The 470,986-nt window shown below is 41.5% G+C and overlaps 18 protein-coding genes across 49 annotated transcripts; 9 read left to right on the forward strand and 9 right to left on the reverse strand.

Moving 5' to 3' along the window:
• The first annotated feature begins 25,334 nt into the window (after nt 1-25,334).
• slc38a2 (solute carrier family 38 member 2) lies at nt 25,335-35,977 on the forward strand. Its single transcript, XM_034226026.1, has 16 exons — nt 25,335-25,674; nt 26,865-26,994; nt 27,086-27,167; nt 27,259-27,374; nt 28,768-28,841; nt 28,930-29,022; nt 29,227-29,299; nt 30,305-30,387; nt 30,580-30,638; nt 30,764-30,931; nt 31,043-31,122; nt 31,249-31,349; nt 32,179-32,303; nt 32,397-32,541; nt 32,630-32,727; nt 34,265-35,977. The coding sequence occupies exons 2-16, from the start codon at nt 26,870-26,872 to the stop codon at nt 34,370-34,372; spliced, it is 1,530 nt and encodes a 509-aa protein (XP_034081917.1). The 5' UTR covers nt 25,335-25,674; nt 26,865-26,869; the 3' UTR covers nt 34,373-35,977.
• Nucleotides 35,978-40,345: 4,368 nt separating this feature from the next.
• Nucleotides 40,346-57,312, reverse strand: scaf11 (SR-related CTD-associated factor 11). 5 transcript variants are annotated; one of them, XM_034225966.1, is made up of 15 exons: nt 57,120-57,312; nt 51,476-51,518; nt 51,147-51,292; nt 50,930-51,013; nt 50,334-50,413; nt 50,039-50,156; nt 49,878-49,951; nt 49,622-49,741; nt 47,907-47,992; nt 46,968-47,730; nt 45,433-46,934; nt 44,665-44,972; nt 42,448-42,618; nt 42,251-42,370; nt 40,346-41,944 (listed from the first exon to the last, which is right to left on the reverse strand). In XM_034225966.1, exons 2-15 carry the CDS (start codon nt 51,492-51,494, stop codon nt 41,849-41,851), a joined length of 3,687 nt encoding a protein of 1,228 aa, XP_034081857.1. In that variant the 5' UTR covers nt 51,495-51,518; nt 57,120-57,312; the 3' UTR covers nt 40,346-41,848. The 5 variants fall into 5 exon arrangements, with proteins under 5 accessions (XP_034081857.1, XP_034081859.1, XP_034081858.1 ...); XM_034225968.1 differs by having other exon boundaries at nt 45,433-46,901; nt 46,935-47,730; XM_034225967.1 differs by having other exon boundaries at nt 45,433-46,863; nt 46,897-47,730.
• A 1,071-nt stretch (nt 57,313-58,383) lies between these two features.
• Nucleotides 58,384-88,999, reverse strand: arid2 (AT rich interactive domain 2 (ARID, RFX-like)). 2 transcript variants are annotated; one of them, XM_034225921.1, is made up of 21 exons: nt 88,159-88,999; nt 87,942-88,035; nt 86,955-87,052; nt 73,841-73,974; nt 70,272-70,490; nt 70,064-70,131; nt 69,723-69,792; nt 69,336-69,583; nt 68,147-68,243; nt 67,848-68,057; nt 67,325-67,489; nt 66,233-66,311; nt 65,982-66,116; nt 65,553-65,767; nt 62,498-64,659; nt 61,449-61,579; nt 61,230-61,368; nt 61,022-61,107; nt 60,711-60,834; nt 60,488-60,579; nt 58,384-59,981 (listed from the first exon to the last, which is right to left on the reverse strand). In XM_034225921.1, exons 1-21 carry the CDS (start codon nt 88,248-88,250, stop codon nt 59,870-59,872), a joined length of 4,770 nt encoding a protein of 1,589 aa, XP_034081812.1. In that variant the 5' UTR covers nt 88,251-88,999; the 3' UTR covers nt 58,384-59,869. The 2 variants fall into 2 exon arrangements, with proteins under 2 accessions (XP_034081812.1, XP_034081811.1); XM_034225920.1 differs by having other exon boundaries at nt 69,336-69,586; nt 88,159-88,250.
• A 6,392-nt stretch (nt 89,000-95,391) lies between these two features.
• Nucleotides 95,392-116,785, forward strand: gas2l3 (growth arrest-specific 2 like 3). 3 transcript variants are annotated; one of them, XM_034226123.1, is made up of 10 exons: nt 95,396-95,528; nt 95,607-95,719; nt 105,819-105,874; nt 110,356-110,542; nt 111,810-111,928; nt 112,125-112,266; nt 112,899-112,962; nt 113,040-113,181; nt 114,153-114,257; nt 114,347-116,785. In XM_034226123.1, exons 3-10 carry the CDS (start codon nt 105,851-105,853, stop codon nt 115,820-115,822), a joined length of 2,259 nt encoding a protein of 752 aa, XP_034082014.1. In that variant the 5' UTR covers nt 95,396-95,528; nt 95,607-95,719; nt 105,819-105,850; the 3' UTR covers nt 115,823-116,785. The 3 variants fall into 3 exon arrangements, with proteins under 3 accessions (XP_034082013.1, XP_034082014.1, XP_034082012.1); XM_034226122.1 differs by lacking the exon at nt 95,607-95,719 and having other exon boundaries at nt 95,392-95,528; XM_034226121.1 differs by lacking the exons at nt 95,396-95,528; nt 95,607-95,719 and adding an exon at nt 103,727-103,916.
• Nucleotides 116,786-119,382: 2,597 nt separating this feature from the next.
• On the reverse strand, nt 119,383-139,128 carry tm7sf3 (transmembrane 7 superfamily member 3). Its single transcript, XM_034226088.1, has 12 exons — nt 139,065-139,128; nt 134,952-135,106; nt 130,262-130,412; nt 129,396-129,516; nt 127,655-127,826; nt 127,386-127,563; nt 126,869-126,955; nt 121,884-121,964; nt 121,650-121,802; nt 121,141-121,241; nt 120,632-120,794; nt 119,383-120,545 (listed from the first exon to the last, which is right to left on the reverse strand). The coding sequence occupies exons 1-12, from the start codon at nt 139,126-139,128 to the stop codon at nt 120,292-120,294; spliced, it is 1,680 nt and encodes a 559-aa protein (XP_034081979.1). The 3' UTR covers nt 119,383-120,291.
• Nucleotides 139,129-139,973: 845 nt separating this feature from the next.
• fgfr1op2 (FGFR1 oncogene partner 2) lies at nt 139,974-143,470 on the reverse strand. 2 transcript variants are annotated; one of them, XM_034226108.1, is made up of 6 exons: nt 143,342-143,470; nt 142,239-142,375; nt 141,906-142,023; nt 141,660-141,802; nt 141,201-141,314; nt 139,974-140,425 (listed from the first exon to the last, which is right to left on the reverse strand). In XM_034226108.1, exons 2-6 carry the CDS (start codon nt 142,371-142,373, stop codon nt 140,288-140,290), a joined length of 648 nt encoding a protein of 215 aa, XP_034081999.1. In that variant the 5' UTR covers nt 142,374-142,375; nt 143,342-143,470; the 3' UTR covers nt 139,974-140,287. The 2 variants fall into 2 exon arrangements, with proteins under 2 accessions (XP_034081999.1, XP_034081997.1); XM_034226106.1 differs by having other exon boundaries at nt 143,154-143,439.
• On the forward strand, nt 143,398-146,910 carry med21 (mediator complex subunit 21). The gene is made up of 4 exons (XM_034226109.1): nt 143,398-143,529; nt 143,928-144,042; nt 144,512-144,612; nt 146,273-146,910. The coding sequence occupies exons 1-4, from the start codon at nt 143,488-143,490 to the stop codon at nt 146,516-146,518; spliced, it is 504 nt and encodes a 167-aa protein (XP_034082000.1). The 5' UTR covers nt 143,398-143,487; the 3' UTR covers nt 146,519-146,910.
• Nucleotides 146,911-148,124: 1,214 nt separating this feature from the next.
• Nucleotides 148,125-160,316, forward strand: LOC117552508 (serine/threonine-protein kinase 38-like). Its single transcript, XM_034226027.1, has 14 exons — nt 148,125-148,485; nt 152,856-152,995; nt 153,212-153,263; nt 153,362-153,484; nt 153,662-153,745; nt 153,847-153,970; nt 154,424-154,578; nt 154,676-154,778; nt 154,920-154,981; nt 155,389-155,506; nt 155,766-155,889; nt 156,006-156,101; nt 156,778-156,869; nt 157,113-160,316. Exons 2-14 carry the CDS (start codon nt 152,868-152,870, stop codon nt 157,235-157,237), a joined length of 1,386 nt encoding a protein of 461 aa, XP_034081918.1. The 5' UTR covers nt 148,125-148,485; nt 152,856-152,867; the 3' UTR covers nt 157,238-160,316.
• Nucleotides 160,317-162,372: 2,056 nt separating this feature from the next.
• LOC117552469 (aryl hydrocarbon receptor nuclear translocator-like protein 1) lies at nt 162,373-171,676 on the forward strand. 6 transcript variants are annotated; one of them, XM_034225935.1, is made up of 17 exons: nt 162,373-162,865; nt 164,786-164,855; nt 164,935-164,973; nt 165,059-165,100; nt 165,379-165,536; nt 165,622-165,704; nt 165,815-165,907; nt 166,409-166,523; nt 166,630-166,779; nt 167,008-167,236; nt 167,382-167,488; nt 167,600-167,750; nt 167,883-167,938; nt 168,036-168,138; nt 168,507-168,600; nt 169,636-169,726; nt 170,122-171,676. In XM_034225935.1, exons 1-17 carry the CDS (start codon nt 162,778-162,780, stop codon nt 170,277-170,279), a joined length of 1,827 nt encoding a protein of 608 aa, XP_034081826.1. In that variant the 5' UTR covers nt 162,373-162,777; the 3' UTR covers nt 170,280-171,676. The 6 variants fall into 6 exon arrangements, with proteins under 6 accessions (XP_034081826.1, XP_034081828.1, XP_034081823.1 ...); XM_034225937.1 differs by having other exon boundaries at nt 168,510-168,600; XM_034225932.1 differs by having other exon boundaries at nt 162,374-162,865; nt 165,812-165,907.
• A 641-nt stretch (nt 171,677-172,317) lies between these two features.
• On the reverse strand, nt 172,318-204,081 carry zgc:162331 (uncharacterized protein LOC793007 homolog). The gene is made up of 6 exons (XM_034225939.1): nt 203,985-204,081; nt 190,698-191,529; nt 177,153-177,344; nt 176,256-176,409; nt 175,972-176,157; nt 172,318-175,536 (listed from the first exon to the last, which is right to left on the reverse strand). Exons 2-6 carry the CDS (start codon nt 191,332-191,334, stop codon nt 175,278-175,280), a joined length of 1,428 nt encoding a protein of 475 aa, XP_034081830.1. The 5' UTR covers nt 191,335-191,529; nt 203,985-204,081; the 3' UTR covers nt 172,318-175,277.
• slc13a4 (solute carrier family 13 member 4) lies at nt 202,665-233,844 on the forward strand. 8 transcript variants are annotated; one of them, XM_034225929.1, is made up of 17 exons: nt 202,665-203,077; nt 203,805-203,838; nt 222,453-222,581; nt 226,767-226,903; nt 227,071-227,246; nt 227,406-227,469; nt 227,593-227,632; nt 227,740-227,826; nt 227,971-228,155; nt 228,990-229,109; nt 229,288-229,389; nt 229,752-229,853; nt 229,977-230,092; nt 230,197-230,312; nt 230,414-230,575; nt 231,329-231,466; nt 231,786-233,844. In XM_034225929.1, exons 2-17 carry the CDS (start codon nt 203,827-203,829, stop codon nt 231,921-231,923), a joined length of 1,824 nt encoding a protein of 607 aa, XP_034081820.1. In that variant the 5' UTR covers nt 202,665-203,077; nt 203,805-203,826; the 3' UTR covers nt 231,924-233,844. The 8 variants fall into 8 exon arrangements, with proteins under 8 accessions (XP_034081820.1, XP_034081819.1, XP_034081816.1 ...); XM_034225928.1 differs by lacking the exon at nt 203,805-203,838 and adding an exon at nt 209,228-209,410; XM_034225926.1 differs by lacking the exons at nt 202,665-203,077; nt 203,805-203,838 and adding exons at nt 208,592-209,046; nt 209,228-209,410.
• Nucleotides 233,845-234,806: 962 nt separating this feature from the next.
• On the reverse strand, nt 234,807-235,999 carry LOC117552514 (cytochrome c oxidase assembly factor 6 homolog). 4 transcript variants are annotated; one of them, XM_034226037.1, is made up of 3 exons: nt 235,779-235,999; nt 235,429-235,584; nt 234,807-235,227 (listed from the first exon to the last, which is right to left on the reverse strand). In XM_034226037.1, exons 2-3 carry the CDS (start codon nt 235,570-235,572, stop codon nt 235,129-235,131), a joined length of 243 nt encoding a protein of 80 aa, XP_034081928.1. In that variant the 5' UTR covers nt 235,573-235,584; nt 235,779-235,999; the 3' UTR covers nt 234,807-235,128. The 4 variants fall into 4 exon arrangements, with proteins under 4 accessions (XP_034081928.1, XP_034081930.1, XP_034081929.1 ...); XM_034226039.1 differs by having other exon boundaries at nt 235,775-235,999; XM_034226038.1 differs by having other exon boundaries at nt 235,771-235,999.
• Nucleotides 236,000-246,105: 10,106 nt separating this feature from the next.
• Nucleotides 246,106-296,335, forward strand: ptprz1b (protein tyrosine phosphatase receptor type Z1b). Of its 3 annotated transcripts, none has more exons than XM_034226034.1 (32): nt 246,106-246,448; nt 260,922-260,990; nt 269,118-269,297; nt 270,844-270,995; nt 271,089-271,181; nt 271,726-271,792; nt 272,266-272,423; nt 274,168-274,315; nt 275,969-276,153; nt 279,725-279,851; nt 279,937-279,989; nt 280,452-280,886; nt 281,009-281,174; nt 281,903-282,130; nt 284,462-284,606; nt 284,898-284,989; nt 285,073-285,158; nt 287,127-287,147; nt 288,292-288,388; nt 289,511-289,593; nt 289,670-289,804; nt 290,752-290,883; nt 290,954-291,111; nt 291,202-291,337; nt 291,508-291,648; nt 291,732-291,825; nt 292,023-292,096; nt 292,181-292,309; nt 292,751-292,903; nt 293,023-293,165; nt 293,370-293,505; nt 294,126-296,335. In XM_034226034.1, exons 1-32 carry the CDS (start codon nt 246,391-246,393, stop codon nt 294,267-294,269), a joined length of 4,218 nt encoding a protein of 1,405 aa, XP_034081925.1. In that variant the 5' UTR covers nt 246,106-246,390; the 3' UTR covers nt 294,270-296,335. The 3 variants fall into 3 exon arrangements, with proteins under 3 accessions (XP_034081925.1, XP_034081924.1, XP_034081926.1); XM_034226033.1 differs by having other exon boundaries at nt 246,107-246,448; nt 291,502-291,648; XM_034226035.1 differs by lacking the exon at nt 287,127-287,147 and having other exon boundaries at nt 246,107-246,448; nt 291,502-291,648.
• A 292-nt stretch (nt 296,336-296,627) lies between these two features.
• LOC117552431 (HMG box-containing protein 1-like) lies at nt 296,628-302,662 on the reverse strand. The gene is made up of 13 exons (XM_034225841.1): nt 302,606-302,662; nt 301,534-301,591; nt 300,930-301,037; nt 300,510-300,696; nt 299,748-299,865; nt 299,490-299,589; nt 299,293-299,402; nt 299,046-299,202; nt 298,814-298,958; nt 298,618-298,727; nt 298,353-298,536; nt 297,858-297,999; nt 296,628-297,778 (listed from the first exon to the last, which is right to left on the reverse strand). The coding sequence occupies exons 2-13, from the start codon at nt 301,583-301,585 to the stop codon at nt 297,767-297,769; spliced, it is 1,425 nt and encodes a 474-aa protein (XP_034081732.1). The 5' UTR covers nt 301,586-301,591; nt 302,606-302,662; the 3' UTR covers nt 296,628-297,766.
• Nucleotides 302,663-305,412: 2,750 nt separating this feature from the next.
• Nucleotides 305,413-322,117, forward strand: pik3cg (phosphatidylinositol-4,5-bisphosphate 3-kinase, catalytic subunit gamma). The gene is made up of 24 exons (XM_034226089.1): nt 305,413-305,574; nt 306,982-307,201; nt 307,916-308,087; nt 308,161-308,423; nt 308,637-308,723; nt 308,796-308,896; nt 308,998-309,167; nt 309,245-309,432; nt 309,787-309,894; nt 309,985-310,072; nt 310,716-311,142; nt 311,665-311,763; nt 311,852-311,987; nt 313,808-313,873; nt 314,101-314,244; nt 314,317-314,398; nt 314,516-314,619; nt 315,147-315,293; nt 315,367-315,457; nt 315,546-315,676; nt 316,548-316,659; nt 316,823-316,980; nt 317,130-317,211; nt 321,541-322,117. The coding sequence occupies exons 2-24, from the start codon at nt 306,989-306,991 to the stop codon at nt 321,738-321,740; spliced, it is 3,369 nt and encodes a 1,122-aa protein (XP_034081980.1). The 5' UTR covers nt 305,413-305,574; nt 306,982-306,988; the 3' UTR covers nt 321,741-322,117.
• Nucleotides 322,118-331,698: 9,581 nt separating this feature from the next.
• Nucleotides 331,699-392,318, forward strand: ano2b (anoctamin 2b). 6 transcript variants are annotated; one of them, XM_034226004.1, is made up of 27 exons: nt 331,699-331,914; nt 332,594-332,652; nt 334,336-334,511; nt 338,443-338,829; nt 349,403-349,501; nt 349,753-349,904; nt 350,362-350,416; nt 350,516-350,567; nt 353,213-353,268; nt 354,762-354,809; nt 355,740-355,804; nt 357,169-357,303; nt 357,905-358,065; nt 360,594-360,676; nt 360,865-360,960; nt 363,362-363,445; nt 367,514-367,588; nt 367,821-368,022; nt 368,945-369,056; nt 369,194-369,251; nt 369,335-369,435; nt 371,343-371,485; nt 377,088-377,240; nt 377,811-377,863; nt 379,173-379,351; nt 388,305-388,410; nt 389,732-390,109. In XM_034226004.1, the coding sequence occupies exons 3-27, from the start codon at nt 334,458-334,460 to the stop codon at nt 390,107-390,109; spliced, it is 3,087 nt and encodes a 1,028-aa protein (XP_034081895.1). In that variant the 5' UTR covers nt 331,699-331,914; nt 332,594-332,652; nt 334,336-334,457. The 6 variants fall into 6 exon arrangements, with proteins under 6 accessions (XP_034081895.1, XP_034081898.1, XP_034081896.1 ...); XM_034226007.1 differs by having other exon boundaries at nt 331,699-332,652; nt 389,732-392,318; XM_034226005.1 differs by lacking the exon at nt 332,594-332,652.
• A 10,653-nt stretch (nt 392,319-402,971) lies between these two features.
• On the reverse strand, nt 402,972-409,194 carry LOC117552447 (U2 small nuclear ribonucleoprotein auxiliary factor 35 kDa subunit-related protein 1-like). 2 transcript variants are annotated; one of them, XM_034225863.1, is made up of 6 exons: nt 409,118-409,194; nt 408,850-408,911; nt 407,839-407,955; nt 407,690-407,758; nt 403,371-403,466; nt 402,972-403,093 (listed from the first exon to the last, which is right to left on the reverse strand). In XM_034225863.1, exons 2-6 carry the CDS (start codon nt 408,889-408,891, stop codon nt 403,004-403,006), a joined length of 414 nt encoding a protein of 137 aa, XP_034081754.1. In that variant the 5' UTR covers nt 408,892-408,911; nt 409,118-409,194; the 3' UTR covers nt 402,972-403,003. The 2 variants fall into 2 exon arrangements, with proteins under 2 accessions (XP_034081754.1, XP_034081755.1); XM_034225864.1 differs by having other exon boundaries at nt 408,850-408,914; nt 409,118-409,184.
• Nucleotides 409,195-423,654: 14,460 nt separating this feature from the next.
• ntf3 (neurotrophin 3) lies at nt 423,655-456,389 on the reverse strand. Its single transcript, XM_034226032.1, has 2 exons — nt 456,248-456,389; nt 423,655-425,286 (listed from the first exon to the last, which is right to left on the reverse strand). Exons 1-2 carry the CDS (start codon nt 456,263-456,265, stop codon nt 424,435-424,437), a joined length of 870 nt encoding a protein of 289 aa, XP_034081923.1. The 5' UTR covers nt 456,266-456,389; the 3' UTR covers nt 423,655-424,434.
• Nucleotides 456,390-470,986: the final 14,597 nt, after the last annotated feature.

The raw sequence follows: 470,986 nt of genomic DNA on the forward strand, positions 1-470,986 counted from the left end.
GCATACAATCATTACAATTTGAGACAGTCAAGCAAATCAGTTTCATCAATATCAGTTTCAATAATAACTACTATTAATAACTACTAATAATAAGTACTATTTAGCGAAGAAGGTAATGCTCAGGCTGCTGATGGGTCCTATATCCGTTAAAGGGACACATAGCAGACGTAACAGAGACACAAACATACACACACACTGACGCACACCTAAACACATATACACACAGACACACGTTGAAACCTGTATTTCATGATCATCTAACTTTGAGGATCCTATCAGCCTTCAGCACACCACTCCATTGCCACACATAAAGGAGGAAAGTGATGTAAACAATGGAGGGAAAAACACAAAGATGACCTTGTATAACCACTCACTGATGATAAAGGATAAATCATTTTAAAATAGTTTAGTTACTTACATTTTTTAACGTTTTAACGGTTATTCTGCTTGTATTTGCAAATGTGAAGGTCCAATTACTTTTTATGAACATTTAAACAGTTTCTTTTTTAAAGCAGGCTTGATCGACACGTTTTTCTTTTAATTATGTATTGATAAAAATGTTGGTTTCAGTTGTCTATGTTGTCGGTTGTTACCAGTGGTGTAGTGGTCGTTGGACGCGGGGATCGCTGTTCCCCTACTTATTTGGAGCCCCCACTTTTTTGAAGCATGATTTTTTTTTAATAGTCTAATAAATATAAAATCATTGCCCGTGTTATCAGTTGCAAGTGTGTATTTGTTGTAATAATGACGAAAACATAATACATTTCACGAAAAATTTATTTTTATAAGTTAATTTCAGGACAACTTTGGACAAAATTGTGTTTGTTTGTCTGCTTAGTTGCAATACCTCAAGCATTTATGCAACTTAAGCCTATAAATTGTTTATGTAACTTATGTGCCGGTGTCCATGGTTTTGAGTCTGTGTGTGTGTTGAGCTCAGCTAGAAACTGCTCTCCTTGCTGTCTCTGAGGAACTGCACAGTGCTAAAGCAGCCTCCCTCTCCTCTGTCATCATCCTTCTGGACCTGTATGCTGCATTCGACACGGTGAACCATCAGATCCTCCTTCGCACTCTCCAAGAACTTGGAGTTTCAGGCTCTGCACTTTCCCTCCTCACCTCATACCTGAAAGACCGTACCTACAGGGTAACTTGGAGAGGGTCAGAGTCCAACCCTTGTCAATTAACTACAGGGGTCCCTCAGGGCTCTGTCCTTGGACCCCTCCTCTTCTCTCTGTACACAAACTCGCTCGGATCGGTCATTAGCCCGTATGGTTTTTCATACCATTGCTACGCTGACGACACCCAATTAATTCTGTCCTTTCCCCGCTCAGAGACCCAGGTCGTCGCACGCATCTCTGCTTGTCTAGCGAACATCTCTCAGTGGATGTCTGCTCACCACCTCAAGCTCAACCATGACAAGCCTGAACTGCTTTTTCTTCCGGGAAAAGAGTGTCCCACTCTTGACCTAACAATCAACATCGGCACCTCAGTTGTTTCCCCGACTCAGACTGCAAGGAATCTGGGTGTGACCCTAGATAACAACCTGTCCTTCACTGCAAACATCGCTGCAACAACCCGCTGCTGCAGATACACTCTTTACAACATCAGGAGGATACGTCCCCTCCTGACCCAGAAAGTGACGCAACTTCTGGTCCAGGCTCTCGTCATCTCACGCCTAGACTACTGCAACTCCATCCTGGCTGGTCTAACTGCATGTGCCATCCGACCTCTGCAGCTCATCCAGAATGCAGCGGCTCGCCTAGTCTTCAACCTTCCTAAATTCTCCCACACCACACCGCTCCTCCGCTCCCTCCACTGGCTTCCGGTAACTGCTAGAATCCACTTCAAGACACTGGTACTTGCGTACCATGCTTGCGAATGGATCTGGCCCTTCCTACATCCAGGACATGGTTAAACTGTACACGCCAGCACGTGCACTCCGCTCTGCATCAGCCAAACGGCTCGCTGCACCCGCACTACGAGGGGGACCCAAGTTCCCATCAGCAAAAACACGTGGGTTTGCTATCCTGGCTCCAAAATGGTGGAATGAGCTCCCCATTGACATCAGGACAGCAGAAAGCTTACACACCTTCCGGCGCAGACTGAAAACGTATCTCTTTCGACTCCACTTCGAGCAATACAATTACTAACAAAGCACTTATATACTAATAAAGGACTGGCTTATCTATAGCCAGTTGAGTAGCACTTATGCACTATGCACTTATTGTAAGTCGCTTTGGATAAAAGCGTCAGCTAAATGCAATGTAATGTAATGTTTGTGATGACCTAATTAAAATAGCGTCCACCCAGTGAAAAAATTCCCACTACACCATTGGTTGTTACGGCTAAAAAGTTAAACTCGATATTTTAATAATGTGGATGACATATAAATATGTTAGAAATATATTAGTCGTTTTTTAGTGCGTCATCATCTACCTGCTGCAGTGTTTCCCACAGTCTGAACACTTCTAAAGACATTTCTTTGTGGACTATTTTGGTCGGCTGCAATTACATAAGTAGCTGCTTATTATACAATACACTGAGGTCAGGGTGGGATTCAGGTCAGATCCTCACGCTCTCCGAGTGTCAGAGATCACAGCAGCTTTTTGATTTACTGGAACTTACTGGAAGGTGCTGTGTGACACACCAGCAGTGATAAAAATGGCGACACAGTGAGAGAAACCACGTTCTGGTGTGAGAGGTTAGCCGAGGACACACACATACACACAAATAGGGGGGGGTCTTGATTCTGACATCAGTTAATAATGTTTGGAGTAACAGTGAAGCAGGTCCTGATTGTGTTAAGACAAAAAGATATAGGCTATGCAGTTTCTCAAAGATAACACTTATACACCAGTAAAAGCACTGACTGCATAGAACATTTTATTTGTATAGAATTTACTGTCATTATATACCGAATATGTCTTCATGCTGGGTAGTTAGATAAGCCACCTGAATTTGCATCCAAATGCAGGTAAACTCTAATTTATGATTATATTATATCATAATATATAATATTAAAATCAGGAAAAGACAGGAAAAAATCGTTGAAAAAAGACGTGTAACAAATGACGATTGACTAAATATGGTAGGTAATAGGTGGGGGAATTCATTAAGCGTATCACACCATTTCCAAGAAAATGCAAACCCTTTGTCTTCTTTGTGCTGACCTTCAACCTTACAGTTTTATGTCTGCATGAAATATACTGAACATACGGTATCGACCTCATTCTGTGCACATCCTTTTCCTCCATGCTGAACCGCCTTCAACATTTTGTCTAGATTTTCTTGATAATAATAGCTATTAAAATGACACATTGTGTGCGCAAAACGTTTTAAGTTGATATAATCATTAAGGTTAATTATTTAGGCAATTCTCTTTGGTACCTTTACCTTAGTAGGGTATACATAAAGGGTCAAATGTGGGCCCACTACTTTCCTCTAATATAATAATGATATTGTACAGCATTAAGTCATTTTACTTTAGTGATTTATAAACACCACTTCATAAAACTCAAAACTCATAAAAGCCTTTTACAACACCAGTGTTGATCTCAATGTTAACTGTTTGAGTGATTACTTCCTGTGGATAAGATCCAGGGCGAGATGTGTTCTGATAAGTACATAACGTTCCAGTGAAATACCAAACAACGATAACAAGACATCTTGTGCTGGAAACGTGTTGTACAGTATCAAGTCTGAGTTTTTCAAAAACCAAAACATTTTACGTAGAAAACGCAAAAAATGTAAGTGCAATTTAAAAAAAAAGGTACATCTATAGATTACAGTGATTTAAATATTGCCAAATCCGCAGATTAGATGACCAGTTTACAGTCAATAAATGGTATTTAATTTCACACCAAGCCTGAACTATCACAATCTTCCGCGCTGCAGTGCATCGACATGAAACAGCAGTTGAAAAAAGTAAGGAAAGCCAAAGGTTAAGAATGATTTTCTCTCTGTTTTTGTTCATTTCTGCTTTTGCTATAGTTGTGTGGCACTGTATTTTAACATTTTTCATAGCTATATATGGTTGGAGTTGAGCAAACTTTGCTTTTCATTGAATCTCGATGCTCAATGTGGCAACACCAACTTGTCCGGGCAAAGTTACATCAAACACTCACATGTGAAAATAGTTCTGTACAAGGACCTGTGTCACCAGTAAACTGTGTTACCCCTATTGAATCAGTGTTCCTTCAAGCAAACATTAGGGATATGTTAGAACATCCTTCAACAAAATCTATAACATAGGTCTTGTCCTCCAGTCGTCATTGTTGGATAACTCAAAAACGTGTGGCGGAGGGGTAACATAGGCAATATTAAATACCTATGAGGCGAAAGCAATATTTTTAAGATTCCAAATGTTGGGAGGATTTTTGCCAGAATGTACAGTTGTCATTTTAAAAGGCTTAGTTGTGTTCACGGACGAGACATTCACAGCCAGAAGGAAATATGTAACTTATTGTACAACCTTGGTCAAGAGCCACAGACAGTATGGAATTCGTAATGTAAATCCTCTGAAGGTACTTTAATAAACAAAAGGATCTCTGGCAGGTAGGAGTCAATAACACAGTGTTCTGAAGTTTTTTGGTTTTACCTCCATGTGTTTTTAGTTGTTCCTGTTCAGGTGTTTTAATAACCCGACATGACTTGACAAAAATTGTGGGTGGAGACCAGAGAACAATGAGCATGTTTTCACATTATGTTTGATGACAAGTGCTTTTTGCTGAGCATTAGATGACAAAGACATTAAACAAGCAGCGGAAATGCTTTCTACTATTGTCACAAGAACCCTTCAGTCTACTGTGTACAGGAATGTTCAGGAACTTGTTACGACAGGAAATGTCTAATGTGTGTCTCTGTGAAGCTGACCGTTGAGCGGCCCGACCAAGCAAGGAGGCAGAGCCGGCAGAGAGTTCAAATATAACCCGGTGTGGGCATTTATTAATCATGGGCACATGATTTACAGCCTCAATATGACTGTTACCCGTGACCACAGTCACCAGCAACAAGGATCTCACCCACACTAACAGGAAAAACAGAGCCTAAATACACACAGACTAATCAAGCCAACAAGACACAGGTGAGGGGGGAGGAGACAACACAGGGCACCAGGTGAACACAATCACCAGTAACAGACAAGACGGGAGGGGGAACACTTTTCAAAATAAAACAGGAAACAGAGACAGACAAACTAAAACACCAACGAAGCTATACAATCCGTAACGGAGGCCGAGATCTATGGCCCCAGAGATCACCTCCATTACAGTCTCCAAGATACATTTTCACCAATATAATTATATAACCTGGGTGGCCATTACTGGTAGCCATTTCATGTTTGATTATTGTAGTTTCAATGTGTTTTTAGTTTAGAAAGTCATTTTACAAATAGCGGCTTTTGCTTGATTTTGGTATAAGGGTCATTACACTTTGACATTTCATTGTCAGAAGGGTTGAAACAAAAGACTATAAAGTTAATCTTCATTAAAATACCACTCTCTTGAATCTGACTCATTCAGTAAATGCCTTTATGTGTACAAAGGAATGTTTAAACACAACGAGCATCTAAGTATTTGCAGCATTTTAACCAGGAGGCCAGTTTGGGTTACCAAACACTGGCGTATCATACATTTCATGGGAGGAAGTGCTGCAATAAACAGATAAGATAAAGCAACAAAGGAGTATTTTATGTATGTCGGTAGCAGGGACAGTCCCTCGGTTAGTGTTGTAGTGTTGAACAGGTCGTAAACACAGATAATAGAAATGTTAGGAAGCCGAGCGCATAGACGTTAAAGACAGAAAAGTAAATATTCCTTCTTTCTCTATCAACAAATAGTGCTGTCAATGAATCAAGAATACATGTGTCTCCTATTACGTCTCACTGTTGGACTGAAGATTACATAAAGACTAATGGCCAAGACGGATTAATGCTGCGGCCATGTGACTGCTGCTGCGTTAAGTTCTCAGAAGGCAAGCCATGAATGTTCATATTTGGAAGGAAGACATTTTTATCCCCAAACATTTATAAAATGTATAATCTAGTACACCAATTTAACAATATAGCTACTTCTTTGCAGAGCTGAATGCATGCATTGATTCAGTGACAAACGTAAAAAACAACTATTGAAGATTTGATTAAAATATACAACAAACTGATTACAGCAATGTAAAATAATCTGCCATTAAGACAAACTGAAAACATAATGTCCTATTTGCAAGGAAAATCCCCAACATTTCTAATGAAGAAATTAAAATAAGTCGATTTAAAACTCAAATAGTAGAACAAATTACATTTAGTGACATCAATGGTATAATTTGTAACATTTGTAAATGTCTAAACGTATGGGTGGGGAGAGGGATGGACCAAACAGGTTGGTCCAGGTTTAAATGACTTGTCAGATTCTCTCACCTTGCTCTCATGTAGCCCGTGTTAAACAACTGCAAAGCACCTACTTGTCCTCTACTTTCTCACTCCCCCATGTACTCAAACCCTTTCTATTGAAATACAATAACAGCTAACATGACAGAGCAAAAGTAAGCTGTATGAGGAAGTCAGAAACACATTGTTATTTTTGTCAGAAGTCGAGAAGTTATTGTCTGCAATGATACAGAAGCAGATATGAGGGCTGTGAGATGTGCAGCAGGTGTTGGTGCTTTTACAATCTTTGCCTTTTTCCATGCCACATAAGTTCAGTGGACATGCTGCAATGCATTGTCTGACACAGCATTCATGGACATTATGTACAGAATGATACAGTCATTACACATGGCATGTCATTAAGCTGACCTGTAATTAAGTTAATTTGTTAACCGAGATTCAGGGGAATGGCCACGCCTATCATCTCGGCCAACTCTATTTATATCCAGCCAAAAATCCGGCCATCCCTCGTCTTTATTCTCTCGATTCTTACAATAAACCTACAAACATCACACTGTTGTGGCGTGGTCCCTGCTAGTGAAAAGTAGTATACATTTTTAAACACCAAAATGTTTTAGCTGGGGTTTTTTCAAACATGATGATTTGTGCATTGTCTGTTTATATTTTTGCTGCTATTTATAGTCTTTGTTGGTTACAAAATGATACGGTTTTGTTCAAGCATTCTTAAACATTCAGCCAAACATACATGCGTTGTAACTTGAATTTATATTTGTATGTTAAAACAGCAATCAGTTGATTTCATCCAGACCTTTCGAACACACTGCTTGCCCAATAAAGGCTGTGTTAGCTACCAGATGGCGGTCATATGCTGCATGGGTCACCTCAAATCCCATTTGATTTGATACATTTCTGTAGCCTTCCCGAGTTCAAGTTGTGCCATCAAATTCAATATGTGTCTTTGCATGGAAGAAATGCTTGGCTAGTTATTGTTAGGTGAGCATAAACACTTGCAGGGGTAGCACTAAAAGCAGTTGCAGGGAAACTACTGAAAGATTGTTCAAATATTCTCTCAAGGTTCCAGAGAGCTCAAAATCACTCTCAATCAAAAAAGTTCAGACAGCAAAGAAGTGGGAAAAGTGCCCAAAGAGCAGGCTTTGTGTGTGGCTCTGCTAAAATTAGGTGTGGAGGAAGATCAAAACGGTTTGAGTGTCAGCTCTCTGGCTCTCTTATGCCCTAAAGAGAGGGCATTGTCACACTATGATTGGCTGAGAGGGGAAATGCACCCAGCTGCTCTCAGTTCTTCATTAGGAGCCAACAGGTGATCTGAATAACCTCCAATCAACTGCGTGACGCTCAGCTCCAATCAAGTGAAATTTAAAGTAATATAAAATTAGAAACTGCTACATACTTAGATAATGCTTTCCATTAGCAAAAGCCCACAAAGCACCAACAGCATTAGGTACCATCCAATAAAGTGCTCAAAGTTTTTAATATTCAGTACATCTCTAGGTAACCCTAACCTTGTGGAAAAAAAGTGGAATAGTTATTTTTAGGTCAGTTTCAGGAGGTCCGATGAGTTGTTCCTCTCTTTAGCTGTGTTTGTTTTGGGCTCCTTGGTGATGTGGGAAGTTAAATGGTTCTTCTGTGGATAACAGCTACAAAGACAGAAATAAAGTCTTTGTTTTGCCGCAGATGAGCACTAAAGCTCGTAATTGCAGGTTTGAAGGGATGGTGTTACTTTTTCTGTATGCAAACAGATTTAAAAATAATCCATGCAAGTATTTTTAAAAGCATGTGATCAAAGTCATATTTGATACACGGTGGCCATGTTAATTTCACTTCATTACCTGGGTTTTGGAAAAAAGACTCCCAACCTGGAGATTAAAACCTTCTTTGTTTTACTGTTGAGACATTTTTGTAACTCAACACAGAGGATATACAGAGGTGCTGTGATGACGTATTTTTGTTAACCTACCTGGAAGTTGGCATCGGAAGGGGTCCCTTAACAAATAGAAATATGACTAAATTCTGTGGCAAACACAAGTTTGTGATAATTCCAAGTATTGTTGGGCAGGATAATCTCTACATATTCACACCTATGTTTGTAATGTAAAATGCAATTGCTAGAAGTAAAAATAAAACATAAGGAAATGAACTAAATCACGGTTGCATGGCTATGACTGCTTGATGCATTTAACAGTCTCATTTAATCACTTTTTATTTATTTTTATTTTACCTTTATTTAAGCAGGATAGTACGGAGCCCTGGAGGGTTCATAGAGAGAAAAATAAATAAAACGTGGCCACGTTTTACTTTCTCGTGCGCACGCTTTAGTAACTCGTGCGCACGAGTTACTAAAGCGTGCGCACGAGTTAATAAAGCGTGCGCACGAGTTACTAAAGCGTGCGCACGAGTTAATAAAGCATGGCCTCGTTTTGTGTGTGTGTGTGTGTGTGTGTATGGGGGGGGGCATTTGTTTATGATAGTATCGTTCGTTCCGGTGCACATCGAGATTAAGATTAAACACATTTCTTTCACTTGGGAATACACTTAACTATGGGGAACCAGATTTGTTTAAAGTACTGTTCGTGGTAATTTGAAAACAAATGCCGGTGGTGTCGGATACACACGAACACGCACACAGAGCGGAGCTGAGCACACACACACACATCATGCGCCCCGGTGACAGGACATCTCCTTCATAAAGCGAGGGGGAATACTCTGGTAGTTAGATGTGTGTATAGGTGTGTGTGGTTAAACGTAGCAGCCTCGATCTCTATTCAGCGGTTCTAATGAAGGGAAACGCAGTGAAGTAAACAGTAAAAGGCACAGCTCTTTGCAGCTGGTGCTGCTCTTCTCAGATTCTGCTGAGTTACACGTTACTGCCTCCAGTGCCCTGTACGACGAAGCCAGTTCAACAGACCCTGGACCTGAATATGTTCGATTTACCCGGCTTAACTGACCCTAACAAACGCGATGTCGATAAGCGGTCCTACGAAGCTGGTTATCAACTCAGTAAATCAACCAGGGTTTCTCTGTCCGGCTGAGAGCGCGCTCAGGTGAAAGGGACGGGGTTAGCAACATTTGACCAATCACAAACATGGAGACGCGTGCTGACAGCGCAGCGTCATACTTCATGAATGAATAGTGTAAATAGCAAATCCTGCTTCGTAGTACAGGCCACTGGTGTCGCTGAGATTTCATAAAGTGAAGGAGGTTTTCCTTCTATAAAACAGCTGTGGGCAGCAGATACTGTGAGTCACGGACAGGAATCCCTCAATTTAAATAAAACGAGGCCACGCTTTATTAACTCGTGCGCACGCTTTAGTAACTCGTGCGCACGAGTTACTAAAGCGTGCGCACGAGAAAGTAAAACGTGGCCACGTTTTATTTATTTTTCTCTCTATGAACCCTCCAGGGCTCCGTAGGATAGTTCTCATTGTGATAAAAAAATCTCTTATTCAAGAGAATCCTGGTTTAGCAACCGGACATTCGCCAGTGGGGTATTTACTTTCCTTTTTTATGTCGTAGATAAAATGTCAAACAATTTGTAGGCTTGTGTTAACCACAGAGCTTATTTTAGGCATGTAAGCATACCAAAAGAACATTGACATTAAAGGTGGGGTAGGTAATTCACTTCAGAAACACTTATTGTTATATTCCATGGAATGCTCTTAACATCCTGATAGCAATGAATACATTAAGTGCTTTGACATAAAAAAAATAATCTGTGGAAGCCGTGGCGCTGTAAAAAGCACAACCAATTATTTTAGCCAGCCCGGCTAAAGTAACTGGATGGCCTACCTGCCTGTCAGCTTTCCATCTCGTGCACAAACTTAATCTCGTGCCCTCATTGGTCATGTGCGCGTTTGTGTGTATTGGAGGAGGGGCTCTGTAAGGAAGTCTGAAGGAAGGGGCAGATTTTTTTTTTCCGGTTTCGCACTTTCAAATGCTAGCGCACTCAAGCAGGTTTCTCCATTCTTACCTACCCTACCTTTAAGATGAGCGAACCAGAAGTGGTAAAAATGCTTACTAATATCTGGGTTTTAGGACACAGTATGTGCCAATCTATTTTCTCCATAACTTCCACACATCCTTTTTATATTTGTAAGGAAAACATTACGTAACAAGTGTTTAATCTAATCACTCTTTAGTCAATACACATAACAGTCCAGTACACACAATGGAGTACAGGTAGGTAGCAAACACACTAGAAATTAATTTGTCATATGGGCTGTTTCCCACTGCTCTGCCAAATACCTGCACTCACAGTAACAGACATACAAAAATGGCCAACAACTTAATCATTTCTAAGAATAGCTCCGCTGCACTAAAGTGATACGAGCACTGTTTTATTATGTTGCACTGTTGGAGGAACCTGTGACCTAAGATTTACATAACTAGTACACTGTAGCTATGTACGTATGACTAATAAAAGCCTTGAACCTTATTGAAAGATCTGGGCCTTCAAAACCAACCCTTGAAGAATCAACACAAATGATTAAGCTAATGCTAACATAACATTAGCTTAAGACTGGAAGCAGCCATCCAAAAAGTAAAAGGGTTAGGGTTAAGATATTCGAAATACACAAACAAAGGACATAAATAAGTGGATGGAGAAAATCTCAGGCACGTCTGATTGGTCGGTTGACCTTAGAATCATAGAAAGTAATCTCTAAACAGTTTTTCTAATTAGCATGTCTAGACTATACTCGTTGTGTCGACTGTGAAATGTTGACATCATGTTATATCTCTATTATCTAATATTGAGAAGTGTGTGTAGTGTTTTGCTTAAAGTACATACCCAGTCACATTTTTAAGGAACCAGAGCTGTCACCATTCAAATTAAATATTGCTTCTGTTTATTTTCAGATGAGGAGGGAAGTCAGATTTGACCTGTGAGGACCGTGAGAGGTCAAATCCAAGATGGCCGCCAGTCTCTTGGGTCAAATATTCAAACACGCTTAATTTTGGAAACAAACATTGTAGAAAAACATTTAAGGTGTCATATCCAACTAAATTAGGGATGCCCAATCATTTGGTGATGCTTTTGAGATCGCCAGAATTCAAGAAAATGCATTTAGGTGAAGATAAATGTAGAAATTGACCAAAAATAAGCTGTCAATCAGTTGAAATTTGCAAAATTATTTAGTGTGTGTGTGTGTGTGTGTGTGTGTGTGTGTGTGTGTGTGTGTGTGTGTGTGTGTGTGTGTGTGTGTGTGTGTGTGTGTGTGTGTGTGTGTGTGTGTGTGTGTGTGCGCGCTGGTGGCAGATGTGGCGCAGTTATGTATTTTGTATATCCATGCTTCAACTAACTGGGTATAGATGCAGCCTCTGTAGAGTTCTATGTTTTCTTGAGCCATACAGGTAAATAAATCCTGGATAATTATATGTAGCTTATGGTCCCGCCTTACCAATGATATCAACTTATCATCAGCTAGATACATGACATCAAAGTAACAGTGAAATCCAAGATGGCCGCCAGTCCTCTGTGTTTAATGTCCACGTTTTTTTAAAATGTTGGAACCAAACGATGTAGAAAATAATGTGTCATTTAATGTGTCATTTACACCTAAATTGGGGATGCCCATTCATCTGATGATACTTTTGAGATTGCCAGAATTAAAGACAATTAATTTAGATCAAGCACAAGGTCAAATTACATTAAAACTTTTGGATTCGACCTATGCAATATAGTGAAATGTGCTTCAATTTTGAAACTATAGGGATAATAATACAAAATAATAGACCCATGGTGCTAGTCTATTGTAATGATGATAATAATACAGATCTAAATCTAACAGTCTCCAGAACAGAAACATAGTGCAGTGCACTTCAGTGCAGCTTTGGCACACTTGCATCGATTCCAATGCACCCTTTCTGGCAGCGACAGTGGATCAATTCATGGCACGATTTTGATGCTTCAGGTAGAGTGGTCCAAAGTGGCTGCCACCCAGTTGTTTCCTCTGTCCAGCCCCAGTCAGACGGCTCTGGCATCTCTGGATCCAGGACCAATGCCTGGTTCCAACAGTTGGCCTGGTAGCAAGTGCGCTTGATGTGCTGCTTCAGTGCTGCCTGGGTTGGAGGAATGTTCTCTAGAGATCTAGACTTCTGTGTGAAGAGCTGTTTCCTGGCATCATTCACCTCCATGCTCTCACTGGTTCGGTCGTACATCAGCACCACAAATCGCTCCAGCAGTAACATTGATCCTTCACTGACCTCACTTGGCATGCTAGGAGTTCATTGAAAGCACCAGTCACCTCTGGGAAAGACTTCCACATTTCCCAGGCAGTCTTCTTCCCTCTGCCTGCGAAGGCAGAGACGGTGTCACATCCAGTGAAAGCGAGAAGGACTGGGAGAGTCAGACACTTTGTTGGATTCATTGTGGCAACAATTTCACGAACAGCTATGTAGTGAAAGCTTGATCCAACACCAAAGGCAACCCACAGCTCATCAGGAGCTATTTTGCTGAATGAAGCCACAGCCAGTACCACCACATCGGTATCAACTGTACGTATGGTCACCTTCTTACACCCCTTTTGCACAACATCTGCCACATGCAGAAGTAGACGAGTGTCGGCCTCCTCTTGAGAACTCGGGGCAAGGCAGGCTAAGTAAGACTCAGCAGCAGAGCAGAGGACTCCACTTCCATCTGTTGCATACAGTTCCTTGCCCTCTGCGAGAGGAAGATGAACAACTCTGCGAGACAGGAAAGCAAACAAGTCAGTTTTGTTCTCATCGCATCGAAGAAAGTCCTTCCAGTTCTTTGGCATCACAGTAGAAGGAGCCACCCTTTTCCTGATGCCCTTTCCCCTCTTTTGTCTGGTTGAGGCTTTCAGGCTGGCAGGTAGGTATACATCCCAGACAAGGTCAATGCGGCTGCTTTTCTCAAGTTGAGCAGAGATGTATGGTGCAAACACTCTGTCTCCATACTCTTGAAATGTTCTTGATGTTCCAGGATTTAACATTTGAACCACAGCTGCACCATCGAAAATTGTTGCATCAGCCATAGGTACACTACTGTTTTCAAGCAGATCTGATTCTAGGCAGCAAAGTAGATCTGCTTTAACCCCAATCCGAATTTTGCCTCCAGTTGACAGAGCTGGTGGGGATCCCTGGTTTTCATGGGAGAAGAAATTGTCGATGTCTCCATCTCGTGTTTGACAGGAGATGTACAGCCTCGAAAAGAGACCACAGTCACTCTTCAGTGCTGCAAGCTGTGCCTTTTGTTTCGACTTCATCTTGACCGGTGGCCTACTGAACAGTGGCAACTTGTTCTTTGGAAGTGTTTGTGTGACAGGTGTTGTACACTGTTCTAGCCTCTCTTTCACAAACGTGGTGTACTGCTCCTCACCAAGGGTCTCGATCCTTCTCACAGTTTCAGCCACTTTGATGTCCATGATGTCCCTTGTGTCAATAGTAAATCTTGGCTGTGTTCTAGGAATGGATTTCCCATCTCTTCCAGCACTGTCACAAGTGCTTTAACTTCCTTCAGAAATGCTGCTTGTACGCCAGGTTGCTGGTCGTGATGACGATGCCCAGTGTCACTAGCACTATGCTGTTGCTCAAACTCTGTAGTGATCCTGGAAATGTCTGGCCCTGCTACCATCCAGTGTCTAAGTGCTCCTGGATTGCCAGTCAGTCCAATAGCCCCACCAGAACCTTTCACCATTGCATTGTTCTGCTCATGGCACTGGTCGAGTGCCATGGCAGAGAACTTGTTGCTGGTTTTGTGCACCACAAAATGTCCAGACTTGAATTCTGCTAGGACATGTGGATGTTTTTCAACGAGAGTCATTATGTCACGGATGTGTACGGAAAGCCATCTGGAGTAGTGTGTGTGATCTAGGGCAAACATCCAGGGCATGATCTGTGTCAGGGATTCCACGTACAGCTGGAAGTTACCTTCACAAAGTGACCTGATGTACCGCAGCAAGAGAAGCTCCAATGACAGGGTCTTTAGCCAGTAGTCAAAGTGGACACTGGCCTTTGCTCGCTGTATGCACCACTCCTCAAAAGGCGGACTATCAGGTTGCATGGCATTAGAGTCATCAGGTGTGCAGTCTTCACTGTAAGCTTGTTGGAGGAGTGTATAAAGGCTTGCAGCTGTGAGCTGGTGCGCATGGCAGGTCTTGGTGACATGGCTGGCATGTATGAAGGAATTTGCTTTTCCGGAACTTGCAATGTCAGCCTGTACCAGGGTGTTCGTCCAGCCACTGTCTTCCAGCCAGTCTCCCAGCAACTTCAACATGGCCATCTCAATGTGTAGACCACCGAACATGATCACAAAGTGATCCTCTCCATAAGTGGCTGGCCAGGTCCACTGGACTTCCTTAGCAAGAGCATACAGTGGTTGGTCAGCTGCAAAGACAGGAATCTGACCAGGGTTCACGTGCTGAACTGCTGCCTTGACGATGTCCATGGAGTGAGGTATCATTGCCACTGAGTGTGCATTGTCAAGAAACAGAGGCAATAGTGCAGTTATTGCTGCAGGTGGGATGACAGCTTGGTGCGCATCAGCGTGGTAGGCAGACCACGATATCCAGCCATCCATGGTAGACTTTTCAACAGCTGTCTTGACTTTGCTGAGCCATGCATACATATCTTCTTTGGCAGCTGCAGCAGTCAGGAGGTTGGGAGGTCTCACAGGACCTTGTACAGCCGGCGCACTGAATATCTTTGTCTTTAGGGCTGCTGGTGGCACAATTATGTAGGCTGATGGCAGTGGTGTCACTGACTTGGTGGAAGAGCCACCCTGACCTGAGCTTATTTTTTGTTAAATGTCTACCTTGTCCTTGTCCAATAGACCTATCGCTAAACCACGCCCCAAATAGAATTTGTCCAATCATATCACAGCGAAAATCCCTCTTGACAGAAAACTCGGACATCACCAGAAAAGCCGTTTGTGGGGCTTATCAAACCAAAACCAGACGTCTGTGATCGAAACCACTGTGAAGAGTTCAGTTTCTATGTTTATTATCTAGCTAATATCTGATGGTGAAACGCTGTGCGTGGGGTACCTGTAATTTCGGACACCAGGTACCCTGAAAGACTGGATGGAGGAGTATATTTCGTACCTTTTCCGAAGCCCAAAAGAAAACTCGAGAAATGCAAGCGGTGGATTATGCTGTGTCGTCAACCACATACACAACTGAATGTGAAGACAATTATCAAGAACACTTATGTTTGCTCAAAGGTAAGGTCAATTCATAAAGACATCATATTTGACGGTATGTATTAGAAACGTAGACCAAACTATTCGTTTGCTAACGATTGACTTTGACTGCCAACTAGCTAGCGTATATCCAGCCCAGCTAGCTAACGTTAGCTGCCAACTTGTTAGCCAGCTAACTAGCTACAGTGTTATCAACATCAACGTTTGCTGTCTGACTTTTCGTCCTCGCTAGTTAGCTGGTGTTTTTAGCTAACTTTTGCTAACTGTCTTTTCACCTCAAAGCACTTCAGAGATGGGAAGCCAACTCTGGAATATCAGATCCCATCCGGGCTCTCGTGTGTGCTGCTCCGAAAAGACACAGACCCTCACCCAAAAAAAGGTAACGCTACAGTCAGCCAGCTGCATAACAGTGAAAATGATGACCAACAAGGACAGTTATAGTTATAGATTTAATGTAGTGACCACCACTGCTAACATTCAACATCATATTATTATTTCAATGGTTACACAACAGTCACCACTACACACGACAGGCAACAAGATTAGATATTTTATATAAAGAAATACATGGCTACCTTTTTACTCTTGCTTTTAACTGTTAACTTTCATCTGCTGTTGCTTTTATTAGCTCTTGCTTCTATTTTAATGTTATTTTAACTTGAACTCCCCCCGCGGCCATTGTCAAGAGTCATTCACGGTCGGCTTTGTTTGTCCGAGTTTTCAAAGGGGGCGTGGCTTAGCGATAGGTCTATTCAGTTGGAAATGACACCTTCAATTATTTTCTACATCGTTTGGTTCCAAAATTAAAAAAGACGTGGACATTAAACACAGCGGACTGGTGGCCATCTTGGATTTGACTGTTACTTTGATGTCATTTATCTAGCTGATGATAAGTTGATATCATTGGTAAGGCGGGACCATAAGCTACATATAATTATCCAGGATTTATTTACCTGTAGGCTATGGCTCAAGAAAACATAGAACTCTACAGAGGCTGCATCTATACCCAGTTAGTTGAAGGATGGATATACAAAATACATAACTGCGCCACATCTGCCACCAACACACACACACACACACACACACACCACACACACACACACACACACACACCACACACACACAACACACACACACACACACACACACACACACACACACACACACACACACCACACACACACAACACACACACACACACACACACACACACACACACACACACACACACACACACACACACACACACACACACACACACACACACACACACACACACACACACGATAAATAATTTGCCATTTTCAACTGATTGACAGCTTATTTTTGGTCAATTTCTACCTTTATCTTCACCTAAATGCATTTTTGTGAATTCTGGCGATCTCATAAGTATCACCAAATGATGGGGCATCCCTAATTTAGTTGGATATGACACCTTAAATGTTTTTCTACAATGTTTGGTTCCAAAATTAAGCGTGTTTGAAGTTGAACATTTGACCCGAGAGACTGGCGGCCATCTTGGATTTGACCTCTCACGGTCCTCACAGGTCAAATCTGACTTCCCTCCACATCTGAAAATAAACCTTATGGTATGCACTAACTATGCTAGAAATGTCATGCTTTTCTCATAAAATGCATACTTGTGCTTATCCGCTGTACTAACAGGAAACTGTTGCACTGAAGGTATTTGATTACACTTCCTGCGTTCAAGGAAAGTTACTGAGAAAAGCGGAGACACACAGAGCAAACAGGAACTCAGACGTTATCATGAACTGACTCCTCTTTGTTACTTACTCAGCAGCTATTTGAAAAATGTATCTTAAAGGTCACATGTCGTGCTTTTCCAGTTATTACCCGTCCCCTTGTGTGTTATGTAGCTTTTTATGCATGTAAACGGTCTGCAGAGTCAAACCCTCAAAGCACACCCTGTAGCGAGTAAAACTCTGACACAGAAAATACCTGTCTTTGCTGCCCCAGAACGCCTCGTTGGAGATTTCTCTTTTTCCATTGTTTTCTTCCTGGATACAATGACGTGCCCATACCCAAATGCACCCATTGGTCCAAATAGACCAATCCCTGGAGCCGTTACGTTACTCACACACACACACTCAATCTTTTCTCAGCTGCAGCTCCGCCGATTTCTCCTCCCTGAGACGGCGGGACGCGGCGAGGCTGTGAGTCAGTGTGTGTGTTCGGGCTGGGTTTTGATGTGTCTCGCTGTCTCACAGACGGCCACTGGGCTCATAGAGAGGGGGGGGGGCAGGAGCTCCAACAAGCCGTTTAGGACAGAGAGTGAAGACACATACTATACAGAGATGCTGTATGAGAAACCAATGCGATTTTGGAAAATTGCACAATATAAATCTATTCTAGTATACCTCAACAACAGAATTATGATCAGTAGAAATGGCCATGACATGGGACCTTTAAAACTGCATGACTGCATTAGTTTTAGGGTTTAGGTTTAATTAGTTATAAAGGATTAAGTCATATTTTATTGGTGCATAGATTTATATACACGAGAAAACCATGTACAGCTTTGTTAAACCATATTGGTGTGTGTGTGTGCATGTGATAGTGTGTGTTAATCCTCTCAGTCACTACCGCTTTACTAATTCCTTTGCCACAGTAGTGCCCTTACTTTACCCTGCACAGTGAACCGAATTACCTCTATGTGCCCTTTTTTCTCCCTGCTGGTAGTGTGAGATGTGAGACAGCTACACTCGTCTCTTCCACAAACACACATGTACTGCCCACAAAGCCAAACAGCAGGAGCTGTGTAAGTAGTGAAACTGAGACAGCTAACTTCACAGAACAGCCAGGGGTTGGTTTTAATCTAAACACAGAAATGTGCAGAAAAAAATGGTGTGAGCCAAACCTCTACAGATCAATGTATTAGAAACAGAGATAGGTGTCTCTTTCTTCCCACACAGCCACTGTGCTCGCTGCTAGCTACACAAGCTAACGGTCAAGTTTGGTGTTAGAGGGTCAAGGTTGGCTTGTTGGACCAAATGACATTAGGTTGTATACACTGTCAAGTTCGGAATTTACTTGAGGAAAAAAGCAAACAGCATTGTCTGTCTTCTGAAATGCAATTTAAACCAAGTTGTAACCCTTAACCTCGAAAAGCAGTCACTGTTTTGTGGCCTTGAAAGTAAACTAGTTTGAACTCTGCAAAGTCGTGAAAATTCTCTAATGTTGTTTTTTAAGAAAATAAAACGTTGGATGGATAGAACTCTTGTGCCGTGACCTCTGGCACATTTATCTTCTATCTGTCTGAGTTTCATTCTTTGCCTCTCATCCCGCATCTGGGAGTCAGCGGGTTCAGAGGACGGTTCCAGGGTCCATCCTAGATGGAAAGTTTTTGGAAAGCGAAGCGGGCGGCCCCCCTCCCCTGCGGGGCCCCTAAGGCTAATGTGATCCCCCCATTTGTGCTCCTGTCATAAAGAATCCGCCCGCAAAACCACTTTCCCACCACTAAGAGGATTACTAAGGTAATGCTCCTGAATCAAGAGATGCTCTGGCACATCTAGACAACTGAATTCAATAACGAAGGTAGAAAGCTGGAGTCAGGTGGGTCACACTGGACGCCTTACCTGGACATTTGACATGACTCCCCATAGTTCACAGAGTGCATTTTGTAGGTTAAAAACACAATTTGGTGTTGTTAAAGTCGCCTTGATTATACAGAGTTTTTCTTGCAATTTCTCATGTCTTCTTTTTAGTTTGTTTCTTGGCAAACCATCAAATAAGTTCTAACGATAGCTCAATTCCAACAATGGTCTCTATAGCCTACTACCCAATACAGTTAACATTAATGCAAGCATCTTACCCCAGATCTCAAGAAGGCACTATTTAAACTCCAGGCTGTTTTCTGTCCACATCACGCTACCTACAATTGGTTACCCATTACCCATAGCTCCATTTATTTTTTTGGTAGGCGGGAATAGGTTGTAATCGTAAATAGTCAATCCAAGCGATTGATATATTCAAGGCAAATCTCCGACAGAGATTCCTGCAGTGATGGTTGTTAGATCACGTTAGTTTTCCCACTGTGTTAGAAGGTCGTGTTTACCTAAGGCGTGTTTACGTAGTGACCCTGATCCTGTCGCAGACCTCATGTCAGATTAGGATCAACTATGCCTCTGGGGGTGGGGGGGGGTGTGTGTGTGTGTGCGTGCGTGCGTGCGTGCGTGCGTGCGTGCGTGCGTGCGTGCGTGTCCAAAAGATAACTCACTTCCTCTTTGGCGACTTGTTTGTCTTTCAGTCTGATGGCCACCAGCCTAATTTGTGTCGCCAACGTCAAAAGGCGGATGCTTTTGCGCTCCCGATTCCCCGCACGCACACACCTACAAAACAAGGAATGTAAGACGGAAACACATTCCTCCAATTCAAATGTAATTCTTCATATATTTTTTAAGTGATATACTGAAAAGGAGCAAAAAAGGCTCCTAATTATCGGCTCCACAGAAACAAAAGTAACGTGTTAGGGTTAGGGTCATGAAACACCACGAGTGTTCCCATCTCAGCTAACCACGCTCTTCCTTCATAGTGGAGACAACCTATTCGCCCCCTTACACATATGACCCCTGCAGATATTCAGATTTATTTTTTGTTCACACCTAGAGTCAGTGGAGAAAAAAAACATTGACCTGTATTTTCCTAATAAAGAAGGCCGATCACGAGATCCCCTCTTGGTCTGTTTTGTAATAAAGATCCTCCTTAGAGGTTACCTGTTCCGAGAAAACTCACAGGGGGGACGGGGTGAGTAGGGTTGAGGGCAAAAAATCCCCTCTCTAAAGTCAGGGAAAATGAAACGTTAATAAGTGTAGGCTGGGGGGGAGAGGGGCAGGCGGGGAGAGCCAGTGTTAGCGATCTGGTCCAGACGCAGGCAGGGGGCTCGGTGGGAGACTGGCACAGTTAAATACTATGACCTGGGAGGTATTCGTTTGGCCATTTGGCAATGGATTTACATGAGAAATTGGACTTGTGCCGAGTAGGTGATTACTGTAGCTTTGAGGTCAGGGTGATAAAGTCCTTGGACAGTGTGGTGAATCTCACACAAAACACGGGTGTAGTGTACACATATATATATATATATATATATATATATAAACTCTTACAGCATCCACGAGAGTCAAATGTTTGTTATGGATAAATCATGGTTTATTGATTTGCCTATATTCACATCCAGCAGACACTGACAAACATTATCATTCATGTCACTTTTCTGACAACGCAGCAATATTAGTGCAGTATTTATTCTCATTGTAGCTCTAAAATGTTCATGTTTTGAACTTGATGAGGAGGAAAAAGGGTTAGGGTTTTTCTTTTTTTGTTTACAAGGAGAAACGTGAGGACTCCAATCAATTTTTTAAAATAATTTTTCAAGAACTGCATCAATATAAGATACCTACAAAGAATGAAGGCAATTAAACATCATTATATACATATTATTTAAAATCTTTCTCTATTCTTGTTTTATTTAATTACTTTAAATATCAACTTTACAGTTCATACTGCCAGAACATGTAAATAGTTTGAGATATAGTAAGAGGGTATGAATATGTAGGGAGCCCCCTAGGGGACATGGAGAAGAAAAAAAAAATTATTTGAAAAAAAAAAAAAATAAAATGTTTTGCGAGATATCGCAAAACCTTTGCGAGATATCGCAAAACCCCTTTGCGAGATCTCGCAATACTTTTGCAAAACCCCGTTGCCGTTTGTAAGCACTCCTCTCCCTCCTCCAGCTGCAGATTGTGACCAATTCTTGATGTTTAGCTCGGATGACGGCGCGTATCGAACTGTTCTGATAAAAACGACTCTGTAGCTCGTTCTCTTGCTATGATTGTAAAGTCATGTTGTTTGTATTTTTACAACGTTATGTTCATGAGTTATTGATCCGCGAAATTCGAATCTGTCAATAACCCAGCTCAGAGGGACGTGCATGTCCCCTCGCTCTGAGTGTTCTCTTGAGGTGTCTTCACTTATGTGAAACCCTTTATATATACAGTCTATGTGTGAAACCCGTGCCTATTGCCAAGCACTGATGTTATATCTTTATATTTAAGGCCAAGCTCAAAGTAAAATCGATGAACCACTCCATTGTTGTGGTTTCTGTGTTTCTGTAGCAGTCGAACTGACCAGGAAGTACTAAATGAAAAGTATTGCGAGATCTCGCAAAGGTTTTGCGAGATCTCGCAAAACTTTTTTTTTTTGTTTGTTCAAATTATTTATTTTTTTCTTCTCCATGTCCCCTAGGGGGCTCCGAGGCCAGCCTGAGGTGTTGTTATAAGAGAGCTGATTTTTCTCGTAAGCCTTCTGGAGGTAAACATTCAAAGAACAATCTTAAAGTAAAAGGTTGAGTGCAGGCACCACACAGTGAATAATTAAGAAAATATATTGGGTTTTCTTTAAAAAATGTAGGCAAGATTGCTGTCTGTAGGCTAAGAACGAAGATACAGCTATCAGACGATACGTTACTGAAGCTGGATGTAGAAAAAAAGAGACAAATAATCTTGATAAGCATTGCATATTTTTTCTAAAGAAAAGAGTGGAAAGAGTTGGATGAGATTTGTGATTCTCTTCTGACTGGGGTATAAATGTTCTTATTCTCGCCAAGAAAGCACTTATTTCCCAGTGTGTCTAATTCTTGAAACAGCGACTTATTTCCTTATTGCACACAGTTCTCAAAGAATGAGGGAGTACCAGCCATTACATATCACCTGTTGCTTTGTTATTAACAACTTTGAAGGTTTTTTTAGATGTTCAATTCTTCTTCTGCAAGGGCCTCTGGACCAACACCTGCATTTTTAGCAAATCCTTTCCATGTCTAAAGGCAAAAGTAAAGCCTTTATTAAAATCAAAATTCTCCCTACTCAAGAATACTCTGTGGTTCCTCTTGAAAGTGTAACAGGTCCAGGATGGTTGTTTTTTTGTCACAAATGAAACCAAACACCCTGCGCAAAAGGCCAGATATATACACTTCACTTTTTACTAAAGTGTTTGCAAGCAGATTCAACTTGCAGATTGATCACACACACACACACACCACACACACACACACACACATACACACACACACCACACATACACACATTCACACACCACACACACACACACACACACACACACACACACACACACACACACACTACACACACACATCACACACCACACACACACACACACACACACACACACACACCACACACACACAACACACACACAACACACACACACCACACACACACACACATCACACACACACACACACACAACACACACACAACACACACACACACCCACACACACACACACACACACACACACACAACACACACACACACACACACACACACTTTAGAGAGCAGCATTGTTGTGGGCCTGCAGACAGAGGCAGCTCATTTGTGCAGACCGTGTTACAGTGGGAGCCTTGTTTCTACACTTCTCACAATCGGCTCTCAATCTACTTGTGAGGCACCACATGACAAAGTGAGAACTATCTGTAGCAGCTAATAGAAGCTGTGAGTGTTACAAGTTGTTGGTCCAGTTCTAGAAAACAAACCCGGAACTTGTAAAGCACTAATGCATGAAGCCCATTATCTATTGAGCAGCTGCCAAAGCATTAAGCACATCAGTTGCTTTGCACCAAGTTTAACAACTAAGACACACCTGTTGCTAATAGCTTGAGAAAATGTGTGCTGCACAAGAGATGAAATATATTTTAGATGTCGTGCTTACTTTTGGTTTTAGTGTGTATAGATTTTTAAAAGGTCGACTAACAACTTGTGATTTAACAAATGCAAAACATATCAATATCTGGGCCCAGGCCAATACAAAGTAGACTTTTAGTCATGGAGTTGCTACCAGGAGTGGAAGTGAAGCGGGAGGAGTAGATTTGGTGCTAGCCAGGTTCTTTCACCTTTCATTTACTTTCTCCAGATTAGGACGCGCCTTTGTTGTCCGTTCTGACCCCGCCCACTCACACCTGTCTGACCATGCACCACTCCCTGAAATAGGTGCGTGTTAGTGTGGGGTCACAGGGCACTGGTGCTCAAGCCACATCCCCCCCCTGCACCCGCTTCAGTTTTCTGATCCGTCTTAGATCTGCTGGGTCGAGCTAAAGCCCCAAACAAAGACGTACTCATGTGTGACTGAGGGCAGAGGAATGCACAGTGTGTGTGTGTGTGTGTGTGTGTGTGTGTGTGTAGTTTGTAAAAGTCTGTGAATGCAATCAGATTCATGTGAATGTGAGAATATTAATGTAGCTTTTATTTTATAGTTAGGGTTAGTTCATGTTTAAGTTACTGAACTGAAATCTTTATCTTACTGTGCAGTGAAAGTATTGTGACCCATTAAAGAACACCCGTTTTTTTGCACAATAGCTGAATGATAACAGTCAAATGACAACTGAAACCTGACAACAGAAAAAGGGCAAATGGTTACTCTTTACTAAAAAAAAGAATGGCTGCATTGCAGTATAAATGAAATGTCTGTAAGACGAGAGGACAATAGTGCATCTTTCTGAGACTGTATTACAAAATGTGCCTCATCATCGTGATGTGTAATCTGAACTGTTATTGGATCACAAAGCCAGAATATCAATTTATCAAGCAGTTCAAGGTGTTGACATATGAAGAGAAAAATGATGCCTTTATTGTCTTATGACGTTTTTACCCCCAGCTGATGCAGATACATGATCACGAGCTAAGCTCTGACCTCTGATTGTGACACTCTGCAGAAGTACAGATACTAGATGTATTATTAATTTCTAAACCTTAAACCGGTTGTAATAAGAACATCTTTAATCTCAAGGCAAGACTTTCCAACAAGATACACAAACATTTATAACAAATGCACATTTTCAACTACAGACAGGAGGAAACATACCTAATATAGCAAGTACAATCTCAAGTTAAATGAGCCATCCTACATGTGACATAGGGCCTCTCGACACAGACCACCACCTCTCTTACATACTAACCAGACAGTGAGAAGAGTTGCAGTGATGTGTCAGTGTTGGGAATAGGTTGTAGTATTAGGAGCGACAGAAGGAAGTGTTTTATTTATGAGGAATCAAAGGGCAGAGTGACGGTGGACAGGCGGTACACTTCTTAGTCATCCCAACATTAATAATAAACTGGACACTCACACACAGCAGAGGATCAGGATGGCCCCTCGCTGTCACATGACTGTGTGTGTGTGTGTGTGTGTGTGTGTGTGTGTGTGTGTGTGTGTGTGTGTGTGTGTGTGTGTGTGTGTGTGTGTGTGTGTGTGTGTGTGTGTGTGGGGTCTGCTTTGAAGCTGCACTCAGCCTGATCTGGAGCGACAGATAGTCAGGACACTTTGAGTTCTGTCCTTAGGCATTGTTGTTCAATTCTTTGTATTTAGAAAGCCTATCATATCTCACTTCCTCACGTAATTGGTCTGACTCTTAACCCATTGAAGTGATTGGTTAAGGCTTGTTGTCATTACTGTTGAGAAAACTGCTTTTAACAACACTCATTTAACAAACTTAACACAGTTGAACCAAAAGGTCAATTTAATGATCAGTCTAAATGTAACCTTATATTGCTATTATCGAAGTGTTTATGGCTGTCCTGCATTGTTCAAATGTCCGTGCTGCCCAGTCTCCACAGGGTCATACTGCTCTGTTTGTACACAAAGGCACGTCACTGCTGTGCGTAAAAAAGACTCCTCCTCCTCCTCCCCCGTCTACTCTCCCCCCTCCTTCTTACTTTCTGGGCTGATGCAATGCTGATCTTTATAAAAGGGTGAGTCCCACCCCTCCTCCAGCAGAACAGGCTTTTATCTCCGAGCCCACCGCATATCTTGGAATTTTAATTAGACCTAAATCTACATTCTTTAGATTTTACGCGTCAGTCTGTTTATTCTAACAGTGTCTTTTATTATAACCTTACTTGATCTGTATCAGCTCGTGTTTTGAAGATACGATCCTGTTTGTTATAGGCCCATTCGTTATTTATTGTACCTTCTTATCCAATATCAATACACTCAGCGATCAGTTGGTTTTGTGAGAGAGAAAAAAATCGTCCGGACATTTGTTTCTTTTTTACTGGAAAAGGATTTTACGACAATCCTGCCACATCTCTACAAGGTAAGAATGCCGGCATCTCTTCATTTATTGTCTGTCTGTCTGTCTGTCTGTCTGTCAGGAGTTGCCGGATATAGGCGGCACAGGGTTTGAAGTATCATTGTAAGCTTTCATGTGGAACACGAAATAATAATAATTACCTTAAAATCTATCTGTGGTTTGTATTTTGAATTCCAGTGAATGGAATGTGGATGCGTTGCCACCTCTCCTGGGCTCATTAGTCAACATTGAAAGGTTCTCGTCATTGTAACTGTATGGATCTCTGTCTAAAGAGCCATAATTGTCCTTTCTGAGAGGCCTGAGGCTCATTTCCCCAGGTCAGCCCTTATCCAAATAAATAAATAATGAAGCAGAGTGACAGTGATGCTGCAGTGCCTGCTGGTTGGCACTGCCACACAGGTGATTACACAAAGAAAGGCTGAGTGAAAAGGAAATCATGTAAAGCTGCCTCTGTGTTTCATCAGAAAAAGTCTTATTATAAGCCGACACTTTATCAGAGCGCGAGCCTCTGCGCAAAATGGAGAGCCATGCCCATAAAGGGACAACACGTGCCATTGTTTCCATCGGAGTTGGCCATGGAAATAATGTCATTATCTGGATCTGGGAGACGCCTTCTGCTCTCCATGAGGGTCTGAGTGCAAGCAGTATCCAGCCAAGATACACATGTTTATACAAATATATATAGATAGGCCTATGTGTATAGCAAATTGTTATAAGAAGAATATCAGCATGCTTTGCCTTATTGTCAGAAAAGTCTGCTTAAAAATAAATGTCTTGTGTAGGAAAACAAAGACACGCCCTGTTTTCAATACACTGAAAACACTCAAAATGATTTCGTAGACAAATGTGCGCAAAGTCGGCGCGTAATGCGGGTTTTTGTCGTTCCGCACTACAGTGGGCTAATGTGGACTCGGAAAGCCGGCTGGTATTTTTCCACTGTCGGTGCGTCACCCCCCCCCCCCCCCCCCCCCCCCTCCTCCTGGTCTCCCCCCTCCTCCTGGTCTCCCCCCTCCAACCCCTCCTTCCTCCAAACAAGAGTCACATGGTCTCAGATTCATGAGGAGGGCTGCGGTCGCGCGCCTGCCCACTACAATATTTATTATTGAAAGGGAGCGTGAACGTGCAAAGCTAGAATTGTGAAATAAGTAATCATATCAACTAAAAACTATTTCTCTTTTGCTGCTTTCAAATAGACAGCATGAAACAAACCGCTGCCAAAACGGAGATGAGCCGTTTCAACATCTCTCCTGAAGAAGACAGCTGCAGCTCCAACAGCAACGAGTACCCCTACCCCGACTGCCCCAAGAAGGTCCCTCTGGGCAGGTGAGACTGCATGCTTTTAATGTCTAAACATGTTAGAAATAATTCTACAGTATTTTCTCTAAATTCCCTTTTTCTTTCTTCTCCTCCAAAGCCCTCTCTCTGACCTGGAGGCAGAGAGTCAAAACTTCCTCCCTGAACACAACCTGGGCAAGAAGAAGTATGAGACTGAATATGTAAGAGCATCTCTCTCACTGTCTCTCCACACGTGAATCCTCTTTGATGTCATTTTGTCCTAACTCCCTGAACCTCACATTTTCCCCACAGCACCAGGGCAATGCTTCCTTTGGCATGTCAGTCTTCAACCTGGGAAACGCCATCATGGGCAGTGGCATCCTGGGTCTGGCCTACGCCATGGCCAACACCGGCATCGCCCTGTTTGTGTACGTTTTTCTTTATCAACACATTGTCTTCTCAGCTTTTTCTCTGCGAAATGGAGAGTACAAATGCTGATGTGGTTGAGAGGAGGTATCCTGTTACAATACAGTCCTATCACAGGAGGAGGTGTGGTTGTGTGTGTTCACTCTGCAGCCGCTTGACCCTGAGCAGCAGATTACAGCAGGGTCGAGAGTTTAGCAACGCTCATCGCTACAGTTTGAGTATTTGCTATCATGTTTGCTTTAGATAAAACTGTGGAAATAGTTCATTTCTGGTGGGAAGGAAAACCCCACTTTGAGCAGCCTTTTCCCCTGAATCATACATAAGAAAGTTACACAAGCTTTCAGAAGGCATACACCAGCTTAAGAAAGCCCAGTGAAGTTTGTTTTTAAGCAACACTGTCAGAGTATACATGCACTAATAGTAGGGCACCACCCTATTGTGGTTGTATGTCAGTTAACAATCACAGGGAGGCAGTGTCAGGAGAAGCAGCTTAGACGAGCTAATCCTGCCGCATTTGGGCCAGAGTTATGTAAACCAGGCTCGCAGGAGATCATGAATGGGGCACGGCGCGCTTCAACGGCAGCCAGCAGGTGACCAATCGGAGCTTTACATAGGCAGGAAGTTGGAGATTATAAACTGTGTCTGTTTGCGTTTCCAAACACTGTCTGGTGCGCTTCTCCTCAGCAAGTACGTCACAAAGAGTTAAGTAAGCTTTGCAGAACAAACCCCGCTCCAGGAAAGGCCATCCAAAGCATATATTTGTTGAGTGGCAGCGTATACAAATATCAAGATATCGATTGGTATGACGTCAGCGGCAGGGAGGAAACGTTTTAATAGCACCGCTCTAAATGGCTTTGAGATTAATTTTCACCTAGACTATTTCACATATTGGTGGCTATGCAGCATCCCCAGGGTGCTAAGAGGATCCCGTACGGGGAGACATTTCGTCCTTTGTCACCCTGCTAATGCTGCTCGTGACCCCGAAGAAACCTGCAGACTGATGCTGCTTTCAAGGTCTTCGCTGATATTAGTTTGTATCACAGCAGATGGTCAGGTGTTGACTTGTTGAGTTGTTGAAACAAGCAGAAAATGTATGAAATCGTCTCGTGCTGCTGGCGGTCGTGAGAATTGAGTAATTGTTGTGGGAGACATCTTCTGCACGTCAGGTGGATGACTGTCTGACCTTCACGTTGACTAAATGTCAAAGTGTTTGTTTGCCGCAGCAACCAGAATACATTTGTCATTGAATTGGCCTTTAAAGCTCCTTGGTCATTTCTAAAGATCAGCACATCTAACAGCAAAGTACTTCAGCATCGATTAGGAACCGTTTGTAAAAAATGTTTCCTTTTGATATCCTCTCTCCATCAGCTAAAGATCCCTCTTGTTTGTTTACAGGATCCTCCTCGTGTCCGTCGCCATCTTCTCCTTGTATTCTGTCCACTTGCTGCTAAAGACAGCCCACGAAGGAGGTGAGTCCTGAGACAGTCCTGTGTCCATTCTTCACAGTGGTCTCTTGAGGTATTTTATGAAAGCTAAATATTTCCATCTTTGTCAAAGGTGCACTGGTGTACGAGCAGCTGGGTTACAAAGCCTTCGGGATGCCAGGGAAACTCGCTGCTTCTATCTCCATCACCATGCAGAACATCGGAGGTAAGCAACTTTTCGCATTGCGTCTTTTCAGATGCGTTATGTTATCCACCTGTCCGTCTGCGTCTCAATGGACTGCATGGTGAACAATAAATTGGCTTATTTGGAGCTTGGAACATAAAGATTTCCTGTAAACAACTTTTAGACATCACTATTTTTGTAGTGGAGTTCACCTGATTACTTACCTTGCATTTCTTTTGTTTGCAGCCATGTCAAGCTACCTCTACATCGTAAAATACGAGCTGCCCATCGTCATCCAATCCTTTATGGGAGAGAATGGGTGAGTGAGAAAATGTGGTTTGATTCATTTTAGTTAACAGTAACGGAAAAAAATCACAGAAATGTGAAAGCATCTAGACTGAAACCACATTGGTGTAAAACCACAAAGAATTGTTTGTCTGACCAAATGTGAGAAGAGAGGCGTCTGGCTGAGGAACAGCTGCATTTGTTTAGATTGTGACTCAGGTCTAACCATCAGAAAATGTAGGTGTTGTTTCAGGCATCATTATCACCACCTTTTAATAAAGACAAGCATAAGATTCACATCTAATGGTAGAAAGGGCAGTTGTGAGAGGCAAGAGGAACGCCTGGCAGAGGCACTCGAGGTGAAGAGGCACATTGAGCAAAATGGCTGCCGGTTGTTTTTGAAGTGCAGAGTGTTGGAGAAGGGGAAGCGGTTTCTTTGTCCTTTTGTTGGCGGGGAGGGAGGGACGGACTGCGGCCCTTCAAAGAGCCCTTTTAGGAGAATATGTAGTCGGTGCTGCATCGAGACGGAGCACGCCATGAGCTCACAGCGACCTCGCTTCAAGTTTAAAAAATTGATGTGTTGGCTGCTTTGTTGAATCTATTTCTGTGACCGATGCAGTCATCCTGTGCAGGCCACTGTGTGTCAGCTGATCAGGCGTGAAGATGTAAAAAAAGAACTCTGACAGACGAGTGGCTTTAATGCCATGTTTTCTGCACAGCGGCCACAATTTTATATATTTATATATATTCTGGGTGGAAAATGATTTTAAAGTTTTTCAAATAAAGATGTATGGGGAAATGTGGGTTTAAGTATGATTCATCACTTACATTACAGAGCAGAGCTTACAAACCTTGAAACATCTAGTGGACCTCTTATGAGCTGTGCAAAATATATCAAATCTTAATATTAAAAAAAAGCTAAAATGCAATTGGACAGTCACCTACGAATAAATGAATTGTCTTTGTTGCTGCTGGAATGTGCTGCTGTTTGTCTTCCTCCATTCCTTAATGTCTAACTTTTACTTGTGTTATGTTTCAGAGCATGGTACACTAATGGAGACTACCTGGTGATAATAGTGACGGTCATCATTATCCTGCCCCTGTCACTGCTAAGGAACCTGGGTAAGTGTGTGTGTGTGTGTGTGTGTGTGTGTTTGTATTTCTCCATAGGGTAAGAGGCATCTGTGCAAGTCTCAAAATGTTCAGAGCTCAGAGTGAAATCATAAAAACAAAACCGAGGAAGAGTCTGCAGCTTTAAAATTGGAAGAAAAAAAAAACAGAAGCTCATGTGTCTGTTTTTTTTCAACCCTTCAGGTTACCTTGGTTACACCAGTGGTCTGTCCCTTCTCTGCATGGTGTTCTTCTTGATTGTGGTGAGTACCTGCTTCTGTTTACTCACACAGTGGGGTTTCAGTGTGGTTTTGTTTCCCTTAGCTAGATTTGTTCAAACAGAAACTATTGTCACATCGTTTTCTAATAAGCTTGTCTTGTCCTCCAGGTGATCATCAAGAAGTTCCAGATCCCGTGCCCCCTCCCCCAGGACATGAACGCTCTGAATGAGACGATCAGCAAAGTCCTGAACACCACCCTGTCCCTACTGAACAACAGCGCCGTGGACTACAACGATGACCCCTGCACACCAAAATACTTTGTCTTCAACTCTCAGGTAAACACGCTATATCTGGAGAAGACCCTTTACCTGTAGAGTCTCTCCCTTAACACATTTCTTTCAGAATACTTTTGGCATAAGTATTGAATTTGTTGTTTTATTTTACAGACCGTCTACGCCGTTCCCATTCTGACCTTCGCCTTCGTGTGCCACCCCGCCATCCTGCCCATGTACGAGGAGCTGAAAGAGTGAGTGAACCCTTCTTTCATTTCAATCCACAGCTGCTTTTTTATCATGTTTGTTAAGAGTTTGACTCACATCAACATAAGAGCTGGAGTCTAAATAAAACCCACCATCTTCTCCCGCCCAAACAGCCGTTCCCGCCGAAAGATGCAGAACGTGGCTAACGTGTCCTTCCTGTCCATGTTCATCATGTACCTGCTGGCCGCCCTCTTCGGATATCTGACTTTCAACCGTGAGTCTCATATCTTATTCATCTTTTATTTCATTCTAAAATGGAGCAACTGTCACAAAACCCAACTTTAGCTGAATGGTCTGATTCTGATATTGCAAAACATTCCCAAATTCTTCAAGAACAAATGATTGATGAGTGGGTTCACAAGCGGTCAGTGACCCTGAGTAGAGTTATGCAAGAGTGTGAACAAGTCTCTGGACGCAGCTGCACAATGTTTGTTATGGCAGTGACTTCTGAACATCGGAAATGTTCCCAGCACATCGAACCCGTCATACAAGAGCTTGATAATCAGAAAAAGCGTCATGAACGACGCACACTCTGAGTTAGGGCACGTCTGGATTTAGAAACCTTTGTTCATACCTGCCTGTCTGGGCTTTCCAGCTTTGGACAACGTAGTACACATACCAAAAGAGCGGTAAAGAAGTCAGGACGAGAGCTTTTTGTTTCACAAACCGGATTGCTTAAGTCAAAGTAGGTTTTGTACCAACACATATTCACCTTTTAGGCTCTAATTAAGCTTTTTTAATGCTAAAGTACATTGCTGTTTGTTTAGATGTTCTCCAAAATATAAAAGTCTACAGTTCTATTTGAGGCTGTATTTTCACACCTGCGTTCTAAATGTTGAATTATCAGACCAGCTTAGATGGATGGATCATATTTGGAGGAAAATTAGAAACACAAGGCATATTCTTGATATTTTACAAAACACATATTTAAGCTTTAAGCTTTTTTTACTTGATCCTATGCATGTCTTTATAAATGTGCCATGTTAGTGAATGGAGCTGCGGATGGTTCAGGTCTAAAGACTCTCTGCTGTCTCTCTCCTCAGTGCAAGTGGAGCCCGAGCTGCTGCACACATACTCCAAGGTCTACAAGAGCGACGTGCTCCTGCTGATCGTGCGTCTGGCCGTGCTGACCGCCGTCACCCTCACCGTGCCCGTGGTGCTCTTCCCTGTACGTGTCCCAGAGATCCAGCTCCTCTTCTCACGCCTCTTGAGAGTTTTCCGGCTTGTGGAGGCTAACCTCTCTTTTTGTCTCTCTGCGTAGATTCGTACCTCCGTCAACCAGCTGCTGTGCGCCTCTAAGGAATTCAGCTGGATCCGCCACACCATCATCACCGTGGTGCTTCTGGCTAGCACCAACTGTTTGGTCATCTTCGTCCCCACCATTAGGGACATCTTCGGCTTCATCGGTAAAATGGCGATTCTTATCATATATGTTTCAGTGCCTTGAGAACCATGTGAATGTGACTTAAATGCTAAATGTCTTCCCTCACACAGGCGCCTCTGCTGCTGCCATGCTCATCTTCATCCTGCCCTCGGCTTTCTACATCAAACTGGTGAAGAAGGAGTCCATGAAGTCTGTGCAGAAGATTGGGGTGAGGATCTACATTTGTTTCAGACTCCTGAAGTCACTTTGAAGCAACACCAGAGGTCGCGTTAACCGAATATTTTCCGTCTATGACAGAATTTTTCCAAGAATGACGGAAAAGTCATTTTGACAGATTAGAACACAACTCGAAACAGCGCCAAAATGTCCACCAGCGGCCCACAATATATTACATCCTTAGTGGCAAGGTCGAATGAGGGCGATCTACTGTACTCTACTGTAACTATTATTTAGTAATTCACACCCCTGTCCAGTTGGTGGCGAGTGTGTGTATATTAAGTAGCTATTGTCTAGTCTTGTAGTTGACCTCGTTGATTACCTCGTTGTTTAACCGGCTTTAGCAATCGCAAAATGTCACGGCAGCTGAGTGTCTGAAGCTTTTTTAATAAGCCCAGTAATTGTGATGGTGCGGATAAACCAGGTGAAAAAAGAGGGATTGATGTGGTGGAGGATGAAGGACAAGCCAGTAACGGCCCGTCCACACAGCGGCGTGCGTTGAAGCTTCCAACGCTTCTGCCCATTCACTTTGAATGGGGTGACGTCACTTTTAGCAGCACTGTATTTTGGGAAGCGACGTGGAGCGTTGCTGGCTTCAAAAGTTGAGCAATGTTCAACTTTTGACGCCTCGACGGAGGCGTCAGCCAATGAAATTCCGTTTATGCAAATCTGCCAGTACAAGCGCTAGCCAATCAAACCGCGTGTATGCTGGGAGAGACTACGCAGGTAATTTCCTCATAATCCAAAAAATGGAGGGAAAATTCAATAGAGCGGTAGTGAATCACCCGGTGCTGTATGATCAGTCTCTGTTGATCTACCGGGATACAAACCGGAGGAGCGAGGCATGGAGGGAGGTGGCAGAGACAGTGGATGAATCTGGTAGGTTTTCGCCTGTTTGGGGATTTTATATCCAGTTTACTTCGTTTTAACATTGCTATTGCTTTGTATGTCGGGGGCGGGAGATTCATGTGATTGGTTGTTGATCGCGTTGCTCGCAAAAAATTCCCAAGCTTCAGACACGCCCACCTCCAAGCGTCAACGCACGCTGCTGTGTGGACGGGCCGTAAGACTAAAACTGACAACGTTCAGCCAGCAGCAGAGGGACAAGCAAGTGGCAAGGAAAAATAAATCATTCATATTTGTTTTGACATGAAAAGTGACCGCACGGTCGGTGTCTCTGTTCATCTTTTTTTTTCTCCATGCCCTAAAAAAAAGGAATGAATGAACATTTTCTGCTTAGTACCCAAAACATAAATATGTCTCATCATTAAAAATAAAATGACAGGTAATAATGGATTATGAAAAAAGTCTAACGCAACCACTGAGCAGCACATATCTAATTTGACCCATTAAGAAAGAATGAATGGTAGCCAGCAGGCTGTTGGCATTAGTGTATGGATGTAAGTGTGAATGGGTATATTTTGGCATGTAGTGTAAAATTAAAAGACTAAATATAAATGCAAATCACAATTAGTAGTTGTACAGGGCATTGTGTGTCTGACCGTTTCGTAAATGTTTCGTTTCTCCAGGCCACTGCCTTCCTGATATTAGGCTTCATGGTGATGACCGGCAGCATGACCCTCATCATCCTGGACTGGATCCACAGAGCCGGAGTTGAACACGGAGACGGACACTAAAGAGAGGAGACTGCTGCGACTGCAACCAACAAAAGATGGAGAAAACTGTAAGAGTATGAAAAACACAAGAACTCACTCGATGCTCAGCTTCCACTTCTTGAGCCACCAACCATGCCATTCCAAGAGAATGTATCGAACTTTGTACAGTATGCTGTTTTAGGCCACAAAGATGGTGTTTGACTTGTTTTTTCTCTTTTTAATGTAACTTTCTTTGAGTGTCGTTTTAATTTTCGCTCTTTTGTAGTTATGGTACAGCTGAGAACAAATATTTGAAGGTGCCTCAAAGCAGAGATAGTGGTAGAGTTCAAACGCGGCTGACACACTGGTACGCCGTTGTGGCTGTGGCTGTGACCCCCGACTCGTCCTGCTGAGAAACTCCCCGAGATGTACAGGAGGCAGCAGACCTGATGTTCGTCTTTCTCCGGGATGAATACGTTCCTTCCAACGTTTGTTGTTTGTTTTTTCCCATTTGCCAAAAATGTGTTTGTTAAGCATCTTTGTATATTGAGAAGCACTTACTGTTGAGCACACTTGTGGAGAAAAAGACGACAGGGGCAAGGCCTACTACATTGCCTTTTCAGTATTGGTACCAAGGCTCTGTGAACTTGATTATTGTGTCAGATTTCCAAGTAAAAGCATTATGAGTGAACAGAACCTGCCCGACACTGGGAGCTGAGAGGGCCTCACAAGAGGACTCTGCAAATGATTTACTCTGTATAAGCTGCTGAAGATGGACACTACTGCTTTGAGTCCTGGAGGCCGCCCAGCCTCCAGGAGCAACATTAACATTTTTTTCTTAATGGAAGAATATTTTGCATTTTACCACATGCCGTGGTTGTAATATACCTGTTAAACTTGCAAGAACAAACAACTAAAACGAAAGTCAGGTGTGCTCTGGATACTGACAACCAAACAACAGAGAAAGCTAAGGAGAGTGTCTGTCACAACATTTGAAGTGTTTTGCGGAAAGAAATTGAGATATTTCACAACGAAGAACTTGAAAACTCGACGTGGATTTATTTGCCCGTTGAGATGTGAATCTGTCATCTGACACTGTGCTTCCAGCGTTAACTGTACACATCACCATACTGTTATTGTCCAACATCTATTTATGGAAGACCGTGAAATCAATGTAATTTAATCTATTTTACTATATTTATATAATATTGTATGTATATGTATATATATATATATATATCTATTGAGTTCAACTGTATATACGCTTTGTTTTGTTTGAACTTTCTTTTTTTTTACAATATTGCATTGGAGCTGTAAAACAAAAGCGAACCCCCCCACCCCGCTGGTGAATCTTTGATATTGAAACACTGTTCCTCTCTGTAAAGACTGACTGAATGAAGACTGTGCCACATGTGAAGCCACCGATACAAGAGCAGCAAACTCATGTCCTTTTGGGCCATGTGACACAGAGCCAGTTCAGCGAAATGTTCTTTATGCACATCGTGGTTGTAGAGAACGTCAGCCGTCTCTGGACCTCAGGAGCAAAGAGGGCTTTGCCCACCAGTGTTACACTCTTGTTTCAATGAAACACTATGTACATGCTGTAAATATTGTCCAATTAAAATAGATGAAGATAATCTAATAACACCTTGGTGTTCTGTGTCAGCATTTCTTTGTCTCAAGCATGTGATTTATTAAGGTTAGTTATTAACAATGTTTCAAATATCTGCTGCTTAGATTGATGGTCAACCAACATAGAGGATTCCAGGGGGGACAGAAAAAAAAGGATTCTTTAAAGAAAAGGCTTTACCAAATAAGAAAAGCTTTGCCACATCTTCTAAGAAGGATAAATGAAAAAGAAAATATGTCTTATTTTGTCACATTCTGCTTTAATGTAGTTTATAATTTCCACATTTAACATGGAATAGATTTTTGCAATTTCCAAGACACAGAAACTTTTAGAAAGCACTACCTCATGTAAGATATCATCTATTGAGCAGCAGAATTCAACTATAAACACATTTTCTGCTTAATCACTAAGTTAGAAACTGTAAGACGCCAATAAATCACTTAGAAACAATGGAGGACACATTTAGAGAGGGTTAGAGGAAGATGTAATTACAATGTACTGTAGTTGGTTTACAGTGCAACTATGTTTAGGTATCCAAATTGTAATGACATCTGATACGGGAATGAGTTAATAGAATAAATGCAAAGGCCAACATACCTTTTTACTTAACACATTAAAGTGTGAAATACAAGATGTATAAAGGCGTCTTGGTGTACATTTGTAATGCAAAAATAAAATGTTTAGCTTTTGAATTAAGGGATTGCTTTTTCAAGATATAAGATATGTTGTGTATGTTTTGGGATTTTGGGTGTGATGTTTTGACAGAGAGCGCACTAGTTTCAGTAATTGTGTTTTAACAATAGTTGAAAAAGCAGCTTCCACACTCATAACTAGTAGTTAGTAGGGGTGTAACGGTACACGTACCCGTACCGAAATTATTCGGTACGGGCCCTTCGGTTCGGTACAGGTGTGTACCGAAGTGTACCGAACGAATATAACGTTAAACGTAAAAAATTGAGAACGTGAACAACTTTTTGGAAGTAATCTCAGGTGCTGCGTCGCAGCATTCAGAGTAATTTGGTCACATTGGGTTCAACGCGTCATAGAGCGAGCAAGTCATTTCATTGGATGAGAGGCATACTATGAGAGCTGGTCAGAGGGATGCGTTCAAATGTAGTCAGTAATTTGAGGAACTATCGAAAATTAATGGCGAACGCAGATAAAGTTGAGCTCGAAAATCCTCCAGCATCATTGAAGTCTCCGGTTTGGGAACATTTTGGTTTCGCAGTTACGTACAAGGATGAAGGACAAAGACAGGTGGACCGAACCAAAGCTGTTTGTCGGCATTGTTCAACTAAAATTAGTTACGCGGCTGGCAATACATCAAACTTGCACACTCTTGAAAAGGCATCACCCGAACGTGAATATCACCGGTACCAAAAGAAAAAAGACTGAAGTGCAAACCCAACTCCCGCTAGCATGTAAGCCTCCACCACTCGCAAAAAGATCAGACCGAGCCAAAGCTATTACAAACGCCAACTATCCTTATGTTGCAATGTTAGCAAAGCGCTACCTGGCTGTATCTGCTACCTCTGTCCCTAGCGAGAGGGTGTTCTCCACAGCAGGAGACATTGTTAGTGCCAGCAGATCTGCCCTTTCAGCAAGCAATGTGGACAAGTTCATTTTTCTTTAAAAAAACATGAAAATACAATGACAAGCACAAGTCATAATGTCAAACTGGCTGCTTAGGTGCAGTACAGTACAGTTCAAATACAGATTATTTCAGTTCATCGAAAAGCTGCACCTTAATGTTTATTTTATTATATTTTGTATTTATTTGAGTGAATATTCACAGTTTAATAATAATTAAAAAACCAAAACTAATAGTTTATGTTTTGTGAGTACTAGTAGCCTACAGTAAAGTTCAAATACAGATTATTTCAGTTCATCGAAATGCTGCACCTTAATGTTTATTTTATTATATTTTGTATTTATTTGAGTGAATACATTATTCACAGTTTAATAATAATAAAAAATATATATATATATATGTTTTGTTCTGTGAAAAAAAATTCTGCTGTACCGAAAACGTACCGAACCGAACCGTGACCAAAAAACCGAGGTACGTACCGAACCGAAATGTTTGTGAACCGTTACACCCCTAGTAGTTAGTAATGATAACCACGACAACCATGGATGTCAAAGAAAACCCGTCATTGTATTCTCTTTTACTTACTAAGATTTTTTAATTATATTTTTCGGGTGGATTTTCACATTACTGTTTTCTTTTTAATATACATTTTAAACTCATAAAGATAAGTTTACCGAGTGGATAAAACATATATTTACTCCGTGCCTTCCACAAATAAAGTGAATAACTGTCATAATTGTGTTATGTGTTTTTATTCTCCTACAGCAAGGAAAGGCAAGGCAAGTTTATTTATATAGCACCTTTCAACACAAGGCAATTCAAAGTGCTTTACAAAAAATGAAAGACATTAAGAAAATGGCATTTAAAATCAGTCATTAAAAAGAAAAGATAATAAAAGAAACATTAAAAGAAAAAGTACATGGATAAAAGTTACAGTGCAGTCTAAGATGTGAATAGTTCAATTAAAAGCAGCAGCAAAAAGAAAAGTCTTCAGCCTGGATTTAAAAGTAGTCAGAGTTGCAGCGGACCTGCAGGTTTCTGGGAGTTTGTTCCAGATATTTGGAGCATAATAACTGAACGCTGCTTTACCATGTTTAGTTCTGACTCTGGGGACAGAAAGCTGACCAGTCCCTGAAGACCTGAGAGATCTGGATGGTTCATAATTTAGCAGGAGATCATACATGTATTTTGGGCCTAAACCATTCAAAGCTTTATAAACCAGCAGCAGTATTTTGAAATCTATTCTTTGACACACAGGAAGCCAGTGTAAAGACTTCAGAACAGGAGTGATGTGATCCACTTTCTTAGTGTTAGTGAGGACTCGAGCAGCGGCGTTCTGAATCAGCTGCAGCTTCCTAATAGATTTTTTAGTGAGACCTGTGAAGACACCATTACAGTAGTCCAGTCTACTGAAGATAAAAGCATGGACAAGTTTTTCCAAATCCTGCTGTGACATTAGTCTTTTAATCCTAGATATATTCTTTAGGTGATAGTAGGCTGATTTAGTAACAGTTTTAATGTGACAGTTGAAACTCAGGTCAGAGTCCATGACTACACCTAGATTTCTGGCTTTATCTGTTGTTTTAAACATTGCAGACTGAAGCTCAGCGCTAACTTTTACGTTGTGCCTTGGCTCCAAAAACCATTACCTCAGTTTTATCTTTGTTCAGCAGACTTCCGTTTCTCCTGGCACAAACACATTTTCACTAGACGACGCTGCCCCATAGTGGACACCATGTGTATCCCACACAAGTTCTTCAACACAACTCTGATAACACATGCTCTTCTTAAGTGATAAAACATACCAGAAAGATAAACACTGACCTGCAATCCGTGTGAATTTGACACCGTTTGTATATGTTGTTCACATGAAAAGTCTGCAACCCGCTAGCTGCCTGGTTGATTGACTCGTCCTGGTAAGTAACACAGTGACAAGCTGAAGTCAATTAAGTGATAATTAACTAATTATGCACACCTGCGCTTTCAACATATCTACAGTAAAATAGAAGAAACTATTCTTATTCATCAATATTTCTAACATAACTTCACCTACAGTCAACCTGAGGTCAGCCAGACAGGAAGGAGTTTTTTTAAGTCCAACTATCAATATATCCTGACATGAGTATAAGACTAATAATCTGTAAAGAAATGAGGTGATAAAAAAGCTGTTTAATGACCAATATCTGCAGTCTGAAGGGAAGCAGGGTGCTTTTTGGTGTGCAGATCTATCTGGTGTTGTTAACTACCAACTAAAGCTTTATGAAAGGTTGATTGAAAGCAGTAGTTGCTGACTTTACAAGCTTTATATGGAGTTTCAGCACATTGTTTATCTTATATATTACTATTATTATTATATTAGCTGCCTGTCACAGAACTTGACTGATGGTTCACGATCATAGTAGTTTCAGCAGCTTCAGGAAAGAGATTTCTAAATAGCCACAGAACACTACCTGAAAAAAAGCGAAACAAAGCAGCTTACAGACAGATATTTCTGACAAAAAACAAAGCAACTGGTCAGAAACTCCAATTAAAAAAATGTCTCTCTCGCTGCTGGGTGTGTAGAAGAGCGTCTGCTAGCGAGTTAGCCACAGCTATTAACGTGGTGAAGGTCAGATTTCTACACGGCCACAAAGGGATGTTGGGTTTCTTTTACATGTCTGTATCTAAAGTAATAGTATTCACTAGAAATGGAGCTCCAGGGTTCCCATGCCTTAATAAACATACAATTCAAGGAATTTCAAGGGCTTGTTCTCTCAAATTCAAGGACCTAGCATGGCATAGTTAAAGACACGAATTAGGACTGCAACACTGAACGTTTTTATAATTATAACTAGCAGGATTTTACAGAAGCTTGCAGAACAAATATATCAAGATCACTTCCAATCTGTGTTCTTGAGACATTCATGAACTTTCAATGATCTCAAAAACATTCAAGGCATTGCTTTCATTCAAATTCACACAATTGTAAGGATCTGTGGGAAAGATAGTTTAGTTGCAAGCCATTAGAGTAGTGTTGTGAAATGTTCAAATGTATAGTATGGGTCCCCAGCACATAGAACCTGCTAGCTGCTAACTAGCATATGTTGGGCAATTTTTGCATAGTTAGCACAAGTTGTGTTCATTAGCATACATTACCATTATAGCGTATGGGGAAAGTAGTTCAAAAATGGCTTGGCCGATTTGGAAAATGTTTTCTGCCATTTTCAGAATAAAATAAATGCAGTTGTAACCAGAAAGTGGCCAGATTTGTACTCTTGGTGGGCTGATTTTGACTACCATGACTAGTGTTGCGGCCATCGGCTATAGAGAGCACAAAATGAAAATGATTGCCTCTAATGTGGACACTTATTTTTCAAATAAATAGGCAATCTGTCCAATCGAGCACCCTACATCGTCAAAATCGACCCAGAATTCATCAAAATCAGGCCGCCGGGAGTACAAATGCTAGACTATGAGTCCAACCTACTGTACATCCGATCACTTGATGTCTGGTAACAATTCATATTTTGAACAGGGGATTCATGGGAAGAGTCAAGCAGAACCATGACAGAAACAAAGATGGAGATTAAAATGTAGCCTAAGCCTCTCACAAACACACAGCAGATCAGGAAGCAGCTAATTTATTTCACTACTTTCTTGATACGTTGCACAGTTCATGTTCAGCCATTGACATTTCATACATATTCAGGCGGGGGGAAAGGTTCATTTCATTTGATCTGTCCCCCTTTCCGGGATCTGTTCCTTACATTACAAACTCACTGCTGATTAGCCGTCCCACTTAGTGTCTCGCCAGCCAATCAGGGCCCTGATTACAATCACATGAATCAGATTCCGGCCCAAAACGGGGCCACAGAATCATGAAGGCAATGCACTGTTCTTTAAACTAGGATTTCATCTGAAATATTATATAATATTTAAAAAAAGAACATTGACAATATTCAATTAATTAAGCTATGCGATCAGGATGCCATTCAGGAGGAACTCATCCTACCAGCCGGCACCCCCCCCCCCCCTCCATGCTACCCTGCGCTCTTTACAGTAGTTCCCCAGTCACATGATCTATGCAAAATAAAGGGCTCTTGCAGTACAATTTCTGATTGGGTAATTATTTTTCTAACAAAATATCAAAATCTATAGAAAAAAATCTTCATCGTTCAATAAAAGGTAGAGATATCAAAAAAGAAAAGGTCGGCTCTCCGTTGACTTTCAGTTTGGAGAACCAATTCCAGCCAGAGGAAATTGCACTTGAGCAGCTGAGTGTCTGTGAGGACGTCTGCACGCCGCAGCGGGACCACCCTCATTTCTTGCGGGCGTGCTTGTATTTGTCCACGTAGGCCTTCACCAGGATGGCCACCTTACTGGAGTTCACCTCACCACTCTTGCTGTGGCACACCTGAGGAAAGATCACAGACACGCTCAAAACAAATCCTGTAAAGCTTGAGTCTCTATCGTTTTACGTCCCTATTCAATAGGATGGGCCATGAGGGGTTCTGTTTGGCCTTTCCAAAAGAAGTGCATTATCTAAAGGCTTTTTAAGAAACCAGTAGTGATACATTTGAAAAACACATCCCTTAGCCTCGTCTCTAGCGTAAACAAAGAGTATGTGAGCTCAGTAGCCTGACAGGCATGTTAGAATGACACTTCTTTTTAAATTAAACACAATATAACATGTATAAGAAATTCTCAGTGAAGCTTGTACCTTCTCTACCGCTTTACGGACGATCTCCTTGTACTCATCCTTGTTGATTTCATTCTTTTGGTAATAGGGTTTGATGGCGTTTTTCACTTCATTGACAGCTCTTTCCTGGATCTGTTGTTTCTAAAACAAAGAGAGGAGATCAGGTATTTCTCTCAGAAAGAGAAACAGGTGTTTGTGTTCGGCCGGCAGTAGGTTACCTTCTCTTTTTTGGAGCCGTCAGCGTGAGCCTTGCTCTGCTGGCCGGTGTAAGTGGTGGAGGAGGGATACACCTGGCTGGGTGCCGACTGGCAGTAGGTCGCTAAGGAAACACCAGCTTTGGTTGGGGTGGGAAGTAGGCCAGGTTTCCCATAACCCATTGTACTTGCCATCTAGGGATGAAATGACAGAACAATGATTGTGGGAATGCTCTTAAGAATAGAATTCGTGTCTATTAAATATAGTGTTCATTTCGTCAGCTATTTTTTTATTTAGTTTTAGTCTTAGTCCTGTGTTAAATTTCCTTTTTAGTTTTAGTCATATTTAGTCACCTTCATCCTGTTTTTATTTAGTCAAGATTTAGTCGACTAAAAGTCTGAGCATTTTAGTCTTATTTTAGTCAAAGAAAACTAATTATTTTAGTCTACTTTTTGTCAATGAAAACTGTTTTTTAGTCATCAGATTATATAGAACATTTCAGTCAAACTAGTCTAGCCAAAACCAATCATTTGTCATTTTAGTCAAATTTATTTCACAATAAGATTATATCTTGTCCTTATCTGATGAAAAACACAGGTTGAATGATTAAGAATGCAGCTTTGCAGAGTATCTGCTCAGGTTTGTGGTGTTTTTACCAGCTGTGTTATGGCCACATACTCATGGCCCTTCCGATAAAACAATGCATTCGCTTTTTTTCTCCGCCTCATCGTAGCGAAAATGGGCCCAAATATCACATCGTTTCTTTCTCCCAAGCAGTGGTGGCTTTAGACTTTTTCGGTGTCAGTCATTTTGACGGACAGGATCGTAATATTTCCGTCATAATCTTTTATTACCGGTCGAGTCTGTACACAACGCGTCACTCACTCGCGCTGACGGGACGGGGGGTTTCGGTTAACGCGACCACTGCTCCCAAGCCCTGTTGTTGCCATTTTATTTTCTGTTAAATAAGGTTAGTTAGACCATGAGTTAGACCCGAGTCTTCCTGACAGCTCAGTGTGCCGCTGCCCGGTGTAATTCAAATGTGCCGCCGGGCGCAGCACCGACACACAGCTGCTGCCCCGACACACAGCTGCTGCCCTGCGGCAGCACCGGAAATGGAACTGCTGGAAGAAAAAGACTATCAGAAATATAACGTTATCTTTGATAATATTTCGTCTCCTCATTTTTCGTCAACGAAAGTAAAGACAGATTTTGGCATAGTTTTTATTTAGTAAACTACATTTTCGTCTCGTCACTTTTCGTCAACGATATTGCATGATGATTTCATTACAGTTATTGTTTACTGCCGTCGGTGCCGTCTCGTCATCGTCTCGTTTTAGTCATGGAAAAAAAGGTCGTTGACGAACATATTTCGTCATAGTTTTAGTCAACGAAATTAACACTAATTGCTAGGGATGCTCCGATCGATCGGTCACCGATCGAGATCGACCGATACTCACTCTCTACCGATTGATCGGTGCTCTCTAAACATGCCGATCGCGAGAGCCGATCGCATGACGTAAAATACATGACACTTTTCTCTGTGTGCGGCAAAACAAGCTCGCCAAAATGACTTCACCGGTCTGGCATTATTTTAAGGTGTCCGAAAAAGACAGTAAAATAGCGGAATGCAACGTGTGTGTGAAGCAGAAATCCTGCAGCTCCGCCCGCCGGACCGGTAAGCGGAGCGAAACACACAAGAGTTAGACCTAACACACTTAGCTATTTTATCTACCTCTGGAACAAGCTAAACTAGTCATTATAAATATATGTATTCTTCACTGTCGGGTCACTCATTACTGGATCAGTGAGCTGCATGAGATACTGACAGGCTGCCAGGAGAGGGAGAGAGGGGGAGAGAGAGAGGGAGAGAGGGGGAGAGAGAGAGAGGGAGAGAGGGGGAGAGAGAGAGAGGGAGAGAGGGGGAGAGAGAGAGAGGGAGAGAGGAAAAGAGAGCGCTTCCGCTCATTTCTCTCGTGTTATTATCCAAAGTTAATGTCAACTTGAATAATGTACATCATTTGAATGTAATAATTAAGTTGATTGTTGTTTGTGGAAGCTCCAGTGAATGAGCCCCATTAACTGAGTTTAAATGGAAGATTTAAAGTGATGTTTAAATCTTCCATTTAGGCCCCGCCCACTCGATCGGATCGGCGATCGGTATCGGCCGATACTGATTCCGGCGATCGGCCCCGAAATTGGCGATCGGAGCATCCCTAGTAATTGCCAGTATGTCATACCTGTGTGTTGTAGCCATCGGGATGAGCTGCTGCACCCTGGCTGCCTTGATGCATGGGTGGAGGAGGTGGGGGAGGAGGGGGGAGGCCTTGACCGCCGGCAGAGGGGCCCTGAAGCAGCGGTACGGCGGGGTACTGAGGAGGCATGGCGTACCCTGCTGCAGGCTGCAGGCTGACGGGCGGCACCCCCCTCTGGCCCTGCTGGGGGAAGTGATGCTGCAGGACGTTGAGCTGAGGAGGACCCGAGTTCATCACGGGCCCCGGGGCGTTACCCGGGACCGCCTGGGAGGGAGGATCGCTTTTAGTCGCATCTGGAGAACAAGACAAAACTATATTGAGAACATATTATCAATTTAATGGAAAACTAAAATGATTTAAAGTACTAAGGTATGTATGGAGAGATAAAGATGAGTTCATAATGAGTGAAATGTGTAGGAGATACAGGCTCAAAATAAAAGGTTATGTAAACTGCTAGCCTTAGAGAAAACTATTGAGTCTTAAAAAGGAATAAATAAATAGTTCTTTCTTCTCAAATATAATAATACGTGGATGCCGGAGGGTAATCTAGGTTTACGCCTGTTCACAGTTCTGAGCTACAGCACCAATATCTTCCTCTGCTAGCCTCAAAGAGAACATTAATCCATGACTACTGTTCAGATAAAAGAGGGAACTTTAACTGACTCATTACTTTCTCTTTTACATTTTCATTTCCTCAAGCACTAGTGTTTGAGATAAAGAAGTGGTTGTCATAGAAATTGAGCAGAGTCTGACCTGCTGCTGCCCCCGGCTGCTCCTCCTCCTGTCGGTTCCAGCCTCCTGGTCCTCCCCTCTCCCTCTTGGAGTAATAATCCTGAACGTCTGCGGGTAGTTTCCTTCTGACCGCCCAGCTGGACGCCGACGACCAGCCTGAGCGGTCGAGCATCGAGTCTCCGGAATCGGACTCTTTCCTCCGGCCACCGCCCCGGTTTTCGTTGAAGCGGCTGTATGCGTCAGTCCCTGAATTGTTGAAGCTGCGGTTGCCTCCCCCCCGTGACCCTCTGTTCCCGCCACGGTCCTCCCAGCGTGAGCCCCCACTCTTGCTTTCGGCATCACTCCGACTCTTTTCTGTAACCCAGTCAGGATTTTCCGACCAGGGTTTGCGCTCAGGGGAACTTTCTGCCGGCACGCCATTTTCAGCCTGCCCAGCGTCGCTCTGATTCCTCCGTCCCTCGCCCCCGGACCCATTGCCCTGCCCTGACCTCCACCCGCCCCTACGCTCCCTCCTCTGGGGAGACTGCTCTCTGGAGGCCGGCCGCTCGGGGCTGGCCCCTCGTCTGTAGGATCGTGATCTGGACTGAGAGCTGGACCTGGATCGACTCTTGGAGCGCCGCCTCCTCCTCTCACGGCTGCGCTCCCTCCGAGACTGGTCTCTCTCACCGTCCCGGTCTCGGTCTCTCTCACCGTCTCGGTCTCTCTCACCGTCCCGGTCTCTCTCACCGTCTCGGTCTCTCTCACCGTCTCGGTCTCTCTCACCGTCCCGGTCTCGGTCTCTTTCTCTGCTGCGGGCCCGGGATGAGCGGCTAGAGGGCGGGCTGCCGTCTCGCTCTCTGGAGCGGGAGCGCGATCGCCTGGACCCTTCTCGTTTTGATTCCCTCTTTGGTGACCAGGCCTTGGATGGGGAGTGGAAGCGAGAGCGCCGCTGCTTGCCATTTTTCTTCTCCTGGCTCCTTTCTCTATCCTTGCTCCTTTCTCTCCCCCGGCTCTTTTCCCGTTGGTCCTTGCCACTTTTGTCCTTGGCGACTTGGCTTTCAGAAGCAGGAGGCTCTGCCGCGGCTGAGGCGTCCCCCTCCTTCGGACTGTTGCTATGTTCCATCGTGGGGGAACTGCAGTCCATGGGCACAACCTCAGTGTCATCCTCGGTTCCCTTCCTTGAGCTGTCGTCTACTAAAGGCTCTTCTGACCCCGATGCTTTCAAATCATTTTCGTCAGAGGCTTTTGATTCTGGAACATCTGGATTGTTCTGCGAGTCGGAGGCCGGTTGTGGAGAATTCTCACATGATTCAGCCTCCTTTGAAGAATCTTCATTGTTGGCTTCTACTGAGGCCGCACAAATCTCCATGTCGTCATCCTGGTCATCACCGTGCGGGGACATCAGGTCGCCCAGCAGAGCGTTGTCAGAGGGTGATGGAGAAGTCCTTTTCTCCGAGCCAGAGGGTGAGGGTGAACGCCTTTTCTCTGATTCAGAGGGTGATGGTGAACGCCTTTTCTCTGATTCAGTGGGTGACGGTGAACGCCTTTTCTCTGATTCAGTGGGTGACGGTGAGCGCCTTTTCTCCGAGTCAGAGGGTGACGGTGGAGGACTTTTCTCCGAGTCAGAAGGTGACGGTGGAGGACTTTTGCCACAGATGTCTCCTCCAGAGGACGCGGGGCTTGCTGGCTCTTCCTCCTCCCTCTTGCTCTGTTCGCCCTCGGAGCAGGAACCGGGGCTGTATGGAGCCGAGTCTGGTTTCTGTTCATTAGACTCTTCCTGAGTCTCGTCACTGTCCAGCCCCACGTCGTTCCCGGAGGGTTCAGCGCCTCCTCGCTCATTAGGGGAGTCGATAGTGTCGTGGTCTTCATTTAGACTCCCCTCAGCATCAGACTGTTGCTGATCCAAGTTTTTTTTCTCTTCTTCCTCCTTCTCGGCGTTGTCGCACCCATCTGCCTCCTCCTCCTCCTCCTCCTCCTCGTCTTCACTTGCCGTGGGACTGCTCACGACTTGGGCAGATTTCTTTTTCCTTGGCGCGGCTTTCCTTTTCCCGCCGGCCTTCCGGTTTGTGACCTGTTTTCCCTTCTTCTTTGCCGGTGTCTGCGAGGCCTTGCCCGGCTTGGTGGGCTGTGAGGGGGCCGAGTCAGAGTCAGACGAAGAGGGCTGCGGCGGTGATGAAAGGTCAGACACAGGAGCCTCTTCCTGGCTCTTACTGTTGCGTCCGGACCGCCGGGATGGTAGAGACTTGGCCTCTTTGGTGGGAGCTTTGGAGGTTGAAGCTCGCCCGCCTCTCTTCTCGCCTCCTTTGGGACACGTGATGGCGCAGACAACACCCTGAAACACTGCGGGAGAGAAACCATGAGCATTTACAGGTACAGAGGCCAAACATTTCCATTATAAATCAGGTAAACGGTATTCATTCGTTTATCAGAATCAGAATCCCTTCATTAGTCCCACAGATGGGAAACGTACGTTGTTACAGCAGAAAAAGAGCCGTACATCCTTTTTATAGACTCACCGAAATGACCGGGGCCGCAAGGAGACGGGGAGGAAAAGGGAGATGGAAACGGGCTCTGGTTCCAACCGGATGGATGGAAGCTTTGCCTGTAAAGTGAGAAATATACACACGCAAAAACTATTTAGGTCAAAAGATACCATCCCATCCATTACTTCTCTGTCAATTACAAAAGCCAAACAGTTAGAGTTAATTGAATTTTCTTTCAGCGACTGCATAATACAACTTATTCCTGCTTGCCATTTTTATTCTGTATTTCTAGATCTTCTTCATTTTATTACACAGGGGTACTGATTTCTCTCTCCGTTTCTTTTAACCTCTTTTCTTCTCTTGCGCCGTATTCTTGTAGATTTCTTGATGTATTGTGATGGAGTAACAGAAAAAGTATGTGTTTTTGTTTTGCAACAGCTAACATTGTGTTCATTGGATTTCTTTCTGCGGATTGATGTGACTGCACTACGTCCCTTGATCAAATCGTCCATAGCAATGGTCTGCTATAATCCTAGCAGGGCGACCAATCAGAATCGAGTATTCAGCTGTGCGAAATTGTAAAACTTAAGAAACTAGATTTGAGCAGAAGTGCCAGAGGGACAGGAGTGATGTATGTGCCCGGTTGGACAGATATTATATTAAATATTACATAAGTTAGGTTGTGCTTTAAAAAAAGTATTATGACCTATATGAAACAAACAATGAACACAGACAATATTCTGCAGTTAATGTTGTCCCCTGTCAAGCCGATCAGTGTTGGGTGTTACGCGTTACTGTAATAAAATTACATTTGTCGGTAACGGAGTAATATAACGCGTTACTGTTATAAATTCAGTAATCACACTATAGTTACTAACATTGCACGAAGAAATTACTAGATTCTCCCTTTGACAGACTAGTAGTTACTACATTATGCAGAAGTTTACAGTAACTTTAATAAACGGAGCCACTCTTCTCCTCTCCCTCTCCTGACAGCCCATCTGTGTCTCATGCAGCTCGCTGATCCAGTGAATGAGTGACCCAACATGACAGTAAATAATAAACATTTATAAGTAGTTTAGCTAGTTCCAGGCGTAGATAAGATAGGTCTAACTTTTAACAATTTTAAATATTTCAAGTCACTAGAGGGATTTCCGCCGCAGGTTTATATTTTCGTAACATTTGCGCGACTTGTCCACATGCAACTGTCACAGGAGTTGTGCTACAGTGCAGACAGAGACATCAAGTTTAATGTCTTTCCTCATAGAACATTTATTAAATCCTTGTTTCTTGGAACATTACTGATAACTGTAGCTCCAAATGGAATACCGTGTAACCATTGGATAACTGACTCCCCAACAGGCAGAGAGGCTTATTCAGCAACAGTAAGCCTTCCCTTTCTGATCAATCGGCCACTCATTTCATATAGGTTGATCGAGGTCTCTATAAAAGCCTGTCAGATTGAATAGACCTTGTGCAGATACTGTGCCAAATGATCATTAAACATAAAGATTGAAGCCCCTTTCTTCAGTTTGTTCCACCTGGCTCTCAAAGCAAGACTTACAAAACAAATCACATCTTCCTGAATCTGGTGTTACTCCTTTTCAATTTTTCTTTGTATATATATATCTTACTCTGGTGCCACTTAAATTAAACTGGACATAAATGAGAGAACTTGTTTAGCGTTAACACTTCATAACAGCAGCAGCCATAGGAGCAGCGTCAGGGCTCAGCTGGGATGTCATTACCTGAAGGGGCCGTTAGCAGGGATGGGCGCCGCAGCAGAGAGCCACGGACAGTCCTGCGCCTGAGCTTTACACTGTGTCATTACGCTGTCATACGGGACGTCCTCCCACACAGGCTCTGCCCTGCAGGAGCAGAACAGAACAGTTCAGAAGGCAGCACAAAGAAAGTACAACAAGATGACTCAGACTCTGGTCAATCTTGAATTATTTAACATAATCCATGGAGTTATATAATAACTCATCACTGAGGGAAGCTTACATGTGCTCCGTGGATGGTGTTGTTATTGAGACACATGGAGACGATGACCAAGCGCAGCACTCTGTTCCTCTCACCTGAAATCATATGAAAGCTGATGAGACTCAAACACTCTAAGGCAACACAAAAAAGGCAACTACAAAAAAGGAAGTCATGAAAAACACCTTTTTTCTGCTCAGTGAGGAGTGGCCATCGTCGTTACATTTCCTAACAAGACCTTTCGTTTTAGCGTCAGCCGTCCTCTCCACCTTTTGCCGTCTCAGTCTTCTTGCAGCCTTACTTCTGAAAAGAAACAAAAACGAAATGATTCTCAAGCGGATTTCATAGTTACATTAGAGATCATGAGATCATGAGGCGTCCATGATTAATGATTGATATCCTATTAAGTCATTTCTCTGTAAAGACCTTTGAGACCGGCTAACCATTTGATTGTAAGAAAAAAAACGTGTTGACACTTACTTGAGACAGACTTTCTGTTCGGGGTTTCTACAGTAGCAACGCTCAGCTTCGGGTTGAGTCGCACGTTTCCTCACAGGAACCTTCGAACAACGAAAAGAAGCACATTTCATTTTGGGGGCCACAATTTGCAAAACTGTGCCCGTCATAGAAGTCAGACCTGGCTTTGTTTACAAAAGTCAAGAACAGATTGTATGTATTCCATCATATACTGTCTTTTAACAGCTAAAACGACTGACAGGCTCAATGAATATGATATTTTCCAAAACAACCTCTCCAAATCAAACAACTGCATATATAAATTGTAATTGGGTGCCGGGTCAAAGGCAGCCGTCCATGAGGAAGCTACCAAAATGGCAGACACCGACATACAAATTACAAATACAAGGGTGCAACGCTTGTTCCAAAAGCTGGGTGAAAACTGGTGAGCTCAATAACCGGCTCGGCAAACTTTGAATGTTCTGATAACAAACTGCAGCGGTATAATCCTAACATTACTGCCTTTAAACAAATTGTTGGATTAGGAAAACAACAGCAGCCACTGGCCTCTTCTGAACCACAGATGTATTATAACTGTGACGGAGAAAAGGCAGACGCACCTGCACACAGCTGAGATTCCCGTCCCATCTGTAAACATTAGTGAAAGGTCTTCTGTCCACCGGGCAGGACGGAGACATCTGCAACTACAAAATGAATCAAACAGTTAGAAAATACTTTTAGAACAATTACTGTAAAAAATAAATATAGGTCTTAAGAGCCTTTTTTACTATACAACAAATTGTATAATTCACATCATCAGTTGTTACTGATAGTCACCTCTGCCCATGTGAGGAGACATCTGAGGCAGAAGACGTGGCAGCAGCTGTCGGGCACGGCGAGCTCGCCTCCAGCCAGGACGCAGAGGCAGATGGGACACCTCTCCGCCTCCTCAGCGTCCCCCCCATCAGGCGGGCCCTGGCCTCCTAAACACCAACACAAGTTTGAAATGATTGATGTTTTCTACTTAGTGTGAGCAGAAGTAAGCTGCACTTATATCCAGCTTTAGCAATGTAGGGATGTTAAACTACAACTGATCATTCATACTGCTCATGCAACAGATATCCCAACGTTTTCCCGACAACACCCTTGAGTGTGTAAAGTCTCACCACTTCCAGCTCCAGTCATGTCTGCCCCGGGCTCACCTGATCACTGCAAAACAAAGAAGAGGAGAAGGTGACTGTGACGCAAATGACAGGAGCTGATTATGTGCACTTTGTTGTCATTTTGTTCAGCCCTCAGGAAAATGTAATTCAAAGACATGAAAGAAAATACTGTAAAAGTCTAAAGTTATTTGAAACCTGTTAGATTGTCCCGTTTACATTTACTACAGGACCAGTGGTTGGCAATCACTGTGTTTCCCTCCTATTTTGCAAGAGTGGCTTTAAAATGGCCCGGACACCTGAAGTGGATCGCTGCGAAGGCTACCAGATGTACAGAGGCCTCAAATATTACAGATTTAACATATTTATTTTGCTCTCAAGATGCACCTGATGCATTTCATCCTTGGTACCAGGATAGTGATCGCTTGTTTCCTGCATGCAGGGCTCGAGCTTAAGGACGTCCCAGCTGTGCCCGTGAATTCCTGGCCCGCAAATTCGTGGGTCTAGCTATGTACTGAGTGTGTGTATTTCGCGGGTTGAGTGATGAACAATGGCATCCCGTGGAGGAATTCTGAAATGTTTTACCGTTACATCACAAAAACGCACAGCAGAACCAGACCCTGGAGCGCCGGCCTCTTTATTTACTTACTCCTCTTCATCCCCTATGGGTAATAAGGCTGAGAAGAGAACCCTCCATCGTATTTAGTCCTTAGCAATATGCTGTCTCTCCCCATGTAGGGATGGGTACCGAGCCCCGGTATTAAACGGGCCCCGGGCCGGAATTATTAAAGACAGTGGTAACGTTAAGCTCCGACGTTATCGGACTTTTTATCGGTACTGGAGACATTTAAAAAATATATGTCATATGTATTATTGCTACATAAACATTATATTGCAGTTTTAGTTTCGCCAACTCCGTTTCTAATATGCAATAATACTACAACATGCGTCTATGATGTATTTTCGATCTTTCCAATCCAGACGAGATCTCTCTCTCCCGTCTGTGTGCGAGGGGGCGGGGCCGTTTGTAAAGGTCTCATGACTGTGTTACAGACTGTCATCCTGGTTAGTGGTTACTCTGGGTTCTGTCTTCAGGACAGAGTGTTGGATTCTGTTGTTAATTGGATGGGACTTGATTCAATATTAGAGTAATTGTCTCGTTTGTGTGTTTGTTTAAATCAGGGGTGGGGAACCTTTTTCCTCTCAAGGGCCATTTCAATTTTTTCAACATCCTCCGAGGGCCGTACAAATTATTGACCTCTGCTTAAAAATCACAGCCCATTCATTTGGCCTTTCTTTCATGCTGTGCAAAGAAAAAGCAACCTCTTAGTCCAGATATCTTGCCATGACTCGCGCATGCATGCACGTGCACGGTGTGGCATGACCACCAAACAGAAAGATATGGATACAAGATGTGTGCAAATGTATATAGTTTCCTATCCATGTGGACATTATTTAAGTGGGGGGGACCTAACCTCCTCTAGGGGGGTCCGTGTCTCCCGGGAAGATTTTTTTTTAAATATTGAAGTTGAAAGCATCAATCTGGTGCACTTTGAGAGCAACATGAAGAGATCTATGGAAACATCTCCCAACACCCATATGAAACAGAACTGTAAGCAGATTAACTTTTTCTTTATGGATATTTTACAAATCACTCCCCTTTCAAACTTTATTCTTGTTTATTAATAACAACTTTTGTTTACTGTCATATAGTATTTTATACCTGTTTACTTTATTCTCTTGTTTTTTTATAACTATAATGATCATAACAGATGTGCCTTTACCTCACTGGTTGGAGAAAAAGCTTCTTATATTCATTAGCATAGCTAGCTAACCAGATGCTAATAACAACAAAGTTATTGACTGTATGATCAGTATGACAGATGAACAGATCGCCACTGGGCTTTCAACTAAAGACACAGCCACGCAAAAACTGCGGCATGTGTACGGATTTATGGGTAGGCCTACTGCAATTTTTGAAGTCCCGGAGCGGCGTTCTGGTGCTCTCCGTCAGAACTGCACCCCTGTCAGACGAGACATATACCACGTGATGACACGTTAGGCTCGTGTTGTGTTCAAGGACCATGACCGTTGCAGGAAAAACAGGCACTCGCTTGTTTAATTATTTTGCGGTCTAGATTTCTTTAATTTTTTGCGTGTGTTTATAAATTACCTCGAGGGCCATCCAAATGGTCCCGCGGGCCATATACGGCCCGGGGGCCGAAGGTTCCCCACCCCTGGTTTAAATATATTTGGCCTTTGTTTATGTGATTGAATGATTTACTCAAATAAAAAGGTTGATGAATTATCATCTAATGATTTGTATGATGTTTTATTTATGTTAAAGGTCACTTTGAATGATTTTAACTAATGATAATGTAGAAAAACTAACATTTTAAATTCGGGACGGTCCACATTAATTTCGGGACGACTTAGATTGCATTTCGGAACGGTTCCGGGAGGATGGTGAAAAAAGTTAGTCGAGAGCCCTGCCTGCATGTTTGCGTTTAGCTCAGCCTCTGAAATCAGTCATGATAATGAATGCAGTCGGTAGAAGCAATAAATGCCTCAGTGCACGATGTATTGATTGAGCAGGTACAGCATTCAGCACTGTCATTCCGGGTGACGTAGTTGTATGCTAGGAAGAACTACAAACTGCTTAAGCTTGGATTTCTGGTCTCAACGTCTGGGTGCCTCTAAATCAGGGGTGTCCAAACTACAGCCAAATGCGGCCCATTTTGAATCGGCCCTCAACAAATTCAAAAAGTATAATGAAATATGGCCCACAAATTAAACATCTGCTATTGTAGTTCTTAAATATATAACACAGTATTCATGTGTTATTAAGCCACATTTTTCAATAAATTCAGTCAAAAAAAAGGTCTAACCAATCTTAGTTGATAAGAAAAAAGCCCGACATTTACATAACAACCTTGAAATATACCCTTAATATTTCCTCTTACTATAAGTAATCTGAGCCTCCTGTTTTAAGGAATGAGCTGCCAACACAATAAATGAAACCCTACGGAGAGCTGTGTGTTTATTTTTCAGTATGTGGCCCTCGGTGAAAAATGTTAGGACAACCCTGCTCTAAATGATGCTAGGAAGATATTTGTCCTGTACTTTTCACAAAAGTGGTATCCCGAGATGCAAAGGATGTGATGGACCAGGATACATTTTAAAGCATTTGTGCTGACTCGGATATTCAGCCATATGTGTCCACTGTCCAAGCAAAAGTCCACGGCCAAAGAAATACAGAGGAGAGAGGCTGAGGCTGAAGAGGAAACAGCAGGCAGGGACCCTGGGCGTCTGAAGCTCGCTCCCAATGCATCCTGGTACATGCGGTGCTTAAATTGGAATAAAAAAGGTGCCAGTACTCTAAATCAGCAACTGTTTCAAGTCAATTTATTTATACAGCCCAAAAACAAGAATTTGGCATCAAAGTCATAGTATATCCTATCATGCTGGTGGGTTTGTCTCTTTACTGTATTAAATAATAATAATCCTTATATTTATTATAGCGCTTTATCAATGACTCTCAAAGCGCTATTAGAAAGGCTCATTGTAGTTAAACAAAATGACTCAGGGTGCATCTGAGATTAGAGGGGGTGCAGGGGTAAAGTGCTATTTTTATAAGTGGGGAGTGGATCTAAAGCAAAACAAAAATGTATATTCAAGTTAAAAGCATCGATCTGGTGCATTTTGAGAGCCAAATGAAGAGATCTATGGATACATCTCTCAACATCCATATGACACAGAACTGTAAACAGATTTTCTATTTCTTTATGGATATTTTACCAATCACTCCCCTTTTAAACTCTATTCTTGTTTTACTGTCATATAGTATTTCATTTTTAGTGAGTTACTCAGATGAGTACCAGGAGACAGCGTTTGGTACTCGGGTACAACTGTGGTGAAGGCATCTTAGTTAGATGTATTTGAACCGAAATGTCTACATGCATAGCAGAAGATGGCATATTTTTTACAGGAAATTCCAGCCAATCTCTGTTTTGAAACCATGAGCTGCAAAATGAGCGCCTTACCCCACTGTACAGGCGAGTTGGGAACTTGTTTAAATATACCTGGGCAGGCTCTGTTTTGCCGAGGTCCTCTGGCACTTGCGGGCCGCCGAGGGGTGGCAGTGTTTGGGGCGACGAAGACGGCTGCTCCGGGGGCGAGGCGGGCAAAGCAGCGGCGGCGGCACCTCATGACGCATCTACAGAGTACCGGCACCGTGCCGGTACTCAGTAAGAAGTAACGGTACCAGATGGGTAAAAATCAGAAGTCCCGGTACTGTAGGTACATGTAGGACCCGTCGACTGGGTAGGAGTGAGATTCCGCTTTCTCTGTCAATATAGCACAGACCGAAGAATGTACTGCTTGCACTGACTGGACATCCACAAGGAAAAGCGTGGACTTTTCTCTCTCCAGAAATAAAGCCACATTGCCATCTCCTTTGGATATGACACTTGTGGTTGAAATGGTGATTACTTAATTAATCAGCAATAATCAACAAATGTATGTCTTTTGAGAAAATCTGCTCAAAACCCATTTGCTTTTTTTTAATTAGTAATTTGCAGACTCATTTAAAGCATAATTGAAAAGGATCCCCTAATTTGAAGTTATAACAATTTAAGGAAATTTGACCATGAGTTGGCAAAACAAATATATTTTGTTCACTTTTTCTTGGAAACATTATGGGATGGGTAGTTTCTAAAATGTATTTTGCTCAATGTTTGAGAATATTATAAATCATACTACTCATAATTTAAAACAAATCCATATGTAGGGATGATATAATTGAGTGAACTTGAAACATTTGAAATGATTTATAGTCTGACTCACTTACTCTTAGTAAGTGGTCTAAAACCACAGAGCTACTAACCAGATCTGTGATCAACTCTGATTACTACTTCCAGTTTTGTTGTCAACCTGAATGTTATTTACCTCCAGAGTCTTGATGAACAAACATATATCCAGCTGACTTCTAGCCTTAACTTGAGACTTAAACTGATAATGATATCTGATCTGGAACCATTCTTTGCTTCATCAATTTCATTATGTAGATCTTCAAATGTGAAACTTGTTCAACAGACTCATACCCACGGTTTCATTTCCAAACACAGGCGATTAGTCACTAGCCTTGTGCTAAAACTGTCACTATAATGTTTCCATCAACAGAATAACTAGTACACCTGAAATTCTCAAACAAAAGCCCAACGCCACATAACATTATTCTGTAAATGCACATTACATTGTATGATAGATGAGGGCTAGCGGGCAGATAGTTATTGAAGCTTGTTGCCGTTCGGCGCCAGCACGGCCTGGCTGCAGGAGACATAAAATTAGCCCAACTTGATCAACCAGTGCCAACACGACGATGACAACATGATTGTTGTTGGTTAGCTAGACAGCTATAGCTAGCTAAAAACACAGCCACGCAAGAGCTAGCGTGTTGTTGTTGTTAGCACTGCAGAAAATACTTTATAATATTAGTCACAGCTATTGCACTGAAGGTCACAAGTTAGCTAGCTAGCTCTCAATGTAGCTCAGAGCTATCTAGCTGGTTTGAACAACAGCACCTTCTTGCGTCGCTTTTAGCTTGCTAGCATTTAGCTCCAGTTAGCTAGCGGTAAGTCTCGTTACTTACCTTTAAGTGTTGCTGAAGCTGACGTGCACCTGGTAAACTGGTTTTCCAAGCACCTGCAATGAAATGCTGACGAATAGCACGATTCGGTGATTGTTTTGGCTAAAAACGGAGCGTAGAATTCAGAAAGTCTCAGCCACATGTCTCGCGGTCTGTGGGGCTGAGAGTTGGAGCCGCTGGCGCCCCCCAGCGGAGCCGCCGAGCATTACACCGAAGAGCGGATTTGATTTATTACAAGGCAAATGCTGCGACCATAGACTGGCAGCAACAGATGGAACAGCTGCCTATACTACATGGACATAATGGAGCAGTGAACGTTATTTAAATTAAAACACTATATTTTGCAGTACCTTTTTAGAGGTTCAACTACATGTATTTTTGCATAATGGTCCAACTAGTTAAATTAACGTTTTGCCTTTTATTAAATTGTGTTCCATTTTATCACATGGCATTCCAAATACATCATAAGGTTTGTTTAGCTCTTTCCTTTAACCCAAAGACATATACATTGGTGAAGGACATATATGCATTAAAAGGCCTTTTTCATGGGGGACAGCATAGATATGTCACAAAAGAAAAGCCCTTGTGTACAAAATTATAAATACACTATAGCCAAATTCCATTTAGCGCTTTAGATGCTGGTGTCACTAATGGAACTTTTGAACAAAAAGGGTCCATAACTAATGTTATTTACTATCCTCCAATTCAACGTAGTGCCCCGAATGCCTGCATCATACATTCATCTTTTCGAATTATTTAATTCAGTCATTGAACAAATTATTTATATAAGAGCCAAGATCTCCTCCAATGCATCTTCCATATGCTTAAATATTTTATATTCCAGGTCATCCCTCCAAGGGGCAGTATTACCCCCTCCTTATTGCACTATGTATCTCTTACAGTGAACATAATACCTTAATCCCATCACTACTATCAGTGTTTACTTCAAGTTTATATTCTACATTCTCAAGTTTTTCTATCCGCTTCTTCAACGGTCCCTCTCTACGCACATAATTATTACTGTGTAGTCTGAAACCATTCCCGACACATAGCAAACTCCGCAATGCAAAACTATGCATGATAAACTCATTACCAACCTGAAATCTTGTTGGCCTTCCATCATTCAGCAACAGAATATTTCCCCATGAAATCTTCTAAAAAGGCTGCAATCCTTTCTCTCCTCATAAAATGGATTAAGAGCCATGTCCCCTGGTTAGAGAAAGTGGGACAAATTGCAAGAGACACAAAAACAAGCATAAAACCAGAGCAAAATGTTCAGTGTTTTATTTAAAAACTATAAACAGTCACCAAAGTAAATAAAGCCAATCTCTAACAGACTGTTAGGTCTATGTATAGTCACACATCCTACCGACACCGCAGAAATGAGGATGGTGGGGTCGCCCCGGTCAGATGCTAATACGACAGGCAGTCAGAAATGTTACACAACACACGGTAGAGAGGACAGTCTGAGGACGTGAGCCGGAATGTGGCATGGTATTAAGAATGAAAAAATAGTACAATAAAACTCCACACTATATTAAGATAGAAAAAAGTAGTGAAGAAAATATCATACCTGCACATAAAGCAAAGAACACAGGAGAAAACCTGTATAAAAACTCCATGTATTTAAACCAATTTACAAATACAAAACAATTTTGGTACGCGCACTGTGCCCGTACAATGACAAAATGCTTACAGTGGATAAATGTTACGTGTGTGTGCGTGTTGAGGAGGGGGGAGGGGCTTGTGAGGGAAGAGGAAGGGAAGAGAATACCTTCAATATTTTTTTTCTTCTACAAAATGACATGAGATATATTATTCCATACTCTTTCAGCCAGCAAAATGAGTTCTACAAGGTATTATTATACAAAAAATGTCACAGTTCCACAAAAAACTGTTTTTATCCCCTCCTTAAGCTTTACAGCATCAGTACCTTTGCAGAATTATTTACAGGTTTTTAATTACATTCATCCACTGCTGAGTATAGAATCACATTAGATACAAGTGACCAGGGATCATAAAAAAAAGCAAAACAAACAAAAAACATACTACTTTATTCAATTCTACCAAAGTAATGCTTCTATTACTCCACAGAGCAAGTTCTCCAGTGGCTGCATCGGCATCAAAGAGGATCTTCTTTATATATATTCACAACATATTTACAAGATTCTTTTTCATTAATTGTAATGGTATTCATTTCAATAATAAATAAGTGAAAATATATTGACTCAAGTAAGAAAACCAAGCTACCAAGTTCCTAAAGATTTTTTTTTTCTAAATCTGCGCCGGTTGCCAGCTTAGTCCTCCTCCAACCAATCGGTGAGAGTCCTACATTAGCCCCGCCCCCTTCGCTCCAATCCGTCCTCTTCAGTCGACCGCCACTCATTCCAACGCACACATCAGTTCACGAGACCAAGAGGAAAATAAAATTAACAAAAAACCGTAAGGAAAATGTGCTCGTATTTTAGGGTTTCGTCGGTAGAGTCCCTCAGGGAAGCAGTCTTAAAGAGCCCCCCCTGGTGGGCAGCTGGTGGAAGACCCCGTGGCAGTTTATATTTGTGAGTGTGTGTGGATGCGGCAGGAAGGAGGTTAGGGATGAGAGGGGGTTGGCAAGAGGGTTGTTGTTGTTGTTGTTCCGGGTTCCTGCCCTCCGCTCCCCCTGCAGACCCGCTACGGCTCACTGGTGGTTTCCTCCTCTGGGCTCCGGAGGAGGAGAGGTTTGTGGGGGGGTTGTTGAGCTTGTCCTTTTGGCGTTAAGCCTGGAGAGCGCGCGTCAGTTCATAAAGGCATTTGGCGAGCGTGGTGGAAACCTCCATGTTACTTAGCGCGAGCACGGAGAGGTGCGTCTCATGCCTCTTTACCAACCTGAGAGACAAGGAGAGGAAACACAAAGTTAAGATTGTTTTGCTACATTCCAAAAAAAAAAAAAACTCTACAAGAAGTGATAAAAAAAACTCCTCTATCAATACAATGCAATCCAGAACAACACTAACACATGGATAAATCACCTCTGACACAATTTGTTGAAAAAAGGTGCAATGTGCGCCTTCTCCTTTTTTTGAAATGGCTCCAGACACTCTCCTCTCCAGACATTACTTGAATGCTATTGCTTTCGCTTCCCTAGTTGCTAGGAGACTTATTCTTATGAATTGGAAGCAGTCATGTCCTGTGGCTTACAGAACTTAAAAGGTTTCTACACATGAAAAATAAAGTGTACTTTGTGGTTCCACAAGTCATTTTTACAAGAAATGTCTAACATTTGAAAGCACTAAAACTGCCATATCTGAATCTTCACCAAACCAGGATATAGATTTGCTATAGACAACTATACGAAAGGAACAAACAGCAGTCTCACTCCGCGCTACACTTACATGCGACCGCCGTCAGAGTGCTTGGCGATGTTCTTTAACGTTAAGGCAGCAGTTAGTCGGATGTGTTTGGTCACTGGTCCCTCTTTCTCATCCTAGGAGAGGAAACAAACAGAAAATATTCAAGAATTAGGATGATCAGGAAAGGTAATAACGTCCACCATGGCCAACTAGGAGCTTTCATACAAGAGTGACTTTGAAGAATAGGTCAGCTTGTTTTACTCACAGTGAAGTCCCTGAAGACCAGGTTTCGAGAGCCTCTACGAAGAGCCATGAGAGCTGCGCTTGGATGATTCACGATGGCCTTCGGTGGTCGCGGTGTCGGAGTACTGCCTGCCGCTGGCGGAGTCCTTCACAATGCATCAAGCACAGACAACAGTCAAACACGGAAATTGTAATGCAGCATTTCTGATTCGTTCTGTGCCAATTCCCTTCCACAAACCAGTCCCCATGCTTATGAAAATGACCAAAACAAGAATACAGTGTTTTGTTAGGCATCAATGTCGTGTGGAGATTAATAATGAAATGTGTACGCACTGGGAAGTAGTCTGATTGGGACTTTGTGCCTGCTGCTCCTCTAGTTTGAGTCCAGCCAGTAAAGCCTCTCGAGAACAATGCTTATCCTGGAAAAAGAAAGAGCAGGAAAATAAACATCTTGTTTTAGGATTTTACGACATGGTAATGGTACAAAAACGCTGAGCAAACATCCGCGGCTACAATCCGGGGAAAGCGGATGGAGTGTTACCTGTAGATGTGTGATCAGGGACAGTCTCTGCCGGGGAAAGGGTTCACACCCCTCCCACTGACAATGGCCTCCATATACGCCTTTCCCACCATGCTGCGTCGCTGCGTGGTAAAACACCTGAGACGGCGTTTCAAACCACCTGGAGAAGAAAGCAGAAGTTATCAGCAAAAAGCTCCATTTACACGAGGAGAAATCTGATTGGATGTGTGAGACGCGCACCGTTTACAGGACTGCCACAGACACTTGAAGTTGTGCCCAGCTTTCCTGGGCTGCTCCGGGGGGGCTGCGGGGCTCTGCTGTGCTGGGCTGTGGTTTCCTCCTGGCTGCGATACAGGCGGCGTTACTGCAGGCTGAGAAAATAGCAAATAAATGTATGAGATATTTGATATATTATAAACCCATGACATAAAAATAGGACTTTTACAATTCATGATGTGTTGGCTGAGATGTAACCGAGGCCAGACTCTGGGCAGAAGTTGTTCTCTCAGCTGATTTGCTTTAGGAGGTGGGTATCGGTGAAAGTCAAATGGTCTTAACTGACATCACCTTCTTAACCTCCATTACATGTTACTTGTCGGGGGACACAACGGCATGCAGACTGCAGTGGGGATCGAACCTGTGACCTCCTGATCCGAAGATCAGCGCACTAACGCACTGCGCCACAGACTCCACACAATACTCATGTGAGGAAAGTGTGTTGGTGGGTGTCGAGTAGGATATTTTGCATTTAGGATCACAGTTATTATTGATTATATTTTGTAGTGAAAACCGTTAGAACCGAATGAAAAATCCCTAAAACACTTGGCTTAGTTGATCAGTAAAGCATACCAAACTAATACTGATTATGTATTGTAATAAAAAGGGTCTTCAGAAACCTGTAGGGGATTTTATAATAGCCAATGATCTGAAAAAAACGGTATTCTAACCAACTGTCTGAAACTATATTGATGTATGAGCCTGACTGAGTAAGGGACGCCAAATCTGAATGCGTTGTTGATTACCATGTTTCCGTAAATAACTGACTAGGTTGCCATAGTCATTTCACAGTTTGTGCGATGGCAGACACCGCAGATACACAAATGTATAAAAGGACGGGGAACAGTCTGCTGGACCGTGAAAGCAACATATAATATGTCTGCTGAGTGTCTATGCATCTCTTTACACAAAAAGCAGTTGGTAAACTAGACGAGCAAACATTGGTTTATCATGCTCACTCATTCCTCTGACACTTTGGGTGACATTAGGAGTGTGGTATCTGCGAGACTCACCGTGAGGCCGGCCGTCAGCGTGGGCGAGCAGTTCCTCTGCTGAGCGGCGTTCTCTATTGCTACTTTGGCTACTGTGCTCGGGTCTGTTCCTGCTGGCACCGCCACCATGGTGGAGCTGCTGCCCGCGTTGTTAGGGTCACTGATGGTGATGATCCGCACCCCCACCTTGTTGGGGATCCCCGAGGACGCCGCCGCTGCACTGCGGTCCTCGCTCTCCGCCGGCCTCTTGAGACCCCGAGCCTCTGAGGGCATGCCGTTTGCGGGACCCTGGGAGGTAACAGTGACGGTGGGGGGGAGGGTGGAGCTGGGGAGCAGTTGCTGCCTAAGCACAGGCACGTTATGGCCTGGCCCCATAGGTCCGTTGGTTAATTCCGAGGGGGGTCTGTTGCCTACTGCCTGGGGTCCGTTAGCGAGGCGCTCGGCCTGCTGGGCTTTGGCAATGTCCTGCTGGGGGGGCGGAGGACTAGGAGGAAGGGGGTCTGACCCGTGACTCTTCTCAGTGGGGCCCACCTGCCCGTTCCCAAAGTACTGTTTGGAAGCAATGTGATTTGGAATGTTTTTGCTTAAGTTACCACCACCGTCTACCCGATCAAAGTCACACACCCCGTTGACGAGGGTCTTTTTGGGGTCGGGGTTTCCCTCCAGAGGGTTGGTGCTGGGGGAGAGAGCCTGCTTACCATTAGCAGGGTGTGCCTCCGTTGTCGGGCCATTGAGCGCCTCCTGGCTGTTCCCTGAGTGGTATGAAGGTAGATTAGACTCCATGCACTTCCTACCATTTAGCAGCTTGGCGCCTCCCGCCACGTCGCCGTTACTGGTTTTGCCTTCTCCCAACGAGGAGTTCTCCATCACCTCTATCTTTCTCTCGTGGATGTGCAGCCCCGTGGCGTCCTTGGCCTCCTCCTCCTTTTGACAAATGATCTTGTCTCCTCTGAGGGGAGCTGGCAGTGGCTGAGCTGCTGCGGCGTGGGGGGGCACTGAGGCAGTAGAGGATGGAGGAGGGGGAACACCAGGCGCCACGGCACCCTGACTGACAGCAGCAGCAGTGGAGGAGGAGGGGAAGCCAGTGTTGGGGACCACGGTGAATGTAACTTGTCCCGCTGCCGGGGGGCCCTGGATGACGGTCGCGGCCCCTGAGCTGCTGGTGGAGAGGAGATGGCCTGGCAACAGCTGGACCGTCTGGGGGGCGGGGGCTCCTGCAGCGGGAAGCTGACCAGGAACCAGCTGGACATTGAGCTGCTGAAGAGAGGGATTCTGGCTACTGTAGCTCGGCTGGTACATGACCTGTGGACTGGGGGCTAACGTGCTGTTGGGAAGGGGTACCTGGGGAGCGGGTAGGATGAGCTTTCCTCCCGGGGTGGAGGGCCCTCGCTTTGGAAGCAGTAGCTGTTTGATCAAGCTAGACTCAGTGGAGGTAGGCTGAGGGGGAGGAGGTTGGGGGATCATTTGGAGCTGCTGCTGCCGCTTCATTGACAGCGACTGGCTGACAGTTTGATTTGTAGTGGGGGGCGGGCAGGGGCTTGAAACTCCAGTCTGCCCTGCTATCTGGATAGTCTGGGCGCCGGGAACAGCGGAGGGGTTTGTGAGAACTATCTGGTGCATGGCGGGGTTGAATGCTTGGCTCTGCTGGGGGTTGACTAAGACCACACTCTGCTGCTGCTGGCTGGGACTGGCTGCTGGTCCAGCCGCCCCTGGTGCTGGTTTGGGGGCGATATTTTGAAATGTGCCTCGTGACCCCTGGGAATTGGGCGTCTGACCGTGTCCCAACTGGATGGAAGAAGAGGGTGCCTCCACCTGCGGGGGGCACACCCCTTGCACCCTGGCGGTGAGGATGTGGCCCTGCGGTACTTGCTGAAAGAGCGTGACAGGCGTCCCTGTGGGCAGCATGGGTGAGTGTAGCTGAGCCGTGGGGGGAGCCCCAGGGTTCTGCGGGCTGTGGTTCTGTGTGCCTGGTGTCGACGTTGGAATCTGGACCACTGGACCAGGCCGGACCTGTTGGGCTGCTGCCAGAGGATTGATGGGTACCGGCGGAGACGCAGGGTGGCGGGAAACAGTCGGGTGGTTAGCATGAGGAGCTTCCTGTGCGGCAGCAGCAGCGGTGCTGATGCTGGGGTTGAGGACCCTCACAAACTGGGGTCCAAGACCAGGAGGCCCGAGAGGTAAGCCTGGTGACACATCAACACAGAACGGGTCAGAGCCAAGATCCTACTTAGGTTAATATAACTCATTTTCAGTTTACAAAGACTCTCTTTAATCTTCTTGTAAATGTGTTTAATGTTCTATAGTTGGTAACTCCACCTGGACTTTATAATCCCATGTTTATGTCCAAATTACAAATTCTTGAAATTGGTCCAGTATTTAAAGAGCCTGCTGCTGATGGCAGCTGCGATGTAATCCTTCAATGTGTGTCCGATACAATTATTGTTTTTGCCACCATAATGGTAAGGGGAACATTTCTCAAGAGGCTTGAGCCTCATCCACACTGTGGAAATCAGCTTAGATGACATATTATGCTCATTTCAGGTCATATTTGTATTTTGCACTTCTACTGAGATGAGTTTCCATGCTTTAATGTTCAAAAGGTGCTTTTTTTCTCACCTCTTTCCCCCCTCTGTTAAAGCAGACTGGGCTCTGAGGGAGAGAAACTGTTTTTTGGAACTTGGGATTTTAGCCTTTGCAGACCATTTAGATGCAAAGAAAACCTATATTAACAGACTGCACGAAAGGGAAACCCCAATAATGCATTTAACATTCAGCCATAAAATGAAAAATCTATTCGAAAACAATATGCAATGCTTTTTATACTACAAGAAGCAGCACAACTCTCCCCAGCTGCCAGCGCTCTCACTCCATACTGGACTGATTTCAAAAACTGTTGTGCCCATTTCTCACTTCGACATAACACCATGGGAAAACAGGGTCCAGGCTGAAAAATACTTCCAAAGACCTTTAACACATTTCTTTCTGACCAGCACAGGCTCTTACAGTGTGAGCCTCCCCATTGTCTCTCCCAGAGAAACAGTGAATGAAAGAACATGAATCGTGGTGGCAGTTGTACCTGTTGGCGTGACCTGAGGGTCTCCAGAAGCCATGCGTCGGGCTGCTGGGGGGGTTGCAGCTGCTGCCGGACTCTGCTGCTGCGGCTGCTGCTGGTAGTACAGCTGGATGGGCAGGGGGATGGCCCTGCGCCTCAGCCCCACCAGCAGGATGTGGACCTGACCGTTGGACTTGGACTCCTCTTGCCGCCGCATCGTGTGGTTGGGAAACACAGTGCTGTAGAGGGAGGAGGACACAAAGGGGAACTTAATATTTGCTGGCAACTTTGTCGTAGATCATTAACACTACAACCACACTTCAGGATTAAACATTTTAACTGTATTGGTATTTGAAATTAGCTTCAACTATAAACACTTCAACAGTACTACTACAACTGTCTTAAGTTTCTCTGAATCCCAGACATCATTAAAGAAAAAGACTGGGTACTAACCGCAGACATTTGAGGAAGCCTGTGGAGTTCAGGATGTTGCTTCGTCCCATTTTACTGCATGTGGACAAGTACTCCGAGTACATTTCTGATCGTGACACGGCGCCATCGGAGTTTGTCTCAAAGTGTGCGTTCAGCCTGTTGGAGAAGCACACAAAGGGGTTACTATGCAACCAACAGACAGACAACCATAGCTACAAGGACCAGACTTCATTTGAAATGTTTTCCTTAATTTACAGGTGAATTATTCTTACCACTGCAGTATAAACTTTTCCCCATCTAGTTCAACAATACCCGGTGGTGGTTGGGCGGATTGAGCTGGGACCCTCGTTCCTGAAAAGATCAAAAGAAAGAATACATTTCAAATAGGTTCATGCTTTCAAGCAACTGCCCGTGTGTAGCAGTCCCCAGGCTGTCCACTAGATGGCAGCACTGTGTGTCTCACTGACAGCAAAGGAATGACACTTCCAAGGGTGGGGGGATCTATGTCTGGTAATTCACACACATATGGTGATGTGAGAAGGTTGGAAAGCTGCTGTTACATCTGCACACGTCTCAACACACCATGATATTGGTGGAGAGAGATTTAAAACTACAAAATATTCAATTAAATCGGCTCTTAGATAAATCGTCAATAACCGTGTTCAAAACTTTCATTTCAAGTTATTTAATCAGTTTTATGAAAAGGTTAGAATATAGAAGACTGCTTGACTCTGGCTGCCCTTATGTATGCCTAGCTGCTGTCAGGTTTTTTATAATTATAACAGAAGCTTTTTGTGAAATGGCTTTTAGTCTCGTTCTTCCACTAATCAGTTGCAGAGTCAATCTCAGTATTTTTTTGTCTATTCATCGCATTTTAAATTTGACTCCTCCAAAAAACTTGATTTGTTTTCCTGCCGAGTTAAATGTGGTGAAGCAGCTCTATAGTGTGTTGGTTCAGCAAAGTTAAGTTTGTCCGTTACCTTACCACATGACCACAGCACCCTCCTATCTGTTGTTGTGGGTCACCTGGTGGTCATTTGTATAATTTAAATGACTTTCTTGATCATTCAAATGCCAAACATCTTAGTGTCTGGCCAGAATCAGAATACAAAAGCAGCAGATTTTTTTACGTTACATATTTGATTTGGAAAAAACTCAATTTTAAAAAGGTCAAGTTTTGCATAGCCTTAAAATATATAACTTTAGTGAAGATAGAGTTTACTACAGATTTCCAGGGGACCATAATATTTCATTTCCCTACACCCAAAGCTAAAAGTCAGCATATGAAGTTTCCTTAAAAATGCTAAAATTGACCTTTGGTGGTTTAATAAGCTAGCAACGCTCCGCTAACTTGAGACCCTCACCAGGCGCTGCTGCTCCCTGCACGGCTGCGGGGACCTGCTCCACCAGCTGGGGTCGGACCTCGGTCGCCTGCTCCGCGTTGGCCTGATGCTCGATCAACCGCACCGCCGTGAGAGCGTCGGGTCCGAACGTATGAAGGTCGACCGACACTAGCCGCACTAACAAGTCTGAGGAAGAAGAGGAGGCACAAAGGTCAGCAGTGAACGAGCAGTCCCATTTCAGATCACAATGTTACTGCGGAAAGAGGGTAAGCCTGATTCCTTAAGATAAGAAACACTGTCATTTGAGCCAGTTATTCTTGAATGGAAAGACGAGGGGGCTGAAACTTGGCAGGCAAACACTTTGCAAAAACACAAGAAGCCTGTGTTACACTTGATTTCAAGCCCTGGGTTCAGTTATTAAGTAGAATGAAAACAAAAGTGCGACTCCTGACTATTAGGCCGAAAACTGTGGTCTTTTTGTGTGAGCTGCTAGCATACTTTGTTTACAAGCAAACCAAAAACATGGACAGGAGAGGATTCCTACCTATGCTATGGTCGACGGAGGCGATCTTGCTGCAGGGAATCTCTCCGAGCTGGGCCAGGAGGTACAGCACCTCCAGAGAGGCCATGAGAAGCATGAGGTCAGGCAGGGTGAGGAGCATTATTACCTCCCTGTACGAGTCCTGGTCCACGTACTCACAGATAAGCACGCTGTTGTCCTCGGCCTTGCTGAGGTTGCCCAGGATTTCCATGGCTGGAAGAGACACACACAGAGAAATGTATCTTCAGGTGCTTCACACAGCATACTGATGGGAATAAGTCACAGCCGGCCACAACACTCACCTCTCATCTTGAGAAACCGGTCCCTGGACATCAAACATTTGGTGACGGTGTGAAAGATCAGATGAGTCGTCCGAAAGTCCACGGGATCCAGCTGGAGCTGTAATAAATCACACCGCATTTATTAATCAAACCCACCGTGCACCAAGACAGCTGGCAATAAGTACAACACAAATAGTTTGACATTAAAATACATTGAACCAAACAAAAAGGCGTGACTTGCTGGCAAATGGCCAAACCACAATAATCCCATTATGACATTATTGATTTGGTGTTCTTGGTCGCAGTATGTAAACAATAATGTAATTATTTAAAAGAAGCCTTTGCCGTATCATATCTGAAATATGTGCTTACTGCCCTAAACCCCAACCATCAAAGGCTCAACGGATACCATCAGTGACCATATGCAGCGTAGTTTCTAAAAATAGACATCAGCTCGTCTACATGCATCTCATATAAATACATGTGGTATTTAAAATTGAAGCAAGCGCATTGGGACGTATTCAGACACTAAATCACTAACGTATTAAGCCTTTGTTTTTTCTAGGTTCAAGAGTTTGATGCCCGTTGGAAAGGAGAAGGTTCCCCTTGGTCAAATAAATATGTGAATCTTGACAAATTAGACTGCTTTGAAGACATAACGCAGCTTGGAAGAAAGCGCCCTAATGTCAGAGAAAACATGCTAAAGTGGATTTTGCTTATCGCAAAAAGAATAATTGAATTGATGAATGTAACTGATATTGCAAAAGGACAATGCAGGCTTGTTTTCTAACTAACCGCTGTGTATGTCAGAACATCTTATTGTATTTTTGGGGTTTGTGGAAGCCTGAGAAGCGCCTTTAAACTCTTCAAATAGCTAGCATCACTTTTGCTAACGGTTAATGCTACACCATGTGGGAAAAGTGTCAAGTGACTGTTGCCATGCTATGATTGGACCACTGTGGTACAGGGGAGGGGTCAAATAGATCTTTTCGGACCCCTGAGTAGTGCAACACACAGATTGCAAGGTTTCTTATTAGTTCAGATGAAACTTATGAAATTAATTTATGATTAAAGAGGAGAGTCTGTGGAATCAGCATCAACACCTCAAGTGTCTAGTGTTGGAAAAAAGTGTCTCTTTTTGAAGTCATACTCGCAATATTTCGCAAAATGCTTAAGTATATGAAATGATAATCAACAAGAGCCCACCAACCTCGGCAGCCACGTTGCCCAGCGTGTCCAGTCCGAGCTGTCGGAGTGAGATGAGGTTACAGTGGGCGCAGAGCAAGAGGAAGCGCAGGCACGTTCGGTTGGCCGCCAGCAGCTTGACATTGGCCTCATCGAATGAGAGGTTCCGCAGGATAACGGCGATCTGCAGCACCCGCTGCGCCTCCATGTCGCTGATGCCTGAGTTCCGCGGCGGGTGGAAGAGGCTCTGCCAGCGCCCTTCACACGACGTACCTTCTGGGGAGAGGAACGGTAAACAATACAATCCATTTATCAAAAAAAGAACAGGTGCAATATGGATTAGTGCAATATCAAAATCCCAGGTAATCCCAGGTGGTAGGGCTAAAAGATAATATTGCAAAAGCGTGTTTACCTTGTGCCCGACTGTTCTTGTCCCAGATCAGCTCCCTGACTTCATCGTCCTCCACCACATCCTTCCAGAACTGCAGGAGAACAGCAGCTGTTAGCAGTGCATTTTAACAATAACAATAATAATTAGTCAATCAGACTATAACAGACCCGAACTAATGTCCAGCTCCAGTGAAAAGTAATCGAACTCATTGCAGCAGAACCAGAGACACTGGCTTCTTTATTTCACATATTCTTCTTTGTTGAATCCTAAATTACCCACTATGTAATATCTATATATCATTTCCAAATTAAAACACAACATGCAGAAGGTATCAAAATAATACATCAGTTTTTCTACTTTACCCTGACAAAGTCCCGGGAGGTCTTTTCCTTCCAGTCCGCCCCGAATACCCCAGAGAAGCTGCCTAGTGCTACAAAGTCACAGATGAAGATGTAAGGTTAGAGTACAGCAACAGAGTTCAGTATCATCCCTCTACAATTCTCCTGTGATCAAATATATCTAGGAGGGGGTAAGGAGCACAAAAAGGTCCGAGTGAGGTGCTGAACGTACAGTCGTCGAAGACGCCGGCGTGGGCCAGCAGCAGCGTCACCAGTTTGGGTTCTTTGTCCAGCTGCATGGAGTGCTTGCTCTCGTTGGAAAGCAGCGTGCACACGTTAACAGCGAAGTCCACTTCGTTGGGTAGACCCGAGAGGAGAGACAGCACCAGTTTGTTGTAGTCGCACGGCGGAACCAGATCCAAAGACAGTCCATAGCTTTGGCGGAGATAGTCTGGAGGAAAAGAGGAAACAAATTCCGGCGTTATTTAACCTATTCCGAAATCAGAGCTGAGGGGTGAGAAACCTTTACTACGAGTCTCAACACCGACAAACAGTTGTGGACACATTTCAACATTGATAAACGCCATCTCTGACTTTATATTGGAATTGTTTTCTTACTTCTCAGAAGTAGGTGCGTTTGAAAAGGAGTTCCTGGTCAGAGTCTGCATCACATTTTTTGACAGTCAGAGTCTAAGGACCTTGTTGGAATTATAATTCCTACCAGTCGCTGTTTTGAGGGCCTAAAAATGCTTTTTAAAAAAAGGGATTTATTTGGCACAAAAATCCAACATGAAGCGGTGAAAGGCGATTTCCTACCATGTTTTATCCAAGTACGACAATCGCACATTTAGCCGGTTAAACTCAGATTTATATTTCCCATTTCCAGAGTTTAAGCAAACCAAATGGGCCGTTAAGCTTTTCAGGGAAAGCTGTGTTTAGTTTGAATTAGTTTGATGAGCCGTGTCTTGTGTTGAACACGAGTGCACTCTTAACTTTTAATTGTGTTGTCTTTGACTCCATGATGGGTTTTTATAATGACTTCTAATCCTAAATAGCAACGGTCCTTGTGTGGGGAAAGAAAAGAGACTTGAATGTTACCCAACAGCTTAACAAAAAGACAGATGATCCAGTCTTTGAAAGGGAACTCGGCATCAAAGACCCGAGTCTCCTCCCTTAATGTAGGTTGATTTTCTGCCATCAATCATTCCTCTGCATAGGAGTATTCTTTCCTTACAGTGGATATTTCAATTTGGTGCAGGATCTTTGTGGACTGCTGCCTCTGGAAACCAATCATAAAGCACAGAGAAGTCCCGCTGAGTGAATTTCATTTCCATGCTGGAAAGGTTTGTGCAGCCGAGTTGCTCTATTCAAAAGCTGTCCGTGTGCTCATGCTGCAGGGCTGATGGAAAACATGGCACCTGACGGGGAATGCAGTACGAGCAGAGAGGAATAACCGCTGTCCCGCGACTAAACGCGATAACGGAGAAGACGAAAGTTCGGTGAGAGATTTACAGACCGACCTGTCAAATAATGAACCATCATTGAGCGTGCTGAGCCAACATAGCACGATGCCAGCCTGGCTGTCTGACCGCATTACCGTTACATTTGGACTCAGAGCCGGGGGGGTACATGCAGTTTACTTATCAAACTGTAATGGGGCTAGACCAATAACATCAGCCAGGCCAAAATAGTAGATAACTGCAGATGTATCGTTATCAGTGTCAGATGTGACAATAGCGGGAGGAAATGCCAAATAAGGTAATACAGAAACGTCTTTGATCCCCACTGAGGCTCTTCAGCTCCTAATAGTCTAGTTAGAGCCATGACTATTAGGGCACTTAAGCATTTTGTTTACAAATGTTTTAATCACAACAAAAACTGTCATGACAACTTGTTTGATAAACACTATGTTTTTTCCCTTTTTGTTCAGCGTCTCAAATAAAGCCTAACAAGCTATTCCACAAGTCCATACACGTATGTATGACACATTTATGATAATCATTCAAATAAGTATAATATGTAAATGTTTATTGATGACAGCTGCCTTAAATGTCTATTTCTTAAATTCCTGAAATGATTGGTTTCAGCCACTTCTGCACTCCTACTAGAAAAAGCATTAAGAGTCATCCCACACAACCTAAAACCTATAATAAGCTTTTGAATGTCTGTCTCCTCGGAGCAATGAGACTCCTCTCTAGTAGGGAGGCGTGTGGCACAGTGGGTAGAGCCTTGGTGTTGGGTTCAGGGGTCACAGGTTCAAACCCCACTGCAGTCAGCATGTGGTTGTGTCCCTGGGAAAGACACTTCACTCCAAATGGCTCCTGTGGGGATTGCCCACAGTATTGAGTATGTAAGTCTCTTTGGATAAAAGCGTCTAACAAGTAACATGTAATGTAATGGAGTAAATGAGAAAGCTCACCACCGTCTTTTAGAGAAAAGAGCCGGGGACTAAAAAGGATACAGGCTCCAATCTAAGCTGAGGGGGAAGCCAATACGTGCGCTCTCCTTCCTTCCCTTCATCAATAAGTGCTGTCAAGATAGTCAATTACCCCAGAGCGCGGCGGTCCACTCTACAGCGCCGGGGGGCTAATGGACACATCCCATTCACCGTGTGGACAGTACAAACAAGAAGCTGGCCAGGTGCGCAAAACATTTAGTTTGAAACACAATGTGGTTGTTCAGTTTCATCAAGACAGCAGCAAAGGCAAGCTTCAAGAATAAAGAGGCATCACCAAAAGCCTTCATAGCCTTGAATCAAACACAGCAGCGCTTGGCAAGGTAGGAACTGAAGTAAATGGCTCACTGCGAGATAAACGTGAGGAATGTCAGTCAGTATTGGAATGGAAAGATTGCTTAAAATCAGCAGGATTTTATTTTAAAACAATACAAAAGAATAGATTGCTTTCTCTGTGTGAAAACCGGAGATAATATTAATAAAATGACTAACATTTAATATGAAAAGGAGCGGACCGGCTAACCCCTAGGTGTTGATTGTTAAAAGTAATTGGACAATATTTCAAACACTATATATATATATATATATAATACTGCCAACATTTCAACTTCTATGCTTCGCCATTATCATTAAAAGAGAAAAAGCTAGTCCATCTTAAAGATAAGCCCACCTTAAGTGAGTTTGTGCTAACCCTCTTCACATTGATCAGGGAAGGGAGCTTGTCCTGAAGAGGTGTAGCACTTATCCACAGACGCACTGTTCACACACTGCTCTGCTACGTTCAAAGCTATGACGTTACTGCTGACTTCATAAGACAGACTCTACACAAACTAATGGATGTGGTGAAGGGCAGGGAAAGTGGCTGCATGTGACCCAAAAATGCACGCAACACGGCAGCTGCCAACTCTCCAGACAGGCGAACTAACTGACTGCAGATGCTGGTGAATAATACCCGTCTGTGCTCCGGTCATCGCTGCAGCTGGACGACACACTATCTTTTACGGTTTACTTGCAATCAGCATATTCCTTTCAATATCTTTGTGAAATAAATTCAACCTTCTATTTAAAAAAACAAAACAGCTGTTGGTGTGCTTCTCTATGCTTGGCCAGTTTGTCATGAATTGGACAAACACAGCTCTGACAAAGTGATGCTTTGCTGTAATTACATCTGCGTAACAACCAAGTGTTTGAGTTGGCAGACGAGACAGAAAAGAAGAAAATATGCAAAGAGAAACTGAATCCCGGGCCGATACAGACGTGACCCAGACAGAAACACAGAGTGAACTCGTTACGACAGGAAGAGCGCTTCGGAATACAAAGCACACAAGAAGAGAACCTCTGCCTACCTGATACACTGTGTTGCTGGTAGTTATAAGAGCTGGGAATTGCACCGATTGGAAGAAGGTTTTTTGGATTCCCCGGCTGCGTTTCCTCATCATCCTCACCGAAGTGGTGGACTTTCTCATATTTCTCCAAGTATCTGCGGAGGAAGAAAAAAAGACACAAACAGACGATTAGCCGAGACTTGTCTTGTGTAAATAACGGTGTGAATTTATGCTTTGCTTTCTTTCTTGAGAGGCTTCAAATAACTTGTTTTTTTATTATGCACAAACTGTTTCCTATGACGCCTTGAAGTTATTTCTCTCTGGTACAAACTCCTAACAAGTACATTCTTTGACAACATGAAACAAAAATGACTTCCTGTTGGCTATATCTAAAAAGTAATAATGAATGAGTCACTCAGACCTGAAGGGATACAGCATTTCATCAATCTTGATAATAAATGATAACAGGTTTGACCGGTATTTGTTATACTTTCCCAACCGTTTGCCTGACTACCGATTAAATAAAAGGCTCTGAAAATGCACTTGCATATCTACTTAAATCCTTTGTGCTTGAAATTCTAGCCACAACATGTTCCACGTTGTTTTAGAGGGGAAATCACGGTTTTCATAGAAAGTTCTATTAAAAGCTCTACACCCGGAGACTATTTGATTAACCCACACGGATGCAAACACAACAAAGGAAGTTCATTAAACGGTGTTTCTTAAGCCAAACAGGCTTATCAGCAGATGGAATTGAAATGATTCCACTGTAACACAATCAAACTAGGAACTAAAAGCAGATGAATGGGACAAGTGTGTGTGTAGCATGAGCAGTGTAAGCAGCAGAGAACTGGAGGGAAACCAGTAGCTCTTATAGTGTCCGAGCAGAAACCCCAAGGCAATATAATCAATAGTGTCTTCTTGTAGAATACACGTGTGTGCCAAGCTTAAACAGGAATCTATCTAAGAATTCAGAGTGAAAGTCCTTTTGTGACTCTGCACATTCAGTGTACATTTCAGTTCAAAAGTCTCATTCTAAAATGCAATTTAAAAGCTTCCACGGTGAGCGTTCACCTCACTTTACTAGTTCAGGAGGGTTTCAAGGTTGACGGAGCCCGTAGTAATCACTTCTTCTACCGAGCCAGAGGCGCTTCCAAAGACTCACGGGTGTGAAGTGAGGCATGTTCACGAGAAAGGGAGACCGGCACAACATGACATGAGTAGCCTACAGCAAGCATAAAGCAGCGTTCGTGTGTAACATGACTGTAAGATGTGACACTTCAGAAAATGTTTCAGACATGATAACGGGAAAGAAACGCTTGCATTTTCAACTCTAAAATCCCACTTTTAATTGTTGAACTGTTACAAAAGGCTTTTTTCCCCTCTTGGAATAACACCACTTCAGCTCACAGCCAGTGCTCTACTACAGGCTGTTGCTTTGTTCAGAAGCAAGCAAACAATACATCTTCAAATGCCATATTCCTGAGAAGTTCGCCCTTAACTTGGGAGAAATCAATCTCTTTGAGCATGCAACAACCGATTCAGGCTTTCTTCAAGATTCGATAAACTCCCCATAATAATGCAATGAAATCTGCCAGACAAACAAAAACACACACGCAGCTCAATACCTCCGCAGAGAGTGTGGTAAACCCTGCCCGTGCGGCGGTGAGTCACAAAGCCTGTTGAGGCCCCCACTCGCTCATCGTGGCCGAGGTAATCCCCCGTTTGCTGGCTGCCGGGTGACACGCTGGACTATAAATACACTCAGCCTCTATTGGTAGAGAGAGTGTGTGAAAGAGAGAGCTGTGAGAGAGATAGACCCGACTGCAGCGGCATCAAGCGCGGGTTCAGAAACGGCGGCGGGGGAAGATGAGTGGGGACGTGGGAGGGAGGGAGGGAGTGCTTATGTCTGCACTTCCCCTTTTTTCACACATGCATTATGAGAGGAACGTCCCACAACTGCAGAAACAACGCGAGTATTATAACTGACATGTTTTGCCTCCATATGGTGACAGAGGAAGCAGGAGAAGTGATGAGTAGATTTGCATTATAACAGCCACTGTCAGGAGTGGTGTGTTATTTACAGTCACACTGGTGCAGATACTCCTGAATACTCCAAGTGTGTGGGAGTCCATTGCCCCCTGCTGGACGTGGAAGCAGACATGCAATCACACCAACTGCCAATTTGTGGACAGAAATGTTTGCTGGGATTTAATGGAGCCGGCTGTCCAACACAGACTGAGGGCGGTGTGCTTAGTTATAATCACAAGAGCGCTTACTGAAGGTGGAGCCAATTTAGAAAACACTGTTATAGTTGGATCCGTTACAGAACAATTGTGTGTTGCCTGAAAGCAAATAAAAAGTTGAAGTGCACATTGTTCCAATTTTACGATATGGCAATAACCTCAATGACTTGATTGCGATATTGACAGCAATGTTTTACTTGTGGCTCAAAGAGACTGTTTCATCTTTGTGTTCAATGCATGTGTGCAAAGGGTAGAATAAAAGTGTTTCAAACTGTGATAGAGATGTTTTCCTTTCTGTTAGGAAACACCACATCATTGGAAATATACTTTAATGCAGTGGTTCTCAACTGGTCAGGCCTCGGGACCCACTTCTTGCTTTGTCAATAAATCGCAACCCGAAATGTTGAAACACTCAAATCTATTCAACAAAATGTTTTGCTGTAATATACGCTTTTCAGCAGACAATATTAATTAAAGTGAAGTACAGTGCATATATCCCTTATATCCCTTCACAGAACTAAAGTATGCTTTTAAACAAGGTTTAATGAGATGATGGAATCAAAGATGAACTGTATAACATAAAAAGGCACACATGCTGAAAACCCAACCCCAGCAGGGGGTCTGGGGGGATTCTCCCCCAGGAGATTTTTAGAAATACTAACAAACTACGCATTCTGGTACACTCTGAGAAGAAAATAAATAAATCTATTACTACCCGACATATTAATAATATTGTATGCCATTGTTTGTTTTTCACTTTGTTCTGAAGCTGAACTTTCTGCTCCACACAGAGAGAAGAGCAAAGAGGAGAGAGTCTGTGTGAAATACTTTAAATTGTGGGTAAGAGTAGATAGCTTCCATTGTTCTGTGACCTGTCAATCAAACCGGGGGTCATATTTCATTATGTGTTCATTTTTATTATTTTACCGCAAAGTTATTCTCCGTGGGGACTTCCGGCAACAATCTTGATTCCGATTGGCCAGAAGACTCGAAAAAACATCAGCAAAGATGTTTTATTGAGAAGATGATGGTCTCCGGTCGGGCCTTCAAAATAAAAGTTGACTTTTTTCCCACACAAAGAAAAAGATATATATATTTAAAAAAAAGTATTTATTTTTTCTTCACTCACACTCGAAACGGATCCGCGACCCGTACCACCAGTTGAGAACCACTGCTTTAATGTATATTCCAACTTGCACGATCCATTTTGTATTATGTAATTCTGTTCTAAACAAGGCAAAGTATTTGCTAGATTACAAGGCATTGAGAATATTGTACTGTTCACTCATTTTGCCATTTTTTATTTATTTATATATATGTATATGAGCAACATAAAGCCATTGTCAATATTACAGAAAAGGGCAGTAAGAATAATACATAACGCTGATTCAAGAGAACACACCAACAGACTGTTTTTTAAGTCAGGACTCTTGAAACTCAAAGACATAGCTGAGCTGCAGACATTATCAGTAATGCTAGTGGTGCACGATAATTATCGGCCCGATAATTATCGGTCCGATATTAGGAATTATGACGTCATCCCGATAAAAGTATTAATAGCCCCGATAATATACAATATATTTTTTGGGGGGGAAAAGAAAAAAATACTGCGGTGTGGGTGGATTGGGATGAGGGGCGCTTGTTTTTCACTCGGCTCCTCCCGTTTTGCCAGTACTGTGGTATTAGTGGTTTAGGAAGAGGGGAGTTCTTCACAAATCCAGCGCTCCCTAACTCATGCCTGGCTGTGACGTAAATGGTGTGCGGCCGTGAAGCCAGGACAGTAAACAAACATGTCGCCGGTAGTATGGGACTATTTCAAAGTTTCAGAGTTAGATAGTTCTCTTGCTATTTGTATTAACAAATGCAGAAGTTCCACGAGGAGGGAAAAAGGCAACGAGCTATAATACTTCCAACCTGATTAGTCACCTGAAACATCGCCATGATGGTGTGTTAAAAGCGTACGAAGACGCCTGCGCTGCTAAACTAGCGGCGAATCCAAAGCCAGCTGCAAAGGCACCGGGGCTTTTACCTATCTACGAGGCTTTTGAAAAAGGAAGTTTGCCAGACGACCCCAGGGCTAAAACGATCTCTAACTTCATCATAGAAATGATAGCGCTTGACGAGAGTCAAAACTGTTCTTGGCTTTGTTTTGTTCATAGTAGTAATGCTCATGTCATTTGCTCACTACTAGTCTTTTTTTTACCACCAGGTGTGCAAAAACTACAGGTACATTTAATATATATATATATATATATATATATATATATATATATATATATATATATATATATATATATATATATATATATATATTATATTATTATCGGTTATCGGTATTGGTCTTGAGAAGCAGGAAGTTATCGGTATCGGTTTCAAAAAACCAATATTGTGCATCCCTCAGTAATGCACAGGGCGAAAAGCAGAATGTTACCAGTATATTTACAACAGTTGTTTGTTTTTGGATCAGACAAGGAAGACCACAGAAGGAAATGTAATTTGAAGCATCCTTATGCAAGGACTACTCTTAAGCAAATGTGTATTTTGGTGGTTGGTGTAAAATTGTGGAATTCTCAACAAAAGGATCTAAAGAATTGTATTTGTATTTTTCAGTTAAAGAAATTGTATAAATTAAGAAAGATGGGACTATATGAAGCAGAATGTGAATAAGTCCATGTACTCTGGTCCTGCATTGCTAAATGTTTTTGATGTCTTTGATGTGATGTCTGTTCTTTATTTGCAGGTCCCATTGTTATTGTTGTTATTATTATTATGCGCTGCTTTCCACCTTCTTCTCCAGTAGGACTCAGATGAGGGTGTTGCACTTTTCCTTATACATGTGATGTTTTGGTGTTGTTGTTTTTTGTTGTCGTTTTGTTTCTTTCCGTTAACCGTCAAGTGGGAAATAAGTATTGTTTGTGTTTCTCTTAGTATCCTAAGATACTGTTATGTTTGGCTGTGAAAAGAAAAGAAATTATGATGAAGGGCAGACCATCTATTTCTATTTATTTAGTTGTTTTTAGAAAGGGGCAGGTCATATAAGATTTTTTTTTTCTCCCTGCTCCTTTTCGCTCAATGGTGTGTTTGTAGAGACATGTTTCGTTGGCAATTATTGTACATTGGGTTTTGCGTACCATGAGCGGAACAAATACAAATGAAATTCTAGACAAAGGGTCAGTGAACCCATCTTCTTTTCTCCAATCCTGTCACTCTTTTGAAATAAATACTTAAAGGTGGGGTAGGTAACTTTGGAGAAACCAGCTCGAGTGCGCTAGAATTTGAAAATACACAACCGGAAAAAATCTGCCACTTCCTCACAGAGCCCCTCCTCCAACACACACGAACGCGCACATGACCAATGAGGGCACGAGATAAGTTTGTGCACAGATGGAAGGCTGACAGGCAGGTAGGCCATCCAGTTGTTTTAGCCGGGCCGGCTAAAATGATTGGTCGTGCTTTTTACAGTACCACGGCTTTCACAGATGCATTTTTTTATGTATTTGTCAAAGCACTTAATATATTCATTGCTATCGGGATGTTAAGAGCATTCCATGGAATATAACAAAAAGTGTTTCTGAAATAAATGACATACCCCACCTTTAACAGACAACATTAAAAAGGAGGATCCCTCCCATTTGCTACTGCTGTTTATTAGTGGATTTCACATTAAGAGGTATTATTGCAAGCTACCGACTGAGTTACATCAATCACTTAAAGGGATGGTGGAAATGGAACCTCAAATAGTTTCGTTTTAACTTATATACAAGCATAATTACGTACCAAAACAATCACACCTGATTAAAAATATATAATAATTGCCTTACGCATGTTAGAAGCACTTTATTGCAGCTTCCCCGAAGTTTTTTAGAAACGAAATGTTCGACTCAGCCAAACCGGAAGTGACGAAAACTTAGGAAGACGATACAATAACAAACCATGGCGTCTATGCAGAATGAACGTGGAAGGGCAAATATACCAGACAAAGAAGAAGGATTGTACGAGGTATCCAGTGATGATAGCGAGTCAGAAACATCCTCTCGGCTTTCCTACGAAAATGTCGTTTTAGGAACTGAATCTGAATCCGGTTCAGTAAGCGACGATGGTGACAATATTGAGCCAGACGATGGACCATTACGTCCTTATTTGTTCGAGCCCGAGCCCGAGGTGATGGTTCACGGCATGGGCAATGGCGAGGATGACCAGGACCAGGCGCCAGATGATGCACCCCTACGCACAAATAATCTTGACTGGTAGGTCCCTAAGCATAGCTCACGCATCTTAAGATCACCTGTAGCCTTTACAAATATTAATCATTGTTAACCAGTTAAGGCCGAAGGTCCCCCCAGTGGACCCCTCCCACCGTTTTTTTTCTCTCACATGTCTCAGGGCTTCTTAACATTTATGAAACTATTAATGTTTCATACCCTTTTAAAAAGGTAAGAAACTCCGCTAACTGACAATAAGAACAATTGTTAGCTAGAAAAAACACAAGAGTAATACCAAGCCTTTGAATTAGCATTGAGCGAAACAATGCTAACTAATGCTAACGCTTTTTTACACACAACACACGGTAGAAATGCCCTTATTACTATCTTAACTGCACAAACAAGATATACGATTTAAAGCTGAGACTCCACAGATTCAACACATGTAATGTCATCACTGTAAGACCTCGAATTCCTGGAGCTATCAGCCAGAGAAGAGAAAGTAAACAACATCCGGTTCCAAAAATATTACAATAATTACGTCTTACCTTTTTTGATTTGTGATCAAAAGTTGTGTTCAACGGAATAAAAACGCATCTCAAGGTTAATCCAATGTCGTTGTGTCACGTAGAATTTTTCTGTTGCACTACAGCCATACAAAACACATCTATTCACCATAATAAAGGTCGGCTATTCACATGCAAATGCTATTGAATGTCCGCCATTGTTTGTGCCCGTCTTCCTATGCTCTCGTCATCACCCGAAGATTCCCGACGATTCCCGAAGTATTTCGTTTCATTGAGAGGGCGCAGTAAAATTGAAAATAAAATGAAACTAGGCGTATGAAATTAAAAACAATTGTTTATTATGCTTATTTTTAATAAAAATACATAAGTTAAACCCAAAATTCGCGGATTTCCACTATCCCTTTAATAGGATGTTTTGTTTTTGCAGGACTTTCCCAAAAAGGTCTATTTTCGTTTCTGAAACAGTTTTCCAGGTTTTCTCCAAAACGTTAGCAGACGTACTTTTGAACTGCTTCTGGCAAAACACTGGGTCCCATTAGTTGGGATGAAGTAAACACAGAGTACAAAAACAAGCAATAGTAAATAAAGTGATTCCATTTCTTCTAAAGAGTTGTAGCCTACCCATATTGAGCATTTTAACCACATCATCCATCTAAGGAAATAGTAAAGCCAGATTCTCCACTGTCAAGTACAAGGAAGATCTGTCCATGTGCTAGTTAGCAAGGAAACAGAGAAGGAGATAAGACTATCAGCCGAGGCGAACACTGCTGGAGGGCAGGTTCAATTACAGACGGGACAAAACACTGAGTCTCAAGAGCCTTCAGATGGTGCCTGTGATTGCGAGTTTGCACTATCGCTGTTATTTTGTTAGAAAATCTCTTCTTATGCTTTGCTAAAAGGCAGAAAAAGCCGTCTGACCCACACAGCGTTAACCGGAGCATCTCCTAGCTCTGAGCAGCAGCTGCAATAAGGTGGAGGAATACAAACACGTCCAATGCAAGACAGATCAAAGGCCACTTCATCCAGATGTTTCAGAGCAATGGGAGAGTGTACCGACATGCAAAGGAAGCAGTGAAGGACCAGAGAGTAATCTCCTAACCATGTGTTGAAATGTACACCCGACGAGCAGAAAAAGGTAGTATAATGTGTATGTGGTGCAAGGCTGGGCCGCCGTTTACTGTTGTTCTGTGTTTTTAGAAACAGTCATCTCTTTAAATTTAACGAATGAATCATGGGTAACTGTTAGCAGAAGTTTAATATCAAAAGCATCGACTGAAATTAGTAAACGTGATAACCTGATTGCACCTGCTCTTCACCACAGACAGATGGAAGTGTGGCGTAATAATGTTGCTGTGTGGGAAGTATCGTGTGCAACTTGGGGCGGTTGATTCAGCCAAAAGAGTTACATTTAAAGATTTTTTTCTATCTTCACATTTGACACTGTCATTTGCAGCAGAGTTAAAAGACTAACTTGCAAAGGGTTAATAGAAGAAACCTGATCTGTACTCTCCTTTTGCATCTCAATGATGAATCAGATATGTAACGGAACACGGCTGCTGTACACATCAAATCAAAGATCAAAGTTCAGCGTGGAAATGTTTAAATAATGGGATTTCTCACAGTGAATGCCGTATGACATGACAGGTTCTCACAGAGCCACTTTCTACACATTTGAACCCATGTTTTCAAACTTCTTTAAAAGACAAAAGTCATTTTGAGGGAGAATTAAGTCTGCGGTTTCTCGATGTCAGTGCCTCCAGGGCCTGCTTTCCTCCCAATGCAATGGGGATGCAGACAGAGGTAGAGCCAGTATCTGTCACCTGACTTGGGGTCTGTGTTCAGTGTGCTGCAGCTATGGACAACAAGTCACAGACTGAAGAAAGGGAATACTATTTACTCAATCAGTATTACTGGCATACTGCCTGATACATTAACTATTAAGTACTGCATAACCTGTAGACTGGCCAACTGCAGTAAGCTTCTTCTCTGCTTAATGGTTAATCCACCATGGGGGACCATCCTTTTTCACCACAAATGTAGATCAACATATTTTCCACCAATTTGATACTTTATAGCAAGTTCAATTATATATTTTTTCTTGCTCCAGAAAAAGTAAGAATCCCAAGCAAGTGTTTCAGTTTCTGCGGTTTCACCACTATTTGGAGTAAAGTTAACATCTTGGATTTATTCTATAAACTATTGAGAACATTTCCCCCAGATATCAAATGAAAATACTGGTCAAAATCAACAAAGCCTGGTCACAAGCCATCAAACAAAGCTGAGCTGCATGAGTTTTTGCTCCAGGAGTGGCATAAAGTCAGCCAGCAGCATTGTGACAGAGTGGTGGGGAGCATGCCAACACATATTAAAAGCTGTGATTGAAATCAGGCAAATTCCCCCAAATCACGATTGCTAAACTCTTCCAAAGTTAGTATGCATTAGGGATGCTCCGATCGCCAATTTCGGGGCCGATCGCCGAAATCAGCCTGTCAGTATCTCGTGCAGCTCACTGATCCTGTAATGAGTGACCCGACAGTGAAGAATAAATATATTTATAACTAGTTTGTTCCAGAGGTAGATAAAATAGCTAAGTGTGTTAGGTGTAACTCTTGTGTGTTTCGCTCCGCTCACCAGTCCGGCGGAGCTGCAGGATTTCTGCTTCACACACACGTTGCATTCCGCTATTTTACTGTCTTTTTCGGACACCTTAAAATAATGCCAGACCGGTGAAGCCATTTTGGCGAGCTTGTTTTGCCGCACACAGAGAAAATCAAATCAAATTTTATTTATACAGCACATTTATAGACGATTTTTGGTCGAGCCAAAGTGCTGTACATATAATAAAAAATAGCCTACAGTAGAGACACTTTACAGCAAATACAACAGCACAGATTGTTCAGAATATCAGTATGAGAAAAAACGAAAAAGTGTCATGTATTTTACTTCATGCGATCGGCATGTTTAGAGAGCTCCGATCGATCGGTAGAGAGTGAGTATCGGCCGATCTCGATCGGAGCATCCCTAGTATGCATGTGGTGCAATTCTTTTGTTTTCATAATTTAAGGTCTAAAAACTGATTATATCCTCATTATTTACAGAAGATCAGATTGTGTTTACTTGTTGTGAAAGCACCAATAGTCAACCATACAATATTGTTGCATTATCAATATGACGGTATTAGATCATTTCGCACCATCTGAAAGAACTGTGTTGTTTTACTAGAAATCCAAACTCTGTAGCTGCACAAGCAAGGTGTAAGTTCGTTTTTCTGTTCACCAGCAAAATGCCATGTCAATGTTCCAATTAAACACACAACTAAAAAGAGAACTTTTTTTTTGTACTGCTGAATGGCGCTTAGGTACTCGCCACTTGCACACATTAACAGCAGTCAGCTGGTAATATGTTGTGCCCTGACCATGAGGGTTGAGAGCTTAGTGCAAACATTCCCAAATTATATAAAAGTACCTATTGAAGAGGAAAGTCATTAAGATGGGAAAAAGTATTCACTGAGAATAATCCAAATCAATGCAGCCACAGCGGACTGGAAGCAGCCAGTTGTAACTCTAAACCAAACCACTGAGAGTACAAATTACACAGCTGAGAAATGTTTGTCAAATCATGGAAATGTAAAGGGTTCTCCATGAAAACATCAGGGGTCAACAGGTCAGTTTGTGAACATTAAACAGAAACTATTAAAAGATAACTTGGGTGCTATATCAAACTCAAAAAACCTTTCAAAAATATTCCCCAAATCTTCAAACTATTAAGCATTTTTGCAACGTTTACTCCTGCATTTAACACTTATTTCAGCATTCCCTAACTTTCACACCTCTCATTTAAATTGATATGTTTCAATTCAATCTTGCTAATGAAGTGAGCCAGAAACAGCAATGTATTAATGTATGCCTTTAGTGCGTCAGTGTGATGTGATGCCAACACTTTGATCCAGAGTGTGAACCCTTCCTCCACAGAAGTTGAAATGCAATCAGCGCCATTGGTAGGACTGAAGTTCAAGCAGCCCTTCAACGCATCACAAATGAACCAAAAAATGCTTCTGGCAAGCAACGCACACTTATTAAGGAGTGACATTCAGATATGAAATAGACAGCACCAGCAGGGGCTGGCACGTTACTTCAGTGCTGCTCATTACTCTGCTCTGAGTGGGAAGTGCTGACCGGAGAGAGCCACATCCTGATCGTCCAATTCATTCAGACTGGAAACGTGTTCAACAGACAGACTGCCTGTATCAAACAAGTCCTAGGTCTGTACTATAGCTGATCATTTATTTGAATGTACTCAGGTAAGAAAATCAGGATCAGCGCTACAGCTGTCAACTGAAAGTGCAGCTTATTACCAAAACAGACAAATTACAATCTCATTAAACATTAGCAATACTGCTTTAAATATATCAAATCCTCACACATGTAAATGATCCCGATTGTGTGTACAAAGCCTAAAAAATGCACACACACCTCATAACAATTACAGATGGTCATTTAACTGGACAATGAAGATTAACACATGATAAACAAACAGCCATGCTTGCGTGCTCTGAATCTGAAACAGCTCCACTAAACACATATCCACCATGTCACGGTATATAACCTCTGACCTTCCTGTATAAAGGCTAAATGAACATGCACAACAACAACAAAAATGGAGAAATGGTTTTTTTTCTATATGGTACTCTTTCAGAAGGAAGCAGCATGAGGAGGCGAGGAGTGTTTCAGTCTATTATCAAGAAAGGCCCAGCGCCTGCTGCCTCTGACATCCTCCACACTGAACTGTCTAAGATAAACTCCACAAAGTAGCTCCGGCCGCCGCTGCAACACAAGGGCAACGTTGGTCAATCTTACTTAGCTAAGCCGAGTTTTAAAAAGGTGGATATTTCTTGGGGGGGAAAGTGCAGAATAAGGTATGTATACACTACTTCCTGATCCAAACACAGGTGTTGGCCTATCTGTGTACATATCAGGCCGTCAGTTTACTTGCTGTGAAAGTTACTTAAGGCACACTGAAAAGTATGCCCATTAAAAAAAATATATATATATATATATGTCTGGGCCATTGAATATTGGTTCACAAATAATTCAGATCACAATAGCTCAACATGCTTGCACTATAGCAACTTCCACTGCAAGAAAAGACTTTAACAACCATGTGCGCTTCCGAGAAGAACATCACATCAAAAATAACACAATCTCCTACTTTAGAGAAAATAATGTATAAAGTATTCCAGCATTAACACTAAATTAGTGGCAGATAAATAGTAGGTTGTCTCCATTATGGCACTCCAAAAGGCTTAGATCAAGTTCAGCTACACAACATGCCTACATGTGCATGAAATATTTCGCCCCTGCAGCAAACACTGATGCGCATCTGTGAACTTTTGAGGAGCAACAAGTCTCACATGTGAACACTTTGTAACAAAGAAAGCTACCTACACAATAACTCCCATCAAAAGCCAACTTGGTACAGATAATTTGCCACTACTTGTGATATCAACCGGTGCCCTGCAGTTGCTGTAACATATCCATGAGAGGCTCCATGCAAGAGGTGTAATCCCCTGCATGCAGGTGTTAGTGATGTGAACAATCGTTGCATGAGGTTGGTTGTAGTAGAAGAAGGGGAGGATAGATAAAGCAGACACACCAAAACCACAAATGCCAGCTGTTGAGGAGAGCTACTTTCCAGCAGACTACTATCACTGGCAGCTGACAGCGTTGAGACTTGGAGGCTGAATGATACACACGTTTCAGCACCAAGAGCTGCTCCATCATTATTGCTGTATCACAACCCAAATGCCCTGTGGCTACACCATTTTCAGATAGGAATAACTGCCATTAGAGTATGGCTTAGGAACAAGAGTGTCCTTCAAAAAAATGTTCCAGAGTTAACAAAACACAGAAGAGACATTTGGCCAGATATTTCTATTTTTATAAAAGACAGATCCATGTTTTCCTTGTATGTGGGTTAGAGGCAAGTGTGTAGTCATCTACATACCATGACAAATAACCCCAGAAAAGACGTGGCTTTGCCTGTGAGAATGGCGTAACTGTGCTGCTTCCTAGTAGCGGAGAGGCTGGATCCTGCTGAACATTTGTAAACACTTCCCACATGCTACCTGAGAGGAGGAGAGCTGCATGGCCATGCTACTTACCGAAGGTAGTACTGTTTTAAAGCAAATGCAGCGTTGGAACAACTCCTTGGCAAGTGAAACTCGTCTCCAAGTTCAATCCATTGGTTTTTATCGGAGACCTGAGAGGAGGAAATGAGTTGGTTAGGAGATAAAGCATCAAGAAAAAGAGCGGTCACACTGCAACCATCTGTCTGCTACAGGTCCCCCAATGAGGCCATCTCAGAATAATTAATCAATAACTTTCTCAAACTAGTGAAAATGGACAAAAATACTATAAAAAGATAAACTAATCCATCAGTTAATTTGGTAAAATGTAATATAATATGCTTGTTATCCAAACCCATTTACATTTGTCACAACAGTAAGTACAACTGCCCAACTCCCTTTAGGATAGTATCTTTACTGTTGAGGCTAGTTAGCACTGTAGCTAACAAGCTAACTTGACTTTTAATTTTTTTTTGTGATAAGCTAACGAGGCTAACTCCCGCGAACTGTCTCTCCTGAGAAACTAACGCCTGAGCTCGCGGTGGTCCGTCTCATTTGGTTGTAGTTTTGGGACCGTGTACTGTATTCACTACATGGGCCTGTGAGGCCTACATTTTGTGATCAGCCATGAAGCCGAAGAAAGATGGCTATGGTGAGAAAGAGAAATGAAGCTTCCCCTGGGTGCAAACTGCCGGTAAAAGCCCGGGCGAAACGCCGTGTCCTCCGCGGTGTTTTCCCAGCCCGGGCTCCGTGCCGATAATCGATGTTAAACGTGCCCGCTAATTTTGAGTCGCTCCGACTGCACTCTGACTCCGAGCGGTTGGACTCTCAATTCAAACCACACAACAACACAAACCACCACATTGCATAGAGATACATGGCAAACTAGCACAAGGCCAACACCGACCCACTACCGTCTGTGTGGAGGGTACCTGGTCCCGGGGAACCCACACTGAGTTGTAGAGTGGTCCACCGGGGAGTGCACCGACAGAGCGGAGAAATACACTTTTAGTTCCCACTCACCTTAGCAAATCCTCCTAAAGATACGACTCTGATATAGAGAGCATTCAGATCCAGCTCTTTACCACCCACGATAGGAATCTTTCTGAACGGCGATCTGAGGGGTTAACACAAGAAATAAAAGCATACATGTTTAAATTACAGTTTTCTTCAACTCGCAAGCACATGCAAGGGGAATTTAAAGTTGTATTTCTTGGTAATAAAGACGCCCCAATCTCACCCTCTGCTTTGGTGAAATTGCCGCAGCTCGTCCAGGAAAGCCTGTCCTTTCCTTCGCTGATCTAGTAGATTTTTCCCCGTCGAATTTGCCATTGTTTTTGCATGCAAAAACGGTTAAACCCCACTTCAGTCGCTTCTTAAGACACCAAGGATCCCATACTCCGCCGGCGCTCAGTCATTCGCGAAGCTGAGTGTTTAAAAAGTTAAAGAAATAGCTGATAGCAAGAAGAGCGGCAGCTCGCTAATAAAGACTGATGCACACAGAAAGCAAGCCGATTCAACCCCGGACTAACTTCCAACGAACAGTCAGAAATACGACCGATTTACCGGCAGATTAGAAGCGCCATTGCAGGATGTGTAGAATTAATGCTTTTGGTCGCGGTTGTATTCGTTTGGAGTGGTTTGACAGTGTGTTACGGACGCAGCTCCGCGGCTATCGCACACACGGTAGAGCGGCAGAGGGATCCAGTTCTCAGACAAAAAGATGTGAAGGCCGCGGAGCCCGGCCTGCCATGCGGGCAGCGCCCTCTGCGGCCAGAGGCGGTACTGCACCGTCCAGAGCACAGCGGCTGCTGGAACAATAGAGACTGTTTTCTTTTTTGGGGACCGTCTGACAACTCGTTCCTCTGTTTGGAAAACGGGTCAGGAGGTACTTGGAAATGTCCCGTGGGGGGAGGGGATAACACTAATTAACATAGCCCCCTTGTTATCCCAACTAGGAGTTTAATAGAGGGCAACCCTTAATTTCATCAATACTAATTTTCCAAGCCTTAGCATATTCACAACTGGTTAAAAGTGAGTATCTTTCCTCGCTGATATTAGCTAAATGAAGATAGGGTATTCCCATTAGGAAAAAAGTAATCCTGTAAACATTTCATACAAATACCACAGCAATATTTTTAAAACACCAACCGGCCATCTCAATCATACAATCCATTGATCCAGTCTTTTAAATACAATATTTAGGACAAACTAAGGATAAGGGCACACATATTATTTTCAAAATAAGTATTCCTCATTGTATTTAAGATATTTATACTTTATTTACTTTATTAAAATAAGTGATCAGTGCTCCTTTGATAAAACATGAGATGTTGTTTTTTTACTGCTTTTTCACATTTAACATCTGAAGGCTTATTTACCTTTATGATATTCATTTAGGCCTACATGTATTTGTTTTCACTACAGGTGGTGACGGTTATAGTTTTTATTTATTGACATTGTTTAGACCACTGTGTGTAAACTTTTGATTAAAAAAAATATGATCAGCAATAGCCTTATTCTTTAGCTTTATTTATCCCGTTTAACATACAGTGCCACTTGTGTTAAATCCTGTTGATTTGGGAAGTTTTGGACAACAATTAGGGTATTTTATTATGTCAATTCAAAATGAATCCCCATCTGTTTGAAAACATCTATTTATAGTTGTTGGTTGTTCACACATAAAACACCAAACACTGTTATGCCTATGGTGTTTTGGGTTTTATTTATTTTGTATCATGGTTGTCATTTGTCACTGGAAACTTGTTATGGTTGTGGAGATCTGCCCCTATCCCTTGCTGGCCACTTCAAAATGACTTTTATCTCACGAGATGGTAGGAAATTACTCCTGATCCGTTCCAGGCGGATATCTTCTTGATGGGGTTACATTCAACCATTACACGTACCCCTTGCTCAATGAAAAACCTGTCACAAAATGGCGGAGACGTACGTTAGCAGACCCCATTTTGAGGAATTGACACTAGACAGCGGAAAAGTGCGTGTCCTTGCTTGTGGGATTTCAAAATAGTGTATTTTTTGCTATCAAACTGCGACACACCCGAGTTCACCTCACGCCTGTTTGGACTCTACGCCCGTCAACCGAATTCTGTGCTAACAAGTCGGCCGTGCGTTAGCTTGTTAGCAATAGCATACGCTAGCTAATTTGGCAAACATGACCACGGACCTGTAATGGGCAATCTGTATTAATCCAATTATCCACTGATATATCACGTTAACAAAGAATGTATCTATTGTTTTCGAGTCGTTCGTATTCAGTGTTAATCCTGATTTAGTGAGAGATCCCGTGTTCTAGCTAGCTATGTGACTCGTTTGGGCGCTAGCTGCACCGGTGTCTCACATTAGCGTGTCAGATTCCAGTCCAGCATAAACATTGCTGGTATTGCTAAGTAGGTTACCTTTCACATGCCAGCAGCTCATAGATAAGCCCGCTAGGCACTGGCAGACATGATAGTTGTCATCGATTAGCTATATGTAACACCAGACACCGAGCAGTTGAAAACACAACATGCCTGCCTGCCAAACTGAAACGTAACGTTATGTTCACGCTGGTGTAGTAGCTAACAGGTTAGCCGCCGTATGTGCTTAACGTTATTTTCCCTTGCATTTCTAGTTACAGCATTTGATTTATTATGTGTTCGCCATCCTTGCTCTTAATAATGATGTGACTTCATGCTAATCAGTAAAAATATATAAATACTTTGCATTGTTGGTCAATATGCATATATTTACCGTTGGAGCTTCTGTACAGTTTATAGGTTTGATAATTACGTGCTAATGCTGGTGACATCCATCTTTGTATTTGTGAAGAGTTCACCGTGAACAAATGTAGCCTACAGATATTAGTGCACAATGTATAAAACCGTGAATACATAGTTTCTGTGTTTTGCTTGTCATATAGTGAATGGCATACCTTCTGACTGCTTATGTGTAATTGATTCCTCTACACTAAATCATTATTAAGAATTCAGTTGCTTTATTGGTTGAGAGGAATAGCCTACATGAATTGAATTTTTTGTAGGCTAATAGTTTAAGTGGCATATCAAAACACTGCTTTTTAGTGAATTATTTGCTAGAAGATGGCCTACCGACTGTTATTTTTGCGTTACAATTAACGTAAGGTACACTCGGGAATTACTTAATTATTTCGTGGCTGCTATTCAGTTTTACACCATGTTTGTGGTTGTCTATGTATTGAGGATAACGATTCATATGGATTATGTAGCTTTTGGTGCACCATATTACATAACTTAAACAGGCTAACATTTCAATCAAATTCCCCATGGGTTTGCCTTAATCCACTGCAGCCAGAACTCTTATGTGGAACCGTGGAAATAGATCTTAAGAATGCCCTGAAATCAATAATTATAGTAGACCTATATAGGGAATAGTAAAGCTGGATTAGCTGATTTCCAGCAAATTATTGTTTGTATGTTGTCTTCTCCTGAATGTTGTACGTCTGTTTGTTTTTTGTATTTTTGACGGCACCTTAAAAAAAGGAGTAGCTCTACTCATCTCATTGTACCTATATAATGACAATAAAGGATTCTATTCTATTTCATTGAGATATGTTTTCACATGCATTATTCTATGCTCTCACATTTAAAGATGATACATGAAACATTTATGTATTAAAAAGGCATACATTAATAAATAGGCTACATTTAAATCTGTAAATGTACGGCTGACTGGTGTTGACATCTTGTTAACAACCTATTTAAACTGTATGTTAAAAAGTGGTTTACAGTAAATGAATGTGCACTTATAAGCTGCACGGTCAGTTATGCCATCACACATAGGTCCTCATCTGATGTGACAGCCAGGCCTCTCATGGCATATGGTGCAAATGGGGCCAGTAAACCCAAGCTGCCTTCAAGCACCCAGACAAAAGATCCCAGTGGGGCATGTAACGTGCCTGCTCCCTGTATCCTCCTTCCTCAGGTTTATCTCTCCAGTAATGGCTGATGTTGAGTCATTTGGTGGAAAATGGCTCCATCCTCTGGCAGCCAGGCATCATGTCTCAATGATGGGATGAACTAACTCACCTCATTGTTGGGAACATATTGTACTTGGAGGGATCAGTTGAGATATTTTTAAACTGTCACAGTTGGAGCGAGATGCATGCTGGGGGATTAGGGGAGGGAGTGAGTGATCTTAAACCAGCCGGATGTTATGCAGGACGGCACGCTTATCGAATTTAACTTCCAGATTTAAGATGGTTTTCAATAAAATAGTACAAAACAATTATGTATTTTGCTGCTTGCTGAAATATATAACTTAATGTTTACTTTCATATGAACAAGTTATCCAAGTATCCAGTTATCCATTTCCATCCATATCCAGTTGACCAATGCAACACAACAAAGCATGTTAGAATATGATAGTTTATACTAAAACAAACAACTTATTGATTTGCAAAACATTTTAAAATACTTTCAGTTCAGTAGACATATATTAAGAATGAATGTCACAGAAATAAATCATTTAATTCATCCCAAATAGAGGAATTACATACAAATAATCTATATTATCACATTTGTAATAACATTGGATTATATAAATCAAATACAAAAATAAAGAATTGAGCTGGGATTGGAGTTGCTGAAATGTTTGTTTTGCTGTTAGTCAATCAAAATAAACCAATTGTGACAGTCCTGCTGTGTCTAAGTGTGTGTGTGTGTGTGTGTGTGTGTGTGTGTGTGTGTGTGTGTGTGTGTGTGTGTGTGTGTGTGTGTGTGTGTGTGTGTGTGTGTGTGTCTGTTTTGGTCACTAGGTGGCAGTTGTGTTCAAAACTTGAGAGCTAAAAGCCACTTTTGTGACTTTCTAACCCTGTTAGTCTATTTCCCTCCCATTTTTACATCCCCAGACCATATACATCATAAACACACATGCTATTGAAGACACTTACTGTATATAGTATGGTATGGTATGGTATGGTACCTGCAGGGATTTGGTCATTTGTTGAATATATATTCATATATATTTCACTGTCGCTACATAGAAAATAACCTCATATCCACACTACAAAGTTTCAAGAATTTGGTTAGGATACTGTTATGTTACTTTTGTACACAATATGCATCAAAGCATGTCAATTGAACAAGAGCTTTGGGAAGTTAAAATCGACTTCAGTCCACTGCACTCAAATATTAAATTATTTGATTTACACCCTTAATAGTTTGTCAAATAAAAACTTCACTGATTGTATTGAACAAAATATATATTCAGAGAGACATCATACAGTTAAAATTAATGAGCATTTATATAACAAAATGATGGATGTAAAAAGGGGGGTCTCAAAGTGTTTTCATATATTGTAAATATTTTGATTGGTTTCAAATCAATAATCCCCCCAAATCCCTGTTAAAAAGGGACCATTTTCGAGGACAAATGTTTATGATCAGTAGGTATCGGGTCAGTGAGGTTATTGTGGTTGAAAGATGTGTTTGTAAAAGAAAAACATGCAGTTCCTTGAGCTCAGTAACACCAGTTTAATTTGCACATGCCAACACAGTAATCCAAGACTGTAGCATTCAGAAAATTACAAAACAGAGTTTCTGTCAATTGCTAGCTGTGTGTTCTCTTACGACGACACCATAACAATATCATTAACAATATCCAGTTACAGGGTCAGCTGGCATGTATGCAGGCAGGGCAGCTGGAAGACTGAAGTATTTATAAGACAACAAATTGAAGTGGAGGCTGCCATGGTTTCACTGCACAATGGCAAGAGTGCGGTTGAATCTCCTTCCCCCTCACGAGACAGCCGTGAATCTCCCTGAAAAGATATCTGGATGTGCTCCTCACTTTTAACACAAAGTATAGGCCAGTTCTAAATAATGGTGGCGTGATGTTTGCATGCTGGATCTTCACATCCTTAGATTTCTGTCAGTAACTATGGTCAGGGCTCACTAAGCAAGTTATGGTTTATCTTCAAGGTTTTCTTTGCCAGATGTCATTGCATTCAAATATTATCTGAAAAGAACCAAATGAACACAAAATCACTTTATTTTCAAGTCTTATTTTTATTTTATTTGCCTTTTTTCCACTGACTACCTTCTTCTCAGCTTGTCCATGGAAGTTGTAACATCCACCTACGTTGCACATGCATTACAAACTAACAATCCTGTCCTTTGGTCGATTCTATCACAAATGTTTTGGTACTATATCAGGGAAATGCTTTGTGACTATAAAAAATGTCTTCTTTTATATGGAAGTCTTCAAATGTGCATCATCAATTGCATATGACGCTAGAACAATATAATAAAACACTAAATCATAACAAGGGCAAATATCAGAGTGAGGATTCCTTTAAAATGACATTTTAAAGCTAAAAAAACTAAAATGCTGAAAATATTCAAATATACATCCCCAAACAATGCAGCTAAAATCTATACAAACCTATAGTGATACATTTACATGGCAGAAGAAAATAAAAAATCAATCAATCAAAAGAAACATTCTTATAAATTAATAGTAAATTATTGCTTTTTCCACTTACTGAATTTACAAATGTTATGAATGGAACAAAACACAGAAATGGGTATAATACACTGCTATTATACCAAATATGGAACCATTTTAATGTGTTATATAAGAAAGGCTACTGATTTTGAAAAAAACCGTACAGTTTGTTACATCTGTGGTCAGCTAGAGAGTTGTTTGTGTGAGCGTTTATGCATATGTGAATATTAAATGTGGTATAATGTGCGCCATAACAATAAAGCCATTATTTTCTGTACTATTCTATATAGGGCAGATGATAATTTATTGTAATTAACAGCTGTTTTGACATCCAAACCCTTAAAGCACAAGTAGTCATTGTTTCTGTAGTGGGCAGTGAACTGTCATATTCATAAGCAGTTCCTATAAAAAATAAAATGCAGTTTAATGTACAAAACGAAAGGCTTAATGGGTTAAACATAGACTGATTACACAGGTTAAGTGGTGAAAAGTAAAACTAGGAAAAAGCATTTTAGAGCTTCAGTAGAAAGTGGTTGGATTCCTATTAACAGTGGAATGAGGAGAAGACATTAAATAACTCTCAACTCAAGATAAGATAAAAATATACTTTATTGATCTCACATTTGGAAAAACACATAGACTGTATATATAAAGATTGCACATCATTAGAAATAAGAAAGAGTAGAAAATGAAAATAAACAATTATACAATATAAATATGTCAAAATAGAAGATAAAACAGAACTAAAAGAGGGAACATTTAAAAGTTGACCGTGAAGATAAAGACGATGTGACCAATAAAACGTGCTTATTTATTGAAAACCCACTATAACAATGTTATTCTGGGACTTATACATCTTTCACAACTTTATTTGGGCATTTATATTATTATATTGTATTTTACTTTTATGATTTGGTGTAATGACACTCAGGTGAGGCTGTGGCCCCGCCCCCAGCCACTGGAGCGCTCTGATTGGCTGATTCGAAAGACTCAGACACGCAGCAGCAGAGAGTAGAAAAAGTAGCTCGCGTCGCGATCACTGCAGAACAACTGTGCATTTTTGACATATGATTTTGACACAGGGACGCACTGTTTACGTCTGCTCCTCTGTACCCATCACTGTTGCTGGTAAGTCGGACACTTTACTACTTCAATTTAACGGGAATAAATTGTTGTTTAGTTTATCACAAAGTTTTCGTCTTTAAGGAAACTCCTCCTGTTTCTTCCCCAAAAATCCATGAGGGAGCCGCGTGGACACTGGGAGCAGACGGGGTGTGTTTTAAACCCCATAAAGATGTGAAATCTGCCAGGAGTTTGAAGTAGGATGGACATTATGATATTTTATCAATCATTTCTAGCTAGTTTTCTATTTTCGGTTGCTATGGTAATGAATATAATATGGTAATGAATCATATAATAATGTAGGCTTCCATTCTTACAATAACATTTAAACTAACTCACATTCATGCACTTTACATACTTCACTGTCTGTAACATATGGGCAAGTATTTGACATTGACAGGTCTTAGCAAACACACACACACACACACACACACACACACACACACACACACACACACACACACACACACACACACACACACAGATTGGCAGGTGGGAGTAAACTGGTTAAAGAGTAATTAGCTGTCGTTTGTTGCATGATGATAAAGTGAGGTGATATAAGAGTTGACCACTCATTTGATAATGGATTTATTGGTTTTAGTAATAAAAGTAAATTCTCTGATAACAGCTTGTGAAATGTGAGCATTTTCTGGTTTATTTTTTCCTCTATGACTGTTTCTGAGACTTCTGTGGATACTTCTTGATTCTTGAGACTTAGCAATCAGTGATTAACATTTCCACATTTTCTGACCTTATCAAAACCGAAAAGGAAACAATTAATTAATGGAGAAGATAATGGTTAGTTGAGAGGTAGAGTTACCCTCAGATTAGTTTCAGTGATCAGTTAAATGTGCTCCCAGATTTAAGATGTTAAGTGTCTTAAAGCTGCACTAAGCTAGGTATTGATATCAAAACACTTGAGGTTATCAGCCACAATCACTAGACGAATTGGCAACAACCCCATTAACTGAGTTATTAGTCAGTCTGAGTCACTCATGAGTCAAAATGAAGTGTTTTCTAACAAGCACCAAGGAAACACTCTCTTGCAGTACTGTACTGTATACTATACTACACAAAGCTGTCACAAAACACAACAACCCAATTCCAACTTCATAACCACCATCTGCCTGATCTTTGGCATCAGGCCTCACAGCTTGGGCTCCCGAAGGAAGTTCAGACTGATACACACACTGACACACACATGCACGCAGCATACACTCACACACACCAGCTGAGACAAAGCAGGCTTAATGAGTTAAACATGCATGTGGGCACACATGGGCTGCGATGCTGCGTGTGTTGACACAATGGGGATAATGAAATCTAGGATTACCCTTCATTTATTTTGTATGTATGTGTAATGGCCTGGGGTATTGTTATTTGGGGGATATGTGTAGATACTTTTAAAGGGGTACACAGTTTGTCCCACGTATGTGCATGGTTTGCATCACTTACATATGACGTGAAACTAATGGGTCATTTGTGTATAGTTTTGATGGGATAATCTTTTAGTCGATTAAAAAAAAAAAGTTGATGGTACCTAATACAATGCCCCTCAAACCCAGATTCAATACAAAAACCTCCCAGAGACCCATAACATAGAAAATATAGGTAGGAAATGCTTGAAAGTATACTCAAAACTCAAGAGTGTGATCGTGCAGAAAATACCTTTTTAACAGAATTACTTTATCTTAGTCTCTCGTGCAGTTTTTAAAATCACATCAATTACGGCCTATAACTGCTTTTGTCGGTTTCTTCATATACCTTGCAAGGTTTCCTAAAACAAACACAGAGTTACAACACAGATACCATGTTCAAAGTTTGGGCTGATGATTAACATTTATATCGATATTGTCATTATTGTTGAGGTTTGTTCAATCATTATATCCGTCTTCTTTGCTGGTACAAGGCCGTTGGTCTCTGGAGAGTTGCTGGCTCTAGTATAACGTTACCCAGCCTTAAAAAAAACGTTATTTGGCAGTCATTATTGACATGTATCTAACACCGGCAACTTTGACTACAGTAAAGTGCTTCTTTAATTTAAGTTTCCTTTGTTTCCATTCAAATGTCATCTTGTAAAAATATATATTTATCACTATTTATGGGTTTGTTAGTGTGTTTCTGCTTACAGGAGATTTAAGCCTCACCAACACTGATGAGGCCTATTAAGGTGAAAGGTAACACAGTTTTTAACCCCCCCCCATCCCTACAAACACTAACTAGGATGATTATGTGACAAACAAACGTGGCTAATAAGGCTGAGCCTGACGACCCCTTGACCTTTCATGTCCTCTTGTCCTGACCTTTTGTGAAGAGTATAGGGCAAGCGAGGGTGTTTGGGCCACAGAGGCTTATCTGAACTGACCCCTGTCAAGCTTTTGTTTATGGATGCTTTTGGGTAACAAATCCTCCATTATTGGCCAAACCATGTTATCGTTTGCTGTGAAGAAGATACCCTGTGCAGTGTGATCCCTAAAGGAAGGGTGATTACCTCATTTTGACAATAAAGAAGCATCCTGGTACGCTCATCTGTCAACAGTTTCACGTCCCAGTGCATTCATTTAATGCACACATGATGTGACGCACGGTTCATTATGGGATGACCATCAGTTATGCATCCTTTGAAGAAAGATCAACAGTCATGATGGTGTGCTCTGTTCCGTTATTTTAAACTGCCAGCCTACATGATGACTGTGCTGCCATTGAAGCGATTTGCAGCTTGAATGATGCCCGACTGCACGCTCTTGCTGATTGGCTGAACTGCTGGCTGACATCATGTTGGCATTGGTTTTAAAAATAACGAGGAACACTCTGAACATGGAAACTTGAACTGTAAGATCGGGCTTTTCAGTTGGAAAGGTCTGCCTCCATGATGAAACTCGGTTGGAGAACTGCCTTGTTGTGGTTGTGGTTTTGGCTGCAGCTCCAAAACCGAGGAGAAATACGTTGAAAACTGTGGAGATATTAACTCTGAAGCCAAGCTGTGTATGTGTTTCAAACAAACACAGCATATGATGTGTCATCTGACTGCATCACACAGCCCCTTCATTCATATGCTTTCATAAACACTGCCTACCATACAGTGCGTCTGGTCAGTTATCTTGTAGCTCCTGTTAAACATTGACTTACTGTTTGGATATTCTCTTCACAAAACTGAAAGTGTTGCTCGTTATTATTTAGTTTGCTGTTGGAAAAGTTGTGAGATTGCGTGATGGGCTTTTAGTCACTTTGAAATATTGTTTTTGTCTCAACCGACATATTGTGTAAAGGTCCTTACACACCAAGCCCATTTTCGGCGTCGATAGATGTCTGGCTGTCGATGAGCGTCCTGTCGCCCTACTCAGATTGGTGTGTCTTTTAGATCGTGCCGACACCTTCCGCCGCCGGTTCAACATGTTGAATTGGTAGGCTGTCGGTAAAAGGCCGTCGGCTAAAAAAATCACTCTGATTGGCTGTTCAGCCAGCGAATCAGTGCATGAGAAGCGAAACGGAAGTGAGGGACCCAAACAAACGATTAAGAAGGCACATCTGAGATTTCATTTAACTCCAGCTCTCGACACAGGTTCGGAAAAGCCCCGTGAGCTTCTCGCTGTAGAGTGAAAATGGAACACACACGCTATTTGTTGTTTGTTTATATCACGCAGTCTGTTCTTCTTCTCTCTGTGTATCAAGCAGTCTGTCTTCCAGTTGTTGCCTCTTTTGACGGACGAATACACACTACCGCCGCCTGCTGGTAAGGAGAGCTATTGCCACCAAGTGCTACTTGGCCGTCGGCTGAAGTCTTTGCGGTGTGTTCCAGTGCGACTGTTGGCCAAGACGCAGGAGACGTGAGGCGACACAACAGTCGGGTCCGTCGGGACATGTTCTTTGGTGTCAGATTGGTGTGTAAGGACCTTAAGGCTACAGGATGGACTGGGCATAGAATTCAGTGATAGAAACACGCAAATGGGCTACTACTCCAACAAGAATGGTTTTTTTTTTTACGAATGAAATTATGCATAGATGTTATGCTTTGTTTGATTGGTTCAACTAGTTATCACCACAACTGAACTGCTCCAGAATTTCTTTAAAGAAACCTAAAGACATAACCATTTGAGAGTGATTGTTTGGTCAGCTGATGTTAAAGCTCAAGTCAACAACATGCTTTGGGTGAATACAACATGTCTGATTGTATCTTATGTCTTACTCAAGGATATTCTTGTGTGGCGTCCTACATGAAGGAGTCTGTGCTGCAAACTGATGGTCTCTTTGTTTTCACTGGCCTGGAATCAGCTTGCATGGCTCCTCTGCTGGTTAAGGTTATTGCAGGCAGGGCGGGATGCCTGATCCTGAGCCAGCGGTGGATGGCTTCAAATCCACAGAATAACCCGGTGGTGTGTAGTGAGCTGTGGATTAGCGTCAACAAATCAAAATGGGATTGGCAGGTGGCTCCCACTCTTTCAAGCCTTTAAGATGGACTTTACTCCCTGTCTCACCTCTAAGAGAGGAAGAAGGCCCATAAATGTGTTAATCCTACTTGAAAAAGGGACAGTCTCTAGAAAGCCATGAAGAGCAAGCTTGTACAGGCCCAAGGGCGACTGATTTACTTTAAAAAGTATAGTTTCATTGAATGTCGTGCAGTTCAACAGCTATATTTACTCTTTCTTTCTCCTCGACTGAATGCATTTCCCTCTCAGCACTCTGTGGCCGGACCCCATCTGTAATGAAAAGGGGAGGCCAGGCTTTAATGAAATGCTCCGGTGACAGGGTAATTAAGTCCAGACACAAAGGGCTCAGCAGGAAGGAGTTTAATAGAGGAGGAGTTGGTATTCTCCTGGGGGAAGTTTGGCTGAGCAGAACCCTTTTGGACTGCAGGAGGTTCACTGGCCCGCAGCCTCTTAGTACTGCGGCCACTGGGTACACACACTCAGCAATTACTCATGCGTTTCTGTCTGCTCAACTTATCACATTAAATGGCTAAAAACAGGGCTTCCTTTTCACTTAAAAAAACTCTTCGATACATTTCCCACAGGACAAAGAACACTAACATCTCGATTGGTCTTCAGTGAGAAAGGTTACAATCTGCATTCATTCCCTGGAAAAATGATTCTCCAGTCATACTATCCATTTTCAACCCTTTTTGGTACAATGCTAGAAACTATTCTGTTATAGGTAAAAGTTGTTATGAGACATAGGGAGTTTTTTAAACCTCCTGGCTTTGAGCCACTTGTAAGGTACTCAAACCAGTGCCTTACCAGTGGTAAGTGGTTTTATCTTTTATTTATAACTGATAATTATCATTAACTGAGTTTTAAACATCAACATATTACCGGTCATAGTCCGGTAATTACCGGCTAATGGAAACTCTGCTACAGAATTCACAATAAAACACTTTAAATGGGAGATCCCCATAGCCCCCACCCGCCCTATGATCGGATCGGCGATCTGCCCCAAAAACCCTGATCGGAGCATCCCTACAGAGAATAGTGAATAAATTATTACTTTCTCTGAGGACTTAAAAAACAAATCACGCAGACTCCTTGAGGTTCCTAAAACTGCACATGGCCCACTTGTTTTTAGTTTTTTGACCCCTGTTCTCTCTGTCTTCATTCAACTGACACAATTGGAAATCAAAAATACGTCACAGCATGAATCATCTACCTTTAATTCATTATATAATGTGTTCTCGTTTATTTTTTGCTCTTATGCATGGTTGCCCGGAGTGCCGCAGGGCAGGCGGCATGCGTGCGCCACATACTGTGTGTTGTGATGGCGGAGCGTCGTGGAGGTGGATGCACTCAACTGTCTGGAATAGCGCTGATCCTCTTAAATGATTACTAGCTACGACCAGAGAGCGAGAGAGAGAGAGAAGTGACCTGCGTGGGTAACATGCGGACAGATGTACCACCCCCACCCGCAACAAAACATGCACGCACACACACACACGCACACACACACACACACACACACAGCATCTAAGTTTAGTTGGGGCTACAGGGACACTCGTACTAGATCCCTTTCCTTTAATAGGCTCCAAGTCCATTATTCCGCTCATTTGTACCCAGACAAAGGCAATTCCTTTTATTTATTCAGCACCTTTTCAAGGCAGGAAGTGGATGTTGTGTTGAGCACTATAAGGAGAAAAACAGGCCTTTTTTAATAAGGAAAGTTAGCTCAACTAGTTGTGATGGTGTGTGTGTTTTATATAAAGACATCCCTGAAATGTTCGGTTAAGGATTTATTTGGAAAGACATTTTGTAATTTTCACCATCAACTTTTAATTTTCTGTTTGTGAATACAACATATCAAAATTATATTTCCAGTGGAAATACAGTCGCAACAATTAGTATCAAATTTGATTATTACACTGAATAATGTGAAATCTGCAGTCTCTATCATGCAGCAATGCTTTTATAAATGTAACATCTGTAGGTGCCATCTGAGGTTAATGCTTAAAAAGTGGGTAAATCCATGCAGTCTGGAGATGGCTTCCTAAGTGGCGGAAACCCGCAACAAAGCTTTTATTTCACTCAAAACGAGAATTACCGGTTTGTCAACCCAAACCTGACCTGGGTCTTTAGGGTCATAGATTCCTGTGCCTCAGTTAACCATAATGAGGCTTTACAAATACAATGGCTCAAATGTGCACCTGAACAAAAGTTTATGTGCAAATGGAGAATTAGGGTTGTTGGAAAGTTGAAACTTCCCACTATGTTCTATTCATCGAAACGCCCAAAAATACCATTGTTGATACTAAGTACAGCTTCACCATGAGCTTGAAGATGTAAGTTGATTCCCAAAGATTTAACTTATTCGCAAAAACTGTCAAGTCTTCTGATTTAACATCTTGCTTGGAGCAGCAGCGAGGTGACGGAGGAAACGGCACATTTCAGATGGATGGCAGAAGAGTGGCAGCATTGTCGAGTGTTTTTTACCCAGGCGACCGTTGGGGAATGTGCGTGGTAGTGCTCTGTGTCACTGTGTCAAGCCCTGCCCTTTCAGCATGCCACGCCTAAGTTCACCACCATTATAAAACATGTTTTGTCCCTGCCTCCTCTTTTTGGCTCGGTTCTCTCGTCCTCCTCTGTGCTTGACATTTGACTGTGTGTGGGGGCCTTTGGTCCCTAGAGGGAATCTGCTGGGCCCCAGATGCACACAACTGGAGTCCACAGCCAAAGATTTGCCCTTTGTCCTTTACATTGTTGAGTGTAAGGCTTTTTGCACGCCTAAATGCTGAGAATCAGAGCAATCCCAGACCGCTACCTTTTTTCCGAAATCCTTAATGTCATCGTTCCATCACCGTTTCTAATTATTCCTTTTTTGTTGCCATAAGGAAATTGCTTTAATCTATCACAATGACATTTCCATTCATTTTCCTTCAAGTCAGTAGGTATTCAAATGAGCTTCATATGCAATGTGTCCTAAAAATTGTATGATTGGATTTTTCAGAGAAAGATGAATAACTTGGAACATGTTGAGCTATCTTTGAAGAATTGTTTTCATGTCTCTCATTGTGCATCAGGACCATTGATATTTAACAGGATGTTCACAGAATGTTATCAGTCTTACTGCACAGCATTAGAGCAGATGCGGAAAACCAACATCTGTCGATAGCATGACGTCATGTGTTTTTGTTCTTCTTTGCTTCCTGAGAGTTTCCTCTCTCGAAGGCAACTTGTTGAAACTCTTTCCACATGGCGTCATCTCTTGGATTTGCTGGATTTAGCAAAAAACACAATCAGGATGACACTTGTGATGGTGATGACATTGCTAAAAAAGTCATACCCACAGAGCGTGGCAAAGAGACGGGGTTCAAGACGTGTTTCCAGATGGGTGGGTGGGTGACAGTTTGCCCCAACTGACAATGGCCCAGGGATCATGGAGCTTTTCATAAAACATTGGAAGGTGTAATTAAAATTGGATTAATCGCTCAGACTTTTAATCTTTCTTGATATGAACAACCCTAAAAAACCCAGAAAGGGAATCTTATTTTGCTTCCCACACCAAACTTACTACTGAGGTGGAAGATGAAAAGGAAGTGGAGGTAACTTCCCCCCCTTTTCTCGTGTGTGTTGGAGAGGATGGCAAGCTAACAAAACAATGGAGGCTTTGTGAGAGGGTCCCGCCGTGACAGGATTGTTAGGGGAAGCAGGGGGGCCGGCTAGGGCTTAGTGAAGCGAAGCCACTTCATTAGTCAGGGCTCTCCTTGCACCTCCTCCTCCCATCCATCCTCCCTCCCTGTCAGTCCCTCGCCGCCTTCCCTCCCCTGCTCACTCGTGGAGCCTCTCTCTGGCAGGACAGTACGCAGCGTAGCGCAGGGTTTTGACTCAGCATTGACGAGGATGTGCTTTTGAGGCTGATCGCAGTTGTTCGGCACAGTTTCCTCGCACGGTACCACACGCTTTCAACTCTGAGGTAAGTTGTCTTGTGTTGTCATCCTTCCCATCTCGTCCTTGACCGCTGACTTGCATCTTCTCTGTCCTGAGCTGCAGTTTTGGGTGTCGGATGACGGCACACAGCATTCTCAGTCAGGCCTCTAATGAACTACTGGAGCTTTAAGTGGCTTTAAAGGCATTTCTGGATGATAATTCAGTTTTTGTTGCCTCATCTTTATATGTATGATGACATCAGTGGAAATCTCCATGCTTCTGGAAGTTTCACAAAGCCCTTCTATAGTGCAGTGTCAGGTTTATTTGAGTTGATATTTGTGCGGTGCAGGGCATTGGGGGGAGGGTGCTGGTATGAGACTATGGCCTCAGCTGTGTTGACCAAATTATCAGTGTTATTAGGATCTACTTGCTTGTGATTGCTTTCTCCCCCCACCCACTGCCTCCCTTTGTCAAACACACACCCTCGGGGACGCTTGAGCGCCGGGGTAATCCTTCACATCCTGTGTGGGAAAGGGCAGAGAGGAGCACTCGGAGTAACCTCATCACTTCCTCGTGAGAAAGTCTGATCTACTAAAACTCACTGTGTCCAGAGAAAACAACAACATCCTGGCCGGTTTAAACCCAGTGGTCCGTTAGCAGCTTATTTCCTGTTCAACTGTCCCATTTCATTACTTCTCAACTTTCCCAAATGATTCACCAGGACACTTGGCTAAATGTCTTTTTATAATTTCTTGTGAATTTATGACGCATTCATAAGAAATTGGTGGACTTTTTGCCAAAGAAGCATCAAAGGTGCATGCGTACTTTAGTTGGGTAGAGGCATAACTGTAAAATTGGTGTAAAATATTTGAGTTATAATCCGTGTATGTCCCTGAGTGAAGCTTAAGTCATTGGTTGGGGGATGCAGGTCATTCACAGGGCTTCTCATAGCTACTTCTTGACCAGGAACCAGAAGATGTCTGTGTAGTGCTAAATGCTAAATATATCAAAAGACGTAAAGAATCTTAGCTGCAAAACTTCACCATCATTTAATTAAGTGGAACAACCAATGATAACTAATCAAACATGTTAACTGAACATGTTGTATGAGTCAATACAAATAGTATGGTAGTGAACCAACATGGGAAATAACATTTATATTATTATGGATTAGGACAATGGTCTTTACTGCACTCCATGAATTGATGATGTGGTTTTCTTTTCTAGTTTGACATTTTAAGAAATGTGCTAATTGGTTGTCCTTACACCTAACATGAAGTATGGTTTTTAGAACTTGGGATGTTTAGCTTAAAGGTCCCCTATTATACTGTTTTTCATCAATAAATGATAGGTCTCAGATATATACAAAACATGTCTCTGGTATTTCGAGGCAAACACTTCAAACAGGTCATTGTAGCATCCCACAATCCCCTCTGTTTCAGCCCTGTTTCCAAAGTGCTGATTCTGTGTCTGTTACTTTAGATGAAAAGAAGGAGCCCCTCCCCACGCCCCTCTGAGAGAGATTTGGTTAAAAAGAACACAATGGTGCTCTAGGAGGAGATTCAGGTGATAAGGTGGGGGGGTTACCTTGGTTGGTGATTGGCTAATGGTTACACAAGCCAAAAAATCGTTATGACATCATAAAGTGGCCACAATCTGATCAGCTCATTTTCAGACAGGTTTTTATAGAAATGGATCAGGACAAAAAGTGAGCGAATCTTTTTTCCTGAAACTTTCAGAATGTATTTACACAGAGGGGACACACGTTGATGTATAAAAGACATGAACAAGTGGATTTTGCATAATAGGTGACCTTTAAATGTTTTTTACTGTCTCAAAATATGTGTACCAGCTCGATCACCTGACTTTCCTTATTCACGCTCTGAACTGTAATGTGACGAGAAACATCTGGATTTCATTTCTTTCTCTTTGTCTTCTCTCTTCACAGGATGAAGAAGTGAATCCTCTGAGATCGCAGTCATGGCTGTTCAGACGGGCATCCAGGTAAGCTCATCAGCATCTACATTGGACCAGGTGTACTTTGATTTATTGGCCAGAGCAGAGAGTAGTCCTTCAATCTATCATAGGTAGTGTTACAGTTTGGAACATTCACATGGCTCACCAATCTGTGGGCCATGTAGTGTAAAAAGCCCTCAGACTGGAGGTATTCGGATAAAAAAAGGTGCAGACATCTGTCTCCCACTCAGCAGCTGTGGTGAGCCCGCCTGTGTTTCGGCATGCCGTCTTCTTGTTGTTGTGCATGTCTGACGTTCCAGTGCTCGACCCCGAGGAGTTTCCCCGAACAGCTTTTAGGGGGAATGGGTGGAATGAACCACTTTTTCCCCTTTCCCTCCTAGCAACGAGATGTCATCCGTCCCAAAATCCAGAACAACAAATGTATCGTGTTACAGATTGTCCCATGGCAATGAAGGGCTGTTCTCTCTCATCTGGTTAGGAAAGTCCTCGCCCTCCCCACCCGTCTTGGACTGTGGATATGTGAAATATGTATCCCAGTGCTGTGCATAGAACATGTGGCGAGACACAATGTTTGTCTGTCCCAGAAGACATCGACATTAGTTTATAATGTGGTCCATTCTCCTGTCTGCCTATTATATCATTTATTTTGTGTAAACGCAGAGAGGAGTAGTTTAGAGCTGCAAATATGAACTGCTAAGCTGCTCGCTATTACATTAATCACCAACTACTTTGCTAATCAAATAATTGGGTTTGAGAATAATAATACAAAATAAATATAATAGTTTTGTTCATTTATGACAGTAAAATAAATATCCTTGAGATTTGAATACGCCATCTTAGGCACTTATCGACATTTCTTACAATTACTGATATTTTAAAGACTAAATCAATAATTGAGAATTTAATGGAAAATGCAGCCGTATTGCAAACATGATGACCCTTTTTAAAGACACGTCCTGGTTAATTAAAGCAACAGTAGTACATTTTGTAATTGGCATGGTGTGTTTGTATAAAAGACAACAGTAAAAAGTATATGATATTGGTACAATTTGAATGGTATTGGTACAACGTGTCTGATATTGATACAACGTGTCTGATATTGGTACAGTGTGTATGATATATCTCTCTGTGAGTATTGATCCTACTGTATGAGGTGCTGGTGATGCTGCAGAGTCTCTCAGAGCTTCACTGCTCATGTAGAGCACAGTCACATTGAATAAACACTCACTGCGCTGCTCACCCATGCTGAACATCTACGCACTCGTGGAGCTATAAGTAGCATTTGTGCACAACTATTAATGCAACAGTAAAACACATTTCAAAATATATTGTCTGGTAGGCTTGAATGCTTGAATGTTTTACTAACATCACAAGTCTATACTGATGGCTTCACAAAGGTCAACAGAGTTTACATGATGAGGCTTGTGATTCTAGCACTGGTTTGACATGTTTTTTTTAAGTTGCTACATCCAGTTTTCTTTTTGACCTTTCTTCTGCTTTATTGTTTCGGGGAGTTTTAGTGGTCCTTAGTATAAGTGGCTCAGGTTAAGAGCATCAGATCAACTCTTAAAGCGTAAATAGTAACATACAGGCCAGGATTACAACACACGTTCCAGCGCTTAATGAGGACAGACGTGTGATTTTAGTTTAATTGTCCGAATGCTCTCGGTGAGCGTGTATATGCACTCAGCTGGCAGAGAGAGGCTGGATTATCTCATTTAAAACTTAAACACTACCCTGACTTATTTTCTAATTAGCTCGATGAGGAGAAAGGCACGTATGTTGTTGCAAACCTGCAGGGGGTTGTTGCCCTTCGGAACCAAGTTATGTAACGTGGGTGTGTCGGCTCATCTCTTTTTGAAGTGAGGTAACCTTTTCACTTTCCAACATCAGGTGTTTGAGCTTTATGTATGTGCATATATTCCCCCCTCACATCTTTGCTCCCACCTCTAGGGTCTAAATGTCTCCCTGATGGAGACGAGTGTGGAGGAATTTAACCTTTCCCAAAGCATCGAAGCATTTGTTTGCATCGAGATAACATTTCAGAAACCAATCAGATTACACATTAATTTATTAAATTAGCTAACTGAATCGGAGTTGCCTGAAGTCAATGTTAAAGGAGCAACCTTTGAAAACAGTTATATCATGTATTTTTTACAAAGTTTAATAGAATAAACCTGATGAAGTTGTCCGATTATATTCACATTTTTTAATGGGAAGACATGCGTTATTAACTAAGGTTTGGTCAGATTTGATAAACGTGTTTTTTTTTGTTGCATTATGGGAATTATAGGATCCAGTGTTTAAGAGCTTGATCCACGTACTAATAGGGACCTACAGTCTTGATCTCTGCTGCCTTGACTTTGATCTTTTAGTTTTCTCGTTGAGAATTCCCACATTTTCTGAGCCTGCATTAAAGAGCTGTCTGTCTGTTGTCAGTAAGATGGCTGAAATAAGGTTTTGGGTAAATACAGCACAAGAGATCTTTTTGTTCTGCAACATAAATTACGTCAGTGAATACCCCACAGCTTTATTTTGAAGCTTTCCGTGTCTTGAGAAATGTGTTTTTGTGCAGTAATACAAATCCCAATGGCTATTGTGGGGGTAACGAGGGCGATGCTAACTCAAGTGTTGGACAACATAATTATTTCATCACTGCAGCACTGTGTTACTAAATCACTGCAGTAGTCCTTTGTTTTCACCGTTTGCATTCAATTAATTTGAAAGGCTCAATTCTTTTTAAATATTTATTAATTGAAATCCCCTCATTAAGCACATTTTAAGTGTATTGGCCACATTTTAAACAGTCAAATTAATTCAAGAGGACATATATAATGCTCCTTTTCAGGTTCATATTTCTATTTAGTGCCGTTACTCTAACATGTCTCCATGCTTTAATGTTCAAAATGCTCTTTATTTTTCTCATACTGCCTGTCCTGCAGCACTTCTTTTCACCCTCTGTCTGAAACCAGAGTCCAGTCTGCTCTGATTGGTTCGCTGACCGCCCCTGTTGTGATTGGTCAACCACTTAGTAATGTGCCGCCCCTTAGTCTATCACGTACAATGTGTTGTAGCGTTAGTCAATGGTAGCGCAGGAGTTAGGTAGTGATATCATGTCACTATGTTACGGAAGTAAACAAATAAGTTCTATGGAGGCGTTTCAGGTAGGGGTGTGGGAGAGAAACTCCCTCTGGAGGGAACTTTGGGATGTTAGCCTTTGCAGACCATTCACATGCACAAAAACACAATACAGGAAAAGGAAACTCCCAAAAAGTATATTAGGGCCCCTTTAAGACTCACTGTCACTCTCACAGCTTTATACCCAGTTATCTTTACATCGTCCCAGCAAGTAAAGAGATGTTCGACATTATCCAACAAACATCCAGTGTCTGGTTCATTAAAGCTGCTATACACAAATACACACGAACACACCCACACACACAGTAGCCTCTGAGCCTCTGCAGTACATTACTATGACTGGCTCTCTGTTCTAATGGCCACAAGGTTTCCTGTTTGTAGGCCCACTAACACCATGAGTTCAAGGTCCCCACAAGACTGTTCCTTGTCTAAAGCACAATAACCCATTCACAGCAGGGGATGCAATTTCTCATTATTGCTCCATGACATGTGATGGAAAGGAAGATTTTAAAGGCTGTATCTCAAACAGATGTCAAAGTGGACGTGGGGAAAAGAGAGTTATGTAATGTCTGGACGAGTCGTGAATCAAAGAGCACAAACATCTGTTGCTGGTTTAAGATCGTCCCTCCCTTCTGCCTGCAAACAATTCAAGTTAAAAACAAACAACATACTTTGAAATGGGTGTTGCAAGTTGTTTTTGAGGAAAAGAAGCTTTGTTATTCTGCTTATGAAATCATGAAGTGTCGGGAGAAATGCTAACTAATAGCCCATTTCACAACAAGGGACAACACAACCTAGACACCAAACCTTTCTGATACTATAAGTATAGTATAGTTTATATATTCAGGGTAAAAAAGCAACCCATAATAAGAAGTTTTAGACATATTCACGATTTGTTGAACCATGTTTTGCAGTGTAAACTCAGACTTTTTTTTACAAAGCCTTTAATGCAGATACTATAAGTATTTCTTTCAAAGTCTTACAACTAACAGTGAGTAGCCCTCAGATCAAACGTTGCGTATAAAAGCGGTTACTAATCTGCAAAGTATCTCTATTAGTGGAGATGTCAGTACAAGTGCAGTCTGTGAAAGTGACCAATAACTCCCATGTTTCATATTTGCAAGAGAAAACAACAGATGACCCCCCCCCCCCCCCATCCACACACACAAGCTTTGGGAGTATCATGGGATAAAAATACCACGTTTCTGTCGAAAAGGCCAGGGAATTAGACAATTCAATTGAAAAAAAGTAGTCAAGCCAGTTAAAACAGCTTGGTTTTGTTGGGAAAATTCATCATATTTTGTGAACACATAAGCATTTAACCAATGACCAATCATTTTGTCGCTAATCGTCCCTCCTCTCGTCTGCAGGTATGGTTCGGAGAGAAGTTTGATGCCCCGCTGCTGAGCCCCAAGAGCCCTCGCAGCCCGTTGGCACAGCGACACGGCCCCGGCCTCACCGACGTCTTCCAGTACGACCAGTGGCTGGCGGTGCGGCACGAGGCCACCCTGGTGCCCATGCAAGAGGATCTGGCCATCTGGCTCAGTGGCATGCTGGGTAAGATCTGCCTCGAACAGATTCTGATGTTTATATTTGACTGTAGTGTAGTTACATGTGTCCAAACCTCCCGAGGCGTGGAAAACTCTGAAGCAGAATCGACACGGCTCACCATGTAATTGGATTTGGACGCTGCACAGAGTGGAACCAAATCCGGTTTCCACTGTTATTCAGGCACCTTTTGTCCCTTACGATACAATGGAGCAGAGAGGAAACTGAAACTGACTCTATTGTTGACTGCTGGTGAAACTGCTTTTTAGAAGTTGACCGTTTTTCTTGTGAGGAATGTTTCTAGGGGCTAAACACTAAACATGAGTTATCGTACGGTGACCGCGTTGACCTGAATCCCACATTTTTGACCGTTTGCTCGGATGAGTCCTGATGCTTGAGGGCCCGGATGCTGCAGGAACAGGTGGCGTGCAGCGGATAAAGTTTCAGGCCCCGAGGCGCGGCTCTTGTAGCGGGGAAATAAACTTTTGTCAGGCGATCTATTGTCACTTAGTTCTCTGGCTATTCTGGATTTGGTTCCCAGTGTGAGTTCAGCTCACAGGGCCTTTTGTGGAGTTTATTGGGGCGGTGATTTACAATAAGGGGTAGTGGGAGAGTCACTAAGCTTTTTGTGAGTTTTATAGTGAAAATATTTGTTGGTACTATTCCCTTTTTGAAGAAATCTTATTTCCTTCTTTTCTTTAAATGTGTATTTATATATGTAACCACAGTTTATTCATAAAGCCCAATATCAAAATCTATAGATTTTTTTCAAGGGGCTTTTCAGAACCCCCTCTGTCATTAGAGCCATAGATAGATAGATAGATAGATAGATAGATAGATAGATAGACACATACTTTATTGATCCCAATTTGGGAAATTCTTTCATCACAGAAGTAGAAATGTGTTCAGACATTAAAATACAACACTTAAAATACTTTAAAAAGTGGAAAATGAAAAGTAACAATTAAAAATAAAATGAAAAATATTATATCAAATATAAACAAAACTATATAAAATATTCTGGATAGTTAAAATAAAAAGCAGCTGATAAGAAAAAACTATTTAAATATGAAATACCATCACACAATGTACGGCCTTTTTGTAAATCCCTACAACCAAAGACATCATACAGGGAAACTGCTAATAGAGAAAGGAAGTATTAACTCTAGGCTGTGATAAGTTTGGACTAAAATCGTGGTTTAGATCCACAAAACGAGACAAATCTGATGAATCGTAATAATAATGTAATTCTTCTATTTTGTCTTCGGTTGTGCAGGCGAGGAGGTGAGAGCAGAGTTCTTCATGGAGGAGCTGGATAACGGCGTGAAGCTCTGCCAGCTGATCGGCGCGCTGCAGGCCAAGATGGCGGTGAGCTGCCCCTCGGCGCTTGGCACGGTGAGTCAGCCAGCATCCATGGTGTAGGGTTGGGGTTGGGGGTGGGGGGGGGGGGAGACATCTGAAGTCCAGCTAGCACGCTTGAACTTCCTGCTGTTGCAAATAAATGTTCCTCAGGGTGATCGTCATGCCAACTCGTCAATATTTTCCTTTGTTATGGTTGTAAATCCCCTCTCCTCTTTATTTCTCCTGACAGGTGTTCCCTAAGAGGAAGATAGCATGTAAGAGGGACGCCTCTCCAGGTTCCTTCTTCGCTCGCGACAACACCGCTAACTTCCTGGCGTGGTGTCGCCAAGCCGGCGTGGAGGAGACATACCTGTTTGAGTCCGAAGGCCTCGGTAAGAAACCACCAAGAACTGGCATAATACTAGTCCTATAAAAACCATGGCCAAATGTTAAGTTCAGTCTAACATCAGCTACCGAAAACGTGAACCTGTGACTGAGTAAATATGACCTTTGCTATGATCACTTAACATTGTTGTTTTCTTTCCTGGTTATGTACATAGCAATGCATGGTGCAAGAACCCACAGTTAATACTCAAACCCCAAAAAAATAAATGTGGACCTCTCATAGTTAACATAGTAAAACAGATTAGACTGGTTGTAAGCTCCTGAGAATACCCCTGTTGTTTAAGCCGTACTTCTTAATGATTTAATAGGATCTGTTGTGCAGAGCAATCGCCCTGAGTACTCCATCCTGAGGATCACTTCCTTAGTAGTGGCTCTACCAAAAACTGTCTTGATGCGATTAAGAAAGAATACGTCTGCTGTGATTCCCTTACTCTTCCGTGTATATGTGTTTAATGAATGTCCTCGTGTGACTTTAAAGTTCTGTTCTCTTCCGCACGAATCACCGCTGCAGCCCCTCGGGGAATATCTTTATTTTATGGTGTCACGTTTCCCGATGTAACACGTGAATTGAGTTTCGTTTTTCACCTTATCTAACTGTTCATTGTGTTTTCTGCCTCAGTGCTTCACAAGGAGCCCCGGCAGGTGTGTCTCTGTCTGCTGCAGATCGGACGCATCGTCTCCAAGTGAGTAGGTGGAGAAAGCGTCAAACCGTCAAAGATTGGCGATCACTTGGGATCCTAAACTGTGCCGTGTTTCTCAGGTACGGCGTGGAGCCTCCTGTGCTGGTGAAGCTGGAGAAGGAGATCGAGCTGGAGGAGACTCTGCTGATGACGGAGGAGCCGCCTCCGGCCGTCAAGACCTTCAGCGTCTGCTGCCAGCATGGTGGTCTCTACCAACCGGGGGTGAGTCCCGACCGACAGCTGATCCAAAACAGAAAACGTGCTCAAACGATACATCTGTGTAGCTGATTACATTAGCATCATATCAGGTGGTCCATGTTGACCCAGTTGAAGCGCCCCGCGGGGTATGACGCATCACGACGAAGCATGTGACGCTGTGACTCACACACTCCGTCTCTATCACTGTGCAGAGGCTGCGAAGAGGGGGGAAAAAGGATACAATGATGTGTTTATTATATAATGGTAGATGGTTAACAGATACATCTTTAGTTCTCATATGCACATGAATTGTCAACGACTAACAGAAGGATCATTAGTAATGTTTGGTGTTGTAAACCTCACCCGTTTTTCCCAACGATTTGAACTTGACTTCAGATTCAGATTTTTTTTGATTTCCATTTACAGTTTTTGAGGTCGGATCATCTTAAACCCATTCCTTGTCATTTAAAATATTGCGACGATAATTACTAGGAAGAAGTACGAATATTTCTTCATGATCTCTTCTGGTGTTTTCACCCAAAAATGTAAAGTTCTCCCAGGGAGCCACTTATAATTCTACATGATACAGGTGGTATAATGTAGGAAAAGTTACATTTAAAAAATATTTATTTGGACCCTCTGTTCGGCTGGTTTATTCCCGTCCAGTTAGGTAAACAAGGTTAACATTATCCGAGTTTTATTCCCTGAGGACAGCTGGGCTAAAAATAACCACAGTCACTGAAGTGTAAGGCAGTTTAGATCAAAGTGAATTTGCTCTCAAACGCTTGTTTCCTTTACACATCAAATGACCGGTTTGTAAGCTGGAAGCATGTGCTGTTATTTATTTAATTATATCCTTAACTCAGGTGTGTCTGCTTCACCTCGCCTGTACCTCGTGACCTCACAGCTACTCCTTATATGAAAGGCTTTTCTTCAGCTGTAACTGTTGGATAAAATATTTATTCTAATATTACCGTTTTATGATCCTCTTTTAGGAGCACGGCATGGACGAGCCTTCCTGCAACTGTTCCAACAGAGTGTCCATCGAGTATCTGTCCGAGGGCCGCTACAGGCTGGGAGACAAAACCCTCTTCATACGGGTCAGTGTTATGCTCACACACACAGACACACACACACGTTATGTCTGGTTCATCAAACCACATGTATCTTACTTGATTTCCCTCCACAGATGCTTCATGGGAAACATGTGATGGTGCGTGTGGGGGGGGGCTGGGACACGCTGCAGGGCTTCCTGATGAAGTACGACCCCCTGCGCACGCTGCAATTCACCACCCTGGAGCAGAAGATCCTGGCCTATCAGAAAGGCCCCCCCGGCCTGGGAGGACACCACAGCCACGCAGCTCCACCCCCCCCTCCTGACATGGACCCCCTCGCCGCTGTCAACAACCTCATCTCCTCGTCCTCCTCCTCTTCTTCCTCCTCCTCTTCCTCCTCCTCAGCCTGTAAGCCGGGCCCCGCTGCGACTCCGTCGTGTCGCTCCTACACCCCCTCCCCCGCCTGCACCCCCACTCTGCACAGGAAAGGTGCCGCCGCAGCGCCCAAGAAGACCCTGCAGGCGGCCTCTTCCTTCCCCAGGAAGCCCACCCAGTTAGCACTGAGCGGCCCCCCCAAAGCTTCCTCCTCTCTGCCCTCCACGCCGTCCCTCGGCCCGGGCAGTCAGGGGGCCCTGTTCCATCGCAGACCCCTGACTCCATCCCCGGCCCCTGCAGAGCCACGGCCCGCCCCCAAGCTGAAGATCAGACCTTCACCACGGAGCCCCCCCTCCCAGCCCAGAAGCCCCGTCTGCCCCGAGCCATCTTCCAAATGTCCCAAACCCTCCAGCCCCATCGCTGCATGTGCTCCTGGCTCCGTCACGGCACCAGTGCGGGCCCCCACCCCAAAAGATGCCCGGCCCCCATCGGGCTCCAGCCAGCGCTCTCGCCTTGCTCAGCGGCGTTCCGGATCTCCCGCCTCGCGCCTCCGACTAGAGGCCGCCAGGAGGGTGCGGATCGCCGCAAGAAATGCAACGACAGCATCTTCCCAATCCCGGACCCCCCCACTCAGCTCACAGACCACCAATACTGGCTCCCGGACCCCCAATCATGGCTCCCAGACCCCTACCCTGAGCTCACAGACCAGCAATACTGGCTCCCGGACCCCCAATCATGGCTCCCAGACCCCCACCCTGAGCTCACAGACTCCCAATACTGGTTCCCGGACCCCCATCCTCAGCTCAAAGGCCCCCAGCTCCCGTGCACCCAACCTCTGCTCACGGACAGCATCTCCAGTGCTGCCGAAGCCCACCCCCTCCCTGCTGCAGAACAAAGACGTCACAGCCAAAGCCAAGGGGCCGGCCCCCACAAAGGTGGCTGCTGCCCCCCCACGCAGCACTGCTGCTGTCCCCGGGCGGGTCCCTCCTCCTCCTACTGCAGGTAAAGCCAATCAGAAAGCAGCAGCCACAGCACCGAGGGTGGGACGCAAGCAAGCGGCCCCACCCAGCGGGAAGTCAGCAGTAAAACCTGACGCTACTGCCCCCCAGAAAAGCAGCGCCAACATAAAAGCTTTGAGGGCCGAGCCAGGTGTCTGCAGGAAGGCCCCCCCACACAAGGGGAAGGGGGAGGAGCCGTACTTTGAGATGATCAGCAGGAGGAGGCCGAGGACGTGAGGACTGAGAGACAATAAGCAACTAATTTTATGTCTTCAGATTTATTTTTGTTTGTTATTTAATAGCGTTTTATTTTGTATGTTTTAATCCAAAAGGTGTCGCGCTCTCTACGTCTTTGTGGTGATTTTAATGGTCTTTTTATTATTTTTTTAAAGGTCAGCTAACCTGCTTAACATGAAAACTTGCACAACGTTTACATTTTCACTTTTGTTACAAATGATTTGTGTTTTCTGACTTTTAACAGAACAAAGGGTAGGAAACGCATAATCAACACTAACCTCAAAGCTTTATCATCCCAACGCACCAGCCCAGGATACAGCCATGGTTACGGAAAAGGCACTTATACTCTTTATGAACTTTTGCAGGATGGCAAAGAATCCTGCTTTTACCAAAGTTGTGTACTTCCTGGAGTTCAGCGACACAACTGGAACACAAATCATGTGTGTGATGAGCTTCCCTCCCCAGTGAGAACAACCTTTCCACTGGCGGATAGTCAGACAGTGAAGTTTGGTATATTTGAATAATGATATCTTCCTGTTGTGTGCCTTCAACAGAAGTCTCTAGTTTCTGAGCGGCATTAGAATGTATTAGATGATCGGGGGGGAGGGGTTTAATGGTTTTTACTGATAAAAATTGCACAGTGTACGAGCACTCATGACTTTGGTTTCCCAGAGTGAACTACTGATCAAACGCCTCCTTTTCTTTTAAACAGAAAAATGCTCTAAAACTCTTAAAGAGCTAAACCTACCTTTTTTTATATGGTTTCTAATGTTTGTGTGTATTACAAATCTAGTTTTCTATGTGGTGTTTGTGTATGTGTGTATATATATATTATCAGTTTGGCACTTTACAGAAACCGCCGTGTTTGTCAGAGTTTGAATGTTGAGTCTTTGATTGTGTCTCTTGTCCCAGCTACCTTTTTGTCATTTTGAACAATAAATGGACAAATGTTTTAAAGATTAACTTGGCTTACTCTGTTATTCAACCTGTTAGGCTATAACAGGTTGTTGCTTCAGTAATGTTTTCAGGATTTGTTTCCACTCTAAAGCCGTAAAACTTACTTAGCCTGAATACCAAACTAAGTCCTGCAGGTATTCAGACTGTGTGGAAAAACCACAAAAGAACAGGTGCTTACTAACCGGCAGAGGATTTGAGGTGAAATACAAATGACTGTATAAAACGCTTATTAAGAATTGATAGCCTTTAAGGTTGGTAATGTGATAATTAGTTGCCAAACCCAACTTATTTTGATAAGTAAATGTATCTGGAAGAAGACATATCAACGTGTTTGGACACAAACATCCCTCAATAATGTATTATATGTGTAATCGTAAGTAGAAGTGTCCTGGTGCTCCCCTAAATAACATTACACTTTTAGAGATGGCTTCAATTCCAAAAGCAAATCTATCTGGGAAATGTTTTCAAAACATTGGAAGCTATCTGAATTAAATAAAAATGTTTATCCTGTATGTTAGGTGATAAATATGTTAGAGAAAAACGACTTGAAAAGCTGTTCATTGTAAGTATCTGACAGAATGAGCAACACGTGTGCAGGTGAGGGGAAGTAATCTGCTGCCCCCTGCTGGTGCTGAAGAAGCACTACACGGCTGCGTTGGACTAAAAACTAAAAAGACATGCAGGGGGAATTACTCTAAATGTAAAGTGTAAGCACACGAGTGAGTCCAATTCTGTTTTTAAACATAATGATACATTTAAATGACAGTGTTTCTTAACCCTTCTCTTGCGTTTCGGGGCAAAAGTGACCGAGTGACTTTGTTTTTGATCATAAACAGTGTGTTTTCCATCCAATTGCCTCGAGACCTTATGTTATCCTCCACACTAGGCCTCTGAACATATGCAATTGATGATCACCACTTGCATTGATTTTTTTGTGATTTATTCAACAGTGAAACACCCATGATGTTTTCGGTCAGAATTGACCGCCATAGAAAATGAATGGGTTTGAGTGTATGTTCATCCTGCAGATGGAAAACACCACACACACACACACACACACACACACACACACACACACACACACACACACACACACACACACACACACACACACACACACACACACACACACACACACACACACACACACACACACACACACACACAACTTCTTCAGGGGACATTACATTGACTTACATGCATTTCCTGGAGACTTATCCTAACCTTAACCATAACCAACACATGCCTAACCCTTAACCTTACCCTAACCAAGTCTTCACCCAACAATTAATGATTCCCTTCATGGGGACCTCCAATTTGTCCCCATAAGGGAGGCGAGTCCCCACACGTGACTGTGTAAACAGATTTAGGTCCCCACAAGTATAGTAATGCTCGGCCATACACACACACACACACTTCTTGTGCTTGTGTCCCCCCACACATAACAATTTACTCTAAATTACCTCTCTCTCTCTCTCTCTATGTATGTATGTATCATACCTTCTCAGGGTTAGGTGTGAGCTCTGTGCCCCTCGAGAAAGAAAAACCTCTCACTTTCTCGCAGGAAATGCCCCTCCATTAATGTCTCTCATGCAGTTATATTTGACTCATTGGCACAATGAGTAGGCGCCCGATTAGAGGCTCTGGACAAATGTTTTTGAACCAGATGAAGAGGAGATTGAACCAGACATAGAGGACGATGTCTCAGAAATGGAAGACAACAGCGATCCAGACTATGAGCCTGACCAACAGTCAACAGACCAGGAAGAGCCCCCTGAGTGAGAGGCCCCTGAGGGAGAGGCCCCTGAGGGAGAAGAGCCCTGAATATTTATTTTTTCTCTAAATGTTCATTGAGGAAAACAGTATCAGTGTCTTATTTTATATTCATCACAGTGAATGCTGAACTTGACCATATACTTTAGTTGAACGTAGACAATGAAACACCAATGAAATTAATACGTCCCATACATCATTGGAACGGGAAGAATCTCAGTTACAACACCAACTAAAGCATTTCCATCTCCAGTAAACACAGCCTACATGGCAAGCATTTTTATAATATACACTAATGTACAGTAAGCACTATCTTTGAACTTACTGCTAAATTATAAATTCATATATAAATATGAAATTCACCCCTGGTGTCATGTCGGTCACCCCTTGATTGTACTTGCTTTGACTGTTCAAATGAGATGTCAACCATCAAAATTGGATAAGGGGTTCCAGAGATATCACTGTGCAAAACACACCGTCAATTTTGACCGAAAATAGTATGGGAAGGGGGGTATGACCTAACGCAAGAGAAGGGTTAAAAGTCGAACATGGATAGAGCAGAGGAGGAGTGTCTACAGTATGTCATTCGTGTTAGCGCCACAAAAGAGCTGGTTAGCTTAAATGCTATCAGCTGTGACTGTTGAACTGAGAACATTCGAGAAAGACTTTCACTGAAGTGACACAGGAGGACAAACAGGTGTAAATAATTAAATTAATTATGGCTAAAATCTATTTAGCTAATTTGCTTCAGGAGCTGTGCTTTCCCCCCTCCCCCTGCTACACAAAGTCAACAACGTTTTCTTGCTATTCACATTATAGCAGCACCAAGATCAAATTCATTTTACCGGGAGGCATTTATTAAATATCAAAACATGTTAAATTACAAATTCCTATTGACTTTTTTTCATAAACATGTGTGATTATTGCTTTGGATTTTGTTTAAAAATAGTCACGAAACCAAATACAATCTTAATCTAAGGCTTAAAGACCAAGTGGAAGGTTTCACTTCTCTTCAGTGCATTCAGGTCTGAAAGCTGGTGATTTAAAAGCATTCACAGACGAACAGATATCCAGCCAGTAGCGTTACAGCTTGAACAAAAAGAAAAACAGTCAAATAGAGTGTGCAAATTCCAAAAAAAGACTGGCAGGCCTGCAAAATCTGCCCGTGTAAACACACATGAGAAAAAGGCTACAACATTCAGCATGAAGGCTTATACATAAAAAACGTTTGTCAGCTTTTTTTCTTGTTGCTTCTGTATGACCCCATCAATAAATATAATACTTTTCTTTTTAAATCAACCACAGTATTCTTAATTAAAGGCCTGAGAGTGTATTTTAAAATCCAAACTACAATAACATGAAGTTCTTTTAAATGCGACAAAATATACAAATGCATAATTGAGCAGAAAACTGTCTTGAGATAAAATGCCTCGCTTTGTTAGTAGTTTGTGACTTTAGTGCAAGAAGCAGCAGACACCATGAAGCATGGACAGCTACAGACAATCAGCTAGAATTCTTTAGTTCTTCTTTAACAGTTTCAGTGATCGTTAAAATGTCATTCAAGTCTTAAATAAAAGTGGTATTAAGGACAAATGGTCACAGTCTCTAGATTTTAAAAATGAAACCTGAAGAGTGTCAGTGGTAGAATCCCTCTTGGTGTCAGTATTCTTTCTGATCTGACTCCTCCAGATTACCAGGATGTAAAAAATGGATCCCAGGAAATGTGTGTGTTTGGGGGATCACAGGAGCAGAGGTGTGTTTTCTCCCGCCGACTCCATCCTCTTGGTGAGCTGCCACACCCGGGCCAGGAGGCGGTTGGGCAGGGGGGGGCAGTGGTGGCTCGGGTCCAGGACGTTGGTCTTGCGGCGCTCGCGTTCCTGCAGCCACATGAGGTACGGGCTGGGGGGGAAGAAGGGGCGGGAGCGCTCTCGGTACAGCTGCAGGACCATGCCCGAGACGCCCAGCACCACCCACACCGTGATCATGATGTAGTCTGAGGGAAGGAAAAGAACAGACGGTGTTAACGACAGAACACAATTGAGTCTAAATACGTGACTGACACTTTTACTGGGTACTCGCCGATGGCTTGGAAGGGTACGTCGGTGAAGACGGCGCTGAAGTTGTTGTTGAGGAAACGTTTGAGGATGTTCAGGCTGATGTAGGACAGGCTGGTGTAGATGTAGGCGTTGACGGCCAGAACTACAGCGTACGCCCCGACCACGCCACACGTGATGATGTTACCCTAGCAACAGAAAGAGAAGCAGGTATTGAGTTATTTGATGCAACACAACAAAAATCTGAAATGTCAACATCTTAAACTTTTTTTCATGTCTGTCATTTTTATTTTTCACAGTGAATTGAAACACAAAACATAGAACTAATGACATGAATAATAAATCTGTTTCCTGGTATTTCTAATTTCAATATAATTGTCTTTTTTATTCCCACTAAAGTTTGAGTATCATTATACGATTATTATATTTTCTTACTTTACCCAACACCAAGTAATTCTTAGAACTACCACTAGTAGATGCCGGAGTAAAGAGCTTATTTTCACACATGCTGTAGTGAAATAAAAAACGTGTCACCTCTCTGGGCCAACGCACGAAAAAGAGCGGGACGATGAGCATGATGCAGCAGAACGTCACCCAGAAAACTGCGTCCGAGCGCCTGAACACATCCAGGTCACCTGAGAAAAAACACACAAATACACTAAATATATTTTATATTTAAACTTTATGTCAGTGATTAGGAACTTTAAGGTTGTTAAAAGGCATCATTTTAAAGACAAACACCAACAAATATCAATTAAAGGATTACATTTAATCTTTTTTTAAAAAGGCTGTCTTATTAAATAAAAGTTACATATATTTGGATATTGTGTTTGGGGGTATATGTGTGTGTGTATGTGTATGTGTGTGTGTATGTGTGTATGTGTGTGTGTGTGTATATGTGTGTATGTGTGTGTGTGTGTGTGTGTGTGTGTGTGTGTGTGTGTGTGTGTGTGTGTGTGTGTGTGTGTGTGTGTGTGTGTGCATTAGAGCCACTGAAACTATACAAAAAGTTGCTTGTCATGTTTCGGGAGCATCTGACCCACCGAGGGGAGTGAAGAGGACGGTGGAGGCGATGAGGAAGCCGAGCATCAGTCCCACCACCACGATGCAGGCCATGACTGAACCGAAACGCCACCAGCTCATCACCAGCAGGACCCCCCCCACCACGCCGATCACCGCTGACACGGCGAGACACACTGCGCACAGAGGACGTTCACATTTTGACATTTCATCGCAGGAAGAGATTGGAATTGATCGAAGTGGAGAAAGAAACTCACAGTCGTACTCCAGTCCTGTCGTCCTCGTGACCAGCACAAAGAAGAAGAATGTCGCAAAGCTGAATCCCATGCAAAACAACTCTGCATGACAGGAAGCAGAGAAGGAGAGTGATTAAATACAGACTGAAGAAGCAGTACAGACATGATGTTCATTCACAAGGTGCTGCTGAATCATATCCCATCACTCTGTCTCCTCCAGTCCTACAGCCGGCAGCAGAGCCAGGTCACGGTTCAGTTTGGTACAAATACGTTTCTGCATCACAGGGCCGGCCAGTCCAGATTTGCTTTTTTATTCTAATACTGGCAAAACCTTTTTCAGCCTCTAGGGGTCTCTCAATCCTAACAATAGTGAAATATTTGGTGGTAGGTTTAAAGGTGGTGAACACATTGAATAAAGGAGTTTAACTTGAAGAATCAGTGTTTCTCCCTGCACGCTTAAATCCTTCATCTGGTTAAGATATAGAGTTAAAAACCATCACGGTCTTAACAGTGTATGGTCAAAATGTGGTTTCAATCTGGATTAAAAAGTCAGTTTATTACAATATCTGCTCCATGCTCAAAGGGGATACAACGCCATGACAGGAAACACATCGTTACCTTCATTAGTGTCAGCACTACCAGTTGTTTTTACGTCCCTACGAGGAAGTTTAAAGGTCACATGTCATGGCCATTTCCACTGATCATAATTCCATTGTTGAGGTCTACTAGAATAGATTTATACTGTGCAATTTTCCAAACTCACATTGTTTCGCATACAGCATCTCTGTAAACTACGTGTATTCACTCTCTCCACTAAACGGCTCGTTGCAGCTCTTGCCCCCCCCCCCTCCCTGTGAGCCCAGTGTGCTCCGATTGGTCGGGACCAGTCGGGACGTTGTGAATCGCGCTAAACTCCGTGGAGGTGTGATTTCCTTGTTTAGCGATACACAGCGAAACACAGCCAAACTCACCCTGAGCACACACAAAGTCACAGCCGAAATAAAAACAATAAGTGTGGCTTGATATTGAGTAAGAACAAGTTTGATAAACGCTGTGAGAATGGGTCTGCAGAGAGAATTTCGCCGCGATCCCAACTGTCTGTTATCAGTCAGGGAGGAGAAATTAGCTGAGCTGCATGCACTGAGTGTGTGAGGAAGTCCGTGGATTGGTCAATTTGGACCAATCAGCGGGGACTTAACGTAACGGCTCCGCGGACGTAACGTAACGGCTCCACGGATTGGTCCATTTCGTTCCGGGTACGACATGACATCAGATGTACCCGGAAGAATCAAATGGATGATGACGTTTCACCAACGAGGCGTTTTGGGGAGGTATTTTCTGTTTTAGAGTTTTACTCGCTACATGGTGTACTTTGAGGGTTTTGACTCTGCACACCGTTTACATGCATAAAAACCTTCATAACACACAAGGGGACGGGTAATAACCGGAAAAGCATGACATGTGACCTTTAAAACTTGCAAACATGACCTCTGACCCCGCTATTCTGTTGACCCTAAAGTGGACTGAAAGAGCTGAAAATAGGAGGGAAATAAATATTTTACTTTAGAGAAAGCGTTTTCCCAGACTTAATAATGACGTGATAAATGAGGTGGAAACCTTCATTTACACATTCCTCCATGTTTTGTTAGATGACAAAGATACTACACAAACAAAGTATATATTCACTTTGCGTTAGTAAGAGGGGAAATTGTTGTCTCCTGGAATATTAATGCTATACTTTAAAATATAATATGTATATTGGGATTACACAGAAATTAATCGCATTAAGGCAGTGGTTTTCAAACTGTGGGGGTCGCGGAGGTACTGCAGTGGGGGCGCGGGAAGATTTTTTTATTTTCTCCTTTTAGCTTTGTGAAGCACCTTGAGATGACGTTGTTTTTAAAGTGTGCTATATAAATCAAATGTATTATTATTATTATTATTAAATTGTAAACAAACACTGCTCGAAAATATCTCATTGGTCAGAGAGCTGTGGGCATAATGCTGCCTTTTGCAACATCCTACTTGTGTGAGATAGGCTTTTCTGCTGTTGCTGCCATCAAAACAAAAAACAGATCAAAGCTGAACATTGAGAATAATAATAATAATAATAATAAATAATATTTTTATAGCGCCTTTCAGGAAACCCAAGGTCGCTTTACAAGTCGGGTAGGGGGGGGGGGGGGGGGGGGAGTGGGGGAAAAAAGGCAGACAGGTTAAGGGGGTGGGGGGGGGGGGGAAGTAGCGGAAAAATAAACCTATTAAACTAACTATACAGTGGCGAAAGCCTTGGTAAAAAGGTGCGTTTTGAGGGCTTTTTTGAAAATGTCCAGGGTTGGGGCGCTGCGGATTTCGGGGGGGAGAGAGTTCCAGAGGGTGGGGATGCCACACTGAAGGCTCTGTCACCAAAAGTCCGCAACCTGGTGCGGGGGGTGGAGAGGAGATCCTGTCCAGATGATCTTAGCTTCCGGGATGGAGTGTGGTAGCGGAGAAGGTCAGACAGGTATTGGGGGGCGAGGGCATGGAGGGATTTGTAAGTCAGAAGAAGGAGTTTATAGGTGATACGGTGCTTGACTGGGAGCCAGTGTAGGTGGTTCAGGGTGGGGGGTGATGTGCTGCCAGGGCTTGGTGTGAGTGAGCACCCTGGCAGCCGAGTTCTGCACATACTGGAGCCTGTCCAGGGCTTTACTGGGAACCCCGAACAGGACTCCGTTGCAGTAATCCAACCGGGAGGAGACGAATGCATGAATGAGGGTCTCGGCCACGGAATCAGAGAGTGATGGTCGTAGACGGGAGATGTTCCTGAGGTGATAGAAGGCAGACTTAGTGACGGATTTGATGTGTGACTGAAATGAGAGAGTGGAGTCAAGGATGACACCCAGGTTACGGACTTCGGGAGACGGGGAGATGGAACAGCCGTCAATGTGGAGGAGGAGATCCCCAACCTTCCGGAGCAGTGCTTTGGGGGCCACAACCATGAGCTCAGTCTTCTTACTGTTGAGTTTGAGTAGATTTGCTGTCATCCAGGTTTTTATGGCGTGGAGACAGTTGACCAAAGACTGTGGAGGGAGCTGGGCGGATGGTGAGGTGCTGAGATAGAGCTGAGTGTCGTCAGCGTAGCAGTGGAAATTGAGACCGAATTGACGTATGATCTGGCCAAGGGGGAGCATGTAAATGGTGAAAAGTAGGGGACCAAGCACGGAGCCTTGGGGGACACCATGGTTGACTGGGGCCGAGGGGGAGGATGAGCCGCTGATGCTAACAAACTGAGACCTGGTTGATAGATAGGACTGAAACCATGACAGAGCTGTGCCAGTGATGCCAAGGTTGTTAGAGAGGCATTTCAGGAGGACTGTATGAGAAACAGTGTCAAAAGCAGCAGAGAGGTCGAGGAGGATGAGAATACTGATTTGTCCGGAGTCAGCAGCGAGAAGGAGGTCATTAGTGATCTTGAGGAGGGCGGTCTCTGTGCTGTGATGTGCTCTGTAGGCTGAATGAACTGAGAGTGGCAGTCTCAAAACAACAGCCCCGGTTTGAGAAGATCTGCGAGGGAAAGCAAGCACACACAAGCAGTGTTGGGACTAACGCGTTACAAGTAACGCGTTACTGTAACGCCGTTATTTTTGGCAGTAACTAGTACTCTAACGCATTACTTTTTAAATTCAGTAACTCAGTTACCGTTACTACATGGTGCGTTACTGCGTTAGTTTTTTTATATAGTCAACAGCCAGGCGAACAGAGATGAGAACTGTACTTAAGTACTTGAGTAAATGTACTTAGATACTTCCTGTGTCACATGCGGAGACGCGCTGTGGGCGTGTTTGTGTTGTTTACTAACAAGACTATCATGGCGGCGGCGGAGCTCAAGTCTAGTTTCTCCACCTGGAGATATTCTCACTATTTCACTTTTGTCGAGCACAAAGAAAAGAACGTTTTAGTTAAATGTAAGTTGTGTCTTGGCGGGTCAAAGATCCTATCTACTGCCCAAACCAGTAATTCAAATCTCTTAAAACATCTGCAAAAACAACATGCTGGGACGAAGCTAGTAACTAAGACCACAGAGACTCAGCCTACGCCACTCCATCTCCACCTAAGCAACAGCGGCTGGATTTTAACCAAGGGACTGCTGGCCAGGGAAAAGTCGATAAAGCCATTGCACGGTATGTTGTAGAACACATGCAGGCTATTGCTACAGTGGAGTCACCCGCTTTCAGGGAGCTAGTTAGCATGATAGCATGTCCGGGCGGCACACGGCATATGGGACGGAAAACTTTTTCCAACTACCTGGAGAAAGAATATACAAAAATGGAAAGCCAGCTAATATCGATGCAATCCAGATTGCATATAATGCATGTCAAGTTGATCAACAGATTGTATTATTCTCCAATGCAATAACAGTACTGAAATGAAGGCTATAAGGGCATTAATGGGAGCCCTTTGTTCAAGTAACGAAAACTGTACTTTTCACAGTAACGCATTACTTTTGGGTGTAAGTAACTAGTAAAGTAACTGAGTTACTTTTGACATGAAGTAACTAGTAATGGTAACTAGTTACTGGTTTTCAGTAACTAGCACAACACTGCACACAAGTCATTGATAGGCTATGTGTGGAATAGGAATGGTCAAGTGATGTGATCGTTTGCAACCTGCAGTAGAAATAGTAGTTAATTAATATATTTTCCTTAAATAAATTTGAATTTAAAAATCTACTACTCAGGGAAGAAGGCCAACCAGTTTTAATTAGGCCAAATTAATTCACAGTATCTATTACAAGCACTTTTGTTCATGTGTAATCCATAATAACATATAAAATTATAGTTGGATCTTTGTATCTTCTTATTATTAGTAGAGAAAATGTAATGTTTTTACAACAATATACAATTAATCCTACCAATATAGATGGGAACCGGGTTGGGGGTGGTCCCGAAAATATTTCCAACTACCAAAGGGGGGCCCGACTGAAAAAGTTTGGGAACCACTGCATTAAGGGATGTCAAACCACTCACCACATTTGAAGAACCGATGCCCAAAGAAGCAGACGAACAGGCCGGCCATACCAGCAATGGTGAAGAACACCTTTGTGGAAATCTTCCCTAAAAATGTATTAAATGTTCAATGTTACATTTTCATTTGTCAATAACAGCATTCTTTCTGATTAGTTAAGCAAAATGTTATTCAGACTAAGGATCCCATGACTCCAAATTACAGAAAATAAACTTACGCAGTTCGTGTATCATAAGATTATTTCCTTTTAAAAGTTGTTTTATGAATCGATTGACCTGATTTTAAGATGTTCATAATATCAAGAGACAGGCTGAAAACTAATTTACAATGTGTCATGCATAGTGTTATTTAAACTGACGGATCCCATGATTAAAAAATACGGAAAATAAAATTGATGGATCACAAGATTGTTCCCTTGTCAAAATAATTAGGAATAAATCGACCTGATTTGAAGATTTTCACGATATATTTTGTTGATGCAATGGAATTATAGAGGTCATTTTCAGTGTGTCAGCTCACCTAGTGTCTGACATCCGTTCAAGGTGGAAACAAAGCTGCAGGCGTAGGTGTGTGAGGGGACGTAGGAGGCGGAGGTGTTCAGCAGAGGGTCTCTGACCACCACGGAGTAGACCACACCCTGACCAGGGATGGAGGTGAACACCGCCATGCTCATATCTGATGATAACAGGGTCATGACCTGCAGAAAGACGAGGGGTGTTCCTTATTATTATTAATATTTAGCAGGTAAATACTGAATAGAACCACTGATGGTGCTTTTGGTGTCTTACCAGTCTGCCGTTCTCCATCATGCCCTGGATGTCGGCCACGGCCTGGATGCCGGTGAACAGGCTGCGCTCTGATAGGTCGTTCTCAGGCAGGAAGTACTGGTAGATGTCATACTGCAACCGCCAGCGCGTGGTGGCTTCTGTGGAGATGTCACAGGGGGAAGGAGTTTCCCCCCTGATGGAGAAAAAGCACCGTTAGGACTAATTTGATTCCTGTTTGCTAAAGTTTTTTTTTCAAGGCTCTGTTGTGATTGGTCAACCACTGAGAGATGTATCGCCCCATAGCCAATGTGTTAAAGCGATAGCCAATAAAAACGGGATTGTTACATAGTGATGCCATTATGTTATGAAAGTCAACAAAGGAGTCCAATGGAGGCGTTTCAGGCCGGGGGGGGCGGAGTGTGTGGGATGGAGGGAGCTAGCCTTTGTAAACCATTTACATGCACAAAAAACGATATAACACACTACAGGAAAGGGAGAACCCCAACAAGTAATATAGGGCCCATTAAATATGATGTAAGGAGAAAGACTCTTAACTCTGTGAGTAGAAAGTATTTCTTAAAACTCACAATATCCTGAGCTATAATAAAAAATGTCTCTTATTGTAGAGGAAACTTCTGTGTAGCTATGCAGTGGGAGTCACCGACTCAGGAAGGAGACACGGTAGGAGCAGTAGCTTTGATGTCAAACACATGATGGTTTATTTGGAGTTACGGCCGGAGGATTCACATCACAAGTCCAAGAGTCAGAGGTTCTGACTCCACGGTAGAGTTGCCACGTTAATTCTGGAGCGCCTCTCTCTTGCCAGCCCATCTAACTGGTTTCGCAGAGAGTAAACAACATATTTGAGAAGATAGCCTAAACAGTGTGGGAACACTGAGCTACTTGCGTCGGACACCTATGACCTCGAAGATTTTACCTTGGAGTCCACAAATACAGAGAAGGAAGTGTCCCAGTGTACCCACAACACAGACCATCTGTATCCCAGTATTGACCGGTCACAGAATGGGAACAATAACATTATTGGCTAAGCAGCCTGTGTCCTTAAAGAAGGTAAACAGACATCAAGGTTTGTCCTGTATGTTACAAATTGGCGTCTATGATAATTATTTCCATAACACTTATAATAAAGTCAATGATATTTATGTTAAAATGTTGTTTAACTAGCACGCTGAAGAGGGAGTGTGAGAATCAAGTGGGAGCACACTAAAACTGAAACTTCACTTCATGTTGTTCTTATGCAACATCTTGCTTTCTAAAAAGTCTGTGGTTCAACGTCCCACTGTGTGAACCACACATGTGACAGAAGAGGTGTTTGTGCGCCTGCTTCATACAGAAACCTTGATCTCAATGAGTCATTTATTCATGGTTAAATAACTGTTAACAAAAATGTAACACAGTGTTGTGATATAACATATGGTTGTGATGTTGATCATGTGGACACCTCATCTGATATAATAACACATCACACCAATCAGACACGTCAAACAAGTCAGACTGTAAGGTACTGACACAACAGGAAATGATGCAACAAGATAACAATTCCTCTGTTTATCTGCTGCTTAAAGTTGTTGGTACGAAAAACAGGCAGACATTCTTTAGAAAAAACGCTGGTACTGTTAGCTAAAGTGGAGGAGGGGAGGCTGTGTGTGACAGAGACACATCACAAGATCTTCAGTAGATGAACAGTGGATAGGTCTTGCAGATGTAGGCTGAACAGGAAGTTGAGAAACAAGAGTGTTACCTCTCGTTTCCTAAGTTGGCTGGTGCGAAGCGTATCTCGGTCTCGTAGAGGTTGTAGTGGATGTAGACGTTTGGGTCGATGTCCAGGGTGAACTCTGTGTTACAGGCTCCAGGTACAGGATCTGAAAGAGAACAGATTCAGTATTAAAGGCTGTATCGGGCATGTCAGGTCAACAGAAGACAAAAACACTTCCTCTAGTGGCACTCTGCCAGGTCGGGAGCATTCAGGGTGAATCAACACGAGAAGGCACATGAGCAACCAGGCACAATCGATGTTGTTCCTTACTCAAAATCCCAGACAACACAGAGTTTAGCCTGTCTGCATATTCTCATGATCGTATCAGATCAGGGTTCCTGTAGTTTATGGCAAGATTTAGGTATTTCTAACAATGTTTTTAATGCCACACCAAATGTATCAAAAGAGCCCAAAAACGATTTGCATTATACACACCTTGCCTTTTACGCATTGCCTTGTATCAACAAGGCACATCCCAATCAAAAACGTTTTCTTTTTTATTGTTATTTTCTATTATTTATTCACCTTCTTGACTTTTTTATGACTTTTTCTGTATTTTTAGATTTGCTCATTTGTAGACTATTTAAATCAGAAGAGAAGCGCACATTTATTTTTAAGTCCTTTTAATCAGAATCAGAAACAGATGTATTAGCAGGTAGGTTGACACATACGAGGAATTTGTGTGTTGCGTTGCATACATAAAATAAAACAAAGATAGAAAACTATTTGAAGAAAACTATAATAACAAAATATTACAAAATATAAGGAAAAATTCAGTATTTACATTGAATATGGTTGTAATCCTAGAAATAGAATTGAATACAAATAATTTAGAAAATAGAAAAAAGTACCAGAGCTGGAGTAGGGCAGGATGACCCCGGTGCCCGCCACCGTGTCTCCGTCAGGAGAAGACAGGAACAAGGAGAGGGACGCTTGTCCCGGCAGGAGAGCCGTCAGGAGCCCCGAGTCCACTGCTGTCAGAGAGGGACCGGGGCCCGGGATCTGAGGAACATGTCAAATGAATGGTGTGGTCAAAATAAACACAAAGAAAACAAGACAAACGGCCATGCTAGCAGTTCAGTGAGGCTCGCTAAATGCTAACACTAGCATGGCAACATTGTCACAGTGACAACGAACGCTAACTAAAATGTTTACCATCTTAGCTTAGCACGTAGCATTCAGCCCTTATAATAAAGCACAGCTGAGGTTGATGTTGATGGGAATGTCATATTCTATCATATCAGATATTTTGTCAGAAACCGACCGAATTCTGACCTAATTATTGTACTCGATAATCTTTTCCACAGATTGCTAAATACATTTTATAATCCATCCTGAGTGGGATTTAGTAACATATTTCATAACACTCCATCTTCTTATTCCCATGACATTTACTCCAACCACAAATGTCTATCCCTCCTCTATCTCCTCGACAAAGTTCAACCAGGCAGTTTTCTACACTCATTTCCACTCAGCTAACATTGTAAAGGACTGATTTTATGATAAGTCCTTTGAGAAGGTGGTAAACAAAAAGTCAACTAAGTTCTTGTGACTGTGGAAATCTAAAAATCGTACAGGTGAACTAATGTACTGAAAGTGAGTCATTGTTTTCACATGCGGAGCTCGGAGGAAGTTCAGATAAGTCCGTAGGTTCAACGACAAGGGAAAACCCAGGATATGTGTGATTATCCCAACATGTCCCACTTCCTTATTGCCTCAGAACTCCATAGTTGTTGAACACATCTGATCACTGAGCCAATGAGCAGTGACTATCTTTTTAAGTAATCTTTTTTGCTTGTTTTTTACATTATGTAAAACTCTGTAAAGCACTTCATATCTCTGATGTGTTATCATTATTTGTTACGATGATGTACGTGATTAATGTAGTGTATTGCTAATGTTGTTACAGTAGTATGCCTGTCAAAGTATCAACACGTTTTAAATGTGATTGTGTAACTAACTAGCGTGTTCGTTGTAGTCTCTTAGTCAACTAATGGCGCGTTTCCACTGCAGCGGGGTAGCCCCGTTTAAGCGTCCCTAAGCGTCCTCGCTCTGGCCTCGGGCTGCCTCGCTGGCCGGCCCAGGCCGTGGCGCATTTCCATTACAGTTTAGGACCTGGGGTAGCAACGCAGTGTAGGCGGGGCGATCGGCTTTGTTTTTGTTCACATTTCGAGTTGTTCCGTCGAGCTCCCGCTGGATTTGATCATCCCCAATGAGATCGTCGTCACCTCCTCGGTCGACCACGGTGTGCTTTTCTTATTAGACGTAGCCATTTTTGTAGCTCATCCGTTTACAAAATGCTGTTTATAAAAATGCTGCAAGCTTGCTTCTAGATATATATGCGACGCTAGGGATGAACTCGCGCGCAATCTTGTGACGATTCTCTCTGACCAATCAGCAGTCGAGAGTGTTGACGTCACTAGTTCAGCCCTGGCCCTGGTCTGAGGGAACCACGATTTTATGAGGCCGGAAAAAGAGGGAAAAAGTACCCGCTGGCCGGTACTAGGCTATATGGAAACGCCACCAAAAACCGGCCTGGCCGCTTGAGGACGGTTAAGGACGCTTAAACGGGGCTACCCGCTGCAGTGGAAACGCGCCATAACACTTTTTCTGCTAATGGATCTGAATGGTGCAAAAGCTCCACTTATAATATATAGCTTACCAGAAAGTTCTTGGAAATAACTCATTAAGCAGAAAATGGTGATGGCACAGGGCAACAATATATCTTCACATATTTCTCTGTGAGCATAAGCTGATTTACTGTGACACTGAAAGCTGTGTGCGCGCCCACTGCCCACAGACAATAACTCCATTGTATGACACACGACACGTCTTGACGTTGTTGACAGTCAGAGAGTAGAGTAGAGATAATGCTTTCTTTGCAGTTTGTAATGTAATTTCTCTAACACACCACAGAGGTAGAGCAAATATAATCACAAGCTGGGATGGGTACCAAAGTCATAGGAAAAAATGTATTGCTCAAATAGTGAATATGCTTACAATGGCAAATTTCAAAAGCAAATGAGTTAATCTCGTCAGTGTATGGGAGCCAATAAGCATGCTTCACTAAGATGTAATCATTCTGCTGGTTGGCTGTCTGACCTTACACGTACGTCCAGAGATGTGTGTGTACCTTTTTGAGTGTGCATGAAAAGCAGCTTAAAAATAAATACAAATCTTGAATTCGAGAAATGTGTAATGTTTAGCAACTGGTATTGAAGTCAAGGTATCGCCGTACAAAATGTTAGTTGTGACAGTGAAGTATTCAAAAAGTATTGACATCACGTTTTTCTTAAAAGCACCCGAAGGAAAAGTACTTGTTGTGGGAATGTCCCATTTCACAATCATATTAATTTACTGGATTATTATTATTCATGCATTAACTTATCATCAGTGTTGGTAAATGTGGAGCTAATGTAATTACTTTATATACCACTGCTACATTTCTGAACCTACAGTTATATATTATAGTTTATGCTTTAGTTTTTTTATATTTTATAACAGCTACTAATCCTAATATGTAAAGTAACTAGTAACTCATTTTGTTAAATAAATGTAGAGGAATACAAATGATAGGCTTCTGAAATCTAGTGGCGTAGAAGTATAAAGTAGCATAAAATAGAAATACTTAAAGGGAACCTATCATGCAAAATGCACTTGTGTACGTCTTTTATACAGGAATATGTGTCCCCGGTGTGTCAGGGAATTCACCAAGTGTCAGAAAACACAACCCTCTCTCTTTTCCTCCATACCCAAATCTCTAAAAACGGGGCTGCAACGATTATTATTTGAATTTTTCTGACGTCAGAAAAGGGGTGCTCCGCCTATATGGGCAACTCTCCACCTATCAGGGGGATGAGAGACCGCTCGAAAGCGCTGGAGACGCTGTAGTACATATGCCAGGCCTGTAGGTGGCGCTGTAGTCTGCCACAAAAGCAGCGAAGAAGACTTCACAGAATCAGCCCTTGCAAAAACAGGGCTGGAAAAGAGCAAATAGAGCTAAATGAGGCATGGCTAAAATGCAGGATCTGTTTGGTATTTTGAAAAAAAAAACTTCACAGACATGTTTTATATAGGTATGGCCCTACAATATATGTTTCAAATATAGCATGATAGGTCCACTTTAAGTAGAGTACAAGTACCTCAAAAATCGTACTTAAGTACAGTGACTTGAGTAAATCTACTTTACACTACTGACACATCCGTGTAGAAAGAGAAATGGACAGGGGCAGCAATAACCATAGTTGCTAATGAAAGAATAACAACAAACCCAAAAAAGGATGTTGTGGTTTACGACTTGCAGAGAGTAACAGTGATAGCGACAAAGGGGAACAGGAAATGATGGATTGATAACAGAGTGTCATTAAACGCTGTCTACTCTTCCTCTTTTACTCTGTATGTTGCAGATTTGTTTTGTAGCTAGTGGTCGTCTCCTTTTTTCCACTGAGATTAGTTTTCTTCTGCAGCGTGGATCTAAAGCTTGCTGAGACTTCTGGGACGGACGCCAGGAGCTTTTTCTCTCAGGCCACCCTGTCTGCCACTCATGACCGTCAGCTGACTGCCCCTCTCCCAGTGGGCCAGACCACCTCGCTCACAAAGCCTCATTCATTAATCAGGGCTTAACTCACTCCCTGCTCATACAGTAAGAGTGAGTATACTTTTAATTTCACAGTTTAGATGAGCTTTTACTGCTGCTTTTATACAGTCACTCGCTTCAAGAATAACTCAAGAAAATGGGATTTGATCGGGTCTTTCTCGGTACACTCTCTGTACCATGAAGAACATGCAGTAATCCATCAGAGCTCCCAGAAATAACAGCTGTGATAAATGCTAAGCTAATAATAACACATGAACCACCTCATATTTCAACAAGACTTTATCCATCAAAGCTTAAAATAAGTGTATGTGTCCGGTAGTAAAGTCAAATGTAATTAAGTGGCCTAATAAATAAATAAACAAGCCTAAAAACATTAATGTTGATACTACTAATAACATATATTCACAAGGAAAGAAGTAGATGTGAGAAGAGATTGGGGACTTCTTACAGCTTTTGTTCAAAGTTAAGAAAATCTGCTTACAGGCTTTACTTTACATTCTTCTGCAGCAGTGTTTCACGTGTTTTAAATATATGAACATGATTTGAGTGGACTAATCCTTAAGTTTAAGGACAGAAAAGACAATCGCCAACTATTTTGTTAATCGTTGAAGTGATTTATTGGCCAAAATGCAAGAAAATGCTGTTTTCAGGCTCTTAAATATGAAGATGTCCTGCTTTTCTCAGTTTTATATTAAATTAAACTAAATGTCTGGCTTGTGGACACAAGGAATTTGGGCTGCAGCGTGTAAAAGACTTGGAAACCTGAGAGTCGCCGGTTCAAGTCCCCAAAGTTCTCTGTTGACTATATTCAGCTTTTTCATCTATTACATCATAAGAAACATACTTTCTGCGGCATCTTCTCAACAGTGAGTTCATGATATTGTTCTCAGCCATTCTCTCCTGAGCAGACACTAGTGGAGAAATGTCTGTGAGCACTTCCTCACCCTGGTGTAGGAGAGCGTGGCGTTGCGGTGCTGCGTGTGGAACTGCAGAGTGATGAAGGCCACCTCGGGGGGGATCCTGGACACCACGGCCTGCACCGTCTCGTTCTGAGAGACGCTCACGTTCTGGAAGGTTCCCGGCAAGAAGATCACACGGTCTGCAGCAGAGAAGAAGGACCGGTCAGTCACATGATGTGATTTAATCTGATGACTGCTGTGTGCTGCCTGTAAAGCACTCAGCTGCTGTGTCCCCCAATCAAATAAAACAGCGATACATAATGAACGATAAATCTATCTTTTTTAATGATCACAACAGCAACAATCTACCAATGAGATCTGAGAACACATTAAAAACAAATCTATGGGAAGGAGATTTACAATAAATACTAAAAGATCGATCACTAGAAAACATTACAGTTCACTAAAGCATCTTATCAAAAGTCTTAAAGATATTTTCCCACAGCAATCATTTGGTCCTATCTGTACGCACAGTTTTTCTCTCCTTCACATATCTCTCTCATCAAAGTGAGACAAAGTGGACAACCAACTTTTTTCATTGAACTTCTACAAAGCTGCATATTATAACTCTGTAATAAGTGCAACCCTTTGTCTGGTGTTATTTCATGTGTCATACGGAGAGGAGGAATGTCAGCTATGGAACTCCAAGCTGTGCAGAATAGATTAGCTGCAGGTTACACGTGCTGCAGCCTTATCGTCTCTGAGCATTTACAGGGCACGCTCCGGATCTTTCTACCATGTGAGCAAGAGGAAAAATGTGAAGCCTTGAATTCGTCAGAAACCATAAGAGGATATTTAAATGGTAAAAACAATATTGTACTGTAAATAAAAGTGAAAAAGATTAGATTATACACCACTATCAGTTACTTTTTGATGTAGACTACAAGAACAAACACTGAAACATTCAAATTAGGCGTAGATATCTGAATAATTATACATTCCTAATATTTTAATACTGGCCTAGATCATTGATTACTTGAGGCTTAAATCTGTGATCTTTCAGAATAAATGCTGCTGACATATTTCTGTCTTCTATCAAAGTGATTATTTAAATACTGTAAATATACTTCAGTGTTTCCCACAGATCTGAAATATACTTGGGTGGTAGCGGGGGGGGGGGGGGGGGGGGGGGGGGGGGGGGGAGTTGAGGTGACACGTGCAACAACATTGACATTAACCTTTCTGTTGGTCGCTTGTTAGCAGACCCTTCACGCGATGGCAGAGCGAACAGGTACAGGCAGGGCCCATAATGATAGCCCTATAGTTTAAATCTACTACCCACACATGAACATATGGAAATGGGTTACTATTTAAAAAAATAAATGTATTTATAAATGTATTTAGGAACCTATCCATGTGATTTTTAGTGGGGGTGGACCTCAAATCCTCTAGGGGGGTAAGATTTTATTTTTTATTTTGGAGTTAAATGCATCAATCTGGTGCATTTTGAGGGGAAAATAAAGAGACTAGATCTATGGAAACACCTATATTAAACAGAACTGTATACATTTCAATAATCATAAAATCATGGCCATAAACAATAACATACCATTTCCAATATGAAAAAAACACTGAAACTTGTTTATTAATTTATTTTTGGTTCATTTATAGTTGTGAGTGTGTCTGTGCTCCTGAATCAGCCTCTCCTGTCTCCCTCCTCTCCCCCCTGCTCCTCTTTGAGGCAGCAGCAAAGACTAGTTTTCTCTCAACAAGTTTTAAAAGTGTATCTTACCTTTTTTCACCTAGTTAACTTTTTATTTATTTATTCATGCATATTTTACTAATCACATTACATTTCATTTAGCTGACGCTTTTATCCAAAGCGACTTATAATGACCGATTACAGGGACATTCTCCCTGGAGTAACTAAGGGCTAAGTGCCTTACTCAAGGGCACACTAGTGTTCCTGGCGGGATTTGAACTCACAGCCTTCCAATCTTCAGCCCACCTCACTATCCATTAGACCAGTGGTTCTCAAAGTGCGGGGCGCGCCCCCCCTGGGGGGCGTAGAGGCATGCCAGGGGGGGCGCGAGAGACCAGGAGGAAAAATGGTTATATAAAAAAAAAAAAAGATTTAAAAAAAAGAAAATTCATAATTAAAAAAATTATTGATTCGAAAATAATATGATACAGTACAGTACTATTACGTCTGGGTCTCTGTGTTTCATTAAAGCTCGGCTGTGTGTGTGTGTGTGTGTGTGTGTGTGTGTGTGTGTGTGTGTGTGTGTGTGTGTGTGTGTGTGTGTGTGTGTGTGTGTGTGTGTGTGTGTGTGTGTGTGTGTGTGTGTGTGTGTGGAACGAGCCATTTTGTGTGTGTGCGAGAGAGAGAGAGAGCGCACCGGTACCGGAGATCGTTGTTCTTAGCTTCTGGTGCTAGCGAGCTACGCTAACGGATATAAGAAGTTTTTTCAACAACAAGGTGGAGGAGAGTCCTCTCCTGTCAGACTGAGAGACTCAGTGAACTAAAGGACTCTCTGAGTGTTATCTCAGTGGGTCTCAAACGTTTTGGTCACCATTAATATAAACAATTATTTCCGAGGCACACATTTATATGATCATTATAGTTATAAAAAAATAAGAGAATAAATGAAAAACAGGTATGAAATACTATATGACATTAAAAAAAGAATAAAGTTTAAAAGAGTGATTTGTAAAATATCCATAAAGAAAAAGTAAATCTGTTTACAGTTCCGTTTCATCTGGGTGTTGAGAGAGGTATCCATAGATCTCTTCATTTTGCTCTCAATGTGTCCACACACCACCTATAAAAATAGCACGTTACCCCTGCTTACACCTATATGCCGTGAGCTGATTATCGAGCCTTCATTGTAACAGTCGCGAGTACATAGTGTATGTGCGTGTGGAGAGTGTTGCAGTAGACAATTCCACTGTAGCGACCGGTACATTAATGGGAAACCCTAAATGTTTGAGCACCCTCTATGAAACGTCAAGCTACCACACAGCACCCCCAAAAGAAGTCTGTGGCGCCGCCACTGAGCATGACTATGTGTGTTGGGGGGCCCCGACTTTTTTTTTTTCTCCAAAGGGGGGGCCTGACAGAAAAAGTTTGAGAACCACTGCATTAGACCAATCACTACCCTCTCAAATGGAAATATGTGTTTACATAAATGGTGACCACACCGTTTGAGACCCACTGAGAACTTAGAATAAGTTAACTATCTAAATACTCAAGAGTGCTTTACCTCACCTGAGCTGAGGTTCTCCCGAGCTTGAATGATACACAGACCAATCAAGGGCTTTGATTTATGATCTGTATGACAGTGGCCATGTCGGCAGGCCACATCATGTGGACAGCCAGTCACCCTGTGTGAGGCAGGCCACTTAACAGGCCAGAAGGAGGCGAGATCAGAGCAAGGGAGCGAGGGATCATTGTCCACAAGTTAATCGATCGCAGATGGCGTCGTGGTGACGGACGAATACAACAAAAAATAAATAAATAAATAAAAAAAAAAAAACCTAAATGGGTCGCGAAATATACTTGGGCGGCCGTTAATATACCTGGGCGGCCCGCGCCCGAGTATAGTCTATGTGTGGGAAACCCTGTACTTGGTTTTAATACTTCATTCTACAACACACCATTTGTTTGGATTCAAAGGTCTAAAAGATTTAACAGTGTAAGCAGGACTTTGATTTTTCTATTGCACTTTGAACAGATCTGAATTTACTGTTGTTATTCTGTAAGAAAGTAGGTCATTGAGTAAATATGAATGAAAAACTTATATTATGTTGAGAATTAGAGGAATATTAACATTTATAGTAAGAATAACTAATACATGTCCTGATAAATAAACTTGTTTACTCAAAAAACTGACTATATGAGGTTTGAGATATATATACTGGACTTAAAAATAATTTGACACAGAGCCTGTTTGTGAGTTAATATGGGATTTAGCTGCTAGATAATGCTAGCTTAAGCTACACAACAATAACAAGTTGAGCAGAGTGACACTTCAGTGATTTACATACAAACAGATATGAATCACAGAAGTACCAGGTTCATGTGAATAACCAAATACTAGTTGGCTGTAGAGAATGGGAAAGATAAAAACGAAAGCAGTGCAAATGACTGTAACTCACTCTCCATCTGAGCTTGAACTTCGCAGACCAGCAGCAGCAGCGGGCACCAAATCCAAAGAGACATGTTCCTCTGCTTCAAACAAAGCTTTTTTATCTGCAGCTTAGTAAAACCATGGGTTACATCGCAGTTTCCTGTGTTTGGGTAGAAGAAGTCCCTGCAGAGGCGACATGCTTCCCAGAGAGAGACACGGAGACAGTACAGAGGTTCGGTTCACCAACTGTCTGTCTTCACCCTCTGCCGCTCCGACAGCTGTACGAGAATCTCGCTCTCGGTCCCGCGAGAGCTCCCCTCCCTCTCCACACAGATTAAAGCGAGATCGGTGACAGGTGACACAAGGATAAATGTGATTTCATTTATAAAAATTGCATTGGTGGACAAAGTACTCAGATGTTTTACTTAAAATATTCTGTATAAACTGTAAACTGCTTATGATATTAGGCTATAGGCCTATAGATACACTTTGATTGATAAAAGTGACAGTCCTCTATACAAAATGTACTGCAGATGTATTCCCATCAGAATGTATTTACAGTTATAAAAGTAAAAGTATTAATTCGGCACAACGGCAATTTCACATTGATATACGAGATATAACTGTAACTGGTTATAATTTTTGAGTATTTAGTCAGAAAAGTTTTAGAATAAAAATAGTTCCGGTTACAGAAATGTTCTTTAACCACTGAATTAAACTCTCCTGGCATGTTGTAGTTCTGCAGCAGAAATAGAAGGTGGATGTTTCAGCAGATCCTGTGTGTTGGAAAATGTTTCTATTTCTGCTTTTAAGCTGCTGATGAAATGATGTTATAACGAGAAGGTGGAAAGTGAGAAGTGGGTAAAAAACAGTACCAAAAACATGGGGTTTGTCATTTGAAAGTAAAATGAAATGAATATCAACCAAGCAGAGACCATTTCATGTCGACGGATTTATTTGAACTCAAGCCCTTATTTTACCCATTCACGCATTAAAACATCTCAGACACTACAGAATCATGCATGCTGGCTAAATTAGCAAACAAAACAAAAGTACCAACAAAAAAAAGAGGATGATGTGTGTTCACACTACATGTGTCTGAGTCCCCAGACGAGGATGCAGCATCTCCCAGTGAAGGCTCCAGGAGAAGGGATAAGATCTTCTGACTATCTGTAGGGGGAAATATTAAGTGGTATGTGTGTGTTTGTATGTGGCAGCAGCAAGGGGGGGGGGGTAGTCACCACGGGCTCCCTAACTCTTTCTCAGGCTGACGTCAGCGCTGGTCAGCAGCGGCGACAGTGACGTGCTCTCTGATGTTTCTTCTCTCTTCAGAACCAGGAAAGCCTCTCGACTGATTCCCAGCAGCTCTCGCAGTCCACTGTTCTCCAGCTTACAAACACAAACATATAGCCATACATTCAGATGGGATACTATCAACACTACTACTATCTATAAATACTGATGTGTAGCTTGCTTTTCATTTAAGGAACAGGGTCTGAATTTACATTAGTGGATTCGAATCAATCATATCACCACATATACCATCAGTCTTACTTAAATTCATTATCTCAGTGACTTCTCTGCAGCTTTCCCTGCCAGTTTTGCCCGTAGGAAGCTGGACATTTGGCACGGCTGTCAAGTGTTTGAGGGCTTGTGTGCATGGATGAATATATAAACATGGTCGCGGCTATTGCCATTTTGTCATTTACATAATCATCTTGGTCACAGTCTGGGTCCACAACTGGCTTATTAAACTGAATGGAACATTTAGGTACAGATGGAGATGCAGGATTTTGTTGTCTCCACAGTCGCTGTTTCTGTTGCTTTCAAATTCACAACATAACATTATAGACTGGTACTTAAAATGTGAAGGGATTTAACAGGGTTTTATGTATATCCAGAATGAGGGGGCTTCTGTCATTTTAACCAGTGCTGTCTGTTGATTGTTTTGGTCATAGTTCTTTCTCTACTACCTATTTAACAATGTTACTCTCACTAGACTAGATTTTTCTGGAATTTCATGCGCTGTGTTAGTTAGCGAGAACAAACATGTGTTGATCAAGTGCTTAGGATTTTGTGTTTTGTGTAAAAGAACCCACCAGCAAGTGTTTGTGGACAACTGTTGGAAGTGCATGTAGAAGTATGGGGGGACATGTTTTCTTACCTCGAGCTGTTTAATCCTCTCCTCGTCTTCACATATTCCCCCCTCGTCCACCTCTATCGCCTTCCTCATCACAGAGGCCATCTCGTTGATCTTGTCTATGTGTGCCTGCATTTCCTACAAAGATGACATTTCTTTTTTAGAAACACTCCTTTTATCACTGGAACATGTTCAATATTTTCTACATGGACCCTTTTTTAAACATTTGCTGCTGGACAAATGCAATACACTTTCTGAGGCTGACGCAAATGCAATTTCAATAGGCCTGAATGATAAACAATACAAAATAAAAATAAAGTTCTTAATATCAGAGGCAGTAGGGAAAGTGTATATATCCTTTTGTGTGTGTATGCTAAAGTTAGTCTTTAGTTGCTTAATGCTGACAAGTTACAAGTGTCACATGTATTATCTAATATTCCCCGAATGAGAGGGCACTTAAAAGAACAAGTGGGCCTCCCTGACCGTGGTGTGCTGCTCCTTCAGCTGGGTCACGATGGTCGGGTCGTCCCTCTTGCTGGCCATGAGCAGCCTGAACACCTGCTCCCTGTATTTGGTCATGATGAGTTCTAAGGCAGACTGGTGTTCCTCTAACGACGACCGTAGCTCTGCAGAAATAGGGAACATGGGGTTGTTTTGCGTACTGCATTTATTTTGTGTACATTAAAACAGATCCCAAAGCTAAGTTAGTATCACAAATTAACTGCGTACCTTTGTTTTCCTGCTGGAGGTCTCTGATCTGGCGGTTTTCCTGTTGGATTCCTAGGACCAGACTAGAACGAGGACGATGTCGGGCCACCTGGTTCAATGAGTCGATCTCCTCCTGGTACTAACAACAAAAAACAACTCAGATTAAACAACTGGATGATTTTAGCCTAAAAAGAATCCCAAAAATGTCCAGGCTTTGAAATCAAACTTGAAAAACTCTCTTTAAAGTGATTTGCCAATGTTTTATACACCAGTATGTCAATGTTTTGTAGTTTGTTTCAGTAGTTTTGTGTTGCAGCATCTATAAAAACATTTACATTCAACGCGACACCATACCTGTTGCATGGCCTCCACTCGCTTGTTGAGCGATGTTGTCTGTTCAATTAACATCTCTGCAGCATTGTCGTGGTTACGAAGCCTCTCCACTAAGGATTTGGCGTCTGACAGGACCTTCTCTATGGTACAGTTCATGCCTGAGGAAAAACAAGTCATTATTAATATGAAGGATTCAATATGAACCTTGCCAACACTGCATGTAAGCTGTCAATGATATTTTAAATTGTGTTGTAAAAGCCAGGCTAATGTTCTCCAGTTTCATTTAATGACTTTACTGAGTTGGCTCAAAGTTCTTGCATGCAAATATATCTTGTGGACTGTATCTTATCTTTTAATCTTTTAAATTGAGCCAGATAAAGCAATGACGGACTCATCAAGCTATCCTTCATCACTTACTGATCTCAAGGTTGGATTCCTACCAACAGAAACTTAAGCTCCTATTATGAGACTATTTCCATTTAGGAGTCACTAAAGTGAATACAAGTAACATTAATTGCATAGGACAATGTCCAGAATAAAGTACAAACACATGAATTCAGAGAACTAACCAAAAACACCATTCATATTGTTCATGTAGCATTTAGCTCGTTGCTAAACCTACCCTCTTCCTCGTAACATCTTGAATGACAGCTGCTGTCAGCTTATTAGCTTAAGCTGACATGTCCTTATTTTAAGGGGTTGTATTTATTGAGAGGTAGTACGGAATACGTATCTTTGCTGTAGTAAACAGTATGGTTGAGTATACTAGCTAGGTGTAACATAATATTACCAGCAGCTAACTTATTAGATGACTTACTAACCACACTTATAATGCAATGACACACGTGTTGCTCTTACTGGTAGACTCTGCTCGACTGACATTTCTGACAGTTCTTTTAAAAGTTAGAATATTAGTAAAAGAAGACCCTCTCGTACCTGCAGAACTCAAAGTGCAAGACATTGTAGTTTAGCTAGTCCGTTACTTCCTGTTGATGTTTAGTAGCTAATACTAGCTACAGGCTAACATGAGTTCCCATCAAGGAACTACATGTAATGTTAGTGGTTCTGATGCAGCGTTAACACATGGATTTGACAGCAGACATCCACGTGTTCGAACACTTTACTTGTGTGGTGTAAATTCCGTCTTGAGATAGTTTAGGTGGTTACAGCTATCCCAATGATAAAGCTCCCGAAGTAACGTCCAAATCCCGCGATGTTTGTTTTTATTTCACGGGCATTCTCGCGATAGTTTTGCCAAAATACAGAAAACATGGCGGACAGGCTAACACAACTACAAGACGCTGTCAATTCGGTAAGACACATTTACGTATTTTAAACTACAATTTACACATAATAACTTTATGTTGACTGCTAATATTATCTCAAGAAAGTAACTGGTCAGTCTAGTAGCCCCATTGTTTTTGAGTAACCGCTTAACATCGCTACATTAATGTGAGCTGATGACCAGGGCCTGCAACGTTAACCAACAACTGGTTCAACTTCAGGTTAATGCACATTGCACACAGCATAAGTTAGTGTAAAAGCATTGGAGCCACCATTCTTACTAGCTAACAGGGTGATGAATGCTTCCTATAATTCATCATGTATGTATATAGCTCCCTGCTTGAATGAATGTGCAATGTAAATGTCCCCTCTGTAGGACGAATAAAGGGATTCTGATTTTGAATCCTGATGTTTTTGTGTGTGCAGCTTGCAGATCAGTTTTGCAATGCCATCGGCGTCCTGCAGCAGTGTGCTCCTCCTGCCTCCTTCAATAACATCCAGACGGCTATCAACAAAGACCAGCCAGCAAACCCAACCGAAGGTCCATTATTTAAGTCACTTATCTTTGTTAGTTACTTTTCTGTCTCTGTCTTTTCTCATTCTATCTACCCTCTCAACACTTTCAGGACTACATCATTGATGCACCAAACGAATAATCCTATTAAAAAGACATGGGGTATTGTGAGATGTGACTAATGCATAATATACTACAGCCACCTGTAATTTCCCTTAATATTTTCAGTCTTATCTTTTGCTGAAGATTTACAGGCATGGAATTAAATCAGCATCTCCCCCCTGCCTAATACAGGTTAGCTGTGGCAGGTCAAACGTGCCACCATTACATATAGTTTTTCCTATTATTAAGACATATTTATTTTTAATGTGCAATTCCTTAATTACAACTAGTCAGGAAAATGTTCCGTATTTCTACAGACTCTGCTTAAAGTAGATAGAAACGTCATTTATTCAACATTAGGATGACCTTTTAAATGTTTGTAATCCTCATCCAGAATATGCCCAGCTATTTGCAGCCCTGATCGCCAGAACAGCCAAAGATGTGGATGTACTCATCGACTCTCTACCCAGTGAGGAGTCCACTGCAGCTCTGCAGGTCTGTACGTTCACTAACATCTGTCACACACGCATTTCACTTACATGGTAAAAACATAGTTAGTATTTCATGCTTCCTGTCAGCAGAGGGAGCCAGCTGAACGCTTGTACAGCTGCGTGTCTGTCTGCTCTTAAAACAAATTATTATAGTCATGGACTATATATATATTTCTGTTCTAAATTATATTGCAAAAATAAATATATGAACTATAGATTAAGGTTTGCTTGTTTAAAGACATTTTAAGAACTCTTAAAAAACTGTTTTGCCCTTGTGATGAATCTGAATACCTCTAAAAATCAGATGCAACAACTTATCAGAAGAATATTTCACATGTTTTTCGGGGTCAGTGATTTATTTTTACGACCTGCATTTAATTTAATGATTGCTTTTTATTCTCAATGGAAATAGAGAAGAAATGTTGCCTCTATTTCTGTGTTGTTCCGCTTCCTGAAAATAGAACGGTATATTATGTAGTGACTGTTATAAATAGTATTCCACTGATGATGAGTTCCAATATTTTTAAGCACTGATCTTTTACACTACATCCAAAGTAACACCAGTAAAAGAGTTCAACAACTGAAATCCAAATCAGTTGAGATGTGTTTTTTGTTTAAGTTAATTTCCCCTCTGTGGGACTAATAACTATAACACTGACTCCCCGTCCGTCAAAGAATCCACTTCAAAGTCCTCCTGATTACTTACAAAGCCCTCAACAATCAGACCCCCCCCCCCCCCTACCTCACAGACCTGCTGCACCACCACACCCCTTCCCTACCTCACAGACCTGCTGCACCACCACACCCCTTCCCTACCTCACAGACCTGCTGCACCACCACACCCCTTCCCTACCTCACAGACCTGCTGCACCACCACACCCCTTCCCTACCTCACAGACCTGCTGCACCACCACACCCCTTCCCTATCTCACAGACCTGCTGCACCACCACACCCCTTCCCGCTGCCTCCGCTCATCAGAAGCCAACCTCCATCCCCACCCACATCAATCACCGGACCTGGGGGGACAGAGCCTTCTCCGTCGCTGCCCCCTCCCTCTGGAACTCACTCCCACAACCCATCAGAGACTGCACTGACCTCACCACCAACTTACAAAAACTCACCTCTTCAATCTGGCTTTTAATGTGTGATTGTTTTTGTATTATTATTTATTATTATTTACACAATCTCCTACAACAATACAAATTCAGGACCTTGGTTATAATTATCTTTTTTTTTAAAGGATCTCCTTGATTTTTTTGATGTGTTTTTCAGGCTGTATATAAATGTAGGTATTTAAAAATCTGAATCAAAATACCTTTATTAATCTCACAGAGGGGAATTCACGTATGAATTTAAAAAAATAACAACATATGGAAAACTCAAAATACTAAATTTCTAAATGATGCAGTAGGAACTAAACGAAAAACTGAAACTCTTCATATATACAAAGGTATTTCCTGGTAATATTTGGCAAAGTTGTGTCGGTGCTGCATATTTTCTTGTATTGCAACACCTAGAACAGAGGTATCACAGTTGTGACATAATCTGGTGTCTCAGAGATATTATCACTACAACTCTAAATGATGAGGCTTTAAAACAAATGATTGTTTGCGCCACAACTATATTTGTATAATAAATTTGTGCTGAATGTGCCCTCCATCAGGCGGCCAGTCTGCGGCAGCTGGAGGAAGAGAACCACGATGCAGCTGCCCGTCTGGAGGAGGTGGTGTACCGCGGGGACATGCTTCTGGAGAAGATCCAGAGCGCCCTGGCTGACATCGCCCAATCTCAGCTCCGCACCCGCAACGGAGCACCCCCCCCAGCCCTCCCTGGCCGAATCCTGACCCGGACAATAATATGTCTTTTCCTTCATTTTAAAACTTTATTTTTACCCTTTTTCAAACCTTAAAAAACTCCAAAATATGCTGAAAATGCTGTAACGGTCATTTGAAATGTAAGATAATTGAGTTGCTTATTGAGATGGTATTGTCCCACAGCAGCCCCCAGTCTCAAGGCAAACACATGCTGAAAAAGGTCTTCACATACTCACTGTTTCATATATGGACCTTACTGCTGGTGCCAAGATACTTGTGTATGGTCCAAATGGCCACCCTGTCATGTTTTTTATGTTGTACATTGGTTAAGTCTGTTTTGTATATTTATGAATGAAATTATATTCTTACTTTGGAGTATCTACTGAAAAACCTGGACACTTTGCAACTAACAAACCCTCTCAGCTCATTGTAAATCTGAAGTGTTGTTTTTTTAATAAAGCTTGGAAAAACATTTTTGAGGAACTAACGTCTGGTCTTAGTCTATTTCATGACATTTCAGTATGTCATACGTTGGTAAAAAAAATAGCACGGGGGGGCAAAAATGACTAGCTGCTGAGGGCTTTAATGGGGAATAGGGCTGCTGAAAACAATTCAAGATTCAGTATGAGAAGTGAGAACATTTATTCCCTGGGTTTATTTCAGACTGAACTTTATAAAGCTTGGGCTGCAGGCCAGAAAGTCTATAACCCAAATCTAAATATAGTTGCTGTTTAGCAGCTCAGTGGGCTCCATTGATGCGAGAAAAATAAAAACGGACTTGTCTGCTGGACACCACACCATGACGTTAACAGGGTGCACCCTGCACCTCTGTGCATGATGTCCTCGTGGCTCATAGAAAGCACTCAACCCATCCAAAAAATGAGATTTATGGCACAGAAAACAGCCCGAGGTATCTTTTGGTCAACACAAGTTTGTCGGTGGTGTTACAATCGTGTTATCTTCTGTTTTCAGTTCTATTTAATATTTCTAAGCATCCTTGCTGGTTGATTGGAGGAAACAAGTCAGTTTCCTGTGGAATTTCTAGATTGCACAGAATGAAGACTAAATCTGCAGTGTCGAGTTTAAACAGTGAACATATTTTAAGTTTTGTTTTTCCTCTTAGAATATTCACAGAATATAGCTGTGGTGTGTTTATCAGTGGCACGATTATGTTTTAAGTTATCCTCTCATCTTCTCCTGTATTGTCAGAAGGCACATATAGTTATATTATAAAATATGTGGTTTAGATTATAGCTTTTCATGTTTGTATTAGTGATTTATTGATTCTTCTTAAATCTATTTTTATCAAAAAACTGCAAATTGTAGGTTTGATCACAATGTGACCTTTTATTGACCTTAGTTGCCCTCTTGTAGTTCCTATTTTTGTGTGAAATAACTGATTAGTATTTGACAGTATTATGTGTGTAATATGATACTAACACAGTATTATTTTTAATATCATGTTTTATTATAGGTTTGCGCTAAGCGTAATGAATACAATTAACTATTGAGGCTACAGTCCAGTCTTTCATAGCTGCATGCAAATGTTTGCTAGCCAAATGAACGCATCCCTAGCAGGGCGGTTTCAATCTTCTCATTCGCTGAAGCACATGTCACTTTCAAGTATATTGCACAATGATTGGCCACTGTTAACCACGTTTCTCTTTCCTCATTCGTGATAGGTTATTTCCAACGTCAATCAAATGCCTGCGTACGCCGTTGCGTGCCCAGAACGTCTGATGGATGAGACCAACGGTCCCAGGAAGCAGCTCTGCTTATTCCTTATTTTATAGCGATAAAGACAGGGAATATACGGAATTTTGAGGTCAGCGGGAACAAATAATGGAGTAAAATAAAGTAAAGAATTGTGTCAGGTTAGCTTGCCGTCAACGTCAGGATTTCTGTTATGATTTGGCGTTGATTTCGGTGTTGTTTACTGGGCTGAGAGTTCATCTTGGAGGGATAACTGGAGCCTAATATTGGGCAGAAAATACACATTATATTTCTCTTATATCGAGGGGTGGCGGCCAGCCGATAGTTAACTCTGGAGCCGGAAACGGAGGTAAGTCAACACATTTACCGCAGAATGCTCCCTATATATGTATGCTGTATATAATATAGCGGACAAATAGCTAGCTAACACAACACAGCAACAACATGTCATATTTCTGTATAACATGAATAGTAGGCTATCTAGTAGTATGTCGAGTGTGTTGGGAGCAGTTACATGTAGTAAAAGCCCTAGTTAAAATCAGTGGTGTAATGTAACTAAGTCTACATTTACTCAAGTACTACTACCTAAGTAAAACCTTGTACTTTACTTGAGTATCTTCAAATGATGCTACTTTATACTTTATATTATAATATTATAGGTTAAGCTAAACAATAGTGTATAAAGTCATTCAAATAAACCCCACGTTTACCATGTGCAGCATTAAAGTGATGAAGACATAAATGCAATAAGTCAAATACAAATAATTTAAACATATCTGGTGCTTGAAATGGCTTTTTTCCACAACTAATACCTTTTACTTTTGGTAGTTTTTTAATGCTAATACTTTTTTACTTTTACTGAACTACAATTTAGAACGGACTTTTACTTGTAACTGTACTTCTTCCATTGTAGTATTCCTACTTTTACTTAAGCAAATCATCTGTGTACTTATTCCATCTCTGGTTAAAATACAATACAAAATGTAATGTTTAGCCCATATGTTTCATAATATGCTAATATAGTGCATAATACATATTAACATAGTCCCTCAAGAAATGTTAGTTCAATACCCCTTTGCATTTTTTATGTAGTTAATGACTACTGAAACTACAATACATGTTGTTTACTATTGCTTTTTTCTGTAATTGAACCTCTTTAAACACCAAATTCTCTCTGAATATATGTTACAATTATTTTTTAGTAGGGTATTTGTTTAGTTTATGTCTAACCTGTGAGTTGTGGCCAATTTTTTAAACAACCACATTTTTAGCTGGTATGTCATTTGTATCAATTATACTTTGTTATAATATACCATCACAGGTACATTAACAATTCATCTTCTTTATTTTTTTTTACAAAAGAGTTTGAAGTAGCTTTAGTTAAACAAACTAGATTTGTCTCTTTGGTAGCTTAGCTGTAGTTTAACTTCCTCCAGTGTCAAGTCATTGGTAGCTTACAAAGCTTTTAAGGGGCTTAAAAGCTTTGATTATTTCAATATTTCAATAATCGCCCTAACAAGAAGACCCTACTGCATGTGTAGCTTGTTTATGGCTGCCTTAATGATGATGATACTGTTCTTTTGGCCATTTATTTCCAAAAATTCGCAGCAATGAATTTATTTGTGTGTGTGAGCCCCATTCCTCTCCCTGGCATCATGACTGAGCCCTTTCATTCAGAGTGGGATAGGTTTCCTGTCCACCCACTTAGAGTACTTTAAGGGTGGAGTGTGTTTCCATACACACACCATTTTACACATATTCAGTTAGATGAAGAAACACTATGTACACTATAAGCTTGTTGTAAACTCTATTTGTAGATCACAGTTTTGGCAGGTTGTCCACTCATTAGGCTGCATGCTTATTTTCCATGTATGGTGTAGTGTTGTTTGTTTAGCTAGGGGGAGGATCTGTTTCACCTCGAGCCAAACTGAATTCCTTAGTCTTAAGGCATTTTCCACTTAGACGGGGAAACAAGCAAAAGGCATCCATGACCTCATATGTACACATTGATTTCAATTGTTCAATATCCCTGAAGCAAATTGATAGACATTAGAATGAGGGATTTTATAATACTTAAATTGAAGGCATTGATGAAATACAAGATGTTTTTTCCAATACAAGTGGTTATTCCGATTTAATAGTCTTTAACCTTCATTCGATCCCTACAGACCACGGAAAAACTATTTTTAAAAGCTCTAAACAATTGGAAAAAAAGAAATCAACACATGTACAAACACAAGTTAATGTGCGTACTAAGTGACTGAATGTGAAGTACCATGTCAACTCCATGAATGGAGAGAGGTTACCTATCTGGTGAATCCTTTGAGATGTATAGATGTGGGCTGTGTAAAGTTGTGGTGTAATATTAGAGGAAGTGATATAGGGTTTTGAACAACCATACATGTCAGAAACTGCTGTTTTCAGCCTCTCCAATATTGCGATTAGCTGCTTTCCTTTTAAAGACAATGTCGGATGCATTTATAGACATACAAATAATCAGCGCATAAATCAACGAATTGTAGTTGCGGCACAATATGTAAAGCTACATAATTGATGTGCATCTTCTCAGAAAAGTTACATCACACGGGGCTTACATGGTCTATCTGAGACCACAACAACTGAATTAATACTACTTAAACATTGTCTCTTTTTGGTTGGTCCTCCTCACTGGGGTCCCCATTTACACTGAGCTTCCTGGTGTTGCGCTAGGGCTGCTCGATTATGGCAAACATCATAATCTCGATTATTTGGGTCAATAATTGTAATTGCGATTATTAAATGCGATTATTCATTGACTTTGAAAACATCCATTTATTGGAGAAAAAAAATGTGAAGAGTATGTTTTTAACAGTTGATTACCCTGAACTTTAAGGATAATTCAACTGAAAAAAATAAAAATAATAATAAAAAAATAATCGTTTTATTTCGATTACGTTGTTTTCGTAATCGTTGCATGCCATAATCGTAATTGCGATTAAAATACGATGAATTGAGCAGCCCTATGTTGCGCTCAGGTAAATCTGTACAGGTCTTTGTATCTCAGATCCCTTTTTTCTCGTGTCCTGGTTTTTTCACTTAAACCTTCCCAGTCGCAGCAGAGATTCAGAGATTTTTCTCAGAATTCCGGAAGTGTCTTGTGCCTGTGACTAGAAGAAACATGGCTCCTATCTCTGAGCTGCTGGGCTGTTTATTCTCCATGAGAGCTAATCAGGCCCATCAGGCGCTTTCACACTGCGGTACTTTTCCCACAAAGGTTCATGTGAACTTAGTTCATGTGAACTCTTTTATCGCGTTCACACCAAAAAGAGCCGGTACTAAAATTAGTTCATGTGAACCTTTTTACCCCCTCGAAAGTCCCTGCTAGAGAGCAGAGAGCTGCTAGAGAGCAGGGACTTTCGAACGGCTCTTTTGTGAGAAAAGAGCTACATTTATGATTGGCTGGAAGGATTGCAAACCACGCCCCGTAAAACTCCCAAAAAGTTTTGTGAAGCCGCCATTTTATTATCCTCGCATTAGCATTATTAGCATTAGCCCAGTGCAGAAACGCAGAGAGACTAACTTATGGCAACACAAAATAAAACATGGGAGCGGTGGAGATGAGGAGGTGTCGGCGTTCTGGCGATTTACTCGGAAGGCTGCTGGGACTCCCAGCAGCTTCTACTGAAGCCAGTCCCTAACTCCGGGGACTTTGGGCGGCAGTATACGCCGTGAAGTGGTTTGCGGCCTGCCAGTAAACCCAAAGCAGAAGAAGAACAAGTGACGTCAGCGGCTTCATTTGCCTAATCCACCCCCAGGGACTTTTTCCAGTGTGAACGCGATCTGTACTTAGTTCATGCGAACTAAAGAGTTCTCATGAACTAAGTTCACATGAACCTTTGTGGGAAAAGTACCGCAGTGTGAAAGCGCCTATTCATACTGACTGATGGCGTACTGGTGACACACACTCCCTCTTCCCTTTTGTTGCAGTCCTCCACCTCACTGCTATGTGTGTGTTTTAAGTCATTTCCAATGCATTCACAAAGTCAAACATTGATAAGTGCTGTTCTGCTGTGACGCAATTACGCAAATGATTGGTGGGCCTCCTCAGGTGACTTTGGTTTGTAAAGATCTGTGGCACTGGCGATGTCACTGATTAGTCCCTGGAATGAAAGCCTGCAGACCACGAGGCATCGAGCACATGTTCTGATCTGGGGTCAGAATATTTCAGTACCAGGGACCATAGCTGCACTCTTTGAAATGCAAAAATGGAGCACACTTTTTTTGTCTTGTACACTGAAGGGAAAAGTAAAGCACTAGATGATTTTTCATGAGTCTTGGAGACTTCATTAACATTATATTTCCAAAAAAGGCACTCAATCAATCTGTCATACATGGAACATCTGTTTTAACACTTTTCAAAACCTAAAAAAACTGGTTGTAGACGGTCTAGTGAAAGATACTTTTAAATACAATAAAGTAAGAGAAGTAGTCAGCATTTTGGAGCATAATAGATCATAAAAGTCACAATTTCCACTTTGATTTCACCATTGTTTTTAGTGTGATGGTTGTCTGTTCTGGACTACTCTGACAGTAACGATAGGACACATGCTTAAACACCTCCAGGGCTAATTGTCTCTCTCGTAGGTTAAATATATTTTGTCAAAGACTGAATTGATGGTACAATGACCCCCAGAAACTAACAGACACGGACTGATGTTGTTTCCGTCTAATGTTTCACAGGAGGGTGTGGCCATGACAGGAGAGACTGCAGCTACCCTTCCCATGAGCAACCACACCCGGGAGAGGGTGACTGTGGCCAAGCTGACCCTGGAGAACTTCTACAGCACCCTGCTCTCCCAGCACGAGGAGCGGGAGATGAGGTGAAGCTGCTGCCACACAGAGCTCCACACACTTTTCGTCTTGGCGTTAATTGTTAGCTCTGACCTGCCTTGTATGACCTTTACCATAGTTCCCGAGCCCCTCACCTCAGTTCCTCTCTGCGTGTAAATGTAGCTGTTGTTTGAAGCATTGAATGTCACTCCATCTGCTGAAAAGGAAACAGCAGCCCTGTTTGTAAAACATGGTTTCCTTTATAGGCAGAAGAAGCTGGAGAAGGCCATGGACGATGAGGGTTTGCCAGATGAGGAGGTACAGTACGATTTTGTTTTCTCGTCTACAGACCTCAACATGTCACAGAATTCTTTTAAAATGTATTCTCTCACAATCTTTCTGTCTTTTTCGTGCAGAAAGTAATGCGGCGCTCACAGCACGCCCGTAAGGAGACTGAGTTCTTGCGACTGAAGAGGACGAGACTCGGCTTGGATGACTTTGAGTCTCTCAAAGTTATCGGGCGGGGAGCTTTTGGAGAGGTACATAATACAAAAAAAAGCCTAGGTCCTTGTGAGTCCACTTTGGCACAATCGTCCGTGTTTTTTTTTATCACAACTTTATACATTTTCTATTTGAACTTTCCTCCTTATTACTTACCTTGAAAATAATCCAATATTTATTCACCTTTCTGATGAATTTACTGCCATCTCCTTCAGGTCCGTTTGGTGCAGAAAAAAGACACAGGACACATTTACGCCATGAAGATTTTGAGAAAAGCAGACATGCTGGAAAAAGAACAGGTGAAGTGTTTGTCAGCACCGCAGTTCTTGATAATCCTTAAACACACTTTATATGTCTTTATATTTAGTTTTCGGTGTGTTGCGTTGCTGTCTCTCTGCAGGTCGCTCATATCCGGGCAGAGCGGGATATTCTGGTGGAGGCTGACGGAGCCTGGGTGGTAAAGATGTTCTACAGCTTCCAGGACAAGAGGAACCTCTACCTCATCATGGAGTTCCTTCCTGGAGGTTTGCACTCAGAGTTACTACAGGGAACTTATATTATATATAATGCCTCTTATGACCTACATATTAAAAGAGACCTCCAGCATGAACATTCATTTATTTACAGTTATGCCATTTGGTCTGATAAAATAAAATCTTCCAGGATCACAAGAACAGAGAGACCAAAGGGACTGAGATGGTACTGCTTTAAAAGAAATCAACAAATGAAAGTTCCTCATCGTAAATAAAAGATTGGTTTTTTTTTTTCTATGTTGTGTTTTTCTCGTATTTACTTCTTATTTTTTTTGACAGTTAAATTGTAGGGGCAGACTGGAAAACGGGTAGATGGGTTTATGACATTTATTAAACTGGATACATTACAGTATACAGCTACTCTGTGACATAACTCTGTGTTAGACATGAGCCAGACAGACATGTTGTGTATTATAATGTAGTGACCTCTGACCTTGCTGCCAGGCGACATGATGACCCTGCTGATGAAGAAGGACACTCTGTCTGAAGAGGCCACACAGTTCTACATCGCAGAGACGGTTCTGGCCATCGACTCCATCCACCAGCTGGGCTTCATCCACAGAGACATCAAACCAGACAACCTGCTGCTGGACTCCAGGGTGAGGCCACACACACACACACACACACACACACACACACACACACACACACACACACACACACACAGGGATTTCTCAAAGGTGTATTTTCTCACAGGGACACGTGAAGCTGTCAGATTTTGGCCTGTGTACGGGACTGAAGAAGGCTCATCGCACTGAATTCTACAGGAACCTGACGCACAACCCGCCCAGCGATTTCTGTGAGTCACAAATTAGATTTTCACAATAAAAGCCAAACAATATAGAAACCAGATCAAAAGTGGACCCAAGAAAGAGACTGCTTTAGTCCACAACATGTAACTGAATACATAATCACTTTTCATCTCTTCACCTTTTTGCAGCCTTTCAAAATATGAACTCCAAGAGGAAAGCAGAAACCTGGAAGAAGAACCGGAGGCAGCTGGTAAGACTTTGGCATTTTACTGAATGAAACCAGCGCACGCTCATAGCCTATTTGACCTTTCTTCGTAAATACAGAAGTGTCTGAATTGAGACACAGCATAAGGAAGAAGGAATTGTGCACTTACCTGATGCAACATGCAGAAAGAGAAAACAAATCACAGATGTTGCTTCATGGTTGAGTTGATGATCTGACCTTGTATTTGAAAATAATTGGTCAAATATATTTAAAAATGACAATTAACCAAATGTGTCTAGCTCTGAATAGCAGCAACATTATGTGTTAAACCAGTTTTAAATCCAGCTTGCCTTGGCTGTACGGAACATCTTTGACTGTCCAGTATTACCATCTTGTTTTTGATCATTTTTAAAACAAATGCCAACCCTTCTTTGTTTCTGTGTGACTTTCAGGCTTATTCCACCGTGGGAACACCAGACTACATTGCCCCGGAGGTATTCCTGCAGACGGGATACAACAAGCTGTGTGACTGGTGGTCTCTGGGGGTCATCATGTACGAAATGCTCATCGGTAAGCATGCTTTTTCCTGTGTGGTGAAATCAAATTAATTTGGAAAAGAAAATCACGGATGTTTTGCGCAATTGTGTAGATGAGTTTACAGATATTTAGCACACTGTACAGGCCACACTTTCAAAGTGTTTTTACAAATATTTTACCAGTTGCTCTGTAGATTGACACATGGATAAACGTGCTGCTGTTAGGTGTCTTCTGCAGCTGGTTTTGCTCTATCAGCAGCATTTTATATTTAAATTGTTCTAATTGTGTTCAGGTTACCCCCCCTTCTGCTCTGAGACGCCGCAGGAGACGTACAGGAAGGTGATGAACTGGAAGGAAACGCTCGTCTTCCCGCCTGAAGTCCCCATCTCAGAGAGGGCCAAAGACTTGATATTAAAGTAAGTAAAGATACATTTGTATTCACTCACATGAAGGCCACATCAGACAGCGGTCTGGACAGAGCAAAATGACCCAGATGCTGTGACATCATCAGTGTGCTCCTTGTGTGTTACAGGTATTGCACTGATCCTGAAAACAGGGTTGGAGCTGTGAGTGTGGAGGAGATCAAAAGTCATCAGTTCTTTGAGTCGGTGGACTGGGAGCACATCAGGTACATAAACACTTTCACAAAAAAACCATCCTACAGATGAACAACTGAGAAGTATAGCAAAACTTTCTGTGCAGTTTTCCTTTGATTTCTGTAGTCTTTCCTCATGGATTTTCCCACCAAACCTGATGCACATGGTTGACATATTCATAAATGTACACTGATTCTGGGGGCTAAAACTATAAATACCACTTTATTTGTAGGCTATACCACTTTTCGAAAAGCTTTACACATTAGGATAAGAGTTAGACAATACAGACTCAGACAATCAACAGGAATACAGGAACATGCTGGAACATTTCCCAGAACTCCAGAGGACAAAGGAAGTAGATTGAATATGAAATGACCCAGGGAAAAACTGAATTTTAAGAAAAGCTTACCAGCCGTTTCAAAAACACAAGCAGTTACAAGAGCTTCAAACGTCTCACGCACAGACTGAAGCGGTTGTTGATCACTTGTGGCCCCTTTTGGCCAGTTAAGAGCCATGAAGTCAGCAGAGAATACCGTGCATAACACAGATGAAACCAGCAATATTAGGTCGTCTATGTCTGGAAAAAGGCTCTTCTTGCATGATAGATAATACTGCTAATGCACAAAGCAGTTTCAGGAAAATTCAGAGTGTTCGAATGTGTAGGATTTAAAACGTTATGTGTTCTTCCTCTTCCTGTTGCCTCCTCAGGGAGCGGCCAGCAGCCATCTCCATTGAAATCAAGAGCATCGACGACACTTCGAACTTTGACGACTTCCCCGAATCGGACATCCTTCAGCCGGGTTAGTCTTATAAAATATTCTGCTTGCATTGAGATATATTATTGCGGAACATAAGCCTTGAGTCACATTCTGACAGAGGAAGGCCATGGATGAGTAATGCCAGATGATTGAAACAATGATTTTTCTTATTATTATAATAGCTTTAACATGCCTTTTCATTGACATTATATGATCTGGGTTGGCCATGATACCTTCATTTTGACGCCATAATAACGCCTGCTTTTGTCATGTGTCGATTGGCAGCTAATGCAACGGAGCCGGACTTTAAGTCGAAGGATTGGGTGTTCCTGAACTACACATACAAGCGCTTCGAGGGTCTGACTCAGCGAGGCACCATCCCCACATACATGAAGGCAGGGAAGGCCTGACAGAGCTGTGGAGCAGGAACAGACGTTTACGGACACAGGGTCGGGCCTCGGAGCCCCGCTGCTGCTGAAGGCTCTCAGCCTCTCAGAATACATTTAACCCTCGTCACAACTTATTTAGGTCTGCTTCAAGAACGACAAGAGCTCGGAAACGAAGGAGCGTTACCGCATTACCTCGGTTGTTTATATATCGTATACACACGTGCCGTCTTTAGCCATAGCTCTCAGGCCAGCTCCATAACTAGGACTTTAAAATCAGCTTGCCTGCATGTACCTGCAGCATATTGCTTCTGGAGAGGCGACTTACTTCCAAAAGGGAATATTGGGAATGAGGATCGAGTACAAATCATTTGCACAGTTTCTACACTGGTGTCTAAATTAGCTCTGATGCAAACGTAATGTCTCATACTGAAGACTCTACTAAAACAGGCCCCCTTCACTTCCTGTCTGTGGATTTTAAACGAAAGTTGTAGGACGATTTCTAGATATTTGGCTCACTCTGCTTCATATTTCAGAGTTACTCAAACTAAAACAGATATCATCTATTTTTCAAAAGTGTAAAAAAAAGATTTACTGACTGTCGGAAGCATCATGTTTTGGGAGAAAAGCTTCGGAAACCACAGCATCATGTGAGACAACTTCTGCTGATCCTGGTGGTGCTAGTTAGCGAAATGCTATCCCAAATTTAAGGGATAGAAAATATAAACGAATGAGGGAGTTCAATTAAAGTTAAAACCCTGCTGGATCCGTCATGTTGATTGAATCATATACATGCCAATCTAAGTGCAGAGTGTGTCAGCTGTGTTGTTTTTCAGATCAGGTCTAACGCTAATGATTATTTCCCCAGATTGAATTCTAATAACTTACCTCTCAGATGGCAAAACGTGCAAAGTGCCTTTTTAAAAAGCTGATAAATATTTAACCAGATGTCTTGCAATGTTATCATAGATGAATCAGAAGGTATGAACTAGTATTATAAACTATAATTAAGCTATTAAAAGGGGAGGAACATTTGAAAAAGGGCCTGCATAGAAAGAATTGTATTGGTTATATGAGTAAGCAAGGGGCTCATAAAAACAGTGCACCTCTGAGAAACTAAATTAGAATATTGGTGGGTATCTTAGACAAGTATACTTGGTTAATTTTGAATAAAGTATCCAATTACTGTATTTAATGTTACCTTTTCCCCCGCGCCCTAAAAGCTTAATGTCAGGCATGTCTTACTCACACACAGCGCTAAAAATAGTTACCAAATAACTATTCACATGTAGCTGTGGCTTACTGCACTTAACTTACACTACCTAACACCTTTCCAAGAGTGCTACACTTGGGGATGGAATAAATTGCCATTACTATTTCTACACTGTAGAAAGATGAGTGAGCAGAGTGTCAATACAAGCTATTGATGTACATACAGGGACAGGAAATATAGACTGTAGACACCACAGGGCTCCCGTACTGAACCGATCGTGGTGCTATTTGAGGAATTGATAGAGAAAGTGGTTTTTCAGTCTGATAGATTAGAGGATTGTGTGATAACACCGTCTGTTGATATTATTTGTTTTGTTTAACTCATTTATCCAGGTAGTCCGGTTGCAAATAGCCAATAATAAAGATTTAGAGCTGCATTGTCGCTAGTAGAAACAACATCAGCAGTGTGCAAATTAGGAATGGCCAATGTGTTAATATCTTAATTATTTATAATGTTTTATGTTTGTTTAAAATGAGATGTTAATATTCAGTGTATTTTTAAATTGGATAATTTCTATATCACCTAAAAATGGGGGAACTTTACATTTGTAAAAATGGTATACAATTGTTGCAGGTGGAGACGTTTCAAAAGAAGTTCCTACACTTCCCATAATGCAACTTGATAGCAGCTTTTATTATACAGAAGTAATTGAACTGTTTTGATGGAAAATCCGTCGAGTGCCCCTTTAATTACAAACACAAATTGTCAAGAAACACAAACTTAAACAATCTGCCATAATACAAATCCAAAAAGTATCATTGTAACCCAAATACCATGCTGCAGTGATGATGTAATTCTGTAGTCCAACCCTAAAGTTAGCACCGCCCTGATTCCCGTGACAAAAGCTAATTGGTTGTTTCCATTAGATTCTGTACCATTGCATAACATAATCTCTAAAGTGTATGATACTTACTCATAATCTTTACATAAACACTACTTTTATATTTTTGGCGTAATAAGATAACATTAGGCTATGAAGGAACTACAGCATTGTCACTTGACTAAGCCACCACCTAAGCTAAAGGTGGCTAATGTTCAGCGTGATGATGTTTAGTAGTCTTATTAGGACACTTGGAAGCTTACAAAAAAACAGTGGGGGGTGTCGTTATGTTTTTATGTTGAGGTTAGAAAGTTTAATCTCTTACATTTGTGTTAAGAAAGTGAAGTTTAATAAATTCTGAGTTTCAGGACTCGTTTCTGCAGCATCTATTCAAAATCAATGCTAATCATAGGACAGATGCATGATGGGGGATTTTGTTGATGGCTGCTGCTGATTGGCGGGTATGTTGTATCCATACACACATATGGTTGTATCATTGGAAAGCCGATACAAAATGCTGTATTGAAAACCAAACAGTTACATGAGAAACTGTGACTGTTTGGGACATTTTCATGAAGGACATGAAGTCATGCTATTTGTTGTGAGGTGATGTGTAACTTAGTTCAATGTCAAACTCATGTCCTGTGTTGCGTTGCAATAGAGAAATTATTACTTTTTCCCCCTCAAAAGTAGATCAAAAGAAGACTGCATTTGGCATTCATGCAATTCTATAAACGTTCAAAATGACTTGAAATCCATTATTGTCATTTTTCTTCAATGGGAGCTAAATTATAATGAATTGAGTACAAGAACATTTCACTTTTATCACACGTTAAGCAATTAAATATTATAATAATATATCCCCTGCCAGTCTAACCCCTCCTTAGGCCAGGACCATGTTGTGAGAGGTATTTTGTGTAATGCTGTGCACATACTGTTGTAGACACTTGAAGGAAACTATCTGTGGAATTAAGGAAATGTTCATTAATATATTAAATATTTCAGTCGTCTTGGTTTCTTAGTTTTTTGGGGGAAGGGGAGAAGGTCTTGCATCTTTGTTTTCTCTATATCGCTACACCAGGGTTGCCAACTTTGGGTACCTGGCTGGAGTGATATTTTGATATCATGGGTTTAATTACACATATGCGCACTAAATGACTGCTATCGTGTCAGTAGTGAGACCTTAGCATATATATAGGATATATACAATATATACACAATATTGGACACAGACTATAAAGGGCACAAAGTTTCATTCACTAATGAAAGTCAAACACATGTTTGTTTCCACTGTTTTATTGTGTGCCTGTCGCGATAAGCAATTAATTGACTTATCGTACGATAAATAAAAATGAACTCGACAACTTTTCTGACCTCAATAAATTGCCATGAGGATGTGACTAGCAGTTTGAAAGGATGTACTTGAATTATTATTATATATTATCATTATGTCAGTGGTCTAAAATGGTCATACAACGGTGCTGACAATATTATCGTTTATCGCAATAATTTCCAGGAAAATGTATACAACAAAATTAATTATCGTGAGAGGCCTATACATGAAACACACACACACAAATCTACAGACTTACTCCAAACTGGCAAATATATTAATTAACACACTCTCATATACTCTTTGACTCTATTTTTGGCCTAGTAGAACAATAAGCAGCAGACTTTTACTTTTTATCATTTCTACTTAATCTTAGATCTGCGCATGCGCAATGCGGGTCGGGGGATTGACCAACTGCTCTGCTGTCTATTAACGTTGTTAAGAGTGGTGGGGGCGGGGAGGGAGCGGATCGACAGCTTGAGCAGCTGTCAACTCAACATTGTAAATAACCAACCAAAAACGATCGCCGGTTCATCTTGTTTTTGGCGTGAGAATAGTTTGGGCAGCGTGAGAGCGTGATTGAGAGTGAAAGCGTGTGTCACACGCCAGATGCGTGAGAGTTGGCAACACGTTGATTTAAATAAAAAGGCAAATATGGAAAGAATAATTGGAATAGATGAGTAACAGATAAATGAGGTTAACACTGAGAACACTAGAGAGAGCTCTCCTGCAGATCAGGACTCACAGCTCTCCAAGATTTATTTGTAAAAAATTACATTAAATTAACCGACATTTATTTAAGTCTTGGAGGGGGTTCGTGGTGTTTCCGGCTCGGTAATGTGCACGGTGACCGGGGACCATGGATGTATAATAAGCCGGGGACACGTTACTTTCTATTATACGGGTCTTTTAAAAACGGGTCAAAGAGCAAACCGTGGGCACGTGTCCATCGCATTATATAATATATAGGTCAACACGTTTCTAGTTGGCACGTGTAGCCTTCTGTCTTATGTAAAGTCTCGTGCAAATGCCTTGAATTACATTTATGTAGGTGAGGGCCAAAGATCGTCAACTTAAAGTAATGCGTCACTGAGTGTTTTTTTTTCAGGGAAAGGAGGACACCATTAATAAATATAAACTGCATTGTGTACTTCTTTCTTTTATTCCCTTTTCACATATATTGTTACAAACTTCCCAAAATATGATCCTGCACTTAGTTATTGTCCATTGTGTTCTTCTTTAAAAAAAAAAAAAAATGGTGTCTACTTGAAATGAGGGCAGAGTGAGACCTCCTGCCTGTCACAGCTGTTTTAGGGGGTATTTGCAATTTGTCTGGACATCAAACTGCCCGATGGATGCTGGATGCTGTTTGCCCATCCACTGACAATTATCACATGTGATACAAACTGGTAGAACAAAGTGTTCCCTGTAGCCAAAAGCCAAAACACGTACACATTCACCTGTTTGTTAGTATGCATAAGTGGGGTAGGTAATTCACTTCAGAAATACTTGTTATATTCCATGGAATGCTCTTAACATCCCGATAGCAATTAATGCTTTGACAATAAATACATACACACATTTCATCTGTGGAAGCCGTGGCGCTGTAAAAAGCACGACCAATTATTTTCACCGGCCCGACTAAAATAACTGGATGGCCTACCTGCCTGTCAGCCTTCCATGCACTATTGCCCTCATTCCATGTGCGCGTTCGTGTTGGAGGAGGGGCTCTGTAAGGAAGTCTGAAGGAAGGTGCAGATTTTTTCCGGCTGCGTACTTTCAAATTCTAGCTCACTCAAGCTGGTTTCTCCATTCTCCTACCTACCTTTCAGTCAAATAAAAAACTCGTTAAAAAGTATGCGAAGACCATTTAGTAGCAGAAGATTTTCTTATGTGGCACACAATATACCATCATATTCAGGTCCAAGTTGCTGCTTCACGGTGAAATTAATATGGAGGCTCCCCTATGCAGTGAACCCAGGTGGACAAGTGATAGCTGTTCCGTGTTTCCGTGAAGACCAGTATCGCTCAGGTTTCTGCCCCCACCTCCCTTACAGGCGAGGGGAGGAGAAAAAGGAAGTGAATTATAAAAACGACTTCCACCTCTCCACTGTAACTACTACAGCCGGTGACTCCGCATGCGGCCGCAGCCTCCACCGGGCACACCGGTTCCAGTCTGCGGCATGTCGGCCGGCGGCTGCGACGGGGCGGCGGACTGGCCAGCAGGTAGGAGCCTCGGGACAGAACCGACTACTGCTGCGTTAAGGCAGTCTGCTTCTTAACTGTGACTGAGGGAGGCTTTTTGTAGCTCTTTGGCTAGAAGAATAAACCAAAACAGACTACGACTACTAACTACTACTAACTAGGCTACTAGGCTACTACTACTACTACTACTACTACTACTTCTTCCAGAGTCTTCTGAACTGCTCGGCTGTAAAGTTAGTTTAATGGCTGACAGAAAGCCGGTTGTTAAGAGTAATGTGTTGATAACTTATGTTGACATTAGTGGACCATACGTTATTATGGTTGAGTAGCCTGGCTGTGGCCAACACACCGACTCGCCCCCAGCGAAGGCCCGTGTTTTGTGTCGATTCGTGAGGGCTCAGTGTGTAATCATGTCAAAGCTAACTTTTACCCATTTCTTTAAAAAAGTCAAAACTCATTATACTACTGCCATTTGTAACAAAACCTGCCACTGTTTATTTAGGAGCTTAGCATGTCACGTGGTTTCACGAGGCTCCTCTCAGCTGCTGCCCAAAGTGGGTCAGTAGATCACTAGACTGCATCATAAAACAAATATAAACTAGCTAAACAAAAAGTTGTCTGTCTTGCAATATTATCCGAATGAAATGTTATTACACAGAACATTTATTAGGATAGGATACTTGTAAGATAGGATACTTGTATGTTAACTTCAAGTGTTACACATCACTTTGATTTTCTTTGGTATCCTTGTCAATACTATAATCAAAGTGTATTTCACAATTATGTAAAAACATAACATTTTTTATAGTATCATTTAAAAAATACACATGCTATATGTAAATGTAAGAATTGAAAAATGTACAAACAAATGTTGTTTCTGAAAATCTCGCCCCCCATTCGTCTCTTTTCCGAGACAAATGTCACATTGTAAAGTAAACTTGTCCGGAGAGGGAAGAAGGCCAGTGTTACAGCATAAAATAAACGTTAGGTAAGACGAGAGCCCAGATCCCATTCAGCTCAAGTGCCTGTTAAACTTTAAACTCGAGCATAGCTGTGTGTGAGTGTTTTTGTGTGTGTGTGAGGGAGCAGGCTTTAAAGATCTCCCACAGTCAGACAATCATTCCTGAGTATAATATTAGCCTTTTAAAAATAATTACCACGAACCACTGCAAACACTTTGATGAGTCATCCTAATGTTAGCTCACAAAAAAGTTTGGATTTGAGGACTAAAAAGTTCTCAAATATTAATGGATCTTTTCAGGTTGTAAAAAAGTGCTACAATATCTTCAGTTGCAAAATATGACAAACATTAATATCGAGAATGCACAAATAATTGTCAATAATATAGATATAAGATATCTAGAATCTATAAAAGCAAAGACAAATACTTTTTATTAAAGTAGCAAAGTCAAGACATTACTTTGTTCAAAGCATTTGCTACTTAATAAAACCAGGTTAACTCTTCCTGATGAGCTCTTTTTATTCCCTAGCCAACAAATAAAAAAATGAATGGTGATTAACAAAAATAGTCTTTGTTAAGCTTTTGCCACTAATCGCTGACGGCCCGTCCACACGGCGGCGTGCGTTGAAGCTTCAACGCTTCTTCCCATTCACTTTGAATGGGGTGACGTCACGCTTTTCCGAACTGCATTGTGGTTCCGTCGCTTTGCTTTGCTCGTGTTGCTCGCTTCAAAAGTTGAGAAAAGTTAAACTTTTGAAGCTTCGACGGAAGCGCCAGCCAATCAAATCATATGCCAGTACAAGCTCTAGCCAACCAAACCGCGTGCTTGTGTATCCGGGGCGGGAGATTCATGTGATTGGTTGTTGGTCGAGTTTCAGACACGCCCACCGGCAAGCTTCAACGCACGCTGCCATGTGGACGCTGCGTGAAGGTTGTTGTTTCAGTGTCTCCTGACTAAGTTGCCTGTCTTCATATTTCAGATGTCTCGGATGGCTCCTCGCTGCCCGCCGTCGAGCTGCCAAGGAAACGGAAGGGAGATATGGAGGAGAGGTCAGGCCCGCATGTTGATATGTTATCATAAGTACTCCTTCCTGGTATAAAATAACCCACATTATGTCCTATCTTGCAGGCTTAGCATGGACTGTAAGATGGAAGATGACCTCAGCAGGTAAACAAGCTTCCTGGCATTCTTCACACACATTTGATAAGAGAAAACTGGCTAAGAGTTTGATTTTTCATCCCTTTAATTGCAGATCTGAAGAAGAGGATCAGCAAGTCAAAATAAAATGCTTCAGGTATTTCTATTTTTACATCAAATGACTCTTTGCAAAAGTATTTTGTTCTTTTGGATTGGTGTTATTTACAGTGTAATGTAGGAGCTTGTTCTTTATTAGGATCCCCATTAGCACTAGCATGAGCATTGGCTATTCTTCCTGGGGTCCTCACACACACAAAACATACATAAAACAAAACTGATAATTGAAACCATAATATAATTACACTTTGAAGTATATATTTCCCGCCAAAATGGATCCAGTTGGTACAAATGACTGATGTGTGACTGTTCCTACAGGGAACCTCACCGACAGATAGAGAAGCGGCGTAGGGACAAAATGAACAACCTGATAGACGAGCTGTCGGCCATGATCCCCGCCTGTCAGCCCATGGCGCAGAAGCCGGACAAACTGACTGTGCTGCGGAAAGCTGTGCAACATCTGAAAGCCCTCAAAGGTAACTCTGAACCAGCCTGGGCATTTTAAACATCAGTGGCCTGTGTTACCCTCCATCTCAAAGTGAGTGTCTGGTGTGTTTTCAGTCGGGACCAGCAGCGCATTTGCAGACTCGACCAACAAGCCCTCCATCCTGCCCCAGGACGACCTCAGGCAACTTCTGCTCAGGGTAGATCCTCACGGACCCACAGAAAACAGTTTAGAAAGATTTCAACACAACATGCTGATGGAGACCAAACCTATCTATCTATGAAATATCTCTATCTTTCTTTGTAGCAGGCTGCGGACGGCTTCATGTTAGTAGTAAGCTGTGACCGGGCTAAAATCCTCTTCATCTCCGAGTCTGTCTCCAAGATCCTCAACTTCAGCCTGGTATGTCGCACTTCAACATGATGAGCTATAAATACATATATGTCGTTTGACTTGAATCATATGGTAAAAAGCGTGAGTTATTTTTTAATGAAAGGTTGTTCCAAGTAGATTTTTGCCATTAAGTCTGTACATGTTATGTGTGCAAACTAAAGCACATGACACACTGTGTTGAATCTCTAATAAAGACTTACTGAAACTTTAAATATTCAAGGCCAATGAAGGCCACCAACCTCTGAGCTTCTTTTCCTTTTTTTATATTCCGTTTGGCAGCCAGAACAATAGCCACACCTGCTGAGCTTTGATACGGATCATAAACAAAGAATGCAGATAAGGAGGTGCATCAGGATACATAATCAAACTGAAAATGCAAGAAAAACTAAACTGGTAGCAGATGTCCTACAAAGACAACAACATACAGATACAGAGATAGAACATCACTACAAAGAGACAGGAACAAAACGAGCTAAACTACAACAACATCTCAATGTATTGGGTTCACAGTTGGAGCTGACTGGGCAGAGCTTGTTTGATTTAATTCATCCCAAAGACATCAACAAGGTGAAGGAACAGCTGTCATCTTGGGAGTATCCACAGGAACACATGATCGATGCTGCCAGTAAGTCTGTTTGCCCTGTAACGTCTAAGAAACTGTGAAATCTCCATCAAAGTCAAGATCACGGTTGAGACATACGTCAAAGGGAAATATGTCTCTGTGTGCGCAGCTGGGCTTCAGGTCCAGACGGATGCCCCCATCAAGCCGACCCACTTGTCCTCTGGAGCTTGGAGATCCTTCTTCTGCCGGATGAAGCACAGCCGGGTGGCGGGGAAGCAGGAGGAAAAGCACCAGCTGCCCTGTACTGCTAAAAAGAAAGGTGGGTTCAGACTGGAATCCAGCCATCAGGGTTTAAACCAGACCTATCATAAATGATCCTAAATCCTTCATACTGCGCCTTTTTATTGTTTTTTTGCAGACATGGCACTTTCAGCAGATTAAACAGAGTAAAGAACATTTTGTCTTTTTAAAGGAAAGAAAAATACCCATTTTCACAGGCAATAATCCCACCTTTTTAACATATTTAATGACTTTTTTGTACCTCCAGACACCTCCAGATACTGCACCCTGCACTGCACTGGATACATGCGGAGCTGTCCGAGCAGCCAGCTGGATTCAGAAGGGGACGCTGAGACCCCCAGCCTGAGCTGCCTGGTGATGCTGTGCCGGCCCCTCCCCCACGGCTCCCCCCAGTCTCCCAAACACATCAACGCCAAGCCCTCTGCGTTCGTTACCCGCTGTGCCATCGACGGGAAGTTCACTTTTGTAGAACAACAGTGAGTGACCCGATTCCACATGTGTAGAGGCTCATTTCTATTCACTTTCCATTTTCACTCGCACTGTTTTTGAAGCATCACAATCCTGAGAGATATGGAAAGTCAGAGTACTGAACGTCCCCCTGTGTCCTCTCTCTGTCCCCAGAGCCACCACAGTCATCGGTTATCTGCCGCAGGAAGTTCTCGGCACGTCGTGTTACGAGTACTTCCACCAGGACGACCTGCAGCACCTCGCAGAGAAACACAGGCAAGGTGATGGAGCAAAGCAACACAGTTCATCTGATTCTATTGGAGAAATTGGAAAATGTGTTGTTGTGCAGAAGTTCAAGATAATTGACCAACTTGTGTCCAATCTCTTGGCAGTTCTTCGAAGCAAAGAGAAGATTGAGACGCAGTGCTACAAGTTCAAAACGAAATACGGCTCCTATGTTTCCCTCCAGAGTCAGTGGTTTAGTTTCACAAACCCATGGACTAAAGAAGTTGAGTTTATCGTGTCTTCAAACAGGGTTATGTCGTAAGTAATGATACATTTATGAAGATGAGTGTTAACAACAATTTGGGTTTTAATCCTGATACAATCTACTCATCATGATGCCATAACAGCTTTATTCTTGGATGTAACAGCGTAAATACTCTTTTGCACCAGCAGGGGGCCCGGCCACATAAAAGACGAGGAAGCAGGCCGCCTGAAAGCTATGCAAGGTCATAAATACAGTGTATTCTGAGGATTCACAAAGGCTGTTATTTCTTTTGTATGATTTTTAATAAAGTTTGTTTTTACTCTGTTCTTCTTCCTCAGAGGAGATACCCATAATTCCCAGCCTTTCCAATGGTGTGGGCACGATGATCTACGCAGGCAGCATAGGGACCCAAATTGCAAATGAACTCATCGACTCATACAGGTGCATTGTGTGTCCATGTGTACAAACATGTTAACCTATCGCAGTGATTGTAACTTGCAACGTTCAGGGATTTTATTCATTGGCAAACATCTAAACATTAGATATCAGCAATAATATCTGAATGTAAATTACCTTAAATTCAGCGCATGTGTCATCACCGTAGGACTGCCTCACTATCTGTTGGCCTTATGGAGAAATGTGTTAAAGATGTCATAAGTGGTTTTAGGTGTATATGTCAAATAGGAATAGGATATAAAAAAGTATACACTGCATGAATAAAAACATCTATATCAAGCTTAAAATAATATTTCTAATTCATTTAGAAACTATAAATACATATTTACAGTATAGTATCTCCCGTTTTTAAGCAGGGTTAACTCCTCTCCGTCCAGCGGAGCTTCCAGTCCGTTTGGCTCGACCAATGAGAAATGTCCCCTGGTGTCTCCACCAATCAGCACCAGTGTGAGTGTCCCCTTGATCACCACAGCCCCTTTGGAGGCAAATTACACTTACAGTACTCACAGTCCTTAAACTTTTCCCTCATCACCCTTCACAGCCATGTTTTGTGTTTTATTGTTATATGTGTTCCTGTCTGTGTTTAGCGGCATAAGCATGGCGAGATAGTTTGTATGGAAATATATGTTTACTTGTAATTGTAAGCTAATGTTGGTGCTGTGTAGTATTGATATCCAAATTATCAAAACTAGTATTTTATACATTGTTTGAAGAAAATTAATCTGGACATGGGAAGTTATGATGCAAAAATATATAAGAATTCAATATAAGAAGCGGTAACAATATATTTAAATCATAATTGTAAAAAATAGATTGCATTCAAGGCAACTGCACACATTGCACCGGTGTAGGTACCATATCTGCACGGCCTACCAGATCAGCACGGGGTCCGTTACGCTTACTAATGACGCCACGCATTGGCTGTACGGCAACCCAAGAGGACATTTTACACGGCCAAATTCCGCAAAGAATATTTAAAAATAACAATCGACAGTGAATGTATGTTAGTGGAACTGTGTCAGGAAAGGGATATGATACATATTAACTTTCAATGTTATGCATTTCAGTTCTTCAATAACATTACTTAATTAACACTTCACTTTCCTGACACAGTTCCACTAACATACATTCATTGTCGATTGTTATTTTTTAATATTCTTTGCGGAATTTGGCCGTGTAAAATGTCCTCTTGGGTTGCCGTACAGCCAATGCGTGACATCATTAGTAAGCGTAACGGACCCCGTGCTGATCTGGTAGGCCGTGCAGATATGGTACCTACACCGGCATTGCACTGCACACAAATAGACAAAGTTAGTCAAATCTGTTTTTTAAAAAAAAATGTTTTTCTGAAAGAAGATATCAAAACGCTATAAATGTCAATACTGACCAGATCATAAACCAACTATGTTTGGCTGTTGTGTCTCGCCTTGATTACACACGTCATGGGAGACAGGTGTTTTAATGTCACGTGCCTTGTTTCAGGCGTCCAGCGGAGGGGGGGCAGCAAGCAGCTCATCACAGTCTGACTCCAGGACAGCAGCTGGCGCCAGCAGTGCGACTGCTGACAGTTCAGGTACTGTTAACAGGATTATGAAATATCCAATCTGAGGTGTCATCAGTTATTCTCTACTTATACACAAAGAATAATAAGAAACTCGCACAACCTTCCCAAAGGCGTAAAGAACTCTTTCAGTCTGTGGACACCCCTCCTCAAACTGATTCAACAGTATAGAACAATCCAACATATGTGCTCACAGTACATATGTGTATCTTTTATGAAGTTTAAACAACCATTCCTAAATCCTTTCAAGAATAGCCTTGAGTATTCCAAGAACAGTTTTTTAGTTGGGAAACCATGGCAGTGATTTCGGGTTTAGAGATCATTTCTAATTCTCACACCCAAAATGTTTCAATGCTACTGTTTGAGTTTTCCTCCTGAAGAGTTGTGTCTTGGCTCTGTTTCACCAGGCCAGGTGTCTCAGCTGGACCTGGATGGCATGGTGGTGCCGGCGCTGAGCAGCTTCAGCAGCGACGAGGCAGCAATGGCCGTCATCATGAGTCTGCTGGAGACGGAGGTAAACGTGGGTCAACCGGGGGACTACGAGGACTTACACTGGCCTTTCTAAAGAGTGCACAGACTTTAAACTCTTACCAGCTGGGGGCCGTTTCCTGCTGGGAACCCTCAGCGGATGTTTTATTCTGCGTCTGACTCGGATGACTACAGCTGACCTGCTGGAATTCTACCAAAGACTCCACCATGTACTAACAAGATTTAATGGGATTTATTGTTACTGTAATTACCTTGTTGGCCCCCTTTGTCTCTCACCTGGTTGTGAGGTTCAAGTTTCCCGGAGCTTGTTGGGATTTAGTGTATTCACGGACATATCAGCGTCCTCAGAAGGGTTCGAGCCCAATGAGTGAGCATTGTCTGGAGGAGGATCCCACTCCGCTGTGTGCAGTGCTGCTAGAGAAACGCCTCTAATGCACGTTTCCTTTTTTAAGTATCTGTTTTCATATGAAATGTGCACTTAAGGGCCATGCCTTACTGTGTTCGCATATCACATTATTCCACTGAACTCCTGGGAAAATATGAAACGGCCATCGTCTCAACAAGGACATGCTAACATGTTTTAGACCAGAGGTTATTACCGTCGTTTATACCCTTTCTTCTAACCCGTAAACCTTTTGAAACAACCCAACACTGCACTGAGTATGAACAAACTGTTTATCTCCAAATGTCCAATCACCACAACATCCTCTAAAAGGAAATGAAAGTTTAGCCCACTTTCACTCAGCTCTCCAGCTATTCTGGATCAGATGTTGGTGTTCTTTTTGCAGAGGCCCAGCAGAGACACATGTTCAGTCCCCCATTAGCAACAAAAAGGCCTGAATGCAGCCACAATGCAGCTAAGGATCTGAGCAAGCGCTGTGGCTATTTATTTTCTTATGACCTATTTTCAAAATAACCCGCTTAATGCCATTCATCAGGAGAGGGCATGCTAAAGGAAATAACATTTGATTTGACCCCAGAATAACCCCTGGAATGAATGAGTTTGGATTTCACTTTTACACTTGCCTTCATACTGCACCTGTAAATTGTTGGTATATCACTGGTTCCTCTAATATTGAAAGAAAATGATGATTGTGTTTCCTTGAACAAATGATTACCCTGACAAATGTCAATTGTAAATCAACCTTTATTCGGCTTACACGCAAATCTGTTGGAAAATATTTGCTGATGCCACCAGGGCCATTTATTGAACACGCCCTGCTGTCACAGGACAACATGATTGTTGTGTGTGCAAAGTGTGGTTGATGTATCTGCTGTAATAAGGAATGAAGGTATTTGAAAGTAAAGTTTTTTTCTTTCATAAATTGTCTGAACTCTGTTGTGTCTAGTTTAGATATTGTTTTATAATTTAGCATATTTGCCAGAGGCAGGAATCTCATGCAGTACTCCTTATTTGCTATTCAACTGAATTCATCATTTGTTTCCAAAATAAGCACATTGTAAGGAACCGAACAGTTGTCTTTTATTGTTACTCATTGAAACAATACGGAAATAAGGAGGGACAAACAGCAGGATCTCAGTGTTGGTTTTTGCACAGATATGTACATAGTTTTAAAAGTGTGACTAAATGTTTACTCTTAATCAAAGGCTGTTAAGTTTTTATCTCTTAAAATGGCATCCATTTATTTTAAGGTTTTTTATTTTTTTGGCTTTTAATATAACATAGAATGGGAAATGAATCGGGCACTTTTAAAACAATATGTTTCCCTACTGCATGTAAAAAAAATGTATTTATCTAGCCTTATTTTATCATAAATAATATGGGTTTTTTTTATTGAAAAAATATTTAGAGTGAAAATCTACAAATGTCTTCTTTTTAGTGCTGAAAAACTGAAGCCAATGTAAATATGTAGACTGTGTGTCTGTCTCTCTCCTGTGAGCAGTCTGGAAGAGCTTATCTGTCGAGTAAACTAAAGCCATCATCCCCTATTACCCAACTTCCTGTTGCTGCTTTCCAAAGCACCAAATCTGTTTAGGTGTACACACAGCTCATTCCTGTTTCTGCCACTGAAGTCGTGTCATGACGCTGTGATGAATTACATCCCTCTTTTCTCTCGCCTCTTTAGCACACATTGAAAACATGCTCTGCCACCAACTGTTCCACTAAACCAAAGTCTCTTTATTCAGCTTGCATGGCAGTCTTATTATAATACAACAAATAGTTAACAGTCAATTATTTATGAAAGGCCGTTTAATCCCCCCCGTCAAAAAGTGTAAAGTGCAGTTTGTTGGTGTGCCTGCAGCTGGAATGAGCCTGGACACAGTTTATGAATGTAGATGCAGTAGAGCAAGGGAATATCAGATCAATGTAAATGGTCACAACTACAGCTGACATTTGAAAAGAATTCAAGTGTATCAGAGTACATAGGTCCACACTCGTTTCTTATCTCGCTGCTCAAACATCAATGCATTTCTGGGTCGGACCTCCTTACAGAGAACCCTCGTTACATCACACAAGATGTTTAAAATGTTTTCCTTTTCAAGCCAGCCTTTAAACTAAGAATGTTGTGTTAATTAGTTGTAATTATTCTTCAAAATACTGAACACAGTACCAGTCAATTGCCAAACATAAATCAAACTTTTGCCATAGATAGTTGGGACAGAATAAATTGTGGCAGTACAAACATGTTTAACATTTAGTTCACAATTCTGGTGAGAACAAAAGGATACATGTAAAGGTCCCCGATTATACTCTTTTTCAACAATATATTATAGGTCTCAGATGTATACACTACGTCTGTGATGTGGCTCGAAATACCAAACGGATCATTGTAGCATCCCATAAACCCCTCGGTTTCAGCCCTGTTTCAAAAGTGCAGATTCTGTTTCTGTAGCTTTAAATGCAAATGAGCTGCTGCTGGCCACGCCCCTCTGCAAGATGATTGGTTAAAAAAAAATCACAATGGTGCTCTAGGAGGAGATTCAGGTGATAAGGTGGACGGGTGTTACCTTGTTTTGTTATTGGCTAAGGGTTGGACAACCCAAATCTGATCAGCTCATTTTCAGCCAGGTTTTTATAGAAATGGATCAGGAGAAAAAGAGGGAAGATTTTTCCTGAAACGTTCCGAATCTCTTAACACAGAGGGGACATATATTTATGTATAAAAGATATGAACATTTGGATTTTGCATAATAGGTGACCTTTAAAACGATCCCTGTATTATTAGCACACACTTGCATTCAGAGTCTGCAGCAACAACATTTAAATCCCGCCAATCTGTTTTCTCCACGCAGTGTGGGAAAGTATCAGCAGGGAGACCAGGGACAGTTGTAACACCTTCAATATCTCCAATCACAAACAAGCTAGAGTGATGAAACTCACTCTGCACATGCGCAGTTAGATGGTAAGATCGCTGAGAAAAAAAAGGAGCCATGTTTGAATTTCTCGCGTAAGACATCAGCAAAAGTGTGTTTGAGGTAAAATATTAACTCAAATTATATGATGTATTTTTTGGATACTGTCTTGAGTTCAAATGTCAAGGAATCCAAACTAGTATTATTAGAATCACTGTTTTGTAAGCTACAAATATAACTAGCTAAATATGGGTCAAGCTAGCAATCAGGCAGGTTCACAGGTGGAAGCAAGACTGGTGGTCCTGGGACGGTTGTAACATGGCACATTTACTATGATGGCTCATTTGCTTGAATGATCAATTGTTCATTCAAGCATACAGTTGTATTGTTGGTTGGTGTGCATTGTGCCTGTAAAAATAAACAGAATAACATATGTACATTAGGCCTTAAGTGTGTGTGTGTGTGTGTGTGTGTGTGTGTTTACAGTATGTCAGAAAGAGGAAGACAGACAGGGGAGTGCCACTTGCTCTGCTGCAGAGGGCCTCAAATGAAGTTGAGAAGGGCAAATCATTCAGGGAAGTGGCAAAGTCCCTGGATATATGCCATGTCACCCTGTACCGGTTCCATACAAAGAGGCTGAGGTTGGAGAGTCAGGGATCACAAACACCCCCAAGAGTAGGCTACTAGACACCAAAGAAGGTGTTCTCAACAGAGCAGGAGATGCTTTTGAGAGACTACCTGATGGAGGCAGCTGATTTATATTATGGTCAGCTCAAAGGAGGTAGGTCTACATCATTAAGGTAGAAGCACCTCTCAGAGAACAGTGTAATCCTTCACAGAGGATGCTGCTGTGTGTGTTATCTGTTATCCTGTTCATTGTTTGATGGAGGATGTGTGAAACCCCATTCAAATCTTGTTGCCTTAGAATTTGACAGCTTTCCCTATTTGTTGTCATGTAGTGTGAAAAAGGTAACCGTTATTAACATGTTACAACCGTGCCTGGCATGTGTTACAACTGTCCCTGTACACAAGGACAGTTGAGTTAAAAAAATATATATACATTTTCCAACCTGTACTTACTTCATAAAAACATCTTAAATACATTGTTTCAGTAGCTGACATAGTGATAATGTATAATATAGCAAAATGGCTATCCTATTGTAAATGGTTTTTTACTTATTGGGGAAAAACCCAAAAAGTGTTGCAACTGTCCCTGGTCTCCCTACTTATTAATAAGATCTGTAAAGTGACCCCAAATCTTTTGTTACCTCACAAGTCCGATTTCAGAAATTCATGTTAATTCTTAAAGCAAACATATAGACTGTATTTACATGTCTAGATTATATTTGTGGACCTCAGTAAGGCTGATAGGGATCCTTTTATAGTAACAAATTAATACTGCTGAAAGATTTGCGCTACCTAAACAGAGGCGGCCATAGTCCTTCCAGAATTAGTCAAGTCCAACTTCCTGTGTTCCCTTGTTGACCGGCTACTTGGAACTTTCTTGTAATTTCTCTTGGAGTTTCTCTACATAACTCCTCTTGCAGAGATTGCAGCAGCAGTAAGAATTAAAGAGACAAATGTAGTGTTCAGTTCCTGTTTAGTCCGTAATGCAGGAGAAGCAGCATGCAGTAAAAGAGGGTACTGCAGCTCTACACATGTTCTTTATGTCTCTCTGGGAACATTGCATCCTTTCTGTGGGAGAAAACTAGGAGGAGTAGGAAGTCTCCATGTGTCCCTTCAGCCTCTTCCCCAGGAGCTACTGCCATGGCCGCTGTGGTGTCGGGTTGGGGTTGGGATAGATGGGTGTCGGGTTGGGGTGGGGCGGGTAGGTTGGGATAGGGCACTGCGCCATGAGGTGTGGCTGCACGTGGGGGATGGAGGACGGGTGGTGGAGGTAGAGCGGGGCGGAGGGTGCTGTGGGAGTCGGGACTCTCTGCAGGACGACATGGGGGTAGAGCTGAGACTCGGAGCGGTAGAGTCCGGGAAGAGACGCCTTCAGCAAACTCTCCTGACTCCTGCAGGGGGAAAAGAGCGGGAAATTAGGCAGGAAGTGGAAGTAGAGATAGCCAGTCATCCAAATATGTAAAACTTTGAAAACCGGTTTAAAATAAGTGCATCTGTTGGGGACTATTTTCAGCGGTGGAATAACACACATTGATGAGTGTTTACATGAACAGGCCAGTGTGTGCTTATACTAATGAAGTAACATGTTGGCCAGTAAATCAATGTGTGATTAATTATTATTTTTTAACAATAATGGAGCTCTTTGGCACGTCATCTCACCCACTGTTAGCTAGTTGAATGTTCCCTCGGATGCAGTGACACAAAATCAATCAGTTTGGAAAGCAAAAATGGGATTGCGAACACAATCGGCTTCAGTAAAAGTTCCAAAATGTATGGTTTGGACATATAGTTTTGGGGAGTAGATATGTATACCCTGTGAGTCCTACCTCTGGTACCCCCTGTTCTCATATCCACCCAGACTTCCAGTCAGATAGAGGGGGCCGTCAGGAGCCAGGCGGGGATTCATCCTCTGGGAGAGGTGGAAGATCTTGGGAGGAGGGAAAGCTTCCCACTCTCCCTCTTCTCTCTCCAGCCAACACTGGCTGCGCCGGCTGGGGCGCGTCTCCCTGCGCCTGAGGGGGAGACACCTGTATCAGCTCAGTCCTCACAGAGGGGATGTCACAGGTGGGGTGGGGGGTGGTATCGAGAGTTACTTTAGGTGCAGTCCTACCTGCTCCGTCCCTCCTTCTTGGCTCGGTCCCGACCGGATCGCTCTTGAAGGCAGCAGATGAGGAAGGACAGAGACATGGCGAGGATGACGACGCCGCTCACCACTGAGGCCAACACAGCCACTCTGAGACCCCGGTCCTCAGGTCTGGGGATCGCTGCGGGGGGGCAAATGACATTTTAAAGGTCTCCTATCATTCAAAAAATACACTTTTTGAAGTCTCTTGCACATAAATGTGTGTCCCCGGTGTGTAAGGGAACTCACAAAGTGTCAGAAAACAAAACCCTCTCTTTTCCTCCGTACCCACATCTCTAAAAACGGGGGTACAACGGAGCTGATCCAGATTTGATGCCGACATGACGTAATATCGGAAATGTGAGCTGGCTTTACACCCACGGCCCTACCAGAAACGTCGCTATCAGAAACAATGAGCGACGTGTTTTGAAGTAATTTGGTCTTTGTTTACATTAGCAAGCATCGCTAACACTCAGAGCTAACCTGTACTGGAGAGAGTAAGTGTAAAGAAACAGGAAATCAAAAAAGGAACTCACCTTGTGGTAAACCCGCAAGAGTAAAAGCATTTGAGCTCCATACGGTTTCAGAAATAATCCTCGATGTGGTTTTGAACATGATATGGTGTTTAATCACGGTAGCATTTAGCCGAGTACCTGGATAGATATGATTTTTCTTTTAAAGCTAAGGACCCAGAATCAGCATTTCTCTAACAGGGCTGAAATAGAGGGGTATGAGGCATGGCTAGAATGGGTGATCTGTTTGGTATTTTGAGCAAAACACATCATAGACTTTTTATATATATCTGAGCCTAAAAATAGCATAATAGGAGACCTTTAAAATATGTATCTAATAAGAAAAGGACAGTGTCTGAATAAAGCATCTTACCTTCACAGACAGGCAGGTAGTTGCTCCACTGCGGCCTGCCGTTCTTCACATAGCAGGAGATTTTGTCGCTGCCCACCAGCTGGTACCCCTCCCTGCACCAGAAGACCAACACGCTGCCGATGGACGAGCCGGTGCCGTTCTCCACGTAGAAGGAGCCGCGACGGGGAGGCAGGATCGGGATGCAGGACAGACCTGAGGACACAAGGTCAACTCATGGGTCACAAAAACGTTATAAATAATAACAGAATATGCAAGGAAGGCCAAAATGCTTATTTTAGGTCCCACCCTCGAATAAGGACAAGTAATATGAAAATAATGTTGAGAAATCTAGATGTTTTACAGTCCTATGTCTTTCACAGTAAATGTATTTAATGCAATATTAGTGAGGGCAATGGAAATGTGACTGTCTGGTCTAGTAGGAGTAAAAATCACAAATGTATCTCCTGTAGATGCCAAATACTGCCCAAAAATTTATGTTGCAGTCAGAATACTGCCTGAACCTGGCAAAAGTGGAATGAAAAAGTAATAACAGGGTTTGCCCATACACGATTATGATAAAAATCATAGCAAATGACAATCACGGTACCCATTTACAGATGATTCCACTTTGTTTTGGAATGATAGATAAAGTCTTATATGTTGCTTTGCGTCTACGCTTCACTATACTTTGTGATTGAGAGCTTGGGACCTAAATAAGGAAGAACATTACAAGAGCTAAAACGCGTTTTATGAAATGTTTATGATACAGTTTCATAATTAGCATACAGTCATCTTCAAACTTATCAGCTGTGAACAAATCCTTAGTAGAGTTAATCGATCTAGAAATAGTCAAATCGGTGGATTATGACCTCTCACTTTGGAGAGCTTTTAGGCTATTTTTGGCGATATAAAAACAGACTTTTTAATATGAACCTCTAAATGTTCCTTTTCCTTCATCTCTGTCAACTTCTTTCTACTTTGCTACCTTCACTTCTTTGGTCTCCTTTCTTTTCTACCCTACACAGACAGTCTGCTATGCTGAGAGTCTGAAAATTAGCATTTCCACTTGAGAGATAGACAGAGAGAGAAAGAGACAGAAAGTGCTATTTTTAACTTCCTTATGCTACAATACTCATATCAGAGGTCTTGTGATACAGCAGCTATTGTTAGATTGTGGGAATGTCAGAGGCTCTCATGTAAACGTACAGCGACGCTGGTCACACAACGTCTCGCTGAAAGACCCACATGGAAAATAAGCACTGTACCACAGAACGACCATGTGGTATCTGCAGTGGGTTATTCATCAAAGCTGATGACTCAGCATTTCTACCTTTTTAATGCTCAATTCACTGAATCACTTCTTATGTCTGTATGTTAAGAAACAAAACAAATACTTGTCTAGAGAACTGTATGTATGTATGCTGAATGTATGTAATTAAAGCATGATGATGTTTTAGAAGTAATGTTTAGAAGGGCACGTGATGTTTCAGTTTGCGTTGCTGCGTCAGTATTAGTGTAATCTGTGTGTGTGTGTGTGTGTGAGATTTCATCCCACAATAAGACCCTGTGAACATGCAAGCCGCTCTCTTCTGATTAGGAACGACAGATGGGAGGATTTCTGCAGCGGCGTACAGAAAGAGAGGAAGAGGATGCCATGATCCTGTGTGAAGATGACAGTAACTCCACCCCCCCACGCACACACACATATATCCTCTGCATCGAGGCACACACTGCAGACACGTGCGTCATGGGTACAGTGCAGGGAAACAAGGACAAACTGTTTTTAAAGAGTAACTAAAAGCCATCCTGTTTCCCTAAGGCACCTTTTATTGTAGCCGTTGCTGCTTGTTGATACGTGTTGAGAAAGAGTTAACCAAAACAGTCAGGAGAACCGTATACATGTGGGAAAGTTCTTCAATTCAATCTGGCTTTTTAAGAATAAGAAAAACATGAGAATTAGTCCATACCCATGCTGTGGTATCAAAACAACACACAAATGCTCAATAGAGCTAAGGTTATGGAGTTGGGTGATAATAAATTCAGATTTTAAAAATCCAGCAAACACCACAATACATAAATAGACACTATTACCAGGGGTGCACATAACTGTTTTGCCCTGGTTCTCAAAGGAGCACCTGGAGATGTTGCTTGGTGCTCATCCTTAAAATGAAATAAACCGTAACTTTTGAGGGGGTCATTATTTGCCAGACACACGGCACTGAACACAAATGCAGAGGTGAACACAGAACACACATGCAGAGGTGAACACAAGACAACATTAGCACGACCAGTAATCCTACAAGCTGTCATCACTACCCTCCTGACTGTTCTCCTCACTGTCTTCCTCTCTGTCAGACATGGTAGCTAATGATGTAGGCCTACTACTTTCTCTCTGGTTGAGTCTGCGATTAGCTGCTGGTTTTGGGTCGAAAGTCTCTGTTGTCATCTTAGACAAGTGGATGTAATCAAATAAGTATGTGAACATAACCAATAACCTACCATAGCCAATAACAAATTAATGTAACTTATTTTATTTGTGTTGTTCATTCATATCTTATTTTACCTTAACATTTATTTTAGGGCTGTCAAACGATTACAATTTTTAATCAGATTATTCACAGCTTAAAAATTAATTAATCAGATTAATCACCATTCGAACTATGTCCAAAATATGCAATTTATTTATGTATATTGTTGTGGGAATGGAAATTAAATGAAAGAAGGCGGATATATCCATTTAACATACCTATGTTTATTATAAGTTTTCTGCGTGTCAAAATGAAAGACACCCACACACCTATCAATCATCAAACCGTGGGGTCTTAATTCATTACGTGTTGATTTCTATCAACGGCAGAGGGGGGGGGGGGGGGGGGGGGGGCGGCTAGTGGAGTACTTCGTGACCACAGAGTGTGAACGTTGTGATCAGCTGTTTTAGCGCAGTTCTCCAGTGAAGGGGGGGGGAGTCTCCCTTCGCAGCCGGTTGGCGTAGTTTTGGCACAATTCCGTTGTACAGACCGACGTTAACAGCAGCCCTGTCTGTGCACACGGAGACCGACTCTGTCGTCCGGTGATCTAACCGCCTTCTGGAAAAGCTTCACAAGTACGTCGGTACGCAAATGCGCTTTGTGACACAAGTGACGGTACGCATTTCAGATTACGCACATAACCTGCGTACCAGTTATGTGTTACCTGTACTACAGCAAAAGTATTCTCCGTCGGGACTTCCTGCAACAACACCACGCCGGTATCAAAGATGTTCTATTGAGAAGACGATCACTACGTGACAAAAGTTTTCAAAACCGTGGCTACTGAAATCAATCTTACTAACTGCTGTATGTGCAATTTACTCTGCGCGAGTTGGCAGACTTCATTTTGCTTCCTTTAACATCATTGTTCATGGTGGGGCTAAGCCATTTATTGGTATGGGTGTAGCCTACCCCATCCATACCCTGGCGCTGCCACTCCTGGCACGTATGGGGCGGGCCATTCTGCACATGCGTTAAATGCGTTAAATATTTTAACGCAATTAATTCAAAAAATTAATTACCGCCGTTAACGCGATAATTTTGACAGCACTAATTTATTTATTTATGCATTTCTTTTATCTCTCCAGTTTTAAAGGATATTTTTGGTTACTGTCCTATAGTATACATTGGAATGATTTAAAACCTGTTTATCCCAATAATTATAAAGGAGTGCCTTGGAAATATGTGTTTACATAAATTGTGACCAAACCGTTTGAACTTGAGAGTCTTTTACCTCACTGAGCTGTAGTTAACTTATCAGCCTCTCAGTCTGACTGGAGAGGACTCTCCCTCCACATTATTGTAGAAACATCTTCTTCTCCGTTAGAGCAGCTAGCACGGCACCAGATTCTAATAACAACAGCGCTGGTAGGCTACCGGTGCACCCTCCCTCTCTCCCTCGCTCACTCGCATTTTGGCTGTGAGCTGCGGGCGCCAGATAAGCCAATATCCCCCATTTTCATCACTTACAGCGCCCATCGTACAGGGCAAATGAAACGTGTAACCGGGGTGAAAAGGGTGTTACATTTACTTAATTATGAATGTTGTTACATCAAGGCCGAAAATTAGGATGAGCCCCAACGGTCAAAATGTTTTTTTCCCTCCCAGAACTGCCAGCGCAGCACCTCCCCAGGTCTGGCGCACCAGGCGAACATCTAGCCAGCGCTACGGGCCGGCCCTGAGTTCATATCATGGTTCATATGCAACTCGCAAATATCTTTCTCTCTTCTCTCTCTCTCTCTCATCTCTCCTCTCTTTTCCCTTCTTTCTCTCTCTCTCAATGTTGGTACGCAAATGCGCTTTGTTTCAAATGACCCGGTGCTCTTTTTTTGGCAGAGGTGCGCATGCGCACCAGTTATGTGCAGCCCTGACTATTATATTTAAAATGACATGACAAAAACTATAAAATACTCTACATTTCGTATGTTGCTTGAGAGAAGCATTACTGGAGAGAAGAGAAGCCCCACATGGGGTATCCTTAAATGATTTCATGTTTTATAAAATAAGTATTTCAGCTTGTTAGCTAGCTAACAAACTCTTGTTAACACCCTCTTTACAAGTGTTATGAAAACTAACACCAACTGTTAAATCTGGAATGCACCTCTTAAGCTTCCTCACACAAACACTGGCTCACATGAGAGAAAGCCTTTACCTCTAAAAAGGGGGATCAAATATTGAACATGTTACGTAAGGTTGCGTGTTTTAAGATTGGAGAGGTTTTTTTGCTGGCTGTTGCCACGCCGCAGCAGGAATCTCTCCCTCCAAGACCCTGAAGTAACTCCCACCTCCCCTGCCAGGCGACCAATATAGTAAACAGAGAAGAAGAACAAAGACGGCATTGTGAAGTGGACAAACAGAAAACCATCAGAGGGGCCTAGCATCAATACAAACTGGAATTAATGCCGAAAAGATTGAAATTTGTGTTAAATTTAAAGTCAAGTTGTGTGTGCGAGACTGACCTAAGCTCCTTAGCACAGAATTCATGTGTGTATGTGTCTGAAATCTTTACTGACAGGTAATGTGTGCTTGACTCAAAGAGTTCAGTTCTGTGTGTGTGTACTCTTTGCTGTTTGCTGTAGTTCACTCTCATTCAGAAAAGCCTCTCTGTCATTGTGGAAACTGTGGGTTGCCAATCAAACTGTCCAGTTGCCAGCAGGGAGCTAATACACTTCTAGAACCCCTGAACCTGGCAACCCGAAAAAGCCAACCAAACATCCACTCTGCTGTATTCTTCTCTAAAACCCTCCTCGCTTGTCTTTGACAGGGAAGCACTCGGAATAGTTTGTGATTAAATAAAGATTAGGCTCTCTGCATTAAAGATTCAGACACACACACATGCACAAAAAGAACAGAACAAACACACACTCTCACATGTCCTGTACGTGGACACACACAGACACAAACATTTTCCTGGTGTGAAAAGTGAAGCCAATGCTGAAGTCATTTCCCCCAAAAAACAAGCCCCGCCTCTGTAGGACTGCGTGGAAATGGGGGGGGGGAAACATCCTGCAACATGGCTGCCGTAATTAATGATGGGGTATGTCACTACCCGATCTGCAGTGCGCAGATCAGAATAAGTGAGAAATAAATGTAACTTCTGTTAGACAGCTATCATACTGAATACATATTTACTGTGAATGTGTGCAAAAATGTATGGCATATAGCGGTCTAACAGAAGTTAAATTCATTTCTCACTTATTCTGACAATGTACTTAACCCCAAATAAAAGAACCCAATAAAAAGAGTTGTTAAATAATAGTGAAGTCACGTTGTAATAACAATAACTCATCTCTCTCGAGTTTTCCTTTTGAGCTTTGCCAAAAGCCACTGTGTCAATGTTGTCCTACTTGGGTTGCCTTCCAATATGGCGGACCATCTCGCACATGCGCACTGCAGATCGGGCAGATCTGTCATTATGGACATTTACAGTGTGCAGTAAACAGTTAAGATTATTTACAATGAATTCAAATAGTAATACAATGACTATTAAAGAAGCATTTACACTGACGACAGAACTTCGGCTACTGCTGATTTAATGTATGGACAGACAGATCATATTAACATGCTTTTGTCATCCTTTGAAGTTTAATTAATTAGCTGAGTATAATTAATGATCAGGGTTGGGAAGTTTACTTTTGAAATGTAGTAGGTTACAGATGACTAATTACACTGTTAAAAATGTAATAAGTAATGTAACTGACTATGTAACCATTCGTATTGATATTCTAATGTTAATTAATAATTATGGTTCTTTTATGTTTTTTGTGAGTCACTTTAGATAAAAGCCTCTGCTAAGTAACACAACCATAACTTACGGTTTCATTAAACAAATAAACAAAAAAGCTAACAGTTGGTTTTGCAGCGAGTCATCGTCGGCTAACAGATGACTGTTTCCCTGTAAGACTCACATTTAGCACGTGCTGCTTGTTATTGCTGTCCAATTCAATACACCAGAATAGCTGTTAACTTTAAACAAACAACACGATTCACATTACTCACACTCTTACTGTAATTAGTGATTAAATCAACAATTAATGTAGTACACCCTATGAGTACACCTAGTTGGGCTTGCCAAAATCACGCTACAGTTTTTAAACAAATAATCAAATATGCTAACAGTTTATTTTGCCGAAAGCTATAGCTAACGAATAATTGTTTTTAGTGCCTTTAAAATACGGTTAGAAGCTATCATAAGCTAACAGGTGATTGTTTGTATTGCCGTAAGACTATCATAGTTAACGTTAGCTAATCACACTTCATTTCAAGACACCGGAATTGTTATTAATGTTTAACAAATACAACTTTAAAAGCACTTCACATTACTCACACTCTGTGCGTTGTCGTTCATATTCATGTCTCCTGCTCGCTAGGTGGCAGTGTCACGAAAAACAGGAGTGCGGTCCTGAGACTTCAGTCTCCGACGCTGCAGCTTCATGCTACTCACATGCTCACTAGAGGTGGAGCTAGGCTAGGCTAGCTAGCTTAACCGTAGCATTTTTTCGGAACAAGTCAATTTTTGCTCCTCTTTTCGGACACGTACAATCTAAACTAGGTCAGTTTATCCATCAAACATCAACCAAACTGTTTGACAGGGTAGGTAATTTTGGAGAAACCGGCTCGAGTGAGCTAGAATTTGAAAATACACAGCCGGAAGAAATCTGCTACTTCCTCACAGAGCCCCTCCTCCAACACACATGAACGCGCACATGACCAATGAGGGCACGAGATAAGTTTGTGCACTGATGGAAGGCTGACAGGCAGGTAGGCCATCCAGTTATTTTAGCCGGGCCGGCTAAAATGATTGGTCGTGCTTTTTACAGTACTACGGCTTCCACAGATGAAGTTTTTTTATGGATTTTTTGTGAAAGCACTTAAGATATTCATTGCTATCGGGATGTTAAGAGCATTCCATGGAATATAACAAAAAGTGTATCTCGAGCCGGTTTCTCAGACTTACCTACCCCACCTTTAAGTTACAAATAAAAAAATCCACTAGCAATTATAGGCTAATTCATGCAAGATAAAAAGCCATAGGGCTATGCTAATAATGTTAGCATGTAGTAAATGTGCATCAGTCTGGGTACGTGTTATGTTGAGCTGAAATGTGTACTTTTGTATGTTAGTTGAATCAATTGCAGTAAAAGTCAATTTTAAGAAAAACTAAACTTGCATTAGTAACTAAAATGTACAACAAATCCACATTTCACTCCCTGGGTGGATTACAGTGGAGCTATCCATTTTCTTCTCTTTTCTTTAGCTTTGAGCAATTTGTAAAGGCTTCAAATTATTGTAAAATCCATTCTCTTGAGCTACAGTAATTTGCACTACTCTCTTTCCAACACTGCCACTCATTGGGTGTGTTAGGTGCTCACCCCCTGTGTTCTTTCTCCCTCCTTTTTTCTCCCTTAGCTCAGGTGTCCCAGATCTGCCCTAAACAGCCATACATAAAGAAGGCTGGAGGGGAAGGAGTCAAATGTGTGTGTTGTCCTTGTTTACGTCTTCTCTGTCACAGTTTGTTTTCTCTTCATCAAAGGTAAGTGTAACATCTACGTTGCCTAAAGTCTTCTTCAGGCTTCGGTTGTACCTAGAACCACACTTCCCTGTCACTTCTGGTTGCAAAAACCAAGATGGCGACGGTCCACATGCTAATCTAGAGTCTTCAAAACTGCAGTCCGTAAACCAGTGGCGTCATAGTTACTTTGTCCACTTCTTACAGTCTGTGAAGACACTGGATCCTACACTTCAGGTAATGCTAGTTCATGTCATCCTTTTGCTAGACTCTCCCTGAAAAGAGACTCTACCATATGCTTGGTCAGATTTCCCTGGATAAACATTGGTTTAAAAATATATTTAATTTCAGACGGGCTCCATCAAACTGAATAGCAAAAGACTGAATAGCTTTATCTTGTCCAAACTCATGATCCTCACTGATTTCTCTTCTTGAGTGTTTTTCGTCCCTTTGCTCCAGCTGCTGTACGTGACCAACCATCATGCCTCACTCTGTCTTCTCCAGTATCTATTTCTATAGGCCCCTCACTGAGTATCACAGCTGATTACCTAATTCCATTGGCTCTTGCTCTGCCTGTTCTAACGCAAAGAAAAACGTGCTTTCCTCAGCCACGCATTTGAGCTTTTGTCCAGTGAGCCGCAAATACTAGCAAAATAAAGTGATACAGGACATTTGTGTAAATCACATTTTCGAGGGATTCTGTCTTTTTTTTATGTTGACTATCAGCAGAAACCAGAGGTAATGGAAGTTCTACTTTAACATGCAGGCGCCATGGCATAGGGACGACAAACATGCAAAAACCTTCAGCCATATGTGGGAAACAGACTAAGCCTGCAGCTCAATGGACGCCATTAAAGCATCGTTCAATTTTATACGAAAACCTTCATCAAAGTTACATGACAAAGAGACAAGAGGTCTTAAGTGCCCACTTTCTTTTCTTGCGTGTTCAGCCACAGTTACTGTCACTTTGCTTCAAATAAGTCAACTCAAACTCAGTCTGGCATTCTGGGAACGCAGCATAGGAAATCTAAAGTACACACAGCAAGTGGTTAGAAAAGGATAAATGACATCTAACACACAAGACAATCGGAAATAACTATCTGACAGAGCTTTTTGTAGCTTTTGGGATATTTAAAAGTAGATTCAGATCAGAAATATCACTGGGTTGGTTTTCCTCACTACTATTCACCTTTAAACTGAGGCACTGTAAAGTTCTGAAGTTTAGTACCCCTTCTTTTAGTAGTGTAAAGAGCAACAATTCAAATAGTTGGTTATTTGAATGTTAGTGAAGTGTGTTTTACAACCATCCGTTAATTAAAAAGATTATATAACTGTTTCTGACAAAAGGCAGATGTTGGTGGGGGTTTTGTCTGTTGGGATTTTTTCTTGTCTAGTGCACACACAAATTGAAGTGTAAAAACAAACATTTGCTGTTTGGGGGGTCAGTTGTTATGCCAGAACATAAAAGAAAAAAAAAAACAGTCATTTGAAGTTCCCACACATTTCCTGGCAAATAAACCTGTACCTGTAGCAGATTTTGTTACCTTTATTCCAAGCCAGTTTAACTAGTTAGTACTGTTTTCAAGCTTTATGCTAAGCTATTCAACTGGCTGCTGGCTCCACCTACATTTCTAACGAAAAAACATCATAGCAAATACCAAAATACCCTACTATTGCTTTAATTGATTAAGTATTGCTTTGTCATTTTGTGAAGCTGACAATTGAGCGGCCCGACCAAGCAAGGAGGCAGAGGCAGAACGTCCAAAAATACAACCCGGTGTGGGCATTTATTAAAACATGAACACATTACACACAGCCTCAATCCTGCTGCTTCTGTTCACGTGAGCCCAGCCTGCAGCCACCAGGATCTCACTCACACTCCCTGCCCCTAACAGACAGGGAAACAGAGCCTAAATACCCACACACACTAATCAGCAACAAGACACAGGTGAGGGGGGAGGAGACAACACAGGGCACCAGGTGCACACAATCCAGCAACAGACATAACGGGAGGGGGAACACTTTTCAAACACAAACATATAACTGAACAGAAGTACACACATACAAACCCAACTAAACGCAGTCAGCACTTGTACAATTAATGCCACTTAACGCTATGATGTCTACACCCCCACATATTATTTACATTATTCTTAACCGCTGTCATTCTACACCAGCATAAGCACTTTCGGAGCTCTCGCTAACTCCCCTATCTTGTCAGGCGGAGCCGAGGACCCGACCAGCACCTGCCAGACGACATTTCAATTAATACAGTTTAATCCTTTCATAAATACTATCTCAATAATTAGTATAAATTATATAAAATGTGCAAATATGCCATGCCAAACGGTACTGTGCAATCACGCTAATAAAGTGCAAAACTGTTCACTAAAGTGCTGAGTTACCAGGCCCGAAGCCGTCAGTTCACAGTGACGAAGTTACCTTCGTCACACATTTACCCTGCCTATTAGTTGTTCACATCCAGCTACAACCATCAGAGCAGTGAGAAAGCTAATTCAGACTCTTCCTCAGTGACATTGTTTGTTGAGCGGGTTAGGGTTAGGTTAGGGTTAGGGTAAGGCGTGAGAAGGTAATGATGAAGTCGAGTCACTGCCAGTGACCATATTGTATTGACAGGCAGGAGACAGAAGTCAATCTTTTGCACAAAGCCTGTACGGCTGAGGTGTGACAATAGTGTGTTTCGTTGACATAAATACGCCTAGGGGTACATGTGTGTGTCCAGAAAAGAAATTCCCATTGTGCGTTATTTATGTTTGCAGAAATGGTGCATGTTAAAGTTTACAGAGTTAATGTCAGATGCAGGAGTGAAGATCTCAGCATACAGTTCTGAAGAAAAAAGGTAGAATAGATGGAAGTAATTGGCTTTAAAATCCACTTGACTCTACCTCCTCACGGCTAGTGTGTGCATCTGTATTCCTGTGTGTTAGCGTGTCATTAACAGGATTTATTACACCAGAAATAGCCTGGAATAGACAAAGGTAATTGGCTTTGCCTGTCAGGGAATCAGATTAAAGTCAGTCTAACATTTCAGATTTACGGTTAAGGCTTTTGACTGACGATCTTATCCGAAGAGACTTAGAGGGAAGAATAAGCAGCTTATTGTCAGTTAGACGCTGTATCCATAACTGATCATCGCCATTGGTTTTATCCAAGAAACTGAATTATTTAAGAGCGTTTAGCCACTTGGAACCACAATAAATTGGTTGTGTTTGATACCCAGTCGCACATCGTTGCGCTTGTTTCTTTCTCCTTTTGGAAGGAATATAGTAGAGGGGGGGGGTCCCTCAGACACTAAGAGCATGTGTTTTGTAAGCTCTGCATAAAGACCATGAAGTAAGTGTAGTGTAGTACATTTGGAAAATAAACTATAAACTGCTTCAACTCTTCCTGAAAAGTAATGTACAGATCTGTTGATATTCAGTGCCTCATGAGTCCAAAGGCTCAACGTGTACAAAAGTCTTCTATATTTAACTGGATTTATTTTTGTCCTAAAATGACAGATGAGGCTAATTTTAATATCAAAGGGCTAAAATTAAAATCTCTAAAATGTCAAAACGCATTCTTGCTGTGCAACCCAGACCTTAAGGAGAGTAAAATTGGCTTAAAATATAGTAGAGAAAAGTAAACAATATACAGAAGCGCTGCATTTATGTGTTAATGCTGCTTGAATAAGCACTGGTTTGGGAACATTGATATTAATCACACCTCCAGGATCTCGGATTCTAGGATTTGTGTGTGTGTGTGTGTGTGTGTGTTATTAAAGTAAAAAGTGCTTATTCCTGCTCTGTCTGCGTGTGTGTGTTAGGCACATGATGTTTGCATTTTGTCATCCGTTGTAGGCTATATATGCATACACGCGGGGACGAGGGCTCTGTGACTAAGAAGAGGCGAGCAAGGAACAGAGGACTGTGGAAAAATAAATAGAAACAGCGGAATGAAATGAAAACACTACAAACAAAGTGACGGGGGGAGAGCAATAAGTGGAACAGGAGACAGATAAGACAGTGGTTGTTTAAAGCAAACAGGGGCAAGAGAGAGTGACATATAAGAAGAGAAAAGGAAAAAGGGAGAATGAGCAGAGGAGAAAGCGAGTTCATGCTCCAGTGGAGGGGAAGTCATGCGAGCCGCGCTGCAGCTTTCTCTTCAGCCTCGATACAACGAACTGTAACTGCATCACCTGCCGCCACACACACACACACACACACACACACATACCATGTATACATCACTTCAGTGGACATTACATTGACTTACATGCATTTCCTGGAGACTTATCCTAACCGTAACCATAACCAACACATGCCTAACCCTAATCCTAACCCTAATCCTAACCAAGTCTTCACCCTAAAATTAATGATTCCCCTCATGGGGACCTCCAATTTGTCCCCATAAGGGAGAAGAGTCCCCACACGTGACTGTGTAAACAGATTTAGGTCCCCACAAGTATAGTAATGCTAGGCCACACACACACACACACACACACACACACACACACACACACACACACACACACACACACACACACACACACACACACACACACACACACACAGACTTTATATGCACTCACACTTCTGTATTCCCACATAAGCAATGTGAGTCAGAACACATGTAGAAACACACAACTATCTTTTTTGTTACTTGGATTGACCTTTCACATATTAACACACTATTAATAATTCTCCCCACTTTCCATAAATGGTGTACTCTTAACACAAGAATGTGCACCGCACATTGGAAGGCCAACTCAACTCACATACAAGTAAACATGCACATACATGCATGTGTTTTTGTGTTATGATGCACAATAAAGTTTTGGGATGGAATGTGAGATTGTACAAAGACATCTTAAATGTATTTGTGTGTTCTCTTAGCACACTTTCTGTAGAAGATTTAGAGCTATGTTCAGGTTAGGTTCAGTTTGAGGTTAAGCGTCACCGATACTTAGATCCGGGTTAGGTTCAGATTAGGAGAGACAGGTACAGTTTTAAAGAACTTTAAAGGATTTTGTTACTTAGTACCCATTTTTTTACTACCAATAAAAAGCCTAATAATAATGACTTATTTTATGTAGCAACACACCACAATCACAATGATTCTATGAATTTAGAGGGTTATCTTAATATCGTCATTTAGTGACGATGTGATAAGTGATAATGACCATGCAAGACGTTTTGAAGGGATGAATAATGACTGGTATTCCAGTAATAGTGAAATATCAGTAGCTTTTTGCATCAATCAAAAGATGTTCAGTTAGCTATCAGACACCTCCCAATATTCCCATCTGAGAAGCGAACACCAATACATGTCATTGCCCTGAAAGGAGTTATAGCTATATGTATAATTGCATTAAATATTTATTGAAATGCAAATTTAACTTTGGCTCTTCAGGCATGTGGCTAAAAAGTTATTGCACACAAGAATAAATCATCACAAAACATCACATGTCCAAGAAAGCAGTAGCAGTAAAAATGAAAGAATATACGGTTGATGGTTGAACAAACTAACCTGTGTAGTTTCTGGTGATGCTCTGAGTCTGCAGAGCTTCAGTGTGCGCTTCAGTCTGTGCTTCAGTCTGTGCTTCTGTCTGCGCTTCAGTCTGTGCTTCAGTCTGTGCTTCTGTCTGTGCTTCAGTCTGTGCTTCTGTCTGCGCTTCAGTCTGAGCTTCAGTGTGCGCTTCTGTCTGCGCTTCAGTCTGTGCTTCAGTCTGTGCTTCTGTCTGCGCTTCAGTCTGCGCTTCAGTCTGCGCTTCTGTCTGCGCTTCTGTCTGCGCTTCAGTGTGCGCTTCTGTCTGCGCTTCAGTCTGTGCTTCAGTCTGCGCTTCAGTCTGCGCTTCTGTCTGCGCTTCAGTCTGCGCTTCAGTCTGTGCTTCAGTCTGCGCTTCAGTCTGTGCTTCAGTCTGCGCTTCAGTCTGCGCTTCAGTCTGCGCTTCAGTCTGCGCTTCGTTGATCATCAGGTTCTCAGTCTGGAGGTCTGGCTGCAGCTGGATGGGGGTCCCGGTCCAGTCCTCCGGCAGCGTTGTGGTGCTCTGTAAGTCCTCTGGGCTCAGGGTGGAGCCCCCTGCCAGCACCACAGCACAGAGCAGCGTGCACAGCAGCATCCAGAGTGGGGTCCTCCGAGTGGGGTGTCCACATTTGGGAGACATGGGGTCAGCTAATGAGGAAGAAGAGCTCCGTAAGAGGGACGATTCACAGCCTCATGGTCTAGTCTCAGCGAGAAGATCCTTTAGAGGAAAGTTTCTCTCCTCTTCTCTTCTCTTATGTCTTTTCTTCTTCTCTCCTCACTCCCTCAGCGGAGAGAGGAAAACTCCCTCTGCGCTCCCCCTCATGATGTTGCCGCACTGTAAGAGATAGGACAGAGAAGCCAGTAAAGGAGAGTGTATGATAGTGTGTGTGTGTGTGTGTGTGTGTGTGTGTGTGTGTGTGTGTGTGTGTGTGTGTGTGTGTGTGTGTGTGTGTGTGTGTGTGTGTGTGTATGTGTGTGTGTGTGGATCCAGCTGTAATCTGCTCTCACATGCTGTTGTTTCCTCTCCGGCTCTCCTCTCTCTCCCTCACTGCTCTCTCTCTCTCTCCCTTACCACTCTCTCTCACTCTCTCTCTCTCTCCCCCCCTCTTAACTCCCGCTGGGCTGACTGAGCTCTTGCGTAACACTCACTCATTCGCTGAGCTGTGCTGAGCTGTAACTCATGCAGCCCTAAGTCCTTTCCCTCTCTGCCCCTTCACTCTGTACTTCCCCTGTAATGGTTGTATGCACAGTTGAATTAAACAATGTAGGCAATATTTGCTGATGGCTCACATCAATAGATCACAATGTACTTAGCAACTCAACTGGTTGGAAAACAGATTGAAAACTAAAGCTGAATGTATAGGTGTATACTGTGGAATGGTTGAACTAAGCCCAACTTCCCAATAGCTGCAAACCACTTAGGTGCATGTGTCCACACAAACCCCTAACCCCGCCACATTTCGGACCACACTGTGGCTAATTGTGGGTAGATATAACCCTAACCCTGTGAGTGACCTTTAAACTATGAATGAGTTTCTTATGTAGAAGGTATTTGCTGCCGGACTTCTGTTTACAGAAGTATAACCTGAACTGAAGAGGTCTGTGTGATTTGAATGTCGGAAACTTAGCAGCAGTTGCTAAAGTATGCTAGCCTTGAGGTTTGCAGCTCTGTAAGGCTCCATTTCATACTGATAACAAACAAACAAACCTCTGTGTTATTCAGGAGTCACTTTGACGATGTGATGCCGAGGTTTTGCAGGGCATATAATTTATTAGAGCAAAACAAATGTGTTATTGCTGTGGTGTAATGTAACATCCCACAGACCAATGTTAGTAGACAAATAATCACATTGTCCTTGTGTGTACTATACTCACAGTAAATGAACAAAATGCAATTATGAAACCCGAAAACGATCATAATAGGGCCCCTTTAATCTCAGAGAATCTTTACCACACTAAAGCCCAAGCTAAACTCAAAAGATTGACATTCTGTGTGTGTGTGTGTGTGTGTGTGTGTGTGTGTGTGTGTGTGTGTGTGTGTGTGTGTGTGTGTGTGTGTGTGTGTGTGTGTGTGTGTGTGTGTGTGTGTGTGTGTGTGTGTGTGTGTGTGTGTGTCACAGGCTATGGTCACAGGTGGACACTGGCTCAGGTGTAATGTGATGACCCTGATGGCTCTTGTTGATAGCTCTCTAGTCAGAAAGTCCATGCAAAGCTATGAATAAATGATGCCTCTGGGACCAAAAATAGGAGATAGAGATGGAGAATGCGAAGAAAATAAATGGAGGTGGAGAGGAGCAGGCGGGGTGAAATTACATTAAAGCGGGAGAAAAACATTCAGAAAAAGAGAAGCAAGACATTTGCCAACAAATACAGATGAAGTGAGATCCTGAGAAAACGGACTTTTATCAAATGTTGGGCCAGTAAATGGGGACGTGATGAGCTCTGCTAACACAACATACATTATTTACAACCAAAGCTTTGCCAAAGTGGACACAGGAAAAGCTTCAAAGTAAAAGATTTGATTTCAAGCTATCAAATGAAAGCTGCTATAGGCATGGTTGTACGGTATAAATACACCATCCTATTGGTATAGACAAAAGTGGTAAAGGGGGTTTTAGGAGTTAAATTGATGCTAGGAATCTTTGCCGAAAAAGTATTCTTTTATACCAAATCCACTATAAAGAAGATGTTAAGTGATTTCTGGTTACAAATATTTGAGAACGAGTGTACGATGATATTTCAATGTAAATGAAATGGCATCAATTACTGTACACTATAATGAAATAAAAAGACTTTTTTAATAAAAAATAAATATTTGAAAACATGCCAACTCTGCAGTTTAATCTCATTTGTAATCGTAGCAGCAGGCAGATGTTTTTCTGAAAAAGCTCAAAACATTCGCTGTTGCTCGCCAACTAAACATTAGACACGTATAGACTAAAGTCCAGCAGGTAAAGAGCTTTGGTTATGATAAGGTTTTTATGTCAAATATAACCTGATACTGGTATTCCTATCATTTTGCAGACCACACTTACAGTTTAATCAAAGAGCGATTACCAGTATTTACTATGAAGCCTGCATTAACATTAAAAAAGCATAATGTATAATGTCCTTAATATGCTACATGCGGCATTTTGGACATGAATTAATCATAACCACATTACTTCTGAAACATACTATATGTATAACTAGTGGTTACTGAGCACACTATCAGCCTCTGCTCCCACTTTGTGTTGGATCATAAGTCTGCTGTTCTTTATGGAGCTGAAAGTCAAACGGTTGAAAGATTAAAAGTGAAAGTGAAAGAGTGACAGATGTTCACACTTTACTGGTAGGACTGTGTGGTTAATGTGTACACATTGAGATTATGAGGATTAAAGAAGCAGACATACGGTTGAGACGGGTTACTGTTTTTCTAACAAAAGATCTGCAAGATAACATTATGTGATGACAAAGTGGAAGATGTTGAGTCTGATAAAAACAGGACACAAAACTAACAGTGCATCAGAGGACCCTAACCCTAAAGTACGCATTTTGAAGCACTATGAAATATTTGGCCACTTGGTGTCAGTTAAATAAGCAAACACATTGACACGTTAAAGTTTTAAAGATGACCCATTTGAAATGTTATTGGTTCAAATTAAGATGAAAACCCTATGCGGATAAAGGTGTTTCCAACTCCTATATTTTATTATACGATATACTTTATTGTCCCGTAAGGACATTTGTTCGGGACTCCGTCCTGCAGTTCCGCATACATGTACATATACAAACATAGTGGATGCATATCACATGGCTAAATCTCAGAACCTTGTTTGTCTGTGTTGACACACGTTCTCTTAGAACATCAGTATATTTGACTATATTTAAATGTAAATTACATTTTAAAGGGTAGATTTTAATTTAAAAAAATTGTTTTAGTGCAGCAGCTCATAAATAATGTGTGATGACATCAAAAATAAATCATACGTGTTTTCACTTTTTCACATAGAATAAAGCTCGATGTACTGAGTATTAAACACACACTCACAAATTGTAGCTCTGACACTATCAACCTAATCCCTAATGCCACATCTTAGAGCACAATAAATACTGTTATATAAAACAAACACACATTGACTTTAACACAGTGTTCACTTACTCCACTCTGTCCCGCATACGGTAATAACCGTGCATTTTGAAGCCATGCATTTGTTTGTGTTGATTACCGTGTGTGTCTTTACAGTGTGTGTGTGTGTGTGTGTGTGTGTGTGTGTGTGTGTGTGTGTGTGTGTGTGTGTGTGTGTGTGTGTGTGTGTGTGTGTGTGTGTGTGTGTGTGTGTGTGTGTGTGTGTGTGTGTGTGTGTGTGTGTGTGTGTGTGTGTGTGTGTGTGTACAGCAGTATACATCCAATAATCAGTGCTAAGTGCAGGTCACTCTCAGGGCAGAGAGGCTTTGTTTGGTGGCAGTGTTTATTCCCTGACACTTTCAATGTATTTCTCGTAAGGACTTCAGCATTTAGAAATACAACCTACTTCAATTTCATTTGTCCACATTGTTACTTAGCTCATTTCAATTTGACAGAGCTGGAGATTTGAGAATGTGCTATATCAAGTCTGTGCAGCCCTAAACTTTAATTGTATTTATGAATATTGGACTCATATTATTTGACTCCATGTCCATTCAATGTGCTGCTGATAGAGAATAGTCTGCTGACAAGTTTGCATATGAATTAAAGGGGAATTGTCACATTGTTGTGTCCCCGATAATCATCTCCTGACAGGTTTTAGTGTTGCGGATATTGATCTGTGTATTTCATGTTTCTTACGAGATGGTTTTTACAGCGATTATTAGTGTCGGTAAAAAAACATTGAACATCTACAGTTACAGTGAAATCATCAGTTAGCTGATCCTGGGCAGATGTTTCCCAGTGAAACTCATCTTCAATTAGCCATATAGTCCTTTCAACATGATTTGTGTTATCTTTAGCTCTCAAAGTAATGTACAAACAAGGTTACAAACTTCGCTTTTAAGGTTCTCACTGACGAAGCATTTTGATTGGATTTATCTTCCTCATTCTTTACTGAACGAAATACATTTGCTAAAGTGTTTTTTGCAAGTACCACTGGAGTGTTTGGTTTTCTGTTCCTGTTGTGACAAGAAGAGGCAAGGGGTCAAACATGAAGGTGGAAGGGGAATAATCCCAAGAGAAACATATAAGAATGTGTTTATTTGTAACGAAGCAATTTCCCCCACAGTAGCTGGTTGTGTATTTTTATTTATCCTTTATTTATCCAGGAATGTCCCATTGAGATACAAGATCTCTTCTTCCAGGGAGTCCTGACCAACACGGCACACAACAAGTTTCAACATAAAACAAGGGCATTAAACAAAAAACATACAATTCAAATATAAATACAGAAGGCCATTTGTGCAGTGGCAAGAAGCATAATCACATCAGCAATAGCATCAGGTAAAACAGTTACATGTTTCATGAAGGGCTAATCGTAGCATACCTTTAAAAGCATTTACATTAGTATTGCACTGAGGCAAGTGTGAAAGACAAGTTAACTTGAAGTTATTCATCTTGCCTATCAGAGATGAGGAGAGGAGTGCAAGACGGTGAAGAAAACACTGACAGAAGTGACGAATAGAAAATATAACACGTGCAGATTGTTAAAACAATGATGTTCTTGTAAAGCTGTCGTCTGGGGATCTAAGTGTAGATCGGAGCTTCAGGTGACTCCCTGCAGCTTCGGGGGGGGGGGGGATGAGAGGCTGGGAGACTCTGGGACCCCTGGAGCTCGTCTGATCTTATAATTGATTGATGCTGCGGGACGTGGCTGCAGTGAGAGTCATGTAGTGGCAATTTCTTATGTTACCTTATATGGTAAAACCAAATGCTTCTAAAAGCAGTGTCTATACTGTACCATTTCTTGATATGTGCTGTTTTCTCTGCATACTCTAATGAGGGTTATTATTCTCAAGCGCTTCAAGGCCACAGAGCTGATTTGGCAGACTATATGTCGAAACTACTCCTCTTCACACTAAGTTTGAACTTCCATATGCTGATAACCGTTATACTTTCTGTAGCTCAAGGACACAGGTGTCTAATAGCGATATGAGACATCCGTGTGAAAGCAGATTTCTGAGGCGTTCCGCCATGCTACACAAAACTCTGTCTGCCCGCCCTATCTTGTATATAAGCTTTGCTATTCTGTGACTATTGCGCACACTCCTGCAGACTATCCTATACTCTGTGAGACCTGTGCCTTTGAAGCTTCAAATAACCAACAAGACAACGCTGCTTGCTTTCACCAGTTTATTATTGATTACTCTCATTGTACATCTTTACAGTATTGACGAGTTTAAAATATCCACCACAGACTTTGGTGTCAGAAGTGGGATATTTTAAACTTGTCAATACTGTAAAGATGTACAATGAGAGTAATCAATAACAAACTGGTGAAAGTAGTGTTAGACAATGCTTTTAGAAGCATTTGGTTTTACCATATAAGGTAACATAAGAAATTGCCACTACAGTCACTTACAAACAGTGATTAGTCAGTCAATGAGAGGGCATTCATATTGCAACTTCCACAGTGCCTATTTAACATGCTGACACTAAGGTGGGAAGATTAACATCACACAACTTAACAAAAAAACAAATTGATATTTAGGAATAATTCAAATCTGATGAAAGCTTGCCTGAGGGCTGAAGGTTAAAGCAGGCTGACTCATATCGATTGTGTTTGTGTGTGTGTGTGTGTGTGTGTGTGTGTGTGTATAATGAGTAACCCTAACCTTTAGACTTTGATGGAAACAACAACCATTATTAACCAAGTGAAATAAAAGTATTTCGACAGAGATAGATGGAAAGATAGATAGATGGATATAAAACATTTTTAAACATAAAGCAAGGATGAAACAGAGAAAAACCTGAAGCAGAAAAAAACACGAGTTTTACTACAGCCTAAATAAATCATTTCAGCCCAGACTGTCAATATCTGGTTTGGATTTTGGATGTTAAAAGCAGCTGTAATGTGGAGAGTGTGAGCACCGACATGTGGTTATCAGGTGCTACTACAACTTCAACTGCACCTCTTCACACACACACACACACACACACACACACACACACACACACACACACACACACACACACACACACACACACACACACACACACACACACACACACACACACACACACACACACACACACACACACACACACACACTTTCACTCCTCAAATACTTTTGTGTTCCCCAAAAGAAACTAGTCTAATAATTGAGTTTCCAGATGTAATCTTGGTTTGAAGAAACTTGTGCTGGGAAGCCACAATACTTCATGTTATATTCTTGTGGGAATTGCATTGTTTCCGATCTAAGAGGGTTGACACTCCAGCAAGACTTTTAGTTTAGATCAGCTATTGTTTTGAATAACAAACAAATACAAAATATACAGTAAATAGGTAGACAAAACAAGAGTATGAAGCAAACACATACACAAAGCTCTCAAAAATGGAATTTGAGGTAAACTATCAGGACTATATCTCCTTCTAGTTCTTATCAATATTTTAAAAGTTACAGCTTTAGTATTGTGATTATTCCCATGTGCATCCTTTACTTTGGATATTTGGGATAAACCAGGCAGATTAAAATAGCTGGAGCTCATGGAAAGGATTCAGCACCACAGCAGAGCGGACAGCTCCACCTCAGGAAGCTCGTCTGAAGATACAAGTGTACAGTTTATTCTATACATGCTCATACATGTGTTGTTCTGATTGGTGCATATTGTACAACAATATAACCAATGTTTGTATGTGATATTTGGAGACTTTTGGAGACTGTCAATGTTTTTGTGTTAGTATGCCAAATGTCAGTGTGTAATTGTAATCACCTGCTCCAAAGAACAGGGGGCAGTATTTCACCTCTATTGGCTCTATACTATCTATATTAATATGTTGCCTTTGTTTATTTTAGTTTGAGTAGTTTGCCATATGTACTGCATTTGAATAATGTCTTCATATGTGACCCGCTCTATAGAAATCAGTCGGAAGTCGCAATGACAAATTCAGATGATAAATACAACTTTGAAGCTTGTAACGGCATAATTACAAGCGGAGAACGGAGTAACTTAACGTCACAGCAGGCATAACAACAGCCGGTGTTTCTCGTGAGGGTTTTCCCCGGGAAACAAACGCAATACACACAAATGCAAAATTACACAAACACACACACACGTATACACACACACACACACTCGCGAGCTTCCCCCAGACCAATAATCCAAACGAAAATATCTTCCCTCCGTACTATTTTGATCATTTGCTCCGCTAATAATCAATCAGATCGATGGATTCCAGAGAAGAGGAAACTTTGAAGGCCTTTTTCTCAAAATGATGACTCGGTGACAGTCATTATATAATGTGACATATTTTGCTTAATATTTGGAGTACAAAAACAATCCTGATATCATTAGAAAGCTAGGAATCTCCTCTTTCCAGCAGTGTATACAACTCAAAATGTGTCTTCGGGTCAATGCGACTGATTTCGATAGAGCAAGTCACATATTGTGTGTTGTAAAATAGCTATCTATCTCTCTCCTAGTGATGATGTATCTGGTCTGAGAACGCTACAGTGACTCTCCTATCAACACACTCCTATCGCCTCCAGAGGAGAAAGAGGTATTACAGGGCGGGCCGAGGCTAGTCGGTTAGCATGCAACACATTGCAATTTAAAGCCTTAGAGAAGTAATAAAAAGCCCCAAAGACGGAAGGTAGGTCCCCACAATTTAGTGAGCAGCCATATGGCCTCACAATGTCATGTAAACCAGTCCACACACACACACACACACACACACACACACACACACACACACACACACACACACACACAAACTGTATGATAAGTTTAAAACTAGTTCTGATACAAGCATGCAGATTAAAGTGCTTAACACAACCAATAAATACAATGTTGCCAGACCCGTACATTACAAAAGTTACATGACATGGTCAAATGTAAAAAAAAAGGTAGACATGTGCATGGGATAAAGTTAATTAAATTAATTAAAGCTTAAAAACTAAGGCTATAACACACTCACACACACTGGGAATACTGTGTGAAATGTGGAGCCACAACAAAGTTGTATACCGTTTATTTGTTAAAGACTAAAAGAGGTTTAGTGAGCATTAGCTAAAAGTGATTGAGTAAGTTATTTGATAAGTTCAAAGGTCCAATAAAGAGGATACACACACCCACTAATGGCGCGTTTCCACTGCAGCGGGTAGCCCCGTTTAAGCGTCCTTAACCGTCCTCAAGCGGCCAGGCCGGTTTTTGGTGGCGTTTCCATATAGCCTAGTACCGGCCAGCGGGTACTTTTTCCCTCTTTTTCTGGCCTCATAAAATCGTGGTTCCCTCAGACCAGGGCCAGGGCTGAACTAGTGATGTCAACACTCTCGACTGCTGATTGGTCAGAGAGAATCGTCACAAAATCGCGCGCGAGTTCATCCCTAGCGTCGCATATATATTTAGAAGCAAGCTTGCAGCATTTTTATAAACAGCATTTTGTAAACGGATGAGCTACGAAAATGGCTATGTCTAATAAGAAAAGCACACCGTGGTCGACCGAGGAGGTGACGACGTTCCTACATCTCATTGGAGATGATCAAATCCAGCGGGAGCTCGACGGAACAACTCGAAATGTGAACAAAAACAAAGCCGATCGCCCCGCCTACACTGCGTTGCTACCCCAGGTCCTAAACTGTAATGGAAATGCACCACGGCCTGGGCCGGCCAGCGAGGCAGCCCGAGGCCAGAGCGAGGACGCTTAGGGACGCTTAAACGGGGCTACCCCGCTGCAGTGGAAACGCGCCATAACACACACACACTAAGTTATATCCAGTTAAATGTGCTAAAATTATTTGTGTACGTTTCTCCCTTAAAGGGGTCCTATCATGCAAAATGCACTTTTGTATGTCTTTTATACATGAATATGTGTCCCCGGTGTGTCAGGGAATTCACCAAGTGTCAGAAAACACAACCCTCTCTATTTTCCTCCATACCCAAATCTCTAAAAACGGGGCTGCAACGGAGCTGATTATTATTTGAATTTTTCTGACGTCAGAAAAGGGGTGCTCCGCCTATATGGGCAACTCTCCACCTATCAGGGGAATGAGAGACCGCTCGAAAGCGCTGGAGACGCTGTAGTACATATGCCAGGCCTGTAAGTGGCGCTGTAGTCTGCCACAAAAGCAGCGAAGAAGACTTCTCAGAATCAGCCCTTGCAAAAACAGGGCTGGAAAAGAGCAAATAGAGCGAAATGAGGCATGGCTAAAATGCAGGATCTGTTTGGTATTTTGAAAAAAAAAACTTCACAGACATGTTTTATATAGGTATGGCCCTACAATATATGTTTCAAATATAGCATGATAGGTCCACTTTAAGTTGTCATGATAATTGTAATAAGTCTCTTATTTTGACACATTACAGTGGATTTAGTGGTGAATCCCTGAAAATGTCCCGGTTTCTTTTACGAGGCAGCAAAGGTGTTTGTTGTTTGCTGGCGGGAAGTTAACAATGAATCCTCATTACACAATGGAGGCAAAGCTTTTGGTGAGTTTAAATGTTGCACACAGCATTTTGTCATGTGACACCTAGTGCATGGTTTTGACAATGTAGCACACCATGCTCAATGTGTTTTGTAACCTCTCCTCTTCCTCTTCTCAAAGTGTGGTCCGCGGACCACTGGTGGTCCGTGAGCGCCCCCTAGTGGTCCGTGAGTATATTGGTAACATTTCACATTTGAAATAAATAAATACATTTAAGTTTTCTGCACTCTCGTGGGAATATCTCCGCAATGGAGCGAGCTTATGTTTCACTTTCGATTGCATGATATAGCCCAGCGCAACACCTTCATCACACATGTTGCCACTTATTTGTATAATTTTCAGGTGATTTGTAATCTGTTCTAGAAAAATGATGTGATTTTGGATATTTGTGGAGTTAGGTGGTCCGCAAGTGTTTTTTCATTGTTAAGTGGTCCTTGGTATGAAAAAGTTTAAGAAACACTGCTCTAAAGGTATAGACCCATTGTTGTGTCTCATTGCTGCTTCTTGCTCTGAATGTGCTGGTGTTGACTACATAGAGAACATTTATTTACAGTGAATAAATGTAATCAAGCTGCTGTTCTCTTGAAACAGATATATGAACAGTATGAATTAAACTATGAAATGAAGGTTAAAATGATATTATGAGAAGCTCTCCTCCATACTCATAGAACGAAATCTAAAATGAAAATTGTAAATAAGCAATCTGTATGTAAAAAACCACCTGTATGTAAATTGTAAATAAGCCATCTGTATGTCAAATATGTCAAATATGTCTTAAATGACATGATGAATTGGAAATGGGGGACCCTGATGTAAACAAGACGAAAGTCTTTCTCTGGTCTGCATCCCCTTAACAATTGTATGTTTTGAGCTGTACTGTACTGTACCCAATATACAAGCTGTTAATAAAGTTTTCAATCAATCAATCAATCAATCAATCAACTCATGCACTACCGAGTGAATCCTGCAGAGGGCAGTGTGTGACTGTTCTGCTCTGTTTGTTTCATTGGGATAGGATTATGTGATTTAAAATGATCTATGTATGTATTCATGCAACCAAAAAGTATCGATATGATTGGTCACACAGTCACAATGAAACACTTTGTAGCACGTGTGATCGAAATCGTCATTGTATCTGCTGTGCTTTCTTGTGCCTCTTTGTAATAATGTATATCTCACAATAAATCCTGCATTTGTTATATATGTAGCTCTAGTATATTCTATTATGTTCCAATTCACAGTTTCCCCGTTTTTCTGTAAAGACCTAAGAATACACACATACGCACGCACCATTGTGCAAACTTTTCTCACCCCTGATTGGTTGATACTCATACAGAGAGGGTGGGCCAAAGCTGATTAATTAGCATACCTATGCAACCCCCCTCACCTGACGCCTTGCACTCATCGAGCACACGGAGGAGGGGGAGGAGAGGGGCCTGTCAGACACAGTGGAGATTTGGGACCACTCACCCCCACACTCAGATCCGGGCACCGTTCATGGTCTGTGTGTAAAGGCGCACAGCCAAAAGACAACTTTACGCGCCCCAAAGAGTGCTTCCTCCTCCGGCTCCCCACGGTCGATGCTGCTTTCCCGTAAACAGATTAGTGACTTTCACACCCGGTGGTGCTGAGTGCCGGCCGGTCCGACCCAGAGTCTCTGGTCCTCCATGAGGCTGGAGGCCGCAGCCAGGATGGATGTGTTCAGGAAGCTGTGGGCAGCGAGGAAGCTGATCGTCGTTGTGTTCATCCCGTTGTTCCTGCTGCCACTACCGCTCATCCACCCCACCAGCGTGAGTACAAGTACAATTCAATGTAAAGGTTATTACAACCAGAACATGTTTCAAAAGAGCACACTACAATTAAGGGGGAGATTACTGATAAACTACGACGTGTTTAACTAATTAAACTACTGGTCACTTTGGTAGGGGAATGTGAAGCAATGGTTGAACATTAAAAACGCAACATACATAACTGATTCAGTAATATTGACCTAAATTAGATCAGAGATGTAAGGAGTACTCGTATCCTTTACTTAAGTACACGTAGAAATACCAGTCCAAAAATACTCCAGTACAAGTAAATGTTCTTAATTCATACATAAGTAAAAAATATTAGATATTAAAATATTAAATATTATCAGCTAAATATACACAAAGTATCAACGTTTTATTTTTTTTCTAGAATGGCTACTTTCAAATACTAATCAAAGTTTATCACTAATACATGTGATCATTTTAATGTTTATTTCGTCTATGTGATGCCTTTTTTAACTACTAGTTTACTGCGATTGTTAGATCTGTATTTAAGTATTATGGTATGTTTTTTTACATGTAAGTAGTACCTGAACGTTTTTTAAAAAATCTAGAGGAGAAAATGGTTCACTATTTTCCTCTGAAATGTAGTGGAGTAGAAATAAGAAGTTGCATAACATTGATACACTCATGTACAAGTACCTCAAAAAAGTATATGAGTAAAATGCCTTTTCTTTTTAATCCACCTATGATGACTTGCATGAAGAAACATCTGCTCGGAGATACAAATGCCAACATTGGTTAGTGGTACTCAAAAGTCTTACAAATATTATTATATGTGATTAATGTATGTATTACTATTATTATTTATTAAAACAAAAAAAACATTAACAAAAAAGTTAATTAATTAGTCATTATTAAATACGTAAAAAACCCTCATAAATACCTAAAACATCCGATAGAGAGGTAAAGAAAACATCCACTGAATCTGTTGATGTCCGTCCTGCTAACGGCTTCACTGTGCTGATGGGATTTCAGTGTGTGGAGGGTGTGTGTGGGACAATCAAAAGGCACACTGTTTTGATGGATGCTTGATCATCAGCTGAGCAGTGTGTGTGGATGGGAGATGTCGCGACATGTTGATGAGATGTAGATCAGTGTGCTGCTTAAAGCAGAGCGGCAGAGAACTGATACTCAGTTCAACTGCTTTCTGTGACTGCCGCTGAAGAGGCTCATGTTTGTCTATGAAAGACAAATTATATTGCATTTGAGACAAAAGGATTATCTTAATCTGCACAAATCCAATAGTACAAGCATTCCCTATTTAGTTGAATGTGTTCCTAATGTTTCCTTGCTAAATTGTGTTTATATTATCGGACTTCTTCTTGTTGCATTTTGCTTCTTAACTACACTGGTATCATACAACTTCTGATTAAATGTCTTGCAGCATTTTGTTTGTCTGTTGTGTCAAACTTTCAGATTAGGTGAGGATTTTCCAAGTAGACAGGCTGATGTTTAGTGAGCTGGTGGTTAAAAAATGCCTGAGAAGCTTGACTTGGAATAGATTTTCTGTGTTAAGTATAACACACCAAGATTGTGTGAAGCAGTGAACCCAGATTCCAGCTTCAAAATGCTCTTTCACAATGTGGTCAACATTGGCCCCAGTTGTATTTTGTGTATTAACGCTACATTTGAACACTAATCTTTCCAAAGAAAACACACTCTTGTCGAAAAGAAAATGTTGTCGGTTGCTCAATTGATTTGTTCAACTGTTTATCAAGTTGAGCCTCTTTTTTACAATTCATACAAAGATAGAAGCAGGAAATGCCATCTGCAAAATTAAATATGTATATAATAAATACAGAATTTAAATACCAGTTATATTGGTATATGGTATATGTTACTTACACAAAATAGCACGTGATGAGCAAGGGAATTTTCCTTTTTTTTACCAAAACAGGAAGCAAGTATGTGTATTTCCATCTTCTTGGATTGGAAAATACAGATGTAATTTGAGAAAGGTTTAAATATTATTTTATCACTCACTTTCATGATAATCTCTTTCATTTGTATAATATGATTTGGTCCAGTGATGCTTCGTAAATGCTCACAACTTTAAAACAATACAAAAGTGGTGACAGCTGTGTGTTTATGTTACCAAAGAGCTCTTCTGCGACACATGTATTTGTGTTATTCATAACATCTTAAATATTCAAAAGAACTGTTATGTGCTAGCCAGTTTGTCCGTCAGCTCTGTCGCCCAGGAGCCTTGCTGTTATGTCAGGATGTGTGGATGTTTGGCACGAGTAACTCTCACAACACGAGGCCACGAAGTACAAAAGAACAATCCTTCACTTCAAAGAAAAAGAAAGAAACAATCCAAGCAATTAAGTTATATAATCACCTACCACCACGCTGGATTTCAACCCCACGTTGCTTCCCTACGACTCCAGAGAACCCACACTGAGTCAAGAATGTGACAGACATTGTGTGTGTGTGTGTGTGTGTGTGTGTGTGTGTGTGTGTGTGTGTGTGTGTGTGTGTGTGTGTGTGTGTGTGTGTGTGTGTGTGTGTGTGTGTGTGTGTGTGTGCGTGTGTGTGTTGGACTAGCACTGTGTCCAGCTGCAGCAGAACAACATGGTGGATGTGGTTGGGCCAGGTCAGAGAGAGACAGAAAGAAAGAAATCTAAAGCCAGTAGCAGATTTGCATAATGCTTGTGCCATTTTACATCCCAATATAAAGTTAAAGTTGTGGTAAGGAAGTCAAGCTTTTAAAACGTAAGTGGGTCTGGCAGAACCTAAATGGATGCAAACACATTTTGCCTAGGTTGTTATCCCTTTAATGTGGCTCACGATTTGGTTTCATGTAGTCTTTTCAAAATAAACGTCCACCTTCACAGGAAACAGCTTTGTTTAGTGTAGGAAAATATTGTGTTTTTGGTTCAATTATACCTACTAAAGTGGTGCAACAAACATGTATGAGAAGAGCCTTGTCGTCTGGAGCCCATGAGGTTGATATTTGTTTCACAACTACTGGATTGATTGTCTATTAACTTGCTACATTCCTTGTCCTATCAGGATAGATTGTACTGTTTTTGGTGATTAATTAACCTTTTACATATCATCAGGTTGTTGACCCCCCTGTTATTATTGATGGCCACACAACATTGGAACTCTATATCCACTGATTGCTTCAATCAGATTGCTTCAATGGATATAGGTTTCAGCTGTGATCTGATCTACCTATAAAAGTAGTACTTTGTTTTCTTTCTAAATACCAATTATCTCCATTTCCTAATGGTGTTGATTAGAAACGAATCAATGGGTTACATGTGTTGGCCTGTCAGCTGTTAAACTGTAAGAGGGCACCGTCCCTGTCATCTGATTAGAGTTTGTAGGTCATAGAGATATGTGTAACCTACTGAAACATACACACATTTTCTCTTTATGAACTTTTTTCTGGTTTTAAATTAAAATAAAATAAAAACCTTGAATGTTCATGAATAGATGTTGCCCCACTGTCATCCTATTTCCATCAAAAATAAATCTATTGGTAGGGTTTTTAGGTTTCACTTATTTTTTCTTGAAATCAGGTACAATGTAACGTGCTGAAAGCTTACATTAAACAACTTTAGGTCAGACTTTAAAGCAGGCCTCCTTCCATTAGAATAGCATGAATTCTGCTCATAGACAGTGTCAGTAGGAAGTCTTGTTATCATAGAGGCTATATCAGCCCCCATCACGCCTCTCTACTGACCCAGCTTTTGCCTTTTACTTGCAAAACTAAAACAAAGAGAGCACAAATGGATGTTTGAACATCTGACTGTTCTGCAGCTATCTTCTGATAACAGGAATAAGCAATAATCAGGTTCTGCTGAAAAGGCCTTCTGACTTTATTTATTTAGCCACGTTCGTCTTTTCTTATCTGTACATTTATCCTTCGTTACCTAATGTCACTTGTTTTTCCTCTACCCTATCTTGACTACATTTGCATGCACATTAACTTTCCACTATTATTCAGAATATTACATTATTGTGAATCTGGTACAGTTCAAACATGCTGTTATATGTTAGCATGCTTACGTTAGCATTAAGCACTGCTGTGACTCAGTAAAGCCTCATAGAGCAACTAGCATGGCCTTGGACTGTTATTCCTGTTCTGATATGACACTTACCTGGATCTCATGAACAAAGATCACAATTGGTTTAGCTCATCATGTTGAGGTGTGTGTTTGTTTGTTGTGTTTTAGTTAGTTTCAATCCATCACATCACTAATAACAAGAAGGTACATTGAAATGTGTTTTTATAGGGTGCCATTTGGACTTCATAAGTTGGGTGAAATAAATACTTGATTGACCTACTTTTTAATGTTCTATTCTATAAAGGACATATCTAATTAGCTAAAAAACATTTTGGTCAAGCTCAGGCACCTAAATCTTTATATATATAGATATATTAACAACACGTGACGCCCGGGATATGTCCACCCTGTTAAGGACATACACATAACTGCTTAAATGAGTTTTCAGTGCATTTTTACAATTAAAATGACTTTTTAACAAGAGTTGTATGTCCCTAACTCTAATTAGATATATATTTCATACCTAATTAGTTTTAAGTAGTATATATTGAGAAACACAAGTGTAGATTATGACAACGTGGCATATTTTTCCACTGTTTTTCATGAGAAAACTTAAATACAATAAGAATTACTAAAAGTTTCTAGAATATATAATCAACCTCTCTCATTTCTTTATAAAAGTACAAATATACACTTGATATTTTCATTAAACTATGCTAGAAAAATACCAACATAACAGGGTGGACAGACGTCTAACAGGGTGGACACCAGTGGAAGTCCGCCAGGGCCTTCAGGACCTTCTCTCCAGGACCTATCATTTTAAAGTGTAATTTTTGGTTAAAATATTACATAGTATTAATTATGTTGTTAAAACAATCTTTTATATTAAATTATTAAAATTGTTTGAATATATCAAATCGTTTTGGTTTGATAAACCCACTATTTGGAGCTGGAGCTGCAACTTTGTGTATCTGTCTCTGCCTTTGCTTCTTCATAAGGTCATAAGGTCTGCTGTGTCTGTGGTTGCAGGGTTTTCTTATAGAATGTGTACTTTAGAGTGGCAACAAATATTAACAGAATTAAAAAAATATATCAGAATTGGATTTGTGGTCTTTGGTACACCCCTAGGACCTGTTAGCAAGTCTGTGTGATGTCATAATTTTTTCCAGCTGTGGGGCACGTAGGCTATTGCCCTACGTTGGAGACTGAGAAAAATGGCAGCTAATGAAGAAGACAGTAATTCATAATTCATTTATTCAGCAGAATTTCTAATACAAAAAATCACAGAAAAAGAAAGGCCAACACCCAAACTTTGAGGGCTCAAACAGGTAGGCAAAGGCTTTATGAGGCACTTTGCTGAGGGCAACTATAATCATGCTCGTTTTTTGCCACCACCAGTGGCTCGTGGAACACCACTGGGTTTGGTAGCCTGAACACCTTAACCAAGACAGCCAACAAAGATCAGAGCTCTGATCATCGTACATAACTTCAAGTACATTTTTTGTTTACATAAAGTTATTTTCTAGGTACTTCTATGTAAGCTTCTCAAGTTGGACTGAGCGCTTGTTGAGTGCCTTTGGCTCTGGTATAAGACAGAGAAGTTGTTCCTCTGCATACCAGCTGACATCTTCATGTGGTCTTGGCCAGAAGTATTTGTTTACTCCGTTTCTATGCATGCACTTCACTTGAATGCTATCCTCCTCCACGTCCATGATGATGCCAGGGTACACATCATCGTCATACTTAATGACGCACCACCCTCCAATGTGTGTGCTGTCAACTGCCGCTGGTCGCCATGGGGTCTCTTCATTCTGCTTTGGGGGGGTCACAGGAACTCCATTCAGAGTAACTACTGGCAGGCACAATCCAGTGGACCATCCTGCCTCTAACAGAAACAACTGATGTCCCTGTACTTGATATGCCCAGGTAAGACACTGATCACCTGGTGCATCCTCATTGTGCCCTTAATAGGTGTCAGAGCAGGGACCTGAGGTGAAAAGAGAGGATATACAGTAGTATGAGATATAATATTCAAAATATTTGGCCAATAACAATAACTATCAACGTATAGAGAGCCTCAAAATACTTACTGTGAATGTTTTTGCAGGGGTGCAGGGCATCTTTACCTCTGTTTTTGCTTCAACTTCCTCTTCACTGACAAAGAAGAAAAAGAGTGATGGCATCTGGAACATCTTCCCCCAAGCGCACAATTCGGTCCGCTGACCGCTTCAATGTCCCTCCGATGCCATCTGGAGCTCCTTTGCCATGGCTGGCCTCAAAGAAATTCCAGGTCAGTTCTTTGAAACCAAGCCTGAATGGCTCAGTGGAGAGAAAGTAAAAGTTTCCCTTTTGCTTCTACTGGGTTGCCGGGCCATCACTGTAGAAGTGAAGCTTTTCCACCTTTGGACACTTGGTCTTCACCATCTCCAGGACAGGCTCCAGGTGGGCCCAGATCGCTGGTGGGTCATGTCGTCGTGAGGATGAGATTGAACAGAATGACAGTGGTGTCTGTTCAGTGGTGTACAGTACACCAGTGTGCAGCGTTGTCTGTTGATGGGATCCTCCAAAATGCAGACTGGATCTCGTTGTGATATTTGCAAGAGTAATTGTCGCTGAAATCGATGTGGATTAAGCACTCGTTGGCTTGGAGGCTTTCCCGTAGCTGTCTGTAAGCACTGTATTGCCACCTGATGTTAAAAAGGTGCTTACGGAATTTGAATAGATTCTCTTGAAAATTGCTGACCAGTTCTGATTCAGTGCTCTGCACCTCTTTTTTAAGCGTAATGGTCTTCCTCTCTTCCTCACCTGTCCTTTCAGTGGACCATTGTACAACTTGTACAATTTCCTTTGTGGCTGATTTCAGGGTCGGGTGAGTGGTGAGGCGGCACTCTACACAATCACCGTAGGCGCAAGCTTTCATTTCTGTGGCACAGACAGTGCGGTCAACCATCTCCTCAATAGAGTGAGGGTGTAGAGGGTGTCAGCCATGAACTGGAGGTTTTCATGGGTTTTACACTGGCACGTGGCCCGATCAGCATCAGTAGGGGCTACGACCCAAAATGGCCGACATGCACAAAAAAGACAGTATGACACGTTGTCTGAGTTTTCGGATGCAAATTTTCTCTGAAGGTTCTTGAGTGTGTCAGAAAGCAGTCGCTTCTGCATCTTCTTCTTCCTCACTGTGATGGTCTGCTTGCGCCCAGTTGTCATACGACTCACGTCATCACGAAGAAAGAAGGTATGGATACTGGCTTTACTTTCAAGACTCCTTGAACTCTTCTTCCTCTGAAAAGTAGTAAGGTCTGCATCCCTGTCCAACATCCCCCTCTTCTTGGAGAATCCAAGAGCCCTGAATGCAAATGACTGCAGTCTGTGCTTTTTTAATAGCCTACCACATGCCACTTTGGCTATTGTTTGCTTCACCCTTTCTCTTCTTGAGGCTTTGTATGTTTGAGCAATGTCCGCAACTAGGGCAGACTGAAAAATAAGGCTCTTACGAACATGTGGAGAAACCCTCTGATCATGTAGCATCCTATTCACCAATGCACGTGGGGATGAGGAGCTTTCCTTACACCGTAAAAATCTTTTTTTATACTTTTCTTTCTTTCTTATCTCTCTATCCAGCTTGGCCTTTAAAAGGGCTAGCTCCTGTTGGAGTCTTCTCCTTCCATTTCTTGCCCTCATTTCCCCTTGAAGGTGCTGCCTAAACACACACACACACACACACACACACACACACACACACACACACACACACACACACACACACACACACACACACACACACACACACACACACACACACACACACACACACACACACAGCGAAAGCAAACATAATAAGTCCTTATAAACAGCTCAAAAAGTGTTCAAAACTGTGTATTGTGTTCCATATGCCGAGCACATTTCCTATAAACTTGCTCTAACCTTGAAGGCCCTGGTTCTGACTGACTCTCGGGAGTTGCAGGGGGAGTGCTGGGGAATCCCTGGCTCTGGAAACGTTGGCCCTCGCGGCTTTCTTTGCCTCCCTCCATTTATTCCTTTTTGCCCTTTTCTCCCTCTCACAGACCTCATTAATACCCATCTTTATACCTTTCTCTCTGTCCCTCCTCCATTTCTCTCTCTCTTTTTCAAGGTATTGCTGTCTTCTCTCTGGGTCAGCATCACGGCGTGCTCTGTAGCACCGCTGTGATTCAGCTGCACTTATCGGGGGTGCCATTCCTATACAAATGCATGCCATTACTTTAAGTACTATACACCTATAATCCTAGTGTACATAATATACTAGATAATATACCCATCAGTGTTTCCCTAGGATTTTTTGCAGCAGTTTGTGTTGTGCCTATAGATCTAATGGTGGTGATAATGTATTATATTATAAAAACATTATTATAATGTTATAATAGTAATATAATAATATAACAATAAATAATATAATATTAATATAATATTAACAAATGTTGTAATAAGTAAACAATACTTACATGTCCACCCTGTTAGGATGTTGTCCACCCTGTTAGTTGAATAAGCCTAACAGGGTGGATACTAACAGGGTGGACATTTTGAGCAAAAGTTAGCCTTTACCCTGCCTGTGTTAGCATATTTGCTAGCATGACCTTGGATACTTTATGAGGAATCAATCACTTTTTAAAATAATAAAATTCGATTAATATCCTTCATACTTAGGCCTAACAGGGTGGACATGTTATGTTCAAACACATCAAACTAAATTGACAGAAACATCAAAATCAGTTGTAAGAGCAGTAGAAACCCACACATTTTACCTCAGTTGAATTTCCCGCCTCTGGTGTCATTTAATTTCATAGGTTTTAATTTAATTTTTATTTTTTTATTTTTTTACAAATTGAATAAAAACATGATTTGATTAGATAGATTTTGACAAGTTAAATAAAATAATAATAACATATTTATAAATTAATTTGTTTTTAATAGCTATATTTTAGATCTAAATTGAATGACCAGCAGTGGGGACATGGAGAAACTCCTCAATATCCCTTTAACCAAAGCTTTTAAAATGAAAAAAAAAACTTAGATGTGCATATCATTGTATTAATAATAAATTAACAATTGAACACACATTAAAACCAACATTTAATTAGTATTTGTCCAAATTTAGACAAAATACAACATATTGTGTACTGGGGACACCAAAGGCACCACATTCAAAAAATGATCCATTTTATGTTATAATCCATGGTTTGAATGTGTCTGAGGCAGGGTCGGCTCTAGAACAAATCGAATGGGGGGGGCAATCATTTACCAAGGGGGGGCACACACTGCCGTCAACAACCAACACACAAACACCAACGCAACTTCAATTTAAAAAAACATGCCGTAAAGTCTATTGTCTTTCACACACATTGCAGGGGTGTAGTGCTATTGTATAGCGCACCTATGACTTGTGCATACATGCACGGTTGTGGCACGACCACCAAAACAGAAACATATAAGGACAGAGGGTGTCGTTTTCTCATACTGATATTCTGCACAAACTGTGCTGTTGTATTTGTTGTAAAGTGTCTTTACTGTAGGTTATTTTTTATTATATGTACAGCACTTTGGTTCGACCAAAAATCGTTGAAAAATTTGCTATATAAATAAAACTTGATTTGATTTGATATGGACATAGGCCACCATATAAAAAGTGTGCAAATGTATTTAGTATCCTATCCATGTGAACATGTTTTAGGTGGGAGTAGACCTAACCTCTAGGAGGGTCTGGGGGCATGCTCCCCCGGGAAGATTATTTTTAAAATATTGAAGTGAAATGCATCAATCTGGTGCACTTTGAGAGCAAAATGAAGAGATCTATGGATAGCCTACACCTCTCAGCATCCATATGAAACAGAACTGTACACAGATTTACTTTTTCTTTATGGATATTTTACTAATCATTCCCCTTTTAAACTGTATTCTTGTGTTACTGTCCAATAGTATTTCATACCCGTTTTTCATGTATTCTCTCTTTAACAACTATAATGATCATATTGTAGTGCCGTGAAAAGAGAGTCGGAGGCGGTGTATTAAGAATGGAGTTCCAATCTTTATTATCCATTACTTTCAGAGAGGTTAACACATGCACTGCTCTGCCTGATAAGCTAGCAGGAATGGCAGCTAAAGCTACAGGTGTTCCCCACTAAAGGGTCCGTGTGGCAACACAATAAGCAAGGTGAATTATGTCCAATAACGTGTCACCACACAAGCCCCCCCAGAATTCACACATAAACAAAATAAGCATGGCAGGGAGGAACGACACGCCGACCCCCACGACTCCTGAGCACGGGAGTCGGAAAAGTGACTCCCGCCTGTGCGGCCCCCGGAAGGGGAGGGACCGGAACAACAGGTCTTAAATCCGTGACAGGGGACGAGGCCGGGGGGCGGCCCCGTCGCGGGGGTCGAGCCAGCACCACAGGCTGGTCCAAGTCCAGGTGAGCAGCCTTCACCCGGTCCACCGAGACATGCTCGGCCTTGCCACCCAGGTCGACCACCAGGTGCTTGTCCCCGTGCTCCAAGACCCGGAAAGGCCCATCATAAGGGGGCTGCAGGGGGCCTCTGTGCGCATCGTGCCGGATGAACACGTGCTCCGCCGAGTGGAGCTCTGCGGGAACCTGGGACACCTGAGTACCGTGCTGAGTAGTAGGAATCGGAGCAAAGGCCTCCGCGGCGTCACGCAGGAAAGCCCGCTGGGCCGACGCCGACCAGGGAGCCGATGCATTTGGGAGGAAATCCCCCGGAACTCTCAGCGGCTGACCGTAGACCATCTCCGCTGTAGAACACTGCAGATCTTCCTTAGGTGCGGTCCTCAGGCCCAGCATCACCCAGGGCAGCTTGTCGACCCAGTTACCGTCCATAAGGCCGGCCTTGAGGGCCGCCTTCATGGAGCGATGAAAGCGCTCGCAGAGGCCGTTAGCCTGAGGGTGGTAAGCGGTAGTCCTGTGCAGCTTAACCCCCAAACCGCCTGCCACAGCGTTCCAGAGCTCGGACGTGAACTGAGAGCCCCTGTCTGAGGAAATGTCTGACAGGGTGCCAAAACGACACACCCACGTTGCAATGAAGGCCCGGGCAACGTCTGCGGCTGATGTCGAAACGAGCGGAACCGCCTCCGGCCAACGGGTCGTTCTGTCCACCATGGTGAGGAGGTAGGAAAACCCCTGAGAGGAAGGCAACGGACCAACCAGGTCAATGTTGACGTGATCAAACCTCCTCTCAGGCACCAGGAAACGCTCCAACGGGGCCTTCGTGTGGCGGTGCACCTTAGCGCGTTGACAAGCCACGCACTCCCTGGCCCAAGTCCTCACGTCCCTTTTCAGTCCTTGCCAAACGAACTTTGCCGCTACCAAACGCACCGAAGGTTTAACGCCGGGGTGTGACAGGCCGTGCACAGCCTCGAACACAGGACGCCTCCAGCTGGCAGGGACGACAGGCCGCGCCAGGCCCGTAGAGACGTCACACAGGAGAGTAATGCCCGCGTCGCCGAACACCACGTCCTCCAAGCGCAGCCCCGCGCTCTCCACCTTCAGGGCCTGGACGCCGGGATCTGTGACCTAGTCTGCCGCCATGCGAGTATAGTCCAGGCCCAACTGGACGGCACCGATGACGACCCTGGAGAGGCAATCAGCAACCAGGTTCGACTTGCCAGCCACGTGCTTAATGTCCGTAGTGAACTCCGATATGTAGGACAGCTGCCGCTGCTGACGTGCCGACCAAGGCTCCGCCACTTTTGACATGGCGAAGGTGAGCGGCTTGTGGTCGACAAACGCCGTAAATTCACGGCCTTCCAGCATGAAACGGAAGTGCCGCACGGCCAAATAAAGTCCGAGGAGCTCCCGGTCAAAGGCGCTGTATTTGCGTTCTCTAGGCGTCAGCTGGCGGCTGAAAAAGGCGAGCGGCTGCCAAGCGCCCTCCACCCACTGCTCGTGCACTGCGCCGACCGCGTAGTCTGACGCGTCCGTGGTGATGGAGATGGGAGCCGTAGATGATGGGTGTGCCAGCAAAGCCGCCTGAGCCAACGCGGTCTTGACCTCAGCAAAAGCACCGTCCGCCTCTGCTGTCCAGTCGATCTCCTGGACAGGGGGTCTTGCCTTTCAACGCTTCATACAGCGGCCGCATGATGTGTGCGGCCCGGGCGATGAAACGGTGGTAGAAAGTCACCATCCCCAGAAACTCACGGAGCGACCGGGCTGTGAGCGGGCGAGGAAACGCCGCAACAGCCTCCACCTTCGCTGGCAGAGGTGTCGCACCACCCTTGGTGACGCGGTGCCCCAGGAAATCGATGTCCGACACCCCGAACTGGCACTTTGCAGGATTGATGATTAATCCGTGTTCGTTGAGCCGTGTGAAAAGGGCTCGGAGGTGGGACAGGTGCTCCTGCACTGAAACGCTGGCGACGAGTATGTCGTCGAGGTAAACAAACACAAACGGCAGGTCCCGCAGCACCGAATCCATCAGGCGCTGGAACGTCTGAGCGGCATTCTTGAGTCCAAAAGGCATCCGCAGGAACTCAAAAAGTCCAAAAGGCGTTATCACTGCTGTCTTGGGAATGTCCAGGGGGTGCATGGGCACCTGGTGGTATCCACGCACCAGGTCCACCTTGGAAAACACCCCCGTACCGGCCAGATGCGCCGAAAAGTCCTGAATGTGCGGCACCGGATAGCGGTCAGGCGTAGTGGCGTCGTTGAGTCGGCGGTAATCCCCGCACGGGCGGAACCCGCCGTTCGATTTGGGAACGACGTGCAGGGGAGAAGCCCAAGGACTGTCGGAGCGGCGGACAATGCCCAGGCGCTCCATGGTTGCGAACTCCGCCCTCGCTACAGCCAGCTTAGAAGGGTTCAACCGCCGGGCCCTGGCGTAGACAGGAGGTCCCCCGGTAGTGACGTGGTGTTCCACGCCATGCTTAGTGGTAAGCGCAGAGAAGGTGGGTAGCGACAGGTCTGGAAACTCGGCCAACAGTCTAAGAAACGTGTCTGCACCTGACAGCGAGCCTGACAGCCCGTCGTACGCTGCGCTGCCAAGTGTGCACACGAGGGAAGAAAACGTTAAGGCATCAACCAAACGCCTATTCTTAACGTCCACTAAGAGTCCATGAGCACACAAAAAATCCGCTCCGAGGAGGGGAAAAGAAATGTCCGCTGTCACAAAATCCCAGCTGAAACGCTGTCCTCCGATGCACAAACACATAGGCCTCACGCCGTACGTGCGAATGGGACTGCCGTTAGCCGTCGTCAATCGCGGTCCGTGCCCCCCACGGGCGACGTCTTCACTCGACGCTGGAACTACGCTCCGTTGAGCGCCCGTGTCACACAGAAACAAGCTCCCCGAAACGCTGTCGCTAACGCTCAGAGCCACTACTGAGCGCCGGCCCCTCCGTTTCCCGGGGGTTTGTAGCTGCACGGAGTGATGCATCTCTTCGCCCTTGTCCCGAAACGTGCGTGGTAAACGCACTCTCCGGCGTCTCCACGCCGGCTAGCCACAGCCGTGTCCGGCCTCCGCCACGCTTTCTTGACTGCCGGTGGGCCGCTGAGCGTCGCGGCTAACGTCTCTGCCCCGGGCTGTTGCGTAGCCAGGAAAAAACGATCCGCTTCCTCAGCCAAAGCACGGGGCTCCTTGACAGGCGTGTTGGCCAGCGCCGTCTGTACCCGGGGAGGCAAGTGACGCAGGAAAATCTCCGTGAATAAAATCCGGGGATCTTCCCCCCCTAGCAGATTTAGCATTTTCTCCATTAGCTGGGATGGCTTGCTGTCTCCTAGGGCTTGAATGTCAAGTATCTGGCGGGCCCTCTCCTTAGCAGATAAACTAAATGTCTTAAGGAGAAGGGCCTTAATCGCCTCATATTTGCCATGATGTGGGGGGGCTGCGATGAATCCCACCAACCTGGACGACGTGGAGCTCCCCAGCGCTGCTACCACATGGTAGTATTTTAGGTCCCCGTCACGGACCTGTCGGCAGGCGAAATGTGCCACCACGTGTGCGAACCATGCCTCCGCGGCGTGCTCCCAGAATTCCGGCAGCTTTATGAAAACATCGCGCTCAGCCATGTTCGTTAATTTTCCGGAAACTTTCTCGGAAAAGTCAGGGTCACCAGTGTAGTGCCGTGAAAAGAGAGTCGGAGGCGGTGTATTAAGAATGGAGTTCCAATCTTTATTATCCATTACTTTCAGAGAGGTTAACACATGCACTGCTCTGCCTGATAAGCTAGCAGGAATGGCAGCTAAAGCTACAGGTGTTCCCCACTAAAGGGTCCGTGTGGCAACACAATAAGCAAGGTGAATTATGTCCAATAACGTGTCACCACACAAGCCCCCCCAGAATTCACACATAAACAAAATCAGCATGGCAGGGAGGAACGACACGCCGACCCCCACGACTCCTGAGCACGGGAGTCGGAAAAGTGACTCCCGCCTGTGCGGCCCCCGGAAGGGGAGGGACCGGAACAACAGGTCTTAAATCCGTGACAGGGGACGAGGCCGGGGGGCGGCCCCGTCGCGGGGGTCGAGCCAGCACCACAGGCTGGTCCAATAACGTGTCACCACAATATAAAGGTATTCCTCGAAAATACTTACATAAATGGTGACCAAACCGTTTGAGACCCACTGAGATAACTTAACCTACACTAAAGTGAACTATCTAAACACTGAGAGAGTCCTTACCTCACTGAGCTGACGTTATAAGATCCTCTCAGTCTGACAGGAGAGGACTCTCCTCCACCTTGGTGTAGAAACAGCCCTTTATATCCGTTAGCATAGCTAGCTAACCAGATGCTAACAACATTCCACGTTACCACTTGCGCACTCACAAAATGCGCTCGTGCCACACAGAGCCGTACTGTACTGTATATCCAGGGGCGGGGCTTCAGGGGGGGCTGTAGGGGCAGGGCTCCCCGGGCCCTGGACGGTCGGGACCCAATGGGGGCCCGTCGCCGAGGCAGCAGGCTCCGCCCCCGAGATATTCGGGCGGGCCCTGCTGCCTCGCGCCACTGAGTGCACTGACGTTCGTGGTCATATTAGGTATAAAGCATTGTAGCCTATAATATGAGTTGAACTTGTGCTGCTATTTTCACACTCACATTTAACATTAAAACATGAAAAATTGCAAGTGAATCCCTTCTATTGTCTCCAAATGTATTTTGGGTACAATCGTCATCAACAGCCGTCCATCAACATCATACGTAAATGAACGTCAACGTCATCATCAATCACTTGTCATTCAACAGAGCACTGCCTAAGCATGAGCAGTTATAAACACAAAAGTGGAGCTACAAAATGCAAAGAAAAAGATAAAAAAGGAGGACCAAGGAAAAGCCAAATTGTCCAAGCTCGATGGATATTTTTTTCGCCAGCCGTGTTTCATCCCCGAGCCCCAGCCCGCCAACAACGTTAGTGGGGGTTAGCCAGATTTACAGGTAGGCTACAATCACGGCCACACACTGTCAACAAGAAAATGTGAGTTTGTGGTAAATGTTGATATCATATGGTTGTTGTTACTTCGTGTAGCTCGGCCGCCTAGCTTATTTCCTTTTCTGTCTCTCGGCTGTAGTGATGATGATAATAGGGACGACTCAGCAGCTGCTAGCTGCTAGCTGCTCGTCTAGAGGAGAGCCAGGCCTGACGCTTGACCAGCCGCACCCCTCCCCCTCCGGCTCCTTACTGGCTGCGCCGCAAGGTGAAGAAGTACCGGACACTCTTGCCCTGGCTACTAAATGGGGAAGTCAAACACAGTTTGAAACAACCAGGGCCAGGAAAGTTAAGAGACACTTTGATGAACTTTCTGAAGACAGCCGCCTCACTGACGCAGAGAGCAACTTTCGGGTGACCGTTTTCAATGCATGTCTCGATATAATCATCCAGCAACTGTCCCAAAGATTCACCAGTTTAAATGCAACTGTGAACATGTTTGAGGCAATTCACCCCAACACACTACTGCAATCAAAGGATGAGGATTTACACCAAGCTGCCCAGCGGCTTAGAGAGCACTACAGTCGGGACATCGCCGCCAGCTTCCCTGGCCAGCTGCTTTCTTTCAGAACCTGTTTCAGGGACCAAATACAAAAACTAAAATCTGTCGCGGATCTGGTAAAAATGCTCATTGTTTACAACCCAGCAGTAACATCTACATTCAGTGAGGTTTGCACAGCCTTCATCTTATTTCTGACTCTTCCTGTCACCGTGGCAACCGCCGAGCGCTCTTTCTCCAAATTAAAACTCATCAAAAACTATTTGAGGAGCACGATGGGACAGGAGAGACTGAGTGGACTGTTCTTGCTGTCCATCGAAAGTGACCGAGCCAAGAAATTGGACATACAGCGTATTGTGGACAAGTTCGCGGAGCGCAAGGCTCGCCGAGTACCATTCAAGTAGTGGTGAGTACACTTCAAATTTAATTTGTACAGTAGCCTACTTGTACGTGAATGTATGGGCCGCCGTGCCAATTTTACACTGCTCTGCTCTCATGGTGGCTGTCCATGGTGAATGGTGTGTCAGAAATGTAGTCATTTTATTAGGCTATGTTTTCATTGTCCTTGTGGTTTGTTGGACTTTATGTCATGTTATATCATTATTATCTCTGTTATATATTTCGTTTCTATACCCTTTGTAAAAACGAAATCTTAAAGGGATAGTGGAAATGGAACCTCAAATAGTTTCGTTTTAACTTATATACAAGCATAATTACGTACCAAAACAATCACACCTGATTAAAAAAATATAATAATTGCCTTACGCATGTTAGAAGCACTTTATTGCAGCTTCCCCGAAGTTTTTTAGAAACGAAATGTTTCTCAGCCTAACCGGAAGTGACGAAAACTCAGGAAGACGATACGATAACAAACCATGGCGTCTATGCAGAATGAACGTGGAAGGGCAAATATACCAGACAAAGAAGAAGGATTGTACGAGGTATCCAGTGATGATAGCGAGTCAGAAACATCCTCTCGGCTTTCCTACGAAAATGTCGTTTTAGGAACTGAATCTGAATCCGGTTCAGTAAGCGACGATGGTGACAATATTGAGCCAGAAGATGGACCATTACGTCCTTATTTGTTCGAGCCCGAGCCCGAGGTGATGGTTCACGGCATGGGCAATGGCGAGGATGACCAGGACCAGGCGCCAGATGATGCACCCCTACGCACAAATAATCTTGACTGGTAGGTCCCTAAGCATAGCTCACGCATCTTAAGATCACCTGTAGCCTTTACAAATATTAATCATTGTTAACCAGTTAAGGCCGAAGGTCCCCCCAGTGGACCCCTCCCACCGTTTTTTTTCTCTCACATGTCTCAGGGCTTCTTAACATTTATGAAACTATTAATGTTTCATACCCTTTTAAAGGTAAGAAACTCCGCTAACTGACAATAAGAACAATTGTTAGCTAGAAAAAACACAAGAGTAATACCAAGCCTTTGAATTAGCATTGAGCGAAACAATGCTAACTAATGCTAACGCTTTTTTACACACAACACACGGTAGAAATGCCCTTATTACTATCTTAACTGCACAAACAAGATATACGATTTAAAGCTGAGACTCCACAGATTCCACACATGTAATGTCATCACTGTAAGACCTCAAATTCCTGGAGCTATCAGCCAGAAAAGAGAAAGTAAACAACATCCGGTTCCAAAAATATTACAATAATTACGTCTTACCTTTTTTGATTTGTGATCAAAAGTTGTGTTCAACTGAATAAAAACGCATCTCAAGGTTAATCCAATGTCGTTGTGTCACGTAGAAATTTTCTGTCGCACTACAGCCATACAAAACACATCTATTCACCATAATAAAGGTCGGCTAGTCACATGCAAATGCTATTGAATGTCCGCCATTGTTTGTGCCCGTCTTCCTGAGCTCTCGTCATCACCCGAAGATTCCCGACGATTCCCGAAGTATTTCGTTTCATTGAGAGGGCGCAGTCAAATTGAAAATAAAATGAAACTAGGCGGATGAAATTAAAAAAAATTGTTTAATATGCTTATTTTTAATAAAAATACACAAGTTAAACCCAAAATTCGCGGATTTCCACTATCCCTTTAAATATTACACCTTTTTATTTAGTTACTTTTCTTTCAAACATTGTTTTAAATTGTAATCTTACTGACTGAGCGACTTTTTACGCACGAGCGTCAGATTACCACCCCGGACTCCCGATATTTTTGTCAAGCTTTATTGGGTTTAAAGGGCCCGGTCATGTGGCCCCGCCCCCCGGCCCGGGTCTGATATGTGCCGCCAGTGTGTATATCATATTATTTTCGATGGCTTTACTGTATAATCAGTATAACAGATGAACAGATCGCCACTGGGCTTTCATCTAAACACACAGCCACGTAATGATAACAAAAAAAAAGGTCGGGGGTCATTGGTCAAGCAACACACCAATCAGAGAGCAGCAGTGAGCACACCTCAGGCTGTTTTATATTTGTATTCTTTATTTCTGATGTATTTCACACAAAAAACCTTTAGTAGAAACGTTTTCACTTATATGATTACAAAAAGAAAAAAACGGCAAAGTGGCAAGGCTTGCCAACCCTGCGTTGGGGGGGAACAGTGACTCATTTGGGGGGGCATGGCACGCGAATGACCCCCCATGAAGCCGACCCTGGTCTGAGGTATAAACACGAATAAATCTGAACATGTTTATTTATCCCAGGGTTAATTCTCCCCCTCTGGGATTAATAATTTGAGATTAACTGACCTGTTTCTGGCAAGATGTTTTACTGACTGTTCCCCTTAGATAAATGTACAAATTCACACAATTTGTGGCAGAAGTAGGACATGTTCTAATACTAATGGGAGAAACACTGTATCCAGATATTAAATAAAAACCATGGTCAATAAAGACCATGGTCAAAAACAAGTACATTTCTAACACAATTTATTTTCTCCCCTTTCCTAGTATTACGTATGTGACTTGACAATATTTTCGATAGATTTTTGGGTTTAAAATTGTCCAAGTGTTGTCAAAAGTAATTGGTAGTCTTTTCGTAAGGTCTTAACAAATGTCACGAGATTCCTCTTAAGTTTTTAAGTTTGGGGAGCCTGTCGCTAAGCCTGCTACTGTTTTCAGTATGAAAGGCTGGTATGTTGTCATTATATAACCTAATGCAACATCCGTGTGTATGCTTGTTTGTGTTCGCAACCGAGTTAGAGCACAACAAATACGACATACTACTTTGAATACGACTACATACAAAAAATGAACAAATTAGATACAAATCTTAATGAATGAGCTGTACAGAATATGGTTAGCAGTTATGCTAAACTAAGCTAACTGCTACTAGCTTTGTGTGTCATCTCATCAATGATACTTGTTTCTACCTGCAGGAGGCATGCTGTGCGTACGTGCTGATGGTGACCGCAGTCTACTGGGTGTCTGAGGCTGTTCCTCTGGGTGCTGCTGCTCTGGTACCCGCTTTCCTCTATCCACTCTTTGGGGTGCTCAAGTCCAGCGAGGTGAGTTTCTATAAACTGCCTGTCTGTCAAACATTTCTCCCAGGCTTAAATACTCTGCTTATCCAGTGCAATTGCACAACAGTAGCAGGGTGGTTCAAATTAAGACATATAACATTTATATGTTATTACTATTTCAACAAGCATGTATTTGACCTCCCTGCTCACCTTAGCCTCAATGCTAACTACCTAGCCTAATGTAGGCCTTAGCTTAGTTATCAGAGTTTTTTTGCTCAATAAATGGCTGGCTGCTGCTTCTGTAAACAGAAAGGTTAAAGAGATTAAAGAGATTTTTTACATCAACCTTTGACTGCCAGATTAACATTTCAGTGCACTCTCTGCCCCCCCCCCCCTTTTAAGACAAGTTAGGTTGGTGCTGATAACATGATTGAGCTCCGTAATGAGCTCTATTGACATTAGTGTAGTTAAGTCTGTGTACATGTTGCAGAGCACAGTTTGTTTGATAAAGAATGGCACACATCCTCTAAAATACAGTCACAGTCAATGTGAGACTTGCATGTAAAAGCTACATGCGTGGTTTTCAGAATAATTCATGTACTGTATGAAGCCTTCGTTACAGTTCGAGCTAAGCACTTATTAGGTCTAAACCATAGGGTCTAAACCAGGTAGGGCCTAACAGCATCGGCTAATCGGATGTATATAGACATTTTTATTCATTGGGATAAACCCCTTGAGATGCATCTCGTTTTCAAGAGGGTCCCGACAATAGCAACAACTTACAGACATACATAAACAAAAAGACAAAATTCAAAACATGACACACAAGACAAACCACATACAGTCTGTTAAGTACAATTCAAGCAATGCATACAATCATTACAATTTGAGAGACAGTCGAGCAAATCAGTTTCATCAATATCAGTTTCAATAACAAGTGCAGACCAGTTGAAAGTGAGATGATAATGCATGTTTAAACATACAAGAGATCTAATAGCAGCAGGTAAAGTATTCCAGTCTGTTGGGGCTTTGAAAATGAACGCTCTTCTGCCCATACATTTTTTTGCAGAGGGGACAGAGAAATAAATCTGAACAGAATGTCTAACTTGATGATTTGACGAGTAGGGTACGAAATACTGCTTTAAATAAGGGGGATAGTTAAGATGAATGCATTTAAATATCAGCTGAAGCCAATGCGTGTGTCTTCTTACATTTAAAGAAGGCCATTTAAGTTGGTTATACATTGTGCAGTGATGTGTACGAAAAGGACAACCAAGAACAAATCTGCATAGTCTATTGTAGGCTATGTTAAGTGGAGCAAGATCTGATTTATGTGCATTTTGGTAGACAACATCACAATAGTCCATAATCGGAAGAATAAGTTGAGAAGCAATTCTCTTTCGGACACTGAGCGTAAAACAATTGCGAGAGCGGTGTAAAACACCGATTCCGTAATTGACTTTTTGTATTACATGCTTTATATGTAGTTTAAATGAAAGTTCAGAGTCTAGCCATACACCAAGATATTTAAAGCTATCAACTTTATGCAGAGAAGTGCCATCCTTACATGTTATTACTACATTAGGTTTGGATTTGAGCTTCTGCCTGGTACCAAAGACCATGGTATAAGATTTTGTTTTGTTAAGCAGTAGTTTATTGTGTGATAGCCAGTCCTGTAAGATATTAAAATCCGATTGAAGAGAGATCTGAATTTGTGAAAAATCAGATTTGGATGTATATATAACAGTGTCATCAGCATAAAGGTGAGTACAACAATTAATGAGACAAGAAGATAAATAATTAATGTAAATAGAGAACAGAAGTGGGCCCAGAGTTGATCCTTGGGGTACACCCTTTTGTTGGATCAACAAGTCAGACTGTTTTCCATTAACAACCACACATTGCTTTCTACTGTGAAGGTACGAGTTAAACCATAACACTGTATTATTAGAAAGGCCAATGCCGTGAAGTTTATCCAAGAGCAGATATCGATCAACAAAATCAAAGGCTTTTGTCAAGTCAATAAAAATGGCACCTGTGAGTTCACCATCATCTGCAGCAGAGTACAAGTCATTCGTAAATTTAAGTAGGGCAGTTGTTGTGGAGTGATTAGGCCTGAAACCAGATTGAACCGGAGATAAAATATTATAAGTATTGAGATAATGTGACAGTTGATTATAAATTATTTTCTCCAAAACTTTGGAAATAGAACAGATTATAGAGATTGGTCTATAATTATTTGTATCAAGTAAATCACCACCTTTATGCAGTGGAATGATGCGTGCACATTTCCAAATAGTTGGCAACTCACAGGTGGACAAAGACAGGTTGAACAAATCAGCAAGTGGGTACATGAGAATATGGGACGCCAGTTTTATGAACCTGTTTTCTATACCATCGAGTCCTGCTCTGCCATCCACTTTTAATTCATAATTTTGACATTTTACATAGGATTGATTAAAATGTAAACTATTGACTTAATAATGAAATTCTTAATATAGTATATATTAATATATATTATAGAAATATGTTATATATTGTGTGCAAACAATAAACTTGTAAATTATTATCATTAATTAATTACAGTTAATTTTCCATCAATAAATATGTCTAAAATAACCCTTTCTTATGAGCATTACATAAAAAGGGGTCTGTACGCCTCATATGACCAAATCGCATTGACAAACAGTGAGAAAGCTGCTGTAAGCCTCTTGTGATGGGGTTGTGTGAATGTGCCAGCTCAGAACTCTATGCAACATGTTTACTATTATCGTCCTCACCGTAAAAGAAAGTTTGGGGCTCTCTGCTGGAACTGCTACCCCCGCGACCCGACCACGGATAAGCGGGAGAAGATGGATGGATGGATGGTCCTCACCGTGCCACTTTACCAAGGAACACATAGTGAGCGCTGGCTCTTTTTTCCATCAGCTGCTTTAAAGCTGGCAAAAAAATGTAGGAATGTTCTCCTAGTCTGCTGCGTCTCACTGTTGGGGCACATCATCTGAACCACACCATGTGGTTCTGTCATTGAAAAGGTTTAAAGAAATCAAGTTCCCCAAAAATTGAAGTCTCCTAAGTCACTTTTAAGACCCAAGACATGTCAACATTTACTGTAAATGACCTGTTGTTTTTACAGTAGAAGGGATTAACCATGTAAATTAAAGTAGGACAGATTACATTATTCATCAGCAGAGGTGCAAAGTAACAAAGGACATTTACTCAAGAACTTAATCACAGTTGTGAGGTATTTGTACTACATGGTTTTTTCTTTTCATGCACATTTCTACGTCTGCTGTACCACATGTCAAGGGGAAATGTTCTACTTTTTACTTCTGTCCATTTATTTTACAGTTTCAGTTCCTAGATAATTAATACATTTACATTTTGCACACAAAGAAATGCACAAGAATATTTAGGCTTTCATGTACAGCTTGAAAGTTAAGCCCATTAATATATTAGGAATATGTTTATTGTTTCAGTAACTCTACATGTAAAAACAGTATATTCCCAGCTTCTAAAATGTAATGATTTTTCTGCATTGTGTAATTATTCTTTTTAAATTTAAAGTACATTCTCCTCATTATGCGTGATGATATTTGCACTTTTACCTAAATGTATTATGTAAATATTTATTCGGCCATTGGTCATCAGTGAACTCATTTATTTTATCCAGTTTAGTAGTATAAAGACTATCTTCCTGAACAAAGGCAGAGCTTTGGTGGGGCAACATTATCTGTATCAGTTTTATTCCGTAATGTTATTCTTGTCATTTCTCCATCGGACCTCAATTCCATGAAGGAAGTTTTGAAATATCCAGTTTTAGAGTAGAAGCAGAGAGTTTAAATCCCTACACCCTGTGTAGTTGCCTTTGCTGTTTTACTACTTTAAATGACAGAGAAAGATGGAGTGTTGTGAAAAATGTGCAGCAGCAGGAGGAAGTGAAACGGTTTTAGGTGAGAGGTTAGGAGACATGGGCTTATACAACACTTTGAGGCCGTGAACCCTGCGGGTGGGAAGTAGAGCAGATTAAAAAGAACAAACGGCAAACTGTTAGTGTTGATCCAAACCAAGGAAGAAAAGGTTGGACAAAAGGCTCCATTGCTGCTTCTTGTCTCCTCAGATCTCATCACATTCCTACATTTAATCTTGTGCCTTCAATCAATTTGTAAAAGTTGTCAAATAATTTTTTTAACTGGAATAAAAACAAAGCCTGTGTGTGTGTGTGTTTAGGTTGCAGCAGAATACTGTAAAGACACCACCCTGCTGCTGATGGGAGTCATCTGTCTTGCAGCCTCCATAGAGAAGTGGAACCTGCACAAACGCATCGCTCTGCGGATGGTGATGATCGCAGGGGCCAAGCCTGGCATGTAAGCAGCACACATGCACACACATACACAAACAATACAACATTTTAAAGATCATTTATGGGCCAACAGTGCCTTTTTTTTTTCAAGTCAGATTTGAAAAGACAGAGGGGACGAACCCCAGCAGTTCCTGTCATGTTAACTAATTCAGCTCCCTGTCTCTCCTGCAGGTTGGTGCTGGGCTTCATGTGCTGCACAGTGTTCCTGTCCATGTGGCTCAGCAACACGTCCACCACAGCCATGGTGATGCCCATAGCCGAGGCCGTCCTGCAGCAGCTGATCTGCACCGGCCTGGCCGACGGACACGCCGACTCAGAAACCGTAGAGGCGCCCGAGGACGACAGCGGTACGTCTGGCTCAGTCACCACAGGGGGGGGGGGTCTCTGAACAGTGAAGGCTTCAATGTGATGATGGTGTATTCAACAATATTTGTAGTTAGAGAAATGTAACAAGTTCCACCAACAATTGTTTTGTTACACGCTAATGTTGATCATCGTTTGTGCAGCTGCTTCAGAAAAAGAGGACAACCTGGACAAAAACCAGCTCGAGCTGCTCTACCACAACAACAGGTATGTGCATGTGTGTATTTAACATTAAACAAGATTGCTTTCGGAAATACTCATCCAATGGAAACCAAAATGTTAGCTGAGTTCTTTTGTTATTGTTCATTTTCTCTCCTCTTCTCTCTGCAGCAGTGTCTGCTCTAAGCAGGAGCTAACAACACTCAGTGAGGTGAGACCAACAGAGGCTTTTCCACCAAGCAGACACTCAACAAATAACCAGCAGTCATATCATGCAAGTGAAGGATGTCTCTCTGAGTCTTCTTATCTTGTTCTCAGGTGCAGTGTTGTGAGGGGAATGGTGTGGGTCTGGAGGCAACCTCTAACCCGACGTACATCAGGCACACCAACGGACTCCTGCCTCAGGTTGGGAACACACACACACACACACACACACACACACACACACACACACACACACACACACACACACACACACATTCACGAGAGATTAAAGAGGCGTAATACATTTTTCGCTTGATTTACGATATTCTCTTCCCTCTCTCTCAGGTTGCGATTGAGTTCCCAAATGTGAAGCGCATAAAGGCCAGGAGAGACTCCCAGTATCCCACCAAGAGGGATCACATGATCTGTAAATGCCTGTCGCTCAGCATCACCTACGCTGCCACCATCGGCGGGCTCATCACCATCACTGGCACCTCCACCAACCTCATCTTTGCTGAGCAGTTTAACAAGTAGGTTTATGTAGATATGCGTCTGTATGCGTAGGTACACGTTGTTACACGTAGGTTCATGTATTGTGGACATGGGTAGAAGGACATACACGTCGGTAGATACATGTTGAAACATGAATGTAACCGTAGATACACTTAGACACATGCGGGTACACGAAGGTACACATAGGTATACATAGATACATGTAGATACACAAAGGTACCTGTAAAAACACGTAGCTACATGGAAACCCAAAAAGTAGGTATTCATAGATACACAAAGGTACATTTAGGTAAATGTACTGTAGGTACACACAGGTACGTGCATACACATAGATACACGTAGGTACACATGACAAAGTACATGTAGGTAAACATAAGTACATGTACGTGCACACCTCGTCAATCCACCTTCCTCTGACCGCAAGATTAATTGAAAGCAGGTTTAGCATTGGTTGGGTGCTGGTGTCACACAGTTGTTTTGGTATGGTATTAGCTCCAGTAAACACCATCCACACTTTGAGACATGATTACGGCTTGATTGGTTTCTTGGCGTCTGTGCTGGTCAGACTGAGACAGTCCCTGTTAACTCAGTGTCTGGAGGGCTCACACTGCTTAGCCTCTATAATGAGCAATTTCCTCCAGCCGCAGCAATAAGCCCAGCAGAATGGCCTCCTTCATGTCTCAGCTTGTTGGACAAAGGTCAGGTTTTGGTTCTGCCTGTGTGTGCAATTGTAAATGTAATCCTAAAGTGATACAGCAATCCATCCAAGCGGTGTGAACAATTTGAAAATTCTCCCCCCAATATTTCCGTTCCATTGAAGTCGATGTCTGCTTCTCTCTTTGTCTCTTCAGTCGGTATCCAGATGCTAAGGTGATCAATTTCGGCACATGGTTTATCTTCAGCTTCCCCATCGCCATCATCATGCTGGTCCTCACCTGGCTGTGGCTGCACTTCCTCTTCCTGGGCTGCAAGTGAGTGTGTGGGAGTGTGTATTTTAAAGATGTGTACTGTACCGTGTGAACATACATATACGTAATGCATCTCATCATTACAGACTCCCGTGAGAATCCTGTTGAGGTTGAGTTACACTGTGGTTGCATGTTTAACACACACACTGAATGTGCCTGATGTTGTTTTGTGTGTGTTCAGCTTCAGGGAAACGTGCTCATGGAGTAAGAAACGCAAAACCAGGAGAGAGATGCTGTCCGAGAAGAGGATCCATGAGGAGTACGCCAAACTGGGACCCATCAGGTGTGTGCATGTGTTTCTATGTGTGTCTGGTTTATTTGTTGGAGCTTTACCGACTTAACTGGATGTCCCTGATATTGGTATGTTGTATTTAAGGGAATTCAGTTGGTTATTGTGGGGATTTTTTGTTATTTAACCAAGGAAATGGGCCACTTTTAGGTGATTTTCAGTTGAAACTAACCAACTCCGTACAGTAAAAACTTGTCTCAGAGGACCTAATTAGTTTGAAAATCATGCATTTATTTGAGCCAATTGGAAGTTTTTTTAACATTCAAAGACGTTACGGATTATTCTATGAGCCATACCTAGACATTACTCATGTGATTGTTGCTCATATGCTGTTGTGGTTTATATGTGTGTCGTAGCTACCCAGAGGTGGTGACCGGTGTTTTCTTCATCCTGATGACCCTGCTGTGGTTCACCAGAGAGCCAGGTTTTGTGCCCGGCTGGACATCCCTATTTGAGAAGTGAGTACCCATCATGTTGCGCAACACCACACAAACATTAGACTTACACTTTCACACAGACAGAAAGACATTTTCTTCTCTCTTCTTTTGCATCTTTTATATCTGTGGTGTTCTCCCTCTCAGGAAAGGCTACAGGACAGACGCCACAGTCTCTGTACTTCTGGGCTTCCTGCTCTTCCTCATCCCTGCCAGGCGACCTTTCTCCTCCTCCTGCTCTTCCTCCAGTTGTAGGAACACAGGTCAGAACTTTGGAATTTTAAACTTTGTCAAAAATATGTTCATTAAGTCAGCATAAACCATTATAAACACAGAGATGAATTGACATTTTCTCTGATTTAAAAAGATGCAGAGTCCGACCCAATGGCTCCCATGATCACCTGGAAGGACTTCCAGAAACTGATGCCGTGGGAGATCGTGATCCTGGTGGGAGGCGGCTATGCGCTGGCTGCTGGTTGTAAGGTACTATACATGTGTTGGTGTACTGCAAGTTATCTCATGAGGGTTAGGAAGCTTCTAGATGAGAAGTCTTGATCTGATTTGATCTGTCTGTGTGTGTGCAGGTGTCAGGCCTGTCAGTGTGGATCGGCAGACAGCTGGAGCCCATGAGTGGTCTTCCTCCGTGGGCCGTCACCCTGCTGGCCTGCCTGCTGGTGTCAGCGGTCACAGAGTTTGCCTCCAACCCTGCGACTCTTACCGTCTTCCTGCCCATCCTGTCAGCGCTGGTATGAAACTCCTTTTCACACAACTACAGTATTCTCAATACTTGGTCCCAATACCTGGGTTTGGGTGGCTCTACAGGGAAACTGGATGTTTAGAGACACCAGAGAGGAACAGAAGTATTGACAGAAATTCAAAAAAAATCTAAACTTTTGATAAAAAGTACTTCAAATGCAAGTATTTCACATTTTTGAAGAATATTTATTTTAAAACGTACAACATGTTGCTAATTTCTGCTTCAATACCACTCTTTTTAATGAACTTATACAATGAAGATCAAGCACACTGGAGAAAAACAATAACACAGCTTTCTGACACAATTGAACCTTTTAAAACATGCTCACTGGGTTTCTTTTAATGAGTGGGTTTAAGAGGTGCTGGAAGGTGGATTTTCTTACCTTCAGACAGAGCCAGGCTAGCAGTTTGCCCGTGTTTATTCTAAGCTTAGATAACCGGCTGCTGCATCTTATTGAAGACGGATATTTGAAAGCATGATAGTAGTTCAAAAAATGTCCACTCTAGCTTTAAAAGCCACAAATTATCTCTAGGGTTTTTTGCTGTGTTGGAGAAATTATTCTTTCATCACACATATCCTCATAAGCAACTAATTCGACATTTGCTTCCTACTTATGAATGACCCCCCCATATTGCTCAGAGGTAAAGCTAATGTCGTGTGCATATGTTAGCAGGAAGCTTTATAAACCCACACTCTGCATCTTGTCTGTACGATGTATCTAAGCCTCCCTCTCTCCCTGCAGTCAGAGACTCTGCGCATCAACCCCCTGCACACTCTGATCCCCTCCACCATGTGCGTGTCATTCGGGGTCATGCTTCCAGTCGGGAACCCCCCCAACGCCATCGTCTTTAGTTACGGCCACGTGAAGATCAGCGACATGGTAAGCACACACACACACACACACACACACACACACACACACACACACACACACACACACACACACACACACACACACACACACACACACACACACACACACACACACACACACACACACACACACACACAGATAAACACACACACTCAGTCACATGCTCTTTCTGCACCTGTATCATCAAAAGGCTAAGAGTACAATGTGTCAAAGTTCTTTACTTTAATCACGAGGATGAGATGTCCTAACTCTCGCTGGTTTTCAGGAAGACAAAGGCTTACAGCGGACCTAACCCAACTTGTTTTCTCCTCTTTGTGTCCTCCAGGTGAAAGCAGGCTTTGGGGTGAATCTGATCGGCGTGGTGGTGGTGATGTTAGCCATCAGCACGTGGGGGGTTCCCCTGTTCAACCTGAATGAGTTTCCAGACTGGGCAGTTGCCAGGAACGTCACTGGGGGCTTGTAACCACCACTGAATAACTGAGAGACAGAGAGGGAAAGAGATGGGGCAGTGTTTCTGAAAAAAAAAGACAAAAATAAAATGATGACAAGAGGACCGTCTTGCTCAGAGTTTAACCCTTTATTAGACGCATAACTGTACCTGAAGAAGAAGAAGATGATGAAGAAGAAGAGAGCAAAAACAATACCTGTTGATGCAATAATAAGTATTATATTTTAATAACAAGGACAGAATGCCTTTGTCACAGTGGCCTCTGTGCTCTGACTTCCAGCCACAGGATTTTTTACCATCGTCAACCAAGTTTGATAGAGATTCTGTTTTCCACAAAATCACTGAAAATATTACTCAAAAATACAAACATACAGTATTTATGGTGATCATTAAGTTGTTTTGATTCAAAATAGCAATTTGTAAACTGTTTTCAGGGCCACATCATGCCTTATTAGTTGAAGTTTAGATATAAATAAGCTATATGGCCATACTACTGTAAGTAAGCCTCTTTTTACTGCATGCTTCCTGCTGTACTTTATGTATGATTCTTTAACCAGATCATCATGGAAAGATTCCTGAGAGAATTTGAAGTATAATTCTGATATATCCAGTTGTCTTTACTGTCCGATGTGAAGCCAGGTAAATGCATGAGAAGAGGCTTCTACTAAGGCTGATAATGTACTGTCTACATACATGCTGGTCCAGCCTTTCAGATGTGCCTAGTATCTTAAGATGTCTCTCATATGGTGTGTTTGTAAAGGTGTTTTTGTTCTTTTGCCAACAAATTGGGAGCTTGATGTCCGCCTGATGTCTTGTCCAAAGTTACTGAAGCTGATCATACTGTGAACACACCATAGTGACCTTCCGTATTACTGCCTGTCATACCAACGCCAGGCCTTCCTCCTTAAAGCATGGAACACATGCTTTTTACCATGCTATTTCTCAGACATACGATTTTATTAGATAACATTAATATATTAAGAATGTAAGCTGTATTTAAGGTATAGATAGCTGAATGAACCTACAAGTTTATTTTATGCAGACTTAATTATCAAGTTACTTTTCATTGTAGCCTTTCCTTATTTTGCCATTTAAGTGGTGTTACACACTCCTGGCATTATTTTTTTGTTTAGTGACCCGTGTGCCTTTGATCCTGAATTAACTTTGTCTTGCTTAATTACTTTGTTTGACTTTTGCTTGTTGGTCAGATGCGTTTTTTTTGTCATTGAATACATCTGAAATCATAACATTCATAACATCTTAGAAAAATCTACTAGCTATGCAAATATGATGTATGATGTATGAAATATATGATCAATAATCAAAAGCTACTGGAGTTAACACAGAAACATATATTTTAAAATGTGTGGTATTAGCATGTTAAGCAACAGGATGATCATGTTTGGTTTTTGTTTTTGGTTACCCTGGAGGTGTGATTTTTCTCCTGGCATGTGAAGCTAAAAGAAATTCAGAGTTGGGAGGCAGCAAAGTTACTTATTGTGTCTGAATGCAGCACCCAAAGCCTTTAAGGAGGAGAGAGGCAGCACAGGGTGGGATTGAACAAATGTTCAATTAAATGTCAAATCACAATTCTGTTGTCTGGAGGGGAAAAGGCTTGCACAAAGACATAGATGCAATGAACTGCAAAAATAGCCTTTATATTTTGTACACACATTGTAATGCAATTTGTGACTTTTTATATCACTACATTATAAGTTTAGGTCAGTGTGGGTAGAGTGAAAAGCCATAGATGCCTTTGTAATTTGTCCTGCCCTACTGAAGGTTTCATACAACTTTATGGTGTAAGAGCAACACTCCTTTGTAAATAAATACAGATTTGTAATATAAAATGTATGTGCCTGTTTCCAAATGAGCTGTCTCATGTCTCGAGGAAAACTAGTTAAGATGATACAACAATAAACCTGCATTGAATTCATTTTATTTATTTACATCCAACAGCCCAAGTCAGTCACATAATGCCCCGGCCACACGAGGACAAAAACGGCTAAACGCATAGGATTAACGCAAACGCAATCGTAAAAAAGTTTCCGTCCACACGCAATAGCAATAGACAGCTCCGTTTAGCTCCAACCGCTGGAGAAGCTGCAGTACATATGCAGGAGCCTGTACGTGGCGCTGCAACTTCCTCGACAAAAGCAGCGAAGAAGCATGGTTGTCATGGTTGCCCTTCTGTTTATTCTCCGCGGTGGGGGCCGAGGGAACCGGGCAGTTTTTCGCAAGTCAACGTGTATTAAAGTTTAAATCTTCCGACAAAATTATAAAAGTGCCGGTCAAAGGTCTTCTTTGTTATTTATTGAGCTTTAAAACAAATGAATAACGAATCTATATAATATAATAATAAAATACACGGAGCCTCTCTTTTTCCTCCCTCTCTTCGGACAGCGTCAGTGTCTGTCTCATGCAGCAGCTGATCCAGTAATGAGTGACCCGGCCGACAGTACAAATAAACATATAACTTTAACCTTATAACTAGGTAGTTTGAGAGGTGTCTCCGTCCTATCAGATTAGACTTCACTCTCGTTTATGTCCATATCGAGAAAAAGATAAATAATCTGAATTCAGTGTGCAGTTTACTTTGACGCGGGGGTGAGCAGCAGAGGTGGGGAGAGGCGGGGCTATTGCCTCATCATTATCAGAAAATGATCGTATAGGACGTACACACGGAGCCGTTGGACCCCCCAGAGCGTTGCGTATGCCGTTCTATACACCTTGGGACCCGTTATCGTTTCCGCAGTCGTTTAGTGCCGTATTCGGTCGTCCTCGTGTGGCCGAACGGTCTATATGACACTAAACAGTAACGCAAACAACCGTTTTCGTTTCTCGTGTGGCCGGGGCATTAAAGATGTTGATAAATCAAGATTAAAAGGAAAGCATCAGTAAAGATCAGCATTTATTGATCAAAGGCAATTTTTCAAATTTCAAACAGCAATAGTAAAGTTTTACCACAGTGACATTACATGTAATTTCCAGGTGGATTCACCATCTTTCCTCTCTCGTCGTTTCCTTTAAAACATCTCAGAGCAGCTGATCAGGTGAAGAGAAGCTCAAATCATTTTGAAACAAGTCGCTGGTGAAATGCATGTTCCTGGATGCAGCTTTAATCTCTGTACAAATAAATAATCACAGTGGTGAAGTCCATAATAAAGTTAGAAAACTCCTCTGGCTCTGATCTGAAAGCCAGTCAGAGTGCAGGTTTTGGTTAGGAAGGTTGCTTAGGGCCTTCAGCCGGCTTGAATCCTTCGGTCTCCATCTTCGCTTTGTATTTCAGATAATCTCTCCTCTTGCTGAAATATTTCACCTGTCAGGGAAAATATAAAAAGATGAGTGACGACCCCATTTTAACTGAAGCTGTAGCTTTCACCTGATTGGGGAGGGATGAGGCATATTCTTGTTTTTTTTCTAGATTACTGATATTTTGATTGTTTAAACACTGCCATGGTTCATCCTTTCTGGCACCAGATATCTCAGTAATCACACGGATAAAGAGGGGATATTTTACCCATTGAGCAGGACAGTTGGACTCGAACTCGCCCTGGAACTTCAGGCAGGATTCAGCTTTGTCCCCGTTGTCATCCAGACACTTCCACAGCAGGTCCCTGGAGTCCCAGCAGGCCTTCCTCTCTGAAGAGTTAGGAGCACTCATCGCAGCTTGATCCTGGGAGAGATGTAAAAAACGTAAGGCTAGGCAACAGAAATGGATGTAGCTTCAACTGTGTGAAACAAATCCAACTATGATTTAAAATGTCTCACTATCGTACCTTACTGTAATACCACTGCTACTTGATCACACGTTTTTACAGTCTAACCTCATATCCTTCATGTTTACACAAACTATCGTTACTTACTTACTGTGTGTTTATGCTGTAATGTTCAGCCTCAGTAGAGCCACTATCGTCGCTTTGATAATAACTACAAATAGCACATATTTTGATTCAAACTATCACTATTCACCGCTCCTGTCTCTCCATTAAAGCCGAATAAACAGAGTAAAACTGTCCCTAAAGCAGAGACTTTTGTAACGTTTATCACTGAAGGACACGAGCGACAACACTTCCTTGTCGCGTTGTGATGACGTCTAGGCGTGCTTGACAACACGCACCAGGTGATGGCGCAGTTTGTTCAGAAATACAAACTTTAGTGACATGTCTGAACGTTTTTATCGTTTTTCAGTGAATATTAAACGCTTATAAGGTAAAGGTAACACAACCATCATTTATACAAATAACGTCCGAAACAAACAACGTGTTTCCTCAGGTTGCCGACTGGTAAGAGTGATTTATTAGCTAATGAAGCATCTCTGTTTAGCTTTCTCTGTGTTTTAACATGTCAACATCACAACACTGTCACAAAGCAAATCATTGTTCCTCTGTTCTGCATATTTAAGTCTTTAAAATGTATCTTACGTTTAAGAGGTGGAAGAAGTACTCTTTTAAATAAGTAAACATAGAATTACCAGAGTGTAGGAATAGCAAAAGTCCTGCATTCAAAATGTTACTCAAGTAAAAGTGCAAAAGTCTTGGCATCAAAATACAAGTAAAAGTATTCATTATGCAGATTTGTGCATTTCAGAATCATATGTATTGGGTATAATTCTTAATTAAATACAATAATGTGTGTATTACATCAATGAAGTGGAGTAAAATTCCAATATTTACCTCTGAATTGTAGTTTAGAATAGAAGTACAAATTAGCATTAGGCTACATGGAAATACTCAAGTAAAGTACAAGCAGGGCCGGCCCTAGACTTTTGGGGGCCCTAAGCGAACTTTGGCTTGGGGCCCCCCTCACTCTAGCGCGTTCTCACTACACACAACACGGAACCAACTTTTGTCTTGTGATGTTAGCATAAGCTAACATCTCACCTCCTCAAGGGGGGTCCGGGGGCATGCTCCCCCGGGAAGATTTTGTTTTAAATATTGAAGTTAAAAGCATCAATCTGGTGCACTTTGAGAGCAAAATGAAGAGATCTATGGATACATCTCTCAACACCCATATGAAACAGAACTGTACACAGATTTTATTTATCTTATATTTTACAATAGTGGTCAAACAGCCACATTTACTGCTGCAAATACGTTCAAACATGCTGTCGACACGTAAAGCAGTGGCAACTATGCCACCATTTCAGCGGACTTTTTCTCAGAAATACTGTCACATAACATCCATATATTTCAGTGCTAGGTTGATGCTTAGCTAAGCTAACTATGAAACACTTTAACTGACAGGACTCAGGATCAACTGTGTACTGTAAGGTAGCTTCTAGCTTCATGTCGAACAGTTAGTCAACATTTTCCAGAGAGCTTTCTTTGAAATCACCAGGTAACACTAAAAAACATTACATTTAGATTGTCTGACAAAGTGTTTATTTAATATATCTGGCTAGCTATAGCTACTTGCTAACGGTTTAGCTTACCCCCGTGATTCAAAGTAACGTCAACGTAGCTGTAATTTATGCTTTGCTTACATGTTTGCATAACTTGGAAGTTTACTGACATTTAAATACCTTGTTCTCCTGGCTCAAGTGGTGGCTCTGGGGTTGTTGTGTGCGCCACCACTTGAGAATTGTCGTCTTTTTTAAGAACAAATGTTCTTATGTCCATCTTCAAAAACTCTGAGTCTGACTGACTGTTTATTTTAAACATTGTCACAGCTCACAGGATAGGTACCTGTCATCCAATAAGACAGATGTTTATTTCCATTCAACTCTCTGGTCAGTCTGGTGCCTTGCCTCTGTTGCATTCACTGAACACGGGAAATTACAATCCTGCCGTCCTCTCTAGTGTCATGATGAGGTTCAGGTAAAGCACGGTTAATGTATTATATGATTGACTCAATAATATAATACATGACTGAGAGTAGGCAATCTAGGCATATTAACAAAATTAATTAAACATACTTATCACGGCGACTTTTTTCCTTTTTTTTTTTTAGTGGCTGTGGGGCCCTAAGCGGCCGTTTATGTCGCTTAATGGGTCGGGCCGGCTCTGAGTACAAGTACCTTCAAATTGTACTTAAGTACAGTACTTGAGTAAATGTTCTTAGTTACTTAACATCTCTACCTTCCCGACATATTTTAGTCGTTGAAATGTATCTGTATTTAAGAATTGTAATCTAATGTAAACTAATTGTACAAAAGTGCTCTTTAAATGGTCGCACTTTGATGAAACTTTCAACAGAAAACCATCAAATCCTAAATAAAGATTAGGATTTTTTAATTAAGTTGCACAGCTTGAAGTAGAAACGGTCCACTGACTAAAGTCCTGAGAAATGTAAAGTGATTAGAAGGAGGATGGGTTTACTCTTGCTGTCATTGGGCAGTATTTGAAAAAGTAGATCCCTGTCCTTAGATCTGAGCTAGTGGCTGTTTTTATGAATGACTAACCTTCATAAAACAAATATGCTGATTGCATAATTATAGAGGGGAACCACACATGTGAAACCAATAGGTTCGAATTTAGGCTGGGCCAAATATTAAATTTGTATTTTCTTATTTAATTTAAAATGTCAGTCAAAAAAAAAGAGTTTTCAGGTAAAAGTGTGATTTCAAAACAAAACAAAAAACCTATTCCCTAAAAATATTACACACCAAATTTCTTTTTGATTAATTCAGACAAAAATAATTGTAAATCACCATATATAGATATGATTTCTTCAGATTTGATTCCATTGAATGAGGAATATATTATTACAGAAACAATTTGTATTCAATACTTCGTTTATGGCCTCTAAAGAAAGTAAGGATATAATATAACCTCATTTTATGAGTTTGGCACTGAGATTCAAGGACGTACGATAACGTTTGTGTGTGTGTGTAATTTTTGTGTGTATGTGTATGTATGTGTATAAGTAATGAAAGTGTGTGTTGTTGATTAACTCCCTCTCTCTTCTTCTCCGTCCCTCAGCCACAGTGACGGTGAATAGCCCCACTGGTTGCCATGGCTCCCAGCAGCAATCCATCTCAGTCTCTGTGCTTGTGCAGACTGAGAGGAATAAAGAAACAAGTAGGGTGAGGAGCTCGCCCTCTTCTTGGGAAAGTAAGTGTTTTTCAGCCTGTGTGTGTGTGTGTGTGTGTGTGTTTGTGTGTGTGTGTGTCTCCCTTTCGCTGCTTCAGAGACAGAACTTCATTCACTATTCATATCACACACACCATTGACTGACCTGAAGTTTGTGTCCTCCACTGTTAATGAGTGCTTTGGTTTTCATCTGCTTCAGTAGGGAGATTTGAGTCCAAAGTTCATGTTCAAGAACAAGTTTTAAAAATGTATCCGTATGCCAAAGAGTATAAACAAAAACAATACATGCGCGAACAGTAGACATGAGATGTTAAGCAGCAAAAGCACAACAGCTCTTTCTAATAATATGTCATGAAATGTTCTGTAACTGCTCTTGGGAATGAAACAAATTATTTTCTATAAAGGGGTTTTGAAGTGACAGTAATTGGTTGGATTGCAAGAGCAAGTGCACCATCTTTTCTGTTGATAGGCATATAAGGCAGATGTTTTAAGATGGAAAATAGTCCCCAAAGGAACACCCAAGGCCAGATGATGTTGTACTTTTATCTACCATAATGCACATTATACCAGTTTTAGACTATCCAAAAATATAAGCCTAGTTGTTAGTTAGTGGATGAAACACCTTCTGGTACAGTACATTTCTTTAATTACCCACTGTAGATCTTTTTTTTTTTTTTTCCTTTGTTTATTGGGTTTTTTCAACAGCATACAGTTATTCTATCAGAGCATGTATCAAAAGTACGTAAACAAATCTTCACTGTATAAAAATAGGTAGAGAAAAATGTAAATAATGCGTAACCCACTGTAGCTTCATTACATTACATTACATTACATTGCATTTAGCTGACGCTTTTGTCCAAAGCGACTTACAATAAGTACATTCGACCAGGAAGACACAACCTTGAAGAAAACAGAATCATATAAGTATATCAGGTTTCATAGAGCCAAACATTTCAAGTGCTACTCAACTGGCTTTAGGTAATCCAGTCCTTTATTAGTATATAAGTGCTTTGTTAATAGTTCTAACGCTCGAAGTGGAGTCGAAAGAGATGAGTTTTCAGTTTGCGCCGGAAGATGTGCAAGCTATCTGCCGTCCTGATGTCAATGGGGAGCTCATTCCACCATCTTGGAGCCAGGATAGCAAACCCACGTGTTTTCGCCGATGGGAACTTGGGTCCCCCTCGCAGCGAGGGCGCAACGAGTCGTTTGGCTGATGCAGAGCGTAGTGCACGCGCTGGGGTGTACGGTTTAACCATGTCCTGGATGTAGGAAGGGCCAGATCCATTCGCAGCACGGTAAGCAAGTACCAGTGTCTTGAAGTGGATTCTAGCAGTTACCGGAAGCCAGTGAAGGGAGCGGAGGAGCGGAGTGGTGTGGGAGAATTTAGGAAGGTTGAAAACCAGACGAGCCGCTGCATTCTGGATGAGCTGCAGAGGTCGGATGGCACATGCAGGTAGACCAGCCAGGAGGGAGTTGCAGTAGTCTAGGCGTGAGATGACGAGAGCCTGGACCAGAACCTGAGTCGCTTTCTGAGTCAGCTGGGGACGTATCTTCCTGATGTTGTAAAGCGTGTATCTGCAGCAGCGGGTTGTAGCAGCGATGTTTGCAGTGAAGGACAGGTTGTTATCTAGGGTCACACCCAGATTCCTTGCAGTCTGAGTCGGGGAAAACAACTGAGGTGCCGATGTTGATTGTCAGGTCAAGAGTTGGACAATCTTTTCCCGGGAGGAAGAGCAGCTCAGTCTTGTCAAGGTTGAGCTTGAGGTGGTGAGCAGACATCCACTGAGAGATGTCAGCTAGACAAGCAGAGATGCGTGCGACGACCTGGGTCTCTGAGCGGGGAAAGGACAGAATTAATTGGGTGTCGTCAGCGTAGCAGTGGTAAGAAAAACCATGCGGGCTAATGACTGATCCGAGCGAGTTTGTGTACAAGGAGAAGAGGAGGGGACCAAGAACAGAGCCCTGAGGGACCCCCGTAGTTAATTGACAAGGGTCGGACTCAGACCCTCTCCAAGTCACCCTGTAGGTACGGTCTTTCAGGTATGAGGTGAGGAGGGAAAGTGCAGAGCCAGAAACTCCAAGTTTTTGGAGAGTGCGAAGGAGGATCTGATGATTCACCGTGTCGAATGCAGCAGACAGGTCCAACAGGATGATGACAGAGGAGAGGGATGCAGTTTTGGCAGTGTGCAGTTCCTCCGTGACAGCAAGGAGAGCAGTTTCTGTGGAGTGACCTGCCTTGAAACCAGACTGGTGCGGATCCAGAAGGTTGTTCTGATTGAGATAACAGGAGAGTTGTTTAAAGACAGCGCGTTCAAGTGATTTAGACAGGAACGGGAGGAGAGAGACAGGCCTGTAGTTTATAACATCAGACGGGTTGAGAGTGGGTTTCTTTAGGAGAGGGTTTACTCTTGCCTCCTTGAGACTGTTTGGAAAGTGACCAGAAGTTAGAGAAGTGTTGATGAAATGGGTGAGAAACGGTAGAATATCAGGAGCGATAGTCTGAAGGAGGTTTGAAGGGATAGGGTCCAGAGGACAGGTGGTAGGGCGGGCAGAGGTAATGAGGGTAAGAACCTCACTTGGAGAGAGAGGGGAAAAGGAGGTTAGTGTGTTGGTGGAAGGAAGGTCTGGTGACCCAGCGGTGAGTAAAGGTGAGTCAGAAAAAGAAGAGCGAATATCATTAACCTTTTTTTCAAAGTGGGTAACAAAGTCGCTTGACAGAAGTGAGGAGGGGGGAGGGGCTTTTGGAGGGTCCAAGAGGGTGGAGAAGATGGAAAATAGTTTTTTAGGATTGGAATAGGAAGATTGGATCTTATCTTGAAACATGAATTGCAACCATTGTTTGTACACCAAGTCTGCAATATTCTAGTTTAAATGAACACATTCATCCTAATAGAACTGTTATTGTAAATACACACGCCAATTTAACACACCGACAATCTTGATTTGCGCATTTTAAATCTTACATTTAAAGGCACTTCTCTCCACTTGTGAATGGATGGGTGCAGTGCACACTAAAGTTCTCCTGAGTCAGGATATCATGCTCAATATGTCATGTTAATAATTGAATAAATAATTCACAGTGACCTTTGAGCCTGAAATGGCAGTTCTTTGGCTGAGGTGCATGGTCTTTAGAGGTATTAGTGTGGGAGGTTAAACATATAATGCATAGTTTTACACTATTACAGTAAAGTAGTTTTCCTTTATTAGTTAATAAGTAATTAAATAGACAGGCAGTACATTGTTTGACATTGATATCCTGCTCACAGCAACAGAGCAACAGCTACTGCTGCAGTATGGAAACACCATTTGGATAAACTGCAGTACACCATCATAACTGGTTATAATAATACAACTTTTGATCAACTTATATGCCTAACCTTTTTTTCCAATGACTCATAAAACTTCGATGTAAACCCTTTCTCCAGATTCATCGGTATAAGATTAATGAGACGATAATGTTAATAGATATGTACAATATATACATCTAAATGCACACACACATACATCTTTAACACACACAGAGACCAACACTCCTGCTCTCTTTCAGTTCCACACTCACAATCACATGCACGCTGCAATTCAGCTGTTTCCATGCAGTAGAACAATACAGTCATATTTAAATCAATAAAACTATGTTTAAATCAATTTGTTGTGTTAAATTATTGACTTATTTGTTAGTAAGTAGCCGTGTAATTAGCAGGATAATGTGCAGCGAGCTGATCATATTACCCCTTACATATTTGTCCCCGGGGGGCAATTTCCAGAGGTATGTAAAGCAGTAGAGGGACACAATGTAGGAATAACAAAATGAATACAAAAATACAAAAAAAGGCCAAAACCAGTATGATTACAATGATACAAAATTATAATTAGCTACATTAAAACAGTTACTAAATCAGCCTACTATCACCTAAAGAATATATCGAGGATTAAAAGACTAATGTCACAGCAGGATTTGGAAAAACTTGTCCATGCTTTTATCTTCAGTAGACTTGACTACTGCAATGGTGTCTTTACAGGTCTCACTAAAACATCTATTAGGAAGCTGCAGCTGATTCAGAACGCCGCTGCTCGAGTCCTCACTAACACTAAGAAAGTGGATCACATCACTCCTGTTCTGAAGTCTTTACACTGGCTTCCTGTGTGTCAAAGAATAGATTTCAAAATACTGCTGCTGGTTTATAAAGCACTGAATGGTTTAGGCCCAAAATACATTTCTGACCTCCTGCTAAATTATGAACCATCCAGATCTCTCAGGTCTTCAGGGACTGGTCAGCTTTCTGTCCCCAGAGTCAGAACTAAACATGGAGAAGCAGCGTTCAGTTATTATGCTCCAAATATCTGGAACAAACTCCCAGAAACCTGCAGGTCCGCTGCAACTCTTACTACTTTTAAATCCAGGCTGAAGACTTTTCTTTTTGTCGCTGCTTTTAATTGAACTATTCATATCTTAGACTGCACTGTAACTTTTATCCATGTACTTTTTCTTTTAATGTTTAATTTATTAGCTTTTCTTTTTAATGACTGATTTTAAATGCCATTTTCTTAATGTCTTTCATTTTTTGTAAAGCACTTTGAATTGCCTTGTGTTGAAAAGTGCTATATAAATAAACTTGCCTTGCCTTGCCTATGTTACTCTCATAGGAGGCGTGTGTGTGAGAAAGAGTTGCCAACGCGGGTCGATGCCTGCGTTGGCATCTCTTTCTCTCACACACACACACCCACACACACACACACAATACTGACGTCCAGTTGCCTCCGATGGAAGTCAATATCACTGTCAACTTGGAAACGGTATCCACTGTCATGGCAACAAGGGGCAAGGCACACCCTCGCCACACGTGCAGACAAACAAACCACGCGTTGGAACGTGACGTTAAATATACGGGAGGATCCAACAAACCTCATCTACATACTTAAAACAGGTAATTGTTCATGGTCCCCAGAGGATTAACCTGACCTACATCCAGACTACATGAAAACTTGCTATTTCACCCGTATGAGCTGAATTACCTTGGAGTTGGAGTGAGTATATACGCAATATAAGATAAATGTATTTGGCCAGTGTCAAGTATAAAAGCAGAAAGAATATAAAACAATACAGACACTACACTGAATTCAGACTACCTTATCTGGTTCTTCTTTTGTTGGACATCATTAGATTTATCTTGACGTTTTATATTTTAGCACTATTTAGTTGTACATATGTTCCATGATGTTGTCATAACAGTGAACTTACATTTTTTATCAACAGTCAGGTCAAAGTCTTGAAAAATGAAAAAACGTTGTCTGTTAAAAGTTAGACTAGCCTGTAAATGTAATCTTGGGGATAAGGCAAAGAAAAGGATCATAAAAAAACACGTTTTAGGTCGCCAGCTTGTCCAAAAAGCGATGAGACAACTCAATACAATCCGGCTGACAACATTGTGTGATGCAGGGCATAAGGCATGCCCGGGGAATACACAGTTCAAGGAGACCTGACATACAGCAGGACTGGTACTATTACTACTCGAGCACCAGCTTCAAGCAAACAACCGTAATTTTGTACTCAGCGTGACACTTGCTTTGTCCAACTCAAATCAGAAACACGTCTAGTAAACAGTGCCTATAGTTGCCATGCCACCTTTAGAGCAACCCGTATCACGTGAAATCTGATGGACTTAAAGCTAGGATGTAGGGTCAAAATACTTAATGGTGGATGACCTATGAACTCCAGATGAGGGGTTGACCTCGCTATAATGTGTATAAGCACAGCAAGAGAGCGCAAACACATAATCCATAGCTGCTTGTGTGCTGTGTAAACCCAATCATCTTTCCGCAGCAGCAGGATGGGAAAAGCTCAGGATATTTAACAGGAGGCGACAGCATGCTGTGATCATTCACCGCACAGTTTCCACGTGTGTGTTTTGTTGAGATGATGTTACTTTAGTTTGTCTTCTTTTTTCTGTCATGTATAAAATCGACTGTGTGTGTATTTATAAGGCTGATTCAAAGATGATTTTTATTTCCATCTAGTATTTTGGACGTAACTGCACGCTGAAGTTACAATCAACATGTTGTTACTAACCCCATAACCCCCACCCCACCCAACCCCACCCCCCCCCCCCACCACACACACAAAGGCTTATATCCCGGAAGCATGGTGGCAGGGGGGATATTGTAACAAGTATCCGAAAAAATGTTGGTCCAACAAGTGAGACAAGGCACCCCGTCTGAATAAAAGAGGATTATCTCTCTTAATTTATGATAATTAATGCACACAGAGTAATGAGAGCAGCATGTTATTGTGTGACTGAAGCCTGTGTCACTCTCTCAAACTGTGTGTTATTGAAGCCTGTTGCTTCACACACACTCAGTACCACGCCATTGTGTATCTCATGGGAATCTTGAAGTCCAACCACTGCCAAATCTCTGCACCAATGCGTTTTACACACACACACACACTGATTTCACTTTGGGGCAGCCTCGTCCTGGTTGGATCCACATTCTTGTTTCGCTTCACGGCTTTACACAAAATCTTAAAAAACTTAAAGCATTGTGAGGCAGTCGAGTAAAACCTTCGGGGCCACCATGATGTTCCGAAAGATAGACTTGGTGTCTGTCTGTATAATATGATGTATGATCTGTATGATGTGTCCTCTATTCCTTATTGTCCACTCTGTCTTGTTTCTATAATCAACTCAGATATAATGTGCAAAAAATCCCAACAAAACTGGCCAATCCCTCCCTGTATGCTGTGTCATGAAGATACTGCAACTCACTCAAGGAGCACGTACTGACACAGATATATTGAATACAAATACCCTTATTAATAGAGACATGATATACCCATAACAGTGAAACAGGACATAATAAGGCCATGCAATTACCAAGCATGGATGCACTGCACATCATGCGTTTTTTTTTCAATTGCTTACATTGTGGTGAAGTATGATGACACGTTCATGTATTACTATAGAAATAGAAAAGCATGTATCCCCCTACAGCCTTTAAACCTCAGCTGCTTGCTGCACACACACACACACACACACACACACACACACACACACACACACACACACACACACACACCACACACACACACACACACACACACACATACACATACACATACACATACACATACACATACACATACACATACACATACACACACACCATGCCTCTGTAGTCAAACCATAAGAATATTAGTGGAGTGACTTGGGGGGCGGTGCGCGCACAGCCCGTCTCTTTGCGATAAACGTGAGTGCGCGTCCGTTATCATCCAAACCAGCCAACGAGCCAGCACTCCTCCAACCATATCCTGCCGAGCCGAGCTGATCCGAGCGGAGCATTTGGCCGCGTCGCCCCGCACAGACAGAGGCAACGGAGGGGAAGATGAGCGGGTAGAGCCGCCGTCCTCCGTCCCTTACTGAGCCACATTCGCGCTAAAATCTCCCGCAGACACGATGGTCTCCATCAGGACCGAGGATTTCTCCTTCCAGCTGATCCTTCTCAGCATTATAGGTAAGAGAGACATTATTGAATTTAAGACTGACATGTGATGACATTTTGGAAGCTGTCATTGATTCAGTCTGTTTTATTCCTGTTTCACAATCAGCGCCAAGGATACATTTTATATGGATGGCATCTTTTAAGAACATGCGTACCCGTTCCTTCAGTATTCTTCCTTTCGCTCAGTATTCCTTTCTCAGATTCGGTGTCAGTGAATCATCTGCAATACAGGCAGAGATTTGTCTTGTCATGCTTTAAACATGTTGAGCCATTTTTAAGTATGAAATGTTGTGCAGTGTTCTGCTCCCACAGCCTCTGATGAACTTATTAATGTTCAGTCCAAATGTTGCATTCAGGGACAGATGCACGTTTCATTCAGCAACCTGACCTGGAATTAAACAATCCATATGTTTTTTGCACATTCACAATGTAACTGTGTCAGCCTGATTTATGAGACCATATTTATTAATCAAAGTGAGTATTCTTCACATTTGGATGCTTAGCTTTTGGATGCTGGGAAGTCCACTGTAGCCTCAGGACAGCCTAATGCAAACTTTTCAGCAATCATCTATTTACATTTTACCACTTTTTTTTACATTGAGAAAGCTAACAATGGTCTGTTAAAACCAGATCACAGAAATGATTTAGAGCAGCTGTCTAAGAACAGATCCTCTTTGTAAAAGGAATCTGAGAGTAGACTTGGTGCTGATTTCAGTAACAGGTGCAGATGTGAGAAACACAAGAGTGAGACAGTTTTGGATAAAGCGATGGACACATTCATTTTTGCAAATGTCAAAAACATTGAAAGTGGGACCTACTGTCAAAGCTTACTTAATAGATCTGCAGAGATGATTGTTTGACTTTTTGCACCTCCATCAATAAATTGCAGCCGTGACACAAGTTATGTTATAGTTGGTTACACCCTGAAGTAGACTTTAAAATGTCCCACTCAGTATTGTATCTTGGTCATAATTCTTTAAGCAACAAAAGAGTTATGTTCATCCCTAATTTGTGTTTATTTTATTAAGAATATCAGCTGACGTATTGTTATTGGATTTTATAAACTCTTTAATATTTATATTGATACTGAAAAATGACAAGTAGTAGTGCCATCTGCTGTTCTACGCAGAGTTTATTGAAGCTCAAGGACAAAGCCTATTTTTACTTAAAATAATGTTTTGGTTGACCTTAGAGATATCCAAAAATATCCATTACTCTTTTTTTTAAATTATTCTTACAAGGTTTTCATAGCATCATTTTCCAAATGTTTTCCTGTTCCAAACTCCAAACTGCGTGTTCCCGTTTGATGAGATTGCGTGTGATCAGATTATCTCAGATGAGCCCATAAGAAGTTCTTTATTTTATATAACTTGGTGCAGAAATAGACCGACGGTACAACTGGCTGGGTTCATTTTCTGCTAGGTTTTTAAAAGGCTTCTTCTTTCCAGACATCTTAATGCTCTTCTGAGAAATGCCTTTGCTCTCAGTCAAAGTTGACTATACTCTGAAGTTGCAGCAGTGAAGCTTGTTGATTCCATTTTCTGTGACTACAAGTTTAGACATGTCCCTTCCGTTTAAATATTTTATGTGAAACATGCTGTTTAGATAGAAACATCTTTTCCTTTCGGAGAACAAAAAATGGAGCATCCTCCAGCCATCTGTCCTACAATATGTCTGGACACCATTCAAAATCACACAACATGTTCTCTTGCTCAGCCTTTTGCTCAATGGATGTTGTGGGTGCTCTCGGTTTAGCCCTGTTTGTCCAAGCAGTTCTGCCAGTGACAACACTCTTGTCCTTGAGTCCTTCACTGTGCCATATGCTTTTCAACAGCACGGCTGCCACTACATAGTATCATCCATCTGACTTCTCAGTGGTCACACACCTTCGGCATGGGGTATCCATATGTGCTGGTCAGCAGGAGAGGGATCCTAGAATTAGTCCTGTTTTGATCCACTATTTTGACATTGAATATATATAGGTATAAGTGTTGGAACCACCAATATCTTTAAGCTCTTTGTATTCTGTGATCCTTTCATTAGAGATTTCAAACTAATCTAATTGAGCTCAGCGTGATGGCTGTGCTTGTCTTATTCAGCATCTGACCCCTTTTACCCATAACCACTTGTATTTTGTATTTATATATTGGAAGTGTTTGCAGATGCACATTGATTGTTGGTGGATGGTAATTGGTTCAATGAGCATAGCAGCAGCCTGTAAGCTATTGATCATTCAACAGCTCAACATGATCTATACTGGACTTTGGCACAACAATTTGGTATGTGTACTTCACTTAACAAAAAGAGAAGAAAGATTTCATCATTTGTATAGCCTTGACTCAATTCGGGCATATGCCATATTGGAACAGACATGGCACCTAGAAGTTATCCAGTGATAAAGATCCCACCATCAAATAGTGTAATAAATAACGCCATGTATTTAGACAACATAGCACCATGCCTCTTGATTATAGTGTGATGTTAATGTGAGTGCAGTGATCATATGTTCTCCTTGTGAGATACCATCTGGCAACCCAGTGCACTCGGAGCATTTCAACCAGAGGGGTTGCATCCGGTGGCATAATAGGATGCCTGACAGCAATTTCATACAGCATACTGGCACACACAGCACACTGAATGTGTAAATCCATAAATAATATGTAGAGCGCAGTGATGATGAAGAGTGAGAAACAGTCAATTCAAGTATGATATCGCTTGTTTCAGAAGAGTTACAGTAAACAATGTGACCTTTTAAACTAATAAGCTAACTGACTTACTTACTTACTGCTAAACATACAACAGTGTTTGTAAGGACGAGGCAAACCAGTGCTGACCCTGAAACGTTACTGTTTAAATTAATTTGGGTATAGTAGACTATTTTTGCAAAATGACAAATGACAAAATATCCTAAAATCCCTAAGTATGACCCTTATGTTTCCTTAAATTAATACATTGGTTCCATCACCACATCTTCATCCTGAAATGTATTGTATTATTATATTTATTATATGTATTATCAACTCCTCTTTCTCTAACTGTGTATAGCATGTGAGTTAGAGTAGTGTGTCTGACCCCTTCTAGCCTTGGCTCCATGCTTTAAATGAGATTATGTGTCTGTTAACTTACAAAAATGCACACACACGCAAAACACACAGCCTGAGTCTGGCTCTGTAAACCAGCCAAATAAAAATCTCCTCTTAGGGAAATAAATCTCGTTAGAAAGATTTTCCAAAGCCTTCTTAACTGTCTGGTTTGTAGTGGAAAAACATATAATCAGATTTTGTGTTCTTTTATTGGAAGATATTTTTAGAGATAATGATGTTGTAGAGAAAAGTTTTATTGTTAAATATTATACGCATTTACTTTCCTAAAACAGATGGTTTAAATCCTTAGAATGGAGCAAAAATGTTCTATATGTACCCCTTTGAGTACCATCACAAATCTAATTTTGGGAGATTAGGGAAGCATGAGTGTATTTTGAGTGTACTGCTACAGTAGATGTGTGTCGCACTTTCAGTCACCAAAGTGTTGGCAATGCTAAAAACCACAGCTGTTACGTTGAATAATTGATCCCCTGCTTTCTCTGTGATATTTTGTCATCCTGCCCTCTCTTTACTGGTTGTTCAGCCTCCCCATCTGCAACATTTTATTCTGCTCTTATTCTTTAATCCACTTAGCTGCAGTCTGCTCTTACTGTGGCAACGTGCAGTCACAGTTATTTTAAAGCTGGCCTGCCTGTGCCATGAGGACAGCATAATCTCTTTGATGCTGGAGAGCTCAGTGAAACACTGAAGTCACTCAAAAGTTTTGTTACTAGTTACTGTAATTGGCAGTGATTGTTAGAAGTACACATTCTCAATGGTGGAAGTTGAATATGGTGGAAATATCTATAGTTTTAAAGAAGCCAAGACTCAACGGAGCAGACACAAATGTTGGTCCAATATTAAATTAGGTAATTTATCACCTTCACTGGACGGTCATCACTTTTTCAAACGGCATGGGGAGTCAGCTGTTGAATTGTACTTAATAATTTGGCAGTTTCAGTTGGACCCAGAAAAACGTCCCTTTCCCTTCTGTCATATATCACCTCATCACTTTATCCTGATTTTGAATTTAAAGGAATACTTGACTGCATATCTAGCTTTTCAATATGAAATACTTACTTCACCTTAGCCAGGGCTGCACGATTGATGTGCACATTCTCAAACAATGTAATTAATTGGGAGTTTCCCATTAATTACCTACAGTGTAAATAGTTCACAATGACCTGAATATTTTACAGTTCTCAATGGATGGGGTCAACCTGGGGGATTCACTTCAGTGGAACAGATGTAGGAGGATCCTCTCCACGATGTTGGCCGGCCCCTATGGGCACATTGATGTGGGATAGGAATATTTGTGACACACCAAATATGGGGATTGATTGATTGATTGATACATTTATTTCGAACATGTAAAATAAATAATTACAAAACAAAACAAATGTTGCAGTGCATAGTCATGTAAGAGAAATCAAAACAAAAAAATTACATTTACAACAACAACAACAACAACAGCATTAGTAACATAAACAGTGCCACATCTAGTGTTCGAAAAGGAGTGAGAAGAAGTGTAATTTATTTAATTTCACCCCCTTGTCCCTAAATGATTTATTTATAATCTATAATCTGCAACAATTATCATTATTATTCATTATTATTATTAATCTGCTTTAAATGGTAAATGGTAAATGGACTGTACTTATATAGCGCTTTATCCAGTCTTTACGACCCCTCAAAGCGCTTTACATACTACATGTCATTCACCCATTCACACCCATTCATACAGAGCGGTACCACTTGCTCTAGGACCTAACATTCACACACATTCACACACCGTTGGCCATGCCATTACCATGCCTTTACCTGTTGATTGACATACATATACACATATACATACACTGATTTACATATATGCACACATACATATACACACCTACATACTCACACATATACACATAGTCAAACACCTTCCCCATCCCTGTACCTCGAGAACATCATTTCTCTGTATTCCCTCTTGAACTGGTTTATGTCTGGACATGGCTTTAGCTCCACATTCACACTGTTCCATAGTCTCACTCCACAGTGATCAACAGTGAAGAGTTTATTTGGCTATGTGTGTCTATCGGAATCAGTTGTAACAGCAGCAGTCCTCTACGAAGGTGGATTCTATAGCTTTTCAGGGCTTCACAGGAAGTTAGTATTCAACACTAATGACAGTAAACTAATGAGTCTCAGTAAAGTTGTGTTGAATGAATATGAAACAGGAGGACTGGTCAGGTCAGCTTTTTAACTATTCCGTGACTTGTTCTCCACCAAGTTGTTTTGGTTTTCGTCAGGTACATTCACTACCACAAGCTCATTTTCAGACGTCTCTGTCTGGAAGGCATTAATAGTGATGCACTTGTTTGTATAAACAAAAGGTGACAGGATGCTGGCATGAATGTCAGATGTGTTTTGCAGAAGCTGACTCATTTGTGTTGGAAACCGTACTCTCCAAAGGCTGTTCAAGCAAATAGGTAGGAGTGAGCTGGCTCCAGGTATTTAGTTTCTCCTGAAATAGTGAGTACCTTGGTAATGGTCATATTGACCTTCAAGTACTTCCCCTCCAAGGAGTGAGTCAGAATGCTGTGTTATATATTATGAGTGTCATGGAATTTGATTCAACGTTTAAGACTTGCAGAAGTAGCGAGGGATCATCAGCATGAGGTAGAAAAGGAGGATGACAGTGAAACTAAGTCACTGAAACCACAAAATGCCAACGCTGTCTCTGTGGTCTCTCCACTTGAAGAGGTCTGTCTGAAGTTACAGCCGCTGACAATGGCCGTCGTTGTCTGTCGGTAACAACATACAAAAGACACTGTTGTTTTTAAAGGCTGGCACCAAGGACCGAGGCTACCGGATAGGGAAAGAACCTCGCTAGTCCACGGCTGACTAGATGATGGCCGCATGCAATTGATACAGCTTACTACAGCTTTTAGTGAAATCAGCAGATACTTGTCTAAAGTTGGAGAAGCAATAATCAGACGTTTGCCCCTTATAGAGTTAAACCTGGTTACATGCTGTGCCTATAAAACCTTTTCATTCACATTCCTGTTTCCTGCTATGGAGGGACGTTTGACTGATGATGTCCTTTCCACAGTGCTTTACAACTTCTGGGTTTCTCTGTGTATAGCATTGTTCGTTGCTATACACAGTGATGTCATAGTGTTACTCTGGTTTACCCGTGTGACTGTTGTCTTGCTAATTTAGCAAATACTCTACGTCGAAATCCTTTGTTGAACAGCTACAGACCAGCATAAGAGGTCAGAGAGATCATGGCAGCACTGTGGCTCACATGTATTCAAGTTTTGCTAATGCAAGAGGTTCTGATTGTATCCATATAGGTGGAACTATTGAGAGGCTAAATGTATCTGTGAAAAATAGGGAATATTTGTCATCTATTCTTAATCATCAGTAGTTTGATTAAGAAAAGTACAATATTTACACATTTTATTCCAAAGCTTTGATTCCTTGACAATCCTTTTGACCAAAAAAGCCATCATAGACTAAAGGAATATTTAATTTTTCTGTAACTCAAACTTGTGACTAAATCAGTATCAACAGGGTTTCATAACTTCAAGTCAGACAGAAAACAGGAGCATCCTCTGAAGTTAACAAAGAGTCTCAAATCAAAGTATTTTTTCCTTTGTAGCCAAGTTGTATGAATGTGAGAAAAACCAAATGAATAAAAGTCAGAGAGGGAGATGCAGGAAAGATGAGATTTTGTCGCAGGGCTTTCATCTGTTGAGATGCAGAAAGGTTTGTTATTTTAGGCCGAGATGAAGTTAAGTGGGGACCATAACCAATTGGTTTGATGGAAGTTACTGGAGGCTGTCTATTACTCTGTGAAGCGTGGAATTCAGACAAGTGGAGTGGAAGTAAACGGGATCCCAGCACAGAAACAACTTTCTTCTCCCAGTGAGAAAGTTCATCAGGGGGCTGCCACTGTGACCAATTGGTGCGTTAAGTTGATTATCCCCACCAGCCGACCCCCCTCCGTCACACACACATTCAATCCTTCCGGATGCATACACACATTTTTATAAATATATATATACTCTCACAGACTCACAGCGCTCCATGCCATTATTCGTCAAGTCAATGGGTTCTTGCATCTGAATTAAATTATTTGTGTCGTTATCCGTGTGTGTGCGCACACTAAAATAATTTGGGGCGCGACCCCTGAAAAATAGAGAGGAGAGGTGATGGTTTTGTATCCATGGTGATGGAGAGAGTTGGAGCAGGAAGCCGACAGGAAGTCAGGGTGTTCCACACGCCATCGGTGGGCTCTTTCGTTGTCATGACGCTGTGAACTGTTGTTATGGAAACTCCCCTGATTCAGGCTGAATGCTGATGGGAAACCTGTTGACAATGAAAGTGTATCATCCAGAGCATCAACACTTTATTTAAAAGTTATACTCCCAAACTGTCAGCAGATGGATTATTCTGTAGAAATCAGAATGGCTAAATGCATGTCATATTAATGCACCATCCAGCAAAGTACATCTTTAGCTGCCTCTGAAATGTTTTTATTACCACGAAATATAATAAACCTTTTGTCTTTGTCATATGGAATGTCATGCTTAATGTGAACAGCGATCGATTTACACTTTGGTTAAGGCTGAGCAGAGTTTTAAATAACAGGACAGTTTGGTTTTATTAGACTTTTGTGGAGCCAAAAAGACTGCGGAGAATTCAGTGATACCCCATCCGGCTGGATATATAGAGGGGTGTTACCTGACACTGAAAGTGTGTGTACATGGGTGTGTCTGTGTGTGTAGGTCTGTGTGTGTTTTAACCCCCCAGCTGTTCAACTGTATTACCACCTCCAACACAGGGCCCCAAATTCCCACGATTACTATACACAATCTCACAAAAGTGACTGCCACCAGAACAACTGGAATACAACCAAGAAGACACACACACACACACACACACACACACACACACACACACACACACACACACACACACACACACACACACACACACACACACACACACACACACACACACACACACACACACACACACACACACAGAGATCCAAGTGATAGGCTTGTCTGATAAGGTTTTATATTGCAGCTTTAATGCCGTCCTGTGGAACAATGCACGGTTTGTTTAGTACTCAGCAACAATATCCTTCATTTAATAAGGAGGCTAATCTCATCGGTTCTGACCTCTAGTGCTGGACTTCACTGTGAGACACTGAGTCATTCAACCACATCAGGGAGATGAAGGAGACTCCCATGCTGCATTAATAGGGCACTTATGGACCATAACGGCTCCAATATGTCTTGGAAGTTGACTGGGACTAAATTAAATGGGTTGTTCACGCCTTAGGTCAGCCATTAAATGGACATTTATGGTAACTAATGGAGGTGTGCACTGTCTTATCAACATTTAAGTTAAAGTGTTCACTATCAAGACAACAAGTTATATCTTCTCTGTGGATCCATTATTGGCAAAGGTCCAGTGCAATTTTCGAAATAACCTGCAGCAAATCACAGACAGGCTGAGAGAGAGAGAGATAATATTACCAGCTGACACTCAACACAGCTGAGTGCTATATAAGTTATAGTCTGGCCACCTATGTGTGTGTGTGTATGTGTGACACTGAGGTCAACAGGTGTCACGTTTTATGTAACACTATGTCGTGTTTTCAGCGGACGTCAGTTATGGCAGGCAATCGTCTCGGGAGTCCTTTCACTTGGCAACAGATATTTCACAGCCGTCAGTTTCATTTGTAGTTCTAGGCAGGAATGTTACTCATTATGTGTTGACAGAGCACTTCATTTATATATTTGATGTATGCTGTAGTTGTATGAGTAGTATGTTTCATGGTCACCGGAACATGAATCCCATTGTCTTCGTTATCACCTGACTTTTCCCCTTTTTCCTTCATGAGGTTGACATTCAGCACAAGCATACATTTGAAGTTTAGATTTTTCCACAAATCTACTGATAATCCCACCATTCTCCATCGTATGTTGTTAAAAGTGCATCAAAAGAGGGTGAACATGGTAAACACACCGCATGAAATAATGAACATATGATGAATGGATTATCCCAAAAGTTTGCCATTATTTTTCTGTAAGTGGATTGATTAATTACTCGACTAATCTTTGCAGCTCTCAACATATGGATGTTAAACTTGTGAGCCTGTTAGCATGCTGGCATTAGCATTTCATTTAAGCACCGCTGAATTGATGCCTGACACATTTTGCACATGAAGACACATTTATTTTTGGTACGAGTCAAAGACATGAAATACAAGTGATCAAGGTTGTGTTACGTTGCACATTGCATAGATGTTTTAATGCTTGGTCTTTTTACAACAAAATAAAATCATTTGTACTCCCGTTCATCCACTGCTTTTGTGCTGAATCAGCTTTAAACACAGCTCGTTTAAAACTGATTGTAAAGAATATAAAATGTCGCCATTTCTATGGTGAGCTCACAAACCCTCATTTATCAAACTTTCCACTAAACTCTGCATAGATGGATAGACTCATTGAACCACACTTTCCCTGTTGTGGGTTGAGCACACAGGCTTTCTGTCCCTGGAGGAACACTGGACTTCATTTAATAGGACAGCAGTAACCACATCTCATGTTCCGAATCAGTTTGTGTTGGTGTAAAAGCAGCTGATAAACTCATCCCTCATCTCTAAGATTGAAGCTAACGCAGCCCCAGGAGTCTTGTAATCCAACATGGTGCTGTTCATTAGTGTTCAGCCGGGACAGGCTCCCTTATCCCCAAACACTAATAACACTGAATCCTCCCTGCAGGCCGCATCCCAAGATACTGCTGTCCAGGGCTGTTGCTGCATGTAGTTCAAGAAAGTCATCTTTATAATCATTGGATGTTTACACAGTTACAAGAGTCAATAAATAACAAATGTCAAATAGGCACACTTTCAATACAAATGTTGTATCCTGCCATTTAAAGTATTTTCTTACTTAAAGGGGACCTATCATGCAAAATGCACTTTGTGATGTCTTTTATACATAAATATGTGTCCCCGGTGCGTCGGGGAACTCACGCAGCGTCAGAAAATAAAACCCTCTCTCTTTTCCTCCGTACCCAAATCTTTTAAAAACGGGTGTACAACGAGCGGATACAGGCCGTTTCTCAATCGCGAGGATTCTGGCTTCCAGAAGCCAATATTTCAAGGATACTACATAATCGAGTGCCGCCGAAGGACTGTTCCAATCTCCAGCATACTTGGAATTCCACCGAGGCCGCGTCCTTGGTTTGGGGGTAATTTCGAGTCTGCACATGGGTAGACTTCGCGTCCTTCAAATCCCCACAATGCTTTGCGCACGGACCAATTTCCCCAAATCTGTGGCGTAAAATGTAAGGCGGGGCCTCTCATATGACGCACAACTGCACACTTGCTAGCCTGTTCCACTCTTCGTTTCCCGAATGCCAGGAAGGATTCTTGCCTAGCTTCTGAAGGAAGTGACTCGGAAGACAGAAACAATGCCTGACGTGTTTTGGACGTCTTTGTTTACATTAGCAAGCCTCGCTAACACTCAGAGCTAACCTGTACTGAAGAGCACATGTGTTTAAAAAGCAGGAAATAAAAAAAGGAACTCACCTTGTGATAAACCCACAAGAGAAAAAGCATTTGAGCTCCATACTATTTCAGAAATAATCCTTGACATGGTTTAAACAGGATGGCGTTTTATCACAACCGAATTTAACTTTATCTCCGGTAGAATTCTGATCAGGCATTAGCTTCGCCTCCTCTTCTTTCTTTCTTTTCAAGCTAAGGACCCAAGATCCGCGTTTCTCTAACAGGGCTGCAAAAGAGGGGTTTGAGCAGTAAGAGGCATGGCTACAATGGGTGATCTGTTTGGTATTTTGAAAAACGTCACAGACATGTTTTATATAGGTATGGCCCTACAATATATTTTTAAAATATAGCATGATAGGTCCACTTTAAGACCTTCCGAAGTCCACATTTGAAATAAAATCATTGAGAAGAAACTAATATTTCCCAGTATACACACTTACTTTAATTACATGCACGCATACTAACGATAAAGTATTATCAGCATGTTATTATCAATTTAGACCATGTCATTGTGTATCACATAATTCGATGTGGGACATTATATATTATAGCGCTGATAAAGTGAACAATCAGGCTGATAAGGTCAGCAATTAGTGCTGGCATGGGGGATTCCACCACTAACAATACAAAAGATTATATATCTATACAGAGAGGTAAATACTGAATGCTGAAAAACATATGGATTTTTAATCAAATTGCAGTGTTAGGAATCCAAATGTATGACGGAGTGCTTTGCAGTGATTGGGATTTTACCATCCACCTGATTGACAGGTGAGAGCTTATGATGCATTGCCTCAACATGACATATTACACGTGTATGAGCACAGTGTGATTGAAGCTTGTTCAGAGCATCAGGTGTCTGGCTGACACATATCCTCGCTTGGCTTCGTTATTCTGACTCACTCTGACAGCTGCTCACTCATGCCAACACATTGGACATAGCACAGATTGGGCTGGAGTTACAGTTTTATAAGCAGTGTCTCTGCTCCATCAGTTTCCTCTGCGTTTGATTCCAGCGTTGGAGACAGGTGTATGACGGTGTGCCGATGAAGCTGTTGGAAAACTGCATGTCTGTTGACCTTTCGCAGTATGAATAAAACATCCATATAAATGTGCTGTTGGCACTGCAGTCACCTGAACCTTTAGCGTCTGAAGCCTCCTGGGAAATCCCACGAAGCAGATCCAGTGCAGCTGGCTGGAATAATACAGTGATTCAGCTGTGAGCTGCATGGCCTGTGCTCCTAGAGCTGAGCACCAGTGTCTCTGCTCCTGTCTGTCTTTATCTGTCTCTCTGCTCCTGTCTCTGCTCCTGTCTCTATTCTGTCTCTCTGCTCCTGTCTGTCTTTATCTGTCTCTCTGCTCCTGTCTCTGCTCCTGTCTCTATTCTGTCTCTCTGCTCCTGTCTGTCTTTATCTGTCTCTCTGCTCCTGTCTCTGCTCCTGTCTCTATTCTGTCTCTCTGCTCCTGTCTGTCTTTATCTGTCTCTCTGCTCTGCTTTTGACTGAAAATGATGTCATAATAACGTATTTACTATGAATGCTTATACAGTTATTAACATGTGTAAAAACTCATTTGATTTATGCTCCTGGTCACAGGTGCTTTATGTACATACATGTACATTATATTAAAATGCTTAATGTAGTTTGGAAACACTTAATTTGGAGTAATATGCTCACTAGTATGTACTAAATCATGTGCAACAAGGAAAACACTAGACCTAGCATGCAGGATAAAGCATTTATAATGAATAATATGATCCAATATGCTACCTATATGCATGCTATGTGCAGAGAAAATAACATACAGTATTCATTTTAGTATCTCTTTTGGAAAAATGGGAACTAAAGTGAGTTAAACAAGTGTGAAGCTCAACATTAAATCCCCCGTGGCTGCATCTGTGCCAGGGTGAGTTGAATATTCATTGATGCAGAAGATTTTACAGAAGGGTTTTGTTTTCAGAGTGGATGCACTGCATTTCATGAGTCTAGCAGCACACATTCTGATTAGGGCTGCACGATTTTGGGAAATAATGTAATTGCGATTTTTCTGACAAATATTGCGATTCGATTTGCGATATTTGTTTTTAAGTGACCCAACGGAAGTTTATTGTAAAATGCGGCCATATCTCCGGCTAGGAAGGTCGTATCAACGTACTCCCGTCTCTAGCACACCCGCAGCCCGAGCTACGAGTGAAATAACTAAACTTACATGAAACGTCCGTTGGGTTGCTTTAAAGTCAAGCTTCAGTTTCAGATTCACCCTGTAATAGAAACATGTGTTGGAGCATTACTAACCTGACACAGATGCTTTGTTTCACCAAACCATCTAGGAGAGCTCCATTTCAAGCCATTTGGAAAGGGCAGGCACTTTCAGAAGCACTTGGCAGGTGATTGGATCAATCTGTCTTAAAAAAAAAAAATGTAAAAAAAAATCACAGGCTTTGTGATTTGATAATCGCATCATTTCAAATCGCGATTTCGATTCAAAATAGATTAATCGTTCAGCCCTAATTCTGATCAAACTGTATGAAATGGTTTATCTGGGAGCTGTAGAAGGTGAACAAAGGGAGTATACTGAGTTATTCTTTGACTCTTGGATTGATCTAATGTGGTGGAATGGTGGTCATGACCTAAATGTGACAGGGTGTTCATCTTCTAGGATGATAGGTGTTGATGAAAGATAAATATGTATGAGGAAAAAGTCATGTTTATGTTGTGCTGAGCTTTCATATTGTATATATCTGTATTTACATGGAAGCCTTCCTCCTCTTCTCTATAGAAGGTCAGATTATAAATGTAGTTTCCTTTTCACCCCGCTGAGGATCACATGAAATATGCCATCTGGTTGTGATTTAAGTGCTTTACATTATCAGCGTTAATACCCGTCACATGCACAGCCTTCGTTTCCCGCTGCAAAGCATATGTCGCAATAATGGGAATTAAATCTTGGCAGGGTCAGTGTGTTAATGTACAACCACTTCATAATGGAAGTTGACTTAAGTAACCGATGTGTATGTTTTTAAACGGATACAATATATTCTCTTATCAGTTCATACTTGGACCATAACAAACTGAACAGACTTATTACTGTCGGGGAGTAGAGAGAGGCTTAGGAAGAGGTGTGTGTGTTGTGGTGTGTGTGTGTGTGTGTGTGTGTGTGTGTGTGTGTGTGTGTGTGTGTGTGTGTGTGTGTGTGTGTGTGTGTGTGTGTGTGTGTGTAATGCAGTTAATACATTATGTCATGGAGCAATAGAAGAGGAATAAGCTGTGAGTGAATGTGCAGCTATAGTCGAGAATCAGGACGATACACACACTGAACTGTGACTTCAGACATCATTGTGTCCTCGACTGTCCCTGAGCGATAATGACTACCGTGAAGTACTGTATATAGCTGTGTGTGTGTGTGTGTGTGTGTGTGTCTAATAGCGAGACCAAGTGTTCTGTTTTGGCTGCCTCTCAGAAGCCTGTGCTGCACACAAATCATTTTCTCTGAACATCTTCTGTGCTCTGTGCTGTGGCTGTGGAGGGAATAAAGTCACCATTTGTGCAGCAGTCTGCAAATGTTGCTGTTTATACTTTAAATGCGAAATAATAAAATGTTGCTCCATATTATACAGATTTCCACGTGAAATCAAAGAATACGCGTAGGGTGAACTCTGTAACTCTTCACGCAGACAGGCTGGGTAGTGATGAAATGACAGTTAAAGCCTGTCACTCATCATAAAGCCAATTCACAGCAGCCATTTGTGGTTTCACCTAACCATCAATGTATTTCTGTGTGTTTTCCAAAACGACTAATAACCTTATCCTTCTTCGTCCTGTAGTGGTGACAGCAGAGCCGCTGGTCCGAGGCCCGAGGAAACTCCCCGAACATATCGACTGGTCGTACTCAGGTGTGTGAGCACATTTTCTTTTGCAATGATGAAATATATTACAGAAAGATATGCAGAAAGACTGTGTAGATAAGTATTTGTGAAAGTTGGTATCATGCCCTTGTAGTGTGTAAAAGAATACATTTTAAATAAAAAAACGCAATACTAATAATTCAAATTATACTATAAGTTAGAACTGGTATAGGGGGTGTTAGCATCATGGTATTTAAGTCATCTTAAGGGTACTTAGTGACCAACAGTTTGAATCAGCCAATCAGATCAAAGGTGTAAGATGTATTTATTTCCCCCCATAGCAGTTACTCTACATGAATAATAGATAACAAAATGCTAATAAAGGGGCAGTCGTGTCAATCAATACATCCCAAAAACAATCTTCAAAAACAAACAAATTGGTGAAATAAAATTGTAATATCAAAACGCATCACTGTCACCAGGTTTAGGTTGGAAACCCCTTAGATGGAGTGGCCCTCTGCTTACCTTTAGAAATCACACAGACACATCCTAAAACAGAATGTCAGTGTGAACATGACATGAATTGAAGGAATTGTCTGTGAACATGTCCTGAGAGACAGCCTTGATCTGCCTCCCTCCATATGGTGGGATGGCACCAGCTAAGTCAGCATGAAGCCCCTGCTGCGCTAAGCTGTGCTCCACCAGAAACAAAGAGTGGACGCAGACAGTCCGTAAAGGGCCCCCGAGGGACAGATAAGCTTATAATGGAGGAATGATCAGACACAAGGTCATCAGTGTGCTAAATGCATGCTTCTGAACGTATGAACCTGCACCCCAGTGGGAGTGCTGGTGATAATTATAGCGTTATGAAGCTAATAACACTGTCTGAGGCAGGCAAAACAGCAAAAACACATTCTAATAAGACATTTTTTAAACCATGTATTGACCAAATAGCTTGAACATTCAATAAAATGACTGCACATTTGATTTGTGATGCAACTACTTGTACTAGTAACTGATTTGTCAGTGTTTATGATTTGAGGGACATTGCTTAGCATGGGTAGCTGGAGCCCTACACACTCGTATGAGTTGCAGATCCAGTGATATAAGGGTGAACTTCAATGTGCACTTTTATGAATCATGCCTTTGCATACCTCTTTATAAAAAACATAGCAAACCATAACACAGGCCAGTGACTGCAGAGCTGGCTACATGTATATGGATGTCAGGTTAATGTGCACTGAGACGATAAAGCTTTAATGGTAGAAGAATAGTCATCATACATATTTTACCAATAGCAAAAATAAATACTTTATCTGTATCTCAGAGAAACGATAATGAGTTGAATACAAAACAAGGTTAAATAGATCAAGACATTGAAAGAGAACAGCCCTGCTTTTTGGTTTATGTTATGCTGATATTTGTCAGAGTAGCATGAATATGAATTGATGCACATGTTTTTTCATCTTGGAGATTGTTTTCTTTTCCTGTCAAATCTTTACAATCAATTCCAGGGCACATACACCCTGTTCGACAGTGTAATCGTTTTTTTTGGGTGTGTGTGTGTGTGTGTGTGTGTGTGTGCGCACCATCTTGTTTTTCTGGACAGCTTTGTTTCTTGCCTTGTGCTGTGCGCTGGGTCGTGAGTAAAAGCATTAACATGTGAAAGAAACACACTTCATTGTGAGGCACTGTGCACAGCTTTTTACTTGGGTCAGAAGTGGAGGGGGCGAAGTGAAAAAGAAGAGAGAGGGGCACATGAGAGGGAGAGATTGTGAGGACAGGAAGAGAGAAGCGAACGAGGACAGCTTCATCTAAATCACAATACACCTTTTCAAAGCGTACGAGAAACAAATCATCTTTGTTATCTTCATTTATACCAAAAAGTATATATTTCCGAGTAACTAAAACACAGTAACATATATGCTGTATGTTTCTCGCTTAATGGGGACTTACCAGTTCTGTTTGGTCCACAATAATCAGTTCTGTGTTTTAGCATTACTGTTCAGTTACATCGCCAACTTGCATGATATAGGAGATAAAGTCAACTTGTGTGAACCAATCAAAATCCTATTGGGCGGCGCTGAGCAGCAACTGTGCTATTGCGCATAGACATTGGTGATAGTGGCTAAAGAGGTATTAAACTACACCTTCTCTGAATTAAACAATCGACCCACTTCCTCAAGTGATAACCAAAACATTCACTGAAAGACACTGAAGCTCTCTGTAGAGCTGAGGGGAACTGCAGTTTGGTGGAAACCCTCGGTGACCCCTTTAACATTATTCAGTGATTTCACCTAAAACAGCGCCGGAACACTGGCAGCCCTTTCGCTCTGCCTCTTCATTAGTGCACGTGTATAGGTCTGTCAGTGTCTATGCATGTGTGTGTAAACTAGAACCAACACCAGAGACACATGTAATTTCCCCTCTGGGATGAATTCATCTTGATCTTAATCGCACTTTTCTCTCCTAATATATTTTTTCATTTAATACATTTAGCAATAAGGCCACTGCTACCCTGTTTTCTTTATTTTTTATTAAAATCTTGGTAGCTGCAAACCTTTAAAAAAAAAAATAGTATTAACATTAAACTTGCAGGTACCCAAGTTTGTCCTCCTCCTCCTCCTCCTCCTCCTCCTCCTCCTCCTCCTCCTCCTCCTCCTCCTCCTCCTCCTCCTCCTCCTCCTCCTCCTCCTCCTCCTCCTCCTCCTCCTCCTCCTCCATACTTGTCATTCCTCTCTGCTTTGTCTCCAAGGGGTCCCAGGGATCCTTCTGCCTGGCAGACCCCCCCAGGGCCCATCTGTTATATGTGTGTGTGAGTTTCCCCTTTACAACTCACAACTACTACTATCACTACATAAATGTAGGCAAATCCTGGCAACAGCACACTCTCCTCTCCTCTTTGTCAACTCTCCTCTCTAAATTTCTGTCTATTCTCTCTTCTCCATCCAAATAAGTTTTACCCAGGGGCAATGCAGGCTTCAATACTCCTCTGGTGCTTTGTCTGGGGAATACACACACACACCCACACACACACACATACCATGTATACATCACTTCAGGGGACATTACATTGACTTACATGCATTTCCTGGAGACTTATCCTAACCTTAACCATAACCAACACATGCCTAACCCTAACCCTTACCCTAAACCTAACCAAGTCTTCACCCTAAAATGAATGATTCCTCTCATGGGGACCTCCAATTTGTCCCCATAAGGGAGGCGAGTCCCCACACGTGACTGTGTAAACAGATTTAGGTCCCCACAAGTATAGTAATGCTAGGCCACACACACACACGCACACACACACACACACACACACACACACACACACACACACACACACACACACACACACACACACACACACACACACACACACACACACACACATACAACCGCACACATACAGCACTGGAATTTCAAATCAGTGTGACAGTGTGACCGGTTGACATTCTTCCTACTTTGTAAACGTGGCTGGTATTAAACATTAATTGTAACTGTAACCAACATTTTAAATTCTGCAGGAAAACTAATAACGTTGTTCCCAGACCAACAATAAATGCAGGTGTGTCCATCATTGACTTCAACTTTGCCTTAGCCTCTGCAATTCAATGTCACCCTGTATTTGTGGTTTTAATTATCACAATAATAACAAGAGAGCTGTAGTGTCCCCTGCTGTAAAGACTGGTTCACATAAAGTAAGCTCTGAAGCCTTGACTCCATCTCGTGTTGTCTCTTTCACTCGGCACACGCATGTGTTCAACACTATGCACTATGTTCTATACAGCTCCGTTAGTCACCAAATACTTGAGGCTGGCTTCTCTTCTGCTCCAGTTGTTGCTCTGCTGCTGGAGCCTGGTGGGGGACATGAGGTAGTGAAGCAGAGTTGCGTGTGTGTGTGTGTGTGTGTGTGTGTGTGTGTGTGTGTGTGTGTGTGTGTGTGTGTGTGTGTGTGTGTGTGTGTGTGTGTGTGTGTGTGTGTGTGTGTGTGTGTGTTCTTTGCTTTTCTACGGGTGTAATGTAAGTAAGAACATTTACCCAAGCATTTTACCTATAAGTACAATGATCAGGTACTTGTACTCTACTACAATTGTATGGAAACAATTGAACTTAGATAGAGATAATTTATTGGCATTTAAAAAACATTGAGGTAGTTGTCTAATTTATTTTTGAATAATTTCTATATTTATTTTTATGTATTTTAGATTTTTTGCGTACTTTTTTGTTCAATATTTTACACACATTTTGCTGACCATACTAAGCTAATTTTCCTCAAGGTAACATCTTTAATATATACTTTTTATTTGTAGCAGAGTATTTTTACAGTGTGGTATGAGTATTCTTACTTATGTAATGGATTTTTCCTTCACCACTGCTTTTCTTTCGCTGTTCCTGTTCTCCACCAGTATTGCAGGGTTAAGGAGTTCAGTCTCTCATTTTTCCACTTGGAGTAGCCTATCCAATAATATAAATGTATGGATTTATGAATAATATAAATCATACATTTATATTAGGGATCGACCGATACTGATTATTAGTAATCAAGGAGACCGATAACCGCTGTTTGGAACCGATATACATTTGCAGTAAAATCAGAAAATCTTTGTGTCAAAATGTAGAATAACACAAACTCCAACACAACTCAACACAACTTCTTTGAAATGCATTTAAGCATATATTATGTTTAATGAACTTTTAAACATCTTACAACTGGTTTCCTCTCTGTGCCCTTTTCTTTAGTGTAGTCATCTGCAATGAGTTAGAGAGAGAGACAAGAAGTGGGGCTGCAGGCTGACATGCTTAACTAACAATAATGCTTAATTTATTATATCTGTCTATCTAGCATAAAATCCCAATAAGCTGCTAGCAACTACAAAACACTAGTGCTAGCTAATGTTTTGCAAACTATTAAAAGTGAGGCTATTACAGTAGACCTAACGTTAGTCTAGTAGCCTCACTTCTAATTTTTTTTTTTTTTTTGTCGCTGCTTTTAATTGAACTATTCATATCTTAGACTGCACTGTAACTTTTATCCATGTATTTTTTCTTTTAATGTTTCTTTTATTAGCTTTTCTTTTTAATGACTGATTTTAAATGCCATTTTCTTAATCTCTTTCATTTTTTGTAAAACACTTTGAATTGCCTTGTGTTGAAAAGTGCTATATAAATAAACTTGCCTTGCCTTGCCTTGCTAAACATTTGCTAGATACATGTTGGCTAGCTAATGAGCTTCACATTATCAACCTGAAAAACTGCGAGGCTCCACTCGCAGCCCCCCCCCCCCCCCCCCCCCCCCCCTCCCTCCGCACCACAGTTACATGGCTCCGCTGCGAAACGCTGCACGCACCCCCAACTCTGACTGACTTCCCGCGTCCCTGTGTAACTGGGAAACTGATAGAATTGGATCATAAAATCGTGGTGTTTTTGCAACTTCAGCATAGGGGATTGGGAAGACTAGGGTGCTTTCTGTGCTGTTTTATGATCTAGTTAACCTTCCCTGTGTACAGTACGTTGAGATTCCCAGTAAATCAGTTGAGGGAGCGAGCGTTGTTAAATATTTAACTTGCAGCCTCTGACTGCAGAGACATTTTCATGTTCTCACGTCTAGACGGAGCGTCAGAGATCTGATCAAGAGCATACGGGACTCTTCTTTCCTCAATAATCTGACAGGGCTGCTGTCAGATACACTCGATGTTGAGGTGTCTGGCACTCCATCATTTACATAGTCGATCTGTGTGTGTGTGTGTGTGTGTGTGTGTGTGTGTATGTGTGTGTGTGTGCCATTCATAATAGATTCATTTAGAAGCTGAGATCTTGTCAGCCTCCGTCTGACTCCTCTATGTCAGTCTGTGTGTGTCTTCTCTATATCATTGCACACACATGTCTTCTTTGTCCTTGTAGCTCTCTTCACGACACAGACACAGGTCGGTTCTTTAAAACGGGCGTTTATTTCTTGGAGTTTTCATCCTGTAGCCTCCCCTCTTCCGTTACGCCGTGAGAACTACAACACCGAAATGACACGTATGCATAGCCAAACTAACATACTAGCATATTGTGCTACACATATGAATGAAAATAAGAAAATGAAAACGTAAAACAAATACCTCGTTGGCCGCTTGTCGTGAAAGGAGATTAATCTAGTTCCTTTTCTGTATAACTTTGTCACAGACTTCTTGTCACATTAAAACTTTGTCACAGACTTCAGCAGAGCTTAGCCCGAACATATCTGGTACTGACAACGTCAACCCACGTTGAGTTGTACAGTGTAACAACAAAACACGCAGTACCAGCACATGAACAAACATTAGTTCCTACGCACAAGAAACACATAAAACAAACTGTATTAAATCATGCCATATTTAACGATTATAGAATAACATGAAATAAAGTATTTATTTATCTAATTGAACTATGACATTAATTGTGTTATTCTTTTTAATTAAGGCAACTTTGTTACGACGTCATTTACAGTCCTCCTCCTTTCTTCCCCACCTTTTGCACTGTCTCTTCAGGGGGGGGGGGGGGTTGTGAACTTCAGGATTTTAGCCTTTGCAGACTCTTTACATGCACTTAAACCTATATTACACTACAGGAAAGGGAAAACCCCAAACAGCAGAATAGGTCCACTTTAAGTGAATGTTTGCCTTTTGCTGCCCACTGCTCCTGATACTATGATGTTACATTACATTACATTACATTACATTACATTGCATTTAGCTGACGCTTTTATCCAAAGCGACTTACAATAAGTACATTCGACCAGGAAGACACAACCTTGAAGAAAACAGAATCATATAAGTATATCAGGTTTCATAGAGCCAAACATTTCAAGTGCTACTCAACTGGCTTTAGGTAATCCAGTCCTTTATTAGTATAAAAGTGCTAAATGCATAAATGTTAAATGCAGAGACTAAATAACATTGTGTTTGTGCGCTGCTGTGTACATGTAAGATTAAAGAGGATTTCATTCTGTTTGTGTCTGTTTAAAAATAAGAAAGAAGGAATTCCGAGAGAGGGCAGGAACAAAATCAAGGACAGAAAAGGTTTTTATAATGACATCATTTTACTTCAGAATTGCAGACTGCTTTAAAGGTCTCCAATGATCAAAGGCAGGCAGTGTCATGGGAATACTGTGAAACTGCAAGTAGAACTCAGAGATTTTAAATGTTATTTTCATTTTTTTTAAGCATCCACATGTGTACACACACACACACACACACACACACACACACACACACACACACACACACACACACACACACACACACACACACACACACACACAGAGAAGGAATTTAAAGCTATTACCTGTTAAGTCATGTGTGACCAGTTGCAGTTAAACCATCTGCTCTGACCTCATTGGATCCATTGTCTTTACTGTATATTGTGGACCACACACAAAAAACACACACACACACACACACACACACACACACACACACACACACACACACACACACACACACACACACACACTGTGAGTACATGTAAATGCGATAGTGTAACATGCAGTACCTCCATGAATACATTCACTCACACACACAGAGACCCTGCATATCCTTAAATTTAATCAGCAGTTGTAGATTCAGACATGCATTCATGAATAAACAATGCAGAGCCGTTTGAGGCGGAGCTCGAGATGTTAAGCAGAGCATTTGTGCTACAGTATATGAATGTATTGCACTGAAGGAAAAACACAGCTTTTGCTTTTCTATCTACCTATTTTGATTGTTTTTTGCCATGTTTGTGTTGTGTGTTTGTCTGGAGGTTGTGCTTGTCCTCATAATGTTCATATTCTTTTACATTATTCATGTGAAGCACAGCCTGGTTAGGGGAAGCATAATTCACGCTGTGTGCTCTTCCCCTCCGAAAGAACAATTCACAAACAACACAGAATACGAGACATGCGCTCACACACACTCAGTGTAACGTCTGACCTGGGAGCATGTATCACGTCTCGTTAAAGCTGTGCTCATTTGTAAACGTATTGCACAGGTACATTAAAGGTGCTCAATGAATGGAGCATTTGGTCATCCATAAATCATGAGTGCATTCGAATTTCACATTTGGAGGACGGCTGATCCTCCTGCTCAAACACCGTTTCTGTTGACAGCAGATGAAACAGCTTTAAGAGTCTTTGAACATGCCTCCCCCTGTCTCATTACACAGGTGCCCTGAATCAGCGCAACTGGGGTAAGAAGTACCCGTCTTGTAGAAGCGCCAGGCAGTCTCCTGTGGACATCGACGAGACCTTTACCCAGGTCCGTGTGCAGTACCAGAATCTGCAGCTGGACGGGTGGGACGCGCTGACGGCGGGGTCCAGCACCGTCCACAACAACGGGAAGACTGGTACGCTGATGTTCCTCTCCTTTCTTCTTTAAAAGACAAATCTTCTTATAGAAATTCCTAGCATAATTGAGGTAAAATCAAAAGCCTTTTTTGGTCCAGTTCAAGCTTTGAAAGCCATGTCCCTGCAGAAAATCCAAACACAATATTATATTGAATATCCCTATGGGGATTAGTCTCCCTACGCAGATTAATAAAGCCCTATCTAATCTCATTTGATGTTATTGAAAGATGAAAACAACGCAGTAAGGACACAACCACATTAAAGAGGGGGAAGATACAGTTAGTATGGATTCAGTAATTCTGACGTGTTCTGGTGCTGTAAACCCCTTAAGCTTTCCAGACAAAGATCAAAAAGATGCACAACTCAGAGGTTATTAAGAGAAGAAGCCGAGAAAGAGGTAGACAATGAGAGCTAACAGGAGACCTGAGAGACGACCAGAGGGACAGCAGTACCAACATGGAGAAAGAAGGAAGATCGATGTTAAAAGCACAGATTAAACTGAGCTGCAGACGAGCGGCAACAAAAGAGCAAGAGGGAAAAAAACGATATAGAGGCGAGGAGAGGCGCCGTGAGAAGTGATGTCTGGCCTGATGAACAAATAGAAGCTGTCTCAGCTATCAGCTCCATCTTTTGAATACAGCCCGTGTGTGTGTGTGTGCTCCATACATTCATCATCCTTGCTCTTTTTTCTCTGTGAAGTCGGAGAGGAAATTGCATGAACAGAGACAGATATTGCATAGCTGTCACTGCAAGTAGAGAGAAATATATAGCTATATTTACATCATGCCTTTGAGCATTAGAACAATTTAAAGTGACTCATTAGCGATACAGATGTGGCTCCAATAGGACAAAGATAACTTTTATATGAGAAGGATCATATCACAATTAAAAATTCAATTGTAATTAGATTTTTTGGGTTGTGGACTGTGAAATTATGGTTTTGGTTCACTTCCTCATCTCAGTTCTTTGGCTCACACAGATCGCTGTATTCAACCGAAAATAACTAAATCTAAAAGCCCTCTATATTCGACCTGCCCAGCAACGAATGGCAGACTGACTAATTTAGCAGCTAGATGCAGATATTTCCCTAAGGAGTTGGTGCAGACCAAACAGACTCACATCCGTCACACTAACATGACTCTCAATAAATGCTAATGTTGCTCTGTAGCTGCTGGATGTGTGACAAGGCGACAATAACGTGATAATAAAGGGACTTAATGTGGTCTGGCCATGTCAATATTTAGGTATTAAAAATCATTAAATGCAGGTTGAAGTATTGTTTATGTTAATTGTCACTGAGATAACACATGGTGTTAACAGACCAGGATATCCACTTCATGACTTACTTGCTAACTTGCTTACTTGCATTCTTACTTACTTACCCACCTAATTACTCACCTAATTACCTACTTACTTTCTTACATACTTTAACTTACTTACTAAAGCTCTTAGCCCTGTGGCCAAGCAGTTTCCACCACAGCTGAGTATTGGAGACTGAACGTCCAGTCAATCCAGCAAAGCCCATGATTTGTTGGTGTTTTTCAGTGTCCATCAGTGTGGAAGGGGACTTCTTTGTGAGCGGAGGCGGGCTGAGCTCCAGGTTCCGAGTCGGTACAATCAGCTTCCACTGGGGGCGCTGCAATGCATCCTCAGATGGGTCTGAACACAGCCTGAACGGGATGAAATATCCTCTGGAGGTAAACAAACACACAGCATCAACACATGTATCTGTTATATTTGTGTCTACCAATGAAAGGCAGCTTACCTGTCTGTTTTCTGCTCTCCTTCAGATGCAGATCTACTGCTACGATCCAGCCTTCCTCAGTCTGGAGGATGCTGTGGGGAAAGGAGGCAGGATGGCTGCGCTGGCCGTGCTCTTTGAAGTAGGTTCACAGCCAGATTTAGAGATCAGTTTGTACTTCTCATCAAAAACAAACTGTTAAGTGATGAAATTCAAGTTTAAGGGGGGATTAGTGGATGTCACAATTCAAAAGTGAATCTGAATTCATAGAGGAGATAATTTCCCCCGTGTGTTAGTAAAGATGATTTGGCAAATGAAACAACAATCTGAGTTAATTGTGTATAATATTATAGAGTTTTTATATTTGAAAAATGTATATTAACTGATTGCAACTATGTAAAAACACAAATTAATTAAACAAATTAGTAGGTGGCTGGCTTTATTTCTCGTAACTTGCTTTTTACAAAAATATATTTTGCACCAAAAACATGTATAACTCTTATTGTTATGTGTGATTTTCTTTCGACAAATTACACAATAATGCTTGACAACTTTGACTTTGGGGGTTAGGATTGTTGTTCACCAATAGCGAGATCTACATGCTTTTGGAATGCAGAATATTAAAAGACAAGAATCCCCACTGCTTCCTTTAAAGGTTCATAATTTACTCGTGTTGTTTTCCACAGATCAGCTTGGATGACAACGAGAAGTTCAGTCCTGTTATCGAGGCCGTCAACACTGTCAGCAGGTTTGGTAGGTCTCCTTCACATACAGTACAGTGGTCACAACTTGGGTACACATACAGTATATATGTCCTACCCTCTAAAATAAGAGTAGGTGGCGGTCCTGTCAGTTTTTAGAAGAATACTGGTTTTAATCAATAGCGAAAGAAACAGAATAATGGAAAATGTTACCAACTATCATGGGAAAAACATCTAATAAAGGAAAAGAATAACGCGTTAGTGGGCTTAAAGTCAGTTTATCAGCCAACATGAGAGGTTGATATTAGTGGCATCATTTCACAAAACATTATTTTTTTCTCTGCTAAATTATAAAACTATAAAAGGTCACAGACCTGCGTCAATGAATACCAAGATACATAGGTAGACTTGACCTACAGTCTGACATTTGTAAAGGCCCAGTCCCATGTGGTCTTACAGCTTGGGATAAAACATTTGATATTTGTTGTGACATTTTGTTACTAATGGGACTTTGTTTTTCAACAGGTAAGAGCGGCTCGATTGAAGCCTTCACCCTGCGCTCCTTGCTGCCTAATAACACGGATAAATATTACATCTACAACGGTTCACTAACGGCACCGCCATGCTCGGAAACAGTGGAATGGATCCTCTTCAAACAGCCTGTGGCCATATCAGAAACACAGGTCAGTGGGTTTGTGTGTTTGTTTTTGGTTATGTAAAGATCATAATACATCTATAGAGGCGAAGTCCCTCCCTTTCCGGGGGGGCTCCATGGGACCTTATTTAGGAAAAATTATTAAGTCAATGGAGAGAGAAAGATTATCTTTCGATTCCGTTTGAATTGTGCCACGAATTACACATATGATGTTTGTCAATTGAAAAGATAATTTTGCAAGTAAAAAAAAAAAGAAAAAGTGTCGTAAAACTGTGAAGTAAGACATTTTGTGTGAAACCGTTCAATGAACTACATCTCCCGTCTCGCACCACACACCAAGACGGCCGTCACGTTGACACATTTCACTTCTTTCTTTCAGAATGAGGCAGAAAGTATTAAAAGAGGTGAAAATCACTACAAGTTCTGGGCATGTTGAGAGCTGTACATACACACAAGGAGAGTTAGTCGGTTCCGTAAGAGCCAGCATGCAGGACCGGGATTCTGGGATTTGTAGTCTTTCTAGTTGCGTATTTTTCATAGTCTTATAGTTCAACAGTTTTACGACAAACTGTGACTTTTTTGACATGGAAATGATTCGTGGCACAATTCAAACGGGATCGAAAGATACGTTTTCTCTCCCCATTGACTTCAATACATAATTTTTCCGAAATAAGGTCCCATGGGTCGGAAGTAGATGGGCGGGACTTCGCCTCTCTATAATGTTTTTTGTGTTCAGTATAAAAAGGTCTTCTGTTAGGTCATCATTTTGATAGCTGTGCACAAAATGTAACGTACAAAAAGTATTTCTGCGGTGACATGTCTGGTAACAAAGAATTCAAAGATTCAAAGGCTTTATTTGTATTTATTATTTTGAATGTTTTTTAATTTGTTGTACAGGCTAAAGACACTAACATGGACATAACAATAACACACAGGAGAGGACATTCCCATCTCAGACAAAAACAAAAAAAACAGAATAAATACAGATACAGTAGGATCACTTCAACATTTCACAAACAAAAATAGGTTGACAACCAAATACCACCAAAAACACAACATGGCAAGCATATTTATTGTTCCTTTAATCCCACTCTTCATTAAAGCTAATTATTTCCCATTTCATGACGTGTTGAGCCAAAGGCTTTATTTGTATTATGCAGTTTTAACAATGCAAATCTTAAGTTTCACGCTCCTTCTGTCTATCTATATACTAACACATAATATACTTCACATGTAAGTAAAAGACATAAAATAATGCAGTAAAATAGTGCAAAAGACAAAATGGCTCAAGTAAGTTGCAGGAATAAGAAAAAGTTCAAATTAAAGTACAGCGTAGAATAAATGCTGTAAAAATAAATATAATGTTTGGATATAAAGGCTACAAACACACACACAGTGTTTTATGGACATACTAAATATGAATGGTGACACTTCACAAAGCTTATATCCTGTGGGATGAAACCCTGTCCCCGAGTCCATTCATAGCATTACTGTAGCTTGATTCCGTGATGAAGGCTTTTAAGCTCTGTAGAGGAACGGCCACTTTGAACGAAATCCTCTGTGTAATATTCATCAATAATATAGCAGATTAATGGCGAGTGAATGAGGTCATGGAAGTGAATATTCTTAGAGCATATTTATGTTTGCATGATTTAAAAACTGGGTCTGCCAGCCATGACATGTTCCTAAAAATAGAGCAGCTGTCTGTCTGGTTTTAGGTTTATGTGGTCATCTGCATGTAATAATCTCTGTCTCTCTCCGTCCGTGTGCAGCTGGAGGTGTTTTGTGACGTGATGACCATGGAGCAGGCTGGATATGTGATCCTGACAGATTACCTGCAGAACAACTTCCGGGAGCAGCAGCAGTTCATGGGTCAAGTGTTCGCCTCGTACACCGGCGTGGAGGACGTGCTCACACCCAGTACGTCACCAAACACCCTTAGCTTAAAGTTTTCTGCTTGTTTGTTCCGCCTTCCTCCATTTAAATTCACAGTTCACCTTTCCTCATTTCCAATTTGCTTTCATGTTTACACACTGCACTATATTTATTTGACAACTGTAGTCAAGTGAAGTAAGAATGCAGGTTTAAGACACTTTCTCAAACCCGGATTGAGTTAGCATTTTACCACTACAGGATTCCTCGTGTGTTTTTTGTTAGAATCCTGAAATTAAGTCTTTCACATTTGTTTTAAGACTTAAAATATATCAGTAAAAACCTACTAGTGAATTTCTGAAGCTTCTATGTGTTTTAAAAACGAAGGTTGCTAACAAGTGACTAATTGAGACGCCTAAACGTCATCTCACCAAAAGTGTTCCGCCTTTAGCTTAGCCATGGTGACGTGAAGTCATGTGACCGTGTTGTAGTTCCTTTATAGCCTAATGATAGCTTTTTATGTCTGGCGATTGAATATACGCTTCAAAAATCATAAACATTGTGTTAATATGTCAAGATTCAAAGGTTTTAATGTCATATTGTAAATACATATGTGAAGAATATCCTGTTGGAAAACATTTCTAAGTATCATAAACGGGTGTATCTAACGGGTTATCTAAAATTCAATGGAAAACTGCCATTGCCATTATCACCCAATGTTATCATTAAAGGAGGCCACTAAAGCAGGCATCTTACCTGCTGTTTGGTTTATGAGCAATGCTACATGTCTGTCACATGTCTGGTTACTAGTTTATCATTTACACTCTTTTTTTTCCCGATTACCATTTTGGGTTCACCTTCATGGACTAGATAACACTGAACAGAATACATTTTCTCCGTATTCATTCCCCTTAGACTTGACTTTTTAGTCTTTTAGCTGAGTAGTCATGTCCATCAGTGAGTTTCAGTTCAAATCTGAATCATCAACATTATTCATTCCCAGCAGAAACAGCATTTTAAGATTTTCTACCATAAGAAATTCTTTCTTGTCTGGCTTTAATGAGCTCAACCCATAATCTCCTATTCTCCAAAGCTCTAAATATTTCAACCCATCACATTTAAACCACATTTTGGTCGTCAAGGGGGAAATGAATCCCCCTCAGGCACAAATATGAATATTACATTATTAATGTTATTTTTTTGAGTGAAAATATTGCCAATCTTGTGCTTTCTCCTTAGCTGTAACACTTTCCTCCAAGTTCAGCCGAGTCATGATAATCAAAAGATAAAATTCACAACGCTCTCCATGTCTTTTGGGTTGCCAGGGAGCTTCTCTTTGTTATTCTGTTCTCCTGCACCTCTCAGCGCAGCCAATTTATCTTGCAGCTCCTTTTGAAAGTATTGAGAAATTCAGAGAAGGGTCTTCTTCAGCTGTAACATATTATGCACCCCTGCACACACATGGACACACCTCCCACTCAGTTCACACTCCCCTGTTGAGCTGGGCTTTTAAAAACGCATCCTTATTTCTTCCATTTGTGATACGGTCAATTTTTTTATTAAATTACATGCAGCGTCAATGTACTGCTATTAAGTGTCCACCTTTTTCGTTCAGGATTTCTATTGAATTTCCTGCATCACATCCACACTAATCAATATTCATTTATTTTTCCCCTCTTTCTGTCTTTCTGCCATTTCCAGCCTGCAGCTCGGAGCCGGAAAACGTTCAGGCCGATGCCCAGAACGACACAACCATCGTGGTGATGTGGGAGCGTCCCCGCGTGGTCTACGACACCACCATCGACTGGTACACCGTCACCTACCAGAGGCTCCAGGGCCGCGAGCAGAGCAGGCAGGAGTACAGGACGGACGGGGATCAGGACGTGGTACTAAACACAAAACACCCCCTAACAAGCAGCACACACTAGTGCAGTGGTTCTCAAACTTTTTCTGTCAGGCCCCCCCTTTGGAGAAAAAAAAAAGTCGGGCCCCCCCAACACAAGTCAGGCTCAGTGGCGGCGCCAGAGATTTGTTTTGGGGGTGCTGTGGGGTAGCTTGACGTTTCATAGAGGGTGCTCAAACATTTAGGGTTTCCCATTAATTTACCGGTCGCTACAGTATTTTCAGGAATTTTCTACTGCAACAATCCACACGCATATACACAGTGTGACAGTTACAATGAAGGCTCAATAATCAGCTCACGGCATATAGGTGTAAGCAGGGGTAAAGTTCTATTTTTATAGGTGGTGTGTGGACCCCCTTGAAGATTTATTTTTAAATATTGAAGTTAAAAGCATCTGGTGCACTTTGAGAGCAAAATGAAGAGATCTATGGATACCTCTCTCAACACCTATGAAACAGACCTGTAAGCAGATTTACTTTTTTCTTTATGGATATTTTACAAATCACCCTTTTAAACTTTATTCTTGTTTTACTGCCATATAGTATTTCATACGTGTTTTTCATTTATTCTCTTACTTTTTTATAACTATAATGATCATATAAACGTGTGCCTCGGAAATAATTGTTTACATTAATCGTGACCAAAACGTTTGAGACCCACTGAGATAACACTGAGAGAGTCCTTTAGTTCACTGAGTCTCTCAGTCTGACAGGAGAGCTCTCCTCCACTTTGTTGTTGAAAAAACTCCTTATATCCGTTAGCGTAGCTCGCTAGCACCAGAAGCTAACAACAACGATCTCCGGTACCGGTGCGCTCTCTCTCGCGCACACAAAATGGCTCGTTTCACACACACACAGAGCCAAGCTTTAATGAAACACAGAGACCCAGACGTAATAGTACTGCATCATATTATTTTCGAATAAATAATTTTTCAATTTATGAATTTTTTTTTTTTTTTTAATCTTTTTTTTTTAATAACCATTTTTCCTCCTGGTCTCTCGCGCCCCCCCTGGCATGCCTCTGCGCCCCCCAGGGGGGGCGCGCCCCCCACTTTGAGAACCACTGCACTAGTGCATGTAAATGGTCCGCTATCTATTTCAACTACCTGGAAAAGTGCAACTTTTTTACATGATGTTAAGACACAGAATTTGAATATACTCACTTAAAATTACTTAGATTCTTATAAAACCAATTAAAAGTAATGAAATGTTACTGGTAGCATTAGAAAAACTGAAATATTATCAGCAAAATGTACATCAAAAGTAAAAGTACTTTTGATACTTTTCACAGTATTATATAAATATAGTACCAACATGTATATTAGCACAGGCTTCACGTAGATCCTTAAAACGCATTTGATTGTAAAATAAGGCCTTAATTGGTATTCAAATGTTCTAAATCAACCTCTCAAAAGTCTTAAAAATGCTTAGAAAAGGGAACGAGGATTTTATGAATTTACTTTATTTCTGATTTAAAGTCTCAAAATAATTGTTAACGTCTACATTTTAGATGAGTTTCAGAATGCCTCTCACATTAATGTCACACAGATCAGCAAAGCAGAAGCAACAAGACTCACTTTTAGTTTGTGGCCTGGATGCTCATAGCAGACTGTTTTCTCACTTACAAAGACATGAGATATAGCAAATTCATAATAATTGCCTTTCAAACATGATTTTATATCTGGCGATGTTCATGATGTTTACAAGTTGTATTTTAAACTCACAGTAATTACATTTTCCTCATGTGGTTTTCCTTTGGTGATCAAGTGTGTTTAAATGTCATCCCAGTGGTGTTAAAACGTCTCCTTAAAACTAACCTTGAGCTGATAGAAGCTTGCTACACTCACCTTTGACTGTCATTTAACAATTATTATCTACAGTCCACACTGGAATGGTACAATCCATGTCTACATAATCAATTCAGTCCCTATTCTGCTGCAGTAAATATTCAAACGTAATTTATTATATTCTTCTCAACCATCCACTCTCATATTGTGACTGCTGTTGGGATCTGGTTCAATTGATTCATAGCAACGATCAATTCTTCGTGCTTAGCAGGTCACTAAGCATCCCTCAATGTGACCGTGTGTGTGTGGGTCTGTGTGTGTGTGTGTGTGTGTGTGTGTGTGTGTGTGTGTGTGTGTGTATGTGTGTGTGTGTGTGTGTGTGTGTGTGTGTGTGTGTGTGTGTGTGTGTGTGTGTGTGTGTGTGTGTGTGTGTGTGTGTGTGTCTGCGAGTTAGTGGACCTAGTCGTCAATATTCATCCTCATACAACACAGATAAATAACTGAAAAAAGTAACCCCATTAGTCAGCATGCCTGATATGTGCATGAAAACCTCATGAGAGGCATCAATCATTATTTTAAAGTGTGCACACTTTTATAATGCAGTTAAAACTAAATTATAAATCAAATACTGTCAATAGAGATGCATTCTGTTCGAAAATGTATGAGTCAGTCATGAGGCCTTTACACACTTAGTTATTATGATGTGTGCAACTCTAAAAAAATAATTAAGAGAATAAATAATGGCAATATTTGGAGTCTGATAGGAAACAAACAAACTATTATTACTGATAGGAAACTATTATTACATTTACTATTATTACATTTACTATTATAGGATTTGTAATGCAGAGATATTCAAACCTGGGATCAGCAAGTATTTTTGAAGGGTAATTTCAAACAAACAAAGAAATTGAAATTATTTATTAAAAAAATAACCTCCATACTGTATACCACACTTTGGAGGCAAACACACCTGCTCACTAACCAAGAAACAACCAGCATGATAAACTAACACTAACCCCCCACTGACAAAAGGCAAGTGAAACACCACCCGCTGCGATTGAGAGTGCATGCACTAATTAGGCAGCGAGAATAGAGACAGATAATTATCCAAGTGCTGCAGCTTCGAAATGTCGAGTACTGCCTCTTCAAGCTGGAGTTGTATGCAAATTGGACCAAATCTACCAAAAATGAAAATAACACACCAAACTTAAATATCATCATATCATAAGATCACTTATTGCCGCAGCATCCTCTTTTAAACACAGGGTACCCGTGGATCCTTACAAAGTCTTAAAAGGCATTGAATTCATAAATCTAAAATAAGGTCTTACCTGGTGTTAGGTTATTAAAGTGTAACACATTTTAAGAAATGGGACAAAGGATATTGGGTTTTTTCTGACATTGCATTTCAAAGTCTTAAAATGGCTGGTAAAGTCTACATTTTGGTTGATTTACAGAATGCCTCTTGCATTATTGTCACAAATAATAGGATAGCTAAACCACCAACATTTAAATTGTCGCCCGATTGCTAGGAACAACATGGAGAGGTAGACATTTTTTTTATTATATTGAACCAGTATTTTGTATAAGGTGATGCAAACGAGGCTTGTTGTCGTGTGTCAATCTCAACAAGGTTTTTTTTCTACATTTTAGTGATTATAAAGTCATTAAATAGTCCCCAAAAAGACTTGAAACCAATTTAGATTAAGCTGCAGGGACCCTGAGATAGTGAATGATGTTAACATGCAGCTGTGTGTCTTCCCAGGGTGCCTTCATCCCCGGCCTGCTGGCCAACAGCAGCTACGTCGTTCAGGTGGTCGCTGTCTGCACCAATGGACTCAGAGGGCGGTGGAGTGACCAGATTATAGTGGACATGCCATTAGAAGACCCCGGTACGAAACATACGAAAACTCCCACAATGCCGTCCCATTTACTACATTGTTATTCAGTTTGTCTTCATTCCTTTTCTCTCTTTAGAAAGTGATTCTGATTCTGACGCTGTCTCCAAAGGTCTGGAAGGCAACAGAGAGGTAGGGCCGTCACCTGACACCGCTCTGCACGCTGGCAATCATTTAGATAGATTACTCTATATTCATTCATATTGTTGAACCTCATTACTATGCAAATGATTGTAATTATGCAAATCGAAGTCTTTCAGTAAGTGAGCAGAACAAAAGAGGATTTGAGACTTTCTAGCATGTTTGGACGAGATTAAAAAAAGACTGTAATGCTACCATGATTTCACTTAGAGGAGCATTGCAGCCTGTCCTCTCCTACTCCAAAAGTTACTTTATTATGAGGTAATTTTAATGTTGGAAATGCACCAAAAAAAGCAGCATTATCATAAGAATTTTTATTTTATTTTATTTGGTATGGATCTCATTAGCATTAGAACAGAATATATGGACCCTGACCATGTAGGCATTTCGTTTTTAGATTTTAAATCTTGTGACATATGTACACTCAGCACTGCTGGTTTTTTCTTGTGTTAGGTTCAATCTAAAGCCGAATCAGCGCCGCCAGAGACCCAGAATCCGGCGGTGGACCACAGCCCGGTGGAGGAGATCCCAGTGGAGCAGACCCGAGTGTACCAGAACCTCCCGGTGCAGGTCACCCCCCGCCCACCCCCAGACAATCCCTCTGAGTCCACCCTGCAACGAAAAACTAAAATCAAGCCGATTGTAAGAAAGAAGCCGAGCCGGGCCAGCCCTGAACCCGATGCTATGGATCAGAACTGGATCTACGAGGACAGCGATGTTCCGTTACACAAGCCGCGTACTAATCCAAGTTTTGATGGCAACGGGGCAATATGGGTAGGCGAGGTAACTGAACAGCCGGGCTTCCTGTTTCCAGTTGCCCGAGCAACCACACCGCCAGTTCGGAAACAAATCACAGAAGAGGCCTCGTTGTCGGTGACGCCACATCAGGTAGCTCATTAGCACTTTCTCTCCATTTCCTGCATCCTTAACTGGATTAACAAACAACTGGCGCTCACGATGGAAAGGCAATCTATTATATATAAGATAACCCTCTCATTTTCATTTTTCAGGTAGGGGATCAAGGTCCAACAGACCAAGCAGCAGAAAATGGCGTCCCTTCCCCCTCGTTGGACCTCAACACCCCTCCTGTGGAGGACATCACCGATATCTTCTATGAAGACACAGTCAACAACTCCCCAGGAGGAACCAACAGCTCTGCTGCTGCTGTGTTGCCAGGTATGATCACCATTCCTCATCCAGAAACATTGCTTGGTGTTACCATGGAGGAGTTTAAGCTCATAAATATTAGAATATGGACCTGCTGAAGATTTGTACTTCCACTGGTGCTGCTTAGATTACCATACCAACATTGTGTGTTAAATTGTGTTAAACCTGTCCTGTTTTAAATGTCATTAATGTTTTAAATACATAATGTAAACAGCTAAGTAGTTAAAGGAAGAATGAGCAATACAAAGGTATAATAAAAAAGTATAAAGAAAAAAAGTTCACTTTTGATCTGTTTATGTTTGCTGTCTCACAAGCCCAGAAAAAAGGTGGTGTTGGAATATTTTACTAGTATTCACTCTGATTTCTGAAGTATCATTAGTCAGCAAATTTCTTCAAATTTCTCAAATTGTTTATCTTTATTAAGGACTTTTATTTAAGTAAACTGTTTTTGGCTTATATGGATTTTGCAGGCTGGGCAAATTTGTATAACAATTTTTAATTAATCAATTCATATAACGTATCATGTGATGTCTCATTAGATCGACATCCTACAATACCTCATGTCTCGACAGACCATCCTCATGTAATGCCCTGATTGTTTCCCCTCATGTAGTTACATCATCTTAGGTCACGTACAGTAGGGTCTCAGTAAAGACTTTTCCCAGCCCTTTTCAGGTTCTTGTTGTGGCTCAACGTGCATCTCAGCATGTAATCCTAATGTGCTTCCTGTCCCACAGCTCACACCGTGGTCAAAGTCTCGCTGCCATCCTCTGAAGACAGCCGCACCCCCGTTAGCGAACCTCGCCCACAAACCAGCACCTCCGTGTCCTCCGCCCCTCCGCCACTATGGATCACAGGACGGGTGGCGACCCCAAGCAACACGCTGGCTGAGTCCCTCTACAAGTCCTTCACCACCTCCTCCCTCCTCAGGGGGCTCGTGCACACAACCCAGCCCATGTTGAATGGTAAGATCTCAACTAATATATAACATAATTATGAAAAAAATAGCTATTATCTGATGGATTTTCCTCTATCAAAGCAATATAAATACATGTGTTTGTGGAGGGTAGACAGCAGGTCTTGATTGCGGTGGATGATGGTCTTTCTCCTCTAATAGCCCAGTATGCTCATCACGTGCGCATGGCGGTAGGATGTGGATTATGCTGGTGGTGGTAATGATGACGGTCGACCATAATAAACTGGCATTGGTGATGATTAGAATGATAATCAGCGGCTGGCTCAATCATGAAATATGCTCGACGATTCTTCAAATCTCGCAGCTATTAGGGCTCCACATGAGGTCACATGTGGAGTCCCCAGGCTCAGTGATTTGCATCTACTCTACTTTTGGGATTTCTTTTCTGGGTCTGCTTCCTGTCTGTGGCTCAATGGCGCCTTCTGGTGGTGGTTGTTTTCAATGCTTCCAAATGAAGGGGTTGATTTAAGACATTTCTTCAGAAACTAAATCAAAAACGACCAATTCTTCTGAGTCATGACTCTTTAACTCTGATTATCTCTACTCTTCTGTGAACTCGGAAGTTAAATTCTTACCTTTGCTTCCATCTTCCTTCCATGGCGGACCTATTTTGAAAGGACACATTCCTGGAAAAGTTGTTTCTGCAGACTTTTTACTTTTTCTGCAGAACATCTACCAACTTTCAAGGTTGAGGACTCAACTATTGACCGGTTCTCTAGTTTAACAAACTCTCCTCACACTTCTAGAAGAGTGATCGCCAACCCCCAGCGTCTACATCCAGAGAACCCTCCGATCTCCCCGACCTCACTTTCTCTGCTGCCTGATTATGACTTGAGTAGCATATCGAACACAGTAGAAGGAAATGCCTTAAAAACGTCTCATAAGGAGTCTCATGGTGCGATTCAGCATGGTTCAAAGGTCTTGATACACCTTGACCATGACGAGGAAGTGGGGACGGACACACATAAAGAAGCAGAGGAGAGTGGATCAGGCTCTGGACTTTTCATCAATCAGGAATATAATGAAGTCCCTACATTCCAAACCGACCTTTCTACTATTTTAAATTCAATGATCAGCTTCAAGGTCGATGGTAGTGGGAAAAGGAGCGAAATAAGTTTCAAAAAAGTGTGTGAAACAGAGGTAGAGAGAGAAATGAAGGAGAATGAAAGTGAGCTAAATTGGGAGAAGGAAGAGAAGATAGAAGGAGTACACAACAGTGGGATTCAGGGAGGGAGGGAAGTAGATGGTGAAACAGATGAGAGACAGTTCAATAGCTCCACAGGCGGTGAAGTGTTGGAGGAGAAAGTAAATGATGCTGTTGCAAGACAGACAATATACAGTGAGAGCGGCAGTGGGAATTAATTTGCGTCAAGCTGGCCTGAGGACGTCAGCGGTTCTGCAGAAGGTAGTGGCGATGGAGAGGGTAAAGGAAAGAAAGTAAGTGAAGACAGACTCAAAGCAGTAGGCTGTGACAAAGGTGATGAAAGAGAAGACGGCGAGGAAGGAAGAGATGGTGTCCAGCTGTCTGTCAGTCAAGATAAAACTTCAGCAGAGCGCCCACTGTTTGACAGCAGTGAAGACAACCGTGATAAAGGACATGATAAAGAAGGTGGAGTCATGAGTGTTTTGAGTCCCGTTGACTTGACTGGACGTCTGGAAGGACACATTGGAGGAGCTGGGGAAGAGATGAGAGATGCAGTTGGAGTTGGAGAGAGTTTGCAGAACAACTCAAGTAAGGGCGGGTTTTTGTTTGACGCTGGAAGGACCCCCCTGTTTGGGCGGCTCGTCCCTCTGCTCAGACTGACAGGCGGCAGCAAGGCCAAGGAGCAGGAAAAGGAAGGTAAATGTTACTTTGCTATTCCTTAGCAGAAAGGGACAGAGCTGTATAATTGCTAGAGGCAACACAAAAAACATTTTACATTAACAGGGGATGAAATGACTAGATTTACCCCCCAACTGCACAAACTGTTTTAACCCAAAAGCCATTATATTGCGCTGCCCCCAAGTGGCCAACAAAAGAAGCAAGGAATGAAAAGTGAATGGTGTGTCATGTTCGAAGCGGAACAGTATGGAAATAATTCTTGAACTAGACAGGCTGCCTCATTGTTGTGATCAAAATGTAGATGGATATATAGACTATAGTTATATAAATTGTATATAGTATATTACATTTGTAACTCATAATTTAATACAGTATTATTGTCAAATGCACAGTTTCCATGGAATCTGTAGAGATGTAGTCACTGACATGATCTCTGAGCTTTGTGTCTCTGTCCCACCCCCCACCCACCATCCCTCCTCCCTCTCTCCTCTCTCTCAGAGGGCAGCAACAGCAGCCATGAGTCTCGGGTGGGGCTGGTCGGAGGTTTGGAGAGGGAGAAGAGGACAGTCGTTCCTCTGGCCGTCGTCTCCACTCTCACCATCCTCTGTCTGCTGGTACTGACGGGCATACTCGTCTACTGGAGGTACACACACACACACACACACACATACACACACACACACACACACACACACACACACACACACACACACACACACACACACACACACACACACACACACACACACACACACACACACACACACACATATACATACACACACACACACACACACACACACACACACACACACACACACACACACACACACACACACACACACACACACACACTCACACACACACACACAGTCAATATCTGCCTGACTCAGTTTGTGTACTTTACTCAGGTTTGGATGTTTTTGTGTCACAGAAACTGTTTCCAGGTGGCTAATTTCTACCCAGATGACAGTGCGTCACCTAAAGTAATATCAGTTCCATCTACACCCCTGCTGCTGGCCACAGGTAACACACACACACATTTATTATCCTTTCGACATCAAACGCTAAAGTGGAACTTCAGTTTAACGCTCGGTCTTTGTTTGCAGACGGTCACGAGCCACTGACAGTGAAGCAGTTTGTGAAGCACGTCATGGAGCTGCACACCACCAACACTTTCTCCAAGGAGTTTGAGGTGTGTAAATCCTTATAAATAAAGTATTTCAGTCATCAAAATATCTGTGAACTTTCCTCAGGGCGGGAATATAAACTAGAAGACAGACACAGTGGGAGATTCCTTGTGATTCTGCTTAGAAAGGATCAACAGCATACATTAGGGGGTCTCTCAGTTTTGTAGCTAGCTCCTGTTGGTCATAGCTCCTTAATGCTCTTCCATACCTCTATTACAAGGGTGTAACTTTGGTTTGAGAAGTGGGGGGGACACAAAACAGGGGGTCCTCCGCAATGAAACATTTTCTCGATTTAATTCAATTTCCTGCCTATCTACAAATATATTAGACTATAGCGTTAAAAAATCCAAGAAAAATGTGTAGTGTATTAATGAGTGTGCAAACTTATCTAGTATCCTTTCCATGTGAACCTGTTTTATTTGTGGGTGAACTTCACATCCTCTAGGGGGGTCCGGGGGCATGCACCCCCGGGAAGATTTATTTCTTTAAATTGAAGTAAAATCACTCAGAGAGTCCTTTACCTCACCTGAACTGATGTTATCTCAGCCTCTCAGTCCAACAGGAGAGGACTATCCCTCTCCTTATTGTTGAAACAGTTTTATAATCTCCGTTAGCTCCGAGTTAGCCACCAGATGCTAACAACAACCCCTGTAACTCCTCTCAATCTCTCTCTCAGTCTCTCTCTCTCTGTCTCTCACTCTCTTTATCTCTCTCTGCTCGTCTCTCTCTCTCTCTCTCTCCTCTCCTCTCTCTCTCCTCTCTCTCTCTCTCTCCTCTCCTCTCCTCTCTCTTCTCTCTCTCTCATACTCTCTTCTTGCTCTCTCTCTCTCTCACAATTTTTTTAGGAGCATCATTTAGGAGAGTGATATGTGTAACTTAAACAGTTAGGGGGTTTTGTATTAACCATAGCAGTGTTCATCCCAGACATATTTGGTAAAAGCTTAATCTCAGTTTATACTGAAAATGAAGAGATTTTAGAAATGTCTTCTGAGGAGGATTAACACATCTTAAAGAAGCGTTTACCTTTATATACTTTTAATAAACTCATAACAGCTGCATACACACATCACACAATTAGCTAATAGTTACTTTTTTCTCAAAATAAAAATAAAAACTGTAAGAAAGCACAGAATGGGGGGAGAATACAATGTGTTGAAGGTTTTGTATATGAGATAAGTTAAGAAATACTTTATTGATCTCAAATTTGGAAATGTTTTCATTACAGCAGCATACAAATATAAGGCATAGCACATTATTATAAATTCAAACGAGTATAATATAAATAATTATAGACTGTAAACGTCTCAAAATAGAAAGTAAAACAGTTAACCATGAAGATAAAAGTCTGTAAACGATCTGATAAATAAAACACTATTGAAGGGCCAATTCAATATTTATAAGATGCGCATTTTAGAAATGTGTTAAAAGACTGCATAATGTGGGAAAACAACATGAATTGTATTAATCCCAAATCCACACACTGATGTTATTTGTGTTTTGAAAATGTGACTACAGCCTGAACAAAAGTATGTTAGCGATAAGAAAAACAACTGTAATGTTGTGACGTATTTTATAAGAGTTGACATGGATGAGTTTTAACAGTAGGTCCATCTGCATGACATTCGTCCCCTGTTTCCTGGCATGACCCTCTAAGTCACACACACATACAGGATACTGCTGCTGTGTAATGGTCAGTGTTTCTGCCTACTCTATAGCTGCACGACCATCAGTCTCTATACAGTGCAGAATACTAAGCCAAGGCTAACATGGTCAAGAGTTCACCGCTCATATCTGTTTGTTTACCATTTAGCAACGCCCCTCTGTGTGTACCTGAACCCCATATTCCTGTACCTGCACTGACTCCCTGTCTGTCTGTCTATGTGTGTGTCTGTCATCTTGTCCCCCCCCCTTCCACTCTGTACCACCTCCACCTCCATCGTCGTGCTTTCTGCATCCTCACCACCCTCCATTAGATTGTCAAAGAATCCTATGAGGTAAGAAACCTGCAGTATCACCCTAACCCCCCTCTTCACACACACACACACACACACACACACACACACACACACACACACACACACACACACACACACACACACACACACACACACACACACACACACACACACACACACACACACACACACACACACACACACACACACACACCTGTTGTCCTTGCCGGGGTACATCTGTGTGTACTCCACCCTGAACCTCTTGGCGAACAGCATGAAGGCGTTCATTGGCAGCTTGCACTTAGTGGGCGGGGCATTATTACTTCCTGCTGCGCTGGCTTGCTGGATTTTGGTTGGCTTGAGACATGGAGAGGGGGAGGGACCGGGACTGTGGGCGTCTGCACACACACACACACACACACACACACACACACACACACACACACACACACACACACACACACACACACACACACACACACACACACACACACACACACACAGTTTTCCACTCAGCTTATTTCAGATGTGATATTGAATATGCTGTTTGATAAATATGAATGAAATGTTTAGTTTGTCAGTAATGTTCAGGCATTTCGATATAATTGTCTAGAAATATTAGTTTAAGTTAGTAAGGACTGTGTGCGGTTGAGCTTTCAGATTTTAGTGTGTAATACAAGCTCATTTACAGACATATTTCAATCTGAGTTGGAGCCAAGGATGCTAATATCCTTTTAGAAGAATGAAAATAAAAATCCTAGCATCCTTGCAGCAGCTTGTCCTCCCACATCTGTGTTGAATATGAGCTTTGAATCGGGGTCCATTCAGCAGCATCAGTCTCTAAATGAAGCTGTATTGAGCATTTTAATATTACCCTAATGAGTGCTTTGATTTCACACCCAATTCTGATGCGTTCACCCATATCAAAATATGTGTAATGCTTGTTACAACTTCATTCCAAAGGCCTATTCGCCTCTTTGTTCTTGTCTTCACTGTAGATGCTTGACTTTGTATTGTAACACTACAAACATCTAAAAAAAGGAAGCAGAAGAAAAACACTATATCCACTCCAGTATAGGTTGTGCTAATTGGCATGTTTAGCTTTCTCTGAGCGACTGAGCTTCTTTGTGTTATATATGTTAGTCTTATTTGTGTTTTCATCTTTTTTAATGTTGTTTCTCAGGAGGTGCAGGCGTGCACTGTGGACATGGGCATCACTGCAGACAGCTCCAATCACCCCGACAACAAGAGCAAGAACAGATACATCAACATCCTGGCCTGTATGTCCCTGTTCACTATGTTCACTGTTCAACACTTTATTTCCACTGCTATGTTTATTTGTATAAGGATAGATGTGAAGCATAAACCAGTACTACACACCAGAGTCCTGCGTCGGGTCGGGTACCCGCGGGTACCCGAAGGGTGACCCGCAAAAAAAGTGATTTGCGGGTTGTATTTTTTAAAACGTTTTTTTCCGGGTTCAGTTCTGGGTAAAACAAAGATGATGCGGGTCGGGTCGCGGGTGTTGCATAATACATATATTAAAATAATAATAATTGAGTTTAATGTTTAAATCCTCAGACCTCTCCCCCGCGGGACCGCACATAATCATAACCTCTGCAGCGCATCAATCTGCTGCTGAGCGCGCCACAATCTAAATGGCTGAGGTGAAGCTCTCTAGCGGAGAATACAGCATTTTCAATAACACTTCCTCAAGAGCGAAATCCAACGTCTGGGAGGCTTTTAGTGTCATCCTAGATGGAGAAAAGAACCAACATCCCACGCTTTTTGAGCCAAATATGCAACTGCATGTGTTAATAATTGCACGTTTTCACTGCTCATATAGAATATGCGGGTTTGAGTCGGGTTGCGGATCTTGGGCCGACGGGTCGGGTCGGTTTGCAGAACTAATTGGCAATATGTACGGGTAGCGGGGCGGGTTCGGTATTGCACGTTGCGGGTGCGGGGCGGGAGCGGGTCTTGGAAATCAGACCCGTGCAGGACTCTGACACACACTACAGTAGGCTATATATTAACTTAGTAGAAGAGATAGAATCTAAGCAACAGGCACGTACATTAAAAGTCAAAGCTTCAAATTGAAAAAGAAAACACAGACAACACTACACAAACGCATAAAGCTCGGCGCCGTAAAGCAAGAAGCAGCAGAACATTCATCTCTACAGGATTTAGGATTTATTGTTTGAGTTTAATGTGATCCATTGTAGGTAAAGTATTCTACATGAGTACAGCAAAAGATGTCTGTATTGGATTACAATTAGGAAAACGTACACTTCCTGTTGAATGCTGTTAGCTCAGTTGAACCAACATGTTTAGATATGTTTATGAATGATTGTAAAAGAATCAAAGCATGGATAAAGCTGAATAACCCTTTCCTCTCCCAGATGACCATAGTAGAGTCAAGCTCTCCAGCAGTTTAGACAGAGACGCCAGCTGTGGAGACTACATCAATGCTAACTTTGTGGATGTGAGTATGTCAACAGGCAGACTGGCTGCAGGTCGTAGGTCAGGTGGGTCTTTTACACCCGTGCTCTCCTCTGCAGGGTTACGAGCGGACGAGGGCCTACATCGCAGCCCAGGGGCCCCTCAGAGCGAGCAGGGAAGACTTCTGGAGGATGATCTGGCAGCAGAACGTCGGCGTTATCGTCATGATCACCAACCTCAAGGAGAAAGGACGGGTAGGGCGTCACTCTGCTGCTGTCCCGATACGATAATACTTTAACGGTCAGATCAAGTCTGAAATTTGACTTGCATCACAGCAGCTAGATATGTAACATCAACATAGACAGATATCACGACACAATACATGAAAAACAGAGCCAGTATTTCGTTTTTTATAAGAAAGGCCACCTAATTGTCTGTAGTCAACACAATATAAAAAACTACAATTCCCATGGCGCCTGCTCGAAAGTGACAGTGATGGGCAACCTGCTAGAAAGACACCGTGGAGGAACAGTTTTTAACCGTCCAATTATCCTTTAGGTTATTAAGTTATATATATAAGAAAGAATACCTAAGTTGTTTGTTATTTTATTTTTGTTTTGAATATTGTAAAGGCCTCTTCTCTTTGTTGCATGTGTAAACGCATCGCATAACATCATCCAAACCATCGGAGGCTAAGCAAATCTTCAACTGTAAGAAATATAAAGGAAAGAAAACGAGTTAAAAATGTCTGTTTAAGGCGTCTAGTGGCTTGAAAGAAAAACAAGGAAGGAAGCCACAAAGCATGCTCGAAGACCCTTTAGCGTGCATTTGATCTGGGAGTTAGCTCTGTATTTACTGTTAGGATTGACTGGTGCACAAAGGAATGCATCAGTCTGACTTTATTGGACCCTGTATCTCTGATAAGATGGTAGCAGTTCCTATTTGCTGTTCAGAACATGGTTTGGGTCAGAGATGATGTTGTTGGACATCCTCACTAGGTTATTATGGTATGCTGAGTCATAAAGTCTCTGAAAGGGTTGACCAACAATCTTTGAGCAGATATTTAACAAGTGGGACAGTTTTGATTTTAAAGCTGTTGACAAACACTTAGTATTGCAGTACTGTAGAATAGACAAATACAACCCACACAAACATCTGTTGGTCAATGGCTCCTGTTTTAATCGTTGTCCTCCGTCTGCAGACAAAATGTGAGCAGTACTGGCCGGAGGAGAACCAGGAGGAATACGGGGCGTACCAGGTGACCCTGAAGAGCATCAACGTCCTGGCTTACTACACTCTGCGGACGTTCTCTGTGAGAGACACCACAAATAACGTACGTCTTCACACACAGACACACATACATAAACACACAAATGCATAATAACGCTGTCTCCCTCCTCCAGGCTCCTCAGAAGAGAGTTGAACACACAGTCCTACATTACCACTACACCCAGTGGCCAGACATGGGCGTCCCAGAATACACTCTGCCTCTGCTGTCCTTCATCAGAGCGTCCTCCAGGGCGCGGACGCAGGAGATGGGACCCGTCCTCGTACACTGCAGGTATAAACTGGGGATTTACAGAGAGATTACTACTATTTCATATACATACATAGTGTGTACTCATTGTATGTTTTTGATATGTGATCCCAGTGCGGGTGTAGGGCGGACAGGAACCTACATAGTGATTGACAGCATGCTGCAGCAGATCCAGGAGCAGGGCACTGTGAACGTTCTCGGTTTCCTGAAACACGTTCGGACGCAGAGGAACTTCCTGGTTCAGACGGAGGTAAGTGACCTATCACACACACACACACACACACACACACACACACACACACACACACACACACACACACACACACACACACACACACACACACACACACACACACACACACACACACACAACCATAAGCACACACAAGGAGAACAAAGTGTTTCCTCTGGTAGGAGCAGTACGTTTTCATCCATGACGCTCTGGTGGAGGCCGTCATGAGCCGTGGCACCTTGGTGACCTCTGACCTCCTTCACACTTACGTGTCTGATCTCCTGACCCCCGGGGCATCGGGCAGGACGCGCATGGAAAAACAGTTCAAGGTAAACCCTAACCATAACACTTCTGTACATTTTAGGCATGCGTTTAAACCGACACTTACTGTCATGTTTCTGTCCTGTTTCAGTTGATCAGCCAGCGCCAGGCGAAGCATGCAGACTACAGCACCGCCCTGAGGGACGGCAACGCTGAGAGGAACAGAGCACGGGCCCTGATGCCTGGTGAGCCCACAGCCTGTTCACACACAAGTTCATTTTCAAGTTTCAAGGCTTTATTGTCATTTGCACATTAGCTACAGTGTAGATATGGCAATGAAAAACGTAGGTCACAGGCTTCTCCGACAGTGCAACATATATATAGGACATGGAACAAATAAAACAGATAATGTAGTGATCAGCTGTCTTCTGTTTTTGTGCAGTGGAGCGATCGAGAGTGTGTCTGAGCGCTTCAGAGTCAAACTCCACCGGCTACATCAACGCCTCCTACGTCGTGGTGAGACAACAGGAAGTGTGTTGTTAGATTTTTGGGACATCAACATGTGCTGGTAGTTTCATGCTGCTGCTGCTCTTTCCACAGGGACATCACCACAGTAAGGAGTTCATAGTGAGCCAGACTCCTCTGGACAGCACGGTGGCAGACTTCTGGAGACTGATCTGGGAACACGACACACACACTGTTGTCGGTCTGCCAGACACACACTGCCAGGTATAACACTCATTACCACAGACTGTGTTGTATAAAGATGGACATGGCAGCTCTCTGAAAGAAGCGCCAAAACATCTCCATTGTCCCCTAGTGGCTGTCTGCAGTATAGCTCATATACAGGAAATAAGACGAAAGAATAAGTCTAAGAATAAAAACACATCAAATACAGTTTTCCCATATTTTAAGTATTTTAGGTTGTTCTTATCACACTGTTCTTACGTGTTAGTGTTCATTTTCCGATAACTTTGGTCTAAATGAGTCATTTTGATGCTATAAAATGGGTCAAGGACGTCAAGATTGCCAGCTGTTCCATAATCGTCACTTAAGAAATATATAGACATATTTCTAATATGTGTTGTGTCTTTCGAGCCTCCCCCTCCTGTGTTGTCCATTAAAAGTCCATGATATCAATATTTGCTTCCTGTTTCCTGTTCACATCAGAGTGAAGAGGGCGGTTCTTGTGTTTACTGGCCCAGTAAAGACCAGCCAATGAGCTTTGAGGGGTTAATTGTGTCATTTTCGGGGGAGGAGCATGTGTGCCTGTCCAATGACGAGAGACTTCTGGTGCAGGACTTTACGCTGGAATCCCAACAGGTAACACACACATACTGTACCTCTAACCATATTCTGTTAACTAACACTAGGATGGGTTAAACCAAAAGTGTGACTATTCAGAAAAAATATTTCCAAGACTGTGTTTCTATCTCTGTCAGGACCACCATGTGTTGGAGGTGCGTCAGTACAGCGCCCCCTGCTGGCCAAACCCTGACAGTCCAATCAGCAACAGCTTTGATGTGATCCGTACAGTCAGAGAGCACAGCAGACTGTCGGACAGCCCCACACTCGTACACGACCCGTGAGTACCACACAGAGAGCAGCACCTGTTCCTTTCACTTCCTGTTCATTTGCTCTGTGAGGGTAAATATATGTGTGTGTGTGTGTGTGTGTGTGTGTGTGTGTGTGTGTGTGTGTGTGTGTGTGTGTGTGTGTGTGTGTGTGTGTGTGTGTGTGTGTGTGTGTGTGTGTGTGTGTGTGTGTGTGTGTGTGTGTGTGTGCGTAGGTTGGGCGGAGCGACATCAGGGCTGTTCTGTGCCCTCACCTCTCTGTGCAGTCAGCTGGAGGAAGACGGAGCAGTGGATGTTTACCAGGTGGCACGGATGACCAACCTCATGAGGCCTGGGGTGTTTAATGATATAGTAAGTTTGGACACACACCAAAACACACACACACACACACACACACACACACACACACACACACACACACACACACACACACACACACACACACACACACAACACACACACTAATGTGCTTTCACACCTAACCTGTTTGGTCTGGACTCAATTTGTGGCATATAACCTATTTATAGTCAGCATAGTCAGTCTTTAAAAAGTGTGTAACAGCAATCCCACATTAGCCTGAATCATTACTGTCTTTACCTCATTATTCAATACAACTTATAATCAGGTGTTTCTTGATGATCTCTTTGTTGCACTTATATAATATTTATAAAATAGATCAAAAGCATTAAAGTGCTGCGGACACTTCTGTCACTTCAGTTTAAACGTCAGTGTGAACAGGAACCGGACCAGAAGAAAAATGAAACAATGGATTATTGTCCTATATCTTTCTGGACTACATGAACCGTGTGAAAATAGCCTTAGTCCTCCTTCCTACCAAACTTAGCTTTGACAAACAAGGACACAAATGAATAACAACCAATGAGAGATCTACAATCCTCAGACTGTAGAGAGAAGAAGCTGGTAATGTTTTTTATGGTAAAGCCCTGACTGTTGCAGTGTTTCCTCCCCAGGAGCAGTACCAGTATCTGTACCGCGCCGTGCTGAGCCTGGTGAGCAGCCAGGAGGACCAGAGAGCGCTGCAGAGTCCAGAGACCAACGGCTCCGTGCCGCTGGGTCAGAACAACATCGCTGAGAGCCTGGAGTCCCTCATGTAGACACACACACACACACACACACACACATCTCATTCCTGATGTGGCGCCTCTTTTAAAACCAGAAAAAGTGCCCCTTTTCTAGTAAAACGGTGATTATAAAGGACATCTTTTTTGTTAAATAACTACTGGAGTTATTCACGGTTAACAGATCCTTTACTAATGCTCTATAGATCAGTTAGTTTGTGTTGCCAGGTTGCGACCTGTACAATTATAACTGAATTGCTCCCGTCTTATTAGAAAGCAAAAACATAACAAACATTTATTGATGAATTAGCAATATTTAGAAGCATATAACTGATCTATAAAGCATTAATAAAGTGTCTTATAAGCATAAATAAATCCATTAGTTATATAATATATTTCTAAATATTTAATTCAAGATATTTTTCTTAACGATGAAGAGTCAGCTATTCAGTTACACTTACACACTAAATGTACAACTTCTGCAGCATTGTTTAGATTTGGTTTGTGTTTGTTTGTTTTCCTATACTCAAGGCAAAACAAATGAAACAAGATTACTTTAATTTAAAAAAAAAAGGGAACGTACATTTTCCTAAGCGCTTGATTTCTTGTACATTGTATGCAGTGCACAACATTAACCAGCAGATTCTGGGGCTCAAACTAGCACTTCTCCTTATTTAGAGTAATATTTGACCTCTCCAGGCCTCACTAGTGACGTTTATTATTTTACGTAAAGGTGTTTACCGCTGTTACACTGGCTCAATGGACTCTGATACCCCGTGCCTTTTCTAATTCATCCTATCGTACTCAAATCAAGCCTGTTTTGATACAACTGTGTGACTAATATGCCAAAATAATGACCTGTGATTTTTTTCTACTTTATTAAAGTATTTTGCGCATGTTGCTGTGTATGTAAAGGTCTGAGAGGAGATTAAAAGGCATCGGATATTTTGTAAAAGATGCAAGTTGTCCCCATTAGCCTGATGGCTTAGACATGCGGGGATAAGAAGTAACAGTTTTTCGTTAAGGAATTGAATCCATAGGTTTTAATAAAGGGCAGCACAAGAATCAATCATTATAATCAGCGAGAATAAAATCAGTGCAGCATCACTCAGCCGAGACAAAAGCCGTGTTTCCATTCACATTTGGACGTATCGCATTAGAGAATTACTGTTCATTTCGGGGGGAAATGGCCTTAGTTTAAAAGGAATTGATGCTAAATGTAAACTCCTCTGCAGGATAAGTTGTGGCAAACATTTAAGTCACATGACTGATCAGCTGTTTCTGCTGACATATATATTTATATTGTCACCAGGAGAGAGACATTTAAATATTGCTTTTGTTACCCGGAGGAGTACAGCCACTTACTTCTGTCCAAACTACGCTCTGTGGAGGCAAATGAACTCCACACCAGACGATGGAAGATTCTTCTTGGATGCCTATTATTTTGTGTGTGAAATGTCAGCTTTTCTTGACATTTTATGGAAACACGGCTCCATTGTTGCGTTCAGTGACAGTGGAAAGAAAGACAGACTTCCCCACGTCCTGCATCCCTGTGCCACTCGCTACGACTGTTTCCATTTTGCAGTTTGTTTCCACTGCCTCAGACCCGATCGATCGATGTCTGAATAACGTGCTGCAGCTTCTGTCTGCCTCTGCTTTGCTTCCGCCATTTATTTTGCTCATCTGGGGAAGCGAAATGGCACAGACGGCGACTGCACCCACTTTGTGTAAATATCCCTGAACACATCAAAAGGCCAACATTACTGTATGTATACTGTACCTCTATATATTTTCTATTTTACTATAAAAAAAGTGATTTTCTAGTCCTTTACACATATACAATATAACTGTAACTGTGTGGATCTATTTGATAACTTTAGCCTGGAAATGTTGGTCATGTTTATAGTTTTAATGGATGTTATCTCTTTATGATTACAGTAGCAGCTTAATGTCCATCCCTTTTATTTCCAGCCATACACTGGTGCAGTATGTAAATAAATAAAAATAGCAACACGATTTATGTTTCCAACCTTGTTTATGATTTTAAACTTGTTTATTTTTCCGGGTGGGAAACAAATAAAATGTTCTTGTTCAGACCTAAACTTCTCCCTTTACTTTTTTGATTGTGTCCATTTTTTTCCCCTTCGCACTTTTCAAAAACGATGCAATTATAAAAACACAAATGTACCAACACATTTTCGTTTGCAGCGCTTCGTAAAAGCTGTGCATGTTTCTATACTTGCATGTGTTTTGGCACGTTTGCATTTTTACATTTGTATCGCTTGTGAAAGTGCAGCCTGTTTCTCATAATTAAAATGTTTCGGGCTGTTGTAGCGCGTTGGCACCTGTCGGCCACCGTACCACACACACACAAAGACACAGCACCAACAGGAAGACGGATTCATCATGCTTTTATTTATTTATATTATGAAACATTGTATGACCCCCCCTGATCGAGTTCAATAATCAATACAACAAATGAAGTCAAAACCAAAAATATATATTATCATGTAATTATCTTTACATTTGTATGACACAATATACTGTAGCAGTCACATACGATAAAGTGTATATAGTGCGTTAAGAATGAACCTCGTTATGCGGTAACAATATAAGGACAACACTGGGAATATTTATTCTCTTTTAATATATTTCCTTAAAATGGTCAAGCACTTCCCCTTCACACAATGTGTGGATATGACAGGTTCAAGTACAAAAGAGGCACATAATGACTTAACACTTTATGCTGTAGGCTTAGTTTAAATCACGTTTTGTCTTTCTCGAGCGACTTTTAAGGAAAACGTAACACTTACTTATTCCTTTTTAAAGTTTTACAAATGAAAGGTAAGTTAAGGTGGTGAACGAAGCAAGGCCTTCCTAAAAAAAGACCGGATTTTTTCTTAAAGGTGAGGTTAATTTGTGGCGTACATTTGTTTAATAACTAAATATTTCCTGATAAATTACACAGTCAATAATAATATGCAGTCTTGTGCAATACACGGCGTGCAAATGCAAGTAATACAGGCAATAAAACACTTTTTATTTTTCATTATATATATATAACATATTTAAGTGGAAATGGCTACATGTTCTACTTTACCCCAAAAGCTTCAGCACCACACCCTTCCCCCTATTTCAAGCACATGATGAGAGACTGAAAACGACCAGAATCTCTCTTTTTCTTTTTAAAGGAATTGTCACATTTACACATCGTGAAACCCTGGAGATGAACACCAGTCATAAATAAACACCGGTTAACCTGCTTCGTAATTTTGGGATAGAAAAATCGACTGCATGCTCTAGCATTAAAATATCATATTTTATTTAATGTTGTATAACTTGTTCTAATAAACAGACGACGATTTAAAATAGTTAAAACCAATGAAACTGAAAATGTTTTTTTAAAGTTTGAGAATTTAGAAACACTTAATATGATATGATATTGAAGCTGTGTGTGTGTATGTGTGTGTGTGTGTGTGTGTGTGTGTGTGCGCTGCTACAGGTTTTCTCTCTTCTTCTCTGCAGCCTTCATTTCACTGACAACCCTGGTGGACACAGAGGATACATTAGAGAGGAGAATTAAGCAGTGTGTGTGTGTGTGTGTGTGTGTGTGTGTATACGTACAGAGTTGGTTCGTTTGCGTTTCCAGCAGTCTGGGTTGAGTCTCTTCTGCTCGTCAGCGAGGGCTTTGGCCTGCACGGTGAACGTCCGTTTCTCCTCACTTCGCAGTTTCTTCCACTGCTCCCCAAGGAGGACGCTGATCGCCCTGAATCACCCACACACATGTATTACATCACAACAAGAACTGGCTGGCTGGCACACACACACACACACACACACACACACACACACACACACACACACACACACACACACACACACACACACACACACACACACACACACACACACACACACACACACACACACACACACACACCACACACACACACACACACACACACACACACACACACACACACACACACACACACACACACACACACACACACACACACACACACACACACACACACACACACACACACACACACACACACACACACACACACACACACACACACACACACACACACACACACACACACACACACCTACCTGTTGTCCTTGCCGGGGTACATCTGTGTGTACTCCACCCTGAACCTCTTGGCGAACAGCATGAAGGCGTTCATTGGCCGCTTGCACTTAGTGGGCGGGGCATTATTACTTCCTGCTGCGCTGGCTTGCTGGATTTTGGTTGGCTTGAGACATGGAGAGGGGGAGGGACCGGGACTGTGGGCGTCTGCAGGTGTGACCACAATGACAGGTTTACTTTTGTTACCTTTCCTAGAGTGTTTTTGTTCACTGCATTAAAGTGCTGTACCTCGTAATGTGTCTCTGTCTGGAGAGCCGCTGGACTGGGAGGCACGCCGCCGCCTGGCCATGCTGCTCAGCACGTAGACGGCAGAGGAGTCCAGAGGAGTGAAGTCGTAACTGAGGACGACACAGAAGGAAACATTTCACACACACACACACACATTCATCAGCAGCTTCAGGTTGGGAACAGGGGGGATTTGTACCTCTTAAATGTGTCAAAAACCAGCGAGTCGTCGGTGTGTTTGGCTTCTTTGTGTCCTGGAGGAAGGCACACATCACCCACCTCCATTTCATAGCACGGTATCCCATAGTGCACCACGGTCAGGCTCGGGTGAAATGACGACCACCCTAACAGGAAGTGAATGCAATGTTGTTTTGGAAGATAGTTCATCCTCTGTATGATGTGCTTTTCAAGTGTTTTCTCATCATGCCTACCTTTGTTTCTGACGTAGAAGGGGTGGTCAAGTTGGCAGCGGGCGCTCATGACAGCTTGTCCGAGCGCCCCGGGGTCAAAGGTCAGCTGTAGCACAGCCTGACCGGACAACACAGTCTCTGAATGCTCCACCAGCTGCAGACCCTCGGGGCCATAACCCTGAAATTATGTACAATCCCTTTATTTGAATGGATCATTTCCAGTGAACTAAAGCGTCATACATAATAATGTCTATGTAACATCATGTACCTTCAGAGACCTGGATCCTTCCTCGTCACCAGAGTCTTCCTCAGCACAGTCCAGGTCCTCCACGTCCTGCCAGTCCACGTTTGAGCCACTGTGGAAACGCAGACGAGTCCCTGATGACAGAGAAGAGTTATAAACAACAGCTTTTGACCTGAAATCTCACTTTCATGTGTTCCTAGCAGTGAAAGACATGTGTGTACCTTTGAGGAAGCAGTGCCAGGTGGTGGGGGGGCAGGAGAAGCTCCAGCCAACGTCTTCCTCGTCAGACGGAGAGGATCTGGAGGACACAGCTGGTTCCCTCTGTGGGGACATGAAGCACATCTGTTCACACACTGCAGCACACAGCGTTCTACTGTCTGAGGTGAGCCGTCTATTTAAGTAACATAAACACGATAAAGGATCTTTTTTAGATGTGTTTCTCAGACATTGTGTTCAGAAAGAGGTAAAGAGAGCTGTACCCTGGTGCGGAGGCGCTCCCTGCCACGACCTCTGGGGGGCGACGGGGTGCTGCTGGGGAGAGAGGGGGGAGGCCGAGCGTAGGAATGTAGATTACTGCTGGTGCTGGAGAGGCTGGAGCTGCAAATGACACAGGCTCAGGACAGGAAAGCAGGCTGAGGGAGTGCAGCGTGTAAGACTGTCCACACAACAATCTGAGGAACCGTTTACATTCTACAACTGCATACATAATACACACTTTGAAAAAGATGTATGCCCTAGCCATACACTTCCCCAAATAACAATGGATTGGGGCATTGGGCCTACACATACACATCTTAAATGTCACATTTTAATATATATTTTTCAATTATTAAAATGGACTTTTAAACTAAAATCCTTGAAGATAACGAAGATAAGATAAGATGGAACTTTATTAATCCACTTGGGGAATTTCCGGCGTTTATAGCAGCAACAGGGTTAAGTTCAAAACAAGATTCACATAAGGTAAAAATATAGACAAAATAGGATAAAAAATGTAAATAATAATACAAAATGTAAAGCGATAAAATAATTGTTGAAAGAAGATCTAGCATTTGAATGAACATGTTAAATATATTTACACAACTGGAATGACGACAGTTAAAGGAATTTAGAATATTTAGGAAGGGAACCTGTTCCTGACTTATGAGTTGTTTGCTCCGATCTGTCACGTGGATGGGGAGACAAATAGACTACACCTTTTATTTTCATTTAACGTTGGGGTCTTAGTCCAGCCCACGTACCTGCTGGTGGCCGGCTCCTGCAGCAGGGGGCTCTGAGGCCCGGTGGCGATGTGGGCCAGCTGTGTCAGCCAGTGTGTGTCAGGAGGGTGTGTGTGTGCATGTCGCTGCTGGTGGGACACACCCACGTCCACCTGGTAGACTGCTGGCTCCGCCTCCTCCTGAACCTCCTGCAGGTCCGGCAGGTCGTCTAGGTGGAGAAAACAAACATTTGCTCCAGAAATAACGCCTTCAAGCACTATTACACAGAGGCAAGACAACATTCGACTGAAATTCACCAAAAGTTGAACTCCACACAAAGCAAAAATGAAAAGTTGCTCCGTGAAGCGATGTTAATTTAGCAAATCTGTGACCATGCCCTGAAACTGAAGCTTTTCCTCCATCTGCTGTGAGAAACCAGGTGCACGCTTCTCTCTTACGTACCGTACTCCATGTAGCTGTCGCTGGTGGGGAAGCCGGGGGAACAGGGGAGGCGTTCCTCACAGCAGAGCAGCTCAGGTAACTGTTCTCCACCTGTATCCATCACCACTGCTGAGGGGAACACCAGACACACAACAGGATAGGAGAATGGATTTATTGTCGGCATTTCACAATTTATCCGTAGATTAATGTGGCCATGTAAGTAACTTATATATGTATGGTATCTTTGAAAACACATAGGTGTAATCCTTTCAATAATACACAACATATTTGTATGTAAGTAGTCTGCTTTAATCAATATGTGTTGCTGTTAAGTCATCAAAAACAAAATGTATGGCGCACAAAAACAGTTTTAGAGGCAGTTGTCATATTAAGATTTTTTTTTTTAAAAGGGACACATTTAATTCCATTTAAATTGAGGATTTTGTTTGAAGATTTATATTTTGTTAGGGGGGATGGCGTGATAAAATATGATGACTGATTTCTAAAGCTTAATTGGAATATCTATATTATATATAGATATTGGGGGCTTAAAGTCTGAGTACCTCTGGTTGGATTTTTCTATCACTATTCTACAGTACAGATGCCTAACGGTTCTGTGTGTTACCTGTGTGTCCACCGCTCTGATGTGTGGGCTCATTCACCACCTCCCACACCATGATGGTCTGAAACGTGCAGACACAGTGCATAGCCAACAACACTCACTTTATTTGCACAATAGCTTAATTTAAATGTCAAAACAAAGGAAATAGACCTGTCATATGCTGTAGGAACAAATGTGACGATGTATACTAAGCATCACTGGCTATGAATCAGCCATGAGTCAGCCATGAGTCACAGACTGACACAGAAATGTGATCCTCCAGCGAGCTGTAATGTAAAGGCTGTACATGTCCGGGGTGACATAAGGACACAGAGGGCTGTTACCAAATACACAAAGCTCCGACACATCCTCACAGCGCAGTTTATATATGGAATAGATATACATTGAATATACACGTTGAAATAGTTCAGTCTAAACATGTACACGTTATAAAAGCTCGTTTCATTCTTATCTATTTCACAATGTTCTCGTCATGTGACTTCTCTTGTTGATAAACTTTGAGATTATTTTACGCATGCGCATACAAGCCCATTCATTCAATAACGAGAAGGGCAGCGATAATACATCTGAAGTCGTTTAAAATAAGTGAAAAGCACGACAGTAACCACATAATGGACATACTTGTGTGATATTATGGGTTGCTATTAAATGGAACTGCTGTCCACGTTAATACACGACGATACACTTCAAAGGAAGCAGCGTTATCTGCGGTCACGAAACAAAAGAAACACAGAAGTAACGTCGACGAAAAGGAGAAAAAGCTTTAAAGTCTGTATGTTAACGACACATTAACCACATTAAAGAGACTTTAGGCGTGAAAATATCATTGAATTAAAGAATTTGGACGAGCCATTGTATTGCGCAAATGCAGTTAAAAAAACAACTAACGTCAACAATGAAGGTTTACGGAGAGGGCAGAAAAAAGTCAATTTAAGACCTAAAACAAACGTTGTCAGTTTCAAATTATAACTCGTCTGCCGAGATCGGGTGAAATTCATACAATTGGTGTAATTACTTCTCATATTAAACGCTTTAAAACTCCTAAAATTATTTCAATGAACTTTCCTTAACTCACCAAAACAGTCGCCTTGTACGGTGGTGGGGGCTGGTATAAACATCGTGTGCCCTGTGATCCTATTGGTCAGAGCGGATGTCAATCAGCAGCTTATCTTATTCTCATTGGTCGCCTCAGTGCAGCTGGTTCTTATTGCCACAACATGAAAACGTTAGGTGGGTTTACTGGGTTAAAGTAAGGACAGATGAACCAAAGTTAACAACTAAAACACATCTGATCTCCTATGTAAAGAGCAAATATCTCTTTCAATTGACAGTATATTAAGTAGTATCTACCCTTTCATTCAAGTGGCATAATCATGTAATAGCAAAATGCATACTAATATTAACGATATAACTAATCTAAATATACAAGTTATTTTTTGTTACATACATGACGGGTCACATGGGTATTGTTTATTGTTTTTATTTAATTAGAGGTTTTTTGTTCTGGAGATCATGCTGTCATGTCTGCCTCAAGATGCTGGTGGAGCTGACACTTTAAGTGAAGAATCGTGAGTGTTTACTGCCCTCCAGCGGTCAGAGGGAGGTACTGCATCATCGCACCACACCTCAAATTAGACAAGATTACATGGTAACACTTCCGGTCCATCCTTTTCAAATAAATCATCAGAAATGTTTGCCTGTGAGGTTTGCACTAGCAAGAACTATGCCTTTTTTTTGGTGCATACAATGAACATAATAACGGAAAATAAGATACATTAAAACATTTAAAAAATAAAGAAATGCATTAACATAAATGCCAGATAATTATAAATGTGTAGTATTTTAATTGTTTTCTAGTGGCCAGACACTATAATTACGTTTAGTCATTTTCAATCTCCAGTCACGTTATTATCAATAATATTATCAGTATTTTTTGTTATAAGTAATAGTACTTTCTACATACACTGAACAAAAATATAAATGCAACACTTTTGTTTTTGCTCCCATTTTTCATGAGATGAACTCAAAGATCTAAAACATTTTCTATATACACAAAATAACCATTTCTCTCAAATATTGCTTACAAATCTGAAAAAATCTGTGATAGTGAGCACTTCACCTTTGCCGAGATAATCCATCTCACCTCACAGGTGTGGCATATCAAGATGCTGATTAGACAGCATGATTATTGCACAGGTGTGCCTTAGGCTGGCCACAATAAAAGGCCACTCTGAAACGTGCAGTTTTTCTTTATTGGGGGGGTCTGGGGGGGGTCTGGGGGGGGTCCGAAAACCAGTCAGTATCTGGTGTGACCACCATTTGCCTCACACAGTGCAACACATCTCCTTCGCATAGAGTTGATCAGGTTGTTGATTGTGGCCTGTGGAATGTTGGTCCACTCCTCTTCAATGGCTGTGCGAAGTTGCTGGATATTGGCAGGAACTGGAACACGCTGTCGTATACGCCGATCCAGAGCATCCCAAACATGCTCAATGGGTGACATGTCCGGTGAGTATGCTGGCCATGCAAGAACTGGGATGTTTTCAGCCTCCAGGAATTGTGTACAGATCCTTGCAACATGGGGCCGTGCATTATCATGCTGCAACATGAGGTGATGGTCGTGGATGAATGGCACAACAATGGGCCTCAGGATCTCGTCACGGTATCTCTGTGCATTCACAATGCCATCAATAAAATGCACCTGTGTTCGTCGTCCATAACGTACGCCTGCCCATACCATAACCCCACCACCACCATGGGCCACTCGATTCACAACATTGACATCAGAAAACCGCTCACCCACACGACGTCACACACGCTGTCTGCCATCTGCCCTAAACAGTGAAAACCGGGATTCATCCGTGAAGAGAACACCTCTCCAACGTGCCAGACGCCATCGAATGTGAGCATTTGCCCACTCAAGTCGGTTACGACGACGAACCGCAGTCAGGTCGAGACCCCGATGAGGACGACGAGCATGCAGATGAGCTTCCCTGAGACGGTTTCTGACAGTTTGTGCAGAAAGTCTTTGGTTATGCAAACCGATTGTTGCAGCAGCTGTCCGAGTGGCTGGTCTCAGACGATCTTTGAGGTGAACATGCTGGATGTAGATGTCCTGGGCTGGTGTGGTTACACGTGGTCTGCGGTTGTGAGGCCGGTTGGATGTACTGCCAAATTCTCTGAAACGCCTTTGGAGACGGCTTATGGTAGAGAAATGAACATTCAATTCACGGGCAATAGCTCTGGTGGACATTCCTGCTGTCAGCATGCCAATTGCACGCTCCCTCAAAACTTGCGACATCTGTGGCATTGTGCTGTGTGATAAAACTGAACATTTTTAGAGTGGCCTTTTATTGTGGCCAGCCTAAGGCACACCTGTGCAATAATCATGCTGTCTAATCAGCATCTTGATATGCCACTCCTGTGAGGTGGGATGGATTATCTCGGCAAAGGAGAAGTGCTCACTATCACAGATTATTTCAGATTTGTGAACAATATTTGAGAGAAATAGTTATTTTGTGTATATAGAAAATGTTTTAGATCTTTGAGTTCATCTCATGAAAAATGGGAGCAAAAACAAAAGTGTTGCATTTATATTTTTGTTCAGTGTACATACATACGTAGGCTACGTACTGTAGAAACTCACTGTGGCCGCTGGAGGGCAGTGAACTCTCTTACTTAAATCGGACAATAATACATATTTAATAAAATATATAATATATTGTCACATTCCTTATTCTACAATATATTTAAAAAGGAAACTGACACTCATATCATTATAATATAGCCATACATATGTAATACCTTTGATAATAATTATTTTAGAGTTGTTGTACGTAGTTTATTTTGAAAAGCAAAGGCGGAAGTGGTCCTTATCATGGAGAACTTGACCATATTTCCTGTGCAGCAGCGCAGCGTTTCCTTATTCCACTCTGACTAAACTTTTAAAACACATTTTTACTCTGGTTTAAGGTCTCTTTTTATAGCATAAATGCCTACTTTTTCATCCAAAGCTCCTGGTTTTGTTGCCGTCTGCGTTCATTGGTGAGTCATTCATGTTTCTGTGTTACTAAATACAGGCACCTTCCGATTATTATGGCAGCTGTACCGTTACATTCGGCACACTCTTTAAAAAGTCGTGTTAACTCCTTGCTTGGCTTTGTCTGTCTGTATAACAGCTGGTAAACATGTAAATATCTCTAACACAGAGTTTAAACAGCAGCCTGTCTCTGTGCACCACTCACATCCATTCTGTGTTTAGCTGCTTCCTGCTTTGAACACTTCCTCTGTTAAAGAAGGGAAACCATTACATCTTGTGACTCCAGCCAACTTACATCATGAGTTTGATTTTTTTCAACAATCTGTTATTGAGGCTTTCCTAAATTTGTAAAGGCAATTAAACCCTTCCAGATACTTCACTGCTAACATTGAGTTCATTGGATGTCATAGTCATTTTAGACACAGCAAATAATAATAAAGGATTGCTTTGTTTAGGGACAGTCTCAGTCATAGAATCACACTTTTAGCTGTAGTAATTATGAATTACAGTTAGAATTTCCTAGTTTAAAGCAGAAATGTTCTCAGATAAAGTGTGTAGTAGATTAGCAGGAGCAGTGGAAATGACCCTGCCCTTGGTCATCAGGACATCAAACCCCTGGCAGAAATCTATGAGGCTAGACAACAAAAGAAAGACCTTTCAACCTTTTTTTATTTCCTTCCTCCTCACTTGAAGCCCAGAAGATATCCTGAAGCTGTCCGCCTCCACACAGAGCTCTGCAGACCACAGGGCAGCTGTTTCATACACTTTATCTAGTGGTTCGTTTACCGCCACTGCTAATAACAGCTCATTACAACAGGCCCTGGTGTTTATCTATGATTTTGACTTTATTTGACCTATTTATTATATGCTAATATGATTATTGTATCAGTTGTATACCTGGGTTAGTCCTCCGCTCGCTGAATGAGTGGCACTACTATTTTAGTCTTTGTTCTAGTGAGACAACTAAGACAAATTCAAATCAACCATGTGGATAATATGGCAAAAAATATAGAATCAGGAATTTTGTTAGTCTTTAAAATCAACACGAAACCTAAAAATCTAATTATTGGACATGTTCAAGAAGAATGTAATCACTCTCAATGTGTGAGTGGCTGATTTCAAACTGAATCTGTTCGTACTGTGGCCATACCAGGACATTTGCTATTGTTTTGTGAAGTTTCATTTAATATATTAAAATATTCAGTTAATTATTAGTCCTTACTTTCGACCTTGTTGCCGTTTCATCATTTGAAAGAAAGATCAAGCAGTGTTTCAAACAGAAATTGCTTTCACATCCATTTACAGAAACATTTTTTCGTTATGATTGCCTAGAAGGTCAAAGATCATTGTTCCCTGATAAAAAGGTGTCTGGTATCACACATATCTACAGTACTGTGCCTGTCCCCCAGCAGCTAGGTGATGGACGGGCAGCAGACCCAGGTGAGCGACGAAGAGCCCAAAGTCCTGCGAGAAGAGCCCCGGAGGAGGAGGAGAAAGAAGGCCATCACGTCGTCGTCCGGCTCCTCCATGGATCAGACCAGTGTGGAGTTCATCCTGCCCACCGTGGTGCGGGGGGGAAGCAGCCCCGACTCTCTGCTGCTGGAGGTGGCAGGAAACTGGACGGTGGAACAGGTGATTCTACTCATCATCACTGATTCATAGCGGATGTTGGGATGCTTTTAAAGGTCTCCTATCATGCAAAATGCACTTCTTGATGTATTTTATACATACATATGTGTCCCCAGTGTGTCAGGGAACTCACAAAGTGTCAGAAAACAAGACCCTCTCTCTTTTCCTCCGTACCCACATCTCTAAAAACGGGGGTGCAACGGAGCTGATCCAGATTTGCGTTCCGATATGATGTAATATCGGAAATGTGTGCTGGCTTTACGCCCGCGGCCCTATCAGAAACGTTGCTATCAGAAAGAATGCGCAACGTGTTTTGGAAGCAATATGGTCTTTGTTTACATTAGCAAGCATCGCTAACACTCAGAGCTAACGCTGTACTGGAGAGAGTATGTGTAAACAAAGCATGCTGTTTCAGAAATAGTCATTGATGTGGTTTGGAACATGATATGGCATTTAATCACGGCAGCATTCAGCGGAGTATCTCGGTAGAATTCTGAGCAGGCATAAGCTCCCCCCCCCCTCTTTTTTTTTTTTTTAAAACTAAGGACCCAGAATCAGCATTTCTCTAACAAGGCTGAAATAGAGGGATATGAGGCATGGCTAGAATGGGTGATCACATCATAGACATGTTTTTATATAGAGACCCATAATATATGCCTACAAATAGCATGATAGGAGATCTTTAACAAACATGATATCATTTTGTGGTGTTTGCAGGTGAAAGCTCAGGTGTGGCTGAAGGCGGTGACTCTGAACCTTTGTCCGGACTTCTACCAGAGGTTTTCCCCGGACCACTGCATCCTGCTCTACCAGAAGAAAGGCAACGTGTGTGAGATCTACGACAAGCACCAGGTGTTCCAGACGCTGGACTGCATCCGCTACTGGAAAGGTAGCATCCGCCGACAGAGTGAATTCCCAATGTGAGTATGAAATGGTGTAAAACATTTGTTGTTTTTTTGAAGCCCTGAAGAAAGAGGTGGGGCGGATCCAGCTGCTCCCCCTCCCCCAGCCCTCAGACGAGTCCCTGCAGTACCAGCGATACCTAAACTACCTGATCGCCTACGACGTGACGGACGTCAGCAACGTGCACGACGACGAGCTGGAGTTCACCCGCAGGAAGCTGCTGACGCCGCGGCGCATCGAGCTGTCTGACCGAGACCCTAAACTCTACTCCATGGACCCCTGGGTGACCCGCAAGGTGCTGCCGGAGCGCTTGCTCAACAAGGTGTGTGTGTGGAAGGTTGATGGTGGAGTTCAGTGGTTTTATCATTTTGCTTTATTTTGCCCTTCATGCCACCTTTCCTGTGGGTAAAGCTTTAATTTACAGTACCAGTCAACACATATGGAACTATGTAGTAAACAGAAAAGTGTTCGAATGAGAAGGCTTGTCCAAACTTTTGACTGGTACTGTAGTTAACTGTGGCTCCTCCTCCTTCAGGTCAGTAACGGTAACATCCTGCTGGTGATCCACATCGGCACGGCCAGCCAGACCATCAAAGTGTCCATCAGTGACACGCCTGCACAGGTACACAGAGGTGCATATTCACACCTTTCACTAGCTTACAACTTGTCACTGTAACATTTTCATCTTCCTCAGGTACTGCTGAGCTTTTTCGCTAAGACGGCGAGTAAGAAAGCTTTGCTGGGAATTCCTGAGGACACATGTGAGGCAGACTTTGTGCTCCGTGTGTGTGGAAGGTAGCTACTCGCTCATTAAGACAATATAATGAAGTGTGCATTGATGAGTAATTCACTGGTGGTAGTTTTAAAAAGATAACGTTTTAAGTGTGTTCGCTCAGAGAGGAGTACCTGTACGGGGATACATCTCTGCAGGACTTCAACTGGGTCCGTCAGTGTCTGAAGAACGGGGAGGAGATCCACCTGGCCCTGGAGGACGCCCCTGATCCAGACCTGGACCTGGTTCAGAAGGAGAACTGGGCTCAAGTGGATGACTGCACCGGAGTGGCAGGTAAGCTGTGAGGTTAAACACGCCATCTGTGTGGATTTGATGCTGTAGCACGTACATTATGCACTCTTCTTTGTCAGGTACCCATGAGCAGCTGACCATCGATGAGAAGGACCATGAGCGCGTGTTCACCATCTCCATGTGGGACTGCAACAGGAAGTTCAGAGTGAAGGTGCTGGGGATCGACATCCCATCCCTCCCCAAAGTCCCAGAGCTCATCGTCTTCATAGAAGCCAGCATCTTCCACGGCCAGCAGCTCTTAGCTCAGGTAATCCAGAGAGGAACTTCGGGATCTGAGCCTTTTCAGACCATTCACATGCAGACTAAGCTAAATAACACACTAAGGGAAAGGGACGACTCCAAAAGCATAATATGGCCTCTTTAAGTGCTTTATTGTTAACTTTGCATTGGCAGTAATTTATCAGCCGAAAGAGAGGCAGATAGTCATCAGATGAAATAAAACAAAAGTGCAGCAGTGTTTCCTGTTAACATTTACTGCAGGAAGGTCATTTGAATCCCGCAGGTGAACCGAAGCTCACACCGAAAAAACAACCAGAGGACATTTGTGAAAAACACACATTCATTTTGTACAGCCGATTCAACCCTGTGTTTTGTTTCTCAGGAGAGGACGTCCTCTAAGAACTTCAACGAAGAAGTGCTGTGGAACTGCTGGTTGGAGTTTAACATAAAGATCAGGGACCTGCCGAAAGGAGCACGCCTGAACCTGCAGGTAACAATTCAATCAGAGGACGGGTAAGGGTGAATGCAAGAACTTTGTCGGCCATTTTACTTCTCCACTAACTACCGGCTCTGGTCCCAGGTGATCTGTGGGAAGCGGCCCTTAACCCCAACCTCTAAGGGGACCTTGTCCTACCAGGATACTGCAGCATCAACAGGCAGCCATGAAGGTGAGGTTCGCTAACATTGCGTAACTGCGCCATGTTGACAGTCAAATTCAAATCTCAATTCAACTGTGTTATTGTCATATGCACATAAGCTACTGTGCTGAAATAGCAATGACATTCTTCTGACCTGAGCTCCTCCAACAATGCAACATATATAATAAAATACAAATATAAAAAATAGTGCAAGAAGTCTATATACATGTAAATAATGTACATTAAGACACAATTACATTCGGTTTATTGCGGTTTAGTTTAGTTTATTTGTTTATAGTGTCGTGGACAGTCCCCATTGATCAACTGTCACAAAAACAGTAAATGGGGCAGCTTTAGCCAACATTGCTAATTTCCAGCTGTTTTGTTGCTGCAAAAGATAAAAGACAACAATACACAACACACGTTACTACATACAGTACATGTCACATAAAGCACATCACAATCACATAACAGAAACGAGGGGCAACATCCATGATCACAACATGTAACACACACGCCATATTCAACACAGACTAGTGTGTGCAGGTGTAGTTTTCAGTGAACCATGTTTTTAAGAGAGCTGTAAAGGTGGTATATGTATGTCTTTGATTTGAGTGGGTAGAGAGTTCAACATGGTGATAACAGAGCGTCTGTGCGTCTGTGGTTCTTTCAGGAAAGACCAAGAGTCGTCTCCTGTACTACGTCAACCTGCTGCTGATCGACCACCGCTCCCTGCTGCGCCAGGGCGAGTTCATCCTGCACATGTGGAAGATGCCGGAGAAGAGCGAGGAGAGCAGCAGCAGCATCAACGCCGACAAGCTCACCTCGGCCACCAACCCCGACAAGGCGTCCGCCATGGCCATCGCCATCCTGCTGGACAAGTACTGCTACCCCGTGGTGCTGCCCAAGAGCCGGGACGTGTGTCGGGACGGGGGCGGCGGCGGCGAGGAAGCTGAGGGGGAGCGCGGCCAGAGAGAGATGCCCAACCATCTGAAGAAGCAGTTTGCAGCCATCGTGAACACCGACCCCCTCCACCCCCTCAGCCCGGAGGACAAGGAGCTGCTGTGGCACTTCAGGACCGAGTGTATGCGCGACCCCAGGTACTTGTGTCATTCTTTATGTGGTGCACAATGCTAGGGACCAACTCTTTAGGGAATGCTCAGCCTTTGAATGAGGAGCTCAGGGGATTTCCTCATGTACAACTGTTTAAAAAAAGGTATAAGGACATGATGATTTTCGCAAGATACAGGGATGAAATTGTTGAATGATAACTGGGTGTTTATTTATTTATTTGGTTTGTTATTTTATCTTTTCTTGATTACCATTGACCTCTTTTATGTATTTGTTGTTTTTATGGTTTGTTTTGTTTGGATGGTGGATGTAAAAAGATAGTCTTTTATATGTGTCTTATCAAATATGACATACAACGTAAAAGAATAATACATATATATATATATAATGTAGTAATAATGATATACTCTATTTATAATTGTAAATGTATATTGTATGTAGACATACATTTAGATAAATACATTTTGGTAAAAGACAAAAAAAAGAAGTTGATAATAAGTAATAATAATAAGATCTCTTACTGATAGACATGTCCTCCTGTCTCTCTTCAGGGCCTACCCTAAGCTGCTGGCCTCAGTCAGGTGGGGGAAACAGGAAGACGTCCTGGCAACGCATCGTCTGCTGGAGCGCAGCAGTGCGTGGGACAGCAGGTAAGATCTAACTGTGTGTACGTAACATGTACGTGTCCTCAGAAGCTTCAGTGTCCCCTCAGCTGTACCCCTTGTTGTCCCCGCTCAGTGGTCTGGATGTGGGTCTGGCCATGCAGATGCTGGACTGTCACTACTCAGACGCTCAGGTCCGCTCCATGGCCGTCAGGAAGCTGGAGACTCTGGAGGATGACGATGTGCTCCGATACCTCCTTCAGCTCGTCCAGGTGATACTCTTCACCATCTCTGTCCGCAAATACAACCCTCTCTCTTTTCCTCCCTACCCACATCTCTAAAAACGGGGGTACAACGGAGCTGATCCAGATTTGCGTCCGATATGACGCAATATCGGAAATGTGGGCTGGCTTTACGCCCACGGCCCTATCAGAAACGTCGCTATCAGAAACAATGCACCACGTGTTTAGGAAGTAATATGGTCTGTGTTTACATTAGCATCGCTAACACTCAGAGCTAACCTGCGCTGGAGAGAGAATGTGTAAAAAAGGAGCTCCCCCCCTGAAATAGAGGGGTATGAGGGATGTCTAGAATGGGTGATCTGTTTGGTATTTTGAGCAAAACACTCCATAGACATGTTTTGTATATATCTGAGACCTATAATATATGCCTACAAATAGTATAATAGGAGACCTTTAATATATTTGTGGTTATATTCGATTCATTTGACATTGTTGAGCAACCAGAGGATTGCCAGCAGAAAAAGATGCTAGTGATCAGAGTGAAGTGCTTTGTTGACTCTGAGCCTCACTCTCCTGATTCCCAAGAAGCAGCAGCTCATGGAAAGATGCATGTTTGCTGTATTAGCTGACTTTGCATGAGCAGTATAACAAATGTACTGTTGTCACGGAAAAGATAGGAAAATGACTCCACAGTAATCTGCTGTCTCTGTATTATCTAACACCAATATATTCATAGAGAAGTACTCTTCTGACTTTGTTTAACATACTGATTTAGATTATTTTCCAAATATTTAAAACACTTTCTTTACAACACAATGCCTGAGATCACCTCATTTAATTTCCGATGTGTTCACTTTCTAAACTAAGCATGGCAAAATCACACAGGGGAAAAAGTAAATATAGGGTAAAATACTTACTAACTTAATCATGGTCACTTAATCACAATTTAATGTGAAAGGAAAGTGATGGATTTATCAATAAAAAAATAATGTTGTTGCGTCATAAGTCTACTGTACGACAAAGAAGCGCTTTATTATATATACTATTTATTAAGTCTGTCTGTCCGTCCGTCCGTCTGTCCACTCTCTGCTTCCCTTAGGTCACATTTGCATATCAGTGAGCACAAAGAACTCTGTGTGTGAATATCATGTCCACTCTCTGCATCATCATCACCATCATCACACTCTAACCTGTCTGCTGTCGGGCCTTTACATGTTCATACAGTAGTTCAAATATACAGCTTTTAATATCAAAAACGCCCGATACAATACATTTATTTTGTATGTCAGTGGCGAGCCGTGACTTTTATACCTAGGCCCCTCTGTCTCTGGTATTTTAAATACAATTAAATCAAGTTATTTTGGTAAAACTAATGAAAAATGTAACAACAAAAAAATATTAAATGTTTTCTTTTTTTTAAATAAATGTTTTTTTTTAATGTTTTCAAATATTATTTTTTGGAATATCTTAGGCCCTCACAGAGGGCCTAGAGGGCCCTAACGGCTCGCCACTGGTGTATGTTATTTTTGTAATTTGTGAACCCCCTCATAGGCATTGAAAGATTGCATCTGTATTTCCTACCCTATCCTATGTCTTGAATGTGGCTTTGTTCACATCCGCATACAAAATGTCAACCTGCCGCATTCTATGGGATTCCCACCATGTGGTTTGGCGTGTATCCAGAGGCGGTGTAATTGGGTTTCACATGACAACAAATATACTTCCTTGTGTCAAAAAATAAGTGTTTTTTAAACCACAAAATCAAGTAATTGAAGATGCATTTATCAAAAATAAGCCACATTGCCATGCTTTGAGTTGTTTGACGAATAAAATGTATTTATTTTTTTCAGGCAGTGAAGTTTGAACCGTACCATGACAGTGCCCTGGTCAGGTTCCTGCTGAAGAAAGCTCTGAGGGTGTGTGTGTGTGTGTGTGGACAGATACTTAAAAGTAATCAAATCTAAAAAGTTCTGGAAAAATAAAGGAAGATTGTGACCAAATGTGTTTATTGTGTTTTCAAGGACAGTATATGTTCATTAATTATACCCCCATTAAGCACTTATATTACTCACCTTGCCCACGTCTGATCGCTAGCTCTCTGCACCCACACTATCATTTTTATGAGTAATCTTTCCGTCCACAGAGTAAGCGTATCGGTCACTTCCTCTTCTGGTTCCTGCGCAGTGAGATCGCTCAGTCCATGCACTACCAGCAGAGGTACGCCGTGCTGCTGGAGGCCTTCCTCAGAGGCTGTGGGCAGGAAATGCTGCAAGACTTCAGGAAACAGGTGAGGCAGAGGTCCTCAAACACAACACTGTGTACATAACAAAACAGCTAATAATGAAGTGATGCTGTCCAGGTGGAGATGACGGAGGCTCTGCAGAAAGTCACCCGAGAGATGAAGGCCATGTACGCCGACAAGTACGACATTACTGCACAAGGTCAGGAGGAATAAAAGCAAAGAGTGTTCTAAGTTCAATATCGATGTTCTATTGGTTCCTTTGTGTAGTTCTTGAGTTTGTGTAGTGAAACTGCAACTGTGTGTGTGTGTGTGTCAGTGGTGTTTCAGCTGCGTCAGAAGCTGGAGACTCTTCAGTCGGCCGGTTCTCTCAAGAGTTTCAGAGTCCCTTACGATCCTGGACTAAGAGCTGGAGCCCTGCTGGTGAGAGACACACACTCACACACGTACGCACGCACACACGCACGCACACACACACGCACACACACACCAAGGTGTCAAGTAGAAAGCCAATGATAACAAAATCGGTGTTATATAGGGAAATGAACAGTGGATATGTCTTTTTTTAATTTAAATTTGATTATTTATTCCACTATCTCAACAATTAGACAGTTTATACATCCGATAAACAAACAACATGTGTAGAAGCCGGAGGGCAGAAAGCATATCTTATACAGAGGTAGCCCTCCCGTTAGTCATCCAGTTGCAGGATAAAGAAAAAAAAGATAATTCCGTAATTAAATACGCACACCCAACTTTTGCAGCAAGCCATGCCAGCAACGCTCCGCGTCGCTTCCCACAATGCAGTTCGGCGAAAAGTGACATCACCCCATTCAAAGTGAATGGTGAAGCGTCAACGCATGCCGCTGTGTGGACGGGCCGTTAGAGTAAATTCATTTATTATAGTATATTATATTTATTTGAGATACATACCGTTTGTGCACTTTCAGATCGAGCAGTGTAAAGTGATGGCGTCTAAGAAGAAGCCGCTGTGGCTGCAGTTCAAAAGGGCCGACCCCACCACCCTGTCCAAGGACCCCATCGGCATCATCTTCAAAGACGGGGATGACCTCAGGCAGGACATGCTCATCCTGCAGGTGAGCGGCGTCACAGTGTAACACACACATTGTGACTCCTCGGAGGACTCAAAGTTCACGTGTGTCCCTGTAGATCCTGCTGATCATGGAGTCCATCTGGGAGACGGAGTCCCTGGATCTTTGCCTGCTGCCGTACGGCTGCATCTCCACCGGGAACAGAATAGGTCGGTCATTCAACGGAGAACATTACAGATGAGAATATTACAGCCATTCTGTGAGATTGACCCCTCCTCTATCGTTGTTGTATTGCAGGTATGATAGAGATTGTGAAGGACGCCACCACCATCGCTAACATCCAGCAGAGTGTGGTGGGGAGCACTGGGGCTTTTAAAGATGAAATCCTCTATCAGTGGCTGCGGGACAAGTGTGTCTGCGAGGACAAGGTACTCCCTCAGGACCTGCTTAATTTGATGGGCTATATCCAGATGTTTTTAACCTGAAACACTTTGTAATGCATTGCTCTGTAGACCTGTGTGCTGGGTGTGGTTTATGGATTCAATATTGTGATGGTGGTGACTCCAGCTGCTGCTGTTTATCAGACGTAAGAGGAAGTGGCAGTGTGACAGACAGGAAGGAAGCACAAACACACACAGACTCTCACACTGTAGCCCCAACACCTGTCTTAGTGCCTATATCTTCTTTTTGAGATGTAACTGCCCCGGTTTAAGATATCAGTTTTATCTCTAAGTTTGCATTTCAACAGAAAGGATATTAAGTTAAATGTCCCTTAAGAGAAGGATTACTGAATTATAAAATATAAACTTGATAATGCATGTAACTTCTTTATATTTCTAAAGCCTTTTTAGAACTGTAGCACTATAGCATGAACAGAACTACTGAATCACAATAGATAAGAGGTACTTTATAAATACCATTAGCCGTGCGCTTTTATTATATTATCCTATGATTATTAACAAATAAATGTATACTGTAGTTGTTACTGTCTGTACCTCTACTGTACCTCAGAAAGTCACATGTATCAGTTTTTATCAATATCGTAGATAAGCAAATATACACGGTATGATAACCATCTACTTTATTACCATGGTTTACCACGGTAATAATATATGGCTTCTATGTTTCCATGTCTCATACTTCACAGCACAGTGTTTATATCCATGGTGAAACTTGATGGGAGAGGGAAGTTTTACACATTTGCATAGCTGATAGTAGTCCAGTCTACAGCTCCAGAGACTAAAGAGGAGTTGAACTGGGAGAATAACGCAGGAAGTTCACAATATGTTATCCCTGTAGTTCCAGCAGGCGGTGGAGAAGTTCCTGTACTCCTGCGGGGGCTACTGCGTGGCTACCTACGTCCTGGGGATCGGGGATCGCCACAACGACAACATCATGATCACCGAATCTGGTATTGACTGCTTTTGTCTGGAATCAGAAATAAATATAATCATGCAGCCATTTCCCACTGGTTTTTGTCATTGTGCATCACATGTCAAAGGGAAGCAAGTAGTTCAGGAAACGCAGAAAACTAAAGAAAGGTCTAAAAACGAACTTCTTTTGTGTTCCTGCAGGGAATCTCTTCCACATCGACTTTGGGCACATCCTGGGGAATTACAAGAGCTTCATGGGATTCAGTAAGGAGTGGGTTCCCTTCGTGCTCACACCAGACTTCCTGTATGTCATGGGAACATCCGGGAAGAAAAGCAGCCCTCACTTCTTGAAGTTCCAGGTGCAGTAAATCACTAATGCACTAAACCCACCATTATTTAACATAATGCAATTACACAAACATCCCATGCCATTCATGTGTCAAATCTCCTGCGTCGTCTACAAGTATACACACTTTGCTGTATTACACCTGCTTTCTCTGTGTCTCAGGACGTGTGTGTGAAGGCGTACCTCGCCCTGCGGCACCACACCAACCTGCTCATCATCCTCTTCTCCATGATGCTGATGACCGGTAACACTTCCATCTGATAAAACTCAAAGCTTTCTGTGTAGTGCTCTTTCACAGCACAACAAAACCTGTCTGTTCACACAATTTATCTACTTGGAATATCAAGGTAAGGTAAGGTACGTCAGTGGTTCTCAAATGGGGGTACGCGGACCCCTATGGGTACGTTGGAGTACTGCAGGGGGTACGTGAGATTTATTTTATGTTAATTAAAAAAATAAAATAGATAAATATACAAATGTTAGGAAAAGTAAGGAAGTTTGAGCAGTGTGGGTTTTATATTAATAGACTATAGTTACAGAGTTACTAAATTGTAAGTACAACTTATTAAAAAGATCAGTTCAATGCAACTAATGTCATCTTAGTGTTATTGCATGATATTAGTGATGGATTGTAAACATTTGAAATGTAGCATTTAAGTGTTTCTCAGTTACAAGGTTGTTGTTTTAATAAATCAGGCACTGATGGTGCAGCACTGTACTGTACCTCTTTATATAGGCTTTTTTCCCCTAACAAATAGTTTTTGCGCTGATCAGGGGGTACTTGGCTGAATTTTTTTTTCAAAGGGGGTACATTATTGAAAGAAGTTTGAGAATCACTGAGGTACGTGAGCACATTTTCAGACACAGAGGCAATTCAAAGTGCTTTACATCAACATTAACACTTAAAAAGAAGACAAAAGAAAGGAACACAATAAATAAACAAAATGGAAGAACAGATTCATAAAAACCATGCATAAGAGAGATACAGAATAGTTTAAAATTACATTGCATTTAGCTGATGCTTTTATCCAAAGCGACTTACAATAAGTACATTCGACCAGGAAGACACAACCTTGAAGAAAACAGAATCATATAAGTATATCAGGTTTCATAGAGCCAAACATTTCAAGTGCTACTCAACTGGCTATAGATAAGCCAGTCCTTTATTAGTATATAAGTGCTTTGTTAATAATTATATCGCTCGATGTGGCGTCGAAAGAGATGAGTTTTCAGTCTGCGCCGGAAGATGTGCAAGCTATCTGCTGTCCTGATGTCAATAGGGAGCTCATTCCACCATCTTGGAGCCAGGACAGCAAACCCACGTGTTTTTGCTGATGGGAACTTGGGTCCCCCTCGCAGCGAGTCGTTTGGCTGATGCAGAGCGTTGGGGTGTACAGTTTAACCATGTCCTGGATGTACGAAGGGCCAGATCCATTCGCAGCATGGTAAGCAAGTACCAGTGTCTTGAAGTGGATTCTAGCAGTTACCGGAAGCCAGTGAAGGGAGCGGAGGAGCGGAGTGGTGTGGGAAAATGTAGGAAGGTTGAAGACCAGACGAGCCGCTGCATTCTGGGTGAGCTGCAGAGGTCGGATGGCACATGCAGGTAGACCAGCCAGGAGGGAGTTGCAGTAGTCTAGGCGTGAGATGACGAGAGCCTGGACCAGAACCTGCGTCGCTTTCTGTGTCAACTGGGGACGTATCTTCCTGATGTTGTAAAGCGTGTATCTGCAGCAACGGGTTGTAGCAGCGATGTTTGCAGTGAAGGACAGGTTGTTATCTAGGGTCACACCCAGATTCCTTGCAGTCTGAGTCGGGGAAACAACACAGGTGCTGATGTTGATAGTCAGGTCAAGAGTGGGACAATCCTTTCCCGGAAGGAAAAGCAGCTCAGTCTTGTCAAGGTTGAGCTTGAGGTGATGAGCAGACATCCACTGAGAGATGTCAGCTAGACAAGCAGAGATGCGTGCGACGACCTGGGTCTCTGAGCGGGGAAAGGACAGAATTAATTGGGTGTCGTCAGCGTAGCAGTGGTATGAAAAACCATGCGGGCTAATGACTGATCCGAGCGAGTTTGTGTACAGGGAGAAGAGGAGGGGACCAAGAACAGAGCCCTGAGGGACCCCTGTAGTTAATTGACAAGGGTCGGACTCAGACCCTCTCCAAGTTACCCTGTAGGTACGGTCTTTGAGGTATGAGGTGAGGAGGGAAAGTGCAGAGCCTGAAACTCCAAGTTCTTGGAGAGTGCGAAGGAGGATCTGATGGATCTGATGGTTCACCGTGTCGAATGCAGCAGACAGGTCCAACAGGATGATGACAGAGGAGAGGGATGCTGCTTTGGCAGTGTGCAGTTCCTCAGTGACAGCAATGAGAGCAGTTTCTGTGGAGTGACCTGCCTTGAAACCAGACTGGTGCGGATCCAGAAGGTTGTTCTGATGGAGATAACAGGAGAGTTGTTTAAAGACACCGCGTACAAGTGATTTAGACAGGAACGGGAGGAGAGAGACAGGCCTGTAGTTTATAACATCAGACGGGTTGAGAGTGGGTTTCTTTAGGACAGGGTTTACTCTTGCCTCCTTGAGACTGTTTGGAAAGTGACCAGAAGTTAGAGAAGTGTTGATGAAGTGGGAGAGAAACGGTAGAATATCAGGAGCGATAGTCTGAAGGAGGTTTGAAGGGATAGGGTCCAGAGGACAGGCGGTAGGGCGGGCAGAGGTAATGAGGGTAAGAACCTCACTTGGAGAGAGAGGGGAAAAGGAGGTTAGTGTGTGGGTGGAAGGTGGGTCTGGTGACCCAGCGGTGAGTAGAGGTGAGTCAGAAAAAGAAGAGCGAATATCATCAACCTTTTTTTCAAAGTGGATAACAAAGTCGCTTGACAGAAGTGAGGAGGGGCTTTGGGAGGGTCCAAGAGGGTGGAGAAGATGGAAAATAGTTTTTTGGGATTGGAATAGGAAGATTGGATCTTATCTTGAAAGAAAGTGCTTTTTGCCTGAGAGATCGAAGCAGAGAAAGAGGAGAGGAGAGCCTTATAGGTTAAGAGGTCGTCACGGTGTTTGGATTTCCACCGTTTCCACTCTGCTGCCCTAAGGACGATTCTATTAGCACGCAGTGCATCATTTAGCCAGGGAGCAGGAGGGGACTGACGAGCCTGCCGAGATGTGAGAGGACAGAGAGAGTCCAGAGAGGATGAGAGAGTAGAGAGGAGAGTTTCTGCAGCAGAGTTTGGAGGTAGCAGTTGGAACGAGTCAGATGAAGGGAGGGCTGAGAGCACCGATGAGGCAAAGGTAGAGGGGGAGAGGGAACGAAGGTTACGGCGGACAGGTGCAGGATGAGAAGAGATTAGTTTGTTATGTTTGGAAAGGGGTAGAGAGAATTAAATGAAGAAGTGATCGGATGTGTGGAGCGGGTTTACAGAGAGGTTAGAAGTAGCGCAGTTCCTTGAGAATATGAGATCAAGGACATTGCCAGCTTTATGAGTTGGTGGGGAAGGAGACAGTGAGAAAGCAAAGGCGGTTAACAGAGATGTTAGTTCATCTATCTTCCCCGTCTGGAGGTTGAAGTCTCAGAGAAGTACAGCGGGAGGGCCAGTTTCAGGGATGTGTGAGAGGAGATGATCTAATTCCTCCAAGAAGTCCCCCAAGGCGCCTGGTGGACGGTAGAGAACAACAATGGTTAATTGTATAGGATGGGTTACTGTGACGGCATGGAATTCAAAGGTGGAAGGAGTGAAGTTAGGTAGCTTGAAGAGGGAAAAGCTCCATTTAGGAGAGAGCAGGAGACCAGTGCCACCTCCTCTGCCAGTGGGTCTGGGTGTATGGGAGAATAAATATGCTGTGGAGAGAGCTGCTGGGGTGGATGTGTTGAATGGAGTAATCCAGGTCTCAGTGAGAGCAAGGAAATCCAGGGACTGCAGGGAGGCGTAGCCAGAGATGAAGTCAGCCTTAGGAACAGCTGACTGGCAGTTCCACAGGCCACCTGAAACTAGACGTTGGATCTCAGTGGAGCATGTGGGATAGACGAGAGCAGGCCGGTTATAGCGATTAGGAGATACACGAGACCAGTGATAATTGCGAGAAGACACATGAACAGGAATGGAGAAAATACACATGATTATAGCCTGACGGGCTAGAAAACTAAAGAAAAGAAAAATAAGACACCAGCGGTAATTAGCTGAATCAGAGTAGGATTTGCCTCCCTCGTGACTCCAGCAGGACTCCAATGTCTTTGTCAGTCTTCGGCTGTCTGTCCAGGAAAGAGCTACCAATAATGGATGCCTGATTGCTGAGTTCTCACAGCTGTGGGGCCACACCCCTCTAATTAGTTAACTCTCTCCAGCTGATGGGCGACAGCAGACTGGCCCTGCCTATATTGTAATGCAGGCTTGTCTCTTGTCTCACACCCGCTGTGTTTTAGGCTCAGATTCAAGTTTACTTTCGTATATGAAACTAGCTGACTCGTTCACGCCATTAGGTGCAACTTTCACATGTATTGTTGAGATAATGAATGGCAGATATATTGATAAATGCTCATATGAGAGTCTTGAAAAGTGATTCTCTTATATTTTTACCATGACCAGGCATGCCCCAGCTGACCAGTAAGGAGGACATTGAGTACATCCGCGAGGCGCTGACTGTGGGCCGCAGCGAGGAGGAGGCGCAGCGCCACCTGCTGGACCAGATCGAGATCTGCAGGGAGAAGGGCTGGATGGTTCAGATCAACTGGTTCGTTCATCTGGTGCTGGGCATCAAGCAGGGCGTGGAGAAACGCTCCACTTAGGACTGTTTTCTTACCCTTCGGACCTTTCTGTTTCTTTATTTGAAGTAAATAAGTCTTACGCCACATTTCAACAGAAGACTGAACATTTCAAATTAATCGCACAAAGATTTTTAGACTACCTGTCATTTCAACAAAAAATATATTTATAGGAAGAATAATGAGAGATTGATAACCAAGAGATGGATTTATACTACTGTATGGAAAAAGGCTGGAACTTTAAGAGCAAAACTACTTAAACTGTGGTACAGCACAATACATTACATCTGGTTAATTTGATTTGATAGTGAGGAGGAAGATACATTCTGCCTGTTGTATTGCACTGCTTGGACCAAGTTTTAAAAACTCAATAACATTAAAAGGAGTTTTTTTACAATGACTATAAATGCCCAAGTCTTTGCCTGATCATAGAGTCAAGCTACTTCCTGTTTCGAGTCAAAGTCATTTCCTGCTGAACAGAAACATTTAGTTAACATTTCATTCTGGCTGAAGCACTGTCCCTTGACTCCATCTTTAAAGGATTAATCCGTTAAGTGATTTTATATTCAAAACATTTGCTTTTTAAAAATACTGTGCAAGGAATTGTTCCTGGTAAAACACTGTAATATCAATGTTGTGTTTGAGGTGAGAGTTGTAATATTTACATTATCAACAATCATTTCCATTTGCAATCATCGCTAAGCCATACTTCCTAAATGTCATAGAAAACTTAAGGCTTTAAAGGTCCCATGTCATGCTTTTCTGGTTATTACCCGTCCCCTTGTGTTAGCTTTTTATGCATGTAAACGGTCTGCAGTCACAAACCCTCAAAGTACACCCTGTAGCGAGTAAAACTCTAACACATAAAATACCTGTCTGTGCTGCCCTAGAACGCCTCGTTGGAGATTTCTATTTTTCCATTTTTTTCTTCCTGGTCGTAGTGACGTAAGGGTTATAGTGACGCAACGGCTCCAATCCGCGGACTTCCTCACACACACACACACACACACTCAGCCTTATCTTTTCTCAGCCGTGGCTCCGCGGATTTCTCAGCCTGGCTGTGAGTTTGTGTGTGTGCTCAGTCTCGCTGTCTCGCAGACCCCACGCAGCAACCAGGAAACAACACCAGTAATCCAGCTCACACTGTCTCCTCGAGCCTCAAAGGCCCGCTGTAACGGTGGTGGACTCATCAGAACAGAGTGGGCGAGCTGACCAATCAGAGCACAGTGGGCTCAGAGGGAGGGGGGGGGGGGGGGCAGGAGCTCCAACAAGCCATTTAGGACAGAGAGTGAATACACATACTATACAGAGATGCTGTATGAGAAACCAATGTGATTTTGGAACATTGAACAAATCTATTCTAGTAGATCTCAACAATGGAATTATGATCAGTAGAAATGGCCATGTCATGGGACCTTTAAAAAAAAAAGAAGAAGAAAATCCCAAATGTTGTATTAAAAGTGAAATGTAATCATGCTAAATGTTTGCTGTTGTTGACCTGTGGCACATGCTGGTCAGTGCTGTGCTCACTTTTGATAGTATGTGGAGATATAAGTATATTTGGAGAATATACTATATCATAATAATTTGTTACTGCCATCAATACAATCACTCAATTTTAAATCTCTATCGTAATATTTCTTAAAAATACAATCAAGGAAACAACTTTGACTGAAAGAAACACATTTTTTTTGTCTATATTTTTTATTATGACAGACATAAATCCCAACACCATCACAGATTGTGTATATATGAATAGCATCCTTTTTTTTTTCATGAGCACAAGTTACTTCCCTGTTTTTTAGCATCATTAGCATTAGCAGTATTTGTTCTATGGCTTGCATTTCTTTTTTTTCTGAAAACGTTTTGTAATAAAGCAATTTTGTGACTGTAAATGCTTCCAATCCGTGATTCTGGAAATAACTCAATTCGATGTGCTGGTTTCAGACCTTTCACATGATGTGTTAGTCCCTCGCTCACATCTTACATCTGTATGCGTGTCTCAGAAAGGGGTTATTCTGATCCTGAGCTCATCAAAATCATTGCAAATATTAACTGTGATAACTGACAGTTACCACAAGATGGAGCAACATCAACACTGACACCATACCGAGCATTTACTCCTCTTGCTCTCAAACGTCTCCTCTTCCTTCCTGTCAGCTTCCCATTTATCTTTTAATCCTTCTCCTCTCCCTCGAACACAACTATACTTCTGAGACACATTTGTTTTTTCCTCATAGAAAGGCTGCTTGTCCAGTTATAGCCGAATGCATCAATACCAAGGTTACAACCCACTTGAAGATCCTTAAAACAAAAATATTTTTGCTGGTCCGACTTAGGCTTAGGCTTTCCAATTAGTAACAGAATGATTTGGAAGACATGACAACAGTTTCACATACTCTGTAGCAGTGGCGGTTCTAGACCAATTTGACTGGGGGGCCAGTTATTTTCTGAGGGGGGCACAATAAATGCAGGACGAAAAAGAGAACTAGACAGTGTGAAGTAATTGCGCATAAGAAAACAATGCAATACAGTTATTGGTATTTGTTTCAGTACACTTATTTATTTCAGATAGATCTTATAGTTATAACTGTTAGCTTCAGCTTAAGTTATAGTGCAATGTTTGCACTAACACCATATTTATATAAAAATAAAGGCAATGAACAGTTACATCTCTACTTTACATAAGGGTGTCTGCACAATCTCACATTACAGCAACAAAATCCTGCGGTTTTTGGCAAACCGAGTACCAGAAAATATACATTAAAAAAAAAAAAAAAAAACTTTTTATTGTTAGAGGGGGGTCAGAGGTCAGTGTTAGGGGGGCACTGCCCCCCCCCCCCCCTAGAACCGCCCCTGCTCTGTAGCCTCCATTGAATCCCAGCTTCAATCTGCTCCGACAGGTTTGAGAAAAGTGGAGCATCGAGGATCGATTCCCTCTCTCTATTATCTCTGGTTCCTCTCCAGGAAGACATGAACCAGATCAGACAGCGGGGGAAATCACAGTGTGTGCCCATGTGAGGAGCCATGAGAGTGGGGGCCTCCAGCCTGGGTTATTTCTGGGTCAGGCCTGGGTTGAAGTGAATTAGTATTGATGGTCCTCACAGGTGCGTGTGTGTACATTCTGACATGTATGTGATTGAGATGTGTGGGCATGAGGCACTTCACTCTATTTACGGCTTTGAGAACAGAGATTTCATGGTAACCTCTGAAATAGCAGTGTGATCTCCAGCTGCTGAACTTGTCTCCATCTTCCTTTTTAGCGTAACATGCTTTCTTTTGGCAAGGAAATGCTATCTGCTAAATGTGTTGTAAGAGGCATTTGAGCTATTACTAAACCTTTCCTGGTTTTTTTCTTCCCTTAGCCTCATCATGATTAGGTGAGATCCTAAAACTGTGCACATGTGCTTTCAAACCTTGCTTTATTCCCCAAAATGTACTTCTTCGATTACTATTTTTTTGGCTGTAGCCTATGTCCAATATCTCCCTCAATGTGACATAACTTTGCTTCAATTGGTGCCGCTGTGTACATTCGCATCTGTTTGTGCTCACCCTTATATTTGCATTGACTTTGAATGTGAGCCTTCTGTCTCTCTTCCAAGCAATTTGACATTTCAGATGCCCTATTTGAGCCTGAATTGGGCCACATTTCTGTGAGATTCTTGTCATGCAGTTTGAAGGAGGTTGAGACTGATTAATATCTGACTGGTGTAATTTGTGTCAGAACATTTAGCGGGCTGTCGCTGCAGGTTGAGCATTTCAGATTCATGTCTGCTGATCTCCTTTTAAGCTGTTGTGGTATTATTTGGGTATTTTACAGGTTGTAGGTTGTGTCGACTCGACTGAGGCTGCTTTGTTAAATGTATGAACTGCTGCAGAACACTATATATTTGTTATGTATTTTGGTTCAAAATGACAGCTTCAGTGTGAGGTACAAGTTATGACGATAAAAGCTTGGTCGAGCACTTGATCAAATAAATTGCGCAGTGAAAGTAAAGACAACGTGTGTCTGTTCAGATTTATGGGGGCTGGTGTAAAGGGGGGCACTCAACCCTGTAAAGTTAACCATTTTGCATTATTACTGATATTACATTTACTAGAACTCACAAGTTCATTTGTGAGCTTCAGAAGGGCTGGTTGGCAGATTTTGTAACTAGCTAGTTTTGCTAGCCTAGCTCTTTGACGTTATGCTAAGCTAACCACATGCAGACTGTACATTACATTACATTTACATTTCATTTAGCTGACGCTTTTATCCAAAGCGATTTACAATTACCGATTACAGGGACATTCTCCCTGGAGTAACTAAGGGCTAAGTGCCTTACTCAAGGGCACACTAGTGGTGGTGTTCCTGGCGGGATTTGAACTCACAACCTTCCGATCTTCAGCCCACCTCACTAGATTAGACCACCACTACCACTGTAGCCACTGTGGCTCACACTACAACCAACAACAGGCTGCTCGTCATTTTCAATGGAAGCATGTGACATAAGGTTGAAAATGTAGGACCTGGGTTGCGTTCCAATAGTCCATTTAGCTTAGGAACCTTCCTAACCAAGTGAAATGACCCGGAAGTACGTCAGTGGCAGCCATGTTAAGTGCCGTTCCAATTCTCCAAATGAAAGGAAAGGAGGTTTCAAACTTCCTTTATAACCTCCTTTAGCTTAGGAACCACTGGACCTCCCTTGACGAAAGGAGAGGAGAAAATGCTGCCCCACAATGCATTGCAGCCGCAGCATTTGCCGTCACTCAACAGTCGGCCGTTCACGGAAACAACCGATTATGACCGAGAAATTATATCATGAACGTTACGGCCCGTCCACACAGCGGCGTGCGTTGAAGCTTCCAACGCTTCTGCCCATTCACTTTGAATGGGGTGACGTCACTTTTAGCCGAACTGCATCGTGGGAAGCGACGTGGAGCGTTGCTGGCGGCAAAAGTTGAGCAATGTTCAACTTTTGACGCCTCGGCAGAAGCGTCAGCCAATCGAATCATATGCCAGTACAAGCTCTATCCAATCAAACCGCTGCTTGTGTGTCAGGGGCGGGAGATTCATGTGATTGGTTGTTGGTCGAGTGTCAGACACGCCCGCCGGCAAGCGTCAACGCATGCCGCTGTGTGGACGGGCCGTTACGGTGCTTATTAAGCATTTTAAAACGTATGTGGTAAGTTGCCAAAGTGCTTTGTTCTGAACGTTCGTCAGTATTATAATCAAAAAGAGAAATATGAACGTTAGTTTTTACTGAAATGATCAAATAAAGTCAACATTTCACAGTCTTTACTGAGCTGTGTGGGGTTTGTTCAACTTTTAAAAGATGTTTGAATGGTGATATACACAGTGATAGATGTTAAGGACTAACGTTTATAATAAATACATTTGTATTGATTCTAAGATATTTTCATAGTTCATACAATCATACGTATTGGGATCATCTGTATTAATGTGGACCGGAGGGAGAGGGTGACGAGCATAAGTTTCACTTTCCTTTTTTATTTCAATTCCAACTTTGGTCATGAAGAATATGTTTCTCTGTTGTCCACGTTCATAAAGCATAAAGCAACAGCATCAGAGCACGGTGCAGAGTCTCTAAATGAGTCCCTCCTTCTTATTAAACATCCATGTTGTAGTCCGCTATAGGAAACTGTAGTTTCCATAGTTTCCCCACAGCAGCAGACGCACATTCGTGACGTCCGCTGGCGCATCATAAACACGTCGGATAGTGAAAGTGCATTCGGATTCTCTAAAGTACCGCGGTCTCTTCTCCTAAGTCCTTTTGAATTCTCCTATCCACTATCCCTTAACCCCGTGACGTTTCACTCAGAGGTCAAGGAATAGGAGATAGGGTTAGAATTTAGGAGCTGATTTTTGGATTATCGGAACGCAACCCTGGACTTGTCACTGCATGACGTCATACAAATAAAAGTCAACCTTTTTTTCAGTGCCCCAAGGATGCAGGGATCGTCCAACCATACACATGTTTTTGGTTCACCTTGTTCTATTCAATCCAAAAAAAATCCGTTAGCTACTTCTCAGTGCTATTTACCAACATAACTGGGTCAGATAGAGCTTGAATAATCTTATTGAACAACTTTTCTTTGATCGTTTCATCCTCAACCTGCGTTTTCTGGAGGAGCCTGCTTTTAACTCTTCTGTATAAGTGACCGTTCAGAATATTTATCTGGGCAGGCTACACAACAGTTAAATCGCCCACATGAGCACAGAGCAGCATTTATTCCGAACTTGACCTTTAGGTGGTTTCCTAGATTACAACACTGAGCCGTTCATATTACAGCCTTTAATATTTAACACCCTGAACATATCCGTACCGGCTGTAACTGAACACTAAAAATGACTGTATTTGTGTGTGTGTTTGTGCGGAAGCTGCTGCATGTGCCACATCAGATACCCTTACTGACAGAATAAGAGTGTGTGTGTCACATGACACTGCCTCTCACACTCTATCTGTATGTAGCATCAGTTACCGTACAATTAGTTGAGGATGTTGGCCAAGCAATTAGACTGGCACAAAGTAGAATCACATCACCCTGCAGCTTGTTTCATCATTCATTTAATCAATTATTCCCCGAAATGGGCAAAGGGAAATTAATACCTTGGCGTACGACGTATATCAGAGATATAGAAATATAGAAAAAACTTCTGGGGAGAAGTACAGAACTACAGCTCCCAGGGTGCATTTTGGCAACAGACTATCCTATCACTGAGCCGAGATAATGCTTCTAAGAAAACAGATTTTGTAATCTGCAGATTAAATCAATCCGCTTTTAATTTATCCGATTTTCTTTCTTCTAACTAATTTTTAAAATTACGAGACACCTTAACCCTTTCTAATATTCCTTGATATTTTTTCGTTTATGAATGATCAGATTTTCTGTCATTGTTCAGCTGGTATCAGCCTGACTATGTGAGGCTGCACTTGAATTTAAGGACCTAGTAAGTAGCGACTGTTAATGAAGGTGAATCCATTATGTCACACGTGCCTGATGTGATTTTCCATTATCCCCTCATTTTAGACATTTCATTTGCATTCGGATGCCTCTTCATGGTCTTAATCTCAATGTATGGGACCTTAAAGAGCCCTCAGGTTTGCAGCTAAACCTGAACAGAAGGCGCAGTGATTAATGCACATTAGAGGCCCAATAATCTCTGCTTGTCTCTGTGTGCCGTAATTCCCCAGCAGAACACCCAATCAGCCAACTGCTCTGTTACCCATGAGCAGTGCAGCGTTCACAACAAGTTGCAGTTTATGTTGACCAGACAGCCATTTGAAGGAGCGTGTAGACCGGGCAGCGCTAAGCTAATAGGGAGCCAAGTCCTTTCCCCACCAGCAGTATGGCTGACTGACGGACTCAAAGGAAACCAGGCCTGCCTGCCTGCTGGAATCACTCAGAGTTGAGGCGAAATGGCTCTCCGTAAAACCCCCTCCTCTACCTTTGCAGGTGAGTGCCACAGTAACTATAGGAAACCCACCAGGACTTTCCTTTGTGCTTCCTGTCCCTGCTGGATCCTCAGCCAACAAAAAGGACACATTAGACAGGACCACCGTAGAGTAACCCGCCCATTGTCCCTTCCCATATCCCCCCAGTGTGTGTGTGTGTGTGTGTGTGTGTCAGCAGGCCGTGTGGGCAGCCGTCAACAGGCAGCGGTGTACAGTTGCATGTGAGGCTGCTGTAGTTTAATCTGATTATTCATTCAGGGCCCTCTGCGGTACAAAAAGTGATCCCCATGTTCTCAGCTTGTCTCCTGGAGAAACTATTCAATACTGTTTATATATAAATGGATCCAATCACTTTTTAAGCATTATTTTATCTGAGACATGTGCTCAGGCAGAGTAGTTAACTGGGTTAGTTTGCATAGATGCTGTGCTTTACTGTAAGTGAGCAGAGGAAGCTGTTAGGTTAGCAGCAGGTACGTGCTAAGCTAAGCCTTGTAAGGCAAAGGCGAAACGAAGCTGTTATTGACTGATGATTTGGCAGCTCTTGGACGTCAGGAATACTATTGAGCCTTCCTGTAAGTTTAATTTTCCAAAGCCATTATAATACCGGTGACTGTGCAGTCAACACGTCGATGTATCCTTGGGCAAGATTCTTGACCCTGAGTTGCTCCCAATGGCATGTGTGAATGTTAGTTTCCAAGAGTTCCACTGCTCTGTATGAATGAGGTGTGAAAGGGTGAATGACTTGTAGGATGTAATTCGCTTTGAGGGGTCTTAAAAACCTGATAAAGCGCTATAAGTAAGTCCATTTACCATATCCTTGATGGGAGATGGCCGATAGTCAATAATGACATCCCAGCTGTTGCACACACTGCTTTGCTTTGGCATTCTCTATTGTTCACCTGGAAGAGCACATGTGGCACGTTCCATCAGGGCTGTTGTATGGACAGTTATGTTTGAAGACAATACTCTTCTCCATCTCGTCAGAAATGTTGAACTCCAAAAATGTATCTTCTAGACACAAAGTGTTTTGTTTTAGCACACTTTGAAACTTCATGTTTCCACATCACACTTGTATGAGTTGCATACTGGACCAATCCCAATTATCTGTGCACATTCAAAATAAAATTCTTCATTTGGTTTGACTCACCAAAATGCATTGTGTGTGTCACCTACGTATTGAATGCATTTCCCTGGTTATAAAACATTTGCGTAGCAGTCTTTTTCTTTTTACTTGTCTTTTGTTGGCACATTATCACCACCTGTACATCAGTGGAAGAGTGTGAAACAGGATTGTGTGTCACCCACATGAGCGAATGTGCATGACATAAACACAATGGGGACCCATTATAGAAAGAAATAGCTCCATAGTCATAACAGAGGGGAAAAACCTTGAGAAACATCCGTACATGAATGTAAAAACTGCATAGAATAAATATATAATATAAGTAACAACAACCATAACATATTGTGGATTTCACAATGCTTTGTTAATGCTCCAGGTTTGCAGATGTTGTCTTGTGAAAATATTTGCATAATGCACAAAGAGTGTAGTTTAATGTATATGGCAATAACATCAAACCAATTTAGTGACAAAATGCAACATAGCACACCATGTACTAAATGCAATGTAATGTAATGTATATGTGACATACATATTCATCTTCACAGATTCCCCACACGTTATGCTAAATAAAGCATTGTGACAGTTCTACAAGATGGATCGTCCACAAATGCATTAGAATAATATTTTCAAAACCTTCTCTCACATCTTTAAATTAAAGAACTATGAACGGCTATATATAAGAAAACCAAATACTTTTCTTTAATTGATTTTATACTCAATCCAGAAACATTCAACAGAGCCTCATTTTTGATGCCCTGATCTATATTTATGCATAAGGGATTTTCTCATCAAATCCCCTCCCACCAGATTGAAACTGGCGACCTTCCAGTTGCTGGCCCGCTCTCTAACCTCCAGGCTACTGCGCTGCTGTGAGGAGGAGAAACACAACTGTTGCCATCTACACATAGATATCTTATCTTTAAGGTGTTTCAATGCTTCAATACCAAGACGTTTGACCTTGTTAATACAGTAGTATGTTTAATTGTTGTAAAGTACAACCTAGGTGGATGAGAGAGATGAAACAGAGAGAGCTGTCCGTGGTGCTGGAATCAGAGCACAGCACGTGGCCTGGTGCGTTACTATGGCTACAGCTGTCTGTATCCCTAAAATAACCATACACACACATAGTACACACACATAGTAACCTTATTATAAAAACGTCAATCTGTTGCGGTTCCTAAATCCAGCAGATTTATATAGATTGATAAAGATGAAAAAACGTTGAGAGCAACAGTGTTTCTTCTTCTTCTTCTTCTTCTTCTTCTTCTTCTTCTTCTTCTTCTTCTTCTTCTCTTCTTCTTCTTCTTCTTCTTCTTCTTCTTCTTCTTCTTCTTCTTCTTCTTCTTCTTCTTCCATGCACATAATAAAACGACCATTTCCTTTTTCCTGTATTATACTGAGTCCTTTGTGTTTCGAGACGTGCTTTCGAGAGGTTGGCTTTCTGTCCTTTGTGAAGTGCTTTGATGCAGATTGACTGACACACAATTCAATTTGCACAGTGTGAAACAAAGCTACACTTGGCCACTTTGCATATTTGTGGCTACAGAGCCGCAACATGTCTGAGGGTTGATGAGGGAACTGCCATCGTATCCCTGCACGCCTTACTTTGAAAATACATGTGAGAAAAGTGGACGATGCTCTCCACAAGTTGCCTCTGAGCAAGGCAACCCTGAATGTTGCACTGGAGCTGTTTCGTGCTTTAAATTCAGAACTGTGTTTGTTCCGTGCAGTCTTTACATTAATATATTTTTTGATACAGAAAATGTGTTGTGTAAAGAAGCATTTTTAAAACAAAGGTTTTACATTTTGGATGAGAGGATGATTACTGCGATCATTTCCGTATGGTATATAGCAGGCTACAGTCAGTGGCTAGTTAGCTTAGCTTAGCATAATGACTGAAATTGAGAGGAAACAGCTAGCCTGGCTCTGTCTAAAGCCGAGAAAATATACTAATTGCATCTTCAAAGCTTACTGATTTAGACTGCAGCTGTTTGAGGTGTTGTCAACAAAATGATCTCAACATTTAAGAATTAGTATGTTTTTAGGCATTATCGTTAATTTAAAACATTTTACCTTCAGGTAAGGAAACATTTCGGCAACTTCTGATTGGTTTACAGCAATCTGCTCTACATGAATGGACACCTTTGTGCCTTAAGTTTGAATGCAGCTTCTGTGGAAATCTTATACTCCACTGTCATCTGCATGCTGCTGTGAAATGTTCTGACTTTTTTTTAATTTGAATGCCTTTTCTGTATACATACTGTACATGCAAGAGTAATATCGATAATATTCTACAGATTTTGGTTCCCAGGGTGAAAACTCTTACATCTGCTGGAGAAGGAGCTGGAACTTTAATGTAAAACCACTTCCTTATATATTTTTAAAAGCTTACATCAATGTGATTAAAGGTGTCACTCAGTGAGCTAGAGATGCTGCTATATGCAGATTTGATTAACTGTCTGTTGGATTTTAAAAGTTGTTGAAAAAGCGTATTCCCCCACATATAAAAGTATTGATGGTCGATGTTTTGGCAGGAACACAGAGACACTCTGCTGGCAAGGGCTCCCTGCAAAACTCAAGATACAGCAACAACTTAAAGTGGACCTATCATGCAAAATGCACTTTTGTAAGTCTTTTATACATGACTATGTGTCCCCGGTGTGTCAGGGAACTCACCAAGTGTCAGAAAATACAACCCTCTCTCTTTTCCTCCGTACCCAAATCTTTTAAAAAATGGGCTACAACGAGCGGATACAGATTCCATCCGAGCTGACGTCAGCCCGGAATAGTGTTGTTCACACGAGACGTGTCCGTTCACACGAGACCGCTCGAAAGCGCTGGAGATGCTGTAGTACATATGCCAGGCCTGTAATACCTCATTCACACCAACGGTGTTTCAGGGCCGGTTTGGAGCTGGAGCTTGAAAAGCACCGGGTTTTCCTGTTCACACCGCAGCGGAGCAGCCTCTTAGCTCCGGAATCCGGTTTAATTTCAAGCACCAAAAAATTGTCCGGCCGGGGCAGGGGCGGGATCAACTCCTGAACAACAACAAGAAGCCGGCGTTTTATCCAGTTTGTACACAACGATGGAGAAACTCAACAAGCAGCAGTGGTCCACTGAAGAGACCAGCTACCTACTGGGAATCTGGTCTTCCGAAGAGGTACAGAGGAAGCTGGAGCACAATCGGCCATTGTTGTTGTCGGTGTCAGCTGTGAGGGGTTTCCGGCGGTTTGGCTTTATGGAGCAGGCACGCAAACGGTTACGTCATGACGCAAACGATGACGCAGCACCAGTCGGACTCTGGGCGGTGTGAAAAGAGCTGGAGCTAAACCGAAGAACCGGTTCTGAACCTGAAAAGCTCTAGCACGGAGCTTGAACCGGAGTTGCGTTGGTGTGAATGAGGTAAAAGTGGCACTGTAGTCCTGCCACAAAAGCAGCGAAGAAGACTTCTCAGAATCAGCCCTTGCAAAGACAGGGCTGGAAAAGGGCAAATAGAGCGAAATGAGGCATGGCTAAAATGCATGATCTGTTTGGTATTTTGAAAAAAAAATTCACAGACATGTTTTATATAGGTATGGCCCTACAATATATGTTTCAAATATAGCATGATAGGTTCACTTTAACTTTAAGTGACGTCAGCCTTAGATTCAGTATGCTTTAATGACCTAACCGCTTGCAAATATTTTCCTGAAAATGTGTGAAAATTACAGTCATGTTTTTGGAGGAACCATCTCTTTTATTCTTCAGTTAACAACATTTCTGAGGAGCATACATGTGAAGTAAGCTTTGCAAGTGTTAGTTCGGCTGGTTGACTTTCCCTGGCTAGACAAAGAAAAGAGGACAAGATGTCAAAAGGAATCTGGATCAACCAAAAGGCGCCATGTTAACTTCAGTGTTTGGTCCCTGGTGGGACATATTTACCCAGAGTAACCTGGACCCTACAGTAGATGGACCTTTGATGTTGTACACTCAGTATGAGTTTTCAGGATGCTATACCCTGAGTGATAATCGTTTCATTTCCACAATGATTATCTTTCAGAGTCATGGATCAATGGTGCGAGCTGTATACCAGGGTCCACAGCCCTCAGTGAGTCCTCCTCCATCCACAGCGACGCCCTGTTTCAACTGACCAAGGACGTGTCCTCAGTAGGACTGGAGCCCATGTCCTCTTGTAAAGAGGAAGTTTGCGCTGAGGAATCAGAGACTCTGCTGAAGGTAATTCAAGGACAACAGAAAGTGTGAGTGTACAGAAAAACCACAAACAACAACATAATGAAGTACTTTTCCCCTAATTTGGGAACTAGTTTGGCATTAAAGCCTGCTCATACTCACTAGTCAAAAGTTAATCATGTAATATTTCCTGCATGGGTAATGGATTGCATAGCATTTCATCATTTCATGACTAAGCATAAAATAGAAAGGATCTCATTAAAATCTGTTATAATGATGGAGGACTCTCTGTTCTGCAAGGTTTCTTTTTTTCAAGATGTTTATTGTTGGTCTCTTTCAAAAGATAAATGTTAACTCAATGTTTGGGAGCGTTGACACCAAAAAGTGAAAACATGAGCTCAAGGTTAATGTTATTGCAGGGGAAATACTATTCTAAGTCTGATATTAGTGTAGGTTTGATATGGTTTATATCTCTGTTGAGTAAATAGAGGAAGACAGAAATATAACTGGGACACATTTATGTAGCAATGCTTCAGATATATTTTCACTAGTTGCTTCTGTGATTGTGGCGTAGCAGAAAACTCAGGTCTCTCTCCAAGTAATATCAGTGGGCTGCTACCTCTCTCTACACTGCAAAAAAATACCAGTCTTCACCTGTCACTCTTTCAAATAGAGTAATATTTTTTTTTAAATAGTAAAAAATCTCCTTGAAAGGGCAAGTTGTTGGACCTATTTTTTCCATTCTACTTCTGAAGTATGATGTATGTTTCATAAACAGAAACACATCTATGAACAGGCGAAAGCCCTCATAACATAATATAGATTTTTACAACCGTGACAGAGATGTGCGTATGGAAAAAAAAGCCAACAAGAAATCAGAACGACATTTTTTAGCATCAAGACCACCTCACCACCCCACCACCACACTGAAGACACTTTTTACAGTGTGGTATGCTCCGTGCCAAAGCGCGCGGCAGCTCCGGATCCCACAGTGTGAGAGATGGAGAGATGGTATCAGCAGCACGCGCTCAGCCTGCTCACATTATGCGCTGCCTCTGAAATCGGACACATCTTCTCCAACGGAACAATGCGCCGCGCTGCGCAGAGCCGCGGCTGCAGCAGACCTGTGGACTAACAGCGGGGAGCTCAGCTGGAGTTTAGGCATTATGGGGACGAAGGTGGTGATGGTGCATCTAGCTGCTTTTTACTGCGGAAACCACCAACTTTCACTCCCTCTCCACTCCTTCTTCTTTCTCTGAATCTGTGTGTGTTTAAAGCGCACCAGCATGCCGAACTCCCCAGCAGAAGACAAGATCCCAGTGAGTACACCAGCATCCATCCTTTCCTGCACTGAGGATCGGTCATCCTCCTACTCTCACACTTTACATTTGGCCATGCGGTTAACAGTAAAGTGTTCGGAGAGAGTTGGTGTAACTTACTACCGTTGTTTGACCCAACGACACGTTAAATTACTGTAAGGGAATCAGAAAACAGGAGAGGTTGAAAAAGATTTACAACCAAGTTGAATGAGTTACCAAATCAAATTCCAATACAAGTGGGACCAAACAACTTTATTTTGACTAATGGGAACTATAAAGATGCAGACAGAATTGGATACAGAGAAATGCACATCTTTTATTTTCTTTGAGTTATGTTGTGGTTGATTAAATGGGTACATTATGGCTGTCATTATCAATGATGAAGGAAGGTGTTGAGAACCTTTTACCAAAACAAGCATCTTAGAACTAACATTAGGCTAATCAGGCAGGTTGTCCAAGTCAGCAAACAGAAGGTAATGAGAAGCACTTCCACAACGTTTAATGGATATTAATATTGAATTGATGACAGGTGCTAAGATGCAAAAAAAATCATGTTTAGACAAGAGAACAATCTAACAATTAATCTGGATGCACAGTCTGTTGTAGAACAGTTTTTAAGGCCTCATTTTGGTTGATGTTGCTGGAATTGTGTTTGAAATCACTGCAATCCCATCATAACAAACACCAAACTTCTATAGTCAGTGGTATTTACATGTGGGATTTTTGGTGGATATTTTTGAGGGCACTATTCCAAACTGATAATTTTCAAAACAGATCAAATGGTGCGAAGTTAACATGGTTCATTATAAGGTAAATATTGTGGAATTTTGGACCTGGCCCATGTAAAAAATTATAAAAGGTGTAACTACTTCCATCAAACAAGTGCAAGGAAGATATCAAAATGTGGATGCCTAAGAGTTCCAATCAGTCTAATTAAATAAAACCACCTTTGTGAATGGACCATGGTGGGGCCTTTAAATATTTTAGCTAATCTGCCTATAGAACTAACAGAGCATGTGGCTATATTAAATGACATCCAGATCTAAGATACATTTCACAGAGAGCAATGCTAAGTATGTGAGGGAAATCAGAGTTAGAATCCCAAGTTTACCAACTCAGGGCCAAATTCACTAAACCTGGAACACAAAAAGTAACCATGAAATGCACCTTTAACTGCACTGGCAAGCAAAAATAGTGTTTCGCTGCTCCTCTGCACTTATTTAAATTAGGTCATAGGCAGACATTTGGAGTATATTTGGCTCTTTTCCATGTAATTGAGCCTCGTTACAAAAACAATCCAATTAAAAGTTACAGTGGCATTATGAGCGTCTTCAAAGGGAACTGAAGTAATTTATAGACTGGACTAATGGACTCTGAAGTGCATTCATAATGTCTGCTCAAACTCATTTGTTTTTGGGGTGTCTGGTAGGGTAAGATAGCTGTGTCATGAAAAATGAAGCCTCTTCAACAGACACTAGCTAGCATGCCATAGTGTAAACTGCAACTTGTTTGCTAGCTAGCTTATCGAACTTCATTGACGTTTCTATAAACTGTATTTTACACAAACATTAAATCAAATTACAATATGATAACAATCTTACAACAACTTACTGTGATAACTGATTATATTTTGAATAGAATATACGTATCGGCTTTACAGTGCTTTATAGTGTTTTAGCTCACTGTAGCTAGCCGCTACACAACTTTAGTAGTTATTTTTGCAGCAGGCATCTGCTTTAACAAAAAAGCCACTGTCCACTACCTTACAAACACAGTGAGAGAAGAGCTGGGCAACACAGCAGAGCACTAAGCTGCTAAAGACACAGATATTTGTACAGATTTTTCCTGGAGGTTGGTTGAGACCAAAGACTGAGCAAAAAGAGAGCACAAGACAAAACTTTGCCAGGTAGCAAGAAAAACAACTATGCTAACTGTATGTAACTTCTGGTTTGTTGACGAGCACAACTGTGCTAACAAGTTCCCTGTATCAACCTAATGGTGGACGGTATGTCAATGTTCACGACTTGTTTATGCAGCTTATACATCCGGGAGGGTCACAGTTTGTGAATGGAGCAGCATTAACTTAGCACAGATGCACAACATCATATTGAAATGCTGTCCTTCTGATAAGTAAAAGCTGCTCTCTCCTCATGCCCAGAGCCTATAGAGTGTTCCCTCTTGTGTCCTCCATGTTTAGTCTCCCTCTGTCTAAATAAAGAATAAAACTGGCAAAGGTGAGCTGACTGCCCACTCTGCTGCTGGAGGTTCTCACTTCAGTGTTTTTGAGAACCTGCCAAAAGCCACTAGATGTTTAAGTTCATTCAAACAGTTATTACATAACTCCTGTGCTGCTTAAAGCTTCTGTGTATTTGGTCTTCAAACCATGTGTATGTGTGTAATTGATTATGAGGACGTGCAGAATGATTGGATATGATGGAGACGGTGGTTTGTTTACTCTAATAGTGAATTAGTGTTTTTTTTTAAAATACGTACAGCTGCATACTGTGTTTTTCATGACGCAATGAATAATGTGTGTCTTTATTATACAGATGGCTTCATGTGTACTTTTATTGTACGGTTGCATACTTAGGCTACTGTGTGTTTTTACAGCACCGCTGAATTCTGTGTTTTTAACTTTTACATCTCTCTCCCTGCAGGTGGTGGGTTCTGCTTCCAGTCCTCAGTGCAGCGAGGAAGGCCTTTGCTTCTCTGATGGCAGACGGAAAGTTGACTACGTTCTGGTCTTCCATCATCGACGGCACGGCTCTGTGCGATCTTTTGCCAGCAACTCAGTTTCACACGACAGGATATCCATTGTTTCCAATGGCAACTTTCCCTCTGCGGCGGGCTCCGATGCAGCAGCAGGAAGAGGAGGCAGCAGCCCGGGGAGGGAGGCGGCGAGTGTCGGCGAGGTGTTCGTGGAGCTCGGGGGGGCAGGAGGAAACGATCTGACGGAGCCTGCTGACCATGAGATGGATCTGATCAGACAGGAGTTCGAGGCCAGCCTGCAGGAGGCCGGCCTGGAGATAGAGAGAGACAAAGAGGTGAGCCTGCATGTGTGTCCTCCCCTACTATCTTACAATTATGATTTAAAAAGCATTTTGTTTTAAAGGTCCCCTATCATGCAAAATGCACTTTTTTTAACGTCTTTTATACATACATATGTGTCCCCGGTATATAAGGGAACTCACAAAGTGTCAGAAAACCAAACCCTCTCTCTTTTCCTCCATACCCACATCTCTAAAAACGGGGGTACAACGGAGCTGATCCAGATTTGCTTCCAATATGACGTAATATCGGAAATGTGGGCTGTGTTTTGGACGTAATATGGTCTTTGTTTACATTAGCAAGCATCGCTAACACTCAGAGCTAACCTGTACTGGAGAGAGTAAGTGTAAAAAAGCAGGAAATAAAAAAAGGAACTCACCTTGTGGTTTTGAACATGATATGGCGTTTCATCATGGCAGCATTTGGCTAGGTATATGCCATGTCTTTTATATATTTTGATATATCTGAGACCCATAATATATGCCTAAAAATAGCATGATAGGAGATCTTTAATGAAGATGACAATTAGTGTCTGTTTGGTCACAAAACTTGTAATATAACTTCAGACATTAACGAGCAGCCTTTGATTTGATGCACAGACTTGATGCTACAGTTTTTACTGACTCTACTGGATTTCTAAACCCTGACACAGGATCTGATGTAACTCAGTCTTGAGCTATTTGAGGTGAGCGCCTACATGGGAACTTGGCTCTGATAGTAGAGAGAAGATGTGGGTGAGACTCGATGTGTTGTGGAGGATCTAAGGTGGCTTTTAGAGTCACGATGAGGTTTCTATTAAACTTGCAATTCCCTTTTACGCTTAATGTAACATGCTGCTCTGCCTGCCTTAATCACCTCGACAAAATAACAGTCAACACCACATAAACATGTGAGTGAGCTTTCGAGAGCACACAGTGCAGGCAGAATCTTGGCAAAAAGCACAATAAGATATTCCCCTGTATCTTCAGCTATTACGGGGCAGAAGTGAACAAAACAAATACAACTCAATAGAAACTGAGTCGGCAAACTAAAGCACAAAAACAAAACAATTCTTCTCATCCACAACTATGAAACAGCTTCACTTAAATATGTTTTTTTATTCATTCGGCCATCCACAATATCATCTCTTTTTTTACCCTTATTTCTGCGTCAATTTGTCTAAAGAGCAATTCTCCATTTCATTCCTTAAAGGTGGGGTAGGTAAGTTTGAGAAACCGGCTCGAGATACACTTTTTGTTATATTCCATGGGATGCTCTTAACATCCCGATAGCAATGAATATCTTAAGTGCTTTGACAATAAATCCATAAAAAAATGTCATCTGTGGAAGCCGTGGCGCTGTAAAAAGCACGACCAATCATCTGAGCCGGCCCGGCCCGACTAAAACAACTGGATGGCCTACCTGCCTGTCAGCCTTCCATCAGTGCACAAACGTATCTCGTGCTCTCATTGGTCATGTGCGTGTTCGTGTGTGTTGGAGGAGGGGCTCTGTAAGGAAGTGGCAGATTTTTTACAGTTGTGTATTTTCAAATTCTAGCGCACTCGAGCTGGTTCCTCCAAATTTACCTACCCCACCTTTAAGCTTCAGTTGTCACACTCATAAAGGCAGCATTCTGCACCTTGTTGCACAACACTTATTAGAACGACATCAAAATAAACCAAAATAATGTAGCGTGAATCACACACACACATCACAGGCCGTTTTTGTGTTGTTATCAGCTTTTCTTTTTATGAAAGCTCGCTTTTTTCACTTGATTCCTTATTTTTGTACTGCTTTTGGGTCCTGACCTACTACCAAACCATGACAAATAACACGTTTAAAATCAACAAAACAGACAGAAACAGTGTAAGATCTTTTGACAGGAATAACTACATTATTAAAAAAACGGACCATTGTATAATTCTATCAAACCCTCTGTAGCTGTGAAAGAGTTTTAGACAGTGAGAGTTTTTTCAGTCAGAAACAAGTATAATCCATGGCAGAAATGCACAAATCAGTGCGGGCTGCACTAAACCTGCAAACCTTAGCAATGTAGAACAAAATATGGTGAGTCATTCAACCTTGTTCCCTCATCCAGAAACACCTGCCGTAAAACATGAAACCTTCAACCAACAATGTGTACAGTGAACACAGGGAACAGTGATTGTTCTGTATGCACAAAAACTGAAATAAGCACTTTCTCTTAGCATTGGATCTGAACTCGGCAGCGTGTTTACTTTAACGACTTCCACTAATAAGTTGAAAAAAGTTTGGTCTTTTCAGAACTTTTATGTATGATTATATATTTCTATATTTAGTGAATATGACTCTGCTCGACTGCAGTTTGCTAATTGTCATTTAGATACTTCCAATCTTTTTTTCATGTCGTTTCTGTTTTAAATGTCTCATTCATATGACCGTGATTCTATTTCGATGCCAGAATCCACACAAAGCTCTGCCGCTCTCATGAGGGCTGACAGATTTATGGTCGCTGTAGCCAATACAGTCTGTGCGGCTGACCTCTTAGCATCAATTAAATAATTAAGCCTGATACGATTTACTTAGTTTTGACATGTACAAATCGCTTCGCTTCAATTGTGTGTTTGGGTGTGTGTTTACTCGTGCCTTGCAGAACACACAGTCTGTGTCCTTGTAGTGGGTCTCTGCCATACAGTTGTACAAATGAAGTTATTGTAAAGTTCAATTTTTCGTTAAATGAAGTACCGCTGCACTTTGGACACTAAAGGAATCATTTAGAAAATTGAGTTTTTGGCGTCAGCTGTGGGAAGCGGCATCAGATGCTCTTGCAGTTCTGTGAATCGATACATCCCTTATAAGAATTAGAAACAGGAGCAGCTGTGTGGTTACCAATAAACAACACTGTCTACGATCTTTTACAGTTTCATCCCAATGAATAGTATTGGGGTTCGCTGTGTGTGTGTGAAACCTATTTTAATAAATACATGTGACTGTGTGGACATGTGTGTGTGTGCTGGCTGGCAGCCAGTTGGCCAGTGTACGCGGTCGGCTAGTATTAATCAGATTGTTGACAGTGTGGCCACAGAGCCTAAACAGCACAAGATTAGTGACTGATAGCTCATTATATCATTTAGTGAATTGAGGAGTAGATCAACTGTTCAGTTCAGCCAATATCCTTATCTCAATTTCGAGAGGGTGGAATTAAATGTGCGACAAAAGATTATAATGAACATTGTGCTAATTGTTTTTAGGGATTATGGTCAGTCAAAGAGCTTGGTTAACACTGTCTGTGGGCCTGGTATTAGTCGAACGTGCTATTTAGCATTTTCAACTCCTGAGTTTCGTTTTCTATCTCGGAGCAGTTCATGAAATATATGAAAATACGAATGAGTGAATCAAGGAACCATTCAGCAAAGCAGCACAATGGTATGGCTGTTTTTCACAACAAAGATCATGACAACCGGCCACCGTGGCAGCAATACATAACCATGTGATTTTTTCCGACAGTTTGAGGGACTTGATGGCTCAGAAATAATCCAAATGATTCCTGTAAAAATCACATTTGCCACGCTTGGATTTTCCAGAGTCAGTATTTAAGCAGAGTTTAGCATAGCAGTGCCAATGCAGGATTATAAAGTGAGTAATTAATTATGTGCAACATTTACATAGAGATTAAGTTCAACATGTGTTCTCCTGCAGAATTACATTAATTTCGTACATAGTAAGCCGCATCATGTTAAACACACAATAAACATGTGTATAGGTTATTTATCAAGTGAGTTTGATAAGTCATATTTTCGAATTCAATTTAAACATACTGCTTGTGTCCAACCTGTTTGACTTCAGATTAATTGGATGCTGGAGGGAAAAAAGTGTGTTAATGTAAAACTTGTTGGTAGTGTCTGGGGATTAATGAGCTGACCTTCTATCTCTTAGTGACATCCCCTTACAGAACACTTAATTAAATCAGAGCAAGATGTTAATTCAAGGAGCTCAAGTCTGTTTGAGCCTGAGAGACGGAGTGAGCAGGATTAAGTGTTTTGGTAAGGTTCTCTCTCCCAACCCATCACATGTTGACGGTCGGTCAGGGCCCCTCCCCGTCACACTATTACGCACAGGGTACCCTTTGAGAGTCAGTTTTCAATGGGCAGGGCGTCCCATAGACCTTCATAGACCTCCCATAGCGTTGATAATAGATGCCATGAGAACACTCCCCAGAAAATGCTACCCCGAAGGTCGGTTGTTATTGTCAATATTAATATAATAATGATTTATTTTTTAATTAGTTACACTCGATTTTGCCGATTTTCTTGTTGCCCCAGCTGGTCGACACCTCTTTTAGCAGAAACAAAGGCTACATTAATGTATTAAATCGATGTTAATCCATGTGTGTGGTTGTGGAATTAATGGACGTGCCTTTGTGCGATTGCGTTGCCAGGCAAAACCCTAATTATATTTTAAAACATTTTAGAAGGCCTCACGAAATACTTTAATGTAAATGTAAATTTAAATGTGAAGGGATGTGTGTAATGTGGTGATTGACATTATTCACCCACGGATCTATGGGTGGGGGTATTGTTCCGCACGGACATTTTAGTTAACCGGACTTCCTGTTGATGTGAAATCCGAAAACATTTAAAAAAAAAAAAAACTTTATTCCGAGTGTGCTTGCTTTTCTCTTTGGAGGTCATCACATAACGGCATTGTAATACACGGTTCGGCTGCATTAAATATTACACATCTGCCGTAGTTCGCTATTTATAGAGCCCTGCTGAGAAGACTTCTAGACAAACTGCCCCCGAAACTGAATATGTGACGTGGATCATAAATATATCAATTAAACAAAATCTTCAATTTCTCTTCACAATATACGCCTCCTTGCAGTATCAATACTAATTCGGCTGACTTTTATATTTGATCCAATTGGTATATTGGTATATTTACACCATAACGGTGCACAGCTGATAGAAAGGGACACCTGGTGGTTAAAGCACGCTATTGAAATTCATTATTTTTATTATTAGATATTAATAGGAGACACAGACAGACAAACTAATAAGGCTTTATTTAAACATTAAAGAATACTTTAGGTTAAGGTCTTATTTTGAATAAGAAAAAAGCTTTGGGGGTATAAATATTAAGCCTGACAAAGTACTAATATATTGCTTTCCTGCAATGTTAACTACTGTATGTTTAAGCACTTATTTTAACTGATATTATACATATGTATTATACTCTTATAAGATGTATGTAGATAGTATAAGAAATGTGCAGAATACGACAGTTTAATGGTGGAGGTATACACACATATTGATAGATGTCTTGTAATGCACTGTTGAGGATCCTGCGACACCTTGTCAGGCATTGAATATTCAATAAATAAAGAACACAGAATTATTAAATATAAAACACAGAATTTGTGTGATTATACTAATGATTTACAAATAAACACCACTGCATATTTACAACTGTTACACATGCTGATGTAACGCAAATGTTTCCAACTTGGGATCAATAAAGTATATCTTATCTTAAGATGATCGATGGCTACTGCCATATTTGCAAAATTTGCCTCTGAACCTTGACAAGTGCATGTTTCAGGCTTATCAATTAACAACAAGAGGGGTCACAGACATAAGACCAGCTGTTAAATAAAGCTCTTCTGACCTTAGCTGGCATGTGGGTATATATTAATGCTGCCCATTATGGGCACAAGCAATTTTCACCCATTTATTAATTATATGTTTTAAATGTGAGTGTTTCCTATCCCCTAAACCTCCAGGGATGTACACAGTTTAATACTGGTAACTGACAGACGTGCCATGTTGTGAAGCACACAATAGCCAGCATGTGTAGTTCTGGGGACGGGGAGGGGGGGACGGGGTGGATCCGTTCAAATCCAGTTTTGGACAGTCTGCCGTGGTTCCATCCCATTTCAAAGTGCTGTTTGACGCTCGGCGTAACCCTCGGCGCACACTCAAACATCCAATCACAGAGCTTGAGGACTATCACGGGGTTTGTCAAGCGAAGCGGAGAGAATACTTACTTCCGGGTGTAAAATTCTCTAAAGCAACTACTATGAGCTGCTCCGACCCTCGGTCCTGACGGACTACAACTTGTGTTTATTAATCAAACAAATAAATAAACACAAGGATAATTATGTGTTATTGTTGAGTAAATAACAGTGTGTGGTTTAGAAAATAATACAAAATTAGAAGGAAAAAACGATGAAACAATACAGATTTCAGTATTCTGAGCCCCTACTCTCCCCATAACTGACGGCAACAAAAGTCCTACATTATTCAATTAAAATAAAGAAGTAAAAACAATAAGTGTGGCTTGATATTGAGTAAGAAAAAGGTTGATAAACGCTGTGAGAATGGATCTGCGGGTAGCATTCGCTCGCGATCTCAAGTCGTCTACAACATACGTTTAGGGAGCTATATAGAAGCCTATGGACATCCCTGAAAGTTGAAAATGTACGCTAAGGGCCGCACCTCTTGCGTTGGAAAAAGCCGACACAGGGGACCTTGACATAACGTCAACATAGGCCGACCTGGGAGTGAGGATGTGTTGGATGGAGCAATACATCCGTACTCTAGTCTAGGGGTCCCTAATGTTGGATCCATTTGGAGGCCCAGAGTCGTGTTGCAAGGGTTTAAGAATTGTAATACCACAATAGAGTGGTGCAGGAACGAGTCGTAAAACCCGGAAGTGAGTTAGCATTTTACCACTACTGGTTCCCTCGTCTCAGAGTCAATGGGATTTCTCAATAGGATTTTGGAAAATAGCTCGAAATAAGGTCTGAGGTTGACACAAATTTAAGAGACGGATCACGTTTTGTTCTACGACATGAAATACATCAGCAGTGACCCCACTGGTGATTTTTGAAGAGTTTACGTGTCTGAAAAACGATGGTTGTTAACAAGTGGCTGAATAGGACTACAGAAGTTGTCGAGGACGTTGTACGTCATTACGCCGAACACGTAAACACTCCCGCTAAGTTTGTTTGCCCCTGTTCTGCTTAAATGCAAGGACCAGCGCTCTTGCAAACTGTTAAAACAAACGCTTCAACTTGTACAGTTTTGAATCTGTATTTTTGAATATCGATCTTAGGTTGGCGTGACGTTGAAGTCGTGCAACCCTGCTGTACTCGGCTGTAGTTAGTTTATAGTATAACGTTAGCATTTTGATACTCTCCTGTTTTTTTCTTTACACTTTGTCATGTACTTGATGATACAGCTCTGCAGCTGAAACCTGTAGCTGCTCCCCATGTTACAGTAGCTTTTAATAAGTGTGAGGCCACAGGTAGCCTGTAGTCAGTGTATTCAGGTTAATCCCTGCAGTTCTAAGGAGCTACTGTGATGTCAGCCCCCGCAGCTTTTAACCTAATTCAATGACTCTAATAACTATCCATGCTGTTTCTCTTTGTCTCTCTGTCTTTGTCTGAGTAGTTCTCTGTGTGCTCCCCTCACGTATCTTTATCTTCCTTTCATTTTCTCCATCCTCACTCCTCTTTCCCCACCGCTTCACTATCTACCTAGCCAGCCAATCACCTAATCGATCCCCTTCTCATATTCTTTGACCCCTCCCATCTAAAGATGCCCCCGGCTGCGTCCTACTTACCCCCCCTACAGAGATAAAGAGCTAATTGGAAATCTCTCTACTAATTAACCTTCTCCAGGCTGAAAGGTATTTATATCCCCTTCTTTTTGATGGCGAGATGAAAAAGGGAAGGAGAGGGGGGGGGGGGGGGTAGTAGAGGGAGGAGGAGGAAGGAAAAGGGGGCGAGAGAGCTAAGAAATGAAAGTGAGCGATGGTAGAATAAAATGAATGTGGTTGGAGGTATAGCTAAATGATGATGAAGAGAAAGTGTAATTGTGAAAGTAAAGAATGAGGTAGCTGTTGCATTTAAATATAACATCCATGAATCATTGCTAATTTCTTAATTCTGTAATAAATTCTGGCACCTGGTAAGAGTCTGAGGAAAAAATAGATTTTGCGGGATTGCAGATGTTGGAGGGGCCGATGATAATATAACGAGACTTGTCCATGTTCTTCAGGCGTGAGAAAGGGGAAAGGCAGGCAGGGCTTAAAGGAAGTGTAATCTAACTTAGAGTAACTCTTGTTTGATACACTTTAGCAAAAACTATAAAAAAATTGCAACACAGATAACATTATGTAACCATGGTTACTATGGTAACATTGTTTGGTAACTACAGTCTATGTTTGGTAACACTGGTAACATCATGTTATACTTGTAACAACATGTAACCACGGTTAAGTAAGTAAGTAAGTACAATTTATTCATAAAGCGCTTTTCACAGACACAGTCACAAAGTGCTTGACAAAGCATTAAAACATCATACGATTGAAGAAGTGCTAAAAACACAATACATTGTGAAAAACACAAGAAAAACACAAGAAAAACATAGAATAAATAGAATAAAAGCACACAAGTTACCCAAACGCCTGCCCAAACAGGCATGTTGCACAACTAACATCATGTAACAAAGTAACAACACTAACATCGGGTAACACCTGTAACGTAATATAACACAGGTCACAATCTGTAACCCTGGTAACATCCCGTAACCCCCGTAACATCCTGTAATACTGGTAATATTCTGTATCCCCGGTAACACTGTGTAACCCCGGTAACATTATGTAACACCGGTTACACGGTGTAACCCTGGTAACATTGTGTAACACCAGTTACATTTTGTAACCCCGGTCACATCATGTAACACCGGTTACACGGTGTAACCCTGGTAACATTGTGTAACACCAGTTACATTTTGTAACCCTGGTCACATCATGTAACACCGGTTACACGGTGTAACCCTGGTAACATTGTGTAACACCAGTTACATTTTGTAACCCCGGTCACATCATGTAACACCGGTAACTTTGTGTAACCCAAGTTATACAAGTATAACTATGTAATACCACTGATTACATTGTGTAGCATTGTGTAACGTCAGTCTGGTTTAACCGCTAACATCGTGTAACACCGGTAAGCTTTTTCCTCGGGAAACTTAATAACATTTCAGGTGAGGTGGCTCCACTGTGTCCCTCAGCAGGACAAAGGACAGTGTGGATGTGAGTGAAGGACAGATAATGAAATATAAGAGGAGTAAGAGTGACAGTCAGTGAGTCAGCCAGCCAGTCAGTCAATCAGTCAGTGAGTCGGTGTGGGCGGGGAGCAGAAGGTGCAGCAATATATGTGAGGAGGGGGAGTGAAAGATCTCAGGAGAGTAGGAGTCGAGAGAGGAGAAAGAGAGTGGTTTCAGGTTCCCATTGTTTACCATGCCACCTTTCTCTTTTCACCCCCCCTCTGGCAGAAGCTGATGGGGGTCTGTGGAGGGTAAAGTTACCTGGCTATCGTCCCCTGCTGTCTCCCTTTTCATTTCCCCTTACACTCTCACCCACACCGCAAGCATATCCATAACGGCTGCTGTATCGCTTTTGGATCAGCACTTTAATTCCCTTGAATTCCTTTACATTAACATTTTAGTTTTTTAGATATGGGTTTGTTAATTCAATGCTCCTCAGAGTCAGTCACATATCTTCTGATGGTGTTTGGTTCTGATCATTATTATTCATTTTGCTAATGCATGTTAGTGTCAAATAATAATTACAGAGTGTGCATTGTGAATGATTCATTAGCGAAAAAAGCTAGATGAGTCAGGATTGTATTTGAAATACAGAAAATGATATATGTTTGGTGGAAGTGATCACAGGAACATAACAGTTTTTCAAATGTGTCAGAAACAGGCTGCGATAACAAAGCAGTGAAGAGAACCGCTCCAGGCTTTGCTTTGGGACCAGTAGCTACATCTATATTGTATATATACCAGTCGTGTTATGCTGCTGGCCAAAGTGTTTCAATGGAACCAGCGTATGGCAAAGATTGTCTGTGCCTGCTTCAGAAAGTCTAATTTCAATGTTCCCCTACCGCTTTACTTTACTTAATTTATGTGCACTTACTTTACTTTTTCACCTCTCCTTGTTTTCTCAATCTGTGCATGACTGTGAGAAATTCTCTGTGTTCGACTCTCAGGACTTTTTTTAGCGTCTAACAAGTAACAAGTGATGTAAATAAATGAGTTACTTTTAAATTAAACAGCATTTATTGATTTTACTACTTCATAATCAAAGACACAAACAATAGACTTTTATTGCTAAAAATATATCTGAAACAAAGGCAATCAACAATTTTGCAGGTATTATTTGGAAAAATAATTTAAAAAATACACGCTTAGCCACTCACTCACCAGGGGAAACACTTATAACTTGGATTTTGGAATATGGTCTGAACAAATAAATGAAGTTGCAGCTCAATAAGCCTGTTTGGAGGTCTTGAGGCAACAGCAGCTGAGGGGCAAGTCCAGCTCATATTGAGGCCTGTCAACTTTATACTGCATTGCAAAGCAGCCCTGCCAGATGGTCTGGTAATATATCCCAAACCATGAACGTCTGCTGTATAAAAAAAAATGCTTTTTGTTACACTTTAGCATTAACTTTAACCCACATGAATCCGACCATGTGACGGGGTAGAGATGTTATTTTACGTTCCTCAAGGTTTCAGATCCTTTTCTTGTTTTTCAGTTGAAGACCCAGGGCCACAGCTTCACTCGTGTCCATGCCCCCTGGCCCGTACTGTGTCGAGAGGCCGAGTTTCTCAGGATTAAAGTCCCCACAAAGACGGTGAGAGCTCATTACCAGCTTACATTTTCTTAGCAGTAAGTCCCAAATATTATGTTTCTGGGACCAGCCACAATCTGTTGATGTTTGATTGTTTTTTCTATAGTGATATTACAGAAACACAGAGACTGATGCCTCTGCAAGGCCATTTAATGTTAAATAGATACTTTTTCATCAGAGCAGCAAGAGACCATGGGCATTAATGACCAGCATTTGTAATAACTAGACTAACTATGTGTCGTGTGTTTCATCAGAGTTATGACCTTAAAGAGGAAAGTGGTTTCGGGTCCACTATGAGCACAGTGTGGAGGAAAATGAACCAGCCTTTCCAGCCCAAAGTCCCACATCAGGACCATGAATGCACCAAGTTCCTCACACACTGCTTCTCCAGGGACAAACTCCACCTGTGAGTAACAAACTCACACTCACACTCACACTCACACTCACACACACTCCTGCAAAACATCCTTTGTTGTTTGAAACCGCAGAACTCAGGTTTTTCAAAGATAAGCAGAAATCACACAAATATAAAGCAACACTGCGTCACTTTTTAATAGAAGTGGCTATCTTATTAACTATCTTAAAAACATAGAAGTTTAATTCATTGCATTGTTAGTTAACATACTGTACATGTACTAAGTAATACAAACTAAATTGTATTCCATTCCAAAATTCACCCTGCAGTTTAACCCTAAAGCCTTTGTGTAATGGCAAGCAGTTTGATTTGAGAAAATAAGAACCAGTTACTACACTCCACTGTTTAATTAAAGAGTCTTCCTGATATGTTTGCATGTGATACACTATATAAATACAAAGATGAACACACAGAAAGTGCTCACATTAGTAATCGTTGTCTCTTTTAGGTACAACATCACATCTAAAGACACTTTCTTTGACAATGCCACACGGGGCCGAATAGTAAGTGTTGATTCAAATTTGAATCCGATTCTCCTTTCTGTTTAAGTTTTCGGACGATTAGCTTTTATCTCAAGCCTGATGTTCTTGATTCTGTTTCAGGTGTATGAGATCCTGCGACGGACGGTGTGTGTACGGACCTGTCAAACCATAGGTGAGGACCAACATGTGTGTCTGTGTGACTGTCAGTGATTACATGAACGATATTCGGGGGTAAAATGGTGCACAGATCAATTGATGATTCTGTCCAACTCGGTTAGCAAGAAGCAGGAATTAGGGCAACATCATCTTAAATCCCTTTTTGAAGTTTAATGACCTCGTTTGTTTTTTGGAAGTCACTTTCTTAAATAGCAGAGGTCACCCGAAGAGGTTATATATCACAATACTGGAGTCTAAACCTGCTTTGACTTAATGAAATGCTTTATAAGCCCATCTAGTAAAATGTTGTGAGGCCAATCACAGGTTCATACTTTTACACCATCCTCGATACAAGTCAAAGTGGTCAAGTCAAAAGTGTTGGTATTGGCCCTCAAAAAAGTAAAAGCAGATGCAGTCTAATACTTGTCCAGGGTGAAACAAACTGTCAGTAGCAGGTCAAGGTTGTGCTGAAACTCTGGGAGGTGATATTGATATGCCTGCTGGGAGTTCAGTGAGGAGGTGAAGTCGAGCACAGCTGGAGACCCAAACAAGGAGTGCGATGATTGGATAATTGGAATCGGCTAGCACCATTTGAAAACTCGGGTAGATGAGTTTACAATGAGCGTTACTGCTGGATGACGAATAACCAGAGAGCGTTACTGCTACATGACGAGCAACCAGAGAGCTTTTTAGTGACTGTCACTACTACATTTTCGAAATGAGCTCCAAGACATTCAACTGTTTATATTTGTATATTTTGATCACATGCTTACAGTATAACATCTGCGTGCATGTACAGTATGAGAGCCTCCATATAGAAAAGATCTGACACCCTTTTGATTTTCAGTGTCCACCATATGTCTGCTTGGCTTTCTATCACAGCAGAAGGTCTCAGCCAGAGGCTACTGGGGGAGCTGTAGGGAAGCTGGAGAGACTTTCCTCTTCATGATTGGTGTATTCATTTTGTAACACACACTCGTGTCTCCTTCTCCATTTACTACACAAGTGGGTCATACTTCCTGGGTCATGCAGAGATTAAAGCAGGAGTTGTGGTAGTGTCTAGCTGGTTGAGTGAGCATGTGTGGAACCACATTTTTTTATGTTCAGCCTTTTCATTTTGATTTTTTATATGAAACACGTGTGGGCACATTAATGAGCTTTTCTATTCATGCCTTTTCTATTTTATACACGAACATTCATACAGGTTGGTGAACCTGAGGGATCGACCTATTGGACGACAAAAATACTTTCTGTGTGTGTGTGTATATGTGTGTGTGTGGCCTATTATTACTATACTTGTGGGGACCTACATCTGTTTACACAGTCACGTGTGGGGACTCGCCTCCCTTATGGGGACACATTGGAGGTCCCCATGAGGGGAATCATTAATTTTAGGGTGAAGACTTGGTTAGGGTTAGGGTAAGGTTAAGGGTTAGGGTTAGGGTTAGGCATGTGTTGGTTATGGTTAAGGTTAGGATAAGTCCCCAGGAAATGCATGTAAGTCAATGTAATGTCCCCTGAAGTGATGTATACATGGTATGTGTGTGTGTGTGTCGTTTCATTTCATTAATAGCACAGCTAATCACTACAAGGTTCCCGGTCTCCTTTGAGGCACCAATAATTAATTGATTAATTAGGTTGCCTGTGTCAGGTCATCTGATGTGTGACAGTGTGACATTCACAGGTCAGGATTCCCTCGAGAACACTCCAAAGACTCAAAGCAGGAGCTACGTGAACTAATCCCATTCTGCCTAATTGAAAATCTGAAGGGTGTGGCCTAATGTGTGTGTGTGTATTTCGGAGGTTGTAGCTTGTTGATACTTATAGACTAGTGCTGCAAGATATGCGTAGTCTCCTTCTTTCAGCTGTATTCTTAATTATGAGAGATCATTAAAGGGGCCATATTATGCTCATTTTCAGGTTCTTATTTGTTTGTTGTGTCTCTACTGTGACATGTCTCCATGCTTTAATGTTCAAAAAGCTCTTTATTTTTCTTATACTGCCTGTGCTGCAGCACCTCTTTTCACCCTGTGTCTGAAACCAGAGCCCAGTCTGCTCTGATTGGTTAGCTGGTCGGCTCTGGTCAAGCGCTTAGAGATGTCCCGCCACTTAGAAAATCACATACAATGTGTGGAAGTGCTTGCCAATAGAAGTCTCAGTATTACAAAGGGAATCCCCAAAGATAACATAATAGGGCCTCTTGAAGTTCTTTAAAACCTGGGATTACCGAGTTAAATTTGTACCTTATTTCATTGAATGGTTCACAATTTAGGAGGAAGTGCAGCGTTGTCGAAACAGTGGGCACATATTCTGTATTTGTATTGTTGTCTTCCAGTTTGAGGTCACTGAGCCTGTACTTAGTTAGAGTTTGACATGGCTTTGTATCTCTGACAGTAGAAGGACATTCTTCCTATTCATAAGCTCGTTTTAATTTAAATAGTTGCTGCTCACAGTATATGAGAGGGGGCAGTTAGTCACCGTCTGATATAGGGGACTCTTTTCTGGGCTCACCTTGGCTTTGCAGGGATTCAGATTGTAGGAATTCTCAGGGGCTGGATTTAAGGTTTGGTTTAAGAATCGATCTCCTCTGAAGTGTATTGTCAGTGCCAGGGTATCTGCTTAATTCTGCTCTATCCCTGTCTCTTTGTGTCTCTCTTTCAGGCATCAGCACACTGATAGCTAAAGGCGTGTATGACGCTGCCTTCCCTCTTCATGATGTAAGTTTTAAACTCCCAGCAGACGTCCTCTGGTTTCACTTGATTTCACTAGCAGTGCTTCTCAAAGTGTGGTCCGCGGACCACTGGTGGTCCGTGAGCGCCCCCTAGTGGTCCGTGAGTATATTGGTAACATTTCACATTTGAAATAAATAAATACATTTAAGTTTTCCGCACTCTCGCGGGAATATCTCCGCAATGGAGCGAGCTTAAGTTTCACCTTCATCAAACATGTTTGCCACTTGTTTGTACCATTTTCAGGCAATTTGTAATCTGTTCTAGAAAAACGATGTGATTTTGGACATTTGTGGAGTTAGGTGGTCCGCGAGTGTTTTTTTACTGGTTAAGTGGTCCTTGGTATGAAAACGTTTGAGAAACACTGCACTACAGGATTCAATATGCAGAGAATGGAAACTGAAGTTCAAAGAGTCAAAGCTTTGTTGCGTTGGTTTGCTTTTGCCAAAAAACTCAAATAAATATGGAAAATGGATATCTCCAAGTACACTGGAGAACAAAAACGACATAAGCATATTAAAATGGAAAGTAAAAGTGACGGACCCATATACTACATACCAGAGTCCTGCACGGGTCTGATTTTCAAGACCCGCTCCCGCCCCGCACCCGCGACGTGCAATACCGAACCCGCCCCGCTACCCGCACATATTGCCAATTAGTTCCGCAACCCGACCCGACCCGTCGGCACAAGATCCGCAACCCGACCCGAACCCGCATAGCCTATGAGCAGTGAAAACGTGCAATTATTAACACACGCAGTTGCATATTTGTCTCAAAAAGCGTGGGATGTTGGTTCTTTCCTCCATCTAGGATGACACCAGAAGCCTCCTAGACGTTGGATTTCGCTCTTGAGGAAGTGTTATTGAAAATGCTGTATTCTCCGCTAGAGAGCTTCACCTCAGCCATTTCGATTGTGGCGCGCACAGCAGCAGATTGATGCGCTGCAGAGGTTATGATTATGTGCGGTCCCGCGGGGGAGAGGTCTGAAGATTTAAACATTAAACTAAATTACTATTATTTTAATATATTTATTATGCAATACCCGCGACCCGACCCGCATCATCTTTGTTTTACCCAGAACCGAACCCGGAAAAAAGTGTTTGAAAAAATACCACCCGCGAATCACCTTTTTTGCGGGTCACCCGTTGGGTACCCGCGGGTACCCGACCCGATGCAGGACTCTGCTACATACACACTTCATTACAGTTTGCACACTATTTACCATTACTCTCGAGCCCTGATGGTACCATTACATTTTTATGATTTTTTCACCTTGGTACAGAAGTATCGGTTATCATGACGTCCTTTATCTGCTGTTTGATTTTCCTCTTAAAGAAAATGTAAGAAATGTGTTATTGGATCAAGATACATGAGTGATATTAATGTGTCTGATTATACTGATAGTATACCAGTATGTGTCGAGCACAGAGTGTCCTTGAGTTTGCATGCCTGTGTGCACTCACCCTCTCCTCTCTTTTCAGGGTGACTATAAGGTCATCGGACAGCCTGAGGAGAGGAGCGACAGACAGGTAGACCCACTTTCTCCTTTCTCTCTCTTCACCTACTCTCCTGTATTTATTCTCCTTCTCCTCCTCCTCCTCCTCCTCCTCCTCCTCCTCCTCCTCCTCCTCCTCCTCCTCCTCCTCCTCCTCCTCCTCCTCCTCTCCATTTGTATGTGAAAAGCTACTGCAATGCTCCAGTTCTTCAGAAAGTGACCTTGCTTAGAGTATGTCATTGAGTATAATAGGAAAAATCACTGTCCTCCAAAAGTCTTTTATACATAACCTTTCCTTTTCTGAAAAACTCCCCTTTCTAAACATTAGTCTATTCTTTATATTGTTCTCCTTTTTTCTGAGGTTGTTCCTCCTTCCCATCTGTTTAATATTGTCACAGATTGGACTTTAAGTTTAGCAAACATTTCCCAGAAGTATAGATTGACTGACTTGAATTCCTAAGGAAAGAGCCAACACTGTTTAGTGGTTAGCAACCAAAAACCAGAAACGTACACATAACGGTGATTTTCTTTGAGCATCAAGCGCCAGACTTTTTCTTTCTTTTCTTCCTCCTTGTTTCTCTTAGCTTTGGCATAATGTTACTGTAGATTGAAGGACCATTATTCATTATCAAACACAGGGTGGCACAACTAAATACGGTTGTAGCTCGGTCCAAAATGTGATTGCATTTGAATCAGGAGAATTGTCAACAATTCACAAAAACAATGGTGAGTTCTCTGGGCAGACACAAATCTTCCTCCCAATCATATCTTTGACTTCGTCTACTGAGGTTTACCACATCAGATTAAATCTGCTCTGCCTCTAAGGACTCTCTGCTACAAACACACACACACACACACACACACACACACACACACACACACACACACACACACACACACACACACACACACACACACACACACACACACACACACACACTGACGGTGTCCTGTCTGTTGTCAGGTTCTTCACGACGAGTGGGCCAAATACTCCGCCTTTTACAAGTACCAGCCCATTGACCTGGTCAGGTAAAGTGACCACAAATCACATCAGTAACTCATCTGTATTCAGGCTTAATCTAATTTACACACATCGCATTGCATTCTGGTAATTGAAGTTCACTGACTGACCTTTGTTAATCAGAGATCCAAATTCATGGTCCAGAACGAGATCATTGTGTTACAAGAGTTGGATCCTCAAGAGGTGATTTGATGTAAATTAAGTAATAGTAATTAGTATAATTAATAGTAATGTTATATCCATCCATCCATCCATCCATCTTCTCCCGCTTATCCGTGGTCGGGTCGTGGGGGTAGCAGTTCCAGCAGAGAGCCCCAAACTTTCTTTTCCCTGGCCACATCAACCAGCTCTGACTGGGGGGTCCCAAGGCGCTCCCAGGCCAGCGAAGAGATATAATCCCTCCACCTGGTCCTAGGTCTACCCCTTGGTCTCTTCCCAGCTGGACGTGCCTGGAACACCAGCTTAGGGAGGCGCCCAGGTGGCATCCTAACTAGGTGCACGAACCACCTCAACTGGCTCCTTTCGACGCGAAGGAGAGGCGGCTCAACTCCGAGTCCCTCCCGGATTACCGAACTTCTCACCTTATCCCTAAGGGAGACACCAGCCACCCTGCGGAGAAAACCCATCTCGGCCGCTTGTATCCGCGATCTCGTTCTTTCGGTCATGACCCATCCTTCATGACCATAGGTGAGGCTAGGAACGAAAATGGCCCGGTAGACAGAGAGCTTTGCCTTCTGGCTCAGCTCCCTTTTCGTCACAACGGTGCGGTAAAGCGACTGCAGTACCGCTCCCGCTGCTCCGATTCTCCGGCCCATCTCACGCTCCATTGTTCCTTCACTCGAGAACAAGACCCCCTTGAACTCCTTCACTTGGGGTCATATATAGAAACTAATCATTTCTAATAATTAGTTTTTCATATAACATTCTTCTGCCATTTTAGTGTAACTACGAGCTAATTCACATTATTAACTACAGGTCAAGTTATTAATAACCCGTATTTATGAATTTATGAATGTATGAATATTAATAGTTTTATTCATATTTATTATCATAGCATGGCTTGCTCATACCAGAACTCCAACATTTTGGTGGCTCTTTTGAGGCATACACTGTCCTGATGAAGAAGATATCTGAGCTTTCCAAACTTTAACCTGTGATTGTTTCACATTATGTCATAAACATTGAATTTTTTCGAGGCTATATTTTGGTCTGAGGTCAGTCCGACTGAGCAAAGCCGATCAATGAATGAATAATAATGAATAACTGAAACAACAGCATGCTTCTTATTCTATTTTAGGCTCTAACATAGCATGTCAATCGGAGCCTCAATGTTTCACTTTCTCCTCCTAACCCCTGACCTCTGACCCCACAGGAAGTACTTCGGGGAGAAGATCGGACTGTACTTCGCATGGCTCGGTGTTTACACTCAGCTGCTGATCCCAGCCTCCATAGTGGGAATCATTGTGTTCGGATATGGAGTGGCGACGGTGGATACTAATATACCAAGGTACTGCAAAGTGCACTGCGGCTTCATCTGAGGAGGAGCACTAAAATCCCACGTTTCAGTTTGCAAAAATGAGACAAAATCCATTTGAGAATTATCTTTTTTTTTGCATTCTTACAGTACAAACATTGATCTGTTTAAATGCCATAAATGCCTGTGAGACAAAATTATGTCAGATACAATTAGATCATTAGAAAGATATACACACACACACACACACACACACACACACACACACACACACACACACACACACACACACACACACACACACACACACACACACACACACACACACACCAGACAGGGATTGCCCAGATACCTGCAGCTTCTGGCTTTAGAGATGCTTGTGTGGGAGGAACACAGAAGGGACGGCTGGCACTGTGTATGACTGTGTGTGTGGGTGTGTGTGTGTGGCATGAAACAAAATGTAGATAGTAGATCACACACTTAACATACCCTGTTAGATTGAATCCATGCCTGATGCACAACCCCAGTTAATTTGATACTTTTTTAGGTTCAGCTCAATTGTTTGTTTAAAGCATCCCAATGTTGTTAGAGGAAGCTGCTCTGTGACTTAAGTCTTGACCCCCCCTTTCCTCAGTCTGGAGATGTGTGATGAGCGTCTCAATTTCACCATGTGTCCGCTGTGCGACGGAGCCTGTGACTTCTGGCACCTCAGCACCGCCTGCGGCACCGCCAGGGCTTCACACCTCTTTGACAACCCCGCCACGGTCTTCTTCGCCATCTTCATGTCTCTGTGGGGTGAGACTGTGTGTGTGTGTGTGTGTGTGTGTGTGTGTGTGTGTGTGTGTGTTTGAACAGGTTGACTCAATGTGAAGTTGCTCTTTGATCTTTTCTCATCTTATAACTTGAATTCAAACTAAAATGTAAACAAAAACTAATTGTAGTCCTGCTGTTTATTGTTCTTTTAAATGCTACATATATATATATATATATATATATATAATATATACATACATTTTCACTCTCACACACGTATATATTTACACTCACGCATTCATACATTTTGCTCTCATATTATCATATTTCAATGCACACATTCATATATTGTCACTCACATATTTATACATTTTTCACTCACACATATATTTTGCTTTCATATTCATATATTTTAACGCTCATATTTATACATTTTGCTCTCATGCACATTCATTCAATGTTTACATTTCATATTATAAATAATGTATGCATGTCTGAAAACAATATATGTATGCAAGAGAAGAATGGTATGGTTGAAACGGTGTGATTGGCTCAGAAGGTTGAGCGGGGCGGGTTCAGATTCAGAACTTCGGATTCAAATCAACATGATGGAGGGACATGAATCCGTATATCTATCTTCGGACCATTTGTTTTTCTTTATTAAAAAAGTAAACGGAAGAGCGTCTGCGAGGCGTTTTTGCTTTTAGTTTTTTACCTTACTAAATGGTCTAATGGTCATTAAACATTGAATGTATGTGCATGAGAGCAAAATGTATAAATATGAGCGTTAAAACATATGAATATGAGAGCAAAATGTATGTGAGTGAAAAATGTATAAATATGTGAGAATGAAAATGTATGTACAGTGGGGCAAAAAAGTATTTAGTCAGCCACCAATTGTGCAAGTTCTCCCACTTAAAAAGACGAGAGAGGCCTGTAATTTTCATCCTAGGTACACTTCAACTATGAGAGACAGAATGGGGGGAAAGAATCCAGGAAATCACATTGTAGGATTTTTAATGAATTAATTGGTAAATTCCTCGGTAAAATATGTATTTGGTCACCTACAAACAAACAAGATTTCTGGCTCTCACAGACCTGTAACTTCTTCTTTAAGAGCCTCCTCTGTCCTCCACTCGTTAACTGTATTAATGGCACTTGTTTGAACTCGTTATCAGTATAAAAGACACCTGTCCACAACCTCAAACAGTCACACTCCAAAGTCCACTATGACCAAGACCAAAGAGCTGTCAAAGGACACCAGAAACAAAATTGTATCACAAGAACAGTGAGCAAAAATCCCAGAACCACACGGGGGGACCTAGTCAATGACCTGCAGAGAGCTGGGACCAAAGTAACAAAGGCTACCATCAGTAAAACACTACGCCGCCAGGGACTAAAATCCTGCAGTGCCAGACGTGTCCCCCTGCTTAAGCCAGTACATGTCCAGGCCCGTCTGAAGTTTGCTAGAGAGCATTTAGATGATCCAGAAGAGGATTGGGAGAATGTCATATGGTCAGATGAAACCAAAATGGAACTTTTTGGTAAAAACTCAACTAGACGTGTTTGGAGGAGAAAGAATGCTGAGTTGCATCCAAAGAACACCATACCTACTGTGAAACATGGGGGTGGAAACATCATGCTTTGGGGCTGTTTTTCTGCAAAGGGACCAGGACGACTGATCCGTGTAAAGGAAAGAATGAATGGGGCCATGTATCGTGAGATTTTGAGTGACAACCTCCTTCCATCAGCAAGGGCATTGAAGATGAAACAGTGGCTGGGTCTTTCAGCATGACAATGATCCCAAACACACACCGCCCGGGCAACGAAGGAGTGGCTTCGTAAGAAGCATTTCAAGGTCCTGGAGTGGCCTAGCCAGTCTCCAGATCTCAACCCCATAGAAAATCTTTGGAGGGAGTTGAAAGTCCGTGTTGCCCAGCGACAGCCCCAAAACATCACTGCTCTAAAGGAGATCTGCATGGAGGAATGGGCCAAAATACCAGCAACAGTGTGTGAAAACCTTGTGAAGACTTACAGAAAACGTTTGACCTTTGTCATTGCCAACAAAGGGTATATAACAAAGTATTGAGATGAACTTTTGTTATTGACCAAATACTTATTTCCCACCATAATTTGCAAATAAATTCTTTAAAAATCAGACAATGTGATTTTCTGGATTTTCTTTCTCACTCTGTCTCTCATAGTTGAGGTATACCTAGGATGAAAATTACAGGCCTCTCTCATCTTTTAAGTGGGAGAACTTGCACAATTTCTGGCTGACTAAATACTTTTTTGCCCCACTGTATGTAAAAGGAGAATGTATGTGTGTAAGAGTGAAAATATATGTATGTAACATGAGAATATGTGCGTGAGAGGACCAGTATGAATTACGGCCTGTACGGCCCCTCATACTTGAGGATGTAGTTCCAAACCTTACCTGTTCATGTGCCGAAATACATTTATAGAATACATTATGAAACTTATGTGTGTGTGTGTGTGTGTGTGTGTGTGTGTGTGTGTGTGTGTGTGTGTGTGTGTGTGTGTGTGTGTGTGTGTGTGTGTGCGTGCAGCGGTGCTGTTCTTGGAGCACTGGAAGCGCCGACAGATCAGTTTGAGCTTCAGTTGGGATCTGACAGGCATCGAGGATGACGAGGTATATAAAACACACACACACACACACACAAAGTAACATGGACACCATATATAAAGCAGCTTTTACAGTTCTTATGGTGACTTATGGTAACTGTGAAGTAACATAACCTCGTTGTGGCAAAACAGATAATCATTAAGACATCCCTCCTGCACAACTCCTATTTGAATCTTCCTCCTTGTTCTTCTCAGGAACATCCCAGGCCAAGATACGAAACTATTCTCCTTCAGAAGAAACAGAGAAAGGAGAACAAAGTTAAGAAGAAAAATAAGAAGAAAAAGAACGAGGTAGGAAAGATAACAACCCTTGGGACCACATTTCCACAAAGCCTGACTCCCTAACTCACGACTGAATGCATAATTGAATATGAACAATGTATACATTCCGTTTTTGTAGCTGGGACTGACTGCCAACAAAACCAAGGGAAACGTATTTTATTGTAAACTATATGCCCCACTTCGCGATCATGCCTCATGGTTACAGTCAGCATAGTGGTGCAGGAATGAGTCTTCAAAGGCGCTTTCACACCAAGTACTTTTCCCAGGAATAGTTCACGGAACTTTTCCCCAGGAACTTTTATTTCCCCTGAACTATCTAGTAAATCACGTTCTTCTTCTGCTCTGTGTTTACTGGCAGGCCGCAAACAACTTCACGGCGTATACTGTACTGCCACCCAAAGTTTGATTGATTGATTGATTGAAAAGTTTATTAACAGCTTGTATATTGGGTACAGTACAGTACAGCTCAAAACATACAATTGTTAAGGGGATGCAGACCAGAGAAATACTTTCGTCTTGTTTACATCAGGGTCCCCCATTTCCAATTCATCATGTCATTTAAGACATATAAGACATATTTGACATACAGATGGCTTATTTACAATTTACATACAGGTGGTTTTTTACATACAGATGGCTTATTTACAATTTTCATTTTAGATTTCGTTCTAATACATCCTAACCGGACATTTAAGACATACCAAGTCTACAGATATACAGTTAGTAACAGAGTCTAAAATGCGAGTATATACATAGATGGGGGGAGGGGAAGCTGTCCATTGAACGACAGGTTGAGATTTGTACCATTACCGGGGCCAGTTTTGCAATGCTCTCCCCCGAAGGTGCTCTTTAAGAGAGGTTTTGAAGGTAAGTATAGTTTTACTTTCCTTTACAGTTGTGGGAAGAGCGTTCCACCTTGATGTGGCATAATTGCGAAACGTGTATTTCCCCTTTTTTGTGCCAAATCTGGGTTTCACATGATTTGTGGAGCTCCCTCTGGTGTTATGATCATGGTATTCCTTGACCTTTGGGAAGAATTTTGACATGTACATGGGTACCATAGAGGTGTAGTGGATCTTGTAGACCAGGCCCATTGCAAGTAGCTGTACTCTGTCGTCTACTCTAAGCCATCCTAGGTTGTCAAAGTGGGCAGAGGTGAGGTGGGTTCTAGATGAAAGGTCAAGCAGTAGTCTGACCAGTTTATTTTGCGATGTTTGAATTTTTATTTTTAGCGCCTTGGAGGTGCTATGATACCATGACGTGCAAGCATAGTCATAGTACCCTTGAATGAGTGCTCCTGCCAGAGTTTTCAGGGTGTTCAAAGTCAAAGGACTTTGGGTGGCAGTAAATCTCCCCGGGTAAATCGCCAGAAGCGCCGACACCTCCTCATCACTCCACCGATCCCACGTTTTATATTGTGTTGCCATAAGTTAGTCTCTCTCCATTGGTGCGCTGGGCTAATGCTAATAATGCTAATGCGAGGAAATAAAATGGCAGTGTCACAAAAACTTTTCAGAGTTTTACGGGGCGTGGTTTGCAATTCACCCAGTCAATCAGAAATTGGAACCTTTTTCTCCCCAGGAAAAAGTGGTGAAAAGGTTCCCGAAAAGATCTTTTTGGTGTGAACGCAACATCCCAGGAACTATCGGAACTATTTCTGGGAAAAGTATGGGAAAAGTAGTTTTTTAAACGTGGTTTTGCATAGGAACCTGAAATAACAAGCTGAAGAGATTCTAAAGTTTAGTTAAGTCATTAAGAACGGTGGTTGCTTACAAGTGTCTAATTGAGAATAATTAACGTCATCACGCCGGACATTATCCACCTCTAGTGGTGGTGATGCGAAGTGATTTGACTGTGCGTTGGTTATTTTATTGTTTGGGAAAAGTGTTGTTTTTTTAATGAGGCGGCGTGTGGTGCAGTGGATAGAGACTTGGTGTTCGGATCAGGGGGTCAGGTTACAGGTTTAAACCTCACTGCAGTCAGCATGTCGTTGTCTCCCTGAGCATTGCAGTATTGAGTATCTAAGTCGCTTTGGATAAAAGCGTCTAACAAGTAACTTGTAATGTAATGTTTTATTGCTTTTTACATTTTTTACAGCAAGGTTACCTCCAATCAGAGTTTGAGGCCCAGTCTTTAGCTCCTGATGCAGCCTTTGACTTTAGTGATAGTGATCATACATTTGTTTATTCTGTAGTATATTGTCTGTAGCTGCAAAGACATGGGAGGGTCAACACAGAGGACTGAAATCTGGAACTGTATTTGCATGTTTCTGCATAATGTGGTTTGTTAAATGTTTGTGTGTGTGTGTGTGTGTGTGTGTGTGTGTGTGTGTGTGTGTGTGTGTGTGTGTGTGTGTGTGTGTGTGTGTGTGTGTGTGTGTGTGTGTGACACCTGTCCCTCTGTCTTGCAGCCAGAGAAGCAGGAGGATGGGGCAGTTACAGGGAAGGACAGATGGAGACAGAAACTACTGTCTGCCATGGCTGCAGGAATACCGGTAACCCTTCCTCTCCTCCCCCCCCGCCTCACCTTCCTCTTCCTCCTTCCTTCATCGTCCTCTTCCTCTTCTCCAACCTTTTCCCTGTCCTCTCCTCTGTTTTCCGCCTGCAGGCCGCTGCCAATCTGTCCTTCTCTTCCTGTCCCATCTTCTGGCTTCTGTCTCAACTCCTCAGGTATTTCTTTGGATGTTAATCCAGATATCTGATGGTCACAGTCAATTCATATGTGAAGTGTCTTTGTGGGATTTAAAGCATTACAGACCTGTTTTTCATAGTCGAAGTTGACTGAAGGAGTTTCTCTGGTGTGTGAGGTGGAAATGACGTCCATAAAATGAATAGTTTTAATTTCTTTCTCTCTATACTACAAAGTATTTCGCTTAGGTCTTCAAATATTTATAATTTCGTGACAGTATTTTCAGTGATGGATGTCTCATTTATGAAGGAAACGTGTCTATGTGTATTTACTAAAGCAGTGCCTAGTTTTGGGAAACTATTGAGCTTTTAAAAATAACAATTTCTCTTGGAGATGCTGTTAAATATTTAATTCAAATAAGTCATTTACAGAAATTATGAGTCAGGTTTCTTCACTCCTCAAACATTTGTAACTTATCACATTAATAACATCTTTATGTACACCTAAATGAAATACTCGTCATTCAATTATGTCATTACAACCTGCAATAACAAGTCAATTGGTTTGCTTTGGAACATGTCTAATGTCATGCACCTCGAGCCTATTCTCTGTTGAGCTTTATTAAAAAGACAAAGAGTTTAAGACATGAAAAGAGACAAAGAGCATGACAGAGACAGAGAGAGAGAGAGAGAGAGAGAGAGAGAGAGAGAGAGAGAGAGAGAGAGAGAGAGAGAGAGAGAGAGAGAGAGAGAGAGATAGATATACGAGAGAGATATTAGAGAGATAGATATATGAGAGAGAGAGAGAGAGATACGATAGAAGAGAGAATAGAGAGCTAGAAGGAGCAGGTGAAAGGAATGAGTGGGAGTGATGAATGCTGGGCAGGAAGCCAGCGGTAATATCAGAGAACGTCACTATGGCGACACAAATTCCCTTACACACACTTCTGATGTGTTACCTGGGACATTGTGTGAGCTGTAGGATCAAGACTTTAGCAATAGGACTGGATTTTCTTGAATGTATTGCCACCAAGACACATAGTTATCTGATATGTGTTGTTCTCTCCTGGCTGTGGGGTTTCCCTCCAGTTATATACGTCTTTGATTTGAGCAAAGGTTAAAAACAAGCCTCACCTCGCCTGTTGAGGCTCAAAAACTGACATCCATAGCAAAGTTAGATCTCGTATTGAACCCAGATCTAGCACATCAATAATGGGCATGCAGATACTATTTAAGCTGCCCATACTTCAAATGATTCCAGTTAATTTGATCAGCAAGTCGTGATAAGTGTGTGTACTATGAGACAAGCAGGGTCTGGACACAAGTAGAAAGAGAGGGAAGGGGAGGACGAGCAGACTGACCTACAGAATAAAGACACGAGTTGAGCAGGGCTTTCCTCAACGGATGTAACATGCCAAATATAATACCTGACCCATTTACTACTACTACTACACCTACCACACACACAAATTATCAAGGTTTTTGTGTCCTCCAATAGTTCCAACTCTTAGGTTTATTAACCCTAATGTGTGTGTATACAATTAAAAAAATATGTATAGAAAAGGTGTGTTACCTAAAATGAGTAATTTTTCATGAACAGAATAAATAGAAAAGTGTTTGACAAAAACGTTATGTATATTTATTAAAGGGGACCTATCATGCAAAATGCACTTTTGTACGTCTTTTATACATGAATATGTGTCCCCGGTGTGTCAGGGAATTCACCAAGTGTCAGAAAACACAACCCTGTCTCTTTTCCTCCATACCCAAATCTCTAAAAACGGGGCTGCAACGGAGCTGATTATTATTTGAATATTTTTGACGTCATAAAAGGGGTGCTCCGCCTATATGGGCAACTCTCCACCTATCAGGGGAATGAGAGACCGCTCGAAAGCCCTGGAGACGCAGTAGTACATATGCCAGGCCTGTAGGTGGCGCTGTAGTCTGCCACAAAAGCAGCGAAGAAGACTTCTCAGAATCAGCCCTTGCAAAAACAGGGCTGGAAAAGAGCAAATAGAGCGAAATGAGGCATGGCTAAAATGCATGATCTGTTTGGTATTTTGAAAAATAAACTTCACAGACATGTTTTATATAGGTATGGCCCTACAATATATGTTTCAAATATAGCATGATAGGTCCACTTTAAGGAGCCTTGTCAGAGTAGGATTCATGTATCATCTCAGCACGATTTGGAACATCATGTTTCATCAGCATATGGAAACTGTTAAAGAGATGTTACAGCAAGATTAATCAATTAATCAATCAATCAATGTTTATTCATATAGCCCAATATCACAAATGTTACATTTGTCTCAGTGGTCTTCACAGTGTGTACAGAATATCAGTATGACAATACGACACCCTCTGTCCTTAGACTCTCACATCGTACAAGGAAAAACCTCCGGAGAAAACCCACAGTTTAAAGGGAAACATGGGAGAAACCTCAGGGAGAGCAACAGAGGAGGGATCCCTCTCCCAGGACGGACAGACGTGCAATAGATGCCGTGTGTAAATTGAAAAGATAATACATTTTACAGCATAGGTAGTCCAAATGTTTGGAAATGCATGTGTGTATAATAGGAAGATGAATCCACGAGGATATCCATCCAGGACCACAGCAACAGGCACAGCCACGACTCAAGATCCAGGGCTCGCGATCCAGGACACAGGACTGCAATTAATAAATGAGTTATTTTATTCAAAATCGTAACAGATGTTGAGGACAGATGCAGAGTCGAGGTGAACTGAGGAGAAGTGCTTATGATCTGAACATTCTTCATGTGTTTTGGGTTTGCACATGCTGGAATATATTGATATTTTATCTGGAATTCCAAGGTACACGTGTATTATTTAAAAGGAACTGTTAGAGGAATATCAAAGCTGCGCAACAAGTAAAGAGCAGCGTGTTGGATTAAATGGATGTTGCTGTGTATATTTAGTGAATGGTGTCAGAGTACTGTAGGCTGTAATGTGCCACTGTTTCCACAAGATGGGGCTGTTGTCTTTCTCATTACCTTTTGGGAAGTGTTAGATGTACAGACTTTAGGCATTGTGTGTGCGTGTGTTTATATAGCACTTTAAAACCTCCAGACCAAAGTGCTGTACAGAGAGATACATAACATATAAAATCACTCAGCTCACAAAACTAAACATAAATTAAATAAATAAATACATTTAAAATAAAAGATACAAACACAAAACAAACCAGAATAAACGTAACAATTACAAAATAAAAGACAGCCATATAATAAAAACAATAGACCACTGAAAGCAAATAAAAGCAACAATCTACTTGTTTACGAATGCTAAGGAGAAAAGGTGGGTTTTAAGACGGGATTTAAAAACAGACAGTGTGGGAGCCTGTCTGATTAACAAGGGCAGGTCGTTCCACAGTTTAGGGGAGGCAGTAGAGAAAGCACGGTCCCCTCTGCACTTAGACTTCGTTTTTGGCACCCTCAGGCGTGTGTCTGTCTGTGTGGTGTGTGTGTGTGTGTGTGTGTGTGTGTGTGTGTGTGTGTGTGTGTGTGTGTGTGTGTGTGTGTGTGGATCAACTCATAGGTCTAGACACGGCAGAATGACTGCAAAAGTAATCACTTAGGCCTGCTGCTTTCATTGACTTCTTGTTTATACTCACTAAATATGACCGTACTAATCAACGCTTATGTACAGTGACAACTTTTGAACAGAAATTCCCATATTCGTGCCTGGAAATGAAATCATGTGTTCCATGGAGACTGTGAGAAGATCCATTGTGCCTTTGTTGAAAACATGGGAACTGCCTATGGAGGAACTGAGATACACCCTTATGAACTCACCATTCAGTCAATGGATAAACACGTATTTTCTTTTATTATGCGTCAGTGAGCGACACCACAGATTTGGCCTTTATAAAAGTGTTGGATAACATCCCCTGTTTCTGCTGTGCTTCCTGTCAGGCTGCCATTGAGAAGCTGACATGGAAAGACCGTCTTCCTGGATACTTCATCAACATTTCCTCTATCATCTTTATGGTAAGAACATACAATCAGGTTAATGCTCAACACAGGATCATCATGTTCTGACTGTACATGGAGGAAAGCACTTTAAATAGAAAAATAAACATACAGTATATGACACGTTACTGTACATTAATGACTGACCTACTTGTATGTGTTTCTGAAATATTAATTCCAGACTCTGCACTGTCAGTATCAGATAAATACGGTCCAGTAATGACTTATTTATTTTCTTTCTTTGCTTCAGTTCGCCTTGACGTTTTCAGCAGTTTTCGGCGTCATCATCTACCGCATCACAGTGTCGGCTCTGATGGCGATGAGCCCCGACCCGGAGACCAAGTCCAATGTTCGGGTGACGGTGACGGCCACCGCGGTCATCATCAACCTGGTGGTCATTCTGATCCTGGATGAGATCTACGGCGCTGTGGCCCTGTGGCTGACTGAGCTGGGTACGGATACACATCCTGCCCAATGCAGTTTACCTCCCGAAAACACAAACTAACCAAGATCAAACAATGCTCAGATGAAATGTCCCTATCAGATTGTCAAGGTATTTCCATGTAGGGTAAAGAAAGGCTGCTGTTCTTATGAGAGAGTATACCTAACTTTTCTCATCTTTAGGAATATGCCATCTTTAAAGAAATACTTTTATACTTTTAGAACATATCTTACTAAAATCAATTATATTCCCACTACATTTAGCCTGTTTCCTATTCTTACTGGATACTAATGGGACTCAGAGGTTAACATAATCATACAGTATACATGATAACGTGTTTCAAATGTAGAGTATGGCTCAAGCATCATTGTAACAGTCAGCAGATTTACATGTGATAATCTTCATAGTCATACTCGTGTGTGAGTGAGTGTGTGTGTGTGTGTGTGCGTGCGTGCGTGTGTGTGTGAGAGAGCGAGAGTGTGTGTGTGTGTGTGTGGAGGTCAGTTTAATGAAACTTTTATGTTTTCATGCTTCAGTCATCCCATCAGTCTTCCCAGGAGGTTATAATCATGTCTACATCCATATTCAAAACCTCTAAAGTAGAGGAAAAGAATGGGAAGAAGTGTGAGAAAGAGGGAAAGTGTGTGTGTGTGTGTGTGTGTGTGTGTGTGTGTGTGAGTGAGATGCCATGTGAAGAGTGCTACTACTTTAACCTACTTCCAGCACAGTGATCCTGTTATGACTCAAACTGACACCCACTTAATGCTCTGCCGGTATTTTCCTGGACCTAAAACCATACTATAGAAATCATTTAACATCTATGTACTTCAAAACAAATTGTGCTCGTTTCTCCTTCAACATTCCTTCCAGCCCGCTAACTGTCCTTTCCAAACCAGATCATACCAAATCTCTTTCACTTCTCCTGTTTTCAGAGATTCCCAAAACAGAAACCCACTTTGAGGAGCATCTCATCCTGAAGGCCTTCTTGCTGAAATTCATGAACGCATACGCACCCATCTTCTACGTGGCTTTCTTCAAGGGGCGGTACGTCCTGTATGAGCGTGCGAATCCCTTACCTTTGAAAGACATGTATTCCTCCAAAAGCGTCTCATATGCTTCTTTCACATTACTAATTGAAGCTTCTCAATCTTTGTTGTGCGTGTGTGGGTGTTTACTCGCAGGTTTGCTGGTCGTCCCGGAAATTACGTGTACGTCTTTAATGATTATCGGATGGAAGAGGTTTGTTATCCTACTTTATATTTGTTTTCTTCTCTGGCCTAACACATAAAGAACTCATGGACCAGTGTGTGTGTGTCCCTCAGTGTGCACCTGGAGGCTGCCTCATCGAGCTGTGCATCCAGCTCAGCATCATCATGCTGGGGAAGCAGCTCATCCAGAACAACATCTTTGAGATTGGCATCCCGTAAGTAAGCTGTACACACACCCCTCTATGTGCTCACTACTCATCTGTAGGCATGGAAAAGAAGATCTTTTATGATGTTTCAGTGACTCACATACACACATGTTTCCCTTTCTCGCCCTAATAACATTCCTCCAAAGCCTGTACAGGGCTACTTTCTCCTCTCTCATCTCTCATCTCAGCTTTAACATGCAAATCCCAAAGGTCAGAGGTCGGCTCTGTTTACAACAACGATCACCACAGAGATGCCTTTTGACATCAGGCTGATCTGTTACTGTTGCTGTCAGCTCCACCTGACCTCCTGACTCTGCTTTCTTAATGACAGCACATACCATGATATCATCTATATCACATCTGTTCCACACATGCATCTTCTTAAAATCTCTCACACCTGCGGCCCCCCAGTAAAACCACAGTCTGTAAAAGTGGGCCTGTTTTACGAGGTAGTGAAGAGTGCATTTGAGGTTTTCAAAGGTTTAATGTTATGCACTTAACCTTAAATGCTCTTGTCTAAGCATGTAAGAGATTTTAATGTGTCCATTAAAAAAAAAAGTTAGAGGACCCCACAATCTCCCAGGTATGGCTGTTGTCCGCCTTATTATTAAAATACATAAATAAAGTGGATATAATAAAAAAGACTAATACCTTTAATCTGATCAATAACTTAATTCAAATTGTGCATTAAACCTCAGTAGAAACTTAAATGTAAAATAAAGGACAATCAGTCCAGTCCTACCTTAAACAAATTAGACTCAGCAAGACTGCTATAAAATAGGAATTAACTTCTCTTAAAGTAATATTGTCAAAAATACATTTTGGCAGACAGCAATGCAACAAAGTGGCTGTTTGAAATCAGGAAGGCAATCAAAAGAAGATACATTTCACAGTTTATATATATATATATATTAGGGCTGTCAGTCGATTAAAAATATTTAATCGCGATTAATCGCATGATTGTCCATAGTTAATCGCAAATTAATCGCACATTTTTGATCTGTTTTAAATATACCTTAGAGGAATATTTTAAACTTTTTAATACTCTTATCAACATATGAGTGGACAAATATGCTTTATGCTAATGTTTATTATCATTTGAACAATGACAAATATTCTCATGAATATTAAACACAACAACTTCTGAACATTACAAATATTCGCCTCAATTCAACCTGGAACCTAATACAATAAAAATGGTGTGTGTGTGTGTGTGTGTGTGTGTGTGTGTGTGTGTGTGTGTGTGTGTGTGTGTGTGTGTGTGTGTGTGTGTGTGTGTGTGTGTGTGTGTGTGTGTGTGTGTGTGTGTGTGTGTGAGAGATGGATCGTTGGAGCTATGTGCAACTCAAGGCATATGCTCGAACGGGAGCTGCCTGGACGCTGCAATCATGTTGCACTATCCGTGCTGAGTGTGCTGACTTCTCGTACAATGTCCCACTGTCTGGCTGCCTGCATAAAGTCAAGTGCTCGGCGCAGTTGTCGGCGAAATGTTGCTCCTCTGTTTTCATTTAAGCAGCTCCTTATATCTGTTAGCGCAGCTAGCTAGCACCAGATGCTAACAACAACAATGTACGTAAGGTCTCTCTCTCGCTCGCTCGAGCCACACAGACACACACCCTCCCGGTCCTCCCAATAGCCAGTCGGTGCCTGCCGGTGAGCGTGGAAGTGTGGTCTGCCACAAGCGGGCGGCAGGAGCGGGGCTGTCAACATCAGCTTGTAGATGGTATTTTAAACTCGATGCGCTCTGAAACTACGGGGCGGCCGAGAAAAAAAAATACACATGCGTTAATCGCGTTAAAATAATTAGTGGCGTTAATTTTTTTTTGCGTTAACGCGTTATTAACGCGTTAACTTGACAGCCCTAATATATATATGTTGTCCTCTCCTCTCCCTATATCTGTGTCTTGTCCTGACAGGAAGTTGAAGAAGTTGGTGCGTGCGATAAAGGATAAAGGATCGGCAGAGAAGAAGATGGAGGATGAGAGGCCTCCTCAGCAGTGGAACCTGGACTACGCTCTCGCTCCCTTTGAAGGCCTCACGCCAGAATACATGGAGATGAGTGAGTTCCACACACAGTATACCTGACCGCGGTCATAAGAAAGCAACACTGCTTAGCAATCAGTGTTGAAGGGGCCCTGTTGTCCTTTTTGGGCTTTCCCCTTGGTTTTGGTGCATGTAAAGGGTCTGCAAAAGCTAACATCCCAAACAGTTTCTCCCCCCCTGCCTGAAAAGCCTCCATTAGACTCCTTTGTTCACATCACTATGTAATACTTGCACTTCTACTGGCTAGCGCTCCAACACATTGTACATGATAGGCTAAGGGGCAGGACATCTCCAAACGGTTGACCAATCACAACAGAGCCGGTCAGCTAACCAATCAGAGCAGACTGGGCTCTGGTTTCAGAAAAATACAAATATGAATCTGGTAATTAGCATACATTAGCAGTGTGAGAAATACGGGGGGGGGGTCCGGGGGCCTGATTAACACCTGAGCCCCCCTGAAAGCCTCAACAGCTAAATGTTAGGGGGGTCTCAAATTATAATATTTATTTGTCACTTGCAATGGTCACTAAAATATTTTTAAGCTTACTATACTGTATGTCCAGTATTCATAATTCAAAACATTTATTCACAAATATCTTCTATTTTGGCTGGCAAAAGCATTTCCTCGCATAGAATCGAAAACAGACGGCTCTTTAACGGTCGCGTATTCATTCATTCATAGAATATATAACTATTTGACCGCACCCCTGAAGACGCCAGACGGCGCCCCGGATGAGAAACGCTGCTATAGACTACTGATTGTCTTGGCTTGCATGACATATTGTATAGGCCTACTGCATATTGAGAAATCTTCGACCGGTATATTGCGCAATAAACGGGAGATGGGGACCCCCCCGATTATTGACGGGTATTTCGCACACTGTAAATTAGCATAGATTATTTCTACAATTAGGTGGATTTCTGTTTGTTCTTCAGCATTTAAATGAACATGCTGCTCATCTGTGTCTATGCATCCACACAGGTGTAACAAAAGAGTTATGAAACTGATGATGTCTATGATGTGCTTAAAAGATAAATGTATGGATGACAGATTGTGGCATGACCACACAGCTAGATATTTCTGAGCATTTCTGCAGCTCAATGGAGTCAAAGTGCCGCAGCTGTTCAGCCTACATGTAGCTACAAGCCTGACTTTAGAAACGGGCAACATCTGTATGTGAAGGATTGTATGGCAGTAAAACTGAGATCAAAGCTGTAAAAAGAAAATTGTTAATATCAATTGAAGTTATTATTGAGTACATTTGATGTGTTCTGCTTCGAAAATGTTCTCCTATACGTAGGCTTCAGGAAAATCTACTGACTCATTGCCGTAGAAACATCTGCACTATAGGGGCAAAAGACTGGAATAATCTTCATATTTTAATTAATCATAAGACTTCAGTTAGCTTCGTCCCAAGTTTAGAAAAGTCTACAGAGGTTAGTGTTGTTTTTACTTTTGATATTGTTGTGATCTGATAACGTGGCGATTTCATGTGATATTGAGTGAGGACAGAGAGAGAGAGAAAAACAGCAAATAAAAGTGAGCCAACGTGGCTGCAGGGCGCAGCGAGGAATGTAAGAAATGCCAGAGTTCAACATGCAAATACACACTCACACAGAGCTGCTAGATGCTTTACTCCTTTATTATAAGTCTGTGTGCTTGTCTGTAACTGTGTGTTGCATTTAGGCATGTATCTGTGAGAATGTGAGAATGTGTGTGTGTGTGTGTGTGTGTGTGTGTGTGTGTGTGTGTGTGTGTGTGTGTGTGTGTGTGTGTGTGTGTGTGTGTGTGTGCCTCGAACCCGCCAACCTCGGCTCAGGTACATAGCGAGGTTATTCTAAGCTTGCCCTCTAGCGCCCGCCGCTGTCGTATTTTCTTCCTCGCCGCTCTTTGTCTCCGCATGGCGTCCTGAGGTGAAGCCGTCAGTCTCGGGCTCGCTGGAAACCCCCGTTCCCACACTGCTAAAGTTCCACTGATTCAGGGTGTACATTAGCCCAAGTCAGGCAAACTGCCTTGTCTTTCTCAAGTTTCCTCTCCACATTCTTAGGAAGCAGGTGGATGTTGTGCGATCATTTGTCGAAAGTTTATGATGTGATAAAGCTTATCTTTAAGTATTCTTTCAGAAAAGAGGAAGGAAAACATCCGTAATCTACCTTTCGGTGTTTCTTTTATTCACTTTGTATGTGTGTATGTTTTTTGCCCTAAATTCACCAACAGTTTATATTGCATAATGCTTGAAATGGAATTTAACAAGACAGCAACATTTGTAGGTAATCAACTGGGGAGGTTTAATGGTGATATTAAAAGTCATGAAAAATCCACTTTTTCACGTCTGTTATACATCAACATGTGTCCCCTCTGTGTAAAGACATTCTGAAAGTTTCAGGAAAAAACATTCTCTCACTTTTTGTCCTGATCCATTTATATAAAAACCTGTCTGAAAATGAGCTGATCAGATTTTGGCCACTTTATGATGTCATAACGATTTTCTGGCTTGTGTAACCATTAGCCAGTCACCAACAAGGTACCCCCCCCCCCCCCCCCCCTTAACACCTGAATCTGCTCCTAGAGCACCATTGTGTTCTTTTTGGTGTTTTAGCGAAACACTTCAGAAACAGGTTTTGTATGTATCTGAGACCTATAATATATTGATGGAAAATAGTATAATAGGGGACCTTTAAACTTTGACCCTTAGGACCTGTAGTGTCTTCCATCTCTGATCAGCCATCTTGATCTCTGGGCCTATGGCTGAATCTTCTCAGAGCTGCCTCTCTGCAGATGACCTCTGACGGCCTCTCTGTGGCCGTAGGGAAGCTGGAAGCCCGGACAAGTCCTTTAAGGCACTGCTTTTGTTGTTATTGAACTACTATTTTATTTGGCGGTAGTAAGCGAGGTAGCTGCTGCAAACAGCCCACAGAGCTAATATCCAGGGTTTGTCGGAATGCCTGTGCTTGTGATGTAATGTACAATACAATTCTATCAGCTTTAGCTTTAATAAATAGTCAAGGATGTTTGTGTCTCTAGGTTATCTAATCAGACTGTCTTACATAACACATACACAAAGTTCCACACACTGCTGAATCATAAAAAGTCCCAGTTTAGCTGGTGCGCTGGAGGGCCTTAAAAGGCATCATCTGAAGCACTGAACGAGTCTGGACACAGTCTGACCACCGCTTACAACCGTCAGTCTGACAGCGTCTTAGTGGCGCTTTCAATAGATTTCGTTTTCACGTTAGCCTCTGTTATGTGCCACAAAATAGTACATCCTGGTACTTTCAGCATACTGCATTTCATCTATTGGGAAAAAACTAAATATTTTCAGCCACACTAATTTGTACTGTATAGTATGTGTGCTGTAAACTCTGACATTTTAAAATATGTGTCTTAATGCAATTAAGCTTATTGAGTCTGTGAACATAGTCCTATCAATTGAATTGGAGCTCAGTGTTCACATGAGTTTCACCTGACTCATATTACTACCGTCAGCACATTGTGATTGTTTTGTTGGTGAAATAACTGCAGCCTGTGTTAAGCAAAGAAAATACACCTCAAGCAGTGAAGCGTCCATTGAAGTCATTGCTTCCGCCGGCCCGGGACTTTTCTTTTAATGAACACTAGTGTTGATGATTGTAACATATTCTTTATCATATGATAACTGCCAACTCTTATTTCTATACGTACTGTAAACACTTCTTTCATTATCCTCCAATTCTCCCACGCTATGATCTCTTATTTCTATTTTAACAGCAGACAGGATGTTACAACAAATATCATAATACTGTATTATATTACATTACATTACATTGCATTTAGCTGACGCTTTTATCCAAAGCGACTTACAATAAGTGCGTTCGTCCAACAAAATACAACTTGAAGAAAACAGAATCATATAAGTACATCAGGTTTCATAGAGCAAAAACATTTCAAGTGCTACTCAACTGGCTTTAGAAAAGCCAGTCCTTTATTAGTATATAAGTGCTTCGTTAATAGTTCTATCGCTCGAAGTGGAGTCGAAAGAGATGAGTTTTCAGTCTGCGCCGGAAGATGTGCAAGCTATCTGCTGTCCTGATGTCAATGGGGAGCTCATTCCACCATCCTGGAGCCAGGACAGCAAACCCACGTGTTTTCGCCGTTGGGAACTTGGGTCCCCCTCGCAGCGAGGGCCCAGCGAGTCGTTTGGCTGATGCAGAGTGTAGTGCACGGATATAATTCAATATCATCACGTTATTCAAAACTCTCACATCTGATGTGGATACCACTGGAGTTGAATGTGAACTCTCATTTTGAGGTAGTCGTAGACGCTTTACTGGACCGTGTTGCGCACTGTTGCGGGAATACAATGGATTTCTCAATTGAACAACTTCTCTTTTGACAATCTCTGCGACTACTGAGGACCCTTTTCAGATGGCCTTACTCAAAATAGCCTCACTGATATGTGCTTTTAGATAAAAATGGACAAAGAGTAATTTAAGAATCAAACACTGCCGCTGTCTACGAATTCTGCTGCGGGGCAGTTTGGCAGATAAGGAAACATTTTGTAATGTTTACAGTAGTAGACATCCATGATACTATGACGTGAACTTCACAGGCATCAGATTTTTGTCTGCATTAAACTGCAGTCAAACACAGGAATGAAGTCTTTATTAAATCTGTGCCCTGCGGTATTAAATATATCATTGGTTATCTTTATGTCCATCATAAAGAGATGTCAATTCTAGCAATGGAATTTTCTATGAGTAATGTGGCACTAGTGTCTATGAGGACTCCAGCAGCTATGGGATGATGAGAAACAATGGGCCTTTTGCGGGACGCAACATAAGAAAAATATTTCCTCTTATTTTAGTTTGTATCCACAATGTGTTCCTCAACACCCATTCATTTCTGGGATTTTGCAATGGTCAAGAACACTTTTAGATTAAAAAAAAAGAAACAAACAATATCAATTATTGTGTGTGTATACAAGACATGGAGGAAGCGTGGCCTTAAAGGTCATCTATTATGCAAAATCCACTTGTTCATGTCTCTTCTACATCAACATGTGTTCCCTCTGTGTAAAGAGATTCTGAAAGTTTCAGGAAAAAAGATTCTCTTACTTTTTGTCCTGAAAATGAGCTGATCAGATTTTGTCCACTTTATGATGTCATAACGGTTTTTTGGCTTGTGTAACCATTAGCCAATCACCAACCAAGGTAACCCCCCCCACCTTATCACCTGCATTTCCTCCTAGAGCACCATTGTGTTCTTTTTAACCAAATCTCTCTCAGAGGGGCGTGGGGAGGGGCTCCTTATTTTCATCTAAAGTAACAGACAGAGAATCAGCACTTTTGAAACAGGGCTGAAACAGAGGGGATTATGGGATGCTACAATGCATGACCTGTTTGGTGTTTCAGCCAAACACTATAGAGACATGTTTGTATATATCTGAGACCTATAATATATTGATGAAAAACAGTATAATAGGGGACCTTTAAATGCTGGCACCACACCTTGTTAAATATAAAACTAGTATACTGTATATGACAGGCTTATTGTAAATCCACTCGGACTAAATACCTAAAATGACCTCATCAGTGGATGTTTATAACATGTTTGATGACTGTGTCTCTCTTTTCTCCAGTCATCCAGTTTGGTTTTGTCTCTCTGTTCGTGGCTTCGTTCCCTCTCGCTCCGCTCTTTGCTCTACTGAACAACGTCATCGAGATCCGACTGGATGCCAAGAAGTTTGTTACGGAGCTACGCAGGCCGGTTGCCGTACGTGCTAAAGACATCGGTGAGTGCTGTGACACATGTAACCTTCTCATAAATACTGTAAGTCTCCCTCATATATAGAGTTCACATAGAGATAGAGTACATATGGTTCTGCAGATACTGACAGCTGATCTAATCTCCAGCCCAATTGTTTTATTTGTCCAGTTGTAGCGAAATTCCTTGCATTTTAGAAGTCTGCAGAACTAATAACATTCCCATCCCCCTCAGCTGTACTGTGTGTTGAGTGCTAATATGAAAATATTAGCTTTCTAATGCGGTAAGAACAATACGGTGAACAAGGTAAACATATGCCTCCTTAACATCAGCTGGAATTTTAGCATGTTAGCATTACAACTACTTTGCTGTGGACACTTATCCTAAAAGAAAATCTGCAGAAACTTGTGCCAATACAACTAAACTTTAAAAAAAACAAAAAAAAAAACTTTTAAACTAAATTAAGTTTGATTGGATTGCTTTCAGAAACCCATGTTGCAACTGCACTTCATACAGATCTGTGTGTTTTACCGCTTCTACTTCTTATCTCTTGAACCTCTCTCTCTGTCTCTCTCTTTTATTTATTTGTATTCTATAGGCATATGGTACAACATACTGAGTGGAATGGGAAAATTCTCTGTCATTATAAATGTAAGTATTAATGCAATGGAATGCATACCTCTATCTGCCCGTTGAATTAGTGATGCAGACAGATATATACCTACAGGAAATGCATCAACGCAGGTTCATAATGTGACTGTTTATGGTCCCCCATAAGGCCGCTCTCTAGCAGCCTCTCTGTGCAATTTAAATGGAGTCACCATGTCAGATTTAGGTGGAAGTCCAAGGATTCACTTGACATCACCAAGGCCAGTTATAGTCATGAGGAGGGTTACTCAGCAGCATTAATGTATTCTGTGGAATAAATTATTCTGTGTCTCATTGAGTTATGGTTAGCTACGATTATTATACCATGACTAGGCAAAATGTTCCTGAGAAGCACTTTCAATAATAAAAAAAAACCTTTCTTTTCTAAGTACAAATAAGTGAGATTTAATTTTTCAAGTAAATTATTTCAAATGATCTAGACTTTTTTAGATTAACTTTGTTGTACTTTTTCTAAGTTGCATTAGTTAACCAACGTGGATTTTGAAGAGCTTTTAAGTAGCTTCCACAACCTTGGCTTTGGTATATTTAACATTTTCTTCGTAAAAGAAACATATGTCTACATTTCAATGCCATTACATAATACCGAAGTGTCTTTATTCAGTATTAATGGAAGAAAGCTCAGTTTACTCTCAGGCATCACACTCATTGGTAAACAAAGATTGCATAACACAACAGTGCCGTGCCACAGACCTCAGGCTTCTCTGCAGGAATATATTTCGACTCGTTATCCGGCTTTATTCAGGTTTGCTGCGTGTGAGCATTGTACATACTTGCTAACACTAAATGATCCATGGCTGACTATGATAGCAGTAGATATTAAATAAGAGATTAAACGCTTGTTTGCTCTGAAATATTCTTCTTCTTCTTGACCTTGTCAACATGTTTGTGCACTCAGGAAAGTCCTGCTAGGGATTTGTCTTTGGCTAGCGAGCTAAATCCTATTCAGTTTACTTTTAATACTAAAGAGATTTCTGTAGGATTTGAGAAACAAGCAGCTGGACCTTTTATTTATTCTAGAGCTATGGGGCATTGGACACATATACAAAAACCTAAGCTGCCTCAAGAGCTTCAAGGCGATGGAAAACCGGGAGCAGAATTCCTCTCTTTTTATTGCATGTCGTAACAGTTCTACAGACCTAATCTCAGAATGTAAAGAGAACTAGACTTTAAAACATCTGAAAATAACTGAAAATCACCTGCTGCACATGTTTTGCTGGATGTAAAGTGTTATGTAATTTATCTTTTGTATTGAAGCAAATGTTTATTCTTTTCCTTATCTTTCTCTCTGCAGGCCTTTGTGATCTCCTTCACGTCAGACTTCATCCCTCGGCTGGTTTACCAATACATGTTCAGTGAGACGGGCACCATGCACGGCTTCATCGACCACACGCTCTCCTACTTCAACGTGTCAAATTTTAAACATGGCACGGCACCGCAGAACATAGAGCAAGCCGACATCACCGTCTGCCGGTAACAACACACACAAAGACACACAAACATGTGGATTTGTTTCCTTGATCTAATTGTAAGTTCTTGGAAACAGTTAAGCCAATTCATCTATCTTTAGAGATCTATCAGATAAATTACATTTGGGGTATTTTGTAAGTGGATCAAAGCAATCTGTCATAGACCTTAACAAATCAATAACCCTTCAGTTTCAACAACCAACAGCTGCTAATATAGAGGCTTATTTCTACGCTAATATCCATTCAATCGGACAGAAAGATGTCTCTGTTTCCTTCTGGGTTCATGGAGTCTATCTCTAACTCATTTTTGTATTTCCTTATGTAAGATACCAAGACGCTTAAAGGGAGTTTACGGCAAATGTAGCCATCAGCATTCAATACGTACAATAACATATCATCTGCTTAGAGCATCATATTCATTGAGGTGTAAATAAAGTCGAGATGATGCATTTTACGAGTATTTTTCAGTTATAGGACACTTTTAGGAGCCATAATTAAATGACCACAGGTGATACAATTGTCGATGGCCAACAGACTTTTCCCTTATCTAGCTAATAATCTGCATCAGTCTGAGTTTTACAGGGCGGGGTGATGATTTTTCACATTTAGAAATACAGTGCACTATTGTCTCATCTTCATCTTTCACTCATGCCAGTGGCAAGCATCGCTTTCATAACATCAATATAAGGCGTGGAAGAAAAGGTCATGGATGCCGGCGCCCACAGACTGAGGTCCGTCTGCTGTTACATAAGACAGCTAATCATTAGATTGCAAGAATACAGTCTTTGTGCCAAAGTGGTGTGGTACGTCACGCCCAAGAACGGCCACATACTGGATGCCGTTGAACGCCTATAGGCATGAATGCGGCTGGAGGATGTTCAAAGAAGGCTGTGAGTGTCTGCAGTGTGTGTGTAGGGCTCAATAGTGTGTGTGCAGATGGTGATTTAGCTGATTAAGCCTAATGACTGAACTCATGTAATTTAAAGTATTTTAGATGCTACAGACAACTCAGTTCATTTAATCCTGGATGAATGAATACATGGAGAGAAGAGAGAAGCTTTCATTAAAAGGAAGATGGGATAGCAAGAGTGGATATATAAGAGAGGAAAGGATGAGTAGAGGCACTGTAGTTGGATGGATGGATAAAAAGATGGATGGTGTGACAGAGGCCAACCACAAAGGTATTAAATCTTTAATTACATTCAAAAGCGGGGATGTGAGGAAGTAAAAGGCATTTTTACTGCGTCAGTGGGCAGAGCATCACTAGATGATGGCTATTTAAAAATGTGGGCAAACTATAAAATGTCAGCTATGTTTCAGAATATTTCCACAAAATAATGATCTTAAAAGGCCTAATGAAATACAGCTAAATCAATTATACAATTACTTAGATATATTACTGATACACTTCATCACTGTGACAGTAATAACTAGGACTCAGCAGTCTCTGGTATTTTAGCAACCTGATACTGAATAAGTGTAAATGTCAATAAACCGTAATATAACACCTGGTGTGTTATCGGCTGCTGTCTACCTCCTTTAAAAAACAAAACATTTCGTATTGAATAAAACACTACACAGCTGGACACACTTTATCCCTTTTCCTTTGCTGAGCTCACTTGTTCACTCTTTAAAAGGACATAAGGAAAGAGAAAACATCATGGATTGTTCTTACTTGTTAAGAGTTTTACCTGGTTTTCCTCACAGCATATGGGCTGATTTTAGTGGTCTCACTGTGCTATAAAAGGGAAAATAAAAATAGTTTTCTTCAAAGGTGTTCCAGGTCCCTGCCCCTGCTATTGTTTATTAGTCCCGGCAGTCATGTGGGATACCTTCCTGTATTTTTTCTCTCTGTACTCCTGACACCAGTTAGCCTTAAATCAAATTGTACTTAGCCTGCGAGCTCTACATTGATTCACAGGGAAACAAACACAAAAACATGAAATCAAGGTCAATAAAAACAAGAGACAGGAAGTATTCAATCATGTGTTCCAGGAAAACATGATACGAGTATCGGGAAAGCAGCACTCTTTAGCTTCCACCTGCTTAACATCAAGACAGTGCTTGTTCCCTGAGCTGACAGGAAGTGGGCTGCAGTTAAACTTTTATCACTTGGAAGTCAAGTGATAGCCAAGGAATAAAGTCATGGATTATAACGTCATTTCTCTCTTTCATTCCTGCAGTTGAGATGTCATGATGATCAAGATTCCTCATGGTCATAAACTGTGTATCCAATCAGTTTTATTCTGTTTAACTGCACATGGAGACCACAAATATCTAAGAGTAAAGCAGCTATGGTTACTTTATTGATCCCTCCTGACTATGAAGTCCAACATAAGGCTATTGTAAGTTTAATTTTGTCCAATTTGAACTCTGAAATTAAATGTGTTTGTTACTTGACTGCGACCTTAATCTGTCAAAGACCAATCTGGTACATGATGGATTGAACGTGTGTTCTCCTCTTGTTTCTGTATGTCTGTATTTTGCCAAGTAATACATTGAAGAGGGATGGAAGTGGTTTGGGTGAAGGTTAGCAGAATGCCAGGCCTGATGTCACTATTCTCCTCGGGGACAGGGAAACAAGAAGAAAAACAGAAAGGAGACAAAGATATACTTTTATATACTTTTGTTTCAGTGTGACCGGAGTTAGCAGTAGTGGAATGTAACAAAGTACATAAACTCAAGTATTGAATTTAAGTATTATTTTTACATATTTTACTTGAGTATTTCCATTTCAAGGTTCAAGGTTCTTTATTGTCAAACTAACATAGCCACAGAGTAATTATGTCGTTGAAAATCTTAGGTCACATTTAATGCAACATGTACTTTTACTCCACTTCATTTTGGAGGCAAGTTTTGTGCTTTGTATTCCATTACATGTATTAAGCACTCAAAGTTACTGGCTACTTTGTACATATGAAAACACATGATTTCATTTTTAATATAGACAGTCATTTAAAGTTACTAAAATTGGCTCCAGTTTGACAAACTACATGTATGAAAAAGAGCCATTCTGCAAACGGAGTACTTTCACTTTTGATAAACAAAGTCCTTTTTACTGATAATACCTCTGTACTTCTACTAAAGTAACAGTTTAAATACAAAATGTATACTTGTATTGGAGGAATTTTAAGACCATAGGGATTCTACTTTTACTCAATTTAAGGACCTGAGTATTATTTCCACCAGTGTGATTGTGTGTGTGTCAATGTGGGGGAACACACAGGTTTTCAAGTCTTTCACACACTAACTATAATCTCATTATGAAAGAATATTGAGCTGCGCATTATAACCAAACATGGAGCGAGTAGAGGAAGAGGAGAAGCATTTCTTTGATACCATTTTATGTTTGATTCCACCCAGGCAGCTCAGTTAAATGAGTGACAGGAGGGAGGTCTCACAGCTGAGTTCACGTTGGAAGTTGAACTATTACGAAATACTGTAAAACAGAGGGAAAGATGAACAGATCAAAGATCAGAGAGCGGGAGAGAAAGCTGAGTCTCACGGGCAACATTCCTCACTCATGACTGTATAAGGAGAAGGAATCAGACACCATAAGAGCCTGCTTACACACACACACTCACACACAATGCACACACACACATGTCATCCTCTATACTGCTGCTCAAGTGCTGTGAGACACTCATTCATTCATCATCGCTTCACAGCAATTTGTTCGCGAGTGTGTGTGTGTGTGTGTTTGAGGGGGTTGAATGATTAAAACTTTGATCTGATTCATCGCATTACATTTTTTGAGTGTGATGCGCGTTTCCTGCATTGCTGCTCAAGTTCTTTTTTGAAACATTGTTAATTGGGTTACAGTGGTTACATCAGAGCATGCACAGTTTCAAAAGACAAATATTAACTCTTCACTACAATATTAAAGCAACATTTGTAATATTCAAATTATTTTGAATATTTAAAATATTTTATTAAAGGGGCCCTTATATGCTTTTGATTGATTTTGTCCATGAAGACTGCTATAAATATAGCTCGAGTTCCACATGATGCTGATCTTTGTCTATAAATGTCTACGATGTCTTCTGTACATCTAATGGTTGGGAGTATGCATTTTTCGGCACAAAGATGTTATCTGGACAATAATGGGCTGCTATCGCCTTGACGGGAATGTTATATGTTGAGAGAGACATCGCAGAGAGAAAGGCTGACTTTTAAATCAGCTGTTGTGAAAATGGAGCACAGAAGTAACATAAAGACTCGATCCCCCCCTCCAGAATCACCCCCTGACCCTTACTGCACACTCGTGCCTTCAAGAAATATTTCAATGTAATGGCATGAATAACGTTTTTAACAGACCATCATTTCTGGAAGCATGGCAGATTGAAGAGCCTTCCTTGATTGTTGAGTTGAGAGTTCTTGCCTCTCAGTTAGACGTTTTAAGGAAGTGAGGTGGCCTATAGTACAGTCGGTTTTTATTTTATTTTTCATCAATTTGAAAACGTGTCACTTCATTTTGAAGCAGAGCTGTCTCGACCTCTGCCAACTGTTGTTTTGATGAAGGGATGATTTAGATTCAAACCGGTTGTGTTTTTATTTTTCCATATGTAGATGACTGACTGCCTCCAAATAGTTACATTTGAAACAAAGAGCATAAAGAGAGCAGGAGTGATTGCATGCAGCAGGGAGCAGCTTGGCTTTGTACAAGCAAACTGATGAACACAAGCTTGCTGTAACTTGTTTGCTTCTTGATATAAAAAGAAAACATATTGTAAAACTAACAAGGAAAATTACTCTCGTAGAGAAGACTGTCTGATAAAAAATAAATGACTTTGATCTGAGGCGTGATGTGACCTGCAGGTTCTGCATGCACAGCAAACCAGATTACACAACCATCAGCTTATAAAACAAACCAAACTAGTCGTCGAGCATTACATATACATTATGTATATGTAATAATACATACGACATGAAAAAACATTAAAAAGAGTACATTTTGAAAATGACACAATGCGGCAAGTAAAATGCAGGATAAAGTAAACTATGTACATGTAAAATAAAATGTTTTATTTTTAGTAGTACAGAACAGCTTGTTGCCGGGGTGATGCGGGTCTTTAGTGATCCCGTTGACCTTCTTCCTGAGCTGCTGGCTATAGTGCAGCTCCGTCCTGGTAATGTTCTGTGCAGTTTTCACCACCCTCTGTAGAGTCTCACGGTTTAGGGCGGTGCAACTGCCGTACCAGGCCGTGATGCAGCCAGTCAGGATGCTCTCTATGGTGCACCTGTAGAAGGTCAGGATGCTCTCTATGGTGCACCTGTAGAAGGTCAGGATGCTCTCTATGGTGCACCTGTAGAAGGTCAGGATGCTCTCTATGATGCGCCTGTAGAAGGTCAGGATGCTCTCTATGCTCTATAGCAGTGGTTCTCAACTGGTCAGGCCTCGGGACCCACTTTTTCCTTTGTCAATAAATCGCGACCCGAAATTTTGAACCACTCAAATCTATTCAACAAAAAATCGTGCTGTAATATACGCTTTTCAGCAGACAATATTAATTAAAGTGAAGTACAGTGCATATATCCCTTATATCCTTTCACAGAACTAAAGTATGCTTTTAAACAAGGTTTAATGAGATGATGGAATCAAAGATGAACTGTATAACATAAAAAGGCACACATGCTGAAAACCCAACCCCAGCAGGGGGTCTGGGGGGGATTCTCCCCCAGGAGATTTTTAGAAGTACTAACATATAAACTACGCATTCTGGTACACTCTGAGAAGAAAATAAATAAATCTATTACTACCCGACATATTAATAATATTTTATGCCATTGTTTGTTTTTCACTTTGTTCTGACAGCTGAACTTTCTGCTCCACACAGAGAGAAGAGCAAAGAGGAGATAGTCTGTGTGAAATACTTTAAATTGCGGGTAAGAGTAGATAGCTCCAATTGTTCTGTGACCTGTCAATCATCAAACCGGGGATCATATTTCATTACGTGTTCATTTGTATCTGAAGTTCTACCCATGGATGTATAAAGAATAGTTCTAACGCAAAGTTATTCTCCGTGGGGACTTCCGGCAACAATCTTGATTCTGATTCGAAAAAACATGTTTTATTGAGAAGATGATCACTACGTGACAGAAGTTTTCAAAACCGTTCATGGTCTCCGGTACTTCCAGTCCAACGCCTACTGCATGCACAGCGTTAGAAAATTGGGCCTTAAAAATAAAAGTTTGATTTAAAATAAAAATAAAAATCACTCACATCTGTGACCCACTCGAAGCGGGTCCGCGACCCACTTTTGGGTCGCGACCCACCAGTTGAGAACCACTGCTCTATAGTGCACCTGTAGAAGGTCAGGATGCTCTCTATAGTGCGCCTGTAGAAGGTCAGGATCCTCTCTATGGTGCACCTGTAGAAGGTCAGGATCCTCTCTATGGTGCACTTGTAGAAGGTCAGGATCCTCTCTATGGTGCACCTGTAGAAGGTCAGGATCCTCTCTATGGTGCACTTGTAGAAGGTCAGGATCCTCTCTATGGTGCACTTGTAGAAGGTCAGGATCCTCTCTATGGTGCACTTGTAGAAGGTCAGGATCCTCTCTATGGTGCACTTTTAGAAGGTCAGGATCCTCTCTATGGTGCACCTGTAGAAGGTCAGGATCCTCTCTATGGTGCACTTGTAGAAGGTCAGGATCCTCTCTATGGTGCACTTGTAGAAGGTCAGGATGCTCTCTATGGTGCACCTGTAGAAGGTCAGGATGCTCTCTATGGTGCACATGTAGAAGGTCAGGATCCTCTCTATGGTGCACTTGTAGAAGGTCAGGATGCTCTCTATGGTGCACTTGTAGAAGGTCAGGATGCTCTCTATGGTGCACTTGTAGAAGGTCAGGATGCTCTCTATGGTGCACTTGTAGAAGTTGCAGAGTATCCTGGAGTCCATGTTGAACCTCCTTAGCCTGTGGAGGAAGAAGAGCTACTGTAGTGTCGAGCTGTTTTGGTGGAATTCCATGTCACGTCCTCAGTGATGTGAACCCATGCGAACCATAAGCTGCTGTCTTTCCACCATAGTCTTGTTGATAGTCTCTCTTTTGCTTCCTGTTACCCTCAAGCTAAATCTTAGCTTTGCTGAAACAGTTGTGTAGAAATAAATTGGCAAAATAAAGTCAGATCGACCAAAAACAAATGCAAAATACACTGAACAAAAATATAAACGCAACACTTTTGTTTTTGCTCCCATTTTTCATGAGATGAACTCAAAGATCTAAAACATTTTCTATATACACAAAATAACCATTTCTCTCAAATATTGTTCACAAATCTGAAAAAATCTGTGATAGTGAGCACTTCTCCTTTGCCGAGATAATCCATCCCACCTCACAGGTGTGGCATATCAAGATGCTGATTAGACAGCATGATTATTGCACAGGTGTGCCTTAGGCTGGCCACAATAAAAGGCCACTCTGAAACGTGCATTTTTGCTTTATTGGGGGGGTCCAAAAACCAGTCAGTATCTGGAGTGAGGGGTAGGGTTAGGGTTAGGGTAATGTTGTGAATCGAGTGGCCTGTGTTCGTCGTCCATACCATACGCCTGCCCATACCATAACCCCACCACCACCATGGGCCACTCGATTCACAACATTACCCTAACCCCAAAAACAAAAGTGTTGCGTTTATATTTTTGTTCAGTGTATGTATTGCAAGAAAAAATGGCAGTTTTTTTCCCAATTGCGTGTAGACCTACCTTGCAGTTTCATCACGCTCTTTATTTTCTCCCGATGTGTTCGTCTCTACTCAGGCCAGTTGCAGCACTTTGTTCTGAAAGCCAACACATAGAGCAGCAGCACTGCAGCCCGTTTGTCCGACTGCCACAGGCAACATGTTTTGGTTTGAATGGCCTACAGTCTGACACCCCTGCACCAACCAGCAGAGTGATCTCAGGAAGTCCCTCAGCACCATGACAGTCACACAGCAGTCAGCTGGCTTGGGACACACTATAAAAGCAGCCAGCCACAGACAAAAGGAACATTTTACTTTTTAATGATGTTAAGAGAAATCTGGGGGGGGGGGGGGGGGGTTGGAGACAAAAAAGCACCAACATGTGATCGTATCTATAGGATGACCCAATTTAATAATGACAAACCAAAGACTGGCTCCAGACTGTTTTATTTTCTTATTTATGATCAATCCTTTACCTCCTCAAGCCTCTCCTAAAATGTGGACCTCGTGTGTGTGTGTGTGTGTGTCTTGTTGATTCTCTTTCTTTCTTTCTATGTCGTCAACATGGTTCGACTTTTTTCAGCACTTTGTTTCTGCACAACAAAGAATGTTTACTACAAATAAAACAAGAGGAAATCATCTGGATACAGTTTATTGCCCTTCTAAGGGAGCTGCATAGTGGGTCGGAGGAGTAGGATGTTTAAAAAGGGTACAGGTCTCACGTGAAGATAAATCGAGTTTAACTCACGGGTTGAGAGCGGGTTAAGTCATTCAAACTGCCATGCTTGTTTTATCTGTTGACTTAGTGTCTTTCTGTAGCTTTACTCTCCGTGTTTAAAGCCTTTTTATTATTTCAGGGGTTTCCCTTTTCACTCGTGTGTTATATAGGTTTTTGTGCATGTAAATGATCCGTGAAAGGCTAAACTCCCAAAGTTCGAGAGTTTCTCTCCCACACTCCCCCCCCCCCCGCGCCTGAAACGCCTCCATTGGACACTCGTGCTTCTATTTGTTAGCAGAGCAGACTGGGCTCTAGTTTCAGACAGAGGGTAAAAAGAGGTCCTGTAGAACTAGAAATAAAGCACTTTTCAAACATTAAAGCATATAAACATGTCACAGTAGAGGCACAAGATACAAATATGAACCTGAAAATGATCATTATAGGGCCCCTTTAAGAATGCTACTGTTTATACTAGTACAATAACTATAAATGGGTAGTTTTTATTTATTTTTACCCAGACAACCACTTTAAACTGAATGCTATATATGTGTGTGTTTTGTCCCAGGTACAAAGACTACAGGGAACCCCCCTGGTCTCCAGACGCGTACACCATCTCCAAACAGTACTGGTGTGTCCTGGCTGCAAGACTGGCTTTTGTCATATTGTTCCAGGTATGTGCTCAGAAACAACATGAAGAGAATAGCAAACTAATTACGAATGGGAAGACGAATATCAGTCAGAAGGAGCAGACCTCCACCAAAACCATTGCTTAATTCAGGTGCTCCTCTGATGATGCCGTTTCCAGAGTTGGGAATTTGTTCTTCCAACACGAGTGTGTTCATTAGCGTTTATACATTATGTGAGAACAACATGGATGCTACAAGGAAGACGTGTTGGATCTTGCTTCTCTGAGCATTTAAACATCACGTTGATAGCTGTTCCAGAGTGGAGGGGCGTTCACGTGGATCATCCCAGACGGAATATCATTTTCATTTTCTCCACTACTCCAAAACCATAGGCATGCAAAGCAAATGCCTTATCATAATATTTGAATCTGCACCTAAACCAGTGGATTATTCCTTGGCCCGAGCTTAACCCTTCCACCAAGTCCCTTGAAAATCAGGCCAGTAGTTTTTCTCTAATGCTGCAGACAGACAGACAGGCAGGCAGGCAGACAGACATAACCTTTTTGAAGGTTATAATTAGTAAGACCCATAAACATGTTAGAGCACCTATTACTCTGCCCACACACTTCTGCAGTAAAATGGAACAGATTTGTTTCGATAAAAAGGCATATAAATAAATGTATAAGGCCAGGTGGATCATAGAGTGCTCTCATCCTAATGGGGAATGTTACCATATGCATCAGTCATTCAGCAAGCAGCTTATTTGATAAACATCCGTCTGTCCGCCGGCACGCCTCACTTACATATGGATGCCAGATGTCCTTCGACAACTAAGCTGTGGGAGTTTACCTCCAATACTGCTGCAGATAAGTGTCAGACGTGAACAAAGTTTGGGAAACACCTTTAAAACCCTGCTCGCCAACACGGTAAGCAGCAGTGTTGTGTTGGGGTACACGAAGCAGACGATTTCGCCAATTTGTATCCAAGTGCTTGCTTGTCAACCAGCACCTTTTGCATAAAATCACATGACACTGCTCGTCATAACTGCAGAACTTGCCTGAGAATCATCACGTGATACTTCTATTTACATTCCCAGCTACATTGCAAAGACTTAACGTGTATTCAGCCTACTTTATATGGTGCCAGGTTAAAAAACATGTCTCCAGATGTAGCCTTCAGCGTACCTTACCAAATCCATGTGATGATGATACATTTAACACCCCCCCTAATCCTTCCCTAACACCCAAATTATACAAACTGTAGTTCCTAAACTTGACCTACAATGTCCTATCCACATGCTTCATACACTATAAAGATATTGTGTTGAAAACCCTTTCGAGATCCTAAATCTTCCTCCTTCCTTCAGAATCTGGTGATGTTCCTCAGCCTCGTGGTGGCCTGGGGGATCCCTGACGTTCCCAAAACTATCGTGGAGCAGTTCAAACGGGAGAAGAAGCTCCTGGTCGATGTTTTCCTACGGGAAGAAAAGGAGAAATTCCAGCTCATCCAGAGCCTCTTCTCCAAGGATGCCACCCACCAGCTGAGCACCAACCCCCTCAGCCCGGGCCAGGTCCTGCCCCTCCTGGGCCGTTACAGTACTCTCCCCCCAGGACCCACACAGGGCTCAGGGGACGGAGGGGGGCCGAGGGCCAGGTGCAGGGCCGCCAGCTTCAGCCAGTTCACCAGGAGCATTCCTCCGTCTCCCAAGAATGAAAATGAGAATTCAAGACACACGGCAGTTTGACGAGTAACACACACATCCGTAGGGGTGCTGCAACTTGGACTGGATGACATGTTGCTCAATGGATGTCCGTGTCTTTGTCTTTTCTGTCCTGTTGTGTCTGAGACAGTAGTGCTGGGATTGAAAATAACCACGTCCCATTGGTCTCAGTGTGGTTCCACACTGATGTGTCTGTGTTGTTCCTACCCGACTGTTCATCTGATAAAGTGATATCATTTTTACGTTTTGGTAAAAAAAAGAAAAACACATGATTTAGCGAGGCACTCTTGCTTCATAGCGTAGATAAGCAATAATAACAGTGTTAGGCTGAACAATCAAATAATACATAAGCTGGCAGATGAGATCAAGGAAGAACTCCGGACAGATTCAGGGATGGACACGGGCTAATTTCTAGGAACTTTCCTGCTTCATGTGCTCCTTAAGTGTTTCTTTCATCAGAATTGGTAGCAGCTGCAACATTCCACATGTCCTGTTCTTTTAAATACATGGTACTGAAAGCACACAGGAGCCTCCGAAGAGAGCAAGTCCTCTTCTGTGTTCCAGTGGATTTTTTCTTCATGGACTTCAAGAATCCCCTTGGATCATTTTCAAACGTTACTAGGGTTGTAGTGTTAGTCAGCTGCTGGTCATTTTGTCTCTACATTCTGCTCTACGGATGCCAATGTGGCACCCTGTTGCATGCCACTCCTAGATCATAGACATTACACATTACATGTCACTTGTTAGACGATTTTATCCAAAGCGACTTACATACATTCAGTACTGTGGACAATCCCCACAGGAGCAATTTGGGGTGAAGTGTCTTGCCCAGGGACACAACGACATGCTGACTGCAGTGGGACTCGAACTTGCTACCCCCTGATTCGAAGTCCATCACACTACCCACAGTCCAAGAAATAGATGATCTGTGAAGCATTTTTTTCCCCCAGCCATATGCACTTGTCTAGACTGAGTACAAAATGACAAACTGTGAATGGCGAGAAATTATCTTTTTTATTAACAATCCTTCTTTCAAAATGTCGGACTGACTCATGCAGGTAAGTAAAACATGTGGGTTTCTACTGCCCAAATAGACAGGTTGCGTCCCTCATAAAATAACTTGTGAGCCATCCATTTCTTCTTATTAGAATTTTTAACTCAAGTAGCTTTTGCATGTTAGGTCAAACTAATATTCAAATCCTCCTCACTTTTTGTGCAAGGAAATATAAGCTATAACGATACAGCAGCTAACGTTTGTCTGTCTTCTGCTAGTGGATTGGATGATAGAGGATAGCGTTACTTATTGTAACATTAATACAAGACATTCACCCCTGTTTTTTTCAACAAGCACACACAGTAGTTATTACCTTATTAACATAATGCTCTAAACACTGATGGGACTAAATCATGAATAACAATGGCAGCCCAGAGGCTTCATTTTCTGTGTGTTTGTTGGAATTAAAGCATTTTTAGTGCCTACACTAAATATAATGTCGCTTAATTTACCAGTATTGGTGGTGAAATGGTATAAAAGGTATTATTTTAATTCCAACCGTGTATTGATAGAAGTAACATTCTATGATAGTGTTTTTACACTGTTGCTGCTGCTGTGTTTTAATATCTTGGTTTTAGATTTAATCTTATGATTTTTAATCGTATAAATCTTTATAACGTGTTGTTTTCTATATCTTTGTATTCAAGCAGCTTTTAACTGATTTCATTAATGTTTCAATAGAGTCCATAGCCCTAATTAAGTCATCTGTAAAGTGAAGAAATGAGTCAATGGAATCATACTTTTGAATTGAATCTAACACTGCCATCACAATAATAGTGGGATTTATGCATTCACTTCCACAGATAATACAGGCTTTGCATGTGAAATCCAGCTAAGTCTGAGCGGCCCAACTTCAAATGTCTTTTAAATGAATGTGTGCCATCTTGGAACACCAAATCCAGTTCTTGTTTCAATGTTTAAATGCCGACACGCTGTAAACCCTTAGGACAGTTTCCTTTTAACTTCTCTTGTATTTCCAATACAACACAAATAGCAACATGTGTCTGCCCATTTAGGACTTGTAATGTATTCATAAGGACTTAAGGAAGGAAATGTTGTGCCGGATTCTGTTCTAGATGAAAGAGAAATGTTTATACTTACCTGATCCTAACCCTTACTCAAAGCTCTTAAATACATGATTGTTACATGGATTATAAAATAATTGTACATGTTGTGTGATCTGTTTGCTTTTATCTCATTGATCAGTTGTTATTTTTGGGGTATTCTGACCAAAATAATAATCCTCCAAAAAAGATAGACATGCTGAAGGCTGAAGCAGCATATGGTAATGCCACCATTTTGACATCAATATATTCACATGTACGCTAATTAAGTTGCTTATTTATTGGACATAATGGAGAGCCGTTGGGACACAGTTCAAGGGAAACTAGAATACATCTGGATATTCCTGCACTTTGGGAGGAGTGATAAGTGAGGGTAGCGTGGACTATTGGAGTAAGTCCTGTTTGTAGTAAGAAGAGGGGCAGATAAATCAATCCAAATAAAGGGAGTGGGAAAGCGTGGGAAATAGTGGAATGTGAAAAAACCGTGGAAGGAAGAGATTAAATTCATAAGGATAACGATTTATAAATAGTAGTGGATCGCCGGAGCTGTTAGATTAACATTAACATCAGTGGCGGCTGGTGGAAAATATTTTTGGTGGGGCTTTTGATATAGTGAGTAAACATTTTTTTTTTGGGAGAAATGACCCCTTAAATTAGGACTTCTGGTGATGTAATGGCGCGTTTCCAGTGCAGCGCGGAACTCGCTTTAATGCTGCGTTCAGACCGGACGCCATGCGAATATTCGCTTCGCTCTAAACGCTCCTATCGCATCGCTCTAGTCCAGTGTTTCTCAAACTTTTTCATACCAAGGACCACTTAACCAATAACAAAACACTCGCGGACCACCTAACTCCACAAATATCCCAAAACACATCGTTTTTTACAAATCGCCTGAAAATGGTACAAACAAGTGGCAACATGTGTGATGAAGGAGTTTATTTGGACTATATCATGCAATTGAAAGTGAAACTTAAGCTCGCTCCATTGCAGAGATATTGCCGCGAGAGTGCGGAAAACTTAAATAAATAAATGTATTTCAAATGTGAAATGTTACCAATATACTCACGGACCACTAGGGGGCACTCACGGACCACCAGTGGTCCGCGGACCACACTTTGAGAAGCACTGCTCTAGTCGCTCGAGTTTCACCGCGGCTGCCAGCTGTGTTTACTCGCATCATTCAAACAAGACGCGCTGGCTCGGGAGCTACAACTACAACAAAATGAACATATTTTACCGTGATTAAATTGTAATACACGTTTCTAAATGATGCCGACGTAACAACATACTGATACCGGTTAGTAAAAACCATGAATTAATGCTTTGACAAGTCTGCAGACAGACGGCAGGCGAAAAACCTTTTAGAATGCTTGTTTTCTGAATGGAGCTTGGCTAAGCTAACGTTATATATGTTCCGACCGTCCACACTCACAACAACGGCCTATACAGACATAAATAAACCAGCGACTGTATTCTCCATGACACAGACAGTCTGTGGTTTGTACTTGTTTAACTTTTGTCTAGTTTCTGAACAGATCGTATCTCTCCCCGGCTGTTTGAAGAGCAAGCATGGGAAACAAAAGATAGCATTTACCTGTTTGCATCGTTTGCATCCAGCTAGCCTCGTTGATACGTTTTGTCTTTTTCACGAGCTTGCTGTGATATATACAAATCGAGTTGGTCCGGTCCAAGGTCTTTATCAATTTATCTCCCAAACTTCTCCTTTGGAAAGGATTGGAGAGTAGCTCTTGCACGGAATTGGGTGCGCACCGAGGTCCGGCGACTCCACCTGCACACCATTCTAAATACTGCGTCACCTTGGTCACTCACGAGTCTAAAAAACAACTCACGTCACGTAAGCAACGTGGGCACCAACGTGAGCACCCTCGTGACCAAAATATTTGACGGCGCTGATTGGCTGAAATTATGTTTCGGCGGCACAGTTTACTATTGAGACTTTTGCAACGTGCTGGTTGCTGCTGTTTGTCTCGTGGGCTCCGCCCGGTAATGATAAACTAATGCCATGGGCAAGGCCAGGCAGGAAACATGTGACTTATCAGTAACTTTAGACATCGTAACACAATTTTAAACGAGATTTTATTGTAGATTATACATTTTACTGATACCAATTGTATGATATTTACCTTGTTCATTAAAAATAAAAATATAAAATATATATATTTTTTTTATATATATTTTTATAATATATTTTTTTAATTTAATATTTTTTTTAATGTTTATTTTTTAATGTTGGAAGAGGTGGGGCGGCGCCCCTAGCGCCCCTATGGGCCGGCCGCCACTGATTAACATGCTTATTGTAAGTGCACTGCCTTGCGGCCTGTGGCACCATGGAGCATATGTGGGCTGGACCTGTATTTTACAGGAAAGGAGTGAGCAGAGGGTAGAGTTGTCGATTCTTGTTCTGTTTTCTGTGACTATTTTCCTCACCATGCTGAACACCCTCTCAGACTTTCAGCTGCTTGTGCTACTAAAGAGACGCGCTGCCATGGAAACCAAACAATGGTGTAGCTGTATTAAAGTCTGAGTCGAAACAGTGGTGAGTACATCTGATTTTGTCAGAAATCGGGAGAAATGCGGGAGAAATATGACCCCGGTAGGCAACCGGGAGAGGACAATAAATCGGGAGTCTCCCGCGAAAATCGGGAGGGTTGGCAAGTATGTGACATGACAGTGGACACATCCATGATTTTGAACAGTAGTGAATGTCTGCTGATCAAATCACTGAAAAAGTAGTAAATCCTGTTTGTTTTTCACAATTTTAACAGAACTGTTTTGGTAGTGTCTTGGTAAAATGTGATCCTTACTGGCAACTTACTATTGTTCATCTGTTACTTATCTTTTGTCTTTACAACTTCTGGTTTTGTGTATAGGCCTTGCTTAGGGACTATACAGATACACTGCATTGTCCATTCTAAAAAACAAACAATAAATAAATACACGTTACATAGCTGCCTTTAGATAAGAGTGGAAGAACTGTCCTATATATCTGAGTGTTTTTTAAATCTCAATCAGTAGGGAAATAAAGGTGGATAAACTGTACACAGGAAGTTGTGTTGGCACAAAAGCTATAGCAGACTTAACCTACATAGCCAAACTGCAAATAGGCTACCTCAATGTCCAAAAACCTATGGACTAACTGTCTGAACTAATCTTCTCCTTGCTAACTATATTTCACTCTTTAAATTGCCCCATATATGTTTAGCTTTGAATCAGAACTTGAATATGTATTCCTTTGTTATTTTCAAATTAAGACAACTCCATGTGCCACCGGAAACTGCATGAGTCGCCATTTCTGAGGTAAGTCTTACTAATGTGCCCTGCTGGTTGGGATTGTGTGTGTGTGGTAACATCAAATGAATTCAAGATTCAAGATCAGGGAGTTTTCTTCATTTGAATGTGATACCACCGTTCAGTTGTGGGTGTTGCACGACACGTACATTCAAATGCAAATTACATAATATTAATTTAGCATAAAGCAAATTACAATAAGTGCAATCATTCATAAACATACAAACCTGGAACAGCAATGACCCTGCAAGTCCATTAGCTTTCAATAAGCCAAACCATTTTCACTAACATTTTGCATTTACTTTCAAATAAGCCAAACAGTGATAGATACAGAAATTAGAAGGTTATTTTCACTGTGCAAGGTGGAATGTTTTTTTCTTCCACTCTGCTGCCGAAGATGTGTAGACTTTCCACTGTCCTAAAGTCAATGGGGAGCCCGTTCCACCATTTTGGAGCATATAGAAATATGATTTACGCTACCAGGTCCCACTCGCACTCGCGATTGACTGATATAGAGCAAAGTGCACATGATGAGTGTATGGCTTACCATGTCCTGATTGTAGGAAGGGCCTTAGCAACTTTATGGGATTCATTTTCCTGACAAGTATGTGTGATCGAGAAAAATGTGCTCCACAGATTTCGGTGAAGTCTTGAACTGGACAGGACAGAACTCGATGAATAGTACCTTTAGTTTCAGCTCTCCAAGAAAAAGCTGCTGCTCTGCAGAAGATGTATTAACCCACAACTTAACCAAATCCGGATGTGCAGCAGATTTATTATTTCTATATTCACAAATCCGATTCCTCTGTCTGATCTAACTATGTGCATTTCCAAAGAGGATTATGTAAGTTAATGCTTGATATAGTCGGGTCATTCGACAAACCCTGCTCTCAGTGACCACATGCACGTAAATATTTGGCTTTTTCAAAGGCTTACAGTAGCTTTAGCATTAGACAGGCAGAACTTAAGCTGATGGCTGTGAAGGCAAACGCAGGCTAATATAAAATGACTGAAAGCTGATGGATAATTTAAGCATCAAGAGTCCCACCGGTTTTCCCCTAACTAGGGTAGACCTGGACAAAACTTGAAAAAGGGAAGGAAAGGATTGAGAGAACAGAAAAAGTTCAGTAATAAATGTATTTACAAAGAGAGGATGGCCCTGAAATGCCTTTTAATTTTACATTCACCATTCTAGCTTTGAACTGTGCCAACAAGCAAACTGCTCTAATGTCTGACTGTAGTAGCTCTGCTAGGAACTGACTCACACCTTGACGCAGGTTTGATTTATAAAAGAAAAGTATTTAAGTAAAAGTCAAAATGTCTTCCTTTAATGTATGCACAGCAATCTGAACTGAAAGGCAGATTTAAACATGCTATACAGTAAGACACAATACCAAGCAAGCACACAATGAACCATGTAGATATTGTACAATACATTTATTCAAAAAAATTGTTTTGATTCTGAACACTGGTTAATTGCGGGCGTGCATTGGTTCCACATGCCTCTGGCTGATTCCTGGCCTGCCCTGATCTGTCTCAGTATTCATTCACATTCATACTTTTACTCATTGTACTCTTCCAGTCATACGCACAACCGTTCTGAGAAGTAATATTCCAAATACCACACCCCCTTTGACGTCAGGTCAAAACAGAACAGAAATCACTGGAAACAATTCTTCCTTAATATCAAATCCCAATCACATTAAGCTATCCAGTGAGCTGTTTACATTGTGAGGTGAGCTCCAAGATATAGGTAAATGTAATGAATTCTGAACTAACCCTTAACCAACCGGATTATTACATTGTCTGCAGCAGTGGTTGAATTACGCAACAAGCCGCCAAGCTGCAGCAATAACCTTTGCACAAACAGGTTAATCCCTCTTTTATCAACATTTGCAGCGTGAGCGCAGAGCACAGCTAGTTCACCTGTCTGGAGAGTTAGCAGCTGCCGTGTTGCATGCATTGTTGGGACACATGCAGACACATCCAATAGTTTAGGTTGTCAGCTGTGTGTCTGCTGGTTACTCTGCCGGGGTTTCCATTAGAGCTTTGCAAGCCCATCTTATGAAGTCAGCAGAAACGTCATAGCTGTGTAGTGTGTGTACAGTCTGTCTGTGAACAAATGCTACATCTTTTCAAGCAAACTCCACACTCTAAAAACAAATGCTTTGGCTCATCAAAGAAAATCAATGCAACAGTTTGCGTCAATGTGTATTGAGTTATGACATCTTCTAATGAAATTGTGTTAAACCAACAAACTTATTTGAGTTAGGGGAGAAGGCTTTTCTTCTACAATCAGAGGTGTTTTTAATTACCACTTACTTAATAATTGGTAGCATAAACACACGTTTTTAAGTTGATTACTCCAAAGATCAAGTTGTTCCAACATGTTTACCACATGATTTAAAAGGAATTTTAAGTTTTACTTAATTACCATTGTGAACACAAGATTTTAAGTTGACAACCATTTATAAATTAAGTTGCTCCAAATATATTGTATTCATAGTTTTTTTTTTTTTTAGCTTTTTCATGTTTTTGCCGTTAAAGAAAGAAATGAATTAATTCTATTGCCTAACAAGAATGTTAGGCAATTCACTTTTTTATTTTGAACTGCAGTAGTTTATTTCAACACATGATATTTCAATCAGGAGAGGCTTCATTTAGTTTGAACATTTATTGACACATGTCATATGATAAATGTTAAGTCTTTGGCGATTAGACCCCGATCCTGAAATCGTATATCTAAAGGGGGAAATGCAGCCGTGAGCATATAGGGAACCCCCCCGGGGTCTAGACACTGGTGATGATGCTGAAGATCTGGATTTGATGAGGAGATGGGATGAAGAGGGGATGTGATGAGGTCTTTGGATTAGCTCTCCTGGCACTGGATACAATGAAAGGAGGTGGATGGGGAGGAGGCGGGCGGCAGCATGAAAACCTGGAATCACAGCAGGAGAGAGGAGAACCATTTTAAAGTTTGGCTGCAGCACGTTGATTGGCTGCTGGAGAATGAGGTGAAATGTAATAGGTTAAAGAGAACGCCTGTGATGAGCTGATTATATGCAGCTGTGGAGTGAATGTATATACACCCAGTCTTCCTGAAAGAACTTGCGCTGAACTTCATTTAAATCTTGAGAAAAAAAAGATAAATAACACAAATTTAAATTGCCCCACAAATAATAAATAAACACATTAGCCATATAACCATGGGAAATGGGGACACAGCAAATAAATGCTCGAAGTTAGAGGCCTTTGCATATTTAAAACCAGTGCCAAATATGTAAAATCTGTAACGTTTTTGTGAAACTACAGTAACAAACTCTCAATGGCCACCAATCTGCAGATCACACACATCCATTTTACAAAAGATGTAACAAAGATGTTTACACTGCCGACAGTCATTATTTTAAACGGTATGAACACATTTAACGCAGAATGCTTGCTCATTCATTTGTTTCCCTGGACCACGATGGTTGCCATCGTATGGTCAGATCCTGGGGTGGACCGGTCACTGATGAAGGCGATATTCATGTCCTTTTGAAGCACATTAAATAATAGGTTAGCGCATAAGAGATAATGAATTAGGTAATTGCATTATTTTTAAACTGTCACTCTTAGCTAATTCAGAGCCATTATTACCAGCTGCTAAAGCAACGCTGGTATTGCTTTCACCTATTGAGTCTGCATGTGTGTGTCGTCATGGCAATGTGGTCCTGAAGACACACAGAGGTGCTTTTGAGTACTTTGCCTAGTGTTTCAATGCATGTGGACAGATTTTGTCAATCACAACCGTGCAAGTTTTAGTGTATCTTCTCATCTTTTTTGCTGGTTCCATAAAATACTAAAGTGAAGAGCAGAAGCCACTTTTCAAATGTTACACTATCATTTTCCCACGCTATTGCTGTCAACACCGATCCATGCTGAACGTTGCTAAGATATTATTGATTGGGGTGTGGCCAAAAGTGCAATATGCTTCAAAATGTAACTGACAAAGAGCAGTGCTTTTGTCCTGTGACACTGTGCCCGTGGATTTTATGTTATTTCAAGATTTTTAATTACGTCGCTAAACTCCTTGAAAAGGTCCTCTTCCTTTTCTCCAAGGTACACAACAAGGCAGCGGATGGCTAGTTCTCTGCGTACTTCAATTGTATTGTGCTATTTTTGAAAAATGAAAAAAAGAGAAATGACCTAAATGAATATATTCTGAATGGGTGACTGCCAACAACTTGCATTTCAATGACAACTCTAAATAACGATCCTACCTCAAGAAGCATGTCCTTGATCTGCTTCACCAATACATTTTTTTAATCAAAAGTTATATCACAATAGTAACCAAAGTATTTTTACACTCACAGTAGCCTCTACTACTGTACTTTGTATCCTCTCACAGAACTATTCACAGTTCAAAGAATGCTAATTGTGGTCAAACAGCAATTTGCCTATACAGTGCAACTACAAGGCTATCTACTGTATTTGAATGACAAAAGATGACACTCACCTTAAAAATGTTCTTTGTATATTTCTATTTGTCTTAACTGTCGGAACTTGTCCAGGCATGTTAAGTGGGAGTGGACTTGAAATCCTTAACTCAAGGTGGAGAACAATTAAGTTATCAAGCCAATTGCATTACTTACTACAACTTGAATTTTGTTTTAAGTCAATTAACGCAGAAATCCGAGTTTAAATTACACACAATATTAAGTTGATGTAATTACCAATTATTACGTCAACACAACTTATAAATTAATGTTTGCAACTTAAAATGTTTATCTAAATCAATTAATTCAAATGTGTATCTTGCAACCATGCATTTAATTAAATGTTGGTAAAAGGCCCCCGAATGACTTTTTAGAGTGCACTGAATGTATTTTGGAGTTTGGAGGGGGTGTGAAGGGAGGCAGGGAGGATGACACTAGGAGAAAGGTCATGTTCTTGTATGTCTTTGTCTTGTTTCTTCCGGTTTTCCTCTTTCAGACTACTGGAAACTCCTGTTCCTCCTCAGCTCACTTCACCTCTCTTCATCTATTTCTCCCTCTGTCTCTCATTCTGCTTTTGCCCTTTAAAATACGGAAGAAAGAGTTCTATAGAAATAGCATTCTTTTACTGTATGTGTCATTCTTGAAAATGCCGAAGGCCACACCTTATCATGCAAACACACACAAGCACATACAGTACATGCCACATTGCAGATATCCAGAAATGAGAAGCACTTATTACAACCCTTTCTTCTAAAGATTGATGATGATAAATGATGCATCAGTCACATTTTGGATCACCAGGAATTAGACCTATGTTTAGCTTTTCTTGGTCTTTCTGTTTTGGCAGTTGCATAATTGAAGCTGGTAGCTGGCACATGAACATTAATGTGTTTTAAAAAATATATCTTTTCATCTTATTGTTTTTTACCTGAGCGCCTGCGGCATGTGTCAGAGTTACACTCAACAGATTGGAATAATTGCAGCAGACTTTGAGACAATCAATGCCCAACAGCCACTGCAATTTCCAAATTAGTAGACCATCCCACACCTGAGACATGGTATTGAACATTTTTGCCTGAGGTTTAGCTGTTGAAAAATTATCATTTGATAAATGGGGCGAAGCCTGCGAGCTAGTTCAGGCTGTCAACTCGAGCACTTATGCTGCATTCATACATAACTCCCCTTGCCACTCTGCAACCAACCAAACAGAGCCTCCTTAATATGCCGCTCTATTTAACCTGCCAGTTCTCTCTCCATGCATTGCTTGCTGCTGCTATTGCCGCAGCAAGCTTTACGTCACTGCTGCTGCTTGCCTGCCCCACCACCACCCCAGCTTCCACCTGTAGGCTCGGGGGTTAGTTATTTGATCATCACTCATCGTGCTATGTATATCTATGGAGTGATGATGCCCGAGCCATAGTCGCCAAACTCAACTATATGCTGCTTCTAATAAACACGTTAAAGAAACACGTGAGTTCTCTGACTAAACTAAACATTGTCGGCAAACATAATCCGTTAATTACTTGGATCCGAAAATAGTAAATACAAAATTAATTACGGGAGGGAAGAGAAGGAATGATATGATCCTTGAGCAACGGGAATTAATGCTTTTCCAAACAGACTTTCGCAAGGAGGAGACCGCTGTTTGTAAAACAAGAAGTCAATGTTGACTTATTTAAATTTAAGTCCCATGAAAAACATTCTTATTTTAGGGGCAAACCATGATATTTTTTCTACACATTGCTAACCACCCGTTTTGTTTTGATTTAAAGACTTAACCACCTGTTAAAAACTGCCTCTATATCTGGGGGAAAATATGCTTCTTCTGTATGGGAACATAGGAGACAGGGTTGACCAGAGTGACCCTGAAACTTGATATTTATTAATGTCTCCGTCTATTTTCTGCCCCCCATGTTTACCATAGAAGGCCACAGTGAGCTGGGTCTCTTAAATCTTGTTTAGACTGTCCTGCAATACCAGTACACACATGCAGTTATGTGAAAACACACAGCCACAATCACCAAAACAGGCACACACACTGCCCACACATTCGCAACATTTACTGAAATGCATCAATTATTTGTATCAAAGTTTCCATTCACACATGCTATACCTTTTTTCTATGAGTCAGATAAATCACCCACAGCCTGTGCATCGTTATTCATTATCTTCTTTCTGGGCTTGAAACATTTAGAGGTGAATTCCACAGAAAATTATCTTTAAATTATGTTTTATGGCCCATAAATGGCTTGCAGACCTCATCCTTTTCTCATTGACCGCTGAATAAAAAGCAGAAGAATACTGAGGTAGATATGGAATCATCATGGGAATATTTTACTATTATTGTTTAGAGGGTTAGGGTTATAATAGGATATATTGCAGTCTGAATTTCTTCTGTATTAGTTGATCCAGTTCCATTATATTGTGACTTGATCCAACTTTTTGCACAGCAACTTAAAGGGGCCTTATAAAGTTCATTTTCAGATTCAAAATGGTATTATGTACCAACAGGTTTACATGCTTTTATGTTCAAAAATGTCTTTATTTTTCTCATACTGCCTGTTCTGCAGCACCTTTGTTCACCCTCTGTCTGAAACCAGAGCTCAGACTGGTCTGATTGGTTAGCTGGCCGGGTCTGTTGTGATTGGTCAACCGTTTAGAGATGTCCCGACACAAAGCCAATCAAGTACAATGTGATGGAACGCATGTTACATATTGATGTCACTATGTTACAGAAGTAAACAAAGGAGTCCAATGGAGATACATATATATTGACTCAGGTCAGGCTATAAGTTGAAACACAGGCCCTACATGTGACCAATGTAGCAGACACAAGCCTCACACATGCCTTGCTTTCTGGGAAATCTTTGACACACTTAGCATGAAGACTGAAAGATGGACAATAGCAGCACCACACTTCAAATGCCCACCAACATCCATCACACTACTGTTGACATAGTGACCATTTATTGATGTTAAAGTGCAACAAAAAGCAGATTTATCATACATCAGTCTACATCCTGGTGAGCAGCTGGCTGGCTGTGAGGCCGGCCTCCCTGTCCTCCATCCCTGACTCCTCCACCAGCACCTTCCTCTGGAACTCCTGTAGTGTGAAGACAGAAAGAAATCAATGATTATTAGTCCCTCCCACAGCATTTGACTGACAGGAGGACTCGACAAACTCCACTGCCAAACCAAACATAAAGCAACGATTGCTTGTCTACACATGAGGACAGTTTTGTAACCGAGGAGCTACTGACACCCATGAGTCATGAACTTGAACTGCCACCGCTCTGCAACTCGATATTAGCTTCCAGGAACCTTGATAGCACGTCTCAGATCTTTAATTAAGATTTCTGCAGGTGTTAGAGTGTGTTTACCCTGAATGTCTTCAGTCTTGCCAGTCTTTCTTGCAAGATCTTCTCCTGGCTGGAGGTCAGCTCCTGTACATGAGTCTTCCACTGCTCCTCTTTCACCTGAAACACAGAGGATACACACAACACTTTACATCCAAATGGAGTTATTCAAAATATGCATATCAGCAATAGATTGAATGCCAGGTTTTGGTTTGGTCTACTCAAAGTTTGAGTGTCTTTCTAGTAGTCGTTTTGATTAAATAGCCCTCAACTTTTCTTTTTGGGTTTAGCGTTAGCGCCCGTTATATCCAGGACAAATCTTTGATAAGCCTTTTGTACACTTCTATTCCAAAAGCATAAGAACAGGGAAGCATTTACCAATTTAAGAGCTAGATATATTCCCCTCAGAAGTCAGTAAAGAGTGGACTGGACTATGTCATTGGGTGGCCAGAGATGTTACTCCAGATGAAAGCTTTGTTCGATGGGTAAATAGTAGATGAACGATGATACACGTCTGTCAGTGCTGGGAGAGGGGATCCCTCCGGGGTTGTTTTTGTTTATATCATTTTACTCAATCATTTTTTGTCCACCACAAGTATGTAAGTAGAGGGCCATGATTGATTTGTAGTCATGAAATAAACCAATGGTGAAAAAAAACTCTCTGTTTCCACTCTCTAGTAATGTGTGTACCTTTTGTGAAGTATATGTGAGATGCTTACTTTTTGATCTCTTTTATGGTTTATTTAAATTGTATCCTGCAACCTATGTCATGCTCCATATTAACAAAGAACAGAGCTACGGACTAAATTTTGCAGCTGCAAACCAACTTTGGAAAAGAAAAAGAAAGAAACTTGCCTCAAACAAATCCTCTCTCACATCTTAAAGCTCTGTAGAGCCATTTTAACGTAACAAAGTCTCCCTGGTACTATGATTCAACAATACATACATTCTGCTGGGCTGCACCTCTGAGCCTCAAGTAGGCGTGTGTGTGTGTGTGTGTGTGTGTGTGTGTGTGTGTGTGTGTGTGTGTGTGTGTGTGTGTGTGTGTGTGTGTGTGTGTGTGTGTGTGTGTGTGTGTGTGTGTGTGTGTGTGTGTGTGTGCGTGCGTGTGTGTGCGTGTGTGTGTGTGTTGAAAAGTTCTGGCTGTTTTCCCCTGACCTCACATTAGACTGAGAATCACTCTCTTGGATCCAGTTTCCTTCTGTGTGTTTGTATGTATAATTTTTCACGAGAATGTGAGAGAAAATGACATATCTTTTATCCTTGTGTAGGAAAGACTATAAACAGTACAAATGCGATACATGTGAGATGTCAGTGCCTCTCCACCATCAGTGCCTGTCATCAATTAACGTGTGTGTGTGTGTGTGTGTGTGTGTGTGTGTGTGTGTGTGTGTGTGTGTGTGTGTGTGTGTGTGTGTGTGTGTGTGTGTGTGTCGGGGGAGCAGAAATGTGCGGAGGAAGTTGCCATTTACTTTAATGTCAGTTTCAATACCGAGACATGCTGACACATATGGTGTGAAGGTGAAAGCAGTTAAACCGTTACATCCCCAATTACATGCTGAACACACACACACACACACACACACACACACACACACACACACACACACACACACACACACACACACACACACACCCTTTTAGGCGTACAATCAGGACATTCTTTCCAAAAAAGCCTTGAGTTGAAAATGGGCATTTGGACACTTGCACACTTGTTTGTCTTCTTGGTGTGTGTAAAGATGGAGTAGCATACTTTGAACAAATTGCGCTTGATTGGCGATCACTGACTAATTGACAAATTGTGTTAATACTAGTTTTGTGCCTCTGATCCAATCACAGCATCATGGTTGCAATTTGCCATCTGGCCGGTGTTGTTGGTTGTGGATTCGAGTGTCATTGTTTAGAGCAGTCAGAGCTGCAGAGGTGTGGAAACACGACAGAAGGAAATATTTAGAAAGGGCTCTACAATACCTCCGGCTCCCTTGCCTGAGGTAGGTAAAATGCCAACATTTGGTGTTTTAAAAAAACCAACTATCTTTGTGCTAACCCATCACGCAGAAGTTAAGATAGTTCACTGAATAAATAAAAGCTTTGACCCGCTTAAGGAGCTAAATGAAGGGTTCATGGAAGTCATTGCAATTAAATCTCGGGCACAAATATCTGCATCAAATCAATCCAATAGCTGTTGAGATATCGCCATCTTGGCAGGGCCCTTCCTCCTGGCTAATCCCAAAATTGAACATTGTTAGTGGAGCATCAGAGCTAACAGCTAGCTACCTGAGACAGCATTTATCACGCCCGTAATAATATGTCATTTTAATAAATGTAATTGGAAATAAACTGGTGAGTGAGTGAAAATTCACACAAGCTTGTTCCTGCTGTTATTTTAAGCATTTTAACATGGGGTCTAAAATAGCTTTGTTTGCAGATGTACGCCTGGGCAATCTGGGGTTTTAGTGGCCAGATGAATTGGTGGAATCCTGTGCAGCATTTAGGTTGCCAACAACGATTTCAGCTCGGCTCTAAAGAAAAGGATATTTTATCACGATGCGTTCCCTTTGCAAAAGAAACCCTGGCAGTAATTACACAAACATTTTGTTCTTGCTTATAAAACCCATAGACACAATATTAATGCAATCCAACCAATATGCTTTAGTTTCTTATGAACATTTGATGAAAACACCTCAGGATTAGAATTCATTTCATCTTACTTTTGAGTAGTTCTGTTTGGACTTTGAAAAAAGCAATCATCCCTGACCTGAATGTTAGGTTTGACACATTACACAGCGTGTCTGTAATTACTCTGGCTTCACTGTGGCATTCCAGCAGTGTGTGTGTTTAGGTATCTGGTACGCAACTAGTATAAATGCATATGTTCAGAAGTCTGTGTGTTTGTCTGAGTTTAAGTTGGGGTTCAGCTTCAGCGGATAGTACATTCCAAACTGAGGTGAGAGTGACTGTCCCATCCTTCAGAGTTGATGTTGTCATCAGCTTCCTGTGTGTGTGTGTGTGTGTGTGTGTGTGTGTGTGTGTGTGTGGTGTGTGTGTGTGTGTGTGTGTGTGTGTGTGTGTGTGTGTGTGTGTGTGTGTGTGTGTGTGTGTGTGTGTGTGTGTGTGTGTGTGTGTTTGTGTCTGTGTGCAGCGGAAACACTGACAACAACCCGTATTGACCTCACACACTTTTGTCAGGAAAGAGGGAGCTGCTCAAAACTCCCACAGCTGTGTGTGTGTGTGTGTGTGTGTGTGTGTGTGTGTGTGTGTGTGTGTGTGTGTGTGTGTGTGTGTGTGTGTGTGTGTGTGTGTGTGTGTGTGTGTGTGTGTGTGTGTGTGTGTGTGTGTGTTTGTGTGCAGCGGAAACACTGACAACAACCCGTATTGACCTCACACACTTTCGTCAGGAAAGAGGGAGCTGCTCAAAACTCCCACAGCTGTGTATGTGCGTGTGTGTGCGTGTGTGTGTGTGTGTATGTGTGTGTGTGTGTGTGCATTCCATATCCATGAGGATGTGCATCTGTTTTGACAACAGTGGATGTGTATTTGAATGAACACATCACATGAACACACTCGTGCTTTTTAATGCCAAATGTGTGATGGTGCTGCTGTAAAATGTGTGTGTGTGTGTGTGTGTGTGTGGTGCCGTGAAGTGTGAGTGAGGTTTGCAGGGAATGATAAGCCCGGCAGCCTTGACAGAGGGCCATAGTTTTGTCATTTCCATGGAAGTGAATTTGATGTATCCTTATGTGGTGTAGTGATGACATTACCACTCATCGAACTCAGTGTCACGCTGCTGCCTTTCTGCTGATTCCACATGCTGATTGTGAATAACTACAGTAGCTAGATTTCCAGAAAGGATTAACCAGTCGAAGCAGAAATGGAAGAGAAACTCTATTAATTGTAATTCATTTATGAAAAGAAGTAACTCACAATTCTGCTAGCTGAGGCTAGGAGCTAACTCCTTATATCTAACCTGGTGTAAAACTACATTTTTGTTTTCTTCTCATCAGAGCGTCACCTTAGTAGATATTGCAGACAACCAGGACAATCTGTCATTTCAACAATCAGCTCACTTAACTACTGTTTGACTGTCAAGAGCTGCTGCGGTGTGGGTGTGAGCCCAATACACTGCCAGCGCTGATGGGAAACAAGGCTGCTCAAATAGGTCATATGGTAGTGTGAGAGGGTTGCAGGGGTTTGCATGTTTGTGTCTACTGCATGTGTCTCCTCTTTCTGTTTAACACACTGCACACAAAGTCCAAGAATTCTGTTTAGGTGTGTGTGTGTGTGTGTGTGTGTGTGTGTGTGTGTGTGTGTGTGTGTGTGTGTGTGTGTGTGTGTGTGTACACCTTCTTGCTATCTTCTATTTCTTGGAGTCTCTTTTTTTCCAGCTGCTCCCTCTCCTGTTTCCGGCGGGCCTGGAAAAAAAAATTCTTTATTTTATTAGTGGAATGTTACAACTTTGAGTTTTGTAACATGTAGCGTCTGTGTCTCTTACCCTATCCTCCTGTTTGCCTCTGAAGTTGTTTTCTGAACCTCCTATTCCGTCTTTTCTCATATTTTCCGACAGTCCCAGGAATTCATAGTCCTCCACTTTACACAAACCTCTCATTGACTAGAGACAGAGAAACATCCGATCATCAAAAGTCATACCTGATACTGTACGTCTCCCTCCTGGATTCAAATGTATTGAGCCTTTGTCTCTGCACGTATAAACATCGGCTTTATTTGCTGCCCTGTATTCAACAATAACTATGATTGTTTTACAGCATTAAATGATGCAATTGACAGTCATTGCATCAGATGACAGTTATTACTTAAATAGAGATCAACTGTTTCATTTTGCAACTTATCGTAGTATAAATAACCCTCTTACTGAAGGCTCTAACAACTCTAACAGAAAACTGTCTTCAAACCAACAAACGGTAATATCCTAGAGCGGAAGAGACGCATTATATTAACCAAATCAAGAGTTGGTGGCTTAAATTGAGAAAAAGGGGGAACTAGCACTATCCAGATTTGCAACGGTGATAGAGAACTTTCCACACAGATATGCATCAGAATTGGAAAAGTTGAATACATATGCAAATATATGTTGATTTTTATAGTTTTCTTAATGAATTTGATCTTTTGGTAGTGATCTGAAAACATCAAACGTCCAATAGATTTGAAGATAACGTGATTGCATACATTTGGGTTGATAAACAAAAAAAGGAAAGGCAAAAGCCCTCATCCGGAGGGCAAAATTAAATATTTTAATAAGTTCAAAAATTATATGATTCATGCCCTCAGTCAGCAGATCTAGACCCACATATTTAATACAGATGCGGAAGGAATTGTGCAAATGAAATCGTTTCACTTGATGTTCACTTCTTGTCTCTTCTCTGAAAGGGTTTGGTTTCACTCAAGGACATTTTTTAAAGAATGATCCACCGGGTAAGCGGTTTAAAAACAGAAAATGTTTCATATTAGGCTTACTGTCAAGTTGTCCCAGCTTTTCAAAACATACCTTGGACATGGGAATACCCTGAAACCTTTTGTTGTGAGTCATCTTGATCCAGGACAAGTCTTCTGCTTGTGACACATACATATTTGCAAATTAATCTATGAAGTTTAAATGACCTTGAGGCATTCAAATGTATTCAAATCATACATTCTACAAATGTCAATGAAGAATTAATATTGGCTTTATTTCAATAAAAAACACACACAGACAAGAATTAGTAATACGGTGTAAATAAGATCTGATCAAATCAGATTAATGATTAAGGACTCACCTGTAGAGCAGAGCAGTGTCCACTGGACTGATCAATGTCTCATAATAAGCACAGATCCTTCCTGTTGTCTTCTCCAGTTTAAAGTCTCAACAGAGAGTTTCAGATTAGAGTTATAAAGGTTCTTATACAGTGACGAGGTGCAGCCTGTATGCTAGTTATTTCCACAGTGCAGTGACAGAAGTGCCACTGTCACACTAATATAGTGTCGCGGAAAGCATAATAATGGATAGTTCCGTATGAGACTTGCGTTCATTGCATCTGAATCTTTACCATTACCATAGGCCACACAGGAGCCATGTTTGTGACCAGATCTTGAAATCTTGAAAGGGATGTGCAAAATAGTCATTATACAGTCTTTAATGAACTATTAGTAGAGAATAACGAGTAATTAATATAGGCCTACTTTATAGGGATCCTATTAATATCTAATAATACAAATAATTTGAGCAGTCATGTAATGTTATGAGCGTTTTTTTGTTCCATCCGAAGAAAGAACAATATGTTAAAGTGAAAAGTTAATTATTTAAAATAAAAGTTTTCATTTTCTCACCTTGTTATTTTTCCTTCTTAGAGTGACACAAGGGTATTGATAGAACTCATGCCTACATGCTACATGCTACATACAATCTACAGCTAATCGGCAGTTAGCCTAGCTTCTCTCACAGTATTAACAAACAAAATCATATTTGTTATTCAGCTTTGCAGGCGATGCTCAGCTAAATATGTGAGTTTTGTTATTTAGGCCCTGTTTTCAGTCTATAGCCTCCTATGCTAATGTAGCTAACCAGATTGTGGCTTCATATATAGCGTAAAAAAATGTGAGTGTATTGGTGCATTTTCAGTCTTGTTACCTATCAGGATGTAATGCATGCGAGTGAAGTACCAAGTTTGGGTTATCTCACCCTTTTCTCTGCAATTAATAAGTCTCGTAGCATTTACAAAAAATGCAGCTTTAACATTATTCACATTTTGTTTTTTGATTGTTTTGAAGTTATGGAAGCATATACATATACACACACAGTGTTTCAAGATGAGAAATGTTAAATTAGTTGTATTAGTAAAGTACTAGACTTGCAATCATCTTATTTTGTTATCCTAATTGAGTCATAATGCTTACAGGGGCATCAGTGTTTGTGATGATGATGGTCACACCTATTTGGCTGGGTGTGGGAAAACTGTGTGTGATGCTGTTGAGTTTGTTTTTGTAAAAGAATCAGTGTAACAGTCTGATGATGGATTGAATGTTGCTTTTGGAAAGCACATGAGTTTATGCTGAGATTTCTCTGCATTTCCCCTCCAGGATCAATACAATTCATCATGTCCTTAATTAATGAACATGTCAGCAGGCTGCTACAGGGAGCTTGGCTGCCACATGAGCTTCAATGTTGATGGATCTCTTTAATAGATGTTCAGCGTGTTTTCAGGGAACTCTGTGAGAGCGCTGACACATTAATGACATAACAGTGCCGCTGCATCACATCAGGTCACGAACCCTCTGACTGATCTTTCTCCTTCACATCGTATATACAGTACATTACTTCAACAATTGAAACACATAAACTTTACTTAATTAAAACATGAATAGTTAAATCATGTCCAATAGGCTATGGGGTACAGTACACTAATGTTTAGTGCCACAGCATGATTTGATAATAACATGAACAGCTTGATTTCACCACTTACTGTATAAATATCAATATTTAACCACGTTATTTCCTCAGTGGTTAAAAAAAAACTAAAAAAGAGTGGAGCACAGTGAAAAACTGTTCTTGTGCTGCGTTATGAAACCTGCCAAGATAAAATCTGAAAGGTACATTATCTAATGTTTTGCCTGAGAATTAGCTCCAGACTGCGGGACAACTTGACTGGAAATCATCCTTGTAACAGCACATCTAAGGAATGTCGTTACACTTCAAGTGTAAAACCACAAAGAGCACTTGTGGCGTCTACATGTCCTGAAAAACACAGACAGGAACACTCGACCTGCTATCCCACATCACTTCACACACCCTCTCTACATTCAACAAGCTGTGATCTCTGACATTTGGTCCCTGAACATCTCCGACGCCCAGACATCACTCATCAGCCTTCTCATAACAGGAAAGAGCTCCCCTGAACAAAATATATAGAACAGTAATGTAGCAAAACATACACATTTTTTCAACACGTGTTAATTTAGAATGGCAGTGATTCATTAGAGGTTGGATTCTAGATGCATCTCCTCACCAATACTTCACATTGTTCAGGATATGATATCAGCTCCAAACATGGTCTTTGTATTCAGTCACTGTCACTGCTTCCCCTTGACTACTTCATGCTAATATATTTTAATCTACAGCTATTTACAAGTTTTTATTTGGCAGTGTGGGAACAAATGCAAAGAAATGGGATATTTCTGTATCTGTAAACTTTAAGTTCCAGCTACCGATTGGATGGCTGAATGAACTGGCTTTTCCTACATATTTGTGGACCACAGTGTGAAGAGTTGTGAAGAGTTATCAGTATCTCCATGGTCACAAGGAGAAGCACAGCCAGAATAAAATCAAGCATTGACACTAGAAGACCGCAGTCAAAGGCAGTACTCAGATGAACAGTCAGTCAGTATTCAATATCTGTACCCCAAGGACTTTTTTCAAACTACAATCATCTATATAGGAAAACAGGAAATGTCTCTCGGTTCAAGCCAAACCTAAAAGTCTCCATTGCTCAATAGTTTGACTGACAACATCACAGTCTCGGCTAAGTCAGCCAGGTAGCCTAGATATATATCCTCCAATTTTTCCCGGGAGATCCCAAGACGTTTAACACTGTCCTCCCAAGAGTCAGGACAGATCAGTCATTTCAGCAACTGCCCTTAAACAGGGACAACATTTTAGTTTAAATCAATGTAAAGTAGTTCAGCAGCAATATTAATTAGGACTTACTGTTTCAGATAAAAAGCAGGAAATCAGAAGACTTTTTTATTGAGTGATGAGTTCCGGATTTTCTCCTAAACCTAACCGTGTTTTTTCTTTTGCTATAAATTTACCAAACTTCATCATAAAATGTTTTGTAAGGATTTTGGCGCTTACAAATGATTTGTCGTAGGAGCATCAGATCAGAAATCACGCCCAGTTGATCAAATGGGTGGTTATAAACTTTTTTTTTAAGTTGTTTGGTTTTGGAGATCTTGTTGAAAACTTGGGAATTGACAGATAATCCAGCATGTTATAGGTGAGTCTGGATTCTCTTCACATCTGCCATGCCCAGAAACCCTCTAAAAAAGACCCGCCAAGGCCCCTTCAGGTTCATAGGTTGGCCCCATGCCTGCTTGGCACCATATCACTTTTTAATCCCACAGATCTAATTTGCCCTAAATCTTTGTGGGCTGCTGTGTGGTGACCTGGAGTGATTCTGTGAAAGCTCTTGTCATTAAGGATTTCTAACACGCCTCGTGTCTTAATGTCTGATCCCTCGGCCACTAAGTTGTGCTATGCAAGAGGATTAACTCTTCCTTAGTACCCATCGTCCAGCACAGGTTCAAGCTTCGGGGGACTCTACCCGCGGGACTCTCATTGTAGTGCAGCTGTCGATACATGTTTGGGTGTGTGAGCCCACAGAAGGGGACCGTAGGGGTCTGGAAATTCCTTCTTTGTCTTTTTAAGGTGTGTGCATGGATGTGTACAGATAGTGTTATATTGAGACAGAGGGCCCTTCTCCATTCTCTTTTTTGTGCCTCCTAATCTCCTTACACCTCCCCCATTCTGCCTATAACCTGGAAATGGATCTCGGCATAGGATGTCTTCATTTCTAAAATGCAGGAGAGAGGACAGAGAAAAGAAGAGATGAGAGAGGAGGCTTGTTTATTTAAGAAGGGACAGTGCATAATATTGAACACAAGTATTTTAGTTGTCCATCATGTGAAATTGCCAAAATTAGACCTACAGGCAAATTTGCATCTGCAGTCTCTGGCAGGATAGGAAAAAGTTAAGTAATATTGGGATTCATCACCAATGTGTATACCAGAACTGTATTTCATTCAGTTGATATTTGATGAGCTATTTCAGTCTTGACCAACTGCCATGGACACAAATTCAGCAGTAATTGGTTTTTCCGACAGTAACCTGGTTACTGTGGATAATATACAGACCATGCAATAAACCACTCTTGTTGTAAATACTTTCTACCAAATAAATGGTCCCCATAAACTGACATTGTGTGGAATATCCAGAGCACGTGAAAACTCTCTGTAAAACATTTTGTTTATGAGATGTAGCTGAACAAATAAAGTTAGTGTGTTTATGCTTTCTAGACAATTGTTTGACCAACATATAAATCTTTCACTTGTATGTCAGAGGAAGAATGTACATTATAGTCAAGACTGTCTAGGAACCAGACTCTGTGATTAATGACACCCTCTCTCTGTGAACCGTAGGGAAATTAATGATATTTCTCCTGGCATCCATCTGCCTTAGAGACCAAAGTGTTCAGTTTTTGTTACTTAAAAAGATAAACAAGAGGTTTTATGACCAAAACTATGGCACTCAAGATGTGAGAGAAAAAGACGAGGTATTATTTAGAGTGACCGGTTATGACTCCACTTCAACAGGGACTAAAATAACATTATGTCAGAGAGTTATGGGAACAGGACGGAGTGCTGTGCAAAGGATCTCGGAGAGCTCTCATTTCAGTATTTCTCCCTCGTCATCTGACAAAGAGACATGGGAAACTGGCCGGTCATGTAGGACATGCTACACTGTAAAAACACCTTAATACTTGTCTTTGTCTGATCCTAGAGTATCATGTGTCAAGTATCATAACAAGCTCAACAGTAGGGTAAGACCCCTTTAAAACATTGCAGTATTTAATGTTATTTTAAAGGTAAATCTCAGACGTATACGGTAGGAGGAATATACACTTTGGCTTTAACTGATATTATGGAGACGAGTGAGAACCACTAAATTCCCCATGAACCATAAAGTAGCAGCTTTACGGAAGTCCACCGGGATGTTTCATCCTGCGTTTACCCTGCATTAGTGCCATCAGACAGTCTGTTCTCACTTTACTGGTGTACATAGGCTTTCTGCACATTTCTATTTAAAAATGACATTGTTACCTAAAACTCCCCCACTTTGCCAATATCATATATGCCTGCCTGCTTTTTCAGCAGCCTAATCCAACCCACTTCCAATCAGTACATTGTCTTTTTTTAAACTATACCAATGATGGTTGTACTTGATCAGTTACCTGATGAAAAGGAGAGCATGGTCCTTTCATTGATTTGTCAGTGCTTTTGTCCCGGCGTTCTATGGATCGGACACCTTTCTGATCGCTCACCCAGAAACGCTTTCTGAAACTTTTAGCAGAGCAGCCGCCTGGCAAAGGCCACCCTTGATGATGAGCCTATCTTATTATATAAGGTTTATTGATTGAACCTGGATTCACAAATATGTAGCTTATATACCCAAAAGTTCCTCACACAAGTCAAATCTCATTCAAATGCGGTTTGGTCATTGTTTTCTTTTTGCTCCTCTGGAATAATTGCAGTTATGACCTGATGATGGTGCTAGATCAAAATGTAAGGAAAGTAGTTGCAATTTATCTTCATGGGACAATAGTTGCATGCAATAACACTTCATCATTAAAACTTGCATCTTTGTTACAAACAATACCAATCCAATGTTTTTAAAATAGGTTTAAAGAGAGATAAAAAACAGGTTTAGTAATATACTGTATTTTTTAATGGCACTAACTGACTCTTGTGCTGCTTCGAGGTGACAATAGTTGAGATCAGTGCTCCTTTTAAGTTTTAATTCAATATGATTCAACAGAAAAAATTAAGATAGCTCCTGCATGTCTGGATTTTACTGGCATTCCTTCTGTGGAGTTAACAATATCGTACATTGTCAATCTTTTTCAGAAGCTCTGCAATGCATATATAGACTCAAACCGACATTTTCAAATGTGTATTGAACTGCTTTATGTCCAAGAGAGGACAGTCAGTGACCGACAGACTGTAAACTCAGAGGATTTCATCCCATAATATGTCCCTGATATTCAACACATGTTTCATGTGAAGCAACAGACTACTCTCCAAATAAGTAGGGGGAGCTTCACTGAACAACAAACACCCCACAGGCAAACCATTGTTGTCTAAAATAGAAAACCTGTCATATTAATTTCATTCGCAGGTCTTGAAATGGTTTCGGGGAGGGAAGCGAGGAAGTGAAGACGGGAACGCACAAAGACTCTTTTCATTTTTTTACTTTTTTTACATTCCCCTGATTGTGACTATCTCAGAGACACTTTTGTGTACATGTAGCCCTTAACCCTCATCATCACACTGGAGTCAGCTCTTCAGGCATGAATGATGAATAAACAGCGCCAGCTAAACTGTTTGGCTGATGAAGGCGTTATGAAATATAGCTAGTTGAAAGTTTGAAAGAATAGGAATATTAATTGTAAAGAACTTCTTAACTGGACACTCATTTGAGAAGTTGTTGGGGTATCATTGAAGTCCATTGGATGGATTCTCCGAAGTTATGCTCACACTGAATGCAAAGCAGCTCAACATTAATAGCTTATAGTCAAATTACAGTACGACAAATTGATTTATTGATTGTAAGCATATAAAGAATACAGATCATGTTGCTGCCAAACGGACCTGACCAACACGAGGACTCTACACTATGGGGACTTGAAGGCTGTGCAACGACCCCAGATTAGCGAGTTAGCGAGGTGTGTTGAGCTCAAAGACATTTTGATGGCTCAATTGCCATGGCAACTTATGGCACATTTCCACTACAGCGCGGAACGCGGTTTAAGTGTGCCGTGCCCGTTTTTGGTTGCGTTTCCACTAGGCGTAGTTCCGGCTAGCGGGTACTTTTTCACAGTTTTTCTGGCTCTCCAAAATTGAGGTTCTTTCCGGGCCAACAACCGGGCTGAGTATGCTAAACTAGTAAGAGAAACGCTGGCAACTACAACAAAATGAACATATTTTACCGTGATTTAATTGTAATACACGTTTCTAAATGATGCCGAAGTAACAACATACTGATACCGGTTAGTAATAACCATGAATTAATGCTTTGACAAGTCTGAAGACAGACGGCAGACGAAAAACCTTTTAAAATGCGTGTTTTCTGAATGGAGATCGGCTAAGCTAACGCTGTATAGCTATGCTCCGACCGTCCACACTCACAACAAAGGCCTACAGACATAAATAAACCAACGACTGTATTCGCCATGACACAGGCAGTCTGTGGTTTGTACTTGTTTAACTTTTGTCTAGTTTCTGAACAGATATGAGGAGCTCTGAGTGCTAAGAGCTAACAGCTAACGGCTGATGTTGGTTTTGTGTTTCGCATTGAAGATGACGTCACGGCTCCTCCTACACTGCGTTACTATAGTTACTACCCCAGTTCCTAAACTGTAATGGAAACGCAGCATAAAGTGAGCCTGGCCTAACAAGGCCTAAATGAAGCCTAGCCATACCGTACTAAGCCGAGCGAGGTCCTGCAGTGGAAAAGTGCCATTATACTGCACAAGTAACCTGTTTATGTCCACAAATTAGGTTTGAAATTGGCTTGAAAGCGTCTTTCACTTACAAGTTATTTTGGAAATAGCATCACTTTATAGTCAACCGTCAATCTGTAAGTGATATGGATAAAGATAAATACAAATGTTGAATCATAAGTTTACATTGGTAATTGCGTTACATTACTTATTACTACATCAGAATAATGCCAGCAAACTTTGCCTATAGTTACAGTAGCACAAACTGTATTGTGTTTTTTTTACATGGTTACCTTTATATGTGATACTGAAAATCAGTTAAGTGTGTGTTCATACAATAAAAGCTAAAACAACAGTACCCACAGACTTAATCTGCTCTAAAAAGCCAGGAACATTACTATACAGAGCAACACTCGCGCTGCTGCTCTCTCTCACACACACAATCACACACACACTCAAAAACCAGTGGGTGGTCAATGCTGCGTTTAGCTCCAGATGTGAACTCTAAAGGCAAGAACATTTCACCTGCCAATCATCTCAGTGAAAAACCACCTTCTCATTACCTCTACTTCCTCTTTTCTTATCCCCTGGTGTGTGTGTGTGTGTGTGTGTGTGTGTGTGTGTGTGTGTGTGTGTGTGTGTGTGTGTGTGTGTGTGTGTGTGTGTGTGTGTGTGTGTGTGTGTGTGTGTGTGTGTGTGTGTGTGTGTGTATATATACATGGGCTCACCCTCGGCCGTGTATACAGGACTCCCACCCAATTAAATGCCTCCATGTGGGACGGCTTCTCTAAAATCCTGCCAGTGTCAATTCTGAAAGTACTTTAGCTTTAAAATCCCTTAAGACTTTGAGGGTTTTCTTCTCTTTCTGATCAAGAGTTTGGCAGCGCCTGTGTTTTTCTTTTGTCTTCCACTGTCAAGGCCCTCTGCCAACACTAACACTAACACTAACGCTGTATGACATGCTGACATCGTTAGCTTCAGATTTTTGGATGGCATCAGATATTGATTGTTTATTTGTGGTCATAATAAACTGTTACAAGTGTTACAAGTGTTACAAGAGGCAGGAAATGTCCCTATTAAATATCTTGCAACCCAGCCTTGTAAACTCAATTCAATGTACACATCAACATTTAATTGTATCAACGACTTATCTGCAGCATGGAAATATCCTTAAACCACATTTATTAATAAACTTGTTTCTGTATGAAGCTATGAAGCATGCTTCTCACCATTACAAAGTATTTGAAGACGGCTCAGCATACATAGATTTAAAACATAGTGCAGAACTTGGCTATTTTTGGGCAATACTGTAAGAACCATATTAGGACTTGTTTCCTAAAATACTTGGTATTAGTGGATCCCTCAAAGCCGTTTTGTGGAATGTCTGGTGCTGAACCTCGCACTGTCTAATCCTCAGAGAGTCAGAGCCTTTGGCATGAGAGCTGGGAGGAAATATCTGATTATCACAGTTTCCACACGCAATGAAAATACATGAATGTTTGGATGTTTGAGAACTGTACCATGTTACCAAGTGTTTGAATATAGATGGATTACCTCTTTTGGACAGTTTACCCCCAATGGAAATATATAATATTTAACAGTTGATATAAAACCTGTCCACCTCCATGCAATCAGTAGGATTTATCTGAGTGAGATATGTACCAAATGTTTAGGACATTTATTTCACTCTAAAACTCTTTTGTTAAATTGGGAGGGGAAGTCAATGTAGCAGGCTGACTTGATTCATGGAACTTTTTTAAATCAATCACTAACTAAGTGACACATTTTTGGGCCCCCAAGAGTTTGAGGCCCCAGGGCAGATGTTGGACAATTTAGCCAAACACATGCTCGATCTGACTCACTGCATGTCATCAAAGAAGCCGTTCTGTGTGTGTCATTCTGATTTAATGAAATATTCTGTAGGAAAAAAGATAACAGAGGCTCCTTGTGCGTCTATAATGTACTCCATTATGCTTTTTAAATGCCTGTTTTCCAAAGCCAATTTAGTTCACACCATAATGGTAGTTTTGAAGATCTCAAGAGGATAGGTGCATTTAGCTGTTCATTGGTTTAGATATATCTCATGTAACTGTTTCACTCCCTAAATAACTTTCCTGGCACAAATGTTCTGTATTATTGGTTTTAATTTAGCCTCATTGAAGACACCCTAAACCCACACAACTTTCTTATGATCTTTCTGCCTTTCAAATAGCAGACTAATCCTTTTATATACTTCGTAGAGCCCAAATCTTCTCCATTGCCTAAAAGGTTCTCATCTTCCATTATGGTCCATGTTTGTTGTTTAATCTTTGATTTCTTGATAAAATAACCAAACATTCATTTTTGAATGAAGCTTGATAATGACAGCCAAGATGAACATATGGATGGAAGCAAATCTTCTTATGAACTATGTTGGCTTTGAAGACCAACTTTCAAAGTATGTTGGCTCAGAGGGAGTTTTCTACCATCATTAACTAATGGGTGAGCTCCAGTCAGATTTACAGTAACAACAATGAGCCTAATTGACAGTTGCCTAATCCCGCCCCCACCTCTTGTCCTTGTTATGATCTTGCCATCTGTAAACACTCGCGACCTATGACCCTCAGGCTGTGAAAAGGCTTTGGGAGCTAAGACCCAAACACCAAAGCCAAGCAGCTATGGTTTCTGTAGGCACATGCATCTTGGGTGGGAGATGCATACAGAAGCTTGGAGTTTACAAACCATAGAACGTTTTATTTTGAGGATTTGTAACACTACTGGCAGTGCCGGAAAGTAATGTCACAAAATATTGTTGAATATTCATTATTTTGGAGTTAAATAAACAGTAGAAAGGTTAGTCCCTTTGAGTTTTGACCCTCATTGATCCTCATGTTATAACAATGCTGTCAATCAAACCATGTAACAGAAAGGTTTAGGGGTGGTTTTCTCTGGCTATGTTTCAGCAGCGCAACACGTAATCATTCTGGCAGCTCTTACAATCACCTTTGCCATGTTCCCTTACTAATACTGTGTGGAGGTGTTCCGAGGTGTGAGATCACAGATTACACGAGACTGCACTTGTAGCTCTGCCTGTAAGAGAAGGGATGAAAGAGCCGATGGGAGAGAAAGGATGGCATAATCATTCAGAACAAATCTGGTTCTTTTGGGGGAGTATTCATGAATTGTATTGCCACGACAACAGTGAAACACATTGTTGTAAATTATTAACAACTTCTAAACTGCCAGTATGCTTCAGTACTATCAGAGATGTTACTGCTCAGTCCTACTCAGAGACCTGGATAGGTTTCTTTCATTCCCTAAAATGGACCCATTACGCATAAAGCTCTTTCAACGTAAGCACACATTAAGTCATCACAGTGAAGGGGTTGCTGATCTGCTCCCTTTGCAACCTGACAAGTGTTAGGCTTATCTCAGAATAGGAAATTACGGCCTCAAATCCCAGCTCTGCATGTATGTACATCTCCTTAAATCAGCTTTACCCTTCTGTAAAACCCTGTGGTCATTAGGGACGGCACATTCTCACTCCGACTGCTTCCCTCACCTGCCTCAAATTAATAACAAATTGTAAGTTTGGCATTTCTACGCTTCAAAAGGGGCACATGGCCGCTGCCGAAGGACGATAGGGTTTTTAAAAAGCTGAGAGGGTAACCATGATGGTAATGTAATAAAGGTTGTCACATTTTGTGTAGAGCTTTGGTAAGAGATCATCAGCAGGGATGACCTCATGACTTGGCAAACATCACCGCCAAGCTTTGTGCCTCTTATCAATTTCGTCAAACTTTGTTGGCAACAACATAAGCTTCAGTAGCAACTTCAAAAGGCAATAATCTTCCGTAAGAATACAACTGTCTCATGAACATACGTCATTTACTAGCAGCTCAACACCTGTGGTCAAATGCACATTTGTTTACCATTACAAGTTGGGCTCCATTGGTTTGTTGTTGTAATGTAGTACCAGAGATATGCATATCCATTTTAAATCAGGGTCCAAAATCTTCTCTTGAATTCAGAATTAAAGTATGGGTCTATTTTCCCCAAGTTCGCCTCAATTTCCCACAAAAGGCCTCGATGTCTTCGAGGCGTGAAGATGGACGGTGTGGCGCAGTGCGCTGTGCAATGATCATCAGATCAAGGGGTGAAACCCGCCGCTGCTGCGTCTGTAAAGCCGGTGTGTCCTTGGGCAAGACACTTCACCTGAACTTGCTCCTGTGGGTATTGTCCACAGTATCTGACCATTGCATGTATCATATATGTGTAATGTGTGTATATGTAAAGCGCTTTGAGTCATTGATAAAGCGCTATAATAAATGTAAGGAATTATTATTATTAAAAGGTCCTATTTTTTATTATATTGAGGGAAGCCATCTTCATTTCAGAAGTTGTTAGAAATTGTTAAGCACTCTTTGCTCGCTAGGCACAAGATGGATGAATAAACTATCACCAGAAGAATGGCGATTGGCGATTATATAGCCAAGTGGTAAGGTAATCTTAGAAAATTAATAATGTTACCTGTTTGGCACTGAGCGTTGGTATTGGCCATTAACCATGACATGCAAAATCATTCAATAAGGACATTCTTCCTGGATATGCTAGGATAGTAGGAACTGCCACTCTGCAGTACAGAATAACTTGGGTAGCAGTTCTTTATAGTGAAAAAACACATACTTGCTCACCGCTCAGCACCCAAATCAACAAAAAAAGGAATGTCACACTCTTATTCAGTGCTGCAGCATGTTTTTAATCATGTTTTAATCAGAAACTATGCTTCAGAAAGACTAAAACCAGTGCTTGAGTTTTTTCACAAACTGCTGCAGAAAATGTCTGCAGTGAGTTCACAAAGTTCAGAGTGATAATTACCAAATGCCTGGAGCCAACACTTACAGAACTTAATACAATTAGCACAAGACCTTAATATAGACTGTATCTGTATGTCATGGCAGAGTCATGTACAGTCCAGTACACATTAAATAAATAGGTAGTTTAAAGTGTCTGAGCAAATCAGGTGCCATGTTGACGATTCTTAGCCGAATGGTAAAATATTTGGCCTGAAGTAAGGCACTAAATGGAAAATCCACCCTCATCTATAGAGTGTTTACTCCACTGATAGCTTTTTTATAACTTCCACCATCACTTTACACAATCTGTGAATACTTTGGTATTCATGATTTATATACCATTAGCATTACCCCTCAATTGTTCAACAAGACAGTGAGCGATGTCTAGTGTTGGGGTTGCAGAAACTTAAACCTTGGTATCTTTCAGGACCTTCACTTACCAAGAGGCTATAACTTACACCTAACTTAACACCTTTAGAGCTTTAGAGCAATGACATGTGGCTGGCATTACTGCATATTACTACGATGGTCTTTATGTAACGTAAAAGAAAGGCTAACTCAAGACTAGTAGCCTGTCGGTAAAGCCTGTTTTTGATACGATGGCTCAATTAATGTTGATTTTTTTTTCACAAAAAGTGACTTATTTATAGTTACGTAACCAACTTTAATGTTTAAAAGTGGATTTTTCCTTTAAAATAAGGATTCTTTGATAAAACCAGTCCTCCAAAGATAATGGTTTAAAATTGTGTGAACTGAACAGAAAAACGGTATTACTAAAATAAAGTTCATTCAATTCATTTTGAAAAACACAGTGGTATCTGTATTGCGTTGGACCCATCTAACACACAGCAACCCAGCTTAACTCCCAGCTGTGATTATGTGCGGTGGGTGACCTCTGAAGAATTTGATAATGACATATGTCAATCACATTGTCTAGTGTTTCTGTCTCACTGCACATTTGGAGATATGCCTCATTTGATTTCCAATTTCTCAATTTTTCTCAGTCGTTTGATATACCTTTTTACATTAATGTGACGTGGCTTTGCTCTTAGACTGTTGCAGTACGCCATTTTTATGATGGTTGTTTTTTGCTGCTTATGATGTTTCTCAAACCTCCTTTTTAGAAGCAGGATGTGTTCAGGATTGTTGGATATGGTTTGTTCTTGAACAACACCATTGCATTTTCAAGGTTTTCCTAACTCTAAATGCTGTGACTAATATCATAGATAATAAGAATGCCGTGATGATAACCATCACAACATTTTGACTAATTTTTGCATTTATTCTGAAACTCGCAGTGGGAGCCATTGTAGAAGGCCCTTTAGAACAATGCTTTGTTCAGTTTGAGTGAAATTATGCGAGGCAGCTTCAGGACTTTCTGAAACTAAAATATCACTTACCATTTACACACACATACATACACTTTTTACATATCCTCCTTCACATATTTTCCCAAATCCCCATGTGGTAAAGCTCCCTTTGAAATCTCTGTTCTCTGTCAATAATGTATCTGGATAAGTGAAGTGTAAAACATCTGATCAGATGACTATTGATCAGACTTCTAACCCTAACCCAGACCCTAACTATCACCCTTTCCCTCTCAAAGTCCCTGAACGCAAAAGTGAAAGACAGCATTACACAAAAAAATTTGAGCAAGGAAAAATCGAGCATCTTAATATTCTCTATGCTTGTTACTACTATCGACAGATCCCAAAACGATACCAAAACTAACAATTAGTCCATCTTACTCCAACTCCCTTACCTGATTGTGGTACTCAAGTTATGGTTAAAACGTCAACATGTTAGAAATACTTTTTCTCAAAGTAAACGAGGGACGCTTACATTTTATTACACAACATCTTGTATTTGGCTTATATCCTTGTTATGAAAATAATCGATGTTCTTCCAATGTAATCCATTTTAGAAGCGATAAACAGCAACCACTAATGCAAAGACCGCAGCAGCTGGTGAATATCTATTTTGAAGGACCACTGTATTATATAACCTGAATATATTATAATATTTCTCACCATTTAAATAAACCAACAACATATAAACTTATTTGTTAATAAAATATTTCCAGCTTTTAAGAAATATGTACTTTTTTATTAATAGGAAGAAGCAGAAACAGCTCATGATAACAGTCAAGTCAAATGTGTTGACCAGAGGTAGTCTGATGAAAAACAAACTCTGTTAGTCACTCAGATAAATTCTTATTTTTAATTTTTTCAAAACTCTCTCCCAGAGGAATGAACGGACTTGTTTTTTTACAGCAGTATAATGCAGTGTGAATGTACATACTTGGTCACAAATCTCAGATAAGTGTTTTGGTCACAGGATGCCTGACACCTCATTAAGGGGAAATTCTAGGAATGTGGACCCATATTTGTCTATGGGACAGGACCGTCACTTTTTAGGTTCATCCATAAAACATTTGTGGCAACGGCTGTGTGTGAGTTCCTGTGTCCTATCTCTCTGCTCTGCAGCCACACGGGTCAAGGCACATGTAAAGTCCTACTGTCGAGCACCTTTGCAGCCCAGCTCTGTAATAAAGTCTCAAAATGAGTTCATAGCTTGTTTCATTCCTTTTTCATAGACATTCTCTTCCTTTTTTAAGAAGATTTCTTTCAATAAATAACACAAATATATTCATACGTCATATATAGATAGATAAACATGTATAAACTACATGCATTTCATATAATTTAAATAATTTATATGTACAGTTCCCCGTCACACACTCCCTCCCCCCCCCCAGCCCCTCTCAAACGAGTTCTTCTGCGGCGGCAATTGCACCGTGGTGGATTTGCAGCACATTGATGTGAATTTTAAGTGGACCCAAGGTTTCTTCAGTAGAAGTTTCTTTAGCAAAGTGTCCTTACAACATGATTCATAATCCCGTGGTGAACTGTGACAGGAAATAAAAAATCCTATGCAGGAAGTAGAATTTCAAACAGGCTGTCACCAGCAAGGCTTGAATTGTTTTGATTACGTCCTATGTCTCGGACGTTTCCTCGACAACGCGCAGACGCAGGAAGTGTCTATGCGTATCCACCTCCAGCCAACTAAATTGCGAACTTGCGTCAGCGCGCGGACATAAGTCTGCGTCGTCTTGCACTGCGAGTTCCAGTTCTTATCATCGATGCCCCTGCAGCCCCCTTTGAAGGGCCTTGGGTTCCGACAGCGCGTCTCAAAAAAGTATTGTTTGATGTTCTGCGTGGCGCTGGTTTTAATTTTGGCCAGTACAGTGACAGCTTGCCCTTCGGTGTCCACTGCATTGGTTTTATCTGTCACCCACTGGCTCTCGCTGTCGCACACAGAATATTCCCCACGGTAGCTCTTGTGCTCAGCATAACGCTTCTTCCGTGTCTTGTTCCCCGCCGCCCCTCCGTCCAACCCACCGCTCACGTAATCGTCCGAGGGGTACAGCGGCGGGGGCTGAAGGGGGGGCCGGTCGCTCAGTAGCACTCGAGGTGAGTTGTATCGCTTGTGTTGCCTGAGAAGGTTTGAGTTCAACACCACGTCGTCACTGCTCCCCCCGCTGCGACCCCCCCAACGCTCCACATCGCCCTGCTCCTCTGAGGGAAAGTTTGCAGAGAGGTGAGGCGACAGCGAGTCCCTGCTCCCCCCCTGTTGGCTCTCGTTCCCCCTGGTCCTCCCCCTCGTCAGGTCGGCCTGTAGCAGCTGGATGATGAGGGAGTTCAACGGGTCGGGATTCGGCTGCTGCTCCTGATGTTGCCCCTGGCGGCTGCTGTCCATGTGCGTCGCCTGGATACCATAGAGGTACATGAGGACCATGACATACAGCAGGATGGACATCACTAGATTTACCTGCAAGATCTGCAAAAGACAGAAGGATAGAAACTTGTAAGAGATGTGCAATGTAGAGGTGAGGCAAAGATACTTAAGTAGGTAGAAAGAGCCAATACATGCAACAACAGGAAGTTAATTGTTGTAGTTTAACCTGTTCCTTTGTCCCACTTATTTACAATTAGCATAGACTGTGAGAGATTCATTGCGACTGACACTTCCCGTTACAGTTTTGTCCAATGTTTTTTAGCAAATTTAAATAGTTAATTACGCATGTTTTTATGGGAGCCTTTGGCTTGAACTCATTTACCATAATATAAATGTGGTAAATGTGTCTTGTACAGTATGCACACAGTAATTGGAAGTGACGTGCTGCTACATGCATAACCTACCATGTGGTGATTTGACACATATAATCGTATTACATGGAAATGCTTGGCACAAAATGTAACACACCTGCGCATACGCACACACACATTGCCAAATGCCCAATCCCTGAAAAAGGATTAGTTCTTAGAGAGAACTTATTATTGATGCAACAAAAAAAATACTAGAAAGTAAAATTGTTTTATTTCATGTGTATTAATGGATCAATGGATCAATAGTTAGATATTAGATAGATGGATATTCACTGATGTGTACTTTTCCAAAATGATCAGAAACACTTCCATCTTTAGTAGTTTTGGAAACCTTAGTCAAAGATTGCATCACACCCCAACAGTGCCTTGGCTCTTGTCTTGCTTCCTCCAGTCAAAACCAAAATTAAAACAAGCCTCACCTGAAGCAGCTTTTACTACCACAGTATAGTACCTTTGTGGGGGAAACTTCTGAAGCAATAGACTGTCTCTCTGAGTCAGGACTCAGAGAGACACGAGGAGAACTGGAGCTTTGATGGCAAACACTGACGGTTTATTTGGAGCTTCGGCCAGAGAATTCACAAGACATGTCAAAGGGCCACGAGTTGATCACACGGTGCAGGTGCCTGCTCAGTCAGGACAGTATGAACTGATAAACTGGGTCAAAGTTATGGGTCTTGGAAAATATTTCCCCAACAACCTTCACATCTTATTTGGGCGTCAGTCATCGAATCAAGCCTGAAATGCTTTTTCAGTCTTTCTAACAGACTATCAGTCATTCATTACAGTTTAAAAACCTGTGTGTTGATCAGTGGGGGAACTGCATCACAGTAACATAATGCTTGTGCCACAAACCTGAAACCCATAGAACAACTGTACAAGAGAGCTATCAAGGTTTTTGACAGAAAACCAAATTCACACCACCACAACATTTCTTGAATTTTGACAATTTACGTCTTTTAAAAGTGTGTGTTTTTTTAATATGGACTGCATCCCCCCCCCCCCCTTATGGGAATTCATCCACAAAAAGACACTGGACGCTGCACTAGGTCAGAAACCAGAGGAGACTGTGAGGTCAACTTTTGGACAAAATGTCCTCTCCATTAAAGGCAGCTCATTTTGGAATAGCCTCCCAACTGAGATACAGGATTGTCCCACTCTCAATAGTTTTAAAGGACAACTTAAAGAATGGTTGAGCAGCAAACAGACGTGTAATCACCACTAAATGCACTTTATGTAGCACTTTTATCTTATCTTGCACTTTATAGCTGCTACATTGCACTGCCATGTGGTAAATGCTTGTGTGCTGCTCATGCTCTTTTAGCTCAAAGCTCAAATCCGGCTCATTTACACTTCTAAGCATTATTTTGTTTTAAAGTGTTCATCAATGTGCACTGTCCCGATTCAAATAAACGATTAAATGAAATGAAAATGAAATGTCAGAAAGCCAATGTTTATGTTCGTTGGTGCAGACGTTTCAGCCCCATGCTTGTTTCCAGACAGTAAGGTCAAGATGTGTTGCTGGTTTTAATCTCTTGGAAGATACAAGCTCTCAGATAAGATGTGTTTGTCTTCCTTTGTATTTTCTTTACCAAAGCTGACTGGCGTCTTTCATAATTTGAACATTTTAGCAAGAACATCTTGTACTGTTGGCCATTGTACAGTTTGACAGGTAGCTCAACGGTCGACAGCCTGGAGATGTAATGTACCTTTGAATTAACCTAACCCTAACCTGCAATATCTGATGACTCAGCCGAAGAAAAATGTGAACACAACACCAACACATATTCAAATGTCATATTGAAAAGCCATTCAGGGGAAAAAGAAAGCCATCCAGCAGTCATGTTCTGTTCAATATTATCCCTTTACTGTCGCTCTGTTTTGGTCTCAACCAACTCCAGAGGAACGTTTTTGTCAGTTTAGCGGCTTTGTTCACCAGGGGAGATGCTAACTGTGTGTGTGCTGTTTAGTGCTGGGTAGTTAGGATACAGTAGGTTTATCGGGATTTTATAATAATCTAACACTGACCATCATTTCAGAAATGGTTTACTCTGAACCTGGCACGATTGTAACCTGGTAATACCATTTTGTTTCAAACATGCTTTTGGACGTAGTATTTTATTGTCTGACCATCATTACATTCAGTTTTACTAACCAACTGTTCTTGAGCCTTGCCAGATACACAGTTCTTTAAGCCATGCCTTGAGAAATCATTGTCCTTTAACTGGTAGCTTTGTTAAATTCTCTTTAGCATTTACATTGCAAAGACGCATCATCCCCCATTAGAAATGTTCTCCTCAGTTACCTTTTGCTATAGAAAAAAAATCTTTCTCTGACTCATACAGTAAATATAATTCAACCCTGCAGGTTTCTCCTCAACTCGAGCAAAGCTAAGCCAAAATGACTTCAAATTATTTCTTAATCATTATTACCACGAAAAGAACAGTAGCTCCTCTGTTTCTCACAGCAAAGGCCATGTGAGGCTCTTGTTAGAAATGAAGGTTATAGTTAACCCTGAACTATAAAAAGCAGGCTGTGCTCTGCAGCATCATATGCTAGGAATCTACATGTATCAAAACGGAGAAAAATATGTAGTCATACTCCATTTCTCCCCCTGGTCACAACGACAAAACACTAAACAATTCATATTATATTCATTTTAGTCTAGCAATCGTTGAGAATAACTAGCAGATGCCCCAGCTTATAAACATCAGTGTTCCCTTTAGAAAAACTGTATGCAAAGTCAAAGACAAAATGAGATAACAAAATACTTTTCTCCTGTGTCAGCCAGTGTAATGATAGTATTTACACAGATAAGCAGATGGTGATAACAGATTTGCTTTTGGGAAATTTTTGTTTATGTCGCAATGCAGTGCACATGCATGTTCAATAAACCTTTCAATGACAGGTGGAGGTTAAAATGTATTTCCGAGGGAGGAGGAGGTAAAACAAAAAGAAACATAATCGACAAACAGATGGCTGCGAACAAAAATAGTTGGTTAGTGACAGTGGGACTTCTGTTCAGCAGCAATGTCATCTTGTAATGGATCTGAAAACACACACACATAGACACATTTGTGCTGTCAAGGACCCTAATGGACATATTAACAAATAATTTACCCTGAAAGCAATTCTTAATCCAGCAAGCAAGCTCTTCTTCTGATTTATACCTCAGATAAAAATTAACATAGACGTAAAACACTGTTCGATGGTCATTGCGGTTCAACGTCAAGAAAGCAGCTCTCTCTTTTTGATCCAGTTCCTCTTTGTATTTTAGCTGTTATATGAGAGTTATGGTCTGAAAAAAGCATGCTTCAGTATATATGGACAGAACTTCTTTCACCTATGGTCGACTGTGGTTACTGGGTTGCTTTATGTTTGATTTTGGTGACACCCTGAAGACAAGCAGACGTGATTAGCCCTTCATGGCTTTTTGACTGTGTGACATGTCACATAAGCAACATATTGTGACACTGACAACTTCCCAAATCAGGTGCCTGGCCGGTAGCAAATAGCTGTGTATGAAATCTCATACTCACAGGTTACTTACTTTAAGAGGCTGTACACAGCTTTTGTTTGTTTTTTCCTTTCTTGTATAGTGTTATATAGATTTTTGTGCATATAAACGGTCTACTTCCATGACATAGTGAGATCACTATTTAACACTCGCACTTCTATTGGCTAGTGCTCCAACATTGTACGTGATTGATGGGACATTTCTAAGCAGTAGACCAATCACAACAGAGCTGGCCAGCTAACCAATCAGAGCAGACTGGGCTCTGGTTTCAGACAGAGGGTGAAAACAGGTGCTGCAGTATGAGAACAATAAAGCACTACATAGGCTACTTAATTTAACGTGATACTTAGTTCGTTTTGACATTCAGTGCAGTGGGTAGTGAATGTTAGGGAAGGAACTTTGTCATTGATGGTCAAAGTGTGCTGTTTGTGTGAGAGACATGAAGGCAAAAAAGAAAAACACAGACAGATGTTAACAAATAAAATGCAATAAAATCTATTTATGTGCAGCCAAGGATTGTCAGGATATTAAGAGTCCACCTGTTCTTAGGCATCAAGGTGAATCTATTTACCACGTGCCATATTCTGTTTCTGTTGAATGTGTGACCACAGATAATTAATGACAAACACTGTTTGCTTGTTTTCCTGTCTTTCAGTCTGCCTTTGGATGCGACTCAGATCTGGAAACAGCATCGCTGTGCAGTTTTAACAGAGATGACAACAAAATCCAAGAAGGTATTTGGGAATTACTTTTGTAACAGTTAAGTGTGAAACAGATTTAGGAGCATTACCAGCACACTTTGGACACATTCAAACATGAAATGAGATGAGATGAGATTTACTAATCCGAGGGAAACTGTTGTGCAGCAATTGCAGTTCGAAGTAGAAACCATCACCAATATAAAATATATAATATTTACTCAGTTTAAATAAAAAATGTGCACATTGTCATCAATTATAAACAGATTAACAGTTTGTATTGATGGTGATTCATTGGTCATGTTGAGGAAATTAACATCTCAAATTGGAATACATGAATGGAGCAGCACCAATCCTTAAACATTTAAAGGATTTGAACAAATTTATCTAACAGAGAAGCATATACAACTTGTGAACAAATGTGTTACAAATATGTTACAATAATCAATACTTGTTTGCGCAACACCAAAAGTGTTATTACGTTGTACAATTCAACACATCTCCCTCCCTTTCTATGACGAACTTCGTGTAAAACGCTTTCCCGTAAGACATGTTAGAACCAGAACAACCCTCAAGCTGATATCAGAGGTTATAACCTGGCTGGCAACTTTGTTCATTTGTTTTAAAGCAGCTTTGCCTCTAGCTTGAGGTCTGAGCAACTACAAGATTTTACGGTGGATTTGAATTGTTTGGTTTACCAAAAAGATCAGAGCGTTTTCTCAGCCAAAGAGCTTCGACAATTCAAAATCCTCAGTTGGTTACCTGCAATGTGTAGATATTGTACTGTGCATGTGCAGGTTGGGGCAAGAAGAAACATCTCAAGCCTCAGGGAACTCAGGATTCCTCACATTCATCTAGGTCATCAGAACTTTTGAGGAATTTCAGTGTTCACAGGAATCACGAAACTGGCCTCTTGTTTTAAGCGTAATGTCACCATCAGCATATATTATGTAAGCTCACAGTATTTATTTTAACTGACTTTTCCCTGTCGAAAATAAGAATGAACTTGAAAACAGCAGCAAGCGTGTTTACCAGAATTTCACCGGGTGCCTCTGAGCAATGTGCTTCACACTTAAGTGGGTAATTGCTCAAGGAAAATATATTTTTCATGTGACATTCAGATGGTACTGTGGACTGAAAATATTCACAGAACTGGGTGATACTGGAATGCAGGGTTTTGCACCATGTGACTCCAGTTCATTTAACAGCAAAATTAGATAAAGGTTTTTCCGTCCTTTTCTGTTGCCAATGAACACACGGAAATCTGCCTAAATTATGAATGATTGGACAGGACAGTAACAAAAATATACATCCCTCAGTTTTTGCGAAAAAACAGAAGGTAACAAATGTCCTTATATGTGGAAAATGTGCCTACTTCTTTCTTTATTTATTGAATAAGCAAACATTTTCCTGATGAGTTTATGGTCTCAGTCTCTACTTTGAACTCTTCTTTAATACAGCATGATATTGATTGAGTAAACAATGATCTTATTTAGATTGAAATCATACAATAAAAAAGCAGATTTATAAGAGCGGTGCTAGCTTGTGATTGACTGGTTGCTAGGGTTCTTACAACCGTAACTCTTTTTCCTTCAACAAATGTATTTCTATGATTTCAGTTGCCTAAATATGTCTTGTTAATCATTTGGTTGTACCAAGCTCTACTCTCTCATGTCACTTCTGGTTCCAAAATCACAAATAGCTATGCATATTGGGTCATACATTTTAACTTTGATAAATATCTCTCTCACCTCAGGCTGCGTTCCAACCTTTTTTAAACACGCTGTAGTGCAGCCTCTTATCAAAAAACAGAACCTTGATCATTCTGTTCTCTCCAACTTTAGACTTATGTCTAAGCTTCCCTTCCTATCTAAAGTCCTAGAGAAAGCAGCACAGAAACTGCTCTCCTAAGAGTTTTTAATGATCTTTTTTTAACTGCTGATTCTGGGAAGTCTGCTGTGCTAGTGCTTTTAGACTTGGCTGCTGCTTTTGATACCATTGACCACCAAATTATTTTATCACGCCTTGAACTGTGTGTTGGTATTAAAGGTAACGTCCTAAAATGGTTTCAATCTTATCTGTCAGGAAGGACAGTTTCTGTGCATCTTGGCCACTATTCTTCAGCTGCAGCCGCACTAGGCTATGGGGTCCATCAAGGCTCTATCTTAGGCCCCATTTTGTTTTCACTGTATTTGCTACCACTGGGGTCAATTTTCAAAAAGCATAACATTTCATATCATTGCTTTGTAGATGATCTAGGAATACCTTGCTTAGCTGTCTGAAAGACATTAAATCATGGATGGAAATCAACTTCTTGACTCTCAACGAAAACAAGATAGAGATTTTAATATGTGGTTCCTCTGAGCAAGAAAGAAAACAGAGGTGACAGGGCTTTCGCTATTGCAGCTCCCAGACTGTGGAAATGCCTCTCAGTACATATCCGGGATGCTGAGTCTATTGAACTTTTTAAATCTCAGCCAAAAACTCACCTCTTTGCACTGGCTTTTAATACTAGTTGAACATAATATGTTTACATTTGTATGTGTTTTTATTAGTGCTGTCAAAATTATCGCGTTAATGGCGGTAATTAATTTTTTTAATTAATTGCGTTAAAATATTTAACGCATTTAAAGGTGGGGTAGGTAAGTTTCAGAAACCGGCTCGAGTGCACTAAAATTTGAAAGTACACAGCCGAAAAGAATCCGCCCCTTCCTTCAGACTTCCTTACAGAGCACCTCCTCCAACACACATGAACGCGCTCATGACGTCAGCAGACTGGTGAAAGTGGCCGCCTGTTGCTGGCGAGTCATTGAAGTACTGCTGCAATGCACGCCCAATGACGGCACGAGATACATTTGTGCGTGCACGAGATGGAAGGTTGACAGACAAGGCGGCAATCCAGGCGCTAAACGGATTGGTTGTACTTTTTACAGTATTACGGCTTCCACAGATGACATTTTTGTATGGATTTTTTGTCAAAGCACTTCAGATATTCATTGCTATCGGGATGTTAAGAGCATTCCATGGAATATAACAAAAAGTGTATCTGGAGCCGGTTTCTCAAACTTACCTACCCCACCTTTAACGCATGTGCAGAATGGCCCGCCCCATACATGCCACCAGTGGCAGCGCCAGGGTATGGCTGGGGTAGGCTACACCCATACCCAGGGCCGGCCCTCGGCATAGGCAGTATAGGCGAATGCTAAGGGCGCATCAACCCATAGGGGGCGCCGGAAAAAAAAAAAAAAAAAAGTTAGAAATTAAAAAGATTTTTTATTTATTTTTTCATAATACACAATTTCCCGATTTTGGATCAACAAAGTACATCTTATTATCTTATACTAACATAACTACGCGTACAGCGCCCATAAACTATGGCACACCCCCCCAAAATCAAGTTGAACTGCCCCAGTCCCAGTAAAAAGGTTTATGTGAAATTGTTCTTTTTTTTAAAATAATGGTTTTAGTGTGCAATTATAGGTTTTAATTTATTTTGTATTTGTATTTGTATTCATTTAAAATAAATCAAACTCCCAAAAAACATACACAGCTTCTGTGTGCTTTTATTAACATTGGAATTTACATTGTAAGCGGCCGCAGGGGTGAGAGCTTTAGAGAGCTCTCTCCTGAAAGACTGAGAGGCTCTGATAACCTCAGCTCAGTGAGGTAAAGGCACACCTCTATATGATCATTATAGTTATAAAAAAATCAGCTAAAATCTTGCCTAGGGCGGCAAATTGGTCAGGGCCGGCCCTGCCCATACCAAGAAATGGCTTAGCTCCACCATGAAAAATGATGTTAAAGTAAGCAAAATAAAGTCTGCCAACTCGCGCGGAGTAAATTGCACAGACAGCAGTTAGTAAGATTGATTTCAGTAGCCACGGTTTTGAAAACTTTTGTCACGTAGTGATAGTCTTCTCAATAGAACATCTTTGATAATGTCTTCTGGCCAATCAGAATCAAGATAACGGCGTGGTGTTGTTGCAGGAAGTCCCGACGGAGAATACTTTTGCTGTAGTACAGTACAGGGGTGCACATAACTGGTACGCAGGTTATGTGCGTAATCTGAAATGCGTACCGTCACTTGTGTCACAAAGCGCATTTGCGTACCGACGTACTTGTGAAACTTTTCCAGAAGGCGGTTAGATCACCGGACGACAGAGTCGGTCTCCGTGTGCACAGACAGGGCTGCTGTTAACGTCGGTCTGTACAACGGAATTGTGCCAAAACTACGCCAACCGGCTGCGGAGGGAGACTCCCCCCCTTCACTGGAGAACTGCGCTAAAACAGCTGATCACAACGTTCACACTCTGTGGTCACGAAGTACTCCACTAGCCGCCGCCCCCCCCCTCTCTGTCGACTTTCCTGAAGTACTCCCCCGTTGATAGAAATCAACACGTAATGAATTAAGACCCCACGGTTTGATGATTGATAGGTGTGTGGGTTGTCTTTCATTTTGACATGCAGAAATGTTTTATAATAAACATAGATAGGCCTACTGTATGTTAAATGGATATATCCGCCTTCTTTCATTTATCTTTCCATTCCCACAACAATATACATAAATAAATGGCATATTTTGGACATAGTTCGAATGGTGATTAATCATGATTAATACATTTTTAAGCTGTGATTAATCTGATTAAACATTTTAATCGTTTGACAGCCCTAGTTTTTATATGTTTCTAGTTATTGTGCATTTTATCATGTTTTTAATTATTGTTTTATTATTTTACTCCCATTGTGTTATTTTATATTGTATTTATTGCCTGTACAGCACTTTGGTCAACTGAGGTTGTTTTAAATGTGCTATATAAATAAATAAAGATTGATTGAGATTGAGATATGAGAGAACTTACATCACAATCCTACTCTCACACGCATATTGACTGCCGACAAGATGGAGAGGAAATCATTACGTAAACATGGATAAGAACAAGGTTTATTTCTGGCAACCACATCTCCAACCTCACACACATCACCGTACAGGGATGTTGAAGACAGAGATGTTGTGTTTGACACCCTTTGAAGGAAATGTTGCTCAACCTCTCACCACTCAGAGCCCACCACAATTGGTTTGAACATAATTGACCTGTACATTGAAAGATTAGCCATATAATCCGTTCTGAATGAGGCACACAAGCTTGCCCTTGCAAAGAAACTTGAGGAAACAACTTATTTGTGCTGCTGACCCTCATCTCAACCAACATAAAGCAGAGAGGGAGACCTTTGTCTTCATCTTATGGCGATCATTAGCAAAGACATGATTAAGCATGAATTGTATCATCTGCCTTGATTCCCGGTAATGACACACAGACTTCTGAGGACAGGTCAGGGCTTGATGAGGCAGATACTTGTGTTATACAAAATACAAAATTATACAAAGAGCAGATGTTTTCAGCTTCCTTTATCCGAACCTCAAAATGAGTTTGAAGGGCTTTCACCTCAGGCGAGGGCGAGGGGAAGAGAATATGAGAGGTCTGCAGTAGGAACAAAAGAGGGAATAAAAGAATGTGTGAAAGAGAAATCAAAGGAGGAGTGGAAATATATAATAAAATAAAAAGGAGTGTTTTATCATGAGGGCAGTTCATCATTCATTTACCATTACTTATAACGCAATGTGTAATAGTTGGTTGGCTGGTTTGTGATCAGGTGTATAACTGTTGAATGTAAAAAAGTTCTTACAAAGGACAGATGATTCAAATATTTTTGAATTATATAATATCCATATACACAAACAGTTTGAAGTCTACAGATATTTTTCTTCAGGAAATGTGCCTGCCCAGCAAGCATCTTTCTGTCAGGTTTTTGGAACTTTCTCTATCTGCATGAGAAGTTTTTAGGTTTCTTCTCACAAAGCATAGGATTTTAGCAGGTTTCTCATTTTTGTTTGAAACTTGATTCTATTGTTTTAAGAACTTGCAATCTCTCCCGACATCAAGTTTAGCTATTCCTTGAGTTCCTTGAACGTCCTTGTGCAACATTGTACAAGACTTCTTAGCTGGCATTTTAATTGACTCAATAAAATAAAATTGGGTAAAGTAGTAAAATGCTGGCGGGTGAAACTGCACTCTCTCTGGGTCTTAAACATTCACACTTTCTAGGTAGGATGAAAAGAGTTTAACAACAGTACATGATAAAATGCTGCTCGACCTGCATGTGCACATGAAAAAACACAAAGTCAGCACAGTGGTCCTGCAGTTCACTGCTGAGGAAACCTGTCTGTGCTTCTGCTAAGACGTTGATTATCCGCATCAATCCCCCAGGAGTTAAAGGCTCAGAGAGCATGAGCCTGCAGCTCTACATGTGGCCCCACAGACTGCATGCAAAAAGTTACCTCATGGACGTATATCTGCCCTCTCACATTTGTGTGTACTTATTGCACATTTACATTATGCAGCTCTCAGCTTCAGCGCCAGCTTGTAAAAGCAGCTTTAGTGAGCATAAAAAGCAGGCAGGCCAAGGGCCTAGTTTCATTTGCTGGGAAATTATTAGTACTGGTATTTTGGACGTGAACGGGAAATAGTCAAAAAAACGGGTTCACTAAAAGCTTAGGAAGTTGCAGTGCTGATGTAACCGATGTATAACTTCACTTGTTTATATTTCAGTAAAATCATTTTTGTCCATACTTTATTTGTAAAACTTGTCACTGTCACTTTATTTTTTAGATGCTTTTATTTTGAAAAGTACGTTTTATTTTGGTACTCTTGGTACCCGCAGATTTCTGCAGACTCGCGTTGCTTCAGGCCCCACTGAGGAGAAGTGTGAAGTTAGAAAGCTGATGAAGCCATTTCCTGCTTTAATTATTATATTCTGTTTTGCACAGAGAATAAATCCTGGTTGGCAAGAAAGAAGTCGTTCTCATTTACACAACACAACACAACGCAGAGATCACATGTGGCGTCAAATCAGACCGGTTACACTGACATGGCCATATATTCGTTTCAACCCGATATCACGGCAAGACGTGAACATGTGACGATTTACCATGTTGGGAGACGTGAAGATGTCACGATTTCGTCCCTTCAAACGTGACAGTTACACGGTATTGTTAACCCATGTTAACCAGTGGAGAAATAACCGGAAATGCCAAGCAAATGCTACCCCGACGGTTGTTATTGTCAATATTAATATAATAATGATTTATTTTTTAATAGTTACACTCGATTAGTCGATTTTCTTGTTGCCCCAGCTGGTCGACACCTCTTTTAGCAGAAACAAAGGCTACATTCATGTATTAAATCGATGTTAATCCATGCGTGTGGAATGGATGTGGAACCGGAAACAGACGTAGGCAAGATCCTCAGCTCGATGATTGGATGGTTTAGCCGCAATGCATGCTGGGATTTGGTGTTTATGTGATGTGAAATCTGAAAACGTTTTTTAAAAATAAAATAATACTTTATTCCGAGTGTGCTTGCTTTTCTCTTTGAAAGTCATCACATAACGGCATTGTAATACACAGTTCGGCTACATTAAATATTACATATCTGCCGTAGTTCTCTATTTATTGAGCCCTGCTGAGAAGACTTCTAGACAAACAGGAACAACTGCCGCCAAAACTGAAAACGTGACGTGGATCATAAATATATAAGCAATTAAACAGCATCTTACATTTCTTTTCACACAATACGTCATGCCGATCTAGATCCCTCCGCTTCGCGTTGGGCTCCTGATCAGCCTGTCGGTGTTCTTTTCCCCATAATGACCGCGTCGCTGCACATTATCCCGCTTATTACATGGCCACATTCTCAACAAAGTAACGACATGACTCCCAATATTAATTGAAATGCTTTTAAGGATTTAGAAAATGATTTTATTGATTTAAAAAATACTTGTATTGATTTAAATTGACATGCATCCACTAAGAAAAATAGTCCGTTGTTACTGTTTGAACTAACGTAGCAACGGCAGGAACTGCTTCGATAGTGTTTTTGAGGAGCTTTTTGATTACAGATTTGAAAACATCGTTGCTTGCTTTAACAGTAGCACAATTCATTATGTCAAACCTTGGAAAGTATCTAGATATCCCTGCCCTAATGCCAAAGTAACTGCCAACTCCCCTCTCCTGCAGGGGGGCGTGGTCAGTTGCAGCTCACAGAATCAGCCCCTTGCAAAAACAGCGCTGGAAAGAGCAAATAGAGCGAAATGAGGCATGGCTAAAATGCAGGATCTGTTTGGTATTTTGAAAAAAAAACTATATTTATATACTTTATGTATGGCCCTACAATATATGTTTCAAATATAGCATGATAGGTCCACTTTAAACATTAAAGAGTACTTTAGGTTAAGGTCTTCTTTTGAATAAGAAAAAAGCTTTGAGGGTATAGAAGAAGAATATGGAGGGATGAAACCCTCTTTAATGGTCACACATGCAGAGCACACAGCACACACAGTGACATTTGTATCTACAGATAAATATTAAGCCTGACAAAGTACTTAATATATTGCTTTCCTGCAATGTTAACTATGTTTAAGCACTTATTTTAACTGATATTATACATATGTATTATACTCTTATAAGATGTATGTAGATAGTATAAGAAATGTGCAGAATGACAGTTTAGTGGTGGAGGTATACACACATATTGATAGATGTCTTGTAATGCACTGTTGAGGAACCTGCGACCCAAGTTTGTCATTAATTGCATAACTACACCGTGTATAATATGATATGTTAATAAACTTAGCTTAGAAAATCTTGAAAGGGATGTGCAAACTAGTCATTATATACAGTCTTTAATTAACTATTAGTAGAGAATAACGAGTAATGAATATACTTTATAGAGATCCTATTAATATCTAATAATAAAATAATAAAATTCAATAACGTGCTTCAACCACCAGGTGTCCCTTTATATCAGCTGTGCACCGTTATGGTTTAAATACAGCCTATCTACCAATTGGATCAAATATAAAAGTCAGCCGAATTAGTGTTGATGCAAGGAGACGTATTGTGTGAAAATAAATGTAAGATGCTGTTTAATTGCTTATATATTTATGATCCACGTCACATCTTCAGTTTTGGCGGCAGTTCTCCTGTTTGTCTAGAAGTCTTCTCAGCAGGGCTCTATAAATAGAGAATTACGGCAGATATGTAATATTTAATGCAGCCGAACTGTGTATTACAATGCCGTTATGTGATGACTTTCAAAGAGAAAAGCAAGCACACTCGGAATAAAGTATTATTTTATTTTTAAAAAGCGTTTTCAGATTTCACATCACACAAACACCAAATCCCAGCATACATTGCGGCTAAACCATCCCATCATTGAGCTGAGGATCTTGCCTACGTCTGTTTCCGGTTTCGTTTATGATAGATGTATTTTGTTATACACACATTCCTTCACATTTACATTTTAATTTGCATTGAAGTATTTCGTGATGCCTTCTAACATGTTTTTAAATATAACTACAGTTATAGTTGAAGAGTTTGTAAATTAACATGAACCGAAGCTGGCAACGCAATCGCACAACGTCACGTCCGTTAATTCTACATCCACACGCATGGATTAACATCGATTTAATACATTAATGTAGCCTTTGTTTCTGCTAAAAGACGTGTCGACCAGCTGGGGCAACAAGAAAATCGGCATAATCGAGTGTGACTATTAAAAAAAAAAATCATTATGTCGGGGTAGCATTTGCTTGGTATTTCCGGTTATTTCTCCACTGGTTAGCATGGGTTAACAATACCGTGTAACTGTCACGTTTGAAGGGACGAAATCGTGACATCTTCACGTCTCCCAGCATGGTAAATCGTCACATGTTCACGTCTTGCCGTGATACTGGGTTGATTCGTTTATAAACTCAGTTTGCATTGGACTAATGGTCTAAGAGACCCGATAAATTGATTTTAATATTAGAGAATGTACTCTAAATGCTAACAGTGCTTACATTTCAAATAAAATAAAAAGTATATTTTTATGAGCAAATTGACCAAGTTCTATTGATTCTACAGTAACAAGAGGTTACAAGAGGTTTCGACATCATAGACATTGTAATAAAGTGACAATGAATATGAGCAGCTGAGCAGGTGAGTGAGATGATGAGCGGATGTTGCTAGAAAAGTGGGGAGGGGGCACTGACCTAACAGGCCCTGAGCCTCCTGAGCTGACCAGATGAAGAAAGCACAGATGAGACAGAAACATAGACATCCTTGTTCTTCTAAATATAAAAGACACATTTTCTTTGTGAACCATTTGTAATCGTTTTTACTTGGACATGAGGTCCCTGCAGATGTATTCTGTGATTTGGTTTGGTCCCGAAAAGCTTCTGATTAATCTATTAATATAACTCATGTCTTGTGATGGTGGGTTGGGAGCAGATTGGGGTTATCTTTCTGTGGGGAGAAGATCATCGATTTACTCTCTGACTGACTGGATTAGAGTTATTAAGTAATGGCCTATGTGAAATGAGATTAGGATAACATTTAAAAACTGGAGACATGACAAGGATGCAGTAATTGGAGGAAGAAAGGAAAAGGGTGGGGAAACATTGAAGTATTATCAGCACACAGTTTATCCCTCAGGTTTAACCGAAGCAGTTTGATCAGATTATGATATTATGGATCTCAGCTTTACTGACATTTCAACTCATACGAAGTTTTGACAGATGACAAACATCTCCACCTGGAGGAAATGATCTGCAACAAGCGTGGATAACAATATGAAATACTGGGATTATAAACTCTGAACATAAATGACAAAACATAGAGAAGGAACCCTAACCTTTTAACCCTCGATCCTGAGAATAATTTCTACAGCACACAACTAATTTCCAACGCTAAAAACAATTAAACAATAGCAGACCAAACATTGTAAGAGATTTCAAAGGATTAGTGATCTCTGACTCATGGATTAATAGGGATCATGCTGCTATGGTTGATGTAGAACGACAGGTTTTTGTTGACTAATTTGAATTTAAAAGAGGGTGGGAGATTTTATAAATTGATTAAAGATATAAAATCAAAACTGCCAGCATGTCACTGGTTGTAGACAATATCATGGAGAGTTTCACCGTACAAATTAAGATCAACACATTTAAAATATCTAATAATAAACTGCATTTATAAAAACCCAGGATTTTGCAGATATAGGGACGGGTATGTGGTCAGGGCTGTAAGATGTGATAGACAATAAGAAAGTGGTCTTTGGCTTTAGAGATTTTGACTTTGACGTGCAAAAACCCACATAATCATAACTAAACTAAATAGTTCATTAATTCACAGTATAATCCTATATGCTTAAATCACAGGTTCAACTGGATTAACAACACAGTTCAGCATTGTTGCTGACACAAATGTTATTGATTGGAGACTACTATTGTAAGCGGACCATTCAAACACACAAGTTGACTTTTATAAAATGTATTATGTCAACAGATTTCACATAACTGTAATAGGTTAGTTAAAAGCAATAATATTACGTTTTCATAAGAAATATTAGGTTCAACTTAATATTATTGCCATTGACACTTTCGAAGAAGACCTAAAGAAGACTGGAATAAAGTGTATTGGGAAGATGTAAACGAAGCTTATGAGCTTTTTTCCATAACAAGGAACCACGAGGTGACTCATGCCCAACCATTTCTGAAGATCTCTCTTCCAGTCCCATGTATTTAGGCCTAGCTAGTTCTAAGAGAATAATCACAAACTGCATGAGAAGCCAAAACAAACATACCACTATAACACCTCTATCAGCTGACGCCAACAGGCAGGAAGGAAACTAAACGCAGAGCTCGCAGCAACACAAGCTCTCAGGCCTGTGCTCAGCGAGGGGAGAAAGTGATCAATAAACTGGGTTAAAATGTTATGGGCCTAGGAAAACATTTCCCCCAACATCCGGAAACCACAAATCTGATGAAAAACCACACACACACACTTTAATAATGATGTTGAATTGGGAAGTTAGTGTCTGACTTAAGACAAATATTTCTTTCAATGATTTGAATGCCTTCCAGGAGAGAATGTGTCCTATCATTTCAATCAGATAGACTAAGATGTTTTTGACCTTTTCCACATCCTCAGGTTTAGTTGTTTATCAGATATCAACCCACATTTTCTTCTTAGGCCATCTTTTAAAGTGTACTTTTGTTTTCCAATATAGTCCTTTAATCCATTTCCAGTATTAGGCCATAAGCTGCCTCTTTTGTGAATCATGAAGTTGTTTTACAGGATTCCTTCTCTGATGACACTGCCAACCGTGACATTATGATGATTTGGCATTACTTCTAACCATGAATGTGCAGTGATAACAATGCAGTAGCAGTGCAAACAGCATGGTTATTATTTCACATTTAGCTTGCCTGTAAATGAATAATTTTTTCACAAAGCGAGAAAAGGTCAGCAAAACAATCTCTTATGCCTGCACCCCTTTTAATGCAGCACGTGTGTGTGCATCTGCTTGTGTGTAGTCGTCAGTGCAGCCTGTGGCAATAGAAGTCACACACACAAAAGTGTGTGTGACTCCTATGAGCAAGTGCTTGCAGTGTGTGTGTTAGTGTTCATGTTTGCAATTAGGTGAATGAAAGTTACGTTAATTTACGTGTGTGTGTGTGTGGCAATTCAAACAAACAGAATCACTGTCATCAGCACTTCAAGGCAAACACAGGAATGTTTGTTGGATCTTTTAAAAAAAGCAAAGCGTTAGAGCAACATGTCGTGACTTTTTCTTGGCCAAGCGCAGCCACTTCTACTGGTTTTGGATAGCTACTTAAGAGCTTTACATGTTAAGACCTGGAGTATCCTGGAGCAGTCCTTGAAGATTAATACTTTAGGGCTGGCCCTGTTATGTGAGCCAAATACGTTGGAGCCTTGACAATTTTTGAATAATTAGAGGAAGAAAAGAAAGTGTGAGGAAGGTAAAAAGAGGCTAGGTGAAGAAAAAGGTGTAAGAAGATTAAGCTGTTAAGAAATGAAATACAAAGGAAGTGACAGTGAGCAGCACACTTTTGTCTAACCTCTGAACTGATTCTTTCTGCGATGGCTGAATAAGGCAAGCTGTCAAACTTTTGCTCATTTGCACATTCTTTAATCTATTTAGGGGCGAAAGACGATTTACTGTATTAGCTGGTTCCCTAAAGCCAATGATTAAATCTCAACCTTTCCTTAAATTGTACATTTAATGAAGGGATACCACCTATGTGCACTTCCAAGTAATGTGAATGTGTTATAAGTGTATTTTGAAATAAGCAAAGCGAATAAAACTTCAGGTGAGATAGGCAAACATTTGATTAACGTGTTTTCTTAGGCTACATTTGGAGGAAAATGAACAAATAGCCCATCTGCTTAAAAGAAAATACTTTATTAAAAGCACTATTCTTGAGCATGAATAAAGAAAACGGGTGGTTTTAATGTAAAAATAATCATTTCAACCACTGCCTGCAAAACCATGATCCACTTACTCATGCTTACTTGTGGCTTAGTGTGCTGCATGAGTCAAACATGAAACTGCTAGGAAAAATAAATACTCGCGGAAATCCGGTCAAGTCTGATTCCTTTCGTGTGTTCATATACTTTGCCAATAAAGCTGACTATGAAAGAAAACAAAGTCAAACACGTTAAGTAAAGAATGCTTCAAATATGGATGTGGCTCATTCTAACAAAGAGGAAAGAAGATCTATACATCACAAATTCAGTATCCCACAGAATGTGAAACATGCGTTGAATACATTACATTACATTACATGTTACTTGTTAGACGCTTTTATCCAAAGCGACTTACATACTCAATACTGGCAATCCCCACAGGAGCCATTTGGGCAATTTGGGGTGAAGTGTCTTACCCAGGGACACAACGACATGCTGACTGCAGTGGGGTTTGAACCTGTGCCAAAGCAGTGTGCCAAACCAGAAAATCCTCCGAAGGGATTTTCTCCCGCCAATGTCTGAGCCCTAATACGATCCAATTGACTCCAGATGTTACGGCACAGAGAGAGCGGGAACACGACGGATAAAGATTTCCGGTCTGTGGCTCGGCTTTATTTATACCGCATAATATAATTCAGAAAAAATAGTTGCAATAGGTGAAATAATGTGCCTAACAGTGCTATTACCTAGAAAGGTACAGATATGCAGTGAATCTGTGGAATGCTGAGGGGCTTGTGACGTCTTGATCTTTATGCATCTTTCCCAAGCTCACATATAAATGAACTTGTTGAGAGCGGAATGAAAACATTGCTCATGTTTAGCATGTTTCAGAGAGACAGAACGACACAAGGAAGTTGATTGCAACAGATTCATCTGGATTTCTGAACCTCCATCTCCCCACCATCTGGTCTCTTTTGGGAGAGGGAGTGGTGGGAATGAGGATAAGCCGGAGGAGATGTGGAGATTTTTCACTGGAATTCCTGAAACATCCTGGAATTCACAAGTCCACACAAGGGAAACCTGTGTTTCAAGTCAAGGGGTTACGAAGCAATTTCAAATATGATAATGTGTTCCTCCAGCACATGTCACACTGAAAGTAATAATCCCACACGTTTTTTGTGTCAATGGATTGAGATTGATGCTGCTCCCAAGTCTTTTTGTCGGGGTCAATGATCAGACTGATCTTTTTTCATGAATGACTGCCTCGTTGCACATTATCCCGCTTGTTACACAGGCGCATTCTAAATAAGCCAACCACTTGACCCACAATATTAATAACATTTGATCATTTAAAATGACAGCAGCACTGATCAAGGTTTTCTGTAACTGTCTGGCAACCTTCATGTAATGTCAATACTCCACTAGTACATTAACTACTAAGAAATAAAGTCTTATAAATCCATGACACGTCAATTTAGCAGTTCTGTTTTTTTGTAGAAATTCAACAAACAAGATATAATACTAAAAGGTGCTGGTTTTGTAAGAAGAGGCCAGACTAGATGTTTCTTATTTGATAATATTATAATACTCATGTAAGTTTATAGTTATTACTTCACTAACCTGTGCTATTATCCACTTCCTCTGGGAAGAGGTCTTAGAAGTGATGATTCTTAAGGCGAGCCACATTTAGGTTTTATTTGACTATTTTTATCTTTTTGTGTCTGTAGATTTTTCTAAATTCACAAAAAGTTAGCATTACATGCCACATAGCATATTTAGCATTCCATTTGAGAAGATGTGTAATAGATGTGTGTGGTCTTATTGTAAGTGATCAACTGGGTTAGTTTCATTGAGATGTCTTTAAGTTACAATGTCTTACCTATTTACCTGTAGTTGACCTCTTAACACCACATTTTAAATAGAGTACATTTTAAATCTTACTTTCTGATGGAGGCTGTTTATATGATCGGACTTGTCTTCCTCCTGCCTTTCTCTGTTTTCACCCCCCAGGTGTTAGGGTAAGATAAGTGAAGGGATGGGCAAAATTCCAATCATAACAGTGAATTACCCTCTGAATATTTGGCCGTCTGCAGCCAGGTGAGTCATCGGCATATTCCCTTCAGCAAACTAGTTTGTGTACATTTGTGGTTGCAGAGCAAGCGTCTTTTGTTTGGCGCATGTTCATGTTTGCAATTTAAGAGAATGAAAGTGTGTGGGCCTCTGTGTGTATACAGTATTTTTCCAACACAGAGTGCACACAGGTACACATTCCTTCAGCTGACAGACCAGAACACACACCTTACGAGTTTGACCACATAAAGCACGGAGAGAAGAAACAGAGAATATTTGTGTGGATTCTCTAAATATATGAACAATATCACCAGTGCGTGATCCAATTACACAACTTGTGGACCATTTATACTCTCAAATAATTGTTCAAATGTGAGCTCTATGCAAAAAATATTGAGAAGTTGAAAGCGTTTTCAAACCTTGCCCCCATTTCATCCTTAAAAGTCCTTTGTGACATGGTTCAGTAATGGGTCATTGTAGGAGAGCAAGCAACAACATTTCTATTGAGTAATAGTGAAATTATGATTAAGTTCCCTATTGTCTTAGTTAGATAAAACAAATATATAAAATATAATATAGTACAACGAATACAATAGACTTTCCTGCCAATGCTTTTCCATTATCACACTGATTTACAACATGCCAAGAAATGCAGTCATGCACAAGCAAAGGGCAAGGAAAACGTAGACTGTGGGAAAGTATATGTAGCTGTGAACAAAAGAGATTTCAAAAGCCTGAAATAATCTGGTCGCCCCTTTGGTTTATGGGTTTGGACACCATCCATAAACTACATAAACTATTGTCTCTGGTTCAAGTCAATGCTAATAAAGCTGTACTTGTGTTACCTAATGAAATGTTGAAAGAGAATTGGCATTGCATATGTTTTCTACGATTTGTGTAAGGCCGTAAGGCCCTGTCACACTGTCCCGAAATTGACACCCGATGGACACACGAATATGGAATTGTGAATATCGCACGATGATGGCCCCGAACCACACACGAAGGCAACATTTACATTACATTTAAGACATACAACTGCAATGAAAGTACCAAAAACAATTGTGTTACAGTACTATGATACTGTACTGATATCTTCAGACTTTGTTCTTTACTTTATCCGTCGTTATATGTAGAAAATATTACGTTTTCTCCGTAATGTTGTTTCCATAACAACAACAACTTCCTGTCAACTGTCCTTCAACATAATATATTATATCCTTTTTAGTTTCACAGAACACAAATTGGGTTATTTACATAATATATTTACATGATTTTGTTGTGCAATAAAACAACCCGATGGACACACGATAAAGGAAATGTTCAAATTCGGCTGTGATCGTAGCAACATCGGGCCATTCGTGAGGGCATCTTAAGCCATCGTATGACCGCCGGTGGAGTTTCTCAGGCTCCGGCAGCAACTTCGTGAGCGGTGGCAAAATCTTTGGCATGCCAAAAAATTGCCGAAGGACCTTGCGAAGGTTCATTTTCGTGTTGAATTCGTGTGTCAATTGTGCCCTTCGTAAGGCCATCGTGAGGGCATCTTGTTATCATCGGTGCCATCGGGCATTCGCCCCGATCAGAGTGAGGGCGAATGCCCGATGGCACCGATGATAACACGAAGATGACACGATTTGACAAGATGTCCTCACGAGTGCCTTACGAAGTTGCCGCTCACTAAGTTGCTGCTGGAGCCTGAGAAACTCCACCGGCGGTCATACGATGGCTTAAGATGCCCTCACGAATGGCCCGATGTTGCTACGATCACAGCCGAATTTGAACATTTCCTTTATCGTGTGTCCATCGGGTGTCAATTTCGGGACAGTGTGACAGGGCCTTGAATGATGCACGCAATTGAGTATAAGATTGTCCAGCATTAAAAAGTAAGGGAGGTGGTGTCTGCTTCGTGGTCATTTCAAGTGGTGCTCAGATGTCTCTCTACTGGTGCCCGATGACATTATACTACGGATTGCGGTACAGACATTAACGGAACAATTGTTATGCACGTTTGGAGAGCTCGCAGGCTGCTGAAGTACAGATATCCCAGGTTTCCTGCCCTTCTGTTTTAGACAGGCAGGTGTGTGAACTTTTGGAAATGACACTGCTCCAGTTTAAACAGTTTGAACAGTCCACCATGATCGTTTCAGTCCCCACAAACACAAGATCCATCTTTCTCAACAACTACTGCCTAATTGCCCTCAATGTCCTGACGGGCCGACCCCAGGCATTGCCGGCGGGTAACATCACATCTTCCACCGTGACCCTTTAACATTGGAGCCCCTCACGGCTGCGTGCTCAGCCCTCTTTTTTTCTCCTGTTTCACACACCACTACGTGACCACACACAACTCTAACACCATCGTGAAGCTTGCTGACGACAGCCGCCATGGGCATGATCACTGACAGCAATGAGACTCTGTGCAAAAGGGAGGTCAAAGCCTTGAGATATTGTTGCACCGCCCTAAAACTTAAAGACTATTGGTTGAATCTGCTCAGCACATCACTACGACAGAGCTGTCATCCAAGATATTAAGGATTGTTTTGAAGTTGAAAAAATGATGGTCTCTATCAATGAATCCTACTTTACCCATGGTGTCTTTTGAACACAAACCTCTTTCAGAATGCCCTTGCATTGTTTATAGTGCAGGCTGTATAATCAAAAGTATTCATGCCAAAATAATTCACTTGATGAATGGCTCATCCAAAGCCCAAGAATACATTACCGTTTTAAGGTTCCAAATACTTTTCTGTGTGACTGGTTGAATGAAGTGGACATGTAAAATCGGCGAAATGTAGCTTAAAGCCTGAAATTAAAGAGAGAGAACTGAGCAGGACTATGTTTCCATGTCCCACTGAGAGGCCACAGGTAACTTCACACCATGCCTTCACACTTCATAACAGAGCAGATTACTAAAGAGTGAAGCCAGCTGCTCCTGTGTACTCTGTGGCACATGTCCGTCTATTGGATAAAGGAGAGCAGCAGTGTTGACACAAGTCTGTTAGTCCTAAATGAAAGAGAGAGGAGGAAAGAAAAACAGAGAGCCTCTATCAATCTCCTTCTTACATAACAGGCCAGACACACACACACACACACACACACACACACACACACACACACACACACACACACACACACACACACACTGAAAGCAGGATCAACTGAAGTTTGTTCTCTTTTCTTCCTGTGTCTTTTGTTGGAATCACTCTGGAGTTACATTTCTCTTGACTCCCCTTCACAGCAGCAGGTTGACAGAGTGTGTGGAGTGATCGGCGGAGCAGTAACTAACCCAAATCAGCCGCAGAGATCAGGGAAGCTAATCCGGTGCCAAGCCTAATAGAATCACAGACAGGAATAGACCATAGGGCTCAACAGTGGCTTTGGCCTTGCTTCAACGTGTGGGCCAGCGTGTGTGTGTGTTTCAACCCAGTCTCATGGCATTTCGTGTTCACCAACACGATTTTTAATCTATTGATTCGTGTTCACCAACACCCCTTTTTTCGTGTTGCACAGCACGATTTTAAAAGCAATGTATTTCTACTGGTAATGACGCTCATGGAAGCACGGCATTCGTTTGTGTCGGCTGCCCTTAAAGGCAATGTGAGCGTCCATTCTCATTGGATAACGGAGAATTGTACACCCGGAAGTAAGTATTCCCCTTACTGTCGATTGATTTTACAGTGATATCTGCACTACTCATCGACTAAAAAACACCAGATTATCCTTGTTAATTAATTAATTAATTACATATGTCTGTTACCTGAGTGGTCTAAGGCAGGAGCAGTTTAGACAGTGTGCACTGCCGGAGGATCTCGCAGCATACAAGCAACACACCCAAACTGGTTTTAAGCAGTAGTTATGGCCCTATGCTCACTGCCCTGACTTGGTATGCCCTTGGTTCTGATTTGCATCCGGTGCTTACTGTACTTACTTATCTTAAAGAGGGTCCCAGTGTCATAATCAATCTGTTTAGTTCCAGTTCTCTGAGTGTTGCAACAAATTGTAATATTCCAGAATTAAAGTGTTTAATTGTAAAGTCACACACTAGTTCTGGGTTGAGTTATTATAGATGAACTGTCTTCATTGGAAAGTGTAATGAATGGGTCCCAGCAGCTCATGTTTTCCCCGAGGTCCTGCAAGTAGATTCATCAGGACACAAAGTACTGTAACAGAGAACCCAATAATTATGTATCAAAGATACGAAAGGCAAATTCGCAGGTATTTAGTAATATGTGTGTTTATGTAATGATATATATGCTTACATAATGACATAATAACTATGTTTGCCGGTCTTGGTGAAGAAGACGTCAATTTTTTATGAAATTAAAGTTGTTGAAATCAAATGTTTTCCCCCTTCAAGGGGTTTTCAGACAGGCAATGATTGACATGCTTTATAATTATTCGTTTAATGAAGGGTAAGGGGCAGGTTGGGTGGTGAGGGCCCCCTGACAGCGCAAAAACCCTGGCATATAGCATAGTGCTAGCATGCTTAACTAAACTCACTGATAAACGTCTTAACTGCACTAATCCAAGGTTAGTAATTGCATTGTTTAGTCATAGTTTCTTTATTTGCCATAGCTTATAAAGAAGATAGTTGTACGGCAGGGATACAGTACAGCAGCGATGACAATGCTATGGTTATTAGCACCTAGCGCAGCGCTTGTCGATTAACACGAGGAGCACAGTGAGACCCCAGATCTTTAACTGGTTACCAGCACTTGTTCTTTCCTGTGTGTGTGAGAAATTGAGAGCCACCGTACATCTTCCTATAATTACCATGAAATAGCTCTCGAAGCACGATAGATTAGACAAGGATAAAACAAAGTAATGAACACAATATGTCACATGCGGCACACATGATCAATTCTCCCCAGAAAAAGTATGAACTGCACCAACTTTCTGAAAGTGGGTCAACAACTACAGCAACAGATAATTAAAGAGCTTGCCAAAAACAAAAGTCACGATAGGATCTGTTTTGCAGTCTTGTTCTGATCTCAGTCATCTGACTGAGATCCTAATATACGTTTTTTTGAATGCCTGTTCAACCCATGGTCGCTGAAAGTAGGACTCATTTGTTGTCATTCTGCAACACATTTGTAGTTTTGTCCATTTATGCTACACTAGAAAAAAATGACAAAACAAAACATAGCAAAACAGTGCACATTCCTGATTTATAAATTACATCAGTAGGAAGTACTGTATACAACAGCATGCAAACAAAATTGTAAATTTAAATAATTTTCAGAAATGTGTTTAACACTAACAAATGTCCCATTTGTGTGAGAGACAACATATAATGGTTTGGTGTTAGCGCTGTCATTCCACATTATAAACTCATGACGCTCACTTTTGTTTGATGTATTCATACATTTGAATGAGTGCAGCTATTTGAATTTGCCTTTGCATTTTACCGTAACAACTGTCGTTCTTTCTGTCTTCCAGTACAAACAAATCATGCTTTTCCCGCATGTAATCAATATTTACCGTAAACAAACTAACTACAACTGTCCTTCCACACGCATTGTGGCAAACATAATTGTTCTATTCCGTGTCGAAACTCAGTGTCACACAATATTGGTCCCTCTCCAGCTTGATACTTGAGGGAATTAGCCTGCAAACATCTATTTCATATAAGCCAAATCTCCTATACTGAGATACTGCTGCCACAATATACTTGTCTTCTATTAATTGACATATAGCTTGAATAGCAACACCAGGCGCAGCACTGAAGAGCCAACCAATGACTTATGATTAGGGTTAGGGTCTGTGTATCTCCAAATAAGTGATTCAGACTTGTGGCTGGTAAATATAGATATGTGATGTACATAGGCCACCACATATGGGATCTGATACCCTTCAGGATATTTAACTGCAAAGCTCACTTACACAAGGACCGTGTTAAGGGGATTTTGGCTTTGTTTGTGTGTGTATGTGTGGTTTCTCCCTCGGGCCGTCTGAACATCTGTCAGCTTAAATATCAAAGGTGTCCTCTAACCTGACACATCAGTGTTCACAGATGTCATCTATAGGCTCCTTAGTCCGAAAGGAGAAAAATAAACTGATTGTACAATAGCCTTTCATTTGGCAGGTTACCAAGAGGTCACTCAGAAGGTGGAAACCTCTCGTAAAACCAACAAATGTGCAGTCAATTGGAGTGATTTTGGTTCTAATTTCATGGTTTTATTTTGCCTTAGCTGCAGAAGGCCCCAGATCTTAATCTGATATCATCAATAATATAATACAACAGTACATTGTGTAAGGCCGACTCATTTTAAAGTAATGGAAATATATGGATAACCTTCTACGACACATCTGCGAAATCTTTCTGTAGATGGAGCAGTTCAGTACTGTAGGGATTGAATAGCGTTGAAAAGGCATAACTGTGTTTGAGTACAATGTTAAAGAACTTAGTATAAGTATTTCTGTCCCGCTTCGGCAAAAAGGTTTTCAGCTTCTAATAATATATTTTACTGGCAACTGGATTTGAATTTGATCCATAAAAGATCAAAACAAAGTAAATACATGTAAATAAAACACACAATGCTAAAGATACAAACCACCCGAACCACTATTATAACTTCAACATTGAACTGAGTCTCAAGTTCTATAATAGGATCTGCATAAACAAAAACAAACCATCAAGAGCCATCTAGGAAACATACATGCAAATCAAACAGGAAGCAGTCGATTTGATTGACAGCTCTTTCTTTTTGTTAACTTATCATAGAACAGAAATGAAGCTATTCTGTCAGTTTGATTGGATTTAAATGTAAGTAAGGCATTGTCTCTTAACTAGTGAACTCTCTGTTTAAATATAGGATCCGATCTAGACACAATCGAGATAAGATGTAGGTATGAGACGACGTTGGTATAAAAGATCCACACCAACATACAAACATAAATCAATCACTAGGTATAGTAGTACATCTATAGAGGCATATGAGTAAATGAATGTCTTATACGGGAATTCACTGTAGTCGGCCCTATCATTCATCAGCTGTCTCAGGACCAGGAAGGTCTCAGGAGGTCACAGATTCAGAGATTGAGAAGGGGATGTAGAGCGAAGGGGGACATTAAGATCCGCACAGTCAATGTGAGCCAGATCAGGAAAATCGCTGAGACAGAGAGGAAGATTATCAGGTCAAAAAGGACAGAAAGAGGAGGGCTGAACTGTCATATGACCGAAGTGCCGGGAAGGCCAGGCCTCACCTTCAAACCACATGATCTCTATCTCAGGGAGACAACGTTTAATTCAGGATATCAGTTGAGAGTTACATGGAAATAAGTGTTGAGGTTAAAGGAATGAGTCCTCTACGAGTGTCCTGACATGTATTTGTGTGTTTCTGCACTGTTCTAATCCAAAAACGTACTCTGTGTTTTGCTGTAACCAGCCGTAAGAATGTAAACACTGAGCTAAATGTATAAACCATCTAGCAGCAGGCCGGGCTGTGAAACTGCGACAGTATAGATCCACACACACGAACGAGAGAAGTATGGAACAAATTCCAACTTTTTCCTAAACACAGCAGTTTCGACTGAAGCATCACAGATCTGCAGTTCACTTAGTTTACTGCACAGAACGTCTTCCTATTTAGGCTTTCAATTCAGATTGAAAGGACTAGAAAAAGGCTCTACAAACCCCAAGTGCTTGGCCCCAGTAATCTTGCGAACAACACAAATCTATTAGAAAAGTGCTTCAGTTCCACTTGACTTTGATCATAAAACTGTCTTGAAAAGCAGTAACAACCTGCAAGCAATGTTGAAGTGGTTCAAGAGTTGCGAAGTGGTGGGGGGACCTCAGGGAACTGACATGGGCCTAACGCAGATTATAGGACATCTGTTGCATTGTTTTACTTACTCTCACCAACACACTGCGTTCTACCGCACTGTTTCCCTTCAAAATGCTTTTTCAATGCTTGCGATCTGAAGTGTTGATCTTAATAATTTTTCCCAAAATGCAGCACAGCTGTGGCGGGAAAAAAAGAAAGTCCCATATGAATTTGGATCTGGATTCAGAATCAGAGGAACCTTAATTATTACAATTTACTAAGTCTGGCAGTGCCCTTGCATTAGATAGTTAGGGTTGTATTCTGATGTAAAAAAACACAACATTATATTCAGCTTTAGCAGAGTTAAACAATCACAAGATTATCTTTCAGTTCATACAAAAGTCTTTCTCACATCCCTTCAGCGCTTCTCTGCACAAACACAAAAAAAGAGAGAATTCTTCAAAGGAGTAACTTAATATTATTGAGATAATTGATACATCCTGTTATCCTGAATCATTCCACAAGAAATAGGCACACTTTCCTGTTATTCTTTTTGTTACCAAGCAACTTCTTGTATTCACTGTAGCCTGATTTTACTACGGGGGTTATGTTATTGTTTACTTTTCTGAATCTGAAAATGTCAAGTGTACATTAAGACACAGCATGGGGAGAGGTGAAGATTTCTGAAGACACTAGAACACGGCTTGTGCCGATTTGCAATCGGATCAGATTGAAAGAATGATTGTTCATTGCCTTTTCTCCCTTGTTTTTCGGTGCTTGCCTTGCAGATAAATGTAACTACATTGCATGGGGGGAAACAATCGTTACAAAAGGTCCGTGAGATGCTCCGCCTTGGCGTTGCCCCCAGGGTTCGGATGGCATCTATTGGCAAAAACGGTTAAACAAAAGGAAAATATAACTTTTGGCTCAAATCCATAAATTCAATCAGACTTCCATGAGATTTCAGGAACATCTTATGAATGGAGGACAACAGGTGACTGTTTAAGAGAGAGCTCTGATGTAGCAACCAAAAGTAAGAGATAAACAGGAAAGCTACCTAACCTGCATAATTTCATCGGTTTGTTTGTAATTAGCAATGCACCATGTCTCTATCTGACAGCTACACATTCACACTCCTGCAAGCCTGCAGGCAAAGAAATCTCAGAGAGTGTAAATGAGTCTTTTACGAGATGTGTTCCAAAGTGCAGTGTGTTTCATTTCATATCGCTCTTAGACTTCATCTTTGACTGTCCGGCATCTCAATAGTTCATCTTTCCACTTGTTCTCACAGTTTGTATCTCTTTGTCTAGAACCAGCTTAGTTCAGCATGCTTGGTAAACCCTGTGTTAAGTCTGTGATACTAAACCCATAACTACTACAAAAAAGTAAATAAAAGAAAGTAAATAAACTGTATATCTAAGTTAGAAAACCCTATATTGAAATGTAGCACCTACATTCCTCCTTACCCCGGTCCCTAACTTTTCTTGTGGGCAAACAAACAATTGCAACCTTTCCAAAGAAGCCACAAAAGTATTGTGCATTTACAATGTTGTTTATTTCTGTCACCTGGTGTTTGCAGACCAGCCCTGCAACATGAATGAGAGGAAGAGTACAGCAGATAGAGGCGGGGAGTTGGATACACACAAAAGGCAAAAATGTTGGAATGCAGAGCCAAAAAAGACAACAGCAACTCTCCATAGTAACACTATCAGTTTATTAAACATCCTGGGAGCCATGTTGGCTCCTTTATATACCCTTAAACTTCTGTATGTCCTCCCCATGAGCCAAGAGCCTAATGTGGTCACACCCTGTGCTCCTAATAGTTTTTTTCTTTCTGCTGCAGTAAAACACAAATTGAACATTGTTAAACTGAGTCTTTGCAGCTGCACGCAGCAGCCCAGATGTAGTAGAACGTTTTCTCATGGAGAGCCTGGGAGGCACTCAAGTGCCATAAATGGAGTTACATGATAGAAGCTCCTGGTTCCTTTTTTGAGTCCTATTATCCTTTTCCTGCTGTGCGCCTGCATGTCAGGAGGGGCTGTGCGTTAAATCCACAGCGGCAACAGCTGCTCCAGCAGAGGCTGAGCGCACACAAACACACTCAAGGACATGCACGCGCAAAAGCGGACTCCCACAGGCCACAGCAGCAGGAAGGCATCATTTAAGGCTCAAGAAACCAACTCATGCGTGCCTGTGGGCAAAGCTACCCAAACCGCACTTCGTATCAGACATTGCCTACACCGCTGCACGACTCGGGGCATGCGCACAACTGTCTCCGTGTTATGTTATCAGGCTGGACACACGCGCACAGTATGTATTGGTTACTTAGCTCTAATCACATCCACTGCTCCCATCACTCAAATTCTGCTGTCTGGGGAAACACGAGGACGTATACAATGTTTCCACAAGAGTACTCGCATTAACCTCAACTCTGCAGAGAAAACTTCACATCCCCAAAGTGATCTCATTTTGACATAACCTAAAAGGTTTCCCCCCTTGAAAAGGGGGAGGTCTCTACAAAAATGATCAATTATGTAGTTGCACTTGTCAAAAAGGATAACGTTTTAAGACTGCATGAGACTTGGAGAGGGGCAGTTTACATGCAAACACAAACAAATATGCACACGGGGAAGGGAACGCGCGGGGAGGGAAAGGGGGCCGATTCAACGCAAAGTCCGCCTTTGTTGTGGGAGTCAACTGACACATAAGCTTTCACTCCGTCTAACGCGTGAGTACTCCAAAGACACAAACTGGACCACATCTGCACCTTTCCGTGCGCGTTGAGCTAGTTCCGCTCCCGAGTGCATGGTAAACAGCAGGAGTCTCTAGTGTATGTGTACGTAAACGAGCTCAGCAAAGACCCAACCTCTTGCTCTACCTGAGCAAACGGAGCGGAGGAAGAAGAGTGTGCTTGGAGGCAGCGCACGCGCGTCTCACAGTCTGCTTTAGTTTTACCTGCCGAGACTCAGCTTATAAAAACAACTCGCCACTAAAGTTGTCATGCAACTCATTTGTGAATAAAAATAAAAATAATTTGGAACACTGAGAACCAATTTCACGACTTTTAAAAGTTATCCCCAAGTCCACCAACTCCAGCAGCTCGAAAGGTGCTCATCACACGCTCTGTGACTAAAGTGCAACTTTGTGCGTCTCTGTCATCTGTCGTACACAGTGCACGCTGTGTGTCAGGTTCTGTCACTCCACTCGTGTCAGACTCTGTTCCTCAGCGACATCTTCTTCAGCGACATAAAAAAACAAATGAGTAAAGCAGTCCCTACCGTAATAAAGGTAACCATAGCATCGGCGGGTAGCTATCCAACAAAGTCGACATGAAGGAGATTATTTTTCAAACAGAATCCTTTGGCGAAAACGTCCCACTGTCTGAGGGCTGCCGCCAGTCTGTGCACTACACTGGCTCTGTGTGGAGAGGATCAGGGTGTGCGTAATGCACGCTCGCTCTCTCTCCCTCCCTCTTTCTCTCCCTCCCTCCCTCTTTCTCTCTCTCTCTCTCTCTCTCTCTCTCCTCTCTCTCTCTCTCTCTCTCTCTCTCTCTCTCTCTCTCTCTCGCTCTCTCTCTCTCTCTCTCTCTCTCTCTCTCTCTCTCTCCTCTCTCCTCTCTTCGCTCTTTCCGTTATGGGACAGATGGCTCTGGGCCATACGTTGCTGCAAAGACCTGCATGCATGCTGCCACTGTCTGCGAGCCTTACTGACATGAAGTACACAGAGTTAGGAGCATGCATCTGTCACTAAGGCAATCTTAGACATGCATTAAATTAAAGTTACTGCTGATTTACACTAAGCACTATACTATGCACTGAAATCCTATGTACTATGCACTGAAATCAATGCATATGAGATAATTGGAGCACAAAAAAAGTTACATTACCCACAGTTAAGCTGCTGTAAAGCACTCAAAAAGTACCTTAATAAGTTTGATAAGAAGTTCAAGCAGAATGTTTTTAATGTTCCAGTGTAGTTAACATGTACACGACGTGTATTACAATTTCTCCTACTTTTACATGGCTTAATAGAATACAAAAAAATATAATTTGGACATGCGGTCTGTTATTTCTCGATAGACTGAAGCTATGATCAAGGGACAATGTGAAGTCATCAAATCCGCAGAAAGAAGTCTGGTCAATATAGCAATGTCAGCTGCGGCCAAAAAAAACGTTTGAATACACATTTTTATATGTGTGTGTAACTATGTCCCCAGTCAAGAAAAGAAAAAGAGTGCAAGAACAAGAACACAGTGCAAGAGAAAGATAGAGGATAAAAGAGAGCAAAATGAGCATGGTAGGGCCCTTTAAGACCCCCTTTTTATTCCAACAGACAACCTTCACTATATACTGTAGTTGTAGTTGCCAACAGAAGGTCCACCATAGAGATGGCAGATGATCAGTTAAATTAACATATCATTGGATTTGTCTTTGACCTGCTCACCGAACATCACTGTGTTGTTGTAAAAACTGCTGATTCTCTAGCAGACACACACGCTTTAATTCTACAGACAAGTGTTTCTTCATTTATCTTGTTTACAATTTTGTACCCGCTCTTGTGCTTCTTCTGTGTATTAGCCCAAGGCAACTTAACCCAAGACATGAAAAGAGACTTGTTAGCACTGTAGTAGGAATGCTTTGTTATTGGCCAGTGCACACAGGCAAGATGTGACCTGACTGGTAATTGAGCAAGTGGATGATGATACATGGATGGATATTATTAAAATGTAACAAAAGTAAAAGGTAAGAAGGCATGCTCGCTCTCCTGTCAGCCTGTGTACTAAAAGCTCCGCCAAGGATTTCGACTATGTTGGTGGAGATTAAGGTTTGTACCATTATGGGGTTTGAGCGAGCATAACCGCAGCCATAAAAGCAGATTTATGCACAGCCTGCCTGGCAGAGGCCCTACACATTATTTTTTATAAATGTGTGCAGGAGATTAGGTGTGGTAAATGATATGAGTTTTTTTCGTTTCGAGTTGTCCCGAGCAGTTTTGCATTAACATTTGCTGCACTATAGAAAAATAAGTGTGTACAAAAGGGACAATCAAAGATATTTAGGCTGCATGTGTCACTTGAGGTGTCTGGTTGCACTTTATATACTATACTCTTTTTGATGCATCTAGAATAGTGATCCTTTAAGCAGGTTGGCACCACTAGACTGTATGGGGAACGTTTAACTTGAATGATTACCTGGTTTAGTTTCAAGCCTGTAATCTGCCTTCTGAGCATTTTACACTGACATCCACATAGACGGATAAAAACAAAAAAGTTTGTGGTTCAGCATCGTCACTGTAAAGGACGCGTTACATTTTTAACGAGCACAATGGCAATGCACATCTCCAGCAGATCCTCGGGGATGCCCATGTGACACGAAAACTGTGTGATTATTATCCTGGACCGCGGTGAAGTCATAAAATATGAAAAGAGCGGGGGAACGTTTTAGAGGAGAAAGTGAGGAGGCAGAAGAGAGCTGAGGATAAGGAACAATAGGTGAAGCTGGGAAAGATGTATTTCCAAATAAAATGAAAACTGCTAAAGTCATACCAATACATACATCTGGAGATAAACATGTACTGTCAAACTATAAGCAACTATAGTTTTCTAAAATACTGGAACAAATCTACTATACAAGACTAAATGACTTCATCAGCAAACATAACTCTATGAAACAATATGGTTTCAGAGCTAACAGAACAACATCATATGCAGTTATAGAATGTATGGAACACATTACTAAGGCAATAGAAAAGAAAGAATATGCAGTAGGGATATGTCCTTAAAAAAGCATTTGACACGGGAGTCGTGTGGCGCAGAGGGTAGCAAGTTCGAGTCCCACTGCAGTCAGCATGTGGTTGTGTCCCTGGGCAAGACACTTCACCCCAAATGGCTCCTGTGGGGATTGTCCACAGTATTGAGTATGTAAGTCGCTTTGGATAAAAGCGTCTAACAAGTAACATGTAATTTAATGTAATGAGTCCATGTGAACTCATACTTGTTATTTCTTGTCATTGTAAAAGTTATTTTTTATTTTTTATTTTTTTTACAAAGAAAAGTATTTGTTTAAAACAATGAATCCAATATCACGGATGCTGATGACTTCATCTTATATTTTCAAGAACAAAGAGGGGGTAGGACCAGAAACGTTTTTAAGCTTTTCTTGCCCCTGTTGAACATGACAGACTATTTGAGAATGTATCAAAAAAACATATTTTTTTGTACCTTGAACGTTTTTTATTTGTGCTTCTCTTTGTTATAATTATTATTATTAAAAAAAAAACAGAAAAAGCATTATTATTATTGTTGTATATTTTGTTTCTGACATGTTCAATAAATTGCATTAAAAAAAGGTTTTAAAAAAGATGGAGAAGAGAATAATTGATATGATTGACAGGTCTGGCTCATTTCCCCCAAAAATATTTTATTGTGAACGTTTTTGTATACACACCCAAGTGCATTACAAATACTCTAGTGCAGGGGTGTCAAACTCAATTTCATCCCGGGCCACATCAGCATTATGGTTGCACTCAAAGGGCTGGTTGTAATTTTAATTATATATAAATATTAGGGCTGTCAGTCGATTAAAATATGTAATCGCGATTAATCGCATGATTGTCCATAGTTAATCGCGATTAATCGCAAATTAATCGCACATTTTTTATCTGTTCTAAATGTACCTTAGAGGAATATTTTTCAAGTTGTAATACTCTTATCAACATATGAGTGGACAAATATGCTTTATGCTAATGTTTATTATCATTTGACAAATATCCTCATGAATATTAAACACAACAACCTCTGAACATTACAAATATTCGCCTCAATTCAACCTGGAACCTCTCTCATACAATAATACAATACAAATGGTGTGTGTGTGTGTGTGTGTGTGTGTGTGTGTGTGTGTGTGTGTGTGTGTGTGTGTGTGTGTGTGTGTGTGTGTGTGTGTGTGTGTGTGTGTGTGTGTGTGTGTGTGTGTGTGTGTGTGTGTGTGTGTGTGTGTGTGTGTGTGTGTGTGTGTGTGTGTGTGTGTGTGTGTGTGTGTGTGTGTGATGGATCGTTGGAGCTATGTGCAACTCAAGGCATATGCTCGAACGGGAGCTGCCTGGACGCTGCAATCATGTTGCGCACTATCCGTGCTGAGTGTGCTGACTTCTCGTACAATGTCCCACTGTCTGGCTTCCTGCATAAAGTCAAGTGCTCGGCGCAGTTGTGGCGAAATGTCGCTCCTCTGTTTTCATTTAAACAGCTCCTTCTATCCGTTAGCGCAGCTAGCTAGCACCAGATGCTAACAACAACAATGCACGCAAGGTCTCTCTCTCGCTCGCTCGGGCCACACATACACACACACTCCCGGTCCTCCCAATAGCCAGTCGGTGCCTGCCGGTGAGCGTGGAAGTGTGGTCTGCCACAAGCGGGCGGCAGGAGCGGGGCTGTCAGCATCAGCTTGTAGATGGTATTTTAAACTCGATGCGCTCTGAAACTACGGGGCGGCCGAGGAAAAAAAATACACATGCGTTAATCGCGTTAAAATATTGGCGTTAATTTTTTTTTGCGTTAACGCGTTATTAACGCGTTAACTTGACATCCCTAATAAATATACATATGTAAATATATAATATATATGAAATAATGTATTCTATTACATTGTTGGCCCTGCATTGGATTATTATCAGTTCTGGTAATATCTTCCTAGATAACTACGTCTGAAAGCAGAAATCTAGGGCAAATAATTGAAAGTAAATTTTCAACAATTACACCAATTGTATTGTATATTATGTTCTTTGCAAGCTCTTGCGGGCCACATAAAATTAGGTCGCGGGCCGGATTTGGACCCCGGGCCATGAGTTTGACACCCCTGCTCTAGTGTGTTACTTGATCAGAAAAGAAAGAGACTTTGATACAGACATACAAAAAAGTGTTTTGTTCAAAACAAGAGATAACAGATTTAAGTGTTTACTTTATTGTGTCTTTAAGGATTTAACTACAAATTAAGCTGTATAATTTATCACTGGTGCAGGCTGTGGGGAAACAGAAGATTCCAGTCTTCCTTGATACTTCCCCCAATGAGGTGCAGGAGCTTAAAAGTCCATTACAGCACCTAGATATATACATTTTGTATTAATATAATTGAATTAATGTTCAATCGCAATGGGGCATCACTAATTTGAAGATTGTAAAATGACAGCCATTTAGTTACGAATTTTAAAATATACTCAAATTGGGACTCTCAATTTGGCCAAATCAGCATCAGCCGTGACCTTGCAACATAGATGATATTGGAGGTGGAGCAGAATGCTAGCTGATGGCTTAAAACCACATTCTGTGTGTCAGATTGCTCGGTATGAAAGATCATCTCTCTTAGTGGGCTGTTTGTTGTTAACTTTCTCTGCATCTATTTGTTATATAGACATCCTTTAAATGACATGCAGTAGGAATGTCTTATCTAGGAAAGTAGAGGGCACTCTAAACCAGTGGTTCCCAACCTGGGGGGCGACCAAAGATCGCAGGGGGGGCCGCCAGGCCTCAGATGATTTGAGGCCAAATATCATATTTAGACTTTTTTTTTTTTTTTTTTTACATATAATTGTAAGGCAATACATGATTGTCACTAAAAGCCTTGTCTCTACATTACAATAACATATACAAAATAATTGATTAATTAATTTTAATAAAAATTCAAGTAGCTAATAAAGGCATAAAAAGACAGAAATGTATAATTATTTCTATAGAAATGTTTCTTCTGCACGTAAAGTGTCCAAACCGGGCTTTTCTGGATAAGCACATTTTTAAAACATAGTCATTGTCCATGCCGGTTTCAGTTGGATTATTCGTCACAGTTGCTCCGATCAGATCGGTCTCCTCCATTTTGTAGATTATTTACGATTTTTGAATCCACATAAACACATCGGCAAAATCCGGCTTACTTAGAGCATGTGTTTTAAACAGTTTAATCCCTTTGTGAATTGTTTCCACCGTCCTTTCATTTCTTCATACAGCGGGAATCCAAATGAATGAATCCTGTGTCCAATAACCATCAAAGTCACTCCAATAGTGCTCTTTAATTACGCTTTCATCCTCCTTTAACAAAATACTTCACATTCATCCAGTTTGTGACAGTAGTTGTAGCATTTTGAGACTTTTAAACTTTAAATACCGCTGTTGCGTGTGTGTGGGGGGGGGGGGCGCAACTTCCAACAGGAGTCATTTGGGGGGGCTCTTGGGAAAAAAGGTTGGGAATCCCTGCTCTAAACCATATGATAAAGACAAATTAATGAATTGTGAGGTGCTCTGTGTCCATTTGGCTCCATATAAAGTGTATGCACGACCCGTAGAATCCCAAAAGCTTGGTTTCCTCCTCCTGCAATGACACAGCAAGTAGTTCTCCACACTCTACAATAAATGAACATGGACATTATATCACACCTGCATTTTGCTATACAATGGTGTAACCCTCTTTTTTAAACCCTGATTGTCCTCCGGTCCTCCAGAGTCGGTCTGCTTGAATCACATGAAGCCTATCTTACTGTCAGATGCGTCTGAAGCCATTTCTGTGTAAACCTGACTTTAGGCAAGACAATCACTTGTTTAAATGTTGGGGAAGATTGTGGATATGCTTGTTGCTTGTGCGTTCAAGTCTGAAGATATCCTTGCAATCACACATACTGGAACACTGAAATCACTAAAGGCGCCTTCTCTGCTCTGCTGTTTCCGCTTTTGTTTTGTCTCGCTTTTGTTTTGTCCTTTGTTTGTTTAAATCTCCTCCTGAAAAATTGTATTTACTGAATTCCAGAATTCCAGGGTTTTGTCCATGGAGCTTAAAACATGATGCCCCTGTTGGGACACCGTAAATCAACCCAAATAAAGTCATTACGTCTAAATCCTGATGGGTTCACAGCCAACATCCGAGATCACATTAACAGGATTAGATTTGTCAGCACAGTAAATCCATGTGATTCATGGTGAGATCCTAGCATGCCTGTTCCAAAGCACCGCGCACTTGTTTCTTTGTTTGCACCGTGATAGGCATCAGCGAAACAATCCCAACCACCCACAGCAAACACTGTCCCTGTTGTAATTGATGGGACAATGATTTTTTTTTCACGGCACCATGTCATGAGCCATGGAAAATTAAACAGCGCGCACATATTCATTTGAGATGATCGCAGCGCATGCATGCTTATTCAAAGTCCATCGGGAGGACAAATGTATACACAGGCATATTGTGTGCTGGTGTACAAAACAAACACACCTGATGGAGAAATGAAAACAAAAGGGTGAGGATGAGGAAGTGAGAGGAAGGAAATAAAGGGGATTAAGAAGATGTGTGTGTGTGTGTGTGTGTGTGTGTGTGTGTGTGTGTGTGTGTGTGTGTGTGTGTGTGTGTGTGTGTGTGTGTGTGTGTGTGTGTGTGTGTGTGTGTGTGTGTGTGTGTGTGTGTGTGTGTGTGTGTGTGTGTGTGTGTGTGTGTGTGTGTGTGTGTGTGTGTGTGTGTGTGTCGACAAGCAAGATGTTGGTGATTATAATACACTGCTGTGTGCAGGGGCGCAGGTGCAGATTTTTTAAATGGGGGGGACATTTAATATATTCACAATACTTACTTACTATTTGTTTTACTATGTGTTTTAAGTAACATTAACTCAAGCTCCAATATGAACTGTTTCAGGATCAAATATAATACAATGTAAGTATGTGGATTATATATATTGGATAATATATATATATATTTTTTTTTAAATGCCCCTGGCTGTGTGTAATTCCAGCACGTGTGTACATGTCTATGAAAGCGTTAAAAATGTAAAATGCATGACAAAAATTACACGCTGATAGATCATTAGCTTTTTGTTATTAAACTCTGCTTACAATCAAACAATCAAAAGAATTTGGTTAAAAATGTATAATTATACACGTTTTTATTTCTTAAAGGGTTGCTTCATAACCCTCTCTTCCCTCCATTGCGAAATATCAGTGACCATATTTTGGAATTCCCATTTCCATCCCAATACCATGGAGGAATTTAGATTGTGTTAGCAGAAATGTAAACTTGTAATAACCCTAACTCATCAGAACTCACACACCACCGTAACATGGATAATATCTCTCTTTAGGCTCACTCCTGAAAAATCTGTAATTAACATTCTTAAAACTCATAGGATATCGTTTATTACAGTATTGTATTTGTAGAGAGGAAGAAACATGTTTCACTGACTTAGAAAAAAGAAAAATCAGAGGAAAGACCAATGATGATGATGATGATGATTATCAGAGCAGAACACTGCATTATTCATCCCGCTCACTGGGGGAGAAAGCGGGAGGTTTGATGCAGGGAGAGAAGGTAGAAAAAAGTAGGTGAGCGAGCAAAGGGGGACAAATGAAGAGGAGAAAAAAGGAGGAGAATAAGTAAGATAGGAGAGGAAGGGTTGAAAGAAAAAGAAGGATACTGAATGATAGAGGAGGAAGGAAACTGAAGTGGAGGACCCGACAAAAGCAATGGAATATATTGATTTTACCACAAAATGTCATAGTTTGAAATGTTGTGTGTCAAATTTCTAATCTGACTTGTATTTAAACGTGTCCTAACGGGTATTTATATTGGAGATTTGGAGCATCCGGCTGACAATGTGACTTCAATATACATCAATTGAAATCCATCCTGGTTTCATCACTTGGTTGAGTCATAAACCCCTGAAATGAATCAGTGTTTTGAGTCCTAAAACTCAGCCGTGAGTCAGCAGTATGAGTCCTAAAAGCTTGGCATGAGTCAGCATTATGACAAGTTGGCACAGAAATGATTAGGTGTAACAGGAAACAGTTGTGTCACAGAAGTAAACTAGCACATAGTCACATCATCTGCAAGCTTATTAAATCATTCATTTGGCGGAGGTGCAAAGACACTTCTGTTGTGAACAAATGCTTTGCCAACCGGCATGCTAATAAATATTTGTTCTTATAAATATTGTGCAACAACATGACATACAGGAAAGGCATTTTGTCATTTCAAACAAGTGTGGACGACATATCAACAACTTCCAGCCACTTTACAGAAGCAGCTCCCAACACGTCTGTTTGCATGTGTTATTAAATTAAAATGCCCTTTATTGACACAGGGAAGGTTTGCTCAGCAGCAATGTTGCTTTGACAACGCCCACACACAGATGTAAGAACATGATACGACTTCATTCACAAATATTAACCACGGTGTGGCCTGTGTTGAACATGTTGACCATTGTGTTTGTCTGATTGATTATTTGGTCCAATTAAACACATGCATTAGAACTAAAAATGCATATTGCACTCGATACACAGGTGGCTGTTGTGTCTCGTCAAATGTGTTAGTTATGTTTATGTATTTTGTCTGTCATTTCCTGTTTTTTGTTGTACTTACCTCTTTCATCAGCGTCTGCCCCGCCCCTGATTGTTTCCACCTGTTCCCACTCACCTCATGTTTAAATAGTCCTGTCTCTCCCCTTTCCTGTGTCAGTTCGTCTTGTTTGTTTCCCCGAATGGTCGTGCCAAAGGATTGCTTTCTCTCATGTCAGGTTTTGTTATGTTTGTTTATTTTGTTAGGCTTAAGTTTTTATTAAGTCCTCTTTTTGTTACGCTAGTTTGTTCCTCCTTGTGAGCGTCTTTTGTTGTTTCCACCACCTACTCTGTTAAGAGGGATTACCTGAACTGTATAAATAAATATTAAAAAAATTATATTCAAGACTTTGTCTCTGGGTCGTGCATTTGGGTTCATCAGTTTGTGTCGAGGTCCTGACAGTGTCCTGCTAAAGGTGTGTTCCTGCCTTTGTGTAAAGTGTGATGACAGTACAAAAAACCCAACACACATAGTATACTATTTTATCTTCAAGGCCTTGAGAGTTTTCTCTAAATGAAGATATTTACTTAAAGATAAAGTGTTAAAGTCCATGAGAAGTCTTGTGGTTGGGAAAAAAAAAACACTATTAATAGGTACTTTTAAATGTAACATATCAAATGTTTTACTAAAGCTCATGTAAATGTGATACATTTTGTCCTATTTTGAAAGGAGCTTAGATGACCTTAAACAAAAATTAAACGTAAATGTCAACAAAACTCTGACACACAGAGCTCACACAGATAAATCATTCATAAGGTTTATTTTTTTAATGTAATAAGTTAACTTCGGGTTGCTCTTAGCCAAAGAATGTAATGTAATCACAGTCCAAGGAGCTATCATTTATTTTCTCGCCTAATGTTCACTTTCTGTTCTGCTCTCCTGTTGTTTTAATAAGCTGTGTGTGTGGTGGTGTGTGTGTGTGTGTGTGTGTGTGTGTGTGTGTGTGTGTGTGTGTGTGTGTGTGTGTGTGTGTGTGTGTGTGTGTGTGTGTGTGTGTGTGTGTGTGTGTGTGTGTGTGTGTGTGTGTGTGTGTGTGTGTGTGTGTGTGTGTGTGTGTGTGTGTGTGTGTGTGTGTGTGTGTGTGTGTGTGTTAGCTATGGCAAGTTCCCTAAAGGTACCTACCTCACCTCTGTTAACATTCAAATACATAATGTTCCTATGTACAATTTAACATTAGTTAGCCTATATTAGCTTGGGGGATAGTAAACAAGGGCCCTATATCACAGAGAAAAGAATGAACCCCATGATAGATTTGAACACATCTATGATTAATACTGATGCCCAGCACTTGCTCGAAATACACAAGGTGAATATAGAAAATGAAAAGGTACATTGTCCAAAGAAAAGTAACATGTTGAAAAATAAAAACCCAAGCCTCCTGATTCTACAATGACCCATATATGTCTATATGCCAATGAATATCCTTTCAGTGCTTAAGATATTATATAAATTAAGTGTATGCCATTGAAAGAAATAATCAACATTATCACGAGAATGTGAATGGGTTACAGTGTTGAAGACGTTAAACATGAGAATGCTCCATAACTCTATGGTCTTCTTCCTTAATTTCCCACATCATTTCTCAACACCTACAAGGGAACACAAAGCCAGTAGACTGCCTTTTTTCCTTTTTGAACAAGCTAGAAACTGTTTTCTCCTGATAGTAAGAAGAATTTCTACTGCAAATTGTAGACCACAATCAAATGTAAAAGACTTTCCATAAAACACGTGTCACTGGGGTTTTAAGGAATTACCACAATTGTATCAGATTTTACTCAATGATTGTATGATCTTCATCTTATTCTTCTTGGGACAGGGTTCTCATCAAGTTACCGCTGTAAGCTTACAATAACCCCGTCACTTACAGCTAATTGGAAATGAGATGCAGGGATTTGACCGTGGATCAATGTAAGCATGTGTTTTCTCTTTGTGCTGGTGGAATCTCCGGGGATTCACATCTATATGTAACAGATCTGTTAGGACTTAGGAATCAAGCTGCTGAGGAAAGTTAAATTCAAGTGGAAAGTGAAAACCAGTTATGAAGTGATGATGCCTTCCTCCGCTAAAGGTCAGCACTGTCATGGCGCTCTGCTATAATCGTCAGATTAACTTCGCCCCTACAAGATAAGGCACTTATAATATATTTTCAATTTGAAAAATTCAAAGGATAAACTTGTTGTTTCAAAAGCTGCCGAGACCTTGACCCTAATTCAGGAGTAAAAAAACACATTTGTCAAAGGGCCAGACATTTTCCGAGCTAACTGTGTATGGGCCAGACTCTCAAATACAAATAAATATAAAACTCCATTTATTTATGCCCAATTAGCCTTTTATTTTTTAATGTATTTCTTTCTTATTTTGTATGAGCTCATATTAGTGTGAACAGAGTTACTCAAAACCATTGGAAATCCATAATGATAATGCTATCATGGCCAAAGCCAATCTGCTACTTCATATAAGACAGGGGTTTCAAACTCAAGGCCCAGGGGCCAAATCCGGCCGCGACTTCATTTTATGTGGCCCCGCAAGAGCTTGCAAAGAATATAATACGTTTATTATACGGTTACATGCCACTTTACAGAAGCAGGTTGCCAATAAACTACATGTCCCACAATGCATCTCGTTTTGTGACATGCACACTGAAGAGACTTGCAATGATTTGCCCTGGACTTCTGCTTTCAGACGTAGTTGGTAGTTAATTACTAAGTTATTATCCTATCCGATAATAATCCAATTCAGAGGCAATAGTGTAATATAATACATTATTTTACATATAATTATATATTTATATATTTACAAGCGGCCCTTTGAGTGCAACCATAATGCTAATGTGGCCCGCGATGAAATTGAGGTTGACACCCCTGATATAAGAGATTCATATTGGAAGAATTGTACTTATCGTGTAATTGCATGACTAATATGTATATTCAATTAACCACTTGATGCAATCTGTGCCTGCCGTTTATTTCTAATTTGCACATTCTACAGCTTTTAATATTTGAACCATATATGTTTAAAAGTGACATTTAGGTCGGACACTGTCCCCATTAGGATACGGGGGGGAAAACAAGCGGTTTGATTCCTGACTCTTAACCTATGGTCTTAACATATCTGTTACATATAGATTCAAATCATCCCAGACTCAAATAGTAAACCCCTGCAAATCATAGCAGGGACCTCAAATCCCCTCATCTCAGTTTTAATTAGCCATATGCACTTTTTTGCATGTATTTTGTTTTTGCTATGTTTGTAAAATGTAATTTTCTTAAATGTTTTATGTGAGGGACTTTATGGAAATTAGCTCAAAGCTAAATCTGGCACTGTTACGCTTGATACATTTGAATGTTTTAACTGTTCATTACTGTGCATTGTCCCTGCCAAATAAACGATTAAATAAATAAATATGATAATTAACAGGGTTATTGTTGGCTCTTCATGACGGATCTGGCTGGTTTTTGGCAGTATGGTTTTTGTAATTGAATGTGTTGTTTTCTTTCCCTTTTGGAAAAGTCTCTTCCCCAGTGAGCATCGGTTTGCAAGTAGTCGCAATCGCTGTCCAAATAATAAATGGCAGAACAGACAGAATCAAGCCAAGCAGCCATCAACGAATCACTCAACGTAACAAAACACGGCCAAGAGATGGTTTACTTTAAATTACACATCTCTACTCTACTTTTTTTTTAGGAATGACTTTCCCCCCACCCTCTTCTCCCCTTACTGAATTATTCTGTATGTGTGTGGGTGTGTGTGACAGTGATCCGGGGCCTGGAGCCGAATAGGGGGCGGGAGGTGGGGAAAAAACGGGGAGGAAAGAGAAAAGATACATTGACAAAAAAAAAAAACATTGGGCATGCATGGGGGAATAATTAAAGGAGGAAAGAGTGAGGTGGGAAAAAAGTAAAAGGTAGCAAGAAACCAGGTAAGAAGAGAAGGAAAGAGTGAGAGAGAAAGGAATACAGCTTTTACTACTATCTGGATCACGTTTCTGCTCAGTTTCATGGGTCATCGCTTAGATTTCACTCACATACAGCACGGGGAATACACACACTGACACAGGAAACAGTATTCATTTTCACAAAAAAGTCCCCTAAGAAATCTTTTTTTTTCCTTTTTTTTGGCCAGTTTAGCCTTTTTTAGAGATGGATTTGGGAGTAGGAGATAGAGGGGAAGATCCCGTCCCATGGGCTGCCAGCTCTATCAAGTGAGCTATGCTTATCTTTCATTTTTTGAAATAGGAAAATAAGTTACATGGACAGATAGCTATTTATTTTTGAAGGAAGAATTAAGGCAAACATATACAATATTACAGAGCTGCTCCATACATGTTTTCATAGCGATACGTTTGTGAATTTTCCTTCAGGGCTTCACAGTTCTTCGTCTCAGTCTCATATTTACACTCTTCCAACACACACACACACACACACACACACACACACACACACACACACACACACACACACACACACACACACACCACTCACATAGCGCCTTTATCTTTTGCTTACACACACATGCTCTCGCTTACATGAGCAACATTTAATCTGTGAGGAAGAACACACTCTTGCTTACACACAACATATCATCAAAGTGTGAGAGTACATCTCTCTGCTGTTGTTTTGCCTGTATATATTGACCAGCTACACAAATACTGAAAAACAAATCTTTCAGCACACTGTGATAAACAACACATGAATCAAGTGTTGTGTGAAAGCACACAGACAAATGCATCCTTGTGCACCAAATCATATGGTAGTGTGAGAGGGTTGCAGGGGTTTGCATGTTTGTGTCTACTGCATGTGTCTCCTCTTTCTGTTTAACACACTGCACACAAAGTCCAAGAATTCTGTTTAGGTGTGTGTGTACGTGTGTGTGTGTACGTGTGTGTGTGTGTGTGTGTGTGTGTGTGTGTGTGTGTGTGTGTGTGTGTGTGTGTGTGTGTGTACGTGTGTGGTGTGTGGGGGGGGGGGGAGTTAGATTGCCCGCTGCGATCAGTGTGCGGTTCCCATGTGGGAATAAGAAGGCAGTAGGTAACTCTAGAATAAGTGTTCCTTCAGGAGTCAATGAATGAAAAGGGAAGGCAAGTGAAACGTTTGTGGAGCTGCCGAGGGAACTTCTGGTTTCTTGGGTTAAAAGTTTCAAATAATACATTCACATTGATTAAAAAAACAATGACTACTCTACAAAAATGTGTATATCTTTGGAAGCAGATCATAAAGTGTTCCTCTTTGTTTGTCAAAGCTACATTTGGAGAAAAGCGTATCAGCTCAAATGTCCATGTCTGCCAAGTAAAACTCTGGATTTTGGATTGTGGACGTATTCATGAGAACTGCTTTCCATTGTGGTGCCTAATTGATCACTGTGGCTCTGTGGGGAATTGGTTAGGGTTAGGGTTAGGGTTAGGGTTAGGGTTAGGGTTAGGGTTAGGGTTAGGGTTAGGGTTAGTGGTTGCTTTGGTGGTTCGATGCCTTGTCCCTACAGTCAACATGTTGAAATGTTGGGGAAGATATTAACCCTAAATGTATCCCGAATGGTGTGTGATCTCCGTATAGAAGTCTTTGTAAGTTGCTTGGATGAAAGCATCAGCTACAAAATCTAATGTTATGTATCTTTGCAATGCATTGTTACATTTAAAATGTTATGTAAACATTTTGGCAGACTGGA

The sequence above is a fragment of the Gymnodraco acuticeps genome, unplaced genomic scaffold (genome assembly GCF_902827175.1).
Source record: "Gymnodraco acuticeps unplaced genomic scaffold, fGymAcu1.1, whole genome shotgun sequence".
Lineage (NCBI taxonomy): Eukaryota > Metazoa > Chordata > Actinopteri > Perciformes > Bathydraconidae > Gymnodraco > Gymnodraco acuticeps.

Coding starts and splice junctions, on each gene's coding strand:
- slc38a2 (XM_034226026.1), top strand. CDS start 26,870: ATGAAACAAACCGCTGCCAAAACGGAGATGAGCCGTTTCAACATCTCT. Junction 29,023..29,226: donor CACCATGCAGAACATCGGAG/GTAAGCAACTTT, acceptor TTTTGTTTGCAG/CCATGTCAAGCTACCTCTAC. Junction 31,123..31,248: donor ATGTACGAGGAGCTGAAAGA/GTGAGTGAACCC, acceptor CCGCCCAAACAG/CCGTTCCCGCCGAAAGATGC.
- scaf11 (XM_034225963.1), bottom strand. Junction 47,993..49,621: donor CCTGCTAACGGCCCCTTCAG/GTAATGACATCC, acceptor CTCACTTTACAG/GCAAAGCTTCCATCCATCCG. Junction 47,731..47,906: donor TTGCGGCCCCGGTCATTTCG/GTGAGTCTATAA, acceptor TCTCTCCCGCAG/TGTTTCAGGGTGTTGTCTGC.
- arid2 (XM_034225920.1), bottom strand. CDS start 88,250: ATGGCAAATTCGACGGGGAAAAATCTACTAGATCAGCGAAGGAAAGGA. Junction 69,587..69,722: donor CAAGAACAGTCGGGCACAAG/GTAAACACGCTT, acceptor TCCTCTCCCCAG/AAGGTACGTCGTGTGAAGGG. Junction 61,108..61,229: donor CCCTGATCACACATCTACAG/GTAACACTCCAT, acceptor TTCTTTTTCCAG/GATAAGCATTGTTCTCGAGA.
- gas2l3 (XM_034226122.1), top strand. CDS start 105,851: ATGGCTGTTCAGACGGGCATCCAG. Junction 111,929..112,124: donor GCCCCTCGGCGCTTGGCACG/GTGAGTCAGCCA, acceptor TTCTCCTGACAG/GTGTTCCCTAAGAGGAAGAT. Junction 112,267..112,898: donor GTTTGAGTCCGAAGGCCTCG/GTAAGAAACCAC, acceptor TTTCTGCCTCAG/TGCTTCACAAGGAGCCCCGG.
- tm7sf3 (XM_034226088.1), bottom strand. CDS start 139,128: ATGTCTCTTTGGATTTGGTGCCCGCTGCTGCTGCTGGTCTGCGAAGTT. Junction 126,956..127,385: donor GAACGGATGTCAGACACTAG/GTGAGCTGACAC, acceptor ATACATTTTTAG/GGAAGATTTCCACAAAGGTG. Junction 121,242..121,649: donor CGTCCTCTTCACTCCCCTCG/GTGGGTCAGATG, acceptor GTTTTTTCTCAG/GTGACCTGGATGTGTTCAGG.
- fgfr1op2 (XM_034226106.1), bottom strand. CDS start 143,178: ATGTCTTGCACTTTGAGTTCTGCAG. Junction 141,803..141,905: donor CCTCCAGCAGGAAAACAAAG/GTACGCAGTTAA, acceptor CTATTTCTGCAG/AGCTACGGTCGTCGTTAGAG. Junction 141,315..141,659: donor TGAAGGAGCAGCACACCACG/GTCAGGGAGGCC, acceptor TCATCTTTGTAG/GAAATGCAGGCACACATAGA.
- med21 (XM_034226109.1), top strand. CDS start 143,488: ATGGCGGACAGGCTAACACAACTACAAGACGCTGTCAATTCG. Junction 144,043..144,511: donor GCCAGCAAACCCAACCGAAG/GTCCATTATTTA, acceptor ATCCTCATCCAG/AATATGCCCAGCTATTTGCA. Junction 144,613..146,272: donor AGTCCACTGCAGCTCTGCAG/GTCTGTACGTTC, acceptor GCCCTCCATCAG/GCGGCCAGTCTGCGGCAGCT.
- LOC117552508 (XM_034226027.1), top strand. CDS start 152,868: ATGACAGGAGAGACTGCAGCTACCCTTCCCATGAGCAACCACACCCGG. Junction 152,996..153,211: donor CACGAGGAGCGGGAGATGAG/GTGAAGCTGCTG, acceptor TTTCCTTTATAG/GCAGAAGAAGCTGGAGAAGG. Junction 154,579..154,675: donor ACCTGCTGCTGGACTCCAGG/GTGAGGCCACAC, acceptor ATTTTCTCACAG/GGACACGTGAAGCTGTCAGA.
- LOC117552469 (XM_034225932.1), top strand. CDS start 162,778: ATGCGGCCGCAGCCTCCACCGGGCACACCGGTTCCAGTCTGCGGCATG. Junction 166,780..167,007: donor CTGTACTGCTAAAAAGAAAG/GTGGGTTCAGAC, acceptor TTGTACCTCCAG/ACACCTCCAGATACTGCACC. Junction 167,489..167,599: donor CGCAGAGAAACACAGGCAAG/GTGATGGAGCAA, acceptor ATCTCTTGGCAG/TTCTTCGAAGCAAAGAGAAG.
- zgc:162331 (XM_034225939.1), bottom strand. CDS start 191,334: ATGTCTCCCAAATGTGGACACCCCACTCGGAGGACCCCACTCTGGATG. Junction 177,345..190,697: donor CATCACCAGAAACTACACAG/GTTAGTTTGTTC, acceptor TTGTGTCCTCAG/GTCTGTCCTGCATCCCGATC. Junction 175,537..175,971: donor GAGAACAGGGGGTACCAGAG/GTAGGACTCACA, acceptor TTCCCCCTGCAG/GAGTCAGGAGAGTTTGCTGA.
- slc13a4 (XM_034225923.1), top strand. CDS start 202,955: ATGAGGCTGGAGGCCGCAGCCAGGATGGATGTGTTCAGGAAGCTGTGG. Junction 230,093..230,196: donor CTCCAGTTGTAGGAACACAG/GTCAGAACTTTG, acceptor TGATTTAAAAAG/ATGCAGAGTCCGACCCAATG. Junction 231,467..231,785: donor ACGTGAAGATCAGCGACATG/GTAAGCACACAC, acceptor TGTGTCCTCCAG/GTGAAAGCAGGCTTTGGGGT.
- LOC117552514 (XM_034226037.1), bottom strand. CDS start 235,572: ATGAGTGCTCCTAACTCTTCAGAGAGGAAGGCCTGCTGGGACTCCAGG. Junction 235,228..235,428: donor CCAACTGTCCTGCTCAATGG/GTAAAATATCCC, acceptor TTTCCCTGACAG/GTGAAATATTTCAGCAAGAG.
- ptprz1b (XM_034226033.1), top strand. CDS start 246,391: ATGGTCTCCATCAGGACCGAGGATTTCTCCTTCCAGCTGATCCTTCTC. Junction 285,159..287,126: donor CTTTCTCCAAGGAGTTTGAG/GTGTGTAAATCC, acceptor ACCCTCCATTAG/ATTGTCAAAGAATCCTATGA. Junction 293,506..294,125: donor CTGGGGTGTTTAATGATATA/GTAAGTTTGGAC, acceptor TTTCCTCCCCAG/GAGCAGTACCAGTATCTGTA.
- LOC117552431 (XM_034225841.1), bottom strand. CDS start 301,585: ATGGTGTGGGAGGTGGTGAATGAGCCCACACATCAGAGCGGTGGACAC. Junction 301,038..301,533: donor TCAGAGCGGTGGACACACAG/GTAACACACAGA, acceptor TGTTCCCCTCAG/CAGTGGTGATGGATACAGGT. Junction 298,000..298,352: donor TACCCCGGCAAGGACAACAG/GTAGGTGTGTGT, acceptor TGGGTGATTCAG/GGCGATCAGCGTCCTCCTTG.
- pik3cg (XM_034226089.1), top strand. CDS start 306,989: ATGGACGGGCAGCAGACCCAGGTGAGCGACGAAGAGCCCAAAGTCCTG. Junction 311,988..313,807: donor ACCTCCTTCAGCTCGTCCAG/GTGATACTCTTC, acceptor TATTTTTTTCAG/GCAGTGAAGTTTGAACCGTA. Junction 314,399..314,515: donor GTACGACATTACTGCACAAG/GTCAGGAGGAAT, acceptor TGTGTGTGTCAG/TGGTGTTTCAGCTGCGTCAG.
- ano2b (XM_034226007.1), top strand. CDS start 334,458: ATGTCCTCTTGTAAAGAGGAAGTTTGCGCTGAGGAATCAGAGACTCTG. Junction 360,961..363,361: donor ATAAGAAGAAAAAGAACGAG/GTAGGAAAGATA, acceptor TCTGTCTTGCAG/CCAGAGAAGCAGGAGGATGG. Junction 388,411..389,731: donor CTTTTGTCATATTGTTCCAG/GTATGTGCTCAG, acceptor TCCTTCCTTCAG/AATCTGGTGATGTTCCTCAG.
- LOC117552447 (XM_034225863.1), bottom strand. CDS start 408,891: ATGACTCACAACAAAAGGTTTCAGGGTATTCCCATGTCCAAG. Junction 407,956..408,849: donor AGGGTATTCCCATGTCCAAG/GTATGTTTTGAA, acceptor CTCTGTCTCTAG/TCAATGAGAGGTTTGTGTAA. Junction 403,467..407,689: donor AAATAGAAGATAGCAAGAAG/GTGTACACACAC, acceptor TCTGTGTTTCAG/GTGAAAGAGGAGCAGTGGAA.